The sequence below is a fragment of the Serinus canaria genome, chromosome 5, assembly GCF_022539315.1.
Source record: "Serinus canaria isolate serCan28SL12 chromosome 5, serCan2020, whole genome shotgun sequence".
In the NCBI taxonomy this organism is placed as follows: domain Eukaryota; kingdom Metazoa; phylum Chordata; class Aves; order Passeriformes; family Fringillidae; genus Serinus; species Serinus canaria.
In genome coordinates, this window is record NC_066319.1 from 9,351,095 (window position 1) to 9,872,961 (window position 521,867).

The window sequence follows — 521,867 nt, forward strand, 5'->3', positions numbered from 1 at the left end:
GGAACAAGCCAGGCTCACGGCGTCCCTCCCCACTGGCTCCGCAGGGGGATTGGGGTGGGAGCCCCCACGGGGCGGGATGAGGAGCCAGACCTCACCCCCACACCGAGCAGGAAGGGCAGCGCTTGGCCCTACACGAGGAGGGATCCGAGAGCTTCCTCGGAATCCACAGTTACTCACATCCGACCGAGGAAGTGACAGCCCTAGGGCACAGCTCCTGTCCCTCTGTGCCCCCTTCCACGGGCTGCGCTGCGGGCACAGCGCTCCTCCTCTTGGCAGCTCCCCCCGGCGGTGTCCCCCGTCCCAGGGACAGCACCCTGACCCCTCTTCCCTCTGCTCCTGAGCCCCAACCCTGCCCGTCCGCCCCCCAAAACCGCCCCGCGGCCCCCCAAGGCTGGACACGGGTGGGTGCTGCGAGCCACGGGTTTATTGGGGGGCATGGGGTGGCAAGGACAGGGAGATGCTGTTTGAGGGACACCCTGGGGGCAAGGGACAGGGCTGGGGCACTTCTTATGGACACTGGGGACACTGGGATGTACTGGGACAACCCGGGGGGGCACTGGGGACACTCAGATGCTGATGGGGCTCACAGGGGGAGCACTAGTGACTGGGTGGGCAATAGGAGCCCGATGGGGGTCCCGGCGAGCCCCTCACCAGGCCGTGGGCTGCCCCACAGCGTGGTGGACAGGCGGGACTGCCCCATGCCCCTGGGGCTAGAGGCCGAGGGAGAAGGTGCCCGAGTCGGTGGATTGCTTGTCCCGGGAGCAGGTCCCCAGTGCCCCGGGGGGACATGCTGAGGGGGTGGCGGGCACGCCGGCCTCTGACACCTGTGGGGCAGGGGGCGGGCACTGGGTGAGTCACTGCAGCCGGGGGGGGGGGCAATCGAGCCCCCCGGAGGTGTCCCCATCCCCAGGGCACCCCGGCCATGTCTGACCTCCTCGAACTTGCGGGCCTTGTAGTGCTCAGCACCCTTGAGGAAGTTGAGCAGGATGATGTCACACAGCACTGTGCCCTGGGGGCAGCAGCGTTGGGGTGGGGGGCCCCTCTCTGTGGAGCACCCCCGTACCCCCACAGAGCCAGGCTGCCGTCACCCTGCAGCTGTGCTGTGTCTCCATGCCCTGTGGCCATGGGATTTCCCCCTTGTGCCCTGGGAGGTGTCACCCCTCCGGGGCTGAGAACGTCCCCAACTCACCACACCGATGGAGGTGAAAGCAGCCACCGTGTTGATGAGGGTGGGGACGATGCCGAACTTCCCGGCCTGGGGGAGCAGAGCCCTTGTTGGCCGGAGTCCCCGACCCCCATGTGACCCCACAGTCCCTGCCCCACACGTACGCTGCCATACACCAGGACATCAAAGCGAATCCCAAAGGCCTTGACGAGGGTGCGGCGCTCGGAGCCGTCAGGCCAGCGGTAGTACCTGGCATGCCTGCAGTGACACAGGGACATGGGGACAGGAGCCATGCCAGGCAGCGCACACCCCTGTGCCGTGCGTGTCCTGGCCATACCTGAAGTTGTATCCAGGGGCAGGGGTCCGGGCCAGGCTGTCCAGGCGGGTGAAGGAGTAGCGGGGCAGGCAGCGCTCCCAGGCCCGGTCCAGGTCACACACCCACCCGATCTTGATCCCCAGCACCCCCCCCTGCCCCAGGCCTGCATCAGCACCACGGACCCTGGCCCCATGGCACCAAGTCCCCACAGTTTCATAGTCCTGCATCCCACAGCCCTATGCTCCATGTCCTATGAACCCACACCCCACATTCTCATCTCCCCAAGCTCCACATCCCTCTGCACCCCATGTCTTGAATCTCCATGTCTATACACCCCATGTCCCCATGTCACACATCCCAAACCCCATCCATGTCCCTGTGTCAAGCCCCACATCATTACTCTGTCCTGTGTTCCTGTATCCCCAACATCCCTCATCCCTGCATCCCGTGTCCCCATGTCCCACATCCCATATTTCTGTATCCCCAGGTCCCATGTCCCTATGCCCTTCCATCCCACCCACTTGTACCCCTGTCCCCACACCCACCCCATTCTCCCCCCATGTGCCTCCCATGTCCCCTGTGTCCCCGCTCACGGTGGCAGCCAGCGCAGGGAAGTCCTGCCCAGCCAGACGTGCCACGTCCCCCAGGCGCAGGATGGGGCACAGGGGCTGCAGCTGTGGGTGGAAGCGACACCGGCCCAGCTCCGCCCCACTGCCAGGGGGTGGCAGGTTGGTCCTGGGGACACAGAGGGACACGAGGGACATGGAGAGATGTGCCACAGGCAGCAGTCTGGGATTCATGGACCCCCATCCCAATATCCCCCCACTATCTTGTGCCTGTGTCCCCATGTCCCATGTCCCTGTGTTTCCCCATGCCCTGTCCTCATGTCCCCCCGTGTCCCGCCGTGGCTTGTGCCACTCACTTCTCGAAGCCAAAGAGCGGGAAGCGGATGCTGTTCTTGATGAGGAGAGTGAAGTTCTCAGCTTCCAGCATGACGGGGCTGGAGGAAGCAGGGGTGACACTGAGGACATGGCAGGGGGCATGTCCCCTGCTCCTCCTGTGTCCCCTCGGCTCCACTTACACGTCAACGGTGTCCACCTCGGGCGGGCACCAGCCCTGGATCTCGCAGGTGCGCAGGGTCGCATTGTAGGGGACGCAGCGTCCTGTCAGCAGCCCTGGGACCCCTAACCCCTGTCAGCACACCTGGGACCACGGCCCCTGAACTCTGTCAGCCCCCCTGGGACCCCCAGACCCCTGTCAGCACCCCTGGGAGCACCCCTGAGACACCAGATCTCTGTCAGCCCCCCCTGGGACCCCCGGGCCCCTGTCAGCACCCCTGGGAGCACCCCTGAGACCCCAGTTCTCTGTCAGCACCCCGGGAATCTCTGCACCCCCTTTGGCACCCCTGGGACCCTGAACTCCCGGCTCCCCCAGACGTCCGGCTCCCGCATCAGAGCCCCGGCCCCCCCCCACTCCCCTGAGCCCGTGAGGGTCCCTCACTCTCGCCCGTGGTGGCTCCCCGCCGTCCCTCGGTTCCCTGAGCCCCCGTTCCCAGCGGGGTCCCTCACCGTTGCTCGTGCTCGGGCTCAGCTCCCGGCAGTCCCGGTCCGCCGAGCAGTGGAACGCGGCTTCGCTCTGCGGGGCGGGGGTCAGCGGACGGGGGGCTCATCGAGGGGTCCCCCCGAGCGCCCCCTGCCCCCCCGCACCTCCGGGCACACGCCCTGCGCCTGGTCCTCGGTCCGGATCTGCTTAGTGACCACCACGAACACCGAGGTGCCCTGCGGGACGTCGCTGTCACCCGACCCGTCCGGGGAGGGGGGAAGTGAGGTGGGGGTGGCCCCGCGCACCTCAGCGACCCGTCCGGTCCCCCGTCCTCACCTGGGGGGGCGTGACGTAGTCTGCCGTGTCCATCACCTGCCCCGCGTAGCGCCCTACGCCCTTCACCTTGGTGACCACGGAGGACTCGATGGCGGTGTCCCGCACCTGGTACGCTTTCTCATGGAGGAACACCCAGCTGGGACAGCACCGCGGGTGACGCTGGGGACAGCCATCCCCAGACACCACCGGCACCCCCCGGGACCCCGCCTGCCGCCCCCCGGCAGCCCCCGGACCTGCCCGTGATCCCCCGGCCCCTGGAGCTGTCAGCGCCAGCGGCTGCCGGTCCCCGACTGCGGCTTGTCATCCCCCCGCCGGTGGCTGCTGTCACCCCCCAGGAGCACTCGGGGACAAGGACCCCAGCACGGGTCATCCCCTTCTGTCATCCCCTGGGGCCGAGCTGCTTCTCTGCCCCTCGGTGTCACCCACGCTGTCCCTTTCCCGTCATCCACCCGAGATGCTCTCCTGGCTGTCCCCTTTGTGTCACCCGTAACGACGCCTTGCTGTCCCCATCATGTCACCTGCGCTGTCACCATCCTGTCACCCTCACAGGCACGCTCTCTGACTGTCCCCCTTGTGTCACCCGTACCGACATCCTCTGTCCCTCCTTGTCAACCGGCACACTCTCCCGGCTGACCCCATGTGTCACCTGCTCCGGCACACCTGAATTCCCGGCACTGACACATTGGCACTCGCTCTCCCGTCCCTCCTCTGCTCCATCACTCCCGGCCTGGCCACCCCCTCACCCCGCGCCGCCGCCCGGTGTCCCCTCGCTGTGACCCCATGCCACACGCCGTCACCCTCGGGTGTCAGTTGCAGCAGCAAGTGGCAGTCACCGCGGTGCCGGGAAGGGTTCGGGGGTGTGTCCCGGGGGATGTCCCGGGGCGGGCTGTCCTAGAGGGGCCCGGGGGTTGTCCCGGCGGCTGCCAGGGGGGCTCACCCGATGAAGTAGGCGAGGATGAGGAGCTGGACGCCGCGGTTAACGACGCCCACCACCCAGCTCTTCACCACCACCGACTTGGTGGTCTCGTAGGAGAAGAAGTCGCTCACCCATCGGGTGCGGGAACGCGAGAGGGACATGGGCAGCGCGGGGGCGGCCGGAGACGGGGCTGCGGGCAGGGAAAGGCAAGGCTGTGGGAACCGAGTGGGATGTGGGAAAGGCAGGGCAGGGGTGCGGGCAGTGAGCGGGGATGCGGGCAGGGCAGGGCGGGCGCGGGTGCAGGCAGGGGTACCGGCAGGGTGCGGGTACCGGAGGGTGTGGGCAGCACCCGCAGGGGTGCGGGCAGCGAGGGCGGTGCGGGCGGGCGGGCGGAGGCGGGGGCAGGGCGGGGGCCGGGGGCGGGGGCCCACGGCCCGGGGGGACTGGAGTGATCGGCCCCCCCCATTCCTGGGGGGATGGAGGGGTGCAGGCGGGGTCCTTCCCCGGGGTCCCCCTGGGGGGGACTCCCAAACGGGGAACCCATTCGAGCACCGGGGAGCCCCACATTGGGATGCACGTGGGGAGTGCCCCCCAGACTGGGGATGCCTGGTTTGGGGGGACACCCCTGAGGGGGGAGCACGAGGGGGGAGCCCCGTGCGGGCGGTTTCGGGGGTGCCCCGCTCTGGGCCGCCCCATTTCCCGTTCCAACACTTTGGGGCGCCCTGTGTTCGGGGGGGGGGGGTTGTCCCCGCACGAGGTGACGTCACGGGGCTCGCCCCGTGCTGGCCAATGGGGTCTCTCCCCCTTTCTCTCTATGGTTCTGGGCGGGGCAGAGAGGCGGCTGGGGGGCGGAGTCTCGGCCCCTCTGGCCCCGCCCCCGCCGCGGTGGGCGGGGCCTCCGGCGCGCCGCGGAGCCGCCCCCGGTGCGGCGGAGAGCGCTGCACGGGCCCGCCCCGTCACCAGGGGGCGCCAGCGCGGACCGGCACCATGGCGGAAGTCGGGCGACTTCCGGCGGTGGCGGCTCCGCGCGGTTCGCGCTGCGCAGGCGGGAAAAGCGGCAGTGGCGGCAGCGGTGCGGGGGGGCTGGGCGGGCTTACCGGGGATGGGGGGTGTCTGGATCTCGCGTAGGGGAGCCTGGAGTCACGGCAGACCGGGCTGGGATGGAGGAACGGGCCTGAGATAGAAGTAGGCTCGGGGCGGGTGGGCAGGCCCGGGGTTGGGGGGAGGCCCGGGGGGCGCGTGGGAGCTCAGGCTCGGAAGGAATTTGGGGGTGCGGTGGGTGGTTTGGGGTGCGGAGAAGCCGCATCAGGGAGGGGAAGGGCAGGGGTGGGGGCATTCGAGAGGTGCAATGACACGGCGGTGGCCGAGGTCTGCAGGAAGGGGCGGCCCTGCGGTCACGGCACAGCTGGGGAAGGGGCGAGGTGGGTCAGGGGTCGCCCCCGTCAGTGAGTGAGGTGCCACCGCCAGAGGCAGCGTCCGGGTCTCGGGCGTGGGCAGCCTGGGGGGTGAGGTTTGGTTCTGGGGGCTTGGGAAGGCCTGGAGCCTCTTGCCAGCCCGGCTCACCCCCTGTCCTCCCACAGCTGCCGTGAGTGACTCCTGTGCCGCTGCCCCGGGCATGCCGGGCTGGGGGTGCTGCTGAACCCCCCTGAGATCGTCCCCGTCCCCTCCCACAGCCCGCAGCCGCCATGGCCGACACGCTGGAGTTCAACGAGATCTACCAGGAGGTGAAGGGGTCCATGGTAAGCGAGGGGACATGGGGCACTTCCAGCGTTGGGGTGTGGATGGGGAGAGCGAATGCTGTGCGGTGAGGAGGGTGTGGGGGATGAAGCTGTGGCTGGTTGGTGGGGGGTTGGGGGTGTGGGTGCCTGGAGCACCCAGCGGGGCCGTGGTTCCTCCATGGTTCCATGGGGCCGAGTCCCCTCATGCCCAGCTCTCCCACAGAATGATGGGCGGCTGCGGCTGAGCCGGCAGGGTGTCATCTTCAAGAACAGCAAGACGGGGAAGGTGGACAACATCCAGGCCTCAGAGCTGGCCGAGGGTGTGTGGCGGCGCGTGGCGCTGGGGCATGGCCTCAAGCTGCTCACCAAGAATGGCCACGTCTACAAGTATGATGGGTTCCGGGAGTCGGTGAGTCCCTGTTCCCTACTCCCACTGCCTTGGCCCAGTCCCAGATCCCGCTGTGCTCCCTGCCAGCCCCAGAACAGCTCTGCCCCCTGCATCTCCATGGCCAGGGGTTGTGTGTCACCCGGGGCTTTGGGCACTGCTGGTTCCTGACAGTGTTGTCTCCCTCTTGCCCAACCCAGGAGTTTGACAAGCTCTCAGATTTCTTCAAGGCTCACTATTGCCTGGAGCTCGCAGAGAAGGATCTGTGTGTGAAGGGGTGGAACTGGGGCACAGTGAGGTTTGGAGGTGAGTTCCAGTACTAGCCTGAGGCCTTGGGGTGAGATGTTCCCATCAGTGTGGCTGTTCTGCTGCCATTCCCTTAGGAGCAGCTGCTTTCTAGGGATGTCCTCAGGGACAGTGAGGACATCTGCCATCTCAGGAGAGCTGGAGGGCCCTGAATCCAAAGGGGCGATGCTTGGTGTGGAATCTGCATATGTGCCATTCATCAGGGTGCCAGGGGAGCTGGTGGATGTGCCTCCAGCTCAGGGACCAGGACGCATGGGGTCAGATAGTTCCTTTTTGTGTGTTTCTGATCAGTGTCAACTTCCAGGGATGCAGCTGGAAGGGAGAAAGCCTGGAGACTTTGGAGGGTGGCAATGCAGTGATGAGAGCAGAGGCACTGCTGGATTTTGGGGAAGGAGCGCCACTGTGGCTGCAGATGGGATTTGTGGGGTGCAGTGCTGAGCTGGCTGTGATGTCCCCACAGGGCAGCTGCTGTCCTTCGACATCGGGGAGCAGCCGGTGTTCGAGATCCCGCTCAGCAACGTGTCCCAGTGCACCACGGGCAAGAACGAGGTGACGCTGGAGTTCCACCAGAACGATGACGCCGAGGTCTCCCTCATGGAGGTCCGGTTCTACGTGCCCCCCACCCAGGAGGACGGCGTGGACCCTGTGGAGGTGCGTGGGGCCAGCAGGAGGGTGGGGGCTGGCAGCGAGGGACCCTTTGTGACCGCTCCCCTGGCAGGCCTTCGCCCAGAACGTGCTGTCCAAGGCGGACGTGATCCAGGCCACCGGAGATGCCATCTGCATCTTCCGGGAGCTGCAGTGCCTGACGCCGCGCGGGCGCTACGACATCCGCATCTACCCCACCTTCCTGCACCTGCACGGCAAGACCTTCGACTACAAGATCCCCTATACCACCGTGCTGCGCCTCTTCCTGCTCCCGCACAAGGACCAGCGCCAGATGTTCTTCGTGGTGAGTGACTCAGCCCTCCCCTGGAATGGCACTGTGGGTGGTCTGGGGAGGTTTTGTGTCTTCACCTTCTCTTCTCTTTCCAGATCAGCCTGGACCCCCCAATAAAGCAAGGCCAGACCCGCTACCACTTCCTGATCCTGCTCTTCTCCAAGGATGAGGACATCTCCCTGACCCTCAACATGAATGAGTGAGTTGTCCGATGCCACGCCACTTCCCAGACCCTTCCCTGGATTTTGAGGGAGCTACTTACACCCCGGGCCCTGTTCTCACCTCTGCCCTCCTTCCTTCCACACAGGGAGGAGGTGGAGAAGCGCTTTGAGGGGCGGCTCACCAAGAACATGTCAGGCTCCCTCTACGAGATGGTCAGCCGGGTGATGAAGGCGCTGGTGAACCGCAAGATCACCGTGCCTGGAAACTTCCAGGGGTGAGCAGCTGCAGGGCCAGTCCCTCTCTTTCCACGTCTTTCCCATGGCCAGGGGGAAGGGGCTCTCTATGTGATTCATTCTGGGGAGCAGGGCCTGTCTGCCAGGGCTGGGCACGGGGAGGGTGTTTGTCCCCACGGATAGCAGTGTTTTCCTGCAGACACTCTGGAGCCCAGTGCATCACCTGCTCCTACAAGGCCAGCTCAGGGCTGCTGTACCCCCTGGAGAGGGGCTTCATCTACGTGCACAAGCCCCCTGTGCACATCCGCTTCGACGAGATCTCCTTTGTTAATTTTGCCCGTGGCACCACCACCACCCGCTCCTTTGACTTCGAGATCGAGACCAAGCAGGGCACCCAGTACACCTTCAGCAGCATTGAGAGGTGGGTGTGGGCTGTGGGGCCTGGCTGTGCCCACCGGGACTCCCCAGCACCCCCGGCCCAACTGTGCCCTCTCCCACAGGGAGGAGTACGGGAAGCTCTTCGACTTCGTCAATGCCAAGAAGTTGAACATCAAAAACCGGGGCCTGAAGGAGGTATCAGCCATGCGGGGCTGTGCTCACGCCCACTGGTGCTGCCCTCTCCCAGAATCCATCTGCTTTTCCCTCCTTTTTTCACCTCTCTTTTCTCTCCTTGCCCTTGTAGAGGAAAAAGGTCCGTGCGATATCCCCTCCTCTTTCTCCTCCTCCTCCTCCTGGTGCAGGTTTCCTGTGCATGGCTGTGGTGGTCTCTGACTAACCCAGTAACCCCAGTGTGGTGTGCAGGGGCCACCCTAACCCCCATAACTGCTCTGTCCCTCTCTCTTCGGGGCCCTGAGGGGGGAAGGAGGGGACATGGCTGTGTCTGTGCCCTGGCTTGTGCATGCCCAGGGCTGTGCTCACCCAGGGTTGTGCTCCAGAGGAGAGCACAGGGAGCAGCTCTCATCCCACCTCTCTGCAGGGAATGAAGCAGAGCTATGATGAATATGCTGACTCTGACGAGGATCAGCACGATGCCTACTTGGAGAGGATGAAAGAGGAGGGCAAGATCCGGGAGGAGAATGCCAATGACAGCAGTGATGGCTCTGGAGAGGAGACAGGTGAGGGCTGGGGCTGTGAGGGACTGCCATGGTGCTCCAGCTCCTGCTCGTTATGATGATCTGAAGCACTGAGCCCTCTCTTTCTCCTCCAGACTCATCCTTCAACCCTGGCGAAGAGGATGATGACGTGGCTGAAGAGTGAGTAGAGGGCAGGCAGGAGTTTATCCAAAAGCCCCATAGGAAGGTGCTGTTCTAGGCTGCGTGAGCATTGAGAGATGCTCACAGCATGACTGGGATCACCTGGATTTGGAAATGTACAGCCCTGGGTTTGGGAGTGTTGGGCAGCTGGGGCAGTTCTGGGCTCGCTTCATTGTAATGGCATCAGGCAGTATGAGAAAGTTCTGGAAGGGCTGCAGGGGAGGCCTTGGCTGCACTTTTTGGGAAAGAGAACCATTGGGAGGAGGGTTAAAGCCCCGGGCTGGGGTGAGGATGGGTGAGAGTCATGGGGGGAGCTTGAAGCTGAGCCCTGGCGCCAGGAGAGCTCTGAATGTCCAGGAAGCAGAACACAATGAGCCGTGTTCGTGGAAGGCCACTCCCCTGAGGGCTGTTAATGGGAGCAGGGCAGCTCCAGCCCAGCAAGCCTCAGAGCTGCCCCCAGGCTGTGGTGTCTGGGGGCAGCTCTGAGGCTGGTGCCCCCATGCAGGTTCGACAGCAACGCCTCGGCCAGTTCCTCCAGCGGCGATGGCGACAGCGACCGGGACGACAAGAAACCAGCCAAGAAGGCCAAGATCGTCAAGGACCGCAAGCCCCGCAAGAAGCAGCCCGAGGTGAGGGGCTGCTGTGGGAGCAGGACCAGCTCCTGCAGCGGGGTCAGGTGGGTCACAGCCCCACCTGAGCTTCCTCACCTCAGCCTCTGCAGCACTCACCAGTGCCCTGGCCAGAGCTGGTGTCTTTCCTGATGTTGCTGCATCCAGATGGGTCCAGGCTGAGCCTCTCCCTAGGGCACATTGCTCCCATGCCCAGCCTATCCTGGTTCTTGTCAGGCTGTTCTCCAGAGATGGGTCCAGGCTGAGCCTCTCCCTAGGGCACATTGCTCCCATGCCCAGCCTATCCTGGTTCTTGTCAGGCTGTTCTCCAGCAGCCTGATCCCCAGCTGTGACCCTTCAGCCCCACTCCCAGGGCTACAGCTGGATTGCTGAGGGGTGCAGAGGCGAGCAGAGCCCAATCTTGAGGTGTTGGGTGAGGGGTGCGTTGGGCTTTCATGGGTGTTCTTCATCTCCCAGAGCAAGAAGGGGAAGGACCCCAACGCTCCCAAGCGCCCGATGTCGGCCTACATGCTCTGGCTGAATGCCAGCCGGGAGAAGATCAAGTCGGACCACCCTGGCATCAGCATCACCGATCTGTCCAAGAAGGCTGGGGAGCTCTGGAAGGCCATGTCCAAGGAGAAGAAGGAGGTGAGGGATGGGAGGCCCAGGATAGAGCTGGGCCTGGTACAGGAGGGGAGGCTAGCTATGGAAGGCCCTTCCTTGCTCCTGGGAGCCTAGAGTTGCACAGATGAGTTGGGAAGGGGTGGGGACATCCTCGGGCTGGTGAGCTGGGTGATCAAAAGTGGGTTCAGGGTGGGGTGCAGGCAGGTGCTGGAGGAGGAGGTGGGGCCTCGCTGACCCTGTGCTCTGGCTGCAGGAGTGGGATCGGAAGGCGGAAGATGCCAGGCGGGACTACGAGAAGGCCATGAAGGAATACAGTGTGGGCAGCAAGGCCGACAGCCACAGGGGGTGAGTGTGCTGCCAAGGGGCTGGCAGGGCTGGGCCCCCCAAAATCCGTCTGTTCCTGGGACCAGCCAGGTAATGTGGCTCCTCTCCCCTCTGCTCACCCAACCCTGCACAGGGAGAGGTCGAAGAAGAAGAAGAAGAAGCAGGAGAAGCAGGTGAAGGGGAAAGGGGACAAGAAAGGCGCCCCCTCCAAGTCCTCATCTTCCAAGTCCCCTGCTAAGGGCATGAGTGACAGCTTCAAGAGCAAGGAATTCGTATCCAGCGATGAGAGCTCTTCTGCAGAGAGCAAGAAGGAGGTGGGGTCACTGGGGGAAGTCCTGGTCCCTTTTCCCTGGGGAATAACTGTCTGGGAGGGCCCTAGCCCCTCTTCCTTGGGGAACATCCTGGTGATTTCTGCTGGAGAGGCTGGGTCCTTCTGGTACTTCGTGTCCTTGGGGACATCCCTCCGTGTGTCCCCAAGTCACCACCATGACCCTATCCCCGCTGTAGTGGGGGATACTGCCCTGCCTTCATTGTCCCCTGCTGACCTCTTTGTCCCTTGCCTGCAGGACTCAGAGGACGAGGGAGCTGCCAGCCCGCCCCCCAGCTCAGAGGACTCTGCCTCAGGCTCGGATTAGCGTCATCCCAGCTGGCTCCAGGCTGGATCCCAGAGGAGAGGACTGGGCAGGCTAGCCCCGCAGCAGAGACTACGGTCCTGGGCTCTGGATGGCTCCCACTCTGGAGCAGGGCCAGGTTCCCCTGTCCCCCCAGCACCCCGTGGAGGCAGGAGGTGCCTCCTCAGTCCCTCACCGTTGTATTCCATCAATTAATTTTTTCTAAACACTTGGGTTTCTCTCCTTTCCTTCCCTCGGTGGTTTTTTTTTTTTTGTGTTGTTTTTTTGTATTTTGGGTCTGTTCACATGGCAACTTGGGTTGAATAAAAAAAACCCCACTGATGGTGTTTGTGTGGGTGTGGGGCTGGCTCCCCCTTCCCTCCTTCCTTCCTGCAGCCATCCGGGAGCTCATTCCCCTCCTTGAACCGCTTCCAGGGCTGACTTCACTCTCTCCCCACCCTCCATTAGTGGCCCCCAGCCCCTGCTCAGCCATCAGGGCTCCTAATTACAGCCCCTCGCTCGATCCTGATGCCATTTGGGGGTTTTTCTACCTCCCTTGTGAGGGGGTTGATCCGATTAAGGCCTGTTTCCCCTCCGGTGTTGATTGCAGCCGATTCCCGGTCTGGAACCAGCCCCAGGGGGGACCCCATGGCTGCTTGTTCCCCCCTCCTTCCGCTGCCTTTACCGGCACCGCTGGGATGGGGCTACGGGGAAGCGGGAGTCCCCCGGGGCGGGAGCCGCGGGTTCCCGGTGGGCACAAGGGACCCTGGATGCCCAAATGGTGGTGGTGGGGGGGTCTATTGTCACAGCAATCTCTGCCTAAATACGCATTACCGCCCCTCCGGCAGCAGCACCGCAGCTGGAGGACCCCGGGAATGCGATAATTTGCAATCGCGAGGGGGATCCAGGGGGTCCAGCTCGGCTGTGGCGGCCCCTGAGGGTGATTCGGGGAGCGCTGGAGGTCTCCGGCGTGTCCCCTCACCCCCATTTCGGAGGACTCTCCAGCCGCCCCTCTCTATGGTCTGCCCGCCACGCGGCGCCGCTATGCCCCGCCCCCTCCGCTTTCAGAGGCGTGGCTGGGCCTCTCATGAATATGCATGAGCAGCGGCGGTGGAGGGTGAGTGGGGGTCTCTCTGCGGGCATGAGGTTACGGGTAACCAGCATTCCTCCCGGGCCCTTGGACCCCGCCGGGGAACCACACGGCTTCGGCTCCAGCGGGCAACGTGGGCCCGGACCCCCGAGTTGAGTGGGGGGCTTCGTTGTCATGGGGACGGCGCTAGGCCGCGGTCGCGGCCTACTCAGCCACTCGATCGGAGGCTTCGTTGCCGTGGCAACGAGGCTAGGCCGCGCTGGCGGAGGACCCCAGTGGGCCGGATCCGCAGCCCCCGGCCCCGCCGCCATCCCCGGTTGGGAAACGGGCCGGATGGTTGCCAGATGTGGGCTGTGGCGGCGGTTCCCCCGTGGAAGGCGAGAGGAGGGGGGTCTTGGGGAGGGTGGACCCTGGCGGGGCAGGAGGGAGCGAGGCGAGGAGAGGAGGGTGGCGGGGGGAGGGCAGGGGAGAGAGGGCAGGGCCAGGAGGAGGCACCGAGCGGGTTTTTCCTGTCCCCGCAGCCCCGGTGAGTCACGGGAGAGGCGGCGGCGGCAGCGTGAGACCCGTGGGGACAGTAACCCCTCCTCCCCGCCCGCTCTGCGCCCCCCACGTGTGTCCCCGGCCCGCCCCCGACATGAGGCTGCTGTGGGGAAGGTGAGTGGGGCACCCGCGGCCCCTGAGAGGGGCTGGCCGAGGGTCTCGGGGGACCGGGCGGTGCCTCCTTGGCTGCCGGGGGCTCGGGGGGGCCGGTAGTGACCTGGGCAGGGAGCTGAGATGGGGACTGGGGCAAACTGGGGACAGTTCGGCGCTGGGGGTTTGGCGAAGGTCGGTGAGAGTGACACGTGTGCGCTGGGACAGGTTAACGCAGGGTCAGACAGGTAAAGGAGCCTGCCCTACGGCATTAGGGGGTGTAGTATGGGGTCCCTGTGGTTACAGGGGGGTTGGGACCGTGTCTGGATCTGCTGCTGGGGCCAGGCTGGCTCAGGTGAGCCGGGGCCAATGTACTAAGGGTGGCACCACAGTGTGATCACCACTTGGCACAGCTGGACAGGGGTTGGCGCAGGGCCCCACAGGGTGGTTGGGTTCCCCCAGGCTCGGGGCGCTCCCCAAAACGATTCTCCCTCTCTCCCCAGGGGCTGACCCCGTGCTGAGCCCCCCACTTCCCTGCATCACCATGGCCTCCCAGCCGCAGCCCCTGCCCCCTGCTGTGCCCTGCACCTCCCCTGCCGGCACAGCGGGGCCTGGGCTGGCCGGCAGCCCCGATAAAGGTCAGTACCCCGGGCTGGGGGCCATCGGGGTGGGGGGGTTGCTGGGGCAGCCCCCCGAGGGCTGCTCCAGGTTTGAGGAGCCGCACCACTCCGCTGACCCCATCCCCCTCCCTTGCTCTCTGCAGGCAGCATGCGCCCCAAGCCACCAGTGCGGCCCAAGCCCCGCATGCTGCCCAAGCCGGCTGTGCCTGCCAAGCCCCCGGTGCCAGCCCCCACGCCAGGCCCGCGGCAACCCCGGCCTGAGCTGCCCTCGGCAGAGAAGATGAACCGCCTGGCCGGGCCCCAGCCCTACAGCGGGGCAGGCACTGGGGGGCCCCTCCGGCGCCCTTCCTTCACTGTCAGATCACCCGAGACCCCCAATGGGAAGGGGCCCTCGACGCCCTCAGTCACAGGCACCGAGGAGGAGGTGCCGCTGGCCCCGCCAACCCCCTCACGCAAGGGCCCGGCGCCCTTCAAGGTGACTCCGGTGCCGGTGGCCGCCAGGCCGGAGCGGTTCCCGGGCACCACCGTGGAGGAGATCCTGGCCAAGATGGACAGCAGGGAGGGCCCGGGCAGCCCAGACCGGGCCTGGCTCTCGCCCTTCTCCGACCCCTCCTCCCGCTTCGGCTCCAAGACCTTTGTTGCCTTCCGGAAGCGTCCCAGCGGGGAGGCAGACGGAGACCCTGCCGGTGAAGCCCCCCAGATGCTCCGACCTACGTCAGGCGAACTGGGAATGGGGGATGATGGACACCCTGTGGCTGAGACGAGGTGGGGGCACAGGGACCGACACCGGGAGGAGTGGCAGTGGGAACAGGGGATATCATCCCAGGCTTGGGAATATAACGGAGCTGAGGTCTGGTTGCCGGCACGGGCCCAGGTTCCTCCCGAGCCACAGTGCCTCAAGCTGCCTCCGTGGGAAGGCTGGGGTGGCTGGTGCCAACCGCAGAATGGGCTGTCCCGGGCCAGGAGCTGCCTGTGGGCGGGCTCTGAGCCAGCCCCTGGGCTGGGAATAACAGACAGGGGGTCTCTCCCCCAGGAAATGCTCCTGATTTTCCAGCCTTGCTATTTTTTCCCAGCTGGGCCATGCTAGGGCAGAGGGAGCAGTCAGATCGGCAGGATTCCCAGCTGCTGGATGTCCTGGGCTAGGGCCAGGGCTTGGCCACGATCCTGAGAGCTGGGCACCTCAGGGAGAGCTGGGTGGGGGCTGCTCTGAACCACAGTGTGAGAAACTCGCTCCCAAAGGACCAAAAACTTTCCGGAAGGGGAGCTGGGGCCACTTTGCCTCCTTCCCCTCGCAGCCCAAGCCAGAGACTGTGCAGCTGTGGCAGGGCACGAACCCTTGTACCCTGCATCTATGAAGGGTGGTTTAGGTCAGGGGCATCTCATGGGTGCTGGGAGAATAGCACTGAGGCACACAATGAGATTTGCCCCCCTTCCCCTTCTCTCTCCACAGCAGCTCCCCCCCAGTCGGGCCGAGCTGTGCCGGGGACCCCTGTGGACGCCGGAGGCCACCATCCCCTCCTGACGTGAGTGCTGGCCTCGCCCTCCGGCGCCATGGCGGCTCCGCTCCTGGGCTCTCTCCTTCGGGGCTCTCCTGTCTCCTCCGGGGCTCCCTCTCTGCGGGGTGCGTGTCTCTTCTTTCTCCTTTGGGGTGCTGGCTGTCCCTTCCTGGGGGGGATCAGGGCCTCCTGTGCCGAAAGCCCTGCGTGGAGCCCGGGGCTGTGGGGCTGGCGTGTGCCAGCACCAGTGCCAGGCGTGGGCAGGGAGCAGCCGTGAGTCACCAGCTGGGGTTCGGTGACCTGGCAGGTATGTGGCAGGGCAGGCCCCACGGGCACCCCGCCAGCCCCTTTCCCCGTGCCATGCTCACTCAGGGCGGGGACCAGGACACGGGGCCACAGTGACATTGCAGGTGGCAGCCTGGGCAGCGGGACCAGGTCACCCCAGCAAGGGGGCAAACCCCAGCAGTGCTGGGCAGGGGGATGCCAGACACAGGCAGGGCAGGGGGCTGTGCTGGGAGTTCTGACTTTTTCCTGCTTTATTTCTTGTCTCCGTCTGTCCAGGCACTCTGGGGGCTGCAGGGGGCCTGGCAGGGAGGAGGGCTGGGGCGCCGGGAGCCGCCCTGGCTGAGTCACACAGAGCAGCCTGGTTCTGGCACGCAGCATGGGCGCTTCCTGCCCTGGGTGCAGGGAGGGGAGCAGGGCTGGGGGGAGGGACCCTCCAGAGTTTGGGGGGCTGGCTTTTGGATGGATGATGTTTGGAGGTGCCTCTTGAGTGACATGACCCCCTGCTGGCTTATTCCACAGCTTTCCACTCTACAGCTGGGTGCCCTCGGACCTCCAGGCTCCCCAAGGCCTCCCACCTGCCCAGCCCCAGCCCCAGGAGCTCCTTTCCAGCCTGCTGAGCCCTCCCCCCCAGCCCCTGGCTCCCCTGATGCCCCCCCTGAGCTCCTGGCCCCTGACTCCCCCACACTGCCCCCCGGCTCCCCTGAATCCCTCACTCGGCCTCCAGTCGAAGTCCCTGTCACCTCCATCCAGGCCCCAGGCGCTCCCTCAGCCACCAAACCCCAGCTCAGCGTCTCCCATTCCCCTGGCTCCCCTCACACTCCAGGGGAGGGATCCCCTGGCACTGCCAGCCCCCCTGGCACTCCTGAACTGCCCCCACGAGTCACCTGCCCCCCCGGTTCTCCCGAGGCTGCTGCCGACTACCTGGGCCCCCCCAGCCCACCCCTTACCAAAGCCTCTCGTCCCCCAGGCTCACCAGAGGGACCTCATGACTCCGCAGTGTCCCCACAGTCCCATGAGAGTCCTGATTTCAACCCCCCTCCCCGGGATGTGGGGCTCCGGCGCTCCTCAGAGGGGGTGCTGCGGCCCCCACCCACGAGGCAGGGCCTGGGGGAGCTGGGGGGCTCACTGAGTGCCCTGCCCCAGCCTGGAGACCTCCAGTCAGAGCCCTCCCTGGGCAGCGAGTCCGGCTGGAGCCTTTCCCAGTCCTTTGAGTGGACATTCCCGTCGCGGGGGGCACGCTTGCCAGCCTTCCCTCCCCGCTCCCCCATCCGGGAGACGCCTGACTCGGGGCTCTCCGAAGAGGGGGAGTCAGATGGGGAGGCTGTGGCCCCTGACCCTCCAAAGGACAGCAGGGCTGAAGGATCTAGCAGCCAGCAGGCAGAGGGGGCTCCATGCCCAGGGGGCCCTGTGGCACAGCAAGAGGCTGAGCACTCAGCAGAGGAGGAGGAGGAGGAAAGGGAGGCAGAGCAGGATGCTCCCATGTCCCACTCCCCGCTTCGTGTGACAGAGCCTGGCCAGCACCCAGCTGAGCCTGAGTCCCCCACCCAGCCCAGCCTTACCACAACTGCCCCCCTGGATCCAGCCCCCCCAGATCCAGCTGCTCCAGCTGACTCAGCCTGGGCAGGTGATGGCCCTAAGAGTCTGCAGGGCCCTGGGGGCCCAGGCCAGGCTGAAAAGCCCTCACAGGACCCTGACCCCCATGCTGACCCGGGCTGGCTGACAGAGCTGTTGGAGTCACCTGGGGTCCACGGCTCTCCAGAGGTGAGGGGTGTGGGGGGCTCTGTGGGGTCGGTGTGGGCTGGGCTCCTCCTCCCTGCCCTCCACGGAGCAGTGGGATGGGACAGGATGGGCGGGGGGATTGGTGGAGGCTGAGCAGGACTGTGAGGTTAGGGGCCGATGGTGGGGTATACCCACTCCCTTGGATGAGCCCCGCTGTGCTGTGTGCCCAGGGTGTTTCCCTCCTCCCCAGCTCCGCTGCTGTGGGAGCCAGGGTTGCGCTCCCCTCAAACTCCTCTCTCCTTTCTAACCTCTTTTCCCCCTCTAACTCCTCTCCCCTTTATTCCACCAGAACCTGCTGGGCTGGTCACGGAAGGACCTGTGCAGTGAGTTCGGCATTGGCCGCCCTCGCCAAGACAGCACCTTTGACTGGAGCCACCCAGGTGCATCCAGGGAGAGAGACTGGCCTGTCGAGACCAAGCAGGATCAGGAATTTGGGACCAAATCCAGTTGGGACAGCAACAACAGCGACAAGGACAGCACTGCCCGGGAGAGCTGGAGCAGTGACTACAGAGCAGCGGAACTGATGGGAGACACGAAACTGGGCTGCAGCGACTGGTCCCAGTCCCTTGGCACTGGGAAGAGCTGCCCACAGGATCCAGACTTCGGTGCCAGCACAGCTGAGTGGGGCCAGGGCTATGGCAACACAGAGGAGCTTGGCTCCGGACAAGCCAACTGGGGCAGTGGCCTTGGCACAGGACACGTCCAGCCGCTGGAAAAGGAGCCGCACTCCGGGCAGCCCAGCTGGGCAGGCAGGTACAGCGACAGGGACACAGAGATGAAGGACAGGGAACTCACCCCAGACTGGGCCAGTAAATACAGCAGCCAGGATGCTGGGAGCAAGGATGAGAATTTAACGCTGGGCTGGGCTGGCAGATCCAGCACTGGGGACAGCCCAGATAAGGAGCTCAGCCCCAGCCGGCCAGCCTGGGAGAGGAGGTATAACCCCAGGGACATGGAGAACCAGGACAGGGAGTTCAGCCCCAGCCGGCCAGCCCGGACTCGGGAGTACAGGGACACAGAAAGCCAGGACAGGGAGTTCAGCCCCAGCCGGCCGGCCTGGACTGGTGAAATCAGGGACATGGAAAGCCAGGACAGGGAGTTCAGCCCCAGGAGACCAGCCTGGGATGACAGATCCAGCACCAGGGACATGGAGAGCCAGGACCAGGAGTTCAGCCCCAGCGGAGCAGCCTGGGATGACAGATCCAGCACCAGGGACATGGAGAGCCAGGACCAGGAGTTCAGCCCCAGCGGAGCAGCCTGGGATGACAGATCCAGCACCAGGGACATGGAGAGCCAGGACCAGGAGTTCAGCTCCAGCAGGCCAGCCTGGGGTGATAGATCCAGCACCAGGGACATGGAGAGCCAGGACCAGGAGTTCAGCCCCAGTGGAGCAGCCTGGGATGACAGATCCAGCACCAGGGACATGGAGAGCCAGGACCAGGAGTTCAGCTCCAGCAGGCCAGCCTGGGGTGATAGATCCAGCACCAGGGACATGGAGAGCCAGGACCAGGAGTTCAGCCCCAGCAGGAGGGCTGAAGCCAGTGAATGCAGCACCAGGGACCTGAAAACCCAGGATGAGTTCAGTCCCAGCGGGGCAGCCTGGGGTGACAGATCCAGCACCAGGAACATGGAGACCCAGGACAGTGAGTTCACATCCAGCAGAGCAGCCAGGGATGGCGGGCACAGCACTGGGGACACGGAGACCCAGAATGGGGAGTTCAGCCCCAGCAGAAGTGTCTGGGATGACAGATTGAGCACCAGGGATGTGGAGGCACAGGACAGGGAGTTTAGCCCCAGTGGAGCAGCCCGGGATGGGCAGCACAGCTCTGTGACCCCCAGGGAGGAAGAGCAGGAGTGGGTCCCAGCCCAGCTGAGCTGGCCCAGTGAAGGCAGCATTGGACAGACCAGGCTGGTCAGGGTTGGTGAGGAGGACATGCCCAGCTCCCACCACCCCGAGCCCCCAGCCCAGGAGCCCACCTGGGGCAGTGCCCACCAGCAGGAGTGTCACAGCTCTGACAGCAGGGACTGGGCTGAGGAGCTTGGAGCAGCTGAGTGCCAGAACCAGTTTGGTGTCATTGGGACAGAGCGGGTGCCAGATCCCTGCAGTGCCGGAGCCTCGGATGGCTCCATGTCTGGGGTCCTGCCACAGCCCCAGGCAGGCTTGCACAGGGATCTCTCTCTGGACATGGGCAATGCCTGCTGGAGCCAGGACCTGGACAGCTGGAGTGTGGAGCCACAGGATGCTGAGGCCAGGCGCCAGGAGTGGGCGAGTGCCTTCAGCGCCCGCTGTGCTGCCCGCAGCCGGGACCTTGGTGCGGGGGAGCAGAGCGTGGGAGGGGACACCGGCGCAGAGCACAGGTAAGGAGGGCACCACTGGTGGCAGGGAGGGAGCATCTTCCCCTGTGGCAAACAAAGGGGTTGGGGCAGGGCTTGTGTTACCTGGGGCTAGAGCAACTCTGAGATTTTGTCCCCCAAGCAGGTTGGCCCCCAGCCCTTCGATGGGTGACATTCCAGCTGATTGCCCAGCTGTGGAGCCCCCCTGGAGTGAGTCACCCAGCCATTCTGAGGAGGAGAGGCATCCCTCTGAACCAGCAGCTGCCCCACAGAGCCCCAGGGTCCCCCCTCTGCTGCCAGAGGCTGCCAGTGGGATCCCAATGGACACAGGAAGTGAGGAACAGCCCTCAGACCACCCCGATGGGGAGAGCTTCTTGAGCTGGGGGGAGCAGCGGCTCTCTCTGACTACCCCCCAGCCTGAGGGGTCCATGGAGCAGGGGCAGGAATTTCCTCTTCTGGAGGTGAGTGGGAGTGGGAAGATTCCAATCACCCTGTATGGCCTGGGACCCAGCATGTCTGTGGATGAGGCTCTCAGACCCTGCTGCCCCCAGGGACAGCCATGGATTGAGGGCCCCCAGCGCTGCAGTGGGAGCTGTGAGTGTGCTGGCTGGGGTGGGGGGTCCATGGGCTCCCTGTGCCAGCTCTGACCTGTCCCCTGGGCTCGGCAGGACACAGAGCTCCTGGACAGCAGCGTGTTCCGCTGCAAGGCCAGCCTGGGCCGCAAGCGCCAGCACCGAGCACCGTCCCTACGCCCCACCACCACCGAGGGGGAGAGCTGGATCTTCCGGGACTCCACAGGTGAGCCCAGCAGGGATAGGGATGGGAGCAGAGTGTCTGTCCTGGCACAGTGTTGTGGTGACACTGTCCCTGTGTCCCCACAGAGCCCCGGCCAGCCCCAGCAGCGTCCTCTGATGAGGAGGCAGCAGAGGAGCCCCGGAGCCGGCGGATGCGCAGCTCATCCTCGGGCAGGGGGGTTAAGGTGCCGCTCTTTCCCGGTCTCAGTGCCTCTGCCATCAAGGTGAGTCCCTTGGACTCCTGGCTGCAGGATGGGCGGAAGGGTGTAACACAGGGAGACTAAGGCAGGGTGGGGGTGGGGCCTGCCTAAAGACAGGGAGAGGGCCGTGGGGGGATTTGGGGGACAGAGCACTGTGTTTCTCCCTGACCTCTCTCTCTGCCCCCAGGCCAAGCTGAGGGGGCGCAACCGCTCGGCCGAGGAGGGGACCTCATCAGGGGACAGCAAGGGGACTCCTCCTAAAGACCCCCATGTGCAGCGCTCCAAGTCCTGCAAGATCCCTGGTGTGAGTGGGAAGCCCCCAGCCCTGCCCCCCAAGCCAGAGAAATCCTCAGGGTGAGTGTGGGGCCAGGATCCTCCTCATGGAGGCAAAAAGGGGGCTGAGGGGTCAGTCTGGGTTCCAGGACTGGTTTTGTGGGACTCATGCTGAAACTCTGCCAATACCCCAGATCCGAGGCCTCTCCCCCCCACTGGCTGCAGGCACTGAAGCTGAAAAGGAAGAAGCCTTGAGCAGGGTGAGTGTGGGGTTTCAGGCAGTGCTGGGGACACCCCCCAGCTCAGGCTTCCCCATGTCTGTACTACTGGGGGTAGCCCCCTTCTTCCTCTCTTCTCTGGCTGGGTCCCCCCAGGCTGGGTCATCCCTGGGGGGGCCCTGCAGGGTCCTCACTCCTCACTCCTTCCGCGTGTCACTTCCAGGCTCACTCCGACGCTGAAGCCGGCTGTCCATGGACCAGGGCTGTTCCCTCCCGTGGGCACACACACACACACACACACACACACACACACACACACACACACACACACACACACACACACACACACACCTATGCACTTTGTACGAGCTTGCAGGGTCCCTGTCTTCCCCACCCCTCCTCCCTAACCCCGCATTGTACCCCATCCCCTTGGTCCCCAAGGGCCTGGGGGTGGGCACAAAACCCCCCTTCCCCTCCGCCCTGCTCATGTATGGCCCCGAACACAGGGCAACAGGTCCAGCTCGTGGTGCCACTGCCACAGACAATAAAACCTCGCTGGTCAGTTCAGAGTCCTGGTTCTTCTCCTGGGCCGTGGGCAGGAATCACAGAGGTCCTTGAAGAGGGGACCCTGCGACTGCCACTGCCCACACAGGAGCTGTGCAAGAAAGAAGGGACACCTCCAAAACCCCTCTGTGCCCACCCTGGCTGCCCACAGCCTGGCCCTTCCCAAACACCAAGTGGGTGCTGACACCAAGACTTTATTGTACTCTGAGGGAGGGGGTGCAGCCCCCTGTAGGGGAACAGCAGTAGGGGAGGCCTGGAGGCACCCAGGGGGTCTGAGCCCCTCATATCTCGCAGATGAAGGGCAGCTTCCTCTTGCAGTGCACACTCCTCCAGAGCCCATCTGGGGAGAGAAGAGGAGGGATCAGCCCATGGCCCACCAGCACCCCCACCCCCAGGGGTCCCCTCCAGCCCCAGGGATAGTCCCCCAGGTACCTTATAACAGCCCCCCAGTGTCACCTCCCCATCCCGAGCCCCTCAGCACCCTCCCCCCATCATGGGCAGGGGCTAGCCCAGCGCCCCCCTGGACCCCTCCATGGAGCCCCCACTGACTGTTGGTGCAGAGGGCGGTGCAGAAGCGGTGGCTGGGCAGGGGGTGCCCGTGCGCCCACCGGCTGTAGTTCCAGGGGCTCCGGTCGGTCCAGTGGCAATTCGGGAATGGGATCTGCCAGGGGAGAAAGGCTGTGGGGACCCCCAGCACTGGGAGACAGTGGGATGGGAATGGGACATCCAGGGTGGGCATTAGGGATACTGGGACAAGGCTGGAGCACCCAGGTGGGCACTGGGTTGGAGTTGTGGCTCTCTTGGTGGGCACTGAGAGCAGTGGGAATGGGATCAAGGAACTCAGGTTGTGCACTGGGAATCGTGGGCTGGGACACCTGGGGTGGGCACTGGGGACACTGGGAGGAGACAGGGTGCCCCGAGGCCAGGGTGGGGGGCACATGGCGGGGTCCTTACTGCGGGCTGGCTGACAGCACCGATCCAGACCAGGCCGGCATTGGTTGTGCCGGCGTGCCAGGAGCAGCAGGAAAGTGTTGGTGCGGGAATTGTGGATCGAGACCAAGCGCCCATGGAAGCGCCAGGCACAGATGCGCTGCAGGAGGGACACGGCTGTCATGGGGGGCACCGGTGTGCCCACCCCGACCCCCCTCCCAACCCACCCCATCCCACCTGCGCACGGCGGAAGCTTCGGTAGCTGGTGCTGATGACGTAGTGGCGGGTGGCGGTGCCCGGCATGCTGGGGACACCGGGTGCCTGCTTGTCACTGGCCCCCCGGCACCCGCTGTACTCCTCGGGCACCTCCAGCTCTGTCACGTCCTCCGCATCCTCCACTGCAGGGCTGGCAAGAGCTGGGGATGCTGGCTGGGTCACCCTGGGATCAGGGATGTATGTCCCCAGGGTGTCCCTATGGGCAGGTGGGGGTGTGGGGGGCACTCACCAGAGCAGCTGACGGGAACTGTGCCCAGCAGGGCCAGGGCAATCAGCAGGCAGGGCCGCATGGTGCAGGGACACTGGGGACACCACTAGCACCCTTGGGAGATCCCAGAGCGCCATCACTCTTGGCCACCCTGGGGACACCCCATGGGCCCTCTGCCACCCCCAGCATCACCCTGTCCTCCCCATGTGCCCTCAAAACCCCCCCACATCCCCACTGTCCCCTCTGCCACCCCCAGTGCCACCCCCACAGACCCCAGCCCTCCCTGTGCCCACCATGTGCCCAGTTCCTCACTTCCCACCCTTGGATCCCTCCCTCCCCTGGGCATCCTGTGCCATTCTGTCCCCCACTGTGCTGCCTCCACCCCTGGCACCCAGAGCCCCCCCAGTGCCAGATTCAGGAGCCCCCAACCATGTCAGCTGAGAGCTGAGCCCATTCCCGTGTCCCTGTCTCCACTCCTCACCTGGGTCTTGGGGAGCTATGCCCACTGCTGCCCTTATACTGGTGACAAGGACACATGCCCCCAACCACAGCCTTGTGACATCCCCAACCACCAACTGTTGGGGATATGGTGGGGGACACCCCAGGAGGGCTCTGCCAGCACCCTGCCCAGCCAGTGCTATAGCCTGGGGTGTGCTTAGTCCAGGGGAGGTGCTGTGGTGTTTGGGGTGCAGGGTGGGGGGAGGGGGCTGTGGGAGTTTGGGGGGCAGGTTGACAGTGCAGGGGCTCAGGGAGGTTGGAGTATAGGGGCTGAAGGGGTTGGGGTGCAAGGGTGCACAGGGCATGGAGATAAGGATTGGGGTGCAGAGTCCTTGGAGGGGGGCTGTGAGTGCTCAGCTGTGGGCCAGAGGGCTGGTCAGGGGAATGGAAGATTTAGGGGGGGCTCAAGGGGGTCTGTGGGCAAACGGCCAGGCCGGACCCAGGGGCCCATGGCCATTGGAAAGGAAATGGCCCTTGGGCAAGCATGGCCGGCGGGAGATGGTATCAGCGCCCCAACATCCCCTCTGCACCCCCAGCACCCCCACCCCATACACCCGCCTTGCGCCCCTCAAACTGGAGAAGCCCCCACCCTCTGCCTTGGGCACCCCCCAACCTACAGCCCCCCCTCCCTGGGGACCATGTGTGTCCCACTGCGGGCAAGGACTCCCTGCCCCCCAGTGTCACCCTAATGTCCCCATGGTGTCCCCAGGGCCAGGTTAGGTGGCGCAAGGCTGTGGTGGTGACATGTGGCTTTGTCCCCCTTATAAGGGGGACAATGAGCAGAGCCCCCCAGACCCTAGGTGAGGAGCGGGGATGGGGACAGGGAGGGGGACATCAGAGTGGGCTCAGCCCCTGGCTGCTGGGGTGGGAACCAGGGGTGGGCATCCCTGAGGCTGGGACAAGAGTACTGGGGGACATGGGGGTCTCTGGGATGCCAGGAGTACATGGGAGTGGCACAGGGGATGGTGGAGGGACAGTGGGGATATGGGGCACAGAGGGGGGCAGGATGGGGTGAGGGACACAAGGTGGAACTGGGGGTGGCAGTAGGACAGTGGGGATATGGGGAACAGCAGAAGGGCCACAGAGAGAACAGATTGTTACCAAGGGTGGCAGAGGGGATCTGGACCGTGGTGGGGGGTGACAGGGTGACAGAGCTGTGGCATCTCCAGAGGGTGCTGGTGGTGTCCCCAGTGTCCCTGCGTGTCCCAGTGCCATGTGGCCATGCCTGCTGCTCGCTCTCGCCCTGCTGGGCACTGTCCCTGCCAGCCACCCTGGTGAGTGTCCCCCTGCCCCACTGAGTGCCCCCACACCCCTGCCCGCTCCCAGGGACACCCTGGGGACACCCTCAGTCCCTGCCACCCCAGTGCCATGCCCAGACCACCGATGCCACATGCCTGGGTGGTAGAGGGACCCCCGGTACCAACCCTCCCCCTGCTGTGCCCTGCAGCCCCCCGCCAGCCCCAGGGGGTCCCCGGTAGTGACACCGCCCAGCTGCACTATGCCGTGGTGAAGAAGCTGCGCACCTACTCGGGTGCCCAGGTAAGGGGACATGGGCAGAGGGGGCGTGGGGTGTACCAGGATGCCAGGCCACACCCGTGCCACGGCAGCACTCCTGGGACGTGCCCGTGAGCACAGGTGAGTGCCTGGTGCCAGCCCGTGCCCGTCCCCCAGCGCTACTGCCAGGACGTGTACCGGGGCCAGCTGGCCTCCGTGCACAGCGCTGCCCGCAACAAGGAGCTGCAGAAACTGGCACGAACCTACCACATCATCATCGCACCCTGGATTGGAGCTGTCACCAGCTTCAGGGTGAGAGGACTCCGGGGACAAGGGGCTGCCAAAGGGGTGCTGGGGGCTGCTTTGTGGGGTGAGGGGCTGGGGCTGCTTTGTGGGGGACGAGCCTGGGGCTGGAGGCTGGGTTTTGAGGCATGAGGGGCTGGCTATTGGTTGCTGGGACTGGTTTTTGGGGTCGAGGGAGTGGGTAGGGGTGGTGGGGGCTCTCCCTGGGGACTGAGGTGTTGGCACAGCAGGCAGGGCAGTGGCAGTCCTACTGGGAGGACTCCAGCCCCTGGAACTACGCGAATTGGGCGCCCACCCACCCCTTCCACATTGTCACCACCTGCACGACCCTCAGCATCCGAGGTAAGGTCACCCAGCCACCGTGTCCAAGCTTGGAGTGCTGGGGAGGGGAGGACAGGCTGCTGGGGCATTGGAGGAACATTGGGAGGGCACTGTGAGGAGGGGGCTACAGGGCACTGGGTGAGCTGAGGGGAGCACCGAGGGCACTGGGAGGGGCACCGGGAGGGCTTACAGGGCACTGGGGGAGCCAAGGGGGATATAGGGGGCACTGGAAGTGGTTGCAGGGTACTAAGGGGCCCTGGGAACCACCCATGGCCCTGACACTGTCCTTGTCCCCAGATGGGCTCTGGTGAAGCCGCTTCTGCAACCAGCTGCGCCCCTTCATCTGCCAATACTGAGCTCCTGGCACTGCCATGGCAGCCTAGTTCCTTTCCCAGTAAAGCAGAGGTGTCCTGAGCCGTGTCTGTGTGCACCAGGGGCCTGGGGACGGGGCTGGGGGCTCAAGGGGGCAGCACAGCGAGCGGAGGGGGCAGCAATGTTTATTATCCCCACCCCACTGGCACAGCACCCCTAGGCTGGTACAAAAATGGTATTCTGGGTGTGGGGCTCAGTGTGGGGTCTCAGCGTTGATCTCAGTGCTGGGGGGGGCTGCCAGGGGGGTGCCAGCCATGCCCAGCTCCTTGGCTCGCCGCTGGCACTCGCGGGCCACCACCAGGGGGCTGACAAAGGCCACCAGCACCACGGTGATGAGCCCCAAGTTCATCTGTGGAGGGGAAGAGTGTCAGGGCAGGGGTCTGGGGGGGGGCATCTACCCATCCCCAGTGTTAGGCCAGGACTCTTGGGGCAGCACCTCCATTTCCCCAGGAGCAGGACACCCATCCCTCTCTGGTGCAGGACCCCCATTTCTCATGGCATAAGATCCCACCACTCCTGGGGGAAGGACTCCATTCCTCCCGGGGCAGCACCCCCATTTTCCCATGGGGCAGGACCCCCATTTTCCCATAGGGCGGGACCCCCATTTTCCCATGGGTAGGGCCAGGATCCCCATTGTCCCAAGGGATGAGACCCCCTTTTCCCCATGTGGCAAGCTCCCTTCCCTCCCAGGGCAGGACCTCCGTTTCCCTGTGGAGCAGCCCCCCAGCCCTCACTGCAGGGGCACACTCACATAGAAGGGGTCCCCCTGGAGCGGCCCCTGCACCAGGGCAACACAGGGATACTGCAGCAGGGCCACCAGCGCTGACAGTGCCATGGCCAGCCCGTAGAGCTTCCCAAAGTGCTGCGGAGGAAACCTGCCAGGCACCCATGTCACCAACGGGCATCTCCTGGCACCCTGACAGCCCCACCCCAGTACCCTGTCCTGACACCTCCACAGTGTCACCTGCCCCCCTCCAGTGCCACTGCCATCCCCTGCCACCCCATGCTGACCATGCCACCCTGTCTGTCCCCTGCCACACCCACAACGACCGTGTCTCCATGCCCTGCCACCCCTGCGTTCCCCGTGGCCGTGGCTGTCCCCACGCACTCACGCGATGGCCAGGAAGGCGGCGTTGCCGCCGTACAGGAAGGAGCGGCTGATGACCTGCAGCACGAAGGTGCCGAACTGGGCGGGCAGGACAGGCACGGCGGCGAACACGGAGAAAAGCAGGCACAGCGCCACCGTCACCACCAGCGACAGCACCGCCGACCGCAGGTCTGCCAGCGCGGCCAGGATCCCTGTGGGCACGGGGGTCACGGCAGGGGGACACGGCCCTCCCGTGTCCCTTCTCCAGGTGCCGTGGGCTCGGGCACAGTGGTGGTGGCAGCAATGAGGACATAGGGGACAGGGAGCACAGGACGGGGAAGGGTGTTACCCCCCCATAGTGTGGGGCCAAGGAGTGCTTCCGCTTGGGGTGAAGGGCCGTGGGGGTCAATTACCCGCGGGGCATGGGCTGGGGGCTCAGTTACCCTCGGGGCGGGGGCCCTTCCCCCGCTTGTGCCGGTCGAGGATGAGGCCGTTCCAGGGGGCACAGAGCACCCCGCAGAGCTGGGTGAAGGCGAAGGCGTTGGTGTACGTGCTCACTGTGAGGAGACAGCGTCAGGCGGGCGGGGCCGGCCCCGGGGTCCCCGCTGTGTCCCCCCCGCTGCCATGCCTTACCCAGGGCGTGGTCCCCGTGTGCCAGGTGCTCGAGCTGCGGGTTGAGGGTGCCGATGAACAGGTAGTGGCGCAGCTGCATCACCGAAAGCCAGGCCACGTGCCAGGCGAAGAGCCACGAGCAGGCGCAGGTCCGGAACGGCGTCCCGGGGGTGTCCCCACCTGTGCAGGTGTCAGGGTGGGGCACATACAGACACACCCCCCCCGGCCACACCCACACCTTGTCCCTGCCACCACTGGGGCCTCACAGCCACCGGTATGACCCTGACCATTTTGTGTCTCACCGTACCCACCCTTTGACCACGCTCATACACTGCCACACCCAGCACTTTCTCATTTGCATATCCTCGCTGTCCTCCAGCCGCCACATCAACAGCCACGCCCACCCACCAAAAGGCCACACCAATCTATTTGCATATGCATGAAGCCCTCCAACCAGGCCATGCACAGCCACGCCCCCAGGTCACACCGCTTATTTACATGGCACTGCCCACAGTCAGCTGTGGTCACGCCCACCCGATCAAGCCCCTCCGCCAAATATAAGCCCCACCCCACTAACGAGATTCCCACTCCGGCACCTCGAGCTATGGGGGGTTCCAGGGGTGTCTCCTCGGGTCCGGCCTCTCCCCGTGTTTGCTTGTCCTTGTGGGCTCGGTAGGAGCGGGAACGCCGCCGGCACTGCAGCCTGCGGCAGCGCCTGTGTCACCCCGCGTCCGCCTGCCGGGGCTAGACCTGCCCAGGGGACAGGACCCTCTGCCCGCAGGGTGGGATCCAGCCCCCCCCAGGCCCCCTCTGCCCAGGGCACAGGCACCTCCCATACCCGTAGTCGTAGTCGGGGGGCAGCGGGTAGGGGATGCGGCTGCGCGGCATCAGGAAGAAGGTGCGCAGGAGGTGCCAGGCACTGCAGGCTGCCAGGAAGAGGAACATGGCCCGCAGGGACAGCCCGTGCTCGTATAGCAGCTGGGGGCAGGGACAGAGTCAGGGACAGAGACAGACTGCCAGCGGCCACCTACTCACACCATATAGGTGTGTCCCTATATGTGGCCCCAGCAGTGACCCGGCTGTGTCCCACACTGTGTCCCCAATACATCCGTAGATGTGAGCCAGCTGTTCTTAGCTCTGTCCTCCCCTGCCGCCACTGCCACGTCCCTCGCACCCACCTTGACGATGAGGAAGATGGCAGAGGAGGAGTCAAAGGCCCCGTTGTAGAGGGTGATGATGATGGAGCGGTAGTTCCCAAACAGGTTCCCCACCTGGCACCAAGAGACCCCTGTGTGCCATCAGAGCCCTGCATGCCATACAGGGTGTCCTGCCACCACGTGGGTGTCAGGGTGCAGGGGTAACCCACCTGCATGTTGGTGAGGATGAGGAGGATGCCACCCACCGACAGCATGGACATGGCCGGGAAGAGCAGCACCGCCAGCTCTGGGGACACAGGGTTCAGTGGGGACAGGGGTTACCAAAGAGGTCCCCCCAGGGCTGGGGACCCCCTGGCCACAGGGTCTCACCTGGGGTGGAGAAGGCGACGAGCAGGGTCCCACCAGTGTAGAGGGAGCTAAAGAGGACAGTGGTGACACGTGGGGACAGGAATCACAGGTGATTCCCCTCCCCCAGCCCTTTGGAAGCCAGGCCACCCCAATAACCCCCATTCTCAGCAGCCCCCCGCCGTGTCCCCCGTGTCCCCTGGCGCAGGGCTCACATGGCGATGAGGCGCGCAGCCGTGGTGCCGAAGCGGTCGAAGATGACGCCCATGGGGAAGGTCATGAAGTTGTTCATGAAGGAGCCAATGGTGAAGACCAGGGAGAACTGCTCATCCTGCCCACTGCAGTCTGGGAACGGCCATAAGTGGGGCATGGGGACACTGGGAATACCACGGGTGTGGGGACGCAGGCACCCGGGGACACAGGTCAGTGGAGATGCAGGGGACACCGGGCATGTGGGGACACCACGGACATGATGTTACTGGAGACATGGACTGGGGGACAGTAGGCACATGGGCTTGGAGACAGCAGGGACACAGAGCACTGCAGGGCATCGGGACACCGCAGACAGCAAAGACAAAGGCACAGGCAGAATGGGGACATGGGACAGCTCAGGGCAGCGGGACAGCGGGGTCACGAGGCAGGGGACCATGGGGACACAGGGGGTCCATACCAGACCCCAGGGTGAGGTTGGGGCTGGGGGTGGTGGAGGGCTGGCACAGCCCCTCAAAGTAGCCCAGGTCCTTGAGGACGAAGACGAGGGAGGCCCAGCCGAAGATGATGCCGCAGAAGGCGCCGCACTCCAGCAGCCCTGACAGGAGCGTCCCCAGGCGCTTGGCCAGCCCCGCGCCCCCCGCCATGGCCCCGGCCCAGGCGGCCACGGGCCCGGCCTGGCACCAGCCTGGGGCGTCTTCGCCAAGCCTGTGGGTGACAAGGGCCAGGCATCACACCGTGCTGGTGCCCACCGGGGGCATGGGGACACCTGGGTGCTCAGGGGCACATAGAAGCACGAGGCCAGCTGGGTAAAGGGCACCGTGGCCCCGGTTCTGCCTCTTTTCCCTGGCCACAGTGGCTGGTACCTGGCTGCCATGTGCCAGGGTGCAGGGCAGGGCCCTGCAGCAGTCGGAGCTCACACACCTGGGGACAGCTGGTGACATGTGGCACACAGCCATTGACAGACACACACACAGAGATTTACAGGGGCACACACACACATTTATAAGCACACACTCAGGTTTGCAGGTATGCACACCTGCACTGTGCCTGCTGATTCCTGTCCTGCACCCTTCACCCACCAGCAGGAGTGCCTCCTGTTGGCACTGTCACCTTCACTGCTGCCCTGCAGTCTGACCCCCAGCAGTGTGGCTGGGACACATCTCCACACCCCCAGTGACTCCCCCCTAATCTCCCGGGAGCACACTCAGGTCCCCCAGGCTGCCAGTCCCTGATAGTGCCTTGGGCCCCCTGATAGCACCTCGGGCCCCCTGATGGGGGCTCAGTCCCCTCACTGTGCCAGGACCCCCCTGTGCTGTCCCTCTTGCCCCAAGCCAGCCTGGCCCAGGACCTGGCACAACTCTGGGGACACTGGCACACTGCTAGGCACCCTGGTGCGTGCTCTGGTAACACTCCCCTGGGAACACCAACATCCTCCCAGGGACACCAGCAACCCCAGGGGACCTGGCACAAGCCTGGGGACACGGGCACACTGCTGCGCACCCCGATGTGAGCACTGGGGACATCACAACAACACACCTCACCCCAGGGACACCAGCACCCAGCTGGGGACCTGGCATGGCCCTTGGGAAACTGGCACTCTTCCTGGTGACGCTGGCACAGCCCCTGGGGAAATTGGCACCCCCTCAGGGACACCAACACACCCTCCCCCCTGGGGCCTGGCACAGTGCTTGGGAAACTGGGACAATCCCTGGAGATGCTGGCACAGGGACACAGGCACACTGCAGGGACAGTGACACACCCCCCCAGGGCCCAAGCACATGCCCTGAGGCCCTCCCTTGGGGACCCTGGCACAGCCCTCAGGGACACCGTCACATCTCTGGGACCCTGCCACCCCCTGGGGGATCCTGTCATGTCCCCAGGAATCCCCTCACACTGCTGGGGACCGTGATATGTCTCCTGAGGACACTGTTACCCCAAGCACTGCGCTGCCCTGGGGGCTGTCACCGTGCTGGGGCTGACAACAGGTCACCCCACAAAGCAGCTTGGACTCCCCCGTGACCCACAGCTGGGTGCCAAGGGCACCAAGGCCACATCACCCCCAGCTCACTGTCCTCCGTGTCCCCCCACCTCCCTCAGCCACACACAGCCTGGCCCTGCTGCCCCTGTCACCGTGTCACTGCCTAGGGCCTGTCGCTGTCCCGCTGCCCTGCCCGCTGTAATGAGGGTAATGAGCCTCATTATAGTGACCAGCAGCTACAGATTAACCTGCACAGAGCCGGGGGGGGGGCAGCCCGGGGGGACCTGTACTGTTCTTACCCACTCGGGGGGCTAAAAATAGTACAGGCAGGGGCTGTGACAGCAGCTGGGGGGCACCGGGGCTCCCTGACATGTGGGGGTCACTGCCTGGGGCACCCCAAGCTACTCATTATGGGTGCCAGCCACTGGGCCTGACTGGGGTGTCCTGGACACGCTATCCCTGCCAGCCACACGGGTGTGTCCCCTCAGCAGTGACCCCCCCATACCGGTGAGCCCCCCATGCCGGTGAGCCCTACACGAGGGAGCAGGAGGCTCCGCCTCGGGTCGGGGGTTCGCAGCATCAGTGACTCTGTCCTCTCTGTCCCTGCTGTGTCTCCCCAGCTCCCCCCGGGCCGTGAAGGGGCAGGCGGGGTCACAGGACCTCCGGGGCCTGCCCTAGGGCTGGGTGCCCCTCCCCACCCCGCTGCCCCTGCGGGACGCGGTGTCCTGGGACGGGCACTGCCCGCGGCTTCCGGAGCAGGGGCAGCCCCGGCCGCGGGGACTTGGCCCGCACACGTTTGGCGGGGGGACACACGCGTGTCCCGGGGGTGGGCAGCCGTGGGGCTCCGCCGTGCCGGCCCCCCGAGCCCCCCCCACGGCCCGGGGCAGACGCAGCTCCGCCACGCGTACCCCCGGCACCGCCCCGGCCACCCCGGCCACCCGCACCGCCACCACGCCGAGACCAGCCCCGCAGACCACGGGGCCAGGGCCCTCGGTCCCCCCTCTTCCGCAACCTCCCGTCCTGGTCACAACCCCCTCCCCCCGCCGCTCCGTGTCCATCCGGGCCCCTCCGCGCCCCGCGGCTCCTCCCGCCGCATCCCCGCTCCGCTCACCCGCCTCCCGCCCGGCCCGGCGGGGAGGGGACCGGGCTCTCCCCGCCCCGGCGCTCCCGGTGCTCTCGGTGATCTCGGTGCCCCCGGTGCCGCGGCCCCTCCCGCCCCCCCCCACCGCGGGCGGAGCAGAGCGGAGCCGCCGGGCCTGGCCGGGCCCCGCCCCCGGGCCCGGCCGTTCGGGGGGGCGCGGAAAGCGGCCTCGGTGGAGCGGCCCCGGTCACCCGTGGGTCCGCCCAGGAGGGGCCGTCCCGGCACGGAGCCCTTCCCCGCCGTTCCGCCCCCCGCGGGTGGGCCCTCGGCCTGTCCAGGTGCGACACCTCACCTGCCGCCCGCTCCCAAGGTGCGCCCACGGTGGCGCCACCCTCGGGCCACCCTTGGGTCTCCCTTCTGGTCACTCTTGGGCCAGTTCTCAGTGATGCTTGGGTCACCCCTTAGGCCATTCCTGGACACCACAGGACTACCCTTGGGCTACCCCTGGGCCACTACCGCTGTGCCATCCCAGAGCCATTCCCATGCCACCCCGCTGTGTTGTGCTGTGTCCCCTGGCTGTCCCTGGTCCCCCACCCCCTGCCTTCGCCCCGCCCCGACACTGCTGTCCCTCCTGTCACCCTCCCCTCCACATCCTCTCCTCTGTCCCTCTGTCCATCCACCAGTGCTTGCAGCCACCCGGTCTGTCCCCACCTGTCCCCACTGCTGCAGCTTCTCATCTGCTCTGCCAGCTGCCCTTCTGTCTGTTCATCAACCGTCCATCTGTCCATCACCCATCCATCTGTCTGTCACCCATCCATCTGTCCATCATCGGTCTGTCTGTCACCTGTCCATCTGTCCCCCTCCAATCACAACTCTATCCATCCTATCCATCTGTCCCACAACCATCCAGCTGCCCATTACCTGCCCTTCCCTCCACCTGTCCATCTGTCTGTCCTCCCCATCCCTCACCCATCTCTCCATTCGTCCACCCCCTCTCCAGATGTTCTCCGTGCATCTATCTGTCCATCTGTCCTTCTCTCCTTCTGTCCACTTGTCCATCAATCCATCCTCCACCTCTCAGTCCACCCATCTGTCCCCTCCTTCCTTCCATCCTCCACCGTCCATACGTCCGCCCGTCCCCTCCCTACCCACTCTGTCCCAGCTCCCCAGCGAGTGGGCACCCGCAGGCCCCCGGGTGGGCTCCCCCTCCCCGGCGCAGATCGGCGCTGTCCGGCCGGGGGCTCCGCGGCCGGGCTGGGGGCACGGGCGGGGGGAGCGGATGGCGGCCCCTGAGTCAGCCCCGCGCCGCCCACGCCCCCTCCCACGGCTGCCGCCGCACCAGCTTGTGGCATTTCGCTCGCCGGAGACGGCGCCGCAAACACGCGCCGGTGCCAGCCGGTGCCGGTGCCGCCGCAGCCCGCGCGGCCACGCGTGTCCCCCCACGCGCGGCACCGGCGCGGGGCCGGTGCATCCCGCACCGCTGCCACCCGCTCTGCCCCGGGCCGGGCGGCGCCGCGGTGGCACCACGGACAGCGCCGGTCCGGCACCGCGAACAGCGCCGCGGTCCCGCGTGGGTGCGGACCACCGCCCACCGCGCCCTCCCGGCGGCTCGCTGGGTGCGGGGCTCCCGGCCCCGCCGCACCCACGCCGGGGACAGCCCCCGCGGGGTCCCGCCGTCCATGAGGGCACCAAAGCCCGGCGCCGGGGCAGGGATCGTGGGACAGAGGGAGGGAGGGAGGGACGGACGGACGGACAGACGGACGGACGGACGGACGGAGACCACTCTCCGTGTCCCGCGCTCACAGTTCCCCACGCGAGCCCCGCGCACTTTCCCCGTGGGGGGAGCCCATCACACCCCTGTGTCCCCGTTGGGGGTCCCTCTCCTGACTCCCGCAGGGCGTGGCCCCAAGCGGGCGCCCGCAGCGCGTCCCCCGCCGTCCCCGCCGTCCCCGCCGGGAGTCCCTATGCCCACCCGTGTCCCGCCTGGGGCGTGCCAGTCCGGGAAGGGTTAAACGGCGGGACCGGCGCGGGGGGCGGAGCGGCCGCCCCGGGATAAGGCGCGGCGCGGGGAGGGCTCAGCCCCACGGAGCCGCGGGCAGCGCCGCGCCGAGCCCACCCGTGCCCGAGCCCGAGCCCACCCGTGCCATGCCCCGGGGTGGCGGCGGCTGCTGCTCCCGGCGGCGCGGCGGGGGCGAAGGGGGCGAGCAGCCCCCCCCGGCACCGGCCATGACCCCGCGGGTGGGCAGCGCCTGAGCGGCCGCTCCGCCATGCGGCCCCCCACGGCTCGGGACCTGCCCCCAGGTAGGCGCGGGGTCGGGCGGGGTCCCACGGGTGTCGGGTGGACCCTGGGGTGCCACCCGGAGACCTCGGTCCCGGCTCGGGGCGCCCCGCGGCGCTCGGGGTGCGGGCGCCCCGGGGTGAGTAGGGAGTCCCCGGTGCGCGGGGACACCGGGGCCGCCCCGGAACGCGCGGCCCGGCGCGGGGGCGCAGTCCCAGGGCACCCCACGTTGAGTTCCCCGCGACCGCCGGCTGCCCGGCGCGAGGGTGCCCCGCGACCCACGAGGTGCCTGCTGCCAGCCCAGCCCTAGGTGTGGCTTTCTCACGACCGCCGGGGTGGCCGGTGCCACCCCGGGACCCCCAGCCCGGCGTGGGAGTACCCCACGACACGTGGATACTCGCTGCTATCCCCGGCCCCCCGGGGCAGCCTGGGGGTGCCCCACGAACCCCGGCCCGCCCTGTGCAGCACCGGCGTGCGTAGCCCGGCTTCCGGGCGCTCCACGATCCACGGGGTACCCGCTGCCGCCCCAAGATCCCCAGCCCGGTGTGTGGGTACCCCACGATCCCCAGCGGGGTGTGCCCCACGACTCAGGGGGTACGCGATGCCACCCTTGGACCCCCAGCCCGGCGTGGAGACGCCCCACAGTTCCCCGTGTGGGCACCGCGGGGAGCCGGGAGCGCCCGGGTCACGCCGCGGGTGGGTGCCGCGGGTCTGTGGGGTACCCGCAACTACCGGGGTGGGGGGGTTTAGCACCCGGGGGGGGGAAGCTGAGAACCGGTGACTTCAGCTCCCAACTGAGTCAGCCCGCGGCGTGGGGGAGTGACAGATGGGACGCGGGTGGGGGGCGCACGCCGGCACGGGGCGCCGGGGGAGGGGGGCGGCGCTGAGCAGATGCGCCGGACGCCTCCGTGGGTGGGTGGGGGGTGGGTACCCCCCCAACTCGCGGAGCACCGGCAGAGGGGAAGGGAGGGAAGGGGGCGGTGGGACCCCTCGGTGCATCTCCGGTGTGACCTCCCGTGCACCGGAGGGTCCCACCGCCCCCCTCCTTCCTCTCCCCTCCCCCGGTAGCGGCGACTGGGCGCATCCACGCATCCCCGGGCGTGGATCCAGGCCGCCGGGCTGAATTATGGATGAAGCTCTCGGGTTGCAGCCTGAGGGGGGGATGGACACGGGTGGGGGGGAGGAGAAGGGGGGGATGCTGAACACCCGGAGCGGCGGCGCGTGTCGTCAGCCCGCGCCCACGCGTGCCCCGCCCCACACGTGGCCGCGGCACGCGAGCACGTGGCACCGCCCCGTTTGGGGAGGGGGCACAGACCCCCCCCCCGACTGGGTGAGGGGGGTCCCAGGGGTCTGTGACCCTGTGAGGGGTTCTGGTGCACCGTGGGGCGGGCACGGTCCCGCGGGAGTGTGGCCACGGCAGGGGGGGTCAGGGAGCTTTGGGGGTCCCTGGGGGAAGCAGCCCCGGTAGCAGGAGCAGCCCCAGAAGGTGGCAGGTGGACAGCCACTTTTTGGGGTGCCCAGCCTTGGTGCTGTGCAGCAGCACAGCCCTGGGGGGTCTCTGGGGACCACAGGCCTATGGGCTGATGTGGGTCTGGGGGCTGCAAGGGGTGCTCAGTGCTACGGGGTGTCATGACCTTGGGATTAGCCTCGCGGTCTGAGGTCCTAGGGATCTCCTGTGGGGACCATGGCCGTGTGGGTGGGCATGGCCTTGCGGGGTGCCTGGGGAGACATGGCCCTCAGGGGCCTCCTGGGGGCATTGCCCTGAGGGTGGGCACCATCCCCTCCCTCGGGGTGTCCAGCCCTACAGGACAGTGATGACCTTGGCGTTCTCCTGGGGAACCGTGGCCCTATGGAGCTGTCATGGCTTTGGATGGCTTCTAGGAGTGCCGAACCCTATGGGGTTGTCATGACCTTGGGGTTCTCCTGGGCAATCGCGGCCCTAAGGGTGGGTTCAGTCCTGGGGGCCTCTTTGGGGTGCCCAACCCTATGGAACGATCAGGACCTTGGGACTCCTAAGGAACCACGGCTTGATGGGGTGGGCACGGCCCTGGGGGGCTCCTAGAGCCGTCCATGGCCCCCAGGAAGTTCCTGGAGTGCCGCGGCCAGGCGGGTGGGCACGGCCCCGGGAGGGCACAGCTCTGTGGGCTGCGGGGGGCGGGCGGCGGCGGCGCGGGGGTCGGGGAGCGCGGTGCCCCGCGCTGACGCCCCGCTGTGCCCTCAGGCGGGCGCCCGGCGGCCCTGCTGCTGCTGGCGGCGCTGGTGTGGGTGCCCGGCGGGGCTCCCGCCTGCCCCGCGCTCTGCACCTGCTACGTCTCGCCGCCCACCGTCAGCTGCCAGGCCAACAACTTCTCCTCGGTGCCCGCGGGGCTCCCGCCCGGCGCCCGCCGCCTCTTCCTGCAGAACAACGTCATCGGGGCGCTGCGGGCGGGCACCTTCGGGCCCAGCACCGTCACCCTCTGGCTCTACTCCAACAACATCTCCTCCATCCAGCCGGGCACCTTCCGCCACCTGCCCGCCCTGGAGGAGCTCGACCTGGGTGACAACCCGCACCTCCGCGTCCTGGCCCCCGACACCTTCCACGGCCTCCACCGCCTCCAGGCCCTGCACCTGTACCGGTGCCGGCTGGCCAACCTGCCCAGCGGCATCTTCCGCGGCCTCCGCAGCCTCCAGTACCTCTACCTGCAGGAGAACGGGCTGCTCTACCTCCAGGTGGGTGAGCAGGGGGCTGGGCGATGCCTCCAGGGCACAGAGGTGGGACTGGGCAGGGTGATGGGTGACAAGCCATGGGGACAGGATGTGGGACACGGTGGTGCTGACACGGCCAGGATGTGAGGCAGGGACAGGAGATGCTGAGGGAGCGGGGTGATGGCCGTGGGGCAGGACCATGTGGTGACACCAGCATGTCAGGGACAAGGGACAAGATCTTGCACAATGCTCGTGGAACAGGGACACAGGAGAGGGTGTCGGGCGATGCTGGCAGGACCAGGCCTCATGGCAGGGTGGGCTCTGTGGGGCCCACACCAGCGGCTCTCCAGGTGATGCCCACGAGGCAGGGCCACAGAAACAGCACAGTGGCCCCCCACCCCACGCCCACCCCTCTCCCATTCCTCGCAGGACGACCTCTTTGCCGACCTGGCCAACCTGAGCCACCTCTTCCTGCACGGCAAACCGGCTGCGGGCGCTGTCGGAGGGAGTCTTCCGGGGGCTGTCGAGCCTGGACCGCCTGCTGCTGCACGCCAACCGGCTGGCAGCCATCCACCGCCGCGCCTTCGGGGGGCTGGCGCGCCTCACCATCCTCTACCCTGTTCAACAACAGCCTGGTGGCCCCTGCCCGGGACCCGCTGGCCGCGCTGCCCTCTGCTCCAGTTTCCTGCCGCCTTCAACGCCAACCCCTGGGCCTGCGACTGCCTGTGCGCGCCCGCTCTGGGCCTGGTTTCCGCCGCACCGCGCGTCTCCAGCTCCCCGGTGCCGTGCGCCAGCCCCCCCGCACCGCCGCGGCACCGACCTGCGCCCACCTCGCCGCCACCTCCGCGACTTCGACGCCTGCCCCTGAGGACGACGACGACGACGACGAGGACATGGAAGATGGCAACGGTGGCAACGGGTGTGGCGGTGATGGGCACCCCGGGGCGGGCGCTGGGTCGTCCCGGCACCCTCCCGGCCGCGCCGCCCCTCCCGCCTGTCCTACCGCCGACGGGCCTGCCCCCCACCACGACCTGCCGGGACCCCAGCCCCGGCCGCCCCCCCCGTCCCCGTGACTCCCGCGGGCCCCCCGAGGACGCCAGCTGCCCCCACGGACCCCTGCGCCCCCATGGCCGCCGCCGCGCCCCACCGGCCCCCCCCCGCCCTCCTGCCCCTCCTGGCTCTGATCCTGCCCCCTGACTCTGAGCCCCCCCTCGGCGCCCCCAGGGTGTCCCGCTTCCTCGGGGCGCCCGTGCCCCCCTTCTCCCCAGGGAGGGCCTCAAGAACTGTGGGGAACAGCCAGCGGAGGGGGGGGGCCGCAGGATGCAGAAGGGGGTCCTCTCCCATCCTGAGCGGGAAAAACCCCCAACAGGAACCAAAAGGTGGGAAATTATTTATTAAAAATGGTCTTATTTTGGGAGAGCGGGGCCTGGCTGCTGTGGGTGGGCCCACTGTCGATCCAGGTCCACCGCCTGCCGCTCCTGAAATATTGATGGAGGCGGCGGGTGGCAGGGCAGCGAGGCGTGCAGGGCGCCGCGGGGGGGACGGACGGACGGCCACCCCCCTGGCGGACACACAACCCCCACGACACAGCGCCGTATGCCCGGCGCCACCGCGGGGCCGGTGACACGCGGGCTGCCGTGACGCCGCACACCCCGCACCCCTGGCAGAGTGCTGGCGGGTGTCACGGGAGCCGCGGGCGCAGAGCCACCCCCGCGCTGTCCACCCGCGCCCTGCACAGCCTGACCCACTTCCCGCAGCCGCCGGCACACGGATAGAGCACACGGATGGAGCACACGCTGCCGGCTTGCGGGCGCAGGGACAGAGCCCGCCCCCTGCCCGCTATCCCTCTGGGTCTGTGTCAAACCACCGGGCTGCCCCTCGGCAGGTGTCCCTCACACAAGCGTGGGGCGTCCCTCAGCGGGTGTAACTCGCTGGGTGTCCGTGTCCCCCCGGGTCCCCTTGTTCCCTCCAACGGTCCCCACGGGTGTGTGGGGTGTCTGTCTGTGTGTGTTGCAGACTGGCCCCACATGGCTGTCCCCATGCCCCCTCCCCCGTGGTCCTCTGGCTGTCCCCAAGTGGTCCTTTGCCCAGGCAGAGGTGTCCCTGGGTTGTCCCACACGTGATCCCGTCTGTGTATCCTCAGAGAGGCTGGGTGTTCTGGGAGTGTCCCTGCGAGGGTGTCCCTGGGCCCTGCCCCTCGGGGGCTGTGTCCCTGTGCAGGGCCCCATGGCTGTCCCCTCTGGTGACCCCCAGCACAGACAGACAGGGAGGGGCTGAGCCCTGTCCCACCCACTGGGGATTACAAGGGGCTCAGCCCAGCTCTGCCTAATCCAGGGGATTACATGGGTTGGGCCCAGCCGGGGGGGGGCACCCGGGGTGTCCCCCACAAGGACACAGCACGTGGCAGCTGGGGACAAGGGGGGGCTCCCAGCAGCCAATCACGGGCACCACGTACCCCATCACAACGGCCACAGGGTGAGTTTGGGGGGCGAGGGGAGCACAGCAGACGCCCAGGTTTATTGGGGTGATGGGTGGGGGCTCAGGCGGTGCCGCTGCCCTGCTGCATTCGCTTTGAGCAGCTCCTCGTCCTGCAAGCGACAAGCTCCGTCAGCTTCTTGCCCATCCGCTCGTGCACTTCCAGGTACTTGGCCACGCAGCGGTCCAGGCACACACATTCCCCTTTGGACAGCTCCGACTCCTTGTAGAACGGAGGGACGCACTTGCGGTGGCACGCCTGGGTCATCCTGCAAGGACCACACCGCGCCTGAGCCCCGCGCCGGCCGGGACCGGGCCCCGCACCCCAGCACACCCCTGTACCCCCACCATCGCTACCCCCGGGACCCCGATCCCGCACCCCAACATCTCCTGAACCCCCGCCATCACCACCCCGGGACCCAGCCCCGCAGCTCCGCACCCCCCCGTTTATCGGCAACACCCCAGCCCTTGCACCCCCAACACCTCCTGCACCCGCATCATCAACCGAGCGGGACCCCGGCCTCTGCAACCCCTACAAGCCCAGTATCACCACCCGTCATCGCCACACGGGCAACCCCTAGGAACCCCCCCACCATCCCCCATTCTCGGGCATCTCCGGTTCCCCTCCCCATTTCCCGGGTGTCCTCCTAGGCTCCCCCGCAACTCCTCTACAACTCCAGGGTCCCCCCCACTGCCTCTGACACCCGCTAGTGTTCCCCAAGCCACGGACACCCCCCCCCGGTAGCCCACGCCCCCCAAGTGCTCTCTCCCGGCGGGCCTCAACCGGTTGTACATGTCGGCCATCATCTCAACCTCCAGCTCGGCCGCCAGCTGCTGAGCCCGCAGCGGATCCATGGCGGTCAGCACCGGCCCCCTCTGTCCCGGTCCCTATCACGGTCCCTCTGGGCCCGACCCCCCCGTCGGATCCGCCACGTTGGACCCCACGGTCCCGGTCGGGTGGGACCCGGCGGCGGCTACATGCAGGAACCACGTGGCGCGCGCTTCCGCCCACCGACGCAGCTAGCGCCCCGCCCCACCGCCAGAGCGACAATCGCGTGCAGATGCAGGAAAAGGCGGGGACACAGGCGTCCCCTACGGTCTCTGATGGCTTCAGGAAGGGGACGGTCAGTAGAGTGGGTGGCGGCGGACACGCGAGAGACGGGAGCTGCTGTTGCCCCGCTCTGACGCAGCCGCTGGCCCTCCTTCGGGCTCCTCAATGCGTCCCTCTTCATGCTGGCTTTCGCTGCGGTGGTTGCCCTGTTTGCTTCCCCGCCTCCCCGCGCTACTGTGCCCCTGTCTCGATCTCGACTCTTCGAGCCTTCTCGCCCGCCCCCGTCCGCTTCCAGGCCACGCAACTCCTCCATCGGTTTGCCCGCTGGTCTCCCGCACGTAGCGCCCGCCGCCCTCTTCCCTGCAGAACAACGTCATCGGGGCGCTGCGGGCGGGCACCTTCGGGCCCAGCACCGTCACCCTCTGGCTCTACTCCAACAACATCTCCTCCATCCAGCCGGGCACCTTCCGCCACCTGCCCGCCCTGGAGGAGCTCGACCTGGGTGACAACCCGCACCTCCGCGTCCTGGCCCCCGACACCTTCCACGGCCTCCACCGCCTCCAGGCCCTGCACCTGTACCGGTGCCGGCTGGCCAACCTGCCCAGCGGCATCTTCCGCGGCCTCCGCAGCCTCCAGTACCTCTACCTGCAGGAGAACGGGCTGCTCTACCTCCAGGTGGGTGAGCAGGGGGCTGGGCGATGCCTCCAGGGCACAGAGGTGGGACTGGGCAGGGTGATGGGTGACAAGCCATGGGGACAGGATGTGGGACACGGTGGTGCTGACACGGCCAGGATGTGAGGCAGGGACAGGAGATGCTGAGGGAGCGGGGTGATGGCCGTGGGGCAGGACCATGGGTGACACCAGCATGTCAGGGACAAGGGACAAGATCTTGCACAATGCTCGTGGAACAGGGACACAGGAGAGGGTGTCGGGCGATGCTGGCAGGACCAGGCCTCATGGCAGGGTGGGCTCTGTGGGGCCCACACCAGCGGCTCTCCAGGTGATGCCCACGAGGCAGGGCCACAGAACAGCACAGTGGCCCCCCACCCCACGCCCACCCCTCTCCCATTCCTCGCAGGACGACCTCTTTGCCGACCTGGCCAACCTGAGCCACCTCTTCCTGCACGGCAACCGGCTGCGGGCGCTGTCGGAGGGAGTCTTCCGGGGGCTGTCGAGCCTGGACCGCCTGCTGCTGCACGCCAACCGGCTGGCAGCCATCCACCGCCGCGCCTTCGGGGGGCTGGCGCGCCTCACCATCCTCTACCTGTTCAACAACAGCCTGGTGGCCCTGCCCGGGGACCCGCTGGCCGCGCTGCCCTCGCTCCAGTTCCTGCGCCTCAACGCCAACCCCTGGGCCTGCGACTGCCGTGCGCGCCCGCTCTGGGCCTGGTTCCGCCGCACGCGCGTCTCCAGCTCCCCGGTGCCGTGCGCCAGCCCCCCGCACCGCCGCGGCACCGACCTGCGCCACCTCCGCCCCCGCGACTTCGACGCCTGCCCTGAGGACGACGACGACGACGACGAGGACATGGAAGATGGCAACGGTGGCAACGGGGTGGCGGTGATGGGCACCCCGGGGCGGGCGCTGGGTCGTCCCGGCACCCTCCCGGCCGCGCCGCCCTCCGCCTTCTACCGCGACGGGCTGCCCCCCCACGACCTGCGGGGACCCCAGCCCCGGCCGCCCCCCCCGTCCCGTGACTCCCGCGGGCCCCCCGAGGACGCCAGCTGCCCCCACGACCCCTGCGCCCCCATGGCCGCCGCCGCGCCCCACCGGCCCCCCGCCCTCCTGCCCCTCCTGGCTCTGATCCTGCCCCGACTCTGAGCCCCCCCTCGGCGCCCCCAGGGGTCCCGGCTCCTCGGGGCGCCCGTGCCCCCCTTCTCCCCAGGGGAGGCCTCAAGAACTGTGGGGAACAGCCAGCGGAGGGGGGGGCCGCAGGATGCAGAAGGGGGTCCTCTCCCATCCTGAGCGGGAAAAACCCCCAACAGGAACCAAAAGGTGGGAAATTATTTATTAAAAATGGTCTTATTTTGGGAGAGCGGGGCCTGGCTGCTGTGGGTGGGCCACTGTCGATCCAGGTCACCGCCTGCCGCTCCTGAAATATTGATGGAGGCGGCGGGTGGCAGGGCAGCGAGGCGTGCAGGGCGCCGCGGGGGGGACGGACGGACGGCCACCCCCTGCGGGACACACACCCCCGACACACGCCGTATGCCCGGCGCCACCGCGGGGCCGGTGACACGCGGGCTGCCGTGACGCCGACACCCCGCACCCCTGGCAGAGTGCTGGCGGGTGTCACGGGAGCCGCGGGGCGCAGAGCCACCCCCGCGCTGTCACCCGCGCCCTGCACAGCCTGACCCACTTCCCGTAGCCGCCGGCACACGGATAGAGCACACGGATGGAGCACACGCTGCCGGGCTGCGGGCGCAGGGACAGAGCCCGCCCCCTGCCCGCTATCCCTCTGGGTCTGTGTCACCACCGGGCTGCCCCTCGGCAGGTGTCCCTCACACAGCGTGGGGCGTCCCTCAGCGGGTGTAACTCGCTGGGTGTCCGTGTCCCCCGGGTCCCTTGTTCCCTCCAACTGTCCCCACGGGTGTGTGGGGTGTCTGTCTGTGTGTGTGCAGACTGGCCCCACATGGCTGTCCCCATGCCCCCTCCCCCGTGGTCTCTGGCTGTCCCCAAGTGGTCTTTGCCCAGGCAGAGGTGTCCCTGGGTTGTCCCCACGTGATCCCGTCTGTGTATCCTCAGAGAGGGCTGGGTGTTCTGGGAGTGTCCCTGCGAGGGTGTCCCTGGGCCCTGCCCCTCGGGGGCTGTGTCCCTGTGCAGGGCCCCATGGCTGTCCCCTCTGGTGACCCCCAGCACAGACAGACAGGGAGGGGCTGAGCCCTGTCCCACCCCACTGGGGATTACAAGGGGCTCAGCCCAGCTCTGCCTAATCCAGGGGATTACATGGGTTGGGCCCAGCCGGGGGGGGCACCCGGGGTGTCCCCCACAAGGACACAGCACGTGGCAGCTGGGGACAAGGGGGGCTCCCAGCAGCAATCACGTTCACCACGTACCCCATCACACGGCCACAGGGTGAGTTTGGGGGGCGAGGGGAGCACAGCAGACGCCCAGGTTTATTGGGGTGATGGGTGGGGGCTCAGGCGGTGCCGCTGCCCTGCTGCATTCGCTTGAGCAGCTCCTCGTCCTGCAGCGACAGCTCCGTCAGCTTCTTGCCCATCCGCTCGTGCACTTCCAGGTACTTGGCCACGCAGCGGTCCAGGCACACACATTCCCCTTTGGACAGCTCCGACTCCTTGTAGAACGGAGGGACGCACTTGCGGTGGCACGCCTGGGTCATCCTGCAAGGACCACACCGCGCCTGAGCCCCGCGCCGGCCGGGACCGGGCCCCGCACCCCAGCACACCCTGTACCCCACCATCGCTACCCCCGGGACCCCGATCCCGCACCCCAACATCTCCTGAACCCCGCCATCACCACCCCGGGACCCAGCCCCGCAGCTCCGCACCCCCCCGTTATCGGCAACCCCAGCCCTTGCACCCCAACACCTCCTGCACCCGCATCATCACCGAGCGGGACCCCGGCCTCTGCACCCCTACAAGCCCAGTATCACCCGTCATCGCCACACGGGCACCCCTAGGACCCCCCCACCATCCCCCATTCTCGGGCATCTCCGGTTCCCCTCCCCATTTCCCGGGTGTCTCCTAGGCTCCCCCGCACTCCTCTACAACTCCAGGGTCCCCCCCACTGCCTCTGACACCCGCTAGTGTTCCCCAAGCCACGGACACCCACCCCCCGGTAGCCCAACGCCCCCAGTGCTCTCTCCCGGCGGGCCTCACCGGTTGTACATGTCGGCCATCATCTCAACCTCCAGCTCGGCCGCCAGCTGCTGAGCCCGCAGCGGATCCATGGCGGTCAGCACCGGCCCCGCTCTGTCCCGGTCCCTATCACGGTCCCTCTGGGCCCGACCCCGCTCGGATCCGCCCCGTTGGACCCCCACGGTCCCGGTCGGTTCGGGACCCGGCGGCGGCTCCCTGCAGGAACCACGTGGGCGCCGCGCTTCCGCCCACCCGCGCAGCTGCCCCGCCCCACCGCCAGAGCTGACCAATCGCGTGGCAGGAAAAGGCGGGACCAGGAGTACCCCACGGTCTCTGATTGGCTTCATGGAAGGGGCGTGGTGGCGGCGGCCGAGCGACGGGAGGGGTGCGGCAGAGCGCGCGCTCTGCCCGGCCTTTGCCCCGCAGGGGGCGGGGTCATGGGAAGGGGGCTTGACCAGGCCGGAGAGGGCGTGGCCATCGCCGGGATGTCACCCGGGCATGGCCGGGGGGCTTCGGGTCCCTCCCTGTGTGTCTCCTGTTCCTCGTCACAGGACTCCTCGGGGTCCTCCTGTGTCCCGCCGTCCTGCCCGGGCTGTCCCCGTGTGACCTGTGTCCCCAGGTGTCTGTGTCCCCCATTGCCCCCCGGGAATCTGTTCCGTCGGTGTCCCCATTGTGTCCCCCGTGTGCCCGTGTCCCCGTTGTGTCCCCCGAACACCCCCGCGTGTCTGTGTTCCCCACCTCGCCCTTGTGCCTGTGACCCCCAAGTCTCCCTTTGCCTGCCCAGGGTGTCCGTGTCCCCTGTGCCCCTCGGGTCGCACGGCACGTTTCGGTCCCCTCCCCGTGGCTGCTTTGGGGTGTCGCCGCTGTCCGGGTGGGGCTGTCGGCGCGTTCCCCCTCCCCAGCCGTGCCCGGGTGTCCGGCCCGGCCCCACGCGTGCCCCGCGGGTGGGCGGTGAGTGAAGGCGGCACCTGCCCCCGCCGGGTAAAAATAGCGCCGGGCGGGGGGGCCGGGGCGCAGCAGGGGCGGCGGAGCGGGAGCAGCCGGAGGGTACGGGCCGAGGGGTCCGGGAGGCTCCGGGATCACCGGGGCTACGCGAGGCGGGGGTGGAACGGGCGCGGCCGGGACGGTGCGGGCTGGGGGGTACCGGGGAGGAGCACCGGAGGGCAGCAAGGGAGACTGGGAAGGGGATATGGGGGGCCGGCAGTGGGAACAGAAGAGCAGGGAGAAGACATGTGGGGCCGGGAGGGGGACATGGCGGGGTCGGGATGGGATCTGGGTGCTCGGGAAGGGACATGGGGGCAGGAGGGGGCACAGGGGGGCTAACATGGGGCATGAAGGCAATGCGGGGGTTGGTTAGGGACTTGGGGGGCTGCAGGAAGACGTGAGGGAACCGGGCTGTGCTGTTGGGGTGCCGAGATGGGGCATGGGGGGGCCGGAGTGGAGCAACTGGGGTGCCCAGCGTAGGAGTGGCAGGGCTGGGGGAGGGCATGAGGACAAGGGCAGGAGGGGGGCTAGCCGGGCTGGGGGGCTATGGCGTCATCGGGAGGTACCCCAATGATAGCCCTGTACCCTTGCAGCAGTGACCGCAGCAACATGGAGGCTCTGGGAGACGCTGAAACCCCCACCTCGGAGACCCCCACTTCGACAACCCCCACCGCGAGCACCCCCGCCTCGGACCCCCCCACCGCGAGCACCCCCACCCCCGGCACCCCCACATCGGACACCCCGACCCCCGGCACCCCCACCCCCGGCACCCCCACATCGGACACCCCCACCCCCGGCACCCCCACCACCGACACCCCGAGCCCCGGCACCCCCACCCGCGGTAGCCCCACCCCGGACACCCCCTCTGATCCCCCACGGCCGGGGGAGGGAAGCGGGGAGGCGACGACTTCCCGGGGTGGGGAGGAGGCTCGGGAAGCGGGGGGCGATGGGGGTGACACGGTGGGTGAAGGGAAAAACACGGAGGGGGAAGGGGAGGGTACGGGGGGCTCAGGGGGTTGCGCGGACGGAGAGGCTGCCGGGGACGGCGGGGCAGAAGCGCCCAGGGGTCCCGGGCGCGATGCCCGTGAGGCCGGGGATGGTGCTGGCGAAGCCGAGGCAGGGACAGCCGGGGGCACCGGAGGGGGCACCGAGGAGGGTACCGAAGGAAAAGCGGCGCCGGCAGCAGCTGGCAACTCCCAGCGCCGACAGGTGAGGAGAGGTTGGAAGGGAGGTGGCGGCACAGCCAGGGCAGGACGCGGTGCGGAGGACAGCTGCGGTACGGATGGGGACAGGGTGGCTTTACTGGGCCAGGGTGAGAGTGCCAGGGCCAGGATGACAGTGCCAGGGACATTGTGTGAGTGACACTGACCGTGCTGGCAGTGCCACCCTGCCTGTTCCTTACAGGAACCCACTTGGCTTCAGGACGAGGATGACGAGCTGTGGCCTGAGTTCCCTCCCTGCTCGTCCCCAGAGGGGGCCACCAGCCCCACATCCCCCATGTCCCCTCCGTCCCCCATGTCCCCTACATCCCCCGTGTCCCCTACATCTCCCACGTCCCCTATGTCCCCTACGTCCCCTATGTCCCCAGCATCTCCAGCGTCCCCCACAGGTAAGAGCCATTTGGGCAATGGCACCCGAGTGTTCTGGGGTCACTGCTGCCCCACAGTGTCCATCCTCCCCAAGGGAAAGGACCTTGAGCCCTAGGGGTGCCCGCGGGGGTGTGGGTGCCCTCTTCCAACCCTCTGACCCCTCCTCTCTCCTTGCAGCTGGCACCGCCGAAGACACTGGGGGCAGCAAGAGGTGTGTCCCCACGGGTGGCACCCCAGTACCCCACGGCAGGGATGGCACCACACAGCCCCCTGTTCATGGCTGTCCCACCCGTGTGTGCCTGCAGGGGTGTTCCAGCGGGGGGGACACGGGACAAGGCAGCCCCCGGTGCAGCAGGACAGAGGCTGAAGCTGGAGGGGGCCGGGGGACGGCCGCGAGTGGGGACCCGGGCACAGGGGCGCAGTGCCATCCTGGAGAAGTTCGGAGGGTGAGGGGGGCCTGGCGCCGTGGGGGGGCAGGAGGGGCATTGAGGGAACGGGGGACCCGGCGTCTTGGGGGGGCTACAGGAGAGCCAGGGACAGTGGGCTCCGTGACAGTGGATGGGTCACAGAGCAGTGGGGGTGTTGGAAGGCCATGAGGGAATGGGAGGTACAGGGGAAATTGGGGGGCATGGCAGGGGCATGGGACAGTGGGGGTGTTGGGGGGACACAGGGCAATGGGGTCACTGGTGAACTGGGGCCCTGTGGGGCAATGGTGGTCCAGGGGGGACATGGGGCAATGAGGGAGGGTAGGGGATAGAGGGGGTATTGGGGGGCATGGGGCAATGAGGGGTACAGGGATGAATGGGGGGGTGGGACGAGGCTGTGTGACCATGGGGCAGTAGGCCACTGGGGGCCCAGAGCCACGGGGCAATGGGGTCACAGAGGGGCTGGGGTCCCTATCAGGGACGGGGGTGGTGAGGGATCCCACAGCCCGGGTCCCCCCAGGGCTGCCAAGGGCCCAGCCCCCCACCTGCGGCGCTCAGGGGGCGCCGCCACGGTCAAGACGATGCTGCTGGAGTGGTGCCGCGCCCGCACCCGCGGGTACCCGGTGAGTGCAGGCGGTGGCGGCGGGAGGGTCCGCTGGGGGGCCCGGGGGTGGCCTGACCCCCGTGTCTGCGCAGCACGTGGACGTTCAGAACTTCTCGGGGAGCTGGGGCAGCGGCCTGGCCTTCTGCGCCCTCCTGCACAGCTTCTTCCCCGACGCCTTCGACTTCGCCGCCCTGGAGCCCAACGCCCGCCGGGACAACTTCGCCCTGGCCTTCGCCACCGCCGAGTGCGTGAGCGCAGCGCCGGCCCCTCGGTGCCCCCGGCCACCCCCGGCCCCGGTGACCGCTGTGTCCCTTCCTGCAGGGAGCGGGCGGGCTGTGCCCCCCTGCTGGAGGTGGAGGACATGGTGCGGCTGCCGGTGCCCGACGCCAAGTGCGTGTACACGTACGTGCAGGAGCTGTACCGCTGCCTGGTGGCCAAGGGGCTCGTCAAAACCAAGAAGCGCTGAGAGGGAGGGTCCCCCACAGCTCCCCAGGTGTGCCATCCCCCTCCTCGTCCCCTGCTCTGTCCCCCAGCAGTAAAGGCCGTGGTTCCAGGCGGTGGTGGTCTCGTCTCTGGAGGGAGGAACGCTGGCACCAGGCGAGGGTCTGAGCACTGTCACCAGGTTGGGGCACAGCCCTGGCTCTGCCACTAGGAGGGTGACATCACCCAGGGAGGGCACATGGGGGGCAGCAACTCCCGGAGCCCCCCACCCTCCCAGTGAGGCACCACGGAGCCAGAGCAGGTGATGGAGAGAATTTATTGCCTTATGTGTGGGGGTCGGGGCGCGGCTCAGCGTGGAGCCGGGTGTGTTCCTCTGCCCGGCGCCGGAACTCCTCGGGGCGCTCCTGCAGCTCCCGGGCCACGTCCAGCCGCAGCAGCCGCCGGGGGTCTGGGCCGTCCAGCTGCAGCAGCAGGTCCTCGAGCACTGCAGGGGCAGGGCGGTCAGAGGGGCGCCCACCCCCTGCCCTGTGCCCCTGTCCCTGCCGTGCCCACCTTGGATGGCGCGGGTGGCGGGCTTCCACTCCGCGTGGGTGGTGAGGGGCTGGCAGACGCGGCCCTCGAGGTCCACGCTGGGGTGGTAGATGGGGGTGCGGAGGGTGGCGCAGGGCGGCTCAAACGGGTGGTTGGGGGAGAAGGTCAGCTCGAAGCGGAAGGCACCCGTGTTGTATGGGGGGTTGTTCTGCCGGCATATGGGGGCACCTCAGACCCCTCTGCCGCAGCGTCCATCGCGGGGGGGAGCCCGGTCCAGACCTGATACTCAGTGCCCCCCGTAGAGACTCCCCCCTGCCAGCCCGAGCCCCTCAGGAGGGGAACCTCCACCCAGCGTCCCCAGCCCAGGACCCGCAGCGTCTTCAGAGGGACCCTCTCCAGTTCTGTCCTGAGGGGGACCCTCACTCAGTGAGACAGCCCCGTCTCAAGGGTCACTCCCGGTCCCTCCCATGCCCTCAGGGGTACAGCCTTCCTCAAGCCCGCATGTCCCCCATGCGCAGAGGACCCCCACGGCCCCCGTTCCTCAGGACTCCCCGCAGCCCCCCGTGTCCCCCCGTGCCCTCTCCCCACGCACGGGCAGCAGGAGTCCCCCCCAGCGCCGCACGTTCCCGTCCAGCGTCCGCACGTCGCGGGCCCTCTCCCAGCGCCGCACCTCGTCCAGTTCCTGCGGGCAAGGGATGGGGCAGGTGTGGACGGAGGTGTGTCCCCAGAGACCCCTCCATAGGTTAATCCTCCTCCCAGGACATCCCCTCTCTGGGCGGGGCCACCTGCAGACCCCGCCTTAAAAGGCAGGGTTTATTTACCCGGCACACTTTTATGGATGGGGCCGGCATACTGGACACACCCCTGGGTGGGGCCGCCCCGCCGGGGAAACGAAACTGAAACGTGCCTTGCTATTTATCAACCCCGCACCGGAGACCCTCCACTCCGGTACTGCTTCCCTCTCACCCCGCCACCGGGACCCCCGCCCCGGCACTGACATCCCCAGCACTGCCTCTCCCCGGTACCGAGACCCCCTTACCGGGCACTGACACCCCTCAGCACGGCTTGTCTCGCACCCCGCCACCGGGACCCCCGCCCCGGCACTGACATCCCCAGCACTGCCTCTCCCCGGTACCGGGACTCCTTCACCGGGGGCTGACATTCCCCAGCACCGCCTCTCCCGCACCCCGGCACCGCTATCCCCGCACTGGCACTAACACTCCCCAGAACCCTCTTTCGCATCCCGGTACAGGGACCGCCGCAAGGCGAGCTCGGCTGCCCCCGGCCCCCGCTCCGGTGCGGACACCAGAACCCCCGCGCCGGTACCGCAGCGGCACCGGAGTCCTGGTCCCGTCCCGGTGCCCCCGGTGCCCACCTTGGCGATGCGCCCGGCCATGGTGATCGGTGCCCGGTGCCACGGGGATGGGTTCCTTAGGATCACGCCTCTGAGCGGGCGGGACGAGGTTCTACGGCCGCGCCCCCGGCACGGGTGGGTGGGGACAGATGGGCCGGGGGTGGCCGGCGACCCCCGTCACCGCGGGGCTCCCAGGGCCGGCGGGTGACAGAAAGCCGGAATCCCGTGCAGACGGGTGGCTGACGGGAGCAAAACGGGACGCGGGGCCGCATCCCGGCTGCCTCCGCACCCTCCTGCCCGCCCCCGCATTACCGGCCGTGTCCCAGCTGATTTACGGGAACCTCCTTAATTTTTAACCAGGCAGGGTCGAAGCCGGCCAGATCTCCCGGCGCCGCTGGACACGCAGGAACCGACCCGCCGGGCACCCAGGTGGGCCCGGGGTGCTGCCTCCTCCCACCCCCCACAGCCGGTCCCCCGGGGGGAGACAGAGCGGGGGCACCCCGGGTGGGGATGCACGGGGTGGGGGTACGGGTAGTGCAGGGAGTGAGGGTATGGGGTGCCGGGGTCGGGGATGCTGGGTGTCTGTCCTTGACCTGTGCCCTCCCACCAGCATGTCCATCAAGACATTCTGGCTGCCTCTGGCGTGGCTAGTGGCCACAGCCACGGTCACTGTCACCCCGGTAAGTGTGGCTCAGGGACACGGGCTCCCTGTGCCCAACGCGCCTCTATACGTCCTCATCTGAGTCCCCCACCCAGGTGCCCCATGCCCCCCCTCACACAAGTCCCTGTGCCCAGGTGCTCGCTCTGGAGGCCTCTCCCAGCTGGATGCCACTGCTCAGAGAGCCCCCGACACCGTCTGTGCCCCCTGTGCCCCCTGCTCGTACCCCGGCTCCCTCGCAGGACGTTGGGGCCCCCGTGCTGCCCGTGCCCACCCCCAGCGCTCACCCCGAGAGGCTGCCTGGCTGGGGTGTCACAGATGCCCCCAGCCCCAGTCCCGCATTGCCGGAGGGGGCACTGGAGGGGCTGGACACCACAGCCAGTGGCACCACGGCAGTGCCCACACCCGGCACCAGCGCCCCGCCATGCCCTGGGGACGAGGAGCCGACCGACACCTGCGGGGAGCCCACGGGGGAGCAGCGGGCTGCCGTGGCCGAGGCTCTGGTCACCTTTGCCCTCCGCTTCTACCAGCGCATGGCAGAGGAGGCCGGGCCCGACGCCAACCTGCTCTTCTCGCCCATCAACGTCGCCATGGGGCTCTCGCACCTGCTGCTGGGTGAGGGGCTGCCCGCGGGCACCGGCACCGCCGTGTCACCGCTGTCCCAGAAGGGGCACCTTGATGAGCTTCCCCTGTGCCCGCAGGCGCCCGCGGGGAAACCCAGGAGCGGCTGGCCGCCCTCCTGGCGTACCCTCAGGGGCTGCACTGCGTGCACGGCGCCCTGCAGCAGCTGGCCAGCACGCCGGGCCTCTTCTCGGCCGCCCAGATCTTCCACCACCCAGGTGAGGCGGGCACCGGGTGCCGGTGGGGCGCCGCTGCCCGCTGGGCACCCGGACGGACAGCGAGACCGTGCCGCCCCACAGAGCTGCAGCTCCGGCCCCGCTTCCTCAACGACTCCCTGCGCTTCTACGGCGCCCGCCCGTACGCCCTGAGTGGCAACGAGAGCCTGGACCTGCAGCGCGTCAACGCCTGGGTGCGGGAGGCCAGCAAGGGGCTGCTGCCCTCGCTGCTCTCCACGCTGCCCCCCGAGCCCAGCCTGCTGCTGCTCAGCGCCGTCCACTTGCGCGGTACGGCCCCGCCACCCGCCATCCCTCCGGGCATCCCCCCGGGCATCCCCCGGGCACTGAGCGCTGGGCTGAGGCTGCCCGGTGCGGCCCCCGGTGCTCTCTGCCCCCAGCCGCGGTACCGTGTCCCCACAGCCGCCTGGCGCACGCCGCTGGACCGCAAGAAGACGGTGCTGCTGCCCTTCCTGCGGCCCGGGCAGCGCCCCCGCAAGGTGCCCACCATGACCAGCGCCAAGTACCCGGTGGCCTCCTTCACCGACTCCCGCCTGCGGGTCCAGGTAGCCCCACCCGGTGCTGGGGGGATAATGGCATCATGTCACTCCAGTGGCACTAAGGAGGAGTGCCAGGCTGTGATATAACTCCGGTGGCACTCGGGGAGGATGCCAGGCTGATGTCACTCCCCTGGCACTGAAAGGGGCACAGGCTGTGACCTCACTCCCCTGGGACTTTGAGGGACGCCAGGCTGGCACCCCCCTGGTGGCACCGTGGGGGTGTCGGTCCATGGGGTCTCGCAGTGGCCCTTAGTGGGGGTCTGCCCCACAGGTGGGGCGGCTGGAGCTGAACGGGGGGCTGAGCCTCGTGGTGCTGATGCCGCGGGAGCCCCTGGAGCCTCTGGAGTCCCTGGAGCGGGCGCTGGACCCCGCCACCTTCCTGGCGCTGCTACGGCGGGCGGCCCGCACCACGCCCCGGGCCACCGCGCTGTCCCTGCCCCGCCTGCGCCTCGACCTCGCCCTGGACGTTGTGCCTCTGGTCCACGACATGGGTAAGGACATCTCTAGTGGCACCACGGGGGCTGGCTGGGCCGCGGGGTCACATCGCTCCCTGTGCGGTGACGTTACTCCCTGCGGGACGTCATGGGCCCCTCCCCTGGGGGTCACTTTCCCCAGGGTCCCCAAAGGCCACAATGTCCCCGGTATCCCCTTAGCTTTGGTTTCCCCTGAGGCCCCCCACGCTGCCGTGTCCCAGGTGTCCCCCATGTCCCCAGCGCCCCTAGTGTCCCCTTAGATCCCAGTATCTCCAAATTGTTCCCAGCGGCCCGAACATCCCCCATCTCCCGGTGTTCCCCATATCCCTGAGTGTCCCTTGGCGCCCCCCAGCGTCCCCGCTGTGTCCCCGCGTCTCCTCTGTCCCCATTGTCCCTCGTGTCCCTGCGTCTCCATGTCCCCGTCCTTCTGGTTTTCTCTGGATCCCTCGTGCCCCCGGGTTCCCTCGGTGTCCCCTCCGTCCCTGGTGTCCCCTCGGCCCCCGCTGTCCCCGTGTTCCGCGGGAGTGGCGCTGAGGCCGGCTGCCGCAGACTTCGGGCTGTTCCTGGACGCGGAGCTGTGCGGGCTGGCGCGGGGCCCGGCCGCGGTGGACACGGCGCGGCACCGGGCGGTGCTGGCGCTGGACGAGGCCGGCGTGGAGGCGGCGGCGGCCATGGCCACCTCGGTGGCACGCTCGGCCCTGGTGCTGGAGGCCCTGCGCCCCTTCCTCTTCGTCCTCTGGCACAACACCGGCGACTTCCCCGTCTTCATGGGCCGTCTCAGCGACCCCCAGCCCTGACTCTGATCCTCCTGTCCCTGTCCTCCCTTCGCCCATCCCTCTATCCTTCCCTCCAGCCTCCTCCTCTCCCTGCTTCCCTCCTTCCTTCTCTCCTTTACCCCTTTCCTCTCTCCTCTCCTCCCATCCTTCCTTCCCTTGTCCTTCCTCCCTTCCTTCATCCCTTCCTCTCCCTCTCCCCTCCCTCTCCCTCTCCCCCCCTCTCCTTCACACTCCCCAGGGCACCAGGGGTCCCTGCTCCTCCCGTGCCTCAGTTTCCCCGCCAGCTCGGGGTCCCAATAAATGCACCAAACACCTCCTGCCTCCTGCGTGTGAGGAGGGGAAGGGACAGGCTGGGGCCACCAGGGGCCCCCGCTCTGTGCCAGGGTGAGCCAGGGTGGTGGCAGGGCAGGGGGCAGGTGACAACAAGCACCTTCCTAAAAAAAAAAAAAAAAGAGCCTTTATTGTCCTAGAAAAGCCCCGCGACCCCCCGGCTGGTGCCACCCGGGGGGCACCGGGGGGCGCAGGGAAGGTGCCAAGGAGGGGGTCACCCAGTGCTGCCCCAGGTGCCCCCCAGTCCCAGCTGCGCCCCTGCCTCAGTCCCAGCCGTTCTCCTTCACCATGTGCGACATCTCGATGATGAACTTTCCCTCCTTGTACTTCTGGCTGCTCTCGAACGCCTGCTCCTGAGGGGGGACACAGTGTCACCCCCCTGTGTCCCCACGGGCACTGCCCTCCCCAGGCCTTGGGGGTGTCCCCAGCAAAGGGTTGGGGTGCCCAGGGCAGGGGCCCCCGGGCAGTGCCCGCAGCAGGTGGGGGTCCCAGCTGGGGGGCACTCACGTATTTCCAGCCCAGGGTGGTATTGCAGCTCTGGCAGAAGATGTCGGCCACCGAGTGCAGCCCCGTCAGCAGAAGGCGCTGCTCAGCCGGGCCGCAGCCCACGTTCACCCTGCACCGAGAGCGGGGCTACCACGGGCTCGGCACATTCGGCCCGGGGATCCCCGGGCTCCCCCTCCCCACTGCCAGCCCCGGTGCCCCCGGTACTCACACGGAGTTGAACAGGTAGGCACGGCCGTGGCTGCCCTGGAAGGACTGTGGGGACACGGCGAGTGTCACCGGTGGGGCCCCACGTCCCCGGCAGCCCTCCCTCCACGTCCTGCTCCCATCCCGCTGCACTGCCACCGGCCTGGGGACACCGCAGGGTGACACCTGCCAACTCGGGGACACTGAGGGGAGGACGGTCACCTCCGTGGGCGCACCATACGGGTCACCTGCCACCGCCAGGACACCGCGCCATGGCGGGTATGATGCTTCCTGCCTTGGGGCAATACTGGCCACCGTGGGAACGTCCTCTTCTCGGGACACCACAGGGGGAGCACTCACCACCCTGAGGACACCACAGGGGGACACTTGGGGCACCGTGGGGAGAAACTCAGCGCTCTGGGGACACGGCGAAGGGACACCCGCTGTCCTAGGACCCCCCCGGGGACGCGGCGAGGGGGACTCCCGCTGTCGCAGCAGACGAGGGACGGTGCCCACCCAGCCCGGGGGTGGCGGTGGCACCTTGGAGATGAGCTCCTCGTGGCGGGCCAGGTGCGCCCGGCAGTGCACGCAGCTGTAGGTGCGGTGAGAGCGCGGTAGGTAACTGCGGAAGGTGCGCGGCGGCAGGCGGGCGGCGGGCGGCAGGCGGCGGCGGCCCGGGGGCGGCATGGCCGGGGGCAGCGCCCCGGGGGGCACCCCGCAGCCCCCGCACAGCCGCTCGCAGGGGAAGCAGCGCAGCAGCGCGCCCAGAGCCGCCGTCCCGCCCGGCCGGGCTCGGGGGGCTCCGCCGGGGGCCCCCGGCAGAAGGAGGCGGAAAAGGGGGGCGGCCTGCGAAGGGGGGAGGGGGCGGTAAGGGGGGGACCCCTCCTCAGCCTCCCAGGTCTGGGCGCTCCGCCAACGGAGCCGACTGAGAGCGGGCGGCTCATTGCAGGAGTGACACCGGGACAGCGGGGACACCGGGACGGCCGGGACGGCCCGGGGGGCCCGAGGGACTGGGGAGGGGGGGCGTCCCAAACTAGTTCTGGGGTCACTTCTCGAAGCGTGGGGGAGTCCCTGGGGAGTAGGGGGATCCCCGGGGAGGTGATGGGGGTCCTGAGGGGGAAAACTGCGGGTACCGAGCGGGGGTAATGGGGAACCGGGGGAAGGATGGTGGGATTCCCGACGGGAGTTGGTGGGGGTCCTCACGGCGGTGATGAGGTTCCAAGGTGCGATGATGGGGGTCCCAAGGGGCAGGTTGGGGGTTCCGGGAGGGGTGCGGGGGTCCCCGGGAGGCGGGAGGGTGCTGGGAGGGATGTTTGCGGTGGCGGTGAAGGAGGACAGGGATGTCGCCGTGGGGGGGGGGCGGGGCAATGTCAGCAGCATTGCGGGACACGACGGGGGGCTCGATGAGGCTCGATGAGGGGTCTCGGGGGGACACGATGGGGGGGTACCGGGTTCCGTGGCTTCCCGGGGGCCGGGGCCGCTCACCGCCCGCCGCTGTCCCCGCCGCCGCCGCTGCCGCTGTCGCCGCTGTCCCCGGGGCGGGCGCGGGGGGGCCCTGCGTGCCCGGGAGCCGCATCACAGCACCGTGACTCATCCCGCGGCCGTGACGTCACCGCCCTCCACCGCCGCCGTGACGTCACCGCCCGGCCCTCCGACGTCAGCCCGGCCGCCGGGGATGCGATGCGGCCGCCGGGGCACCTCCCGCTCCCCCACGGCCCCGAGGCTACCCCGTCCCTCCGGCCCCCCTGTCCCCCGTGTCCCCCCCGCCGTGTCCCCGTGTTCTGCCTTGTCCCCAGTGTCCCTCCGTGTGTCCCCGTCCCCCTCTCCCCTCATGTCCCCCGTGTCACCCCTGTGAGATGTAAATCAGGCGGGGGGGCGGGACTGCGTGTCAATGTCGTGCGAACATCATGCAAACGATCCCGGGACTCATCCCGAGGGATCGGGGGGAGGGAGGGGAGAGGGGGAGCCCCACTGTAATGAGATGCAAACTCGAGGAGGGGCCGCGGGTGATATGCAAATGAGATGCAAACGAGCCGCGGGAACCGGTCAGGACACGCCTCCTCCCCACGTGACGCCAGAATCCCACGTGATCCAGGCCACCTGCGCTCCCGGCGCGCCGCTCTGACGTCACTTCCGTCGCGTCCGCGGCTGCCGTGGGACACCGGGCCCGGGACCCCCGCGTCGCCGTCATGGCGGACGATGGCGGTGAGGAGAAGAAGCAAGTGGCCAAGTTCGAGCTGGAGCGGGAGACGGAGCTGCGGTTCGAGGTGGAGGCGGGGCAGACGGTACAGCTGGAGCTGCTGACCGGCATGGCCGAAGTGTTCGGCACCGAGCTCACCCGCAACAAGAAGTTCACGTTCGACGCGGGCGCCAAGGTGGCCGTGTTCACGTGGCACGGCTGTACCGTGCAGCTCAGCGGCCGCACCGAGGTGGCCTACGTTTCGCGGGACACGCCGATGCTGCTGTACCTGAACACGCACACGGCTCTGGAGCAGATGCGGCGCCAGGCCGAGCGGGAGGACGAGCGCGGGCCCCGCGTCATGGTGGTGGGGCCCACCGACGTGGGCAAGACCACCGTGTGCCGCCTGCTGCTCAACTACGCCGTGCGCCTGGGCCGCCGGCCCACCTTTGTGGAGCTGGACGTGGGGCAGGGCTCGGTGTCCATCCCCGGCACCATGGGCGCGCTGTACATCGAGCGCCCGGCCGACGTAGAGGAGGGCTTCTCCCTGCAGGCCCCCCTCGTCTACCACTTCGGCTCCACCACGCCCGGCACCAACATCAAGCTCTACAACAAGGTGAGCACAGGGGGCTCGGCCCGGGTTGGGTCTGTACCCGGAGTTCCCCAGGCTTTCCCTGCGGGGTGTCTGGATCCCCGGGGTGCTGTCTGGGGACAGCAGAACGCGTTTAAAACAGCCTCGTGCACGGCCAGTCACCCCTTCCCAGCTATGGGATGAGATAGGAGGACACAGAGTTGATGTAGGGAGCTGGAGCACCTCTCCTGTGGAGGCGGGTTGGGAGAGGTGGGGCAGTTCAGCCTGGAGGAGGAAAGTTTGTGCCCTGACCTCAGAGCAGCCTTTTCCACCCTGAGAGCCTACGGGGAAGCTGGAGAGGGATTCTTGTCAGGATCTGGAGTGATAGGGTGGGGTAGAATGGGTTCACAGTGAGAGGAGAAGTTTAGGCTGGATATTGGGAAGAAATTCTTTTAGTGGAGGATGGTGAGGCCCTTCAGGGTTGCCCGGAGAGGCTGTGGCTGCCCCGTCCCTGGAAATGCCCCAGGCCAGGCTGGATGGGGTTTGGAGGAACCTGGGCTGGTGGAAGGTGTCCCTGCCATAGGGAACTGGATGGGCTTTAACATCTATTCCAAGCCAGACCGTTCTACAGTTCCACAATTTTGGGTGGCCGCCCAGAATGGAGGCCTTGAGGGTTCTGAAGGAGCTGGGGACAGCACTGGGGACGGCGTGGGGACACGGGTGCCTGGGTGTGACCCCTCCTCCCACAGATCACGTCGTGCCTGGCCGACGTCTTCAACCAGCGCTGCGAGGTGAACCGGCGGGCGTCGGTGAGCGGCTGCGTCATCAACACCTGCGGCTGGGTCAAGAGCTCGGGCTACCAGGCGCTGGTGCACGCCGCCTCCGCCTTCGAGGTGGATGTGGTGGTGGTGCTGGACCAGGAGCGCCTCTACAATGAGCTCAAGCGGGACCTGCCCCACTTTGTGCGCACCGTGCTGCTGCCCAAGTCCGGCGGCGTGGTGGAGCGCTCCAAGGACTTCCGCCGGGAATGCCGGGACGAGCGCATCCGTGAGTACTTCTACGGCTTCCGCGGCTGCTTCTACCCCCACGCCTTCGACGTCAAGTTCTCCGACGTCAAGATCTACAAGGTGGGCGCGCCCACCATCCCGGACTCGTGCCTTCCGCTGGGAATGTCGCAGGAGGACAACCAGCTGAAGCTGGTGCCGGTGACGCCGGGGCGGGACATGGTGCACCACCTGCTGAGCGTCAGCACCGCCGACAGCCCCGACGACAACATCTCCGAGACCAGCGTGGCCGGCTTCATCGTGGTCACCGGCGTGGACCTGGAGCGCCAGGTCTTCACCGTGCTGTCCCCGGCCCCACGCCCCCTTCCCAAGAACTTCCTGCTCATCATGGACATTCGCTTCATGGACCTCAAGTAGGGGAGGGGTGGGATGTGCCCCCTGTCTCCTCCTCCCTGTGCCCCCCCCTTGTCCCCACGGTGCGGTGTGACCCTGGTGCAGCTCCCGCCCTTCGGTTTTATACTTTTTGTACAATTTGCTATTAAATCTGGAAGGCTTTGCCGCTGGTGAGCGTCTGCTGAGGGTAGGGGGATCCCCGAGGGAAGCGGGGATTACCGGCTCCGGGCTCCCCCCGCGCCTGGAGTGCGCAGCGCCCGGTCCCGGCCGCCCTCCGAGTGCCCCCTCCGGCCCCCGGTGTGGTACGTCCCGCGCACGCGCCGAGGCTCCGGCTGTGGCCCTGCCCACCGCGGCGTGAGCGCGCCCGCCCGCTCCGCGGCCCTGCGCATGCGTGCCGCGGGTGCCGGGGCGGGCCCGCGGGAGGCGGCCAATGGAGGCGCGCGGGGGGGCGCGGTGCGCACGCGCGCGCGTGACGTCCCGCCCGCCGCAGCCGCCGCCGCCGTCCGTGCCCGGAGCCGCCGCCGCGCGCGGCCTCCTGCCGGTGAGTCACGTGAGCCGCGCGACCCCGCCGGGACCCCGCCGCTCCGGCACCGCCGTCGCCTCCCCGGCCCGCCGCTCCCTCGCGTCCTTCGCCGGGGCTCGGCCGCGACCGCCCCCGCCCCGCCGCTGCCCCCGCGGCTCCCCCCGCGCGCGTCTCGGGCTGTACCCCGGTGCCCCCTCACCGCGCCGTGGACCTTCCTGCCCGGCGCCCCAGCGCGCACTGACGTCTGCCCGGCCCTCCCCTCTAGCCGCGGCCCCGCTCCGCCGTTCCGCACGGCCGCCTGTCCGATGGTCGCGGTGCCTCTGCACGGGAGCGCCGCTTCCTCCTGCCCCGGCTGCCGTGCCCGCGGCCCCACCGCCACCGGGACCTTCTCCTGCGCCGTGGGGAGCCGGGCCGGGGGCTGCAGGAGCGGCTGGCGGGAAGCCGTGCCCCGCGGGCTGGGGCCGCCCCTGCGCACGGTGCGGGTTGAGCGCTCCGGAACGGGGCTCGTTCCCCCGCCTGGAAACCGCCCGGGGCCGGGGAGCGGCCGCAGGGAGCGCCCGGGGGTCTGTCCCGCACCCGGCGTGTCCCCGGTGCCCCCGGGAACGCCGCCACCGCGCTGTTGAGGGGCAGCGGAGCTCGGCCTCTGTGCCGCGGCCCAAGGGGCACCCGTGTTTACAGCACGGCTTCTCCTCACGGCACCGTCCCTACTCCCGGCTGCGGGGGCACTGGAACGGCTCCAGCCTGCCTCTCCTCAGAATTCCCGGATTCCCGAACACCTGAGCTGTGCCCGGGGTTCCACCCGCCTCACCGCGCCGACTGGGGAGGGGATCGGCTGCCCCTGTGTTCCCCGTGGCTCTGGGAAGTGGTTCCCCCGGATCTGCCAGCTCCCGCCTCGGCACAGAGCTGGATTTGGGCTTCAGGGATTCCCTGCACTAGGGGCTGCTCGGGTTTTTTGGGGCGTGTAAAGTAAAAGCAGAGCCTTGTCTCGATCAAAGCCAGAATTATCTTGGAGCCTCTTTCTGAGCTTAATCCAGTTACCACCGTCCCTCGGCCAGGCCTGGGTGCTGCCTTAGCAGGCGTTTATTCCTGCTGGTTCCCGAGGCCAGGAGCCCCATCTGGGAATGGAGAGGGTGGTGGTTGGGTGGGTCCAAGGGGAGACCTTGAACTCCCCTGTGAGGGGCCTGTCTGGGGACATTCCCACCTGTCGCTGTGCCTGGTGTCTCCTAACACAGTGACAAGAGGCTGGCGCTGTCCTTTCTCGCTGTGGGGCCCGTGGGGACGCAGCCTCAATGGATGAGGCATTGTTCCTCCTGCTTTGGCCATAAAATGGGGCTAATCCAGTGTAAACCAGCGGGATGGGCTGCAGAAGGAGGATGGGAGCGGTGTAAGCTCTGGGCAGGAGATAAGCACGGAGTGATTCCAGCCTTCTGGCTGTCTGCAGTGGAGTATTTCTCTGTGTTCTGTGTTGATCCTTCTGTACTTCCACCTGGGAGAGAGGCAGGTGTGCAGGGTGCACCTGGAGCCGAGGGGTGGCCAAACATACATTGCTGTTCATCTTCCTTTGGAATTAAGAGCAGGGAGGTGTCCCCAGACTGCCCTGTTGGGGAAGGTGCTCTGGTTTGGACACGGGGCAGTGGCCAGTGGGGATCTCATGCTGGCATTGCTCCAGCCACAGTGCCAGGCTTGGGAAAATTTGCACTTTCTCAGATGGAATTTGGAGTGTGAATTGTTAGCTGGTTGTGCAAAGACAGGGTGAGCAGAGGGAGCTGCAGAGGGAGGAGGGAGTTCCTTGTTCCATGGATGTCCCTCACTCACAGTGCCAGGCAGCGAGCTCTGGAAGCGCTCTGTGGAACTGGGCTGCAGCTGATCAAAACAAAGTGGGAACAGGTGAAGCACATCCCTCCGTAGGGCCGGGATCTGCCCTCTCTGGGAGTTGCCTCACGTGGAAGGAATTGTTTGTGTGTTTGCCTTGTGCCATGGGAACTCGGCTGGATCAGGGCAGGTCCACCGGGAGCTGCGGATCCCGGCGGGTGGCACAGGTTTGGGAGCCAGTGACCAGGAGGGAGCTCTGTCCTGCCTGTGCCATGGATCCCAGGGGTGGCAGGATCCATGTGGTTGTTGCTGAGGTGCATTTCCTCCTTCCCAGTCAGGAGCAGAGTGAGGAGCTGAAGTGAGGGAGGAGGGAATGTTGTGAGCTGAGGACATGTGTGTCCCCATCCCAGAAGAGGTGGGGAGCACCTCCTGCTCCAGAAGGGACAAGGCATGGAGCACCAACTACGTGTGGGAAGGTTGGAGAGGGGCTCGAGCAGATGAGCAGAGTGGGGGGGGGGTGGAAACAGGGAAGGAGGAGCATAGGGCTGGGAGGGGAGTAAAGGGAGGAAATCAGTGAAACTTTATAGGGCCTTGAACCAAGAAAAGAAGATGCAGGCTCAGAGAAATGGAAGGTGGCAGCAGTCATGCTTGCACATATCCCGAGGGAGGGAATTTGGAATTAAAATTCCAAAATGGAGGTGAAGGAAACAGGAGCAGCTCCCCTATATGAGTGGAGGGAAACCCTGGAGAGTGGAGATGACTGCTCCGGAGGTGGCTGAGCAGAGCAGAACTGGGAAAGTGCTCCAAAAAGGAGGTGCTGGGATGGGAAAACCAGGTGGAATTTCTGAGCGAGCAGGAAGGGGGAGTGAGCAGTGACACAGGCACTGGGGGAGGAAGGAGCAGGGCAGGTCTGGAGGAGCAGCGGGAGAGGAGGAGTTGCTGGGCTGGAATTGGCAGAGGGAAAGGAATGGGAGGCAAGAGCAGAAAGGAATGGGAGGCAAGCCCATGTAGGCCCCAGGTAAGCAAGCTGAGCTGGGAGCTCTTTGGAGTGGGAAAGTCTGTGAGTGGCCTTTGTGGATAGGGACAAAGTGGCTGGTGAGACAGAGGATTTGGGGTAAAGGTGGAAGGAAAGGTTGGTTGACCAGAGTGGGCAGGTTGTAGGGCTGAGAAAGGGGATGGCTGGGAAAGAATATGTGTGTTTGGGAGAATTGGGACCTGAATTTGTGTAATCTGTGGGAATCTGGGGTGGATTTTCCTTGTGTTTCTCCTGGACCCCTTAAGGATTGCAGAGCAGAGATCTCACATTTTGACAGCTTTTTTTCTGGGCCTCTGCATCAGGGCTGGGACTGGGGAGTCCTGTGGGGTCTCAGAATGCCGGGGGATCAGGAAGGCATTCTGGGGAGCAGTGTGGTGGCTCTGGGAGCTGGGATGGGCTCCTGTTTGATGAGTTGTGGAGTTATTCCAGGCACAGGCAGCTGGAGCAATGATGCATTTGCATCGCTTCTTGCTAGGGTGTCACTAATGACAGCACTGGGGCTCTCCCTCTGCTCATGGGCCTGTCCCGTGGGTACCTGATTCCATGGGGAGCTGGCTCTGGCACGCACAGCTCCGCAGGGATCACCCTGTGGAAGGGCTGGAGCTCCTGGATCTCTGGCTGGGAGGGCTGGGGCAGAGCAGGGCCATGAGGCGCATGCCCACGGCGCCCTGCGAGGGCAGGGTGGGGATCTCTGGAGGAGGAATTATCAGGGAACAGCTCCTTCTGCCTGGCAGCGTCTGTTTGAGCCCGAGGTGTGGCTGTGCCTCCATGGCGGAGCGTTCAAAGGGCCGGGTGCTCTGGGAGCAGATTGCTCCTGCTAAAGCAATCAGCCGTGATGTCAGGCCTGGACTTCCGATAGCCCATCCCTGGAATTGCTGTTGGGCTCAGCTCTGTGGGGTGTTGGGCTCTTCCCCGAAGAGGCAGAGCGGGGCTGGGAAACTGCTGCTCTCCAGGGGACTCTGTCCCTGCTATGGAAAACAGCTTTCCCTGGTGTTACCGTTCAATTTGCTCCGCTCAGGAGCTGCTGCCAGGTGAAACCTGCACATTCCCTGCTGGGCAGAGCCTCGGCCCCACATTTCCTCTCACTCCCAAGGGCAGGGAACTCCCTTGGGGTGGGAAGTTGAGCTTTGGTCCTGCAGAGGCTGAGTGGCAGGAGCTGTTCCTGGGTGAGTCAGGTGGAGTGGCCGTGAGCTGGGGCTGAGCCCACTTAGTGGTAATGCATCCTTGTCATTAAAGCTGCCTTTAATTGGGTGCCGCAGCTCTCCCAACCTTCACTCATGTTTAGTCAGCGCTGGAGAGTTCCCTGCCCACCCCGAAGGAGAAATTGGGGAGGCAGAGAAAGCTGGAAGGGAAGAAAGGAGTGAGCTGTAGGCTGTGCTTGGACCTGCAGTGCCACGGAGGCAGCAAGGGGCGGGTAGGTGACAGACGGTGACAAAGTGAGGAGTGTTGGCTGTAGCAGCAGGAACTGGTAGGATATGATGGATGATGGGCTTGTGGCTGCTTGGGGCGGGTCAGGTCTATGGGCAGTGACACCTTCCACTGTCCCAGGTTGCTCTAAGCCCCATCCAGCCTGGCCTTGGACACTTCCAGGAATGTGGCATCCACAGCTCCTCTGGGCAAGTTGTGCCAGGGCCTCGCCACCCTCACAGGGAAGAATTTCTTCCCAATATCCCATCCAAACCTGAGCTCTGTCATTTCAAATCCACTCTTCCTTGTCCTGGTGCTGCAGTTCTTGATGAATCCAAAGCTGTAAAGGCCACCTCTGATCATGGGATTGGTGTTTTCCATGGGTCTCTCCTGTCTCCTGCCCTCCAGGGAAGGGGGTGAGATTCCTGCATGTTTTTTCCTCCTGTGGTCTCCACCCTTATTTTAAGTCCTGGAGTCTCTGCTCAGCCCCTGCCCCTCAGGGAGCCAGCACTTGCTGGTGCTGGGATTTGAGCCGGAGCTGCAGGAAGGAATTCATGGTGTCCCTCCAGTCCTTCCAGAGCTCAGGGTGGGTTTCTCGGGGGTAGAGGGGATGGCTTGGAGTTCCTGCAGCAGCCAGTGCCCCTGGGCTGGGCTGGGAGACGCCGTGGCCAGGCTGCTGTGGCTAATGACAGCCGGCTCCATCCCTTCTCTTGCCATGCTAATTTCTGTTGCTGTTTTTTCCAGGTGAGCTGTGGCGCACCAGACCTCGAGTTTTAATGGTTTTATGTAGTTTTTTTTTAAAGACGGATGGATGGATGAATGAAGAAGGATTTTTACAAAGGAAGGGGAAGGGAAAAATGGAGCTGTTTGGAACAAACTGAGGTTTCTCCCCGCACCACCCGGGCCATGGGTGAGACAGAGCTGCTCAGCACCCCTTCCACCCTTTGGTGTCTGCTGCGGTTGTAAAGGTGCTCCCTGAATGCCCCCTTCCCGTTCACCTGCTGGGAAATGGTTGCTGCAGAGAAGATTTAATGAAATTCCTGTCGCTCCCCAGCCGCCGAGTGGATACTGAGCCCATGGAAGGGCCTGGGGGGTCAGGAGAAAGGAGCAAGTAGGAAAACCTACAATCCGCCAGACCTTCCCCTCCGCCCCCCTCGAAAAAAAGGATTTACAGCTCAACCTTGCACCAGCTGTTCCTCGGCTTTAACAGACAAGAGAGAAATAAATAAAATTAAACGGCCACCGCCAGCCAGCCCCAGACCCTGGTGAAATCAGGGAGAGTGTTTCTGTGACCCCTCCAGCGAGGGGAGGAGGAGGAGGCACGGCAGCTCCGTGAGGAAGCTGGGATTGCTTGGAGACCACCCCCTCCTCCCGTGCAGCACCGGGGGCTGAAGCACAGCAGAGGCGGATTAAAAAGGAGAAGTGGCTGCCCTGAGGCTCCCGGAGTGGCTTTTTTGCAAGCAGTTTGCTGATCCTGTGCTCTTCTCCGGGTGCTGGCTGGGTGGGAAGCACCCTGTCCAAGCCTGGGGAATTCCCTCCCTTCAGAGCCTGCCTGTGGGAGTCCTGCTCCCTGTGGGCTGCTGCCTGGACGGAAGATTGGAAGGGCTCTCAGCATTCCCACTCCAACGGTTGTCCTAAACCCAAATCCCCTTCTCTATTGTGAATTTTTAATGTTTTTAACCCTCCTTCCCTGCACCCAGGATCTCTCACGGGGCAGAGCTTAGAGTGGGCTCCTCTCCTGGGCCTCCTGCTCCAGACCCTTCTCCGCTCTGTCCGCCCTGGTCGGAGCTTGTCCCAGGAGCAGGCGTGGGGGCAGGGTAGGGGTCAGCCCCTGTCCCCCTCCCCTTCTCATCCTGCTCTGAGTCCCCTGGGGCCTGGGCTATGCTGCGGGGCGGACCCCCCACCACAGCTCCAACATGCCAGCAGCCTCTGGAAAGAGATTCAAACCCAGCAAGTACGTCCCGGTCTCCGCTGCTGCCATCTTCCTAGTGGGAGCCACCACCCTCTTCTTCGCCTTCACGTGAGTCCCAGCTGCTGGGCCAGAGCGGGGAGGGCCGGCAAGGACAGGGGACACGAGCTGGGATTTCCTCCCAGAGGGAAGGGGGATATTATGCTCTGGGTGCTGCAGCCACAGTGGGAGCCATTTCACTCCATGAGTTTTCCCAGGGGAAGCTGTGTGCTGGCAGTCCTGGTGAGGCACCACTCAGCTCCGGGTCAGCTGGGTTGGGAACTGGTTTGTGACCTGTGGGTGGAAAACGCATGGATCACTTTCTCCTTTGGAGCCAGGCGAGGTGGATTGGTGGGCTGGGGCAGGACACGTGTTAATTTTAGTTTCGTAATCGATTTGTGAGCCACAAAGGAAAGTTCAGGGAGGAGAACTCTGACCCCTGTGTGGATTGCTCGCTGTGTTCTGTCCCCTGCCCTGGGGCAATGAGGGTTCTGTGTCCCTGGAGGGGGCCCCAGAGAAATGGCCAGCAGGTCACTGGGGCCTGGGGGGGCCCACTGGGCTGGGCAATTGTGCTGGGTGCTAGAGAGGCGGGGTGACAGCCCTGGGCTGCTGCTCTTCCCTGCGCGGTGACACGTGCCTCCGTGACGTGCTCAGGGGGGTCACAGGCGGGGCAGCAGAACCTCGAGGTGCTGAGGGAGCCTGGCAGAGGGTGGCTCAGTTGGGCTGGCACCGTGGCACAGTGTGCCAGGCAGGAAAGCCAGAGCACGGCAGCTGGAAATGCTACCAGATCCTGCAGGGCATCCCCGGGATCTCAGCAGGAATGTGTTTGGGGTCCTGGCAGAGTGCGGGAAGGAGCCTCTGCTTCAGGGAGCCTCTCCTACTCCCTGGGCTTTTCCTGCTGGGGCCACAGGAATCAGCTGGAGCTGCGGGAGGCCAAAGGGACAGGTGCCATGGACATTACCACTCCCTGGGAAGGAGCCATTGGTGGCAGGAAGGTCACTGTGGCTTTGGTGACGGGGGAACTTGACAACTGGGCAGGGACAGGGAAACTTGACAACCAAAGAGGGTAGTGGGGTTGGTTCGCCCCATCCAGCGCCTGGTGCAGCTGGCTGTGTCACTCAGCAGCGTGTGGCTGTTCCCTGCTGGGACACCGAGCAGTCACCAGGCTCCCAGTCTCGGGATTTGGCTGCTCCAGGCTGCCAGATGCCTGTGGAAGTCGCTGACTCTTGCTCCTGTGCCAGGGGGATGAAGGAGAAGCAGAGGGAATGGGTGCCCTCCGAGCTGTGTGTGCCACCCCATGTGTGACCTTAGGGGACAGACTGGCTGTGTTTTGGCACAGTGGCTGCCGGACAGCTGGACCCCGAGCCCATCCCAGCCGTGGGTGCCAGCAGTGCTGGGAGCAGCCGCTTATCAGCGGGCGGTGAGAGGCAGCGCCGGCGCCGTGGAGCAGGTTTGGCCGGGGCAGGAGCACCTGGGCTGGTCGCTGTAATTGCAGGTCAGCAATGTTGTTTATCCGACTTCAGAACATCCCATTAAAGCCCGGGCACGCCATTCACACGGGCTCGGCCGTGAGGGAGCCGCGCTGCTCCCTGCCAGATGGATCCATTGGGACAGCATCTGCCTGGTGCTGGAGCAGGATGGCAGGGACGTGGGGCTCAAGGTTTGCCTTCTTCGTGGACCTGGGAGCCACTGTGCCCCTTCCCTGCCTGGTCAGCAGCAGTCTGGCTGATGACCCCCTTCCCCCTGTCAGCATCTGACCTAAGGCTGGTCCTTTGGGAAGTGCAGTGGAAGCTGTGGGGGCGGCCTCTGGGAGACCTCCCCAAAACAGGGAGCAGCCAGGGGTCAGCACAGCTCTTAAGGTTCCCGTTGTGTTGCTTCCAGCTTATCCACTGGATGCCTTTTGGTCCATCCAGGATTTGTGTCTCTGGGCCAAGAACTCTCTTTAATTGATTAATTTAATTAGGAGTTGCTGCTGAGCACGTGGCGGTGGAAATGAGGCCGGTTGCCCTGGAGGGAGGGGCAGCAGGAGAGGGGATGTTCCTGCCTCCCCCTGGGATGAGTGGGGGTCCCAGGCTTGCTGGGCTCTCAGGTGCTGATTTAGGATGGAAATTGCCCCTTGGGGTCCATTTGTCCATTCCTGCGTGTCCCCACAGCCCGGTCCCAGCTCCTGGCTCTCAGGTTCCCTGTCCCCTCCCTGGGGCTGGCAGTGCCACTGGGATACAGTGCCATGCCTGCTCCCAGTCAGATCCAAACTTGTGTGAGGGTCAGGGCGAGCAGGGATTGTGTTTGTGCCAAGACCTTTGGAGAGCTGGAGGGCCCATGGGTCAGAGCCCTGGGGAACAGGCAGGGAGGGGAGGCTGTGCCTGGGAGAGCGCAGGAGCTGGGGAAGGGGTGCCAGCAGGGAGGGACAGCTTCTCCAGGCGTGACTGGTATCAGAAAGCCCGTCTCATCCCGGTGTGACTCATGGTGCCCGAGGTTCCCCAAGTCCTCTCATGTGCTGCCAGGGACAAGTCCCAACAGCTCCTCTGGCCATGAGCGTGTTGCATCCCGATCCTGAGGGGAAGCCCGATGGGTGCTGCGGGACCTGCGTGGCTGGTGATGGTGAGGAGCCTCCCTCCTGCTCCTGCTCCTCCTGCCCTGTGTGCCCCGGGCTCGAGGCAGGGCCTGCAGCCCTGCACTCTGTTCAGGAGAGCAAAACACAGGAACACATCACTCTCCTGATAAGGAGGTTCCCTAGGGATGGGCAGCACCTTTGCTCCCTGTGGAGGATCCTGATCCCTCCAGAGGGTGGGGATGGTCCCAGGAGGTGACTGTGGCTTTGGGGTCACTAGCATGGTGTCACTGGGTGGTCTGGCTCTGTGAGGATTCCCACAGCACAGGGTCCCTGCATGTGAGGGAGCCAGGAAGGCAGCAGGTCCTGGTGTTCCCTAGGGAGGGTGTTCTGCTTGCCCTGGCCCGTGTATCCCACACAGGGGGTCTTGTCAGTGTGTGTGAGCCCAGGGACCTGCTGGCACTGTCCTGCCCTGGGAGCTGTGTGTCCCTCCAGGAAGGGCTGGCTGCTGGGACAGCACAGAGGTGTTCCCTTCCCCTGGTCCTTCCCTCTCTGTGTGCCCCAGAGTTTTCCAAGGCAGCTGGATCCTTCCGTGCCTCCCTGGGCTCTGTTTCTCAGGATCCAGGCTGTGTGCTTGGCTCAGCCTGGCTGTTGGCTGTTCCCAGTGTGGGATGACTGCCCAGGCATGGGTCTTCCTGGCTCCCCTCCACCTCTTTATAGCAAAGGTTTGGGCTGGGATTTCCCTTCCTGGAAAGAGGAGCTCCTTCCACAGGGTTTCTGGAAGGGCATTTCCTACTTTTAGGGCTCCTCTGAGCCCACTAGCCCTCTCTGTCTAACAGAGAGCAGAGCCAGGGAGGCTTCTCTCAAGTGGAGTAGGAGTTCAGCTCAGGGACATGGAATCCTTGGTTCTGGTGTGTCCTCACTCTCTACAACCCCCTGACAGGAGGGTGTGGCCAGGTGAGGTTGGGCTCTTCTCCCAAGGAACAAGTGATGGATAAGAGGAAGCGGCCTCAGGTGGTGCCAGGAGAGGTTTAGTTCGGATGTTAGGGAAAATTTCCTCATGGAAAGGGTTGTTCAGCCCAGGGCAGTGGTGGAGTCACCAAAAAACATGTGGCTGTGGCAGTTAGGGACACTCTTCAGTGGTGGCCCTGACAGTGCTGGGGAAGCAGTTGGGATTGGTGATCTTGGAGGGTTTTTCCAAACTGAACAATTCTGTGATTCCATGACTCCGTGATTTGTCCCTTGCTTGGGTTGTGGCCTGGCACTGTCACTTAGGTCCTGTGCCTCCAGCACTGATCTCTGAAGGTTTTGGGGCAGAGATTGGAGAGGACTCGTCCTCTCCAGCCTGTCCCAGCTGCGGAGAATCCGCCTGGCTGGCTTCCAGTGCAGGCGGCAGGGCCGGCATGGCCGGTACCGCTCAAGGAGCCGCTCCCCCGCCCGGGGCAGAGCTTGGGGGGCTGGGCTGGGAGATGCCAAGATGCCATCCCGGGAGATGCCAGCCTGATAAGGGGCAGGGAGGCAGCACCCAGGGTGCCCAGCAGCACGGCTCCTCAGCAACGAGGGGGGAAGAGGCTTTGGGGAAGGTCTGCAGGAATAGCTTGGTGTGGGGTGTGGGGCCCGGGGGGGCCAGAGAGGAGAAGGAGGAGAAGGAAGAAGAGGAGTGTGCTGGGTGGCTTGGCCATGCTGTCATCCTTGCCAGAGATGTCCTGCCACCAAAAGTGTGCCCTCCTGCTCTCTCATCCCTGTGCCTGGATGGGGACAGTCTCAGCCTTGGCCTGTGAGAGCAGGTCCCACTGATGATTCCCAGCCTCCCTGGGGCACAGAGCAGTGCCTGGTGCTGGGAGTGCCCTGCACGCCTCACCCTCTGTGCTGGCAGGTGTGTGCTGGAAGGGTGTGCCCACTTCTCCTGCCCTGCCCCTGGCACAGCTGCTGCTCCTCACCCGGGGGTGCCCCCCTGCCCTCCTCAGGGCCCTGAACTGGGACAGAGCCCTGCACCAGCTGGAGCCTTGGCATGGCTCTCGGAGCTGCTGTGACAAGGACGGGGCTTCCTCACCCGGTGATGGGACCTGTCTCTGTGGGTGGTGGTGGAGGAGGGGACGAGGCCAGCGCCTGCCCCTTCACCCCTGCCTGTTGGGGATTACAGGGCTGGCACCATATGTCGCCCTGCCCGCCCAGCCCCATGCTGCTCCTAAATCCATCGGCACTTAGCCCAGTGGGGGGAAGAGAGGGACAGATGCTGCCCTAGATCTGTGGGATTTAATCCCAGCAGCAAAGCAGATTAGGGAATTACGCTGGCGCCTGCAAGGGGGAAGCCCGTTGTCCTGAGCCCGCCCGCTGGGGCAGGAGGGAGCAGGGTGATTCCCTCACTGCGCTCCCACGGGCTTTTTGGAGGAGCTGGGTCCCCGTGTCCTGCTGGAGCTGTCCCTGGGATGTGAGGAGCATGAGTGGCTCTGGAGGCACCAGAGCTGGTGCTGGTTTCATGTCCCCTCACAGGGTCCCCTGTACCCCTGAGCAGCTGGTGGGACACAGAGAGGATGACATCCTGCTTTCTGTCAGGTTCCCTGGGTGCCCCCCATGCCATTGGCCTGGTTTTCCCTGTTGCCAGCACCACTGCTCTGTTGAACCCTCCAGTGGGGTCCCAAAGGGGAATTCTGCTCCCTGAAGGATGCCTGGAGCACGTCCCACTGTGATCCCCAGGTGCTCCCTGGGCTGGGGTCAGGCTGTGCTGCAGAAGTGGCTGCAGTGTGGGTGTGGGATGCACTGCTGGGAGGAGGTGAGAGCGACACAAGTGAGGGTCCAAGGGTCTCACGGCTGCTGTGCCCGCAGGTGCCCAGGGCTCAGTCTCTACGTGTCCCCCGTTATCCCTGCCTACAATGCCGTCGTCTTCCTCTTCGTGCTGGCCAACTTCAGCATGGCCACCTTCATGGACCCAGGCATATTCCCACGAGGTGAGTCTGGCTCTGGCCAGGAAGTGCTCCCTCCTTGCACCCTTCCTCTGAGGTAAAGGGGATTTCTGGGTCCCAAAAAGCTGGCGAGGAGCCTTCCTCACCGTGTCGGGTGGGATCACGCAGTGACAAGTGCTACAGGGATAGGTTCAGCATCCCATGTTTGGTCCTTGGGACTCAGGCAGTGTCAGGATTCTGGGGCAGGGCCTGGGAGAGCCCCCCCAGCCTGTGTTTGGGGGTCCCTGGCTGTCCCTGTGTCAGGTGACAGGAAGGTGATGCCGGGAGCCTTTGGCTCAGGCAGACAGGGGCTGCCTGGGCCCTGACGCCATGCCGGGTTGTTGCCATCAGCTGAGGAGGACGAGGACAAAGAGGACGATTTCCGGGCCCCTCTGTACAAGACGGTGGAGATCAAGGGCATCCAGGTGCGCATGAAGTGGTGCGCAACCTGCCGCTTCTACCGCCCGCCGCGCTGCTCCCACTGCAGCGTCTGTGACAACTGCGTGGAGGTGAGGAGCTGCCGGGGCCTCCGCCAGCCCCCCACGGGGCAGGGAGCCCCCCCAGCACCCCCTCACCGAGCCCCATCCCTGGCAGGAGTTTGACCACCACTGCCCCTGGGTCAACAACTGCATCGGGCGGCGCAACTACCGCTACTTCTTCCTCTTCCTGCTGTCGCTCACCACGCACATCATGGGCGTCTTCGGCTTCGGGCTGCTCTACGTCCTGTACCAGGTGGAGGAGCTCTCCGGTGTCCGCATGGCCGTCACGTATCCTCCTGGGCAGCGCGGGTGGGCGGGGCGTGCTGGGCTCTGGGGGCGGCGCGGTGCCGAGCGGGGCTAAGGCTGCTCCTTAGCTGGCTGTGGCAGGATGGTGGTGATGTGCGTGGCTGGGCTCTTCTTCATTCCCGTCGCTGGCCTGACAGGCTTCCACGTGGTGCTCGTGGCCAGGGGCCGCACTACCAACGAACAGGTACGTCTGAGGGACTTTAGGGGACTGCTGGCCTGGCCAGGCCACCTACGGATACATTTTGGGATTTCTCGGGAGAGGATGGATGTGGACGGGTTGGATTAAAGCTGGGGGAGGTCCCTGAGCTGGGGAGGTGGAGCACAGGGTGACTGAGAGGCAGTTGCATTCATGGGGGTGCAGTCAGAGAATGGAGCCAGGCGGGCACTTCTGAGGCCCAGGAAGTGAAATTGAGGAGACACGACCCCCTCAAGGGTATCTGAGCACTGAAACAGGCACTAGGAAAAGGAGCAGGATCTCGGAGTATCTCTGTCCTGGTCCTGAGGGGGTGTCCTGAGGGAGCTGGCATGGTTGGCTGTGACACTCCTTTGTCCCACAGGTGACGGGCAAGTTCCGCGGGGGCGTCAACCCCTTCACCAACGGTTGCTGTAAGAACGTCAGCCGGGTCCTCTGCAGCTCCCCGGCGCCCAGGTGAGCCTGGCCTCTGCATCCCTGGAAAAACTGCTCCATCCCGGGCTCCAGGCCGTGACCTTCCTCCCCCCCCTCCCCAGGTACCTCGGGCGCCCAAAGGCTGAGCAGACAGTGCTGGTGAGACCCCCGTTCCTGCGGCCCGAGGTGTCGGACGGTCAGATCACTGTCAAGATCATGGACAATGGTATCCAGACAGAGCTGAAAAGGACGAAGGTGAGGAAGGTGGGAACCAGCGCTGCCTGCGCTGGGGCCCTCCATGGATCCTAGGGGTGCAAGCCTGCATCCGTGAGTAGAGAACCGAGAGAGCCTGGTCACGTTCCCTGTCCCAATCCGTGTCGTCTTGTTCTATGTCCCCGTGGGATGGAAACTGTCCCCCTCCCATGTGGCAGTGATCACATGAGGCTTTGACCCCTCCATTGCCCTTACTGCTCCCATCCTTCCCCCCCACCCCGGAGGTTCCCCCTCCTTGGCACTTCCAGCACCCACCCAGGGCACGTTCTGCCCCCTGTTCTGTCAGATGGCCCGGGAGGCAGCAGGAGCCCCAGCGCCACTGTCTGTGCCCTGCCAGCCCGGGGGGGCTGAGGCCCTGGCCCCTCCTGACCCTGCCTGCGCTTTGTCTCTGCAGTCCAAGGGGAGCCTGGAGGTGACGGAGAGCCAGTCTGCTGACGCCGAGCCGCCACCCCCACCTAAGCCCGACCTCAGCCGCTACACGGGCCTGAGGACACACTTAACCCTGGCCACCACTGAGGGTAAGGAGGGCACCAGGGCCCTGGCAGCCACTGGGAGGGGAGCCCAGGGCTGCACCAGGCAGGCCAGGAGCCAGGGCCGTAGGGCAGACCTGGAGCACACTGGCATTCCTGGGCTGGTTTATGTGGTCCCTTGCACTTGGAGAAGCCTGCGGGGGATGCTCACAGTCAGCTCTGCTCTGCCGGAGGCCGAGCCAGCATAGCACTGTCTGGAGCCACCAGGAGCTGTGCCTTGCAGCCACCGTGCTGCCAGGATGGAGGAGAATGTGGTGGCGAAGTGGTGGCGGGTCTGGCTCAGCGGCAGAGAGCGTCTGTGGCCGGCTCCGTGTGGGCCTGGCCAGAGGTGGGATGTGATGGGCAGAGCCTGTGGCAGCTGCTTTCTGCAGCAGCTGGAGACCCCACAGCTCTCCCGGCCCTGCCTGGGTCTGCTGCCCGCTGAGGGCTGTAGTGTGTATGCTTCCCATTGAGCTCCCTGACACCCCCGTGCCGTGCACCCCCAGGGTGTCACCCAGCCGGGGCTGCCGCAGCGGCATGGAAGTGCCAGCCCCACACCACGTGGCTGTGGGGACAACCCTTCTGCTCTGTCTCTCCCACCCCAGTGCACCTCCCCTGCAGCCCGTCCCTGTCCCTGGTCTGTCCGCTCCAGGCTCGGAGTAGGTTCTGAGGCAGGGAAGGCAGCGCTCGGCGCATTCCCTGCCCGCAGCCGCCCTGAGCGTGCCCCTCTCTCCCGGTGCAGACAGCAGCTTGCTAGGCAAGGACAGCCCCCCGACTCCCACCATGTACAAGTACCGGCCCGGTTACAGCAGCAGCAGCAGCTCGGCGGCCCTGCCCCACTCCACCAGCGCCAAGGTAAGGCTGAGCCCAGCGTGGGGGACCAGCCCCACGGGGATGCCACCCCATTTGTGGTGTGGGAAGGGTTTAGGACGTGCATTGGGAGCTCCACAGGGGCCCCATGGTCATTCTGTGGGTAAGTGCTGCCCCTCTGCCCTTCAGCTGAGCCGAGTGAACAGCCTGAAGGAGCCCAACTCCATCTGTGACAGCGGCCACAAACCCAGCTACCGCTCGGAGCCGAGCCTGGAACCCGAGAGCTTCCGCTCGCCCACCTTTGGCAAGAGCTTCCACTTTGACCCTCTCTCCAGTGGCTCCCGCTCCTCCAGCCTCAAGTCGGCCCAGGGCACGGGCTTTGAGATGGGCCACCTGCAGTCCATCCGCTCGGAGGGCACCACCTCCACCTCCTACAAGAGCCTGGTGAACCAGACGCGCAACGGCAGCCTCTCGTACGACAGCCTGCTCACGCCCTCCGACAGCCCCGACTTCGAGTCGGTGCAGGCAGGCCCGGAGCCCGAGCCGCCGGTGGGCTACACCTCGCCCTTCCTGTCGGCCCGCATCGCCCAGCAGCGAGAGACCGACCTGCACGGCCGCTTCGCCAGCGCCGCCTCCCCCAAGCACGTGGTGCCGCGCGAGCCCTCGCCCGTGCGCTATGACAATCTCTCCCGCCACATCGTGGCCTCCATCCAGGAACGGGAGAAGCTGCTGCAGCAGCCGCCGGCTCCGGGCCGGGAGGAGGACGCGGGGCTGGCGGACTCGGGCATCCAGTCAACGCCGGGCTCCAGCAACGCCCCCCGCACCAGCTCCTCCTCGGACGATTCGAAGCGCTCGCCCCTGGGCAAGAACCCGCTCACCCGCCCGTCCCTGCCCCGCTTCGGCAAGCCCGAGCCCCCTCCGGCGCTGCGGGTGCGCTCGCTGGGCTCCCCCGACCAGCCCGCCGCCCCACACCTGGGCAAATCCGTGTCTTACAGCAGCCAAAAAGCAGCCTCTCAGGCCGGCGGCCCCGAGACCGAGGAGGTGGCCTTGCAGCCCTTACTGGCACCAAAGTGAGTACTGTGATGGCAGAGGGTTATCTGTGGCCTGTGGGGGCACCCTTGCCCAGTGTCCCTCCAAGCCCCTGGGACAGCAGAACACCCCTCCCTGGGGAGGGATGCTGGGAAGAGCAAGAGAAGTCTTCCTGTTCTTCGCAGAATAGAGCTGGTGCCCCCCCACATCTCCTCCGCCACCCCATGGGCCCCTCAGAATCTGGAGTGGGTGCTGGTGGTCCTTGGGGTGGGCAGGGCTGTGGCAAGGCTGGGTGCCAGCAACCTGTTTCTCTTCCTGACCCCATGTCCGTGCTTCCTTCCCGCAGGGACGAGGTGCAGATGAGAACAGCCTACAGCAAGTCCAATGGGCAGCCCAAGAGCCTGGGCTCGGCCCCACCGGGCTCGGGGCCGGTGCCCCTCAGCAGCCCCACCCGTGGAGGTGTCAAGAAGGTCTCGGGTGTGGGGGGCACCACCTATGAGATTTCGGTATGAGGGGCAGAGCCGCCGCCCCCTCCCCTCCTCCCTGGCGGCCCCCAGGGACCCGCCGTGCCAGATGCTTGTGGACTCCTGGGAGAGCCGGGCGGGTCCCCCCTGCTCCTCCCTCTGCCCCCCGGGCCACGGGGGCCAGCACACACCCGCGGGGGGCTCGGGGAGGGCTGTGGGGGGGGGGGGGGGGGCCGCAGCCCCGGCACTGCCTCGGCTGCGCCAGCCACTTGTGGGCCTTGTGCAATCACCCGCTCGCCTGGCGTGGTAGGAACGGATTGTTTTTAAACCAGAATACTTTTTTTTATTATTATTGTTACGGATTCTATTTTTTTTCTCTTTCCGAGTTACCAGGTGTGTGTATATATAAATATCTATATATATAAATATAAATATTAAAAAAAAAAAAGAAGCAGAAATTATATATCTTACCCAGAGAGAGGAAGAAACTACCCTGCTCAGGGCCTGGGCCCCCCAACCTTGTCCCTGTCCCCAAAGGAGGGACGTGGGGCTGCCTCCTGCACCCATGGAAGGAGCTGTGGTAGGTGCTGGGTGTCACTGTTCCCTCCCTGAAGGAGGCCATGGGGTACCAGGTACCCATCCTAGGACACTCCCCTCCCTGATCCGTGGTGTCTGCAGCCTCCAGCCCCCTTGGGGGCCCAGGGTGGGGGCAGCACCCCCACACCCCAAGCCCGAGCTGGCACAAAGGCCCCAGCATCCCCCACCTGCAGTTTTTGCTCTTTGTTCTGTTTCCCCAGGGGCTGTGGTCGGGGGGGGGTTGTTGGTTTCGTTGCCTTTTTTAATTTCTGTTAATGATTGCGAGGAGGTTTGTCGCTGTCGCAGGGGTGTTTTTATTTCCGCTCGCTCGGGGAAGAGGCAGGTGCATCCCCGGAAAGCAATATTTTCTCATCACATGCCAAAAAAACGCAGCCAAGGAGCCCCGTGCTCCCTGTCCCCAAAGCCCTGCCGGCACTACCGGACTCTTTCTCTACGGCAATAGCTCCCGTGGCCCCGCACAGCCACGCCAGGGTTTTTTATTATTATCAGCCATTTTAAAAACAAGGAATAAAAGGATATTTAATGAGCCACCCCGGGGCCGTGCGTGTGCTTTGTTTGGTGTCCAGGGATGGAGCAGCCCCTCCAGGGCTCGTGATCCTCGGGGTCTTGGCCTTCCCCCCCATCTCGAGGGAGAGAGAGAGAAGGGGGTCTGGTAAGAGCTGAGCCTGGCCCATTTTTGGGGAGGCTCCTACTTGAGGCAAACTCTGCTCCCAGAGAAGGTAAGGATTTTCCAAGCATGGGAAAAGAGGCTCCGGGGGAGGTGTTGTGGGTGCTGGTGAGGTTTGGGATCCAAAGGAGAGCACCCTGCACACTCCAGGGACACTTTGGTTTGGGCTCCACCGTGACAGCTGAGAGTCACAGCAGCCACAGCCACCATCCCTTCCTCAGAGCAGACTTTCAAAGGTGACTTAAAAAGAGGCTTTGATGCTCCAGGTTCTTCAGGTACAAAAGCCCAAGGTCAGCACCAACAGAGTCCATGCCCCTGGTCCTGGGGGGCTGCAGGGATGTCCTCTTAGCCAGGGGGACAGGCCAGCCCCAGTGTCCCTGGGGTCAGCTGGGGTTGTTCCCATGGGCTGGGAGATCCCCAGGGCATCACCGGCGTGGCTTCACCGTAAGCTGCTGCTGGCCTGGGAGCTGCCCACCCCCGGGTGCTCTGGGCTGTGCCGGTTCTGTGAAGGAAGGACAGACAGAGCCTGTGAGAGCTGCTGGGCAGCAGCCCCTTGGGGATGGCCACTCACAGAGCCCCTCGGAGGTCCATGGGCTGGGCACCGCACCCCAGCCTTGCCACTCACCTTCTTTTTCTTCTTCTCTTTCTTCTTCCTCTTCCGCTCTGGATCCTCCTCTTTTTTCTTCTTTTTCTTCTTGTGGTCGGAGTCCGAGGGGGTTTCTGGAGAAGCAGAAGCACCGGATGAGCCGATGCTCTGCCGGTGCTGAAAGGGAGCAGGGGGGCGGCCGTGGCACCCTTACCTGGGGGGACGGGGTCCTGCGTGCGGCTCTGTTTGTGCTTGTGCTTGTTCTTCTTCTTAGGCGGCTGGATGTGCATCAGCCGGCACTGCTCGGGTAGCTATGGAGAAAAGGAGCTGGTCAGGCCACGCCGTGTGCCTCCCAACCCCCCCGGCTCCAGGCCCCGGGGCTCACCGGGCCGGCGTGCAGGCGGAAGCCGGTCAGCATGGCACCCGTGAGCGGGGTGAAGGAGCTGCCACAGATGGGCGGCTTCTCGATGAGCGAGCGCAGGCTGCTGCTGTCGTGGGAGCCGGGCAGGTCGATCATGCCGGGCAGGTCGGGGAGGAAGTTGCTGAGCTTCTCCTTCACTTTCTTCCCGCAGAACTTGTTGTAGGCGTGCTCCAGGTTATAGTGTGTGATCAGGTTGGTGCTGCCCGTCAGCTCCGTAGTGCCTGTGCGGCCGCGGGAGGAGTTGGGGAGGGGGAAAGGCCTCGACGACACTCCAGGCCCCTCTCCCCGGCCGAGCCTAGGCTCCGGGACCCTGTGCATCCCCCGAGCACCGGGATCCCAACCCCAGGGACCCCCCCGCCGCCCACTTCCCCACCCGACCGCGCGTTCCGTGACCCCGCCCCCGCAGCCTCATTGGCTCCTGGCGCCGTCAGTTTCCTCCGCGGCCGCGATTCGCTGCGCTGATTGGCCGAGAGCGGCACCCGCCCCGCCCGGCGGCCCGCCCGCACCTGGTAGCTCTCGCAGCAGGTAGAAGGGGCCGGCGGCGGCCTTGCGGGCCGCGTCTTCGCCCGGCGGCGGCGCGGCGGCCGAGGCAGCGGGCGGCGGTGCGGCCCCGGCGCCCGGAGCCTTGGCGGGCCCAAATCCGAGCGCGGCGGCGGCGGCGGGCGGCGGCTCCGCCGCGCCGAACAGCGCCGAGAAGTTCTCCATATTCCCGGCGTGCCCCGCGCGGGGCCGCCCCGCCCCGCCATTGGCCGAGCACCGCCCCTACACCGTCCTGCCTCCCGTTGCTATGGGAGACTCGCCCCAGCCATCTGATTGGCCCCTTCTCTCTCTCCTCTCATTGGCCCGTGAGCGCATGGGAGCGCCCGCCTCGAAGCTCGCCATTGGCCGGCGCTGAGAGTCCCCCCCCCCCGGCAGTGAGCGGGGCGGAGGGAAGATGGCGGTGGTGGCGCCGCTGCTGGCGCTGCTGTGGGGGCTGCCCGGGCTCTGCCGATGGCTCGCCCAGCCCTACTACCCGCTCTCCGCGCTGCTCGCCGCCGCTTTCCTGCTCGTGCGCAAGGTCCCGCCGCTCTGCCGGGGGCTGCCCTCGCAGCGGGAGGATGGTAACCCGTGTGACTTTGACTGGGTGAGGCGGCGCGGCCTGTCCCCGGGCCTCTCCCTGCATCCCTGGGCTGTCCCCGGCCCTGTCCCCACACCCCCGGCCCTGGCTTGGCTTCCCTCCTGCTCACAGCACCCCAGTCTGTCTGAGAGAGGAGATGCCCGGTAGCCCCTGGCGTTGCTCTGCGGTGTTTCCCTACAGCCGAGAGCCCCCCAGGCACTGGTCGAGCCCATGGCCCCAGGGCAGCCCCTCTGCTCGCTGGTCTCCTCCGGAAGGGGTGGTGGCTCTGGGCTCTGGAAGGGCCTTGGGACCTTTAGGGCCTGGCATGGCCACAGGTCCCTGTGCCAGGCCAGGCCAGCATGGCTCCAAGGTGTCCTGGGCACTTCCAGCTCATGCTGTCCCTTCTCTGTGCCAGAGGGAGGTGGAGATCCTCATGTTTCTCAGCGCCATTGTCATGATGAAGAACCGGCGCTCCAGTGAGTCTGGGGGATCTGAGGGGCTGGGGCTGCTTGTGGGGTCTCCTCCAAGGAGCTCAGTGGGGTGGTGTCTGGAGCACCAGATCCAGCCCTCCCTAATGTTACCCCCAGCCTTCTGGGGGGGTATCTGGCCCCATCCCTTATTCCTGTCTCCACGTCACAGTCACCGTGGAGCAGCACATCGGGAATATCTTCATGTTCAGCAAAGTGGCCAATGCTATCCTGTTCTTCCGTCTTGACATCCGCATGGGGTTGCTCTACCTCACGCTCTGCATAGGTGAGCCTGCATGTCTTCCTGCCCTAGATCTGCCTTGTCCTGGCTCCCCCTCGCTGCTCTGGGCTGGAAGAGCTCTGTCCCAGGCCTAGCCTGGCCCTCCTGGCACTGGGGGGCTCAGGAATGACTGCTGTCATTCCAGTGTTCCTGATGACCTGCAAGCCACCCCTTTACATGGGCCCTGAGTACATCAAGTACTTCAGTGACAAGACCATCGATGTGAGTATCTCCCCAGCCCTGGGGCTTTTGGGGGGCTCTGCCAACCCCCCCCTAAGCCCATGCCTCTGTGGCAGGAGGAGCTGGAGAGGGACAAGCGGGTGACATGGATTGTTGAGTTCTTTGCCAACTGGTCCAGTGAGTGCCAGTCCTTTGCCCCCATCTTCGCCGACCTCTCTCTCAAGTGAGTGGCACCCACTGGAATCTTGGTGGGTAATGGGGCCTGTGGTCCCTCCCCTGCATCCCTCATAGCCATGTGTTCCCATCCTGCCCAGGTACAACTGCTCAGGACTCCAGTTTGGGAAGGTGGATGTTGGCCGGTACACGGACGTGAGCACCAGGTGTGGGGAGTGCAGCGTGGGCAAGCTGGGCTTGCTCTGGGGCGGTCCCTGTGTCCCTCCAGCCCCCTCAGGCTGCCCGAGGGTCACTGCTGGCTTGTCCTCACACAGGTACAAGGTCAGCACCTCGCCTCTCACCAAGCAGCTGCCCACCCTCATCCTCTTCCAGGGCGGGACAGAGATCATGCGGCGACCGCAGATTGACAAGAAGGGCCGGGCTGTCTCCTGGACCTTCTCTGAGGTGCGTGGGACCCTCCAGCCCTCTGTTCCCCTGCCCAGCCTGTGTCTGGGAAGAAGGGAGGAGGAGCACGAGGTCTCAGTGGTGCTCATGCTGCCTCTTGGCCACAGGAGAATGTGATCCGGGAGTTCAACCTCAACGAGCTCTACCAGAAGGCCAAGAAGCAGTCGAAGCCGCGGGAGGAGGGGCCTGAGGAGCCCCCAGCCGTGCCAGTGGCTGCTCCTCAGGAGACCAAGAAGGACAAGTAGAAGCTACCCTGTACTGTCGCTCATCACTATGTCACCATCAGCCTGGTGGCAGCGGCCCCGCGGGCCTGCCCAGCCCTGTCCGGAGACGCTCTCCGTGGGGACTTGTCCCGGCTGAGCCCCGGGAAAGCAGCGGTGCCCCCCGGCCCCGTGCGGGCAGGGCGGTAGGAGGGGTCCCGCCTCGGTTAACGCTCGCTCTCATCCATCGCTGACAATAAACGGTCCATGCCGTGCCTGTGTTCCGTGTCCGTGTCCGTGTCCGTGTCACCGGTCCCGGGCCGCGTACGGGGGCCGGGCCCCTGCGGAGCCCACGCGCCCTGATTGGCTGGGGCGGCGCAGGCGGAACCGGAGCCCACCGGGGCCCTTATCAGCCCCGCCTCTTCCGGCTCCGCCCCCCCGGCGGCGCGCGCTCCCGGCACGTGGCCAGCGGCAGGTAGGAGGCGGCGCGGCCGCTGCAGCCCCGCGTCTGCCCCCCCCCCCCCCCCCTTCCCCAGGGCTCCGCTTCCCTGCTCCCCCCAGCCGCACACCGCGCCGCCGTCCCTGTGGAGCCGCTTCCCGCCCTCCACAGCAGGATCCCGGCGAGTCCCTCATTTCCCCAATGGCGCATCTCTGGGGACTGGCCCTTCCTGGCCCTCTCCCACAGCAGTGTCCCCACAGGGACCCAGCTTTCACTCCCCTGACAGCGGGGTACCTGAGATCCCTTCTCACCCCAGAGCGGCATTCCTGGAGCCCCCTTCCTGCTCCGGCGTAGGCTCCACCGCCTCGGCTCTCCCAGGATGGCTCCCCGCGGGAGGAAGCGCGGAGCCCAGCAGCCGGCGGCGGCCGAGGCACCGGAGACGGCGGGAGCTCCGCAGAAGCGGGCGCGGGCCCAGGCCCAAGACGAGGGCAGCCCCGGGGAAATCGGCCCCCGTGTGGTCATCGAGCACTGGTGAGCAGCCGAGGTGCCGAGGGTGGTGCGAGGCCCTTGGGTGCCCCCCGGGTCGCTGACCGCCTCTCCCCACAGCAAGAGCTGACGCGTGTTCGGGCGCAACGCGGCGGCGGTGAGCGCGGCTCTGCGCGGGGCCATGGCCCACCTGCCCGTGGACATCAACCCCCGCCCGCCGCGGAGGAACAGCTTCGAGGTGTCCCTGGTGAAGGAGGACGGCAGCAGTAAGTGCTGGGCTGGGGGGTGGCGGGAGCTCCTCGGCACCCCTGATCCCATAATCCCCCTTATCTCTGCAGCCGTGGAGCTGTGGAGCGGTATTGGGAAGGGGCCCCCCCGCAAGCTGAAGTTTCCCCAGCCGGAGACCGTGGTGGAAGCCCTGAAGAGCAACTTTCCATAGAGGCATTGGCCAGGTGAGCAGGCATGGACTGGGATGGGATTGGGACGGGACCAACAGGGACCAACTTCCCTCTCTCCACAGCCGAGCCAGGACCGGTGCAGGCGGCATGAGCATCCATGAAGAGGCGAGACCAAGTTGGGGGCACCTGCCAGCCCCAGTCCCGTCCCTGATGCTGCAGCTCTGCCACTGCCAGACCCCTGGCTCCTTCCACACCCCGATGTCCCCCCAATCTCCAATAAAGTTCAGTACTCCACAGCACAGCTCCAGCCCTTTATTCCAACGACACACAGCCCAAGGGGTGCAGGCACTGGTGGGGGGAGAGGCAGAGCCAGCCCCACCTAGGTGAGGACATCTACCTCCTCTTCTGACTCAGATGAGGGACTGGGCCAGAGGCAGACTGTGCCAGGGAGCAGTAACAGCTCCCCTGTCCCCACATCCACCTCCTCCTCCTCCTTGCTGTCACTTCCCAGGGTCCCTGGGGGTGCTGCCTGCTGGGAGCCCTGCGGGGACACAGGGGAGTCCCCACCCTGCTGCATCCCGTTTGCACTGGGGGGCTGCTGGGGTGGGGAGCACTCGCTCACCTGCTCCTGTGCATCCTCATCCGGGGGTGGCTGTGCTTCTGTCACTCCCACATCCCCCACCAGCACTGGTGGAGGCATGGCGGGGGGCTGCACCTCCCGCACCACCTCCCAGCACCCCCAGCGCTCCACCTTCCGCAGCCTCATCCGCCCGATGGGGCTGGGGTGTGCGTGCTCCACAGAGTGTGGCTGCCTCTGGGGGGACACCCCAGAGCTGGCACTGCCAGGCTCAGCTGTGTCAGGTGCCACCACGGGGGGGACTTCCTGAGTGGAATGCAGGCAGGAGCGGTCGAGCTGCCGCTGGGGTCCCAGTCTCACCAGACGTCCTCCCCAGAGCTGCAGTGACTCGAGCTCAGTGACACGGAGGCGGCGGGCAGCTGCCAGCACCTCGTGCACCTCCTCCTGAGTGACCTCCAGCTCGGCAGTGTAGAAGAAGCGCACCAGCTTGCGCAGCACCCCAATCTTCAGCCCTGCCAGCTCCAGCACCACCCTGCAACCCTGGGGGGGCAGCTCCCGGCCCAGTTGCTCCATGAAGAAGGGGCTGCAGACGGAGAGAACACTGCAGTGGGCCACCACTGCCTCACCTGCAAAGCAACAGTGGCTGTTACTGCCCTGCAGCCCTATCTGCTCATGCCAATCTTTCCTACGGGGTTGCAGAGATCCTGCCCGCAGCACCCCAAACGCGCTGGCCCCTCCCTCGGTGATCCTGCCCGCTCACCTTCAGCCCACAGGACCACATCGCAGAAGACGTCGGCTCGCTGCTGCTGCTGGTGGAGGTGCTGAAAGGCCGTGCGCAGCAGGCGGGTGCTGCGGTACAGCAGCTGCGGGGTGGCGGTGGGAGAGCCCATGGCCGTCCTGCAGGGACACACAGCGTCGTGCTGGGGACACGGGGATCAGCGCCTGCCTGCCCTCTTAGGGTTGTCCCAACGGTTTAGGGCTGGGATGTGGAGGGGCCAATGTCTGCAGAGCCCCGTGTGCCCATGCCCGGCCCGGCAGTGCGGAGGAAGAGCCCGCACTGTCCCCGCGCTGTTTGTCCCCGCGCTGTCCCGGTGTCCGCCCCGGCCCCGCCGCCCCGGCCTCCGCGCGTCCGCCAGGGGGCGCCATAGCGGGCGCCATGAGGCCGCCGCAGCCTGAGGCGCCCCCGGCCCGGCCCCGCCGCCCGCCCCGGGCCCGTCGCGTACCTGCCGAGGGGTGCACGGGCCGCCACCGAATCGCCCCGAGGGTGAGTCCCGAGCTCGCGGCGCGAACGCGGGGGGCGGTGACCGGGATCGGGGCCCTGAGCGCCCTCGCTTCGCGCCCGCGGCCTCACGTGGCGCGGCGGCCTCGCCCCACCCATTGTCCCGCCCGCCGCCGGTCGCACCCCGGCAGCCAATGGCGGCGCGGCGGGAACGGCCCGGCCGTGTGGCGGCGGCGGCGGGGAGCGCGCTGGGCGGCACCGGAGGGCACTGGGAGCGGTGCTCGGAGCAGACCCGCCTGCTGTGACCGACCCCTTCCCGCAGCCCTCCCGCAGCCGCGCTGCCCCTGCACTGCCCAGGCGCTGGAGGTACCGCTCGGGTTTTGCCGAGTGATGGCGGCTGCGCTGGGGCAGCCTGGGTGGGGCAGCAGGGGCTGCTCCTCATCCCTCCCTCATCCTCATCGTGCCACGGACACGACAGCCAGGCCAGGGCTGCTTGTGGTCCCTGCAGTGGTGGCACCGGAGAACACGAGGTCGATAATGGGGAAGGTGCTGTGTATCACCTGCTGCGTGGAGCAGCTCTGGGCTCAAGGGCTCAGAACCCCGCCATGCACCTTGGTTTGGATTTTCAGGCTCCACTGTGCCCTCGCCTGTGAGGAGCGGTGTTTTCATGCCCCAAGCTCCTGAAGGAGAGGATTTATGGTACTTTGGAAGCCATCCTTCAAGCAAGCAATGCTGCCCACTTAGTTTGAAAGTATTTTGTCACTTTATAAAGCACCCATTGTACAAACATCTGCGTCAGTCACTCCACATACACGAACAAAGATTATAATCCATCCCCATCGCCTGGAGACAGTGGCTGTTCCTACAAACAACCCAAGTGGGTGGAAGTTTCAGGAGCTGCAGAAGGACAGGAGCCTGAATGTCGCCATGGAATTTAAATCCACAGTCTTCAAATGTGGTCTTGCAGAGGGATTTTCATCTGGTTGGACATGTGAGGGTGTTTTTTCTTCTGTGTTTTTGTAAAATGGACACAAACCAAGGAAGAAAGTGGCTGGTGCCAGGCCTGGGGCAGCGGCCTTTGAGGTCACTGGCAGTCTGTCACTGCCCCCGGGTGGCTTGGAGCCCAGCCCGGAATACCAAGGGATGCAGCAAAACAAGTAATTTCATATCAAAGTGCTATCATATGCTCATAAAAATAGAAGGAAAATAGAGATGTTTCCTCCCCCACCCTTTGCAATCCTTTGGAATTACAATGATCGGAGCTGTCGCCTGGAAAGCCTGACCTCACTGGGAGTGCATGGATCCAGATGCCATGCAGTGCCCTGTGACAGTGAGTGGGACCACAGTGGGACAGGGGGCAGCCACATTCCAGCGAGCAGGGCTGGGGTGCTGGGGTTTTAATGTTTCAGCACTGTCAGGCAAAGCCCCCACTCCACCATACCCCTACAGCTGCAGCACTGCTCCCCCCCAACCAGTGGCCTTGTCTGCCCTTAAAAATTCACTGATACTCGCACTAGCAACTGAGCAACCACTCCCATTGTAGGTACACAAAGGAGGCCTTTTATGAGTGTCATTTTTCCTAGTATCCAAAGCCAAATAATGTAGAGTGGAAAAATCACCAGCAGCCTTTTGTCCTATTGACCCCACTCTCTAAACTCCAATTCTGCTACCAGGTTTTCCTGGAAAAAAGTATGGGATTGCAGTTTTCACTGCAAAACGTGTCAGACCCTGAATCCTTCTGTCCACCTTCAGGTGCTCAGAGGCTGCAGACCTGCAGCACAGCTGGTGTCCTTGGCCCTTGGCTCGGGGCTGGGCGCAACCCTGGGTGACTCAGAGGGTTGGGAATGTCCAGCATTCACTGGGCATCTCCTGGTGGGATTCACTGCAGAGGGGAAGGCAAGGCCTAAACTGTGCTGGCTGTTCAAGCTCCCTCTGCTATTGATAGGAGGAGAGGCGTCCTCACGGTACAAATCTTGTCTTTCCAGTGTCTCCCAAGCCCTCAAATCAGCAGTTTCTGAGCCAGTTTCTGTAAAAGAAAGGAAATTCCCGTCTCAAGTCTCATAGCCAGGATCATTTTCAGCTATGTCAGCCTGTGTTGCAGGGCAGGACCTGCCTCTGAGTCCCTGCTCTGCAGAGGGACCTCGGACCCTCTGCAGCAGCAAAAAGGATGGATGAAGGCAAGATCTGAGGCTGGGAAAGGCACTTGGAAAGGAGAGAGGAAGGAGAGACTGTATTGCAAGGCTGGGAGGGAAGGAGATTTCTGTGCATTCAGTCTCGTGTATGTTTGGGTAAAAGAGGTACTAGGAATTTGACAATCTGAGGGCACAACAGGATGCAGCCAGGCTGAAAGCAGGATGGTCTGTGGGCATGGGAGAGCCCAGCCTAGTGGGAGGCTGGTGGGAAGCAGGGACAACACCAAGCACATGGAAGCTGCACCGGGAAGGTGTCAGGGTGGGCTCTGGGCTTGCTTTGTGGCCTGGCATTTCCAATTGGAGCTAGAAAGCTCCGTCAGGCCCCGCTTCCCTCCTTCTCCCCCTTCAGCCTGTGAGTCGCTTCACCCCCCCCGGTGCCGCACTTCCCCTCGTGCAGGGAGGGACAACAACCTGTCGGGATCCCCATAGGAAAGGGGCTGCGGAAGGGCCTTGTTATCCTGACCTGGAACAATGCAGGCCATCCCCCTGAGCTGCCTGCGTGGACCCGGAGACGGCAGCCTCCCCTTCCTCCTGCCCTCGGTCGCCGAGAACACGGGCCTGCCTTGTAAACAAATTGTCTTGCTCTGTTCCGGTGGCAGCTGCACTTCTGGGCGTTTCATCTGGAAAAGGCATCAGCTGTAGGATGAAAGGGGATGTGCAAGATGTTATTACAAGCAATTACTGTAAAAGAGGGGAGACTTTCCCATGCTAGGAACACATCTCTCTTCTTCCCAGAACGCAGTGGGACAGGCTCCTCTGCCCCAGGAGTTATAGTCAAACAAGAGCGTGATCTGCTGCAGAGTGAGCCGACACTGGAGGATCAGGGTCCAGCCTGCCTTCCAAAGTAAGCATGCGCTGCCGGGTGTTCCAGCTGTCAGGGCAGGGCTGGGGCAGGGCCATTACCTGGATAAACCCTGTGCAGCTCCATCCTGGGGACAGGAGGCACTACCCCAGTATCAGAGCCATGTTTGTAAGAGCACCTTTAGTCTTTGAGGAGGGCAGAGGGAGGGTGTGACTGTGCTGGGACCATGCATGAACCTCCGAGACCCCTCTGCCCCAACTGCCCAGACAGAGGCCTTGAAGGATGTGTCGTTGGTGCTGGGATGGAGGAGCAAGGTGTTTCTGATGCCTTTTCCCTGAGGGAGAGCTGTCCCTTGGGAGGTGTCAGGTGAGCGAGGACTCTTCCTCTCAGAAGGAATTTTGAGAGCACCTCTTCTCCTTCCTTGTTCCTGAGACTCAGGGGATGGACCCACCTTCCTCTTTGTGTGGGCCAAGAGGAAGAGAAGGCAGATGGGGATTATTTCTAATCTAGGAGCTGTTCTCATTCGAGACACAAGGCTGAGAGGGGACCCAGCTTGCTCATTTTGGGTGACAAGAAGGATGAAGGGATGCAGAGAGGTCTCACTCGCCTGTTGTTGAATGGAGAGACCCTCTCCTCTCTGGCAGATGTGGACCAGCTCTCCCTCTGCTGCCAGCTGGTTGGATGGTCTATTTTACAAACCAAACATCAGGGAGGGTTTGGGGGTCCCACACCCAGATCATCGCCCTAGATGTGCCCTTTGTATGCATGAAATCCCATTTCACCTCATTACACTTTTCTGCACCACCTTTGGCAATCCCCACTCAGTTCAGGATCACCTCCCTCACACCTCCATCCTCAGGCTGTTATCACATCCTCCCTGCCTCCCAGTGCATATTTACCCCAGGAATCACCTGTCCCACCCAAAACCGTACCCAGCTCTTTTCCTCTATCATTATCTCACTCAGTTTGGCATTCAGGAGCAGGCAGGGTTCTCCCCGGCGCCTGACCAGGGATGAGGCAGAAAACTTTGGGAGACCTGGACTTCTCCCAAGCGAGCAGCCCAGAACATGCGATGGGGCTGGCCCGGCGTTACTTCCTTGCCTCCCAGGGAAGGGGAACCCTTCCACCATTGAGGATGAGCTGTGGCTGGGACCCCACCAGCATCTGCTCCCTAGAGCCAGAGGGAACCAGTTAACCTCCCGGGTACGTACTGCAGCCCATCCTGCCATGGAATCTTGCTCCTGGGCAAGTTTCACCCTGGAGAGGGTAACCTGTTTTCCCGCCGCTCCAGAGGGATAGGCCGGAGGAGGTTCTACTCTGGGGGTGTCCCAGGGAGCCCGTTGCCGAGCCATGCCGGGGCAGACCCGGACCTTGAGAAGGAGCTGGTCTGCTCCTGGGCGCCACGGCCCCGAGGTAGAGCCCATCTGAGGGGAGATTCCGGTTTGGAAAACATGCACCGCTGGGGCACATTCCACCGGGATGGAGCACGCGGAGAACACACCGTCCTCAGGATAGAGCCCACCGGGACATCCGCCCCGGCCCCGCCCCGGTCCCGCCCGTCCTTGTCGCGGCTGCTGACGCCAGGGGCGGCCCCGCGCCCGCCCCGCCCCGCCCGCCGGACCAACTTCCATTTTAGGTGCGGGAGCGGCGCGGGCGCACGGCGGGACCGACCGACCCCGCGTTCCGCACACACCGCCCCGCGCCGCCCGGCGGGACCCGGCCTGACCCGCGCCGCCACCGCACCAGGCGCCCGCCTCGTCTCTCGTCTCGCCGCCGCGGCGGGACCCGCGGAGCGGAGCGGGCCGGGCGGCCGTGCCGCCGCCGCGGGGCGGGACCGCCCCCCCTCGCCCGTCCGCCGAGGAGCCTGACCACGGTGAGTCCCTATCGCGGCGTCCGTGCCGCCGCTCAGGGGGCAGAGGAGAGGGAGCAGAGCCGGTGCGGGCCGGCGCCTGCCGGGCGCCGCACGCCCCCGCGGCGGCGGCGGGGCGGGACGGGCCGGTCCTCGCCCGGCGGGGCCGGATCGGGGCTTGGCCGCTCTCTCCTGCCGGAGCCGGTCGGTACCGGGCCCCGGGAGTCCCGTCCTGCCCGGGAACCCGTGCCAGGCACGACCGCGCCCCGCGGGACCGGTGGGGCGGCGGAGCCCGGCCCTGGCGGGGGCGCTGGCGGCGCCCGGGAGCCCGCGGGGAGCGACACAAAGGCGGCTGGGCCGGGCGGCCGCCCCGCTCCCCGCCCGGGGCCGCCGCCGCTCGCCCTGCCCGGAACAAAGGCGGCCCGTGTGCCAGCTTCCCGCGGCCGGCACCGGCGGGCCCCCCCGCCCTCGGGCGGGGATCGGGGCTGGGTCCCTTCACGGGGTCTTGGCCGGGGTATGGTCCGGTTCTCCGACTCTGCGTCCGGCCGTCCGGTTCGGCTCTGCCGGTCTGCGCTGGGGCTTCTCGCCCGGTGTGTCGTTCTGCCTGCGCCTTTGTTCTGCCGGGGAAGGGGCCGGTGTGCCCGGGGGGGTCAAGTGTGCGGGTGGGGCTGCGGCTCCTCCTAATGGAATCGCTCTGAGCTTCAAAACAGCCCGACAGGCCTGTCCGCCCGAGCCTACAAGCGACACCGACACGGTTCCTGAGGAAGCAGGAGGGTGCCGGAGCCGGCCTCGGGTGTCTGCTGAGCCGCCGGTTCCTTCTGAGTCTCCCTTGGCCACACTGTCATTTAGCGGCAGCCCGGCTGCCTCCCCCTTACCCAGCGCTCGTCACGCCGTCCCCGGCATCACTTTGCCCTGCACGGTGGGCATTCCTGTGCCTCCTCGGAGCTTGCAGAGAGGAGGCTTAGCTTGGGGTGAGAAAGTTTGGGTGCCTCTCAGTCATGAGGGCTGCTGGCATCTGCGAGCCACCCGCGGGCTGGCAGCAGGGAGGTGGGGCACCTCCGTTATGGCCCTGGGCTTTGGGCGAGGGAGCCTGGACAACAAAGCTTCCTCTGATTGTTGGAGAGAGGGGTGGACCTCCTGGAGTGCCTCCCTCTCTCTCCAAGGGCTCGGTGCCCTTGCCCTTCTAGGGAGCCAGTGACAATGGGGCTTACAGGGCGTTATCTGGGGGGGTCTGGGCTGTCCTGTGACCAGCTGGAGCTGGAGACTCCTCTCCCTGGGTTTTGGCACCCCGATTTCTGCCTTGCTCCTGGTGAGCCAAAGAGAAGCATCTGGGTTCATGGAGCCTTGTGATGGTATTGAACTGCAGCTACCTGTAGTTTCACTGATGCCCTCCCTGCGCTGCACAGATGCTTTTGGACTTGACTGTCCTGGTCTTTGGTGTGGAGAATTGAGCTTGTCCTCAGCTTTGCAGGCATGCTGGGATCCTGTAAGCCATGCTTACAGCTTCTGTTTGAAGTTTCAACTTCCATGCCCTCTCTCCTGGCTGTGTGAAGGTGGGGTCAGCGGCTGGCTGATGACTCCCAGGCCCCAGCCTCTGCTGGGGCTCCTGCCCTCTCTCCTGGCTGTGTGAAGGTGGGGTCAGTGGCTGGCTGATGACTCCCAGGCCCCAGCCTCTGCTGGGGCTCCTGCCAATGGAGCGGGGCTGTGTGCACCAGGTCAGTGGCAAGAGCCTAGGCAGGAAAATTATTAGTTGTCTTCTCCAGGGTTACCTTGTCTGCTCCATCCTGCTCCCAGGGCTTTCTTGAGGCAGGTTCTTTACCCACTAGTGTTTGCTCATGCTCTGTCAACAGCATAAAGGCAGTTTTTAAGGTTCTACTCTTCCACTTGGCTGAGTTTGGCTGGACTCTTGAGTGTGCAGATGACTGTCCTTCGCCGTGTGCAGCATTGCTGGAATCTCGTGCGGAACCTTCCTGGAAGCGGTGGGAGGATGAAAGCACTCGCTCAGTGGAGCATGCTGGGCTTGCCTGGGCTGCCGCAGAGGGGTGAGCCTCCTCCCTTCCGACACAGAGGTCAGGGCCTGATCACTGTGGTTGAGGAGCCCTTGAGGCCATCCCTTCCCTAAAGATGGGCTGGGAGTCAGATGAATGGTCCAGCCCCAACCGCGTAGCCGGCGTCTCTCCCTGGATTGCCTCTCATCTTTTCTCTCCTCCAGCCTCTGGCATGGAGATAAGACCTTGGCCCATTGTATCTGCAGTGGAGGTGGCTTTAGGACACCCAGAAAATAATAGTGTGGCTTAGATCATGCCTGGAAGGCTTTTGGCTTCTCAAAATAGCTTACCAGTGTCTGTGGCCTTAGGGGGAAAGTGCTGGGTAAAGCTCTTGATTTCCTTTCCCAACAACCCCTCAAAACTGTCTCTCATTTACTGCTGGCAGGGACAGAGCCCTTTCCCAAGACTGTGGCGATGCTGTCTCCAGGGAAGTACAGAGCTCTTGTGTCTCTGCAGCACCGTGGCTCTGTCCTGTCCCTTCCTCGCTGACAGGGAGAAGCGGAACCCAGGGCTGGTTTGGGTCAATAGAAGACAGCAGGTGTTGCCTGGATGTGATGACAAAACCGAACCTGGGCAATTCAGGCACTCCTTCCTGTGTGACACAGGGCTTGGCCAGCAGAGGAGGTTGTCCTCTGGCACGGAGTTCAGGAATGTGCCTCAGTGCTAGGCTGTCAGAATGGGGTTGGATTTACGGGCTCTCGACCAAAGTCCTCGAGTTCTCCAAGGTGGCCACAACCTTCTCTTTGCTTTGTATCATCTGAGGAGGCTGTTTGGGGGAGGAAATGGTTTCTTAGAGCCAGTTCTTGTGCTGGAAACCCCCAGCAGCAGGCTGATGAGTCTGTCCAGCTCCTGCCTGTCTTGTGCTTGTTGCTAATCCCCCTTCCTTCCTTCTGGGAAGGCTGCTGATGTTGGTTTGGCACAGGAGTGCCTGTCCTTCTGCCCTGTCTGGTGACTGCTGCCAGAGGCTTGACCTCTGGATTAATGTTCTCTGTTATGTTCCCCTGTGCCTTCAGCCTGTTGGGGGGCTTTGGGGTGGCACTGGGTGCAGTGTGATCCTCTTGTTTCCCTTTGCCTGTGGAGCCAGCAACTTTTCCCTGTGAGAAATACTGCTTCCTTGTGGTGGCCTGTGCAAGGAGGGGTGAGATGAGTTGGCTCTGCTGGGTGTGGGGGCCAACCAGTGACTAAGGAGCACAAGCTGCCAGGCGTGGTGCCAGGATGGGCCAACCCTTAACAAGGATGCCAGTCACCTTTGCTTTCGTCTGTTTTTCCCAACCTGGAGCAGCTGCTGGTTGGAGGTTGGCAGTGGGACGTCTGCCATGGGTCCAAGTACGGACCTTGGACTGAAGTGGGAACAACTGGTCCCTGCTGCCCAGCCCTCCACGCTGGCTCCTGCTGCCTTGAGGGAGATGTGCTTCCCTGCCAGGGGGTGCTCATAGGAGTGATGGGTGCCCGGGAATTTGTGCCAGTGTCCCTAACCTCACACTACAGATCCGTGGTGACTTTGTACTGCAGAGCTCTTACCCACTGCAAGAATGCTTTTGCCAGTGCGGGCCTGAGGACCTGAGCCAGGCTTACCCTGGGTTTGATTTTAGCAGGTCTGTGCCCAGATATTTGTGCTGATGGGATGAGGAATTTCTGCTGTGGTACCAGTCTTGGTGGGGTGCTTGTCCAGGTGTGCCTAGCTTTCCAGCACAAACAGGGAGGGGTTCAGGCAAACTGGGGTAAGGGCCTAGCCTTGGGAAGAGCTCTCCTATAGCCTGGCCAGAGTGGTGGAGCTCTGGAAACATCTGTGGCTCCAGGGCTTGTATGAGATGCCCCTGGATGGGCTGGGGTTGGTGGCAGCAGCATGCTGTGCTCCTGTGTGTGAGGGAGGAGCTGTTCCCGTACCCTCATCCTGGCCCTGATTGCTCCTGTTCCTCTGGGCGTTGGCCCTGGTCACAGCAAATGCTGCTCAAAGTTCACTGGCCCTCCTGGGCACACCTGAGCTGTACCTGCCACTGCTGGGTCCCTGAGGGCTGGGCTGTGGGCACGAGGTGTGGGGAGAAAGCAGCTGGAGTGTGCAGGAGTGGGCAGTGGGAGGGCAGCTCTCTCTTCTCCCCTTGTCTCACACAGCTTTTGCAGCTGTGAAAGCACCTCCTGCATAGGAGAGTGGTTACCTGGGGGAGGAAGCAAGGTGGCCCCATGTGCGAGTTGGATGGCCTTGGACTGGATGAATATGGGGAACTGGTTCCCGCCCATCCAGAAGGAGGAAGGCGTCTCGCTGTCCCCAGACAATCCCTTTTCCTCTCAGCCCCATCTCGTGTGGTGCTGGGGCTGGTCCATTCCGAGAAGAGCCCCTGGCTCTCTCAGCTGCTTCCCGGTGCTCCCAGCCCTGGTCCCGGCCCGGTCAGAAAGGGGAGGCAGTGGTGCTGGGCTGCATGTGGGTATCTGCTGTGGGTGGGAGGGACTGTGTGGAACTGCAAAGACGAGTTTTTCCGACCTGGAAGGGTGGGTCACCGGGGGTGTTTGCATGCTGCTGGCAGGCCCCTTGCCCAGTGGAGTAACACATTCCTCTGAGCATGTTGCTGCATGCAGGGCTGCTGCTTGCCATGCTTGGCTTGGCTGTGGGCAGGCTGGCTTGCTCCAGGGGGAGAGATGTTGTCCCCTCCTGCTCACTGGGGTCGGAGGGGGAGGAGGTGGAGAGCCCAGGGTGTTTCTGGGAGAAATCCTCTCTGATGTGGGGGGCCTGCTTCTCCAGGTTGGCTTAGTGCCATCCTTACTCTTACTTCTCTTTTTTGCCTGCTTTTACCTCCAGGTGTGGCAGAGCCACCTGCTCTCCCCTGATCTCTGCGCAGGGTCTGTCCCCAGCAGCTGGCTGCAGTGGAAAACCATTCACTTCCCTTCTCCATTCTGCTTTTGGCAGCAAGAGGAGCCACCCTGTGAAGGGCAGGTGGATGGGCCTGCAGAGCAAAGCTCTGTCAGCAATGGAAGCTCTGAGGGGACTCATGCTTGCCTTCTTGGGGTGCCCTGTCCTGCCTTCAGGAGTCTTGGCAGCCCCACAGTGTCAGGGAGCTCTAAGGGGTTCTGCAGACAAGGAGATGAGGTGTGTGAGGGAGGCTGGAGAGCTGGCTTAGGGGGCACCCGTGGTGCTGCTGTAGCTCTGCAGGTAACCAACCCATCTCGGGGGCATGGTGGACACAGCCAGAGCCTCAAGGGGTTGGAAAACATCTTCCACCCTCTCATCATAGGATGCTCCCAGTCCTGGACAGGAATGTGATAGCACTATGGGTGAGGAACCCTCGGATGAGTTCCCTGGAGGCAGACTGCTTCCAGCAAGCTGGAAGGCCAGGCATCTGGTCTCCTGGTTGAGCCGTGCTGACTTCCTGGCTGGCACAGCTGACTGAGGCTGGGCTGGTGGTGGTGCCTATGACTTGCATTCCCAGCCTGGTTCCAGATCATCTGCATGCAGGCCAGGGGCAGTGGGGAGTGGCCCTTGGCAGGACGTCATGTTTAGAAACTTGCAGGAAAGGGAAGCCACGATGTCATCTCCCGTCTGACCAGGAAGCGCAGGTTTCCTTCCCTTTGGCTTGCACAGGAGCCTGGGAAGGTGCTTCTCAGTGAGAGAGTTGGGGGTGCAAACAGTTTGGGCAGGGGGCTGGGTAGGATGGAGTCCTGCCAGCCTGCTGTCCTGTTTGTCCCTTGCTGTTCTGTGTGAGCGCTGGCTCCTGCTAGCCTGTGTGTGCACCTTGTGGGGCCTTGGAGTGCTCTGGGGGTCTTGCTGTCACCCTTCTGCAGCACCCCCTTTCTCCACCTCCAGCCATGATTCACTCCCTGGCTCCTGCCCGATGCTTCTCCAGTGGCTTTCCTTCACCCATTCATTACTGCTCTTGGCAGGGCCCTCGGAGCCATCTCCAGCAGAAGCTGGGTACCTGATGAGGTCATGCCGAGGGAGCGGAGCCGGGGCGTTCAGCCCAACCCCGAATGGTTTGTGCTCTGACTCAGCCCGTGGCCGCCCTACCTGCTCGGGAAGTCTGGGCTGGCTGGGGCGAGGGGAGGGCAGGGGGTCCCACTCCTGGGCCGCTCCCTCAGGCCGGCTTGTCTTAATCTCGGCAATTCCCTCCTGGCCACTCCTTCACCAAATGCTACTTCACCTGTTTGCTCTGTGTAGGGAGGGGAGGGTGTCTCCTCTGGAAGAGGCAAGGGTTCCCTGTCTGTCACAGGGGTGCCTGGATACCCTCTGGGTGGGGAGACCCCAGGGGGGTTTCTGGGAAGGCTGTGGGGCCCTGTCTCCTATCCTTCTCCCCACTCCTCGTCATGGTTCTTTGGTGACTTGCTGTAAAGGGAGATAGTGCTGACTGCTCCCAGTGGTGCAGGTCCTGTGCTGATGCCAGTGAGATTCCCCCGTGCTTCCAGGCCCTGCTCCTTTGTCCACTGGTTGGAGCAGGGCCTGGAAGCCAGGACCAGTTCCTGGGGCTGCAGGTGCGCGGGACAGAAAATGATTCAAGTGACTTCCTTGGGAAGAGGGCTGTGGGAAGGGCTGTATGCCCGGTAAGGGTCCCAGATCCATGTATCTGGGTGCTGGGCTGGCACAGGTACCTGCGGGTGCTTGTGCCTGTGGCCTGATGAAGGGAGGCTGCCTCTAATCCTGCTAGGAATGCTGGCCACCAGACTGAGGCCTCTTTTGGGCACAGCCAGCAGCACTTGTGAGCTCTGGAGTAGCTCATGTGCCCCTTGGATGGGAAGCTAGAGAGAGCATTTTCCCCCATCTGCCGTGCCCTCGGCTTGGGCAGGCAGCCTCGGGTCTCACTGAGAGGACTTTGCTCCCTGGACTCTGCCAATATGGCCCTTATCTCTGGTGTGTTTGTTTTCCCTGCGGGAGAGAGGCAGCTGAATGGGAAAGTTGAGCCCAGCAGAGGGTGGGGGGACGGGTGAAGGGCAGGGACATTGGCATGGCTGGAGCCTGGGGGGCTGTGTTGACCTTCAGCTCAGCACCAGTGTCCACTGAGCCTTGTGGCCGTGGGGACAGCTCATGTCCCCTGTCGAGGTGGCCACTGTTCCCTGGGTGGAACAGGGGGCTGCCCTGCAGTCTCCCTGCTCACCTGCTCGCCTCGGGTCGCGGTGGCAGAGCCGGGGGCTGCTGCCTCCCCCTGCCCAGGAGCCGCTGGGTGAAGCAGGAGCCCACTGGCTTGCCGGAGCGTGGCCTGCCCCGGGAATGCTCTGGCCCCATTCCCAGAATCCGGCGCTGGGTGTTTGTTTGCTGCTGCGCCCCCGAGGTCTGGTGCTACTGTGACAGGAAGCGGGGACGCCGGGGGGAGGGAGGCCGGCCGCCGGCTGGGGATGTGCCTGTGAAATCCCTTTGTCCCTGCCGAGCGCTCAGCTGCGAATTCCCACAGCGAGGAGAGAGCCGCCTTTGTGCTGCTGCAGGGCTCCCGACATGTGAATCTCCTGGGCCTGGGGGTGTGAGCCGTGGGGCTGGTGCAGAGAGGTGGCAGGGACCCTGCTTGCTACTGTCCCCAGGGTGGGGACCCCCGCAGCAGTGCCCCGTGGCAGCAGGGCTGCTGAGGTGTCTGTGGGCAATCGGATGCAGCAGGATGTTGCTGGCAGGAAGGCTCTGGCCCTGTGGCCATCCCGCTTGGGAGCTGCGGATGGACAGAGTCTCTGCCTGGAGCCCAGTGGCTTGGCTGCCCTCCTGCGCCACTCTCCTCCCTGCAAATGCCAAGGTTAGCTCATCTCCCTTCCTCTTGCCATCCAGCCGGTGCAGAGGGTCGGCAGCTTCCCGGCTCTCCTGGAGGGAAGGAGCTCCTGGCATGCTGTGTCCTGGGCTGTGCTCAGAGGGGGGTGAATGGCCCCCTGCGTGCTTGGGAGGACAGCTGCCCCGCCACAGGATTGCTGGCATTCCAGCAGAACAATCCCAGCTCTCCACAGCCGACCCTGCACTGCTCCGTGCTTGGCTGCCTCACTCTGCACCCTGCTGGGGTGGCACCGGTCCGGTGACCTCAGCGCAGCCAGGGACAGATCCCTTCCCCAGCGGATTGCCTGTGTTTCACAACCATCGGCTGTGTCCAGACCCGTCCTGCAGACCCGATGGGTATCTCCGTTCTCAGTCCCCTGCCCTGGGTGAGGGAACGACCCACGCTCCTGCTTCCTCCTGCTTCTTCCCCTCCAGCCCCACCCTGTCCTTATCGCTCCCTCCTCATCCTGCTCCCTGGCTGCCGGCCCGCTCCCTTATAAGGTGCGATCTGTGCCCGGCTTGCATCTCCAGGTGACTCCCCTCTCCTAAGGGAGGCTTTCCCAACCCATCCCGGCTACGTGGCCATCATCCCTGGCACTGGGGGCGGCAGGTGAGGTAGGCCAGGTGGCGATCCTGCTGCCAGTCCAACCAGTTGGGTGTGAAGGGCGGAGGAGGAGCGGCTCCCTGCCTGTCCCTGCCCGCGGCGCCACTCCTGGGTGTTCACCCGCCGGGCTCCTGCCTTGGCCGGCACCTGGGGCACGGCTCCCCCCGGGGAAGGTGCGGCTGGGCTGGAGCAGGCAGGCACCCAAGGCGGTGTCCAACCTGCTGCCAGAGCAGCCCTTTCCTGGCCACCTGCCACCCTGCCCGAAGTCCACTGTGCTCTGTGACCTGCCAGGAGAAAGAGCCCTCCTGGGGGCCAGGAAGGCAGCTGGAGCCCAGGGGCAGGAGGTGGGGAAACCTCTCCCCTGATGTAGGCTCTAGCAGGGTCAGAGTAGCCTGGTGAGTTGGGAGCAAGGGGCCTCATTCAACCTGGCAGCAAAGACGTGTCACTCTGGGCAGGGGTCCCTCAAGGGTGGGCTGCTCTGAGGTGATGGCTGTGGGCACATTCCTGCCTCTGGGGTTGGGAGAGAAACAGCCAAAACTCCCCTTCACCTGCACAGGGATATGGGATCTACTGTCCACCATCAGCTGTCCTGCTTTCCCCAATGGCCTGAGGGCCATGGGTGTTCTGAGCTGGACATAGGAGCAGGTGAGCCTGGGTCTGTGGTCTCCCCTCCCATACTGCCTCAGCCAGGCTGAGGTCTGAGGGTTGATATGTGAGCCTGGACCCTGTGCTTGGCATGGGGAAAGATGCCAAGGATGCCGGCTCATTTATTTTTTAGGTAATTGAGACTGACCAGAAGCCTGTAGTGAATTAGCAGGGCTGTGAGCCCGTGCAGAGCAAGTGCACTGCAAGCACTCGGACAATTGCAGGCTTGAATTATTGATGGAGTTACTGTTTTTCCTAAGTGCATCATGATAGGCAGCTGGAACCAGGAGAATTTTGTTGCTTTCTCTCTCTCTCTCTCTCTCTCTCTCTCTCGGGTGGGATCTGGTGCTGAGAGCTTTCAGGGAGTGGGCAGCCAGCTGGCTCTCCTCAGGGCCCTTATGCTGAGAGAGAAAGGCCAGTTATTGGAGTGGAGTTGGAGACTGTGTTGCAAAATTCCTCAGGAAGTGCATCCCTCTTTGTCAGCCAGGCAGGTGGGTTTGGCCCAGGAGCCTCACAAGGGGCTCAGCCAGCCTGGATGAGGGGCTGTGTCCATCCTGACTCTGGAGCTGGAGAAGGGCTGTCCTCATGCTTCATGGTATGGGGGGCTGCCAAGGCTGTCTGGCCATGGTGACAAACCTTGCCATGTGCTGGACAGGTGTCTGGGGGTCACAAACAAGCAGTGAAGCTGTGTGAAGGGCTGGGACGTGGAAGACAGAGCTGATGCAGCTCTGTTCCCTCTCCCTGGTGGCAGCAGGATGATGGCAGTGAGCACCTGGTGTGTCCCTTAGCAGGGTGCTGGGGTGGGGATGATGTGGCAGAGGAGATTCTGACTTTGTAGGTGCTTGTTGGACTTTTTTGTTCTGTGCTGAGGCAGCAGCCTTAGCTCCAGGGATCCCAAGACCTTTGGGTGACAGCTCTCCAGGGACTCAGGGTATGGAGCAGGGCTGGAGCAGGTTTTTGGAAGAATCCACGTAGAGGACTGTGCCAGAGATCCCCTGTGCTCCAGTGGTGCTGCCTGTCAAGCTTCCAGTCTGAGTCTTATCTGCCAGATCTTGTCCTTTTTCCCTGGCCTGTGGGATACAATTCCCCATCTGCTGGCTTGGTCTGGGCCCTGGGGTTAATCTTTCTGTGGCAGACTCCAGAAAAACACTCCTGGTTGGGAGCCTTCAAGGCCTGGACTCCATCCCCTGATAGAGGATGGTGCAGGTGAACTCTGGATGGGTATGTCTGTGGTTTGGCCCTGGAAATTTATTTTTCTGAGCAAAGGATTTATTCTGTGGGAAGGCCCCTCTGCTGGAGAAGCTGGGGTGAGAGGTTTTGGAAGAACCTGCTGTGTCACAGCTAGCTGCAGCAGAAATGCTGTGGAGGGCTCAGGGTTTGGGGTGCCTGTCTGACTGTATCCATGCCTTTATCCAGATAGGAAAATTGGTGGGGAAGTTCCATGCACATAGGTGGGCTGCCAGCTGCTTCCTGGCCAGCAAGGAGCTCTGCTCCCCAGTCTCTGTGACATCTCTCCAGTGGACTCGCTCTGGCTTTGGGACCTGTGGGCACAGCACAGGGTGGAGTTGGTGCCAGGAAGTTTGGAGATAAGGCCAGAGGGATTTAGGTGTGAAACTTCCTGGGTCGCTGCATTGTTTCCTGGGGTCCCCTCCTACTGATTGCTGAGGGGACAGAGAGGATTCTGCTCCTGGGTGAAGCTGCTCAGGGTGTGCTTTGTCCTTAGGCTTTTTGGTTTGCCTTGAACTGAGCCAGCTGAAATATTTTTGGCTTGCTGGGGTTTTTAAGTAACGGGTGTGTCAGCAAGTGCCTCTCTCATGATGAAAAGGCTTTCATGAGCCATCCTCAGAGCTGGTCAGGGTCTGGCTCTGAAGAATGCTCTGTAGTTGGATCTTCAGAGGCTGGGGGGGGGGCGGAGGAGGAGGGGAATGGGAGCAAAGCGATCCCTGGAATTTCACCCTTGCGGGTTCCTGTGTACTTGGCTTTGCACTGTCACGAGTAGCTCACTGGCTGGAGGGAGCAGGATGCATAGCTGAGGCTCTCCCCTTCCTGCCCTCCCTGTCTCATTCCAGAGATGGCCACTGAGTGTCCCGGACAGCATTGGGTGTTATCAAGGGGCCCTATCCTTGAATGTGGGGCAGGTTCCTCACAGCTGGGGGGGTATAGGGCCAAGTTTAAGGTTTGTGTGCCAAACCCAGGGAATGGCCGTGCTCCAGCCAGGATTGTGCTGGCTGTGTCTGAGGAGACAGCTCTTCCTGACCTCTCTGGACCTGGCACTGCCTCTCTGTAATTATGTCTTTAATCCCAGATCAATGAAGACAGTGGCTGGAATGAGAGTAGAGGGAGCTGGTCTGTCCTGGTGGTGGCGGAAAACTGGGAGAGACCCCGTACTGCTGGTGCTTCTTGCCCATCATGGAGCTGTGTCCAGTGCTCAGGGCAGGAATGACAGCTGTGTAGGTAGTGCAGGCCCCCTGGCACTGAGTCTCTCTGTTTAACATGGCCTGATCCTGCTGAGAGACCCTCAGGTGGCCCCTCCTTGAGCATCCACTGGAGCCAGAGGGTGCGGGACCTGTCCTGTTCTTTCCCTTGCTGTTGTGTTTACTCCCTGTGGAAGGGACGGGAAGGAAACAGCCTCACAGCTGCTCTGGCCCCTTATCTGGGGCCTAACAGCCCTGCAACTTTCATTGTTAGTGTCCATGTTTCCCAGCCCCATTCCCAGGGAATGTGCAGAGGTGGGGATTTAGGGCTGGGGTGTTCCTGTGGGCCCTGCCTGGCAGCCATGTGGGACCAAGGGGGCTCCTGTAACTCCTGTCCATGCTTCCCACAGATCCAGACCCTGCTAGTCTACACTTGCTGCAGGCATGATCCTCTTCATGAGACCAGACCAGCCAAGTCTCTCCTTGCACTCAGGGAGCCTCTGCCCTCCTGTGCCCTAAAAATCTGCCTTTTCTTCATTGGGACGGTTGAGGGCTGGCCAAGGAGCACAGCTGCTTTGACAAGACCATGTTGTGGAGGATTGCTTCTCCACAGTTCCCCTCTTTTAAAGGGTTTGCTGAAATACCGCTCTGGAAACAAATCCCAGCAAGCCAGGGGGACTGCTACCTGGGATTTTGGATGCTGCAGTTGCATAGGGTGTCTGGGGTGGTAGAACTGCTGAACAACACTGGGATGTGGCAAGGATCCGCTCCCCTTCCATCAGGGAGTCCTGGAAAGGCTGAGGATCTGTGCCCCTGCTTAAAGTGGGTGGTAGCCCACCAGACATAGGCAGTGTTACTCATGGATGAGAGTTGGGATGTATCAGCACTGTTCTGGGGGGGCACCAACCTTTTCCTTTAGAGAATCCTGCAAATCCACAGGGCAGGGGAGCAGCAAGGAAGGGTCAGAACCATCCCTGCATTTCCATACAAGGCTCGGGGAGCTGATCTATTGGAAAAACCTCAGGGAGTACCTGTTGCAAGGTGGGAGGGGTGGAAAGCTGTGTGCATGAGCCAGGAGTCGTGTCTGGGAGCCACCAAAAGCTTGCTTGGGCTCTGGAGGGTGGTGGGCTCCCTGGGGTGGGTGTGCCGGGTGTGCCACCGCTCCTTCTCCTGCTGGGCACCACGTGGGCACAAGTAGAGCAACTGGACTTTTTTTATTGATGAAGGCAGATGACAGAGTGGCAGTGACCAGATGTTGGAACGTGCTGTGGGCGCTCTCCAAAGCACTTGGAAAACATCCACCCTGCATGGCTGGGCTCCGTTGCAGCGGTGCCACCGTGGCTGACACGCGCCTGCACCCGAAGGAGGCTTTGGGGAGCAGAGCCACAGGAGGAGTGGGGAGGGGTTTGACAGATCAGAAGACTTTACTGAGCTGCTGTGCACCAGCATGTGCTGCAGGATGGGTCTGGAGGTGGCTGCAGGAGGGGGTGGGAACAGGGATGCCGCCTGCGTGAGCTCTCAGCCCAGGTCGTCCTTATCGGCCCTCTGGGGCGGTGGCACCGGGGAGGGGAGTGGGCAGAGCCACTGTTGGGGACCGTGGGAAAGCAGCCTCTCTGCTGCCTGCCCGGCTCGAGCGAGTCCCCACATGCCTGCCATGACTGCACAGCTTTGGGAAAACCTCTTGGGCTTGCAGGGACTCGGCCGGGCTGTGCGGGAGGGGTGGAGGGCTGAGCCCTGGCCACTCCTCTCCGCCTCTGCCGTTTCTCCCGTCGGTGGGAACAGTGAGGGCTGCTGGCATCTCCATGGAGCTTGGGGGGCTGTTATGGGAGCAACGCTGCATTTGCCACCCCACCGGCCCTTCCAGACCCATCCCTCAGAGGGGAAGGGGTGGGAGAGAGGTGCCCGTTTCCCAGTTCCGTGCCCACCGTACCTTCTTGTGTGTGATTTTGACCTGCTCCCGCTGTCCCTGCAGCTCTCTTCCCTCCTGCTTCCTCACTGTGGTGGCTGGGCTGTTTCTCCCATGACTCTCTGCGTCTAGACCTGGCTGTCCCGTGCCTTTGCCAATCAAACCTGAGCTTCCTCCTCTGACAGGTCTGTATGGAAGAATATTGCTTTTCTGTACCAAAATGTTGATTATGGCTCGCTTGCTGTTCTGCTTTGGGCGGGGGTGTTGGAGGGTCCAGGCCAAAGCCCATCCCCAGGACTGTGGGCTGAGGATCCTTGGAGGGAGAGCCCTGTTGGATACGTGGAGGGTGGTGAGTTTTGGCAGCAAAGGGGCTCATGTGATCCCCCTAAAGGGTTAATTCCATCCTCTTTCCTGGCTATGAAGGAGCTGTGGAGCCAGGGCTGTCTCCCCATCTCTTACCATACTAGGAAGGAGGGAGCAGATAAGTAGCATGGCCCTCTCCCTCTGCCCTTCCCTGGAGGAAGCAGTAGGATGTGGGTCACTTCTCATTCTTCAGGAGTGTACCCTGCCCCACCCCAGGGACATGCCCTCCCCTCCTGCACTGTCTGCCCGCATCTTTTCCTTGCCCATGAAGTGTTCCCTCAGCCCACAGCAGCTCTTCTGAACCTGGCTCAGCCCAAGCTGTTTGCTGTGCTGGGGGGACCTTCCATTCCCACAGTGCCACTTTTCCAAGCTTTAGTGCTGGAGCAGTTTGCATCTGAGTCCTGCTCCAGGACCCTCTTGCCAGCTCTCTGGTGATGGGTGGGAGCGGGTGTTAATGCCATAAGATATTTTTTTTATCCTGTTCTGAAAATCTGTCTCAATGAAATCAGTCTCTTCTGACCGCTCTTCTCTCCTCCTTTCCTCCCCCAAAATCATGTGCAGTGAAGAGAGGGGCTCCTGCCCTTCTGGCTCATTTTTCCTACCCTCACCTTGACACCAAGCCGCCTCTGCTTGTGCCTCCCCGTGCCCCCCGCCCTGCCCACCCTGGGCACCCGTCACCCATGGACGACTCGGAAGTGGAGTCGACCGCCAGCATCCTTGCCTCTGTCAAGGAGCAGGAGGCACAGTTCGAGAAGCTGACCCGGGCCCTGGAGGAGGAACGGCGCCATGTCTCAGCCCAGCTGGAGCGAGTCCGGGTCTCCCCACAGGATGCTGGCCCGGGCTTGGCCAACGGCACGCTCACCCGGCGGCACCAGGTAAAACACCCCCTCGGCAGAGGGGCGTGCACAGGCTCCTGGAGCCCCCGGAGCTGCCTCCCCTCAGCCCTCCTTGGATACGGGAGGTGGAGGAGGGCCTGGCTGTCCTTGTGGCACTGGTGTGCTGGAGTCGGTCTGGGGGTGTGCAGACCTCCCTTGGCAGACAGAAGCTTCAGGAGAGGAGGTGCCAGTCTGGAGGGTCTTGCTGCCAGGTCGGCTCTGCTCTGGTTTTGGGAAGGTCAGATGTTGACTGTGCTCAGTTCCAGGGCATCTCTGCTCCCCATCCCTCTCGGCTGCTTGGAGGCAGCTGAAATGCTGAGGCTGGGGTGTGCGTCTCCCTCTGTGTGTGACAAAGGGCAAATCCCTGGACTCTCTGTCCCCACATGGCCAGGGCTGGGAGAGATCTTCTCTACAGGGCTGGAAATGTGGTTTCATCTGTCTTGGCTTGAGGCGTCTCCTCACTTTCTCAGGCTCAGTCTTGGAGAGAGGTGTTTGGAGGGCTGGTGCATGGTGGTGTGCAGGAGCCAGGTGCCTTTCTGGCTGTGGAAGGTGGTGGTGCCAGGAGGGATCTGTGGGGCAGGGCAGAGTGGACAGAGGAAGAGTTCAAGTGTCAAACAGCACCACCCTGTGATTGCCCAGTGTGTGGTTCTCTGAGGCCTGGGGGGGCCTCTGGGGTCACTGGTGACTCCTGTGTCAGGAGATGTGGAAGGTGTCCAGGGCCCTGCCAGGGAGCAGGGAAGGGTTGTGGCCATTCCATCAGGAGCGTGCGGGAGAGCTGGTTTGTCAGGCTGCCTCTTCCGACTCTTGCCCAGGCTGACCTAGAGGAGATTTGCTGCATGTGGCACAGACCCCTGAGGAGGGTGTTCCTCTGCTGGGGGCTCCCGTGGGGTGCATGGTGGGTGTCTCTGTCAGATGCATGAGATGCAGGGCTGCTTGGGGCCCTGCAGGGAAGTGAGGATGGGTGTAGGAGATCAGTGTAGTAATGGTCCTGCTGCCCTGCTGTGTTTCAGAACGGACGTTTCCTGGGCGATGCTGACCTGGAAAGGCAGAAATATTCAGATCTGAAGCTCAACGGGCCACAGGTAGGGGGAGCTCAGCCCTCTGGCTGTGGGCAGCCTGCTTGCTGTGGGAAGGTGCAGGACAATGCCCCAGTGTCCCCATTCCAACTGGGAGAGGGTGATTTGGGCTCCTCGTGTGGCCACCCTGACTTAAAGGTACCTTCTTCCAAAAGGTATCAGGGCTCCCTGTGAAGAAAGATCTCTCATCAAGCTGACACCAGGAAGGCCCAGATTGGTGACAGGGCCTGACTGCCTGTCACTTTCTCCCCTCAGGACCACAGCCACCTTTTGTACAGCACAATCCCCAGGATGCAGGACCCAGGCCAGATTGTGGAGGAGACGTACACCATGGAAGAGGACCCGGAAGGGGCCATGTCGGTTGTGTCTGTGGAGACATCAGATGATGGGACAACTCGGCGTACAGAGACCACGGTATGAGCCTGGGGATGCCATGGAGGGGCAGAGCATGGGGAGGGACCCTGCTGGCTGGGTGCTCTGCCATGAGCTGAAACAGGGTGTGAAATGTACCTGAAGTAAAATGCGGGGCTGGAAGGGGAATCCGGGAATGCAGGTACATCATGGTGGGTTCCCTGATGTGAGCATGCCCTGCACGTGTCACCCCTTGCAGGTGAAGAAAGTGGTGAAAACTGTGACCACCCGGACGGTGCAGCAGGTGCCAGTGGGGCCTGACGGGCTGCCTTTGGAAACATCCCCCGTCACCAGCAACTATGTCCAGACCATGGACAGGAACTTCCGCAAGAACGGCAACGGGGGCCCTGGCAGCTACCTGGGCCAGGCGGGCACGGCCACCCTCCCTCGCAACTACCACTACCCCGACGGCTACGGCCGCCCCTACGAGGACGGGTACCCAGGCAGCGACCACAGCTACGGCAGCCTGTCCCGCGTCACCCGCATCGACGAGCGCTACCGCCCCTCCATAGACACCTACCGGGCCCCCAGCCGCCAGGACATCTACGGTCCCCAGCCCCAGGTGCGTGTTGGGGGCAGCAACATGGACCTCAACCATTTCCACCCTGAGCCCTACGGCCTGGAGGATGACCAGCGCAGCGTGGGCTTTGAAGATGTGGACTACGGGCTCATGTCTGACTATGGCACGGCCAGGAGGGCGGGCACCCCGTCTGATGCTCGGCGGCGGCTCAGGTACGTGGCTGGAGTCCCTGGGGTGCTCTGGTAGCCCTTGAGCTTTACCATCCTGGGAGGAAGGAGGACCATGGACATAACACTGTGAGCTGAGTCACACGCGGCTCACACAGGAGAAAACTTGCATCCGCTTCTAATTGTCTGCTTAATTGGTGGTTAAACCTGGGTGGTAATTGAGCCCGTTGTCCTGCAGCCAGGAGTTCCAGTGGGCAGCTGGATGTAGCTCCAGGCCCTTCCCTCTGTGCCACCAGGGCTGTGTGTGCCCCAGTGTGGCACATTCCTCTGGGAGCGGTGCCTGTGTGGGTTGTGTGTTGGGAGCAGCTGCAGTCCCATGATTGTGCTCTCCCTGAGCCAGGAGCAGCCCCGGGAAGGGGAGCTTAGCCCATGCTGGGGTGAGCAGGGCTCAGTTCCTGCACAGCCCGACCCTGCTGCAGGGCAGGGCGGGAGAAGCTGCTCAACCTGTTTGGCAGCAGCAGCAGCTTCTCCCCCTTGTGTGTCTGTGGTGATGGCTGCTCCTCCACCTTACCTGGGCTATGCTGCCCTCAGAGGCCAGAGCAGGGTCCTAGTGGTTCTTCCTGCCTTGCCAGGCATTCAGGATGTCACCTGCCTGAGGCCATGACTCCTGCCCATTGGTCTCTCGTGCCAGCTGTCCCTGCACAAGCACTGCTTCCTGCTTTGCTTCTGGCTGGGCTGTCAGCAGGGCTTTGGGCAGGTGCTGGGGGATGGCTCTGGGGGTGGTGAGCTAGCATGGAGCAAGGGGCTGAGACAGAGTCCTGGAGATGGAGAAGGGACTTTGCCAGCACCTCCTTGAGTGCCCCAGAGTGGGCCCGGGCAGACAGGTAAGGCTTAGCACAGGTGGCTTAAGATCCTGGGACATAAAACAGAGGCAACAGGGAGAGACCTGGGGGAAAGGAGGCTCTTGACAGCCCCTGTGGCGATCTGCCTGATCCAGGTGCATACTATAAATCCATACTAGCTGCTGGAGGGACTGAAGGAGCAGCTTTGTCTGTCCTTGTGGCTGGTGCCAGCACAAGTGCTTCTGGGCTGTGGTGAACCAGTCAGGGCAGTTGCTCACCTTGGCCTCCTCACTTTGTGCAACTTGTGCCGGCTGGAGGAGGGCAGGCAGGGCTGCTCCAGGCTTCTTCCTCCTTGGGCAGCCCAGGACAAGCCAGTGTTGGCAGTTTTGAGCACATGGCCATCAGGGAGCATCTTGGGCAGAAGGGGTTACACAAGTGTGTCTAACCCCTGTCTGCTTGTCCAGACAGAGACTCTGGCTTGTGTACTTTCCCTGGGCTGTGGTCTGGGTGGCCTTTGAGACCATGAGCCCTCTCTGCTGTACAGGAAGGTGTCTATGCTCCTGTTCGTCCATGTCCTGGAGGAAGGGGATTACAGGAGTCAAGTGCAGGAACAGCAGCCAGGTGGGAGACTGGGGTATGTGGGTCACGTAGAGGGAGAAGGTCAGCTCTGTTGGAGTTGCAGGAATGGCTCAGGGTATGAAAGATGTGTTGGTGGGCCCCTGAGCTAGCTCTCCCTCTCTCCGAGCAGAGTGATAAAGATCACAGCAATCTGTGGAATCCATGCGCTGTTGAACTTGGCTTGTCCCCCACCTTCTCAGTTACTGTCCACACTGGCTGCCCAGCTCACAGAAATGGGAACAGGGAGAGCAGCGTCCCCCCGCCTCAGAGATGTTTGTCTTGAGCAGGAGCCTGGCTGTTAACGACTTCCTTCAGGGAGGCAACTTGTCAGGCATGTGGAGCCCAAGGAGCGCCTTGAGCCGCAGGATGCTGTGTGTGCTGGCTGCCACTGGCTGCAGAGAGCTCTGGCCTCTGTCTGGGGCTCTTGTCAGAGCTCCCTCTCTGCAGGGAAGGAGGGAAGGGGGTCCCTCCCCTTCCCTACCAGCCCCATCTTGCCTGGAAGGGATCCTACACTGCAGGAGCTGGGATCCTCCACAATTGCAGGGTGGGATGCAGCACCATGGTGGGCCGGGAGCTCCCTTTTGGGAAGCGCGAGTCTTGGCAGAGGAGTGGGATCAGCTGCCAGCCGTGTTGGAAAGTGTTGGTGGCTGTGTCTTGCTCCAGCCTCGTACTGCTGCTCCTCAGCACCTCTGAGCAGCCAGGCATGGGTCATGTCCCCACTGGGACCTGCTGGAAGCCAGCCTGCTGCCCCACCCTGGCTGTGCCACAGTGCCCGGGGTTGTGTGACTGTGGAAGTGACTCTAAAGCTGGTGGCTTGGGCAAGTCATGTACCAGAGGCTGTAGGAAGAAAAGTGATGGCAGCAGCAGGACCTTGCCACCATCCTTGTCAGGATACTCAGGGGCAGGAGCTGCCTGTGCCTGATCCAGGAGCTCCGGAGGTGGATGAGCAGGCCCTGGGGCAGGTGTGAGCTGGAGTGGAGGTACAAGCCTCTCCTTGGGTCTTGCTTGGATGTCTTTCATGCCCTGGCACAGCAGGGATGACTGAGCTTCCCCTCCCATCCCTTTCTGCTGGAAATCTACTGGATTCCTCTGCCTGGGTGGGGGAAGGATTATAGTGCCAGTGACTGCAAAAATGGAGAATCTGGGATTTTGAGAGGTGTATGTTCTAGGGGTGGGAAATATTACTTTGGCATGCAGGGCAGTAGTTACACTTTAAACTTCTATGTGCTTGTTTGGGCTCATTCCCAGTGCTGCCAGTCTGTGGATGAGCTGTTCCTGGCCAGGGCAGGGTCTGGGACCATGGCTTTTCCCCTGGCCTGCCCTGGGAGCCATGAGATTGATCCCTGGAGTTTGTGTGGCTCTTGGTGCCCAACTCGGCCTGTCCCCAGGTCAGCAGCACACCCTACCTGTGGGGCTGGCTCTTGCCTGTGCCCCAGTGCTTGCTCCTGCTTCTGTAGGGGTCAGAGACCAAGATCCAGCTTCATCCCTTCTGGTGGGCTGAAAGGAGCACTGCCTCCCCCAGGTCCAGGATTGTGCTCAGACACTCTCTGCCCTCTCTCCTAGGAGTTATGAAGACATGCTGGTGGATGAAGTGGCCCCCGACCGGTACTACTGGGCCCCGCTGGCCCAGCACGAGCGGGGCAGCCTGGCCAGCCTGGACAGCCTGCGGAAAGGCGGCCCGGCCCCGGGGAACTGGCGCCAGCCGGAGCTGCCGGAGGTCATAGCCATGCTGAGCTTCCGGCTGGATGCTGTCAAATCCAACGCGGCTGCCTACCTGCAGCACCTGTGCTACCGCAACGACAAGGTGAAGACGGAGGTGCGCCGGCTGAAGGGCATCCCCGTGCTCGTGGGGCTGCTGGATCACCCCAAGAAGGAGGTGCACTACGGCGCCTGTGGAGCTCTTAAGAACATCTCCTTCGGCAAGGACCAGGATAACAAGATCGCCATCAAGAATTGCGATGGGGTGCCCGCACTGGTGCGCCTGCTGCGTAAGGCCCACGACATGGACCTCACCGAGGTCATCACAGGTAGTGGCTCCAGGGAGGGCAGGACAGGCTGGCCCCTGGGGTGGGGTCTGTAGTCAGGGGCCAAGTCCTCACCTTCAACTTGTGGCCTTGCAGGGACGCTGTGGAACCTGTCCTCACACGACTCCATCAAGATGGCCATCGTGGATCATGCACTACATGCCCTGACCGATGAGGTGGTCATTCCCCGCTCCGGCTGGGAGCGGGAGCCCAATGAGGATTCCAAACCCCGCCATATAGAGTGGGAGTCGGTGCTCACCAACACCGCTGGCTGCCTTAGGTATGGATCTGGCAGAGCAGTGGCCTGGGTTTGGGCTGCCACACTCTTCTGGGCTGTTCCTGGCACTTGCAGGGGACTGTGGAGCAGCTGCTCTCATAAGACAGCTGCTGGTGGTGCAGGCCTTGAGTCTGGAGGCGTTTACCCTCAGTGAGGGGAGCTACAGGACCTGTTTTCTCTCTTGAGCTGTGTGGGGCGTGGGCTGTCCCGTGCCTGCCCTCAGCTGTCTCTCCCATGAGGGCTGTCTTCTGCCTACCAGGAATGTGAGCTCGGAGCGGAGCGAGGCCCGTCGGAAGCTGCGGGAATGTGACGGGTTGGTGGATGCCCTGATCTACATCGTGCAGTCCGAGATCGGCCAGAAGGACTCGGACAGCAAGGTACCACAGTGGGACTGGTGTTGGGAAAGGGAGAGCCTGCGTGGGGTGCACCTGGCACTCTTGGACCAGAGGTGTCTGGCACTCAGCCTGCAGTTTGGATTGGAATGTTGGCCCTCCAACAGGGGCCTGATTGTGTCACTCATCCCTGCACCACTGTCACCTGACAGTGGATTCCTGATCAGCCTGGATCAGTTGAAGGCTAGACCAGGCCCTTGCTCATAGACCTGGAGTGCTGCTGCCTATCTCTGAGTCAGACACTCTGGTTCTCTCCCCAGCTGGTGGAGAACTGTGTGTGCCTGCTGAGGAACCTGTCCTACCAAGTGCACCGTGAGATCCCCCATGCAGAGCGCTACCAGGAGACGCCCCTTGTCCCTGCCAACAACGCCGGGCCCCACAATGCCAGCTGCTTTGGGGCCAAGAAGGGCAAAGGTTCGTGTGCCAGCAGCAGGGAAGGGAGGGAGGGGAACAGAGACAGATGTTGAGGGTGGTCTGGGGTCTTTGTGCTTGTACTTGGGCATCTTGTGTGAAGCCTGAAGGGCAGCTTTCTCTGGAGGTGCAGCGATCCTTGCTTCCCTGGCTCTGGGAGCTGTTGCTTGGCTTGCCCAAAGCGTTTGACACAAGCTGTGGTGGGTGTCTCTGGTGGAGGGATGGTGATGGGTACATGTCCACTAATTCCACACCTTCCCTTTTCTCCTGTGTTGCCCCTTCCCCTTCCCTTTGCTTTCTTGCCAAATGATCTGCCCCATGACGCTGTTGGCACTTCTCTCCTCCTGCCTCCCTTCTCTCCTGTCCTTCTCTCCGCCTCACCAATAGACGAGTGGTTCTCCAGAGGTGAGTGCGCTCTTGGTTTTACTTTTTCCATGGTTTAATTGGGTGCTTTCTCCAGCTCTCTTTGCCCCCCTCCCCTGCTGGGCACATTCTGCCTGCAGTGTGGCTAAAGCCCCCAGTGTCCCCTCCTGTGACACACTGGTCGCTTGGCTTCAGCTCGCCTCTGGGCTTGTTCCTGCAAGTGCCAAAGAGCTGTTGGGCTGAGGCAGGTGGGGAGGAGTCTCACACCTCTCCACTTGCCCTTCAAAGGTAAAAAGCTCCCAGAAGACCCTGGTGCTGACACAGTGGATTTTCCCAAAAGAACAACTCCAGCCAAAGGTATGCTCCTTGAGTGATTATGCAGGACCTGGGTGTCAGGGCAGCTATTGCTACAGCAGCCTGGGAGATGAGCAAGTGAGAGGAGCTGTTTCCCATTGAAGTGAGCCTCTCCAATGGGCAGAAGATGGGTTTGGAGTAGGAATGCCCAAGGCCCTGTTAAAACATGAGCTCTGCCAGTACTTGTGAGGATCTTGTGCATGCCTGAGGTCAGCGCTGCCTCAGGACAGGCTTCAGAGGGAAATACTGCCCCGGGGGCTGAAGGACAGCACAGTAACACAGCCCTCTGTGGTGGTCTCAGACTTGCCAGCACAGTTGCCCTCTTGCCTGCTCTTCACTCCTGGGCATGAAGAACAGGCATGAGTTAAAGCTAAAATCTCTGTCCTAAATTGTTCCCCAGCCATGAAAATGAGGAAGGGTCGTTCCCAGAAGCCTCTGGGGACAAGTGTCTCACTGCATGTGAATTACAGCCCCATACCAAGCAGTGGCTGAGATTTCTGGTACCCTGGGGCAGCCTGGCCCTCTCTGTGCCAAGGATCCCACCCCCTGGGAGCCTGGGTAGAAGCTTCCAGCTTTGTCTGCCCAGAAGTGCCCCTTTGGATTGGGCAGACACTAGCAGAGCCCTTGGATAAAGCCTTCCTACCCATGTCCTCCTGGCAGGCTACGAGCTCCTCTTCCAGCCAGAAGTGGTGCGGATATACATCTCCCTCCTGAAGGAAAGCAAGACTCCAGCCATCCTGGAGGCTTCAGCAGGAGCCATCCAGAACCTGTGCGCGGGCAGCTGGACGGTGAGTGCCCACGGAGCTGGCGGTGTGACAGGGAAGGGGAGCCAGGAACACCACACGTGGGGCTGGCAGCAGTGTCCCCAGCCCCAGGTGACACAGTGGCCCTGTGCCTCCCCGCAGTATGGCCGGTACATCCGCTCAGCCCTGCGCCAGGAGAAGGGGCTCTCCGCCATCGCCGACCTCCTGACCCACGACAGCGAGCGCGTGGTGAAAGCGGCGTCCGGGGCCCTGCGCAACCTGGCTGTGGACCTGCGCAACAAGGAGCTCATCGGTGAGGATGGCACGCTCCCTGTATCCATGGGGGCTAGGCAGGAGCTTCCTCCTTCTCTTGGCTTCTGGGGCAGTGTGTGGGCACAGCATCAGCCCAGCATCTGTCTGCTGCCCTCACCCAGAGCAGAGAGTGCTGAGCTCTGCAGAGAGGGACAGCAAGATGGGTCACCTGTCAGTGGTTTTCCCTTCAGTCCTGTTCCCTGCTTGCTCACTCCCAGCTCTTTATCCTTCCCAGGCAAACATGCCATCCCCAACCTAGTGAAGAACCTGCCTGGAGGCCAGCAAACCCCTGCCAAGAACCTCTCTGAGGACACAGTGGTGTCAATCCTCAACACCATCAATGAAGTGATCGTGGACAACCTTGAGGCGGCCAAAAAACTCCGGGAAACACAGGGGATCGAGAAGCTTGTGCTGATCAACAAATCTGGGTAGGTTTTGCTCAAGGGATGATGCCGGGGTGGAGAGGAGCTTCACCTTCTCTGGGTTTCCAAACATCTCTTCCTTCACCTCTTTCTAGGAATCGCTCAGAGAGAGAAGTCCGGGCAGCCGCCCTCGTCTTGCAGACAGTCTGGGGCTATAAGGAGCTGCGGAAGCCCCTTGAGAAGGAAGGCTGGAAGAAGTCAGATTTCCAGGTGTGGGGATGCCCTGTGGTGGCCAGGGTGGTAGGGGGGATCCTGCAGTAGGGAGAAAGGTGTTCATGGAGCTCGTCAGTACTGGCCTGTGGCTCTTCACCTTGCTGGTGGTGGTGGATGCCCACAGAGGTGTCCCTGTGCTGTTTTTCAGCCACTGGCCAGCAGGAAGTCTCTGCTAGGAACACTCTGTAAGTGTCATGCCCTGTGTCCCACATGAGCATGAGACAGGAATTTTGTCACTCTAAGTGCTGCTGTGGCAGTGTTGAAGAACAGGATTCTCCCAGGCTCAGTTTCCTTCCCAGCAAAAGCAGGGATTGCCTTTGCTGTTGGAGGGCCAGGCACTGCCCCAGTCCAGGCAGGCCCCCCCACTCTGATGGGGGTGCAGTGGGGGCTTCAGCACCTTCTGCTTACTTTGGGCCCCCTACTCAAGGGCTGTTGGAGGGTTCCTGGCTTTGTGTTGGTGCTGGAGGGTGGGAATGTGCTGATGAGGAAGGAATCTCTGGGCCCAGGGATCTGAGTGGTCACTGTCTGTTGCTGTAGGTGAACCTGAGCAATGCCTCTCGGACCCAGGGAGGAAACTCCTTTGATGACAGCACCTTGCCTCTCATTGACAGGAACCAAAAAACAGGTATGTGCTTGCCTTCAGCACCTGTGCCTGCCATCATCCCTCTGCCTTGTGGGTACTCGGGGCAGCTGGCGTTTGTCCCCTCCCTTGCTCTTCAGCTTTGGCTTCCCTGGCAGCCTCAGCTGCTCACACGGCCAATAGTATGGGCTTTGGGTGGCTTTTCTGGCCATCAGTTTGGGCCTTAGATGGCTTCTTGGGGCTGGCACTGTAGGTCCTTGGGTCACAGAGCTGCAGCTGCAGCTGGGCCTGGGCTCTCCCAGCTGGGGCAGGGAGCAGTTCCTCTGCAGCTCCTGGCTGCAGGAACTGTTCCTGATGTGCTCTCCTGTGCTTGTAGACAAGAAATCCTCCCGAGAGGAGATCCAGATGAGCAACATGGGACCAGGTAGGAGAGGGACTCCCTCCGTATGTGGGGAGCAGGGGAGAATGCACATCCCTTGTGGGGATGGTGAAGCCCCCCCATGGAGGTGACATGACTCACTGACTGTCCCCTCTCCTGCTCCAGACAACTATTCCACACTCAACGAGCGGGACCACAGCAGGACGCTGGACCGATCTGGTGACCTCGGAGAGATGGATCCGGTGAAGGCAGCGCCGTTGATGGTGAGCAGCTCTCTTTAACTCGGGAACAGTGGGATGGATGGGTGTAGGAAATGCCATATCACTGTCCTGTCTGGCAGAGGAGAGGAGAGCTGGGCTCCCACAACTAACACCCCCCATGCCATGGCCCCTACTAACCGCATGTGTCTGCAGCAGGAGGGGCAGGAGTCACAGCCTGAGGTAGAGGAGGAGGAGGAGAAGGAAGATACTGCTGTGCCCTCCCCCATGTTGGTATGTCCCATGGTGTCCTGCCCAATCTGACAGTGGTGACAGATCCTGCTGTGCTCTTAGGGGTGCTTGGCCAGCCAAATCCTGCTCCAATCACTGCTACTGCAATCACTGGTGCTGTGATCCTGCCTCCACCCTCACTCCTGCTCCAGCCTTAACACCTGTCCCTCTCTCTCTCTCTCCACAGCAGAAGATCTAGCTGGCCTCCCTGCCTCTGTTCCATTTGGGTTGATAATATATTATATATATAAATATATAACTCTTCATGGTGGAATGGACCGACTTTTACCTTGTCTTATTGTTGGAATTTTGCTGGACTCTCTGTGCCAACCATCCAGCCAAACGCCTGGGCCGGGTTCCCAGGGCAGCCCGGGCCACTCGGTCTCCTCCGGGCTGCTGCACCTCCCTGTTCTGGGACACCACCACTGAGAACTCCTCCTCCCATCCTCCACCACCTCCTTCCTCCTGAGAGTACAACCTTCCTGCCTGACTCTGCCGGATCAGCCGGCGTGGATGCTGCACAAGGACTCGGATCTCTGCCTTGACCAGGAGCTGCCTTCTCTCCCACGCCTTCCCCCTGCTCCGAGGTGTCTTGCAGGGACAGGGACTGGGACCTCACTTGCCGCCGCCTTGTTTTTGGTTTGGTTTTGTTGCCTATAGGATATATTTTTTTGTGTGGGATCACTCTTCAACCAGCGCCATGGGGACAGCAGGAGCATCCCTCCTCCCTGAGGGCTGCAGGACCAGAATCCAGGGGCTGGAGGCACAGGGGCCAGGGGAAGGAAAACCAGCAATAACGTCTCTTGCTTTGCTCTAGATAAGGCTTTGGGGGCATGGGAAGGGAGATCCAGCTCTGGATCCTGCAGAGGGGTCTGGATGGGGCCCTGGCTCCCACCCAGTGCCTGTGTGAGGAGGATCCTTCTGTGAGGAAGGAGGTCAGTGCTGGGGCATGGGCCAGGGTCCCCACGGAGGGAGGAGATGCGGCAGGGTTTTGGGGAGAGCAGGCGGCTCAGGGCGCACTGTGCTGGGCACCTGGAGCCGGGATCCCGCAGCGCTGCCCCACTGACTTTATCTTGACACGTGCCTTTCTTTTGCCACTGTGAAATAGCTCTTTGAATCGTACTGTCCAGCTGCTTCCCTGGGAAAGGGGAGTTTCCTGGCCTTCCGGCAGGGCTGAGCTCTTCCCTTCCCCGCTGGGAGCCTTACCTGTCTGCAGTGGGGCTGGGAGCCTCTTTTGGGGGGAGCCCAACCCCCCTGTCCTCGCTGAGAGGGTGCGGGGTGCTCATCTGCATCCTGGCCTGGGCTGCCACGGGAGTTGGGATGTGCTCCTCCTCCTCTGGCTGTGGTGCTGGGGCACATCCATGTGCTGTGATCTTTTGGGGGGCCCTGGGGCTCCCTGTGCAACTGGAAGCCTCTGCAGGAGGCTGCAAACTGGAGCAGGAGCCCTCCTAGCCCTGGGCTCCCCCCAGGGTGGGCTCTTGGGGCACAGGGAGGTGGCAGGAGCAGAGCTGGTGCCTTGCTCTTGCCCCACTTCCCCCCCAGCTCTGGCTGGGCCTGCCCTGCTTCCAGCCCCACCTCAGCTCAGTTGGGTTTTGTTCTGGGGTCTAACTCTTCTCTTTTCCTTTAAATATGTAAAACACTAATTCCTTTTTTAATTTTTAATTCCAAATGAACCAAAAAACCAGCATCCCCCTTCTCTCCTCCTTGGCCCTGGTGGGAAGGGGGCACAAGGAGGTGGGGAGGGGGAAGCGCCAAGCCGTTCCTTGTCTGATTCCTGTGCACACTCTTGTAACGCTTTTAAAACAAAATGATTTTTTTATATAAATAAAGTTTTTAAAGTGTGATGTGTGCCTGCCCCTTTGGTGTTTATGGCTTTGCTGCTGGACCCAGCTGCTTTTTCCAGGAGTGGTGCTGGTCTCCGTGGCTCCCAGAGGTGTCACTGTGACAAACCATGTGGTATTTCCCAGCCCTCCCACCTTGCCTTGCACCCTTGTCCCCAAAGCCACCAGTAAGCAGAGAGAAGGCAGTACCAGGTATTTTACTGCTTCATGTCCAAGGAGCAATGTCAGGGATGTCTTGCAGAGAGGGGGGCAAGCAATGATGCCTGGCTTGGCAGACACAAGGCTGAGGACAGTTGGCTGAGCGGGACCAGCGCCAGGCATGTTGATGGGTGGGATGTGAGGTGTGTTTGGGTCAGCAGGGACAGTGCCAGGCACGTTGATGCTGGGGACATCCAGGCAGGGAGGCTGTGTGCTGGGCAACTGGGGCTTAGAGAAAGAGCTTGTCGTAGCAGGGCTGGCAGTACATCTTGTCGCCACGCTCATGGAAGGTGCCCTTGTGCAGCCGGCCCAGGCAGTAGGCACAGACGAAGTGCTCAGGGTGGTACCTGCGCCCCGCGGCCGTGATGCAGCGCCCGGTGACGGGGCGGCCGCAGCCCTGGCAGATGGTGCCCTGCCGCTGGTGGAAGTGCAGCTCGCAATAGGGCCTCCCCTCCAGCTCGAAGAAGGACCCGCCGGTGAAGCCAGTCAGGCACTCCTGGGGGAAGGAGAGAGGAAGGCTGGCGTGGCCCTGGGAACGCCCCCAGTCCCTGCATCCCCGCTGTCCCACTCACCGTGCACACGAAGCACTCGGTGTGCCAGACACCCTGCAGGGCTGACAGGTAGTTGTCAATGACAGGGCGCTCACAGCCCTGGCATTTGGGGGCGAACATGGCCAGGAAGTCCTGGTGGCAGTATGGCTTCCCATTGCGCTCCAGGAACCCTGTGGGGAGGGGATTGGGATGGGCACCCACCTGGGGATGGCTCACACTGGGGGTGACAGTGGGACATGGACACGGTGGTACCCAGGATAGGAGGCAAGGGAGAGACTGTGGGGAGCTGTCAGATGGGGTGATAAGTGCAAGAGCAGGGGATACCTGGGATAGGGGCAGGACCCCCGCACCTGTTCCTTGGGACATACCCTCATCTCCAAACACCTTCCCACAGTGGGCACAGAAGAAGTGCTCGGGATGCCAGGTCTGCTCCAGGGCCGTGAGGACTTTCTGCAGGAAAAGCCGAGGTGAGGGGGCTGGGGGGAAGCGGGGGAGGCCAGGGGGTGGGTGGGTCACTCTCTCACCTCGCGGATGGGGCCGGTGCAGTAGGCACAGCGAGGGGAGAAGGCCTGGTGATAATCCTCCTCACAGAACGCCCGCCCGCCCTGCTCGAAGAAGGGCCCCTTGTCCAGCTCCTGCCCGCAGCGGGCACAGGTGAAGTGCTCGGGGTGCCAGGTTTTGCCCAGGGCTGTGAGCACCTGCGAGGAGGAGGCACGGGGGCTGTGAGGGCAGCTCCGGGGGGATGCCCAGGGGTGCCAGGCTGGCAGCGGGGCTCACCTTGCCAGCGATGGGCTTGCGGCAGGCGGCGCAGACGCCGGCGGGCGCGGCCATGATGCCCAGCTCCTGCAGATCCCGCGTGAGGCTGTCCAGCATGTTGTCCAGCAAAGATCCTGTGGGCACCCCAGCTCCCTGCCCTGCAGCTGCCAGCTGCCAGGAAGGAGGATGGTGAGGTCCAGGTGAGGGCTAAATCCCTCAGTCTGGTGCCTCCAGGGCCAAGGCTCACCTTGCTCTCCGTGTGGCCCAGGTCAGCCAGGAGCTCATCCAGCTGCCGGGTGGCCTCCGTGTGTGGGGGTGAAGGGAGCAGTGGCTTTGGGACTGGCACAGGGGTGCTGGGCATGGCAGAGAGGGGAGATGCTGTGGTGTCCAACCCAAAGTCAGGACCAAGGCCCCCTCCACCCCTGCCAACACAGCCCTTTCCCACAGGCCACCACAGGGAACACTGCAGGTTTGCAGGATACAGTCTGTCCCAGGTGACTCTGGATGGCAGATCCCAGCAAGGAACAGACAGCCCCAGATGGCTTTGCACTCCCATGACCGTTTTTACCTGTACACTGAATCCAAACCTTCTCCTGGAGGCTGAGCTTGAGGTGGCAGTGGCACCTGAAAGGACAAGCCCTTGTGGCAGAGCCCTCAGGGTGCTCCCCTGGCAGCTTCCCCTGCCCAGCTCCACCACCCCATCATGAGCTGAGGGGTCTCTGTGCTCAGGTGTTACCTTCAGGGTACCATGCTGGGCATCCTGGCTGGAGCTTGGTCCCTGCAGTGCATGGTCCTTGGAGGCCAGGCAGGAGCTCTGCTCCAGTTCTTCCAGCAAAGCATCTTCACGGAGACACGCGGGTCAGGCCCCACAGCCACCAACTGCCCACCCTGCGGTCTTGTACCACTCCCAAAATCTCAGGAGCAAAAGGCGTCACAGCAGGTCCTGCTGGCCAGCTGCCAGCCCTGAGGGGCCCTGAGCACCCTCCCCAAGGCCCTCATCCCAGTGCAGGATGTGCCCACCTTCCCAAAGAGTGTGAGTGGGGCAGAGTCCTGCCCCCACACACCATCCCTGGCCAGCAAAGAAACCTCTGCCTCAAGTCCTCAGCTTGACCCAGCACAAGCCCTGGCAGGGAAAAGCTCAGCCTGGGCCCATCTGCGTGTCCAGAGCACCACTTCCCCCAAGGTGGGCCGAACACCTTCCCTTTCCTCTTTCACCCCTCTGCCTTGGCTGTCCCTCACTCTGGGAAACAGGGGATGCCCCCAGCAGTGTGGCTGCTCCCCCGACCCCAGCTCCCCAGGCCAGGGATGGCTCCCAGCTCCCGCTGGGTGCAGCCAGCGTTGCAGCGCTGCCTCAGCCCATTTCCTGCTCTCAGGCTGGCTCCATTTTTGGCCAAGGGCTCGCTCCACCACGGCCCCATTGTTCCCTTGGGATGGGGGAGGCACAGGAGGGAGCAGGGCTCCAAGGCTGCCCCTCAGCGTCATCCCCTCCCGGTCCTGAGGTACAGGAAGGAAGAGGCTCCCTGGAGGTACCAAAAATGTGACCCCAAGCCAGACCTGGCTGCAGGATCAGCTCTGGAGAGGCAAAACTTACCCAAATCCTCCATCCTGCCTTGGCGTGGGGTCGCAGGGCAGGGGCAGCGCCCCGAGGTGCTGAGATGGCAGCAGAGGCTGCGCCGGCTCTGTTCCGGTCTCGCCTCCACCCCCTGCGCCGGGGTTTGTCACCCAGGGTTTCCTTTGTGGGCTGCACACACCACGGGTGACGGGCACAGCTGGGGCACAGGGAGCCACAAACAGCCCAGGCTGGGGCTGCAGAGGGGAGAAACTGGCCAAGGGGCTGCCCAAGGAGCTCCAGAAGCCAAGACGTGGATGTCCTGCTGACCCAGGCCCTGTGCAGAAGCCACTGGCCACGAGTGACAAAGGATGGCGTCCCTGTGCTGGCTGGAAATGATTTGTGGCAGCATGATGGAGCAGTGCTGTCACATTCCAGCAGAACCTTGCCTTTGGGGAGACGCTTGTGGACCCTCATCATTGATTTCCAGGTAACAGCAAATCCCTTTTTGGCAGAGAAATCTCCTGGCACTGCTGGGAGCAGGCAGTGGATGTGGAAACAGCTCCAGGGCACTGGGGGAATGCCAGAGGTGGGTGCACATGGCTTGGTGTGTGCTTTGGGCTCTTGTTTGGTGTTTGGAGGAGGCAACACCTGGTGGGTGACCAACAACATCTCTGTCACCTTGGCCACGTGTCGCCTGGCTTGGCTCCTCTTTAGCCCAGCCACAAAAACCTCGGGAGCAAAGGTTAAGAGCCACAGACTCCATGCTCTCTGTGGGGAGGCACCAGCACCCACATGGTGGGTCAGGCTGGCCCTGCCTTGGCCCCGCTCCTGGGCACTGCTGAGCCCCCATGGGTGGGACGGGCTGGAGCTGAGCCCCTCAGCTGCCACCTCAGGGCTCACTTCATTCCTGACTCCATTTTGTCACCTGCTCACAGCAGGGACATCCAGCAGAGCCCTGCCCCAGGAACCAACCCACTGTGTCTGGGCTGTGTCCAGGCGAGGAATGCTGAGAGCCACCCACAGCCCAGGGGAGGCACCGCTGCTGTCCCTGCTGGGGCTGCCTGGCCATGGGATCCTGCTGTCAGGCACTTCCCTTTCTGCACTTCACAGAACCTTCCTGTCTGCGGAAGGTTTTGGGCTATTTTTAGCCTTCTCAGTGATTTAGTGATGTGTGAGCCCGAGTGCACAAGAGCATCTGGAGCTGGAATATCTTAAAACTTGTACGTCCAGAGCCCAGAGGCCAAAGGCTGAGCTGTGCCCTGCCCTGAGCTCTGCTCCCCTGTTCCAACAAGAATTAAGGACCCCAGCCTTGCCGGCAGAGGGGAAATCAGTCATGACAATGGCAGGGACAGGTTGGCACAGGACTGACCAAAAGCAGGGACAGGAGGAATCCCTGAGCAAGGATCCCGAGGTTTTCTTTAACCTTAATGCAAGAACATTCTCCTCCCTCCCAGTGTCTGGGTCAGGGGAATGTGGGCTCTCCGCAGTGAGGGGGTTTATTAGCACACTCTCAGGAACTGTTGGACACACTTTTGTTTTCTAGGAACATGGCAGAGCTCAGGACTTGAAATGCAGAAGCAGAAAGGATTTGAAATGCAGAAGCAGAAGGAAGCAGCAGGCGCTCAGAGCCCTCTCACTGCTGGGAACCAGTTCAGCAAACAGGATTTTCCAGCTCACCGCTGCGGGCTCTTTGAACCCCTGTGATTTTTGCTTTTTGTCTCCCGAGGGAGGATGAGGAGCACCTTGTTCTGGGCAAGTGTTACCCTTTGTTCTCTTGTCATAAAACGCTGGGTAAGATCGGCCAAACCCTCGGCTCAGGAGCCAGCACACCCCAGTCCTGCTCCCCAAGGTCCTGGCCTGGTGTCACATCCTGCTGCAGGATCAGTCCAGGTCCAAAAGCCACCGAGGCGGCTGGGACAGCAGGGAAGGGGACAGAGTGGCGACCGTGACAAAACCCGCTCCCGGGTGGCGCCTTCAGCGTCCGCGGGTGCGAAGTTTTGGCGTTTTGTGTGGGTTCAATGAGTTAGTGCAGTTCCTGGGGGACGATCAGGTGCTGATGGAGTTGTTTTGGGGAGGGACTCGGGCCTTGGAGACCACGGGGGCGGGTGTCCCCCCCGCACAGGCCCTCTCGGGGTTCCTGCCCAGGGGCCGTTCGCGGCGGGGACACGGCCGGGAACGGGGAACCGGCACTGCCTCAGCTCCGGTGGAACTACAACTCCCGGCAGTCATCGCGCATGCGCGGCCGCGGACGGAAGCGGGCGGGGCCAGGGCTGTGTGCCCCGCCCCCCTTGCGCCGGCCACCATTTTGTCACCGACTTTCACCCGCCGCCCGACGGGGCGTTTTTTTTTTTTTCTTAAAGGAGAAGCGGTAGCAAAAAGCGGCCCGGCCACCAGGCCCCGCCGGTACTACGGGCGGCGCCGCAGCCCCGCGGCACGGAGCAGCCGCGTGGGGCGGGGCGGCGAACGGCTTCCCCCGCCAGGCCTCGCCCGAGGGGCAAAGGGGCCCGGGGGCAGGCGGAGGGGCGCAGGCAGCGGCGGCGGTAGGGAGCCCTGCGGAGCCGGGGCCTGGGCGGCGGCCGCGCGGCAGACGGGCGGTCCGGGCGGAGAGGCCTGCGGGGCGGCGGCCGCGGGGGCCGCGCTCGAGTGGGCGCCGAGCGGGGCCGGCCGGGGGGGGAGCGGGAGCGCGAGCGCAGCGGCCGTGGCAGCGCCTGCGCGAGAGGCGGTGCGAGTCTGGGGCGCGCGCAGGAGCAGCGCGCTGATTGGCCGCTCGGTGGTGGGGGGCGGGCCTCGCCCCGCCCGGGCCGCCCATTGGCTAGGCGGCGCGCGAGCGGCGGGGAAAGGCGTGAGCGCGGCGGGCGGGGGCACTCGGGCCTGGGGGCCAGGGCCGTCCCCCGAGTTCCCCTCGCGGATTGGTGGTCGCGGGCAGGGGGCGGGGCGCAGGGGCCGCGCGTGAAGGCGGGCGGCGGGCGCTGATTGGCCGTGGGCGGCGGGGGCGGGCGTGCCCGGCCGAGGGTGGAGCGCGGCCGTCCCGGCCCCGCCGCCGCCGCCGCCCCGATGCCGGCGGGCACCGAGCAGCCGGGGGGCGCCGCCGCCGAGCCGCCGCCCGCTCCGGGACCGCCGCCCGCCGCAGACAGACCGCTGGCTTCGGGCCGCCGTCGTCCGCCGCCGCCGCCGCCCGCCGCCGATCAGGGGGAGGAGTCCGGCGGCAGCCGGGTGCTGAGGGGCGGCCGGGAGCGCGGCCGCGCCGCTTCGGCCGCGGGGGGAGCTGCAGCCGCTGCCGCCGCGTCCCGCCGCCGTAAGGCCGAGTATCCTCGACGCCGGCGGAGCAGCCCCGGGGCGCGGCCCGCCGCCGAGCAGTCCGCCGCCGAGACGCCGCCCGCGGCCAGGAAGGCCCCCCGGGCCGGGTGAGTCCCTGCAGCGCCGGGCTCCGCCCGCGCCTTCCGGGGGTCGCGGCCGCGGGTGGGGGGATGCGGGCGGCCTCTGTCCGACCCGCGCGAACGGGCCCAGGCCCTGGGGCCGCCTCCGGCCGCGGGGTGTCCCCCGCCGCCGCCCCTTTGTTCCGGCCGGGCTGGGCCGGCCCCGCCGGTCCCTTCCCAGGAAGGGCCGTGTCCCGGGAATCGCCGGCTGCGCAGCGCCCTCGGGCAGCCGCAGCTCTCCCGGTGCCCCGCGGCGCCCGCGCGGTCTGGCTCCGTTTGCCAGAGGTCTGGGTGAGGGAGGCGGTGGGATCTGCCTTACCGGGAGGCGATGCTGCATTCGCTGCACCTCCGGTCCTGAGCGGGACACCGGAGCTTTCGAAAGTGCAGCTGCTCTCTCCTGTCCTAAGCATAGAATCCCTCTGGATCCCTCGTAACTGTCCTGGACATGGCTGGGCCTTTGCTGCTGGGTATTCCTGTAGCTCCCCTCAGCTTCCTGCGGCTGAAACAATCCACCTTGGCATGAGGGGTTGAAAACAACGATCCGATAGAGAAGCACCGCGACTTTGAGGAATTGGGGCTTATCTCCACATCATTCAGTTCCTTGTTGCTGCCCCCATCCCATCGAGTCTGGCTCTTACACTTGCTTTTGTGTTTTTTTCAGGTCCGCAGATAAAGTCGCTGGTAAAGGTAAGAGTTTAATTATTCACTCCTGGTGTTGTGTTCCTTCTAGAAAGTCTGGGTTGTCCCATGGGTTAGCCCAATCCTCTTTTTTGGATCTTCCTTTCAAAGAATGTTTTAGTGCTGGGTGATGTGCAGTTTCTTTCTGAGTCTCTCTCAAGACTCTGGAACTGTGATAAGCTGCTGCTGCTGCTGCTGCTGTTGGCACATGCCCAACCTGCAAAATCTCACTGTCCCAAAAAGCACTTGGGCTTTCCATGGCTGTTGGAGCATGAGGCTGAGCAGCTCCATGGTTTAACACTTCTTGTTTCACAGCAGTCCCAAGTAGTCGGCAAATCCTGGCTTCACTTCTGTTCTGTGCTCAGAAATATAGGAGTAGATCCTCAAGAGACCTGGGAAAGTTGTGTGGAAATCAGAGTAGTCAGGTATTCACCCTTGTTCTTTTCTAGCTTTAGTGGATTATGGAGTTTTTACGCTGATGTCTTCAGGGGTGAAAGAGAAAATTATTTAGAACTGGGGGCAGGAGTAGGGTCTGAACACAAAAGCCCCAGCTGTGGGCATCTGCAACCTGGAGCAGAACTTTTGTTTTCCAGTGCACACTGTGAACTTTGTGCACCTATTTAACAATTCTTGTTAAGAAAAAAAAAAACAAAAAAAGGTGCTAGAGGGCTTTGCTCCTTACCTGGTGATGACTTCTGAAACAGATCCAAGTCGAGGGCTTTGTGTAGTGTTGTTTTTTGATCTGGCACCAGAGAATTGTGGCAGAATGAAGCCCTGAGGAAAGGAGGTCACACACCTGTGCCGATGAATTCCCCTTTCTGCTGGAGCTGTCCGGGTTTGTTTGCCAGCAGCTCTGTCTCGGAGGCTGCTGTTATTCTCGTGCTTTGGTAACTCTTTAGCTTTCCTCCTACAAGTCTTTATTCTGTTTGGGTGTGGAAATCCATCACAGTTCCAGCTGGCAAAGTGTGTTTTTACAGACTGAAGCAGAATTAACCACTGTGTTGAGTCTAGATCTTACTTGTGTGTATTTACCCCTCACTGTGTACAGGGTGGGCAGCATAAGGTCAGAGCTTCAGGCTTTCATGTCAAAGCACAGTTGCTGAAATGTCTAAAAATTTTGGTTTCGTATGTGTATAGAGTTAAGACTTGCTTGGGTTTTGGTTTAAGGAGAAATATTTATTTGCAGTAGTAGAAAATAGGCAGAATATTCCCATTTTTACCCCAGGAAGTAAAAGTTGTCAGACTGAAATTCCTGGGTTTGGGGTCTCTCTGCACTTGAGCCGTTTTAGCCATCACCTTGGCCTCTGAGAGTTTCAGCTGTGCTTCAAGGTGAGAGTGGAAAAAGTGTTTGTTAAACTTCTGGGGCTTATTTGTTTCCCAATTAGATTTGCAGCCAAAATGATGGTAGGAATAGTTGCGTGGAAATTGGCACCGGGAAGTGCTGACTTCTGGGCCAGAGGAAATCTGTGCCGTGGGGGATGGGGGTTGTTTGTTTCTGGTTTATATTTTAGTCTGCAGGAGCACAGAAGTGAGGAAGCTGCACTCGTGTGTCTTGGCTGCACGCTGGATGGAGCCCTTGTGCACCTTGTGCTCCTTGGAGAGGACCTGGGAACAGGCTGAGGAGTGTCTTCCTCCTTCCTTCCTTGGACAGGTTGTGCAGGAGCAGGAGGGGCTTCTCCCTCCTCCTCCTGTTGGGCTTTAGCAGCGGTTTTTGAAGGAGCCAGATCAGTGTAAGCAAGCAGCAGCTTTCCTTGCACCACAGGGTTTTTGGTAGCCAGGAGCCCCCTGTGAGCCTGGAAGGCACTGGAAGGCACAATCTCATTTGTCCTTTCACCCTGCAAGGAGCTGGGATAAGGTTCTGAGTGGTTCTGGTGAAGGTTTGGATTTTTTTTTTTTTTTTTTTTTTTTTTTTCGCATTGCAATATTAGCCTTTACTGTCAACTGCTAAATCCAGTTGGGAATATTCCCTTGGACAGCCATGGTGCAAAGCCATGGGATCAGGCTTTTCCTGCTTCCCCTTGGCAGTTCTGGCTGTGCAGGTCTGAGAGGGAGTTGAGAGGGAGATGAGAGCCGAAGGTGTGTGTTGTGTCGTGTCACGGCCCAGTGTGACTGTCACCACGGGGGCAGCTGCAGTGTCAGCCTGTGCTCTCTGGCTATTCCCTGTTGCCTGCTTAGTCATGCAGTTCCAGGATTTCCCAACGTGTGCCTGCAGAAATATTGGATGCATAAGTAGAATGTTTAATCTCAGCTTACAAATGAATTTGTGTAGCTACAGTCGCTGTGTAGCAGAATTCCTGTCTGCCTTCCCACAGCGCTCTGTAGCCTTGTGGGAATTATTTTCATTTTAGTTGGGAGAGTCACCTCCCTGGAAGCCTGTTCTCAAATCCAGGGGTTTTGCTAAGAAAACAGTTAGGTTTGGCAAATTTTAAAAAAGATGGAAAACTTTGAGACTCAGGAAGTGGCAGATGGGTTTGTACAGAGAGGACTTACATTATACCTTCTTAATGCTTCATGCTCCTTTTGGGAGCATTGCTTTCCCTTAAGGCTTTGTCAGTGTTTGGAGAAAGTAATGTCATTATTTAAAACCAAACCTTATAAAAATGCACTGAATTTAAATAGCTCAGACTGCCCAAACCCTCCAAGGATTTTCCTGTATCCCATCTGTACAGTTCCACAGTGCTCTGGTGGGGAAGAGCCCTTTGAATGGAGCTTTGCACTTCGACATTTTTCCTGAGTTTTATTTTTGTCCATGCTATTATGAAGCCAGGTGTTTGGTGCCTTACCCACTGCGTGGTTGCTTCCTTAAATCTCAGAGGTGTGCATTTGATGTGGTGCATTTATTTTTATAGCAGCTTTTTAACTTAGCAATTAATAGTTTTTCTTTTCACCTAATTGCACGTGTGTATTTTCTGAAATTGTCTGCAGGGTCAGTAAGAAGCTTCCAAATGCATTATGAATCAAAGTTCAGCTCTGTTGAAAAGCAGAGCAGTGCCCAGAATCTTGTCTTTTGGTTGTGTAAACAAAGCCACAACTTCATTATGAGTGTCCTTCCAGGTTTCCTTTTCTTGTCCTTTCTCCCAGGGACTGGCATTCACTCACGATTTTTAATCGATTTTTGATGAAGGAAAGAGAGACAAAAACTTATTCAAAATCTACGACTTCCCATATGTTGGGCAAGGGTTTTGGTGATGGCTGATTCCAGCTGTTCCTGCAGCTGAACACTTGACAGACAGAAGTTTCCTGGTGCAGCCCTGACTCTTGGATAGGGACCAGGGACCCTGTTGGGAGGGTCTAGAATTACAGGCTTTTTCAGCTCACAACTCTGTATCACTGTCATTTCTGAGGCTAGGTAAATAATTGATACATCTCCTAAGGAGGGGTTTGGGAGGTGCCTGGGTATCTCAGCATGTAAAAATGCCATGAATGTGTTAGACAGCTGAAGCAAGGGAAGTAGATGGAGAAGTCCTGGGAAAAGGCTTATCCAAGACTTTCACTTGAGAGGAGGGAAGCAGAGCTGCTGGGTGAGGGACATACTCTGTCCAGGTGTGTTCTGAGGCAGGTCTGCTTCAGCTCTGCAAGCCTGGTTTTTAAAATGATAAGTATTATCAGCTGAATGCCTGATCTTCCAAGGGCAGCAGTGTGTGCTATCCCTGGCAACACGGTAGTGGTTGAGGGGGGAATTTATAGAGGATGGTTTCAAGTGTCCTTGGGTTTGATTTAGCTTTCAAAAATGAGATATTCACCACGAGGACTTAGAACATGCAGCAGTCACCTTGAGATCCGCTAAAGAAAGCCAGGAGGGTGCAGTTTCTGCTCTGATGGTGAGGTTTATACATGCTAGACAGCAGCTTGATGGTTTACAACACAGTGTGATGTCTCACATCCGGGATTCCAGTCAGGCTTTTCCAGCCAAATGTTGCTTATTCCCACCCTGTTAATCAAGGATCAGACAGTGAGTAATGCAAAGCAAGCTACATGCTAGGAGAAAAAGGATCATTTGGTTCAGAAGACTTGATGCAAAACTATAGATTGCAGGCTGGGAGGAATCAGAGAGGTTGTGGATTGCTGGAAGTATCCAAGGTCAGGTTGGACAGGGCTTGGAGCAGCCTGAGCTAGGGGAAGTTGCTGCCCATGGCAGAGGTTGGAATGAGCTGAGATTTAAGGTCCCTTCCAACCCAAACCATTCTGTGATCAGTAACATTTCAAAGGGCATTGAGTTCATGAAGGCCCAGTGTCACAGCAAGGGCCAAAAAGTGAGATCAAATGAACTGTACTCAGGAATTTTAGTTTTTAAGGGATTAACTTGCTCACAAGACATTTCAGCCAGTTCTGTTATCTTGCCAAAGCATGTTTGGAGACCAGCCATGAGCCAAAAGGAAACCACCTGTACAAGCTGTAAATAAGTGTGGAGGCCTCAGGCTAACAGCATTTGTGATGCTCTTTGCTCTAGCACAGCACCAGAAACATCCAGCTCAGATCCCTCAGGGATATTGCCAGGTGTACAATTCAAATGAAGTATATGTTTGGGGGATTCTCTAAACATGACTTTTCACATGGCCCAACTTTGAAGCTGGCCTTTCATAAAGCACTTGCTGAACTTTATGAGTGTCTCTTATTGTGCTTATAGCCAGCAAATCATTGTCTTAGAAGCCTTCATTCAAGGGAAATACAAACTGCTTTTAAATATTAGTGTCTTTCCTTGGAGGGAATGTGAGGAGAGTTTTAAGGGAAGGTCTGCTGAGGTGAGGGCCTGGGGAGTGTCCTGGCTCAGCATAGAGGGCTGAGTAGGTTCCCACAGCAGGCAGTGACACCTTGGGTTTTAGCTTTTATATTTTTCAGATTCTTTGCTACTTGGTATGTAACTCTGAAACTTCATATTAGGTGTTAGTAAGTTCTCTTCACAGGGTAGTTTGAAAAGACAATCCCTTCCCAGCTAGAGAATCAAGGACAACCATTACCCAAAAAGCATAAACAATGGTGAAGAGAAGGGGGCAAGCCAGGGGGTTGAGACTTCATGACCTGGAGCTGTAACTGGACAATTGAACCCAATGTGTAGATGAGCTGAAACTTAAAAAAGTGTAAAAACTCATGACTAGGAACCGTCTTGGATTCATCCTGGGTGTAGCCCATGCCAGGCTCTTGTGCTGCCCAAGGTGTACCCTTTTGAGACCTTTCAATAAATACCTGTTTTATCCATTTAGCTCTGTCTAGGCTCTGTTCCAGATCAGCCTTTCTAGGCATCAGCAGGGGCTGCTGTGATTTAAGGTGTGATTTAAAGAGGGCATTTATGCATTTTGTACTCTGATGAAAGAGACTGCACTGGCTGTTTCAGCTCCCAAAGAAGAGAAGGAGGAGGAGGAGGAGGAGGAAGTGTCTGGCGCGCTCAGCCATGGCTCTCCCGTGGGCACGGCCCGGCCCAGCCGGAGCTGGCGCAGCAGCCGGACGGCGGCCGCCCGCCAGCGCGACCCCGAGAACTCCCGCGCCTCCAGATCCAAGGCTGGCTCCCTGCAGCTCATCTGCAAGTCAGAGCCCAACGCCGACCAGCTGGAGTACGGTACGTGCCACAGAAGGCCTGGGGACAGTCAGGGCTCTGGGTGTCACTCTGGGCGTGTGGCTGTGCTGGCGTGGTGCCGCTTGTCACGGGTGCCTTCTGCCACCAGCACTCCCGGCTCTGAATGTCGACGGAGGTACCGTGAGATAGATGAGCTCACTGCAGCGAACACACTTTGAAACCTAATGGTGACTTTTCCTTTCAGTGGTCACAGACGAGCATCAGTCTCCAGATGGAGTCAGGTAGGACATGTTATTTTGTGGTGTTTCTTCCTATTTGGTGTCTCAAGGTGGGCCTGAGTCGCTTGAAAATAAATGTTAGTGTGAAATGACCCATGAGGCAGACAGTAGCTCTGTCTCTCCTTTGGCCCCTCACCTTTGCAGTTCCAGTGTGCACAGATGTCAGGAGATACTGTGAAGAAATGGATAGTAAGATTTGATCTGGGCATTCCACCTGGTAGCTTTGTTGCTGTGGGTACGTGGGTGGGTTCAGGAGAGGACACAGCTCTCCCTGGCCTGTTCTGGTTGTCACTGTGCTCCTTGGTCAGTGCAAGCTGTTACCTTTCCCCAGTCATGCCTGGATGAGGAAGTGCAGTGTAATAGTGTCCTTCCCATGCTGGGGAAAGGTGCACAGATATTCTTGCAGTGGTGGCCAAGCTGTTGCTGCCAAAGTCCTCTCTTCTCCTTTTCTCCCCACAGCGATGATGATGAGGAGATGCTCATCAGTGAGGAAGAAGTTCCCTTCAAAGATGATCCCAGAGATGAGACCTACAAGCCCCACCTAGAGAAGTATATTGGATTATGTATTTACTGGGGGTTTAGACCAAAAAAATATGGGCATGTTACCTGAATTAGCTTAAATGACCCAAAGCACCTGTGCTGGTTGATCTGGTGGAATGGTTCTAAGCATTGCCTGCATTGGCCAGAACTGTTCTTCTCTCAGGGACTGAAGCTTTTAGAGCCTTGCTGGCTGCTGGATGCTTCCCTAAGCCTGGTTCTTACTTCTGCTTGAAAGTGGGACTTGAAGAATAGACCTGAACTTAGGTCCAGTTTTTGTTTAAGTCTTTGTAAAAAGCAGGCAGTGAGAAGACTATTGGAGTAATGTGTTGTATTTGTGTCTTTGTAGGGAAGCACCAAAGCAAAGGAGAAAAACTAGCAAGGGGAAGGAAGAAAAAGAAAGGCAGAAAGAGATTAAAGTGGAAGTGAAAGAAGAGAATGAGTTTCAGGAGGATGAAGAACCACCAAGGAAGTAAGTACACTCTGCAGTTATGCCAGTGTGTGCTGTGTGTTTTGCATTCTTGCTGGTGTACAACAGTGTTTAATTGTTGTTGGTTCCCCCCATCCCCCACCTCCTCCTCTGGGCCTGACAGCTGATGGGGCAGCACTGTTTATCCTGTGCCCTCACGTCTTGTGTGTCTTCAGCCACAAAAATATATCAGAGTTTATCTTAAGTGGAGGGGGTTTTCATCATCCTGTGGTTAGTCAGCCTCCCTGGGTGTGACCACACAGTGGGAAATACTTCAGGGTGTCCTTACAATGGGTTCGTTGTGATGCCTCAAGGGGATCCCGAAAGCCAGTGGGAGAGGGCAGCATTCCTGCTGTGTGCTGGGGGCAGACACTGGGATGTCTTGTCACTGGAATACCTTGTGTGTGCGGTAAGTGTCCTTTTTGTACAGTGAGGACCTCACCAGAGGTCAGGAAAATCAGCTGTTTTCCCCTTGCTTTCAAGAAGTAAAACAGTAAACTTTTGCCACCCAGTCAGTCGCCAGTGGCCCGACACCTTCTGGTGTGTGCTGTCCCTGGAACTCATGGCTGAAGCATTCCTCCTGGCAGCAGAGGGAGATGGGTTTATGTGACTGTGTGTCAAAGCCATTCTTTGGGATAATGTGAGGGGAAAAAAAGAAAAAGGAGCTGGTTTTGTACCTCAGCTTCTCTCTGAGTGGTTGGAACAGCCCGGGCTCCCTCTGCTGACCTGCTGCACACTGGTGGTGTAATTTCTCTTGCTGTTCCTGAGCTGCTGCTGATTCACAGTGGAGAGGAGTGAGGAGGCTGATATTTTGAGAATATTTTTGTCTGTCGGAGATTGCTTTCTGAGGCTTGAGGTTTTGTTGTTTGAATCAGACACTACTTTTTGTGCGTAATAAAACCTGTGAATCTTCTTGAATGCTGATTGTGTGTTCAGCATGTTCCTGGCTTGCCATCAATACAGATGTCTCAGTAGAGCCTAGAAAATACTTCCATCAATCTGCTCCAAGTGTCTCCGCAGCAATAGGATCAGGCAGGCAGAGCTGGGCAGAGCTGTGGCTTGGGAGGCTGCAGTTTACATGTGAGTACAGGTCTGCTGAGACAGAACCTAGATTTTAGTCTTGACAGGTACAGAAGCTGCTGTGGCTAATTCAGAGCCCTGCAAAATAGCTGCTGGATCATTAATCCCGTTCTTCCTGATTAGGCAGATGGATGTTTTTCTGTGGTGTGGAATGTTCCCCAGCAGAGCAGAGGAAACAGGGTGCACTGTTGGTTCTAGACCGTGTTGGCAAAATTACACGTTTATGAAAAATGCAGTAGGAAATGGGAAGTATTGAGAGAGCAAACCATGTGAAGCATTTATTTCTCTGGAATTCTCCATCTTTTGAATCTGTCTCCAACTTGCACTCAGGTTTTTTTCTAGACCATGCAGTTAATGAGGCAATACAGCATACGCTTCAAAGTCTCTGTGCACTGCTAATGTAAAGAAGCTTCTCTCAGTTCTGTTTCTGTATCCCTGTTACAGGAGGGGAAGGAGGAGAAAGGATGACAAGAGCCCAAGGCTGCCCAAGAGAAGGTAAGTGATCCTCTCAGCCCAGTTCTGTTCTGCAGACTTGCTTCCCTTGTGTCCTGCTAGCAGACAAGGATTGTCCCAAAGCCATCTCTCTGCTGTGAAGGGAATAAAAACCAAAACCAGCAGCATGCCTTGTCTTCCCTCTTCTCCTTCCCCTGTAGGTGTTGGTTTAATTTCTTCCAAGTGAACTAGCCCCCTGCCCATTTCTCAGTTGATCCCTCCTATGGCATTGCCCAGCAGTAAGAAATTGCTTTGGGATTTCTGGGTCTCCTGAGGTTTTCTCAGCTGTAGGGAGAGCCCTCAAGTAGTGGCAGGAGAAGAGGTGGCTCTTGTGCAGCAATTGTGTCACAGCCCAGGCAAGGGTTTTGGAGCAATGGTGCTTTGCTGTGCTTGCACTTGTTATTTGTGGCATGAGACGCATCAGCCCCTCACAGACACAGAGAATTGTGATTCTAAATAGAATATATATAGAATCTTTATCTATAGAATCACCTGATCATAGAAGCAGCCAAGCACTCTGCCCCTCTCCTTGCTGATTTCCCAGGAAGAAGCCTCCGATCCAGTATGTCCGCTGTGAGATGGAAGGCTGTGGCACGGTCCTGGCTCACCCGCGGTACCTGCAGGTTGGTGGGGCTGTTCCCTTCCTCTGTGGCACCTGGAAGGGCAGGGAAGGGATGCTTGGAACAGGCAGCCAAGCCTCCACTGGCACTCACATCCCTTCCTGATACTGTCATTTTGGAAGGCTTCATTGTGGCCAGTTGTAGCCATGTGTGTGAATGTCTGTCAGGTTTTATTTTCCAGTGGAGATCTAAATTTGAGTGAGCCCCAGCTGTTCACTCAGCCAGGAACATTCTCCAAACATCCACTCTTTCTTTCCAGCATCACATAAAATATCAGCACTTACTGAAGAAAAAATACGTGTGTCCTCATCCCTCCTGCGGTCGGCTCTTCCGGCTCCAGAAGCAGCTCCTGCGGCATGCCAAACATCACACAGGTACAGGGGGATGGGAAAAAGATGAAAACTCCTCTTCAGGTCAGTAAACAGATAGAGGGAAAATGGAAAAGCCTCTGGGACTTCTGCAGAGAAGCCAAGTCAGGTGGCATAGATTTGCAGCAGCAGGGTATTACTGTCTTCTGGATTACCATCTTTTAAGCAAACTAAAGAAATAGACTATAGAGATTTTAATTCTCCTTCTGGCAGGCATCACTCAGGGGCTCTGTAGAGGAATAAACCTCTACAGATAAAGTCTGATTTATCCCAATGTGCCAGTCTTTCAGTTTTGATCAGAGTGGATAATTAGCTCTTAGGAGAGTCTTAATTGTGCCTCGCCTCTCCAGATCACCGGCTGTGGTGCGTTGTGGGACACCTCCTCCTCCCAGAACTTGTAGTTCTGCTTCTTGGGCAGCTTTACCTGCACCACCTGAGAGTTGGGAAAGGGGGCAGGTCTGTGGGAGAGCAGTGCTGCAACTGGTGTTGTCTTTCAGATCAAAGGGATTACATCTGCGAGTACTGTGCCCGGGCCTTCAAGAGCTCCCACAACTTGGCAGTGCACCGGATGATCCACACGGGCGAGAAGCCCTTGCAGTGAGTACCTCTGCCTGTGCCTCGCCCTCCTGCTCTGAGGGACCCCCAAAACATCCATTTCAGAGCAGCTCTGAAGTCAGGCTGGAGCCTGTTCTTGGTGTCTCAGCTCTCTTTGAACAGACATTGTGTCACCTGCTCCTCGGGGCCATGTCTCTTGGTGTGGATCTGTGGAATGTAAGCCCTCAGTAAATAAAATTAGAGTTGGAGCTGCAGTGACATTAGCGAGCCCCCGCTGTTCTCCTGAGCTGCCACCTTGCTACTATTGTCCTTATGGGCGTGTGTGGATGTCCCTTTGTTGTGACCTCCTCGTTGTTTCCTCCCAGGTGTGAAATCTGCGGATTCACCTGCCGGCAGAAGGCTTCCCTCAACTGGCACATGAAGAAGCACGATGCAGACTCCTTCTACCAGTTCTCCTGCAATATTTGTGGCAAGAAATTTGAGAAGAAGGACAGCGTCGTGGCCCACAAAGCCAAGAGTCACCCCGAAGTGCTCATTGCTGAAGCGCTGGCTGCCAACGCGGGTGCCCTGATCACCAGCACCGATATCCTGGGCACTAATCCCGAGGCCATTGTGCCGCCCACAGATGGCCAGGGCCTCCCGCTGCTCCCCGACCCCCTGGGCAGTGCTCCCCCAGCAGATTGCCTGCTGCTGAGCCCGGAGGGGATGCCAAAGCCCTACTGTGGCGGGGCAGAGCGAGTGAGCCTGGTGGCTGACGGCAAGCTCTTCGTGGGCAGCGGCAGCAGCGCGAACCCAGAGGGGCTGGTCATGAACACAGAGATGCTGGGAGCCAGCGCGGAGGTGCTCATTGAAGATTCAGACTCTACTGGACCCTAGTGGCAGGGGAGCACCTGGGTGCTGGGACAGTTGGGACTCTGTATTTAAAAGGAAAAGGAAAAAAAAAAAAGGAGGAGGCACTTACTGAAAGAGAGGAAAGTTAAACAAAACTTACAATACTAGTAAATAACTGAAGGGTCTGCTCCCCTCCAGCGCGGATCACAGCACATCCTCTTTCTCCCAACCACTTCTCTCTCTCCCACGGCCCCTTTGTGGAAAGGGGCACGTGCTGCCATTGCCAGAGCAAGTTGGATTGAGCGACGGATTTCTCCAAGGGAGGGGGCATTGCCGAAACCCCTGGCTCTACCCCAAAGCAGTTGCCTTTCTGGCTCCTTGGCGTGGCCCCACTGGCAAACTAAAAAGCGTTGGACGTGCTCTGGAGAAGTTCCTTAGGACTCCCTCTGCCCCTGGTCCCGACTTCTATGCACCACTGCACTCTGGTCCTTGCAGTCTCCTCCTTCCTGGCCGGGGCTGGGAGTTTGGCACTTTAGCCCCTCGGCAGGGTGAGCTGTGAAGCAGCAGTGCACATCCCGCTCCCACCACGCTCCCCTGCTCCAGCCCTGGCAGGAAGTGGAGGGAGGGAACGCCCTGGCTCGTAGATCATGTTTGCTTGGAGAGGCCCGGGGGCTACAGGAGCCCTGCGTGGGAGAGGCAAGGAGGAGCATCCCAGTTTGACGACAGTAATTTGCACTTTGAACATGCTTCGTTTTTGTGTTGTGGTAACAAGATTCCTTATTTATTGTTTAAAAAAGGGTCGGTATTTTTTAGTTCTGTTCTTAGGGGCGGGGGTGGAAGGGGTTCAGGCTGTTTCCCAGTAGGCTCCAGTGCAGGGAGCTCCAGTGCCATTGTGCCAGCAGCTGGGAGAGCTGAGGTGAAGGCAGCACTCCGGAGTCAGATGTGTCTTGCAGCTTTTACAGAGTAGAGGGAGAGCCCCTGGAGAAGAGCCTGTGTGCAGTGGGAGTCTCTGCAGCAACGTGTTAGCAGGAGGATGAGGTGAGTGATGGGCTGTCTCTCCCTCCCAGCTCCGGGTGAGCTCCTTGCATTAAATGCCTGTTTTGCCTCCAGCCTTTTGGGGAAGGACATTGTTAGCCAGGAACTTGTTCTTGTGACTTGTGACTCTTGGGACAGCCATTAGCTACTTGCTGCTGGGGAATGTGGTGCTCCTCATCCAACTCTGCCTCTCCTTTCCAGGTCTAGAAAAAGACACAGCAGGGACTGAATGTGGTTTTCTCAGGCTTGTTTATCCAAGGCAATAGATTGATGTGGGACTACGGGGCTGTCAGTTTTTCTCCCTGCCCTCATTTTGAGGGGGGATTGTGTAGCTGCGTTCTGAAAGCTTCTCTTTTCTGCACAGACACCCCAGCTTTCCCTGAAACGTGGCGGGTCAGGTGTTGCCTGCTGGTGTAGTTAGGGCAGCTTTGAGCCCTTGGAAAAGTTTACATAGGATAAGATGTGTCTGCTATGGAGACTTGGATTTTTTTTGCTCTTCTCTGAAACTTTGTGTGGAGATTCAGTGGCCTTGAATTCGTAGCAGCTTTGGAAGAGGTGAAGAATAACCTGTTTTTTGTTTATTTGCTTGTTTTTTGGTTGGGTTACTGGGGTTGGGCGCAGAGCTGAAGTATCTTGTCTGAGCACAAGATCAGCTGAGTTGGTCTGTAGCACACAGCAGCTTGTTGAAATCGGGTACCTGGGGGTCTGGAAAACGGCAATAAAACGTGGAATTTAATTGGATTAACAGGAAACTGACTCTGAACACCCACTCTGTCCCCTGTGACGCCTGGAAATCCAGCTGTGGCCCAAACATGCTGGCTTTTCTCAGGCTGTTTGTCCTGGTTTGCCCCCTCCCACCCTTCCTCCTCCCCCTTACACTGATACCTTTGTCAGAGCAAGTCGAAGCACTTCCTGGTGTTGCGGATGGTGGCTGAGCAGTTGGGTGTCCTATGCCCTGGGCGTGGGTGTCCCATGGTCATGCTGTGGCAGCAGCTTGGCTCACATGAGGGCCCAGTACACCTGGTGGCAGGTCTGTGGTAGAATGGTGTTAAACTGAACCAGTTCCTTCAGTTGAGATGATCCAATGTCTTGCTTGGATTGCTTTACTGTGGTTTCCAGCAGGAAACTTTCTGGGTGGCAGCTGGTCCCCTCCCCTTGCAGGCTAGAGAGGGGCAGCACTCTGGGGACACTTGGTGGCCCTTGGGGCAGGTTGGCTTTGTCCTTCTGACATGGTGCTGCTGGAGCTGTGTCTCTGTCGGCCCCTGTGCCTGTGGGAGGTGCAGGGTGGGCAGAGCCTTGCACAGAACACTAAAGGAGAGCTCGGGGGTTTGTTGGTCGAGGAATGGCACTAAAACGCCTTTGGGCCAAGGGCTTGCTCACCTCTGGTGACCCAGCACTTGGCACCAGGCTGGGGGAGGCTGCCTCGTCCCACGTCCGCCCCAGTGGAGCAGGGTTTGCCCCTGGCTGCACTTCTGGGATGCAAAATCAAACATTTCCTTTGCTTCCCAGCCTGGACACCTCTGATCCCTGCCGCTCCCTGCCTTGTCCTTCCATGACACCTCTTGTAGCTCTCCCTTTTCTTTTTCTGGCCGTGGCCAGGTGCCTGTCTGTCCTCTAACCACAGCCTGCTCGCCCCTGATGCAGGAGAGATGTGTAGCTCCCTTCCCACGCCCCTCTGAAGCCCTAAAACTGATACAGCCCTCCTGCAGCTCCTCTTCCCCTCGATGTCTCTCCTTCACTCGCATGCAGTTTGCTTCAATAAATTATTGTAGTAGTTTGCAATAAACTTTTTTGTATTTTTTTCCCCTGTATTTATTTTTTTTTCTCCTCCCGGGGAGGGATTGGAGGGTGCACGAGGCCCTTTGACACGGGCAGCACTTGAGGGGCCCTGGGCCACTGGGCTGGGGCTGGGGGCTGCTGTGGCAGGGGTTCCCCAAGCTCAGCAGCTTCTGCAGTAGCCACAGGGTGGCAAGGAGGCTTCTGGGCATATGGGGACCCCCCAGCCCTGGGACCCCTAGCCAGGCACACTGTGGTATTTCATGGGAAGCTGCTTTTCAACTCGTGGGGTTTTTCTCACTCTTGATCTGGGTAATGCATAACCAAAATAAACATACTGAGGAAAAACCAACCCAACCCGAAGGGCTGTTTTTGTCTTGGTGTGTGCAGCTCAGCTGTGGGGTGGCTGGTGTTTTCTGGGGTGGTTGGGATACATTTCCTTATCTGCACCCCCTCTTTAGGGCAGGACCCCTCTGGGGAAGCGGGGTTAGAAGCATCTGGCACAGATCCTTCTGCCAGGGTTTGGGTTGCAGTTTGGCTTGGGGCTGCTGCGGGCTCTCCAGCCTGGGGGCTGCCCTCAAGCATTGCTTGGCCCTGCTCAGGCTCCAGCCGGCTGCCGGGCTGAGGTGTTGAGCAATGTCCGGGCTTTGCTCACCTCTTCCCGGCAGTGGATTCCCGCGCTCTGGAATGAGCCGAGGGTTTAGCGTGCTGCTAATCTCACTGTGTGGCTGGGAGGGAGGAATGGGTCAGACGGGGCTGGGAGCCTGTTGCTGCTGCGCCAGACAGTTCTGGGCAAGGCACTGAGAGTAGCGATGCGTGGGGGAATTAGGGGAATAATCTGTCGCTGTTGATCCCAGAGGCGGGAATTTGCAGCGTCGTGCCAGGCCCCAGGCACGGAAGAGGGGGAGAACCAGGCCAGCGGACGTGTGAGCGGAGCTCCCGGCTGGAATGCACCAGCTCAGCAAGGGATTGTCCTCGCCGGGCGGCTGCTGCGCCCGGAGCCTGGTGGCCGTGACAGCTGCCCGGACCATGGCGGCTGCAGGGAGCCCCTCTGCTGCCCTCCGCCGCCGCGACCTCTGCAGCCGCGGCATCCGCCTGGCCGGCAAGATGCGCGCGGATGTCGTCGACCTCCTGGACGCCTACGTGAGTTTGCCCTGCTCGTTGTGCCTGCCGCGGGGCTGGGAGCACCGCTGGGATCTGGGCAGCTGTGCTGGGGTGCGAGGACCCTGACCCGTGGCAGGGATGGGGCACGGAGTCCTGCCGGATCCAGGCCTGCTCACACCTGGGCGAGACTCGGGCAGCTTGCGCTGCCCCGACACCCGCAGGGCTCAGGGCTGGGGATCCCCCCAAGTGTGTCCTGCCTCCGCTGATCCCCGGCGGGTCTCACCCTGCAGGTGGAGCAGCAGGGCTTGGACGCCTCGGCCAGTGTGGCGGCAGTGGAGGGGGTGCCGCTGGCGGCGGTGGAGCGCTGGGACGAGCAGACGGGCACCCAGCGGCTGCTGGAGAACCTGGCGGCCTACCGGGCCTTCCGCGCCCTGCTGGCCCAGATGCTGGAGGAGCAGCGGGAGCAGCTGGGCGAGGCCGACGCGGGCCTGGGCCGGGCGCTGGCGGCTGTCCTGCTCCAGGTCTCGGCCTTTGCCTACCACCTCGAGGAGCTGCTGCGGCTGGAGAGCCGCGGGATCCCCGGCGAGGAGGGGGACGAGGAGGAGGACGGGCCGCCGCCCCCGCCGCGCCTCAGCCACTTCGAGCGGAAGCTGCGGGGCCTGGGCGTGCTGCGGGAGCTGGCCCAGTGGGCCGTGAGGTCCGTGCGGGACCTGCGGCAGCTCGCCAAGCCCAGCCCGGCCACCGGCGCAGCCCCTGGCCTGGCCGAGAGCCCCTGAAGGCAAGCACAGGGTGGGGAGTCTTGGGTGCCCCTGGGGCTCCTTGCCCACCTCTTAGAGGGCAGATGAGAGAGAAGGAGGGGACGTGGAGGGGAGGGACCGTGCCATTAATCCCCATGCTTTTAATGCTGCTCCCTTTGGGGAAACTGAGGCACAGGCTGCAGTCTACCCTGGAGGGAGCAGGGATCCTCAGGGGTCCTTGGGCTCTTCCTACTGGACCGTTGAATTATTCCCCAGGAAGCAGCTTTGCTGCTCACCCCAGGGCCTTGAGGCATTAGCAATGCAATTCTCTTTGGAATTTGGACACTGCCTATGGCAGGCAGATGCTGCCTTGGGGCTCTTGTGGATGCAGGGCAGGAGCCAAGGGACAGAAAAGCATCACCGGGTGAAAGGAGTCTTGGGACCTGCCCCCCAGCTGCAAGGCACAAGGCTTGGCCTCCTGCACATGGATGCTCCTTCTGCCCAGCTTAGTTGGCTGCTCATTGAATTTCTGCTCTAACTGCTTGGGGGCTTTTTGGGGAGGGGGGAAGCAATCAGGAGGGGGAATTCTTAATTGCTTGGACATAATGGAGAGGATCTTTTAACTGAAAGTGGATATTTTAGATATGATTCGGAAGCCCTTCTGCAAGGGGAAGGGCTTAGTGCATAGTGCCTGCAGGGCTTATTTTAGGACTGGGAATGGCTTGGGGAAATCTAACAGCCCCAACCACATCGTTCATCCTGTGGAGTGCTGAGATGTTTCACAGCTTCCTGGGTCACAGTTCTCCTGCCGACTGGATGTGATGGCTGCCGTGTGAATAAAAGGGCTGGGAGATCTACCAGGGTGATGTACTTCTTGGGGGAGGTGGGGCAGCTCACCAGGAGGCTGGGCTGCCCAGTTCCCACTCCAGGGAAGGGTCCATCCCAGAGGGCTGAGAGGTTTGGGGGGATGTGACCCACTGGGAGGTTATGGGGGAGATGAAGGAGATGGTGGGTCACTGGGGTTGTGCCCTGTCCTGGTGTGGCCCTGCCCTCTTCCCTGGCCTGTGAGAGGATGGGCAGCATGGGGGGAGACCAGGGCCACAGAGCCGGGAGGAGGCTGGGGATGTGCCTGGCCGGCTCTGCACAAAGCGGCTTTGTGGTGGCAGGTTGGGACAGCACCGGGCACAGTGCCTGCCCCAGCACCAGCAGCGTCTGCACAGGCACGGGGCCTCTGGGAGACAAAGAGCAGCCCAAGGCTGAGCCCCCAGTGCCATCCTGCTCACCCACCAACCCCACAGGGCCGCAGGGTTGGGGCAAGGGTGGTTTGGTGGGGTCTGGTTTTTTATCGGTGGGGCCTGAGAGGAAGAACCTGCACCTTCTTCATTGCCACTTACTGCCTGCCCTCAGCTGCCTGCAGCTCAGACTGGATTATTTCAATCTTTATGCTTCCCTGCACTGGGGAATAACAATTTATGGCCTTTTTTTTTTCAGGATTAGTCAAAGCAGGTCTCCTTTCTGACAAGTATTTTTCTTGCCCGCTGCTGTGTGCTTGAAGCCACCTTTCTCTTCTCCCCTTGCACCTTCCAGCTCAGCAGTGGCTGGGTGCTCACACCCTCCTCACCTTCTTGGGGGTGGGCAGGGACGTCTGGAGCAAATCCATTCTCGTCCTTGAACCTCACCACCCGACCAGGTGGGAACAGACCTCTTTTCTCCGGCAGCACAGGCCGGGTACGAGGTGACCTTCAGATCCCAGGGAGCCGGCCAAGGCTGCAACCCGATCCTCCCACATCAGCTGCTGGCAGACAGCTCAGCTCCAGGCTGCACTTGCGCTCCAGGGTGAAAGCAGCAATGGAGACCAAGGTGGACAATGGTGTTGCCCCAGGGATTTCCCTGGGCTTTTGCAACCTTCCTTACTCCTTCCCTGTTAGCTTGCCAGCTGGGTGCACCTGCATTTGTGGAGCAGCCACCACGCTCAGGAATGGCCACCCTACCCAGACACAATGGGAAAAAGCAATCCATTAATCCAAACCTCCACGCTTTGGCTGAGCAAGAGGCTCCAGCTCCCGGCCTTGCCCTGCCAGCCAGCCCCCACCATGCCGTGCAGAGGCGGTGACGTCTGAGCTGGCTGGGATTTAATGCTATTTTTTAGCTGCAGCCCTAAGGGAATCACCAGTGAAGTGATTTGGCGAGGACAAGGGCGCTGGACAGCTGAGCTCCCGTGGTGCCAGGAGGGCCTTGGATTTGCTCTGCCATGGATTGAAGTGAAGTTGATCCGAGTGGCTGAAGGCAAATGAAGCTGTTCGTTTTAGAATCAGAAATTAGGAGTTTGAGGGCAGGACAGTTGTACCTGTGTGCTTAATGCTGCTGAGGACCCCTGCAATGGCCTCCTGCAAACTGAGAACCCACCAAAACCATCCAGCTTTGTGCTTTGGGAAGAGAAAAGGGATTTGTAGTGCAGGTGGGAACAGGGAACTGGGGTGGGGGGGAGGGAGGGAGAGGTGCACTCCCAAATTGCAGCAGGGGTGGAGCCACCAAAAGCAACTCATGGACGTGTTTAATTTCAAAATAATAAATGTTTTTACGGCTTAATGTGTGGCTGGGCACGCTTTGTGGGGTTGGAAAGGTTTTGAGCTGGCAGAGGCTGCTCCCTGACCTCAGCCCTTGGTGCTGGGTGAGAATGGATTTGCTCCTTGCCCGGAGACCGGTGGGATTTCACTGGGCTGGTCCCACTGCTTCACCCATGGTCCCACACCAGTGTTGCAGTGCTGGCTTCTGACTTCTTGATCCTGAGCTGGAGCTGAGGTGGGTGGATATTCACCAACACTTTCCTTTTTTAATAGCAGGAAAGCCTTTTCCTCCTGTCTGAGTCAGTGGAAAGGATTTTCCCGGGTTTCCCCCGTCGTAGCCTTGGCTGCACTTGTCTGCCTCAAAGGAACAGGTGAAAACCCAAAGGAGTGGCTCTCTGTGGCTGCTTTCCTGGGAAGGGCCAGGAGACCTCCCTTCTTGCAGGAAAATGTGCCTCGGGCGTAGCCCCATGTGTATATCCAAGTGTGAGCTGGAAAAAGAAGAACTTTTGTGGTTCACCTCATCCTCTCTCACCACAGCGTCCGCCAGCTGGCATCACCGCAGTCAGTCCCCACCTGTTCCCCTTTTTCTTCCCTTCGTTTTTGCCTCTCTTTTGGATCTTGTCTAATGGTTTCTCACCACAAATGCCACCGGCAGACACTCAGCAGGATGGGCAGTGCCTGGAAAACAGGTTTGTCCGGAGAGGAGCTTTACCACCTGCCTGGGCATGAGTTGCCTCCAAGCTGAGGTGGACCATGGACTGGGGGATTTCCTGCACTGCCAAACCTGGGGCACAGGAGCAATTTGTACATTTCTCCCGAATCAGGAAAGTCCAGGTGTTTCATATACAAGGAAATGAGCGTTAGGTGTGTCTGAGCACAGGAACACAAAAAGAGGTGAGACCAGTCTGTCATCAATATCCTGCCATTCAGGGCTGTTCTGGGAAGCTGCTTATGGGGCTCCTTGGAAGTGCAAGCTCAGGAATGTTTTTCTGGCCTCAGGGAAGGGCCAGCACTGGCTGCTCCAGTCTGAGGGTTGCACAGGGGTGTGCATGTCACAGCAGGGGCAGCCAGGCAGCTGGGAGAGCTGGGGTGCAGGAGCTGGGATTACAGCCCACGTGCCCCTCAGACACGAGGCAGTTTTGGGCTTTGAAACAATTTTTGTGTGTCATGGGTCACTGGCAAGAGCAGCTCAGGGGGCCACTTCCTGAAGAAGCTCTTGGACCGCATTTCTATGACACAGCACATGGAGCAGTTTCTGTGACCCACCAAAACCCTGACTCTTGCTGGCAGGCAGCGACTGGGGGGTCCCCACAAGGATGGGCACCATCCTTCTGCACACCAGGTGCTCCCCGGGCTGCACACCTGGTTAGGGGTACGGGGGGACTGCAGCGTGGGGGTACGGGGACAGTGGGAGGGTTCCCAGTGGAACAGGGTGGGGGTACAGGGACAGTGGGGACCCGGGATGCAGGACAGGGATACAGGGACAGCAGGAGGTGCCGGGGTGCAGGATGGGGCTGCGGGGACAGACGCGGGATGGGTCCCTCGCCCCCAGCGGGTCCCTCGGTGCCACCGGGGCGGGGCGCGGTGACGTCGCGCGGTGCCGCCCCCGGCCCGGGGCGCTCGGTGCGGGCGGGGCCGGGCGGAGCGGGCCGGGAGCGGCGCCGCGGGTGCGCGCAGGGCGAGGGGCGGCCCGGCCGTGCGCGGCTCCGGCCCCGGGCGGGGGCGGGCAGAGCCCTGCGCCGCGCCGAGCATGCGAGAGCCGCCGGGGCGGGCGGCAGCGGCGCAGCCAGCCGGGGCCGCGGCCGGGGCGGCGGAGCCATGCTGCTGGCCTCGGCCGTGGTGGTGTGGGAATGGCTGAACGAGCACGGGCGCTGGCGGCCATACAGCCCGGCCGTCAGCCACCACATCGAGGCGGTGGCCCGCGCCGGGCCGCGGGCGGGCGGCAGCGTGGTGCTGGGCCAGGCCGACAGCCGCCTGGCGCCCTACATCATCGACCTGCAGTCCATGCACCAGTTCCGCCAGGACACCGGTGAGTCGGCCCCGCGGCCCGGCCGTGCTCGGCGCTCCCGCCCGCAGCGGTACCGCGCGGCGGCACGGCCGGCCGGGCGGGCGGGAGGGGCGTCCCGGTGTCCCCCGCTCCGGGGCTGCGGCCCCGCCGTGCCCGATCCCGCCGCGATGCCAGCTCGCCCATGTCCTCCCACCTGATCCCCAGGTCCTCGCCCTGCCCTCGCTGCCCATCCTGCCCACGCATCCCCGGTGCCCCCCGGGGTCGTGCTGCCTGCCCCCCTCGCTGCTGCAGCGCCCCGGGCCCTGTTGCACCCACCCCATCCTTCTCCTTTCAGGAGAGCTCATCTCCTGCACACCCTTCCAGGGCCGTGCCCGGCTCCCTCTGTGCTAGATCTGAGCCGCCATCGACCTAGAGCTGAATGGCACTTGGGTGACAGATCCTGCCCGGGGGATGGCAGCCCCAGGGCAGGAACACAAGCAGGTGGAGGGATGCTCAGGGAGGGCACGGGCAGGTGGGTGGGTCCCCAGCGTGATGGGGCTGTCTGTCCGCCACCTCCTGGGGTTGTCTGGGATGTGGGGCGCAAGGACCTATGGCAGGGCATTAGCATGGGGGGGTTGTGATCCCCAACACCCCCGTGATGTCCAGTGTGCTTTGTTCCGGGGTGCAGCAGAGCGCCAGACACCCTCCTTTGTCCCTCTTTCCCCAGCAGCCCTGGGGGCTGGCGGCGACCCTCCCCTGCCAGTGGGTGTGGGGACAAGGGACCTCTGCAAGCAGGGTGGCTGGGGGCCAGCTTCTGAGGGCTATTGTTGCCCAGGGTGGAGGACTGAAAGGGAGATTGTTCTGTCTCTCCCTGGGTTGCTGGGGATGTTGGTATTTTGGGTCATTAAACAGCTCTGATTTGGGGGGGTCGTGACCCTGGCAGGCCCTGAATAGCTATTGTTCCCTTTCTTCCCCTGTTGAATGGGAGGCCGGCTGGCGGCAAGGGGCTGGGGGAACACACAGCATTCCCACACTGCTGCCTGGGGACCGCCAGATGCCGCATGCCGCCGCCAGATTAGGATAAATCACTGCCCCGCTCCCCTCGGCTTTTCTGCCCCGGGTGCCCCTTGGCAGGACAGGGCGGGTGGCGTGGCTTGGCTTGGCTGGGGTGTAGCTGCACCCCGTGCCCCTTTAACAGGGTGCTGATAAACACCTTTTCCTTCTTATCCCACTCGTGTCCTTGCGGGACCTGCGGTGGCGGCTGTTCTCCGCGGAGAGGTGGGGGTGAGAAGGGACTGAAATTCTTGGAGGCTTTGCAGGACACGTGGGGAAAAGCCGAAGCAGCAGACTTGTTATTGCTTCTCTTTGAGTGCTTTCTTGTTCCTCACGCTGGGCTGAGCCATGGGGATCTGCAGAAGGACCTGGAGGCAGTGGTGCTTGTCCCACCTGTTACCAGACACTTCTGGGCATTAGTGACACATTCAGGATGGGACCCCAGCACCATGCACACCCAGCCCTGCCCTGCTGTGAGATATCCCAAAGAGGAAACCTTTCTCCTCATTGTAGGAATTCCCAAAATTTGTGTCCATGCTTCGAATGTATTCCTGTTGATTAGGAGTGGTGGGAAAGGAAACGCCTAGCCAAAATAAGGATGCAAGGCGCAAAGCCTTGGTGCTTTGTGCTCTCATCCCGCTCCTAATGTTTGCTGATGGGGCAGCGGGAGTTGGGCACAGGGCCCTGCTCAAACTCCTTAGTTTGGCCTCACAGGGATTTTCCCTGTGAGGAAAATCAGTTGCCACAGTTGGGGTTTTCATCGGGGCCGGTTTGGCAGCTGCAGATGGTGGGGCTGGCAGGAGCCCCACTCCCCTATGTGTGTGAGGACCTGTGCGCGTCGCTGCTTGGGGCTCGGAGCTGCCCTTTAAATCTTTTATTCACCTGTTCCAGCCCAGAGCTAGGAGGGAGACAGGCACTGCAGCGCTCGGGTGCCCTACTGCCTGGTTTCATCAGGTCCCGGGGAGCAGGCTGGGGCAGCCAAGCTTGTGGTTCTGTGTTTCCCCATCACGGCTTAGTGGCTCCGTACTTGGCCTGTGGGCCAGTGGGAGTGAAATCTGCCCTTCCCTTCAGCCCAGTTGCACTGGGGGTGCACCCCCAGGCTGTGACGCTCCCTGCACTCTAGGGAAACTGAGGCACAGCGGTCTCCTGGCAGGGCGGGGACAGCAGCAGAGCCGGAAAGCCGTGCTGTCCCCCGGTGGAGTGGCACCGGCCGGGCAGGTCGGGGTGGTTTCGCTGCCTGCCCACGGGTGGGTGCTGGCGCCAGGGTCTGATGGCATCTGTCGCCCTCCCTCAGGCACCATCCGGCCCGTCCGGCGCAGTTACTACGACCCGTCCTCGGCGCCGGGCAAGGGAGTCGTCTGGGAGTGGGAGAATGACAGCGGCACCTGGACGCCCTACGACATGGACGTGGGCATCACCATCCAGCGCGCCTACGAGAAGCAGCACCCCTGGGTGGACCTGAGCGCCATCGGCTTCTGCTACGTCATCGACTTCGCCACCATGGGCCAGATCAACCGGCAGACCCAGCGCAAGCGCCGCGTCCGCCGCCGCCTCGACATGGTCTACCCGCTGGTGTCGGGCACCCTGCCCAAGTCGCAGTCGTGGCCGGCCAGCCCCGGGGCGGCGGCGGCCCCGCCGGTGCCCGCCTGCACGTGTCCCCAGTGCCTCCTGGTCATGAGCGTCAAAGCCGCCGCCGCCGGCCCCGGCACCTCCACCCTGCAGCCCCGAAAAGCCGCCCCCGCGCCGCCGGCCGCCCCCAAGCCCCCGCTGCCCGCGGCGGGGCCGAAGGCGCCGGACGGCGTGGCCGCGGGGCGCGGCTCGCTGAAGCCGCTGGCGGCGCAGGGGGGCCGGCGGCAGGCGGCCAGCACGCCCGCCCTGAGCTCGGCCGGCGCCTCCGGCAGCCCTCCCGGCGTGGGCAGCGGCAAAGGCTCCCGGCCCAGCCTCGGCACCCTGAACCGCAGCCACCTGCAGCGCCTGGCCATTGCCCAGTCCCGCGTGCTCATCGCCTCCGGGTGAGTCCCGCGGGCTGTCTGGCTGGAGAAAGGGATGGCACAGACTTTTCCCTCTCCCCAGGACACTGCAGGGGCTTCAGCCCTCACTGCAGGGGTCTGTCACCCCTGAGCGTGGTGGGAGACACCTCGGTGGTGCCCAGCCTCCGGTGGAGGGTAGTGGGTTCTGCTGGGCCCCTCGCCTTCCCCGCAGGTGCCTGGGGACCGGAGCAGGGATGGGATGGCTCCTGCATCTCAATGAAGAGGCTGAGGCTGCTCTTTCTCTTGGAGTCAGGGGTTGAGTGGGGGACTGCGAAAGGCCCAAAGAAAAGCCATTCAGACCCCATGAGAAGGGGTCCCTCCAGACCCCCACCCTCCAAAGACATTTTTTTGTGATGGGGTGGACATTTAATGGGGCCCGTTTCTCCCCTTTGTCTGGCTCTGCCGTCAGCCTTCTGTCACAGCCTGGCCCCTTTCCTCTCTCTTTCCATCCTCCCCCTTCCCTCTGCTCTTGACCTGCCGGGAAACTTTCCCATGGAAGAGAGCCCCAAGGGGAGGGGGAAAGAGCTGTGGCAGTGACGTGGCTGTAGGAGAAAAGAGGAAAAGAAACAACAGACTGGCCCGGGGAGCTGTGACAAAAAGGGGCCATGAATGGAGATGCAGTCAGGGTTTCTAAAGCGCCAGAGAAAAGGCGGTGGTGGGGCAGGGAGGGGCACGTTGCCCCGTCGGGGGATTCTCTTTTTTCCAGCCAGGGCCTGTGCAGTTGCTCAGGCAACTGTTGAGTGGCCCCTGGGCCCTGTGGGGATGTGGGTGCCTCCTGCCTGTCCTGACGTGGTCTGTGCTGGCTCCCCTCAGAGTCCCCACTGTCCCTGTGAAGAACCTCACTGGCTCCAGCCCCGTCAACCCAGCACTGGCAGGTGAGGATGTGGCCCCAGTGGGTGCTGCTTCCCCCAGGGTGAGGGGACAAACAGCCCCTGTGGGGCAGGTTTTGGGGAACATCTGGGTTTCAGGCTGTTGCTGGTTTTCCTCTGTGCCATTTGTTCCCTCCTTGCTCAGGGATCACAGGGATCCTCATGAGCGCTGCCGGGCTGCCCGTGTGCCTGACCCGGCCCCCCAAGCTGGTGCTGCACCCCCCGCCCGTCAGCAAGAGCGAGATCCAGTCCATCCCTGGCATCTCCCACTCCTGCCGCAAGACCACCAAGAAACAGGCCAAGAAGGGTAAGAGAGACTGTCCCTCCTGCCCTTCCTGTTTTCCCTGTGCCCCCCATCCCTTCTGCTGCCCCTAGCAGTGGGTTTCTTCCATCCTTTGACCCTCGCTCTCCTGCAGGTAAAACCCCAGAGGAGGTGCTGAAGAAATACCTGCAGAAGGTGCGGCATCCTCCAGATGAGGTGCGAGCAGCAGGGCTGTGCCGGGTGTGCCAGGGGCTTTGCCCTGGGATGAGGGGCTGGGGACACACGCAATGTCACCCTGTATGGCTCTGCCCTGTCCCCAGAGAGGGGCTGTGTGCTGCATGCACAGTCCCTGCAGGGTGACAGCCTGGCCCAGGGCTGGGTGCTGGTCCCTGGGTGAGAGCAGAGCAGTCCATCAGTGGATCCCTCTGATCCCTGTCCTCCCCTCTGGCACAGGACTGCACCATCTGCATGGAGCGCCTCTCTGCCCCCTCTGGCTACAAGGGGCCCCAGCCGGCCGTCAAGCCTGACCTCGTGGGGAAGCTGGTCAAGTGCAGCCATGTCTTCCACCTCCACTGCCTGGTGGCCATGTACAACAACGGCAACAAGGTGAGAGCCTGCAGCCCCGGGGACCCCCAGCTCAGCCACCTCTGCAGAGCTCCATGAGCTCTCCGTGGGACAGAGCTCCAGCCTGGCTGCCCTGGAGGACTCCTGAGCTCCCACCCTGACTCAGAGTTTAATTTTTATTGGCAGCAAGCACTTGGGGACTGCGAAATCAGAATTTGGGGTTGTGTGGGTGTGTTTCCCCCCACTATGCCCAGATTTTTGTGCTTGTTTTCCTTGCCAGAGTGGACTTTGATCCCTTCATGTTTGAGCAGAGCTACCTGGAATTTGGTGCCAGGCGGTGCTTCTCCAGCCACGGGAGGGCTTTTGTAAACACCCCTCGTGCTTGACATTCCCTGGAAAATGCATTGTTTGGAGATTTTCAATATTTTTATATTTCCCTTTTTGAAAAAACAAAGCACCAATTCAGAGCTAGGGAAAGCAATGAGGACTGGAAAACTGATGGGGAAGAGAAATACAGACCTCACACACGGGCAGGGGAGGGTCGCCGCCAGCCCCCAGGGCTGCTGGGGAAAGAGGGACAAAGGAGGGTGTCTGGTTTTGGTTGAAGTTGGATAGTGTATTCTCCCAGCCCTATCCCAGGTTCCTGAGAGTTTTGAAATTACGTTTTCCCAATTAAAGCAACATTCAGTGCTGCTCAGGGACTCGGTGCCTGGCGTGGCTCAGTGCTGGAGATACTGGTTTCACCATGTCCCCCTTTTCTCGCTCTCAGGATGGGAGTCTGCAGTGTCCCACCTGCAAAACCATCTATGGGGTGAAGACGGGGACGCAGCCTCCCGGGAAGATGGAATATCACATCATCCCCCACGCGCTGCCCGGCCACGCCGACTGCAAAACCATCCGCATCATCTACAACATTCCCCCGGGGGTGCAGGTGGGTCTGGGGGGACCACCTGGGGGGGCTGGCGGCCCTTTCACAGCTGTATCACCCCCAGGCCCTGCTGCAGCTCGTGCCTTGGCTCAGGAGCTGCTTGTCCATAAGGATGTTGTGGGAAGTCTGGGGTGTATCTGCATGAAAGTGCTGTCCCTGTCTCCTTGGTGTCAGGGGTATGGTGGCCATCAGTGCCCACCAAAACTTGGGGAGTTGCCCTGTGCTTAGAGGTTGCTTTTGAGCTCCAGAGGGGTTTTCTTTTCCCCTCCACATCGCAGGGACCAGAGCATCCAAACCCTGGGAAGAGCTTCACGGCCCGTGGCTTCCCCCGGCACTGCTACCTGCCAGACAGCGAGAAGGGCAGGAAGGTGAGCTGGCCGAGGCATGCCCGGGTGGGAAAAGCAAACATGGCTTAGGCAGGGGAATGTGGGTGGAGGTTTAGCCCACAGCCCATCCAGTAGGCTCTGCAGGAGCCCTGTGACCTTCCCCTGCAGGCTTGGCAGCACGGTCCCTCTGTTCTGGCTGGGCAGGAGGCTGTGCTGGGATGCTCCAGGAGGCTTTGCCTGTGGGCTGCCCACATTGCCGTGCCTGCTTTGCTGCCTGCCCTATTCCTGGCTTCCACAGGTACTGAAGTTGCTGCTGGTGGCCTGGGACCGGCGACTGATCTTCGCCATTGGGACCTCCAGCACCACGGGAGAGTCGGACACGGTGATCTGGAACGAGATCCACCACAAGACAGAGTTCGGCTCCAACCTCACTGGCCACGGCTACCCCGACATCAACTACCTGGACAATGTCCTGGCTGAGCTGGCAGCCCAGGGCATCACCGAGGAGAGCCTGGCACAGGACAAGGACTGAGACCGTGGCGAGGAGGCAAGGAAAGGGTTGCCTGTGCCGGCACCCACCAGGATAAAGCTGCTGGAGATACCTGCCTGGGGGCTTTTCAGGGCACACCTGGAGCCCCCTGCTCCCAGTGGCAGCCACAGTGCCCCAGGCTGGCTGGGAATGTGGGAGAAGGTCCTTTTGGCCATCCCCTTCACTCCTGCAGGGCGGGAACATCCCCATACACAGCTGTGGGGCTTCAGGCCGGCTCGGCCACCCCTCTGGATGGTGTTCTGTCCTCACTGTCACTGTGCTGAGGGCTTGGGGGGTGCCAGGCTCCCCTCTGTCTCCTCATCCGTGCCAGTCCCAGCCTGACCCAACGCCCCTGCCACCCACCTGGGGCTGGGACCTGGCTTGGGGTGGGAGCTGGGGCCACAGGAGTCCCCCTTGCTCTGCCTCGTCCCTCTGACGTTTGTTTGTCCGTTCGTTCTGTCCGGTACCTCCCCGCTGGTCTCCTGTGTCTGTGGAGGTTGGGGGGCCTGGGCTGCCTCAGCTCCCCCAGCCCTGCCCCCTGCTCCTCTTGGCTGTGTCTGAGCTGTGCCCTGCAGGGTCCCTGTGTCTGGGCTGCCCCTGCCTCTGCATGCCAGGGAGGGGCTGGTGGGTGGTAGGAAGTGTGTGGGGGGGACAGTGACATCCCACCCCCCACAGTGGGTTCCTTGAACTGTTCGTATGGGGGCGTCCCCACGTTGGAATTTCTATATACCTCGTGTTTTGGGGTTTTGTCGTATATATGTACATATAGGGGGGGCATCTGGGGGGGCAGCCTGGGAGAACGTGGTGCTGCAGCCGAGCTGGAGCTGGGCACAGTGGTGCTTGGGGTTGGGACAGGGGCTGTGGGGCCCCCCACCCCGACAGGGCTCTGCCCCACGGGAGGGCTGTCACTTGTGGGTCCCCATGGGGCCAGGTGCCCGTGGGGTAAGAAGTGTCCCCCTTCCTGCCCCCGGAGAGGCCTTGGGGAGGTCTGCAGGGGAAGGTGCTTGGTGAGGGGTTGGCAGGGGCTGGGCCAGGAGGGTGGTGTGGGTAGGAGAGTGTGGGTGATGGGGGTAGGGGAAGTGTGTTCCAAGGCTCTGGGGGTCCCCAGTCCCTGGGGTGACTGGGCCTTGGAGAGCCCAGGTGGAAGGTGTCCCTGCCCAGGGCAGGGGTTAGGAATGAGAGAGTCTGTGGGGTCCCTTCCATCCCAAAACAGGGGTTCACGGGGCCTCTCAGAGCCACCTGTGCTGGGTGCTGGGGGTTCCCTGGCCCTCTGTGCTGGTGGGAGCGGGGTCCATCCTGCTGTGCATCGTTCTGTTGTCGTTGCTGTTTCTCCTCTCCATGGCCTGGAGGGTCCATCACCCCCGCGGCCACCCCGTGGAGGGGCTGGGGGTCAATAAAGCGGATGGCAGGGGACTCTGGTGGTCCCTGCACGGCCTGGCCTCTCCGTTGTCTTCTGTCAGTCATCTGTGTGGCCAGGGGCACTGTGGGCAGGGCCAGGCACCCCGAGTCCCCCTGATGTCCCTTTGCCCCGATCTGTGCCCAGCCGCCCTCAGCGCGGGTTGTTATCTTCTACCTCAAGGGAGGAACCCTCTTTCCCCAGGCACACGCCCCTGTTTGGGTGGCTCTCAGCGGTGTGATTTCTCCTCCACTGCACGCCCTGGGTTTTCCCCAGTGCAGACAAAGCCTGTCGAGCTATGCAAAACCCTCTGGGCGAGAGGGGGGAGGGTCCCCCACCTCCGCGGTGCCGGCCCGATGGCTCTTACTGTGAGTAAGTCTTTCCACAACGTGACTTTTTTTCCTTTTTTTAATGCTCTGTTGACTACACGATGAGTTGCTGGCTGAAATAAAACTGCTCCGTGCCTCTCTGCATGCGTGTGTATATCTATCCCGATAGATATACATGGAGACAGGGGTTGCAGCTTGCAGCATGCAGGATTTGGGAGACAGCCCTCCCCGGGGCCCCTCCGCTCCCTCCTTTTCCCGTGAGTTTGGGGACTTGGGCCACAAGGGGAGGGGGCATTCAGGGTACCGTCCCCTCCACCTCCTGCTGGTATCCCTCGCCCACACTCAGCACCGTGCTGTGCTCGGGGCTGGCGGGGGCCGGGCTGTCCCCTGTGCCCAGCTCGCGGTACCCCTTGGCCCTGTAGCGCCGGTGGCCGTACCAGGCTGTCCCCAGGCCGGTGGCCAGCCCGGCCAGCACGGCCACGGTGACTCCGGCCACCTCTCCCCCCGACAGCCCCCGGCCCCCGACCATTTCGGCCGCGCGCTTCGCCTCCTCCGGCCGTGCCAGCCGCCACACGTGGCTCTGGCCGTCCCTCACCCAGGTGCTGTCCCCGTCCCGCACCAGCAGCGTCTCCACGGCCGGCAGGTTGGCGGGGGGCCGGGTGAAGGGGGGCAGGCGGGCGGGCGGCAGCGAGCCCCCGGTGAGGACACCGGCCCGGATGCAGAACTGCACCTGGCAGCTGTCGCTGATGAGTGCCAGGTGCTGGCTGAAGCCCGGGGGACAGCCCTTGGCGTGGGCGTCCTCAGCCGCGCCCTGGTGCTGCCCGGCCAGGGGGTTCCCTGCCTGGCAGCTGAAGAAGCCCCCGAAGGGCACCGCGTACTCGGCCCCTGCCTCGTAATCCTGGCTCACGCACACTCTGAGCTCGCCGAAGAGCTTCAGGGGGAAGAACCCTGAGGGACAGGACGGGGCTCTGGTGATGGGGTTGGCGCCGTGGGTGCTGAACAGCCCCCCGAAGAGGTACCCCGAGTTCGGAGCCACCGGCCCGCTCGCGGCGCACCAGTAGGCGCTGAACTGCACCCGGGAGAGCCAGAAGACGTCCTGGCACTTGCGGTGGCAGAAGATGCCCAGGGTGCACTTGTTGTGGCACTCCAGGTGGCTGTGACCCTCCTCCCGCTCCTGCACGCCCAGCAGCACCGGGGTGTAGGTGGTGGGGCAGGAGAAGGCCCCGGTGAGGGGGTTCCTCTGCTCCAGCGCCCGGCACAGCGCGCTGGTGTCGGGACCGCCCAGGCCCACGCACTCCTGGAAGACTCCCCCGAAGGTGAAGTTGGCCACGGTGCCCTCGCAGGAGCCGTCGTCAGTGTTGGCGTGGAAGTTGAAGTTGGGCGAGGAGGCGTTGGTGCAGCCCGGGGCGGTGTTGAAGGTGTAGTAGCGGCGGATGGCGAGCTCCACGCGCCAGGCCACCCTCCGCACCGTGGGCACCGGCAGCTCCGGCAGCGCGCTCGGCTTGATGAAGTAGTACAGGGGCAGCCCCGAGCGGTCCAGGGCCACCAGCTGGTTTTGAATCCCCTCCTGCCATGTCTTCAGGGTGATGCCTGGGTAAAAGGGGGTCCCACCAATGCTCTCCACCCTGGAGCTGGTGCGATTGTCCAGGTACTGCTTGGTGAAGCCCGAGCTGACATCCAGGGATTCCTTGGTTCCCACATTGACGATGTTGTGGAAGGCCACGCCGGCCGAGGCGGTGACAGTGCTCCGTGTGGCCCAGCTGTCCTTCAGGAGGGTAGCCTTGATCTGGTCCTCCTGCACCAAGGTGGCTCCTGCATCCACGGAGGTGATGGTGTGGGTGCCGTAGTTGAGCACCAGCACCTCGGCCAGGAAATCGGCCATCTGGGTCTGGTTGTTCTCCAGGTGGCTGGCGATGGTCAGCAGCTGCTTCTTGAAGGCCTTGTCCAGCGCCGCCTCGGGGTCGATCTTGGCAGTGTAAACCAGGTTCCTGACTTGCACCCGGGTGGTGACAGCCTTGTCTCTCACCTGCTGGGTCTTGGTGCGGTGGAAGTCGCTGGAGAATTTGCCGTTGATGGAGGAGAAGAGGGACAGCTCCAGGTTGATGGAGGCAGAGGTGATGCTCTGGTAATCCTTCCAGGACTCGATGATCTCGGAGTTCATGTCCAGGTTGCTCTGCTTGCGGGGGATGGTGAAGATCTCATCTGGGATGAGGTAAGATCCATCTTCTGTGGTCTTGCACTGTGAGTAGCCCAGGTTGATGACTCTGCCCATATCCAAATTCCTGAGGTTATCCCAGCCCCCCCCCGGCAGAACTTCCAGACGTGAGAGCTTCAAGGTCTTGCTGCACACCCCAAACCCTGAAGAGGACGAGAGTTCCTGGGGCTGCTCAGCCCCTGTCACCCACACCAGCAGTGCCCAGGTGAGCGAGGCCCCCCTGAGCCCCCAGCCCATGGCTGAGCCGGTGTTAGGTCCTCTCCAGTCGGAGTGGAGGGACCGGAGCTGGGAAAATGAGCTGGCTGAGGGGATTGACAAAAGGGAAAGGAGAAGTGAGAACTGAGGCATGAGAGAAATGACAGAGGAGAAACCAAGAGCAGGGGGTGGGGAGCAGGAAGGTGTCTGTCCCTCCCTCTGCCCCACCAGGGACTCTGGAGCCTCCTCTGCCCCACCCCCATCCTTCCCCCAGGGTTTGCAGTGTCACCAGCTGGGGACAGCCCCTCTTGCTCGGGAATGCTGAGCCACAGGTGCTGACGGCACTGATCCACCTCCACCCAGCTGCTGCCTGGCTGGGCTTTGGATTCAGCAGCACGGGGCAGGTGGTGCAAGTTTTGGGGAATAAACAGTTAAGGAAATTTTTGCTGTGAAAATGGTTCCATATAGACAGATTCACTTCCCCTGGTTTTACTCCTGAGTTCCCCTATGCAGGACACTTCTGCCTGGGAGGAGGCTGAAGTGACAGCTGTGATGGAGGCATAGGGACCATAAGTGCCTGTGTTCTTTGGGCAGGATAATGCCAGGAGTGGGGCATTATCCTGCCCAAAGGATAATGGCAGGATATGGCATTATCCATATGTGAAGAGATAACAGGAACACCATTGGGGATGTGTTGGGGAAAATGAAACAGGAAAGCCTTATAAATATGATTGCCTGGCAAAAGATTTTGAGAATAGAAACTATAAGCGAGACTGAAATGAAAGCAAGCTCTGAGATCCCTTAGTTACTGAACAACAGGAGAACAATGGTGTGGCCGGCTGAAGGTAATCCCCTTGTGATGAAACAATACCCTCTGCTTGCAGGCAGGTCCAAGGGTCAGAGCAGACGCCACTAGCTTAGCAGAAGGGGCCCAAAGAGTAGTTTTTAGGGTTTAAAATGTTACACAGAATGGTAATGTAATGATTCTTATAGGGTCTGTGTAAATGCTATAGGATTTGTATATTGTACTATATTGGTTAGTGAGAATTAGAATATTCAACACAGAAGAAGACTTATTGTATTGTAACGGGAACCTTGCTCTCTTACCTCTTACCCTCTTACCCTCTTACCCTCTCACCCTCTCATCCTCTCTCTCTCTCTCTCTCATCCTCTTTACCCCTCTCTTCTCTCAGGCCTGATCCGAGCTGTGGCTGGCAGCTCCCAGCGGGGCCCTGCCCCAGGCCCTTTGCAATGAACCCCAAGTTCCACGCCCTGGCTGCAGAGATCTCTCGGCTCTGTCTGTCCTGATCCCCCGATGCTCCTACAGGGATGTTCTGGCTGGCTCCAGCCTCTGGAGGAGCTGGAAAACCCTTGTGCAGGGATTCTCATCTGCACCAGGATGTGCAGGCTGTGGGGTCACCTCCCCCAAAACCTGCCCCCTGTGCCATGGAGGCAGTGCAGTGTTGCAGTTTTTCCCCAACACTTTGAGGTGGTGCTCTGAATTAACAAATCCCTGCCTTGCTTCCAATGGTGAGATTCCCATCAGTCCCATGGCATCTCTCCTGGCCAGAGGTCCCTCCTAGCAGTGTGACAGCAAAAACCCCGCAGCCGAGGCTGACCAAGGGTTTTGGGGATGCAGAGTTTGATGGCATCAGCTGACAGCTGTGCCAGTTCACTTGATGCAAAAGGAAATCCAAGATTTCTCCAGAGGGACCGTTTTTCCTGGGTATGTGTTAACAGGGACAGCTTTTTATCATCAAGTGAGTGAGGTTTGGGGCTGTGTTTCCAGTCCAAATCCAGGCTTTATTTCAGCTCCCCTGGCTGGGCCAGATGTGCAGGAGCAGTGCAAGGGCCGGAGCTGCTGGGTGGCTCTGGGAGCACAGATTCCATCATGGCACAGCTGTGTCTGGGAAGGCCTAGGGAAGGGATCAGGCATCTCCTGGAATGAGGAGTCCTCTGCCTGGAGTGGAGAGGGAACGTGGTGTGGCCTGAGGGGGAAGATGAGACACCATCTCTGGGGACGCTTCCTGTGCCAGCCTGTGGGACAGGAGCTGGGGGAACTCCAACACTTGGGGCTGCCCTGCCCTCGATTTCCACCCCCCTTTTCTGGGGTATGTCCACGTGCTTCTCTGGAAGCACTGAGCTGAGCTGCTGGTGAGGGCACTTGGACTCGTTTCGTGCCTTCTCTGGGGGTGAGGAAAAAGAGAAGTGTGTGAGTCTGCGAGGTGATGGTGTCATTTGGGGCACCCCAATGTCTGTGGTGGGGGAGCTGGTGAGTAGGGAATGAGGGGGAAACAGGTGGGATCCCCTCCCAAAAAAGGAGATTATAGCCCCAAAATGCCTGAAAATTCATTTATGCGTAAAACAGTAGAAAGTATAGAGTCTCATTTTTATATATATAAAACCACCTATTTATTTCAAGATAAATCTGCTGTGTTATAGACAGGATTTCAGATTGTGAAGAATTCTGAATATGGGTCCATACGGCTTGAAAATAAAAGTACAAAGTTTTATGTATATAAATGAAACAATAAAGGGCTTGAAAAAGTTAGAGAATATTATCTGTATGAAGGACCTAGAATCAGCTCTGTGTACGCGGAGCTCTTTCTCCCTGCTCCCAATGGAACACCCGAAATCCGGGATCCGGGATTCACTGAAATTGGGATTTATTGGCACCCCTAAACCAGCTGCGCATGCGCGGTGGCCGTGAAACCCTCAGTGCTGCCGTCCTGTGGACAGACTCTTTACTGCAGCTACGAGCGCGCCGGGCGCTCCCCGCGACTCCGCCGGCCGGGACCGGGACCGGGACCGGGACCGGGACCGGGACCGGGACCGGGACCGGGACCGGGACCGGGACCGGGACCGGGACATGGGGCTGGGCCGGTACAACGATGGGCACTGGCCGTGCGAGGCCGGGGGGGCCCTCGGCCGGGTCCGCTCCGGGCAGGAGCGGCAATGGCGGAGCCCGGAGAGCGGCGGGGCCGGGCCGGGGCTCTGGGGCGGCAGCGCCGGGATCGGAGGTGACCAGGGGACGGGGACAGCTCCGAGCGGGCCGGAGCGAGCGGCAGAAATGGGGGGAATCGGTGTCCCGATGAATAGATCCGAGTTGCCGGGGAGGGCTCGGTGTGCCGGCAGAGGGAAAGCTGGTTAAAGGATAAAGATGCAGAAGAATAAGTGTTGTAAACCCCCCTCGCTCTCTGACTGAGCAAACCTTCCAGTAATCCCAGTGCATCTCTCTGAGAGACTCTGGGATCATAAGGTCTTCCAGGAAAGCAAAACAAGCACAGAGATGAGGGAATAGGCTGCCGGTTAATGATGACTTGATGGGTGTAGGAATGATCTTTGTATGTTTCACGCTCCTCTTTTAAATCCTGGTATAATTTAAAAATGATTCCTTTAACAAACGATCTAAATTTGAGAATTTAAATTTGAGAGGAAATGGTGCAAAATAAATGCATGGTGAGATCATGGAATCCCAAAATGGTTTGAGTGGGAAGGGACTTTAAGGATCACCTCATTCCATCCCCTGCCATTCCAACCACAGCCCAGGGTGCTCCAAGCCCCCTCCAGCCTGGCCTTGGACACTTCCAGGGATGGAGCAGCCACAATTTCTCTGGGTTGATGGGCACAGGAGGAAATTTCCAGCAGGAGCTGAGGCGTTTCCTTTGCTCTGCCCAGCCCCAGCAGGGCTGTGGGAGGCAGAGGATGTGGGAGCAGGAGCTTTGCCCCCGGCCTCGGGGGAGGCTCTGCTGTCCCAGCCCCAGCAGAGCAAACGTTTGTGGTTTCACATCCCGTTCAAAGGAGCTGCCAAGGCAGGAACGGGGATGGGCCAGGGAGCAGGGATGGTGCCAGGCACAGGTGACATCCAGAGGGTGCCACCAGTCCGTCCCTGCTGCCCAGGCTGGGCACCAGCAGGCTGGTGACTGTCCCTGAGTTTGCTCTGCAGGATGAGGAAGCCACCCTGGTGAGGAGGAAGAGGAGGTGTGGGAGGATGGAGACAGCGGCCACCAAAGGCTGGGGAAGGCCCAGGTCCATGTAGGAGTTGCTGCCTTCCAAGGAGAGGGACTTGTCTGTCCCATTGGAATTTGGAGTGTGAGGCCAATGGAACAAAGGATTTGATTACATTTTCCTACTCAGGTTCTCATTTGTCTTAGGAGGTATTTGTGGAAATGTAATTTTAGTGAGTTTGCACCAGGTTTGAAGGAATGTGACCCCTGGGGCAGAAATCCCTGCACAGCTTCTGTGTCCCCCCATGGCTCATCTGAACAGTCCATGGGCTGGGCCTCCTTCTTCAGGCTCTGGATGAAATCCTTCCTTTCCCAAGGGAGGGGAAAGCAAGCAGGATGGGAACCAGAGGTGGTGCTTTAGGAAAGCCCCTCCAGCCTGGGAAGGAGCTTTTGGCTCCAGACACGTTCCCAGTGCCCAGGAGCAGCAGGACCTGTGCTGTTCCCAGCAGGTGAGGCAGAGGTGCCTTTCCTTCCTTCCCTGCTGCACTTTGGCTTTTTGAGGAGTCTCTGGGGGTCTGAGGGAGAAGTTCTTTGTCACTCCAGGGCAGAATTAGCCCTGGTCCCACTAAAAGCAGGAGGAATCATTTTATCCTTGCTTTTGGATACACATTTTGTGATTTCTCTCTGTTGCTGACACCGTGTGGTGAAGCAGCACCTCCCACATTTTCAGTGCTGCTCCCAGATTTGTTCATAGCTGGTAAAAAGAAACAGTAATTTGCTTTCCTGTGGTAATTGGATTAAGGACAAGGCCTCCCTCTTTGTTTAATATTCCAGAGAAAAGCTGCCAAGTAATAAAGCAAGAGCTTCCCCTGGTGAAACCCTTCCCAGTCCCACGCTGGGTTTGCACACACACAAGGCTCCATCCCTGCTGGAATCCCAGTCACAGCCCCCAGATCAATGGGCCCTTTAAGGTCTCACAGCCTGACCAGGACAATCTCCTGCCTCTGGACATGGAAAATCAGTTTTTCATTGTTACAGCACCGGCTCCAGGTAATTATGAAGTGGTGTAGTGGTTTTTAAGTTGTGCACATGGAGGAAATTCACTGGGGCAGCCAACACTGCTCTGCCTTCATGGGCAATCCTCTGGGTTTGGAATCTCAATTTGTGGGTGTGAAATCTCCTCACAGAATCCTCTGAGGCTGAAACAAAGACATGGAACCTTCTGAGATGGAAAGAGCCAAAGTGAGTTGTTGTGGGAAAGGAAAATTAAAGATGGTAGGTGCTGAAACCTTTGTTCTTCCTGACCTCTGTACTTGACCTCTGTACCTGGGAATGGGTCTGGAAATTTCCTGGAGACGCTGGAGAATGATCCCTGGTCTGCTGAAACGTGGGAAAATCCCACTGGCAATTGCAGTCTCTGAGGGAGGGCAAAAAGAGCAGGACCTCAGTCTGTGAGTGTGTGAGAAATAAGGGAGGGACAAATGTCTGGATCATCCTGAGCCTCAGGGCACCAGGAAAAGCCCTTGACTGAAAAACTGAAGTGCTGTTCCACAGGCACCCTGGGAATTTGGCTCATCCCAGCTTCTCTTCCAGAGCTGGAGGAACGCCCCACAGTGCTGTTTGAGACCTTCCTGACTGGAATTGGGGCCAGCTGGGCACTTTCCTGTTTTCCTGTAGGATGTGGGCTGTGACATGAATTGGCTCCAACAGGGCCCTGGAGTCTGTGGACAGCTCCCAGATCTAGACAGGGAAGGGGACCTTCACCCACACTCCCAAAAGCTGAGGAGGAAAAACACCTGCCTGCAGCTGGCTGCAGCTCCTGCAGCTCTGGGCTTTCTGGCACACTCAGGGACATGGGATAATGCCAGAATAATTCAAACCTTGGGAATAATGGAATTAATACCACCCCTTGAGCCCATCAGCCACTGGCTGCAGATGGCTGTGGAAGTGATGGAGGCATTCAGGGAATGCTGATTGTTTTTCCCTCCCTTTGGCAATCTGGTCAGCAAAAATACTAATTGAGCTCTTCCAGCAGGGAAACATTTAAGCAAGAGGTGCTGAAAAGAATTGGAGTTTCTGATTTTAAGTCTCCAACTTAAAATCCTCTTTGGATTGTCACTGGTCCAATTTTCATGGACTGGTCATAGTGGCCAGGAGTGCCCAATCCTGCTGGAAATGCACTGGACCAGGATGTCATTTTCACTTTATACAGGTAAAGACCCTCTGGGTGACCCCCAGTCACTGGAAGGACCAGACTGGGCTCCCAGGGCACTAATTCCAGGGGTTCTGTTTTTGGGAACAGCACAGGAGCCGTTCCCCTGCCCAGAGGAGCAGCCAGTGCCTCCCTTAGTCCACAAATCCCCAGGACTGACCACAGAGGAAATAACAGGAATGTGGAAATCCCCCACACTGGGAGTTGGTGGTGCTCTGGATTACATTTTGGATTTATACTGTTAAAGGGGGGCTGTGGAATGGCTTCTCTCCTTTTTATTGTCACTGTTGTCACTGCTTTTGTTGCTATCACTGTTATATGCTGTCATCAATATTAAATTATTATATTTGTCTTGGTTTCCATTATTAAAGTGTTCTGAGCTGGATTTTTGTTCTGGTCTCTTCCCCATCCCACTGGGGTGAAGGAGCTGCTGCCAGGGCCCAGCTGGGTCCGCCCATGGCCCGGGGCACTTCTCGGGGCTCCGAACAGGATGGACTGGAGCAGTTTTGGGGCTCACAGAGAGACATCCAGTGCTGCGTTTTGGGGTCTCAGAACTGGGCTCATTTGGCCAAGTACAGAAAGAGACACTAAGTCTTGGTTTGGGTTTTGGGGGGCTTGAAACCAAGGTGCCTCAGACAGCATTGGGGTATCAGAGAGACCAGGTTCTGTATTTTAGAGACTTGAAGCAGACACCTGTGTTTGGGAGGTCTTGAAACTGGGGTCAGTCAGTCAGTGTTCGACCTTCACAAAGAGAGATTTAAGTGCAACGTTTTGTTGGACTTAATTGAAAGGCCAAACGCCGCGTTTTGGTGCCCCAGGCGGGTTCTTTCGGCCAGAGCGAGTCCGTTGTCTCTGGGCTCCGAGCGGTGCCTCGGGCACAGCCCAAAGCCGGGCTCCCCCGGCCGCGGCGGGAGCTCCGAAGCAGCGGCCGAGCACCGCCGGTGGGGCTGGCGGCGGAGCCCCGGGGCCGCGGTCAGGGCCGAGCGCGGTCAGCCGGGAGCGGTTCGGAGCTCAGAGCGGAGCCCGGCCCGGCGCGTCGGGCTGAGCGCAGCATCCCGGGGGCTGCCCGGAACCCCTGTGGCGGGGCCGTGCCCGGAGCCCCGGCGGGTCCCGGCAGCGCCGGGCTCGGCCCCAGCGCCCGTCCCGGAGCGGCTCTTGCCGGTCCCGGTGCCCGACCCAAGCCCGCCTCAGTGCTGCGGGGCCCGGGCCCGCAGCTCGCCCGGCGGGGGAGAGGCGGCACCGCCCGGACCCCCAGAGACACCGGCAGGACCCGGAACCGAGGCTCCGGTACCGGTGCCGCTCGCAGCCCCGGCCCGGCCCAGGGGAAAGGGGAGGGGGCGGCAGCGATGCTCCCGGCGCCATCCCGGCCCAGGCGGGGCCCCTGGGCTCAGGGAGGGTCCCTGGGCTCAGGGAGGGTCCCGGGCTCAGGGGCGGTTCCGGGCGGGGCCCGGCCTGGCTCGGCTCAGGTGCGCGGGGCCCCAGCGCGGCTGCGCGGGGCGGGGCCGAGGTTATTTAATCCCTGGGAATGGGGGCTGAGGTGGTTTGGTCATCCAGAGTTCGGGGAGGCTGGGGCCGGGCTGGGCTTTTCCGTCGGCAATTCCTCTTTCTTTCCCCTCTTTCTTCTGTCCTTATCCTCCTCCTTCTTCCCCCCCCTTATCTCCTCTTTTCAACCCCTTCAGCTTCTTTCTCCCTTCCGCCCATCCCTTCTCTCCCTCCCAGCCTCCCCTACCCTCTCTCGCTGTTCCCCTGCACATCCCCGACCCTGCTCCTTTCGCCCCTCTCCCCAGCCCGACTCCCCTCTCTTCCCCCTGTACTCCTCCTCTGTCCATCATTCCTCCCCCCACCCTGCCTTTCTCTTCCCCCCCCTGCTCCTCAACCCCTCTCTGTTCCCCACCTCATCCCTCCCTCTTCCCGTCCTCTGTCCCCGCCTCCCTCTTTCTCCGCAGCCGCGGGGCTCGGGGCGCCGGAGAATAAAGCCCAGAGGGCCGGAGCCGGCGCCCCCTCGGTGTCCCTGGAGCCCCCACACGGGGCCGAACCCGCTCGATCGGTCCCCCCATTCCGGTCCAATGCACCGCCCGACACCGCCGGGGTTCTGGCTGTCCTACATCACACTGGGGGTCCCTGGGGCGGGGGTGGGGTTAAGCAGGGCCCCCTCCTCAGGAGCTGTCCGGGGGGAGGGGTAGGGTCCCCTCGGGAGGAGAGGGTCTCTGGGAGGGGGCGGGGACTCGAGGGGGGAGTCCTCCTCTGCCCCTACCCCGGACCTCCTCCTCCCGAGGGGGCCCGCCTCTGCTCCGCCCCGCCCCCCTCCCCCCCGGGGACAGGATGGGCTGAGGATGAAGGACGAGGATGGAGCACAGGAAGAGGGGAAACAGGGGGAGGTGGAGGAAGGGTGAAGGAAGGAGGGGAAGGAGGAATTGGAGGGAAGGAAAGGAGGATGAGGGGACAGGTGGTAGCCGGGCTGAGGAGGGAAGGAAGCGTGGAGAAAGGAGGGGTAGGGTAGGTAGGGGTGTGTACGGGAATAGGAACGGTAGGGGGGACCGGCCCGGGGGGAGGGAGGGGAGGGCTAGGAGGGAGGGGTGGTGGGAGAGGGGAGGAAGGGGGGGCAAGAGGGGAGGTATAAAGATAAATAAGTAAGAAGAAGTGTAAAGGAAAAGAAATAAACAAAGAGATACGGAGCCACAGGGACCCTACTTTCCCCTCCAAGCCCCCAGACGGCAATTGGCACTGGCGGCGATTCCCGGGGTTTAAATCCTCTCGGCCCCGCCCCGCGCAGCCGCTCTGGGGCCCCGCGCACCTGAGCCGGCCCCGCCCCGCCCGCAAATCCCGGCGGATCCGCGCCCGCTCCGCTTTTTGCGGTAGATGCTCATCCCGGGATGCGGTGGGGCGGTTGCTCGGAGCCCTGTGCGGAGCCCCGGACCGGGGGCTGCTCCCGGTGCTGTGCGGAGCTTGAGGCGCGGCCGGGAACGGGACCTGAGCCCGGGGATTCGGGTCCGGGTTTTGCCCGTATCTGCTGGGGATGCCGGGCTGAGCCGCTTCTCCCTCCGTGGACCGGCTGCAGGTCGCGGGGCCGCACAGCCAAGGCGGGATTGGGGCTGGGACCGGGATCGGGATTACCCCGGGCGGGAAGAGCCGCTCCGGGACGGGCGCGGAGCGAGCCCGGCGCTGCCGCTCCTGCTCCGACTGTGCCCGGTGCGGGACGGGGCCCCACCGGGGCTCGATTCTGCTCGGGCCGCTCGTCTGACACCTGCCAGCTGAGACCTGATGCTCTCCCTCCTTCCCTCAACTTTCCCTGTGGCTCGCACTCTCCAATGCAAAAACCTCTGGGTTTAAAAAGCCAGTGAAAACTGCTCATTCTTTATTTCCAGGTCATCAGATATCCTGAGTGGGAAGGCACACACAAGGAGTACCAGGCTGAACCCTTATGTGAAGGGCTCAGCTGGGGATTGAACCCACAACTTGGGCATTTTCAGCACCCTGCTCCAACCAAGGCAATCTTAGGTCACAGCAATGTCCTGCCTGGGACAGGAATGCCAAGTGCCAGCAGGGGAATTCCTAGGCCAATGAAGCTCTTTCTTTTATGCCAATGCTGCTTTACACACCAGCCCCTGGAATGTCCATAAGGCAGAGCTCCATAGCCAGCACCTGACCATGGAACAACACAGGTGAACAGTTGTGTGACAGCACAAAATCCTTCCAACAACCCTGATTTCCTGCCTTTCCAGCATTTCCTTGATGGCTGTAAAGGTGCTGATGCCAAGTCCCTTTCCAGGGAGAAAAGAGCAAGACAACTCCTGAGGGCTCCCTTGGTCCAAGGCCAATGTTCTGGAGAGTGTCAGGGCTGGTCCCACCTGCAGAGGGGCGTTTCCTGCAGGTGAGTGCTCACAGCCCGGGGCTGCTTCTCGGGCCCGGAGCTGCACGGAGCCCTCGGGGACTCCTGCTCCCTGCCAGGAATGTTCCTGGTGCTCCCTCCGTGTGGCCCAGCTGGCCGGGAACGCGGGGCGGGAGGAGGCTGAGCCCCAGGGAGGGAACCAGCCCCTCTTGTCCTTGGTGCCTGCAGGGAGGAGCTGTGCCTCAGTGCCCTGCCTGTGGCAGGCAGCTGCCAAACACAGCCCGGGGCGGGCACTGGGATGCCCGGGCAGCGCTGGGATGGACACGGATCGAGGGCTGCCCGCGGCTCCTCGGCCAGGGGCTGCTCTGAACGGGCCCCCGGAGATGCTGCGGCCCGGGCAGAGCCCACTGCCATCCCAAAACCCCCCAAGGAACAGCTGCCACGGCCTGGGAGTGCTGGCACGCTGGGTTTGCAGAGGAGCTCGGACAGCAATTCCCGGTGCTCACCTCCTGGAGCTCCCACACACCCACCAGGTGTGTCCCAGGCACCCCAGTCCCTTCCCTTCCAGCCTGGGGACATCCTCCAGCAGCAGCCTTACAGCCAAGGGAATTCCCCTCACAGCAATTCAATCCCAAGCAATGCCCTCGGAGATGCCTTAAAACAAAAGGTTAGAGTTAGATGAATGTTTGGATGAAGTTTGGAGTTTTTCAGGGAGCCAGCTGGAGCTGCAGAACTGCTGGGAAGCTTGCACAGGTGGGTCACACTGCAGTGTCCTGAAGGCAGGGATGTGCATCCCTTTCCTCAGGGAAAAGAACTCCCAGAGGCCACTCCCGAGGCTCTGGAATGAGCTCAGCTCCTGCAGGGAGAGATGTCCTCCCCTGGGCACAGGAGCTGCCTCAGCAGGGCCCCCACCCTTTGCTGCTGTGAAACATCAGCTGGAGCCCGAGCTCAGGGGGTGGAGTCCACTGAATTCCAGGGAACTCTGTCAGGTGCCCCCAGGAACATGGGTAGAATGAACATTTTGAGGTAAAAATGAGATTATCTGTAGTAGACAGATGGAAAATTTTGTGGGGAAACATTTGGCTGGGGGATGAGGGTTATAAATAGCAAATGCTATGGAATAGCAAGCTGTCCTTATCCCATCCTGTTGAGCTTCCTTGGAACCTCTGCTGGCTCCTGGCACAGCTGGTATTAGATAGGCAGCTCTGTGTGGGAATATCCACACTGCATGAGGCACTGTGAGGTTATTCCAGTGGGAATTCAGCAGGGAATGAGGGGCTATGGGTATAATTCCTCTAAACTAACAAAGCTGATACTGAACCCCAAATCTGGGCACCACACAGGGAACAATCTTTGTGCTGCCCTGCCAGCCAAAGCCCTGGGCTGGGAAATTTCAGCAGCCAATTTTTTTTTTACACGAAAGCATTCTTTCTGTACTCTGGAGATTACCACAAGACTTACCCTAAAATTTTTCCCTACCTCTCCACTCCCTATTTCCTCATTTCCACCTTAATATTTTCATTTTTCACCCTACAGATGCTTTCAGTTTTACTCTCCAGTAATCTCCCTACCTGTCCTGTCCATAACTGATTACCTCAGTTTACCCCATCAAGTGCATCCTCTCTGCTACAGATCACCTCAGATTTTACCCCTGAAATTATCCCTACATTTCCAGCACTGAGTACCTCATTTTGACATTGAAATGTTCATTTTCTACCATGGAGATCCCCTCAGTTTTATCCCCAGATTTATCCACCTGTCCACAGCAATTCTCTCAGTTTACCTCAGGATGTTCCTGCTCTCCCCTAGAGATAATCTCACATTTTAGCCCAAATTTTCCCTACCTGCCCAGTACTGATTACCTCCTTTTCACCTCAAAATATCCATTGTTTCCTCTACAGATTAACTCAGATTTTATTACAAAATGTCCATCCCGTTTATACTAACTAGATTTTAAAACCAAAACCACACAGGTTATGTCTCTAATCCCCAAAATGTTCATTCTGTCCCCTACAAATTATGTCAGATTTTTTCCCAAAATCCCTTCTTGTTCCTACATAATTACCTCAGGGTTTGTCCCCCAAATTCTACCTAATGTTGACTACTGATCATTTCTACCTCAAGATGTTAATTCTCTGCCCTACAGATCTTCCCAAGTTCTACTCCCAAAATTTCCTTGCCTACCTGCAGTAACTGCCTCAGTTTATATCAGTGTTCACACTCTTCCTTGAGATTTACTCCAGTTTTACTTCCAAAATTTTCCTTACCTGTTCATAACTTATTACCTCATTTTTACCTGAAAATAGTAATTCTCAACTTTAAGATTATTTCAAGTTTTACCCCCTAAAATTCCCCTGTCCACTACTGATTCTCTCATTTTTCCTTCAATATATTTATTTTCTATTATGTCACTTCTCTCAAGATTTACCCCCCTCCATCTGTCTACTACTGATGACCTCATTTTTACCTCAAAATGTTCATTCTCATCCCTACAGATTATTTAATATTATTTTTGCCCCAAAAAAATTTCCCTATCTGGCCACAACTGATTCCCTCATGTTACCTCAGTATGTTCATGCTCTCCCTAGAGATTATCTCAGATTTAGCTCCCAAATTTTCCCTACATGCTCCCAAAATTTTCCTTCCAGTACAATACTGATTAGCTCTTTTCTACTCCAAAAATTTGCATTCTCTCCCCTAATCATCACCTCAGCTTTTCCCTCAAAAATGCCACCTTGCTCCCCTTGACATCCCCTCTCATTTTCCTACACAAACAGTTCTTGTGTCCCCTCTCAACTGCCCCAGGTTTTCAGCTAAAAATGTCACCTCTGTTCCCTCTGAGTTATCCCAGGTTTTCCCAGTGGAGCTGCAGGGAATTCAGGCAGGGCAAAGGACAGCAGGGAACAGCTGTAATTTCCAAGGCAGAAAGAGAAGATCTACCAGCAAAGAGGAAAGGTTTCAGAAAACATTTCTGCAATTACTAATTAATAATTATTTCCAATTCCCCAGTGAGAAGAACATGAACTCACCACCATTAAGGCCTGGCAGTTCCCTGCAGCAAGAGCTCAGTGCACATCCAGGGAGGCAATTCCAGCATCTGAAAGAAAGAAAGAAAGGAAGAGAAAGGTGATTTCTTCTCTTTCAAAGTTACTTCCAGTTCTCATACCCAAACCAACCTTTGCCCTTGATTTTGGCTGGGTGACTCCTGAGCAGTGGGCACAGGTCCTGTCATTCATGCTGAGGGAGTGATGCTTTCTGGGGAAATCAGCTGATTTCCAAAGTTCACTGCCTGCCCCGTGCCTGAGCTGCACAGGAGAAAACCTCTTGCATGAAGGGATTTTGCTCCATCTAATCCCATCTGCCCAGGCTGTTCCATGAGGATGTTGCCAGGCTGGGGCAGCACAGGCAGACGCAGCTCTCTGCTCCAAACACAGCTCTGGGCTCTTTGCAAACTCCTCTGCCATGAGGTTTTCTCCAGGAGAACTCAAGGAATGGCTCACAGCAGGGGGAGATTCAGTTATCACACAGGGAACTAAAGGATAAATATTCCTGTAAGAGCCTTTGGAATCTGCTGGGCTGAAAGGGGAAGGGGACATTCATTCCCTGCAGTGCCAAAGCACAACAACCTCCAGCACAAGGCACAGGCTGGCAGGTGGGGTCTGAAAGCACCACTTGGACAAACCTCACTGTTATTCTTCCTTCCAGGCACTTCTGGAATCCAACCCTGAAGCTGAGAAGCCCAAGAGCTCTGGAGTCTGCTCTGGAACAAAAGGATACTCCCAGGGGGGAGGCACATTCCCAGCAAACGCTCCCAACAGGCACAGAGGCACCACTGGAGCTGTGTTGGGGCTGGGAAGGGCTGCCAGGAGGACACAGCCCCCAGGTGGGGTGGCAGTGGCAGTGACAGCAGCAAATTGCCACAGTCAGATGGCACAACAGAGGGACAAAGGCCAGCAAAGCCCACGGGAGCTGCAGGTTTAATTCTGCTCCCTGTGCTGCCACATCCCAGCAGGAAATCCCCAGGGGGGACAGAAACTCTCAGGGTGCACAAAATGCAGCATCTGTGGCCCTGATCCTGCCTGAGCTCAGCCTGTGGGGCCAACCCCCCCAGGTAAGCACTGCCCTGCCCTGGGTCAGTCCCAGACACTGCCCAGCTCCCAGCTCCCACCTGCTCCCCAGGCTGCCACCAAGTTCCTGGCAAGGTGACAAAGGCCCCTTTGGACAGGGCTCTCTCTGGGTCTCAGGCATTGGGGACTGCAGGGACCAGGGCAAGGACAGCCTGAAACCAGGGCAGATCCCTCTGGGTTTGTGACACTCTGGGCACAGCTGGGGACTCACCCCACACCACGGGCAGGACCAGGGGCCCTCCAGTGCAGGCTGGAGCCCGTTGGGTTTGGCTGCACAAACACCAAAGCTTTGGGCAAAGATGGGATGAGTTAAGTGGTTTTTCCTGTCCTGAAAGAGAGGAGAAAATGGAAATTAAATCAAAGGTTGGAAGTCAAAGGCTCCTGGCTTTCCTACTTCTGTTCTGATTGCTCACTATGGGGTTCTATCCATAAAAAATGAAAGGTGACACCAAATAAAAGTGCCCCTTGTCAACATTTTATTCCCTACTATTTTAATACATAAATAAGATGCCCATTTTTTCTTATCACATTCTTTGCCTAATTTTAACAGAACCATTTTCTTTCCAGGCCCCACTTGTGAGTTATTCAAGCCTCTGCCACTGGACTTTGGGCAAAGGGAGAGAAGGATCTGTTCCACACAGGTGTCATCCAACAGGGAACAGCCCCTGTGCCAACCCCAGGCTGGGCAGAGCACGCTGCCTCACTCCCCCATTCTGTACCCTGGCTCCACTCCAGCCTGAGTTTCCCCCATTTTCCATGTCTAGAAGGAGGAAATTGTCCTGATCAGGGTGTAAGACCTTAAACTGCACATTGATCTGGGGGCTGTGACTGGATTCCAGCAGGGAATTAATGGTTCTAGAAATAAAAACTGTTCCAGAGAGCAGCACTGAAAATTTGGGAGCTGCTGCTTCACCACACGGTGTCAGCAACAGAGAGAAAACACAAAATGTGTATCCAAAAGCAAGGATAAAATGATTCCTCCTGCTTTTAGTGGGACCAGGGCTAATTCTGCCCTGGAGTGACAAAGAACTTCTCCCTCAGACCCCCAGAGACTCCTCAAAAAGCCAAAGTGCAGCAGGGAAGGAAGGAAAGGCACCTCTGCCTCACCTGCTGGGAACAGCACAGGTCCTGCTGCTCCTGGGCACTGGGAACGTGTCTGGAGCCAAAAGCTCCTTCCCAGGCTGCAGGGGCTTTCCTAAAGCACTGTCTCTGGGAAGCAGAGGGCTATGGAAGAGATGGAGTGAGAGTTTACAATAATAGTAACAATTGTACCAATGACATCAATAACAACAACAAAAAAAAATAATAACAATAAAAATAAGGAAGAGCAGCAAAGGGAGCAGCAATAATTCCAAGGGGGCAGGGAAGATGCTGAGCTTTAAATGAGGTTTGAGTGAGACAGGGTCTCCTGGGCTCTCTGAAGCACAGATCCAGGTCTGGGATTCCAGGAGCAGTGCAAGCTCCCACTGTCCAGTCCCTGGATTTGCCTCCTGCCAGCACTGGGCACCTTGGCCATGTTTGGCTCAAGTGCTCCAGGGCTGCTGCCTGGAGGGATGGGGAAAATGGGCATTAAAGCCCTTCCCAGAGGTCTGGCTCCATCATTCTGAAGATACCCTGAATAAACCCAGGGCACATAAATAAACCTTTCTCCAATAGGGACAGCCCCAGGGAACACACAATCATTCCTATGCCTGGTCAAACAAACAGCAGCCAGTTTTTGGGGAGAGACTCCAGACCCTTGTCTCCCTCCCTGGCTGTAAAACACTTGTAGAGGCTTTGGAGTTCACACAAGCTTGCCAGGATTTGGATATTTCATTTAAATTCCACTCATATACTAAGGAATTTGAAGTGTCCTAACTGCACCTCCATGCACACTTTAATTTTAAGCCCTCTACCACTGATAAATTTGTATGTTCTTTTGTTAGGAACACCCCACCTCTGCTTCTTTAGGTCTCTCCATGTGGTAGATGAAATAAATGTGGACAAAAGTTTGGAATGCAGCTTCCAAGTCAAGTTACCTTGCTAGGAAATTACTCCAGCTCTCTGCTACCTCAGGATGTTTCAAACACAGCCTGGCCTGAGCAAGAAAACAGAATTAAACCCTTTATTCCATTGGCCTCACACTCCAAATTCCAATGGGACAGACAAGTCCCTCTCCTTGGAAGGCAGCATCTCCTACATGGACCTGGCCCATCCCCGTTCCTGCCTTGGCAGCTCCTTTGAACGGGATGTGAAACCACAAACGTTTGCTCTGCTGGGGCTGGGACAGCAGAGCCTCCCCCGAGGCCGGGGGCAAAGCTCCTGCTCCCACATCCTCTGCCTCCCACAGCCCTGCTGGGGCTGGGCAGAGCAAAGGAAACGCCTCAGCTCCTGCTGGAAATTTCCTTCTGTGCCCATCAACCCAGAGAAATCGTGGCTGCTCCATCCCTGGAAGTGTCCAAGGCCAGGCTGGAGGGGGCTTGGAGCACCCTGGGCTGTGGTTGGAATGGCAGGGGATGGAATGAGGTGATCCTTAAGGTCCTTTCCCACTCAAACCATTTTGGGATTCCAGCATCTCTCCATGCATTTATTTTGCACCATTTCCTCTCAAATTTAAATTCTCAAATTTAGTTGGTAAAGGAATAACTTTAAAAATATACCAGGATTTAAAAGAGGAGCGTGAAACATACAAAGATCATTCCTACACCCATCAAGTCATCATTAACCGGCAGCCTATTCCCTCATCTCTGTGCTTGTTTTGCTTTCCTGGAAGACCTTATGATCCCAGAGTCTCTCAGAGAGATGCACTGGGATTACTGGAAGGTTTGCTCAGTCAGAGGGCAAGTGGGGGTTTACAACACTTGTTCCTCTGTATCTTTATCCTTTAACCAGCTTTCCCCCAGAATGGTGTTGTGGAGAAGTTTGGAATTACTGGAAATGGATCAGGTTCACTTTTGCCCCACTGTTTACCAACTACTTCCAAACTTTTGGAATTACCCTCAAATGACACCTAGGAAACAACTGTGGAAACATCAATCAGAGGAACATCTTGAATGGAGAAAACCACATCCAGCAGCCGCCAAAACAATCCCATTTCTGTTCTTACCTGGTCTCCAGGCACTCCTGACAGAGCTCCACACAGCCACAGGAGGCAGTTTTGGACGTGTCCTTTGCCGTGAGATGGGACAACAGAGTCAAGAGAGTTTTCGTCGTCTCTTCCAAGTCACCCCACGAGTCCATGGTATGAGCGGGCCCGGCCCCGCGCGGGGCTCAGCGGGGCCGCCGGCTCCGGCTCTCTGGGCTTTATTCTCCGGTGTCCCGAGCCCCGCGGCTGCCGGGAAGGAGGGAGAGAGACGGAGGATGGGGGGAGGAGGGGATAAGGGTGGGTGAGGGAGCGGGAAGATGGACAGAAGAGGGGTAGGGGGGAAGAGAGGGGAGTCGGTTTGGGGAGTGGGGTAGGGAGAGTCGGGGATGTGCAGAGGGCTGGCGAAGGGGGAGAGGAAGGGCGGAGTGGGAGGAAGAAAGGAACTGGAGGGGTAGGAAAGCAGAGATAAGGGGGAGGAAGAAGGAGGAGGATAAGGGCAGGAGAAAGAGGGGGGAAAAGGAGAGGGGTAGAGGACGTGGGGGTGGGGGGGCTCACCCGGGCCCAGCCGGGAGAGCCCAGCCTGGCCGCAGCCTCCCCGAGCTCTGAGGGAGCAAAAAGCGCTGGATGCGATTTCCAGGGATTAAATCACCCCGGCCCCGCCCCGGGCACCTGAGCCGGACCCGCCCGGTACCGCCCGGGACCATGGGGTTGATGGGCGGTTGTTTCTGCATCGCATGGGCAAGAAACTCACGTGGGACCTAGAAGGGATGGATACATGGCCTTGTATCTCCCTAAGAAATCTGTTACTTTTACACCTGAACAGTTAGGATACTTATAGTACTATAAAACCCATAACACCTTCATAAAGATGTATAAATCCAAGCAGACACAATATAGTGTCTTACATGTTTCAGCTATTCCATTAAGGCTTATCATACAAGTGTTTATCTCAACTTATACAAATCAAGGGGAAAACCGACATTCCCATCTCTGTCCTTCATTACAGCAACCTCTCTGTGCAAAAAGGAATACCATTTCTGTCCCAGTACTACTACTGGGTCATTTCTGCAGCCTCAGTTGTTGTTATAGCTCAAAATTTGTTCATTGGAATTTGATGGTGAACTGCTGTTATTGTTGATTGGATAAAATATGTATTTATAAAAAGGAAAGGGCATAATTTGCTTAAAACCTGTTTGATGGAGTTGATCCTGTTTCTTTAAAATTTCATTTACTGCTTATGTCAGCTTTATTTCCATGAGGACTCAGCAACCAACTTATGAAAAAATATATGGCACAAACTGGAATAAAATCTAATTTACTTTATTTTGTGAAGGAAAAGGAATCCCTTTTGGAGCTAAGGCTGCTCAATATTTAAGGGGAGTCAAGTTAAAACAGGTCTTTTATCTCTGACTGATTGTCATTTGGAAGTTTATAGATGCTAGATCATTCTGCTATCCTACATACAAAGAGAAGGGTCTCCAGTTCTCTTCCATCCCTTCAAAACTAAACCAACAAGTGTCCTCCCCACTCTGGTAAGCCATGTGCCAGAAGCATATTTCTCTCAGAAGCAAAAAAAAAAGCAAAAGGATGCATTTGCTGTCAGTTATGCCAATGACACTTGATGAAATCAATAGGGTTATACAGTTCTAAATGGAGACAGAACTTTAGCAGAAATTAATTTTCAGACACCTGGGAATTTTTCAGTCTGTTTCTGTTACTTCCTGCAGGTAAAATGTCTGTATTTACTTGATTTTTCCAATTCCCTGTATGCAGCTGCTGGTTTCAATTCAGCTTTAGAGTTTCCCCTGGCAGCTGAGAGGCTTTTTTTCCTCCTAGAGGCTAAAATGAAAGTGAAACAGGCACATGCCAGGTCTGTATTACATCAGGAGAGGGTGCTCGAAGCTGGCAAGCCGTGAGGATCCTCTCCCTTGGCATCTCTGCCACTCCCAGCTGTAAAACCTCAAATCCACACTTACCACAGCCACACTGAAATTGCTCTTTCTCCCCATGCAGATTTGCTGACCAGCTTTTTATAGCTTTGCATGACAAGTAATAAAAAAGTATCATTCTAAGCTGGTACAGAAATAAAAACAGAGCTTGACTGGGGATGGGGTGAAAGAGATTTCTTATATCTACCTGAAGAGTTAAACTTCCAAAAGCACTTGAATATCTTTGGAGTGTAAGGATGAGACCTTCAAGGTATGTAGATATTTATTTGCCATCAAAAACCACTTAAGCTGATCCAATTTTCTAAAAACATTTCTATCAGTACATTTTTCTTTCTTATGCAGATGTTTCTAAATGAACGATTGCTGTACAAGAATGCAAAAACTCTGTCACCCTTCCCAGCCTCAGCAGACAAACCAACCCATACAGATGTAGTTTAAGCTCATATGGACTTGAACTTAAAAGGTTAAATTTTCTTCTTGTTCCTTACACAGTTTTCTTAATTTCTTTCCAAAAAGACAGGAGTCAAGAACACAGGATCTGGAGGCTTTAACAGGCAACGGCTAGAAGCAGCTGAGCTCTGCCTGCTGCCAATTTTTATTATTGTGTTGTGCTTCTCCTCACAACAACCACCACTTCCACAGACACAAAATTTACCAAACATCATGTCCTTTGAAATTAAACACCCATAACCCTGAAAACCACCAAATCTGCACTGATGAGCCCTGGAGAAAACAAAGACTGTTTTGATGGGACCAGTCCCATTCCAAGAGCATGGGAAGCACACTGGTGAGGGGAAGGAAAGCACCAAGAGCTGAACACAGATTGCAGTCATAGGGAGCTCATAAATCAGTGTGCCAGCAGAAATCCAGAGTACACAGCAGCAGAGGGAATACAGACAGACAGCAGAGCACTGACAGGAATGGACCACACACAGCACAGCCACCAAGGAAACGGAGCAGGGGAGAAGCACTCCAGCCTCTCCCCACATCAGCAAGGGGGGCAGGCTCCACCCTCAGCCTTGCTGGTGGCCAGAGGTGTTGGGTTAGCAGCGAGCAGCTGCCTGAGTGTTCTCATAATCCTGTGGAAAATGCTTCCTAGAGATATCCCAAAGCTGCTGGAGGGATTCTTTATATGGCAAACACTGGCTGCACTCCCCAACCTCCATTACCACACTGTAATTCCAGGGCAAACAGCTTTGCTGCAGGAAGTAGGAAATCTTCCCAGATCCTGGACTTGATCTGCAGCACAAACACAGCTCCTGAAGTCCAGGAGGCCAGGGCAGCATTCCTCAGAGACAGGAGAGCAGGAGTGAGCCGGGGAACACTGAGACAGGGACATGTATGGCCCAAGAGGATAAAGGCCTCTCTGGGAATCACACGTGCTCTGATGTTCCTGCAGATCCCAACAGTCACTCTTTTCTTTCTCCAGGAGCAGCATAAATCTTGTTCTGATCAGAAGATGCAAATGCACACTGCCATGCTCTCAGCTGGTGGAAACCAGCCCAGCTTTTGGCTGCCAGCTGGGGAAGAGATTGTTTGATGGGAGATGCAAACCTAGATGAGAGCATCAAATATTTCCTTCCCTCTGCTAGCTGGAAACAGAGTGCTGACTTGGCACTTGAAGACAATATCTCAGGAGCTCTTTGGCTGACAGATAGCAGATAGACAGCTAAAGTACTGCATAATTAGTGGGTTTATGACATAGAAAATTTATGACAAAGTCCTTCATGTGATCAGTCCATGTTTACCAGTGACAAGGGAAACAGTGAGTCCTGAGTGTGGAACCTCCTGGCTGGCAAGACAAGGGCCTGGTGGCACATTCCAAATGTTTGTGCTGGGAGAACAGAGCAGAGACAAGCCCTGAAGTCAGCTCCTGCATAGTCACAGGAGCACCTGCAGGTTCGGAGGGACTTGCTGACACCCTGCTGTACCACCCTAAAGGGAAGAGCCAAACAACACTGGACTGTGCAACTTGACTGCTCCTGAGAGCTGGGCTCACTGTGGCCAGGCCAGGTCAGCTGCAGCTCTGCTGAACCTGCAGCAGTTTAGGAAAGGCAATGCCAAGGGACCCAAGGGGAGCAGGCAGGAAGGTGGAAAGATGAATTGCTTCACCCTGAAAATCCTAAGTGATATTCCAAGGTCTCACTAAAGGGTTAAATTAGCTGTAAGCTCTTCTGGCCTTATTTGCTACATTCAGACAAGCAGGACAGATAACCTCATCCTTCTGCATTCCAGTTTTCCCTCCCAAGCAGAAAGACGGGCTTCATGTCAGCAAAGAAGCTGAAATTGTCCCATTTTTGGGGGTATATACCCAATTTCCTTTACACCTCAGTGTCATCTGTCCCTGCACCTGTGTGAGACATGTTGACTGTCACCTCTGCTGCTGGGGGTGATGAGTTCTCTGAGGAAAAGGACACTCCCAGCCCTCGGTGGTGACCATCTGTGTCAGAACCTTCTTCCTCCTCCTCGTTCTTCTGCACATCTTGGTCACTGTCACCATCATCATTATCATCATCTGCTGCATTGTTCTCAATCACTTCAACCCTCTCTCCAGCCTCAGGGTCCACATCAGTCTTAAACCACACAGCTTTGTAGCCATCATCTGCCACGTGCCTGTCTGTTTTGAGGATTGACTTCACTTCTTTCTCCTGTCCAGACTCTTCTTCCTTTTCTTCCTCTTCCTCTTCCTGGTCAAAGATGACAGTGGAAGCTACGGAGCCCTTTGGGAGACTCTCTATTTCCTCTGCACTGGAGAAGTGTGAGGCAAGTGCTGGCTGCTCTGGCACAGGAGTCTCAGACTGGACACTGCTGGTTTCTGATGTCTCATGCTGCCTGGGGCTCACACCTGGCTGTTCATCTTCCTGGTAATATTTGTTCTGGTAACCCCCAGAGGTTTCCTTGGAAAACTACAGGAGGAGAGACACATTGTGACTGTAGTGACAGGAAAAGAAATGGGGGGCAGGAGGGAAGGGCTGACTGCAGTGACTGAGCTCCTGCTCAAGAAAGTTCCACTTGGTTTGCAGTTAGACCTGTTTGAAACCAGGGAAAGCTGCAGATCCCTGGAAGAGACATTTTTTATTGGCTCTGTTTCTGGAGTTTTCTCAGATAAAGGGGCTCGTTCTCCAGGAGGGCTGAGCACCAGCACCACACGTGTGGTGGTTTGTACACAGCCCATTCTGCAGTGGGATTTCCCTCACTCAGGGTGAAGGACTTTTGTTACCCACCTGAGCTATGTGCTCTGCACTCTGGTCTAGGCTCCTGGCAGGCCCAGACTATGGCACAGACCAACATCTGGTCAGACAAACTACACCCTAAACTTGCAGTGACCAACCTGCCAGGGACCTGAGAGGTTCAAAATTAAATAGCTCAGGGGCAGACAAGTGTCTGAGCCCAGGCTCTGGGATCAGATATGAAGGGACTCTCCTCTCCTTTGACTATGGAGGATGAACTGTGGTTTATACCTCTGACAAGGGTTTTTCAGAGACCACCCCCGATGTGTGCCACTTTTATCCTAGATTTTGTGCTCCATGGAGCTGTGGTGCTCTCTTTACTATGTCTGCTCATCATCCACCACACAGCTCCAGCCTCAGGGGCAGAAGGAACAGCAGCAAACACCACCAAAGTGGTGCTGCCTCTGCAGACTTTGTCTTGGGAGTGATTCACCACCTTCACACAAATGTGTGGTACTTGGGCAGCCCATCCATTCTTCAAAGCTTCCTCAGATCCCACTTTCTAACTCTTAAAAGTTCAGGTACAAACAAGGCACTTACGTTTTTCTTCACCAGGTATTTGAAAGGTTTTCTGTACCATCTACTTGATTTCCATACCAGTACTCCAAGGAAGACTAAGGCAATTAACAGCAGTGCTGCTAATGTGCCCCCTAGGATAGCCATGTCCTGAGCAGAGTACATCTTGTCAGAGGGGGTAACAGCTGTGAGGAAAACAAACCAGTGTTACAAAGCCTAAAACTGGCAGGCAGCATTTTCCAACAAAACCCTTCACTGTGGGAGAAGCTCCAATCAATTTTTGAAAGGCAAGGAAGCATCCTGTGTTTCAGAATATGACAGTCAAATATCTGATACCACAGAAAATATTTTTTTGCTGTCCTAAAAGCAGAGGACTTCTTTTTTAGTTACACAGAATATTGTCATTTCAAATAAATTCAATGAAGTGGAAATAGCAGCCATTTACAGGACAGTGACATTTATCCTGTGATTTAACTAAGTTAGTAAACACCTGACTGCATCAGGTAAACTGATGCTACATGGAGTAAAGTAATTTAGTTCTTTGACTTTCCCACTTCACCCTTTTACACCAGAACACAAAAATGAGGTTTGGTTGTATGTCTGTGTGTGAAAATGCAAAGCCTCCTTTCATCTGGAACATCCTCTCCAATACAGCTGAGCACATCAAAATAAGAAAAAAAAAAAACAAAACAAAAAAAAAAAAAAAAAAAAAAAAAAAAAAAACCAACCAAAAACAGAATAGGAAAGAGGAAAAGCATTAGAAAGTCCCCAGGACAAGAAAACCTTTCTTGCCCTTTTGTAGCTGTAGCAATATTGCCCAGTCTGCTCAGGAGCAGCTTCTGCTTCCAGCCACTGGTCAGTGTCAGGTGTTTGTACAGAGATTAACAGCAGAGTGGAAAGACAGTATCATTCTCAGCTTTGCTTGCTGGTGGTGGTAGTGGGATTCTTTAAATTTTCCAGTTTCATTTTGTAGTGTAAATGACTCTCATTAATGATTAATGAAACAAGGTTTTGTTCTCCTGCTGACCCACTTATTATAAGGGAATTGGAGTATTCCCTCTGCATTTGATTCCGCCCTCAGTTTATCATTAACGCCTTGGCAAGGATTTAGGACTTCAGGGAATTTTTGCTGCTTAATCCTGTCTCCTGGGGAGCTGCAGCCCACAGGGAGTCCCAGAGCTGTGTAATTCTGCATATTCAACAGCACCATTGCTTGGTGTGGCTTAAGCAGCAAGGGCAAAATTTCAAAGTTGCTCAGAAGTGTTGCTGCATGCTTGGAGCATTTGTAACTCCGTGAGCTCACACATGAGTAGTTTTATGCTGGGCTGTGCCCTTAAATGGGGATTCAGTGGTTTTTAGCTGTGAAGTGGCACTCCCTCTAGGGAATCCAAACTTACAGAAACCCACTTGTTTTTCCCACCCCACAATGGTGGTGATCAGAAGGTGAAGTGATAGAACTTCACTCGCACATCATTGTGAAGGATCCACTCCATTGTGGAGTCTGGGCATTGTCTGCCAATCCTGAGATAAAAATTCATTGCTATTGGTTCAGCTTAACTCAGAGCATTAGAAGTTTCATGAACTTCAATCCTAATTTATTTATAAGACCAGTGTAAGAGTCATTTTTCAGCAATATGGAAGTGTGAGCTGTTTTCACATTGACAAGGTTAAACAGTAGCCAGAGGGTTATGTATGAAGCCTCATGTCTCTCTTATTACTCATGGGCTGTTTCTCCTGTAAGACCATAAAATTCTGGTGTAAAAGAATGAGCCTTGGCTCATGGGCAAGCCTGGATTTGGGGTGTGCCAGCTGCCCTCTGCTCTGCCTCAGACAGGCAAGAACATTGCAGTTTTCTCTGTGTGTGGCTAAAAAGGAGCAATGATGTACCAAGGTCTCCTTTGCCATGAAAAGACATCCTGGGTTATTTCCCAGCATGAACCAATCCCAGTTTTAGCTTTGGAACAACAAGAAAAGACACTCCAATACACAGCACCACTAAAGTCTCAGGAAGCTTTTCAAGGTGACTATGCTGTGAGAATGCTGTTGGGGTGTTTTCTCTCTTAAAGCCACCACAAGACCTCCTGTAGGATTGGCCTCAGTTCTGGCCCACAGACTTCAGCAGGTGACCCATCATGGCAAATTTGCCACAGAAATAGAAAAGACTCCCCAGAGTAAAAAACAGAGACCCCCCCCCCCCAGCCTACCTGTGGCAACAATGACCTCCACCACAATTATGGTGCTTGCCTCCTGCAGGCTCAACACATCTTTTCCAACAGCCTATGGGAACATGGGAAAGAGATGGCTTAGGGACTTCCAGATCTCCAGCTCACTCTCAAGGTCTGTGGGGGGCCCTTGTACCTTGTCCCTGTTGTCACCACAGCTGTTCACTGTGGCTGGACAGCCTGGTCACAGGGGAACAAAAGCTCTGAAGATTCTCTGCCCTGGGAGTGGATCAACTGAAGCATGTCCCTGCTCTGAGGTTCTGAGGCAGTGTGGGGCAGGAGCAGCAGGTGCTGGCACCTCTCTGTGCCTGCCTGTGAAGCTCCAGCTGTGCTGTGGCCAGGCTGGTTCAGCCCCACAGGACATGGCACAGTGCCAGGCAAGCCTTAGGCAGGCATGCGGACAAGGGGATCATCCAGCTTCTTACAAGTCTAAAGTTATTGACTGCTTCTTTGACCCAAGCAAAAAGATAATTTGGATTCCTCCTTTCCACACCCCTGACCAAACACGCAAGAAAGGTGCCCTACCTGGATGGTCACAGTTCCTGGGGACTCCAGCACCTTGTTGGTCAGGATGAGCCCATCCCTGGTTGCGATGAAATCGGTGCTGTTTTTGAGATAGTACTCGATGTTGGGGTTGACTTTCTGAAAGGCCAGAGAGAGAGTGGGTGATCAAACCACACTGTGTTTCACATGCATCTTCCCAACAACCCCTTGGCACGATCTGTCCAAAACACCTGAGGTACGAGCAGGTGTAGAGAGTAACAAATAAACCTGGGCTGAGCAGGTGAGAAAGGCTGAACTCAACTGCATTCACCCTGTTGCTCAGAGGCCAAGAACATATCACAAAATCATTAAAAAAATAAAAATTCCAAGTCTTAATCCAGTTTGTGTTGGCAATTTTAGTACTTGCCCAAGCAGAAAACACCTATGCAAGTGATGTGTGTGGGACTGGCTTTGGAAGAGGGGAGTCCAGCAGCTTCTCCCCATGGCATCACACCATAAGTGGTTCTGGTATCTGAAGGGAATATAACATGGAACACTAGAGGACAACATGTGTTTGCCTCTCCACTCCTCCCCTCCCTCGTGTTTCCTGATCCTGCTTTAAGCCTGAAGCAGTGAGACAGAACACAGAGCACTTCTAGTTTCTTACATCAGGGAAATCCTGATCCATTGCTGTTATCACCAGGGGGGTGGAAGGATCTCCAGCTTGGTAGACGAAACTTCTCTGGGGCAGCCCAGCAAACACCTCCCCATTGTAGACCCCCTTCTCAAAGTAGGGTGGAAAGTTGCTTTTATTGATGACCTTGATCACTACAGTGGCTACAGAGTATTTCCTTACATTGCTGACCTGGGTGGCCTGGAGAGAAAGAGAGAGAGATGCCAGACTTCTGCCCCTGATGAGACATGAAAGGCGCCCAGGGTGAATTTCCTTTGCTGTCACCACCCACACCTGAGGGGAAACTCTCAACTGCTCCAGGAGCTTTGCTTGTGGGTTGGTGCAGGACATAGGTCAAACACTGGGCCCTTCAAAATAAAGGGAGTAACCAAGTTATTTTTGAGGTCACTGACTCCTGTCACAGCCAGGCTGCTGCTTCCTGGAAATCCAGCTGTGCTGGGTGGGTGACTGTAATGTCATCACTTACCATAACTTGCAATAGAAAGGAATCTGGGGAAGTCACTATTTTGTTCATGGTTAAATTCCCTGTGTCTGCGTCCACTGAGAACACTTCGTTTGTATTCCCTATAGAAAATGCAAAGACCATTCAACCATCAGATTCCTTCATAAAGTGACCTGGAGCTCACAGAGTCATTCTTCCACATCTTAGTGAGAATACCCTTAAGGAATTTTCCTTGGGTAAATACCATTTACCCAAGTTGAAATGCTGTTTTCCTTGCCTGCCTGCTCCATAGACTGGGAGTGATGGCCAGGCATGCAGAGGGACACATTAGATATGTGTGTACCCAATTAAACGAGGCAGTACAACAAAGCTTTGCATTTCCAGTACCTAGGCCCACAGATTGTCAGTCTAAAGTGTGATAAATGCCCAGAGCTCTGGTGCAATTTGAGGACTGAAAATCTCCATCCAGTTTCCAGTCTGCTCTGGGAATGCTTATTTCTCTCTGCTGGTTACAAAGGGAATCTAGACACAAACCTTGTATTTATGTACACGTAGAAATCAGATTCCTACATCTGTGTGGGAATCACAAAAGTACCTATGTTGGATACATGTAAGATAAGCAGAATTTTTGTTCTCTTCCTCACCCTGAGACACTGTGGGTTCTCTGTTGACAAGGATCTGAGTCACTGACTGGGGGGAGGGAAGCCACACTCCATCCAAATGTCAGTGGAATTTAATGTTCTTTAATACATTTGGTATCAGGAGGATATTCACAACTGTGTTGCCATGAGGCATAATAGGTAAGGGGAGAGGAACTGCACTTGACCAATATGACCTTTGCTTTGATTCTTTTGGAATCAAGACTAAAACAGGGCAGATGAGAAAGTGACAACATGCTGGGGAATAAAAATATAATTCTGGGCAATGAATAGAAATTAGGCTGATAATGTGGGAATTTTTGGTACAGCTCAAAGGCTGCATGAAAGTAGCATGACCAAATTGACAAAATCACAGCTAAAAGCTTAAACATAAAACATCTCATCTCACAAAAAACCAAAATCTTTTTGAAACTGATTTCATTGAGATTGGTTTGTGGGACTGAAATTCTTTTTTTTCTTACTCTCTGTACAGTCTGTTTCTTCTACTTAATCAACAGTGTTCTGTGGCTCGAGTTATATTTCTGTGGCCAAAACAGGGGCAAATCCCAGGTCCTCCCTCTTGGCAGGTACCACAGAAGACATGAGCAACGTTCCTTGTGGAAGGTGACAAGGTCTACTCACCCCCAACAATCCTGTACACGATCCTGTCACTGATGGTGTAATCAGGGTCAACAGCATAGATGGGTCCTGGCTCCAGGAGGAGCGGGTCCGTCTGCAACAGCAAGGCAAACAATCACATTCCACAAGGACCAGATCAGCACCTGGAGCTCTCCCAGCCCACAGCAGATTCCATGGCTCTGCCTGGACAGAATGGGATTTATTGCTGGGAGGTGTCTGTGACAGGGCGGAGGTGAGACAGCCTTGAGCTGTTCCAGCTCTTGCCTCTCCTGTGACATGCTGTAGGAGCAGAGACAAGCAGCACTGCTTGGGGTGGGGGATGATGAAGGCTCCCTGTTCTGCTGAATCACCTGCATTATACTGGAGACCAGCACAAGTTCATGGAAATGGTTCAGTGCTTCCCCGTGGGAAGAGCCCCAGGGGCACTGTCTGCGCCCCCCTGCTCACCGGCATCTCGGAGATGTTGACCCTGCCGGAGTAGGGGCTGCTGATGCAGACGCTGGTGTCGTTGTGGAGCTGGGTGCAGGGCAGGAACCAGGGGGCCCGGGTGTCACTCTGCTCGATGGTGATGGTTATTGTTGCAGTGGTCATGTTGGTGGTCACAGGCCTGTCCTGCCCCCAAGGCAAAGCACACTCGTGAGACACAAGTTTCACTGCCACAACAAGGGCCCATCTGCCAAAAGCAGTGGACTGGGGCCCTTCCATTGTCACTCCATTCTGTTTAATTAGAAATTTATGTGAGAGTAGCTAAACCAGTAGTTTATCTTGTTTTGCTGACAAAAGCGGGCTGACTGCAAGTCTGTCACTGGAATTATGGAGAGGGAAAGGCTGCTCTGAATGCCCCCTCCCTCCCCTCAGGCCCCACCCTCCCTGCTGTTATCCCAGAGATATCCCATCCAGACTCATCCTTCAGATAAGAGGGACCATGCAAATGAGGCATTCTGTTCTTCCCAAACCACTTACCCTTGCATACAAGAGCAACGTTGTTGAATTAAATTTGTCATAGTCCAATGCTGTTTTTAAATAAATTTCCGGGTTATTAACTCCTCTTATGGCAAAATAACCGTCTGTGTTCTGGCAAGGGAAAAAGAAAAATCCTATAGCAGACTCAATTACAGACACATTCCAAATCCTGCTCATTGCTGTCTTTGTCATCCCAACTGGACCTTTAATCCTGAGGACTTGATTGAGGGGCACTGTGGGAATGTCTGATCTACTTTATTTTTGGTACTGCACACTGGAGTTGTCTGGCTTGTCAGAAAGGTTCTTTCTTGTGAATTTCCTCTCACAGAACACCTGCTTTGACTGCCCACCTGCTCAGCAGCTTCTGGATTAAATCTATCACCTAATTTATTTCCTATATTTAGCAAGTTGCCAACAATCCTGATTTGGGTCCCTAATAGCCAACAATTTCACTTCCATGCACAAAAAAGGTCAAAGATGGCTTAGCCTTTGAGAGCTGGCAGGATCACCTGCCTTAGCCTAATACAGCTGGACTGAAAGAAACTGCAAAGCTGAGTTGAAGTATCATCTGTTGCATTTTACTATATAACCTTCTGCACTTGCTTTGGTTCTTCTTTAATCTTATGCCTCTGAATTTCTAAATCCCTCTGGATTTACACCAATATGAATAAAAAGTCCGATCCCAGAGCTGAAAAACTGGTGGTTTCTGTTCACAGAAACTTAAATTCTCTGGGGATACAGAGATAACAGAGGCACTGTCTGCTCTCTCCACAACACTTTTCAAGAATGCAAACATATATTTGGTTTTTCTCTTGAACTTCCTTTTGATTTTAGTTTACAGCCAGCCCTTGCACTCTAGGCTGGCATTGCTTTAACTGTGTGCACAATGAATTTCCTGTGCTGCTGTTAGCAGCTAGGGCAAGGACTGCTTTCCCCATCAGACTCAGTGCAATTCTGAGCTGCCTGAGGTACAAAGGTCTCCTGATATGTTTACAGATCATGCCAACAAGTCTTCCCTGAGTCATTATGAACATTCTAGATGAAAGTTTAATCTGTAGAGTACATTAAAAGTGCAAGCCATCAGAGAATTCAATACCTGCAGCACTGATGGCTCTGTTCTGCTAACCAAATCAATGTTTGGGTTTTGTAAAAGTTGAGTGAGCTAAATGCAGTGACCTTCTCCTCAAAACTGGGGTTCTTCTGAATCCAGCTTCTTCAGAGCTACTGTTTGTCCCCAGAGTTGCTCACCTGCACTGTGGTAGTGAGTTCATAGTAGATAGTGTCCAGGTCAGCATCAGTAGCAGTTACTTCTTCACGGGCTACAATGACTGTGTCCACTTCTGTATCCTGAAAAAACACAGTGTTGCAGTTATTATCTGTGTGAAATGGATTGAAGTCCTCTCCCTGCTGACCCTTCTTCAGTCCCACAGCTCTCAGTGAGCAGTGCCCTCTTCCTTTCCCAAAACCCCTTACCTCTGGGACTTGCCTGGTGATGTTTGGCTGTGGAAACACGGGGGAGTTATCGTTCTCATTCAGAACGGTGATGAGGATTTGCAAGGAATCGCTCTGCAGAATGGGCAAATCAAAGAATCAAAGACAAAAATAGACTGTTGGGGCTGATCCTGCTTTGCAGACTGACCAGAGGGGATGGTGTAAGGATGGGGGCCAAATGGGGCTGGGGTTTGCAGCCAGCTCATGTCCTGGGCAGGATTGTGAGCTTGCTGCCACCCCCTCCCCACTGGCAGAGCCTTGGCACTCTCTGTGGCTCTGAGAACAGTGTGCCTGTCCACAAAGAGAAGGACATCTGGCCATCCCAGTGTGAGGATTAGGAAGAACAGAGGGAAGCAGGTGCTTCCTGCAGTGCCTTGTCCCAGGGCTCAGCTGTGGGAGAGCACTTACCTGGCCAGCAGGGTCCTTGCAAATCAGGGACAGCAGCAGTATGGGATCTACCTGCATGAAAAACAAACCCCCTCACTGTATAGAGAGCCCAAGAGTACAACCTCAGGCTAAAGCAAATGAGTCAAATTTGTGCTTTGCTGAATCAGAAATGCTGCTGGGCTTTATCTTATTTTCAGGTTCATCTAACTTTTCCTTTCTTTCCTTAATGCTGGGATTTTGTCTACGATGATATCAAAGCAGCCCCATTTTCCAGGCACTGTCCCTTCAACTCCTGTAAGATGCTGGCAGAGCTAATCTGCCATTCTCTCTCATCTCAGGTGAATTCAAACAGATTTCTTTTAAAATTGAATAAATCAGAAACATTCTATGCAGCAAGTACAGTGGCACCTGTGGGGTGTTAACTCAGGTTGTTGCTCTTCACTCAAGTAAAAGTAGGTTTTTATATTAAAAGGAAACTTAAGGATGCCTGTGACTGTATACAGAGCACCTAAGTGAACACAATGACCTTTAATACTGCCTTTCTGCTTCACACTAGATGACAGAATTCCAGAATGATTTGGGTTGGAAAGGATCTTAAAGCTCATCTCATTCCAACCCGCTGCCATGGGCAGGGACACCTTTCCCTATGGCAGGCTGCTCCAAGCCCCATCCAGCCTGGCCTTGGACACTTCCAGGGATAGAACAGCCACAGCTTCTCTGGGAAACCTGTGCCAGGTCCTTAGCACCCTTACAGGGAAGAATTTCTTCCCAGTATTCCATCTAACCCTGCCCTTTGGCAGTTTGAAGTCAGACCCCTTTATTCTGTCATTCTAGGCCCTTTTAAATGGTCTCTCCATCTTTTTTTGTATGCTCCCAAATTCACACAACTGAAGTAACTTGTTTCCTCTAGAAACAGGTTAGGAATCCCTGGAAGCCCAAGGCTCCAGATTGGAACTCATTGCATCCCAGCATTATCCATCCCCTCCTTACAGCCTGCCAGCTAAAGGCTTACCTCATAGTCCACACACTTTGTCAGCTGCAGCTCGGAGCCCTCAATGCTGAAGAATTGGCCGTCGGGGTAATTGGGATCAATTGTTAGGGTGAAACCTGGCTGCACGTGGATGGTAGTCACCACATATGGACACTTATTTTCAGGAACGCTTGGGTTGCTGTTACTGACAGAACATCCTGGAAAAAAACAAACAAAAAAGATGCAAAACTGCCCAAGGATTCACATTGTAGAGGAGCTGGGTGAGAGCTGTGGTCACAAGCTGTGGAACAAAGGGGTCTTGGAGCGTAGCAATCTCCGACCTGTAACAGGGCCACCCCCTCCCATGGGAGACATTCCTCAAAGACATGGACCTTGTGAAAGAGCTTACCTAGTTCCTGTGATGAAATCTGTGCCAAGAGGGGCAGCAGGAAGAGTGCAGACATGAGAAGCCAGTGAGGAATAGCCATGGTGAGCTGCTAGTTGGTGCTTTTTTTCCAGCTAAGCTGATCTCCCTGTTCTGCCTTGTGCCCTTGTTTGTGTTCACCACTTTATGGCACCAAGAAACACCAGCTGGCTGTGGATTGCTGTGGTTCAACCTTTGCCTCTTTGCCCCATTGGATGACTTATTGAAGGATTTACCAGTCATGGAACACGATGACACATAAATCCTTGCTGCTTCTTTTTTCTCTGGATCTTTCCTATCCTAAACTCTCTGTGGCAACAAGGATATATTTGAAGCAGTTCAGAACTCAGAGCCAAGCCCTTGCCCAGCTGAACATGAAGGACCAGGGCTGGTACTTGGGAAACTGCCTGTTTACTCCAGTCTCTCCCACAGGAAAGAGGGGAAATTTGATTTCTGATGTGCCAGAGATGGGGTCTGTATCCCACAAGGTGAGCAAGTGGATCCCAGCAGTGACCTGGCAGTCCAGGGAATTCCCAGCAACTTTGTAGGGAAAACATATCTCCTTTTACTGGTGGCTGCTCCTTGTAGAGATGCTTCCCAGAATCTCCTTCCAGGAGATTCCATACCAGGAGATCTTCAACTATTTGAATCTCAGCAGCTTCTTGAAGTTTTCAGGGGACCTCTGCTCTCACTGATCTTTTAAAATTCATTCTGATTTCAGGAAGATCTCAGATACTGCACCTCAGCCAGGCGGTTATTAGCAGCTTACTGAAATCCAGTCAATACTCCTTCCAAAAATATTCCAAAAGGAATCTTTCTTAGCAGAGACTTCCTATGGACCAAAATGAACAACTGCCAAGGCTTGTTCAGCTCCTCAGTTAGGGAAAGGTGCTTAGGTGTGCATTTGAGTCAGAACAGCTCCTTTTGCAGGTGTCAGATCCATCACAGATGCTGAAAACTGCTGGAGCAGGATGGGCTAGGCAGGGCTGCACAGCACAGCACAGCACAGGATTGCAGCTGAAGATCCTTATTTTAGAGCTGCTCTCCACAATCCATTGGTTTTACAGGAAAGTTGGTGTGGCTGGTCCGTCAAAGGGGGGAAATCTGTCTGTGTGGCAGAGGGACAGTACATGAACCTCATTAAGTGGTGGGAACAAATTATTCCTCATGGAGCTTTATCTTTAGTGGCTGTGACAAAACTGGGCCATCAACTCCAGGGGCAGAATGGAGAGGAAATAATTTTTACAGTGAGTGTCTCTGTTGTGTAGCTCTCAGAACATTTCTTTGCCATAAAACCTAACATCTGGCTTTGTTCCTGCAACATGGAGGCCTGATTCTGACTTCTGTGCACAGCTGCACTGTAGGTGCTCCCCAGTCCCAGCCATGTGTCCCACCATGCTTCATGTAGGGGAATCCTGGCAAAATGCTCCTCCCCTGCATTCCTAATCATCCAAGACCTTGTAATGGACCGTCCTTATTCCAGTTTCCCAAAGAGCAGCCAAGGCACAGACACAGCTAACCATTTTTATTTGGGATCAGAGGCAAGCAGCCAGATGCTAACACAGAGTGGAAGGGATGTGCTTCACCCAGGCTCCATCTACTGACAGCAGTACACAGCCACATACATTTCACTTTGGATAATCTCAGAGGTTTCATTGGTTTTTGACTGCTTTACAGGATTATTTTTATTTATTTGCCTATCTCAACAGTTTTTCCTAAGCAAGAGCTTCCTTGTTTATTTTCAAGGCCATATATGTGCAAAGCTGTCTCCTTGGCTGTTTCTTTCCTTTCACCTTCATTCAGAACCATCTATATCTTCCTTCATGTCTGCAATGAGCTGCTTAGAGAAGGGGCAAATGTACTGGCTGGTAATGGCAGCAGCCTCCCTGGCATCTCTGTCCGAGTGGCTGTGGGAAGGGAAAAATCAGGGACAAAAAAGAAGAAAAAAAGAAAAAAGAAAAAAAAATAAAAATATTATTTCTGAACTGCAGGAAGTGTGACAAGGCCACCTTGTGATATTCCAGGATGACTTCAAAGAGCAGGTCATGATTCCCATAGAGGGATCATGGCTGCCTGCTGCCAGGCACTCTACAAATGCACAGTGGTATTTCTCCTCTGTTTGTGACACAAGAGGTACTAAGGGCCAGCTTATTCCTCCTCATTACAGTGATTTAAGAGTGAGATGTGTAAGGGAAAGTTGTTGGGCATTAGGAAAAGACAATGTCCAGGCGCTGGGACAACCCATCCTGAGGTGTGTGTTTCAATCAGCAGCTGAATCCAGACAGGGTAGCAAAGGCTTTCTTTCAATTTTAACCATTAGATCACATTTCCTAATGAGATGAATAATTGCTTCAATCCAGAATGACAACTCTTAGGAAATTATTAAGAAAAGATATTATTTTGCTTCCCTGGGTTTTACTATTTTAACAACTGACTTTTCTATGGCTGTTCATAACAGCCTTCTTTTGGCTTCAGTATTGTGGGGCTCAGAGTCACAGAGGTGACCAATCTCTCCCACCTACCTGGTGTTCAGAAAGCTCTGGTACAACCAGAGAAAGCAAAGTTCCTCAGGTTTGTTTACTCCCTCTCTCTCCTGCATGTCTGTGTTGACTGGGCCAGAAGAGCTGGTTTAGATAAAGAAAATTCATAATAATTAAAAACCCCAAACCACCAATTATGTAACCAAACCACCACCACTGCAGAGCAGCACTTGCAGCTTGTGTTGTATCTGCTGCTGTGCTCACAGACATGGGCCCAGCGTGGCAGTGAGAGCCCGGGTGGGGACTGGGACACCAGAGGTTCCCTCTCACCTGCGCTTGCGGCCCATGAGATTTTGGATGAATTTCTGAACCTGGGCGTTGCCTCTCATCTTGCTGTACTCGCTGGTGAACAGCCCATCCGAGTGCCTCAGGGACCTGTGCGGGGACAATGTGGGACAGCAGCTGCACCTCTCAGCCATGTGGGACTCCCTGTGATGCACAGCAATGCCTCTCCTACCACCACTACAGGGCCCTGTACCCCTCCCCTTCCCCTCCTCATCTAGGGCAGCCAGTGCTTGGGCTGGCTCTGCAGCTGGACACCTCAGCTCCATGGGCAGCCCCTCAGAGCAGGGATCCCACATCCTACTGGAGACTTCCCTGCCCCAGGAGGGTGGGTGTGGCTGGTGCTCACCTGTCCTTGAGCCCCACCAGGTGCTTGACCAACTGCTGCACGTAGGCATTGCCGTTCATCTTGCTGAGCTCGCTGTGGAAGAGCCCGTCCGCGTGGCGCTCCATCCTGCGTGTTGGAACAGGGAAAAGGGGGTCAAAAGGAATGGTTTAGAAACACACAAGAACAGGCAAGAACAGGCATTAAACACTGCTGCCACAAGGCAAGAGAGTCCCAAACACACATGGACAAGAACTGGTACCACTTTGGCAAAGTTTTACAAAAATAGGGGAAAAAAGGGAGTTTTAAAAATACCTTTGTTAAACATCACACAGGAAAATGACCTGCCCTTGCTTTTACTGATGTAATCACCTTGCCACAAGGATGTGGGAATGTTGGGTTATTGATGATTCAGCACAAAAGAGTAGAACAAGAGGCTGGAGAAGTAATAAACAAATATCCAGAGACACAAAGCTGAAGAGCACTTAGAAAAGAACAGCAAAGACCAGCCCTTGCAGGTGACTCCCTTGGTCAACTTGGTGAACTTACAGGGTTGGCTGTTTCTGATTATGTTTTCATGGGACCAGGCTGTTGGAAACAGAAACTCTCACCTTTATCAGGCTGTGTAGTGCACAGGAGAAAAACAGACTCGAAAGTGTCCTTGTAACTGTGTTTTGTTTTGGGGTCACAAATTTTCTTCTGAATTAAATAAAATTAACTTTCCCATCCTTAAGCGAGAAAACCATTTACAGTATTTGCACACATTTAACTAAAACTCTTTAAGGAAGAACAAGATCCACAAGCAAGCAGATGCAAGTTCAAGAAGGCAGCTAAAAGGCTGGGTTTTCTGCTAGCAGTCTCTTTGAGCAAAAAACATGGAGAAAAAGAAAGCAGAGTCCCAAGAAATGCTTACCTCTCCCAGGATGGCAGAGATGCTGAGAAGTGGGACAGGACAATCATGGGAATAATTACTTGCCACAGAGTTGTCATCATGGAAACCATATTCTCTCCTGAAATAAAACATGAAGTTTTGTGAGCAGCAGGACAAGTGGCCTTGGTGTGTGTCTGGTGCAGTTCACATGCCCCACAGAGACAGGGCTGTGGAAGCACCACCACTGTAACTAAATAAAGCAGGAATTCCTGCCAGCAGAGATAAACACCTGGAGACATCTGCAAGGGGCTTTCAGACAAAAAAAAATTACACATGATAAATAAAATTCATTCACATATAGAGAAAGGGCTCATGTGTGTGCCCATATCCACCTATCGTCTAACCTTTCAAGAAGGTAAAATGAAATAACACAGATTTGCAGTCACAGCAGGCCCTCCTATCTTGTTTTCTCACTGAAATAAAAAGAAAAGTGCATTTTGTTCATCACAAGCCATGGCATGTTTCCCCCCTTTATTCCCAGATTGTTTCCCCTTTTATTCCCAGGTGCTCACCCTTCCTCAAGGATCAGGCAGCAGCTCTACCTGTAATTTATAATACACACCTTTATTTTTTACCTTCTTCCTGCAAAGAAACAAACTTTCATCACTGGCCTGCAGTCTCTCAAGATGGCACTTGCTAACCCCAAATCAAATCCTCCCACTTGGTTTTTACTTGATTCTGAAGCTAAACAGTACAAAGAACATGAAAGGAGAAGGTCCGAGAATTTGGAATATTTTCTAGCCCCCCCTTCTGGGACTGTTTGCTGCTCTGGAGGTGCTGCAAGATGAGAAGAGGCACAAGGAGAAAGGAGGAGGAGTGAGGGATTTATACAGAAATTTATTCACTGTAAACCACAGGGCAAACATTTAATGGGGGCTGCAAAGCAAACATATGAGAGGATGAAGGAACCATAAGCTTAATCTCACATACAATTTGAGCTTCAGTGTTGTGTTTTCCTGCCTGATCCAACTTTGAGGGGATGGAATAGTAAAGCAAGAAGGACATTTCAAAGATCAGCATCTTACTGGAGTCCAAACAAGGCAGACTCCAAAGTCCTGGGATGCAGGAGGAGCAGAAAACAGCCATCAAAACCACAGCATTCCTGGGCAAGGGGAACCTGAATCCTGAGCCTGTCCTTCTATCTGCCCAACAGCTGTCACACAATCCCTTGACCCCAGGATCTCATCTCAGCATTTGGCCTCCCTTGGGCTGGCATTTCTCTGGCAGCACCATATTTAAGTGACCATTTAAAACCCCATCCCTGGCTCCAGAGTTTCCCCTCTCTTCATAAACCTTTCTAGCTGCTAATCTGGTGATCAACTTCTCTTTTCTCTTTCTGGATGTAATTTTGTGTCCCCTGGGTAGACCATATTTGCTTGCTGAAGTTCCCAGGAGCAGTGATGGCTGTTGGGGAACTTCTCCTTCCCATCAATAATGATTTTTAAAAATTACCCAGACCACAAGAAGCAGGTAGATCTCCAGTGTCATCACTGAAGGGCTGTTTAACCTTAGCAGGACATGTCCAAGCTTTTAATTTCCTCCCCACTGATGCTGGTTTTAAATGACTGCAAACTCTTTGGCCAGCTGGGACCTTTAGCTGAAAGAATTACACCCCGAGCTAGGCTGGGAGCCCTGAGGAGGGAAACCCCCCATATTCCAGCACTGCTGCTCAGGACATGGATGGCCCCAAAGCAATGGCTCAGTGAGGCATCACAGAGGTCTGAAATCCACTCCGCAAAGTGAGAGAGAGGAGAAGGCAGCCCGTGCAGCACACTCACCCCAGCAGAACTCACCGACCTGGGTTGCTCTGGGCTCACAGCTGATGCTCCACTGCCTGCTCCTCTTGGGGACCCCTATAAATCTGCAGCCTTATCAGAAGCAATTATTTGAGTAAAGAAATGGATATGAGCAATCATGATTAACAGCAAATAATGCAGCGGGGTTGGAATGTCCCTTTAATTACCTGATCAGGTCATTCACAGCAATTTGATGGAGTATTTCTGCTGATGGATAATAATTCCTGCTTCTGCCTATAATGACATTTGTTGGGCAAACATCCTTGTAGCAATTGATTCACTATGATTGTCATCATTATTTCCTGGCTTTAATTACCTCTTGATAGGAGCTTAATCTTCTGTTCTTGTAATTTCATCCTGGCTTGGGCTATGTTTGCAATTGCCAGGATCTGTCAGGGAGTCCCTGTGTGCACCAATGATTTGGCTGAACGATGTGTCACTTTTTTAGGGCAAGAACTGCCTGATCAGTGGGATCAGGGCTCACTTTCCATGAGGGGACAACAGCCTTTTGAACTGTGGTTTCAACTGGGAAAGGTCTGCCGAGTACACATTCTGTCACAGCATCTAAAAAGCCAGCATACTTATACATGCATGGAAAACATCCTGAATATATTCCCTGCCATTGCTGGGGTTTGGCTGGTCTCAAATACTCAATACTGCACTAAAGGTGAGCCAGAAATACAGGAAGAAAATAAGATTACCCTTTCTCTCCTTCTTTGTATGGTATAAAGTAGCTTGGAAGGAATAAGGAATAATAATAAAAAAAATTAATTTTCTAACTGGAGAAATGGGAGCAGTATTACACTTCTTATCTACTTATCTTTTTCCTTGGAAAAGCAAAGGGTGTCCTCATGATGAGAGGACTGGGAGGGACAAGATTTTCCCCATCATCTTTCCCTTGGAAGAATGTGAGTGCATGCTGCAGCCAGAGCCCTGCACCAGGGACAGGGGAAAACATCAGGGACACTCCAGGTCCCATTCCAGGCCTGGAGCATCAAGACATGCCATGGTCAGCACTAGGACAGGGGAGCCCATTTCCTGCCTCTCTGCTCTGGTCCAGCCATTTCCCAACCACTTTCCTCTCCTCTGTGTACCTGCTTTCTCCACCTGCAGCCTTCTGCCTCTGCTTCTGCCTGCAGTGGTGTTGGCAGCTTCAGGTTTATAAAAGAGGCTGAACAAGATGTAGGGAGGTAAAAATTACTAACGTGATTTTCCTTCCTTTGCAAACAACCTCAGTGGGTCTGAAATGCCCCCAAGCTCTGGGGAAACTCAGTTTGCCACGAGAGGACAGAGAAGAGGTTGGAATGACAAAGTGGCCCCACGATGGCAGCAGAGGGTGTAAAACAGGACACTAAAAGGTTCTGGGGACTGGAAGAACATGAAATAAGTAACCTGATTAACTATTTTGCAACAAAAAATGGGGTTTGCCTCCAGCAGCAGGGGCAGAGTGAAAAGGGGATGGGGTAGAAAATGGTGTGGCTATGCCCAGCAGTGCTGCAACTTAATGCAGGTGACAAATGTGGGCTTGAGCTCGAGAGCAGATCTGAAAGCCCCTGATGAGGAAATTCAGGACCATGAAGAGAACTCAAAAGCATTTTCAAGGTGAAATTTATAACTGAATAAACCAGAGCCCAAACCAATTCCTCAGTCCTGAAACAACATCTGATTCTCCTTAACCAGAATTTACATCAAACTCTCATAATGAGACATTATGGAAATAGAAGTAATAAAGAATCACGCTTAACAATATCAGTTGAAAGGAGCTTTGTGAATTTGCACCTTGCTTCTCCCATTCTCCATTTGTGTGAACACTCCAGGTCCTATCAGGGGAGTGGAGATTCCCCTTGCCTGCATCCAGCAGGCACAAAGCAGGATTAAATCACCAATTTAGATGAAATCTATGACCCATTATCTATGTGCAGCATCACTGCAGAGAAAAGCTTTCAGATATTTTCTGGCTCTAAGAATGATAGAGGAAATGAGTGGCCTCACCTGATCCCTGCTGCTGTACCACTGCCACACCTGCAGGTGCAGGAAGTCAGGGCTGGAGTGATCCCAGCCCCTGGCTGCCCCGACTGACCTGTCCATGGCACATAACCGTTTTACAGGATTTTAGCAAAGTGCCACAAACAGGTGACACTGAGCAGTGCAGTGGCTGTGCACACACACTCCTTGAATACAGCAGGGAGAAATGCCCCAGGACAAGATGGAGAAGGGATCTGTGAGCTTTGGGGCCATCGCTGAGCTGCCCTGGGGACGCTGCCAGGTATAAAGCCATCAGGATCTTTATGCAGTCACTTGTGCTTAGGCTTGACACCGACTGACATGTCCAGCGTGGAGAGACCTGTGATGGGATGCATTAAGTAAATCCAGTTGCCATGGGTGCCAGGGCTATTCCCAGTAGCCACGCTGATGCCTGGGACACCCTCGTGCCAACAGAGAGCAAAGATTATGAAACACAGGGACCACCCCCTCCAACACCCAGGCTCTGGTTACTGCTCTGTCTCAAAGGCATCAGAGCTGAGAATGGAACTGAGGAACGTCTTTTTCCTCCTCTTTACAGTGGGAGGGGTCACCAAATCTGCAGCGTGAAAGGCATCATCTTAGAGCCACGTTAAATGCTTTAGCCCCAAATTTGGCAATACTTGAGAGAACATGTGAGCCTGGCCTTTTATGATGTTGGAGGTAAATACAAGAAACTGCATTTCAGATAAGAGAGGATTTAATCAGAGAGCTACTTATCCTAGCCCACAGCACAGGGAAGATGCAGGCAGACTCTCCAAAATCAACACTCAGAGCACTGCATGGGGGTCATTCTGAGTTGTGAAGGGGAGAAATTCACACTCACCCTTCAAACTAATTGATGCAGGAGATCAGAAAATATTTTTCCCTGGTGAAGCAGTGTAGATGAATTCAGAGGCCCCCTCAGAGAGCATTAAGAACAGGCTGGAAAAATGCTGCTATTATCAGGTGGACATAGTTGCTCCTGCCTTGGACGAGGAAAGCCCATCCAGCCTTTGGGGTTGCAGGGCAGTCCTTACAAAGTTTGCCCAATCCCTGCCAGCCTGTCCAGAGCCCAGACCCCAGGATCTGCTGGAGCTTCTATTCTTCCTAGAGATGCCTTGACTGGCCAAAACACATCCCAAAATCTAACAGCCATGCTTTGCACCATGGCTTTGGGATGGTAAAATGTACAAGGGTTAAGCCAGGCCAAGAAGGCTGTGGGAGGATCATATCATGCCCCATACATGTCCAGCAATGGATATCCCAAGTCCTGATGGAGCTGTCCAGGTGCAGGTAACCTTTGGGGAGCCCAGCACACGCTGTGCCCCATGCAATGGCAGCACCAGCCGATGGCAGGGGAGTTTATTGAGGTCAAATGGTACTAGGAACTGCATGGCTAAATCCTTCCTACGTAAAATACCCTTTAATCAGCTTACAGGGTGTTCAAGAACTTCTACCTCCCCCATTCCTTTTTTCCCCTTCCTGTGTCTGTGTCAGGCCATGTGGGCAGTGGGGATTGTCTCTGTGTGTTTGCAGGTAAGCCTGGCCCACGCCACTGCGATGACGGTGATGCTGCTCCAGCTGAGAGCAGATTGGAGGCGATTCCTTGCATCACTCCCAGGTCTGTAAGAGAAAGGACCCTAATTGGAATAAGGGGATTGGAGGATTTAGCCTTCTAAATGCTCCTTTCTTGCACAGGATGCTTTCAAGAGTGGTTTTAATCTTTACCACCTGATTTCATGATTTTGGCTGTAAGAGCGAAGAGTGGGATGGAAGAAAGAGGCAAGAAGAGCAGCACAGGTGGGCTTGGAAGAAGAAGGAAAATCACAGGCCCATATGGTCATGGAAACTCAGAAAAACACATACCCCAATCTCAAAGGGGGAAATTAGGCTAAGAAGGTGGGCAGATCACGGATATGTGTGTCTCTCTTTGTACCTACTTGCTCCTGAGGTGGCTTGGATTGTCTGTGTCTCTCCCCTGCTTTGTTTGACACAAACATGTGGCACCTTTCTGGATTTGCACCAGTTTAAAACAAAAACCATATGTGAGGGACAAAAGCACAATATGTCACGTACCTGGAGTTGTGTCTGCTTGGTCTGAAGTCAGGAGGAAGGTGCTGGACATGCTGGTGACATCCATGGATGGCAGCATTATCTAGGGGCAAGGACAGCAAAACATTTGTCAGGAGCTCTGAGTTGAGCTGGAGCAGATCTCAGTCATTTTGGTCAAAGTTGTATCTGCTTCCTACCAAACTCTTCGGTGAAATCAGCAGTAAACCCCAGCTCTTTTGAAGGAAAAAAAAAAAATTAAATATTAGGTGTTTGGCTCATACTGAAAAAAAAATGAAAAAAGTCCCCAAATGCTTAAAACATTTTGCTAAGAATTGGGAAGAACAAGGGGAAAAGTATCCTGTTGGTGCAGGACTGGTACCTTGGGTGCTGGCAGGGTGCCTTGGCTCTCCTGAGTACAGGATAAGAGATAAGAGGTGCTTTGCAAGTGAGAAGATCCCTCTGAAGCAGGGATAGGTGCTAAGCCAGAGGGTCCCCTGGGATGCCTCCCTAGGGATGCTGGATGAGCCAGGCTCATCCTGCAGCAGAAAGACCTGTGACAAGCCTTGAATCTGGAAGGGTTGCCATGTGGCACTTCCCTCCTGCAAGCAAATCATAGAATCCTGCAATCATTGAGGTTGGAAAGGACCTCCAAGACCATCAAGTCCAACCTGTGCCTGACCCCCACCTTGTCACCCAGCCCACAACACTGAGTGCCACATCCACTTGTTCCTTGGGCACCTCCAGGGATGGGGACTCCACCACATCCCTGGGCAGCCCCTTCCATTGCCTGACCACCTTTTCCATGAGGAAATTCTTCCTGCCTGCTTTGGGAATGGGTACTGTAGGGGGAAAGAAGGGTTGGTTTTACTGTGGCTGGCACTGTGATCTAGAAAAGGAAAAGCCAAGCTCAGGGCACAGTCTTTTTACAGGAAGAAGGAAACTCTGTTTTCCAATCCTATGTAGTGCCTCATAGCTGTCTCCCTGTCACCAAGGAAGCCCAAAGTAGTTTTTAAAGACAACCTATAACCCCCATCAATCACCTGCTGGAATTTTACACCCTATGGAACTCCTTCCAAAGCTCCCCTGGTTTTCCCACCCATGTAGGAAAAAAAAAAAAAAGCCTGCCCCCTGGTTATGTTCCCAGGGTGGAACAACACATCCCAGTGCAGACGTCACCAAAACTGCAGGAAAACCAAAAAACTCCCCAGCAACATTTTTAGTGTTAGAGAATCAAGGCATTACTTCATTCTGACCAGGAAGTGCAGCAGAAATCAGTTCATCCACACATTGCCTGGGTTGTGCAGAGAAAGTCATGCCTTGATCCTTTAACACAGGGACACGACCACACAGGATTGGTTGGCTTCCTCCCCAGGCTCCTCTGGCCACCCTGGCCCAGCTCTGCTTCCTGCCCAGCTGGAAGCTCCCTGTACCTGCAGTACAGGAGCACTGAGCACGCTCACACTTCCCCTGTGGCTGGCCTTATCACAGCTCTAATTGGCATGAGCGCTGTAATCTCAGCCTCCAGCTGTTTGTGTGTCTGGGGAAGAGGAGAAAGCACTTCGGGGAATTAGTTTGACTTAGAAAAAACAGTGTGCACTCTGTCCTGGCTGGCAGGGCCAGCTGTCTCAGGTGTGCTGTCCCAGCACCGAGCACTGCAGCTCCTGACACAGCTGCTTGGGCTGCATTTCATCTCATCCCTCTCTGACTTGTCAGTGACCTGAAGGGACACCCCTTTCCAGTAAACAGGAACAGGCTTTGTCAAGATGAGCATGGAGGGAGGTGTACTGCCAGGTGCTTGCTGCTCCCAGTCATGCCTTTCCCTGCCCTTCCTGCTTGTGTTGTCTTCTACTTCTCCCCTGTCTAGGAGGTTTTTCCCAACAAGTGGGTCTAATAAGCTCAGTGATGTTTAAAATCCAGTAGGAGCTCATGAGTTGTATTATTTTGATCTATCCTGTGCCACAAGCCCTTGTATCTCATCGGGTCATCCTTGTGTGAGATCAATTATGTGGTTAAGCTGAAACCAGACATCCACAAAAACATCTAGTTTAGACTCCAAGTAAACAGAGATGGAAAATGCAGCCATTTTCTCTATAGTTCCACCCCCCACATATAACCACTAGCATTAGTTTTTACATTTTACATGGATTTATCATAACTTAACCAGAATAGTAAATGTCAAGAGATCCATTCAGCATGTAAATAAATCCCTGCAGCTTCCCAGGGGACTGGGAGAGCCTGGAAAGCCCAGAGAGCTGAGCCATCCTCTTCCCTCTGTTGCAAAAACTCACCTCTCAGCTCCCCCCTGAGAGGGGGGATGCTGTCTCTGCCTCTTTTTTGAGAAATGCATTACAGGAGATTGGAAAGCAGGATGGCTTTGCTGCCGATGAGTGTCTCACAGAGAATTGCCAGGCTGAATATGGCAAATAAAAGGAACACGATTGGCCTTGAAAGCTCTTTTTTTTCCTCCCTTTATCCTGAACCTGAAGGCAGCCAGGAGAGCTAATGCTATCAGGGCACTATTCATCAGCTGACTTTGGCACATCTGTGCTGAAACTTTGGCAGCCACATTGTTCCCCTTTTCTATTTAAATTTGTAGTGCCTCAGATGTGAAAAATTATGGTGATAAAAGTTCCATCTCCTTGTGGAGACTCTGACAGATGTCTCACTTCACAAACTTCCTGATCCTTTGAACTGGCTGGGAATCAAATCCTCCGTTAATTTATCCTGGGGGAGCCTCTGCAGGACTCTTCCTGGCTCCTTGGCAAGGGACCAGCTCTACCACAGCCATAAACCACACTGCTTATCTCCCAGAGTTTCTTTTCCAAACACTCCAAAACACTCCAAAAACTCAGATCTCCCACTGGTTTGTTAGTTTTGGTGTTTTTCTGGTGCTGCACTTTTCCTGACACAAGGAGCAGCTGTGGTGACTCCACAGCTACTGTCTCACCGAGATGGGGAATGAGGACATTGAAGGCTGTGCATCCAAACAAAAAAGGGTTGTTCCAAAACACCGACCACGTCAGACCTTCTCCAAAGGCGCTCTAAGCATTCCCAATCCATCACTCCAGCATAACTCCTCCTGCTTTCCATGAGGGTGACCCATTACTCTGTTCTTTGTCATCTGTTTTTTGTGCAGTGACATGACTTCTTTGGATACGCTGATGTTAAGACAGACTTTCCTTCTCCTCTGCTAGGAAAGCAGCTCCTCTTATCCAAGAAAGGAATTTTGTTTAATGTCTGTAGCCTGTGTGCCACGGAAGCATTGTCCTAATTAGTGGTTTGTATGGCTACTCAATTCTGGAAGTCAAAAGCATTATTTCACACTACTTTAATCCACTCCAGGATTAAACTAGGTTAGGATTAAGGTCCTGTTAGTCTGGAATATGAGCTTCTACACTGAGAGTTAACAGTTATTCAGCACTAACCCATGGGGAAAAATTGAGATAATGAATGTAAATTAACTGTTAAAGGGGATTAGAGGAATGGCACTAATCCCTGTGGGAAGGCAGGAGGACAGCAGTCACATTTCCATCCTGCTCTCTCAGCTGCTCAGGTGGTTTAAACATAAATAAATTAAGAGTATTCTGTCCACACAGTTTCATTAATGAACTTCAGGGCCTCCTTTTACTATTTTAAGTTGATTTCTCAGAATAAAAAGGGCTCTAGTGAAAGTGGTTCTCTGTCCCAGCCCCTCACTGAGTGAGGGCTATGTCAGGAGTCAGGCTATAGGGATCAAATCCAGATAAGAAAAGCTGTGACCAGATGATGGAAACCATCTTCCTTGTCTGAAGTTGTCAGAAGATGAGGTATCACCAAGCTTCAAACCTGGCAGATGTGCAACCATGCTTGTGTCCTCCTGAGTCCAACACAAACCATTCCCAAAAGGAATATAGAAATACAGGTATGTGAGTACCTACTCCAGTGCTGGTGACAGACAGGTCTAGATGTGGTCACACTCAGGCCAGGTGGAATTGTCTCTCCTGTCTTTGTACACTAGAAGAGGGAGATGACATGACTGGAGAAACAAATTCATAGGTATTGGGATCAACATGAGGATGGGCAGCCTTCACTAGGATAGGAGATAAGGAAGGTACAACTCTGTACATACTAAAGACATGGCATTCTTGCTGGCTTTAGAAAAGACCTGGAAGCCTCACCTCTGGAGGCAGAATTTAGCCAACCAGACTGTTGTCCAAGTGCTTAAACCAAGGGAATTTTCCCCTACTCATGTATGAAATTGCAGAGCCACAGCAGCTGGGCAAAACAGACTGTGTGGATCAGCTGCTGTTAGTCCAGTCCAAGGGAAGGACAGTGCTTGGATCCGTGTCCCAAGGCTGACACCAGGGCTGTGGCCTTTCCATGCTGCACATGCTGGGGGGTAACTGTGACCCTTTCCAAAAAGAGTAATGGAACTTGAGGCAGCAAGGGCAGGGTTTGGAGAAAATATTTCTTTCACAAGTCTCAATATTTTGGATGAAACTGATAGCTGCAGCCTAGAAACAGGTCTTAGAAGCAATTTGTCTTATAAAAATCTTCCAATAATGCATTTTTCTTCTCCATGCAGTATAAATGTCCCTTTACTGCTATGCCTTCTCTTCCCACTGCCTTCCACAATCACCAGGCTGACCTGAATGCTTACCTGGCATTAACATCTGGGCTGAGGTTTGGTGGTACAGCTGCAGAGATGCCTACAGAGTCTGTATCAGCTCCCACATCTCCCAAGTCATCTGGGCTAGAAATGGAAGGTCACACCTCCCCTAACCTCCTGATTCTGCAGGTGCATTTTTCTCAAACAGCATTTTCTCTCATTTGCTGCAGTAAGACATCCCAGCCCTCATGTTCAGCTCATGACCTGTCACCCCATCTTTGCTCCCACACTTGCTGCCCATCTGGTTTCTTCCTATATCCTACATTTCTGCAGTTGTTTATTCCTGCCCAAGCATGGCTAAGGTGCAAAATTCCTTTTGAAGTGCATCCTGCATTTGCCAACTTATCAAGAGCACTTTGAATCCCTGCTCTCTGCTCCAAGATGCCCTCAGCATCCTGTCTCAGCAGTATCCTCAAATTTCATTATGGGCTGTCTGGATCTTCGCTCAGTTTAATTACAGACTCCTAAACATTACCAGATTCTACACACACATCGGAATAAAATTTCCCAGTTATTCACCCGATCAGTAGTAATTCCAATTCTTTCCTCTAACACTGCTTAAGAGAACAGCCCCATGTGAGAACGCAGCAAGACCATGTGAGAACACAGCAAGATATCTGCAGCGCTCGGGACATCGGGACATCGGGAGCCGGGACACCGGGAGCCTGTGCCCCCCCCCACCACCACCCCCACCCCTTAAGCCGCTTGGTGACCCAGTTGTCCCCGCGGGGCCGGGACCAGGGCCGGGCGGGGCGGCGGCGGAGGCTCCTCCCGCGGCTCGGCGGGCAGCTCCCGGCGGCCGGCCCGGCTCCGTGCGCGGGGCTGCGGGGGCAGCGCCGCGGGGCCATGGGCAACGGCACCGCCGGACCCCCGCCCGCCGTACCCGGCCACAGCATCGCCGCCCTGGTGCTCGGCATCCTCCTCATCCTCCTCATCGTCGGCGGCAACGGGCTCGTCTGTCTGAGCGTCTGCACGGAGCGGGCGCTCAAGACCACGACCAACTACTTCATCGTCAGCCTCGCCGTGGCCGATCTGCTGCTCGCCCTCCTCGTCCTGCCCCTCTACGTCTATTCCGAGGTGAGACAGCCCGGAGACACCGGGGGACGGCAGGCTGGGGCTTGTGCGCCCGCCGAGCCTGCAGGGTACGAGGCAGCGGGGGGCGGGGACAAGAGACCAAGTACCGAGGGTCCAAGCAGCTCTCTGGGCTTGCTCCCCACCGTCACCCCGCCGGCCCGGGAGTGCTCCCTCCCTCGGGACAGCCCTGCCCTCCGGGTTGTGGCGGTCAGACCCCCGGCTCTAACCTGCGAGCGTCCCAGCATCGCACAGCGCTGCGGGACCGCGGGCGGCGGGGAGCGGAGCCGGCTCCGTGTGAGTTCCTGGGATCCCCGTAAGAACCGCGCCGAGTGGAGATGCCCCGAGCGGAGACCTAGCAGGGTGCTGTCCCTTGGCTTGCAGGCTGCCCAGGTTGCCGTCAGCAAATGGATAGGAAGAGACAGGTGCTGTGCTCTGTTTGGCACAAAGTGAGCCTTGGTGATAACGGGAGATCTTTAGCATCTTTGGCCAGGAAACAACTTTCTATGTTGGCTGAGAAGGAGAAGCTGTCTTTTCCGGGGGCTGGATGGGATTTGGTCACCCTGCACCAAGGTGGCTTTGGTTGGTAGGTTGTTGCTTGGCACAGGCCTGACCCAGCATGCAATGCCGGCTGTGAAGAGCCAGCTCAGGGAAATGGGGCAGAGTTGCTGTTCACTCCCAAAACCTGTTCACCCCCAAGACTGTGACAGCTGAGGGAAAGAACAGGCACTCTTGAGGCTGAGTGGTTCTCTCTATAACATTTACTGCCAGAGACAAATAAACCATTGTGCTTGCAGGGGATGTTTTAGAACCTGTTAGTACCTGCTGGTGGCTTTTCCCTATTCAAGAGGATGAAAGCATCCACTGGGCCAAATAGCAGGTTTTTCTACCCATGCTGGTGGTAGTGTGGATCTTCTTCCCAGCTGTGGAATAGCATCTCCCTCCCCCCCTGTCCTCTTTCACAAGCCATGTGGAGCACCCCATGGCTCAGCAGGCCCTGACTGTGCAGGCCTGTACTCCCCTAAGGAAGGCAGGATGCGGATTAGAGCTTAGAATGGTCTCTACCTCATCCTAGGATTTTGCAGGACACTGTGACCTCTCTGGAGACAGGTATTGTAGAGCAGCAGGTTCATCTGGGGACCCATGAGAAGAACCAAGGAAGAATTGGAGCATTAGGTCCTCTCATTTTCCACTGTGCTCTTAGTTTTGGTGGATTTGCTTTTCCCTCATTACCTCTTTTTTGCTGTGGTTAGAAAGGCACATTCTTCACCATTCTTCTCAGCTACTTTTTGCTAATTAGGATCCCATTTCTTCCTTCCTCTTTCTGTTGTCTCTTGATGCCTTCAGTCCCCAGATGTCTCTGTGGACAGTGACCAACACCAGAGTGGTTTCCTTTTGCCTGCAGGTGGGAGTTTTTCTGGCATATATAAAATACAGGTTAACGTATTCTGGAGTACCTCTGAAAATGCTTCCACTGGGGCAGCAATACCACAGACATTCCACAAGTTCTGGATTCTCAGGTAATGGGTCTTCATACCTGTATGAGCTTTAAAAACTGGTGCTGTCCAGCTTATGGTGACACTTGGCATGTTCACGTCAATGGCTGTTCATAAACATCAGTTCTGTGAGAGAATTCTTCCATGTCTCTGCTCCCAGGATATTAAACATGGGGAATGAAGGTCCTGTATGACAGAAGTCTTTCCCTCCCATCCTCTGCAGCTCCTGCAGCCAGGCAGGCATTCAGAAGCACCGAACAGCAGAGGCACCAGGACTTGCACTCCTGGCACTTGGAGGGAATGTATGGAGCAGCTGAGGGAAGTGCTGAACAGGTAGAGAGAGAGAGAGAGAGAGAGAGAGAGAGAAAGAGAGAGAGAGAGAGAGAGAGAGAGAGAGTACCATGCAGCAGTCAGAGTCTCCTTGAGCAGGCAGTTAGGCTTTGATGTGTAGAGCAACTCCAGCTCTAGTGTTGCAGCAGTTTCCATTCCATGCCTGGAAGCTTCTTTGCAGGCTCAGAGCCTGCAGGTGCTCATTTTCATTTTGTCTCCTGCACACTGGTGCAGGATTTCCAGCTCATTTTGTTCTGAAATAAGGAAAAGGGAGAGTAACCACTGAATCCATGCCTGAGGACAAAATTTTTGTTGTTTCTTTTCTTTGTTTTTTTTTTCCTTGGAGGCAAAACTCAGAATTGATGTTGGGATGTCTTTAAAATTAGTTTGGTTTCAGCTTGCACTCTGTACCAAACATGGTAAGCACTGAAAATATGGACAGTCCTGAATGTTCACCTAAATCTTCATTCTTGGTGTGGGGTTTTTGTTTTGTTGTTTTAAACTTTAGTACAACTCCTAATACAGTGAAGGTGGACTCTGAAGGCCTATTGGAAATCTCAAAAACCAGCTGAGGTGGTGGGTTTTGCTTTTTTAGCATGAAGAGAACAATAAACTGAGCATTTTTTCATTCAGCAGAAATTTGCTCACCTTGTGCTGTTTTTCTGTGAGGTGGCATCTTGTGTTCCTGTTTTGGAAACATTCCTCCAAGTCAGAGCTTTAGAAGATAGCAGGAGGGACTTAACTTTTGGGGTGACATCTGACATTCTCACAATCAACAGATCTCCTCCAAGCCCCAGTGGGGATGGGATTCCTTCCTGTGGGATGTGGGTGATCCTTTGCTGCTGTTCACTGAAGCTCAAGCACAGTGGGAGAGTCCTGGATCTTGGCTTTTATTTCTAGTTGTTAAGAAAGCTCATTTCAGACACTGGCAGCAATTATGGACACACACTCTCCTTCCACTCTCCTTTCCATCCAAATATGGAAAAAAGGCATGTTCCAATGTTTTCCTGTTGTAACTACTACCCAGCTGCCTGCCCTGGTGGGCAGAAGGCACTTACCTTCCTGCCTGCTTGGGAATCTCAGGTCTTAGCAGTATGATGAGAAGAGGTAATGATAACTTCCATGGGGAAGTTGCACTGCTCTTCTGCCAGCTTTGGCTTTCTGATGAGTGTGTCAAGTGGTTTCCAGCAATCAATCCTGTGCCAGAAAGGCAGGGGTGACAGGAAGCAAGGGGGAAGGAGATAGCCTGGAGCCCTCTTAGGCATTAACTCTTATTCCTGAGGAGCAGAGTTCTGCTTTCATGTGAAGAGAGGCCAGGAGAAGATCCCTGTAGCACTGGTAGCACCAAAACAGGGGTTACCTGAGGAAGCAGAGCTATGGTGCTGTGGAGTTACTGCAGGATATCACTTGGCTCTGTGTGGCTTTGGGAGGGAGCTGCATGGCTCCACAGGCTTGCCTTGCAAGGAAAGCTTCTTCTTCCCAAAGACTGTGAAAATGGCAGGAGTCCCAAAGACTCTGGGATACTTGCAGTTTATACAGTCCTCATCAAGTGGAGGCATCCCAGCAATTATGGCAGGCACCAGGACAAGCTTCACACATGGACTGTGCTGTGGAGCACACCTGTACCTGTGCCTGCTGCTCCTGTGATCAGCTGTCTGCTAACCCCTGCCGAGCAGCAGTGCTGTGGAACAGGCCCGAGCCAGGAAGCTGCTGGCAGGAGCTGAGGGTGTTGGTTATGTAAACATCTTTGCCACTAAGACCTGTGCAAGTGATTACGGAAAAGAGGAAACAGTTTGAGCAGATTTGCATGTTTACCTGGCTCCTTCTCCAGGTCAGGGAAGATGAGTATTCCCAGCAGGCATGATGATGGAGCAGCCAGTAAAAACCCCATCTTCTTATCTTGCTGAGGGTGATGGGTTCTGCCCAAAACTTTCAGGGTGTCACTGGCTTGGTATCAAAACATCTATTTTTTTGCAGTTTTTTCTGTGTGCCTGTGATGCAGCTCTTCTAATAAGAGGCCAGACCTCTACCTTCTCCAAATTTCCCCTGGCTCTCTGTGAATGCGTGTCAGAATGTTTGCAGCAGGATTTGGGATTAGTCTTTCCTAGAATGTTAGAGTTTTAGTGGAAATAGATGTTATTCTGGGCCTGGCTGATGTCTGAGCCACACAAAGTACCAGGGAGGTGAGACAGGCCAGCAGCTACAAACCAGGTAGGTTTTTTGGGTTTTTTTTCTCAGATAGTAGTAACTAGGGAGAGGTGTCTTGGAATTCTTGGCCCTCATAATGTCTCAGATGGATGATGAGGTTTTTTTACAGTCTCTGAAAAACCTTGATGTCAATGATTTAAGAAACAACATCAGAAAAGACACGAGGCACCTCTGTCTTATGTCCCACTCACTCTTCCTTTCCCTTTGCAGGCTGCATTGTGAACTCTGGGGACTCTGATAGTTGTCACAACTCATGACAAAAAGCCCCAGTTCAACTTCTGGTGGACATGGAGACAATTCTTTGGCTCTGATGCTGGACTTTGCCCACTGGCAAGGACTGTTCCTCCTCCAGCTCGTGTCACAGCCTTCTCACTCCATGCCATCTCTTTAAGCCATGGCTGCACTGAGGCAGATATTTGTTCAATGTCCAGATGGGCATCTCCTAATTCCCTTTCAGGCTCCTGCTGTTCCCTGCATGTGGCAGGAGTGACACAAGGGCTGGTATCAGAAGAAACAGAACTAAAACCTTTGGCTTTGTCCTGGCTCCTGCCCTCAGGAGCTCTTCTGGCATCAGGCTAGTATAGAAGGCAAGAGTTTTCCTTACAAATCAGCTGTGCTTAGGAATAAGGATACCAGAATGGGCTGACTAGGAAGGCAGCTGCAAGGGTGTTTGAGAAGCCAAGTCTATATCCTGCCATCCACCATCCTATAAAAACTTCTGCATTGTTTTCTGGAAAAGTGGAGAACCCAAAGAGCCCCTAGAGGTGCAGTTGTTCTGGAGCACTTCTTAAAGGAAGCTTGAGCTGTTTGTGATCCCTAAATCTTTACACTGTGTACCTTGATGGGCTAATCTGCTGCAGCCTCCTGGAATTAGGTGCTCCTTAATCACATGGCCCAGCAAAGCCTCTTATCCAAAGTTACTCTCCCATCAGAGGGGTCCTTGGCACGTTTTGCCAAGGTGGGCAGGTGACAAACACCACAGAATGGGAAGTTCTCTCCTAGCACCTCCTCCAAAGCCGAGTCTTGGGGGTTGGTGGGGAAAGGGAAAGGTTTATAGGATTTTCATGTGCCCAGCTTTAATCTCACATGATCCAATGGTGCTGCAGACTGAGAGCTCTTGTCCTTTTCAGAATCAATTAGTTCCCCCAGATCACAAATAGGTTTGGAAAACTGTAGCCCAAAATCAAATTTTTCTCTCTCATAAGCTGAACTGAACCTGTCAAGATCCCAGTGAGCTTGGCAGAAATTTGGCTTTTGATGATTCAGGTCCCAAATTCAGTTTGGAGTGTCTGCATTGTGCTAGAAAATAGGCTGACTGAAGCACTCAGGTCTGACTCCAGAGCTCCCCCCGAGGTATCTCAAGGAGATGCTGTATAAAAATAGCAGAACAGTTACTTCAGAGACTCCTTTGGCTTTACAGCTCCTCTAATCATAATCCTGTGCTTGACATCATTACTAGCTGATATTAATCCCTGCAGAGCTGGCTGCCCTGTGGCTGGCAGGGCCCGGGGTTTGGCACCTTCCAGACGTTCTGTGGAGTGTGTTCCCCACGTGGCTCTACTCTCTGCTGGGATGAATGAAAGCAGAACCTGTTGTTTAGCACCAGTACAGGTACAAATCCATACCTGCTTCCTGAAACCTGCAACATTAAAGGGCAGCAACATTAGACTCTATGAGCACTGGCTGGCTATTGCTATAGAGAAAAAGGTCCCTGGATTTATATATATATATATATATATATATATATATGTATAATTATATGCAGCACATTTTCTATAGATAAAATATATAATGAATTATATATATTAGATAATTCACATTATCTGTAGATAAACATACATAGAAAATCAAATATATTACTTGCAGCAATATATATGCTATAGTAATTTCTATAATAGAAAGTACAGATAGTGCTTGGTATTTTGCAATATCAAAATAAAGTGTTTGAATCAGACATGACAAGGGACCATTGCTACTGAACACTTTTTTTCAAGCTAAAATCATACTTCTTTGTACATTTTATTGGGTTTTTAACCTGTCTCTGCAGAGGGACCCAAAGGAATTTTCCTCACAGTCCCAAACTCTGAGGAAAAATTCCCTGCTGCCTTGTGGCGACAGCCTATTGAGCTTCCGTTTACCTGTGCAGGTGCAAGAAAACTGATAGGTCTCTGCCTGTGCTCAAGGAGCTCATGGGAATAATGGCACAGGAATGGGATCAAGGTGACCTATTTCTGTATCAGCTTAAAAAGTGCTTTAATGTTAAAAGAACAAGTTGGGTTTGTACCTGGTTGAGACAAGCACTCAATTGGAACAAAGTGTTGCAAGTAGTTTCTCGTTGTACAAGCATCAGCCATTGCTGTCCTCCTCTCTGTCCTGCTGCCTGTCCAGTGCAGAGCCTGTGCTGCTGACTGAGACATGACTGAGCTGAAAATCACCAAGGATGGCAGAGCCAACACTTCCAGGTGGTTCAGAGCACTGACACCAGTCCCTGCTACTCTGCCCTGGCGCCTGTGACCGTGGGGAGAGAATCAGAGGTTGTTACTGACTGCCTGGACCTGGTCTTCAGAGGCTGGACTTGTGCTTGGCCTGTCAGGATGGAACAGTTGTGTAACCCAGGGAAACCAGTCACATCATCTGCACACAGGGGCTTGGAGCGGCTGGGACACAGCAGTGGAAGAGCTTTGTGCTCTGTCTCCTGCTTGCTTGGGGACTGAGCTCAGGATGCTGTGCAGCCAATATTGCTTTGTTGGGGAGATAGTGGGGTCCTGAATTGAGGGTTTGAGGAGTTTGGGGTACGTGACCTCACCCAAGGCAGTGCAATGTCCCGTGTCCATTTCTCTGCCCAGCATGACTCACTTGGCTGTACTGATGGTCTGAGAGCTCAGTTCTCCAGACAGGCCAGAATCACAAGCCCTGAGCAGGCTGTGGGCTCTCTGTGGGGCTGACTCCCATGTGCTGCTGCTGCACTGGGAGCATTGTGCCATGGAAGGAGCCCTCTGCTTTGGGCTGCTTGTTTGGAAAAACACGAGTGGCTGAGGCACCCAGGCATGACTGTGTTCCTGTCATTTTAAAGGACACACAGCATCTGCTGACCCCAGGGATCTTTTCAGTTCCAGGGAGGAGTGTGGTCCCTCAGCACGGTGCTGTGTGATGCCCTGATGACAATGGACGTGATGCTGTGCACAGCCTCCATCTTCAACTTGTGTGCTATCAGCGTGGATCGGTGAGTTGCTTCCTACTCTGGCTGTGCCTGGGCAGCACACTGCTTCCATAGGCCCTTGTCAGTGTCTCAGGCAGGGAGGATTCTGCCCTCCCCTAAGGAGGCTGTTCTGCTTAACGTCCTCCACCAACAGGTTTGTGTCCCATTGGTGGTGGCCAAGCTGAAAGCTCATTGTGTGATGATCCAGAGCTGTCCCTTGGCTGTTCCAAGTGTAGCCCAGGCCTTGGCTGTTAGTAAAGTAAATTAATGGGGGGAAGGACAGGGGCAAGGAGCTTGGGGCCCCTTGGTTACATTACCAAGGTGCCACCACCACACCAGGACTGACTCACCCAGGGCTGTGTTGGCAGGTTCATCGCTGTTCAAATCCCACTCAACTACAACCGGCGGCAGATCGACCTGCGGCAGCTGATCCTTATATCCACCACCTGGATATTCGCCTTTGCTGTGGCATCCCCAGTCATATTTGGCCTCAACAATGTCCCAGACCGGGACCCTAGCTTGTGCCAACTGGAGGATGACAACTATATTGTGTATTCCTCCATCTGCTCCTTCTTCATCCCATGCCCTGTCATGCTGGTTCTGTACTGTGGCATGTTCCAAGGACTCAAGCGCTGGGAAGAAGCCCGGAAGGCCAAGCTGAGAGGCTGCATCCATGGAGCCAACAGGAAGCTGTACCACCCCCCAACCTTGATGGAGAGAGAGCAGACCCGTCTGGGGCTACTAGAGTGCAGCCCCTATGCCCATGCTGGCCTCCCTGGGGAGTGTGGGATGAACAGTGGGATCCAGACTGTGTCCTACCCACACCTCAGGTACCCACACCCAGGGCACGGGCGCAAGCGGGCCAAGATCAATGGCCGGGAGCGCAAGGCCATGCGGGTGCTGCCGGTCGTTGTCGGTGAGTGACTGTCAGGGATGGCTGGGGAGGCTGGGAAATGTGACACCTTGTCACACCACAGCACTCAGACTGGCAGGACCTGGGTGAATCCAGAGCAGTGCCAAAACCCAGCACCCTCAGAAAAAAACACATTCAGTGTCTATAATGCAACCTCCCTCCAAGGCAAACCTGTGACTCCAAATATCTTACATTCAAAGCCAAAGCGAGACTAACTTAAGACTTTTCATCAATGTTTAGGACAGGAATAACATCCCAGTTTTTTGTCTGGGCACAAGTCCAGCTGCACATGTCAGCACAACTGCTGCCTTTTCCCTGAGTGCCCAAGCTGTGTCTGTCTTTTTTGGCTAAGGCTTTGTTAAATTAAACCCTTTTGAACATTCACATCACCTTCTGTCTTTATTGTCCTCCTGGCAGGTGCTTTCCTCTTCTGCTGGACACCTTTTTTTGTGGTGCACATTACCAGGGCACTCTGCAAGTCCTGCTCCATCCCTCCTCAAGTCACCAGCACTGTCACTTGGCTGGGCTACGTCAACAGTGCTCTCAATCCCATCATTTACACCGTGTTCAACGCCGAGTTCAGGAACTTCTTCCGCAAAGTCTTGCACCTCTTCTGCTGAGCCCTCTGTGCAGGAGGAACCACTGGGTCATTTTTTGTATAGTTCATTAAAGATCTATTTCTGCCTCTGGTCTGCTGTCTTTGTTGGGGATGAGGGGAGGATGAGGAGAGCTGGCAGCTGAAGAAAGGGGCTGCCCAGGTCCTTATAGTAAGGTGTTACAGGTGAGGGCCAGTGGATGCAGCTTGTATCCTCTTCCCAGTGGAACTGTGAAGTGTAGTCTCTTCTTTAACAGTTGCTGCTTGATGTAAGCAGGGATAATAATAGTAATTTCTAATCTTCTGGCTTCTGGGGTGGTATTAACAGGGCTGTGAGGTGACATGGACACAAGTCTGGGGGAAAAAGGCTCATTTCCCAGATATCCACATACCAGAGAAGGGTACCAAGCTCATTTTCAGATGTCCATATGCCAGGTGAGAGTGAATCTACCTATGCAATCTCCTTTCCCCTTATCCTTGATAATTTTAAACCCAAAACCTGATTTCAGTCATGTTTAACAAGGGTCTTACAAAGGCACCATAATGTGATTGCTAGTGCTCCAGAACTTCCTGTGAAGCCACACGATTCCTGCCAGGAAGCATTTCCAGCCTCAGGAAAAAGTCCTTCATACCTTTAGGTGAACCTGCATGCAGCGCCTGCCACAGTGGCCAGTGGGACAGGTGATGCTCATCACTGAGGCTTGGAGGGGAGAAGAAGAATATTGCAGAAAATTACAGTCTTCCAAGTAATGATTTTGTACAGGATTGTTGCTTTCCAGGAGGGAATTTGCTTGGAAGCAGAATGGAAAGGGGATGTCTAGAGTGTTCCTTTGACTAAAAATAGCAAGTGCTCAATTTCTCACCAGCAAACAGGATCAATTCCCATGATTGTATTGTGCATTTCTGAGCTGTTGCATGCTGGGTTGGGGCACAGCTGCCCCTGGTACCAGGGCACCGTGGGCTTTCCAGAGGTGCTGTTTCAGAGCTGTCTTTGCTGCATCTGAATGCAGGATGCGAGAAACCCTGTAAATGAGCTGTTTTTACTGTGGGCTCAATCAAGACTGTCTTCTCAATTAACTAATTGTCTCCAAGTTCTAAATAACGGGCAATCAGCATTTAACTGTGAGCAAAAACCATTCCCAACACTCAAGTATTACTTTGGAAAGCAGGAGTGAGCATTCTGCTATGGGAAGGGAAGGAGTTGCCTGTTTTTTCTTTCCCAGGAGTATCACAGATAATTTCTGTTCCCATCCTGCCTCAGTTCCTGCTTGGATTTCTTTGTAAGCATGGTTCCTTCTCGAAGAGCTGCACGCTGTGGCCACCAGCTCCTGGCCCTCTATGGCACTGCAGTGCTGCCCCCTGGGCCTGTGTTAGGAGGAGTAACTTTCCCAGGAAACAGCCAGGAAGTAACACTCACCACCTGCCACCGACTGCGGGAGCCCTGTCACCTCCCTCCATAGGAGACTGAGGACCGATGCCCCTCAGGAGCTGGTGCTGCTGGCAAACCCACCAAGGGCACTTTAGAGAGACGCCCCTGAGAGATGGAAAACCAGCTCCTGCTGCCTTAGAACACATGGAATGCAACCTAACAGACCTTTAAGAAGCAAAGTGGAAGGAATAGATTTGTCAGAAACCTCTAGTCTTTTCCCTGGAGTTCACCTTTGAGTCTTTTCAATGGCACTTTCCTCTCTTTTTTTAAGTTTCCCGTAAGTCAGGATAGAATTTTCTATGTTTGACAGCATGTGTGATGCTGGGTTGGGTCACTCTGTGGTTCAGGTGACCCTGCCTGGAGCAGGAGCTGAACAGCCATCCTCATCAACCATCACCAGACTGGAGCAAACAAGAGCCAGAACAAGTGACCCCTCACAGGGGCTGTGACCCCTCAACCAGAGCGAACAATAGTGACTCTTCATCGGGGTTGTGACCCCTAACAGGGGCTATGCCTAGAGCTAAGAACAGACCCAACCAACCAAACAGAGGCTGGTGCACCTGTCAAGACTCCTCTAAAGTCTCCAACCACAAACAAACATTTAACTTAATTAACAAATAAAGGATCAACTTAACAATTAAAACAGTAGATTAATAATTAAAATTATTTTTTTGCAGTGAACAAAGCCAGTAACTCCCTAATGGTCAGCACATATCTAATTAGCAGCTCCTACAGGGCAGAGACAGGACAGCCCCATGTCCACCAGTGCTCACCTTGGGCTTGATCCCATCTGATTCTGGCCAGCTGGATGCTATGAGTGATATTCCAGGCATGGTGTGGAATAAAGCTGTGCTTCCCTGTGGAGAAAGCACCTCCCAGGTAGACAGGGAGTACAGACACACATGCAGCTGTTGGTGCACTCACCTGAGCAGTTACCTGTACCACAAAGTGCTGCCCGGGGAATGAAGGGGAACCACTGGGCACACTTGTGCTTTCAGCGCATTTTATTTAACAACATGTTATTTTTCAACTATATTTAAGTGGAGAAGTCCAATGTGTTTCAGATTTGTCCAGCACAGAGGGAACGCGGGAAACCCAAAAATCCTTCAAATGCCAAACTAAGAACTTGTACCGACTTTGTCAAGGCAATTAAATAAACCAACCAAAGATTTGTTTCTCTTCTCTAATGAGAGGTAGGGAGGCCCCAGTAGGAGGAAGCACAGGCAGATCTCCTTGCAGCACCTGCTTCAGATCCATCTCAAGAGAGATGAGGAGACTGCTGTAATCCACATGGTGGAGGATCTAGTCAGGCAAAGGCAAAGCCTCCCAAAGCCAGTTGGGGCTGGGACGGAAGGGAGAGGGTTCCAGATGAGGTTTTCACAGTCTCTGTATTATCCAAAGCTTTGGAAGGGGATTGGGAATAGAGAAGTGCTGTCACAGTATCAAAAGATCAATGAAAAATGAGTCTGCTAGTGAGAACAGTTGGCACAGGATAGACCGTTCCTGCCGGTCGCCGATCCAGCCGGCCCCGTGTGTCCATGAACGGCTGCGGAGGTAGCGCACTCACACGGTGACCTTCTCCATGACATTGTCTGGGACGTGCACCTCATCCCCTTGCACCGTCACCGTGGCTGACTGGCCACAGATGTGCTGATGGTCCTTCCAATCCTGCCAGGGGAGAGCAGAGGGAAAGGCTGTGAGCAGAACAGGCCCTTGGAGAAGGGCCCTCTCTGTGTGAGAAGCACTCTCCACAAACCAGACCAATGATGGAGGACAAAGGAGCCGTGCACTGGATCAATGTAAGAGGTGGAATTGGACTAAGCAGAATGCTGCCATCTCCACACAAACCACAATCCAGAATATCAGTGTCAGTCAGATGGAAAATTTACTAAAATTGAGTCAGAGCCTGGACTTAAAGCCTCTCCGGAAAGGCAGCTCTCAACACTGACTGCTCCGGAGGGACAGCGCTGTGCTGGGATATTAGCTTAGCTAGGACAGGAACAGATTCCTTCTGGAACTGACTGAATTTAGGACAGCTTGACTCAGCCTGAACCTGGCCACTCAGCAGAGCTGTAATGGCTAAACTGAACCATCCTTCTCTCCAAGCAAGGGCCAAGGATCACTGTAAGGAACTGGTGTGAAACATGACACAAAGCAGCTTCCTCCACTGTACTTCACACCTGTTCCCACCTCCCAAGTTCACAATTGTAGAGTCTGTCCCACTGTATCACCTGCAGCATCACAAATAAGGGAAAGGAGAACTAAGTCCTCAGTGCCGTGGCAGGAGCAGCAGGAAAGGAAGAAAGCAGCAGGAAGAGGCTGTAAAAGTGCTCCCAGCTCCCCACAGTTCCCAGTGAGGTGTCCATGCTTCATTTCTAGTGTTACTTGGATTTTCTGAGTCACCTTTGGGAAGGTGTGTGAAAACCTGGGGACCTTCTCTACCCTTTTAACCCTGTCCTGACTTGCAGACCTGCTCCATCACTACAGCCTTGTTGGTGATCCCATTGGCAGGGTGGGTTTGGAGTGCTTAACCCACACAAGGCTCTGCTCTGACTGCCCGGCTCAGCTGTCTGTTCCTCCCTCTGTATTGACACCCACCAGGTGACAGCCCAAGCAGCCTGGCTGTCCCCAGAGTCACACAGCCCTCTCCAGGGAACTGAATCCCAAGTCACAAGCAGGCTGATACCTTTCGCTGGCAGAACGTGGAGCAGTAGTTGACTTTGTGGCATCCTGTGCACTCGTTGGTGGCCTCCCGTCCACAGTTGACGCAGGATTGCTGTGGGAAGGGATGGAGAGGGACAAGTCACACAGAGACAAACCAGGGGCATCACCAAGGTGCAACAGCAGTGTTGTGATGGCTGGAATGCCAGAAGAGTGGAAAAGCTCCCATTTCCCAAAACAGCCTCAGCACACACCCCACAACAAACAGGCCCAGTGGCCTCTGGATATACCCTCAGAGACCCACTCTCCTTACTCTTTTAGCAGGAAATGAAATTTCATCTGGAAAACAAAATGTGCCTGTTTTTCTTTCTGTTGGGCAGGAAGCCCTCCAAGACTGTGTGTGGACACTGAATGATCATGGAAACCCATCCCCACCACCCCAGAGAAACCTCCCTCCTGATAGGTCTGGTATCCAGCAGTCGGGTAACTACAGGAGTCAGGTGTATCCCACCCAGATGTGTCAGGCTGTGCACAGGCTGTTGACACACAAGCTCTGAGGTTATCCCAAATTTAAAGGTTTAATGGCAGAATTAATTGGGGATTTTGTTGGGTTTATAATCCTGTGCAGGTCTAAGAGAAGGTCTGAGGAAGGACAACAGACTAAGAATACGGATGGGATCCTTCAGGTATTTTCCCCTAGTTTTAGAGGAAAAAGGCATCTGCTGCTATGGGATATGTTCCTTGGTCCTTTCCCAGTCATGATGACATAAGAAGTGTACAAAGAGGGAAACAGGAGTCAAATTAAGAAGGCTCTAACAGAAGCCAGGATTTAAATCCAGAAGCAAGGTGAGATAGGATACACAGGTGAAAAATCACACCTGCTTTTTAAGTGATGTTTTTGTGTCTATCGCTTTAATCTTATTTTGCTGACATCAATTAACATAACCTGTATATTTAGGTGGAAACATCATTGAACTGCCACCAAAATAGACACTTCACACAGCATTCCACTTCCAGTTCATTAAATGCCTGACAAATCATTAGCACATCAGCAGCAGAGACAAGAAGTGTTGCTGGGCTGTGAAAGTATTGTGGGCTCATCAGTTCCTCCAGGCTTCTCTCTTTGAGCAAAACCACCCCAAAAATCAGTGCTCTGATTAACACCCTCTCACACCTTTCCATGTACCTGCAGTGAACAGCTGGTGACACTGAACTGTGTTTGTGCTCCTGATGTGCAGCTGTGGATTTGGGACACCAAAAACGGCCTAAAGCTGTGATTTGGGACTTGCAAAGCCTGCCCTGAGGGGAGACTTGACTGGGGCTGTTTGTAACTGGAAAATGTTGTACGAGGCATGGTTGTACCTGCAGATATGAAAAAGAACTGAGCAACACAGCTCTAAGGGCTTCAGTGATAGGTCCAGAACTAACTCCCATTTCAAATACCAAAGGAAATTGTGGAGTTATGAAAACCAGCTCACAGGACAGAAAGGAAGTAAATTCTTTTCCTGTCACAGCTCTGTGACAGCCACCCACCAGAGCTGCAGTACCACCACACAGAGGTGAGGGAGACTGATGAACCTGGCCAGGTAAAGGAGTACAAAACACTGGAATGCTTGGGAAAGGGGAGACACTGCTTGGAGCACTGGCCAAGGGAAGGAAAGGCTCAGATCCTTTGCCAAAAGGCCAGACACAGAGCACAGGATTCCACAGCAATGACAAAACCTCTGAGTCTTTAAATGGAGTAAGACAAAGACCAAAAGGCTCTTCACAACATGAGACATCCCCAGCCTACCTTGATGATGATTTCTGTCTTCCCATCCACATCCTCTGTTTGTTGGAATAACTGGCTCTGGTATTGCTGCAAGGAGAACACACCAGACATGTCATTTCCCAGCCAGAGCACAACGTGAGGGGTTGGAAAGGGTGCTGGGATGGAGGGTCCCTATGCTGAGCTGTGTCTGCCCAGCCCCACACTGCAGGTGCAAGAGGACAGGGTGGCCCCTCACTCGTCACTTCTAGGAGAGGCACACTGTCACCTGATGTGGAGACAGAGCAAGGAGCCTGTGAGAAAAGAGCCTGAGGTGACAAACTGACACTTCAGTACAACATTTCCTCTAAGCCCGGCTCCCCACTCCATCCAGCCACATACTTGTGCTTAAACTGGGGGGTTTAACTGCAACCCCCCCACACACACATGTGAACTGGAAAATTAGCACAGGAACAATGGGGAAAACACTAAAGTAACAGGGTCAAGTGGCACATTCCAGGGATAAATTTTGGGTCAAGACCAGTGATCCTAATTCACAAAGAGGCAAAGGAGTCTGAAGGGAAGGTACAGCCCATCAAAAAGGATTAGGAGGAAAAGAAGAGCCAAACAAAATTAACACACCTTAGACTTTAGGAGCAGCACTAACCATAATCATTACTCCTCCTTGAAAGAGAAGAGTGAGAGGGCTCACTCCATCAGTTGTGACTCCATCAGTCCTCTGGAGGTGGTCAGAGCCTGCTCTGGCTGCCTGGCAGAATCACTTCACACCAACTCAAGCCCAACCAGGTGCTGCTGTACCTGTTGCAGCAGCAACATGCTCAGCAATGAGGGACAGAAGTCCCAAACCAGTGGCATCCAAACCCAATCCCAAATTAATTATGCACTAACCCTGGCTTAAATGTATTTGGAACAGTTAAAAAGTCCAAAAAAAGCTGAACCCCTTCCTCCAGGCCAAGCAGGTTCATCCAGGAGTTGACTCAACACATAAGGAGATTAAAGGCTTAATTTACAAGTGTATGACCTGAGAGCACAGTATTTATTCTCCTGTGAAACCACAACCTTCAAAACCTTGATATTAGCGTGACAGAAATTAAATTAAAAAACTCCAGGCAGATGGTGGTGGAGGCAGAGAAGCCTCTTGCTGTGGCCTGCCAGAGGTGTGATTTGGTTTTGCCCTATTTGACAAGGCAATTCCAGCCATGGACAAACCATGCAGAAGAAAAAGGTGTGATAAGAGAGAGGAACAAGCCAGACACATTCAGATCTCTCACAGAAACAGCTCCACAAAATCCAGAATCTCCAATTCCCAAGAGTATCACTGCTAGTTTGGAGTACACAAGCCACTGTTTGCTGACCAGAGACATATTTCTTAGCTGTCCAACCCTTTTTAGATTAATATCATACTCTCCAGCCCTGAATTGGTTTAATCTTTCTTAAAAAGCATTCAGATGCCCCAGCTGTTTGCTGATTTAATTTTCCACCTTGCTTTCAAACGGGCATCTCTTTAAAGCAGAGATGCTCCAGAAGCATCTCTGCTTTAAAGAGAGCTATTCCAATTGAAACATTTGTGGGATTTCAACACTCATTCTCTTCAACTTATACAGAAAATACAATTAATGCATTTCCTGAATCTCTTTGTTATTCCCCAGAAATTCTGGCACAGAATTTAGTGAGTATGTGTAATGTCCCAATCCTAAAGTTTATCTGATATAAACATTGGATTAATGCACACTCAGAAAAATTACATTGCCCAAGCACACCAACATGTCAGTCCTGACTTTAATCTCTTCATTTTGGGCCTGATCTGCAAATGTCAAATATCTATTGCAAGAGACACTGAGCCTTTGTTACTCCACTCACCCTAATTTCCCAGATGTCTTTCCCCTACCAAAAAATGCAGTAAAAACCAACATGGAGATATTAACCAGGGGATCAGATACTCAACCACAACCTAATTACTAATGATACTTGAGAACTGTTTCTTAACAGCCACATGAAATTCAACCAGAGCAATTGTATTTAACTAATCCCACACAAAATGCTGCAATTCAGAAAAACCTTCTAAATCCCTCCATATTTCCATTTTTTTGCAATATCATGATGCATTTTGGAAGTTCATATAAACATGAAGCTGGAGGACTCCTGGTTTGCTTTTCTTTTGGGATATCATTCCCCAGGACTTCCAAGTAACACAAATGTAACCTTACTCAGAGACTCCTAACACTTTGCAAACTTGCACATGAGCTCTCTGGGAAGGAAGTATTATTTTCAGCTGAGGCACAGTGAGGCCAAGGACTTACCCAGGGACATCAAAATGATTTGTGGGAAAGATGGAAACAAAATTTGAAGGAGATCCTCAGTCTTGAAATTTGCTCAACAAACCATGACCCTTGAGCAAATTTACAGAAATTAAGAAGTACAAAGAAAGCAATTGAGTGCATGTCAGAACTGCCAAAATACTAAATTATGTGCAAAAAAACTTCCCTCTGGTGAAGCCTTTATCTCCAGCACTTGGAACAGTTCCTTCAAAAGGGGTAAGGATGCTCCCAGCCCCTAACACCGGGCTGAGATGGTACAAGGAGGGAGGCAGAGTGCAAACCCCTCACATCTGACACACTTCCCACAACCACCAACACTGCCCAGCACAGAGCACAGCTCCTGCTATTTGAAGCTAAGGCAACCTAACTGCTGCTCTATGGGAGCAGGACAGCTCATTTGTGCTATTTAATTACTCCAAAACTCATTAAATAATAAATATAATACTGAAACACACTATAGTGAGTGATGTGTAACATACAACAAGGCACCTATGTTTGTGCATCCAGTTGGGAACCAGCTTGTTTCTATCAGATCTCTACAATACTGCTCTGTACTAAGTCACTCTTCCAGGAAGAGCTGAATCTGCAGCTCTGTTATCATCTTATCTGTTTGCTCACCCTTGGAAGTTCTATCAGTGGAATGAACTAAGTGGTAATTAAGCACCAATTTCCTCTGTATTAAACTGGTCCAGAAAAAATCCCCTACCTGAAGGGCACGAAGACCTCTCTGTCTGCCTCTCATATACCTTAACTGCCCAAAAGCCATGGGACCACACACATACTCAGAGTGGGAAAGAGCCTCACATTACAAACCACTAGGAAATTGGGAAAAGCCCTTTGACCAACACAAAAGCAGAGAGCAAATTCTTTGACCTCTAGTGTAATTGCTTCCCTGTATCCAGGATCACAGAGTTTTGTCCACATATGGAATTCATAAGCAGGAATGAATTCAGACATAGGTACTTGTGATACTGCCTGGATGGTTCCAGCAGCCAGCACAGCTTAGAATTGTCTGCATGATAAAAAATAGCACCATGAGTATTGTGGTTTCACCACAGTGCACAAGTGTTGAGGTCCCCATTACACACCAAGAATGGTGAGACACAAATGGTGTAACTGGGCATGCAGCAGTTCCTGGGAAAGGGGTTTTCTCTGGAAATCATATGCTCATCCTTCCCATGTAAAGTCAGCTTTAGTGCATACACAGGAGGGATTCTAACTCCCGTTTCCAGGACAAGAAGTAACTAAAAGAACATCAGATAGCTGGTTTTGGATCAGGGAGTGAGGAGAGAAACTGGTAAACCATTCCAGACACCACTGTGAGAATAAAGAGAAGGGAAATGCACATAGACTGGAAAAAAGCAGAGTGAAGCTAAACAAAAGCGGATGTTTATCACTGAACTGTGCCAAAGCTTCCAATATTTCAGTGTCCCACTCTGTGCAGCTTACCAGGAGTACCCAGCTCAAGCCTGGGGAGCAGCACCGACACCTGCTCTGCAGAAGGGACGCAAGGAAGGATTAGACTCCCAACGTATCACACACCTGCACATCAAAGATGCATCGTATGGGAGAGTTTAGCAGAGCCAACATGGCAAAGAATATCAAAGAGGCTGCAAGGACTGTCCTAGGAGTCCTCAGCTTCCAGCAGTCTTCCCACACCTCTCTTCCAGGCCTGTTGCTGCACACTCATGCCTATGGATTCAGTAGAAAGCTGATGTTAGCACAATGCTGATGGCACCAGCAGGAAAGTGGTGTTTGGGAAGGGAGTTCAGCAGCTACTGATGGTGACACCAGTTCTAACACTGCCCCCCACCTCTCTCTCCCCAGTTCACATCAGCTGTGGATGAGGGAGAGCACCTTCAAGATGAAGCTATACTTGGGTGCATGCATGAGCTGGTGGTCAGAAGAATCCAAGATCCCTACCGTGCACTAGTTACATGGAAGAACAACAATGAGAAGAGGGCAGTCCTTGTGGATAATCCCTGTCCACAAGAGAGAGAAGATGGGAACCAGTCAGGGCTCCTGGTGAGGCCAGGCAGCCTGCCAGTCCTACCACAGGACTTCTGTGAGTCAGTTTTTCTTGCACAGTTCTCAGCAAAACACCTCTAAACTTTACTGTTTATCTTCCCGAGAGGATCAATCTGATTTTTATTTATGGTTCGACGTATGTTACACATGAGGTGAAGAATTCCTGTAAGGTATACATGTCTGTACATGTACTGGTAACCCTGTTCCTGCGAGGGCTTCGCCAGGCAGCCAATCAGGGCAGAAAAAACCTCCATGATCAGGCTGTAAGCGACCCGCCCCACTTGCCGGTGGGGCAAATGCCCGGACGGCCACGAAGAATGCCCGGGAAATGGGGCTGTGGAAGGAACCTTAGCACATAAAAGTAGCTAACTGTGACAAAATGGTGAGTCGTTTTGCTTTGGGTTTCTTGGAGGCATCAGGGGCTCGCTGGGACAGTCACCTTGGTCCTTCGTCCTCCTCACCCCTCACCTTTTCCTCCCTGTGGTCCTGCTTCCCTGCCCCTACATGCTTTGCCCTGCCTCACTGCTTCCGCGAACCAGCTCACTGCCGCGACGACCTTGTGCTCCGCTGCCTCCCCGACGCAGTGAGCGCCACAGCAGCCAGCTGCCTCCACCGCGTTTCCCAGGCAGCTGCAGCCGCCTGCCCCCAGCCGCGACCGCCGCGGTGTTTCTGCGCTGCTCGCCCCACCAACCCGCCATAGCACTCAGCCTGTAGCCACCAGCCTGGCGTCACCGCCTGCACCCAGACAAGCCCGCAGCTGCCGCCTGCAACCACCACGAGCCCACAGCCGCCGCCGCCGCCAGACGCTCACAAGAGCCGCGCAGGGCGGCTGGCTACCGCCGCCGCCGCCGATTGAAGATTACGCCCAAGCTCTGACAAAAGCCGCGGGGTCTCGCAGCGCCTTGCGACACGCACGCTCCGCCTGCTGATTTGGCGCTGACAGAGCACCGGTGGTAATGCCGTGGTAACGCTGTCCCTGTCTTTTGTTTCTTTCTCCGTCTGTCTTTTCTCCTCTCTGCTCTCTTTTCTATCCCACTTCAGTAGGACGCTTACCCTTTTTTATATTCAGATATAATATTGCCGCATTTGTGCTTTATTTTCATCTGAAAAATCTTTCAAAAAGAATCCTCCCTGACTCCCTCTTTTACCTTGAGACAGAACACGTCCCCATAAATTCTGGGATAAGCTGTTCCACATATCCTATTGAAAGCCCAGCTCCCCTGACAGCAGCCACTGCACTGCTGAACACTCACCAGCTTCCTCAGATCAGGACTCAGTGCGCATAACTTTATGGACATCCCATAACTTTATGGACAGCTGATGAGAGAGGTCAGGATCATGACACCAAATCAGCCTGCTGCCCACAGCTCCTGGAATCCCAGAGAACTTTATTCCTTTCCCCAGGATACAAATAACTTGGGAAGATTTCTCTTGCTAACATTGCTTTCAAGGCTTGGAGAAACAATTTCCAGTATCACTGCTCCAGCCAGAAACTACTCTGCTCACCACTCAGCCCCAAAGGTGCCCATGGCTGAGCCGCTGTGGCATGGTTACCTCTTTCCTCTCCACATCAGCCTGGATCTTGGCCTGTGTGACAGCAGCCTCACGGAAGGAGGAGCTGGCCTGCTTGGCCTGCTCAATCAGAGTCTTCAGCTGCTGTGCTGTGCTGAGCAGGGAATTGACCATCTCCTCCAGGTAGAGCCAGCTCCGCTGCTCCGTCACCTCTAGCCCGTTCACCACCGATGGTGACATGGCTTTGGTGGGCGTCGGGGGGGGCACTGCCAGGGCAGGCAGAGACGTCAACACTGGACATAAGGAACAAAAGAGAATATACAGACAATTAGGGTGTTTCATTTCTATGAAGTGGTGGTTGTGGGGTGTTGGTTTTTGTGGATTTTCTGTGGTGTTTGGTTTCTTTTTTAAAATATGGTTTGCAGAATTTCCAGCCCAGGAAAGTGTTAAACATTAAACTTCTTAAAGTTTTAAACTTCTGTAACATCAAGTGCACATCTGTGCAGAACAAGCCCGTGGGCACTCTCAAACCCATGGGACAAGAACACCTCCTCTTGACCTGGATGACCCTGGGAAGAGTTTACCACCTCCCAGCGCTGCTATGGAGAAGCACCATGATGCAGTGAAAGCAGCATTCCCAGGAACTCCTCCACCACTGCCAACAACACTTCCCTCAGCCATGGCTACGTAAGGTCAGAATAAGTCACTCAGTGACATTCTGATGCTCCCGCCCAGATGTCAATTCTCAGGTTGCAAACCACAAAACTCAAGTACTGATCCACATAACACTATCTGTGCTTCCTGAATTCTGACCATTACCTAACCCTGGCCAGACACTGGACTTAACCCCAGACAGTCACCATTGCCTCTAAGTGAGTGTATTCCAAACATGGACTTCCCAAAACTATGGGTTGGGAAGCCCTTTAATAACCCAGCGGTTACTGTGTTACTGGACCAGCTACTTTTCACATTAGGTTTGCAAGTACACTGGGAGATCATGGTATGACAAAATTAAATCCAGACCCAGGAACTCCACCATACACAGTGTCAGCTCAGCTTAGGTAAGATTCCCAGAAGAAATGTTATCTAGCTTTACTTTTCCAAAATGTAATTCTAGCAATAACTACTCACCATCTGCCATAAAATTCAGTCCAAGACATTCACATCTACCAACACTGACCTCGACATTCCTCACTGAATTCTTTAGTGGTACAACAAAGGTACCACCAGCCTCAGGGTTGTGAATATTTCTTACCTCAAAATACCCTTAATTAAAACAGTAATTGTAATGAATTTGCACACGAGTGGAGTGGAACTATTTGCACTTAGATATGAGTACGAGATAAACCAGTCTTTTTTATCAATGTCTGTTTGCACAAGAGCCTATCCCACTCTCCATTTCCAGCACAATATTTATCCCTGCATGGCATTTGATAACGTATCAAACAGGAATTACTTCCAATTCCTCATTTTGGCACACGTACACCAGGCAAGAGAAAGTATTCACTGATGAAAAAACAAACAATGTTTAATTAGTAACATAAAGATCTAAGTCTTAAACACAAGAAGATCTGACTCTGGAGACCAGGAACATCCTGTGCCACTCCAAATAAATAAATAAGGGTCATACAGAGGGGACTGAAAACGGACACCAAACCTGATCAAAAGTACCCCCAGCATGCATCACTGGAGTAAAGCCATGTGAGGATGTCTAGAAAAGCTTCTATGGCATGATTTTAATTGGGTTTGTTCTCCTCAGATCAAACACTAAATAAATGTTCAGCCGCAGTGCCCAAAGAGGACAAAAGTCTGGAAGCAAAAACTTTAGGAACAGCAGGGAATGGAAAACAACTCATGATGCAGAATCGCAGCAGCCGCCTCTAGCAGAATCAATAAATCAAAGCTCTCAATAAAGAGTGAAAAATTTCCCACAAAGGGGAAATCTGCTTGTCCAAATCTTAGTATTGTAAAATTCACAAGCAAAATAGAGCAAAGTTTAATTTTCTGCCCAAATCTTTACCTTTGTTGAGAAAGATGGGAGGAAGTTGAAGGACAGAGAGAACAAACGTACCGATTTTGGGATGAGACGTTGGCAGTGCAGCCTCAGGGAAAGGTGAGATCTGGCAGTTGTCCTGGTAACTGGGATAGTGAGGCTCTGGATGAGACACCCGGCAAGGCTGCTGGACGTTGGTGTCCTGAACTGCAGGAGAACAAGGGCCTTGGGAATCACCAACACCCCTGGCAGGTATTTCTTACACTTCATTCACCCCTATGTTTTTATGTTTTATATAAATTCCTACACTCTGTGGTAAAAAGGGTTGAAAATGTCAAACAGCAGCAGGATCTCACACAGTCAGCGAGCAAAGAATCCTGGTCCTGGCTCCACCATGTTCTGCTTTCACCTTTAGAGCCACAGGTTCCTTGGTTCCATCCCACATATTGAAATATCCACGATCATCACAGAGCTCCAAACTCTGGTTCTTGGAGCAAGATCATTCCCCCAGGAGAGCTCACAACCCAAAGCATGACTCAAACTGAGAGAACTGCAATGTCTATCATACATTCATATTCTGTTTGGCTTATCCTGGCATTTTTCACTCCATTTCAACCCTCACCTAGTTTGGGTTTTTTTGATAGTATTTTAGGTTAAATGAGGATTAAAAAAAATAAAATTACAGAGATTAACATAAATCCTAGGAACTCAGCAGAGGTGAACATTAGCAGCTGCCACACCTGGGCAACGCTTCTCCTTCAGTGCAACTGCTAAGATTTCAAACTGCTGAAATGATTTCACAGGAAGGACAGTGCCTTATGCAGTGTCTCCCTTGAGAAATAAATCCTTTGTGTTGCATTCAAAATGTTCCTTCCTACAGCAGTGGGCATCCAGACCTCTTTTCCTCCTCCCCACAGCTGTCTAGGAGACACCTGAGCTCTTACCAGTGGCTCCAGTGAAAACATCCCCCTGTGCTGGGCTCTCTGAGATGATGGCCGTGGCCTCCACGGTGGACGCGCGGTCGAAGGTCAGTGCCCCGGAGGTTGTGATCTGTCCAGAGGGAGTCACGGTGACTGGAAACATTAAAGCACTTTCATAATTAACACTCAGCACAGAGGACATGCCTGTCCAGCTGTTTGTTGATATCCTGTACTGTACCATCCAAGCTCAGGGGACTCACAGATCACCAGCCTGGGATAACCCAGTTTGGATCACACCTGTGACCAGTGCAGCTGGAAATGGGAATAAAAGCCCCAATGGGTTTTTGAAGGCTCTGCTGTCCTTCCAAGGCTCTGGGGGCACAAGGCCAAAACGTTAATTTATAACCCAATACCTCCCAAATCACCACCTTTTCAGTTATTTTATGAACCATAACTTAACAATTCCCATAAAGATTCAGTGAGGCCACACACCCCATCAATTTCTGGCTGCTTTATGACAATTTTAGCAAGAGTGATTGTTGTTACTTATATCAGCATAAAAACTTGTGGATTTCACCTAATTCCATGACAGCTGGGCAATTTTAGCTGTTCATCTACACAAAGTGATAGAATGTGCTCAGCCAATGCAAGGAACAAGGCAAAGTTCTTTTGGATAATTATACCTGAGTGGCTTCTGAATGTTTAAAACTCATTTTAAAGAGGATTATTTAACTGGTACCATTAATTGGTGATGGTCTGATTCTGTGGCTACGAATTCCTGGCTGAAGTATTTGGCCACCAAAACAATTAGCTCTCTCTTCCAGTGCCAGCATGAGAGAATGAACAGCCTCACAGCACCTCACATAACAAACCAATACAGATTAAACCTATGTGGGGATGAAAAAAACCAAAGCCATGAAACAACTCTGCAGAATCCTTGTGTGTTTCTCCTCCTACTGATGCTGATGATCCAATCTTACTTTTTTTTTCTTTTTATAGATTTCTGTTGCTTCCTCCTCAACTCACTTTGTACTGTTTCCCGCAGATGATGCCAGCGTGCCGAGAGCAGGAGGACATATGGATGTGACTGGGGATGTGTGAGCTGGATCAGCTTGCAAATTAATTCCTGTTCTCACACAGATAATTTGCCAATCAAACCAGTAAATGACAAAGCTGAATGTTGGAGAGGCATGTGCAGATCAAAGCATCACCTTCTGCCTCCTTCATTAACAACTTTCAGGCTGGGGGTTTCATGCCGGCTGCTTCCAGGCTATTTTGCAAGGAATAGCACAAATCTTACTCCAGCTTCTAAGGGACACAAAGAAGCTCAGAGGATGGAATGAGGATTTCTGGTAGAGCAGAGAAGGGCCACCCTCTCCCAAAACCTAATTCCAACAGGAAATTTCTCAGTTGTTATTTGTGAAAAATCAACCTGAAATCCACTAAGGATCCAGGCCAAGATCCCATAATTCTCCCCCCAGTGAGAGCAGGTACAGGGGGCAATATAATCTTAAACAATAACCACAGAATCCTGAAATGCTTGGACTTGGAAGAGACCTTAAGGTCATCTCATTCCACCACCCTACCATGGGCAGGGGCACCTTCTACTAAACCAGGCTGCTCCAAGCCCCATCCAACCTGGCCTTGAACAATTCCAGGCACAGGACATAATCCAAACCTCTCTCAGCACAAAATATGAAACCTACTGTTCATGGCACAAGAAGGTCACAATACTTAAACCTTAGTCTCCTGGAGGTCTAGAGCTGCACTTTTTCCTATTCAACTTGTGTTCAGATGTGGCAACACTGCGCTACTTCCTATAAAATAGGAAGTGATACTGAGACAATAAAATCATCGAATGAAAAGAATGTGACCAAAAAAGGACACTTTTCTCAGCTGGACAGTTCCAAGGAGCCACTAACAGGCATAAAACACCTAGCAGAACAACTCTCCAAAGAAAGGAAGTAATTTTTACCAGAAGAAAAGAACCTACACGTAGTTGCAGCAGTGGCTGGAAGCAAAGTGATGTTTTTGGAACAATTCTTCTTCACTGGAGTTGCTGGTATTTCGTTTTCTTTTTTCCGCCTTTTATATGGCACAAAGAGTCGTATAGGGCCACTCTGGGTAGAAAAACACCCGAAAGAAAATGAAAAGAGAAAAGGAAAAGGCATTAGCTGAGGCACCTCTTTGGAGACTTTGGGTTTACTCTCATTTTTCCAGGAACAGCAGCACAGATCCCCATGGATGATGTGTGGTTTGCAACAACAGACCAAAGCACTTAAAAGTTTTCCAAACAAAAAGAACTTTGGAAAAAAAAAAGAAAAGTTAAACTCAGCTCTTTCCAGCTGGAGGCATCAGAGGCATCATCACAAATTCAACATCTTCCCACTATAATTTAAGGAGTAGAACTGGGCAGATAATCAGCTGCTGGCCAAGGTGGTGGAAGAGAAAAAGAGGGAGGAGAAGAGAGGAAGAAGTTCCAGGCTAGAAAAGAAGCAGTCAGTTTATAGCCGAAAAGAAAGGCAAAGCACCAGATTAAGCTAAAATCTTCTGCTTCTGAATTTGAACCTCATTTTTGAAACAAACTATCAAACACTTAATCAACAAATAAAAAACCCCAAGTAGTTTTAAAATGAAAATACCGACCTATCATAAGATTATGTTACATCTTTACAAAAATAGTTTTCCAACTCAAAACATTGTGAAATTTGAGTCAAAAATCATGAATAGCACTAACTTCCCCAAAAGACATTTTGCATAGATATATTAATTAGAAAATGAGGGAAAAATAAAAAGAAGAAATAAGCACTAAGTACAATCCACTTAATCCACTTTTACTGAGGGTCTGCAATAATGCCAGCAGTTCGTTATCTCCTTTCCCCACAGGGCAGGGACAAAGCACTCATCCCTGAACACTCATGTATCAGGGCACTCAATTCCCAGGACACCCATGACCTGCTCACCCAAAGGCTGTGGCAGCTTGACCAGTTAATTTGTCCAACAAAAATAATTAGCTCCTAAAGTAATGGATGTAAAGCCTCCCACTCACCAGTGTCATGTCGTCACAGCAAGCGGCACAAGTACACGAGGCAGCATGGGGATTTAAAATCCCATCCTGGAATCAGAAGTGACCAGTTCAGCATGAGAGTCACCAAAATCACCCAGAGCACACCTTGATCCTGCTAAAAAATGTAGGTGGCTTCTAGAGTGGTACGCATTCCCTCCTGGATGCTGTACAGTAACAGAGAAGCAAGTTCTTCACACCAGGGCAATGGGGTGAGGGGGTCAGAGGAGAAAAAAGGAAAACCAAACCTTTTCCACACCCAAAGGCCAGGATATATGAATTTGTGACTTGATTTCTGCTCAAACAGAAATCAACTGTCAACCTAGTGGCAATGCCAAGTTCTCCAGGAGAATCAAATAAAGGACCCAAATAATGAAGGGTGACAATGAAGAATGTGTGACAGGAAAAGACAATGAAGGACATCAGGTCCTTCAGTATTACAGTATCACGGGTGAGAGCTCAATTCCTGTGGCACAGCTCAAGGCTGGGTTTCACCCTGCAGAAACTCTTTCCAGTATAAACAAGAGTCCCAGTGTGCTATTTGAAACATCAAAAACAATTCCCCTACATCACTGCCCCTCAACTAAACCAAGCACTGCTCCTGGTGCCATCAGCACCTGGCTCCAGCTGCCCCTTCCTGCAGAAAGGAGGGAGCAAACTTAACCTTACGTGGATAAGGCACTGCAGGGGCCGCCCAGCATAGCGGATGCTCCTCTTCCAGTCCTTGCTGCTGGCCCGCCCCGCCATGGCTTCGAACTCCGTGGGGCTGTACCAGTTGTCCCCTTGCTTAATGCACCTGCCACGGCCTCCTGAAGTAAAGAAACAAAATACACTGTTAGTCCAGGCTAAAGGATAATTTTGCCACTTCTCTGAAGAAGAAAATATGAAAATTGCTGGACAAAACAGCAGTTAATCTGTAAGAACCACTAAAAATGCCCATTGCTCTCGGGTAACTACGCCCATTTATTATCATGGCTGTGACAATGATTGGGCATGTTCAGAGCTCCAACTCTGGGTCTCAAAAGGCTATAAAAATTACTCCTCCACAAGAAAGAAAAGTCTTTATTGGACAAACACCACAAATTTAAGTCTTTCCTTGATTTGTACTTAAATTTCTGATCCTTTCTGTGTTTGTGGTAGGTTTAGAAGAAAACTTTCTGTCCATAAATCAAACACTGCACTGGGCAGCCAGGCTGGCTGGCAATTTCTGCTGCAGTTTCCCCAGAGGGATAAAAGACAAGAGGAAGAGCTCAGCAGCCCCTGTGAAGAGAAAAAACTATTTGCATTCCAGCAGGGATTCTTCAGAGTTTTGCAAATACACAAGTCTACTCATGAGACAAAAAAAAATCATTAAAGAGGTAAGCCTATTACTGAGGAGACTCATTGCATGGCAGCCTGGATATTTGCAGTTTAAGAAAAAGTTAAAAAGCCTCTGAAGAAAAAGCAAAACAAAAGGGAACAGTAAAATCAAAAGGCACTGGGGCGGTTTTGGAAACTCTCTTGGTTTTTCTTCCTGTCACGATCAGCCCTAAAGAACAGTCTGACTAAAAGAAGAATAGAGAAGGAAGAGAAGGAGCTGCGCCACCCCTGAGCCAGGGTGGCAGTTACCTGAGCCCAGCCTGTTCTTGTACAGAATGCCACTGATATTCCGGCATCGCACTGGGAGCTCGTTCTCATACACAGACGGGTCCCAGTTGTATTTGGTTCCACTCTTCCCCTGGACAGCTGTCAAAGGGGTAGGAGGAGACTGTGGTCCTTGGAGAAAAGAGAAAAGAAAGCTGTCAAGAACCAAAAGGCAGAGTGGTGTTCCATCCCTTGCTCGGCTGGGTGATATGCCAAGGGGTTGACTGGAGCAGCTGGAATGCCCACCCCCCAATGAAGCAGCACAAAAAACTCAGCCTGAACAAACTAAAAAGGGCTGATAATTAAGCAAAGAGGACCTGAGGAAACAGGCTCTAACAGGGAATAAACACTGAAATTGTGACCTGATCCTTACAACACGTGCAAGCTATGGTGTAAAGATCTGGCTGGAGATTCCCCTTCCCAGAGCCCATCCCGTGGGAAGCTTTAGAGCACTGAAGGTTTGCTGTGCCATCTCGTGGGCAGCAAGGAAACTGTCAGGCAGCTCTGAACAAAACCTCAGCGACAGAGACACTAAAGTATCAGCCTGAATGGACACGAAAATGTGTTCCAGGAGCCTTGGAAAGAACACGTGCAGAACTGGGAGACTTGGATTTTTATTAACCAGGTTAAAATGATCTGTGTGCCCTTGGGGGTGGGATGGGTGTAGAAATCCCAGTAGCAGGGCAAGATTTTTCAAGCAGCTTCTTTCCCAGGGTTAGGGCAAATAATGAGGAAATAAAACACATTTCTGACAGGGGAAAAAAAAAAAAAAGCATTCTTTCATTCCCAAGAAATACACAAAATACTGTGTGAGGACATGTTACCTTAAAGGTCTTTCCCAATCTTAACAACTTTATAGTTTTAAGAGGAAAAACCATCCTTATAAAATTATGCACATATTTTTAGATTCCAGAAAGATGAGGGGAGTAGAAGCCATCCCTGTGGGAGAGTGACCCACCACAAGGAGACTGTCTAATACCTGGTGTGAGAGGTGCTGAAGGCCCTTTGATCCCAGTGGTTTCAACGATGCTGCCATCTGTGTGCACCACTATCAGAGTGGCTTTCTCAGGGTTCAAGCTGTCCCCAATTTGGAGGGCTGTTCTCCCAGACTGCAGAAGAAATAGAGTTTAAATTGATTTAAACACTTCAACACAAATAAACTTCAGTAATCCACAGGTATCCCAAAACTCCAACCAGTATGACAGTTCTTAGGTTAATTTTTGAGTCTCTGAAGCAAATTCAAAGATTTCATGTTCCAGGTCACCAGTTCTATTACCAGACAAATATGTGGGGGTGGAAAGGTAAAAAAGTTAGGAATTAAACCCCTGTATGTCCCCCAGCTAATGGGTTTGTAGTTTAATGCCTGGATATTACAATGAAAACAAGTCTTTGACCTTACTACAGCTCTTTACACTGAGAAACTTTGTCAAGGCCCTCAAATGAAAGGACAGACTTACCAACACATGTCCTGAAATTGAAGCTGCATTGGCCACAGATGTGGTGAAAACATTGTCTGCAGAGGCCCCCACATTGGCTACTGTCACTGTGGTGACTTCTGGAATGTAAAACAGAGATAATTAAATTTTCTGCTTCATGCAGAGAGCCTGATGAACATCTGAAAAATTCATTCTTCCTTCCTATTCTAAATTATTTTTCATGGCATCTGTAAGTTGTTATGAACACAATCATTCTGATTTCTATTAATCTTTGAGTTCAACAGGCTTTAACCTTCATGAAACCAGGGCAGTCACTATCAGCATGTGATAAACTAAGGGAAATAAATATGGCACCTGTACTAGGGATACTCCGAGCCGTGGTGCTTTTATTTAAATAGGGGTGCCCGCAGACATCAGGGTAAATTGAACAACAGACTCTGTCTCTGTCATGTATTAATTCCCATGGTGCCATGACCTGTGCACGTCGTCCAGTTAAGAGCTGACAACCGCACAGCCCAGCGTTTCTGTGTTCAGCGCTGGGCCTGGCTCAAATCTCTGGGTTTCCACGTGGGTGAGGGTGAAAGCACAACAGCCGCTAGGGCGGGCGAAGGGCTCTGGCCTCTGTGACACCGCAGCTCAGCTGCACGACGCTGCTGTGTGACTCGGGGTGCCTGGCTGCGGGAACACGGGGCCGCGGCTCAGGCGCACCGGGCGCCTCCCGCTCTTTACTGCGTGTGAAGGGGCGGAGTGTGGGATTCGGCGAGGGGGTGGGAGCGCTCCCTGAGAGAGCTCGCTGTCCCAGCCCGAGCCCCGGGGGCTGTGTGGGGGCCGGAGCCCGGGTTGGGCGAGCCCCGGGCGGGCTGAGGGAGCGCTGCCCGCCCTGACCTGCGAAGGCGGCGGCGGCGGCGGCCTCGTCGGCGCTTGGCATTGGCGGTGCTCCCATCTGGATGTGCTCGGCGTCTGCCGCCATCACCGTTACTGCCTCCTCCTGCTCCTCGGGCTCCGCCTCCCCCTCCGCTGCCTGCGGCGGCTCCTGCTGCTGCCCCGGTCCCGCGGGCAAATCGAGCTGTCCGGCGGCCGAGTCGCCGTCGCTGTGCTCCATGCGCGGAGCCGGGGATGGCCGAGCCCGCCCCGCCTCCCCCTCGGGCGCGCCTGAGGGGGGTCCTGCGGGCAGGGGGGACCGGCGAGCCGAGCGCCGCCGAGCCTGCCCGACTGCTGACGAGCGTGTTCGGGGCCTTTCGACCGAGTTCCGATGAGGCCCGAAGCGGCCCGAGCCGCTCGGGCCCCGTGCGAAGGCGGCCGGCGCGCGCGCTCCCTGCCGGCTGGCCAATGGGGCGCGGCCGAGTCCGCGCGGCGCGGCCCGAAGCGGTACCTGACGGATCGGGTGAGACCCGAGCCCGCCCGAACGCGGCCGAGTCCCCGAGCGGTGCGGCCCGGCGAGGCGAAGAGTCCCGAGCGCGCTCGAGCAGTGTCCGATCTCAGCCGAAGGCGGTAGCGAGGAACGCCGATGTGTGCCGAGTCCTCTCCGATCGCGCCCGAGCTCCGCTCGCCGGCCCGAACGGAGACGCCCGAACGGGCAGCGCCCGAATCCGCCCGAAAGCGACCGAACCGGGCCGAACGCTCCGATCGCGCCCGAAGGCGGGTGGGCGGGGCGAGGGCCCGCGCGGGGGCTGTCGGGACGGCGAAGGACCGGCGGGCGGGGCAGGGGTGTCAAGATGGCGGTGCCGAGCCGAGGTGAGCGGTGTCGCGATAGCAACACAACAGCGACACGACAGCCCTTTCCGGGGCACCGGGGGGACTGTCTCCCACCGTGCTAGAGGTGACCTCTCGTGGGGGGATACGACTAGAGCGAGGCGGGGCCGAGGTGGAGCTCAGCCCCGTTGGCATATCGCGACAATCCCGATACGCTGAGGAGATCCCGGTGGCGCCGCGATCCGGGGCTTGGCGCATGTGCGGGCTGGGGAGTACCTTGACCCCGGGAAAGACGCCTTTCCTGAGGCCGACAGACGCCTCGTGAAAATCCAGATCTTTGCTTCAGTTTAGGAACTGCTGGGATTCAGAGGAGAAAAAATTCATCCTCAAGGTGGTCAAAATCATTAATTTCCATGTCTTTCACCGAGGTCAGAGTTTGCTCCCAAAAATGTAAAATTTTTGGCTGGAGTAGATAAACGTGGCTGAGAAAATTTGTGCTGAATTCATTAAAGAAATGCTACTCCCAAGACTGTGCAATGAGGTGCTCTGGGCGATGCTAACCACATCTGCTGCCTTCTGTAAAGCTTTATGTTAAAAATTAAACCATTTTGTTAGAAAATGGGCCACGTTCCACCTCAAATCCCCATTCTCAGTGTCGCTCACTCTAAAATCAGCACCAGCCTGGATAGATAACCAAGATTTTGTTGGGTAAAGCACTGAAATTATATATTCAGGCAGTTTGACAATCCCTCTTGGCTCTGGTGTGCTCTGGGGTTATCCCTGTGAAATGTCCTGCTCGCTCTGAGGGAGGCAGCACATCCTCAGGAACCGTGGCTGCCATCCTGGCCTGGAACAGCTGCAGGAGGCTCACTGCCTTCTCCTAGGAAAGGATTAAATAAAGAAGATTTCCCATATAAAGTTGGGGAGCTGTCCTGAGGGAATTCACTTGGAGTTCCCTGTGGGAATTCCATGGCTTTGACTATCATACAATTCAGCATCAGTGGTGTAGCTGCAGTTTTGGATATTGAATGAACATAGAATCATGGAATCCTGGAATGGTTTGGGTTGGAAGAGACCTTCAAACTCATCCACCCCCTGCCATGGGCAGGGACACCTTCCACTATCCCAGGCTGCTCCAAGCCCTGTCCAACCTGGCCTTGGACACTGCCAGGGATCCAGGGGCAGCCACAGCTTCCCAGGGCACCCTGTACCAGGGCCTCAGAACCCTCACAGGGAAGAATTTCTTCCCAGTATCAAAGGAATTCCCCCATGTCCTGTCACTCCCAAGTGACAGGATGAGTGATGGGAGCCCCCCAGTCCCTGCACAGAGAGCTGAGAGGAGAGGATCAGGTCCAGGAGACATTTCAGATCATGGACACATGAATCATCTAAAATCATGTGCCTGTTCCTACTGTGTTCCCACACTGGACACCTTAATTAGCTGCCTGGAGTTAAGGGGAACATCGCTATTAATTTGGACCTAAATGCATAAAACTCTGAGGTGAAGAGGATGTTGAGCTCAGGAACCCAGGGATGAGGATGGCGGTGTGACAATGATGAGCTGTCCCTGAGGAGACAAATGAAATGGCCTTTTACAGGTTTTACTCTCCCTGGAACAGAAATCCCAACTGTGCAATTCCTCATGTGTCTGAGAGAGGCCGAGAATATTAATAAGGAACTCAAGAGGTGCTTTAGTAGGTTGGTGCCATCATGTTGCATGGAATTTTATGTGATTTTTGCAGGAAATAATAAGCCAAAAAATGAAATATGTTGGTTGGATCATTGGGAATACTTGGTTTGATTTCTGTGGGCTCTCAGAGCACAGTGAGGTTGGAATGGGATGGAATGACTGTGAAGGGAACTGGTTTGGAGGGATGACATTTGGAGGGATGGTATTTAGAGGAACCCGGGAGCCCTGTGTTCTCCACAAACTTTCTCACAATTTACAAGCAAATGGATCCCATATTCACCTCCTTCCTGCATAGTTAGAGGGGATGAAGTGTCATCTGCTAGGAAAGGACAGGATAAACAAGTTCTGGATAATGCCTGTGCACTCCTTCAGGCTTTGAAAGAGCCTAAAGTTCCTCACTGAAAGTGGCTTTTCCCAGTAGGGATTTTCCCCAAATTTTTTGAGGCTTCATCTACTTGAAAAGGTTATTTTTGGAACCTGAAGTCCATTAAATAAATGTTCCTGGGAGATGAAAAAAGAGATTCCTCCCAGAACTTAGATACCATTGTTAGAATGTTTCTGGATTTAGACATATTTTCTTCTCTTTGTTTTCTCCTTCTCCATGGAAAGGAAGAACGTCAGAGATCGTATCCTTTCTGTACCACTGCTCCCTCCATGCAAGACTCCTGGAGAAGACTGCCTCAAGTGGATTCCTATCTTTTGTCCAGTAACTCTGCACACTGCTGGGTCTGTGCTCCTGAATCTTCTGTCACTGTCATCCACAGGAAGCACAACCTGGGACCACGTTGCTTCCAGTGGAAGATGTTTGGTGCAGGTTTAGCTGGGATTTGCTCCTGATGGGCTCCTGCAGAAACCCTGCTGCCCCCCCTGTAGTCATGACTTAACCCATTTTCTTTGGAAAGGAGGTTAAAAATTGCATTTATGGACTGGTGGACACACCCCCTGCATCACAGCTCACAGACAGCTGACACAGCTGACAAGGGGTAGTAAAAGCAGCCCTTAGTAGTAACTTCCTCCTCTCTTACAGTAAGTTACCCCACCTTTACTCCTGCCAAGATCCAAGTAACCTCCAAGGAGGAGACACCCTTGGCTCTGGAGATTTCCATGCTTAGAACCTATCTAGTAATTTTTTGCTCCACCTTCCTTCAACTGGAAAAACCCCAAAACCTGGTTCTGTGTTAATAAAATGAACTGCTCTGGGAACTGGAATCCATCCATGATGCGTGGGTGGGTTTAGAAGCAGGATGGGCAGTTCCTGTAAAAGGTGCCTAGGATGAAATCCCTGCTTGGAGATATTTGTAGGATTTGAAAAAGGCTGGGGGAGAGAGGGGAGTGAATTAAGGCTGTTTCTTAGGAATTTGCATCTCAAAGCTGAGCTCAGACAGGTAGGGAGCAAAGCATTTCCATGCTGTGGGCAGGAGCAAGGCCTGGTTGCTGCACAGAGCATACCTCTTCTCCAAACACAAGTTTGATGGAGTTTGCCAACTCTCTGTCAACTTCCTTAAGGCTGACTAAGAAGTGTAGAAGTAGTCTGGGGCAATGTACACATGCATCCCCCCTGCTTCCTTGGGCTAACGGATGCCTCACTACAGTCCAAATAAAATTCCTTAAAAAGGGAACTAAAGCCAAGCCTGAAACAGCAGGCTTTTATCCCAGGCCATGGTGTTCACAGCCTCAAGTTCCTTCCTGAACCTCCCCCACAGCCAGGCATAGCTGGAGCATTCAGTATAAAGAGGGAGTGCAGTACATTTTTGGGTTACTGGGAAATGGTGTTTTTATGGAATAGATCCCACCTCATCGCTATGAGAAATCCTTAACAACAGTTCTCAGCTGTCATCGCTTCCCTTGCACATCCTGCTTCATGTAAATGGGGTTTATTACGTCTTCTACTTCTTGGCAACTCTTGCAATGATTATTTACAAAAGTAAGTTGCAGGTATTGTCCCCAGAGCAGGCTGTGCTGATGCACAGCCCGGTTTTGTCCTGCTGTGTCTTCCTGCTTTATTTACTCTGGTTTATTCTCCAGGTCAGGTTTTCAGTTATCCAGATGATTTTTTGGCTCCTGATCTTGCTGTGCTTTTCCTTATGGCCATTCTGGAAGTGCCTCGATTGTACTTGGGTAGGTCATGTTATCAGTGCAACTGGAATGTAATCTGTAAACATGAATCATTTGAAATGGGGTCTGTCAGTTGAGCAGATATTTGAAGACCCCTACACCTTTCCTTTCTCTCCTGCGGACACCTGCAAGCACCAACACCTTCCTTTCACTAAGACAGAAAGGCGGGAAGGGCCTCCTGATCTTGTCAAGAGCTTGCTAAAACTTCTTCAAGTCCAATTATTAAAAAAGCCAAATCACTATTAAAATCTGCTTAATATTCCAAAGGCATTTATGCAGGGTGGGGCCCTTGAATCAATTTGAGTGGCTTTAGGGTTGGATTTATTCTGCTGCTTTAAATCTCTCTGTGTATTTGCTTGGAGCCTGATCCATGACTAAAGAGGTGGGTTTCAACTCTAATGTAGTTAAACACCAAAATCTACTGAGCTGAGCTTGGAAATAAGCTGCAAAGAAGAGAGAAGGTACCAGCCATCTGAAACAGGAATAGATTAGAAGGGAATAAGACTTGAAAATGAGGATTGGACTCCAGGAATGCACTGAGGTCACCACGTTGAGTGCAGGGCTGGGGGGCTCGGGAAGAGTTTGATGGTTGAAGCTGAGTGCTCAGAAGGATGCAGCTTCAGAAGTGATTCTGTGTTGTAAGAAGAGGTGCCCTGGCTGTGATTATCAACTGATGAACTTACTTAGATTAATTTTGGTTAGTTTTCCTGTTTTGAAATGGATTGCCCATTGGTGTTGGGCTTGCTGTTTGACTGCTGGCAGAGCTTTGATTCAGGCTGGTATTTCAATGTATTTTGAGCTTTTTTAGGACTCAGTCAGATCCGGGGTCTTTTTTGAGCAGTAATATTCTCAAGTTACAGCTTGAGGTGTTGTCAGAACAAATTGGACTTTTGATTTCTGTTTCCTTGCAGGTTTCAAGGGCAACCTGACAGAAGCAGAGGTGCCGCTGGGGCTGAGCCTGGGGCTCACGATGGGCAGTGTGCTGCTGTGTGTCTACCTGCTGCTGTGGCAGACCTATGTGCTGTGGGCAGATGTGCTCCTAAACGCCGTGCTGCTCTCGGCCTACGGGCTCGAGTCAGGGCTCAAGGTCACGGCCATCGCTGCCTTTGTCAGCTGAGCCCAGCCCTTCCCACACATTCCTTCTCTGAAAGAGTGGGGCTTCACCTCCACTGCTGAATTCCTTTGTATATAAAAGCCCTGTAAAGCTTCTCTCTGGTTAAATGAGAAGTTTTGGGGACATGGATGTCCTGCCTAGGAGCTGTGTGATGCAGTCCACCACTGGCTTATTTATGGACAAAGGCAAGGGATGAATCACAAAGCACTTGAAACTCTGGTATTCACCAGGGGTCAGTACTAAATATCCATTCCCAACACAGGATAGGAGGCAGTGCCGCTGGCATGGTGGCAGTTTTCACGGCACGGGAGCAATATGCAGCCCAAGTGACACAGAAATGAATCAGGCCAGGGCTCACTTGTGCCTTGCCACGCACACGTCCGTGTTTGAGGGCACAGCTGCTCTGCTGCTCTCATTTGTGTTTCCAGACCTCAGTGGTAATTTCCCTGACTTTAGTAGGGCAGAACCTGATGTATCCCAGCGGGGGAGAGTGGAACTGGGTTTTGTGCATACCTGGAGAGCCAAGCCACAAGGTTTGGCAGCCAGTTCTTACTACGTGAGGGGATGTTTGGTTAGACAGGATGGCTTTAAAATGAACAAAACCATTCAACATTCATTCTCCCTTCTGTCCTTTTTAAAAGTCCAACAGAATGTTGGCAGTTTTATTTCTATTCACTGTTAAATGTGCTTATTTCTACTTTTTTGCAAAAATTACTATATTCAAATCTGTCTTAACTTCTAACTGGTGCAAGTGCAGAGTTTTTTACTGTCTCAAAAATATGTGCTAATGGAAAGCTTTGGGAGTTCCTGGGTTTTTGAAGAAGCCTATTTTCTATTCAGAATTTCCTATTTTTGTATTTATTTATTCATTCAAATAAATAATGGTTTAGATCTAAGGAGTGTTTGAAATGCAGAGCATCGTGTTCAGATCTTGGGCTCCAGCTAAGTCATCCAAAGGAAGACTTGGGCAAGCCTGGATGTGTGTGTCTTCTGATCCTGATCCTGCTGCTGTGTGTACCCCTTCTGCCCTGGGAAGGTCTGAGCTAATTTGCAATCACCAGGGGCTGAAAACTGTGGGGTGCAGGCCTGTGGCACCTCAGCCATGCTGCTCTTTGCTTTCTGGTGGGGTTAGAAAGGGATGAAAGACACAGAAGTTCTGTGGAAGGGCCTAGTTTCATCCGTCAGTAATTCAGTGCTTGGACTTGATCATCACAGAGGGCTTTTCCAACCATAAGGATTCCAGTATCTAGAGGGGGCTTACAAGAAAGAGGGACCTTTCATAAGAGCATGTAGTGACAGGACAAGGGGGAGTGGTGTCAAGCCAAAAGAGGATTGGTTTTGATGAGATACTAGCAAGAAATTTGTGACTCAGAAGGTGCTGAGGCCCTGGCACAGGTTGCCCAGAGAAGCTGTGGCTGCCCATGGATCCCTGAAAGTGTCCAAGGCCAGGCTGAATGGGACTTGCAGAAATGTGGTCTAGTGGAAGGTGTCCCTGCCCTTGGCAGGGGGATAGGAGGAGATAAGGTTTAAAGTCCCATCCAGCCCTAATCTTTCTACTCCCAGGCCAGGTAACAGCAAGTTCTGTCCACATGACACCACCTGACAGTCACAGTCAGAGTACCCACTGGCACAAATCCCCTTGGGCAGGTCCTGCTAAGCCAGGGCACAGCCAGCCCTTTGCTGCTCCCACAGAAACATCACAGCAGAACTGTGGCTAAGGAGCACCCAGGAAATGGAACAACCAAATGTTTCTGTGCTTAATCTGCCTGAATGGAGCCCCCACCTATTTGTCCTCCCAGATTTGCTTGGCATGATGGAATGTGCCATCACATGCTTGTTCCAAGGAGTGACCAACATACCGAGCTGTCCCTGCCCCATTAACGATCAAAGCACACAAGCAAAACTCTTCCTGGATATGGGCACAAAAAAAGCACAAACTTTTCCTGGTGTTTGCACCTGCCTCACACGAAGGTCTGCCCACAGAACAACTGACAGGTTCTAAAAGGGATATTGCAAAGCATAATTTTTACCTGAATGCAGGTGATACAGCAAACAGGGTCACACAGGTTAATGTTGAGTCACAGCTCCTGTGCTTCACCTTGAGTGATCACCACAAACAAAATAAACACAAAATATGAATTATAAAACATTGAGAACCCTTTGCTCCCTTCCCATCATCCAGGTGAAAAACAAGGATCAGCAGAGAGTGCCAGTACTTGGTGATAGTGAGGCATGGGGTAAAAATGCACAGAGGATAACAAACATTAATTTTTTGGCTCATTTCAGGGCAGGGCCTGATGGCTGCAACTGCTCAGAGCCCTGGCAGGCTGTAAGTGCCTGCTGGGGTCAACTGGCACCAACCTGGACTTGCACTCTCACAAGGGCAGGACAGCTCTGGTTTCAGTTTTCCAATTCCAGATAAAATTGTCCATGAACTCTTTTGTGGGGTACTGCTACTGTTGACAGCCCTGCACTCTGTGATGAAGGATGAAGCCTGGAAGCTTCAGACAATTCCTTCATCCCAAGTATTTCCAGGCTTTCAATGGGAATTGTCATTGTGTTGGTGTACCTGATTTCACGGTGGCATCTTTCCCTTCTGAGGTGGTACAAAGACCCAAAGTGAATCAGCTTCAGAGTTTCCCTAACCAGGAAACTCTCCAAACCGTTCCCACTGCTTGGAGAAGCAGGGCACACACAGTGAAGCCATTGGTGACATTTGCCAGACATACAATCGCTGGAGCTTTTAATTACGAGGCCCAGCCCTTCTGAAACAGGACAAGCAAGTTGGATGCAAACAGCATTAAAAATTTAGAGGAACACATATTTTGAGGAGCTGGGTTTGGGTGGTGTTTACTCGACAAGTCTTTGTTCTCGAGCCATCACAGGGGTGTCTGCCGCCAACCTGATTTAAAAGGCTGATCCCGAGAGGCAAGTCAGCCTCCCGGGATTTCCAAATTGGAGATACTGGGAGATAGGGTGTTATGGGCCCATGACTTTATGATGGCCCTCTGGAGTGGCCTGGTGCTCCAGTGAAGGAGGGAGGCCGAGGACATGCACTCAGTTGATTCCACACCTGGGAGCCATGCCAGAAACCACCAGCATACCACAGGGTGATTCCCTCCTGCCAAACCATTCCATGATTCTCCAGTTGCCTCTGGCCCACCCCCACCGGCACCAGCTGTCAGGTGGGACAGCTGGGAAGGTGTAATAAGCTCCACTGTGGTTTTCTTCCCTGCCCAGAGGAAAAGTTGCTGCCTCTGCAGAGCAGTTAAGAGATTTGCTGTGGGGCACAGCAGCTCACAGTAGCCCTGTCCTCACTGTGAATGTGGAGCTGGATAGGAAGCAGTGCCTTAAAACACCATCGTGTCAACTCCCTGTTTGCATCCCAGGAAAGTCAGCCTAGCCCAGCAGTCCTCCTGAAATACCCCAGTGATGCATTTCAGGGACTAGGGATCTCCTGCACAAAACCTTCTGGCTGCTGAGGCTCACAAGGCTCCAGCACAGCTGACATTCCCACTGCATTTCTGTTGTGATGGACTGATATCCCTTCTCCTGTCTGATACAGCAGGTATATTCCCTAAATCCTGCCTTTCCTAGGGCTGGCCGCGTTTTCACAATCTATCCCCGGGGATCCTGATGAGGATGACGGGGCACTGGGTGGGAGTGTCACACCGAGTATCGGTTCGTGTTCTCCCGCAGCAGGAGAGGTCGTGGTCCTGTCAAAGCCGAGCTGCCAAAATGCCGACTGTCAGCAGGGAGCTGCTCTCCCCCTGCCCGCCCGGCTCACCCGGCCGCATTCCTCCCACAGGAACTCACGGGGCGGCTCCTCCGTGCGGCACCTGGACACGGGCCAGGCCCGCGCTGGGCAGAAGCCCCTCAAAGAAACCCACAGCAGCGGGGAACTCAGCAAATGTCAAGCTAAGGAGTTTGGGCTTCTCCCAGACCGCTGTCCTGAGGGGGAAGCTTTTCCTTGTTTCTTTCCCTAGTGTCGCAGTTACAGCTGTTTCCTCCCAGGGTCAGCAACACGGGGTCTCACTTCACACGGACAGGGCAGGGGTTCAACACACAGCGTGGGCATGGTGGGGAAGCCTGCAGACACGTGAACTTCCACAAAAACACTCTCAAAAGCCTCAGTTTTGGGAGAGGAATAGCTAACCAGAATGATCCCTCCTGCCATGGATGCATCGGTATGACCCAGCTGATACCTTCCCCGCCAAGCATGTCTTCCTCTATCCCAGGTTGTTCCAAGCCCTGTCTAACCTGGCTTTGAACAATTCCAGGGATGGGGCAGCCACAGCTTCTCTGTGCCAGAGCCTCAGCATCCCCACAGGGAAGAATTTGTTCCCAATATCGCATCTAAACCTACTGCCTTCCATGGAGGAGCTGGGGTTTTATGGCCATATAACCCCAAGGAACACAGTGCCACAGAGGGAGTCCCCAAAGGGGACTCTGCTCCGCACCCCTGATTGCTTTGGGGAATGGGAGAGAAAGGACGCTTTGCCTTTTCCCTCCGTCTCCCAACACCTTTCCTTGAGGCAGACGTCGGGACAGAGAGCAGGCAGGGGCGATGCTGGAGGAAAACAAGCCGCGAGCCAGCGCTGAGGAGAGCCCTGGGTTGCACAAAAGGTGCCTTGTTCCCCCCATGAGGCGGTTGGGCAGCACGTCCCCTCCCTCACCGGCGATGGAAAACTGAGCTCCAAGCACTCCTTCACCTCCCCTCGCCACCTTCAACCTTCCCATTGGGTACAAAATGTTCTCGGGAGCAAGAAACCCGAAGTTTAACACGTCCCTCCTGAGCTCTTGGTCGCCTTGCCTGGGGAGTGGGCGAAGGCTGCAGCAGCCCCCGGCGCTCCAGGGGCCACCGGCTCCTGGTTATACAGTAACCTGTTGCTCCGGGTCCCAGCTCCACCTCTCGCTGCCTCCACATCCCTCCCCTCCTCTCTTCCTCTGCCAAGGAACCTCTGTCACCTGCTCTCAGACATCCGCGGCGAGCGGCACCGGGAGGAAAGGGCAGCGGGGAGACACGGCAAGGGGACCCCCAGGCCGGGGTGCCGGGTGGGCTCTGCCTCCCACTCTCCTTCAGCCTTCGGGGCATCGGGCTCACAGCCTGTGCAGGCAGGACACGGAGCTTGACTGCTGGAGAATGGCAGCAGGATTTAACTAGGAAGACACGGAAAACTGGGAGAGAACTCACGGGAGCTGAGCGAACTGCGGGAGACGAGAGCGGCTTCTCAGCACCGGTGAGTCTCTCTTTGCAAATCCTAAAATTTCATACCCCTCCCTAGCTTTTATCCACTTCAAAAGTCTGTCTGATTCTGCTGTGGAGGGAGAATGGCTGGAGAGAGGTTGTGGCTGGGAGAACTATCAGTGTAGTTTTCTGTTGTTTTAGTTTAAAAATATGAAAAAAAAGTACTTTTCCCAGCATTGTGTTTTCTGAGTTTTTTTCCCGTCCTGGTGATTCCCCACCGGGTGAGATCCAGTAGGTGGCACTTTCTCGGCAGCGAAAGGTCCATTTGGCACGGAACGAAGCGTTTTTTCTGTTCCTAATGAAGTCTGGAGACGTAGTTTTGAGCAGCTGTTTGTTTGCAAACCTCGGGGTTTCCTCTTTTGGGGAAGTGTGTAGAATTTCAGGCCGTTCCCCGCCGGGCCCCTCAAAGAGCTGCTGGTCTTGGTGGGCCAGCTCTCCCTACCCCTCATCCTGGCAGGATTCGCCACCCGATTTCAGCACTGAGGGAAGCTCGGAGCTGCCCTGTTCCCTCGCGTGACAGCTCTGCCTCCTGATGAGATTTCATCTACGCTAATAAGTCCATTCCCGTCCCCTTTCTCTTATTTTCCTGGAAAATGCCAGTGCAAACTCCACCGAGGACAAGGCTCAGGGACAAATGATGTGACTGACATTATTTTCAAATACTGGAAATAACTGTGACACAGCACAGTAGTAAAATCCGGGATCAGATCCATTGGTAGTTGCTTATCTAGGAGTGCCAGAATTTGGCTGGCATGTGCTCCAAAAAAGGACTTTTTCTGAGTAAAGAAGTGACAGACAGAGGTTCAGCCCCCAGCTGATACAGCAGGGACCCACACACGGTTTGCTCACAGATGCCACAGGCAACAGCGCATTCCTGGCTCTGTTTTGCTCTGTGAGTTTTCAGTCAATTAAGAAGGAAAATTAGTCCTTCACAGACAGAAAGGGCAGGCAGCAGTGCTGAACCAAGGAGCCTTTTAAAACAGGGCTGGGAAGAGGAACTTCAGATCCACTATGGGAGGGTGTCCGTGAGAGGCAAAGGTCGTTGGTTGGCCATGTTTAAAACCAAGGCTTGAGCTGGTGTTTGGGACAACACTACAGCTCAGATCCACTGTGGTCAGGCCTGCATTGTTCCTGCTGCTGGTTTTTGCAGCTGAAGCCTTGGGAAGGAGCTCGTGTCCAACAGTGTCTCAGCTCTCCAGGTGGTCTAGAGCAGGATCTACTCTGCTGTACTCAGCAGGGCAGGGTGGGTTTGTCATGTAATCATAGAGCTTAGAGGAACAGGGGATGTTTTTGGGCACCTGAGGAAAAGTTTAGTACCAGCATTGTTGAACTGGTTGTTGGTGAAGTCCCGGGAAGGGAGCAGCTGTGAGTGACGCCGGAGAACAGCTGTGACGTGCACACACTGCTCGCGATGGGCCATGGAGCAGTTTGCCAAGACAAGCTTTGAGTCCTTGGCTTTCTGCCTCTGCCATCACCCCACATGTCAGGGTGGGCACAGACACCATGAGAGAGGAGGGCAGCTGGGATCCTGCTCAGCACCAGGAGGAAATGTCTTCTGAGCCACAGGATAGGTATCGCAGGAGCAGAGAGAATGTGCCTTCAGTCGCCTTTGCTGACTGCAAACCACGCCCCATCAGTCAGAGTGACAGAGCCTAGCCTTAAGCCTGAAACAGCCCTGCAGGTCGTTGCTCCTGGGTCTCTCCATCTGCCCAACTCCCACGGATGGTATGATGGGTCAAGGGTAGGACTAGATGATCTTGAAGGTCTCTTCCAACCATGATGTTTCTGTGAAGGACACTGCAGAGCAGATGCTGTCTTTGGTGATGTCACAGCAGCCACCATTTTGTCGGGTGACAAATTATCATGGCTACCTGCCTGGATTCATCCAAGGGCATGAAGAGACAGGGAAGGGTTGCACAGGAGGAGCCCTGGCCTGCTTGCTCTGGTCACTCAACCAGGCTATGGATTCGGAGAGGAGACCCTGCTGGGGCACGGTTGCAGGGCCAAACCTGCCAGAGGTTTGTTGGCATCTGCCCCTGGATGAGATGTCTTGGAATGTGCTGGAAAACAAAATGCTTTTCATAGGGTCATGGGATCATTCTGAAAAAGAAAGATTCAGAAGAAACGCTAATGCACTGTAGGACTCAGGAGGTTTCAGTCCTTGTGGTGAAAAAGAAAGGAGTGAAACAGGGAGAACAAATGCATTGGCTTGTGTGGGCTTGAGAAACATCCATATGAAATAAGTCCTGAGTGCGTGGGGGACTCTTGGAGTATTATTCCCAGAGGGCTGGATCCAGAACTGCTGCTTTGGAGCACTTTCTGTCATACTCTTGGCTTTCTCCCTTCCATGCCATGGTCTCTCTGAAGTACTGGGCCAGGGCAGGTTTGTGGTTTTGAAAAAGACTCAGTGTTTTAGTCCTTGAATGGGGCTGATCAGGGCTTATGACTCCTTTCCACAAGTGCAGTCAGCAGAGCTGCCCTTCCCTCCAGGCTGGACAGGAATGCACGGCCTTTAGCCTGTAAGTTTGGTGTCACTGGCAATAAAACAATCACCCTTGGAAAGTTCTTGAGCCTAACCTAGTGACCCCAAGCAGAAGTGCCAAGTAAAAGTCCACTGCTACAACTTGCTGGAGAGACAGTGTTGACCTCCTGAACTCTGCTAGAGCTTTACCAGCTCTGCCTGGCATGGCAGCTCCCATGGAGTGCCAGCAGATCCAACAGCACTTGGCTCTGCCAGCATGGACTCCTGAACCACCTGTTTGGCCAAGGCACTGCAGGTGCACAGAAACATACCCATCTACCTGGCCAGGAGGTACTCATGTTTCCCACTCCAAGGGAGAGGAAGGGTGGAAAAGAAGGAAACCCTCCCTCTCATCCAACCGCATTGTAGGGCAGTCCTTGCGCACCAGAAATGGTGCCAGGCACTGTACAACACTTGAGAGATGCAGGAGATGAGATCCAAGGAGGCCCAGGAGGCATGAGAGCACAGTTTAGCAGCTCTGGGTCTCCACCTGACCACAAGACCAGAGTTAGGAATGCAGCAGAGCAGAAGGATTTTCATGGAGTGGGGAGGCTCTGAACATCATCTCTGTCTGCTTGCAGTGGCTTTGATATGTCAGGGTCAGGGAAAAATATGCTGTCACCCATCCCTAAAATATTTAGGTGTTAAGAGAGAAAGGAAGAGAATCCAGGGAGAGCTGCTCCCACATGGACATGGCCGTCGCTGCACATAGGTAGGGTTTGTCTTTTCCCAAGGCAGCGAGAGTTTTCCTTTCTCCTGGGCTGGCGACAGTACCGCCTCCAAAATTGAAATGCACGATGCCAGGGGGGTAACCAAAAAAGTCCTGGCATTTTACTTCCTGGCAATCCAGATAAATTAGGAAGAATTGCAATTAAGAAGGGAGGGAAGGGTGTGTAGCTGAGCTGGACCGGTTTGGAGATATTTCCCATTCACCTGAACTGTAATTCCCCAGGAGAGCCCAGCCCTTGTTCCCATTCCCCAAGTGCTCCCAAGGGCGTTTCTGCAACGTGCTCACTGCCACTGAGGATCTGCCGAGGAAGAGAACAAAAGCTTCCAACCCCCGGGAAGAAGTGGGGAGTCACAGGCTCTGCCTGCTCAGCTGCCCTGGGACAGGGACTGAAGTGCCCAGACAAGCAGCTGGGGCCCTGATTTGGTTGGAAGCACCAAGTGAGGTCTGGAGCTGCCTGCTCCTGCAGGCACAGTGGGATGCAGGGACCCTCACAAGGGAAGAGGCTGGTGGCAGAGGCTGGGCTGCTCCAGCCCATCTGGCACAGACCTTGACCCTTCCTGGGATGCTCTGTCCCCTTACACCCATCCCTGCCTTCAGAGGAGGGTTCAAATCAACTCCTCTCACCAGCATCTCCCACAAAGGTTCTCCTTATCCTGCTGAGATGGGCAAACACATCTCACATGTGAGAAATCCTCATCTCCAGTGCCAGGGGCACATTCCCCTATCCAGTCCACACTTGGGGTTTCACCTGTAGAGGCATTAGCCCACCTATTCGTCTCTTCTTTCCCACTCCCTGGACAGTGACACAGCTTCTAGCAGCAATTTCAGCTGTAATGGAGGAGCTGAGCACCCTCAGGGTGACAGGATGGGATTTTGCAACAGCCTTGGCTGTTGTGATGGGCAGGTGTGGCACAAATGAGCCCTCACGGCTCATGGGCCTCCAACCTAGCCTTGCCCCAGGTGAAGGCAGAACTTTCCATGGCTGGTGGAACAGGAACACTCCACATTTGTGGTCTAAGGTCTTTCAGCACTGCCTTGGAGTGGGACAGAAAGAATTTTCTAGTTATTATTTTTGGTTATTTATTTTTGGTTTCTGGTTGGGGCACTGACTCCCAAAAGCTTTCATAATTTGAATTTAAGTTTAGTCCTTCCTGCTTCCTTTTTTCTTTTTTCCCTTCCTCTGTCTTATCAGTCTCAACTTGTCCAGATCTATATCCTACAAAGGTAAAGTGCAGCCCATCCAAATGGCAATAAACCAAAGTTCAGGCACCACAGCTGATTCAGAAAGTGAAGTAGTGCTGCTGGTGGGATGGCGATTGGGATCAGGCTGAGTCAACACCACCCTCCCCCAGACTGTTTACACCTAACTTCCCTGTCACTCAGGATGGACAGAAGTGGGGATCATCTTGGAGCTGAGAATCTCTTCATGCCTTACTAATGTTGGCTGCTGGAACTATAGCTGAGTGTGGCTCCAGATTCCCTCACCAGCAAATACAAAGTGAATCCCAAACCTGACCCACCTCACTGCTGTGGACATGCCAGTGGCTTGTCCTAGTCTGTCACTCATTCCTCAATGCCACCATCAGGACTCTCTTGGGTCAATCCTTGTCCCACCACTGCTGCCAGCCATAATTGTGACTTGTGGATACAAACTCTTCCAAGTACTCCAAATTCCTCTGTGCCCTTTTCACTAGGGCATGGAGTGACAGGACAAGGTGGAATGGCCTTAAGCTGAAGGAGGGTGGCTTTACATTAAATTTTGGGAAGAATTTTTTCCCTGTGAGGGTGCTTAGGCCCTGGCACAGGTTGCCCAGAGAAGCTGTGGCTGCCCCATCCTTGGAAGTGCTCAAGGCCGGGCTGGACAGGGCTTGGAGCAACCTGGATTAGCGGAAGGGAGGGACAGGGCATAGTCCATTTCCCATAAAGGGAAATGGAACTATTTTCCAACCCAAACCATTCAATTTATGACATTATGATAAGTCAGGTTTGAGGCTTTCAGTGGCGACTCTATGGAGGCAAAGCAGTGACTTCACTGTCGGTGCTGAGATAAACACAGAGGTGTCCATTTGCCTGAGCCTGAGACAATCCTTTTATCAGCAAATTCACTTCATAAAAACACCAGGGAGAGGAGAAGAGAGAAAGGTAATTTGCACCCACGATATCCCTTAATAAATCATAGGCTGGAGCCTACTCTCATTCCTGACACTACTGCCTCTTAATTATAGCTGTGTTCAGCTGAGGAGACAGAGGAGGAGAGCTGGGCTCTTTGCAGAAGGGAGCACTAATTAAAACCTCTTTTCTCTGGGAAGATATTAATGTCTTCCTCTGGGGCAGGAGCAAATGGCCTTGTCTGTGGCCATTCCCGCAGGTTAACGTGTAACTCTGACTTTCACACAGCCAGGCAGTTTGTCCTGTTTTTGGTACCTAGTGCTCTCAGCATGGCTTCTGGGCCGAGATATGGGACTTTCAAAAGTCCTTGAAAAAGGAAGAGGAATAACATGTACCCAGACAGCCTGTGCAGGTGTGGAGGTAAGGTTAGGTAGTAGGGGTGGCTCCTCAGTCCAGGTACAGACCACCAAAAGGTTTTGCACACTATCCTGTGATATATAACACAGGCAGGATCTCTGGGATGGAGAGGGTACCCCAGACTACACCCAAACAAATCCTCTCATTGGAGTTATGTGGGCTTTAACAGGCATGATCCACTTCCCCATGAGAGGAGAGTCTACGCCCTCAGGCTGGTGGGGGACGGAGTCTTGTACCACCAGGTACCTGCACACCAGCATCTCTGCCTGATCTCCTGATGGGTTTGAGACCTGGTCATGCAAGCAGGCACATTCCTGATTCACTTCTTTTTCAGTTCAGGAGAACTGAAAGACTGCCAAACTGTGAGAGGGGAGTGGTACATCTGAGTGATGGAAATGACACTTTGACCCACTGAAGTCAAAGGGCTGATTCTATGATTCTGTCTATTTATTTTATCTTTCCATGATTCCTAAAGAGAGTAAGTTAGGAATCTCTAGCTGCCCTGCAGTTTCCATAGCAGGGAATCCAACTGGTGAAGGAAGGCTCTAGTCTAACATCCAACTACATACTTACTCCAACCTGGCATTCAAGCCAGAGTCAAAACACAAGGAAAATATTGGGTTGGATTTTTCCCCCTTGTTTGTTTTGCAACAAAAGGTGCAGGGCAGGAGTGTACAAGTAGCATGAAAGACTCTCAGGGATAACTTCAAGACTGTCAGATTTACTGTGAATTGCTACTGCTTGGAAAATAGGTTGATAAAGTTTCAGTAGCTTAAAAAAAGCCAGAAAAGCTGTGCCTCTGTCAGAAAGCTGCTGCACAGAGCGAGGCAGAAGCAGGTTCAACAGGATAAATTGAGAGCAAATGTACCAGAGCTGTGCTCATTGCTGGTCTCTGCCAGAACGAGCAGGTAACACCCAAGGTGTGGTTGGGCCATCGGCTGCCCGAGCAATCTCTTGACAAGGAAGCACCTTTTGCTGCTGCTGTGTCTGCTCTGAGCTTAAAAACAAACCAGGAGCAGCCCCTGTATCTGTGACTTCAGCCCTGAAACTTCCAGTGCTCTTCAGCTTGGGAGAGGGACACTGAGATGCTGCTTTCCTTGATATGTGTGATACAGCCCCTGGCATGGAGACAGGGAATGAGGGACCAGCTGCTTCCTGCTGACAGAGCTGGGGGGCATCCCATGAAACCAGCAGCTGGTGAGTGCAGCAGAAACAAGAGGAGGTGGCTGAGAGCACCGTGCAGAGCCAAGCACGGAGCATCCTGCCACAGGCTAGTCAGGATGTCCAAAGTTTACAGACCTTGGACAAATGCAGTTGGAGAAATTCAGGGATGGAAAAGGGTACCAGGAGCTCTTCACTCCCACTGCTGGAGGCTGGGAAATGCAGAGAGGCTTCCTGTGCTCCTGTCCTGTTCCTGGCTTCTCCTCCAGGTATCCAGGAGTGCTGCAGCCGTGTGTGCCCCCAGCCTGCCACCAAGCAGAACCGAGGGCAGGTGATGGGCGAGGTGATAGGCCACCCCACATTCAGGCAGATGTTCCTGGTTCTTCTGAGCCAAGGGGAGGATGGAAGGGAGGAGAGGAGCTCTGGCCTCAGTGACTGCTCAGTGGAAAGAAATGTTGTACAGGTTTAGTCAGAGCCCAGGAAGGGAGCCCTGAAATGAGCCAAGCAGCCAAAGCCCTGCCACAGCCACGTGCAAACTAGACCAGACAGGTCCCAGAACATCTGCTCCACACCTGGCATGAGGCTGGAGACACTTCTGCTCCCTGATCCCTTCTCCCTGCCTGGCAACAGCTGGTGAGCCAACAGTCAGAGGTGAGAAGGATGATGTGAAGTGGGAGGTGGTTATGGGGGAGATCTGGGCTGCCACCATCCTCAGAAGTCCCTGGTATTTTCCCAGAGCTCTTCCAACATGATCTGCCCTTGCCAAGTGCCTGTGGCTCCCAGGATGCTGCTCACAGAGGCTGTGCTCTGCTCCAGTGCTGTGTGGGTGATGGACACACAGGTCCTTCTCTCGGAATCCTGTCCTGACAACTCAAGCTGAAGGAGCACTTGGGTAGCTCATGACATCCATGAGCATCCATGAGCTCAGCTGTAGGCCCCCAGGGCAGGATTCAGGAGCACCTGGCTGGGGAGCACCAGGAACAGCCCTTTGTCCTTCCCAAACCACAGCTATTCCTGTGCTCTCAGGGCCACCTACCCCTCCCTTCAGAACAACCTTCCCAGAATATACCAGGTTCTCCAGTGTGCATGTTTAAGCACAACTCTGCTTCTGCCAACCTTTCTCTGCTCCAGAGGGGATGCACAAACCTATGGCTCATTTAAGGATCAGACCCCAATGACAGTCAGGCCAGCAAGGAGAGTTCAGTGGTTTTAAACCCCAGGTCATGGGAAGCACCACCTGGCTCCCCTTTGGCTGCAGGAACATCCACGTGGCCTGTGTTGGCCCCAGTGCGTACCAGCTGCCCTGATCCTTCCATACACACCTTGCCCACCTGGCATAAAAGGGATTTCTTGCTCCTTTCACCCTCTCCTCTGAGGATTACAGGGTTATCCAGGCCAGAAGGCACCTCAGGAGATCTCCAGTCCAACCTCAGCCAGGGTCAGCTCTGAAATCAGAACAGGCTGCACAGTTCACTCCTTGTGTTCTTCAAAATCTCCAAGAATGAGATGGCACAACCTCCCTGGGCAAACCTGCTCCACAGTGCTGGGGTTCCCAGAGCAGAAACCCTGTCCTTCATGTGCCTTGCACAGCTTTAGCCTTTGGAACTGGAAATGTCTGTGCCAAAGACCCTGTGGGCACACAGCAGTGGCCAGGGAGGCCTTTTCTCTCTAAGGCACTGCAGGAAACTCTTCTTTCCCCTTCCAGCCCCGGAATCAGTCTGGTTCCTCCTAGCCCAGCTCAGACTCCCATTTCAGCCTCTGCGTGGACCAATTGTGCTTTTTCCTCCTCGCCCTTGCAAGAGATTAAATTTTTTTTGTGGCAAGATTGTTAAAACAATTCTGTACCGCAAGATTAGAAACTGCCATTTGAATTATTTTGATAAACCCAGCCTCACACATCCTTCCATTCTATACAAAACAAAGGGCAAAGGGAATGGGGTTTATTTTGGTTTTGGAATGATCTCTCCTGGGACTGTTTTGGTTACTGGGTAACTGGATGTTCAGGCCGAAAAACCCTTCTGTGGTCTCATCCACAGCTTCACTGAAAGCCCAAACATTGGAAATCAACCCAGTGATTTCCGGTGACTGTACATCTTGTCTTCTGATCCCAGAAACAAAGCAGAGCATCCTTCAGCTGGGTGTGAGTATTTTGAAGCAGAACGTGTTTTGTACCATCAATGAATATAATGGCTCCTATAGGGACTCTGTGAAAATCCAAAAATCTCAGCATTTTGCACATAAAACAAATCAGTAATGGACAGCAAAAGTCCCTTTGCATGAACTCCCACTTCTGCCTTTTAGAGGTGAATGGGAAGGGATAAATCACCATTTTTCCATTTAAAATTTTATCTACCATGATAATATATATGAAAATACCAACTACAGAAGGAAAAAGCTACGTTAGAGTACTACTAAAAAAGCTAAAGTGATGTTTTCAGACCAAAAGCTGACCTGAGCCCCACCACATCTCCAGGAGCTACCACTGAGCTGGTTAAACTGGCTGTTTTCCTGCAGTGACACTCAGAGCTGATTTTCCATGTGCCAAGTTTAGCTCAAATGAATTGTTACAAATAGCCAAAAATACCCGGGCAGGATATGAGTAGGAAGCACAACATAGGATGGGAAGAGATAGCAATGAATGTTGTCATCATTAGCTTAAAAAGGCTGGAAAAGCCTTAAATATCAAATGGGATTTTAAAGAGATGAATCTCCTCCCTTAATTCTTCTGCCCCACCCTCCCAACAAAAAGCCCAGGATGAGTTTTAGAGCAGGAAATGAAAATTACTGATGCTTCCTAAGCCCCAAACCCCTATTGCTATGGACAAAGATCTGGAACAGGAGCAGAGTGGAATAGCTCCTCCCTAGTACAGGCAGAGGGAGTTGGGCTGCAGCCCTCTCCCTTTCTTTGGGGAAAGATGGGATGTTGTGACCTTTCTACATAGGCAGAAAAGGATTTTTAGTTCAGATTGACCAATTACTTCTGCAGATTTACCAATCTTCATCGAACCCCAGAGAGTTTGAGCTGACATTGCTGGAGACAAACTGAAGCTAAACGTGGCCCCAAAGTGGCTCTCAGCCTAATAACAGCTTTTCTGTAATAGAGAAAAAGCTGTTGGCATGCTAACTGCCCTGCTACATGCCTGAATTTCTGCCAGGGAAGTGAATCAGCATTTCAGGGAGTGACCAAAAATGCCCTTCCTTAGGAGGAGGTAGTAGAAAGGTCCCTTGGATCTCAGCAGCTCTGTCTTGCTCACCAACCAGTCAGCATTGGGAGTGCACTGACAAACAAGACTCCCTCTTGCCCCTCCTGAGGGGATGAGGAAACAGCCACACCCCCCAGCTTTGCTTGGTGCTTTTCAGCCCAGTTTGGGCTGGCAGTAGCTAGGCAAGGATGGTCAGGTGTATTCTGCCTGGGGGTAAAGGTTGGGAATTACTGTGGAAAATTAATCTGCCTGCCAAATGCATCTGTTAGGCTTTACAGCTGTCCTGTTAGGGGTAAGGAGGCAGGAATGCTGAGGCTGGCTCTAGGGATTACACAGGATTGATGTGAGGAGGGCACCGTGTTCTTACACATTACAGCAGTCTTCTAAAGGAAAAGTAAGACACTTGAGTGATTAGCTCAAACAGCAAGGTCAGCCTGTCCCCTACCTGTACATGCACACCTAATGAGAAATGATTGATTCCCACCAGACAAACCAGGACCACCCAAGGGATATCAGCATGGTCCCTGTTGGACCAAGCAGATTTGAAGCTTCTGGAAGCAGTCTCATTGTGGGTGCTTGGAATAAACAGAGCACCACCTTCCAGCATGGATGTCACAGTCCTGAACTTTGTTCCTGGAAATCCCACCATGACAAACACCTGTCCACTGTGCTTCTGTCCATCTGAGCTGTGACATTACTGTGGGAAGCAGTAAGGACACAACAGGAATCCTCACAACTCCATCCAAGCTTTAGCCCATCCTCACAGATTCTGGGATGGTTTGGGTTAGAAGGGACTTTAAAGCCCACCCAGCTCCACTCCCTGCCATGGGCAGGAATACCCTCCCTTAGACCAGGTTGCTCCAAGCCCCATCCAATCCAGCCTTGGACATTTCCAGGGCTGGGCAGTCTGCAACCCCCACCGGTGCCAGCCTTTCACTGAGTCTCCCAGCTGTTCTACAGATGCCTTTGAGCTTGGAAAAGCCATCAGAGAAATATTCCAGCTCTGCAGGAGGTGCACATGAGGAACAGCTCTGAGAGCTGGTGCCTGCAGCCAGGAACATAAGCATGCAGCCAGTTTCAGGATTTTGGTGTTTTGCCTGAACACAGAGGCGATTAATGCCCTCCTCCAGGCTGGGCTCAGCCGTTAGCCATCCTGCTTTGGAATATGACATGCACAGGCAGAGTCACTCCCTATTTTTACTGGCTGATCTTTTGAGTCCTGATTTTTAGACAGAGCAAAGAAAAAGCTTCCCTTTCATCAAAAGTATGAAATCCTTCCCGTTTCTAAAAATCACAGCTTTAAACCCCTTGCTGCTGGTGAACCAGTGCCCAGAGTACAGCACCAGGCTGGGAAAAGGGGATAATTCTGGGGGGTTGTGAGTTGAATAAGGATGCAGAGCAGAGAAACCTTCAGCATGACAACAACCAGTGCTTTCTTCAGCAAACTTTTTGAATACCAGGCATGCTACACCCACAGGTCCTGGCGGCTCTGGAGCCATCCAGCCTTTCCCTTGCATCCTGCCTAGACAGTCCCACGGCCAGCTCCAGCCTCCCACAGCTCCTTGGCTCCCACCTCTCAGGAGCTGGGTGGTGCTAGGGACAGGATTAGCTCACAGAAGGTGTGGGCACAAAACAAAAACAGGACAGAGGGGAAAAAGCTACAAAATTCTTCACAAAACTCCTCTCTTCCCAGGAAGCCAAGGGAACACGTCATGCTGGTTTTTCTTCCTGGGCAGTACAAGTGACTCACATGACACTTTCTCCCAGTCGGGTAGTTTTGAACTGGGGTCTTTTAATTTAAACCATTTAATGAGGTTTTATGTAAGGAATGCTCATTCATCTTCCTCCATCTTTCCAAATGCATCCATTAATATTTAATGTGCTGTTTCTGGGCCTGGCTCTCTAGCTTTCTAAACTGCAGCCCAAGCATGGATAATGCTCACCTTGGAACCCCTGGCAAGACACACAGCAAGCCCAAACCTGCTCCCTGTTTTCCTTCCACCCAGCTCCTGCAGAATTCCTCCAACAGAGAGGGAAGGTGTAAATCTAGGAGCTGTGACTCGGCACTGGTACTCTGCAAACAAGTCTTTCCGAGGGGTAGTGGAGCCAGCTTCCAGTTTTTTCCCAAGATCTTGAAAACTGTGGCCGTTTGTGGATTTTCCCTGGGTATTTATAGATCAGGGCACTGTCCAGACTTGCTTTTGGCTGTAGTTCTGGGAGGAAGGTTTTACTTTCTGGCAGGAATATTTAGTTGGTTCAGATCTTTCCTTTCCCTCTCCAGCCTGTGGGCAGCAAGGGCCTCCAGTGCCACTGGACTCTGGACTGGGACCTAAATTAAGGTCTGCTTATGTGTCCATGGATCACCATGGACACATTCTCTCTGTAGGTAGTTCACGAATCTCCCATCAGGAATATGTAAATATTGGCACTTTCGCTCTGTAGTGCCAGTTTGTGTTTCTGAACTTCCAAGGCTCTATTTCAGCCCCTTGGAGACCAACAGGAAATCCAGATGGGGTTCAAAGTGGGGTCAAGGTCCACCAAAGCTGGTACGGGGGTGGCTGTAGGTCTGAGATTCCTCAGTCCAAATGAGCAGCTGCCACTTCTGCTGTGGAGGCTGAAGAACACTTGGCTCCTCTCTGCCCAGACCTGTTGGGCTGGGTTATATTTATCCAGGTGCTTGTCTTATGGAGAATCTCCACAATGTGAACAATTTGATGTGCAGAGCAGGGAGTGTATCCTTCAGACACCTGGCAGGTTGTACCTGGGGACTGCCTCTGGTGGAATGTGGCACATGCCACACACACCCCAGAGCTCCACTCCCCTCCTTCCATAGGCCTATGTCTTTCCAGAGAGACCCATGATCCTGAGTGGCTCCATCACTGTAAAGGTAACTTGAAAGGGTAGAAGGAGGAAAAAAACAGAGGACTTGCCACTTTCCCAAACCTGGGGTGCTGTAAGATAACAACACAGATAACAGTGGGGACTCCTGCAGCCACCAGGCTCTACAAGGCAGGGTCATCTGGATGTGTTCCCCATTCCAAAGCAGGAATCACCACCGTTAAAACAGAGTAATGATGTTCTGACTTGGTCCTGCTGAACAACCAAGGCCTGATTTTGCAAAAACCGGGTTTGGGAATTTTGGATGGGACAAGATCCTGGCTTGCTTCTCCAAGGAGAAACAACAACTTGTTCCTCTGTTTGGCTGTCAGCCTCTCTGCTCTGGATTTGCATTTCCTAATGCTTTCTGACTAACCCAAAGATTATTTTTTTAAAGAGTGCGTGTTCCTGGCAGAGATCCTGAGTTTCTCCTGCTGATCCCTGAAGCCATCCTTACGGGCAGGTTCAGAAAAGCAACTAAAAGCAGGAGAAGAGTGGTTCCACAAGGCTGGACCAGCAGACCAGAGACTCATGTGAAGTTCTCAAGTCAACCATAGCTCCTGGGTTCCCTCTCACAACCACTTTGAGAGATCTAAACCAGTTTGTTTGAATTTAGGACTCCTGGTGTCTCATGAGGAGCCCTGAGCACACATATCCCAGTGCCTCACTAATGCCCAAAGCTGTTTTGTTAGATTGATGTGGGATTGTGGCCTTCCCTACCTGCCAGCTCCTTCTATACCATCAGAGAGGGTAGGATAGATTGTGGCAACTGGTGGAATACTCCCAGGGGCTGAGGGAGCTGTCTGGAGCAGGAGCAGTACAGGACACACACACACCACAGTGCCTGTGCTCCCTTTGCTCTCCTGTGAATCCAAGCAGCCCAAGCTTTACAGCACAGCCCATCAAACAGCTTTCTCCAGCGTGACATTCCTGTAGGAAAACACCCAGCAGCCCTAACAGACAGCTTCTGTGGTCTTGGGAAGTCTAAGAGATAACATCGTGTGGTGGCCAGCTCATGTTTCTTCCTGACGCTTTATGTTACTGCCAAGGCTGCTGCCAGTCCAGCATTTCTGCCTGGCCCATCCCCCTGGCATGGGATACACACACAGACAGCAGGGCTACATTGGACCTCTCACCCCAGGCAGGATCCCAGGGAGCATTTCCACCCCAGGGATCTCACCAGTGCCCAAACCCCATCACCTCTTTGTGCAGAGATTCCCTTCAGCATGGCTGATGGGGAATTCGGAAGTCCTGTTGCCCCAAGCAGCTTTCGGTAGGATGATTGATGGAAACACAGGCAAGGGTTAGAATATGCTAGGAAAAACTTGCTGTTACTCCTAGGTCACTTAGTTTAAGGTTTTGGGGGGTTTTGCCATATTTTTCTACTGTTCCAGCAAAAACTGTTCTGTTCTGACCAGCATAAATCCTTGCTGCTACAATCACATCCTTATATTCTCTGATACCAACAAACCCAGTCTCAGTCTTAAAAGTCTTAGACCCATGAAGAGAAAAATCCACAAACACCAGATGCTGCTGTTATTAACAGTGATGATAATAATAATAGCCCTAAAACTCCACTAGTATTTCATATTTGCACATTGTCCAATCTTTACCCAGAGTCCAGAATTTTTCATGCCCTTCCCATGCCCTATAAGAAGTCTGACCGCAGCAGATAAGGGAAAACTATACCTAAAAAAATAAAGTAAAACAATAGCAGAGATCAGCCCAGAGAGGAGAAAGAGGTATTACTCTTTCCCTTCACAAAGTGCTTCTCCACCCTTGGAGAAGAGGGATCAATGTCACAGCTCCCTCTTCAAAGAGACTCAGAGAAAGCCAAAACAATGCATGGCTAGCTTCCATTTGCTATAAAAGTACAGAAATGTGGCGCAGACAATGCCAGGCTCCTGTCACGGCTCCATGTGTCTTTGGGAGGATATTTGACCTCCAAGGATAAGACTGGCCGGAAAGTCAGGGAGTGGGATTTCCTGTGCTTTAAAGTACAGCATGTCTTCACCCACCTTGATGGCCTTCAGCACTGATTTGTGCTGGCCTCCCTAAGTCCTCTGGGACCTCCTGGCCTGGGCCAGATCAAGGTGCTAGACTTTAGCCATGCAGTTTAGCTTCCCTGTAGTTACTCCAGTGGCAGTGGACTGAATTTGAGCCTGGCTTAGCTCCTGGAGTCTGTATCTCATTCATACCATGATCATATGCAAGCCTCAGTTGCCTTGCTTGGTGACCCAAGCAGAGACTCTGCCCTGCTCCAGCAAAAGGGTGGGTGATGGTCTTGAAATTGGCTTTGATTAGGCTGACTCAAAGGTAATACCTGCACAGCCACACATTGCATGGTGACACTTGCGTCTCGCCTCCCTTCCTATGCTCCTCCCGCTGGGGAAGGAGGAGGCAGCAGCCACACCTGCTGGGAGATAAGGGGGTGATCAGAACCTTCTAATCAGGGCAGGGAGAAGACAACATCTGGCTGAGGCTGCAGACTGTGGAAGCCCTTAAGGATGTTCCCGGGGGAGAGAGAACCTAGGGAAGGCCAGACCACAGCTTCATCTCTCATGTCTTGGTTCTGTCCAAATTTCAGGTGAAGTGCTCTTAGCCCTCCTTCATCTTTCACAAGCCTGGCTGCCTCTTGATTTAGCAGATTCATTAGAAAGTGTCCAACCCCTTAGGAATGTGCCCTTCCCCCTTGCAGTCTTCCAGTCCAGATTCAATTAATATCCGGCAATTAACGCGGAATTAAAAGCTTTGGCATGAGGCTCCATCCTGGTTTCACTTGGCCAGCACCACACCACACCTTCACTGTGACCAACACAAGGCTGAGCATGGCCACAGCCTGAACACAGCGGGGAGAGCTGAGCAAAGGGCAAATAGGAAAATAGCAGGAATAAATAAAGAAAAGGGAGCCCAGCATGATAAGGACCTGCTGACTTGGCAGGTGTGTGCACTGCTTCCAGTTTCATGGCCTCTTTGGGACACAGGCACCCTGGAAGAGAGAACAGCCTTCCAGGCTAGCTTATCATTTAGGGACACCAGCTGATCCCATCAGGACTTTATTAACCACCATGAGATGAAGAATTCAGGGCTGGTCCTGCTTCACCCACAAAGCCAGACTCCTCTGCCACTGCCATGGAGTCTGCAGCTCCGGCAGCCACCCTGGGTTGCCCCAGATGGGCTCCTCAAAGAGGACATCCCAGAGGTTTATTTTTTGGACACAGCATAGGAAGGAGAAATAAAAACCAGGGTGACCTTAGCTGGAGCCCTGGTTCCTCCTGGTGCTTCACAGCTGGGGCTGGGACAGGTGTGAGCTCCATGGGCCAAACCTGGTGACACATTCCTGCTGGAGTAACCTGGATTTCAGTACATTAGGACATGGCCCTGGGGCAGTAAGAAAAAGGGAGCCAGAAATATGACACTAATATGCAGAAACACTCCCAGCTATCATCACATGTGGGACTCAAGTGATTGGGTGGTGCAGAGTAAACAGAACATAGCAGGGTTTTTAAGAGCCCAAGTTTTCTTTTCCAGGTATCTTATGCTAATGCACAAAGAGATCCAGGAGATAGGAACAGTTTAAGGAATGTAAAAGGAAACCAGCAGACAGCTATTAAGAGAGGAAAAATTCACAGGTATCCAAGCTTGGGCACAGGGATGGGTTTTATTACACTCAGAGGGGTTGGCAGACCACCAAGTTTCTATTCTAATGTAGTTATGAATTTATACCTCTTACAGGTGTGCATAGGGATTTCAGTAGCAACCACAAGAGAGACAAAAAAAGGGGAATCTAACATACTAGCTACTAAAATGCACTTGAGGGTCCTTTCTAGCAGTGTGTCCATGCTGAGTGTGTTACTGTGACAGAAAACAGGCTGAAAGTTCTAAGGCTGAGCCCAAAACATGCTGGGGTTCTCCATGCAGTCTGTGTACAGACAAGTACTTCACCAGCATCCTCATAAATGCATCCCTCTGACATCCCACTGACAGTTCTGATAAGATCAGTGAGAAAACTCTCTCTGCCCTCACCTCAGGGTGAAACACACAGAGCAAAATACCACAAGTGTTCCAACATGAGGAATAAATACGGATACGTAAGGAATCTAGGGCAGCTCTGCTGATGATACAACAAGCCCTGCAGCAGATAGTCAGCCTCCAGAGGGGAAATCCCAGGTGTCAGGGATGACTCCAAAGTATTCCCTGGGGATTACACACACTTTAGCCTAGATTCAGTGAAGACAAACCCTTGGAGGAAACTCCACTGCCTGCCCACGGCTGTCATGGCAGCCCTTGGCACAAGCTAAGCACACTCAGCAGTTCCCTTGCAGGAAATCCCACTGAGGACACTGAGGAATTTTTTTCCTTTAGGCCAGCAACAAGTATTTCAGAGCCGAACCTTTGAATTCTGACAACCTTATTTTGAGGTAAGCAGGGTCTGACCCAGGCAGAGAAGTGCCCCTGAACTTTCCAAAAGAGACTTAAAAAAATTTTAAGACATTGCCTTGGCTTCCCTTCAGCTCACACGTGCAGCAGAGGTGAAGAGCTTGGATACCAAAACAAATAATTCCCTGAGATCTTATTATATCTTATTTTCAGGATTTGTTTCACTTCCTTGCACTTCTGCTTTCCGAACAGTGCCTGGATCTCTCTCACATCTTCTCCCACATTCTAATTCTCACTGGAAAGAAGAGGAAAATGATCTGTGCTGATCCTGTCTGCCTTTCACTAACCACTCACTGCAGTACATTTTCCTTCATCCCTGAGCTGTCAGTGGAGCAGCATTCAGTTATCTTTTTTTTCTTTATGTGGTCAATCCCCTTGTAAAGATACTTTAAGAGCTGGTGTAGATCTTAAAATTACCACATAACAAAAGCTAATGGCACTCTAGGCATGAAAAATTACTTGGGACACACAGCCATGAGCACATGGGCACAGGCATCTGGGACAGACCATGGAGGCAAAGGCCACCTCAGTCACTTTTTAACCTTAGGCAGGACAGTGCTGCTGGAAAAAGATGTGCTGGAATGCCACAAAGTTGGGGTGTGCCTGGAATGGAAGAGCAAGAGGGAGAGGTGGAAATAGGTTTTGAAAAAACATCCTGGGATGTGTCACCTTCAGTCTAGGTTGGAGCAGTGAGAGGTGACTGAGAACAGGGAGGTAACACCCTTATACTCACCTGACTGCTTCATCTGCTTGGAGACCCCAGCTTGGAAGCAGGGAGGGCAGGATGCACACAGATAAATCACCTGAGAGCGTGTTCTATAACCACTGACCCTGTCTCTTGTGCTTCTGCTGCAGTTGCCTGGCCTGTGAAGCAACATGAGTCACAAGGGATCCCTCAACAGCAACCCCGGCTCATCAAAGTAAGGATCTCCCTGCACCACTCCTTCCTACTGTTCAGGGGATGCTCCAAGCAGTCCCACTCATCCCCAAAGTCACTGGCATTCGTTTCACCCCTCCTGGGCACCTCACAAGCTGGCACTGCCTCACACATCCCCTGCCCTGTGCACTGGGGTTTGATAATGGCACATTAGGTGGTGAGAGCAGAGGGACACCAGGAGCCTCTCCACCAGCAGCCCATGGCAATCTCCCAGTGGAGCTAGAGCCACCAGCTCTCTCCCTCCTTCCTGCACTGGGTATGAGCACCTGAACCACTGCCTGCCCTCAGGGGGACATGGTGACAGAGCAAAAAGCAGCCCCTGGGCACCCATGGGCACCCTCACTTCTCTGTGCAGTACAGCCCAACCACAGTACCTCAGATCCCACTTGGCTCGTCCTCTGCCAGAGAAAACTCTGTAATCTCCTGGGTGCTCATTCCTACCCATGACCCAGGCACGGCCAGCGGCCCTACATGTGGTGCTTAGAGACTTGATGCCCCAAAACTCAACTGTTTACACACAGTTCCACCCTCTTTTACATGGGATATGTTATGTATCTGAGCACCTGCCTTCAACGGGTACATCTCCAACATGTCCATTGAGAAGGGATCATCAACTTGGCTCCTGCACTGCCTCAGGCTCAGGTGGACTCAGGGATAACATGCAGGGGGTCTCCTTGTAACTCCCATTTATGGCACACTGGGAGCTGCTGTCCTTAACCCAGCCCCTCTGGAGTGCTGTCCTTCCAGGGGACATTGTGAAGGTAACTCTAGTGGGGACAGGCCTGGCTGGGCTGCTCCGTGTCCTGTTTCCACCGCTGGGTTCAGTGACATGTGCCTGTGGTGTGGATAAAGGGTAGGGTTGCACAGGAGCCGCCAGCACAGCCCACAAGGAAATGCTTCACAAGGAAGGGATGGGCTGGTCCCTCTGGGCAACTGCAGAGCTGCTGTGTGAAAACTGATGTTAAAAATATTTGGGATGGTTGATTTGCACCTTCTTCCTTTTTCAGTGGCAGCATGGGCAAAGCCGAGGGAGCCTCCAAGCTGAGTGCAAAGGACTTGTATGGTGAGTCATGCCTGCTAACGTATCCAAAGTTTCCCATGGCAAAGGCACCTCTGGAGAGCTGGATCTGAATGTTTGGGAGCTTTAGGCTGGAACTCAGTCAAAGCCACATGAATCCAGAGTTCCATATGTAACAGGCTGGCCTGACCTGGCAGCAAAAACACACCTCACATCTGTGCTGACACCTTCCACACTGGGGACAGTTGGGATTTTGTGGGAACAGAACATTGCTTCCCTTACCCAGATCCTCCCCAGGTCTTTTAGCAAGATCACCTGATAAAGGGCCTCACAAAAGAAAGACTGTCCTCAGCAGGTTAATGATTATCCTCTTCTAACTACTTAGTGAACCATGAAAACTCCATGCCCTTTGGCTCTTTGGAAGTGCAGGGAATGGGCAGGATGGGTGTTTGTGCGCAGTCTGAGAGGCAGCTTGTTTGGGTTCAGCACATTTAGGTATCAATAATAGTTATTCCTGATCTCAGCAGATCCAAGTACCTCAGGTGAAAATGTGGCCTCTGGGGTGGGCAGAGCAAGCATAAATCATGTGAGAAATCACCTCCCCCAGTTATTTCCTGAGTAAGAAGTTGGAGGTTGTGTGGGGTAACACAGGCAGTTTTTGGGGTGTCCGAGTCTGCCAGCTCTCCCACCTGAGAGCTGTGGATTTACCTGGCTGATGTTTAATTGGGAAGGAACAGGCCATGTGCTTTTTCTTGAAGATCTTCTATTTGATCAGAGATTGTCTTTGGTGGCTATGAACTGCCAACGTGGTTTATTTGTCCCTGGGAAGTGACTCCCTTTGCCCAAGGCTGGAGGTTGATCCATGTAGAGTGGCCTGGAGCAGTGTCCAGAGAGGCCAACCTCACCTGGGGAGAAGTAGGATGGCAGGGGCTGTATTTACTGCTAAACAAAGCCATTGTTAACATCAATTAGCTCCCAAGAAATGAAACATGAGGATAATGGCAGAGCAGAAATTTGGCTGTTTGTGGCCTGGATGCTGCAGGGTGGGTGAGTGCCACGCAGGGGTTTGAACTGTGTCAGTCACTTCTGGAGATGGAAGGACACATGATAAAGAAGCAAGAGGATGAGGTGTGGGAATTTTGGGTGCACACAGGGATGCTAGTGCAGACAAACTCCTCCTGCCTGCAAGGCAGTGCACATTCCTTTGGCTGTGCACTGACACTGTGGCACATCATGTCAGGGGCAGGAGGGCTGCAGTTTCCAGGTAAGCAGCCCTACAGAGATGTGTAAAAATGAACCTGGGAGCTCACAGTGGGATTAAAGCCAAGCAGATTTGCAGGCTGGCACCCATGGGTGCAGGAAACCCAGGGCTCCAGCCACCAGAGTTCCAGAGGGGGATCTAATGGTGCCATGGCACAGGGAGCACCCCTCAATCCTGTGCCACAAAAGCCAGTGCAGGGAAAGGCTGACAGACTGCCTTGGAAACAAACACAGCTCTCAAATAAGCACTTTTCAACACAGAATTTCATCTTCCACATTTTTTTGTATGAACACACCTCAAAAACAAATTCACCAGGGTTGGGACCTCTCTGACCAAATTCCAGCAAACCTGAAATGAGGACTGTATGTCCCTGGGCCAAATCGTCAGGAGGAGTAAAGCAGCTGCCTGCTATTTCCCTGCCACTACTGAAGTGCAGAATGAGCTCTGCAGGCATTCCCTGCACAAATCAGTGCCTCTTGGCCAGCCTAGCCCCTGGCATGAGCACATCCAGAGGGATTTTGCTTGGCAGCACTTGAAACCCACCCACTAATGCAGCAAAAGACATTCAGCACGTGTAAACCAATATTTAAATGTCTTGATCCCTTTCCCACTCGAATCCTCCCTCCCCCAGCATTAATTTCTGCTGTGAGCTGGCACATTTGGGGGTAGAGGGCAAGCAAGAACTAAAATTCCAGGGAGAATTATGTTTCCTAATGAAGCAAATCACACCAAGCCAAGCTGGCCTTGATTATGTGATTACAACACTGCTGAGGGACATTTGGAGCTGACAAGACTTTTCATATATCTATTTTCCTCCTGTGCAATCAGGCTGCACCCTCAGCCTGTGTACACTGTCAGACCTCCAAGAAGCGAGTGCAGTGACTCCCAAATTCCCAAGACACAGGCATCCACTCATTTAAAGCTCGCTGGGTTATGATGGCTCCAATGCACACAGGTGTCTAAATATTATTTCTAAGTGAACAAGGCCTTGGGTTTAACTTTCTAAAGATGCTTTTTCTACAGTAATACTGGCTCAACATGACAAGGGTGCCAACTGTGAGTACAAAAGTGCTACCTGAGTGCCAAGGTGTCCCCAGTATCAACAGGGATTTACTGGGAACATTAAACCCACCTCAGGGGAGACCCTGAATAGGGATATTTAAAATTGTTGTGGTGAGGCTGGAACACAGCAGCAGCTTCAGGCTGTGCACAGGAAAGCACCCAGATGGTGAAGGTGGAGGTTCACTCTGGAGGGGCTCCAGGAAATAGTGTGAAGGTTTTCACAGAACACAGCCTCATCACAAGGCTGTTGATGGGTGGGGAAGGCTCTGGTGTCACACCTGGCCTGCTGAAATTGCTTTGATCACCAAATATGTTGCCCACCACCGTGTATTCCTCACTATGGTGAGCACAGAGGGATGAGGAGAGATGACCAAAGGGAATTCTACAATGAAACTGACTTAAAGCCCCAAGATATCCTCCCCTGGCTCTGTTCCTAGCAGAGTTTGATATGCTTGCCAGCTGCTCTGCCATCTCAGTGGAGTTTCCTGGCTCTCGTGGAAAGAGAGCGAGGAAACTTTTCCTCCTTCCTTAGTAAAACAGCACCACATTTGTTCAGCTCCACATTCTGGAGGAGTCTGTGGCTTCAGGGAGCAGTCCCACCCCAGCTGGCAGCAGGGAATAGCTGGCCCCTCTCAGGTTGCCACCTCTCTCCCCACACAGCCACCAGCTGAATAAATGTTAATGCACACCATAAATAAATTAGGCTGCTTCTCTGCTTACGGGCATCTGTTCTGAGCCCAGATGAAAGCCTGTGGGGGGGGAAACCAGGCTCCAGCAGAACCCATGGGAAGGACTGGCAGGAAGTATTTCTTTCTGCACAGCACTTCCCACAGCAGGAAATCTGCTGCCACTGCTTTCTGAGGTAACTCCCAGTGGGCTTCTGCAGGTGTTCCCCTCAGCTGCTTCCAGAGCTGTCAAACAGCACTGGCTGGCTCTCCTGATGGATTAGGCAGCATAGCAGGAGAAGTTCAGGGCAGTTTGATGACTGTAGTGATTTCTCATAGGGCTGTGGGGAGGAGCAGCTCATTTCTGTTTGGTTGCTGTCTGTCCCTGCGGTGCTCAGCCTCCTTCCAGCACCCCACGCCAAGCCTGTGAGACCCTGCCAGCAGGTTCCAGCCTGTCAACCCATCCTCGATGCACTCATTTCTGGGGAAGAACCAGACTGGATAGGGCACAGGACTGGAAACAGGGTTTTGGAGAAATGAGTTATGTTGGAGAAGCGCAGTGCTGATGCCAATCACTTGACACTGCACACCTGTAACCCAAACCAGGCTGCGGCGCTGTAACAGGACACGAGGCACTATCACAAAGAGCAGAGCCACTTCCTGCCCAGTGTGGCCCTGCACAGGGATCATCTCCCTGGCGAGCCACAGGCAGAGAGGCTCCACTGGTGCCAGCATCACCCCTGAGCCACAGGCAACTGCTTGGCACTGGCCAGGCAGAACACACCAATGGAGAAGAAGTAACTTACCTTTAATGGTCATGAACCAACTCCTGGGGGTCTCACAGATCTCCTTGTATCCCAAAAGGGCCTCCAGCCCCAGCCACATTGAGAGATCTCTGAGATGAAACCCTCCAGCCCTGAGCACAGTGCCCAGACTGTAATTCCCTGCTGCTGGCTCTCCCACACCCTGCCCAAACCATGAGCTTGTTCACAATTCCAGCTGGAGGCCACATGGCTGTCACATCGTTATTGACAGGAGCACAGAGGGATCATTCCTTCCCCACAACCTTTAGGAGAGGATTTATGCAGGATTTAACACACACTGGTATTGTCTGCAAGAGGCAACTCTGGCAGGAGCAGTGGCCTGCCAAGCCGGCTCAGCCACACTGTGGAGTCAAGATGACCACGTCCATACCTAAATCCACAGAGATTCGGAACAGTGCCACTCACTGTCATATCTTTAAAGATTTCATCATACTGGAGAAAAAGCCTGAGTTCAGCAGAGATCCAGCCTTCTTGCCCAGGTCATTAATTCCTCCTGTCCCCTTCCTGCCAGCCCTGAATAACTCCCTTGTCCTTCTCCCTGCTCCCTCGGTGCTATTCCAGCTCCCTTCTTCCCACCCGAGATTCCAGCTTCAGATTACCCTGCTCCTCTTTGACACTGTGTGTGTGGGTGACCCTTCTATTCAATGCCTTGGACACTTAATACAATACCAACTGGAAACAGGGCTGGAGGAAAAACTGGAAGCCAACAATCCTGTTGGTTCTTGCAGATAAAGCCCCAGTGGTCGGTGAGAGAGGGAACATACAGGCTTAGTTCAGCCATGACTGGAGCTACTGAGAAGAGCAGACACTGCTCCAGGTGCTGCTGACCAGGAGTTTGGGATGGCAGTTAGTGACAGGGATGCTGTGGAGAGGGATCTCCCACCTCTGATGCTGTTCAGCATCTCCAGTGACCCTTTTTCTTTGCCACCTTGAAACTGCTAAGCACAAGTTCTTACCTTTCATGGAGTAACTGCTTAGAGCTCACACAGAGGAACTTTTTCCTAAATGGAAATGGGGTTTTGGATATGCCCAAGTAGCTGAGAACTAAAGTTGTGGTAGTTCATAAAAATAACAACCAAAAAAACAAAAGGAGGAATTTTTCATTATTATTTTTTTCAAGATTCAAAGAAAGTGAACTAATTAAATCAGGATTCCCCCAATCTTACTATGTTCTGACATTCAAAAAATGTCATTACCAGCTACAGAAAGCTGAGAAAACACCACTTTGGGCTTTTTGGTGAAAAATAATTTAGCAGGTTTCTTCCAGGTCTGGTTGTAAAGGCAAAAGGGAATATCTCTACCGGTGAACTATAGCTCTCAATGTCTTGATTATCCTGCTCCAAGCAGCCTGGTGGACACACTGAACACAAACACACACTGTTCCTCCATGTACTCAGTCCTTGCACAACCCAGGAGCTGTGCCAGGTTTTTATTTGCTTTCCTAGAGTGGGTTGTGTCTTCAGCTAATAAAGCAGGAATGTGAGCACTTGGGGCTGAGCTGTGGCAAATATGAAGCGTGCCGAGCAGGAATTCAGCCGTGTGGAACCCGGAGCCACTGCTCCCTGTTGCCACAGCCCATTCACACCTCAATGAGAGCTGTTCATTCACTCCAAGAGCTTCCACATCCATCTGCACACACCAGCCATGAGTGAGAGCTGACCAGGCAGAATTCCCAGTGCCACAGGCGCCAGTACAGACCAGCTCCAGCAGTTCAGCAAGTACCACAGATCTAACAGCAAACCCAGGGAGCTTGATGCTCCCTAGACTGCAAAGCTAACCCAAAATGGAGCTCTCTCTGTGCTGGCCATAGAGAGCAGGGAAGGAGCAAGGCAGGACCTGCAGATTCTCCCCTGTCAGGTATCTCAGGCACAGCAGGTCAGTGCAAGGCCCAAAAGCAGATCCTTGACTAACCCTGGGTAACCTGGAGCAGGAGCAGGAACCTGGCAGATGCTGTGTTCATCTGCCACATCTGGCCCCAGGCTGGGATCCTGGAATGGAGGTTATTCCCTACTGCTGCTCTGTAAGCCAGCCTGGCAGGTTTCTGTGGCTGCCATGAGCACACACACATGGGGATTGTTTGCTGCCCCATTTCTCCTCAGCAGGCTGGTCCTGACCTGCCATTTGGCACAGAGCAGCTCATGCTATGCTGGCAGGTTCCTATAAACAGTGTGTGCACTGCTAGATAATGTATAGATAACATAAAGATTATATAAGGAACTGGCAAGCTCCAGAAGTAACCACCAGGACTTCCCTTAGGCTGCTGTAATGGATGCGGAGGCTGAGGAGGTCAGCAGTGTGATTCGGGGAATGGAGGAGAGGTCCTTGGTATGGCACTGGCAAGGAAAACAAATCCAGTGCCTCTCATTCCTCAGAGACTGCTCCGTACTTGTCCATACATCCCTCTGTCTTCTGCTGTGCCTTCTGCCCAGCAACAGCTGTAAACAAATGTGGGGAGGGACAGGGAGGATCAGGTAGGATCCTGTGTAGTAAAACTAAATCAGAGAAGGATGTGCCTGGAGGGGAGGCAGAGGCCACCGGCAGGTTGTACTGGGGGTGCTGTGCCCCTCTGGCTTGACAGAGGCTGTGCATGGAGAAAGACAAGCCTGCTCCTGCCCTCCTTGGCACCTCTCAGCATTCCCAGAGACCTTAACCAATTATCCCAGCTGTAAGCTGGTCCCACAGGCAGTTTATCCTGCTAGCTGATCTCTTATGCTCACTGAGCGTTCGCAGCCACATCTCAGTTCCCTGCTAAATAAGGTTTTGCATGGAAGTGGGGAGGGAACTTGGCACTAAAGATGTGCTTTCGCTTCCTAGACCAAGCTGATAACCCCAGCCCTCCAGGGTGTGCATTGATCCTGCTTTTTTTCCTGATTCATTACTCTCTTTCATCCTTTCCACTCTTTAACATAAAGCCAAACAGGACTCTTTCCCTGCCAGACAAGATTTTAGTGTCATTACTGGGATTTCAGTCCAGCACTGTTTTAAGCCCTGAGGTATGACCTTGTACCTCTGCAGTGGTCTCAGCTCTTCCCATTTCCTCACTGGTGCCAGTGGGAACACCATTCCCACAGCACTGTTTATCTGTAAGATACCAGTGGTAGATAACATTTGACACCATTTTGCCCACTCCTCTGGGTGTGAGGCAAGATTAAAGCTACCTGGTTAGTAGAGAACTGAAGTGAATTCTGTTAAAGAACATTTATGGGTTTTTTTCCCCTCAAAGGATTGTCTTAGGGATCACTGGACCAGACGCTGAGAGGCAAGAGATGAGACAATTTACCAGAGGCTGTGTGTGTCCCACGTGTTATCCATGCTCAAGGCATTCAAAGCTTTCCATACATACAGCAAGTGTCTGGGATCAGCACAACTGCTTCTCAGGCCACAGGGGATCCCACCAGCACCTGCCAGGATACCCATGCTATGAGTTGGGTTTTTTCCTTGCTAGACACAAATAGGACAGGACAAAGCTCTGTTGTTTTCCCATATCTTTGGCTCTCTTGGCAGACACAAGGGAGAAAGGACAGTGGTCACTGCGGGTTTATGCCAGCTTTATCACCTCTGGATGTTTGCTGTACCAGTGCCACAGCCCTGGAGCTTTCCCTGCCCTTTGCCTGTGTTATATCCAGAGTCACTGCCACAGACTCTGAAGGTCATAGCAGGAGATAAACAGAGGTGCAGATGAGTGTCTGAGCTAATTTGGGGAAATCATCACTATATTTCCGCGATGTTCATCTATCACATAGGGATTATGCAAATTCTCCACATCCTGGGGCCAGGTTAGGGGTCAGATAACACCTGAAGGTGCCAAGGTCCTATTCCAGGACACTGTAGAAATGCCAAGTGTCCTGGTGTGAGGTGTCAGATGAAGAGGGAGGAAATGAGCTCCTCCTGCTGCTGCTGCTGCTAACAGGCCAGCATTCACTCATACAAAATTCAGCAGGTCAGGGACAAAGCTGTGCAGAATGGCAGGGTGGAGCCACACAGGACAGCTGACCTGCCTTCTGAGGTGTGGCTGGCAAGGGAGTTCACCTGGGCAAGGGAAAGGATCCCCCTTGATCAAGAAGTCAAAGAGCCACAGATTTTGCTATAGGCATCATTCACAGAATGCCAGAATGGTTTGGGTTGGAAGGCACCTTAAAGCTCATCTCATTCCATCCCCTGCCATGAACAGGGACACCTTCCACTGTCCCAGGTCACTCCAAGTCCGGTGTAATCTGGCCATGGACACTTCCAGAGATCAGGCAGACAGGGCTTCTCTGGGCAACTTGTACTAGGGCCTCAGCTGCCTCACAGGGAAGAACTTCTTCCTAAAAGCATTTTGGGATCAGCCCAGCCCAACCAGAGCCAAATTTAATCAAAGACAAATAATGATGCATGTTGGAAAGCCCTGCAGTGTTTCACCACATTGTTTTGAGTAAATAAACCAAAAAACACTAATTTTCTTTAAAGCACCCACGCTCCTTGGATAGATGTGGCCCAAACCTGACTCTTTCATGATTGGCAACCTGGTTCTTTAATTCTTCCTGTGTTTAAATCAAAACTAAGTGCTAGAAAAGAAGGATATTTCAGTGTTCTGGCACCCTGCTGTCCCCAGAAACTCTGTCTGTTTCCAGACCTCATGGTCTTATTTGCAGATGCCAGCAGGAAACACAAAAATAAAAGTTTACATGGGTGTGGGGGCCAGGTAGAAGCCAAGGAGACAGAAGGGATTTCAGGAGAACATGCAGAAACACCCCATTTCTTGCCCTGGGCAGCTTCTGGGACATCACTTGAATGACATCGGGAGACAAAATAGAGGCACTTTGTTCTAATTCTGTGGCTTGTGGAGGTAATGCAGAAATTCCCCCAGGGAAAAATCAACAGAGGGAGGGGAAACATCTGCATTTCTCCCTGTCCCAGGGCTTGCTGCTGTCTGAACAAGGCTGCAAAGGGCTAAAGAGGCCTTTGCTCTCTAGCACTCCCTGAGTGCAGGTGATGGGAAGTTGGGCTATGCAGAGTTCTGAGGTTTTGGCCAGCCCCCAAAACTTCCAAGGGCTTCTGTGAACATACTGAGATCTCCCCTGACTGTGACACGTGCAGCTTCTTTGAGCTTGGAAGAAGGGGAAAAGGCATTGGAAGGGATCCCAGAGAGTCTGAGGGCAACCAGCTGCTGCCCTGACCACTGCTACAACTCCAGGGCTGTTTTCCTACCAGGAACACAGACCTGTGCTAACCTCCCACTGGAAACCTCATCCCCCTGGTATTTCTTCCCTCCCTCCGGGACTACCAGTTCCCCACACAGCTCCGCACCCTTCCTCTCAGGGCTGGAGACATTTGTCTGTCCGAATGTAAACTCCCTTTGTTTCCAGACCACCCACTTCAGCCTTTTCCACTCCCTTTGGAAAAGGAGAGGATGGGATGTCTTAAAACCCAAATCTGTCTCCATCCCACATGAATGCGGTGTTCTCATTTCCATCAGTGTCATCTATTTACATGAGAAATGCTCAGGGAGGAAATTGAGGTTACTGAGAGGAAAAAAGTGCCTCACATCAGCCCCAGATCCCTGTGGGATGCACTGCCTGTGCCCTACCCCAGACCTTGCCCCACATTTCAAGTAGGACAGCCTGCAATTAAAGCCCCCAGCAACCAGAAAGTGCCACTGAGCCTTTCCAGCCAGCCTGGGGTGGGAAGGGGCTGCGCTGCAATATTAATTAATTTATTCAAGGTCACCCTGGAATGGCTGAACTGGGAGCTGGGCTGGGTGTCTGAGGTCTTTCCCCTGAACCATCCTCACTCCACCTCTGAGCTGGTGCTGGTGGTGTATGAGACACAGGCTCAGAGCCCTGCAGTCTCCATTAATACCTCTGCCAATATTCCCACTCATAAATCAATAAATCACTTCTACTGGGGAACAGCCACCACTCCAGGGCTGTCAGCAGTCAGGCACAGAGGCAAAACACTGCTGTGTTTCCAGCCACCGGCACGGAGCTACAAGTGTGAAGTACTCTTGTGATGGCACAGCCTAAAGAGGGGTAGGATAAGTGTTAAAAAGCTTTAGAAATCGGCTTGAATTAGCTTCTACCCACCACTGCCAGGCTCCAAAGAAGAACAGTGACATCTTTTCATGATCCTGATCACTGGGATATCTCCGGGTGCTCAGTACGCTCCCCAAGCCGCGGGCAGGATTGTGCTCAGCACCGTGCACCAAGAGGAGCTCGATTTAAAAGCTCTTGGCTGGCCAAAGAGAAAGGTGAAATCCCCAAGTCAAAGCTCAAGGAAAGGCAATGCTTGTTCTGGAGAGACACCTGCTGGCAGCGCCCGCGGAGCCCGAGCTGGAAGCTCGGGGACTGTGAGAAAGAGTTGTAATTCTCAGATCCGAAGAAAAACAACCAATGCTTCTTTTTTTGTTTCTTACAGAACAAAGAAAAAAATACTCCAACTCCAACATCATTATGCACGAGACTTCCCAGTACCACGTCCAGGTGAGTACACACACAGTGGAGTGCTAGGGGGCTGAGAGGCCAAGTCAGTGATAGGTGCCAGTAGTGCAGCTTGTTCCCTGTGTTCTGGACCTTTAGGAGGCCAAGGGGGAGTTGGGAACCTCCTTACCATTAAAGTCTCAAGTCACTAGTAAAGGAGAATGGGGGAAAAAAGATTTCAATAAACAAGGGGAATTCTGTACAAGGAAAGAGGAAATGGAGAAGCTGTTGTCTTCTCCCTCCTCTGTCTTTGAAGGAGAGCATGAAATGTTGTCCATCCTGTCATCCGGTGCTTTAAACCCTTCTGATCAGCACAGACAGGTTAAAAACAGAGTTCCCATGGTGGTTACTGGAACTCAGCTTTCCAAACAACAGAGACCACATAGACTATCAGCTTTCAGCTCTCCTCAGTTACTGTATTCTCTCAGGTAACACAAACCCCTTCACACAAGACAGGCAATAAGCCAAATCCATATCCCACTGCCACAGACACCCACCCCAAAACGAGAAGCCAGCCTCGCCATCCTGGGCTTCGTGATTCCTGTAACGCAATTTGGTAGTGCAGGACTCCATGGAGGAGGTGGGGCCATTCTTCACTGAAAACTGAGCAAGGCAAGACAGGAGAACACTTCCTCAGGTTCATATTTAGGAGATGGGGCCCTTTGAAAGCCTACAATTAGATTTGTAAAGTGCCTGTTTGGAAAGAGGTCCTGGTTTCCATCGGAGAAACCAACTCAGCGGCTCAGAAGTCACTCATGGATGCAGAGAATGGACTTTAAACGATGACATGTAAATTAATTCTTTATTAATTATGCCATAAGCCACCCGTTTGTGAGTCTCTCCCCTGAACTTTGACCAAGGCAAACAGGATTGCAGTGGCAGGCAGTGAGATAGAACGAGGTTTCCTCACGGGAGGCATTTTATACCCTTTGAAGTAATCAGATCAAAGTTTAATAGTGGGTGGAGTCACTGCCCATTCTAATAAGAGCTGCTGTATTTTAATGTTTATCTGGATGAAAAAGGGTTTTAAGGGATAAAACTAAGACAGCAGCAAGCTTCTCCCTCTCAGTCCACCCCTATCAACAGAAAATGGAAAGCAGAAAAATATTCTAATGATTGAGTCAGACAAGTAGCTTCCCCTCCATGAAAACTGACTGAACAGTAAACAGTAAAGGAATTTATGAAGCCTGTAAAGGTGGTGGATAAAATAATAGAAGAGATAAAAATGCTTGTCATCTTGAGTAAATCCATTTTCCTCATTGCTCTGAAAGAAAAGGGCTTGTCACCTCTGCACAGATAAAACTGACTTGGCAAATACCTTCCCATGCACTATTTTACAATTACGGTAACATACACCCAGCAAGTTTTTCATTCGTGATTGCATTGCTAATCTCAGCTTTCAGCTCACACACCTGCCAGGAGTTCTATTTAGACAGTGCCTCACCCCATACCTTTGCTTGATGAACACAGGAATGGGCCTTGCATTGTCCTCTGCTCTGCTCCCTCCTCCAGTCTTTAGGAATCGTCTAACAGCAAATGGGTCACCACAAACACTATACACCCCTAATGCCCAAGTGCATGTTTAAAGATTTTCTGCTAGGTCTACCAGTGCTTTAAATCTGAGCCTTTCCCTGCATCAACCTTGTGTGGAGCCAGCTGCAACAACAGTTCTTGCCTGTGCTTCCTCACAACTATCCAAGGCTCTGTGCTCCGAGTGCACACATCCCTATAGGGTCCATCTGGTCTGTGCCAGACCCCAACATCCACATCTTCTCCAAGCCCCACAGCAGGGTATGCTGGAGCAGCATCAACTTTTGCTGCCTCTTAATTTGCTTCCCTTTTTGCATTTACTTGGGCTTTTAAAGGAGAAAGGAATTCTTTCCCAACAACTTTGTCATCTTCCTCCATGGCCCACTGATGCACATGTCAACTGTGGACACAACCCAGTGGGTTACTGAATCAGCTCATGAGTGCATCAGCACCAGAAAGAAGCTACTTGATCCCTAGAACAGTTATTTCTGATCACTGGAAGAAAGCAGGAAGATACAGGATCAAAGGGAGAAAAGCCAAGCAAAACTCATCCTGTTACTACAAATTTCCCATCAGTTTAGGACTTTAAAACACCCCCTGTTTTTCCAGCTCTTGCTTTGAAACAAGGATGTGTGCATCAAAGAGAAGCAGGCATTTCACTGCTGCCCTCCCCACAAACTCTGGGGAGGACCATTTTGGGGGTGGCCACACTGCTGTCCCTGACCCCCCAGGCAGCTCTGCCTGTAGCACCTGGGTGATTCCCCTGCTCCTGACTCTCCAGCTTAGCCACTGCTGCTGAAGAAGTGCCTGTTCTGTACCCTACTGAGCAAGGAAACCAGGATGAGAGGGTCATGTTGGTGGATGGGCCTTCAATACTCTAGGGACAAGAGAAAAAGTTGGGATCTGGCCCAATAAGCCTTCAAGGCTTGCAGGCCCTTGGACTGCATAGATGCCTTGGTCAGGCCTGTAACTTATCCATGCAAAAACCTGCTTTTCTCTGCTGGAGAAAGTTGGTAAAGGCAGGGAAAAGGTACAGCTGCTTTTTAACAGTCAGGCACATTCCCCTTCCCTTCTTACCAAGAGCATAGCTGGCCAAGAAAAGAACAAGGTAAACAGAATCTTGATCTCTCCTGAGGTTTTTTTTCCTTCCTGAGGTTCTTTTTTTTTCCTTCCCTGATCATGTGGCCTGGCTGTGCTGTCACTGCCCCAGGGACAACAGCTGGGCAAACTGCTTGGCTGCTCTGAGTCCCAGCTTTTCCTGCCTTGCAGTCCCCTCTGCTGGCAGACGCAACCAGTTCTCCATCTTCAGGGAGCAGCACTTGCTCACGTGGACTTTTGGAGTGGCCTTCACCCACTGCTGGTGGGCACACAACATTTGGATGTGACACAGCTCTCCTTTCCACAGCTGCATCCCTGCCCACCTTTCCTTTCCCACGGAGGCCCAGGGGCCCCCCAAAGCTGCAAGTGCTGCCCCATTACACGAACTCTGCACATACTGGTGCCAAGAGCAAGGCTTGGATCACCACACACTTCAGGGTGCAGCTGGAGCAGGGATGGGAAAGCAGCTTGGATGGCCCAAGTGCTCATACAGGGCAGTGAAGGAGGGGAGGACAGCACGGAAGCCTGGCTGATGGGAGACCATGAGCTGGGTTTACAGGATAGGTGAAGGGAGGTAGGAATACCAGGATAACCAAGCAAAACCACAGGGCAGGACAGAGGCAAACAGCAAAAAATCCTTTCCTACAGTCAGCAACAGCCATTTTCACACCTATGAAGGCTGATTTGGGTATTTTTGGGGAGAAGGTAACCCCAACCCTAAGGGGGGCTTAAAGGGCTGGTGTAGAGTGACTTGTCAGGTTTGGAGCCCCTGCAGTCTTTGTAGCATAGAAGCTCTTCAGAGTAGCTGTTCCCAGAGCATGGGACCCCACATATTGCATGGATCCCACTTGGCACAGAGAACCAACACTCGCCCATGGCTTGTGTGAGCTCTTTGCCTGGCACAAATCCCACACAAGCAGGTTTCCTACACAAGACAAGCAAAGCACAAGTGCTTTTATAGCTTGGCAAGCAAAGCATTGGTTTGACTGCCACAGTTCTACTTCCAAGCCAGGTTCAGAGGGGCCAGGGGAATAACTCATGCGTATGAAGCATTTGCCCTGCTGGACAGGGATCAGAGCTGCTGGAATTGATGAGAGTAATATAAAAATGGTGAAACTGGTTATGAAAACCCATTATGAAACCCAAATCTTTCACTGCCATGACCAGGCTGGTACCAACAACCAGCTGTTTTGTGCAGCAACAACTTCATTCCTGAGCTCTGAGAAACTACAATCACTAATTGAAGCCTCTAGCAATGCTTTCATCACCAATTTACACACCCCAACAAACATTTTCCACCTGTTTTTATCTCCTTTCTCTCCCTAACTTCAGCACTTGGCCACGTTCATTATGGACAAGAGCGAGTCCATCACGACAGTAGATGATGCAATCCGGAAACTCATCCTGCTCAACTCCAAAGAGAAGATCTGGACACAGGAGATGCTGCTGCAAGTGAACGACAAGTCCATCCGGCTGCTGGACTGTGAGACACAGGTACCAGGAGCCCCGTGGGACTGACCCCAGACTGAAATGTGGGGTGCAGTGAGTGCCCTTTCCATTCTGTCTGGAAGAGGGCAAGTTCCAAGGAACACAAACAAGGGTGAATCACTACCAAAATCCTCTCCTGGATTAGAGTCAGCCCTGCAGCATGGGAACAGGATGGTTTCAGCAATGACAAATTAAGGAAGATCAGCCCAGGGATCCCAGGAGTTCCTGCACAGGACCATTCCCTCTCAGTTCAGTAGTTCCCCATTGCCTGACACCTTCCCCCTTCTCTTGCAGGAGGAGCTGGAGGACTTTCCCCTGCCAACAGTGCAGCACTGCCAGACAGTGCTCAATCAGATGCGCTATTCCTCCATCCTCCTGCTCGTGTGTCAGGATTCTGAGCAGCACAAACCTGACATCCACTTCTTCAACTGTGATGAGGTGGAGGTAAGCAGAGCCCTCCTGCTTGCTGTGAAACAGAACAAAACACACTTCTTGCTGTCTGTCCTTTTCCCCTTCCTCCAATCCTTCCTAAACTCAAGCCCTTAAAAACATCCCTGTTTTATCCTTAAGGCGGAGATGGTCCATGAGGACATAGAAAGTGCCCTGGCAGACCACAAGCACGGGAAGAAGATACGGCCACAGACACTCAAGTAAGTGCTGCAGGATACAATTCGGAACAACAATAAACCCCTGTTTCCAATGGTTTAGTCACACTCCAGTCTCTTGGAAATGGGATCTACGACCACTGAAGGTTTTGTTCCGTATTATTTTCCTTACAGGGCAAACCAGGAAAAGATCAAGCAGAGACAATCCATCCTCCCCCCACCTCAAGGACCGGCTCCCATCCCAATCCAGCATGACATGCGAGGCTCAGCGATGAACAGGAACAGGGTGGCACCTCCTTCCCAGCATGATCCAGGTACTGAGAGCACTCAGGAAGTCTGTCCTGGGGATGGGAGATTATTTAACTCAAACAGCCAAACTTCCTCAGGTGGTCTGTGGTGAAAATAAGTGTTGTACCCACTGGGCATCTTCTGCTCAACAAATAAAAGCTCCCAGAAACTCCTTGTAATAACAGCCTTCTTTGGGGGATACAGAAATGCCAAAAAAGAAAAAAGCCTCTCATAAGCCATCACATGAAATTTGAACCAGGCGTTGGTGATCTTAAAATGTACAGACAAGACATTTGGTCAGAAAGACAAATTCCTGGCTCTGCTGACTTCACAGAGGCCAAGATTTCCCCCTTGAAAGCTGGGAATTCCTCTAGGCAGGATTTCTGGCTCTGAGTGCACAGAGCCTGGCAGGACAGCAGATGACAGGAGAAAGCCTTGAGTGATGCCTGTTTGCTGAGATTCCTTCTCCAGGAAACACCTTCCTGCTTTTCCTACAAAACCTGTCCCAATGGGGCTGGACTTGTCATGGTCCTTTGCCAAAACTGCGTCCCCAGTTCTCCCACTTGGCAGATCCTACTGTGCTGGCCCTTTCCAAGCCCCTGCCCTGAGTTGACACTGTTTGCTTTGCACAAGGGGCCAACCCAGTGATGTTTCCCACTGGAATATCCCCCCACCCCACACTGGGCATGTGGCTTCTGGAAGCTGGGAGGTGCCTTGGGGTTGGGATTTTTGTAGGATGATTGGGATTTAGCACCTGTTACAAACATTATTCCTAAGGTGCCCTCACAACCCAGAACAAACACCCAAGCTCGGAGCTACCATTCCATGGATCCCTGCCTTTCATGGAGCCTATTTCCAACCTCTGATACGGAATCTGTTTTTCTCTCCCTTGTTTCCAGACTATGAACGGCGAAGCTCTGGCTCTCATGACCATGAAGAATCCCGTGCCATGTTAGCACAGAAGATTGAAAAGGAAACGGTGGGTGACATGAACACTGCACAGTCCATAGGCAGGAGCAGAGGCAGGAGTCAAGGGAAGAGAGCAGAGGCAGGGAACAGACATTTAATGCATCATCTAGGCATTTTTCCAATTGATACCTGCCGTGCATAAAGATAAGGTGGCCAAAAGCAAGTCTCCATCACTGCATCAGTGTCAATGTCCTCTGACCTGAGGCAGCTCTGCTGATTCCAGCTCTGCTCCTCCCCATCCCCCATTCCAGCTGTCCAGTAGGAGGGGTCACTTGTCCCCTTGGTAAGGACAGCACACAGCCAGGCCCAGCAGCTCTGTGTTTGCAAAGGAATGCATTGAGCTGCATTTCATGGCTGGATTGCCAACCTGTGTGCATTCCCCTGGGAAATGCACCAGGCCCTGGGATTCAGGCTCCCAGCTATGAGCAGCCCAGGCTCACTTTCATGTTGGTCCCTTGGGTTTCTGTCCTCACAGCAAATCCTGAACTGCACCCTGGATGACATTGAAGTGTTTGTTGCCCGGCTCCAGAAGGCTGCAGAGGCATTCCGACAGCTCAACCAAAGGAAGAAAGGGAAGAAGAACAAGAAGAAAGGGCCAGCAGGTGCAGTGCAGCAGCCACAATGAATGGGGAGCACAGGGGGGTCATGGATGAAGGTGGGGGGACACCTCAGCTCCTGGCCCAGCAAGGCTGGATTGACGCCATGGCACAGCCACAGATCCAGGCATACAAGTTTGGGAGGTGCCGCTCTCCATGGGCACCTCTGGCAGAGCACACAGAGCCTCCGGCACACAAAGGGGAGTTTGCCTTTCCCTGAACCCCTGATTTTCAGTAGTTCTGGTCTCAATATCCATTTCTGCTGTGCCTTCTGCATGGCAGGCAGATGGAAGCTTCCCAAAGGGGATGCTCTCACTAACATGTCCTTCTCTGCCCATTCTCCTGGCAGAGGGAATGCTGACCCTCCGAGCAAGACCCCCGAGTGAGGCTGAGTTCATCGACTGCTTCCAGAAAACCAAACTGGCTTTTAACCTCTTGGTAAGACATGGAGGAGTTTCCATCCCATGCAGGGACAGGGCTTTTCCCTGTATATCCCAGCAGTGAGTGTTTAGAGTGAAACTAGAATGGAAAACACTGACAAGGGACAACAGTGTGAATTCCAGGTTCTTCAGAACTCAGGACAAACATTGTGTCGGGCTTGTGCAGGTTTTCTGGGACAAGCTGTTACACCAAAACTAGAAGCACCAAGTCCAGGATGGGACAGAGCAGCCAGAGGGTTGCACCACCCAGATCTTTTCAGATCCAGGCCTGGGGAATCTCTGCTTGACAGTAACTGAAATCCCCCATTGCCTTGATACTCCTGACCCCTCTCTCCCCTGCCAGACCCTCTGTATTGTGGAGTGGATGAAAAGAGCGAGCATAAAGTTGTTCCCAGTGCTATCAGCTCTGCTTAGTGAAACACAAGAGACCAGGAGGCAAACAAAGCAGCAGGAATTCTGTCAGTTGTGACCAGACTTGTCCAGCAAACATATCATCCAAGCTCCTTCCTGGGCAGTCATTAGTAAGGGACCAGAGACAGGGTTTGCAGGACACCAAGCTCCAGCCTTTTCTTTGAGAAGCAAATATGGATAATTTGTGCCTGCTCAGGATCAGAAGGAGCAGCTTATCTCCTGGCAAGAGCCCAGGGTTGAGAGTGGAGCAGAGCTGGGACTCTGTGGTCGATCCGTGCCACATTCCTTGCCACATGGCTGCTAAGTCCCTGGGAAGTGCCCCTTCACTGGGTCACCCTGCTGCCAGCAGTTGTTTCTCACTTCTCACTCCACATTAATGTTTAATCTCCAGCATTTCAAATGCATTGCATTTCACTAGGAGCAGCTAGCCTGTCTCTCATGGCAGCAGTGCCAGGAGCCCAGGACAGGAGAAGGATCTTGAATGGAAGGACGAACTAGAGAGGTTTCTCACCACAGCTCCACTGATTGTTACTACCAAAACCCAATTCTTACAGTAAATTAATCCCAAGTGTTTGCTCCTCCATTCTGCCACAGTTCACCTGAAATAAAACTGGTTTTGGAGCCTTTCAGTGGCCAGGGCAGCTCCAGGTGCCACAGGCAAGACTTTGGTGGAGACTTTCCCTTGTCAGCAATTGCAAAGGGACCCTCAAAACACCTATCCTGTTGTTTTCATTCATGGAACTAGTGGGATTCTCAACCCTGCAAGAGGCAGAAGCAACCATAACCCTGGCCTTTCCTCCCTAGGACTTTCAAAATAAACCAGGGTTTTGTGTGTCTGTTCAAATTACCTTCCAAGGCACTGATTTAACAGAGAGGGTACACCACCTATCCAGAAAGTCATCAGGAATTAGAAATGGACACAAAATAAAAATGAATGATTCCTACTCCTCCATCCCTTACTCTTCTCATCAGCCAGCAACACTCCCACCATGTGACAGAGAAGAGAAGGCACACTCAAGCTAGGGTTAAACTGTGTTTCTCTTTCCAGGCCAAACTGAGGAAGCACATCCAGAACCCCAGCGCTTCGGAGCTGGTGCATTTCCTATTTGGGCCACTGGAACTGGTAAATCTTATTCCCAGGTCTCACTGGGAACTCCCTTTTTATTTCTACTTCACACTTACAAGGAGACAGATTGTGCAGAAGGGTTAGAAAACTGCTCACTCCTGGCCACAGCTTTCTCAGGAACTTCCAGAAGTGATGATGGTTGTTCCTGGCCTCTGATCCAGTTTGAAGCTTGAAGTAAATACAGGAACCCCAGCAAATATTAATCTTTCCATCCAATCAATAAAGCATTACTGTGAACAAAAGGGGCAATGAGCTGGGGTTCCCACTGGGAATCTGTCTAGTCTCACCTTCAGGCAAACACAGCTCAGTATTTGCACTGAAAATGCTTGGAAGCAGAAATCCCAACTTGGAAAAGGAGCCAGAAAGGATACAGGAATAGCAAGATACTTTCCATCTTTTGAAGCGTCAGCTTATGACACTTCACTTGTCTGTAGCAACAGCTCATTTATAGATCTTTGACTCCAGTCTAAAAAAAATTCATGTTTCCCTGAAGTATCCAGTCTCCTTCAAAGACTTAGGTTGATGTTTCTTGTGGTGACTGAGCTGATCCAAGGATCAGCTTTGTCTTTGATTCCTGCTCCTCTGTGTGTCCCTGGTGTGACATTTTGACCTTTTCAAGTTCTCTCCTCTTTGTGTGGTTTGTGTGTGACTCAGATCATCAATAGCTGTGGTGGCCCCGAGCTGGCCCGGTCTGTCCTCAGCCCACTGCTTTCTAAAGATGCCACCGATTTCCTGAGAGGACACCTGACACCCAAAGAGATAAATCTCTGGGATTCCCTGGGGGAGACATGGACCAGATCCAGGTGAGGACAGAACTGCCATCTCCCCAGGCTCCCCAGGCAGAGGGGATGCTTGGATGCACTGATGCTCCTGCTTCTCCTTTGAGGGGATGCTCTCAAAGACACATTCCTGTGAATGTCACCTCAAACTCCTACTTTGTGTCCTAGAGCTGAGTGGCCCCGAGACGCGAACATCCCCACCTACATCCCCAAATTCCGCAATGGCTGGGAACCACCCACAGAAATCTTCCGTGGAGCTCCATGGGAAATAGACATTGGGCACTTGCAAGAGGAGGTTAGTCCTGTGTCCCTGGGGATCCACTCTTCCCTCTCCCTCCCCTTTTTCCAGAGAGATGGAGCTGTGGGGGGTGTGGTGGTGTACAACAAGTAGTTGGATCAAAACTCAGTTGGATGTGGTCACTCCAACAACCAGAGTGTTAAATATGGAAAGCAAACTGTGAGGCTGAAAAAGGGCAGCAATAATCAGCCTCTTCCGACTCCAGGCAACAGGACCCTACAATGTCACTGAGCTCCAGGGACACAGGCTTCCCTGAAGAATATCTTGACCAAAAGCTGCCAGGCCATGACTCATCTCCCACTATCCCTCTCCTTTCCTCCCATCAGCTTTGCCCTTTCCTGGTAACACTGACTCCATTTCTGCCTTTTCCAGCTCTCCTCAGCCAATGGATATCCTTACCGGAACTCCTCACTCAAGCGTGGCCAGACGGCTGAGCAGACACAGCCTGGGGATGCCTTCAAACAGAATGCCACTCCACATGGAAATAGGTAATAGATCTGCACCCCCGGAGCTTCAGCTCCTACCTTGGAACCTCATGAACACACACGGACACATATGGTGACACTGGGAAGCTTGGCCATCCTGGAGACAGCTCTCTGCCACTATTAATAACCACCAAGAGAAGATAAAGATCAGCTGAGGGATTATTCCTATGAGCACTGTCTGCTGTTTAACCCCCTGCAGCTCTGCAAGGAAAGGAATCCCAGGTGTTTTCCATCACAGGAGACAAAAATATTGGCTGACTTCATTAGTCCCTCCATAGGTTTTGTTTCCCAGCATTAGCCCACCAAAGTGACCTTCAGGATCAGGTGCCAAAAATGCTGCACTGTACTTTGGCTATCCACATGTGTAGAGACGTTGGAATCATGGAATTACAGAACTGATTGGGTGGGATGAGACCTTAAAGGTTACCCAGTTCCAACCCCCTGCTAGGGCCAGGGACACCTTCCGCTATCCCAGGTTGCTCCAGGCTCTGTCCAACCTGGCCTTGAACACTTCCTAGGATGGGGCAGCGACCTTTTCTGGGCAACCTGTGCCAGGGCTTCCCCACCCTCATAGGGAAGAATTTCTTCCCAATATGCCATCTAAACCCACCCTTTGGCAGTGGGAAGCCATTCCCCCTTGTTCCGTCACTCCAGCCTCTTCCTCAAAGTCCCTCTCCAGCTCTCTTGGAGCCCCTTTGGGCACTGGAAAGGGCTCTAAGGGCTCCCTGGAACTTTGTCTTCTCCAGGTTGAACATTCCCAGCTCTCCCAGCCTGTCTGTGTAATGCTTCAGTCCTTGGAGCACTTCCTGGCCCTTCCTGGCCTCCTCTGGACACCCTTGAGGATCTCTACATTCATCCCAAAGCCACCACAGGTTGAACAGGGAAGCAGAAGCTGCCTACAGGGGGAATCTGCCCTAAGGGAAGGGCACACAAAACCTTGCCCTATTGGAAACACAGGGCCAGGGAAGAGCAGCCCGAGCTCCCAGAGCTGCTGGAAAACATTTCAGCTGAGGAAGGAGCTTTATTTCACTGGAGACAGCAGCTACCCCTTGGCTTTAGACACAACCAGAGACAACCCCACTGATTAGAGGCTGAATAAAACAATATATTCCAGTCCTGCCCCAGGGAACTGTCAGGGGGCCAGGTTCAGACAACCCTTCTTAATGAGACAGAATTCTAGAAAATGCAGAAAAGCCCCTCCCCTTTCTTCAGAAGTCTCGGAAAGTTCACTTCCAAACTCAGAACCAACCAGGCCACTCTTTTGCATCAGGCTTTTTCCCAAGGGAAAAATGGCTCTTCTACCTTTCAACAGCTTGAATGCTCATTTTCCACCACCAACTACTCCTTGGTACAAAACCTTCATCAAAGTACTTTTAGTTCAGAGTTTAGAGGCTCATCTGCTTCCTTGTTTACATGAGCTCACACCTTGAAAATTGTCATATCTCTGAGTGTCACCAAACTCTTCCAGATTTCCACATGAATCCTCTGCCATGACTTGGCACATCACTTTGCAGGGATTTGAGTCAAGGTTTCAGCTGACCATCCACTTTTCTGTCACCAGCTTTAGTCTGGGAAAAAAACTTTCAAGCCAGACTGTTTTTCCATGATTTTCTGTTCTAATATCAAAAATTTATAAGCTTTACTACAAGAATTTAAATCCACAGCAAAAGACCTTAAATCCAATTATATCAGCAAAATAATTTTTTTTTCTCATTTACCCTATCACTGGTCATGGTAGGAACATCAGGTGGTAGAGATGCAGTGTGGAATAGGGAAAGGATAATTTCTCTTCTCCAGTTTCAATTTTCTTGGCCTTGTAATTGGGTGGGCCTCCACTAAAACTCCAGGTTTTCTCTCCTGCAGGAATTTCGAGGCCCAGGGAGTGGCTGTGCCCAGGAGATTTGCCAAAATCCGCTACGATTTCACTGCACGAAACGCCAACGAGCTCTCAGTGCTGAAGGATGAAATCCTGGAGGTACGTGATCACTCCTGGGAAAAGGTGTGTCCCCTCCCCTTCCCAGGGGCATGGGAGAACTCAGGATAGCAGCCAGCACCAACTCTTTTTATCCTGGTGGTGTCTTAGCAGTGACACAGGGCTGTGCTCCAATCCAAAGCTGGAACAGGCTGTCTGTGCTGGGCTGGGTCACCTCCTCAGCTCAAACACATTGGTCCCATCTTAATCACAGTGAGGAGGGAGGACAACAATTCCCTGCTCATCCCCTGCTGGGTCTGTGCTCCTTATTACCACTTCCCCCTCCATGAGGAATTGTTTTCTCGGAATAAAACACCTTTTTCATAACCTTTCTCTTGCTGCAGCTGGAGAATTTGGGACATTACGTGGGCTAACAGTAATCTGTGACCTGGGGAAAAGGTTTTTGTGCAAAATGTAGCTTTTAAAAAATTTATTTATTTATTTAAACACAAAGAGACAACAGAAACTCAGTCATTGGGAAAAAAAGAAGAGAGAAACAGGGATATTATATAGCAACTATTATATAGCAACTATGAGTTCTTCAGTACCCAGAGGTGCTCTCCTCTTCATCCTAATGATAAATTCTGAGCCTTCCAGGAAAAGTTTCAATCCTGGATTACATAAGAGCAGCAGATCTAATCAGAACTTCTGGCCTTAGTGATATCCTTCTGGCAACTTCACTTTCTGGGTGGTCCATCCCCACTGTATCCTGGTTGTACATGCCTGAAATCCCATGTTCCCACTAGCAGATTTATTTTTGTCCCTCTCTCAGGTGTTGGAAGATAATAAGCAATGGTGGAAGTTGCTCAACCGGAGTGGGCAGGCTGGTTACGTTCCATACAATATCCTGGATGTGGTGACACTGGAAGAGCTTGAACAGGTCTGTAGTCAGGTGGTACCTGACTGGTACCAGCTGCAGGGCACAATCTGCCTCTGGGAATAATCTTGTCATTAGACCTGCCTGTATTTCTTAGGATATTATGCACAAGTCAGGATGAACCCTCAGAAGAAGACAAAGTCAAGAGATTCCTGAATCTCCTATGATAAAACTCCCATTTTGCCATGATCACCTTCTCAAATAAGGCCTATCCTTCCCATTTGTGCAGCAGCCTCCTGTCTTCCAAATTTTTGCATGTCAAGCTTTTTGCTGGGGATTAAATTAAAGATGGACACTTCCATCACCCTCACAGTTCAGCAGCAGGAACACATCACTCCAGTGGAGGCAGATGGAAATGCCATTTAAGTGAGAATTTATTGAATACTGCAACTTGCACTACAGAAATGTGGAGCTGGAGTGTTCTAAGCACCCTAGGGAAGCATGGAATTGCTTCCCTATTTTGGTATTGCAGAGTTTGGACAAAGCCAAAGGGGGCCCAGGAGGCTTCTGGATAAATCCTTGCTAGTTTAATCAAAATGTCAAAAAACTTCCAAGTCTGCTCCAGGCCCTTGGCAGTGGTCATGCTTCACATCCCAGCTATGGAGCAGCAAGGCTTTGCCTTCCAATGGGATTGTACATATTTGGCATGTCTAGGATTCCCTCATGCAAACTTCAGACTTTGCTTCGGGTTCTTCACTCCCAAAAAATTAACTTCTTCCATGAAGGTCCACCTGAGGTCTCACCAGCCCCACATCAGCACAAGGACAACATGGCAGTTTGTCTCTTAAATGAAAACGAAAAATGGCAGAAAAAAAAGTCTTACTTTTTTTTTTCTCCCCCTTTCAAAGCAGTCTAACCAGAGGTACAAAGGAGACCTGAGCCCTCGGGGCTATGGCCCATCCAGTCCAACTCACAAGCTGCCTGCCAGCTACGCTGGGGATAAGTGGGGCAGTGAGATGTTATCACGCAACTCTACACAGGACGCCAAAGAACGTACGTGTGTGTCCCACTCTGTGTCCCACGCTGGGGTCTCCTGGGTTTGGATGCTCTGGTGACCAGACCTACCCAAGGGGCTCCCCTGCACCCTTCAGTGATCAGAAATAGAACAGCACCAGGTCTGGAGGCCATTGCAGGTAGGACAAGAGCCAAGAGAGCAGCCCTGGAGCTTGTGACATCCCCCAGGCTCTCAGGCAGCCTGGGACAAGCAGGGCAATAAATGATCACCCCATTCCTCCTTCCTCCAGCTTGAACTTTCTCCTCCTTCTCCTCCCAAGGAGAGTGTTTCCTTTCTCTTCCAAAATATTTAAATGTGTCTAAGGAAGAGCTCAGGCCAATCCATTTCTCTCCTTTCCTTTTGCTTATATCCTGCCACACACACAGTGCCTGCCTGATTCCTTTATGTGGTTCCACAGAATTCCCAGCCAAACAGGAGATCCATATCCCTCCTTCATCCTGAACATGTTGTGGGGGTCACAGAGCAGGAGAGAGACCCGGGGCCCTGCTCTCCTCACCCCTTATCCCACCCTGTCCACTCCTGAAAGCAGGAGCCCTTTGGGGACGATAGAAAGGCCCTTGAGACAGGACACGAATCTGTTCATAGCACTGAGTTATTCTCCACAGTCCTCAGGAGTTTCATGGGGAAAGTGACACTGGATGAAGTGTCACTGGAGTTTTCCCAGAATCACAGGGCCCTTTAAGATCATCTCATCATGAGTGTGTTCCTCACTCCCAGTTTGTGCTTCCTGCCACTTCTGTTCTGCTGTGGAGCAAAACCTGGAGCTCTGGGATCAGCAAATCTCTGACTACAAGTAGCAGAGAGGACTGAAAAGGTCTCACTCCCAACTCTCCAATTCTAGATCCTCACAGATCTGTCCTTCCACATCAGGCAATAGCCAAGGGGTGATGGGAGAAAAATAAATGGCAACACAGGGGTACAGGAAAATGGGAACCACTTGTCTAGGCTGAATTTAAATAAAATTGCTGAGCCACAGCCCCATTTTCGTTACAAATTCCCCACAAACACATTTAATGGGATTTTTGACTGAAGATTTGATTTTATTCTCTACCTGTTTCTACAGAACTTATTCACCAAATGGATGAGCTGAACGACGAGCTGCTAAAGAAGATCACAAACAATAAAATTCAGCCTCCACACAGGAATTTCAAAGTGGAAAAGCCTCAGCAAGTTTTTGTGCCCCTCACCTTTGAATCCAGCACTGAAGAAGTCAAAGCCTGGCTGGAGGCCAAGTCATTCAGCAAAGAGTAAGTTTTGCTCTATTGCCACATGAAATGCTCATCCTTCCCTGGAAGAGCTGGGGAGGCTTCTGGCACCATCCCACCTGGGACAAGGCACTGGGATTTACTTACAGAGCCTGTGCTGTAAATTAGATTTCAACCCTATTAAATCCAGGCTCTATAACCAGGATGTTCAGAGCCCAAACTCACTCAGTTTCTTTATTATAAACATTTTATTGGAGAAAAATAATCAGCAAAATAAACCTGAAATGGCCTGAAATGCCACTGGAATCACAGCTGCCACCCTGGCACAGCCCCAGGGCCCTGTGACACGACCCCAGCGCAGCTCCCAGCCTCCCATCTCCCACTCCTCACCTCTGGCACGAGGCCATGTGCAGCAGGACCATCATCTCCCACTTTGTGTCTCCCCAGGACCGTGGAACACCTGGGCATCCTCACTGGAGCTCAGCTCTTCTCCCTCAACAGAGAGGAGCTGAAGAAGGTGTGTGGTGATGAGGGAAACAGAGTGTACAGCAAGATCACGGTGGAGAAAAACCAGCTGGAGGTAAGTGTTTTTCTGGATAATTCCTGCTGGAATGGGGGGCTGTACCAGCAGTGTCAGATAGCTCATTTAACAGGCATTTTAAGAAACACAATTGGGGGAAAAAAATTGCAACCAAACCTACACAAGCAATAAAACACATGTAAACATTCTGAAGTGTCTTTTAAGCTAAAAGGCCCAAATCCATAAGATCTCCCTGTTTCCACTAATTAATCTGCTTTTTACTGATATCACCTATCCCTTTGAAACTAGCTCTACTCCCACAGCATTCATTAAATACTGTAATGTAACTACAGCTTGAAGTTCAAATCCAAACTTCCTGTTTTGTTTCCATTCCAGAAAAGCAGAGGGGAGTCAGAGCTCCAAGAAATCATGAAGCGCCGCCAGGAAAGGATTGATTCTGCTAATTAAAGTCTCTCTGCTTTATTTCAGCTCTTAGCCCTAAGTAGTGCAGAAAAAAAGGGAATGAAAGCAATGATTCCCGGCCCAGGCCGGAGGCAGCAGAACCCCCCTTGGGGTCCAGCTGCCATCAGAGTGACAACTCCTTAAACACTGTTGGGAAGGGTTGACAATGAGACCACATCCCACTGGGAAAGGTGTTTTAATTTTGCATGAAGTATTTTTTTTATAACTATATATTTTATACTGAAATTTTCCATGCATGCGATCAGAGCAGGATTCCCACGGGGCTGGATGTACGACCAGGGCTGGATCAAACAAAGACCCCAGAGCTTTTCTCCGAGGGCTCTCCCTGCTTCCACCCCTCGCTGGCAGAGCAGGCCTGGCACACAGCTCAGGAGGGGCCAGCCTCAGGGTCTGCCCCTGCACCACGGGAACAAGGCTTTGGAACCCTGCAGTGGTTTGGGTTTAAGGAAAGGACATTAAAGCTCATCCTGTTCCACCCCCATCATGGGCAGGGACACCTTTCACAAGGCCAAGTTGTTCAAATCCTGTCCAGCCTGGCCTTGGACACTTCCAGGGATGGGAAGTAACGACCCCTCTGGGCAACCTAAGGCAGCCCCATTTCCATTTCCTCCTCAGTGCAGGTGTCCCCTGCAGCCCATGATCCCAGCCCAGTGACAGCTCCCTGTCCCCCTCCTGTCCCCCTGTGTCCCCTCACTGGACAAGGCTGGAATGGCAACACACATTCCCAAAGTCTGGCTGCCTCCTTAAATCCACAGAGCAGTTAGTGCTGTCTCTCAACAGCTGAGATGAGCTCTCAGGGCCTAGAAACGAGCAGGAGTGACAAACAAAGGGATCTGAAGGTGCACATAGGTGAGCTCCACCTGCCCACTGCTGCTGATGCACAGCCCCAGGCTCAGGGCAGCTGTGCAGCCCTTCCCTGGGCCACTGATCCTGCACTGGAATGTTGTGGGGTTGCCAAACCCGCCCTCAAACCAGGAGAAGATAAGCCCTGACCATTTGCTCCTGTCCCAGGCACAGCCACAGCCCTTCCCAGGGTGTTGGTCACTCATCCCCACCTTCACATTTTCACTGTAAAAAGCTGAAATTATTCCCAAATAGCTGAAACCCCAAAGCACACTGGGAAAGGCAGGTTTAACTCCAAATAAATGGGCACAAAGAAAAAAAAAATCTAATTTAGCACAGGGTGTTGCTCTTGACTTCCTGTTTTCCTTCATAAAGTTATATGCATTTATATATAAAAATCTGTAAATAGGGGGGTGAGGAAAATCTCTCTCCCTAGAGGCAGAATTAGTGATTATGCTTCCAAAATTTACTCACAATTTCATAACTCAAGCAAGCAGCATAGTTCCTGTCCACAGCAAGTGTGGCACATTGCATCTCTATCTCTGTTTAACTGACAGACCAACCTGATTGCAAAGCACTGAAGCAAACACAGCTCCAGAGCTGCCCACAGCCCAGGGACAGTTGGCTTTTCTCTCTCAGCATGGCTGAGTCTTTGCCCAAATTCGTGTCTGTCCTTACACATTTAATGGAAAAAGCTTTAACACAGTGTTGGGGAACTCGTGTCTCCATCTGAGAGCACCAGGGCACCTCAGTTTTGGCTTTATTCCTGACTGTCTCCAATGGATAATCTGTTTTCTTCATTTGAAAGAGGGCACTGCTGGCACCAGCAGAATTAGGGTGCAGGCAGGGGGGGATCCTGGATTTAGTCATGGCCCTGCTGGGATCTGAAAAGGGCACTCACCTTGTCAGGGAGGGATGAAGAGGACAATCCTCCTGAGAAGCCCTGGCTCTGGATTACGGCGGAGAAGGGAAGCAGGATGGCAAGCACAGGAGGTGGAAAAGTTTCTGAAATGAAAATAAAAACAAATGTTGAGCTAGGAAACACACCCCCTTCTAGTCCTGGGGTGTAGAGGAAAGCAAATCACAGGGAATTACAGTTATCTGGGATTTTAACAGAAGTGTACACGACAGCTCTGTAATGCTGGGAGCCACAGGAGCACTTCCCAAAACAAATATCTCAGCAGACCTTATTGCAGAGGTCACTTTTGCAAATTTCCATTAGACTGAGCTGTGCATCTGTTCTGTTTGTACTGCCTGAAGACACTGCTATAAAGTACTGTACATTGATGTAACTGAGCGAAGGAGACAATGATATATAACCATGCACTGTACAAGAGTTATTAAAATAGTTAAGTTATACTTCTAAACCCATCTCTGTCTCTTTCACTGGGTTCTCATAATGGTTTGTCACTGACAGTCTCAGAAACTCAGCAAAATGTCTGAAACCACACATTTCCTTTTGGGTTTGGGGACTGACATTCAACAGGAAGGGTGTTATGGCCTGGATAGCTGTTTCAAAAACAGGGACAAACCATGACAAGGCTGTACAAAAGCACATTTGTGCTTATCTGGAAGGGGAACGACTGTGGCAGCCGTCCTAAGTGGAACAATATAGAAAGAAGGGACAGCAACAACCCCTGACTGAAGGCCTCTTGCACGGATTCTCCAATTCCAGCCAAGAGCCATCCTCGGTTTCAGGAGGCAAAAGTTTGTTTTCTCTTTTCCCCAATAATTAAGTTACTCAGTTGAAATAACTGGTAATGCCTTTTGTAGATGTTTAGGGGAGTTCAATTTCCAAGTAGGACCACACTAACAAGATCACCTCCTCTACAGCCTAAAGTTTAGGCAAACAAGAGCCCAAAACACCTGCCCTGCTGGGTCGGGGGCTCTCTCAGCGGCTGGAGCTGTGTCCGATAAGCCATTTCGAAGCTTGCCACGACGGCAGGGGAGGAAGTACAGAGCGCTGAGCTCCTGCAGCGAGGCAGCACCGGCGCGGGCCCGAGCCTTCCCTCACGGCCGCCTCCCTCAGGGCCCACCCGCCGCCATCTTGCGGCACTGGCGGCGCCCGGGCCCCGCGCGGCCATGAGGGACGAGTGCGTTGGGGGCGGGGCGGGCGCCGCGCCGGCCCTGGGGAAGACCCCCGGGTGGTTCTGGGGACCGGAGATGCCGGGCCGGGAGGTCCCCCGGCCGGCAAAGCCCCGGACGCGCTCTGCTGGGGACAATGGCGGCGTCAGGGTCGCCACGGCGACCGCCCGCCCGACCCCCAGGCCCACGAACCAGCCAACCAGAATCGTTCTCCCTCCCGTTGCCCCGCCCCGACTCCTCCCGGCCGCGTCCGTCTCGTGTCCACCCTCCTGATTGGCCGCTGCGGCCCAGCCGGGCTGGGATTGGCGCGGGAGCGCGCGCTGGCCGCGCCCCTCCGGCACGCACCGTCCCTTAGAGGCACGCGAGCCGGCAGAGCCGCGGACTTGTCGGTGTCCTGCGAGGATGTTGGTCCCCTGGGGTAGCGCAGGCAGACACAGCTCTCAGCTGTCTCCTCTCTCTGCTCCAAACACGGCTCTCGGCTCTTTGCAAACTCCTCTGCCATGAGGTTTTCTCCAGGAGAACTCAAGGAATGGCTCGCAGCAGGTGGAGATTCAGTTATTACACAGAGAAGTAAAGGATAAATATTTATCTCATTTTTCCCTCAAAAGGTTCATGCTCTGCCGTACAGATTATTTCAGGATTTTCCCACAAGATTTGCCCTACCTGTCCATTACTAATTATCTGATTTTTACCTCAAAATATTAATTATCTATCCTGGAGAATATCTCAATTTCTATCCCTAAAATTTTCACTATGTGTCCACAAGTGACTCTCTCAGTTTACCTCATCATATTTGTTCTCTTCCCTGGGAATTGCTTCAAGTTTTTCCTCCAAACTGTCCCTTTCTGTCCACTTCTGATTTCCTCATTTTTTATACATATTCATTCCCTACTCTGGAGATTGTCTCCAGATTTGTCTCCCAAATTTTTTCCCCTATCTGTTCACTCCTGATTGCCTGATTTTAACCTCAAGTATGTTCCTTCTCTTCCCTAGAGATTACCTCAGATTTTACCCCCAAAACTTTCCCTACTGTGCACTACTGATTGCCACAGTTTACTTCAAAATATTCATGCTCTTCAATATAGGCCTCCTCAAGTTTACTCCTAAAGTTTTCCCTACCTATCCACTACTGATTATCTCAATTTTTACCTCAAATCAGTTATTCTCTATGTACAGATACTGGACAGTAAACCATACAAAGATTAAAAGTCTACACCAGGAATAGCAGGAAGTTTTCCACTAATAACAGCAGTTCCTTTTTCCCTCCTCAGCCTGGGACTGCAGGACTGAATTTTTGCATCCAAGAGACAAGAGGTTTTGTTAACACTTAAACCTCTCAAACACTGTCATTTCTCAGTGTTTGAGAGGTTTAAGTGTTAACAAAACCTCAGTGTGCCAGCACTGAGCTACTCCCATATATGCCTGCAGTGCTTTGGGGAGGAGCACGATGACATCCCACTTCTGTCTGAAAAAATTTCAAGATCACTAAAAGTCATTTCCCTTCTCTCCCTCTGACCCATAATCAAAGCAGCCATGTAGAACAACATGGACTCTTCATGGAGGGGATGATTCAGTTGGGGGAAAAAAACACACCATACAATGAGACACCTCCTGAAACAGAAATAAATTCCAGCTGCAGCAAATCCCACTGCTACATTTAGAAACCCTTCAGCAAAACCCTTGGAAAAATAAAAGTGATGTGTAGGGACCTGGAGCTCCAGGGGACTGAGGAGAAGGTGGGCAACAAGCAGCCAGCAAACAACTTCCACTGCTTCTCACTCCAGCCACTGCAGCAATGACAGCTTCCCTGGAATTTCACATCCCAAATGTGTCCTTCAAGCTCAACAGGTGGACACACAGGTACTCCAAGACTAATTTCCCTTGGACCTCAAGCAGCACAGACCCTCTGGGAGGAAATGGAATCCAAGGGCTGATGTCAACAACTGTCTTCCCCCTTGCACTCTTCCCATGTTTTCTCCTTCCAGGGGGATGCAGATCCCCATCCCAGAAGGCAGAACTGCCATTCAATCCAGTACAAAACCTGCCTGAAAAGACCACAACTCCAGGAGCCAGCAGACATTTCTCCTGGGTTTTCTGCTTACAGGTATTTTAATTCTCCTTTGTTTCAAGAGGTGCTTTTCAACCAAGGTAATTCCCATCTTTTTTAATCTTTAATAAAGTTTTAAAAAGCTGAGTTTAATGAGTTCATATTTTGATTACTCTTATCTTGGAGTTTTCCAGGGCAGCACTTGCCATGATCCTGCAGGCTCAATGAACTCTCTGGTCTGCCCCAAGCCTTGACATTCACTTTCCCTGGTCATGTGTTCCCATGAGCAGAACACACAACTCACCATGGACATGTTCAAAGTCCAGTTTTATGTCTGGAGGTGACAGACCACACACAGCAACACCAAAAGCCAAATTGCAGGTTGGTTTTTCTCCTTCCAACTCCTCCCATTGTTTGCCCACTGAAGTTGTTCACAGGCCCAGAGTTCCCAGTGCTGCCCTGTTCTTTTCCCACCCCTGAGTCCCTCTGGCACTGACAGCTGCTGGGAGCTGAAATTCTCCCAGTGACCTCGGTCCCTCTGCCTGGAAAACATCCCTTGCAGCTCCTGCTGCTCCCTCACCCTCTGGAAAAGAGGGGCTGCACTCTGTGGGGTGCTCCCGGCTCTGGGCAGATTCTGCCCTTCAGCAGGGAATGGCAGAGGCAGCTCCAGTGACTGTGCCAAGGGCAGGTGACAAGGACAGTGGGCCACACCAGCGCCGAGGAACCTCAGGGCCAGGTTCTGCTGTTTGCAGAGAACAACCGGCCAGGAAAGGATGCTGTTCCACTGAAAGGGAACAAACAGGAACAAGAACTAAAGAGGCTGGGACAGCACAGCCCCCAAACCTGCCCAGTCTCCAGCTGCCACATCCTTCTGTGGCCAGATGGGACCCAGATCCAGAGCCAGCACTGCCTTGGGGGAGGTCCAGCTGCTCCTTTCCAGCTATGACCAAACATCTAGTGCCAGTGTCCGTCAGCCCCTGCTCCCCTCTGCCCTGAACCACCTGCCTGAGACACGTTGGTGCCCCTGAACTGATTAAACACTCACAAACCCATATTGGCACTATCAGACTTCTCTGTCCACCTGGGACACACCAACCTAGTGTGTCCCTTCCTCCCACTCTCCCAACAGAGACCCCTTCACTCCACGTGCAGTTTGGGGAACACCAACTTAGCCCTGGGCTGAGAAGCAAAAGACCACAAATATTTAAAAAGAATCCCTGCCTTGAGTGTGTCCAGGGCTGGGAGAAAGCCTTTCCCACCGCATTCTTGGCCTTTTCCCAGTCTGAGTAACTGGAAATGCACATCCAACCCTGGAGCAGATGGGCTGGAATGCTGTCTGAGCACCAAACCCCACAGCCCCAAGCACCAGCAGCCTGGAGATGCTCTAGATTGCACTTCACAGCCTCAATCAATCCCACATGGCAAAGCCAAGTGATTTTTCATGAGAGGAGAACACACAACAGCAAGGGCTGTCCCAGCTGACCCAGCCCTTGTGGGCAGCTGCATCACTGAACAGGATTTTTCCATCGTGTTTCCCACTGCCACTGAAAAACACTGCAAGCCTGTGGGTCTGGGGTTTAAAAGCTACTTTCAGGTCAGTAAAAGGTCTCTGTCTGGGACAATTCAGTGAATTCACTGGTAGATCCTGAAATCTGTTTCCAAGTGCATAAAAACCCAGAGGAAATGGTGCTGAGCACCTTTAGGAGTTCAAAGTGCTCCTGGCACAGATTTCCTGAACTGCTGGGAAATGGTCCCAAGTCTGACTTTGGCTACTTCCCCTGCACTCTCCAAAGCAGCCATCCTACCTGGGAAGGCCAGGGAGAAGGGAAGGGGCATTGGAGCCCCTCTGGGAAGCCCCAGCCCCACTGCCAGTGAGCAGTGACCCTGTCAGTGCCTGCAGCCCTCAGCCCAATTCCTGTCACTTGGTGGGTGGCTCCTGATATGGCACTCGGGGACGTGGGATGGGGGTGGCCCTGGCAGTGTTGGGGCAGCAGCTGAACCCGATGGTCCACTGGAATGCCTGAACAGGTCCTGAAAGGGGCAGAGCATTGCCACCAGGTCCTGCAGCACAGCTGCTTGTACTTCAGGGCTTCTATCTTTTGGTACAGATCCACTGGAATTTAACCTCATAAAAATAATTTGGCAAGAATTAACATTAACCCAGGAGTTCCAGGGCATCATCTGTGTGTGATCAGTCAGTTTAACTGGGGTTTGGGGGAGAAAAACTGCTTTAAAGGTGTGATCAAACCTCTGTAGAACCCTGTCAGGATTAAGGACAACAGACCAGGTATGTTGCTAAAAATTACATAAATTATTTACTTGACTTAATAATAAGGACTAAAAGACCTTAATTAATTACTCCTGGGCATAGGAGCTGTAAGTGCTGGTGCAGGGCACCCCGTGTGAAGGAATATTTCAGCAATGACATTCAAGAACACCAGTTACCAGGACAAACTGGCACTGACCCGGAACAACAGCCAGGGGAAAATCTCCACCTCTGTCCAGAGCAGTGGCCTCCGGGCGTGTCTGCCTCAGACAGGCTCTGCAGACTTGAGGTGACACAGGGCCCTTGACCGACACCACCATGTCCAGAAGAAGTTGTTTGTGTTATTTCTCGACCGTTGTCTCTTTTCATGTCTTCCCCGAGCCGGGGCGATGAACGATCTCCCCGAGGGCCTGACGCAGCAGCCGCTCGCGCCGCTTACCGGGGCCGTGCCGAGGTTCGGTGGGAGCCCCCTGAGAGCCGAGCCCGCGCCGTGCCCGCTCAGAGGACCTCTCGCCTCAGCGACCGGCACAGAGGCTGCCCCGCCACTGCCTGCCGCCGCCTCACGCTCGCCCGCGGCGCCTCTGACCAAGGCCCCCGTCCCAGCTGGGACGTCTTTCGGGGCAGACGGTCCGTTTTTGGCGCCCTTTTCTCCCTACTCAAAACGCATGCGCGAATCGTCGCCACATTGGAAAGGGCACCATAGCCTAAACCGCTTTTTAGGTGTGGTAATGTGGGTTCCGCCCGAAGTCCGCCATCTTGTGTTCTGGCAGAAGCCACTTCCTGTGAGTGCCGCCATCTTAGATGTGGTATCACGTGAGTCCAGCCCAGACCCGCCATCTTGTGTGCTGGCAGCGGCCGGGTCCGAGCGGTTCCGCCACCTGCGGCCCGGGCCGCCCTCTTGGGCGTTGCTGACTTTGATTTGCGGCCAGTTCCGCCCTCTTGGGAGCGGTGGTTGTCGCTGGCTATCACACACACAGAGACAGAGTCCCATCACAGCCCCGCAGAGCTCGACCGAGCCCCGTCCGGCACCGCCCCGTCCCGCCCGCTGTCCCCAGTCCGAGGTCTCTCGTGAGTTTCTTGCCAGTGTAATGCAGAAACAACCTCCCATCAACACCATGGTCGTAGTTCGTCTCTTCTCTGCATACAAAAGCTTCATTAGTCCCAAGCATCACCAAGGCCTCCAGAGTCTGTGAGTCAAGGGCAGTTGTGAAAAAAAACCCTGCTCTCTGCTCATTCAGTTTTCTTTATGACAAATACCTCTTTTATTGATCACATTTCCAATAACTGCAGGCAGCTAATCTATGTTCTTGGCAGGATATTCCTGTCCAAGTCCATGACAATTTCTTTTTGCAGCTGCCTCATACGTCAGCGTTTGCAGTTCCTGAATGCAGAGGGGAACAGGACATCTGTAGCCTTGAGGCCCTGCAGATGTTGGATTTTATGAAGATCTCAACTCTCTACAGAGGCCAACACGCAAGCCCGGCTCATTGCATTCCCGGCAGGAACACGAGGGGGTGCTGCAGGACAGGCTGTCAGCGTGTGGTGCTGTTCCGGCGCTCACCCTCTGCCCCCGTTGTTTCTCCTGAGCGGTTCCCTCAGCTCTGTCAACGAGCGCAGGAACAATCAGGTCCCACTGCACGGTCGTGCTCCGGCACTGGAAGCTGTGATGACATATTCCTAAAATCCTGGAATGTTCCGGGTGGGAAGGGACCTTGAAGCCCATTCCATTCGACCCTCTGCCATGAACAGCGACACCTTCCACTATCCCAGATTGCTCCAAGCCCCGTCCAACCTGGCCTTGGACACTCACTTCCAGTCACTCCAGGCTCCTGAGTATTACTGCAGCCTGTCAGACTAATTAGTTGTCTCTTGGAATGCTGTAGGAGAGAAAGGTAATTGATAGGGCTGAGGATCACACATACACTTCTGGGAGCGACAAACTGTGTTTTTCACCCAAAAAGTGAGAGGTTTTTGTGACACCAAAGCAAAACTCATCTCCAGTTGCATGAAGTGAGCTCTTCAGGAAAAAAGACGGGATGAATTTAAGACAAAAAATAACGTGGAGAATCAGCAAGTGCCAGCGGTCAGGAGTTGAAAGGGCGAGAACTCATGCGAGCAGGACCAGGAGTATGAGACTTTCGGATGAGACTAATTGCGAGCGCATTAATTTTAAAATTACTCATTTTTCCCCGCCGGCTGGCGCTGGTGAGGCGGGAACTACACCTCCCGAGATCCTCTGGGGCGACGCAGGACGGAGCCAAACAGACAGGGCGGGGCGAGAGGCGTGGCCAATGAAGAGGCGGGAGAGGCTTGAATATTAAGGCAGGGGCAGTACTTGGACGTTTTGCTGGCGGGAGGTGCTGTGTCGGGTTGGGCGGCTCGTGCGGCCGGGAGCTGTGTGTGGTATGTCCGGCTGGGTGGGAGGTGGGTCCGGGAAGGGTTGGCGAAGCCTGCGGCGCTCTGGGCTAAGGCGGCCTGAGGAGCTGTGGGGTCCGTGAGGGGGCGAGAGCTGAGGTGCTGTATGGTTACAGGTATGTGGGGCAGAGGGCTGTGGGGTCCATGGAGGACTGAGGCGGTCCCAGGAGCTGTGAGATGCACGGGGCTGAGGTTTGTGATACCGTAAGGGTTGCGCGCCTGTGGGGTCGGGGGTGGGGCCTGAGGGGCTGTGGAGTCTGTGAGGGGTCCTCCGGTATCAGTGGAGTCTGTGGGGGGCTGTGAAGTTCGCGGAACTGATGGCTGCCATTTCCTTGAGAAGCGCTCGGGGAGCCGTGAGGTCTGTAGGGCTTGGGGGGCTGAGGCATTCCTGTGGGGCTGAGGGGCTTTTAGTACTGAGGTGCGCGGGACTGATAGCTGTGGGGTACGTGAGGGTCGCGCAGCTGAGGGCTGTGGGATGCGCGGGTCTGAGGGGCACAGAGAGATCTGTGAGCGGCTGTGGTTTGTGAGGTGTGCGGGGCGTGGGTGTGTCTGGGGGGGTCTGCGAGGGACTGTGTGGGGTCTGTGAGGGGCTGTGAGGTGTGTAGGGCGGAGGGGCTATGTCTGTGTGGGATCCCTGAGGGGCTTTAGGGTGTAAAGGACTTGCCGCTAGCGGTTGTGGCGCTCTGAGGCGTATTTTTCTGCCCGGCACGGCGCTGGGGTGCCCGGACAGCGCGGGCTGCCCGGTCCCGGCGTGGGGCGATGCGTCCCAGAGAACCAACAGCCTCGCCTTCCGTCGGTGCCAGCAGGGAGTCCCCGCCGCTCTGCCCGCCGCCCCCCGGCAGGGGTCGAGGTTCGGCTGTGCCCCCCACCTGCTGGAACCGCTGGTCGAACTGGTGAAGGACCAGAGGGTCCCGACTAAGTCTGGCTGAGGCTCCCCCTGGCCGGAGCGCAGCCGTCGGCAGCCCCTGTGAGGAGGGTGGGGTCGGTCTCGGGGGTCATAACAGTCTACAGAAAGGGGCAATCACCGGGGATGGAGATGGTTTAATCTTAGTAGCTTTTTCTGCTAATGTTGCTTGCGTGCGGTTCTTCATTGTCAAGATGGGCGCTTTTTTCATATATTTCTGGTAGGGGGGAATTAAACCCCCAAGTCCCTCTAAAAGTTGGGTATCTAAGTGGTGTGTTTTGGCTGCACAGGAATTCAGAGTGAATTGGTTTAGGAAAGCTGTCTCTGTCAGAGACAGGTCCGTACCCAGCCTTACAGGTGTCCGTTTCCTTTTAAGTGTAGGATTAAAGGAGAGGTGGTCATGCCCCAGCAGTCAGCCACTCCTGCTTGACCAGGGAGAATGTGCAGCTCCTCGGTCAGGGACAGGAGATGTCCAGCCTGAAGAAACAAATCAGTGCAGGATCTTAGAACTCTAACAGGGTAAAGGGGTTGAAAATGGATGGGGAAAAGAGAAGAAGGTGTGTGTAAGTTGATGACTTGTAAACCTTGAAGCAGAGGTTGCGCCTTTCCCCCTTGCCTGTGGTTTGTCTCTGTTGCAAATACAGATTAAATAATAAAATTGTGAAATTGTTTGGATTAGGGAGAACCTTATAGATCATCTGGTTTCACCTTCCAGTAGTCCAGATTGCTCCAAGCCCATGTAACTTTGCCTTGGGCACTCCCAAGGATGGATCAGCCACAGCTCCTGCAGACAACCTTTGCCAGGGCCTCAGCATCCTCCCAGGGAAGAATTTCTTCCCAATATCTCATCCAAAGCCACCCTCCTTTGGCTTAAGGCCATTCCCCGTTGTCCTGTCACTGCACGGCCTTGTGAATGGTTGCTCTCCTAAAGACTCCCTGGCCATGTGTACTCTGCTCAAGATAAACAGGCTGATATTGCTTGAATAAGGTTGAAAAACTCTCTGTGGAGTTCTAAAACCAAGGCCAGGCTCTGACCCTTCCTGCAGGAAATTCTTGCTAAGCAGAAGAATTGGCAGAGGTGGCTTGCTGAAATGTTTGGAGGGCAGAAAAGGAATGTAAGAGGCAGAATACGAGGGAAGGGGAGAGAAGCCAGGCATGAGTTAAACCTGTAAGACAGAAGCGTAAGAGTTGAATTATTTTGGAAACCTGAAGGAAGAACTTGTTGGCTGTCTTGTGCAGAGAAGGCCTGTGCAGCATTCTGCAAGTCTTGTTTTGAAGTGCTTGTGAGGAAAACAGAAGAGAGCAGATCAAAAGAATTCAAGTGCAGTATCAATGGAATATTTATCCTGGCAATAGGATGACAGAGAGTAGCTTCCAGTGGCTTAAACTAAACATCAAAAGGAGCAGCTGTGCTACAGGTGTTGAGGCTGTTGTAGAGAAGTGATGGAAGATCTTATGTGAAGGGAATCAATCCCGTGAGCTCAGGTTTGTTTCGTAGGTGCTCAGATAAGCCCCAGTGTTGCCATGTTCTTTGTAGCTGAGAAAAGAGGAATAGAAAGTCACGAGGCTGATGCCTGGATGTGCTAGGGTGACTTTATGATGCTTGTGTCCCCCGTGGTCTGTTCTGTTGGTCACGTGGTGTGGAACACAAACCTTTCCAGACCATGTTAGAATGATAATGTAAAAGCAAAGCTTTCCTTGAAAGCCTTCAGGTCCAGAGTATGGCAAAAAGCCATTGCTCAGAATTCGGTCCTTAGAATAGATAGAATTGGGCCATTGGAATATCTGGCCAATGTTGTCCAATGAGAGAAGCAGTTGGTTAGGTAATCTCCTCCCTGGCATCTGCCCTCCTTCCCTACTCTTATGCCAGTGATTGCAAAATAAAATGTCCTTGGAGAAGTAGCAGGCAAGAGATAAGACAATTTTAGGAATGTGTCAATAAGGGCCTGTTCGCTGTGGGAAAGAAAGGTGGGAAAGTACTGGAAGTAGCACTGAGGCATTTAACAGTCTACAGAACTCCAAATACATGAAGAATACATAAAAGCTAAAAACTTCAGGCATCGAGATAATGAAAGTATTTTCACTTTTTCATTATGGTCATTGTTATAAGTGAAGCTTGGTAAGAAAAACTCGAATGAGGGAGGGATGCAACCAGTCTGAAATTCTTGGCAACTTCAAGGACATGCTTTTCATATAGAAAGCAGTTTGGTTAAATGACTGGCAAAGTTAACTAAATCATAGATTTAATATAGCTGAGAAGAGTGAGGAAGAATTATTAATATAAAATTTATTTTGCCAATCTCTTTGTGCTTTTTAAAACATTCATTCTGGTCTCTGAGTGGTTCCATATTTATTTTAATGTCTGCCCTTAGAGTAGTCTCTGCTCCCCTCTTAATGAACTTTCTTAGAGTTAATTCAATAAAATATCCTGTTTCTGGCAGAAGAGTCAGGGATGTTTAATTCCACTCCATTGAAGGGCAGTGCAAGAATAACCTTTGATGAATTCTCTGGCATATTAAAACCTGCGCATGGAAGAAGGGGTTTCTCTTATTGCTAAAGATGCCTCAAAAGCAGTTTGGGAAATGATGGAAAAAAGGAGTGAGTATTCCCATCACATAACTTATTTTGTGCTGAAGAGTCTCAGGGAATTGAAATAGGCGGGTGACAGTAGTTTGTTGCCAGACTAAATTCTACCTCTTCTCTTTGCTAATGGACCTCTGTGGGGGGACAGCTGAGCAGTGGAATAAAAAGTACTACACAGTCGATGAATGGTGTGGACATCTTGCACCTGGTGGGCCCAAAGCCCTGGGAACAGTCAACAGAAATATAAAAGAGGAACCAGAAAGAGTGTTGTGCTTTGTCTAAAGCAAATCATGCAAGACTGTGGTTAAGTGAGTTACCAGGAAACATAAATATTGTGGTTATCGCTTTGGCAGTGGAAAATTCTACCCGAAGCTCTGAGAGTACATAAACTGATCTGTAGAAACAGTAAATTGCCTTCTTGCTTGCACCAAGCAGAGCCCCTCTCAGCCACTGTCAGACCTTGGAAACTGTTAAGGGCTTTTTGTGGTGCTGCAATGGCCTCTGATGAAAAAAATTGAGAAAAAAACAATACTTCAAGTCTGGAGGCTGTTTGTGGACAAGATGAATATTATAGAATTGGGACAATCTTGGCTGTAAAATGAGAACTGTGTGTGATAAATGGACATGATTTGTGCTAACTAAATTGTAACTATATCAATGTTTTAGAAAATAATTGTTTTAAAATAATAAAGTATGTAGGATTGAGATAAACAAACTCCCAAACAGAATCGGCCTTGGCATGAACAAAGTCCTTTGTTACATGTGAAAAACAGGATACAGGATGTAATATTGAGATAAGCAAGATCCCAAAAGAGAGACGTTGGAATGATTCCAGGTGAGGAATCCAAGTTGTGGTTTTATCTATGAAATAATAAGGCTTATTTGGACATAATACTTACTTACATAACACAACGCTTAGTAAGCTTGTGCAAACTGTAAAGGTTATTCAGAGGATAGTGAGGAAGATGGCGAGCCTTCCTCTGAAAAGACCAAAGACAAAGCCAGGAGATCCCCTAGCAACAAGTGGAGCATGTGCTATGCAGTGTAGTGACATAGATTTCAGGAATTGAAAATAGAGGATTTATAGAAAAATATTGATGAATATGTATTGGCATACAGTATGGAAGTGTAGTGTGGATTACTTTGTTTCATACGTGTGTCAGGGTGAGAAGCCTTCCCTGTACCACAGTCACTTTTGCTTATGCTTTATACAAACCTTAATCATACTTAATTAATCACAGCCAAATTTTTTGTATGCTTGATTATATTTAATATACTTGATTGTATTAATTTATATAAAATTGCAGTTCAGTTAGAATTGCTGCTAAATTAAATTTTATTGTTTATTAATTAGACCTACAGAACATCACTCATAACACTGTTAAGGGACTTTTGTGGGGCTGCAATGGCCTCTGCTGGGAAAACTGAGAAAAAAACAAACTCCAACTGTGGAGGCTGATTGTGGACAGGAGAATGAATATTATCATAGAATTGGGACAGTCTTGGCTGTAAAATGAGAACTGTGGCATCTGTGGAAAATAAGGAATACCCAGGCTGACTAGGATAATGTGTATAGATATATATTCCTCAATATGTATAGACATTCCCTCAGAATAAGAGGCACTGGGCCTGGTGAGGACATGCAGGAGGAGCCTTTTAGGTGCCAGGGTTCAGCTGGTGGGCTGTGACTGTGTCAGAAGGGAATTCATTGGAGAAGTCTCCATCAAGTTTAATCATCTATAACAGAAAACATCCAGATGAGAGAGATGAAGAAAAGGGAGATGCAGAATGTAGAGGGATGTGGAGACTGAAATGCACCCCTGTGTTGTTAATGTTGCCTTTCCTTCCCCAGCGTCGTCCTCGAAGCACTGTGAGCTCTGGCTTGGAAGTGCCCCACCCAGTGCCCAGCTTCACCCCCTATGTGGACGAGTCAGCTCAGCCACAAATGATGTGAGTCTTGAGTTTGAGGTGGGGGGGTTGCATTTGGAATTCTCAAAGCCACTTCCTAAAATTGGGACTTGTTTTGCCAAGTACTTAAGCCTCTCGAGCTGGAAGAATTTAAAAATCGGTCGGCCTGGAAGCAATTAGTGCTGCAGCTTGAAGACAGAGGCTTCAGCAGGGGTTGCATAAGGACATGGGGAGTGTTCATTGCTGCTCATGATGTGGGAGCCTATATCATATTAATATATGCTAATGAGTTTAATAGCTTAGCTCAGTGTGTTTACACAAAACCACAAGCTAACTGTCTTGGGGTGCTGTTTGCTGTGAAAGAGCCCCAAATGGAAGCAGATTTGTGGGTGATTTTTTTCCTGTCTTGGGAACTCTGTGCTCAGCATATCTGGAGTTTTATACTGAAAGGAGCTATCAGAGTTGCCATGCCAACAGTGTTGCTTAGGTCGTGGAGGAGTGAGTGTGCTGCTTGTACAGTGCTCCCTGAAATGCTGATAAATCCCAGGAGATGGGGTGGTTTAATTAGAGCAGAGGAAAACACATTCTTTTCAAGGTTGCTCTGCCTTTCTGTGGCTAATGATGGCCAGGGAATAGACAGGCTCCTTCTGAGAGAGGAGTGGAAGAGACTGTTTGGTGTTACAGACAGTTCCCAGAGGTCTGAATTGCATGGAACCCAGGAATGCTGAGAGTTGGTGAACGGCAGGGATTGCATGTGGACTGCAGAATGGCTCTGGCCGTGGCTGTGCCATGGTTCAGTTGACAAATATGTAAAATCTGCATTCCTGTTTAAACTGTAAGATTCTTTCTTTCTCCTGGAAGTTAGTGATGGCACATCAGAGGGTAAATATGTTGGCATGCCCTTTTCTCTGGGATGAAGATTTGTTACTTACCAAGGCAGTGGCTTTTCATAGCAGGGGGAGGGAAGGAGTGGTATAGAACAGAGCATGAGGCTAAGTTAGCTGTAAGGGACTTAGGCTGAGATTTGGCATGTTGGTTTAGATTATGTAGATGAAATCTCATAAGTTCATTTTGTTTTTCTGTCTTTGAATCCATTTCCTCATGTTACGATGGACACCTGCTAGAACAGTAGTTTTAAGACTGTGTATTAACTATTTTAAGTAATGTTGGATATACTGTTTTGGAAGACCTGTGGATATGATAGAGCCTCTTGTTTTTTCTTTACAGATGTAGGTCTGCTTCCCCCACTGGCTGCTGTTCTATTTTTCTCTATATTTGGTGAATCCTCTACTTTGACAAATCAGAATACAAGGTAGAATTATTCAAGACCTGGATTTCAGAGGGAAGGAAAATGGGAGCATCAAACCCTTGCTGTAGCAAACTGAAATAACTGTTTCTTGTAGGGGTGTGTGAGGGGATATGTTGTGTTCTGTTTATACTGGTACTTTTTATTTGCTTACTCAGAGTCCCTGATGAGGAAATAGTCTTCTTTTCTTCATCTTCAACCTAGAACTATTTAAGCTGCTTTATTCTGGAGAGCTGTATCTATGGCTTGCTGCTAGTTCTGTAGTAGAAACTGGTAGATTGAAATGATCAATAGACTTGACTCTTGCGAGGAATTTGTTGGAGATGGGCAGCTGCTCTAATAAATATGTGACTGACTGTAACTTCTTCTTAGTTGTTCAGCAGATCGTGCCCATCAGAAAAGTGCCCGTCAGCCTCTTGCTGTTCGTAATCCTGTGGATTGTCTGAGTGCCAAGGAAAGCGCAGCAGCAGCAGGAGCCTGTGTAAGGAAACACTTGAGCCCATGGGAGATTTCCTGCCCAGGAGGCACCAAGGCAGCCTTTGCTGCTGTCAGACTGAGTCAGCTTGGCTGGACTGGCATCACAGGTCAAGAAAGAAGGATTCTAAACTGCTGCCTGGCATGGCTGTAATTGAATGGGGTGGTGATGAGATTATCCTGGAAATATCATGTTGTGGCTGCGGCTGCCTTGTCCCAGGAAGTGTTCCAGGCCTGGTTGGATGGGGCTTGGAGCAACCTGCACTTGTGGCAGGTGTCCCTTGCCGTGGTGAGGGGGTGGAAGTGGATGGTGTTTAAGGTCCCTTCTGACCTGGAGCATTCTGGGATTCTGTGATAAGTAGAGTTCTTGGAGGCTGAATGTCCCATTCATGTTGGAAGGTGGTGGAGTGGAAGAAAGGGAAGATAAATGTTCAGCTTTTAACTAAAGAAAGATTTGTGATGAAATCTGCAGGCTTTCACTGTCTTTTCTGTTTTTTCCAGGATGAGCTGAATGGAATTGAGCGTTTGAGTGAGGATGCAATTGTGACAGGCTCCTACAAGAACAAGACCCTTTGTGCCAACCCAGAGGACACGTGTGACTTTAACAGGGCTGCCCACCTGGCCTCAACGCCCTTTCACGGTGTGGTAGCTCAGAGAGTCCCAGCTCCTGCTTTCTCTCAGAGTGAACTGAAGGAAGACAGTCCAGAATCCAAGAGTGCAGCTCTGAATCAGGAGACACCAGTGGGTGAAGAGGTATACACTGAAGCGTGGGGAGCTGCAAAGGTTGAGACTTAAAATTAAGAAAGTGAGCCACTGGAGGCGATGGGATCTCATGTGTCAACCAAAGAAAAAGCTCAAGTGTCAGCAGAAGAAAAAGCTGTAGTGAAAGCGTGGACCATTATGTTGGGCCGTCGAGGGATAAAATATGATAAGAAAGCTCTGTGTACTTTCTTGCAGTGGTGTAGGAACCATGGGGTAGATGTCACCATAGAAGCTGCATTTATTGTTAAAAACTGGGAACGGGCTGGTGAATTGATTTTAGAATCAGCCTCTGGAGGCGATGAGACTGCTAAAAATATTATGACTACCTGGAGTCTGGTGCTGGATACTTTGAAACTGCTGAAACTTGAGCAAAATGCAAAAACAGCCGCTGAGGCACGACAGGCTCCACCTGCCAAGACACCCAGTGATAGTGGAGCTCATGAGGGAGCGCCTGGGGGAGGAGGTGCCACATCGAGTTTTCGGGTGGAAAGGACGGGCAAAAAGCTAGAAGGGAAGCAGCTGTCATCTGCACCTACCATCTCTGCAACTCCGCCTGCGCCGTGTGCACCTGCACCCCAGCGTCCTGCACCCCCAGTTACCACAAAGCCATTGTCTCCTCCTCTTCCTATGGATGACCAGAGTGATGATAAACTTCTGCCCGTGGCCCCTTCAGTTCTTGATAGGCCCAGTCACAAGCTGGGCATGGAAAGAGCAGCCAGGAGCCGAGCGGCGCTTGGTGCTGAGAGTTCCAGCAGGGAGCTGCCAGCAGCTGGAGCGGCGGGACGCCGCATCCCATCGTGTCCACAGCCAAAGCCTGAGAGGCCCAAGGAACCCCCTCTATTAGTAGGTTTGTGGGATCCTAACAGGGGAGACCCAAATTGTTGCCCCACAGCTGGCCCTCAGGAGGATCTTTTCACCATGCAGCCAGTGTCAGCTACTATCTCAGGATATGACCGGGTTAGATGTCACTGTGGGAAATTAAAGGCTCTTGCTAGTGGGGATCTTGAACTTACTGAACAACTTTCTGTACCAATGCCTGGGCTGTTCTTGGGTGGCCAAGAGACTGTGAGTGGGACGACTGGGGCTACTATCGCAGCATACAATCCAGTTCGATTTTGGCAATTTATGAAATTAATGGCACTTACTAGTGGAGATTATGAAGCCGCTGAACGAATTTCTGTACCTACATTCCCTATGTCCTCGGATGACCAAGGGCTGCAAAACAATTGGACTGTGTCCTATCTACAAGTCATCTTTAATGTTCTCTCCCAGTTACGCCAGCTAGCCACCCAACATGGACTGGGGTCTCCGGTTGTAACAAGGATGTTAAGGCTTCTAGCTGAATATGAAATGACACCCTTTGATATCAAGCAAATAGCAGGGTTGCTCTGTACCCCGATGGAATACATGGTGTTTGAGTCCACCTGGCAGCGATATGTGGAAAAGCAAGGGCTGCGTAATTTAGCAGTGCTGCAGCAAGATCCATGCTTTGGGGCAGGGGTCCCTCAACTTCTGGGATTGCCTTCCATAAATAACCCACAGTTGCAAGCGCGCCTAAATCCTTTGATATTGGCACAGGCAAAAGATTTAGGAATTCAGGCCCTGATGGAAGTTGGAAAAATGGCATTGGTAACACCAACTCAGAGTTGTGCAAAAATTAAGCAGGGCCCCAAAGAGCCTTATAGGCAATTTATAGAACGATTAAAAGATGCAATGGAAAAGCAAATAGCAAATGATGAAGCAAAAAATCTGTTGATACGGGCATTGGCACGAAGCAATGCAAATGAAGACTGCAAGAAAGCTATAGACCTATTACCAAGAAGAAATCCATCCTTAGATGAGATGATTGATGCATGTGCTGAAGTTGGAACTGTATCTTATGAAATGACTTTGTTAGTTAGTTCTTTGGCAGCTGCTCTGTTACCCAAATGCTATGGATGTGGGCAGCTAGGCCACATGAAAGCAAATTGTCCCCGTAGGTACCAGTCATGGGGGACACACCAGAGACAGAGAGCTATGCCTTTAGTGGGAAGCTGTTACCGATGCGGAAAACCCGGTCATTTTGCCAAGCAATGCTGGTCTAAATTCCATGCTAACGGACAACCTCTTAGTGGGCAGGGAAACAGGAACAAGAGCGCCAAAGGGAAATGCTTTCAGACATGAGCACCTTCCCATACTCCAGTGCAGGCCTATGCGACCAGCTCACAGGGACAACAAGAGAATCAGCTGACACAGATGTTTCTGTTGCTGGCATTATAACTTACAGACTCATTGAAGGTAAATAAAATCCCCCTTGAGGCCCATGGGCCTACTGGAGAAGGATTAAGTACATTACTATTAGGATGATCAAGAGCAATGTTACACGGGTATTTTGTCCGCCCTGGAGTTATAGATACAGACTATACTGGACAAATATGTGCTATGGTATCAACACCTGCTCCTCCTGTATCCATTCCAGCTAAAAGTCGTATTGTTCAACTTGTACCTTTTAAGTCTTTTGTTCCTAAAACAGACTCAAAGCTGCAAGAAAACGGAAGCTTTGGCTTGACAGGGGAACCTGAAGTATACTGGACTCAGGTCGTATCTGATCGAAGACCAAACGTGGTTTGTACTCTTACAATGCCTCAGGCAAATCCATCCCACATCAAGGTCAGTGGGATGATAGATACTGGAGCAGATGTTATGATCATATCTGCTAACACATGGCTTCAGCCATGGCCCACCATAGCTGTAGGATCTGTTGTTGCTGACCTTGGAGGTGCCACACAAAGTTACTTGAGTAGTAAGCCTAAGTTAGTTAAAAATCTGGAAGAACAGCCAGCCATGATCCATCCCTATGTTACTGCTGTGCCACTCACCTATGGGGAAGAGATGTCTTGTCAGGATGGGGGGTTTGGCTGGGAACAGTGTTTTAACAGAGGCCACTGTGCTGAAGGGCATAAGGCATCCCACACTTGCCTTAAAATTACTCACTGGAGGACCTGTGTGTGGATTGATGGCACCTTGAAAAAGAAAAACTGCATGCTCTTTAATTGTTGGTTAAAGAGCAACTAAATCAAGTACATATTGAGCCATCAACAAGTCCATGGAACACCCCTGTGTTTGTGATTAAAAAGAAATCAGGTAAATGGAAGTTTACCTGAAGTTTATCCTGTTTGGAAGGAAGTTTATCCTGTTTAGTAATTTTTATTCCACGACTTAAGAAAAATTAATACAGTTATGGAAAGTACCGGGTCTTTACAGCCTGGAATGCCATCCCCTGCTATTATATCTGCTACTTGGGACATTTTGATTGTTGATTTAAAAGACTGTTTCTTTACCATTCCTTTACATCCTGATGATATCCTGAATTTGCATTTACAGTGCTCTCTGTTAATCATGCAGCAAAGAAGGCCTTTTACAGATTCAGCCAAAATTGATGCAAGCACTGCAAGAGTTCAGGTTGCAAATTGCACCTGAGGAGGTGCAACAACAACCCCCATGGAAATACATAGGAGTTAAAATGTTAGATCAGACAATACAGCCACAAACAATTCCATTTTCAACTAAGGTCCAAACATTAAATGATGCACAAAACCTTTTAGGTATCATCAACTGGGTATGACCCTATTTAGGGTTAACTACCCCACATTTATCACCCTTCTTTAATATTCTTAAAGGTGACCCTGAGTTAACTTCCCCAAGCGTTGTGGTTTAACATAGCTTGTTTTTTAGTTAAAATCTGTTTTGCTCCCCTCCTAATCCTTATCTTGCCACAGAAAATGAGTAAATAATTCTGGTGGGTGCACTGGCGTTTGGCCAGCGCTAGACCCACTACATTAATTGGTGTGTTGGGCAGAAAACTCAGATTGGCCAACCAAAACCATTACACTTAATAAGTGTTTTTGCCTGGTGACTGAAACCACTGCATATTTTGGTGGAGAATGCATGCAACTGGTGAAAGCTGTGAGATAATGATTAATTAGAACTATAGGGCAAATCAAGTATTAAGTCATAAGTTTAAATAAATGATAGTGGAAAATTGATATTGTAATTATAGTAAAATGTCTAGGGGTGGAGGTTAGTGTAAGAAATTTTTTCCTTCTGTTTAGTTTAGTAATTTTTATTGTTCTAAGTAGAAGTTGTAATTTTGATAATTTTTAAATGGGTATTCACAGAGACAATAGGTGGAGAATGTTGTGGTTTAACCTAGCTTGGTTTTTAGGTAAAGAGAAAATCTATCAGTTATGGAAGTGGTTCTCTGTAAGGACTGCTAACAGCTTCCTCTGGACCCAACAGAACCAATCATCTGGCTAGTTTTGAATGTTGACACCTTGTTAAACCACTTAAGGAAGCCGAACATACCCCTGTGTAATCACATTTAAAAATGAGCTAAACCCAGGAAAAGCTCTCTTGTTTCCAGCTTTTGAACAGGTAACTGGACACTGGTCAGGCCAGGCTGCACTTTACCACATGGCCTGGTAGGGTGGGGCCAGGCCCTGCTCTGCTACTGCGCTGGCCATACCATTAAAATTGATAATGGCCCTGTCTGTATCTCAGAGAAAACTCATCCATTCTTGCAGTTCTGGGATGTGTCCGCATCTCACTGGCATTCCTCATTCCCCAACAGGCCGAGCCATTGTTGAGCTTGCCCATGGCACTTTGAAGTGCATTCTTGAAAAAGGGACAATGTCTGGTGAAACCCCACAAAGTAGGGCGGCCAAAGCTCTGTATACATTGAATCTCTTTTTGATATTGCCAAACTCCCAAAACCCCCTTATTTTAATTTTTTTTTTGTCATTGCAGTCCTATAGTGATGTCCAGTTGCCCAAGTCTGAGGTATGGGTATGGGACCTCATTACCATCAAGTGGGAAGGTCCTTGGGACTTGGTCACTTGGGGGCACGGGTATGCTTGTGTTTCTACAGATGCAAGAATGCAATGGGTACCTGCCCAGTGTGTGCGCCCTGCTCTAGGCTCTGCTCTGGATCACAACCAGCAGTGCCTCCCTGAGGGCCCCTCAGGTGTTGTGCATCTATGGCACAACCATAACAACCTTTTCATACATGCTTCCTGGGGGTACCCTTGAATGGCACACAAAGTGTACAAGTAACACAAAATGTTGTCAAAATGTGATGCTCTTCCCAGAACAATTGTAATGTTTAAAACTCCTGTAGGGAACTATGGGATGTTTGGGATGACAATTTACCTGTTGCTTTACATGAACCCCAAGAGTTAGACATTTTAGGGACATTATCAGCAGAAGGATGTGTACTTTTTGATTACACATTGGAACATGATATGTGGGACAGAACTGGAGCAGAAAAGCAATAAGTTACCCCCAATAGTTTCTGGATTAAAGAGATTGGCTTGCTTTGTAGCAAAAAGAGTAAATGAAATTTGCTTAATTTTGAGTGCTTTGGCTATAGATGTAGATATCATGCAACATGCTGTTGATTTTCTTTTGTTAGCTCATGGACATAGTTGTGAAGAGTTTGATGGCATGTGATGTTTGGAGGATTTTCTGGGATGGATCACTGGCTGGAAGAGTTAGGTTTATCAGGCTGGGTGAAGAGCCTCATCTGAACTGGACTTAACATTTTTTGTATCACCATAATTATTTTGTTCATTGTGCTATGTTTGTTATCCTGTCTGCCAAGGGCTGTGAGAGGATGATAAAGACCACCTTTGTAGTTGAAATACAAAAAGGGGGAACTATGATGTCTAACAGCTCGCCTACAGGCCTCACAGACACAAGTAACCTTGACCTTGACTTGATCAGCCTGTACCTGTGAGAAAAGGAAGTCTTTAAGGAAGACTTTTTCTTCTTTAAGGAAGAAAACAATGAAAAGCTGGAGGACTTAACTGCAAGGAATGGATGCTGGCCAATCTTTGGCGAGCACTTATGGAGGCAGCTACTGGCCAGTGAGCTGGGTGGCAGCAAGTGACCAGCCAACTGGGATTGAATGTGCTGCTTTTGACAACCATATAAATATGAGCTGTGAACAATAAAGATCACTATTCCTGCTTGAACCTTGGAATGTCGTGTCTGTCTCTGCTGTGATGCAAAAGCATATGAGAAGTGTTCAGTGCTGCTCATGATGTGGGAGCCTATATCATATTTATATATGCTAATGAGTTTAATAGCTTAGCTCAGTGTGTTTACAAAAAAGCACAAGCTCTGTGTCTTAGGGTGCTGCTTGCTGTGAAGCAGCCCCAAATGGAGGCAGACTTGTGGCTGGTTTTTTTCTGTCTTTCTGGAGTTTTATTCTGAAATAAGCTATCAGAGTTACTGTGCCACTAGTGCTGCTTAGGTCGTGGAATGAGACAAAAAAAGACTCTGCACATACAATGTGAATCAAGAAAAAGGCATTTATTGTCCTTCTAAAAGTTGTTCATATTTACTTCTTATCTTAGACAACACAGTCATACATTGTTTCATTGGTAGCTCTGCCTTGTCCATGCATCTCTTGATTGGTAGCTCTACTTTGTCCACCAGGCAAGCATGCATCTTTTTCTTAATCTAATTGGTAGGTGCTGGTAAGCGTCATTTTACTCGGGTGGACACCGCTATGTTTTTCACTAGCTTTGCTGCTGCTTCTTTATTCTTGCAAATCAGCTTTTCTCTCCACAAAAATGACCTTGTTCTTTAGTTCCAGAAGGTTAGGCCGGTTCATTAAATATATGTCCATTTTACTGTAAGTATGATCCCAGAATGGAGGAGTGAGTGTCCTTCTTATACAGTGCTCCCTGAAATGCTGATAAATCCCAGGAGATGGGGTGGTTTAATTAGAGCAGAGGAAAACACATTCTTTTCAAGGTTGCTCTGCCTTTCTGTGGCTAATGATGGCCAGGGAATAGACAGGCTCCTTCTGAGAGAGGAGTGGAAGAGACTGTTTGGTGTTACAGTTCCCAGAGGTCTGAATTGCATGGAACCCAGGAATGCTGAGAGGTGGTGAGCAGCAGGGATTGCATGTGGACTGCAGAATGGCTCTGGCCGTGGCTGTGCCATGGTTCAGTTGACAAATATGTAAAATCTGCATTCCTGTTTAAACTGTAAGATTCTTTCTTTCTCCTGGAAGTCATTGATGGCACATCAGAGGGTAAATATGTTGGCATGCCCTTTTCTCTGGGATGAAGATTTGTTACTTACCAAGGCAGTGGCTTTTCATAGCAGGGGGAGGGAAGGAGTGGTATAGAACAGAGCATGAGGCTAAGTTAGCTGTAAGGGACTTGGCATTTTGGTTTAGATTATGTAGATGAAATCTCATAAGTTCATTTTGTTTTTCTGTCTTTGAATCCATTTCCTCATGTTACGATGGACACCTGCTAGAACAGTAGTTTTAAGACTGTGTATTAACTATTTTAAGTAATGTTGGATATACTGTTTTGGAAGACCTGTGGATATGATAGAGCCTCTTGTTTTTTCTTTACAGATGTAGGTCTGCTTCCCCCACTGGCTGCTGTTCTATTTTTCTCTATATTTGGTGAATCCTCTACTTTGACAAATCAGAATACAAGGTAGAATTATTCAAGACCTGGATTTCAGAGGGAAGGAAAATGGGAGCATCAAACCCTTGCTGTAGCAAACTGAAATAACTGTTAGCTGCTTGGTGTGGGAGGGGGTTGTGTTCTGTTTATACTGGTACTTTTTATTTGCTTACTCAGAGTCCCTGATGAGGAAATAGTCTTCTTTTCTTCATCTTCAACCTAGAACTATTTAAGCTGCTTTATTCTGGAGAGCTGTATCTATGGCTTGCTGCTAGTTCTGTAGTAGAAACTGGTAGATTGAAATGATCAATAGACTTGACTCTTGCGAGGAATTTGTTGGAGATGGGCAGCTGCTCTAATAAATATGTGACTGACTGTAACTTCTTCTTAGTTGTTCAGCAGATCGTGCCCATCAGAAAAGTGCCCGTCAGCCTCTTGCTGTTCGTAATCCTGTGGATTGTCTGAGTGCCAAGGAAAGCGCAGCAGCAGCAGGAGCCTGTGTAAGGAAACACTTGAGCCCATGGGAGATTTCCTGCCCAGGAGGCACCAAGGCAGCCTTTGCTGCTGTCAGACTGAGTCAGCTTGGCTGGACTGGCATCACAGGTCAAGAAAGAAGGATTCTAAACTGCTGCCTGGCATGGCTGTAATTGAATGGGGTGGTGATGAGATTATCCTGGAAATATCATGTTGTGGCTGCGGCTGCCTTGTCCCAGGAAGTGTTCCAGGCCTGGTTGGATGGGGCTTGGAGCAACCTGCACTTGTGGCAGGTGTCCCTTGCCGTGGTGAGGGGGTGGAAGTGGATGGTGTTTAAGGTCCCTTCTGACCTGGAGCATTCTGGGATTCTGTGATAAGTAGAGTTCTTGGAGGCTGAATGTCCCATTCATGTTGGAAGGTGGTGGAAGAAAGGGAAGAAAAATGTTCAGCTTTTAACTAAAGAAAGATTTGTGATGAAATCTGCAGGCTTTCACTGTCTTTTCTGTTTTTTCCAGGATGAGCTGAATGGAATTGAGCGTTTGAGTGAGGATGCAATTGTGACAGGCTCCTACAAGAACAAGACCCTTTGTGCCAACCCAGAGGACACGTGTGACTTTAACAGGGCTGCCCACCTGGCCTCAACGCCCTTTCACGGGGTGGTAGCTCAGAGAGTCCCAGCTCCTGCTTTCTCTCAGAGTGAACTGAAGGAAGACAGTCCAGAATCCAAGAGTGCAGCTCTGAATCAGGAGACACCAGTGGGTGAAGAGGCATACACTGAAGCTCTCAGTGTAAAGAAACTGAGGTAATTAACAGTAAAGGACCTACAGCCCCTTCTCCTGCTTGCCTTTCTTGTTGTGGTTTTAGTGTTGCTAAGGAAGGAGTTTTTGGAAAAGACCCGAATATCGTGGAGAGAGCCATTTCTTTAGCTCATGGTCCCCTTTGCCTTGAGCAGATTGAAGAGGTGATGGGAAACCCACTTGGCTGTTTGCATTAGTACCGTGGGACTTAAATACAAGATTTTTTAACCAAATAACTTGCAGTGAAATTAATAATTGCTTTCTATCCTCATTATCAAATATGAAAAGCAGAATCACCAATTTCTTTTATACTTGTAGAGAGAAGGTGATTAATGGAACTAAGCATCTTATTAATACAGCCTTACACTTTTGGGAGTCACTTTTGGGAGTGTCAAACCATTTATTTTTCAGAGATATCCAAAAAGTGAGGTTTTCTGTGTTTCTAAAGCGGAACACATCTCCAGTTGCATGAGGTGAGTGCCCCAGAAAAAATGACAGTATGAATTTAAGACAGAGGAATAATGTGTAGAATCAGTGAGTGCCAGCGGTTAGCAGAGGGAAAGGGCGGGAACATACGGGAGCCGGAACAGGTGTATGCCTTTCAGATTTGATCAACTGCGAGGGCCGTATTTATAAAATTTATTTCCCGCCGGCGCCGCCGATGAGGCGGGAACTTCATTTCCCGTGGTGCCCCGAGGCGACGCAGGACGGCGTCAATCACGTGAGGTGGGGCGCGACCAATGAGGAGGTGGGAGAAGTTTGAATTCTGAGGCGGCGGCGCCGCCGTTACGGCATTAGCGTTGCTGCGGTGCTGTGTCGGTCCGGACGTACCGCGGTACTGGAGAGCTGTGTGCGGTACGTCCGGCTGGGAGGGGTTTGCGGGACTAGGGCGGCCTGCGGTGCATCGGGGTCCCTGAGGGATGAGGCCGTGTGGGGTGAGACGCGCGCGGCGGTTGAGGGTTGTGGTGTCCCTGAGGGACCCAGGCGGCCTTAGAGGCTGTGAAGGGAGCGGGACTGAGGATTGTTTGGTCCGTGAGGGGGGCGCGCGCCTGTGGGGCTGCGGTGGGCTGAGGACTTGTGGAGTCTGTGAGGGGCTGTGGGCCGTGAGGGGCCCTCGAGGATCTGGGGGGATGCTGTGGAGTCCGTGAGGAGCTGCAAGGTGCTCGGGGGCTCATGGTTGTAGGGTCCATAAGGGACTGAGGCGGCCTTCGGTGTTGTGAGGTGGTTGTGGAGCTGTGGGGTCCTTGAGAGGCGCTCGGGGATCCATGAGGGGCTGAGAGGGTTTGTGGGATCCCTGTGGCGTTGAGGAGCTGTGAGGTGAGTAGGCTGTGGCATTCCTGTGGGGCTGAGGGGCTCTAAGTACTGAGTTGCACGGGACTGACGGCTCCGGGATTCGTGAGGGGCGCGCAGCTGAGGGCTGTGGGGTGCGCGGGTCTGAGGGGCACAGAGAGGCCCGTGAGGGGCTGTGGGTGTCTCTGGGGGTCTGTGAGGAGCAGTGAGGTGTGTAGGGTGGAGGGGCGATGTCTGTGTGGAATCCCTGAGGGGCTTTAGGATATAAATTACTTGGCGCTCGCGGCTGTGGCGTTCTGAGGCGTATTTTTCTGCCCGGCACGGCGCTGGGGTGCCCGGACAGCGCGGGCTGCCCGGTCCCGGCGTGGGGCGATGCGTCCCAGAGAACCAACAGCCTCGCCTTCCGTCGGTGCCAGCAGGGAGTCCCCGCCGCTCTGCCCGCCGTCCCCCGGCAGGGGTCGAGGCTCGGCTGTGCCCCCCACCTGCTGGAACCGCTGGTCGAACTGGTGAAGGACCAGAGGGTCCCGACTAAGTCTGGCTGAGGCTCCCCCTGGCCGGAGCGCAGCCGTCGGCAGCCCCTGTGAGGAGGGTGGGGTCGGTCTCGGGGGTCATAACAGTCTACAGAAAGGGGCAATCACCGGGGATGGAGATGGTTTAATCTTAGTAGCTTTTTCTGCTAATGTTGCTTGCGTGCGGTTCTTCATTGTCAAGATGGGCGCTTTTTTTTATATATTTCTGGTAGGGGAGAATTAAACCCCCAAGTCCCTCCAAAAACCCCATAAAAGTTGGGTATCCAAGCGGTGTATTCGGGCTGCACAGGAATTCAGAGTGAATTGGCTTAGGAAGGCTGTCTCTATCAGGTTTCAACTCAGTACCCAGCCGTACAGGTGTCCATTTCTTTTAAAATGCAGGATTAAAGGAGAAGCCTTCAGGATTGGAGGAGAGGTGGTCATGTCCCAGGAGGACAGCCACGAGTGGGAGCTGAGCAAGGAGAATGTGCAGCCCCTCAGGCAGGGACGGGTGATGTCCAGCTTGCATGAGGCACTGTCTCAGCAGGACTCTTCCAGCCACACTGCTGTGCAGCTTAAAAAACAGTAAGTTATGTTATAACAGCTTCTTTCCTCTTATCTTCCTCCCTCCTCATTTTCTCTATATCTTTTTTAACTGTACGAAACTCATAGGCATTAAAAAAGGCATAAAAGGTGTTTAGTAATTGATGTCAGTGCTATTACCATGCTCTTGGATTTTAGAACTACTCAGTGCAGGTGTTGTATAGTACAGACTTTAACTTTTTCATTTTTCAATGGAGCTTTTAAACAGCAAACACTAGGGAGATTTGGCTATGCTTTTAAATTAATTATTAACTCTTAATTTGTAATATACAAGATCAACTTACAGTGATACAAAGGTATTTATTGGATGAATAATGTTATGTTTTAGGGAGTTTGAAGCAGAAATACGATTTTACTCTGGAGATGATCCTCTGGATGTCTGGGAGCGGTAAGTTTTTCTTTATTTCAGAAAAAAAAAGTTAAATGGCCACATATTCTTGTAAAAGCAAGGGAAAAACATTCTAATTTAATAAGGAACTCATTGAAAGCTAAGTTTTATAATTATTTTTAATTATTATATTGTGTTTCAATGTTATGCCTGTTTTTTTCTTAATCTCTTTGTATTTTACAGACACTTATTAAGAACTGACTTGCTGTGAACACATTCTGTCTCTAGGTACATCAGGTGGACTGAGCAGGCCTTCCCTGGGGGTGGCAAGGATGGCAACCTGGCAGCAGTTCTGGAAAGGGCAGTGCAAGCCCTCCACGGGCACCAGCAATACTACAAAGATCCTCGCTATCTTAATCTCTGGCTCAAGTTTGTGAGTGTTTTGGGAACACCTCTTGGGTGCTGCTTTTCCTTGGGATCTTTTCCTGTTGTCTGCACACAGCTAAGTTGATTCTGGTGACAAGAGTCAAACAGTGTTGTACAACAAGTGCACTATTGGATGTATTTTTCTGCAAATGTTACTCTTGAATTCTGCTTTGCGTTTCCAGACTGTTTTTTAGGGTTGTTCACTTTGGACAGCTACAAACCCTAGAAGTTTTTGTTTTGAAAAAGCTGCCTTGAATAAATAGAGTTCAAATATTTATTTAAGGAGAAAGAGAAGAGATTTAAAGATACAACATCTAAAATATATCTGTCCTACCAGATATTTTAGCTTTTAGCTGTCTTCTATCCCTATCCTTTTAAACTCTAAAGCAAGCTAAGTGTGTTCTGGTCCTGTCCTGTCTCTCCATTGCTGTAATTTTTGTTAAGTTCTTTACGAAACAGCTTTTCCCCAGCTTTAGCTTGCTGAGGAAATCTACTAGTTCCAAAAGTGGCAAGGAATGTGCTTTACTTCATCTGAAGCTAAAATAACTGTTCATTCTCAGGAATACTTATATGGTGCAATTCAATAATTGAATTACCGCAGATTCAAATAAGAAATGATAAAATTCTGTGTATTGGCCTTAGAACTGTTCCTGTCAGACTTGTATTGAAATCACTGGGGTCTTGCTGGAGGCATGGAAAAGCAGATTTGACTGGGACCCCCCTGCAGTGCTGTGTGATTACAGACTTCCCTGGGTCATTTCAGGGTGATTGCTGCAACGAGCCCTTGGATCTGTACAGTTACCTGCACAGCCAGGAGATCGGCACCACGCTGGCCCTGCTCTACATCACCTGGGCGGAGGCACTCGAGGCCAGGGGCAGCTTCAGGAAAGCAGATGTGATATTCCAGGAAGGACTCCAGCGCAAGGCTGAGCCTTTGGACAAACTCCAGGCTCACCACAAGTAAGGAAAGAGCTTAGGTGCTCACCTGGGTTCTCGGGATAGGGAAGGTTATGCTGACTTCTCCAATATTTTTTTTCTAGGCAGTTTCAGGCCCGTGTTTCTCGTCAGACACTACTGGCACTTGAGGAAAGTCCTGATGGAGACAATATAGGATTGTTGGAAATTGCAGAGCCTCAGAGAAGTTCACTGGCAGATCTCAAAGGCAGAGGGAAGAAGAAAGTGAAAGCCCCCATTAGTCGTGTGGGAGATGCAGTTAAAGGTACATTAAAGAGCTAAAAACCCTGTTATTGAAGGAGTTGAATGTCTTTATAATGAGATTTGCAATTGAATGTGATGGTTGAAGGTTAATTGACATAAATCTTCTTGCATATAGTCATGAACCCGAACAGAAGCTGCCAGCCTCAAGCTTCTCTACAGCTTCCAAATGCTCCAAGTTTTGCTGTATTTGATGAAAATTCTGTGTCTGGACCTGAGATTCCCACACTTACAGCACAGTCATGGCCAGCACCTCCAGTTCCCAGGGCCAAGGAGAATGAACTCAGTGCAGGACCATGGAACTCTGGAAGGGTAAGGAGGCTCAAAATGAACGGGGAAAAGAGAAGAAGGTGTGTGTAAGCTGATGACTTCTGGTTGCTGAAACAGAGGTTGTCTCTTTCTCCCTTGCCTGTGGTTTGTGTCTATTGTAAATACAGATTAAATGATAAAATTGTGAAATTGTTTGGCTTGGGAGCATTATAGATCATCTGGTTTCACCTTCCAGTAGTCCAGATTGCTCCAAGCCCATGTAACTTTGCCTTGGGCACTCCCAAGGATGGATCAGCCACAGCTCCTGCAGACAACCTTTGCCAGGGCCTCAGCATCCTCCCAGGGAAGAATTTCTTCCCAATATCTCATCCAAAGCCACCCTCCTTTGGCTTAAGGCCATTCCCCGTTGTCCTGTCACTGCACGGCCTTGTGAATGGTTGCTCTCCTAAAGACTCCCTGGCCATGTGTACTCTGCTCAAGATAAACAGGCTGATATTGCTTGAATAAGGTTGAAAAACTCTCTGTGGAGTTCTAAAACCAAGGCCAGGCTCTGACCCTTCCTGCAGGAAATTCTTGCTAAGCAGAAGAATTGGCAGAGGTGGCTTGCTGAAATGTTTGGAGGGCAGAAAAGGAATGTAAGAGGCAGAATACGAGGGAAGGGGAGAGAAGCCAGGCATGAGTTAAACCTGTAAGACAGAAGCGTAAGAGTTGAATTATTTTGGAAACCTGAAGGAAGAACTTGTTGGCTGTCTTGTGCAGAGAAGGCCTGTGCAGCATTCTGCAAGTCTTGTTTTGAAGTGCTTGTGAGGAAAACAGAAGAGAGCAGATCAAAAGAATTCAAGTGCAGTATCAATGGAATATTTATCCTGGCAATAGGATGACAGAGAGTAGCTTCCAGTGGCTTAAACTAAACATCAAAAGGAGCAGCTGTGCTACAGGTGTTGAGGCTGTTGTAGAGAAGTGATGGAAGATCTTATGTGAAGGGAATCAATCCCGTGAGCTCAGGTTTGTTTCGTAGGTGCTCAGATAAGCCCCAGTGTTGCCATGTTCTTTGTAGCTGAGAAAAGAGGAATAGAAAGTCACGAGGCTGATGCCTGGATGTGCTAGGGTGACTTTATGATGCTTGTGTCCCCCGTGGTCTGTTCTGTTGGTCACGTGGTGTGGAACACAAACCTTTCCAGACCATGTTAGAATGATAATGTAAAAGCAAAGCTTTCCTTGAAAGCCTTCAGGTCCAGAGTATGGCAAAAAGCCATTGCTCAGAATTCGGTCCTTAGAATAGATAGAATTGGGCTATTGGAATATCTGGCCAATGTTGTCCAATGAGAGAAGCAGTTGGTTAGGTAATCTCCTCCCTGGCATCTGCCCTCCTTCCCTACTCTTATGCCAGTGATTGCAAAATAAAACGTCCTTGGAGAAGTAGCAGGCAAGAGATAACACAATTTTAGGAATGTGTCAATAAGGGCCTGTTCGCTGTGGGAAAGAAAGGTGGGAAAGTACTGGAAGTGGCACTGAGGCATTTAACAGTCTACAGAACTCCAAATACATGAAGAATACATAAAAGCTAAAAACTTCAGGCATCGAGATAATGAAAGTATTTTCACTTTTTCATTATGGTCATTGTTATAAGTGAAGCTTGGTAAGAAAAACTCGAATGAGGGAGGGATGCAACCAGTCTGAAATTCTTGGCAACTTCAAGGACATGCTTTTCAGATAGAAAGCAGTTTGGTTAAATGACTGGCAAAGTTAACTAAATCATAGATTTAATATAGCTGAGAAGAATGAGGAAGAATTATTAATATAAAATTTATTTTGCCAATCTCTTTGTGCTTTTTAAAACATTCATTCTGGTCTCTGAGTGGTTCCATATTTATTTTAATGTCTGCCCTTAGAGTAGTCTCTGCTCCCCTCTTAATGAACTTTCTTAGAGGTAATTAAATAAAATATCCTGTTTCTGGCAGAAGAGTCAGGGATGTTTAATTCCACTCCATTGAAGGGCAGTGCAAGAATAACCTTTGATGAATTCTCTGGCATATTAAAACCTGCGCATGGAAGAAGGGGTTTCTCTTATTGCTAAAGATGCCTCAAAAGTAGTTTGGGAAATGATGGAAAAAAGGAGTGAGTTTTTGAAGTATTCTCACCATGTAACTTATTTTGTGCTGAAGAGTCTCAGGGAATTGAAATAGGCAGATGAGAGTAGTGTGTTGTCAGGCCAAATTCCACCTCTTCTCTTTACTAATGGAGCTTGGAAGCTGTTAAAGGATTTTTGTGGGGCTGCAATGGCCTTTGATGGGAAAACTGAGAAAAAAACAAACTCCAACTGTGGAGGCTGATTGTGGACAGGAGAATGAATATTATCATAGAATTGGGACAGTCTTGGCTGTAAAATGAGAACTGTGGCATCTGTGGAAAATAAGGAATACCCAGGCTGACTAGGATAATGTGTATAGATATATATTCCTCAATATGTATAGACATTCCCTCAGAATAAGAGGCACTGGGCCTGGTGAGGACATGCAGGAGGAGCCTTTTAGGTGCCAGGGTTCAGCTGGTGGGCTGTGACTGTGTCAGAAGGGAATTCATTGGAGAAGTCTCCATCAAGTTTAATCATCTATAACAGAAAACATCCAGATGAGAGAGATGAAGAAAAGGGAGATGCAGAATGTAGAGGGATGTGGAGACTGAAATGCACCCCTGTGTTGTTAATGTTGCCTTTCCTTCCCCAGCGTCGTCCTCGAAGCACTGTGAGCTCTGGCTTGGAAGTGCCCCACCCAGTGCCCAGCTTCACCCCCTATGTGGACGAGTCAGCTCAGCCACAAATGATGTGAGTCTTGAGTTTGAGGTGGGGGGGTTGCATTTGGAATTCTCAAAGCCACTTCCTAAAATTGGGACTTGTTTTGCCAAGTACTTAAGCCTCTCGAGCTGGAAGAATTTAAAAATCGGTCGGCCTGGAAGCAATTAGTGCTGCAGCTTGAAGACAGAGGCTTCAGCAGGGGTTGCATAAGGACGTGGGGAGTGTTCATTGCTGCTCATGATGTGGGAGCCTATATCATATTAATATATGCTAATGAGTTTAATAGCTTAGCTCAGTGTGTTTACACAAAACCACAAGCTAACTGTCTTGGGGTGCTGTTTGCTGTGAAAGAGCCCCAAATGGAAGCAGATTTGTGGGTGATTTTTTTCCTGTCTTGGGAACTCTGTGCTCAGCATATCTGGAGTTTTATACTGAAAGGAGCTATCAGAGTTGCCATGCCAACAGTGTTGCTTAGGTCGTGGAGGAGTGAGTGTGCTGCTTGTACAGTGCTCCCTGAAATGCTGATAAATCCCAGGAGATGGGGTGGTTTAATTAGAGCAGAGGAAAACACATTCTTTTCAAGGTTGCTCTGCCTTTCTGTGGCTAATGATGGCCAGGGAATAGACAGGCTCCTTCTGAGAGAGGAGTGGAAGAGACTGTTTGGTGTTACAGACAGTTCCCAGAGGTCTGAATTGCATGGAACCCAAGAATGCTGAGAGTCGGTGAACGGCAGGGATTGCATGTGGACTGCAGAATGGCTCTGGCCGTGGCTGTGCCATGGTTCAGTTGACAAATATGTAAAATCTGCATTCCTGTTTAAACTGTAAGATTCTTTCTTTCTCCTGGAAGTTAGTGATGGCACATCAGAGGGTAAATATGTTGGCATGCCCTTTTCTCTGGGATGAAGATTTGTTACTTACCAAGGCAGTGGCTTTTCATAGCAGGGGGAGGGAAGGAGTGGTATAGAACAGAGCATGAGGCTAAGTTAGCTGTAAGGGACTTAGGCTGAGATTTGGCATGTTGGTTTAGATTATGTAGTGGAAATCTTACAAGTAGATTTTTGGGTTTTTTTTCTGTCTTTTAATCCATTTCCTTATGATACCATTGTTACCTGCCAAATGTGGAAGAGTTATGATGAAACTGTGTAAATGTTATGCAAATCATGCCATCAGCTGTCATCCAGGGTTTTTGGCAGAAGGATCCTTTTGGGATCTTGGTACTCCAAGATCCCCACAATCCTCCAATAAAGCTTTAATCTCCCAAGTATTAGGAGCATCTGTTTTCTCTATGATCACTCCCAGATTTGAGTTTATCCAGTTGAAGTCAGCTGGATTCCTGGTGTTTGTAAAGCCATACCAGCACTGCTTCTTCTCTCCTGGAATTAGAATGTGTGTTTCATCTGGCCCAAGAATGTCCGTTTTTAAGTCCCTTTTCTCCTGTGTTCCTTGTCTCCCAGATAATCATTCTGCAAACCAGAGTTTAGAGAGTTGTCATGCCTGTGGTCACACAGCTCAATGGAACTAAATTGAACAGATCCTGCTACAGGATGCAGGGCAGTTCAGACATCACAAGAATTTTATTTGTTTTTGACTGTACCTTATAAACACATTAGGTTGGATTTGTCTTGTTTTGTTTGTTGTTGTTTGTTTTGTTTTAGTTATCACACAATTCTGAGTAGTTTGGTGTTACTCATTCCAATTTTCTCATGTGTTTTTTCTAAGTACAGAAGAGAATGTCTTTACTCCAAACTAGGTTCTGAAATTAGTCCTGTTGTCTCCCATGCCTGCTTTTCTGTGCTACAGTGAAGTTCACAAAGCCAAAGTAATAAATTCCTACTTTTCAGGACTCCCTGCAAAATTGAGCCCAGCATAAACCGTGTTTTAAGTACTCGCAAACCTGAGGAGCGGGAGGACCCACTGCAGCGAGTGCAGCATCAGCAGCAGGATGCTGAGGCAAAGAAAGAGATGGTGATGTACTGCAAAGAGAAAGTTTATGCTGGAGTGGATGAATTCTCTTTTGAAGAGATCCGAGCTGAAATCTACAGGAAGAAAGCGAGAAAGAAAGATGAAGGTATGTTCCAAAGTGGGTTAGAGGAAGTAAGGCATTCCAGATGGGATCATAAAATTGTATTTGCATCTGTCTGCTATTGCAGCTGCATCTCTATTTCTACAGAACTAGTTGTTTACCTGCTGTGTGGTGCAGAGACAGTAACACATTCAACAGCTTTATGTGGAAGCTGTGGGACAGGGAAAGACCACCAGAAGTTTTGGCCCCTTGACAATTTAGGCTGCAGCCACCAATTTTATGTGAAATAGGCACTGGGCCTTAGAGGTGTTTTTTCCTCAGATGAAATACAAGCCATAGAACAAAAGAAAGAAGAAATACAAAGGAAAATTGAGGAGCTGGAAAAGAAATTAAAGAAGAAAGAAGATAACAAGCAGCAACAACCACATGAACAGGTATTGTCCTTATTTAACTGCAAATAGCTGCAATTTTAAATAAAAGTACCCAAGAAAGCCAAAAGGGACATTTTCTGATGTTATTCTAACACATTTTAAATTTCTTTTGAAAGGATTCTTCACTAGTAAAGTATATTCTCTATCTCTTCCTTCTCTGTTTCCAAACAATGTCTTCACAGTACGTTTTTTAAATAATGAAACAGAGTTGTGACTTTGTAAGCTACCTAACTGCTTACATATGTCCTGGATAGTTGCAGGGCAAATAAAATCTCCTATGAAAGTATAAATATGGTTGAAAAGAGTAAATGATGTCTTTTAACTTCACTGTGCAATAAAAGTGGACTTTACTTTCTTCATGCAGGTAAGCTAAGTACAAATAAAACTGGCTAAAGGCAACCTTTTTCTATCAGGGTTTTAATGGCTACGTAGGATTATCTTCATGATTTTGGAACCTTTTTGCCTGGCTTGCGATTCTACCACTGTAGAACCGAAATGTGGCTTTGTTTCCACAGGCAGCAGAGGTAATGGCAGCTTCCACACCTTTGGGAATGCAAGGATTTACTTTTTCCAATGCCAAAGAATATGGGGAGAAACAGCCTCAGTCACAAAGGTAATAGAGGGGTTTTTGAGCTAGCAGGGAGAACACTTGTGAGACTATGTAGGAACGATTAGTAACACGGATCACTAGCAGCCTGTTTTCTCAGGTAGAATGGAATATAGCCTTGGCATCAGCCTGTAACCAGAATCTGTGCTCTTTCTCCATCTGTTTGATTATTTGTCTGAGGGATCTTAACTTCTTGCAAGAAGCATTTGTCATCTTGGCTTGCCTTTTTTACAGAGCTTACTTAGGTTTTCTGAAGGTCTGTAGACTACAAACTTGTTTATTTTATCTTTTTCACAGTGAATTCCAGGTCTATGAAGATACTCAGCTACATAAACCGTCTTGTTCTGAGGGTAAGTAGGCAAGTTTTTTACCAATAATGAGAAGGTCTGGTTAAAGGGAAGTGTTCCATGAATACCAAGAAGGCAGCAAAGTAAAACCCAAAGCTTAGGTGGATTAGAAGAATGACAGTGTGTGTGCTAGTAGTGCCTTGTACTTTATTAAGCAAATCATGGAGCATCTGAGAACTGTCAATATTTGAAAGGACTTTCAAAAAGAGCATTTTTCTTTCAGTAGCTGGAAAGTTTTCTTCCATCTTTTATGTTTGCAGTCTTACTAACATTGCAGAAGAGTTCAATGCTATCCTGAGATTGATAACTACTTTAAGTCCTTTTTCCTCAGAGGTTTTGCTGGGGGAATACATCCCAAAATTGTATATTGTTGATTTTGGTAAGTTTTATTGAGAAGGTCAAATCCTGAAGAAGTTTACTTCTGATCGGAGTTGACTTTTGTTGTTGTTGACAGTGATTATCCAGACTCCTGATGTATCCCCAGACAGCCAGAGTGGAAATAGATTTTCAAACTCTAAGGAGAAAGAGAGAAATGAGACAGTCTTGCAGTAAAAAGTACAAATTCTGAAGCATAGTTTAAACACAGCAAGTTAGCCCACATAATATGGTGGTAAATGGGTGGTTCATTAATGTGGCAAAAGCAAACCTTTTTAAATGGGTTTCTTTATACGCCAGCTCTGTAACTTCCTGTCAGGAGCAGTACTTTTAGAACTGTGTATTAACTATTTTAAGTAATGTTGGATATGCTATTTTGGAAGACCTGTGGATATGATAGAGCTTCTTGTTTTTTCTTTACAGATGTAGGTCTGCTTCCCCCACCAGCTGCTGATCCATTTTTCTCTATATTTGATGAATCCTCTACTTTGACAAATCAGAATACAAGGTAGAATTATTCAAGACCTGGATTTCAGAGGGAAGGAAAATGGGAGCATCAAACCCTTGCTGTAGCAAACTGAAATAACTGTTTCTTGTAGGGGTGTGTGAGGGGATATGTTGTGTTCTGTTTATACTGGTACTTTTTATTTGCTTACTCAGAGTCCCTGATGAGGAAATAGTCTTCTGTTCTTCATCTTCAACCTAGAACTATTTAAGCTGCTTTATTCTGGAGAGCTGTATCTATGGCTTGCTGCTAGTTCTGTAGTAGAAACTGGTAGATTGAAATGATCAATAGACTTGACTCTTGAGAGGAATTTGTTGGAGATGAGCAGCTGCTCTAATAAATATGTAACTGACTGTAACTTCTTAGTTGTTCAGCAGATCGTGCCCATCAGAAAAGTGCCTGTCAGCCTCTTGCTGTTCGTAATCCTGTGGATTGTCTGAGTGCCAAGGAAAGCGCAGCAGCAGCAGGAGCCTGTGTAAGGAAACACTTGAGCCCATGGGAGATTTCCTGCCCAGGAGGCACCAAGGCAGCCTTTGCTGCTGTCAGACTGAGTCAGCTTGGCTGGACTGGCATCACAGGTCAAGAAAGAAGGATTCTAAACTGCTGCCTGGCATGGCTGTAATTGAATGGGGTGGTGATGAGATTATCCTGGAAATATCATGTTGTGGCTGCGGCTGCCTTGTCCCAGGAAGTGTTCCAGGCCTGGTTGGATGGGGCTTGGAGCAACCTGCACTTGTGGCAGGTGTCCCTTGCCGTGGTGAGGGGGTGGAAGTGGATGGTGTTTAAGGTCCAAGGTCCCTTCTGACCTGGAGCATTCTGGGATTCTGTGATAAGTAGAGTTCTTGGAGGCTGAATGTCCCATTCATGTTGGAAGGTGGTGGAGTGGAAGAAAGGGAAGAAAAATGTTCAGCTTTTAACTAAAGAAAGATTTGTGATGAAATCTGCAGGCTTTCACTGTCTTTTCTGTTTTTTCCAGGATGAGCTGAATGGAATTGAGCGTTTGAGTGAGGATGCAATTGTGACAGGCTCCTACAAGAACAAGACCCTTTGTGCCAACCCAGAGGACACGTGTGACTTTAACAGGGCTGCCCACCTGGCCTCAACGCCCTTTCACGGTGTGGTAGCTCAGAGAGTCCCAGCTCCTGCTTTCTCTCAGAGTGAACTGAAGGAAGACAGTCCAGAATCCAAGAGTGCAGCTCTGAATCAGGAGACACCAGTGGGTGAAGAGGCATACACTGAAGCTCTCAGTGTAAAGAAACTGAGGTAATTAACAGTAATTTAAAAGGGACCTACAGCCCCTTCTTTTAATTAACAGTAAATTAAAAAGGGACCTACAGCCCCTTCTCCTGCTTGCCTTTTTTGTTGTGGTTTTAGTGTTGCTAAGGAAGGAATTTTTGGAAAAGACCCGAATATCGTGGAGAGAGCCATTTCTTTAGCTCAGGGTCCCCTTTGCCTTGAGCAGTTTGAAGAGGTAATAGCAAACCCACTTGGCCTTTTGCATTAGTGCTGTGGGACTTAAATACAAGGTTTTTTAACCAAATTACTTGCATTGAAATTAATAAATGCTTTCTATCTTCATTATCAAGCATGAAGAGCAGAATCATCAGTTCCTTTTATACTATTGGCTCCTATACTTATTTTGACTATATAAAATGATTTTAGTGTTTGTAGTTTAGTTCTTCTACACAGTAAAAATGCTGTGGAGAAGAAAAAGCTTTTTATCATTGTGAAGAAAAGTCATCTGTTGTATGGGAGTTTCTTAATCTAGAGCTGAGTTGATTTGCTAGCTCTTAGGATGTAAACATGTATACCATGGTGAACGTGTTTTTTACTTGGGAGGTTCCTTGAAAACCTTGCTGATTATAATTAGGAAGAAATATTTCCCACCCAAACCTTCACTGCTTTGAAAGCACTGAAATTTTGTAGCAAAGGTAGTGATAAATATTCAGGATGTCTTCGGTTGTAGCAGTTAAATTTGGTGGAGGAGAAGATTAATAAAATCATCTCTAGACTAAGATTTCTGAGTATAATCAGTCATCAAAACTGAAATGAAGTTCTGACATGAATTCTGGCTTTCTGCTAGGGATGGGAAGGAATTTCTTCATGTTAATTAAATCTGGGTGTGCACAGTATCCTCTCCTAGTCCCCGGGTTGATGTTATCTACAACTCGTGTCTTTGGTTCGCCTGAGTACTTGATGGCTTTATTTACAGCCCGATCATGGAAGCAAGCCTGGAAGACACTCACTCGTCAGGTGCTTCGGTCTCAGGAGGTTCTCTGTCCTCTGTTACACAAACATCTGCTATTAAATACCTGCAGATCAGTGAGAAATTGGAGCTGGCTCAGAGCTTGCCTGCTGAAGGGGTTACTGGTTAGTACTAAACTGAATTTCACTCACAATAAATAACTTGCACTTGTCACTAAATGTGGGGATTTTTCTGTCCTTCCCACTCTGCTTTGTCTGTTTCCCATTACTATGACTGGTGACTGAACTTGTCTCCCTTGTCTAAAGCAGCAGTGATGTGCAGTACAGGATTCTTGTCAGCATCCAAAGCATGTCAGTATTAGGGTGACAGAGAAGTTACTTAAAGCAGGCAGTCTGTAGCAGTAATGAGGTCAAATTCTAAAATTAAAAATTTGGCCTGGATGGCAGTAATAACTACTAAGGTAGCTTTGTTTTGGTTTGTCTTTCTTTTTTCTCTGTCATCATATTGTGTGTCTCCTGATGTGCTGATAAGCTACTACTTTGAAATGAATGAATAGGAATTAGGAGTCTAGTGCAGGTTGCATAATTTTGGTTTAAATCTGCATTTTAACTATGCTGTAAACTGTTGTGCTGCTTCACAGTATCCTTCTTATTCCTATTGATGGAAAGCAGTACTGATACTTAAATAGTCAATTTCTTTGCTTATTTTTCTTCTAGTTGAAGGCATTGTTTCTTCTGTTCTAAATATTTAGAGTTAGAACAGAAATGGTCACAAAAAGCCTTCAAAATCTGGCCTGTGGAATTAGATTTGTGTTGGATGGTGGTGTTCAGGGTGTTTAACCTTCTTTAACTCCTTTGGTTTTGGTTTATGATGCTTTATTGTGTATTTGAAATTTCAGTGTATATGCCCTGGAGAGTTATGTTCTCATGTGCCTGCAGACTATTTTATGATGAAGCATGCTTGGGACTTGGAAGGAAAATACAATTAGAAGTCATATTACTAAAATACCTGGGATATTTTGGATGGATCTTTGTCTTGTTTTTATCATATGTACTAAACTTTAGAGCAAGATGAAAAATCTCTTCAGAAAAAAAGAAAGCATTTGTTCAGATGTTTTAATGGTCGCTTCTTAAACTTTGGATCTTTCCAGTTCCTTTGTGCCTTGATTTCTTCACATCTCCCTTGAACTGCAGCTCTCACCCTGGATATAGTAATTTTTAATACCCTGTAAAGAATAAAAGTTACTTCAGATGTCTGTCAGTTTATTCCCGCAAAATATGCCAGTAAATTTCCTAGGTTTGTGATGGCAAAGGCTTGGAAGGCATTGTAGCCTCCAGCCTACACTATTTCCTGGCTCTTTCACAGAATTGCTTCCTGAGCAGTAGTTACTGCCATGCTTTAGAAACAAGTATGGGCATAACAGTAGATAGTCTGGTTCTTACATGTATACTGTGAAAGTTTAAAATGTTCTCCCTCATTACAGCCACGGCATTTGGGAGAAGGCAGTAGAGGCTATCAAGTTCTTGTGTTTTATCTCAAATGATCAAGCAGAGTAAACATTGAGGCTATCTTGGTTTTTACAGATCAACTCATCTATTGATGACTTTATGTTCTGTTAAAAAGGAAAATAAGTCCAGTCCTACAGGTGTCTTCCAGGAGATAAAAGCCATTAAATTCTTAGCATTCCTGGGAACAGCAGAGTTGGAGTCCAATTTTGTTATCCTTTCCTTACATAAAACCTCTGCTGTAATCAAAGGACTAAATTTCCTTAAACCCCAAACTAATCACTTGCTATCGGCATAGATTTAAAAAATGAGTGGTGATTTGCAGGATGAGTTTGAATTCTGCTGTGGCTGAAATAATTCAGAGCTTTGTCTCTTTCAAAAGATATGTCTTGCATGATGCTGCAATAGAATCCTTGAGACGTCACGATAAAAGTCTGTAAGGCAGTTTTAAAGACAAGGGTCACATTGAGTTCCCAGAACTATTGAAAAGAGATGAGTTGACTTGCTAAGAGATGAATAGTAAATCAGAATGTGGATCAAAAGTTTCCAGTATCCAGCTTACTTTTACTGACAGATACAACCAAACTGCAGAGAGTTAACACAATTTCAGCTCATCTCTACATGTTGTTTGTTTTCTTAGATGATGATGTGGCTCAGTTCCTGTGGAGCCCTGAAAAGCGTAAAAAGCTTTTAGATTCTTTGATGTCATCACTGGCTGCTTCTCCAGATTTTCATTTGGAGGCTGGAGCTCTGCCTCACATGGAGGTTGAGAAAGACATTGAGCTGGGTAGGTGTGTCAGACCCTCTGCAGTGCAGAGTTTGTCTTCTAATGGGTTTGAATTATGGCTCATATCCACCCTCGTAGTTTTATGTGCCGCAGGTGGGGAATGACTTGGGAAGAGCTATTTACTGTGACAGTTTATTAATGCAAACTTTCAACACAGGAAATGAGACTTACTGCATCAAAATGGAATATTGGAACGATGAAGAATACAAGGTGTTTTTTGCCGTTCCAACTGGATGCATTTTCCAGTGGGATGCAAAGGGATTTGCAATAAAGGTAAAACACATGATGGTTATTGTACAAGAAGTGTGAACTGGTAAAATCTAATCCATTAATATAAACTCTTAATTTCTGAATTCCATGCAAGAAGTTTGCTACTTTGAGTCCTCTTCCTAATTGAAGATATAGATTAAAAGTTTCTGAGTGTGAAAAATGTCTTCCTTGATCAAGTGGGAGGGGGGAAAAAAAAGAGGATGAGAAGAATATGAAAATGAGCAATTTTCACTTTATTCCAAAAATAAATGCTCTTCTTATGTACCTTCTTGTAGGTGTATTCTCAGCCTGTGCCTTGGGATTTTTATATCACCCTTGAGTTACAGAAGCGTTTGAATTCTGACTTTGACCAGAGCTTCAGTGAGAATTGCAGCTGTTACCTGTACCAGGATGGCTGTGCCATTGTGCACAAGAATACAAATTGCTTCACACTAAGGGTCAGTACAGACAAACCAAGGACAGTTGGAAGATCCAAACTCCTGCTTGGGTGCCAGTAGTGAGTTTGGAGTGGTGTTATGCTCCTTGCTGAAGAGCTTCTCCTTTCTAATCCTGCAATACAGATGCTCTGGGCTTTATCTGTGTACAAATCAGGGCTGTCTGTTAATGCCTCAGATGGGTCTAGTTTCTCATTCATAGATCATGTGCTTCTCCGAGACAATCTTGAACTAATTTTTCACATTTTCTGTCTTTGTGACTCATAAAGGACTGGAGCCAAAACCCACATGTTATTCCACACTGAGATTTGCATCTAAAGCTGTTGTTTAATTTGACCTCTTTCAATGCATTCCAGTCAGCTACAGCAAGGTCATAGCAATTAATGTCTTGCTGAATGATTCACATTTTAAGTCTTCTAAGTGCATTTTGAATTGTTGCATACAAATAGGATGAAATTCAGTAGTGATTTCAGTCTTCAGGTCAATTTCTTCCTCCTGGTCTTTAGTCCAGTTTTGAATAATAATGTTTCCTAGTTTACAGTTCTTGTAATTCTGTCTGGGCAAAATCTGATTATACTGAATTTATGGTGGGACTGTTACCTCTGTACAAATGAATAATGGAACAAAAAGTGAGCAATAAATATTTCACCTAATCTAAGGTAGAAGGGTACAGAGACAGATATTTATTCTCTTTTCAGGATATTCTCCGTGACCGTAAGTTCATCACAAAGGAAATCATCTTCTTGGTTGTTCATGATCTTCTGCACGTGGTAGAGAAGCTGCACAAAGCTGAGATTGTCCATGGAGATCTGAGGCCAGAGGTGTTGTTTCTGGGAGACAGGTTTGTCTCTGCCTGTCAGTATGGGAGGGTACAAAACAGTCATTTCAGCTATAGCTCCCCTGCTGCTGTAACTTCTACCCTTGAGCTGGTGTACTGAAGTACTGAGGCCTGAACAGCAGTCCCTGAGCCAAAGCTGATCTCTAGATGACCTTCCAATCAAATGTTACCTTTATATCTATTCATTAACAAAGACTCATTAGCAATATGATCTGTGTATCCACTCGTTGTCAAAACATGTATTCACTTTCTTGTATTTAGAAACCAGATAAGGCCACACCTGGGTTTTCGGGGTATAGGAGAAAAGGCAACTCTCCGGGTTGCTCCTTAAGCCCTGGCCAGGGTTTGGGAGGAACACAGGAGGAGGCTGACCCCAGATGTTCCTGCAGTGGAAGTGGTGTCAGTTTGTTTATTACTCCCTGGTCAAGCTGGGCCCTGTCCCAGCATGGTTGGAAGCCTCTTTGCCTGTGGATGGACTCACCCGAAGGAATTCCCAGTTCTGGAAGCGCATCTCCAGTTCTTGGCTGTGACAGGGTCCCTCAGCTGCTGTGTGGCTCTGGAGGGTGGTAAAGTCTTAGGGTGTAACTGGTGCTGTATTTTAATTGCTGTAGGCAATCCTTGGCAGCAATGATGAGGTGCATTGCTGAATTTGTCCTTGTGTAATTCTTTATGGTCTTGCATTATAGAAAATTACACTATTCCTTAAGTTCGTTTCTGTGCCTCTTGTGCTGAACCTGCCCACTGGCAAAATGGGCCTAATTCTGCAGTCCAGGTTTTTTAGGCTTCAGTGTATTCTGATAAGAGTGAAAACACGTTATTTAGAAATAAGCCTTCCTGTAGAAATAGTATACATTGATGTTGTAAAACTTATGCTCAACAAAATGGTTTTGCTATTACCTGTGTATTTAAGTTTCTGCTTTACCAAGGTATTAGACCGCTAATGCAAGTCACAATATAGTTTGTAACTTGCACTTGCCTTTACATATTTGAAACCCCAGAGATTAGAAGACAGAAGACAGGTGGGACTGGAATATCCAGATACTCTAAAGTGTTCAGCTTCCTCTGCAGTCCAGCTTGTACCTTAATGCATAGACCTAATTTTCTTCTTTTGCTCTTTCCCATGTTATGTTAACAAAGTCACGTATCCCTTGGAATGTGATCTGTGAACTCAGTGTGGTGATGTCTGGAAATAAAGCGCAAACTTTTCCAGACCATGTTAGAATGATAATATAAAAGCAAACCTTTACTTGAAGGTTGTGTGCCTTCAGGTACATAATATGGCAAAAAGCAGTGCCCCAAATTAGATCCTTGCAATTGATAAGATCAGGCAATTAGAATATCTGGTCAGTACATAACCAACTGCTTCTCTAATTGGACAATAATCTCCTCCCTGGGTTCTGCCCTCCTCTCTTACCTTTATTATGCCAGTGATTACGTGGTACAAAATAAAAGTGTCCTTGGAGAACTTACAGGCAAGACAACAAAATTTTAGGAATGTGTCAATAAATGCTGGTTCATTGTGGGAAGGAAAGCTGGAAAAGTACTAGAAGTTACACTGAGGCATTTAACAGTCTACAGAACTACAAATACATGAAAAATACATAAAAGTTAAAAACTTCAGGCATCAGTGGGAAGCCAGTAACCAGAATGTCTAATGAATCAGATATAATTCCATTACATAAAGTCCCTGGGGCTGTTCTTAGTTATCATTGATATGTTAAAAATAGCTATTAAATTTAAATTTTCTCTGAGCCTACAGTCATCTAACATACATACTCCCAACATATTTTGCTTATAATTTATTTGTGATTATTTTATTAATAATTTATTTACATAATTATTTATAAATTACATACCTGTACTATGCAAGTTCTAATATTTTCTTCACATCCTGCAATGGGTTGTCTTGCACATCCCTTAGGGTGCTGCGTCCTGTTTTGGAAGTCACTGATCTAAGAGTGGCTTGATGGACTTGGATACCTCCTGCTATATTTCCCAAATACAAAACAACTGCCAAAAAGTTAGGATAATGGTTTGGGGGTTTTTCAGATAGCAAAAGGACAAGTGCATAGTACAACTTAGAAAATAAGCTCAGAGCACACAAGTATGTAAGAAGAGTAGTAGTGAGAGCTGTGATATGTGTATATTGTTGGCTTGGCAGTTGTCAATAGAGATACTCCTCCCTGCCCTTCTGGTTTGTCCTTCCTCACCTGTAGACTAGGAGAAGTTTGTAGAAGTATTATCAAGCTTAATTATTTTTTGTATCAAGGATTCTGAGATTTAGATGGAGAGGGAGAAATGTAAAACATTACACTGATTCCAAATTGATTCTTGCCTTTTTTCTTTTATCTATTCTCTATATTCTTTACGTATGTATATATTTGTAGCTCTGTAGCCTATTATTGCATTTATAGCTAGCATGTAACCTACTCTATTAGACAGAAAGACAAAATAAATTCCCCAGTGGTTCCAAGCCCCAGGGTCCAAGGTTAGGCTCTCTGAGAGCCAAGGCTGAAAAACAGCTCTTGAAGACACATTCATAAACGAAGTTTAGTTCCCATCTGAGGGGGGGGGGGTTGTTCAGAAATGGGTAGAACAGGGGAAATTACCTCATCACCTATGTCTCTAATTGAGGATTCTTGTCTGTTATGCTAATTTGCTAAACATATAAAAATTGTATCTGCTTTATGTGTGCATCTACAGCGCTTTTCATTTGCTGTGTTGTGCACCATAAGGATCCTTATAAAGATAACCCCTTTTTATCACCTGTGTCTGGCTCATAATTTCAGGACCAGTGAAAAGGCATCACATTGTTACCACAGTCCACAGACTTTGTTTCAGATAACTGTGACAAATACAAAAATAGCATCATCCTCAACTCTTTATTGTTTCCTGTTGCTTACTGTGGAGACAGCACTATCATCCCTAAGCTCCCTGCTGTGAGCTCTTGCCATCCAGGCCAGCCCTAGAAGCAGTAGTTCTGACAGCAGCCGTCAGAGGGGAGTATTGACATGGCTAAGACTCACCTTCACCATGCCGTTAAATTTAATTCTAAAAGAAAGGAAAAGTTTGTTGGATCGTCTTCTGCCTAATGTGCTTCTTCTGCTCAGGATCTGCGATGCGTTTTCTAATGAGGAGGTGCCAAATGCTCTGAAGGTGGTGGATTTCTCTCACAGTATGGATTTAAGGGTACTGCCTCGAGTCAGCTTGCCCTATAACTTTCCCACAGCTCAGACCCCTCATGGACAACAGCTTCTGGCAGAAAGTTCTCTTCCTTATCAGGTGAGTCTGTATTTAGTAGGACATCTTAATTTCTGTGTTTCCTTTCCAAAACCCATTTTCTTAAGTTAAAATTTACAAGTGCTGTGGAAAGCTGTGACCAATGAATACTGAATAAAGAGAATTTTGCATCTGACGGACTCTTTGGCATTAAGTGAAAGGATTAGCAGTGCTGTTCAGTGATTGTAGCTGCTGTATTTATTTAGAAACCTACACTGAAAATAGAATTTTACCTTTTGAAGTTTTCTTGCTTAACAGGTCTCTGGAAGATTTTGGTATAAAGATGCTTCCAGCTTAAATGTGTGAAAGCAGTAAGAGCAGGAACTGATAGACATTGAATTTTGTGATGTTTGTTGTGATTACAGGTAGACTTGGTTGGCATTGCAGATATAGTCCATTTGCTGTTGTTTGGGGATCATATCCAGGTCTATCAGGAGAATTCCATCTGGAAAACCAGCCAAAACTTATCAAAGTAAGTCCTTTTGCAGAGGGGGCTGCTGGTAAAGGAGAGACCTCTAACTTCATTTTCTTTATAGTGATACTATCTTCAGAGCTTGGAGTTTACAGCAACCTGGGGCTGTTTTTGCCAAAAAGTGTTATTTTTGTGGGGCCTGAAATTATGAAGTTGTTGGACTTGTTCACTGGTAGCTTCAGTGCTGTGTAGGAGACAATTTTAAGTTGAATATGAATAATCTGGTTGAGATGATTTTGCTTTTTCCATTTTTTTATCCTTTCAGATGAGACTGACTTAGTCAGCACCTTACAGATCAAGCTTGGAGAAAGTTTGTAAGTGGGTGGGTGGTGAGGGGGCAAAGATCACATGAGCATGTTGCCTCAGAAATGGATTCGTTTGGCTTTCTGCGTTTTTTTTTTTTTCATTCTAAGACACTGATGGCAGGGTGTAACAGCTGTAGAAACAGTACACTTCTGCAGCAAAGAAAATAATTTAAAACTGTCATCTAAGATGCAAGTGTGCAAACAGCTGCTTTTTGGAAGCTGCTGTTTGTCTCAGGTATTAAATTCTACTGCTCTCTTTTAGCTGCATGTTTTGACTGTAAGTCTGCTCTGCCTTCCTGTGCCCTTTGTTTGTTCTTAAACTGAACAGTTGTTTATTTTGTTAGGCACATACTGCAGATTTTCTTGCCTTGGCATTTCATAAGGATTTTCCAGAACTCTGCACTCATGACAGCAGTTGCTGGACAGGTATCTGGTTCAGGATCATGGATCACTCCTAGGACCATTGCTTTAAGGAAACCCACTACCAGCTTGGGAATTGTCCAGTTCCCTAGCAACCTGCACTGCTTACATCTCCCAGTTTGTTGTATTCAGCCTTTTTTAAAAATCCAATCTTCTTAAGCTGTGTACAGAGGAAAAAAATGCCTTTTTTTTTTTTAACTGGCTATATATCTGTTTTTCTACTATGTTATCCTTTAATTCTGCAAGAAATTAAATTGAGCTACTGCAGATGAAGCCACATAAGGCCTGAGTTGAGAAGGCTGGGACATGGTGTCAGGGACCTGATCAGGATGTGGGTATGGGAAAAGAGCAGTAACTGTCTGGGTAACTGGAGCAGGAGGAATAGTAAGTCTGAGTTGGGAAGGATAGGGCTGTCTGTCCGTCAGTGGAGTTTGGAGGGGAGGAGTTTATTGGAAAGGAGTTGTAGTCAAAGCTGGGGATGCTGGCTTGAAAAAATTAGGATTTTGGGCTGAGTTAGGAATTGGAAGGAGTCTTGAGGAGTGAGACCTGTGCAGGGCTACAGGTGACAGAGCAGGAAGAAGATAAAGTCTGGGCACAAGTTCTGTGGAGCTGGAAGCAGGCTGTAATGGCTTCTCACTCCCCTGCACACATCAGTTCATACTTTGGGAGTTCAGAGTACAAATAAGGAATTTCTTTTCCACCCTCTCTTCTGCTTTGCTTCTAAAAGTGTTATAGACTTATCATTCATTATATATACTTACATTTCAATATCAGTTATTCTAATAAATGTCTGTATAAGTGCTTTAGTTACACATTATACTGAAGTCTTGTATCCACAGTGTAAATGAGGTATTTCATTATGTGGGAACAAGGAATTTGCACTGAATCCATTTCCATTCACACAAGGATCTTTTAATCTGTCTAGTTCTTACTGATTGATGAAACTTGCTCTAGTCAGTTTGAAGCTTTCAAGTAATCTGTGACAAGCAATTTCACTGCTGAAGGGAGCCTTCATCCATCAGAAGATGCTCCAGAATTGAGTATTCCCTGGAAGAAGAGTCAGCTGATGGAGATCAATTTTGCTCTTCCTCCTGTGCATACAGCCACACCTGCTGGTGACACTGTAACACCCCTGAAGACACAGGAATTCTTCTTGTTGCTTTTAGTAATTCTGCTTTTGTAAAGATGACATTGCTTCTGTCTTTTGTGTTCAAAGTTCTCAAAGTGATTTGGAAAGTGTTTTTTTTATTTCTTTGAGGTTCATTTGAGTTTGTTTGGGGGGTTGTTTTGGTTTGTTGTTTTTTTTTTTCCCAAGGATTTTATTGAAAGAATAACTTTGCTCAAAAAAGGTTCTGAGAATTCAGGTATTGACAGCTAGAAATAAGGCTTCTTACTAGAAGGCATACTGGTATTAAATACAACAACCATGACCCTCTTATCTTATGAAAGCTTTTTTTTTTTTTTTTTTTTTTTTTAAGCAGGACTTCATTATTTTTATTAAACAAATGTAGATATAGCAGAATGGCTGCAAGAGCTACTGATTTTACTACCAGTTCAGCAAAATACCAAAGCAGTGGGGAATTGCATGATGGAACACAGCATTTTTCTTCCAAGGTCAATGGCTTTCAATAAAAGAGAACCCACTTAACAGGTGACAGAACAAATGGAAACCACTGAAACATTGTGGTAGAGATTTAGGAGAAGGTAGAATGTAAATTGTGATCAAGTTGTCTTTTTCATTTCCAAGTATAATGCTGACAGCCTGTTTTTCAGGGAAGGGTTTTTACCATTATTAAAGAATGGATATGGTGATTTTTTTCTGTTTTCACTACTATTTTAGGAAACTTCCTCTGTGCAGGTTTATGTGAGGCAGAATATAGAAGCTGCATTTGAATTTTTAGGACTATTTTTGTCACTCAGAACTCCTGACACCTCCTTAGCAACACTTTATCTCCTCTGCTACACCTCTTGCTCATCTAATCCCACTAAGAAAATGGACTCAAGTCTTGCATTTTTTTTTCTTGGTTAGGTTCTGCATTGACTTAATTATTTTAGCAAATATAAGAGTTACCAGTGAAATAGTACAAATGGTACAGACTGGATTCATTTTGAGACTGGATGCTGCTGTTTTGTGAGTCACTTAGATACAGCAGAGGCAGATAATTTGTTTCAAAGTCCCTGTAACTCCTAGCTCGAGGGAGAAAAGTGCTTCAGTAGTCAGGAGCAGTGCAAGACTGAAGAACAAAGAGTTTGCTCTAATATCGGTTTTCTGAGACTTAAATGAGTCACTTAACCTTTTTATTCGTTTTGTGTGGGTACATCTGGGAGAGAGGGGATTTATTACTATTAATTGTCTCCAAAGTATTATCTGTACAGAACTCTGGCAGATGGAAGGCAGGGTAAAAAGGAAGCAAAACTGGCTCTAAACCCCCTTTTTCTTATTTTTTTTTTCTTGCAGCTTTCCTTTAGTATTGCCCTGTTAACTTAGCTTGCGAGTGGGTAAATAAGATTTACCTCTGCCCTTTATTCATGAAAAGAGTGTTTTCCAAGTTGTTTGGTTCAAAAATGTTCTTGATAATTCCCGTAAACTAAAACTGCCTTGGCTTAGTGTGAATGATGGTAGTTGTCAGGTATGCTAGTAGAGGTGTATAAATAGTTGGTTTACACTGTGAAGTTATTATCCAGAAACCTATTGGAGAAAGAGAATGTGGTCCATACATATAAAATGAGCAACACATTCCTAGTTTTCCTTTATATTTTCTCAGGTGAGTGAAATTATTTTTTCAGGCGTGGTTCTCCCAGAATGTTTGGTGCTGAATATAAATGGAGACTTTGATAGACACACTGTATATGTGTGTGTGTGTGTATTGTTCACTGAACGCTGCTCTGTTTGTTTTAGGACCCCTGACAGTGATTTCTGGAGTAAACTTTTTGAGAGAATTCTGAATGCAGATGGTAAGTCCACAGTACCTCTGCTGAGGGAGTTGAGAGAGGAAATCAGTGAAATGTTTGACAGCTCTTTCAAAGAACGACTTTTGTTGACCTTAGCTGCTGTGGGAGAAACTTTCCTCCTGGTGAACTTCCAGTGACTTCATAGAAAACAAAACACATTTTGTATTCTAGAGAAGAATTTGTTTTTGCTTTCTTATGTTTTCAAATGTAAACATGAGAGTGATTGGAGCAATTTCTGCAATACTTCACATGGGACTTGCTCAAGAATGTTTCTATTGCATGAGTGCATGGAAAACCTTCTGAGCCTCTACCTGAACCTGTTTGTGTCGGAGCAGTTTGCGAGAGAAAATTGTTTGTCTTAACTGCCACCTCCCCTTCTTGTACAGCTCCTTAAAAATTCAACACCTAACTTGCACCACGCTCTTTGAAATGTCTTTGTCCTGCATTCAGTTGGTCTTTTAATTGGTGTTTAATCAATAAAGTTGTGTTTTGGTAGCGAGTGTCATATTTAACATTGCTATCAAATGGTTTCAAAATACTTCATTTAGAATCCATGCAGGAGTGTTGCTGCATGACTGGGAATATATTGTGGCCGCTGGATTGAAAAGCCCCTCATTTGGTGGCAGCTTTCATAACCACATGGGATTTCCTGGACACATGAATACAGCTTGAATGATTCTACTTGGAATGTCTTCTTGTAGAAAGTTGTCATAAGAAGAAGTAGATGAAGTCACAAGTGCAAAAGCTGCACACATAAACCATTTTTCTTCCTAAGGCAAGAGTTTTGTTTACTTTTGCAAGGGCTGGAGTTCCTGACTGGATTTGAGCATCTCTGAAATCTCAATTTGCCCTAAGTGATATGTTGGCAGGCTTTTGTGGGAGGTTTTGTGGATAGTTATATGTGTTAACCTTTTATGCACTGCATTACTGAAACCAGTACAAAGGCTTCATTTTATTCAAGACAACAGAATTTACCAGATGCAAACCCAGGATAGTACTTGAAGTTCAGGGAAAGTAAAGTCTTATTTCTCAGACTTGGGATTTACTTCCTTGCAGCTTTTCCCACACAGGAAAGTGAGAATAGAAAACTGCATCATTAGCAATTTCGTCTCTCTAAGAAGGCAGAGGGACTGTGTTTTTTCATTTCATTGAATTCTCTAGCCATGGTTCTATTTGGTTCTCCCCCTTAGTTTTATCTCCAAATTTTGGGGTAGAACTCAGTTTTGTCTTTTCCATATTGCTTCAAACCACATTCTTTTCTGCTTTTTTCCTGCATATTCCATCACTGTTCCTCTAACTTTGGCCTGTCTTCTTTTTGCTGTCATGGATTCCTAATGCCTTTTTTACACTTTCTCTGAGAGGGTTATATATTCTTCTAATTCAGGAATATGACCTAAATGCCCTGGTAGAACAGTTTTAATATTGAATGTAAACTGCTGCTGAAGAATTTCTTTTGGTCCATTAATGCCTTAGTTAATGCTTCTTGTAGTACACTGATTAGTCATCTGTTGAGCTAGCAGATAAACAATGCTCTGTCTCTAACCAGACTTTAGAGCCAAGATCACTGGTAGGGCACTCAGGAGTCCAATGCATAGCTAACTTTTGCTAGCTCTAAAAAGATGCCGTGTTCTTTTATTTAACTGAAATTTTATTGCTTTTGCTGATCCTTTACTTGCCTTTTAGACAAAATCTGGGGAATCTCACTTGCTCTCCTCTCACTTGCAACTTTTTCAGTTTAAATCCTGCAGCATTGAGCTGAATACCAGGTAGATTAGGAAGAAGAAGGCTCCTAACAAACTATCAGTCATCCCAAGGACTTCTCAGAAAAGGCGTGTTTGTAGCCAGTACAAAACAACTTCACTGTGTCTAATTCGCACAGAAAGCTTTTGAGAACAGGCTGAACAGAGATAAGAGCTCTCAGCAGAAGTTCAGTAGAGGAAATCTGTTCTTCAGGTCTTTAAAATATGTAAGTGAACCTATTTGTCTTTACTTCAATGAGATCTAAATCAAAGCTGCAATACTCCACTATTACTTTTTTGTTGGCATCTGTTTTCTTTCTAAACAAAAAGTGTGCTAATCCTTCTCTGTCTAATACAGCTGCCTATGATCAGTTATTCTTCATGTACATCCCAGACAACACAGAACTGCCCCCCCAGTAGTGTAGAAACAGAAACAGTAATGGCATTATAAATTTCTCCATAATAAACACACACAAATAATGAAGAGGAGCAAGCAAGAATAAGCAATCATCTCTTTTTATGTTTGTTCCCACTTCTGCTTCCATGAACTCTGCCTCTCTGCTGCACAGGTCAGTCTCTACCTCCCCTATGCCATGAGCTAATTGCACCAACATGTTACAGGAACTCAGGGACCTCTTTGCATATCCCGCTTGTCTGGTCAAGTAACTACCTCCAACCTTAAAGAAGCTTTTCCTGAGCATCACTTTTCTAACACAGCAGTGCTCTGTGACCTTGCAGGCTGGGATTGCCATAGACTTGTCATGAAGTAGGAGACACACCGGCCTTGCCCACGGGATATTTGGAGACAAAAACTGTCTTAATATTTTCTGAGGGAAAAGAGGCATTTATAAACACTAACATGACAAAATGTTCCACACCAGGTAGAGAGTAAAATTAAATTGTGTGACAGCCAGATGTAGAAGTCCTAGTGAGGTTATCATTAAAAAATAGAGTGATGGAATCTGGGCTATGGAAAATTTTAATGCCTATTATATAAATAAAAGTGCACAAAGGAAAATAGGAATGTGATGGGTCATGGTTGTACAAGGTTGCTTGAGAACAAAACTTGACCAGAGATACAAGAGGGATGTCTGGAAGATAGATATCTGCAGGCTTCAGCTGCTTTGATTCAGAAACTGAAAGAATCACATTATTAATGTCCACTCTGTTAAGTGGAAAGGGGTCTAGAAATATTTGCAGAAAATCACTGAGCAGCCAAAAATGCTGAAGGTAAAAAATGGTGGCTGATTTAATGTGCTTGAGCTGTGGATGGGACAAATCCCACAGGTGTGAGCCATTTTCTTCTCCTTAAACTGTGGAAGCTGCAGAAGCTGCAGCTGGAGTTGATTGCATTGTTTCTAAGGGCTCATAAAGATAATTGCTTACACCTGTGAAATACAGGTGGTCCAGGTTACCTCCTTAGTGGTTCTGGAGTGGAGTGACCAATGATGTTACAGAACCTAATTGCTTTTTAAGGTACACCTGCAAGCATTTACCAATCTGTTGTGATCTCTGAAACTTATTTTATTTGCTCTCTTAACATCTGAAGATATTAAGGAATCTGAGCATTTTAAGGAAGCTTGAGGAAAGGTGAGGGATACTGATCATCTGCTGGTCTTCAAAGGTATGTGATTTGTAGATTTAAAATCCTAACTCTGAGATAATTGGGAAATCTTCTAAAATTTATCACATAAGTGCACTCAGAATATATGTATCTGAGACTTTTGCAGCCTGGGGTTTGTGTTCAATAAAAAGATCAAGAAAACCTCATAATAGAAAGATGCACCTGATAACTGGTGTAACTTCTGATATCAGAAGTGTAAGCCTGAGCTTGTGCTACCAGATAAAATGATTTTACAGAATAAACTAGGATTTTTGGGTTTTCCAGAGTAAACTAGAAGGGACAGGCAACTCAGGAGAGCTATAAGGATGTTGTGAGGTTATGCAGGGACAAACTTAAAAGGGCCAAAGCCCAACTAAAGCTTAATCTGGGTGCTGCTGTGAAAGACAGAATAAAAATGCTTCTATAAATAAATGAGCAACAGAGGGCTGAGAAGAATCTCCATTCTTATGGGACTTAAAGGCACTCTTTAGTAAGAAGTGGTTGAGTCAGTGTCCCTGGCAGGATTTAAATAATATATAGAGGTGGCACTTGGGGATGACTTGGTTTAGTGGTGAACTTGGTGGTGCTGGGTGGGCTGTTAGAGATATTTTCCAACGTTAATGATTCTATTATTTAAACAAGACAAAACATCCCTACTGCATGAACACCAGCAAGTAATTCTGCATCTTTCTTCTGTTCTGCTGCTGCTTTCCCAAATAATATTCCAAAATGCATTCAGGATAAAGTGCAGCTCCTGAGGTGCAGTCCTCCCTGCTGTGCCCTGGTGATTTCCCCAAGGATGCCTCGATGTACAAAAGCTGAGTTCTTATTCCTGTGGGCTGGGGAATTGGTGGTTGGAGTCTTTCCTTTAGCCTTGGGCTATGGGCACTGCAGTCACATGGATGTGCCTGTGTTTATACAGATCACCCTTAAAGCTTGACAAGAAACACTGAACTCCTTTAACAGTTTCATTCTTTTGGTTCTTACTATTTCACACTTTTTGTCCCTCTGCCCAGTTAATCCAGCAGAAGCTAAATGCTGTTTGGAAGCTTAGAAATATGAAGGTTTCATTTCAATAATAGTTTAAATTATTAAACAACATGAATATCAAGGTCATTCAGTAAAGACTGAGGAAGGATGTTGTTCTTTTTGTTGGTTCTAGAAATGTTTGTTCCCTACTTTCCTTTTGTAATAACTATGATCCAAAGCTATTTAATTATTGACCCATAGTTCCAACTGGTATTGAAATGTGAGTTACCAAGCAGGAGCAGTAGCTGGGTGACACAATACTGACAAAAGACAAATGTTAGTGTTCAGTTTCTAGGCCTGAGCTGATGGTTTTTTCCCAAGTGCTTTGAATTCTCTTGATTTGTCAGAATCTTGGGTTGTATAGTTAGTTCCTTGAAGCTAAACTAGTAACGTACATTGTAGTGCAATACTTTATATTATCATTCACTCAGGAATCATTTTGTAGGAAAAAAAAAGTTGGAATATTGCAGAATTAAGTATTGGTATGCTTCCTTGATATGCAGTAAAGGCACTGGACTGTTCTGCCACTTTGCATCTACTCCTAAAGAACCAACCTGGATTAGTACTTTACCTGTATGTGAACTGAACTGGCTTATTCCAAGTGCATTCTAAAATTGTTATTTTTGTTCCTCTCTAAGTTCTTAGTCTTCCCTTTTCTCTCCTCTGTGTTTTGCCGTTTTTACACGCATTAAACATTCATTCTGTAAGAATTGTGTTGATGTGCAAACCCCACACAGCCAAGGCCAAACCAATAGTCACAGGATCCTGGGGTGTCTTTTCCAGCTCAGGCTGTTTTGTGATTTCATGACTTATTATGGAGTGATTATAAGCAGTATGAAGCCTTTACATAAACCAGGGTCTCTGTCCACTCTCTTTTTTGTGACATGTCTTTCCTTCCAGAAGTGCTTGTATCTCAGTAATTCTGCAGAGATTTTCAGGGTAGGAGTTACTCTACAAACATGAGTGTTATTTAACCTCAAACCCAGTGAGGAGCTGGGAAAGATAAATCTAGCTTTAATGAATGAAATCCGAAAGCTGACAGCATTCAGTAATCTCACAGGCTTGGGATACTTTCTGACAAAATTCATTTCTGAAACTTGTTGACAGAAACATCAAGAATGGAGCTGCTGTCTTTGCTTCCACCCACCCCAGCAAAGAGTGGGGGAAGAGAAGCAGCTCTTATAAATAGCTCGGTTCCTGTTGTATTTGTAAGTTCGGTGCTTTTTGTGTCAATGACATCACCCTCTTCTCCATGGCAACCCCCTACGATGTCAAAACTGCAGGGCACCATCAGAGGAACTCAGACCAGCAGATGAACAGGTAGAATCAAGATGATTTAACTGCAAAATAGTGCAGGGGCAACTGGAGGTGGGAAACAAAGAGGCTAGCAGCTGCCAGAGGCTGGCAGCTCTCTTACTGGAAAACAAGCAGCTCTAGTGTCTGATTCCCCAAACTCTGCCCTATTTCTTTTTCCAAGTCCTTGTCAGGAGGAGGTAGGTGGAAGGCAGGCAGGAATCTTATTCCCAATCTTTAGTGTGTGTCTGGAGAGCAGAACTACAGGTGACTAAGCAGGAGGGGCATGACTGACTCACTCCTGAATTATTTCTCACTCCTCTTCCCCCTCCCATCTATCCTGTTTGTTTTTTTAGCTTTCACCCAACAGCTCAGATTTTTCCCCAGGCTCTGATGAGGAAGAATTAGCAGCAGGCTTTCTTGTTACCTAATGTTCACAAAAATGTGCTTGTGGTTATCCAGGTGAGGAAATAGAAGCCAACTCCAAGAACAAGAAAAATGAATTGGCTCTTGAATACAACACCTTTATCTGGGAGGAAGAAAAAGTGCTTCTCTTTTCTGAGTGTTGTGTAGGAAATACTGAGGTAACTGACGTGCCAGGAAGCTGTAAATAACTGGCTTCTTTATCAGGATACCTATGGAAAATACCTAATTGCCTCCCTGGCAGCCCTGCTGGTGGTGATTTCTAAACTGACTGCAGTGGGGAGAAGCCATGGCACTTGCTGTTTTGATTAAAACATTGGATTCTGCTGGGTTGCATTTGGGACTCAAGGATCAGGAATATAATGGTTACAGCTGCAGAGTTTCAGCCAGAAGGAGCTGTTTCAATCAGCTTAATAAATCCTCATTTACATTCCTGTGAAATCTGAAGCCATAGAACAGTTTACCTTCCTTCTCAGGGTGCCAGGCGAACTGTTGCTGAAACCTAGCCGGCAGAAGTGTCAACTTTGTATTAGCTTTTGCAGTTTTTGAAATTGCATGACATGGGACCCAGGCAAATTATGCAAGACCAGCACAATGCCCAGAGTCCTGACATCCACAAAAGGATGTGGCAATGCTCCCCACATAGAGAAGAAAGTCTGTGATGGAATGACACTTTATTTGCCACTTGTGCCTTGCAGTTTACAGGGCATAAGAGTCTTTAATCACAGATTCTCAAAGTGTAAGGCTCTGTAGCTCTCTCCCCACCCCAGTGTGATGCTGAGCCTGTGATTTCTAGGCTTGGTTGAGGGGAAAATGCATGGAATCTCTCTACACACCAGAATCTTGATTAGTATCTTGCTTTTGCCTTTTGTGCAAAATGCCACTCACTCAAGGCACTGTGCCATCCTCTTTGCTGAGCTCACAGCATCAGCCCACGATAAAAAAAGGTCCCAGAAAACATTGACTCACTGCATCCCAGCATCCTGACAGGGCTATGTGTCTGCAATGAGATCTCAGCCGGAACTGCAAGGTTTCAATGGAATTGGTGTTTGTGAGGCAGTTTTACCTTCCCTGAGTTGTGCTACCACCTGTACTGCCTGCCGGGAACAGGGGTGGGAGCACTGGGATCACTGCCCAGCACCTGGCACTGGGCAGTGCTGCTGAGGAAGCAGCTGGAGCCGGGGGGGGGGTGGGGGGGTGGGTTTGCATGTGCATGAGGAGTTTTCTGCAGAAGCTTTAAGACTAAATTGCCGAGAATTTTTGCCTGAAGCAAGGGATGTTTCCCGTATTTAAGACAAGCAGCAACCTGCAGTCAGAAGGAAGAAGGGACTGAATTTACTCCAGAAGTATTTCTCTGGGATCTTTTTCCAAGGTAAGCCTGCTTTTGTGAGAGGTAGATAGGGCAATAGGGTTCAGCATTCTGAACACTGAAACTAAAATGACTGCTTGCATTTTTGTTACCTTCCCGGTCTGTAGAACTCAGATAAATGTATTATGTCTCTGGTACCCCCTTTTTAGGCTGAAAAATCAACCAATAACAGCTAATTTTCTGAGGTCTGAAACCATAAAAATGGGTGAGGAAGAATGTTTTTAACACTGCCTTGTGCCTGTGGTGTTTTTAACACTGCCTGTGTTCTAGTGGTGAATAAATGCTATGGACTGTGCCTCTAAAACATATTTAAGTAGCAGAATGATGGGTATTGAAAGAACAGTAGGTGAATGAAAGTAAAATTTAGTAAATAGACATCAGTTTATGGTCTATTAATTTAGTGGTTTTCAACATTGCTAGAGTATTTGTTGTTCTATAGGAGGCAAAATGAAAATGGTTTCTGCCTTGGGAATTTGGACTTAAAGGTTTTTAATTGGCATGGTTTGAAAAAATGCGGTTGAAACCTAGAGCAAGGAGATAAGATTATTTTTTTAAAATTTGTATGACACCTGAACAACCAGTTTATGGCTATTGAAAACTATTGGTTGAGATGCCAGAAAGTAGTAGAGAGCTTGTCCTAGCTGCAGGAAAAGCCTGTTAAAGTTAGGGAAAAAATACCTTGAATGTACAGAGATGGCTCTAAAAAAATCTGGTAACACCTAAAAAATGTTTGATCATCCTTATACTTTGTCCCTTCCTTATACTGAAACAATTCCTAGCTGGGAACCCTCCAGCCTGAAAAATGTGTGCTTAGGTCGTGGCTATAAATGACAGTCCTTGATGGGGGTACAGCAGAGCATGGATTTGGCAGAGCTGCTGGAGCCATGGAGGGAAGGCACTTGCTGATGCTGAGCCCAGAAGTGCAGGGCAGAGCATCACACTTTCTCTTTGCACGCTAATGGTGCTAATACATTAATGCAGTTCCATTTTGCTCTTGGAAAAGGAATAATATGTGCTCATAAAACAAAACCACCTTCTGGTTAGGGAAATAACTATAGTCAGTAAACTTTTGGAAAAAAACCTTGTCAAGTCTGTGAAGAAAGAAATCAAAATATTTTGTTGCCTCTTCTTTTTCCTAGGGAAGGTGGGAACCAAACAGTGCCTGGAGGGAAGTTGTGCCCTGGGCAGGCTGCAGAATGACTTGGTGAGGTTGCCTGGGGAAGGGCACCTGTGCCCAATGTTGAGGCAGGGGCTGGTGGCCAGGAGGGCCTTGGTGCCAGCAGTGGTTGTGTAACGTTGTGCTGTGTCCGCAGCTGTCGCTGCCAGGCACTGGATCAGCTCATGCACTTGGATGTAGTTGCTGCAGCTTGATTCCACTCCATAGAATTAGTTGAAGATATTCCTGCCAACTTCCCAGTCAGGAGTCATCAGTTCTGCCTCTGTCACTTGGGGAGCATGAATGAATAACTCTTAAATCATTAATCTAGGGCAGCTTCCAAGAATCCTGTGTACCCAAGTCTGGACTGCATTGTGATCCGATTCATTACCCAGGGACAGCAAAGACTTTGAAGAGGTGTTTACCGGGGTGCACTTCAAACTCCCAAAGAAAATCACAACATGAGAGAGTAGGGGGGAGCAAGGGAAGTGGAAGCAAGGCCCCAGAGGAGCAGGGATACTGGAAAGGGACAGTAGTAGCCACATGCTATGGACTGGTGGACAGGCCAGCACAGCAGCCTGTGACTTTGCAGGGCTATGGAAGCTGCTGCTGCTGCTTTTGGCAGTGCCACTTTGACATAATTTTAAACTGGAATTCTGCATAGCCAGTGTTAAACATCAGGTTATCTTCCATGGGATGGTTCTTTACATCTGATAAAACCTTGTGTTTTGGCTGACAACGACTTGGTGGTAGAGGGGGGCCTTTTTTGAGTTCCAGAGAACTGTGGCAGGATGGATAAATAAGAGGAAACAAGTGTTGCTGCTGGAGAATGCAAAGCACAGCAACCTAGATAAAGGTGATCCTAACTGAGGAGGAGGAGGAGCATTGGTATTTAATTAAAACTACTCTTAAAACCCATGTTCTTAGCAGTAAAATAAATAATAGCAAGACATGAGTAATTCCTCTCGGGGGGAATGTCAGAGACAAAATTAGACTAATGTAGTAATAAGAGGGGCCTGTGTGCAATTGCTCAGAGGAATAGGAACAGGGCAGAATGATTTTTCACTGCTAAGAAGTTCAAATGTGGTTCAAGTGAAAAGGGACAGATGCTGGTTATAGCACACGCTCCTCGGGCCACTTCTAAAGACAGAGCTGTCTGAGTTCCTGAGCTGGATGTTCTTGCAGGACTTGTCAATCCCAGCACAGAGACTGAGCTCCCTCTCAGCTATAAGAAATGATGGCAACTTCTGTGTGTGTGTGTCAGTTGCACTCCTGCTGCTCAGTCAGGGTGTTTTCAGTGAATTAAAAATAAATATTTCAGACCCAGACTTAGGACAACTGTGCCATGTGTCATGCATCTGAAAGCAAGAAAGAACACTAACTTTTGTTTCCTTATTTCCCTCCCACTCTTCATTTTCGACCACCTTAGAGTTCTATCTGCATTCCTCAAGCTGTGATGCCCGTTCTAGGGAAGTGGTTAAATAGTGTGAACTCATTAACCACTCTTGACTGAGTAACAGCCAGTGACATAGCATTGTTTCTTCTCCATAACTGCCTTGCATAATGCTGCATTTCAGTTTTGGTTGCTCCTTCCATTTAATGCTTTTCATTTCTGTGGCATCCATCTGTTTACCAGACAAGGTTGAGCGTGAGGGGGGTGGAAATAATACCAGAATACAAAAAGAAAAACCCATACAAGTGAGGCTGGTTAGGGCTTGGAGGAGCCTGATCTATTGGAAGGTTCCCTGCCCATGGAAGGGGGCTGGAACTAGATGATCTTTAAGGTCTCTTCCAACCCAAACTATTCTGTGATTTCTGTGATTCTATGAGTATATAAAGGGGATTTAATGAAGAACAGAGGCTTTGGGACACTGGAATGAGAACTGCTGTTGCAGTGAGAGAAGATCCTGGATACTTGGGGACCCGGAAAGCAGGTAGTAGAACCTTTTCCCTTTTGTGTTCTTCTTCCTTTCCTCCCCCTTTTACCCCACCTGTGAAAGCAACCAACCAACTACCCTCAGCTCTTTCCCCAGAACCCCTAAGTTTAGTCAAAGGACAGAGTAAGGTGATAGTGGCTTGTGGTAGATGTGGAAGGCAATTTTTAACCTGCTCTGAAGAATCAATGTAGCTAAACTGAGGCTTTTGAGCAGTGTCATTTTTGGTGTAGACCCAGCTGAGGCAATGCAGCAGCCTCCCCTGGACAGGGGCAGGTGACTGCTCATGTATAGACAAGATTGTGTAGTTGTTAAAATGAAACCTGGCATTACAAACTAGAAAGCAAGTGGTACTCAGCAACTTTAGCAGGGACAGTGACTCCATAAATTGATGATGTCAACTTGATGGCTCTGAGCTCAATTGTTTGTCCCTGAGAATTGGTTAAATAGATCTGACTGTCTGTAGGGTCAGCGTTCCCTTATTGATGGCCTTCTAGTTTTTTTACTTTCTTCCCTGCCAAGTATTGTGGGAACCTTTTTACCCCACCTGTGTCAACATTTGAGTCTTCTAAATCTATGACTTTTCAAGGCACAGAAGGAGCTGAGGTTCTTTGCAGTACAGCTGGAAAGCTGTGCTTAGAGGGGGGAGAAGAAGGGTGCAAGTCTGTACTTAATCTGGGCCAGGAACAGAGGAGTTAACATGTAGTGGCCAGAAGGCACTACACAGATCTTAAAATAACCAAGAACAGGATAATTTGGCTTAAAAAACCATCTGGGTCTTGATTCAGTGCTCATTAAAATTCATAGTAGCCTTATGATTGGCTTCTGGAAGAATTAGGCAGGGAGTTACACTTCATAATGAGTACTTTGGGCCTTGGCCAAGAAAGTACATCACTGCATACAATAATGCTAGAAATTAACTTCTTTCCTGTAACATCCAGCTTAGAATGAGGATCTTTCTAGCACTTGTGGAAGTCAGTGAAAAAGCTCTGGTTTCAAGGGATTTTGGATTGCATCCGAAGAACAGATGTTACAGCTGACTTTGGGAAGAAGTCTCTCTGGGCAAGTCATCTCTGAGCTGTCCTGCTGCAGCAAGCTGTCTGCTCTGGGGACACTCACAGTCTGCAGCCATCAGGGCTCCTGAGTGTACAGGGAAAGGAGAAAAGTCAGACTGCAAACCTAGCACTGGGATGGAGTAATTGGGGCCTAAAAGGAAAAATGCCTGCTTGTGTTCATTTCATTAGAAACCTCAATGTATTAACTAATGGCACAAATAGCTTAGAATCTTATGGCACCTCATCAACCATGAGATGGATGTCAGTAGACAAAATGCTCCTGTCTGTGACTGCTGCTGAGAAAACCTCCTGATTTCTGCCTCTTTCTTATACAATACTGTTTGGTATTAAAGGAAAGAAAATAATTCTGCTTACTCCCAAACCACAAATTTGCAAAGCTCTTTGGACTTTTGTGTTCTCTTCTAAGTTCTAAATATGTTCTCCCAAAGCATCTCAAAACAGCAGCCTGAGTCACATGAAGCTGAGCCAATACCTTTTTTTTGAATATTACCTTTTATTCATTTCAAGACGTGTTTTTAAAGAGTCTCTTAGAACTTGGGCTCACCTGAATTTTCTGCCTACTCCTAACCTGTGATCTGGGTCATCTTCATTGGTCTGTGGCTGTGCTTAGACTGGGACTGCTACTTGTGGAAAGAAGAAAATGAAGGAATTTTCTAAATAAATACTCAAGTATTTCTGTAGGACATCTTTGGGCACAACTGTTACTCAGGCTTTCAGGTTTCATTAATATTCTGAAGAACTAAATAAGAAAATGGTCATTTTAAGTGTTAAGAAGCCTTTTTTTCTCCCGAAGATCACATGTGGAATGGAGACGAGCTAGTTAATACTTTTTGTATTGGAAGGTATTTTAAAATATTAATTTATTTATAGAATTTATTTGGCACTTCAGAGAGCACGTGAACAATAAAAAGTTTTTTTGAATTAGTAGTTTGGGGAATGGTGATTAAGCAGAAGATCAGCTAAGATCAACTGAAGTTTTTCAGTTATTTTTACTAGCCTCAGAATCTCTAAATGTGCAGATTAGAAAACATTACATCTTATTTACAACTTAAATAGCTATGTCTTATGTTGCTCTTCTTTAAGGCTGATGGTGATGATGGAGATTTTCTTTAATCTTTAGATATGCATACACACATATATCAGTGGACTAGTTTTTGGTGTCATGTTGAAGAGGATTCTGGTTGAGTGGTTCCACCATGATTCCCCTCTCTCAGCAGCCAGCAGGATCTAGACTCCTTCCAAAGGACGGGCATTCACTCTGCCAAGTGCCAGCAGGTCCATGTGCTCAGGCTGTGCCTGTGCTCAGTTTGGCCTCCCTTAATTGCAGGGTAGGGCTGTGGTAGAAAAATGTTCCTACAGTACCAGAGACAGCCGGCGTGTTCCAGTCCTTTCTAACGTGCATTGCCTGACTGTGTGCATTCTTTAGTTCCTTATTGTGGAATCTGACAGCCTTAGTAGTTGCACAGATATTTTGGGTAGTTTGGAAACTTGTTTTTGATGGAGACTAGTGGTAGTTGGAACTTTGCTGTTTGCCCACTAGTCTGTGTTGTGCTGAAACTGGTACCTCAGAACAACCAGTACCTCCTTCTGGCTTGGGCAGTATTCAGGCTATTAAAAATTCCAGCCTAAATGAAGGATGGAGGAGATTGCTGAGGATAAAGAAAGTAAGACTTCTGTAACTACTATCAGGAAAGACCAAAACTCACTCTTAGAGGAGGTAGGAATTAACTTGTTCCTCTGTCGTAGCAGTTAGAATGCAAGATAAGGATGTCTCAGCTACCATTTTCCTGTGTTATATGGGTAAATCACTAAGTGGGGATTATAATAATTTCATCCTTTGCAACCCCTCCTGTGGACTCCAGAGCATTTGCTGCTTGTGGAGATAAGGGAATCTGAGGGTTCAGTATTGTGACATGCTGCTGTCAGTGGCAGAACAAGAAGGTCCAGTTCCTGCACTGCAGGTTGTGGCTGCTGTGTTGTGGCATGACTTTGTGCAGCTGAACCATAGGCCAGGATCCTGAGACAACCAGGGCTTGAAAATAAATTAAATAATAGTAAAAAAAAAAAAAAAAAAAAACCAGCAGCAACAACAATAAATAAATAAATAAAAAACAAAACCAACCCCAAAACAAACAAAAAAGAAAACACCAAAAAACCCCACCAAAAAACAAAAAAAAAACAAAACAAAAAAAAAAAAAAAAAAAAAACCACAACAACAAAAAAACAAAAAAAAAAAAAACAGGTTACCAGGTTTAACCCTTCAACTGCCTCCTACTTCTAGGGAGATGATGAAAACAAATGCTTAATCCAGCCTCAAGAGCTGGAAGGCGTTGAAATAACTTTTGGATACTTGTTCCCATTGCAGTTGTCAGCCCTTCCCATCTTTTCTTCCACAGAGAGGAATAGCTGCTCTGCCTTTATCAGCCTTCCCCCCCCTCCAAAATGTCACCCACTCACCACCATAGGTCAAAGCCCTCTCCTGTACTTGCTGTAGGGAATCTGCTGCTGGGAGGTGAAGCTTGTTCCCTGGCATGGGTTTAGCAGTGCATCTTCCTGATTTTCCTGGGCTGAATGCTTTCAGGGTAAGGCTGAGTTGGCTGCTAGGACAGTTGTTCCCTGCCTCCACACGGCTGCAAGTGGGATGGGAAACCTGTGCTGCATGGAGGCATGTGCTTGGATTTTGACAGGCATAGGCTCCAGCCCTCAAATTATTCTAAGCTCTGCAGAGTTGGGTTTGAATGTACCCAGAGGTAGAGTGACTAATGGCAGCAAATGGTGTTAGCCTTTTGCAGCCGTTATTTTAGCCACTAGGAATTCGCTGGATTCTGGCTAATACTTCAGCGATAGCTGACTGACCTAGTTATTCAGAACAGAGGCTGCGGTCGGTATTCCTCTGGTGCCAGGGAGGGATTTCAATCTGCATTTCTATAGCATCCTTAAGGATCGCAGCATGCTTGGAAAAACAACAGATTAAGCCGCCTCTGTTCTGGGGGAGTTGAGCATTGTCACAGTCATTTTAGCAGCATGCAGAATGCCTTTCCCAAGGTGACCTGGGAATCTGTAGGCAATGTTGGATTTCTGCTGTGATGTCGCCATTGCAGGACTGATCATCGTGGCTTTTGTGGGAAGCAGACGAAGCACCTTTTGTTGAGGGTGGCACAGGCTTGTGAGGTGGACCATGATGTTACTTCTGTTATAACCAAATAAGTCTGTGAATTTTTACAAGTAAAAGATCTGGAAGACGTGTGAGGTGGCTGTGTTCCAAACTGTATTGATATTATCTGCAGGAACATCTACCAAGCCACAGGAATTTAACCAGAAGCAAAACAGCATGTGCTGTGTTCAGGTGATCTTCTTAAGCTTTAACTTAATTTTGTCATCAGAATAGGAGTTTAAATTTTCAAAGAGTCTGATGTTTTCTTACCCTTTCTAAGCTTACCTGCTTTCTTCACTGAAACAGTTGGCAGGTACTGGGGCACTGCGCCAGGGCAATAGTGGAGTTATCACCCTTGAGTTGTTCAAAGGAGGACTGGATGTGGTGCTCAGTGCTCTGGTCTGGTTGACAAGGTGGTGATGTGTCAAAGGTTGCACTTGATGATCTTAGAGGTCTTTTCCAACCTTAATGATTCTGTGCTTCTTGACTCTGGCATTCTGCAAATTTGGCAGAATTTGCAGGTCCTTGTGCTGTTTCCTTGCTGGCCATGCTTTGCTCCACCACAGGTGTTGTTTGGCGCAGGAAAGCCTGGCTGTAACCCATTGTGAGCCTGAAGCAGGACAAATTCCCTTCTTCCGTGTGCCCCAATCTGCATTGTTTGGCATAGGGTAAAGAGGGACTCTGAACTCCCTACTGCCCAGCCAGATAGGAGTGTAGGGAAGTGTCCAGATCTTTGACAGCACCCAGAGCTCTGGCAGAAGCAATAGACTTGCTCGATGAACTTCCAGTTCTTCAGCTCTCATGCATTTGTGTTTTGTTTCGAATTGGAAAAAACCTCCCCTGGTTTAGATGGTAAACCTTGGATAAAAACACTGGGTGAGCTCATGCAGCTGGAGTACAAGCAGGGCTTTGTCCTGCTGGCATCTTAGGATCCTACCTGGATAATGGCAGCAATGCATAGTAAGCAGGAGGATAACCCAAACACTGGAGCCTGGCTATCCAGGTAATGCTCTCTTGGAATGCTCTGCCCACCTCTGAATGGTATACCCTTAAGGAAAGGTGGCTAAACTGTAAGCACTTATTTAAACTGAAACTGCCTCTGGATTGCTCCCTCCTTATCTGAAGTCCTGGCTTCACTGTCATGTGTTGATTATGAGAGACTCCCAAGACCTGATTCCTATCTCGTGCTTCCTCCCACCGTTGGTTCTGATGTGCGAATTTGCAATACACCCTTTCTCCTAGTGACCCCTTTGTCCCAATCCTTAAGTGTATTCTTTCACTTCCCTGGCCAGCTTCTCTAGATTTACAGAACCATGAAGGAGAAGGAAGAGATTCTGTGTGGAAAAGCATTTCTGCTTCCTATCTGATCCCTGAGCACAGGGAAGGCTTGATGGAGAGTCTGGTCCTGAGCCACAGCCTGGCTTCATAGGTCGAATTGCTATAGTTCTTACTGGGCTTTCATGAATGTATCAGATTTCCTGTGCCTTGGTGTTAGGTTTTTCCTGGAAGCTCTGTTGAATACAGATCCATTTTCCTTAGCAGTTTGCTCAGTTTCCACAAGCTTCAGACAGGTGAGCAGGTATGTTTCTCCTGGCTGAGGTAGAACACAGACATTGTATATGGTACAGTTGGCCTAGCTGTCTCGGACCTTTAATTTTTTAAGTTAAAAGTCCCCAGTGTTGCCTATTGGAATACGAAAACTTTTAATAATGGGGTTTTCATGACAAAATCTTCCTCTGGTGGGGATTAAATGGAACCTATTGCAGCAGCAGTGCAGGATGTGAGATCCTGGAGCTCTCCTAGTGCAGTGATGTGGCTGGGCAGGATGAGGAATGAGGTGAGATCAGCACTTTGGATCTGAAATTTGCTTTGCTTTGTGTCTGGGGAGGGGACGTGGAATATGGAATGGCCTTTGCTGGGAAGATAAATCAGGCAGGCTGCAATGCAGACATTTAGTCAACGTACCCTGCAGCACTTGTTGCTGCTAGGAATGGCTGTCCCAGAGACTGACGGGACCTGAGAGAGCAGCCGTAGGAGGAGTGGGGCGTGTATCGTGTGTTTATATAAATGCGCCAGTATAATTATTTATACTGTCTTGTGCAATTCTGCAGCTAAGAAGAGAGCAGTGGGCAGGCAAGGAGCAGTAAAATGTGTAATGAAGGGATAGTTGCTGAAGGGGAAAATTAGAGATGTGTCACTTTTACTGGGAAATTTTTCTTCAAAGTGTGCAAGACTGCTGGGACCAAACTTGTGAATAGAAAGACTGGAAAGTGTCCTAATTTTTCATTAAGATTGTAGGCAGTAGAGGTTCACACTGATTCAGAACTGCCTTGGTTTCATCTAAGCTTGTGCCTTGACAAGTTAAATCAGGCTCTGCCATTTATAACAAACTCAAGTCTTGTTCTAGAAGATTGTGCTAGCATGTAAGCCAGGAAATACAATACTCATGCAAATGTGGAGCCAGCTCCAAGGCTGGATGACTCCTTGTAGAGTGTAGAAGCTGTTTGTGTGTGACGCTCCCCACGCCATGGTTGTGCAGATGACTCCGCACTGCCTGGCACGGCAGCAAAGCCCAGGTGCACAGATGACAGGGATGGTTTGCCATCCACACCTACTAGGTTCACACTCTGCTTCCTCATCCCTGATCCTCCACCACACTGCTCTGCCCTGTGAGTTCCAGTGTGTTGGGAAGGAATGCTGTCCCCCTTTGTTATTTACTATGATTTTTTACTATTAAAGGGAACTTTTTTTCTTTTGATTACATCTGTGTATGGGGCCTGCCCCGTAGGAGAGAGAAGCTAATCCCCAGACAGAAGGGAACCTGGCTAGCTCTATTTCCTATAGCCTGGGGAGGGAACAGGCAGGAAACCTGGGTCACTGTGGCAGGAGGGGACATGCAGTGTAATGTAGAAGCAGTGACTGTGTGTTCAGGAACCAGCCTTCCACCACTTAGCTAGCAGGTTGGGAAATGAGGATTAGGAACCTGGGACCATCAGCTCCAAAAGGTTGTCTCTATGAACCTTGGTTCTGTTCCTTCTCCATGACAGTACTGTAGAGCTCATGAATTCCAACTACAGCTAAGACTCTGGTGGTGGTACAAAGATACTGCAGCTCTTTTAGTTGGAACGGACAGGTAGGGAGGAAAATGGGAATGGGGGTAACATGGCTAAAAGGTCACTGGGCTGCCTCATCTCTGTGAGACAAGCCACTCCTAGCTATAATAATGACTGCCTAATGATTATTTGTAGCATGTCACTAATTTATTTAAGGGTAGTTCAACAAAACAAATGTTATTAAAAAAACCCTAAAAAGTCACAGGGGTGGGTTTTTATGGTTTATATCTCTGTTCTTTGGACCTAAAAATATCTGAGGGTTAAGCCAGCATTGGTTTGGATAGGCCAGGAATCCTCCTTGATTGCAATGGAGCAAGGGCAGCTGATGGGTTTGCTGCCATGAACTCTAAACGCTCCATGCTGTAATCCCCAAAGTCTCCTCTGATGATGGCCCAGTCACCAAGCCCGGGCGGCGCTCCTGGAGCTGGTGTCCTACTGCTTGTGGAAAGTCTATTTCCAGTAGTCAGTAAACCCTGAGGCACAGGCAGCACAACTGAATTAGAGGGTGATCCCAGACTCCAGGCCTGGCAGCACTGACTCATGGCGAGGACAGGGGAAAAGTAAAAGCGCCAGGTCATGTGCTGCACATCTGCAATGCAAATAAATGGGATAAATTCTTCTACAGCGAGCCATAAAGCAAGCAATCAAAGCTTTCCTTCCTGGAATGACAAGGGATTGGTGGCAGATCCTGAAATCTGCAGCTAGGCGACACAGGCAGAGATGTCGGGTTTGTTAGAAGCTTCAGCAGCTCCCAGCCCCGAGGCTGTGGAGCTGAAAGAGAAGAGCTGACGAGTGGAGCTTTAATAAGTCACAGTGAAGTGGGGTGCGAAAAAGGGCGGAGGGGAATAGGAGATGATCTCCCCAAAGTTCTTGCCTGAGACACGGCACATCGGGGTGCCCAGGTGTGGCTCTGAGCTCTTTCTCTCTCATCCCCTCTAGGGACCAAGAGAGGAGACCGTGAGAAGGCAAGATGGTCCCAAGAGGCTCTGCTGTTGGCATCTGTTGTTTTCCATGGAACAGGACTCTGAGTCTTCTCTACACTGAGTGCTCCTGTGTCCCATCTGCTACCACACCCTGAAATCAAACTCGGCAGCTTAGGTGAATCAGGCACTGTACAAACATGTCAGACTTGCCTCCACCCCTTTTTCTTCTCCCGCTTTCTCCTGCCGTCTTTCTCTCTCAAGTTTATCGACGTGTCAGCGGATTCCAGTGGCGGAGCATTCTCACTCCATCTCTGGTCACGGAGCAATGAGGAGTCAGGGGTAAGCGCCCCCCCACAGATTTGGGGATCAACATTGATTTGCTTGCTTGCTTGCTTTAAAGCCAGAACAACCGTCCTAATCCTAATGGCCGCTGTTTCGTGGGATTTGTTCCCTGTGTTTATGGAGGACTGGGTTTGTCAGTTTAAACTAAGTCTCCGCTTCCCAGTGGCTGTGCTGCCTCAGCTTAACCCCTTCTTTTCAGAGCTGAGCCGTGCCACTGCCAAGGATTAGTGTAATGATCACACGTGTTGGCAGTGCCCGCCTGAGGTGAAGTGAAAGTGGAATAGTTCGGGGGGTCATACAATTTTTTTCTCTCAAGGGATGCTTCCGGAAGGGAAGAAAAACTGGGAGCTGTATTCCTTTGGGAAGGAGTTTGCTTCATCTTTACTCCTATAGCCCAGCAACACCGTCCTCCAATCGCCTTTGCTGCATGACAGTGGGAGAGTTTACCTCCAGACCCTTCCTTCTCCTCTCCCTTGGAACTGTCCACCATCAGCATTGTTGCAGCAGGACTGCCAGTAAGATCTTGTGGTTTTTACTTTCCAGGGTCTATGAGGTGGGACAACATGTGGGGCTAAGATCTGGTAGTTTAGCCAACTGACACTCAAGAGGATGGGGAATGTGGAGGGAAAATGCCTTGTTGAATCTTGCAGGTGATGTTTTTAAAACCTTGGGGTGAAGAAGGGGTTAAAAATTACTCAGGATGATGCTTGAGAGAATAGACAGCATGTCAGGAACATGCATACTCATCGACTTTACAGGAGACAGAGCAATATCTGTTCTTAAATATCTTCTGTCTGCAAGGACCCTCACCATATCTTACAGAGAGGTCTAGTTAAACCCTTCCTGTGTGTATTCCCAACCTTCTGGCAGCTGTGCTGGCCAGGATCCTTTCAGAACACCTCCTGAAGTTAAGCTGGAGTACTCGTGTGGGGCTGGGTGTGTGTGTTTTGGCTGGCTGAAAGCTGCCTAATCTTGTTCTATTTAAGTTACAATATACAGATTTATTGGGCATTTGTATTTAATTGTTTTTGTCAGGTAACCAATGCATACAGGCAGGTATTTGCAGTGACAGAAAACAGTCCTGTCTGTTAATATTTGCTTTCTTCTTTGCCAGGGCATTAATGCTTTAATGTATTTGGGGACAGAGCACTGAAAAAACAGAAGAGCAATTAGTGTCTGGTGAGTGTGAGCTCTCAGGTGAAGCTGGGGGATGTACAGAGAGTAAGAGACCTTTGGCCACTCTTTGTCTGCTTTTCTGAGTTCTCTGTTTGGGTGCAACCTGTTGGCCCCTAACACAGTTGTTGGGGAAGGGAAGCTGCTGCCTTGCTCTCTCTCCAGCCCCATCCCATGGAAAAATCTCATTCCTGATGATTTGATGAAGCTTTATATTTTAACATTCAGCGCTGCCTCGGTACGTACATCCTGCATGCTGTGTGAACAATGATTTATGAATCTAGAAGCAAAGCTGATCAAATAGTGAAAAGCACTATCAGCAAATAGCTTGCTGGATTAGTAACTGTGCTCCCAGGTGAAAAGCCTGCTCTGTGCACAGGGGCTGTTTCTGTCTAGCTGGATGTGAGTATGGATGTACCTGGGAAGGCCACCCTGGGTCCTGCTGCCAAGGCTTGCAAAGTGAGAAACGCTTGCTTGGTCACAAAATGGTTTTCATTCCCAAGGAGAATTCTTTAAAGTTTGGCTGTCCTGCCTCCAATACGAAAAAAAGAGCTCTTTTCAACCTACTTCTGTAATATGCTTAAGGAAATTCACAGGCAGAGAAAAGAGCTAAATATTTGTGTAAATTGCTTTAAACAAAATTGCTTAAAGCAGCTTGGACTAGCTTAGCTCAACTGCAAGTAAAAAACACATAGCCAGGCTCTGAGCACTGTATTAAACTTGAGGGTTTTTTGGGTACCCACAGGGGTACCCTGCTGAAGTTCCATCCCGTTCAGAGCAGCATGTGAGCGCTGTACCTGGACTGGACACAAGTGAGCAGGAGTAGGAGCTGTGCTGCTCAGCACTGAGGGCTGCAGAGCCCAGCAATCTCTGACACCTTGTCGGGGGGCAGTTCTGGACTGGGGAGCGGCTTCCTTGTCTGTGGCACCAACGCTGCTCCTGCACCAGTCTTGCTGACTTTGAATTATAATGCCATAGACTTAGTGCAATGAAGCACAAAATCAGCACTTGGCTGCTACAGGTCTTGTTTTTAAAGAATTCCTCATTATGGTTTCTTAAGCTGCAGGACTACCATGTGGTTCGAGGACTAATGCACTGCCATTTGGTCTTACCAATGGTACTGTTGTTCTTAGGCTGACCTTCCATTTGTCTGGCAAAAGACAACAGTGGGAATGGAGGGTGCCCAGAGACTAAAAGTTGGAATCGATTTCCCTCAAAAATGTCTCAGGAAATTACACTTTCCCTAGGGCTCAGCCATTTAACTTGTAGTGTTAGTAATTAGATTATTTTGTAATTAATTGATGAACGGAATGTAGCTGTAGCCAATAGCAGTCATTTATCTCATGTTAGGAGTGCACCTCAGGTTTTAACATACAGAGGGCTGTGTGAACACTCACAGTTGTGGCAAACAGAGCAGGATAACTGATATTCCCTGGGAGAAGACTTGTCTGTTGTAATTCAAATTTGCATCTCAGTGTTGGCAGCAGTGAGCAGGAAGGCACTGAGAGTCAGGCAGGTTGTGGGGTTAAGCAAATCTGTCCTTCCATGTTTCAGGGGGCACTGCCTGGGCTGGAGTTTTCCCATCAGTTATTCTGTGGGCATAACACAAGCAAACTGCCTTACAGGCTGCTGACAGCAATTACATATATTTGTGTCTCTCTTTGGGAGAACATGCTGAGCATAACTAGGGACTGAGATTGTTTAGTGCTGGCTGGAACAAAGTTTAACTCTTGTGTCTCTATACTTGGGTCATCTGGGGAATTGCTGGGGTGTCTCTGTCAGCCCCTTGCTGTGCTGCTGGAGTGAGTATGGTGATCCAGGACAGTGGTCACCAGTGCCTCTGCTGGGACAGGTCTGCTTGTGAGAATTCAGCCCTGCTCCCTGAGTGTGTGACTCTTCCTGCACACAGTAAAATCTGTGCTGTGCCCATTTGCACATGGAGCTGCAGCTTCCCTCTCGTAACCCCGCGTGCCAGAGGCAGCTGGATCTGTGAGCAGTGCGAGAGCGCGCTGAGGTTCCAGGGCTCACATGGAGCTGCAGGATGTAGTGCCCAGTGTTGCAGCCCAGTGCCTTGGCTCCTTCTCCTGCCATGTGACCTCACATGCCAGATGTGGCCTCTTGGCTTGTCCCAATGTAACCTCCTGTCTGATATGTAAGATGTTGCTATTCATGTGAATTTTTGGAGACAGGACCTTAAATGTTCTTATTCTAATCTCAACAGTACTTTTATGCTGGTTTTGAATGGATCTGTCACACAAGACAGTGGAGAGCGAAGCCCTGAATCCATCAAGCCCTGTCTTGAAGCTCTGCGGTGCTTTGGATTAACAGCAAAATACATCAACCTATTTTTAACCCTGATGCATCCTTCATGGCAAAATAATGTGGGGAAATCCATGTGGAACAATGCAGCTGCTCTTTGGACAGGGGTCAGGGAGGGGTGTAGGTGTGGCTGAGTGTCAGAGGTGCAGCGTGACTTGGTATAGTCAGAATAGGACACGAGCCACATGAATCACATAAAAGGTGGGGGAGAAGGGTCAGAGTTGTTGAGGCTTTGGTCTCAGCCTGGTGACCTGCAGCACACGTCCTGCTGGCTCTGCGTGCCAAGGACATGATGAGTGAGCTGCCTTCCCTGGTGCTGCAGCAGCATTTGGTGGCTGTACCCTCTCACACACTGAGCTCAAGGGGGAAAGGTTGATCTTGTAATGAAGGCACTGCAGTGATTTCTGTCTGTGCTGCTTAGTTCTGTCAAGGCTTCTGGACCCTACATGCTGGTGTCCAGATCAAACCTGTGGTCAGAGCACGTCTTGGCCTCCACTGGGGCCCTGCACCTGTGTTTTCCATCCAAGCCAGGGTGTGTTTGGCCTGGATCTGGCCTTGATATCAAGTTAAAAAGCAGACAGGAGACATACCTGGAAGATGTTGTAGATCTGCTCATCTAGACATAGGTGGGAAGAAACAGGGCTAGTAATTTTTTTTGTCTCATCTGCAAATGAGGATAATAATTCCCTTTCCTCATCTTTAGTCTGTTTAGATGAAACCTCTAGAGGGTGGGGCCTGACTTCAGAGACAGACACAATGGGATGGTGACTTCAGCTGGGATTTCTAGGGGACTATAAATAATGGAAAACTTTGTTATTTGTTAAGGGATAAAGCCCATTTGCATTTGGTACGTGCCTGTGCTGGTTTTGTAAAGTTCAAGAGGTCTTTTCTTTGCAAGTGCTTTTATATATGTCCCAGAATGAATTTGGTATGGTATAACTAAAAGACATCTAAATGTATGTAACCCAGCAGCGTCCCAAACAAGCTGAGCAAATAGACGTTCACTGGGATTTAGTCCTAATTTATGAGCAAGGAAATGGAGCAGGGGCAGCACTTCAGACCTTGCTCAGTGGAGGCACAGCCAAAAAATGTCAAGCCAGTTGTGCTGTTCTTCTCATTCCTCAGAAATAAACCCACCAATATAACAAATATGTCTCTCTCTAAGCTTATTTCTAATGTAATATTAATCTGTGCTCTCGTGTGTGTTTGGGCAGGATTTAGAGCATTACATCAGTTTGCTGTGCTGTTGCTTTGCTCCAACATGCAGCTTTGCCATGGGGGGCTGGTGAGGAAGAAAGGAATAGAAGGAAAGGACTTGCAATGAGGAAAGGGATAGCACAGCAAGGAAATACCCACTCTTCCTTTAGGAGGAAAAAAAGTACTTCAACCAGTATTTCTAAAGCTAGAATTGCAGACAAATGTAGAAGGTGTGTTAGGGCAGTGCTCTTAGATCCCATTTCAGATTTTGGACTATTTGGCTTTTCTTTTTCCCTTTCATTGACCCTTGCTGCCATTCCTTGCTGTGTGAAGTCACATTTGGGTTTGTCAGCTCTTCAGGAACCTAACCTGTCATTTCCCTTTATTTGCAAACTGCTGTTATAATTTATGGCTTGTTATAAAGACTAAGAGTGTTGGAAACCTCAGGAAGACAAACATGAGTATTTTAGAAGGTATGGGATGCAGTGAAATTCCATGTGTGCATATTCACACATACATTTGTGTGAACACATACATATGACATGCATGGATAATGGCCTAGTTAACCTGTAATCCATTTCAAATGCAGCACATGACAGTGACCTGAGTAGCAGAGTATGGAAATACATTTTTCCTTTTAATTGGTGGGATCTTCATCTTCCTACTGCAAATTCAATCTGCATATTTCAGTTCCTCAGGTCCTGTAGGAAGAGTTCTCCTCTCCCTCTCCTCTTGGAGCTGGCCAGAGCAGTTCGGCAGATCAGCTGTGGGAGGACTTGGAAATGATGGGAATGGCTTTCGTGAGCCCAGGGACCAAGCGTTATCTCTCGTGCGGGGCAGGAGGAATGTAGGGAACTGCGTCCAGATCTGCGATAGCAACGCAATGAGCTGATGAGCGAGTTCAGTGCTGCAGCAAGGAGGGGGAGGGAAAGCTTATTTTTAACTGGAAACTGCACAAGTAAGACTGAAGTAGCTCTGTGCTGCCGTGCTATCATCAAGTGCATGTGTGAGTGAGGGAGGGTATGAGCACGGGTCCATACGGCGCGGTGTCCTAGTCGAACGTGTGGCTGGACATTAGCAGGGTGGAGGCAGGTCGGGTGAAAAGGCAGTGCATGCTGCTGCCTTTGTCTGGGCGTTGGAACGAGCCACTCCTGATAACATTTCTTTTTTTTTTTTTTCCCTTCCCCTCCGGGTGATGTTGCTTCTTTTCTGTGCCCTTCTCCTCGGGTTGCCTGTCTCCCAACCATTCCTCTCTTTCTTACTAACACTCACTCCCCTTCCATCCGTAATCTTCCCACGCCTTCCTCTCATCTGAGACTGACCCCTCTCTCTTCTTGCCCCTCCTTCCCAGCTGATCCCTCCCCCTGCTCTGGATCTGCTGGCTGTGGGATTTTTTCTCGTGCTCACTGGCAGATGTGACAGCTTTTGGAACTGTATCATCTAGGAACAGCTATATCTGGAGTTGAAAAACCTAACGTGGTTTCCCAGGCAGCAGGAATGGATCGCTGAGAGAATTTCAATCTCCGACTGCTTTTGTCTTGTGGTAGTGACTTTTATTATTTATGTTTGTGACATTTCTTACAGTACAGTTGTCAGCACTGATTGAAAGACTAAAGTCTAGTAGATTATTATAAAATCAGTGTCACAGTATTTATGTTGTTATATTAAAGGGATGCTGTCTATGTTTAAATACAGGTTTGGCTTGATTTACAAAATCTTATATGCATAAAATGTTCTCATGAATTTCTCACTGACTTAGAAAAGGCCTGATTTTATGTGTTTTGTTTAACAATAAACCTTCTTTAGCTGGATATTGGAAATACAAGTAAATAGATCTTGCATGAAAACCACAAAGTGAAAGGAGACTGGTTAAATGCAGACCTCCTCAATGAGATGCAAAACCTACCAAGATTATTACGATTCATTGGATTTCAAATAACTATTTTTAGTGTATGTATTTCATTTGATCCTAATGCAGTTTACCTTTAAACCACCTGTCTGATCTCTTTATAATCAGGGATTGATGCTGACCGTGTAGAGCAAATACCATTGGATGCCCAGGGGTGTGTTGTATTTGGAGCTGATTACATTTTGTTGGTTTTAAGCTGTCTGTTTTAAGCCAATAAGGTAGATGCAGGCCATGCCAACCAGTTTAAACTGACCATGAACTCAGTAGGTGCTCCTTTCTGGGTTTTGGAAGCATGTTTTTGGCTATGGGATCCAGCTGTAGTCCACATGTTGATTGTCAGGGATAGGGATTTTATATAAATATACAAATGTAGTGTTGTGTTTATGCTTCTGCAAACTGAGATGGTGAAATAGAGCCACTGTTCTGGTTGGGGCCAAAATATCACCTGGGCTTTAAAATTTTGCATTTTGAAATACTTAAGCCAGAATCATTCTTGTTATGAGGAATTACCTGACATGTTCAGAAAACCATTGATGCTACAAGTGCTAATGATTGTGGCATTTGTAACACCCTGTTTTACAGGACCCTTTGCCACATGAAGCACTTAAAAAACAAACTTAAGACTGTCTGCTGTGCCCTGGGTATCCTCTCATAATGAAGCTTTGAGAGTAGGAGCAGAAGAGGTACTAGTTGAAATAGTAAGATCATTGGGGTTGCTGTGGCTGGGTCAAGGTGGATCAAGGACCTGTCATAACTCATATCTAGCCAAGGATTCAGAATTGAACCATTTGCTGTAATACTACAGAGATACTCCCTTCTTTCCTTGGAGGCTCTTAAGCTCCTCAGTAGCTCCAGCTGTTAGTTTGAGCACTGCTAACACCATGAGCTATTAGAGTATCTTTCCTTTCTGGGATTGTCTGCACATTTTTTTTCCTTAAAGAATTGCCCTCCGACTTTAGTCTGGATTATTAGTTAATAAGCAGCACCTAAGGGGCCTGAGAGATGAATCACTGTGTTTGAGGAGCTGCAATACAGACCTGGAGCACAGACACCCTTCCCATAAGCTCTCCATTAAGATCTATTTGGGTTTTCATTGGAGGTTGTTCTAAGCAAAGATTATTCTGGCTGAAAAATCTCTTCTAGGCAGAGCAGTTGCTTTCAGCCTCTTTTTTAAGCTTTTTGGGTTTTTTCTTTTCTTTCCTAACCTTTTGTTTTCTTTTTCACCTGTGAGGTATCTTTAGTAGGCTGTTGAAATGGACAGTGCATGTGAAGTTGGTGTTTCACTAAGGATGGATTGCATGAATGGGGGGTTAGATGGAGCAAAAGCAAAGGTCCTTCCCTGCCAAACAAACACTTCTTATCCCTGTGACTGTGGGATCATTGTAACCAAACTGGGAGCCATTGTGTATTGGGTTTTCAAGACCTCAGTCTAGCACCAGGGAGCAAAGTCATTGTTCAGGTGGTGGCTGCACTTTGCTCCCTAAACAAGTTTTGAGTGGGACAATCTGGAAAATGTTTGACATAGATTTCACTGTGATGTGCTGATTTTGGAGGCTGGTGTCCTCCAGACGTGTGTTCATATCTAAACCGCAGCAGGTTATCTCTCTATGCGGTCTGTCTCTCTGACCCTTGTAAATATTTATTCAGCACAAATAGTTGGAAGCTGAGGTCCTGTACAGGGGAAGAGTGACTGCTACAAAGTTGAAGATTAAGTGGCAAAAATCCTAAGCCTGATGTCAGGGAGGAGATGGTTTTCATGGCTGTAAGCAGTGTTAGTGGGAGGCAAATGCCAGTAGGAATGTTGTCTGTGGAAAAGGAAGAGCATATAAATATTGTTATTTTTGTTTATTGGCAGATGTTAATTGCTTTTAAAAGCTGTGCAGCTTTTTCCTAAAGCAGTGAATAGAGTCAAAGAACATTTCAGGGGAAAAGGGACCTTGAAAGGTGTAGCCCAACCCCCCTGCTCAAGGCAGGGTCAGCTTGGAGGGTCAGGCTGGATTACTCAATGCTTTGGCTTTGAGAGCAAACCCCTGAGGATGGAGCCTGCCCAGCCTGTCTGGGCAGGCTGCTCCAATGTTGGACTCTCCTGGTCACAGGAAAGCTTTTCCTTCTGTGCTGTTGGGACCACTCCTGTTTTGATTTATGCCTGTCTGTCTCTCACTCCCACCACTCCCCACTGTGAAAAACCTGGCTGTCCACAGAAAATCTCCTTATCTCACCCTATCTTCCCTATCTGGTTTTTGTGAAGAGGTTGTGTCAATCCACTGCAGTCCTCCAGCTTTCCCACCTCTTGTCTGCATCCAGAACTCTGGTTCTTCCTTTTCCTTCATATCTTCCTGATTTCAGAAAGGTCCAGTCTCTGAGCTTTCTGTCTAAGTATCTTTTTTGGTTATAAATTTGTTTATGAATTCTTAATTCAGAATTTGAAGTCTCCTGTGTTTGGGTATATTTCAGTGTTAGGTGCTTCTGGCTTGTTGCACTTGCGCTGGCTGCTCACACAAGCTGTCTCTCTCAAGCCCCCCAGGGAAAAGAATCTTAGTTTTTAATTTTAGCTGCTTCAGCTACCTGCTGACAGAGTTTGATTTCCACCTACCACCTCCTCTCTCCCTCTCGAGCCCTCTGTCTAAGCAAGAAAAACTGAGATCCAGAGTCAGTCTCTGGCAGCTCTTCCTTTGGCAACAGCTCTGCTGTCTTTAAATGGGAACCAAGTAGATATTACTTACTTGGAGTAAGCAGTGAGAAGACAACCTGAGCCCTGTTTGTTGCCGCCTTAAATTTCAGGCTTGTGGTGGAATCAATGCTGTTTAACTGGCTGGATTCCAAAGCCATTTAATGTAGGTATAAGCAGGTAAAATGTAAATATGTATCTCTTAATTACTTTTTAAATAGTTATATCAGACAATATGAATTTGTAGAAATCCCATCTGAGCCATGAAACCTGTGAGGTGGCCTTGGGCAAAATCATTGCTCTCTTGGTGCCTGTTTCCTCATCTATAAAAGCAGGTGAACAACTCCTGATATAGTGCTTTTCACTGGAAAATGTTCTCAATACAACATAATTAACTCATAAAATTGATACCTGGTTTTACTGCTTGGGCACTTCAGCCCTAGACACTCACTGACCGTGTTGCCTTCTCCCCCCCAGGCACCATGTTCCGTAAGAAGAAGAAGAAACGCCCGGAGATCTCGGCCCCGCAGAACTTTGAGCACCGTGTCCACACCTCATTTGACCCAAAGGAGGGCAAATTTGTGGGCTTGCCACCTCAATGGCAGAATATTCTGGACACACTGAGGCGCCCCAAGCCAGTGGTAGACCCTTCAAGAATCACAAGGATGCAGCTCCAGCCTATGAAGGTGAGGGGGCAGACAGTTCTTTCCTGTTCCTCAGGGTGTTGCCTCCAAGTTGAGGCACTGCTTCTGGTGCCCCAAAAATGGGACTAAAGGTGGTATCTGTATGGAATTCAGTGGATATTAGGCTTTGATAGCCCAAGGTGATAGGAACTTCATCAGGAATAAGGACAGTAGGATCCTGACCTGTTGCTGTCACTGTTGAAATAACCAGCTGGCTGCCTGTCACAGTGATGGGGACCTGTGAAAGCTCCTGTGGTAGCTGACAGGACCCAGGATGCATTCAGTTGCTGTACAGGGAAGCCAAGAGCAGAATTTGTGGAGAGACCTGTTTTAGGTTTGTCGTTCTTGTGGGTGAGCACATTTGGCTGGTAATTAAGTTGCCAGGGTAGCCTAAGTGGGAGAGAGCAATGTAGCACTGCCTTGCTGTTCATGGACAAGGGAGGAACACAAGGACTAAACTAGGGTCTGGGCTAAAATGGTTAAAAAAGCAGCATTTTAATGGAAAGTGGGACATAGTAATGGGACCATGTCCTTCAGTAAGGAAAAAGAAGTGATTCCTGTAGATGGGTGGGTTTAGATGGCTGCTGGTACTGGCATCTGGAGACTGTGTAAGTGACAGCAGGAACATGCTGTGGGAAAAGGAAGCTTCATGGTGACCTCTCAGGAAAGGAAAAGAAAGATGGTGATAGAAATATTGTGCTTAAAATCTTGCTTGCTTGGGAGAAGTTTTTGTTCCCAGTTAAAAATAACAAAACCCTGCAGGGGACTAAAAACTGAAAGGTGTGTTGTAAAACAGAGATGTTGCTACTTGGGTTTTAGGAGGGATATAAAAAAGAGTTGGCTATCTGATGAATATATTTAGCTTTTTGTGTACAGGTGCTTAAAGCATGGAGAATAAAGGGGACTATATTTGGTTTAATGTAAGCTTCAGTACATAATCAAACCTGCAAATGAAAAAAATGGCTTGTCAGGATGTTTGAGCAGAATGCTGGTTTATAAAGGAAAAACTTGCTTAGGAAGAATAGGTGGAAAAAAAAAAAGGCAGGGAGGTAATGCCTGGTGTCCTGAATGTGCTTTGAGGTTCAAAATGTTGTAGAGGATAGGAGCACAATCCAGAGGAGAGATAAAATGTGTAATAAGAGACCAACTTGGTTAGATCAGGAGCTCTGTAATGAGCTTAAACTGCAGGAGGATTGCTCAGAAGGGTGGAAACTAGGTCAAGTTATAAAGGGCAAAGAGAAAAGAAATTCATGTAGGAGCAAAACTGGAAGGGCAATGCACAAAAAGATGTTATTCTCAAAGAACATAAAAGGCACTAAGGACACATCATGAGGGCAATGAGGAAGAGAAGAAGGATGAAGGAAAGAATTTGTTCACTGCTGGTTTTGGAAGGAAGTTAACAGATGATACCGAGAATTCCTAAGTGTTTAATAATTTTTCTCTGGTCTTCATTAAGTGTGATCAGTGGGCTGACAATTAGCATGAGTATGAAGGGATGAGAATGCAGGCCAGAATAAGAAGAGGAACAGAAATGAGACTTAGCTAAGAAGTTGCATATTTTTAAGTCAGCTGGGCCTAATGAAATTCAAGGAATTGCAGATCAGTCAGAATAATTTCTATCCCCAGAAAGAGACTGGAACAAATAAGCAAGTAATCTATTTGCAGCTACTTCCAAGGAGATAGCAGGGTAATAGCTGGCAGCCAGTATGGATTTATCAAGAAAAGAATCACGTCAAGCAACTGAATTTTCATTAATCACAGGGGGGTAGTGGGGCTTTGGGTCAGGGAGAAGTGATAGCACTCCCCTGTGTCTTGACTTCAGTGAGGCTCTGGGCACTGCACCGATGGTGAGTTTCCAGAGCAAACCAAGTTTCCTCAAGTATTAGGCAATGGATGCTCAAAAAATAGTGAGGCATCACTGTTGAATCAGAAATGTGTGAAATAGAAGTGTGTGAAGAGATTTCTTGGAGTTTGCCCTGAGCCTTATGCTGGTCAGGACTTTCACATCTGACTTACTAAACCTGAGGCTGGTAAAAGCTGAAAGGAGGTGCAAATCCTTAAGAGAACAAGGATAGAATACCCAACAGGCTTAAAAAAACTGAAGAATCATCTTAAACTAACACTGTTTTTCCCAGTAATTCCAAATGCAAACACTCTCATAGACTGCATAACAAAGCTGACTGTTTCTGGTAAACTCCATTTGAATTAACTCTGATTCAATAATACCAATCTATTAGATTTTTTTTTGTTTTCAAGTGCCAGTTGGCCAAGCCCTTGTATATAGTCCTGGATTAAATTATCTGAGTAGTTCCTGGATTTGTGTGTAGCTTATAAAAAGGTGCTTTTCTTGTTATAATTTCTCAGTTTTGTTCAGTAAGGCATGAGCTGTGTAAGAGCACTCCATATACATTTGGCCCAAATTTGGATGTTTTCTCATTCATCTGATGCAATGCTTAAACAAAGCAGCAAAGCAAGATTAACTCCCATCTTCCCTGTCTGCTGGGGCTAGGTCTGATTTCATGGGAGTGACCTGAGTCTAATTCTAGGGAGTTTTAGCTAGAAGGGGAGAAGAGCACTGCAGTGGATTTTCTGGAGAGGCCATAGAATGTTGTTGGAGGCTTCTTATTTTGAGAATACCCATGTCTTTCTGGAATTACTTTTGTCCATTTTGGACAAAAAGTTCATGTCTCCAGCACATTGTTCCGTGACAGCAGCTGGGCTGTGGAGGAAGGTGCCTCTGTGTGTGTGTGTGTGTGTGGTGAGAGAGTAGGAGTGAAGACCAGAATTTCCAGCTGCAGCTGGTGTGTGTGCCATGGAGTGAGTTGAGTTGTCCTTTCTTCACCTTGTTGAACAAAAATCTGTTCTGCCTTTCATTCTCAGATGCTGAGCAAACCAGGTGCTCGTTTGTGCACTGTGGTGGTGTGCTGTTGAAATTACTGGAGCTACTGTGTTGCACCAGCTAAGTATTAGTCTCAGTGTAATTAATTCTGCATGTTTAGAAGATCCCTGGAGCTCAGTTAGCAAACAGGAGATTGCTGTCACTCCAGGGAAGGACTTTCCTCAAGCAGAGGTTCATGAAAGTGTAGGAGTGATCCTGTGCTGCAAATTTCTGTGGAGAAATGAAACATTTTGGTTCCCAGCACTAGAAAAGCTTTGGTAAGCTTTTCAGTTCCAGGAAAAAAACAAGGTAGAACACTACCTAATATACCAACAGCTTCAAGTGTCCTGCTGTACAGAGCTGGTGCCTGTTTGGATGGAAGCCTTGTTCTTCAGCGTTTGCTTACAAGGCAGTTGTGAGCTGCTGTGACCCTTTGTTCATCATTTTTAATTATAATAGCTTGGCAGAGCAGAGAGGCAGAGTTGGAACAGCATGGTCTGCACTGGTCAGGATTGGGATGTATTAGCAGAAACTGTAGAGAAGCAGACTGAGGGATGCTGATTACAATGCTATTGAGAGTGCTTCAGGGGAGAGATGAACATTGTGTTGGCACAGCAGAGGTGAGTTTTGCAAATGGAGCTTGCAGCATGCTGGAACTTCTGAGAACTAATATTTCAGGAGCTTGGTGAGTGCATTAGTGATGTATGTAGTGTCACGCAGTTTCAGCACAAGAAAGACAGGAGTGTTGAAATATCCCAGTTTTGCTCTAATATTGTCTTTTAGAATGTGAGCACAACAGTAGAATTGACTGTTCTGGCTGACAGCACTGCTGCTCTGACAGCGGGATGTAACCCAAGGACTTTTTTTTCCCCTCAGTAAAGGACAATGAAACAAAAGACAAAAATTGGTAATTTTTCCTGAATTCCTTGAGTTGTCTTTGGCTATATGTACAACATCTAATCTTTGGCAAGACAAACCTAGTCTTGATTCTTACAACTCTGACTTGTTTCTCACCTTCCCTGTGTTTCCCAGACTGTGGTGCGGGGCAGCACTGTGGAAGTGGAAGGCTACATCTCTGGGTTGCTCAATGATATCCAGAAGCTTTCTGCCATCAGCTCGAACACTCTGAGGGGCCGGAGCCCCACCAGCAGGAGGAGAGCCCAGTCCCTTGGGCTCCTGGGAGATGAGAGACCCCCCGACATGTACCTTCAGAGTCCTGAAGGAGATTGGGCAGACAAGTATGGGAACTACCTCAACTGCAATGGTGGGTCCAAGGTGGCCCGGAGGCAGACCATGTGGCCGGATTACAAATCCCGCCTGGAAGGGCAGTCTCATCCCAACGGGATGGTGACAAAAGCCCAGTCCCTGGGGCCGTCGGAGTTCCAGGGCACTGATGGCAGCTGTCTGCAGCGCACCTCTGGGCTGCAGCATGTGCCCGCTGTGCCAGGGGAGAGCGAGACGGCCATGAAGAGCCCGGAAGAGGGCTGGCTTCAGAGGCAGTCCAGCGCCAGACCCTCGGGGGAGGGCAGCCCCAACTCCAAATCACGTGAGAACAGCCTGAAGAGGAGGCTCTTGCGCAGCGTCTTCCCCTCGTCCAGCACCTCAAACAAGCCAGGCACTCCCCTGCAGATCAAGGTAAGAGTTATTCACTGGACTGCAGTGTTGACTTTACAGTTCCAGAGGTTACATATGCAGCCAATTTAATTGCAAACATCGGGCAACCATCTGTTCTTGTTATGATTAATGTTGGAATCAAAATAGTCCTGAGCAGAGGAAATGTGTGGTCCGCCTGAGCTCCACGAGATGCTGCAAGGCACAGCTCAGGATGGCAGCCAGATCTCCAGCAGAAGGTTTGGCGGAGCTGCAGGAGCGTGGGCTGGGAAGGACAAGGGGTCTTAGTCACTACCTTCTGTGAGGTAAAGGCATAACTGCGGTGCCGTTCTGCTGGCCCCAAAAAGCCTTTGCCATTTGGGAAATTGCCATGATTTGCATTAGCAGTGTATTCTTCTGCCTGTGCAAACCAGAACTAACTTGGGGGAGTGTGTTGATTATAGCTCTATCTGCCACACCACTACAGCAGCAGGGTTTGCATCAGCACCCACGGTGCTGTCACACAGGAAGTCAGACTGTTGGATTTTGTAAAGGGTGGGACAGCTCATAGCTACAGCTCCCCCAGGAAAGCTGTCCTGAATGGATGACTCATTTCTTGTTAAACTGAAAATCTCGGGTTCCTGGTACAGGATAGGAAATGCAGCCATTGCTTCTTTTCCATTCTGGGCTGACCCAGCATCCGTCTTCTGTGCTTGGCTTGTGTGGTGGCTTCAAAGCTAGTGCTGGGCCAGGTTGATTCCTAGCAGCTGTGAACTGGGAGGATGATGACAGGAACCACTGTCCAAACCAACCTGGCTTTTCTGAAGGGTGTTGCAGGGAGGAGATGTCTCCAATCCAGTTTGTTGCAGTTTGTATAAGGATCCAGGCTAAAGGCTTTGGGCACAGTGGGTTTCCTTTCCAAGGGAGAGGATTTTGAAAGAATGCAGTCCTTGTGTAACACAAACTGCACTTACTGCTGTCTCAGTGACTCTGGGCTGATCTGCACTGCTTTGAGGCCTGTCCCCTTAGTACCTAGAACTGGCCACTTCTGTCTTCCCTAGAGTCTTTGCCATGCTCAGCACTTCCAGGAGCGGGACCAGAAGTTACCAGCCAAGTGGATGTGCTTGGGAGTGTGTGAATTCCAGCTGTTTGTCAGAGGAGAGGAATAGGGAAGACCTTTAAGACTAATCTATCTCCCTACTCCAGTGATGGATCTGTGCCATCCCTGGTAGCTGTTTATCTAAGATGTTCTTACCAGCCTCTGATGATGAAAACCTGGCTCTCCTGCTCTAATGGAGCGGATGTTGTTTAAGAAATGTGTAATTGCAGATTAAAGGAACAGGGATATATCTGAATCATGGATCCCCAGACTGGTTTGGGTTGGCAGAGACCTCAATGTCCATCGAGTTCTACCTCCTGCCATGGGCAGGGACACCTTCCACTAGACCAGGCTATTCCAACCTGGTCTTGAACACTTCCACAGATGGAGCATCCACCACTTAGCTGGGTAGCTGGCTGAAATGGGAAGGTGGTGCCTTAAAAAGCACCATGGTAAGTTTGAGTGCACCTTCCTTATGAAGCGAAGGAGTGGAAGAACCAGTGACACCTCAAAATGTCCCAAGACAGAGAAACATGTACATGGGGACTGTCAGATTACAGGAGCAGGAAATAATACTTTTACGTGGTTAAGCAAACCTGTGTGAGCTTGCATGCATGTTGTGTGCCCTTCTGCATGCTTTAGGTTATGTAAAACGTGGGGTTTTTTCTCTCTCCTGAGACAAAACAAGATTTGGGAAGTAAATTCTGTGTTGCTGTGAGCATGTCAGCACAGGACTGCAGGGGTGGAGCTGGTGTAGGGGGAGGAAGGAGCTCCTGACAGGCAGTTGTGTTTGTGCTCTGCCCTGATGCTGCTAAATCGTGTTTTCCAGGGCCTCGCTGTGTGTGAGGCTTATGCAGATTCTGCTCTTGACAAAAATCCTTGATTAAAACCCAAAGTGCATAGAATTAAATCCTACACAATTATTCCCTGTCTGAGACAGGGAAAATGAGTGCTCTTGTAAAAAATTCTCGATTGGCAGTTTTCAGTTCCCATGCCCATATTATTAACTTTATTAATAATCTCTCTGAATTGTGAGAGAAAAAAAGCTTTTTGCTTTGAAGTTTCTGTTTTGCCCTATAATATAAATGATGGGTTTGCTCTTTCTGAAGTTGCTTCTTTGACAGATCTACTATTATTTTGCATATATTTATACACATATACTATGTATATTTTACATATACATATGTACGTATAAAATGTATTTTGTACCCCACCTGCTAAATGTTGTTGATTTTAATTAATCAACGTTTCCAGGGTGAGTATTAGCACGACAGTGTTTATCCTTCCTGGCATGGGAATGCATATCCTGAAGCCACATTCCCACAGGCTGTGATCTTACTACATCTCCTACCCTAAATAGGGTTGGGCCTGCTTGTTATTTGAGTGGGAGGTCTCCAAAAACCTTGAGCACTGCTAATCCAAATTCACTGCAGGTCAGTTTTAAGCCAGTGGGGTGGCAGGTGGCTCTGTGTAACTGGAGTCTCATGTTGGCTGCCTCCAGCTGTCTTGGTGCCTGGTGCTTTTCCCAAAGTGGAGAGCTAATTCCATGCCTGATCGACAGGAATGCTCTGCAGGTACCAGTGGAAAGTGCAGAGAGTGTTTTCAGTAGGCAGAGTGTAATTACCCAAAGGGAATTAGGCCAAGACTTCAAAGTGATTTACAGCCTTGGCATGAATCCCCTTTCCTTTTATACAAAGGAAGATCAGAGGCATGGAGGGATAAAGGATTTTCAAATTCTCTGCAGCACAGGTTGCCCCTGATTTTTGGTGGGAAGGTTGGAATGCTTTTTAGCAGCTGGGGTTTTTTTTCTGTGGGTCTTGTGTCTTGGTGTTTTTTTTTAAAGCATGTTCCTTTTAAACTGCCTCAATCTGGAGGCTGCTAAAGCATAGCACCCATTGCCTAAGGGATTCTTGAAGATCTGCATCTAAGGAGAGCTTCATCCAAACCATGTGTTGGGCAGACCTGGAGACAAGAACCTGCAGCTCTTGCCTCCAGTCTGCTCCAAGGTGTGCTAGGGCAGAGTGGGATGGCCCAGAACTGACTCCTCACCTCTTTGCTTGTTAATCCAATCATCTCTCTGTTTTTCTTCTCACTTTCCTTTTTGTTCTTCTTGAAGCCTAATGCTTTCTTCAAGCCCCAGCAGTGGGGTTCACCCCACAGCCCTGCAGCCAAAGCCCAGTCTCTCCCCCCAGACCAACCTGTCTCCGAGTTCCCCAGGATGATCTCCGAAGCTGTGACCCCCCAGAGGTCCCCAACAGCAGAGAAGGCTGTGGCAGTGCCACCAGGCCGGCCATCCCCAGCAGGGTCCCCCAGGAACAGGCAGACCCAGACCAGTACCAGCAACCTCCACCTGCCCCAGGACTCTGCTGGGAAGGGGCAGCCAGCCAGCGAGGACCCTGTGGTTGTGACCCACGAGCAGTTCAAAGCTGCCCTCAGGATGGTTGTGGACCAGGGAGATCCCAGGACATTGCTGGAGAATTACATTAAGATTGGGGAAGGCTCCACAGGAATCGTGTGCATCGCTCGGGAGAAGCACTCAGGGCGCCAGGTGGCCGTGAAAATGATGGATCTGAGGAAGCAGCAGCGCCGGGAGCTCCTCTTCAATGAGGTGAGAGTGCTGAAGATGGGGGGGTTCTGCTGTCTGCAGAATCTGTTGGAACAATCAGTGTGGCAAAAGGAAGGGAAGAGTGGGATCATCTTCCTTTTAGGAGTATTATGCTCATACCAAGAACAGCTGTTGCTGGGGGGATGGAGGCTCTGCGCTGGAGTTGCAGGGCTGTGTGTGCTCACTTGGTTAAGATGAAGTGTGGTGAGTGATTTTGTGGTGGTCACTTGTCCACTGTGGTTTTACAGGTGGTGATAATGAGGGACTATCAACATGTCAACGTTGTGGAGATGTACAAGAGCTACCTTGTGGGAGAGGAGCTCTGGGTGCTGATGGAGTTCCTGCAGGGAGGAGCCCTCACAGACATCGTGTCTCAGATCAGGTATACAGTAAAATCCCAGACATCAGCATGGGAGAGCAAGGACAGCAGAGTGGGGATTTCTGGGACACATTGGTTCCCTCAGAGATCTTGTGTTTGCAGTACCCTGAAACTACTACAGTTTATAACTGTTATCCATTTTGAATATATGATAATACTTCTGATGTAGAAGGGACTAATTTAAGGTACTGATCCCTTTGGATACCCACTAGTCATCTCCTTGATGACCTTCCCTGTAAAACACAGTACTTATAAAAAGCGTTTGCTATATCTGTTGAATCCTGGCCAGGAACTTCATTGAATAAGTATTAAAGAAATAGTTTTCAGTGGTGCAACCTTAGCCACAAATTCAACCTCACTAACTCCTCTGGAGAAGTGTAGCAGAGCCTTGAGATCTGGACTCCTTCCCAAATTTCATTGCCTAAAGATAGCAACTACTGGACACTCTCCTAAATTTGTTTCCTTATCTACACTGCTTCATATTCAATAGTACCCAAAGCATTTCTGTAGGGCAAATAAGTTGTTCTCAGATGGCCTCTGGTCCCTCTCAGAAGGTGTTCTGATGATGCAGTTATGGTGATTGTGTCTTACCCATGACTCTGGAGCACCCTCGTCCTGCTGCAGAGCAGTCCTGCAAGGCTGGAAACTGGGACAGGGAATGCCCGTGGAAAGACTGACCAAGAAAGTCTGTAGGGTGAGAGTTTGGAAGATTCAGGATCTTAACTGGATTACAGTTAGGCAGTATTAATAGCATTAATTGTATTCAGTTTTTAAAAAATCATAGTATACCTTTAGTTCACATACGTGCTTGGCCTAGGTCCTGTGGTGGGTTTAAGGCATGTATCTTACTCTGCTTGGTGGATTTAAGGAATGTATCTTGCTCTGTTGGGTTCTGAGTTTTGGAAGTACAAATTTGAAAGGTATCAAGAGCCGCATTGTCCTATGTAGCCTCCACAACCCCACTTGGAAGGAGTGCCCTGGAGACGCTTACCCTGGGCAGGCCCTTCCAGAATTGAGTTCAGAGGCATCTCAGGGTCTGCAAGGCAGCATTTAATTCTGAGGAGTGCTCAGTTACAGCTTACAGGGCCAATGAAACTCTTGTAGCTCTTGGCTAGTACTGAATTACAGATAAAAAGTAAAGAAGAGGTTTATGAAGGGTCTGTGTATTTATATCTACCAGTGAGTCCTCAGCCTAGATTTGTTTAAAGAAGCTTTCTTTGAATCTGTTAGCGAATGCTTTTTTTTTTTTCCCTCATGATGGAAGAAGGATCTGTTATAACCATAACATTTATCAGAGGCAAGCTGCAAACCTTTATCAGTTTTTCCCAGGAAGGAAAATGCCATCATTGCAGTCATTAAACTTTTGCTGAGGGGGATAAGTGATTTACATCTTCAGGAGTGAGGTAATCCTCCAGTAATCTGTTTTACACTAGGCAGTCACTTGACTGAAACCAAATTCCATACGTGACAGGGTGAAAGTGCACCTCTTGTGATCCTCAGGAACCCCAGGGCTTTCAGGTGGATCATCTCAGGCACTATGAAAGGAAAAGCACTGTTCCTAAAGGCATTGGGTTCTGTGCTGGGAACTTCCACAGGTAGACTTTGTCCCTCTCCCTTTTCAGATTAAATCTTAAAGGCAGAAGTAACCCCCTGACATCCCTCAGGTTTGGTTGCCATCAGTGTGGCACAGTGCAGCTACAACCTTGTAGCTGTCCTGGTTTGAATGAGTAAGGTATGGAATGCCAAACAAGCAGCACAAGTGTAGCTTTCTCAGCTGATGGTGTGGGAATTGTTATGGGTTTAGAAGGTACTGTTCACTGCACAGTTCTGCCTTCTGAGTGCTCTCTTCTCCTTAAGCTCACTTGCAGATCCAAATTTGAGGAGGCTTCATTTCTGTCCTCAACCAGAGGTTGTTCAGAACAACCGCTAGAGACAGGCTGAGAATCCACAGTACTCAAATTGGGTACTTCAGCTATTCTTTGAAATAATTTACTTCTTGCATTGCTCAGTGTAAATATGCTGAGCTGTCACTGTCCCCAGGTACAGGAGAGAATTTTTATTTCTACCATTTTCACTTGATTGTGAAGGTTTTTGTGTTGCTATTGTAAACAGCAACAGCTTCTTGGGGCTCATATTCCATGTGCTAACAGTGGTAGGAATCAGTAGCGGCTTCCCTGCTTGTAGCCTTTGCTATCTTTAGTTAGGCGTGAGTGTGCCCCAAGTGTCTGCAAACACCTAAAGGATCCTAAAGGATTCCTGTATTCGCTGTCAAATTATGCATTTGAATGTTTTGTGGATACAGTTGCACAATAAGCCTTGTGAATAATGTCTTTGTTGTGTTTGCTTAAAAAAAGCTGTCTCACCAGTTACTGCAGCACCTTGGCATCAAGCAGCACTGCTGCTTGTCAGAACTGCTTGAAACAGCATCTTGCAGAATTAACTTAGGTACAGAACTTGAAGTGCAATTTCTCGGTATTAAACCTATGAAAACTTAAAAGTTGTCAACCATCAAGTAAAAAATGTTTTCCTCGGTTACAGACATGGAAGAATGGTGAAGGTGAGATGGTGACTGTCACAGGGAACCAAAGTATCTGTGTTTAAACCCCTATGCCCCTGTGAAGGAGCACTGTGCTCTGCACACTTTAAGTCCTCTGTCTCGAATTGCAGGCTGAACGAGGAGCAGATTGCCACAGTGTGTGAGTCGGTGCTGCAGGCTCTGTCCTATCTCCACTCTCAAGGGGTCATTCACCGAGACATCAAGAGTGACTCCATTCTTCTGACGCTGGATGGCAGGGTGTGTTTCCTCAGACAAATTGTTTCCTGTCTTCTGCTGCTGCAACCTCTGTCTCTTACTTCCTTTCTGTTCCCATTCCCTTGTTTTTCCCTTGTCCTCTTACTCTCTTTGTCATCTTTGTGGCATTTCCCTCTGTGTTGTTTAAGGCTTTTTTTTTAAGGTTGGTTGCTTTTCTCTTTGTACAGGTCAAACTCTCTGATTTTGGCTTCTGTGCTCAGATCAGTAAAGATGTACCTAAAAGAAAATCCCTGGTGGGTACTCCTTATTGGATGGCTCCAGAAGTCATTGCAAGGATACCATACACCACTGAGGTAAGGGACCGCCTCCCTAATAGCAGGAGAGCAAGTAATATCCTGAAGTGTCATGGGAACATAACTATTGGCTTTTCTAGGAAGTCGCTAGATTCTATTTAGAAAATAAACCAAACTATGACTACAGCTTTGATGGTGATGACATCAATATTTCCTAAATCAGTAGAAAACCAGATTGTTCTGCTTCTAGGAGCAAGGCATCAGCGTCTTCTAATTTTGCACGTAAAGTTTGGCCTAGACTTAGATCTGCTGTGGACAGATGTGAGCAAGGAGCAGCCTGTGACATTATAGGGATCAGTAAATCTATTCCATAAAGGAAGTTTGGGGGGGGTGGGGAGGGGGGGGTGGGGTGGGGAAGATGTGAGCTCTGAGTGGCTCACCTCAGGGATAGCAGACATGGGAACTCTGGAGTTCTGGGCAGGTGGCAGCAGACTGACTAGTTCTGTTTACCAACCAGCCAGGTGCACGCAGTTACTTGCACACTTCTACATGTTGCAACACCAGCATGGCTCAGTCCTGGGTGGAAAATGGACTTTGTTAAACTCCTGTAAGGAGCCCAAAATCATTAGGGCATCAGTGTTGGACTCTCTTGGTACCATTTGTCATGGGTGGGGTGATGTGGTCTTTGTGAAAGCAACAAAATGAGGACCTGCTCCTCTGGAGTGTGTGTATTGATTGTCTCCCACAGGTGGATATCTGGTCCCTGGGGATCATGGTGATAGAGATGGTAGATGGAGAACCCCCCTACTTCAGTGATTCTCCAGTCCAGGCAATGAAGAGACTCCGTGACAGCCCTCCTCCCAAACTGAAAAACTTCCACAGGGTGAGCATGGTGCCAAACACTTTTAAGCCTGATGGTTATCATGGGCAAATATCCCTATCAGCTGTTCCCAGTACAGCTGGCTGTGGAAATGGTCTTGCTAGGACATGTTTCTTGGGGAGCAGCTTTGGCCTCGGGGTCTTAGTGGCTGCAAGCTGCTGCTGACAGCTGGTGGCTGCTTTAGGAAACAGCCCTGGCAGTGTGAGGGCACCTGGGCATAAATGGAGAGTGCAGGTCAGAGCTGCTTCAGGTGGACCCAGCAGTTCCCAGCTTACTGATGTTGATTGAGTAGCTTATCTTCCAGGGAAGGAAACAGGAGGATCCCTGCCCTTGGGAGTTTTCAGCTTCATGGTCTTCAGGACTACAAAGGATGCATTATGGTCAGAGCAGGAGAGCTCAGGACTGATGCAAACTCATGGAGACACTGCAGTAGCTCAGAAGATGAATTTGGCTCCATGGTTTCTTAGGAAAAAGTAGTGGTGACATAAGAAATAGTGATCACCTTTCAGTGCCCACTTAAAGAAGTCTTCCTTTCATTCTGTGCCCAGCCTCTGAGATCAAACAGCTTCTGCAGCATCCTGAGCTACCCAGCCTTTCCAATTAATCAAAGCATCTGCAGCTGCTAAAACTGAATTATTTAAGAGAGTAGACTGCTGAACTAACTGCACACATTCCAACATCAACAGCTGTTCTTTCCTTTTTGCCTTTGCAACACTAATTAAAATTTCACGGTCACATTCTGGACCTGGTGCTTGCCCTCCTTGGGCAGTGTTAAACCATCCTTGTCTGGGTCACGCCTTGCTCGGTGACATGGGCATGCCACAGGCTGTGGCAGCCAGAGCTGGTTATAGTCTTGCTCTACTTCCACTTGGGAAGCAGGCTGGCTTCCAGCAGACCTCCAATTTACAGGCTGGTGGGCATCTTCCCTCTTCCCCAGTGTCCTGCTGGAGTGCAGCTCTAGCTGTGGATCCAGCCCTCCATTTTGATGCCAATTCGTGGCTCACTGTGGTCAGTGACTGCAGTTCTGGGGGCAGCAGGTTAAAGGGATGCCACCTAGGATAATCCCTGCAGCATTGCTAAAGCATGGGCAGATTTAAAGACAGGGATACAGGCTGGATCCTGGCACTTGTCCTGAGCTGTGTGGTGCCTTCTGCAGCAATTCCAAGTGAAGCCACCCAAAGCGCTCCTGAGATGAGCAATATCATAGTGTGAACAGTATTTCAGGATCTACTAAGGGAACCAGAGCTGGGAAAATGCCCCCAGTCTAAACTGGGTGTAATTGTCAGCATTACAGTAAATAAATATAAGCCAAGATCATTTTGTAATTCCATTTTAATGATGCAGAGGATTAAACCAGCCAGAGATGTGCAGGGTCATGAAGTGATGCTTGGGGCTGGCTACTACCAGGCTTTTATACCTCTTCCAAAGGACAAATCTGTGAGGTCATTCAGCTTTTTGGTACTGGTGCTGCAGCTTCTTCATCTTCTCATACCATTAGCATGAGGGTTTTTCAGGCTCTCAGAACCTAGGGGAGAACTCTATTTAACTACCTTTCCATAATCTGTGACCAGTAAAAGAATGAATTGATTCCCCCTTCCCACCCAAGTGATGTGCCCATGTAGCAGGATTCCTGCAGAGTTTTTGAGCTGAAATCCAGGAAAGTTTAAGTAACAAAATGGGAAGCAGAAGTAACCCAAATGGAAGGATGTGGAAGGTAGTCTTAGCTTATCTGACTGTATCCCATCAAAAGAAAACAACCTAGGTGTTGTTGTGCCTAGCAGTGACAGAGAGTTATGTCCATAGCATAAAAAGCATGTGATCTGTGTCACATTGCTGGAAAAGCAAGGATACAGACTGGGAATGTGCCGGATCCTTTTAACCACGCCTACCTTGGCAGCCTGGTGTTGCACGAGCTGTGCCTGGTCCCTTTGCAGGGTTGACTTGGTTGCTTGCTTTTTCACAGACCTCCCCAGTTCTGAGAGACTTCTTGGAGAGGATGTTGACACGGGATCCATTGGAAAGAGCAACAGCACAAGAACTTCTGGATCACCCCTTTTTGCTCCAGACAGGACTTCCGGAGTGCTTGGTGCCCCTTATCCAACAGTACAGGAAGCGCACCTCCACCTGCTGACTTTATATGAGGGGAAACTCTAGGGAAAAGGAATGTTTATAAAAAATATATAGGAAAAAAATTAAGAGCCCAGGCAGTCTGTGAACGGTGCTTGGAACTTGCCAGTGATTGTTTTGGAGGACAAATGTGAATCCTGTCCATGCATCCTCAGCCTTCTGTGGCTTCTCCTTTGCTGAAGACAATCAATACAGACTAGATCTGAGTTGAGACCAAGTCTGTCTCAAGGATAAAGCGGGTATTCCATGGCTTGCGGATCACTGCTGCCGAAGGATGGCATTCGAAAGTGGAGTCTGAAGTTGTGTCTCTGAATATCTGTGGGTTTCTGCACACCCGGGCTGCTGACTACTGAGCTGGAACAATATTTCCCACTTAGAAATGTGATCTTTGTTTCCTTCATTGTGCACTGGAGCCATGAGCTGACTCACTTTGGGGCACAGACCCCTTGAAACTCTCAATGCACAAAGACCTTTTTTTTTTTTTTTTTTTTTTTTTTTTTCCCCTCTGAGACCTTTTCACAGATTATTTTAATTTCCCTTAGTTAAATATGGACCTAGAAACCTGCATACACTTCCTTAGGGAGCAGATGTGATATGTATATATTTGTTTCTAAGTGGCTCTCTTGCATCAACATGCTTCTCTTTTGCTGCAGAATGTGTATGGTTTAGTGGTCAATCTTGAATCCATTTCATGATTTTAAACTTTTGGAGGGGGAAACCCTTGGATGTGGTCCTCAAAGTGGACTCTATGAAGACCAGGTGCTCTTACCACCAGGATCTTACGGTGTAAAATTCACCATTTGCAACACCTTGTGTGCTGGTTGGAATGTGAACAGCATGCTCCTGTGGCTTGCTTTCCCAGTCCTTTCTCTCTAGAGAGGCTGAGAAGTGCTGCCCTAGGGCAGTTATTGGGTAGCATTTTGGGGATGCTGTAGGGGAGACCAAATGGAAATATTTGAGCTATCCTGCATATCCCAGGATTGATTTTTGTGTTTGCGTGCTGCTGTCTGGCTATTGATCTGCCCTTCCCCATCAGCCCTTTACATCTGGAAGGTTTCTGGTTGTCTAAATAGCTCTTTCAGTTATTTTGACGTAGTTTTAGGTATTTTGTATGCTGCACTCTCTGATCAGTGAGATCCTCAAGGTAATTGGACTCTAGGTCAGGATTAACATTGTACAGTGATGGTGTGTGTTGTTGTGAGGTCTCAAGAATATATTTGTAGATGTGGAGCTGGGATCTTGTTTTGAAACTCCAGATACCAAGATTTTGGACTTTTAGTTATTCTCAGGACAGTCCTGCTGTCTCAAAAACTGACCTCAGAACTGCGTTTTCTTCAGAAGATGTTCATAACCTCTGTCCTCTGCTATTTGCTCCAGCTACAGATCCTGCTTCAAAATTGAAGCCATGGTTGATTACTTGAAGTAATTTGGGATTGAATTCATCTGCACTGCTGCCAGCCATCAAAGGGTGGGCACCCAGTTTGTGGAATGTGTAGGTTGGCTCTGTAGCCCATGGGGAGAGGAACACCCCTGGGGGAAGAACTTCAGGGGTGCTTCATCCCCTTGGTTCAGACACCTGCTGAAGGACAAAATTAGTCTCTCTCTCACCCATGGGGTTTCTGTAGACTGGATGTCTAAGTTTGGGCTGATGGAGTTGGTTGAAATTAATTCATTAAGCTCCTCCTTAGCTGCACTGGAAAATTTTTGATGTAAAATGTTTCTGTATTCCAGATATATTACTTTTTTTTAATGCAAAAAAAGCAGGGCTTGGAAAAGATTTATAATTTGAAACAAACAGTCCTGCTTGTCTTTAGTTGTGAATCCTTTGCACTTGTGTTTTAAATTAAAGTAGTTCTTGATTTATTCATAAGCCTGATACAGTGTTGAGATGCTTAAAAATGTGTTTGTAGTTCAGAGATGTGAGTGTGAACCTCAGAGTCTGCTCTAACTTCCCTTTTCTGTGGCTATATGGCTTCTAAAACAAGAGGAGACTGGGGCAGGAGCCTGGATCCTAAGTCCTGAAACAAAGGTTTCTTGGAGACAGGGATGACAGGTTTAGCATTTAACACCATTTTATACTTTAGCCCAAATCTGACTAAACACAGTGAGGGAAGGTCCTGGAAAAATTGCCTTCAAGTATCCTATAAAATTTTAAAATCTCATTACCATATTTGTGAGGAATGCAGAAAGGATCCATCTTCCTGTGCAGTGTAGAATTAAATTCCTGCTTCTAATGTTTCTCTCATTGCAGTTCATGCACGGCCCAGCACCAGTTAACTGCTCCATTACTTAGACGAGTGTGGAATCAAACATAAATCCTAAAATAAATCTAGATAAGCTGAAAGGTTGAAGCTCCGTCTCCAGGGCCAACAGCTCCTTCCCCAGGAACCAGGCAGGAGAATGAGGATGCAGAGCAGGTTTGGAATTTGTATTGCAGTAGTGTTCAGGTTGGGATTTCATGTATGCTTGGTGACATCTGATTGTACAACAAGGTGTAGCCTCTGACGAGCTCAGAGCCTACTCAGTGGGTAATTATGCTCAGAGATGCTGTTTCCTCTGAGTATCTTTCCTTTTCTACAAGAGTGCACTTGTGTCTCAGGTTTTGCTGCTGTTCTATGTCATGTTTCCCCTGAATCCTTCCCTTTTATTTTCCTTCCTGTCAGCTTTGCTGGTATAGAGCCTTTTTCCTTGCTGGCATAGCTCTGGCAATCAGCATCCAGGAAGCCTTTGAAGATGGCACATGGTATTTATATGAACAATTTGCTGTATCAAACAGGGAGTCTGTCAGTGCTGTCACGTCCCAATTGCACTGGTTTATCTATAAATGGTGCCTGTCTTCCTCCAGAAGGCCTCTGATGTTGGATGCAGCAACTTATTATCCCATTTATTTTGGAACAGAACAAATCTTTGTGTAGAGGCCCCTGTTTTTTAACCAGTGGCAACAGAAGGACCCTGGTTCAAATGAGGCTCCTGAATTTGACATTGTTGAGTTTGGTTTGAGACATTGTTTGAGATGAGTGCCACCCTTCCCCTGCAGACTGGAGAGAGCTGCTGGCTGTGCCCTGACCAGGGTATAAATGGGATAACATGTAATTAATCTAGATAACCTTGGGGAATCTTGATATGTGAGATAGATGTGGGGCAGTGAGAGTACCTCTAAAATGGAATAGATACTGTGCAGCAGCTCCTTCTCTGAGTGCCTTAGGCACATCAGCAGTACCTTTGTTATGGAGGTAAAAAGGACTGGGGTCCTTTAGGTACAGTGTCTCCTGTTTGTGTCCCTTGCTGGAGTTGGAGTCCTCCCCTTCTTTAGACATCCCCATTATCTAATTTTTAATTATCTAGTACAAAGATTGGCCTCACTTAAATGTTTTGGGCCGCAGGATGAGATCTAGAATGTGCCATTTAAAAGATGAAAATTTGGAAAGGATCAGAGATTGTACCTGAATCTGCTGCTGTTCAGTGTCTGACTAGATGTTATTGTCTCAATTGCCACAATTAGAGTTCTGTGTGTAATGACAGGCTTGATGAGAGGCCTCTCTGAGCAAAATATCACCCTGTGCTTGGCAAGTAAGTGAAAACACAGGCAGGGCTGCACAGGAAGGAATCCTCAAGGATGTCTGAATCCCATGGGAAGAAATAGTGCTGGAAAATCAGATGGCCTCTCCCCTCTGGAGTCTGTGAGTAACCAAACTGTGGCATAACTGAATTGTGCTGCTGGAGGGATGGACGGGTTCAAGGTGTGCTCAGGACCCCTTGCAGTAACATTTGGTTTAGTGCCTTTATTTATTATTATTTTTAATTTATTTGTTTGTCCATTTCCCATTTTGCAGAACTTTCCCCCATTTTGTGCAGACAGGGAGGTGTTGGAGGCACTGCAGCACACGGGCTCAGAGGCACCCTGGAGAGAAAGGGGGTGATGCAGAGTGTGGTCTGTGCTTCATGGGAGCACTGGCTTTGCTTTTAGTGATGCTTCTGTATGCACTCTGAAAAACACATTTAGGAGGTGGTTTTTAGCACTGAGGTGAAATCTGTGTAAAAGATTACAGCTGTTTTTCATGAAATTTGGCATTAATCCCCTGTGCCAGTGTTGGGTTCCATAACAGAAGGGTTGCAGTGCAGAAACTGTGAGGGGGTTGTAAGTGCACAAGTTATTGTGGTGGGTTTCTTTGCTCAGGTTTCAAACATCAGTGGACATTAATGCCGGGAATTCTACGTGCTGAAGTTCCCTGTGTCATAGTCCACTGAGCTCTGGCCAGTTTTGAAATGCCCGTGCCTCAAGGAGCCCCCTGCTGAGCATTTTGCTCTGGTGCTGTGTCAGGCCTTGCTTTGGCCTCTGGGCTTGTGCTGTTCAGAGCTCTCGGGGCACTGATGCTCTGCATGGGGAAGGGACAGAGGAGCTCAGCTTGAGGGAGGGCACAGCAGTGGGTTCTGCTGGCTCTCAGAGCAGTTGAAGCAAGGCAGGAATTAGAGGTCTTAAGGTTGGAAAGTGAAGCTGTTTGGGAATTATGGTAGGATGGAGGGAAGGAGACTGTAGTGGTGCTGTCCAGTGTCACAGCTTGTGCTGGTGCTGTTGGTAGGAACAGCCTGTGAGATTGAACCTGGCCAACCTGACTTGGAGAGTTTGTCCTGTCGTGTGCTGCGTGAAGGAACAGAGCACGTCCTGCCTGTCACTGCCACTGTCCCTGTGCAACATAATATTTAGGGTGTGGCCCTGGAGGAAGGAAAACCTAAAAACCCCGGCCCTGCTGTTGTGTCCTGGCTTTCCATGTGTTTATCTCTGACTCAGGTTTATTCTGCGGGATTCATTTCCAGAGAGGCTTTGAGGGGAAAAAAACAGCTCTGGAACTTTGGCAGTTTGTGGAAAAGCGGCCATCCTGTGCCCACGTTCTGGTCTGACATTGGTGTCTGGGTTCCTTCCAGGGAGAGATGGGACAAATTTTCCTTTAAAATAACCTCTAAAAAGCCCCTCTGGAGGGGTTTGAGTGGCCAAAGCTGGTGACACACTAATGTAGGATGCAGGGCTCAGTGCCCCCGTGCTCTGGTTTGGAACTGCCACTGCTGCCTCTCTGGATTTAAGGTAAAATCTCCAACAGCTCCCTGTCTGCAGCTGGACCTTGCTGGCATGTTTGTTCTCTGATGAGGAAGGGCCTCAAACACCACAGGGACAGAGACAGGTGGACAGACAACCACACAGGGACACGGACACACAGACTCACAGACAGATACGCACACACAGGAACAGGAATGTACACAGACACATACAGGACAGAGATACACACCCACCTGGGCACACAGGGACGTACATGTGGACACAACCACACAGGCCCAGACACTGTGACGGAGACATGAACAGACAGACACACAGAGGACAGACAGAAGAATTAACACACACACTTGGCTACAGAGACGCAGACATGCAGACACACACACATGCTTACAGACATGGACAGACAGACATGGACATATAGAGATGCATGGATATGAAGACAGACACGATCACACACTCAGGCACAGAGAAATACACAGGGACACAGCTGGATGGACACAGACATGTGGACATGCAGACAGTCCCATACTGAGACATGGATGACAGACACACACATGTGGACATACAGACACAAATGGACAGACACCAGACACACAAACATGGACACATGCAGACATACGTGTACATACCGGGACATGCAGACACACACATGAACACAGAGACACTGATACAGCTACACAGCCACCTGGACACAGACATGGAGATGGACACACACACACTAACTGCAGCTAAGTAACAAGTGACCCAGTTGTTTAAGAACTGCTATGTTTTATTTTTTATTTTTAGAAAATAAATAGCTCAGAAATGTACAATCCATCATTCCAGTACTCTGGTGACACCACAGGGGAGAGGTGGACTCTTGTTGGATGTTCAGAGTAGGCTTGGAACATGCTGTCTCATACCTGCTTGACCTGGGGTTTGGTTTGTTTTATAGCAGCATTTGTAATTGTTTATTAATGCAGCTTCAGGTGTAACTGTTTTCCTGTAGGATGCACAGCGTGGTGTGGTTTGCTGTGATTTAGCCCACTTCCCACCCCTATCCCCACCTGTGGTGTCTCTTTGTATCAGTGTTTAGGTTTGTTTATTGCTGTTTTGTTGAACCGTGTGGAAGATGTTAGGAGGAGCTGGACTGATGTGAAGAGACGCATGTGAGGAATGATGAGGGAACTGACTCTAAAAACTGTTCGGAATGCAAAGTAAATATTCCTGTAGCTGCTGCTGTGATGCCAACAGGGAGTGTTGGTCAGCAGGCACAGTCCCTTTCCCACTGCTGAAATACCTCAGAGTTCAGGCTGGGGAAGACAGAAGGTGCAGTACTCTGAAGGGTAAGCTCTCCAGACTGCTTCCAGATATCTGGGATAATGTAGTACATTCCAGAAGGATTTCAGGAGCTCCCCAGAATGGAAAGGGATGGCAGTAATTTGTGAAGCTGATTGTTACTTCACCATATAACTTCTTGCAATGAACAGTAAGGAAGGGGCTCATTTCAGAATATGCTCTCTTCTATCTCCATATCCATTCCAGCTCCTGAGGGCTCAGTCATTGCCAGTGTAAGCCTGGACACTTCTGCCACTGGTATATTTGTTTCCAGTTGATCTGTAGAGCCTTGTTCTCCCTCAGGAATGCTCTGAACTGCTTCCTTCCCAGTCTGTGGCTCTCCAGGAAAGCTGGCTTTGGTGTAGTTCTTCACCATCTCCTGAACCTCCATGTTCAGAGCTCTCAACTTCTCCTCATATTCCACCCGTACCTGCTGCTGGAGCTGAAAATGGAGAATCAGGTCATTCCCACACACTGGAGTCAAGCAGAGAGACCAGGAGCTCTGGGGATGAGCTGTTGGTCCATCTGGGATCTGTGTGGGTTTTCTCACCCCCTGGGAATGGGTGGGCTGAGGGCAGCCATCAAGATTGTTTCTCTAGGGGTTTGGACTTCTTGTGCCAAGGAACAGCCCTGACCCTAAACGTTGTTCTTACCTGGCTTTCTCTCTCTTTGATGGACTGAAGATTTGCTGCCTGCTTCTCCTCCAGTTTCTGCTGGAACCTGCCAGTCTTCTCTGTCATCTTAAAAAAGAATAAATTAATCCCCCTCAGGTTCCAGTTTTATAAGCAAGGGCTTTGGACATCCCAAGCTCAGCCTAGCAGGGTGGGCCAGGAGCAGCAGCCTGGATTCAGGGACACCACAACAGCCTGGCAGGTTGAGTGCACATGGGCATGTGGGACATAGGGACATGGACACAGACATATACAGGGACACACACACAGAGATACATGGATACACAGACTTGCCTAAGGACAGACACCTGGACACACACACACACACACATTGCTGCACGTGCAGCAAAACGTGCACTTGTACACAGACAAACAGGCACAGCTACACATGGATAGACACACAGTCACAAGGCCACTGATGGAGATGGATACAGACAGCTGGACACAAACACCAATGGACACACTCACACAGGTGGACACTGACACACATATGGACACAGGCACATAGACACAGGACATGGACACAAAAATGGGGACACGGACACAGGCAGACGTGTGGATGCACACATGGACAGGGACATAGATGCACAGACAAGGACACAGACACACACCTCCACACACACCCCCCTGATGTGAACACAGACAAAGACATGGACACACAGACAAACGGACACAGAGAAACAGGGACACAGATGCACACGCATAGACACACATGAAAACAGACACAGGCAGAGAGATATGGATGCAGACACACAAGCACACATACACAGATAAATGGACATGCATATGGACACAGACACATGGACGCAGACAGACTGGCACACAGGCAGATACAGAGACCCATGGACACAGAAATGTGGACACAGATGCATGTACAGATTTAGGCAGACACGGACTGTGGGCATGGATAGCAACACATGGGGACACACACACTGACACAGGACATGGACACATACACAGACAAGGACACAGATGCACTGACACAGATACAAGTGGACACATACAAGTGGACACAGACGTGGACGCAGACACATGGACAATGACACACACACAAAGACACACAGGGACACAGACACATGGACAAGGACACACACACAAAGACACACAGGGACACAGACACACCGACACACACACAAACATCGTCACATGGACACAGGTAGACAGATAAAGGTGGATACAGGGAGATACATGGACATGCACTGACACATATGGACACAGACATACAGGCAGACACATGGACATGGACACACGTATTCCTGGGCAGAGGCACACGGACATGCAGACATACAAATACTTGGGCACAGCTACACTGACACACAGACACACACACACCTGGACATGGGGACACAGGCAAAAACACATGGTCTCAGACATGGACAGGAAAACAGACACACATGGACCACCACAAGGACACACAGACACACACTAACATGGACACAAAGACAGACATGAACATACACTCAAGTACGGGCACACAGAAATACACACGGCTGGACACAGACAGGCACCCAGACAGACACACGGACACACAGATTCCTAGCAGAACATGGACATGGACAAACACATGGACACACTCAGAGAAGGACACGGCTAGAGATGGACAAAGACACCTGGACATGGACAGACACACCTACCCATGGACAGATACAGACTCACACATGCAAACACAAATATTGACAAACTGTTGCATGGACAAACAGACACAGATGGGTGTAGAGACAGACACACAAACACAGGGACCCCCCATCCCCTCCAGCACAGCCACAGGCAACACAAAGACACTCCTGGACACAAGGACAGACAAACATGGACACAGACACAAAGGTTCACAAAGACATGGGCTCGTGGACACACAGAAACAGACACCTACATCGACATGTACATGGACATGCACACAGGAATAAAGTGACATGCAGACACACTCTCACGGACACACAGACGTGCAGGGACACAGACAGACACCCAGACATGTAGAGATGCACACAGATGCACCCACACTTGGACACATGGACAAAGATACCTGGTCAAAGGGACACAGATGGACAAACATACATGGATACACACAAGGACAGACTCCTGGATACAGAGACACATGGACACACATGAATACTGATAAACACAGAGATACATGGATACAAACACAAGCCGAGAGAGACTCACCCTAAGGCAGACACACCCATATGCACACACAGTGTGCATGGACACACGCAGACACAATGTATCTCTGACACAGGGGCATACAGAGACACACACGGACACACGTGCCCATGGACACACTGGCAGATCTACATGAACGTACACAGAGACATGGACATGCATGCATACAGGAACACAGACACACATGGACACAAGGACAAATGGATAGACACGCACAGACACAAAGACATACATGGACATAGATGGGCATGCAGACACCTGGACCTATGGACATATGCACTCAGACACCCAGACAGAGAGACACTGGGACACATACAGACACAAAAGGACACACAGACCTGGACAGAGACACTGACCCAGACACACAGATTCAACACACAGAGGTATGCACAGAGACACGCCCACACACAGAGGCACAGACACAGTTGGACACATGGCCACTCAGACACACATATGTGAACACAGATGGACAAATGGACTCAAATGCTGACACTCACTGACAGACAGACATGGACTGGCACTGGGTCTTCACAGGGCAGATCTGGGGTCCTTGAGGTGTCTTTCCTCCCGCCAGGCTTTCCCATTGCTCCCGAGTTGTGGGTTACAAATGCCCTGGACACTGACTGAGTTCCCCTGGCCACCTCCCCATGCAGAACCCAGAGCTGCTGGGGCAGCCTGACCCCCACCCCTGAACTCACCCGTTTGACTGTCTGCACCACTTCCTGAATGTGGGAATTGTTAATTTCTTTCTTCAACCTTTAAAGAAAATTATAAAACCCTGTAAAATCCAGCTCTTCTCCTTCCATAAAACCCATTTGTCAGGACTGATCCGTACTATACTGATCAACAGATGTGTTACATTCCCAGCCTGTCCTACCACAGAGAGAAGCTGCTGTACTTCTAGGAAGGACAAATAAAACACCAAAACACCACTCAGAGTTGGCTGAGCCATAAGGCATGTAACTGGATGCAAAATTCTACTTTCTCATCTTCCAAGTCAGCAGGAGATCCTGCATGAACAGAGCCCAGGAATATCCACTCCCACACCTCTCCTGAGCAGCCTTGTCACTGGTATTCCTCAGCATGGCCTGGACCCGCTCCACTCTCTTTGCCTCCATCCGCTTCTTAATGTCTTTAATGTTGCTGTGGAGAGAAGAGAGGAGATACAGCCTGGTTACCAGCCCCAGACAGCAGAGCAATCCTCCATCCACAGCTCTCTGGACTGTTCCACTGTCCAGAAACACCAAATGTGGGAGACTGTGCAGCAGGAGGTCTGGAGTCTCAAGGACATTTTATGTCCTGAGTCAGGATGTGTCTTGGCCCAACAGTGGAGGCAGCACATGCTAAAGGCAAGTCTAAGAGAGAACAAGTCTACAGGAAATTTTCCCTCCTCTACCTTCCCAGTTTCCAGTCTATCCTCCAGTATCTATGCAGGTATCATGTTCCATGATGTCACTCGTACTTTAGAGTTTACCTTCACTTTGGGATTTCCCAGCTCTTCGCTGTGAGAGGAACAGTACTTAATTTATACACAATGTGACAGACATGCTCGAGACATTCACTGGATGTCCCATCCTTCTTTCCACTGAGAAACAGTGAACAATCTCTTCCCTCTTCCAGACCATTCATGATTTACACATTCCTGTCACATTCCCTCAAACATCTGTTCTCCTAGCTGTCCCATTTAATTCCTTTTTGTGCACAAATTCCTCCCCAGTGCTGGCTGTTCTCCTTGTCCTTTCAAAGACTTTATTTGTTTGAGATGGCACACTGAGAAGGGGACAGCTCTGTGCAGATGGATCCAGTGGCACAAGGCTGACTCAATCTTTTTTTTGTTTCCCTGTACAATTCCCAAAATTCTGTTTGCCATTTTGGCCACTGCAGAGCTGGGAATGAAGAACATCCACAGCAGCTGAAGATCTCTTACCTGTGCCAAAACCAGTGCACTGATTGGCTATGGCCAGGGTTTTCCATTCACATTATTTTATATTTATTCCTGCTGAATTAAACTGCCATTTCATTGCCTGTTGCTGCAGATCTTGCAATCTTTCTGGAGCTTCTCCCAGCCAGGGAGATGTGACTGTACTAATGACATCCTACTGTCAGCAAACCATTACCTGGCTATTCACCTGTTTCCTTAGACTTGCCTGAATATGCTGAATAGCTGAGTAAACTCTGGCTTGGGACAGGACACAAAAAGAGGCAGTTTTATAGGAATTTGCAACTAAAGACTGAGACAGCATTTAATGGGAAGTAGGAATGAGTGAGGATTTCAGCTTCAGGACAAAGTTCTTGCAAGAACAAATGGATACATATCTGGCTAGAAACTGGTCAATTGATTCTGCCAGTTTGTTTAAATACTGGAGCCAAGATGCTCAATTCACTTAGAAGATAGAACCGATCAGTCCCTGGAAGGGATTAATGTGAGGTCCTGACTTTAAGAGACAGAGGTGGCAGTCAGGGACCAGCACTGTATTTCCCATCCTTCCCCATCAGCGGTTCCAGGCTGCTCACTGCAGATGGAACTCTGTATCCTGCTTGGTGCCTCGTGGCTGGAACAGAATTCTGGGGATCAAAAGAGGCATCTTCCGCCCATACCACTGTGTGAGATCCCCTGTCACATCCCCCTACCTCAATTTCTTACCAAAGGAAATCAAGACCTTCTCTTCCCCATCCTCCCTCCCTCGCTGCAGAGCAGAGCTGTGAGATCCAGCAGAAAGTGCTGCCCAGAGCAGAACGTGGCATTATTTGTGATTCCACTGCTGTATTTACCTTTCCGACGTGTCCCTCAGCACCCGCAGCTCAGCTGCCTGCTTCTCCCTGGCCAGCTCCAGGATCCTGGCAACTTGCTATTTAAGGGATGAACACAAGACCAAAAGGGAACAAACCAGGATGAGACACTGCACCCCATCTGTTTCCAGGTGCACCCAAGTCAGCTGTACACCTCCCTGCACTGAATTCGAGGAGCAACAAATTCTGCCACGCCGAGGCTCAGTGCAAACACTGGCACAGGAGTGAGCTCAGCTGTACATGCAGGCCCCACCGTGCCAGTAGACTGCACTTGTGAGACAGGAAGGTTTCATCCCTGGCTCCTCTTCCAGGTAAGAAACCTGATTCCCAGGTGAGCCAGTGCCCAAGTGTTATCTTCCCCTCTGGGTTGCACACAGCTTGCAAGAGGCCTGTCAAGCCTAAGGTGCACCAGGGAACTGAAGATTTAAGATGTATCAGTGCAAATTCCTTCAGAAAACACTAATGGGAAAAGGCCTCCCAAGCCTGGAATCACTCTCCTTTCCTTGGAACAGATAGCATATGCTGGATTTACCACCACCACCATCCCACAGCCTGCACTCTATCCCCAGCCACCACCGTGGCTCCTTCTGGCCTTGGCTGAGCTCAGCCTGCAGAACTCCCCTCACCTGGACTCTGACTTCCACCAAGTCAAATAGCAGAACAAGCTCTGATGGTGCCACTGGTGAGCCCTCAGCCCACCCCCACATCACCCCAGCTCCCAGGCTCCTGGAGAGGTGGCACCTGGCAAGATGTGAAGCCACTAAACACCACATTAACTCCATGCTAAGGCATCAGAAGAGCTGGAGCAGATGGAGCTCCAGGGCAATGCTACTCTTGTTTTTTAAAACAGCAGACATATAAAAATGTTTCTGCAGGATTTTTAGGGCTTCTAACAAATAAGCTTCATGTCTTCATTCTCAATTACCTGGCGTGTGCATGTGTCAGGTATGTTCTGGGCCCAGATTCCCAAGCTCAGTTTAGTGAATAACTTGGGACTTTTGGGGCTGTCCAAGGACACGTTTTCAGGTGACACTCGCAGCCCTCACCTCAGTAGCATGCTGCTCTTTCTTCCTTCGGATGCGATTGTGGTGCTCCTCCCCAAGGTGGATGAGGTCCATCTCCAGCCTCTCCCTCAGCTCCACAAGCCAGTGGCAATCGATGCTCTCTGCTGCTCTCACAGGATTTGCACTGGTACCAGCGTCACTTGGGGTGACGCTCCTGCAGAACAGAAACAGGGGCCATGCTGCTTCTCACCACACCAATACAATCCCAACCTTCCCACCCACCCTCAGTGAGAACAACCCAGGGACATGCACATGCCTGCACAGCCCCATCTTCCTGCAGAGAAGGGAAGGCCATGTTTCCCTGGGGATCCTTGTTTTGGTTTAGGAAGGTGACCCCAGGCTGTGGTTACCTCTTCTTCTGTGTTTTCCTTGTGCGAATTGTCCTTTTCTTGCCCACAGGGCAGGCCAGCTCCGAAAAGAGCACAGAGTATTTCTGCAGCAGCTCCTCCCTCTGTTTGCTTCCCTTCCACTCCAGCTCCCTCAGCTCCTTCTCCTGCCTCTTCAGCAGCTTCAGGAAGCGCTTCTTCTGCTGCAGCTCAGCAAGGGTGATTGTCTCAGGCTCTGAAATACAAAATAAAAAGGCTGAACAGTGCCAGCTCCTTCCCAAGGCTTGGAGTACAGAAACTGGAGCATACTGCTCCAATACATGTCCCTCGATCACCACATCCAAGCCAGAGCCCCCTCTGCTCCACACCTTGGGATGCCTCTCCCCAGGTACATATTCTATCCTGGCAAACCTTTTTTCTTTAGAAATAACTTCTAAAAAAGTGATGTACATAACAGTAATTTGCCAACATATCCTGAGTGAAACAGGTTTCCTCTTGTGCCTTCAGTTCAGTTTTGAGGCACAATTAGGCTTCGCGTTTGCAGGAATTGGCATCACACTGCATTCAGGCACCCAGAAGCAGGTGAACAACATGTTGCACAGGGAGTGCAGCTGTGCTGAAGGAAACCTGTCCTGGAGCCCTAAGATTCCTGGGATTTATCTTTAGTGCTGGCTATACCAGGCAGGGTTGGTATTTTTAATGTGGAAATATAAGAGTACAGGCAGGGCCTCAGCCCAGGTGACCAGCATAAGGAGTTACCTGCCATCTGCATTACTTCTAACACAGCTTCATCCTTGGTGAACACTGCTGCTCCTGAAATCCCAAAAGAAGTTCCTGTTAATGTCCCATCTTGGATGTCCAGGTTGGAAATGGACAGAGGAGAGCACACCAGAACACAGCCCATGTTGGTGTCAGTACAGAAGAATTAATTAAGCTGCCAAGATGCTTAAATGCTTGGAAACTCTTGGAAACTTACCTGTGGACCTGTTAGAGGGAGGAATGCTGGGTTTCCTAGTGGAGCCTGCCACCCCATTAGTCTCAGCAGTTGAGAGGTTTGTCTGTGTGCTAGGCTTCTAAAACAAAGATCAGAGGTAAATGAAAACTCCATTATTTCAAGCTGAATCCATGTAAGGTGCTCTAGAGAACCTTAGAGAATCCGGAAAAACTCACCTCCCCCGAGGTATCCTTGAGCTTCATCAAGCGCTTGTCCTGCAAGTTGAAGAACTTGATGGGGTTGGAGAGGGCAATAGTGAGATCTGGAAACAGAGAGCAGGGCTTGGATAGCAAACAACTCATGGACTCATTTCCCTGCCCAGTGCAGGACACTGTGAAGAAGGAATAGTTTGTGTTCTCTGCTTGTGACCGAAGTCTCCCTAACACAACAAGGGAGGGAGGAGGGGAACCTCCTTCACCTCAGTGCCAGCCCAAGGCCATGGCTCACAACTGATGTTCAGGGTAGCTCTATGAAGTGATTTTGGGAACTCTGCTCCCAAAAGCCAGGGCCAGGTTAAGATTTTTCCCACCTGCAGAGCTGCTTGCTCCAATTCCAGCCCAACATTGTATAAACCTCATCTCTTTAATAAAAATGTGAAAAATCAAATTTCTCAGGATTTCCCCAGTGAATAAGGTTCATTTGTATGAACACAGGGGAGGAGAAAGCAAATATGAGAAGTATTCACAAGAGCTCTTGTGGCTGATGCTGTTGCACTCTGGTTTGGTCATGACAGTTGATCCCTCTGGTGAGGCTTCTGTCACATCCAGCTCTGACCCTTCTCAAAGGAAGGTCCCCATATCTCAGTACCAGCAAGAACTTCCCTTCTCTTCCAATAGGGAAGAGCATCACTCCTAAAACCTCCCTAAAGCCCCTGTTCTCTGCAGCCCCTGAGAGATGTCACTTATTCCCTCAAGGAAACCTCTTCCTGCCTCTGAACAAGGGTAGGGCTGAGCCATTCCACACTGGAGCCTGGTACACCTGCACTGCACCTCAGGTGGGAGCCAGGCACAGCTGGGAGCCTCCACACTCTTCCCAAGGCAGTGAGGCTGTGACAGGATGCTGGTGTGCACTCAAGTCCCACCCTGACAAGGAATTGAGGGTGCAGCAGGAAAGCACTTCCCATGCTGGAAAAATACTTCTGAATCAGAGTTTGGAGGAGGCCAGAAGCACTCCCCCTCCCCTCCCCCCCTACATTCCAGCACTCCCTACCTGCCCAAGCATCTGGCACGTAGTCCTTGATCTCCAGGAACACGAAGAGGGCAGGCATGGTGAGCGGCATGTTGCTCTCGCTGCGCAGGCACACGTGGTGGTAGCCTGGGGCACAGAGGGGAGGGAGTTGAGCTGGTGGCATCCTGTCCCTCCCTGTCTGCTCCAGCAGCACAAGGCTCCTCTTTACAGGAGGAGCCTGTATATCATGGGAAAAAGCCAAGCTATAACAAGATGGATTTCAAGTTCCACTGCCTGTGGGCATGGAGATTAAGGAGCAAAGTATGCAGCTGTTTGTATGGTCTTTATGGCTTCCACTGGACAGGTCTGAAGGGCACAAAAGCTGAAGGAATTTTCACTGATTTACCTGGGTGCATTGCGATGATGGGAATGATACGCTGGCCAATGAACTTCCCTCCTTCTTCCCAAGCCACAATTTTGAGAGACGCCAACTCAGGCATCATGATCTAAGGGAAAAGCAGAGTAAGACACCAGTGTCCTCACCTCTAACTCCTGATAGCAGCATCCTCCTCCTTCCAACCAAACAATTCCATCTCTTCCAGGATGGCACTGCCATCCTGGAATTGTAATCCTTGTAATTTAAGGGCACAGTTTATCACAGACATCATAGCTGAATGCCCAGAAACTCCACCAGTCTTCTCAGCCTGCACAGGATCACGGGTTACCTAAAGACAAAAACAGGGCAGCAAACCCTCCAAACCACTGTTTCCAGGAAGAACTCATTGGAATGAACTGGGATGGATAATTTAGCAAACATGGTAACATTGCTAATAAAGGCTTTTGACTCCCTCCTTCCCTGTATTCTTGTGCCATAAAATGAACTGAAAATTATTCAGCCAGGAGTTAAGCCTCAGAGTGTTTCTGAAAGGAGAATATTTTAGCCAAGTAGGCTGAAAATATCTGTAGCTTCATACTGTGCCTGACAGATGAATTGTGTAATGTATACTTGACTTATCTTCCCTGTGCCCTGCAGCTGGACTGGTGATCACTGAATTCCTGGGGAGAGATGGGGCAGCTTTCCATGTTCTGGCACAACTGAAAACTGGTCCCATTACTGCTCCAGTTTAGCTGTTTCTCATTGACAGTTTAACCACAGAAATTCAGTTCCTGTCTGGTGCTGGAAGTTTTCCAAACTGATCAATCTGAAGAGGGCATCACAGAGGGGAGACTTTGGATGCCTGTTATCTCCAGAATCATTCCCATCTACCATTGTCTGTTCTGGGAAATATTGATGCAGAGTTGTTTTGGATATTGTTGTTTGGAAAGTGCCTGAGGTCTCTAGAGGGGAGTCCCTTCTGCTGGCACTAACCTCTGCCAAGGCAGTGCTCATGGCCATCAGGAGCTTTAAGGATTCTCTGCCTAAATTACTATCAAATGTTCTCACCTTTTCAAAAACAAAAGCCTCCTCTTTCCACACAGGGTTAATGGAGTTGGCCGTGGAGGTCAGTTTGGTTCTGTGTCTGCGTTTGGCATCCCTTGGCAGCCCAAGGAGCTCCACTTCTACGTAGGTCTTCACGCTGCGGTCTGAGAGGAACTGACCAGACAGTACCTGTGAACAACACAAACAGTTAGCAACTGCTGGGAAGAACAAAACAGGGGGACCCACCCATTCCTTCACCCTAAAGTCACTCTCCCACCCCAAAGCAGCTTTTCTGCTCCAGCTCTTCTTTTACCTTCACCTCTATTTCTTGCTTCAGCACTTCATCTCTCCCTACCAGCACAGCCTTGGCTCCCTCTGCACGGCAGATGCTCATTTTCCATTTTCATGTGATTACGATTAATTTAAAATAGCGACAAGCCTGGGAGTTGCCACAGTAACGCTTTCTCACAGGACTCCACGGGTTCGTGTGGCACTAAGAGTCCCCCTGGGTGACACAGGACAGGGCCCCCAGGCTGTACTTGCCGTGACACAGACAGTAGTGGCCACCAGCCCGTCGATGTGGTCCACGGAGAAGGGGTCAAACTGCTTGTCAGGACGACGCATGAACTCGTGCTTGAGCAGGTACCCACACTGCCCATTGAACTCAAACAGGGCCATGTTCTGCTGCATGGGGACATCTGAGAGCAGAACAACACTGTGAGACAGGGCTGGGAGGGACAGGCAGCCTGTGTGCTGTGAGGGAGCTGAAAGCTGCCGGAAGCTTCCAGCCCCTGCCAGCCCACCGCTCGCAAAGCCATCTTGAAAACTAATTAAGCCTCTCAGCACCCTACAGGGAAAAGTATTACAGCAGCTGTTGTAAGAAAGGGAAGTGGTTTGCTTGCGCTTGCACCTTAAATCATGGGCAGAACTAAATTAAAACCTACTTTAAGGAGCACCTGCTATTTTTGGGTGGGAATAAGTAACTGTCTAAGCTCCTCTGCTCCTTCCTCCTTTCATTTTGGGCCTCCTCTGAGTCCATCTTCTGTCTGACACTACTGAGGACACTGCCTGGTGGTTGCTGCATCTGCCTGCACTGTCATCCTCTTCAGAACCAAGCTTGCTCTTGCTCCCTTTTGTCTCCTATGCTCTATACATAACACAGCCCTGTGAGGAAGGAAGAGGGGTAAGGTACAGCTTTCTCTCAAGGCTTTTCTTTCCTTCTTATGCTGGTTGTGCAGCATGGAAAGGCCTTTCCTCCCTGGTCAGGTCAAAATCCTGGAAATAATGGCACAGACAGGTCAGTGCTGTGGCCAGATGGAGCTCTGCCTCTGCCTTGTAGAGGTAGCAACTTGGGGGATGGGGGAGCTGCAGGTGCCCTCACGGATATGATTCAGTGTGACATCGTGGAACAGGACAGCCAGGGACAGTGCCCAGACACAGGGTGACAGCAGTCCATATGTGTGCGTGTGTGTATGCCAGGTCTGTACTGGGCGTGGAAAAGTGCTGTCGGTCTGTGGGAGATTAAATTAGAGGAGAACAGCACTTTGGGCATGTGGAACAATCACCAGGGAAATGGCAGAAAAGGAAGAGACAGAGACCAGGAGCACCTGGGGATCAGCAGTGCCTGACCTCACCTGTTCAGAGACTGGAGCACACCCTGACACTCACCCATGGTCTGGAAGTTGAGTGCCACCATCTGACAGCCGACATTCCAGAACATCTGGGGCTGGTAATTGGAGGAGTCCATCCGGGTGCCTTTGGGGTAAATGCGGCTCATCTGCCACTTGTTGTATCTACAGGCTCTATAGGAAACACTGTTCCCGTTGCGTCCTGGGGCCAGCCCACATATTCCCATTATAAAAACTGTTGGAGCTCTGCTACCAAATGCTCAGAGCCTTCCAGACAAGACCCCAGGGAGGCTCAGGCTCCTTGTCCATACACTTCTCACTTAAGGACTAGCATCTGGCAGCCTTGATATTGGCTACAGCAGGATGCATCCTGTGAAGAATCTCCCTCACACTCCAAGCACCCAATGGCACTGGAAAAGGGCTGCCAAAAGGATACTCTACAAACTGCATGGGTAACTTGCTCACTAGATCGCAAGCCTTGGTCTCAGTGAAGGAAGAGATGACGTAACTCCGGTTCTTCTCTAGAAACAGGAGATTGCATTTAGGAGCAAGGCACGCCCAGTCCCCCTTCTGCACAGGGACTGAGGGAGGCAGGAAGCTCTTGGTCTGGATTCCAAAGGAACTGAGCCTGACTTACTGGCAGAGACCTCGAAGGAGTTGAATTTGATGGGCTGGATGTAGTTAACCAGGCTGGACATCTCCTCGTACGCTGTCACTTCCAGGCCAGCTGTGCCCTGAGCAGAAAACAATTCAAAAGGGAACAGATGAAGAGACCTTTCCTGGAGATGAAACAAACTGCACCAGGGCCTCCCAGTCAAAGAGCTCTGGTGGCTGCCCTGACCAGAGTGCTCCATTTTCTCTGGCTTCCCAGTCCTACAGCTCCATGTTGGGCAAGGGCACAGGATCTCCAGGTGGCTGGGCAAAAACAGAATCAAGGCACATGGAGAGGTTCCAGGGAGGACATACAAAGCCCAGGAATCTCTTTGACCCCTCAGAACATGGAGTCTGGGATAAACGGGGATGTTGTTTTTCCTTGTCTCCAAAGGATACCAGGGAGATGGAAATGGGAAACAGACCTTTTATTCAAGGGAATACTGATCTCCCTCCCCCTTCAGCAGCAGCACTTTCAGTAACAATTTCTCAGACCAAGGCTAAACCTCTCCAACACGCCCAAGGCAAACAGTTATCTCCAAATCATGCACAGTCAGCAGTAACTGCCGCATTCTTTGTGTTTGCAAAAAAATTTCTCTTTTTCCGTTTTTCCTGCAAGAGTCTTGTCATGTGGGGGATGGAAAGTCCCCCACAGATTCATTCCCCTTTGCACTTTGGGTTCATCTCTATTCAATAGGGTGAGGCCCCAGAGAAAAGTGGAAGCCATCAAAAATCAAAACAGAAAAGGAAAAGAGCTAACAGTGACAGTACCTCATCTGACTGCATCTTTTTAATTTCCTCTTCATCCAGATTTCTGAGCTGTTCATCCTCTTCCTCTGGCTCCTCTTCAGCCACATCACCTGCCCAGACTAAGCACACAGGCCCTCATCAGTGGTATGGATCAGGAGGACACAGACAGGACCCTGCAGGCTGCTGGCAGTGGAGGGCTCTGCCAAACCTCACCACCAAGTAATGCTGGAACACTGAGGGGAAGAATCCTACAATTTTATTGGCCAAATCCAAACATGAACTGGTACACTGAGGATGAGCACACCCAAGAGACCAAACCATTCCTGCTGCAGGCTCCCCTCACATTTAGGAGCAACAATCACTGGACTATTTCCGCTCCAAGGTCACGTATATTTTCAGGAATAAATGCCCATTTTCAAGTGTTCTGCAGTGGTGCTCACCTTGTCCTCGCATAACATCATGTGCTCTTACCATGACAGGGACTGTTCCACCACAGGGGCCCTGAGCCCAAGTGTTGACAGGAAGGGAGGAGACAGGGACTGAAGGTTTTATGAACCTCCAAGACCCTCAGGGTGAAGAATTAGGCTGTGGTGAATTTGTGGTTATCAGAGAGCTACAAGCAGTAACAAATTATTCCCCTTCCCTCAACCCAAAAGCCAGAATGTATCAGTGGATCACTAAGGGATGATGGGCAGGTAAATTATCCTCTCTTTTGGTTGGACTAAGTGTTCAAAGTATTCTGAAGATTTAATTTCTCTTCCAATTTTCTGCTGCTGCTTGGAATAACTGATTCAATGACTAGTGCTGGCTTGTCCCAAGCTCACCAAGTATTGAGTGATTTAGAAGGCTTTGCCCATCAGTTTTATTAGTCCCCCTTCGGACGTACCAGTATCTTCAGCATCCACAACGGTTGGCTGCTCAGTTGTTTCTGGTTCCATGTTCCTCCCTTTCTTCAAAGAGTTCTGCCTCTTCCCAGACATAGATTGGTTCTTTTTGTTTTTAATCAAGATTTTCCTTAAGAGATCCTTAGGACTTGGGAGAGGAACTCCTGGCTTCAGCTGTAACAGATAAATTTCATCACAGAATTCAAACGTTCACCTCCCCTGTCCCCCTGGCCAACTGTCAGCGCACAGACACATCTCTCACCCACTATACTCCTAATTTCCTCCATCTGTCAGCATATCCCACTAGATTAATGCAGATTTTTCCTAAGATTTCACCTGTGGTTTCAGGCCAGCATTTTGCACTTCTCAGGCTCTGCCATGCTGCCTAGCCACCCATCCTGCTAAAAATAACACCTAGATGGCCTGAAGGCATCCACATACCTCTGGCTTCCCATTCCACCTACTTCTCTCATTATATCCCAGATCCTCAGTCCCTCATCAGTACTCAGGCCACATTTAAACACTGCCTGCAGCAGATTTAAAAAAGATCCCAGAAGAGGTGGCTCACGACAAGAACATGTGACAGACTGCACAGACAGCAAAGGCCTGTAAATAGCATAGTTGATCTCTTGAACTGTTCCCCCCCTCATCCCTCTGTTCCTATTGCCTGGACATGGGGCTGGACAATGGGCAGCTGCTGCTGGCTCACTGCTTCTTTCCAGCTCTTCTTTGGGTTTCAGTGCTTTCAGACAGCTGCTTGGGCCAGGTGCCTCAGCTGTCCCTCCTCTGGGCACCCCAAGGATCTGCCTCGTGCCCTGCAGAACACAGATCCTGCTCAGGTGTTTAAAATCATGTCTCCTGGCAGGGCAGTTGTGTCACCAAAGGTGTCACTGGGGCCACAGAAATACCTGTTGTACAGATAAGATGAAGACTGAGGTCAAGCAGAGGGGACCTTTCCTCAGCTATTCCAAGCACATGACACTGACCTGCCCACCTATGCCTGGAAGGGAATATTCCCAGGCTAGAAGCAGGATTAGGCCTTTGCTCCTGTTTCCAAGTGCTGGCAGACAGAGCTGGACCAGTGTCATGTACAGAACACACCTGGTACCCTCGGTACATCCTTGGCCACCCAGAGCTCAGCGCCCAGAGCCCCTCAGGTGACAGAGTGCTAAACAAGAGTTTTCCACCTATCTCCATGAACCAGGATCTATGTCCATGGCATTGTATCTGTTGTTGTGGCACCTCCCAGCATCAGGAGTGACCAAGTTTTCCAGAAAGGCCTCCCCAGTGGCCTCCTGCCCCAGCTCCCTCATACCGGGTATTTCTCCAGTGGCTCTGTCAGCAGCATGTCTCCAAAAATTGTTCGGCAGTACTCGGCCATCTTTGCCTGCTGCTTGGGCCTAAGAGAGATCAGGCAGGAGTGAAGAGGAAAGCAAATGCCCAAAATCAGAGTTTGGCATGAACAAAAGATGTCCATGTCCTCTGCCCAGAAAACCATCTCAGCTATGCAGATGTGAAGGTCCCATTCCCAAGTCAACTCCTATGTTCATACTCTGCAACCCTAAGGTAAAAAGCTGCACAACTGTGTTCACCCCACTCTGCAGGTTGAGGCTCATCTTTCAGCTCTGACCCACCTTCAGTTGCTTCAGAGACCTCAAGCAATACTTCACTTCAGCTCAGCACTCACTTAAAACCCAGCAGCCCTTGCCTGTGTATTTTCTGCTCTGGACACAGCAGCCAGTTCTCCCAATCACCAAATACTCACGAGTCCACGTGGTTCTCGAAGGACAGGATCACAGGGTACGGCGATGTTTTAAACGCACTTTCTGCAATGGCCTCGATAGCATCCTGAGGGAGAGGCCATGGTCAGAGTGAAGCTCAGCAGTCATTAATAACAGACACGCAGCTGACCTCCCACTGAACAGACTCCGTAACTGTCTCTCAGGAGCTCCTTTCAAAGTCACTAAGCTTCTCCCAGTAAGAAGGTGAGAAGTGTCATCTTTTTCACACCTGCTCAGATTTCCAGCTCCAGAGGATCCACACTGAGCTAAACTCAACATCTTGCAACAAAATGAAGCTGAAGATGCAACAAGGTGATATTTTGGTTTTGCTGCACAGGTCAGTGCATCACTGCACGTGAGAATGTGTGGCCAGAGGGACAAACTCCTGCTGCAAGCACCTTGAACTGGTGCAGCACCAGATTAAACCACTGCAAACTCTATCCATACTTACCTCTGAACCTGCCCAATTTTCTGTCATTTCTGCTGCTTATAAAATCCTTTTGCCTGGCAGCAAAGAGAGCTGGAGTGTTCAGTTACCAGCTGTGCTGACATTTCAAATGCAAATACCATGGAAACCTTTTCAGCATTAATGATGTAAGAAAAAATAATATTTTCCCCAAGCCCCTGTTAAAACTGCCACAAACTTTCCACTACTTTCCTTTCTGATCCTGCTAATTGGTAAAGAAGTGCCATTTGCTCCTTTGCAATTAGAGTCCCCTGATCATCCCAAATCCTGGATCAGCCATGACCTCAGGAAGGAGGGAGGCTGCCACAGCTGCTCCTCCATGGACCACTGGGAGTCTGTCACAGAAGCCTCAAGGCTCTCAGGAGAAGCCTCAGACAATGCTACTAAAAGGCCACAGGAGTTGTAGTGGAAGGAAGGACTACGTGTTATGTAAAACCAAAACCAAGCACATGCTGTGTTAGCAGGTTATAATTTCCTTGAGGTACGGTCCCAGGCTTCAGCAGAACTCTGTAATTACAGCAGCTACAAATGCCATTATTTCTCTTCTATCTGCAATGAACTGCTGTGCAAAAAGCAGCAGTGATACCACAGGGCTTTGGAAATAACTGAGTCTGATGACAATACCTCTGACCTTAAGGACTGCTTTGGTTTGTTGTTTTTTTCCCCTTCACACATAAATATTTTAGTAATAGTGAAGTGTGGGAACTGGGGAGAAGATACAGAAGAAAAATAAAGAGCTGGAAAAAAACATCTAAAGCACCTCTACCTGTTGGCAGCAGCTGTGTAAAGGAGTGCAGAAAAAAAGTCAGTGTGATGCCTTTATTTGTAACTTGCAAGCTGTGGATAAATGCCCTGTACTGCCTGTACTGCCCTGCTGTGCTTCCAAAGGCTGGGAGCTGAATCCTCAGGGAAGACAGCTGCTCCACAAAATACATTCCAGCAGTCAGGTCGTTAGGAAAGAATTGAACCCTGTTCTTCCAAAACCCTCCACTTGAGGCAGTCAGCCACAGAAACCTGCTGCAGACCAGAAGATAAACTCATTTAACTGTGTCTTCTAAAAGCCATCCTGTTCACTTCTCTGATGTGCCTCTATCTGTAAATCCACCAGCTGCATGCCACGTTCTGTGCATCCATCCTGTGATACAGCCCTGTGTACACACACCCCTCTGCTCAGCCATCTCTCCATGGCTGCTGCCTGACTTCCCACATCTCCTTCATCCATCCATCCATCCATCCATCCATCCATCCATCCATCCATCCATCCATCCATCCATCCATCCATCCATCCATCCATCCATCCATCCATCCATCCATCCATCCATCCATCCATCCATCCATCCATCCATCCATCCATCCATCCATCCTCTTCATCCAGCTATCAACCTCTCTTCTACTCCTCCCATTCCAAAACTGTACAAACTCCAACCTAGTTCTTATCTGTTCACTTTTCCTTCTACCCACACATTCATTCACTTGTCACCTCACCATCAATCTTCTCCTCTCAAACATCCTCAGCCATCTGGCTCCCTCAGCAATCAGTCTAAAAGCAGGCAGGGGAGAGCATCCATGGAGAAAACCCTTCACTACCTTGAAGAGGATCTCAGTTGTCATGGTGAAGCCATGGGTGATGATGGGCTCCTCATCTGGGGGCCGGCCCTTCCAGCAGTCCAGCTCCACGCAGCGGCAGCCAGCCAGCAGTGTCTGGCGGTACATTTCGGGAGAGGACATCCCAGAAAACTGCCCAGCTGCAGGAGAGAGGCTCAGCGTTAGCTACTCACACAGGACAGCTCCTGCACACACAGGGCAACAGGAGTCTCTGCCAGCCTTCAGCAGGTGGATGCAGCAGACTGACAAGATGTTTTCGGTTGCAGGGCGACACTGCTTCATGTCACACAGCATTTAGAGTCAGCCCAGCCCTCAAAACTCCCAGGGCACACACATCTGCCTGGCCGACTGTGTCCCTCCCCTGTCCCTGAGTGTGCCTGCCCTGGCACAGCCCTACCTGTCAGATAGGTGTTGTGTGAGGAATTGATGTAGTAGTGCGAGAGTGGCTGGGTCATGTCCTGGTACAGCATCAGCTTGTCCAGCACTATCAGGTTGTTCTCAGGGCCACAGAGGAACCAGACCATCCCTTCTGGAGACAGCTGCCCTGCATGACAAACAGAGATGTTCATGGTCACCAAACAGAACGGTTCTGGCCCCTCTTTGGAGGTGGAAAGAGAGTTGTGGGAACAACAGGGAGTTGTGGGAACCAGGCTGACTGCTCCCCTGGGAAGCAGGATGGCAGAGGGCACAAGATCTTCTGCTCTGTCATCCAACCGGAATAGCAAGAGCTTTGGGCTGAACAAGACTCACCTCTCTGGATGTTAAACCCACTGGGCTCATACTTTTCTATCAGGCTCTGCACCTGCTCAGGTTTGGCTGGTGGGAAGAGGATGTCATTGAGGCGTGTGTCACGCTGCTTCTTGTTGATGAACTTTGCCAGGTGATCTTTGGTCATGTAGGGCTTTGCTTTTAGATGGCTGAAGTGTGAGAATCACAGAGGGGCAGAAGTAAGGCTTGGGAATTACTCCAGAAATCTTTTCACATAGGAGAGGATGATCCTTCCTCAGGTTGATCCTCCCTCTGGGCCCATATATTTTAGGGTCCTGTAGCATACTGAGGTCTCATCCTTTTTATTCAGGCCGTGAGTGACCTGGGATCCTGCCCTTCTAAGGCCTAAGGCCAGACAAACCCCAAATCCCCTCCTTCATGTCTATCTTTTGCCACAAGAGACCAAGTTCTGGGCTGTGGTCTGAGGGAAACTTACTGTGAGGTAAATATTTCATCAATCTCAGGCCGTGGACACAGATTCATGAGGAACGTCTTGTACACCGGCTCGGGGAAGTCCTCAGGGTTGATGGCATCATTCTGAGAATGCAATGAAGATGTGTCAGGACTACAAACCTGTGACAGCTCTTACCTGTCATGTGCACCCACACCTCAGCACTTGGCTGTGACAACACCAGTAATCACTGGAATATCTGGCTGCCACACAGTGCAAGTGCTGGAGTCACAAGTGTTACTGGAAGACATTAAGAGCTGATGCCAGCAGCCAGAGTTAAGGCCTGGCAGTGGGAGGGTAAGGTAAGCAACTTAGAACATCTTGGCTGGTGGTTTTTCATAGCCAAAGGCATCCCAGTCAGGGCAGGGAAAAAGATCCTTCTCAAGCTCATGAGACTTCTGGATTCCCAGAGAAATCCTTACCTTGCCATTTGGCAGATGACAAGCACTTAATGCTTCTTCCACCCTCTTCTTGTCTGCAGGGAACATCTGAAAAATACTGACCAGACAGGCAAACAAACATCACCATGGGGCAGGACAGAGGTCGGGGGGCTGGAGCTGCAGGCAGTGCAGGACACTCCAAATGCACAGCAAGGGAGACAGGCAAGACAACAGTAAGCATGAACCAGCAAAGACAGACAGTGTTTTTCCAGGGCAGTAACTGAGGGACTGAGTTTGATAAACCTACACAGCATTTTTTGACTGCCAATTTAAAGCAGAAGTTCTGTATTTCTGCTATGGACTCTGTAAGAGTCCAGTCACTCAAAATCCCTCTCCTGTCCTTTTCTGCCCCTCTTGGAGGTGCTTCCTATGGTACTGTGGAGAAGTAACAATAACTGAACTTCCCCTACTTTTAGAACATCCCTGTCAACAGCACCATGGTCTCCACCACGGATAAATCCAGCCTATGTTCTGTTAAGCTCCTGGAGTCACAGGTGCTCACAGCAAACAGGGGAACAAGGAGTGCCCGGTGCTGCCAGAAGGGAGTGCCTGGCCCGGGCTGCAGCAGCTCATGCAAACCCTGCCCTTTGCAAGGCAAAACTGCAGCAGCCTTGGTAAGACTACAGAGGGATTTACATATTTACAGGAAAGGCAAATGCTTGTGAAATTTTCAGGAGTTTTGAAAGCCTTATGTTTACCTGCACCTGGAGATACTGAGTATTTTTATAAATGTTGCTCTTAATCTGGACTATTTAATGGTCTGCATTTTTACCATTCTGCAAGAAATGGGCACTGAGGAGAGGTACATTCTATATCAGATATTTTTTTCTAGCTTGCTCCAGAGGAATAAGCTGCAGGTTTCTCCCTGCAGCAATGCTACCTTGCTTGCATTTTAAAGATTAATTCAAAGCACTCTTCCCTAGTGTGTTATTCATTACAGACCTACACATTTTTAACAGCCCTTTGATGAATATTCTGGTTTCTGACAATGAAATTCTGCTGGTTGGTGGTTTAGAAAACAAATAACAAAAAATGTTTAGTGTTGAATAAAGCTCAGCCCTGCAAGAGCCCATTTAGTCAGTACAGCCCTAATCCAGCACAGCTCTGCCTTACAACACACCCTGGAGCCTGTGTTTATTTGGGGCAATTAGTGCTCACCTCTTGTGATGCTGTAACACAGCACAGACCTAGAGCAGAGTGGCTGAAAACTTCCCAAATGCACTGTCTGTAGCTCCTTATTCTTAAAACAAAAGGTAATTTATGGACCCAAAAGGGAATTCAACATGGCAGTGCTGCCTTTTGTCATTCTACGAGCCAAATCAACACAGAGGAACCACAGGACCAGCCCTGGAGCAATTTTTCTTGGGAAGACACTGAATGGCACAAAATCAATTCCAGATTCATGTCACATAGTGCAGGGGAGAAGGGACAGGCTGGGCTTTGCTTCCCATTCTAATGGGAGCCCTACCTGATACACAAGACCAAGCTGAGGACAGGGAAGGACAAATCTCCATCTGTTCTGCTCCTAAACCAGCACTAACACTGGCCCAGAGCTGCTTCACTCTCATGCACATCCAGAGCGAAGGCTGAGGGATGGAGGAAGTGGGGAAGGACTGGGAGAAAGGAGACAAGAAAAGCAAGGGAGCCCTGCTGCAGGTGAGCTGGGCAGTCCAGCAAAGAGCTCTCCATATGGAGAACTCCTTACAGGAAAGGGAAACAATCCTACACCTCATCCACCTTTCAGCTCAGGTTTGTGAAATAATCAGTGATCAGAATTTTACCAAAGTTACTTTGTTTTGTTGGTGTTTTCTTGGCAACAAGCAGGAAATTATATCTGTGGGTATTTAAGCCATTTCTTGCTGTAGATGAAGGCCACAAAGTCTCCTATCCAGACTCAGATTATGTGTCACCTATGGCAGTGCAGCACAAGCACTTCCATGGCCTGGACACAGAGGGAAACTTCTCCTCCTCTTAGGTGCAGGAAGAGCAGGCAGCTGAAGCCACTGAGCAACCATCCTCTCACCAGTTGCTCTGCCTGTAGTCTGACTGAACACACAATGAAACAAATATCCACACTCACTTCCGGACAGGAATCTTTCCCTCTTCGTTCAGTTGCAACTTCAGCTTCACTAGACTGTGAAAAAAAACCCAAGCAAGATTACAAAAAAACATTTGTACCATCTTATGAGATCCTACTAAGTGAGGAGAAAGGAAAAACATGCAATTGGGAAAACAGTCTAACAGTGAACTGAAAATCGAGGTCCTACAGACCATCAGCTTAACCTTGGCACGACCCAGGCCTTGGTCTGGAGGCTGCCAAGGGACCTGGATGCTTTGAAGTCTTTTTGTTTTTTTTCAATTACTGTCAGAAAGAGCAGGAGATGGACGTTTCAGAGAAAAAAGTTTCTCAGAAAGGACTTACATTTTCTCTAGGAAGGTGTAGCGGGGAGCGTTGTACATGAGGGGATTCCGGGCAATGGCCATTATATCCTCAGCCCAGTCCTGGAACAAACAGGACAGAGGCAGTTGGGAACTACTGAACTGCTCCAAGAAGTACACAGCAAACATGGAAAGGGCACAGAATCCTGGAATCATTTGGGTTGGAAGGGACCTTAAAGCCCATCCAGTGCCACATCCTACATGGGCAGGGATTGCTCAAGCCTCGTCCGACCTTTAACACTTCCAGGGATGGGGCAGCCACAGCTTCTCTTGGCAACCTGTGCTAGGGCCCCCCACCCTCACAGGGAAGAAATTATTCTCACATCCAATCAAAAGCTATTATCTTCCAGTTTAAAACTGTTACCCCTTATTCTGTCTGAGACTTCTAGGCTCGACTCTATCACCTTCCTCCTGCCTATAAACACTAGGAGCTGAAACTTTTCTACTTCTCAGCTGCCTATTCATCCATACAAAACACATGAAAGACAACAATAACCGGTCTTCTACTGGTCCTTCCCTGTGCAGGGCAAAAGCTTCTAGAACTATGGAGATACCACACCAGACTGGAACATAAACCTGCTGTTTATAACCTTGTCAGTAATGCTGAAAGATCTCAGCATAATGTTTAAACTCTTATCTTACATTATCATGTCTCCTCCTTTCCTTTCCTACTCTCCACTGCATACCCCAGTCCTTAGAGGATCCCAGTACTTCCAAGACCTCAGGCCCGGATACCTTGCTAATATTCTCCTTGTAGGACACAAAGTTATGAAAAGTGAGGTCAACCATGTCAGAGCCAGATACAATTGTCAGGTTCTTCAGCAGGAAGTTGCTGTAAGGGTGATCCAAGTTAAAAACTTCTCGGAGCTTCAGGGACTGCAAAAGAAACAGAACAGATGGGAGTAACTGGAGAATGAGAGAAAACTGTACACCCCAAAAAATAGACCCCCAGTACACACACTGGTCCAGATTCACAGAAAGCATCTAAAGGGTTGCAAAATTGCTTAGCGCAATCTTCCTTTCCTTGGCTTTCTTTATTTTTTATCTTTATTCTGGAGTCTGCATTACTGGATCTTCCATGGGACAAATCACCATAACTAACAGCCTGCACAAGCCTGAAAAGGTCAATGCTGGAGACTACTCTTAAAGAAATGTCTTCTGAAACTTCAGGCTGGACTTGCAAACAAGCAGGGGAGGGTTTGGCCTGCTTGAGCCAGAGGCATGTAATCAGTTGATTTTATCAAAACACACACACTAGAAAGTGTATTAGTGTGACAGCCGGTTTTTGGGACTCCCTGTCACTTCAGAGTTGGCTTCTTCCCCTCCAAGCCCCATTTCCTGCTGCTGTCAGTTGGTAGTAGTGGTTTTTTCCACAGCAATTCCAGCACCCTACAGCAATGGCTCACCAGAGACTTGTTTTGTTAAGTGTAAGGCTCATCCGATTAGTGGTACTTGGATTGCAGCACCATATGAAAGTATTTATAGAATGCTTTAAATTATTCAGCATTTTCTGCATTCCTATGCATGGTGTCACTAAGCCAAGGTATCCAAGGTATCCTAGAGTTTTACTGATGGTGCTATTTATAATGGGAAGATAAAAATTTCCATTCCTAGAATAAAGTACAGCAATCCATTATCTGAAGTGCAGGACAAATCCGTGTCCAAGTAAACAGGGAGCTGTCAGAGCACCTGCTCTCCTTTAGAAACATGGCAAATCCACAATCTAGGATTGTTAGAGCACGTCAGACTTGGAAGTTAAACTGGAGCTGGAATCTGAGAGCACCTTCAGCTGTGTGTGTGACGTGGTTTTAGCACCACGTCACACACAGAGCTGAATACACATTTTATAAGGAACTGCAGAATATTCTTACTTCAGTGTTCCTAATTTCTGAAGCATTTGCAATTTTGTCACATCTGTGAAAAACAGGGCAGGGTGGATTGTAACTCTGGATCATCTGACTGCTGTCTCTTATTTTGGAAAAGCACCTCTCCAGGGGAGTAACTCTGAAACCTGTTTAATCCCAGAGCATTTGGAGGGAGGGAAGGGAAGGAATATGATTTGCCTATTTTCACAAGGGAATTTCTAAAATGGCTCCTTCTTGCCTTGTGAGCCATTTTCCTTCACAGAACTGAGCACCACCAAAGCCCCACATCTCCTTCCCATGCTCATGGCAACTCCTTGTTGGAGCTCAACTTTCCAGTGCCAGCGGCAAAATGTTGGGATTTTAACTTCAAACTTGACTTCATCTTGCAAACACACCAGCATTTGTTCAGCTCCGGGGCTGTACAGGAGAGGAGGCCCAAACAATAGTGAACTTGTGGTTGTGCTGAACTCATTTCCTGTATTTGTTACCCGGGGCTCCTCCCACCCCTTCCTTCTTCGCACGCTACTCTCTAGCAGACATTTGTCACCCGGCTCTCTCCAGACCTCTGTCCAGGCCATGCCCCCAGCAAGCTGAGCACTTTTGCCCTTATCCAGGCAGTGATGCACCCAACACCCAAGGAAGATGTGGAGAGAGGACCAGAGACTGTGTGCAGGAGCTCTGAACCTGATGCCACATAGTGGCTCTTTCACAACCTGCACTCCCTTAGTGCCTTGTGCCACAGCTTCACTCTGGGATTACTGTCACCTTGCAAGTAGGAAAAATGGGAGTTGCTGCACAAAAAGCAGGACACGCATATTAGCCATGCAAAACAGAAGGGAAACACTCTTAGCAAATCCCCTTAAAAAAACCTAGACAAGCAGAAAACAACCTACAAGCAGAGTGGCTGAAATATGGAGTCAGCTGGAGTTTCATGTCCCACCCTCCTGATTTCCCTAAAATCCTCAGCTGTACAGAGATCCATAGTCCAGAGAGAAGCAAATTCTCATGCAAATATAAACAAAGAGTCAGAGAGACACAGGACAGAGGGGGACAGTCCTTTCTCTGCTTGAGAAGGGGCAGAGCCGACTGACTGCAGGACCTGTTGTGTCTCTGTGTCTGGACAGAGCTGTCTCCTGTGGCACTAGGACAACAAATCTTCTCTTTTGGAGAAGAGAGCTCTTCTTCGGTTGCCAGAAGGGAAAAAGGAAGCCCCAAGATATTTGGGGAATGCCTTTGACTCTGGAGGTAACACTCCTGTCCCCATTAACCTTGCTGTTCCACGCTGGAGATATTGGCTGTGGGATGGGGAGGGCCAACCTGTCCTTGTGCCAAGCATCTCAGGGACACAGGCAGACAAAAATCCACAGTGAAGCACTCTCAGCCCTCAGTGTTTTACCTAAAGGAACTGGAAAATGCAGCAGCTCAGATTCCTAGGCACAGAATAGCCCACAGTGTTCTGCAATCCAGCAGGGACGCACTGCCAGGGACAGAGGAGAACATGTGGCCCCGGAACTCTCTGCACAACGATGGCAGAAGCAGGAGAGCCCAGCATGGCAAAGGTCATAACGCACATGTGCCCATTTCCTTGCTCAGCTCCTGCTCCACCACTTTTAATCCTTTGCCAGACACAGGCTTGTACCTGCCTCTCTCTTGCAGGCTCACAGACTGGTGCCTCCATCGGGCTCCATATGATTGCTCTCCAGTTGGAAAGCCGGAATTTAGACTTAGTTCAGCTTTATCCCAATGCCAGAGCTGGTCATCCCCTGTGCTGCAGCAGAACCACTGACCACCCACAATGTTTACAGCCTGGGGCTCACAGCCACAGCTCAGCTCCAAGGGCACTGTGATTGTTCTGCATGATTCCTGAACATTACCACTGGCTTCAAGTTTATCATCTCAAAACATGATGAGTGAAATGGTTTGGTATCCTTTTCTTCCAGTACATGTACAGTTCAGGCTGTAGCTCCAGGTTCAAGACCAACAGAATGTAGACAGAGGATGAAGCTGGTTTATAATGGTGACAATCAGAAAATACAGCTTTCGTTTTTATTAAAAGATATGCCTGTCTCAAAGCCAATGCCTCCTGAAACATCTAAACAAACCCTAAGACACAGCCAATAGCCCAGAAGTCCTAAACATCATGTATTTTGGCCTAAAACATCATGTATTTTGGCCTTTATTATTATTATTAGATTCTCTGTCAGCATGCCAGGGTGTTGGTGCCTTAAAAAAGAAACCACAAGAAGCCCCACAAATGGAAAAGCGCTTATCGTTCCTCATTACTGAAAAGAAAACACAGACCTGATTGTAAATAACAGCCTGATCTGTATCTGCACACTGCTTAACTACAGTCAATAGTTTTCTAGTTTTGTCTCCTTGCTGTTCAAAGGCACTGCTCATTCTTATCTTTATTATTCTCTAAAACACACGCCAAAGTTCGCTCTGCCCCATGTGAAAATAAAAAAAGTCCGCGAAGAAAAGTCACGGCAGAAACCCGAAGCCGCTCTCAAAGAACGTCGCAGGGGCGGGTGAGCAGGGGAGCCCTGCGTAGGAGGGGCCGGGGAAGATTCTGCTCTGTGGTGAGGCGAGGACTGGGGAAGACAGGCAAGGGCCATTTCCATTTGGAGGCTGCTCCTACGGCTGGCAGCCCTTGGTGAGTCCCTTTTCACACTGCACTGGGCACTACCTGCTCCCTAACCATGGAGGGGGTTCCAGCTGTGACCTGCGCTGGCAGGGCACAAGGCAGCAGGTCTCTTCTGTAGTGGTTTTCCACGTGGCTGCTTTGGTGTTATTATTCTTGCTGTGTGTAGAGGTTACAAAGAAAAACCCCAAACCTCCCAGCAGGTAGTAGTGGCAAAGTGCTACTGAAAGCAGGGAACTCGCAACACCCACAGTGACCCACCCCCTCCCAGGGAGACTTCTCAGTGCCATGGGACTGGAAAACTGAGAGCAGGTTACACCTTTGAGCCACAGCCCAAACCTGCCCAGCCCCTTGCTGTGGAAAGCAGTGGCACAGATGGTCTCCATACAGCACTCTCCTTCCTCTGGACTTCCTTCAATCACAATCCAGTAGGAAAACTAGGCCACAAGCTTTGCCTCAGAGCAGCTGTGGATTGACTGGGGGCATCACTTGCAGGGAAGGAGAAAGGGTGTTCCTTTTATTGTGTGCCATCCACAGTTCTTCCTACAGCTGTGATCCTGCTCTCCTTGTCCTAAATAAGGCAGATGGCTCATTTCTTCTTCACCTTCAGGCAGCGAAACAAGTTAACTCTTAGTATTAATTCCAACAGTTCTATTCTACAACCATTCCAAGCCACTATTTTGTAACAGGGCAGCACCCATGTTCATTCTTCCACCTCTAAACAGATTTTTATTTGCTTCACCACACCAGTTTTTTATATTAATGCCTTTTGTAACAACAGCCCAGACACAGCTGCCCCATGTGGAGGGTGTGGTGGTTCATGTGAAGAATTTTTCCCTGCTTTCTGCATTCCTTTGTGAACTTCTGCTCTCAGGACAGCCAAATGCACACAGCCCTGAGGGCTTTAAGCCAGGGGCATCAAGGATAGCAGAGCTTTGTGTAAGTAACAATCTTCCAGACCCAGATGGCACATCTTGGTTCAACACCCCTTCAATGCCATCGTAAGGCCTTCCAGGATCCACAAGGAAAAGATGGATAAGGAGCCAATCTAGTGCATTTTACTACATGTTATCACAAAATTCCAGAAAACTCCCTGAAATAAGGAGTTCAAATGAGTCTCTGTAAAATGCAGAATTCAAAAAGCACTTGGGATTTTCACAGCAAAGGTTGTCATCAAGTGCATCGCTTCTGCCCACTGAGAATACTTAATAAATCAGTCAGTGCTTGACCTTTGCTTCGTTGTTCTTCAAAATGAGCTGCAGCCAATTCCCGTGGCTCTAAAATCCCCTGGCCTGTTGCAACAACTAGAACAGAACAGCTCCATCCATGTGCCTAGGGAAAAGTGCTGGAACAGGGTATACACACTGGCACTTCTGTGACACATTCCTGCAGCTCCCAGCAATCTAGGATTCAGCAGCTTCCCAACCCAGAGGCATTATCTCACATTTAATAACCCCCTAAGGGCATTTCCTCCTTGTACTGACTTTTTATACTCAGATTTCCATGACTGGGCAGGAAGCATTACCAATGGCAAGGTGATCTGAGGTGGGACACCAGCAGCAGCACCTCCGGCTTTTGCCACTCCTATCTCTGGAAAATTCCACCTTAGATGGAGATCCTGCACTGGAAGAAACCCTGAGTAACTGCTTCAAACCCTGAGTAAGCACTTCCCGTTCTCCATTCAACTGCTGATATTACAGCACCCCTCATCCCATTCACCTTACTCCTTCTGCCAGAATACAGTCCCTCCTACTCAGATGCTCTGCCCCCAACAACCACTTCATTCCTTTGTTAATCTTGCTGCTCTTCCAAATCTTTTCCAGTTCTCACTACCTTTAAGAGTACACTAGAATTGCACATAAATATGGATCCATTTGGGGTGTACACAATAGCACAACTTCCTAATGATTTCCTTATAATCCCTAACATACAATTTACTTCTAGGAGGCAAATACTGCTGAACACTACATTGATATTTTACCATACACCCACGATGTTTTCTGAGTAGCAACAGTCAACTCAGGGCCTGTTATTACAGAAGGATGAGGAATTTTTTCTGTGTTCATTGCCTGATTTTATCTGTATAAAATGTATCACTCATTAGATCATGCAATCAGCAATTCAAGGTCTTCCTACAAAGCAGCCTGATTTTATTACCCTGGATAACTCTGTACCACTGGCAAACTGTCTTCTCCTGGTACTCTCCAATTAGTCTTCCTTAACTAATTCTTAAAATCTAGGACATGTTTCTCCAGCCTCCTGTTACCACCAGGACATCCAGCCATGGCCTCAGTACTTCCCCCAGCAATCTATTTTCTATATCAAAGATCAATTCATTTTGTCAGTAGGTTATTTCTCAAAGTTTAACACCCTAGAAAAGAGTATCTCATACCTCTCCTTTAAGTCAGCCTCTTAGGGTGTCCCATCGGGATTGCAGCACCAGCTCAAATAGCCCCAAATATTTCATTCTCTCAAATGAAAACCCAACTCTGACAGCATTTTTAAAGCACAATTCCCACAAGACAAGTTGCTGGCAAAGTTTTAGGCTCATTGAAAACTGAAGTATGTTCCATTCTAGTGAGCTTCTAAGGAAAAGGGCAGTTTCTCTGAAGGAAATATGATTTTTATGATGGGTGCTGTTCTTGAGCTCTGCTGTGTCTTTAGCACCCACCTTTTCATGGTATTTTGTGAAATATTAGTCTTGGGGAGCTCTGAACAGACATTTTCAGAGCAGATTGAGAAAACAGCCACACAACTTATGCAAAAGGCTGCTTGAGGCTCAGGAGATATTGCAAAACCTTTCCCTTTTGCCTTAGAGAGTCACCTATGTCATCACATGGCTCATCAGCTTTACTTCTTTGGTCCCTTTTCCACCTTTGTGCTTTACTGCAGTTTTCTGCTTGCCTTTTCCATACATGGAAAAGCTAAAAACAAACAAAGTCCCACAAACAAAGTCCTAACAAGGGCTGCAAGAAGCTTCAATTATTTGTTCGAGAAACAACAAATCGAGAACAAAGCCCTGATCACATGCAAATGTAAAAATGTATGGGGGGAAAAAATACAAACCAGTTTTTCTGAAAATGCATTTTCTTCCCTTTAAAGGGAAAAACCCAGCACACACTGTTGGAATGGCACTGTAACTCTGGGTTTGTGGTATCCTGTGTATCCTTACACAGGAGCAGCTCTAGTGTCTCAGTGCAGGAGCATCAGATCCAGCAGGACTTACCAGTGCAGCAGGGCACTTGGAAGGGGAATTGGTTTTCCTGGCTTTCTGACATATTCCTTCCAATGAGCCCATCTACCATAGTCTGGAAGAGACCCCTGGGAGGTCAGGGACAAGAGTCAAGATAGCTTTTCTGTATTTACATATTTGTGATGTAAGGAGATTAGATCCCCTCTGGCTTCTTCCTACAGAAATCCAGGACAAACTGCCTGAGCCCACCAAAACCTCAGGCAGCCCTGCCTTTCCACTGAAACACAGGACAGAAAGAAGCTGTGGCCTCACCTTGGGCATTTTGGCAAATCGCCCTGCTCGGGTGTCTCGGATGCTGGTGATATCCAGAATTTCTCTTTCCTACAAACAGGAGGACAAGGAAAATGAGGAAAGACAAAGGAGGAAGGAAAGCACTCCATGACAGAGCCCCCAGAAGCTGTAAATCAGGTTTGGCTTGGTGTCTTTCTCTGTGGAAGAGCTCTCCCAGCAGGAACAAGGCAGGGAGGGAAGCCATTCCAACAGAGGACACCGCACAGCCTTCCCCAGGCAGCCCCTCCGTGTCCTCACTACTGGCTTGCTGTCTTGTTTGTTCTTTTAATGTCCAACCTGAATTTCCTTCCTCTGTTACTAATTTTTCTTCTCACCATGGATCTGGAGAACAAATTATACTTGTTGCAGCAGATAATAGTATTTTCCAAGATCACATCACAGGACAATGGGGATGCCATATCATCTGGCTGTATCCCCATTTTATTGTTAAGAGGGAAGTAATTTTACTCCTAATCCCACTCCTTTTTGAGTCCCTAGTGCAAAAGCAGTTCAGTTTACTTTAGCTGCTAACCAACAGAATTTTTCAGGAATGTGAGACCCTTTCCAGTCTGGCTTTCCTTGTGGCAGCTATGCTTCCTTCCCCCAGCCCCTTGCCCAGGTATCCCAGTGAAGCATCTCCCTTTCCATGGTGACACCAGCTCCCCTTGCCTCACTTTGTGCTCCACTTCTTCCTGCTGGCACCCTTAGAGCAGATATTCTACTGCCCAAGTGGACCTTAAAGCAGAACAGGAGTGACAGAGACATCAAGGGGTGTGGCAGTCCCCAGCATTGTGACACTGTTCTCAGGGGATGTGGCTGTGGCAGTGCCTGGTCCCACCTAGCACTGGGCAGAATCCCTGGAAAGGCAGAGCTCACCCAAACCCACCAGGTCCCTGGCCAGGGCCTGTGCAGGACTGTCTGACTCTACCATGGCATGTAGGTCAGGCAGCGGAAGTAGAGCTGAACCACAGCCTACTCTGGAAAGCAGAAGTAAGCCCAGCCTTCCACCTCCCTCTCCATCATTTGATGTACTCATCAGTGAGGAACTGAATTCTCTTTCCTCCATGTGTTGTCCCTCCCTCTCCTCCAGCAGCTGGCATCTTGTGCTTTGCTCCAGAAGTCTGCAAACTGAGCACAGTTCTCCAGACTCCATGTAGGCCCTATGGTCACTTACTTTTTAATTAAAATGTCTAAAACCCCAATGAGTCAGTTAATGGCCCCACTGTACAGATTAGGAGAATCCTGTATCTTGCTGGGTGACAGGGATATCAGCACAACTGCTCTCCATGAAGTCCTTTGAAGGACACAATGAGCTTTGCAGGAGTCAAAAAAGGTGAAAGTGTGAAAGGCACAGAAAGGCCACACACACACCTTCAGTTCTTGCACTTTCCTGGTGCTGTGAAAACCAGCCTGCCACTGACCAGCTCTCATTCCTTGGTGGGATGTCCCTGCTAAGAGGAATGAGTGTGGCAGTTTGCTCCCAAGTGCAGGACTCAAGCACTTGCAGTGTTGTCATCTCACACAAACCTGACCTGGCTGGTTGGAGCCTGAGTTGTGCAGCCTCAGCACTTACCGTGCTCTGATAAGTCCAGTACACATAAAAGCCTTGGGGATCCACCCGGAGAATCACAGGAGAAGCACTTGATGTTTCCTGACAGAAAAACAACAAAAGAAAGAATGTTGGCACCTTGGGTGATTCAGAGAAAACATACTGGGACACGAGGTCCCCAGTTCAAATACAGACCCAGGCAGGGGAACACCCTCTGGGATTTATGAAAACAAGCCCAAGGATTTTAGGACATCTCCACAGCGACGCCTGTGAGGCTCTGGAAGCTGAATCCTGAGTCTCACCTAACCTGTGCATTTAACAAGAATAGCTCTCTTGGAGCTTTCTACACAAAGAACTGAGATAAAGTATCTGGAGATTCAATTGTTTCATTTGAAAAGTCTTCTTTGACCTGCTCCATTCTACAAGCTCAGAGAAACCATTTATCCATGGCATCTCCTATCCAGGTGTTCATGCAGATTTTCTGGGCTCCTTGTCAGGAAGGCTTCAAGGAGGGGATGCATCAATGCAGCATCATTATGCTGCTTTAGATGGGGATTCTGAAACTCCACAGACTATCTCTACACTGACCATAGAAAGAAGCAGCTATGCAGAAATGAAATCATTTGGGGTTGGTCCTGAACCCCACACAGCCATTTCTGGGAAGGCTCCAGATTCAATTCAGAAAGCTGAAACACATCATTGCTAATATGAAACCAGTAATGAAATCTGGAAGCTGTGCTTGTCTGTTGGCCTCAGATTCTTCAGTTTTTTACTCAACTCATACTTCACTCTAGAGTGTATCTATATTTGGAGGGACCTCCATTTCCATAGACAATATTTGCAGTAAAGTGCTTATTGCACAGCACATTGTATGTGGTCCTTTTACTGCCTCCTGTCTTCCTCCTGCTGTGCCAGGGCCAGCACTGGCCTGCCCAGCACCCTGTCCATGTTCCCAGAGCTCTTGGCTGCTCCCTGCACACATGGCTATGGAAAGCAGAACAGGCCCCACTGTACCACCACAGAGGATTGTGCCATGTTCTAGATTACCCTTATCTCCCACAAAGCAGCTTTCTGGAGGGCAAGCTGAGGCTGCAAGGAAGCTGCTGCAAGCCAGACTCCTAGGCAGGGCCAGGCCTGCCAGGGGGTGCAACTCCTGGCAGCAAGGGAAATGGACAATCCTACAGAAGATGGTCAGGCAGCCAACCTGGCTGCTTCTCACCATGGGGCAAAAGGCAAACACTGTCTGCTAAGATCCTGTAATCCATCATCTTTCAGAGATAGGAACAATTTTGACTCTACTATGAAGATTCAGAGGCAGCACAGAGCCAAACCCATACCCATCTGCACTACTCAAGAGGTCAGCTACTGCCTTGTGCCCTGCCTGGGGTTCTGACAGGGTTCCCAGTTGGTTCTTTAACTCAGCTGCCACCCATGTAGCAGAATTTCACCTCTTCAGTCTGCTTAGGAGCCCCAGCTTGCTGGATGCTGAACAAAGCACTGCAGCACTGCTCCTTACCCTAGGGTCCTGCAACTAACTCCATAGGACAGGTCAGAACAGTCCTGCCTGCCAGGGACCCATTGTTCTCTCCTCTAGACACTGTCTTACCAAAGCTGGACAAGGTGAGGGCTCTGTAGAAAAAGCATGGGTTTGTTTTTTTTTGCTGGAAGGCCCTAGTTCAGTCTCAAGCTGAACAGTGATGTAAGAGGCCAGTCTGATCTTCCTTAACTCCTTTGCCTCACTTATCCAGGAGGGAGTTCAAAACTGTTACCAACACTACAGTCATGTCAATTGAAAGATACAAAAAACTCAACACTCAGGAATTCTGAAGTGCAGCAGCCCTGCAATCTGGAGCTCTCACCATCATCCTCTGCAGCCTATTCTAACCATGGATTAGGAAAGCCCAATGTGATGGAGCAATGTGACCAGAACAGCCCACTCATGGAGAAGCCTTTTTTTATTGGTGGAAATCAAGCTTGTAAACTACTTAGTTGAGGCAACCACTTAGAAATATTTACAAATATATAAACCTTAAGGAAAGATCCAGATGGGAATTGAGCTCACTAATCAACAGCTACAACAGGAAATAAACACTTGGTGGGTCTTGGAAGCCCAACTGACTCACCTTTGTTTTCAGGGGAACCTAACCCAGGAATACCCAGTGAAGTACTTAACAGCTTCCAATTCTTGGGAGAATGGTCCCCAAGGACTGAACAGAAAGTCATCAGCAATTTTAGACAAATTTGGCTACTGTTATTCTGAGAAAGCAGATTTCAAATTTTAAGAAGCCCCAAGTGCACTCTGCAGGCATTAGGCCCACAGGAAAGAGGAAGGCTGTGCTTTTCACTGTACCCCAGTGTCATTCTCCTGTTTATCTACTGCTAACAGGGGAACTGGCAGCCATATTCCAGCTCCTGTTCCTCACATCCATCCTTCCTGCCAGCTGCACAGTACACTGCTCTCATTCTCAGTGCCGCTGGACCACCCCGCTGATGTTGCACACAGGTGATCCACTCCCCCACATGCACCTTTGGGACTTAACACTCTATTCCAGCTTCACACCCAGAAAAGTGCTACTCCCTCCTGCACTGCCGCTGCAGGCTCCTTCTGATCATCTCATTTGCAAAACTACATGAACCATCTCCGCAGACCCTTGTGAATAACCATAATCTGCCTTTCCCCCTTTTGTCAACATCCATGCTCAACAGCAGACAGTCCATCTCCAGACAGCACAGATGGGCAGCTGCTCTCCTCCTCCTCAGGTTTGTGGACGCTCAGGTAAGCACTCCTTTGCCTCCTTAGAAAGTGAGGAGGGGAACTCTTACATTTCAATGAACTGCTGCTGCTCTACACTTTCTTCCACTCACACAGAAAGGCAGTGACTGCAAAGCAGCTGTTTTGAAGGTATAGAGGACAATGAGCTGGAGAGAGCAGCAGATTGCTGCAGCACCCTGAGGCTTCAGCCCTGTTAAAGCACGGGCCCTTTGCTGTTCAGTCATTCCCAGACCCAGGGGCTGGGCAGGCGTGGGAGGCCATGGCTCACCCCCGATCCACTCAGGCAACAGGGCCATAAGAGGAAGCAACTTGGAGCCTGATTTCATCTCTATCTGAAAAGTGCAATGTGTGCTCTTTGCTCTGGAGTAGATCCTACCCCTCATGCTCCTCCAGAAAGTCCAAATGTGGCATTTGCATCTCACCCCACAGAGACTCCCAGTAGCGACCCCCTTCCTGAGGGCTGGACCTTGTGTCTTACATCAGGGGCTGCTCACACAGACCCAGTGCACACTCACTCCATTTGTTTCCATCCTCCACAAGATGGAAAAAAAATGTCCCCAACCCCTTACACACACACACACAACAACCCCTTAACTTCAGTCCTCAGCTTTCCATTTCTTCCCAGTTCCCTCTCCCTGTCCGGAGATCTCTGCCATCAGGTGGGATACCTCACTGAACACAGGCTCCCAGCCTCCCCACAAACTATGACCTAACCAGTGTCTCCCTGCTACCACAGGCACAGCCTAGGAGAGGAACACCCCAGTACTCACATCATCCCATCTGATGAAGCGATCGCCCTTGCACAAGTAGTTCTTCACCTCCGTGGGCTGCAGGACAGGGTTCAGCACAGACATGGTCCTGCCAATGTGCTCCTCAGCTACCAGAAGCAGGAGCAACTGCAGAGTTCACTCCTCCTTAGCCCCCTCTCCTCTATCTCTGCCTCTCACGTGGCAGGGCGTTCTGCCATGGCCACTGTTGGCATCAGAGAGCAAACAACCTCTTATATCCCAGCCCAATTTAGGAGGGGCAGGGACAGGCAGGCGAGGAGCGATGAATCTGCATTGTAAATCAACAGCTCTCCAGGCAAGCAGAGCCTCACCCAAGGTCACCCAGAGGAAGGCTGGCGATGGCCGGGGCGCTGGTGGGCACAAACACCCACCGTCCCTCCGGGAGGGATCCACTCCTTGGAGCTGTGCTGGTGAGGCACCCGGCTCGGTGAACTTCCGCAACTCAACTTCCTTAAATGCTCTCTTGACGAAGTACAGGCATTGCCAGAAATGCTCCAACTGCTTTAGCAGCTGTGGTTACGGAACAACTCAGCCCTGGCTACAAGAAGACTGCCCCCTTCATGCAAGAGGCCAGATGTCCCAGGAAACAAACTCCTTCCTTGCTCTGGACAGATGCCATTTCTGGGGCCACTCACTGCACTGTCCAGTCTTAAACAGTTTTCCTTTCTCTTATGGGCTCTTCTGAATGTCAGCCTCAAAGTGAGATAGACCAGCAGGGCAGCTGGAAATTCCCCAGATGAAATAAAACATTCCCAGAGTCCCAGGAACTGCGCTATTCCACAGACTCACTTGGCTCTGCGGCAGATACACGGGACACAGAACAGGAGAGATGGGCAAGATGGGGATTATAGTAACAAAGCAGCAGGGAAGTGACAAAAAGCAGAACAGGTTAAAAAGGCAAACAGGGCCAAAACGAGTCTCTGCTCCTGACCTTGGAACAAAGGAATTGCATGTGGGCAGCAGAGGAGGCTGATGGGCACTGGCTGATGGGCACTGGCTAACCTGAAGAGCAGCTTATGAAAAGGCGTGACATGGGCAAGATCAATTGTAGTCAGAGGCAGAGCCCCACAGCTAATTACAAGTGGAAATAACTGTGCTATGACTGCTGTGGATTCCCAGGCGCACGGTGGGATGTCATCCTCATCTCCTGTCAAAGCCAAGGTTGCCACTGCTGAAAAGGGACAAGCTGCTGGCCAAAGTAGCACAGAAAATGTGGGAACAAACCCCCCTTTCCCCCCCCACCCCACTCTGTAAGGGGAGTCAGCCGCATGTTTTGTTCCTTCCTTTCTTCCCAGCTCTGATGTGGTAAGTCTGGCACTTGGGAGCAGCCTGGACTGTTGGGGAGTGGTCACTGAAGGAATCCTAAGGGCATTCTCAGATACTAGTGGCATGAGGCAGGACAGATAAAGTGGAACTCTAGCAAGTACTCCAAGTAAAACAATATAGGCAGGAATCAGAGCTCCCTTCTGCAGGAAGAGAACCCTGAGCAAATGCAACATCCTTTGTCTTTCAAGGGGTCTGCAAAAAAAAAAATCCTGGGAATAAGAGAGCTTCCACATTTCCAGCTACCATGGCATTTTCTTCACTTATCAATCTTGCACTTACAGGAACTGGCTATCCAATAGAAGGCAGGTGGCTCTCTTTCCTTAGGTCACTGGTATATTCCAGGCCCAGCCAAGCCAGTGTCACCAGGATAGCACACTCAGGAAAAGTAGTTACTCCCAAGCAGAGAAGCAAAGATGACAAAGGGAGCAGTGAGAGTGAAAGTTCTCTACACTTACCTGATCTCTTCTGCAAGGCCAGAGCAGCTTCACATTTGCTTCCCTTTAAATAAGTGAGCAGGAATTGAGAGAATAGAGACCATCAATCTTGCTCAGGGGTGCTGCAGTCCTCCCAGCCTCTGGAACACTGACAGCACTACAGGAAGGCCCTGGAGGTCACAGCTGCAAGGTAGTGAGAGGTGGGATGAGCTTTGTCATCTGGTACTGCCAAGGGCAGGTGAAATCTCTCATAGCTACTGGATCCTGTGGCTTGACTGGTACTATCAGTTATCACAGCTTTGTGAACCAAGTGTGCTTCCTGCCAGGGCCTCACTGAGAGGCTGCTTCTGTCCTTCTCTTACACCTGGATATTCATCAGCTTTCTCTGCCTCATCAACAAGGTAAGCAAGAATCCTGCCACAGCTTAACTCACATGTTGGTCACAGTCAGCTTCCCCTAAGGAATAAAACCTTAATTCAATAAATAATGAAATCATAATTAAGGCCCAACCAAACACAAGCAGCATGAAGAGCAGTGCCCAAGCTGGTGGCTGCCCTGCAAGAGCACGTGATGCCCAACAGAAAGGGCCAAACCCCCACTTGCACAAAGGTTGTCACAAAAGCTGCAGCTCCCTTCTTCTTGCCCAACCCAGCCTCCTTATCTTCCACTTCACACTCCTTGCTCTGTAGGAGCCTCTGTCCCTTGCATGCAGAGATGGCTGATGGAGCCCTGATAGGACAGAACAGCAGTTCTGCCCTCTGCAGAGATCTCCAACATCAGAGCAGGCACAAACAGTAGCACTTGAGCAGTGTTTGTTTATTCAAAGCATCTTTTATTTTCTCTCTCCTGTAAGGCCCATCACCCAGTGCACACTTATCCCCCATCCCTCTGTCTCCTTGCTTTCCTCCCATACCTTCCCTGCCAGGCAACCCTTCACTTGCTACAACAGTTTTGATATGCAAACATTTCCCTTTTATAAATTTACTATTCTTCCTTCTCTCCCTGTGCTACCTATCAAGAAGCCTGTACAACCCCCCCCCCCCGCCCCGACCAGGGTGCATGCAGCAGCAAGGCAGGTGGTATCACCCTTCAGACAAGGTTTAGGAGACAAGGTTTCCAGACATTGATTTAAGCCACACCATTAAACCTCCCTCCTGACTTCCAGCAAATTACTGTAACCTCCACCCCAGCTTACTCTTGGCACAGAAAATCCGCAAGAAATCTCTCCCAGAATTACTTTGCCATGTGTAATGCTGTCCTCTAGTGAAGAGCTGTGACACTGCACATCAGCAATGAACTCCCAGCTCTGCAAATGCCAGCCCATCCCACTGCTCCTGAGGCTGCTCTGCCCGCAGAGCGCTGGCAATCCGGAAAGGATTAACAATACCATTAAGACCACAAAGCCAATATTTTCTTGCCACCCTGGAGAGCAGAACTGCTGAGTGTGTGTACAGGGACATATCTTGTGTCCTACTTCGAGCCAAAACCACAAGGCCAAGGACTCCTGACAGCTCTCAGCATGACAAGCTCTTCAGCTTGATCTGCAAAAGTCAGAGGGCAGTGGACTGTGGCACAGAGAAGTGGCCACAGATGCCACAAAACCATAAAAGCAGTGAGGTCTTGTGCAAAAAAACCCCAAAGCCCAAGAAACTATCTGTCCAACCACACAGACATGGTTAGGCCTATAATTAACTGCTCACTGGGCAGTGTGCTGTGCTTTCAGCACTGACAGCTTTCAGCGTGTTTCCAAGCAGCACAGTGAGTGCTGCAAACAGGATCACATTTAAACATCCCATACATTCCTGCAGTGCCCGGTCACTACTGCCCGAGGCTGGCTGAACCATGCCAATCCTGACTGCTAGGAAAAGAACAAGACTTTCCAAGATGGGTCATTAACAGGGAATGAAGAACATGAGGAGCAGCGGCACACAAACAACATGCTCTTCTCAGGGTACACTTCAGTAACAGAGTAACAAGAAGAGGAAAGCAACTTGTACCACACCTGGAGGTGAATGCAGCCTGTTCCGGCCTGTATTCACCTGCAGTACAAAACACTGCAGAGGAAATCAGCATACTGGGGAGAAAGCCCCATTCAGCTCTCAAGCTCACCAACATTTACTTCCCACTGCACCAGCCCAACTTACTCTGTTTTCTTACTCACTTCACAAAACCAAGGTGTCAGCCATGGTTTTCCCTTCACTTCTCCAGATGCTAGCCCAAAGCTCTAATTTCTGTAATATCCATCAATTTATAGCATTCTCCTCCTCCCTGCAAAGGCCTTTGCACAGCAGCTCTGAGAGATATCCCAGGCATCCCATCCAGTATTCTGCTACTCTCAGAAGCAGGGTCTGCACATAGACAAACTATCTCAGGCCAGCAATCTTCCCTTAATTAAGCCTTCCCTGTCCTGCAGCACTGGGGGGCTATTCACTGACTGACTGTGGGAAATCAACAACACAGGTTCATTTAGCTACATCCTTCAGGGGCCCTTGGAGAGCAAACAAACATCCCACTGCAAGAGGGAGCAGCACAATTCAAGCTTTCTAGTGGACCCTCAGACATGGGAAGTCAAAATTAAAGGAGCTTAAAAAGAACAGGAGTCTGCAGAGCAGTTTTTGGAGTGGTGGGAAGAAGGCTGTTTAGGGAGTCTGCAACTCTCCTTCCTTGGCAGGAGTCCCTGAGTGCATCATGTACCCCGACTCTCTCTCCAAGTGATCTCTTTAGTGCTCTTTAGAAAGAATCCTTGGGAAGGGATAATTTGCAAGCTGAGTCTAGTGTCAGACATAGTCACTGACTTTACAAGACCCCAGATCTCCAGTTTTGCACTACAGGAGTCCAGTCAAAGCACAGCTTGGTGTTCTTGCTAAAACCCCAAGGACAAAGCAAGCACCATTACTACAGCTCCTTTAGGGGTGGTTGTTAGCAAGGAGCTCTCTTTAGGAAAGAAGGCACAGACCTGCTCACAGCTGCCTGGAGAGAAGCTCACACCCAGTTATTTGTCCACAATAAAATGAAAAGCTTTTACCTGACCCAGGCAAAAGCCAAGACCTCACATTTAATGAGTACAAGCTTGGTCTTACTCAAAGCCCTGAGAGCAAACGATTGGCAGGGAGAAGAGAGCCTTAAGAACACCAAATTTCTTGAATATTACCATGGAATTGTGTGTTTTAGGAAGGGCAAGTCTCCACTGCAGCATGAGTGAGTCACAAAAAAATCCAACAGGGAGGTGAGGCTGTTGGGCTGAAGGCAGAACATAGCAAGCCCATCACACCCCGTACATCTCCTGGGAATGTTCCAACAGTTCCCCTGCACATCCAGCCTTATCCAGTTCCTAAACAGGGAAAGGTGAATACGTGTTTTGAGAATGAACAGATACATCTATCACCTTGCTGATGGTATTGATTGATATGAGTGGGTACATACAACATCTGGTTGGAAGCTTCATTGAGAGGGCAGCTTTGGCTCAGGGCCTGTTGTTCAGGCCTCAGTTCTTCAACCCAACAAGCACAAGCACCAGGCAAAAACTGTCAGACCTCACTAAGCCCCAGAGGCATTCTCAGTACACACCAACCCTCTGCCTCTTAACTGGAATTAAGCAAGAGCATAGGGAAGGGACTTGTGGGAGGTAGTAACTCATCATCATTTCACCTGCTGAACTAAAAAAGAGACAGAGCTGGAGCAAACCCATCCCTGAGGGAAAATGCATTGAAAAATTACTAGAAAGTCAATTTTGTAGGAATTGCTACAAACTCCCTTTCCAAGAATTACAATTATTTTGCAGCTACTCTATTCCATAACATGTCTTCTTGGGGAAGCCTCTGGGTAACAGGCAGTTCTCCAGCTGCTGTAGCTTCCTCCAGATCTACAAGTCCTGGTTTAAAAGAGGTTTTTGCTCCAACCATACACCTGACTGACCTCAGATTGAAGGGAGGGAGAAAATGATTGCAGAAAGAGCAACTACATCATTCCCAAGAGTAATTTTCTTGCACCGTAAAGAAAAAAAAAGCTAATTTATACCCCAAATCAGCATTTTAGCTGTCTTTTGAACAGGACAATAAAGGAATTTTGTAGGGAACCAACACCTGTGGAGTAAGGTAAAGCCATACCTTAAGAGGAGGTTTAGATTGTATCAATAACAGGCTTGGGAAGAGCCCAATTCGGACAAAACTAAGGCAGTCTTTCCCTCTAAAAAGCTGCCGCTTAGCTCGGCACCCTTGCAGCCTCACAGAGATGCAGGCAGCACATACCTGCATCAGGGAGACCGCAAAAAGTAACTCCGTCGGGAATCCAAGGCAGAGAGGAGACTCCTGACCTCCTCCAGCGCTGGGCACGTTCCAGGAGGCCGTGCCAGAAGCATTCCTGCGGCTCGGCAAGCGCTGCCCATGTCCCTGAGGCACCACTCACCGGCCCCCTCTCACACCGGGGCGGGTAAAGGGTGGGGTGACCGGGGCTCTGGGGGAGGGGGCTCATTTTAAAGGTGGTCCAGGCTCCTCCCCTGCCCTCCCCTCTCCTCTCCTCCCCGGCCCTCCCTCCCTTCCTGTCGTTCCCACCCCTCAGGGCGGGGTTGCCCCTTACGCTCCGCCCCTCGCCCCCGGCGGGGCAGCGCGGGCAGCGGCACCGGTGGCAGCACGGGCGGTACCGGCATGTCCTGAGCGGCGGCGGCGGCCGATCCGGGCCGGAGCCAGCACGGAGGGCTCGGTGGAGCAGCGGGCCAAGGGCCGGGCCCCCATGAAGGAGAAGGAGGCGGGCGCGGAGCGGGGCAAGCCCGCCACTTACACCGGGGACAAGAAGGCGCGCATGGCGGCCAAGACCAACAAGAAGTGGGTGCGCCTGGCCACCGTGCTGGCCTACGTGCTCTCCGTCTCGCTGGCCGCCATCGTGCTCGCCGTCTACTACAGCCTCATCTGGCAGCCGGTGCGCGGCAGCGGCGGCTCCTCCAGCCCCGGCCCCGGCGCCGCCGCCACCCCCGCGCAGCTCCGCGCCGCGCCCGCCGGACCCACGGCGGGGCCTCCGCCCGCGCCGCCGCGCACCGGCCCCGGCCTCGGCCCCGCCGCCACCGCCCCGCCGGCCGCGTCCCCCTCGGCCGCGGCCGGGAGCGGGCCGGGCGCCGGCAGCCCCTGAGCCGGGCGGGCCGCGGGAGGCCGCGCGCCGCCGGGGATGCGGCCGCGGGGCTCGGCCGAGGATGGAGACCGATGGCTCGCCCGTCCCTGCGGCACCGTGCAGCGCCCGTGGAGACTGACTGGAGACTGACCTGGAGACTGACTCGGCCCCGTTTGGACTCGATGGAACTGCGGTATCTTCTTTTCCCCCCGATTTTTCCTCAAAAGGGAATTTTGTGGCTTCGTTTTCTTCCTCACCAGGGCTAGCTTCTCCCTGTGAACCCGCATTAAATTCCTGCGCTGTTTATGCCAGTCTGTTACCTATACAAGGATATTGGTGTCCAAAATTCCTCGCTATTTACAGGATCAGCTGGGAACAATACGAATTTAGAGGCTGTAATCCATTGTTGAAGTAAAAACAGTTTTGTTTAACGATGAGCATAAACTTATTTAAAATATGTGGAAGGTAAATTGACTTGTTTACTATATTAAAATATTTTCCCAATATGAAAGTCTCTGTAACAAAGTATGTTCTCTTCGGTGGTGGGAGGAGGAATGCTGAACTGGAAGGGGTCTGAGAAGCAAAAATTTGGCCACTGCAATGGGCAGCTGTGGTACATTATGTTGATTCATTTGTCATTGGTCTCTGTAGGTGAGGCTGGAGAAACCTCTCTACGTGCCTAATTGTGGAAACGAAGCAGTGGTGCTGGAAGGGTTTGATCGGTGCTGGCAGAGCAGGTGGAGCTGTGGCCCTGGGTGCTGATGGGCTCTGAGCTGTGGCACGGCTGTACCCTCGTGCTGCTGCCTGCGAGGGATGGCAGCGCTTACAGATCATCCCCGCACCTCTGGGGCATGCGGAACCAGGGTAGGTCTGACTCAGGCAGCTCCTGGTGAGTCCTGGGAAGGCTGTTGTCCCAGCTCCATGGTTTCCTGTCGTGTGGTCCTCAGAAATCTTCTATCCCTTGATGAGCAGGGTGAAAAAATGGCCTTTAATGACCCTGGGATGTGGGATGTAAACTAGGAAACCATAAGAGCCATGTTGTTCCAAGCTGCTGCTTTCCAGATGGATGGATTCAGCTGAATCTGTGAGGCTGCCAGGCTGTGCTGCATCCTTATGAAAGAATCACAGCAGTTCAGATTCCTTCTGCTGAGGGATGCAAATGTGGTGTAACGTGGCCTATGTATTTCAGTTGTGCAGCTCACAAAGGTAGCATAAAATACGGTACTTGGCTGCTTGAAAGGAGCTGTTTCATATCAAAATCAGAGTTCGGGACTGTGGTGGTTTGTTAAGGCTGCATCAGCTGGGCATTGCCTTTACAGCATCTGTGAAAGGTAGAATGAGGAGTAGAGGGTTTGCAGGGAGAAATCAGGTGAAAGGAGAGTGGTTTGTGATCTTCTTTTCACCCTCCTTTCCAGTTTTCTGGGGAGCATGCAGGGAATGCTTTGTGTTGGAACAAAAAGCTGTTGGGAAGGACAAAACGATCCCACTTAGTACTTTAGCCAAAATTTAGCCAAAATCACGGGATCACTGTCACCCTCCTGCCAGGCAGGTGGAAGAGCTGGAAGCACTGTGTCACCAGACAGGTGCCCTGCAGCTGTCACCTCCTCAAGTGCTTCTCTGCTCTCCCTGTTCATCTGCAGGGGGAAGGCTGAGTGGCCCAGAGCAGCACCGGCTCCAGGCCCCGGGGTGTCTGTTCTGTGAGTGGGGGATTGTGTTCCTTTGGTGGTTCTGCCTGCAGCATCTTGATCCCTCTCTGTGGGGCTGCTCACCCCCTCAGCAGTTCTGGGTCCTGGTGACATCAATGCCTTTTGCTGGCATTGGGGTACACCTTTGATTGTGGGGGGAAGTTCTTGCAGCTTCCAGAGGGAAGAATGAATGATGGAGAAACCAGGCTCATTGTGGTGCCAATTGAGTTTAGTCTGTTTCTCAGCTTGGGTGGTAATGCAGAACCAGTTGGGAAGTATCTCTGAGAAGGAGCTTGTGTTTAACCTGTAAAACCTTGGAGATAAATAAAGCTGTGTGCAATGACATGGATGCTGGGATTTTTCTGCTGCTAGCCTGCAGCTTGGAGCTGGTGACTCTAGCGGCTCTGAACGGTGCATCCAATGTGCGCGGAGTGCCCAGGGCCTCCTGGCATCCTTCACTTTAACTACAGTTGCTCTCAGAAGACTAATAGAGCCTGGCTGCGTGGTGCAGAGGGGAGAGGAAGTGAATGGAATTAAATGGGCTGTGTGGCCCTCTTCCAACCTGTCACGTAATAGCTGAGAGATGCCTTGTACTCGGGAGCAGGAACAACCTAAAGTTCTTTACCTGGTTTGTGGTTTTGGTAGCAAAGGATCTCTGGGACAGAGACAGTGCTCAGATCCACTGGATCAAAGGGAACAGGCCCTTCACTGATGGCTGCCTCCCCTTCTGGTGCTAAAAATAGTTGATGAGCCAGTACAAGGATGGTTGTGGCTGTCTGCATTCCTGTAGGAAAGTGCAGGCTTGGTGAGTTCCCAGACTGTGTTTTTGCATCTTCTCCTCTGCTGACAAACAGATTTCAGTGAAATGCTGCTATTTCTGTACCTATTACAACTGGCTTTGGAACATCCTGGGGCTTCACTCCAGTTGTACTGAGTGTGCAAGGGAGGGGAAGCTGCCTGGGAAAGATGCAGAAGGGTTGTGTGCTGCCGGCCTAATGGCCAGGGAGCTTTGGTGGTTGCAGCAGCCTGGTGTTCCAAATCTTCTGGACCCATATTCTTCAGCTACAGTCTTTTCCCCATCCTTTTCCTAGCCAGGAGTCATAGCCCTCTGGAGGCAGATGTGTTCCCGTTGGGATGTTGTTGCCAGCCTGTGATGAGCCTGTTGCTGTGCTTCTTACTCTTGTCATGACAGACTGTCGAAGAAATCGGTGACTAAGTGTACTTTGCAAATACTCTAGTAACAAAAATGGCTCATCTGGACTGGTTGCTAGGTGTAAGCTAACTTAAAATTCAGGGCACTAGGGATTTCTTGGGAAGTAGATCAGATGCAACAGATACTTGGACTGGGAATTTTTGCATTATGTTGCTATCATTGTACTGAGACAGTCATCTGCATCTCAGCAGAATTGATTTAGTGCCCTAAAATGGTGCAGTCACCAGTCTGGGGTAAAGCTGAGGTTTAAAAGGCAGATGGTTGTGTCGTCTGTTGTGTTACTTCAGCTCCAGTTCACCCTTTCCCATGACAAGGCATGGGGTTGTGTGTTGCTTCCCAGGTAGAAATTTCTGTAACCGTGTGATTCAAGATGTTGATTTCCTTGGAATTGCTGGGGAGGTTATTCCCTTCACACAGCTGCTGTCCTACATGTCACCTACCAACAGAGCTGTGCATGTTCCCATGTGTGCACGTTGGTGAGGAAGGAAGATGTCTGGAAGTCAGCTGGATGAAGGAAATACTCAAATGTGAGTGAAATACCTTAAAGCTTTTTTGCTTTTGTGGTAGACATCTAATACCTGCCCTCTGCCTGTGCATACTGGTCTTGTCCAAATGAGCCCAGTTTGTCCAAGGACAGCATTTAGTGTAACTCACATGCAGAGGGACCAGAAGGAAGGGAAATAGCAGGAAAAAGAGTTACTGGAGCATGTAATCTGCTCCAACAGCTGGCTCACGTTTCTGTCTCTAAAAGCTCTTTTTTTTCCCCGTGCGCATTCTCTTGCGGGCTCATCTGATGCAATGCACATCATCTTAATCCCAGATTCCTGTGCAGTATTTCTGACAGGGAATCTTGCCTTAATCCCTGAGCGTAGCTGAAAAGCAGTTGTGTGGTGTAGCGATGATAAAAAAAAACAGTGGCTGCTTCTGGGCATTGGGGATTTCCCCCAGAGAAGTCAAAGCAGATCTCGGTGGGCTGCTCAGGGGGGTGTTAGCAACAGCTGGCTCTGAGTCTTGGAGCTGCTGGAGCACACAGAGAGGGGAATGGCATAAGAAACAATCATAGCCAAGCTGGAGCATGAAGCTAAGGGGATGAAGCTTGGCTTGTGGCTGTTCTACAGGTGTTCAGAGGCAGTTTTGGGAAAGCTGGCCAGGTGCTGTGTCACCGCACTGGGATGGTGTGAGCAGGAACCAGCCACGGAGTTCCCAGTGTTGCCTGCCAGTGCTGCAGAGCCTGGGAGCTGGTTGAGCTGTTACTGTACAACCTTTCCAGGGAAGGCAGCAGGCAATGTTCTGAACTTCCCAGCAGAGCTGTATCCTTCTGTTGCTCTGGGCCTCCCACTGACTTGAAAAGCACTAATTACTGTATTATGCACTTAAAATACAAAATTGATAGCTAAGTGCCAATGTCCTCTGGCACTTGCAACCAGTTTATCTGGAGGGAGATCATTGTGGAAAACCAGTGAAATTTTCTGTTATTTTTATGTCTAGAGACTCTGTACTGGGCTTTACTGGTTAGTGGTCTGTGTGTATGCTCCTGCTGCAGCTATTGGACTTGTTGAGGTAAGGAATGGAGAGCTGAACTGCTGTCAGGATTTTGTGTTATTGCCTCCTAAAGTAATTACTTTGGAAACAAGTATCTCCAACTTTATCCAAATGTATTTTTGTCCTTGGCTTGAAGTTTCTTAAATTACCTTCTTTATGCAAGAGCTGACTCACTAGTCTGGGATCAATTCTGATAGTTTTAGTTACAGAGTGGCTGTGTTGAAATTGATTCCTAAATTTTTAAGGAAAAGAACTCTGTCTAGTGGCCAGCTGATCCTTTGGTTTGAAGGAAAAAGCATTCTGCCTGGGAGTGCTGCTGCTTCCCTTGTGTCTGGAAAAGCTGGAACAACTTCCATGAAATCCCTGAGCTACCAGCCACTGCTGGGAAGGAACAGGTCCTGTGCAGGCAGGTGACTCTGAATGCCATGAGCTGTCCTTACATTTGCCTGCAGGAAAGCTGCAGTGGTGATGAGGTGGTGGCTCTGATATCTCAATGAAAAAGTGATTCTCATCTTCCTGGCATTGTTGCAGGGAGCTTTTGTGGTGAGGAAGCTGAGCTAGCCCAGGAGTTCAGTGCTTCCTAAAGGAATCAGGGCTCTGAACTGGAGCTTTGCTCTAAATAGCAGAGATTACTGATTCCATTTAGAAATCTCTACATGTGGAGCTGAGAAATAGAAAGACACAGGAGGTTTTTCCTCATTCCAACTTTTATTTCATATAAATAATCCCTCTACATCAGATTTGTCAACTTTTCGGTTTTTTCTCTCACCATAAAGAAGAAACAGCTAAGCCACAGTTGTCTGAAAAATCACAACCCAGGCACCAAACAAAGTGCATTGAGCAAAGTGTTAATGAGCAGGAAAAAATACACTTAGAACAGGCACAAGCTGTCCAGTCCCATTCCCAGAGCCTGGATCAGACTCAGTCCTTCCTGGGCATCCTTACCTGCAAAGTCACTTGGAAGAAAGGAAAGAAAGGAGGGAAAGAGGACCAGTGATGGTTTTCCTTTCAGAATGGAGTTCAGGGCAGTAAGGTTTTTTATCTCTTCAACACAATACTGGACCAGGGCAACGTAAAATTCCTGCCTGGCCATGTGTCCAACTGTTCCTAGGGCACAACAGCTCTTGAGCTGAGACTGTGTGTTCCATGGACCAGAAGGCAAGCTGGCTCCTGGGATATGCTGGTAATCACTCAGTCTGACTGGACCATGAGTCAGGTCAGAGACCTGATGTACAAAATAATAATTAATCTAAAAACTAAACAATTGCAAGCAGATTTTTGAGCCAGTCAGACAAGGCAAATCAGCCTTTAACAGTGATGGAGAAGCTCCAGGACCTGGAGCAGTTGTACAATCTTCTATTTATTTGTTCTTTTATCTGCTGGATAAGTCCAAATAAACCCAGTCTGGGCTTTGGTGGGGTAGAGATGTTTCTACTGATAAAACACAAAAGCTGCATGCTTTGTTTCTTGATAATACCTGGTGTGATGCCAGTAAAGTCTCCTGAATTTGGCACATGGATGAAATTCCCAGGCTTGTGCTTCATGATAGGTGTCACAGGTCTAAGTCATGTGGGAAAACAAATATTTGTCTGTGCAAATATTAGTTTATTAAAGCAGCATAGAGTATTTCAGTCCATACATGCCAACCTGCTCTCCAGGGCAGTCTGCCAGCCTGGTCAGCCAACATCCTGCAGGACATTCCAGGCAGTCTCCACATATACCTGTCCCAGGGACGCTTAGTCTGGCATCAGATTTTAGAGCAGCCTTGAAGTGAGGGTGATGCCCACTCTACCCTGTCATTCAGAAGTCAGAAATTATGTTGTGTTATTCCTTGTGCCTTCTCCTTAACTGGTAGCTGTATTCCAGCTGGGTCCTAGCTTGCTGTAACTGGAAAGCCAAGCAGCTGGAACTCCTGCATGTTTGTGCTTGTAAAGCTCCTCCAGATCTTCCATTTGAAAGGTATCTTTAAGGCCAGGTCAGAAGGTCTGCAGGGCAGCTTAGAGAGGATTCCTGCTCTCTTAATGAAACACAAGGCTATGGAAGGCACAACCAGGAAGGTGAAAATGTTTAATACAAAGTCTTGGACCTCCAGCTCCAGTTTGGCCTGGGTCCTGCTGCCAGCTCCTTTGGGCAGTGTGGTGGGGGAGAAAGATTATTGTGCTGTCCCCCTCCTTGCTGTGCTGCAGGGATGCCCAGTTACACTTGGGAGGGGGGCACAGAGTTTGCTGGGTTATGCACACACCTGGTCACCCAAGCAGGCATCTTCCTTGGCACAAAGCACTGTCCTGATGAGCTCCTCAGCCTCTAAAAGGGGAGGACAGCTGGAGAGTCTTCAAGGGGGAGGTGCTGGCTTGATCTGTGCTTGTCAGAAACGCTCCATCCATCCATCCATCCATCCATCCTGCTCCTGCCCTGCAGCCCCTGCCACTACCATACACCTCTGCCAACACTTCAACCACGTGCAAACTTCTAGTACCAGAGCTCTGAACACAACTTCTTCACCCACCTAGTGAACTACACCCTAACACCTCACCCCTCTGCTTTGCCAGTCACCTCTTCCTGCTGTTCCAGTTGCTGGCACAGCCCCTGGCATGTGCCTCCAGCCTTTGGGGAAAAAACTGCGTATGTGCCCAGAAACCCAAGCCATAAGTTTAAAAAGAATTAGTCATTAAATAAAATAAAGTGCATCCAGTAGACATTTCCTTGGCTTGCCACGCAGCTGCAATATATGCCAAACAAATAGGTAAGTGATGGTGTTTTCTCCGTAGGGTGGGAGTGTGTGCACCCTTCTCTGTCCTTTGACACACGGATAGGGAAGGGGGAGGCCAGAACTGTGAGTGGGTGGTGATGGGAACCCCACATTGTGAATGGTGCTGAAGGGCGCTGCAAAGGTGCTGAAAGCTGATTTCATAGAAGGTAAAAGAGTGAGGACAAGCTTGTGCTCCTCTTCTCCTCCACTGCCTCCGGCACATTATCCTGTGAAACAAGAGCAGAGACAGCCGCAGGATTATCAGTCTCCAGGGAACTGCTGAGCTGTAAATTAAAATGTCTGCTGAGTTCCACCCTGCCCTTCCTGCACGGCTGGGGCTGCTTGGGAGGCACCACTGGGGCATAACCCAGATACTTGCTGCCAAATCAGAACAGGAGCAGTAGAGGCTCTGCAGCCCAGGGGACAAGCTGACTCTACCAGTCTGGATTAAACACTCTCAGTCTTCCTCTGGGATACGTCAACTTTAGTCTTTCCTTTTATCTCAGGAACAAGAATCCTGATGTGTTCTTGTGTGTGTTGGTTCAGCACCCTGGAGCACCAAGAGAAGAGGCTGATTTCAGGTAGGGCTTTGTGATCCTTCCTGGTGAACCTGGCCTGGGTGTGCAGCACTTGTGAACCCCAAGGGCAGAGGCTGAATCAGCTTTTCCTAATGAAAAACTATCCTGTGAGTGGAGCCTGCTGTCCTAGAGCTGCTTCCAGACCCAGACATGCTGATTTTAATTGGGAAAGGAAGACTTTTTATTCTTTTCTAATTGCCAGATGCTTGGGTGCTGCTCAGAATTGCTGAGCTGGCATTTTCCTGCATCCATGTTTAAATCCGCAGACCTGCCTTTTGCTGATGCAGATTTCAGCACCCAAAGCTCTCAAGAAAGGTCAGGGAGAGGGATATAAAAAAAAAGAGATTAAATCCTCCAAAGGCAGGAGAGGCCACAGGAAGCTTGGCTTGCATTAAAAAGAAGCTTCTCAAGGAATCATCTAAAGACAAAACCACATATATTTAATAAGGAACTGCACTGAAATCAGACCTGAGGTGCTGACACAACTGATGCTGTGTACAGCTGAGATGACATTGTTGCTGGAGACTTAATTTCTTCTCCTGTCTGTGTGCAGCAGTGAGGGCTGGCTGTGTCCTGCTGCCGAGGGCTGCTCAGTGCTGTGGCAGCACACTGGGATTTAATGAGACTGGGAAGGGCCAGAAGCAGACTCTCACACTTGGTGGTCCAGATATTGTGAAGTAATGTGGTTTATGAGTCTGAGCTGACTCCAGCACGAGTTCTTCCTATTGTGGATCTATTTGATCACTGATGCTTTCAGAAGGCTCTGACTGTGTTTCAGTGCTGGGAGACAATTCCCTTTCCTGCTTTGCAGTATTATCCTTTCAATACAGACACTTTCTTCCCATGCATGAGTGAGTCTTTACAGCCAAGACACTGGTGGGCTTTAAAGTCATTACTTTTCTTGGTAATTAGCCAGAGTGATTAGCCTTTCTCACATTTCCCACTGTATCCTCTTTCCCCTACATAACTCCAGGGCCAGTGGGAGATGGAGCAGCCGTGGGTTGGCTGTGAGCTGGGGCTCAGGGCAGCAATGCCCTTGTGTGCTGCCTGGGCTCTGCCAGCAGAGAATTCTGTGGAATTCTGGGAATTCTGTGGTGGCAGAATTCCCTCTGTGTCAGTGTCACAGGAAAGGACTGTCACAGATCACTGCTGTCTCTCTCACACCTCCCAGCCTGGCTGGCTGGGGGATGTCACTGGGATGGCCTTCACAGCCAAGCCAACAGCAGGTCCTTGTGGGACCTACTGGTCAGGCCCCATGCAATGGAGGGATGTACAGAACTCCCTGGAGCTGCAGCTGAACACAGCTGATGAATGTCTGGGATGGCAGGAACAACTGTGGGATATGAGAGCAGTTCCATTCCCCATGTTTGGAATGGCAGCAGCTCGCCCATCAGAGCCCTGAGTTATGTTTAGATGTGTTAAGCTCCAGTAAGTGGCCCTCAGGATTCAGCTGTGGCAAGCTTCCAACTCTGGAAGCCACCTTTTCCTAATTTTCCCATATTTATTCCTGGGCTTCCCCAATACACTGGTCCCTGCCCCAGCATTGTGTTCTGGCTTGGATGTTTCTTCCCCTCTGCTGGTGTTCACTACCCACATATCTACAGAGGTCACAATTCCACTGCTTTCTGCCTTCATTTTCCTAGACTAAACAACACTCTCTCAAAAACCCTGGAGCCATCCCTGTGTGTCCCTAGTCTCTTGCACCATTCTCACAGAATCCCTGTGTTTTCCCATGTTAACACTGTCCTCCCATATTATGCCATCACTCCAGAGATATGGAGACAACTATGTCAACTCCCACTCCCTGACTGTGTAAAGACCAAGCTCTCCACTTGGGTGGTACTCAGAGGTGCTCTGGGAATTTAAAATGCCCATGGCATGAGGATGGGCTCCAGAGGGTGGTGTGGGCTGCAGGAAGGACGAGGGAAGCCAATGCTATTCAAGGCAAGCCCTTGACCCTGCCAATCCTAGGCCAACTCCCCAAACATACCAGCAGATGGTATCTTCCTGTCTCCTGAACCTCAAGGAAGCTGGTTGTTCTTCCGCAGCTCCGCAACTGTTTTGGGAAGTGCTGGTTTCTGCTTGTGTTGTTTCCTGCACCAACCTTGGGCGCTGGTTTGCATCAGCGCCGACCTCTACTGACCTCCTCCGTCCTGCAGCACTCAGGCCCTGCCTGCCCCACTCCTGTTTACGTCAGCCAATGCTGCAAGGTCAGATCCCTGGAGCTGCTCTGGAAATCTACCCCCAGCTGCATTTTCTCTAAAGATGTTAAGATTAATTTTCTCAAGAGAATTCAGGGAAAAGCTTCTGTGGTTTTTGTGTATCGTTTACTTCTCTGGGACTTGTTGGACGTTCTCCAGGGATTCCAGTCCTGCACTTCAAGTAAATATTTATTCCTTGTTATTTGAAGCAAAGGATGAAAGCCTCACCACACTCTCTGCACAGCATCTCCCACTGATTTGAAGGTGCTGGAGATTTTTAGTGCCATAAATAGACGTTGGGAGGGGGAGCTGTGAAACCCACGTGGTAGCTGCACAGGGCTGCAGTTGTGCAGGAAGGGATGTGAGATCTGCATTTCATGCAGGGGGCCAGCACATCGTTATCACTGAGTACAGATGTTTCCAGCTGTTACATATTCCTGCTGAGCTCTGGAGTGGACTCAGAGCCCTATTACCAAACCATAGGAATCTCCACTGCTGAGATGAAAATGGACTACTCTAATTCATTGTTTCCTCTTAGTTGGTGTCTAATTAAAGTTATCCTGAGTGAGCAAAGTAGTCATTAATTCCTCCGTCGTCTAATTTGGTGTGAATTTTGGTAGATTGGAGAGGTGTGGCTGGACAGTAATCTCCCACTATGTCCATCTAGGTGTTTCATAACATACTCTTAAATGCTGTTGGAATTAATTTCCCTCACTTGAAGGAATTTTAGTTCACACATAGAACCAGCTCTTGCTGGTTCTTGATGTTTTGTCTTTTTGAAATCACTATGACGCTTGCACTTCTCCCTGCCTTTTATATGGATTGGATTATAGGGAAAGTCTTTGTTAGCAGCTTAGCCACTTCATCCCTAAGCTCATTTGTACCTCTGGGAGGAATACTGAGCAACACCAGGGGACACATTGCTGTGTAGGGTCTGCAGAAAAGCTTCTGGAATTCAGGGAAGGCACTTTGTGGGGGGGATCTGCCTGCCTGGCTCTGAGCAGCTCACTGCCTCCAGTGCCTACTTATGGAACAGAGATGCTGCCTCTGTGAAGGAGAGAGGCAGGAGTATCCTGAGAGCCACTCCCATGTTAGGCAAGCTGGACCGTGTTCTGGAAATGTTCATCTCTGTTTAGTGTGACGTTCTGTTCTGTGGGACATTGCCTGGAAAAAACACACCTTGCAAAGAGCCACTACCCTCTCTCCTTTCCCCTTCCTCCTAATTTCTACCTTAACTTTGTGCTTGTCATCCTTTGTTCCTTCTCCTGGCTTTGCATTTGCCTTGATGGAAGAAAAATTGTTTGTTTGTGTAAAACCTGGAGCATTGCTCCATAACTGGCTCTGTTTTCCTTCCCTTCTGTTTGGTTTGTGGGCCTTTGCACCAGGGATCATCTCACCCTGTGTATTTATTTATACACTGCCCTGCACATCAGTGTTACCATGTGTAATTCAAAGTGTAGCACTCACAGACCTACTGGAAAGAGAATCCCACATACAATCAACCTTCTCCTGAGCTCTGCCCGCGAGGTGGACCCCTGTGGCTTTGCAAGTGTTTTGGGTAAGGACCACACTGACCTCGAGTTGTGATCACCCCAGAGACAGAAATAAACTCATCCCACTGAGGTTATTCCTCCCATCCTTTCTAAGGTCATAGTTTCCCAGGAATAGATCAGTATGTGGCCTAACTAATGTGTGTCATCAACTAACTTCAGCAGCCCAGTTTTCTGTATAAATTTTTCTGTCTGACTTGGCATTCCTTCCCCACCCACTGCAGGACAGGCCTTTGTGATCCACAGTTACAGATCCATAGCACTACTAATGAACATTTCTAAACAGTTATCTGGTATGATGCCATTGTACCACAGAAAATGGAGTTGTGGTCCTGTCCTATGGCTGAAAGCATTAATGAGATGACTCACCTTATGTCTCAGGCAAGCCAGGGCAATCTGCTAGTTGTGAGTGTCCCCACTGTCCTTGTCCTTGCAGTCCTCAGGCTGGTCCCCTTCCCCAGACTGGGATTTTGTCATGTCCTGCTCAGGCACAACAGCCTTGTCAGAGCTGGCTTTCCCTGGGGACAAAGGCTCGTGGTGTTCAGTGCCTTCAGCATCTTCACTTCCTTTCAGTGCAAGTGTCTGTCCCTCAAGAACAGTGGTTTGGGTCACTTCTTCCCCTCCTTTGCTCCCCAGCTGTCCTTGGTCTGCATCCAGTCTGTCTCCTGCTGCTGTGTTGAGCTTTCCTTCATGGTTATTGGAAGAGTTCTCAGAGGATTCCTGTTCTGAAGCTGGCTGCTTCTCCAACCCAGCTCCATCTACATTCACTCCCATGGGCAATGACAAGGTCTCCTCGCTGCCAGGCCTGGTGCCTTGCAGAGTGTTCTGAAGGCTGCTCTGTGAAGCAGTGCTGTCAGTGCTCTCCTTCTCCTGGGAGACATCAGCAGTGCCAGGCTTCCCACTGGCATCTTCCCCAACACTTTCCTTGCTTGGCTTGGGCCCTGGCTCTGAGTCCCCAGCACTGGCCACAGACACCTCTGTGCTGCAGCCCCTCACTCCCCTCCGCTCCTCCTTCTGGCCATTCTGGGCAAGCTGGACCTTCCCACTTCGCAGCCGCTGGGAGGAGGAGGCCCCGTGATCCTGGAGGCTTGGCTGTTTCCCCTTTTCCTCCAGCTCAGCTGTGCAGTTCTCTTCCACCCCCTCGTCACCTCTGCTCTTCTGCCTGTCCATACCAAGGCTCCTCTGAGAAACAAAGGACTTATTAAGTTCAGCTTATTAAAATACCAGGATACTGTATTTCTTGTTTGTGATGGTTCTGAAAACCTGAGGGAAAAGGATGTAGGTGGAGAAGTGTTCAGGGACCAAAATAGGTGAGGTGGTTGTGCTGACAGAGGGTCAGGGTAAGCACTGAAGCTGCTGTCACACCAGGCCACGTGAGGAGTGTTAGTGGTGAGTACAATTACCCAAAAACAGAGGTCTCCCAGCTCTGGAATACATTCGAGATTCCTTGGTCCCTTGACAACCTTTTTTACTGCTGGGATTATCCAATATTCCTGATAGTGCATGTGCTTAGAAAACTCAGCTGCCAGCCTGCAGCTCAGGAACTCACCTGGCCATCAAGGTCATCCTTCACAAGAGACATGTCCTCGCCTTCTTTTGCATCCCATCTGTCAAGAAAAAGTAATCAGAATTTAGGCCTTGAAGTTCTTACAAAGCCAGTGTCCTTTGCCTGACACCCAGACAGGGATTCCTTCCAGGGCCGTGTATTCCTTGTCTGAGCCCCTTGTACAGGCCTATCCAGAGACACTCATTTGAGACCACTAAATCTTAATGAACTGGTTGTTCTAATTCTCATTGTAACGGACACGTGAACTCCAATTACCAGAACAGACAGTTGAGTCAGACTAAGAAGATAGAGTTTGCTTGTGCTGATGCCTGCAGTCTGGTTCTGCTTCCCTGACAGTGCCCAAGTGTCCCAGGTCTCCACGAAGCAGACACAGAGGCAGATACTGAAGGCTAAAATTACTTTGAAGTAGCTTGGAAGTCAGAGAGACTATTTACAAGGGCCTGCAGTGACAGGACAAGGGCCAATGGCTTCCCACTGACAGAGGGAAGTGTTAGGTGGGATATGCTTCCATGTGAGTCTGGTGAGACCCTGGCACAGGTTGCCTCTTCATAACTAGGGAGGGAGTGAGGCAGGGACATGCACACCACAGCAGTGCTTCCAGCTCCTCACCTTCTGGCTCTGCCTGTCAGTCTGTCCTTCCCCTTGGCTCGGCTGCTCACAGCAGGCACTGCCTTTGGACCAGGGTCGCTCACATTCACTCCATGATGTCCTCCACCTAGAAAACAGGTTGGAAATGCCATGCAAAAGCAGGCAGAAGCAGCTGATGGACCAGTGAACAGGCCAACACCCTTGTAATCTTGGACAGGACCTCTGAGGTGGGAAGTCTTTGAAGCTGTGTGCATAATGCACGTTATTTTCTGAAGTAATGAAGACAAATCAACAATTTAGGGTGTTTCTTTTGTGGTTTTTTTTATTCCAAATTCCAATTCTAACTTTAAATCTTATTCCTTGGATATAGTCTTATTTGTGCTGTTCGTGGAAAACTTCTCCCCTGCACACAGCTATGAGAGCAGTCATGTGGTGTGCTCCAAAAGGCTTTCCAAATCTGCAAGTGTCTGGAGAGAACACTCTCCCTGAGGGATATCAGAGGTGCTGGCATTTAGTGGGGTGACATAACACAATCCTGTGGTTTACTCACCTCTCCCATCTGCTGGAAAGGACCTGTGCTGGAATTTCCTTGCATTCCTTCCCCCTGCAAGGACACAACAAAGGATGCACCAAAGTGAGTGAAGGTCTGTAATGGACAGGCAGAAAAAACCTGATGTTCAAATAGGGTGTCATGAGGGAAAGCTTTGTTTTGCCAGTCCATCTCCTGAGAAACAGGAGTCAGGATGGACTTATGCTTGTAAAGAAGCCAGCATGTGCCATAGGGATCAGATATGATGTGCTCTGGAATAGGACTGCCTCTTAAACGAGTGTGTGGGAAAGGAGGCAGGGCTGTGCCTCCACACTGTGTTGTACCAGCTTACAGAAGCCACTGCTCTCCCTGGGAAGGTCCAAAGCTCTAGCACCCAGCTGCTCAAATCCCATCCCCCGAGCCCTCTGCCCAGCAGGGAGGGCTGAGCCCCCAGCTCAGAGGCGTTTGCCCAGGAAAGCAGAGCTTCACAGCTGACAGCCATGACAGCTGCTGTGGCACTGGGATGCGCACGATCAGCGTTCACTAGCGTCAGGACAGAGTCTAGATGTCCCTTGCCAACCTTTCTTACTGCTGGGATTATCCAAGGCTGGCTCCCCATCCTTAACAAAGTCCTCTTCAAACCTGCAGGTTAAAAACAGGCATTGTCAGACCTGACCATCCTTCTCCAGTGTGGAAAGCGTGGGCAGGAGCCCTTGGCACGATGCAAGCTCCGGCCTTTGGCCCTTCTGCAGCTGCCCACAGGCAAACCTGTGCAGGTTTCTCAGCAGCAGCTGAAGCAGCATGTGCTAACTGAGGCTGTAAGGTAGTTCTATCCCAAAGAAGGACCTCTAAAACCTTTACATCACTACCCATACGTATATATTAAATGTTATGAACCTCCTATAGATGTAGGATGTACTATACTCTATAGATGTATAGATGTAGCTGTACTACACTCAAATTCAGCTTCCCAAGCTTCCAAATACAATCTGAAGTAGCTTCAGAATTTTTCATCAAATCAGATTTGTCTCAGACCATTCGGTTGGCTTCTAGTCCTGCTTGTTTTATATTATGGCTTTTCTCTTAAAAATGGATTTTTGGAAAAACAGTAGGGCTCAGGGCTGTCTTGACATCAACACTCAGCACCCACTTCAGTCAATTCCCCCCCTAATTATTGGGGGTCTCAGTGACTGAAAATTGATGTGTTTGGTTCCATTCCTCAGCCAAAGGATTGTTCCATGTACCTGTCCTGTGCAAACTGTTCTATCACCAAATCTTTGTTAACAGTCCCGAACTCCACACCCTACCAGAAGCTTTTCTGCTACAGGAGCCAAGTCATCCTCCAAAACTCTCTAACTAGTGTGACCCAGCTGAGCCAGCACAGTCAGAGGGACAGTGATTACGGCAGGGACATGTCCGGCCCCATTCCCAGCTGTCCCACATTGCCGTTCTCAGCATTGTCCCTGTATGACACAGGTGGCCTTTTGAAGTGACCCCCTTGCCCCGCAGTGCCCTAACAGGCTCAGTTTGTGGAGTGGGGAGGATTTACGCATGTTGGGCTCTCCTGTGCTTAAAAACGACAAAGAAGTGAGGGCAGTTAGAGAACCTGTGGACTAGCAATGCAAGTTTGTCCATCCAGGTTTCTGGAAGAACACCTGTACGCTCCTGCCTGTTTGTGTGGAAATGGAAAGCATCCTTCAGATGCAGACTGAGCCTTGGTTCATACTCCCCTCACTCCTACAGTCCATGTCCTGGTTGGACCAAAGGCAGGCAATTTTGTCAGCACATGGGATCCCCTCTCAGGAGAGCTCATATTAGGAAGAAAACATGCGAATCACTCTGATACCAGATCCCACTTATGGGCATGGTCTGGGGAGGAAGAGGCAGCAGTGTGGATTTGGTCAGGCACATGACAGCATGGGATTGATAAGTATCTGCACAAGATCCCACCACTGGCTTTAGGCCTGCTGCAGGCAAAGCACCCTGGGACAGGGAAGGACCTACATGTGCTCTGACTTCTCCACATCCCAAGCTCGTCGCCACTCTCCCTTGGCATTCTTGTGACGTGCCAGGCGCTCCAGGTCAATCTGGTCTCGCTCCCTCTTCCAGCGGATGTACTCCGAGCGCTCCCGGCCAGTCAGGGGGAAACTCGGGTCTCCAGGGCTCTTCTGGACTGGCTTCCCACCATCCTAGTGGAGGCAAAAGAGCTTCCGGTTAATAAAACTGTCTGAAACAGCTGCATTCAGGGTACTTTATACTGTCACCACCACAAATACTCAGGAATATTTGAAAACAACTTTGGACAAGGTCAGCTCCTTTCTCTGAAGTGCTGTGTGCACACCAGGACTCTGCTTTACCCAAAGCGTAAATACACTGGGGCTTTTTGGCTCTCCAGAAGGGAAAACTGAGGCAGGAACCTTTGCTAAGGTTTCCTTATGGCATAGAGTCAGTTCCTGGAGTGATTGCAACATCTCTCAACAGGGTTTGAATGATGAGTCCCCCAACCTGAAAGCTTTGGGATACATAAATTGAAGTTATGCCTGTGAAGTCCTTCACAGTGAGAAGGCAGGGAAGGAAGCCAGCCTTGTGTGACCACCAGGCATCCATGAGAGCCCACAGTCACAGAGCTGTGGCCAACACTGTGCTCAAGAGCACATTCCCAGAGCAAAGGAGCTCTTTACCTTCACTGCTGTCAGGCTCCTGGCTTATCACTCCTCATGGCAGACTGGTTAAGGGCTGACACTGCTTAAATATTTAAAGCTTAATGGAAAGACAATTCAGAGCTGATGGAGCATGTGGGGGGGAATTAGCCCAGCTGTCAGGTTAATGGATGGGGTGGAAGCAGGAGCCAACAGGCTGTGGTGTGTTGTCAAGCAACAGTGTGTAGGGAATAGCTTAGTGCAGAGCTGAGTCCTGGGGTGCTAATTACCAGCAGATAATTCATCACCTTGTACACGTGTCCTTCCATGCCAGCCACCCTCACACCTTTCCCAAAGAGGAATTAACTCCTCAGCCCTGCACTGCGGGTAAGTGAAGCAGCAGGAAGAAGGGACTGAAAGCCCTGTTACCAAGGTGACTCACCTGCGTGGGCCGGAGCTGGGGTGGCAGCAATTGCTACTCCATTCCTCAGCTGGCAGGAGCTGGGGACCTGACACCATGTCTCCAAGGAGGGAGAGATGAGGGGGTCCTGCCAGGATGGACCCTGATGCATCCATAAAGCCAAAAGCAAGGGAAGGGCTGAGGCTGATGCCTGTGCTCTCTTGTGGGGAGAGGCAGAAATGGCTGGGGCCTATGGAGCAGGAGGAGTCAGTCCCTCACCTCAATTACAGCGTAGCTGTGGTTAGCTGGACCACAGGCTATCATGCTCCCCCTTCCTGCTCTGGGGGGCTCAGCTGGAATTAGTGTCTAAGAGCCCATCTGTGTCCTCCTAATGAATCACACTGAGGTGGGGTTATTCTATTTGTGCTCCATTAATTAAAGCATCTGCAGGCTCGAGGGAGCCAGCGTGTCTCCAGGCTTTGCATTAAACAGTCAGTGGGAAGGCCTGTGCTTTAATTTACCTCCATCCCACTCAGCTCCTGCTGAAGTGAGGAGCTGTAGCTAATACAGCCTGAGCTTTTCAATCCACAAGGAAATAGTTTTGGGAGAGGAAGCAGCCAAAACTGTGCTGCCACAGAGGTGAGCATGTTACCCTTCCTAAAATCCCTGTGGCTGTGTGAAGGGCTTGAGCAGCCATGACAAGGTGTGGAGGCAGGTCCTTGCGACCTTTCCAGTGCTGCTTTCTCCAGGTGCGTCAGCTGCTCAGCAAAGCTTTGTATGACGAGAGTGATGAACAGTGAGAGCCACATCAGAGCACAAGGCTGCTTCACAGACTTACAGGATGGTTTGGGTCTTAAGAAACCTCAAAGGTCATCTTCCTTTAGGATTATGGTGGGAAGGCACATTCTACTGGTTTCTTCTTCCAAGACAAGGGTCCCCACAAAGGAACCTGGGTCCCACTCACCTTCCGGCTGTGCTCACTTTCTGGGCCTCTGTCACTGTCTGATCTCCTCTTCTCTGCTGTTCTCCGCTCTTCTCCCTGCAAGAGAACAGACACAGGAATTATTTCAGGATTAAGCAAGGATTCCTTGCAGGGGAATCAGCACCTGAACTTATGCTGACCAGAACATGTAAGAACTTCTCAGAAAAGATCAGCAAAAGAGTAAGGATTTTTTCTGGGGCCCCAAATCAAGCTGATGTAGAAAAAAAAGAAGTCAGAAAGCAAGGGGTGCATGAGAAAAGCACTCTCAGAGGTTGCTCCTTCTTCCTTCCATGCAGGACTCCACTCTACTTTCAGGCTGAAAGTAGAGTGGAGTCCTGCATGGTCCTGTTTCTTTCGAAGGCAGACCAAGTTTCAGGTACCTTTACAGATTTGGGCCATTTTAGAATTCCTTTGTACAAGATCTGGATAGCTACAAACAGCAGCTATCTGGTGCAGCTACAACCCAGCATGGTCAAACTTGGAGTGATTTCAGTCCCCAGCAAACATGGCATCCTTCTACCACAGTCCATCCCTGTTCCCACGGGGTTTACCCATGCTGCCACCAGACTGGCAAGCTCTGCTCTGGTGTTGATATTCCCCGGCCTGGCAGGAGGTGACAATCAGTCTCTGTTTCTTAGTGAGCTACAGGCACCAAAAACAGGCCAAGCCAGGGGTTCTCTGTCCCCACACACGATGAATAATTAAGAGAGCCATGTCAGAGGCCAGGGTGAGATTACAGTGGGTCTTAACAAAACAGTCTGCAGAGCATAAAGATCTTTTAGGAAAGGCTTCCTGCCTGGTTGGACAGCTAGAGGGCTGGGGCTGTGGGGGGCTGAGCTTGTCCTGCTGCCATTTTGCAGTGCCAAGCAGAACTGAAACACAAAGAGGAACGTGGCAGCACGAACTGCCAGCTCAGCCCTTCCAGAAAGCAGCAGCGTGGTGAGGTCCAGCCCAGGCTGGAAACAGGACTTCTATTCCGTGCATTCACCAGACACAGCTTTAGTTTTACAGGGAAACTTGGGATATCAGTCTTGATACCTGCAGCTCTGCCCAATCTCCTAAGGCAACTCATGCTGCTGCAGCTTGTTCTCATGTACCCCCATGGAATCATGCAGGGAATGAGCCGGGGACACATTTTTGGGGGATTGCCCACACATGCTAAGTCTGAGGCAGGTGGGAAGTGTGGCCATACAGTTCCTGGACTGTCATTGCACTTGGTGCATGACAACTTCAGTGGTCTGACTCATAGCTCCAGTACAGATGGAGGCTTGTTCAAACAGATACTTGAAAATAACAAGGAAAATTTTAGCTATATTGTCCTGGGATTTCTGTGCAAAGATCTGGGGAAAATGCAGAGGGGTCTGTGCTCAGAGAAGCTGCCCCTCACCACATCCTGCCTATTGCAAAAGGGGACATGGTGAAAGATGACACTGGGGATTTATTTCAAAATGTTACTGTGAAAACTTATATAACCAAAAAAATGCTCCCTCTGGACTCAAAATCACCTGCTCTGGCAGCCCTGTTTGAAGAGCCCTGTAGTGAGAGATTGAATGACTCTGCAGTCCCAAACTGAGCATTTACTGAGAGATTAAACAGCAGAAATCTAGAAACTTTGCTCTCCTGGAGCCCTGCATCCCAGTGGCTGTTCCATTTGGAATGCTCGCTCATCAGTGCCCACCACAAACCTGGGTCACAGAGACACTCCACAACCCTTCATCCTTTTACACCCTCACTGCAAGCCAGATGCCTTTTGCCTTAGTCTGCTTCTATTTTTGCTTCTCAGAGGGCACTGTGGAAAATGGAGAAGACCACAAAAATGTAGTTCTTTTGTACCAGGACAGCAGGTCTGAGCTGTGCAGAGAACAGTCAGCTTGGGTCTTGCACTGGTTCAGGAGCAGAATTCCTGTTGTCCTGCTGTCCCAGAACTGCTCCTCCTGTTACCACACACCCAGACCAAGAGGGAGAAAAACATGTTTTTCTTTTCCTTCTTCCTCTTTGCCCCCAGAATTAAGAAAAATGACATGGACATTATCATTCCTAGTGTAACTGTTCCTGCAGAGCAGGAGGAGGACACAAAAGCCTGAAGCAGTCAAAGAAGACTATGATTGTTTATCCTGAGGCTCCTGCCAAAATTTCTCAGTTTCTTGGTCCAGAATGGCCCAGGGTGGGGCCCAAGGTGGGGCAGAGCCTGCTCCAAACCAGCCCAGGGATCCCAAATGTCTTCTGACACTGGGTCTTTCTGACTCCCTGGCACACATATTCCCAGCTAATGTCACTGTGCAGTGGTGACAGTACTGATGCCATTATCCAGCCAAGCACTGGTTTGTACTAACAGCTGGGAAGAAGCTTTGACACGTTTCCACATCTCTGGGCTAGTTCAACGCCTTATTTTTTAAAAATAAGGACTATCAGATGAGTTAAACAAACCTTTTGGTACCCATTTCTCCAGGCACGTGTCAGCACCACAACTGGCATTTCTTCTTGAAGAAATGAGGAGATTTTTGCAGGAGCTTTAAGCCGTTTTTCTAGTGCTCATATTCCCCACTGGGCAGGATTTTTGAAAGTAGTACACAAGAGGATTTTTTTATAACTCTTTTGAAAAATCTGCCTCCTTAATTGTGCTGCCTGAAGGGAGCTAAAGACTTTTCAGCCACCCTCTCTGCCTATTTTCCCCTCCCATCTGCAATGTAAAAGCAAGTGTTTCTCCAGCCACAGGTTTGGTTCCTCTCCTCTGCAAGCACCAAATCCACCTCCTCTGTGTTAGTCCCTGAAAGCAGCTTTTGTGTCTCTTGATTACAGTCATTTCTGATACACCATCCTGGGAAACTCTGTTAATAAAAGGACAATTTAAAAGCCCTGAAGCTCTATCAACTGCCCATTTAAAAGATGATTTGTAACCTGTTAATTAACCATTGTGCTCCACTGGTCCTGGGCTGCTGGCTCCCAGCTCTAATGTACTAATGAGACTGAAACACTGGCAAAGCATGGAGTGCCTTTTAGGGCTAAAATTGAAGGATTGTCTCCAGCCCTACATGCAGAGAGCCTTGAGGTAGGTTTAGGGGCAGCCAGGCAGAGATGGGTCCCAGATGTGGCACTTCCAAGACAGCAGCAGCACTGGAGGTCATGAAGCTGCAGAGGTAGAGCAATGGACTCTGCAAGGAGACAGAATAATTTGGTCCCTTCAGCCCTGTGGCCTAACAGAGAGTGAAAGAGTCTTTCTGCTTATGGCACTGGAGCTGTCTCTGAAAAGGAGATCACGAAAGCATCTTTTTTCCCTTGCATTTCCTTTTTGGCAGCTCCTGTCTCAGCTCTGCTGCAGACTGCAACTGACAGCGTGGGGTTAGCCAGAAGCACCACAGGCAGCAAGAACGGGAGCAGTTTTCCTCTTTGAGTATTTTTTTTGTTGTTTTATTTTCTTAGTTTGGGCTTTTTTTCTTTACTGAATTTCATCAAGAATAAAAATAGAGAAAATGTGTGGTAACAAGGACACCCATCAAATACTTTAATTGGATAAATTTGACACTGCAGAGAGGAGGAAGTAAATTTGACAGTGGCCAGGATACTGGAGGGGGAGTGATGGATGTGACTCTTTCTCCTAGGCCTTTGTGGGAACCCCAAAAGAGCAGGGAACCAGCTGGGGCCCAAAGTAAAAAGGCCCAAAGGATGACCATGCTGGGGTTAATGAGAGACTGAAAGTTAATCTTTGAATCAGGGGTCCCAGCTCAGGTCCCAACACACAGCTACCCAGCCAACGCCACTGACACCCCACCAGGCTCTCCAGCAGCTGATCAATTTGGGGATGAAAATGAAGTTTCTCTTTTAACAACTGGTTAAAGGACAGAAAAGAAAAAGTGGCAAGAAAATGGTGGTTTCCATGGCAGAAGATTAGCAGGAGTGTGCCACTGGAGCATGTGCTGCTCAACATGCTCATAAATGGTCTGGAAAAGGAGCTGAAGAGAGGGATGACAGTTTGCTGATGATACTAAATCATCCAGGGCAAAGAATGTAATTTGCCTGGAAAGAGCTGTGAAAGATCTCTTGACATTGAATGCCTGCATCATAAAATTACAGCTGAAATTCAATACCAGTAATACAAAATAACTCACACAGAGAAAAATGTCCCTTCTTGTATACACACACAGTAATGAGTCCTGAGCTATGATTAACAGTCAGGAATGAAATTTTGGTGTTACTGTGACTAATTCTCTGAAAATGTTAGCTCAATTATTTAGGGAAAAAAAAAAAAAAAGAAGCAAAGAAAATGCAAACTTGTTGGGAGAAGAATAGAGAACAAACCAGAACATTGTTATGTCACTGAGTACATCCTGGAGAGCCCGCAGCTGGAATACCATGTGCAGTTCTGGTCTGCTTGTACTGAAAGAATATGGTAAAAATAACAAAAGTGGGGACAATGAGAATGATCAGAAATAAACAACAGTCCTCAGCAGACAAGTCTAAATAGGGGCAATCTCTTAAGTTACGTGAGATAGCTGAAGGAAGACATGAAACAGGTCGATAAAATCATTTGTTCTTTAGGAAGTGACCTGGGAATGATCTATTCACTACTTCCCCTGATGCAGGAACAGCAAATGGAGCTGTCAGGGAACAAGGCTGAGCAAGCCTGGAATTCTAAGTTTCCATGACTCTGTGGCTTTAGCCAGTGCAGCCTTAGGCCTGCCCTCATATGCTCTGAATCCAGATGCTTTGAGGCCAGTATGAGCGAGGCATTGCCAAAACTACATACATGGATGCTCAGCCTCAAATTTCATATTCCATAATAAAACCAGATAAGAGATGACCTTCCAGGGCAGTCCATACACTTAGAGAGCACAGGATCTAAAGCCAACATCCAGGCACTCCTCCTGCTGCTCTCTCCTACAACAGCCCCAACCTTGATGACCTCAGAGACAAGTGTTTAAACAGGCCCAGCAGAGAGCAGAAGACACTTGCCTGGCACATTACAGAAGTACATTTGACAAGCTGTCGTGGTTTAAGAGGAAATGAAGTTTTTTGTGATGGTGTGGGCAAGCCAATCGATGTTCAGATTTAATATTGGCACCTGGTTTGTCCACTGAGGGCATGGATACGCCTCTGAGAACACAGGGGGTTAAAAGCTGTGATCTCCCAGGGGAACTTCCTCTTTGAGTTCTGCTTGAGACTGAGCAGACCCCCCTGCCAGCCAGAGCTGGGCAGGGGGGGAGGGGAGCCATGTGGCCGGAGAGAGAGGTAGGCCAGGCCTGGGCCCAAGGATGGAGGAGAACATTGCAAGGGCTTCAGGCAGCCATCCTCCATTCCCCCCCCCCGGAGAGAGGGAGAGAGAGACAGAGCCAGCACCTGTGATAGTGGGCCGGCGTGAAGGAGAAGGGGGGGTGCCCAGCAGGGCAGCCAGGTGTGGGAGTTCATGAAGCAAACCGGCAGAGCCTGGAACTTTTAACCCTTCTGGGGAGGATGGAAACCTTGCAAATGCTGATTCCTCCTGAAGTTGATGAGATTGAGAGGATGTTGAGAAGAATCCTAGGTGGGAGGAGATGATGGAGTGGCCTTTGGCTGGACTTTGCTTGTATAGCCACAGCAGAACCCCTTTAGTTCCTGTGACACAGAGACTGCATTCTAGGGGGAGGCGATGGCTCAGAGCCAGGAGAGTGCAGTGATGTGGAGGTGTGTGAACAGAGACGATGGGTGAGGAGGGTGGTGGTGGTGCCCTCCGTCTTCGAAAAAGAGGAAGATGATCTCTGTTCAAGAGACCCCTCGGCCCCAGGGGGTGAAATTTGGGGGGGGGACATGTGTCCCAAAAGGAGAGGGACTGTGCTCTTTTTGGAACTGGACAAAGTATCCTTAAAGGGAAAAACCCTAGAAGCAGCTCTGATCCATGTGCAGTGGTGAGAGCACTGGACATGGAAGGAAGAAGTCACCATGGCAAAATGTTCTCCGGGCGGTGCCACATGTGACATGGAAACACGAGAAGTTTCGACTGTTTCCTGGGGAAGTCTGTGGTGCAAGAGGGACTTCTCTCTTCTCGAGGAATTGAGAACTGATTATCTAAAGGGTGGATTTGGTGGTAATGGAATTGGAAATCTAGGTGGGGAGAGGAGGAAGAAATTTGGAAGGTTTTCATCTTGGGTTCTATGTGTTTTGTGTGTTTTCCTTAGTGTTTTCCTTAGTAGTTTTAGGTTAATAAAGTTTTTTTTCCTTTCAACCTCAAGTTGGAGCCTGCTCTGCTCTGTCTCTGATCACATCTCACAGTGGGTGCCAGGGAAGGAGGTGGTCTCGTGGGGGCACTGGCATTGCGCCAGGCTCAAACGATGACACAAGCTTAAGGGCAGAAACACACAGTCAGGTCAATCCCATTACATCCAGGAATGCTGGTGATGTCTGTCATGGGGACTTCTGGGGTTACCAGTGGCTCAATCAGGCACCTCATTTGAGGTTTATGGCATTCAAACCACTGTTTGGCAGCCACAAGAAAGGAGCACCTGAACTCCTGGAGCATAGGTAAGCCCTGGGGAGGAGAAGCTCAAGATGAGCGTGGGTAGTAGCAGCAAATGGTTGGCACTATTCCAGAGAGGGGCTGCAGATGTCTCCCAGCATTCCTGGGTGATTGGTAGCTACACCAAGTGTTGTTTTCCTACACACTCTTTGCTGACCCTGTTTGCTGCAGGCATTTTCTTATCTGTGAAAGCTTCTAAAGAGGAAAATAGCACATGCCTCTGTGTGTGTAAAGGGAAAGGTATTTGTAAAGAAGTATTTGAAATATGTTTCAAAGATTAACAAAGTTCAGCCAGCTCACTCAGCAGGTGATGGCCAGGCACACCAGGATGTGGTTCAGAGGCAGATATAGCCCAGCTCTATTAACACTTAAGTTGTGCAATGAGTCAGGAGGACACTGCCCCTGTCCCAGTCTGCTCTGTGGCTTCAAAGAACACCTGGTAAGAGACAAGGTGAGATTCATGCCCCATATCTGGCAGTGCTTTCATCAATCCTTCCAAAGCAGCATCTGTTTATGAAGTCAGTGTGTTTAAGAAGCTTCTAGTTTTAGCTAGGATCACAGGGGACGGAAAAGATCGTAGCTTTATTCTTTCACAGGGATGGAAGGCAGAGATATAGAGATAAGCTGCACCATAAACATAGCGTCTCCCAGCATCCTGTGGCTAGGTTCTCCTCATGCCAGCAGAAGTGGATGTCATGGATAGGTTACAGGCCAGTCATTAGCACTGTACTTACCTTTTCCTTGTTGTCCATGGTGATGGCAATCTGCATCCTCCTTCCCCGTCGGAATGCCACCAAATGGTCCATCTCCTCCTCACTCAGGTCTGACACTCGGCCCGGGCCAGGGAAGCTCTCGGTGCGTTTCTCGCTGACGATCCTCTTGCCCTGGAAGGCACAGGCTGAGTTAAGGACACCTCCGTTAGCCCTCCTAGGAGAGTGGCCATCCCACAGTGCAAAGGATTTTGGGCTGGCAGAATGGAAAATGAGCCGAACAGTCAGTCCCTTTGGCTCATAAAGCTGCCACCCCACTCTCAGGGATCTGTGATATTACAGAGGTGTGTTTAGCTGAGCACAACATCAGCATGGTGGGATTTACCCTGCTTGGACAATCTGCAGCATGAACACTGAAGGATGGTTTTATTTTAAGCTTGCGTCTGTGTCTTAGAAACAAATGTGATGTTGTCCCCTCCCCATACAACATGACCCAATAAAATGGGAGGCTACCTTAGAGCATAAGCCTAGAACGTGGAGGAGAAGGGGAACAGTGGGGTTCCTTCTCTTCAACCTTGTCCAGGTAGCAGTTACTCTACTGAAGTGTATTAGCACTTGATAATTCCTCGTTTCATAGTCATTGTGTGTTTGTGTTTCTGGAATTATTTATTCAGCACTGGAATACTTAAGAAACCTGATATATAAGCTCCTTGAGCAAGGACAGTTTACCCCTCGCAGATATTATTTACAGCTGTCTGTCCATGACTTCACTACATGTATTTACATCTGTTTCTTATTTTGTTAATGATCTTTGTTGTTGGCTGATGTCCTGCCAGTGCCCTCAGCCATCAATTGCACAAAATGAGCAGATCTTTTGTACAAAAAAGATACTCATACTTTTTCTCATTTAAAAGTATAATCTTTCAGGCCAGTCATGTGCCTTTTTATTTTTGCCTTACAAGGAAATGAGAGACTTAATAAGTCATATCCATTGTTATCTCTGATCTTTTTCTTTTCATCCATATGAAGTCTGCTCAACTTCACCAGGGATGAAGGAACCTCAGCAGCTTCCGTCTCTAAAGGATGGTGCATTTTACTCTGTTTTCCACCCTGGGCTTTCACATTTACTGAGTCTTGATTTAAAAGGTACTCAAAATCTCCAAGGAAACTTTAGTGAAACTTGGGAACTCTTTGTTGCTACGAAATTGTTTTTAAAAACAAAAAGCACACCCAGATCTCTGATTTGTAGGGAAGACATGCAATCAGGGCCTTTGCCATGACACGTGATACCAAGAAGCCTCACATTAACCTCATTTTCCCTCGGCTCTGCCAGGAGTGCAGATGTTAGCGAGGAGAGAGCCTTCCTGTTCACACCCTCCATCAGCATGACCTTTTTTATGGCTTCTCAGTCATCGGGCTTCCTAGCACATGATAAATGTTTGAGGAGACACTGGAGTATTTCCAGCAGCAAAACCTCAGTCTCTTGTTTATTCATCTTTTACATTTGTGTGATTTTGCTGTTTCAGCAGAGATAGTTCTTGAGTCAGCCTGATGCAGGGGAGAGGAGTGGTCTGGCTCTCCCTGTCCTGTCAGCCTCAGATGAACAGACATGGTGGGAACCTTGTTACATATTCCCTTGAGGACTTCTAGCTCTGCTTTTGGGTTCAGTAATTCTAGGCTGTACTGCTAAGGTTAGAGCCTGAACTGGAGACTGGCCTGGCTTTGCCCTACCCAGAGCACTTGTACGAGGTGTTTGGAATTCTACTTAACATAATTTTTTTATTAAGAAAGTAAGCCCAGAGATGGTTTAGAAGGCAACAGCAAGCTATTAATCCACAAGTTCTACATCAAGCATTTATTCATCCTAAGTCTGTTCCCTAGAGCTCCTCAGTGTTTAGGTGTTGATGGCTCATCCTTTAGACATGTAACAGGGTTACAGATACCTCTTGCCAGGAAGGTCTGGCACTGGGAGGATATTTGAAGGTGACTTCATCACTTGCTGTCTGAGACCCAACACCAAGAACCTTGTGCCCAAACACCTCAAGCACAACAGAAGCCTCAAAGAACATCACTGGATTACAGGGAGGTGACACCATCCCTGGGCTACTGGATGTTAAAAGGCATGGTGTGAAGGCTGGTGTGTTGGCAAATCCTTTAAACATTGCATTTATTGAGCAGATGGCAAACTCAGAGGAAATACAGGAAAAAACTATTTAACACAGATGTAGCTAGACACATCCAGACCAGAAGACCACCAGATTTTCTGTGTTTTACCCTTTGCCCTCCCTCCCTTTACCACCCCTTCCCTCCTTTCTTCCCTCGCTCCCTCCCCATTTTGCTTCTGGCTAAGCTGCCTCGCCTGAAGGCACATTCTGCTCAATGTGTCTGCTGACATGTCTCTTCTTTCCTTGTTTCCTATTTTAACAGTCTGGGTGATCTCCCAGCCTGCTTGTCCCACATTGGGAAATCCTGGTCCTTGGTGCCCCAGCTCCCTGAGTGAGAGATGTCATATGAGGAGAGCACCCATGCAGAGCCAACAGGGACAGAGAGCAGGTCTACAGCCACAGCGCCTGGCAGAGCCAACCCCTCCCCTCCACGGGGCTTGTCTTGGGTCATTCCCTGCCTGACAGAAATCTGGGGCCCTGGCACCAGCTCTTTAGCTTAGTCAGAACTACACCCTCCCCATACAGAGTCACTGTAAGGTGAGATCTGCCCATCTCATGCCTGAGGCATGCCCCAGATTGCAGAGGCAGTGTTAAAAATACTCATCTGAGGTGTGCCAGGAAAAAGAACAGGGGAACAAAGGAAACCCCTGGACTTATGTCCATTTTATGAAACTTTCCAGCTGGTTTTCCTTTGGGGCATCTTGCTTGACTATGATTTAGGTTACTGATGATTGGATGTGAGTGGATTTCTGCACAGCCAAAGATCTCTGGTGCTGGGACCTTGCAGTGGCCACAGGAAGGATGGCGGTGCCTCATTCAGTCACACCAGTGTCACCAAGCAAGCCCCTCTTTCCAGGCACAGCAATACAGTTTAACACCAAAGTGGCCCAGGAGGGCAATAAGGTGACTGATCCCTTAGAAAGGGAACTGGTTCCACCTGGCTGTGTGGAGGGTGTTGCTGAGGGGGTTAGCAAGGCCTGAGGGCTGATTCCTGGGAATCAGATACAGAGAGGGAAGCATGTGGTAGCTCTGAGGTCGTGCTGAAGAACTGCAAAATGAGAGGAAACAAGCAGTAAGGGAACTACTCCCTTTGGATGTGACACGCTGGACAGAAAGCTCAAGTGAGAGTCAAAACAGAAGCCTCTTTGTAAGTCAAGAGGCTGCAATGTAAGAGCAATCCTCTTCCCTACTCACCTTTGCTTTGTTATCCATAGTAACAGCCAGCTGCATCCTCTTCCCCATCCTGAATGTAAACATATGATCTGCTTCCTCCTCCTCCTCCTCTTCCTCACTGGCAACGCCAAACCCAGGGCTTGTAGGACAGAGGCTTCCCCTTTTCTCACTCACCACCCTTTTGTCCTGGAAAATGAACCACTTCCATTAGCAAATCCAGACCCTTGACTCAGGGATGTGATTCCCTTCCCCAAACACACCTGCACACAAGCGGGAAGGCAGCTACAAAACAGCCCTTGCCCCCCAGGAAGTTCTCTGTGCCCGGCACACTGCTGTGACATTCCTGGGGAACAAGGGGCTTGTTGTCTGCTCAGCAGCAAAACCCACAAAGACAGCAGGGCTGAAAAGTCCTTTGCACTTACAAATCTGACATTTCAGACTAAAATGCCAGAGTTATGGGAAAGAAATGCCATCCTCATCTCTTTCTGCAGCACATTGAGTTAGCTTGGGAAAGCCTAAGTCCTGCTGAATGTGGCCTTGGAAGCCAAGTGGATGGCTGAGGGTGGTGCTCACCATCGAGAGGGCTGGGCTATCTTGTCCATAGTGTTCAGTCTGGGTAATTGCATCTTTCAGGTCCTGTATGAGAGAAAAATGTGTGCAGCAGCGCACCCCGAGAGAGGCGAGGGCTGTGGCCAGGGTGGGAGGGGAGCAATGCACTGGCCTGGATCCAACAACCCGGAGTGCTGAAAGCAGGGTGGGCTGGCTCAGCAGGCTCTGCATGAGCTCTGGCAGAGGAGTTCACCAAGGGGTTAAGGCAGGACTGGCTTCCCAAGCCCCATGCTGCCAGGATGGGTGGACAGAGCTTATCAGATTTGGTCCAATTAGGAAGGAAACCTGGGACTCAGCCTCTGGCCCAGGGCCACTTGCTTTGCTCACTCCCAAAGCCTAAGGAGACCATAAGTTTTCCCAGCCTGTGGCATTCTCAGAGCACTCCTGATGCCTCCAGTGACACACACACATGCACCTGATATACTCTGCCTACATATTTGCAGTGATGCTGACACCTGGGACATGTCGAGGGCCAAGTGTGCCTGTTCACACACCCAGTCATCTGCCAGTTATCTCTTTGTGCATGGGTAGAGGTGCCTGGGCATGGCTGGAAACTATGTGTAGCACCTAAAATCACTCCAATCACACATCTCTGCAGAATTTACCCATGCTTTTCAGGGCTTTAAGATGTATTTCCTGTGCCTCAAAGAACTTTGTTGTGGATGGTCTCTCTCAGAAACGCCACTTTGCAGCAGCAGGACTGGAGTGAGAGCCGGCCTGTGGTGAAGGAGAGGTACCACTTACGTTGTGAGCTTTGGTGATGGTAATAGTGAGTCCATCCTGCTTGGGCCTCCTGGAGGTAACAGCCATTCCCTCCTGTTCTGCTCGCTTTTTGTCCTCTTCTATTTCCTGAAACACAGATACCCCTTGTCACAAGGCTGTACTGGATGCTGTTCATTTTCCTGTTTAATTCTGCTAAATGGACCCACATCCACCTCTAAGAGGGAGTGGACCAACTTGTGTCCCAGTTATGGGATGCAGACAGAGGAAGATGGCAGTGAGCAAGGAGATGCTGCAGTAGTGAGGTAAGTGTCACTGTCGTTCTCTGAAGCAACTCAAGAATTGCAGTTAAAGGGTAAGGTAAAGCCTAAGCTAAAAGCAGAGCTCTGCCCACCTGCTCTGAGTGTTTCCAATATAAACATGGTATCTATGTAACATAGTTCTTCTGACTGTGCTGACAATCTTCTTCACACCGGACCCCAAATCAGAGCTGGGGGAGGTAAGGACCTGCAGACTCACCTGGTACCTACGTATCAGCGCTTCGTTTTTTTTCCGCAAAGCCAAGATTTTCTTATCAAGTTCAACATCTTTCTGCTCTTTCTTCCTTAACACAGCATCATCCACAGCAGCATCCTGGAAACACATGGAGCAAAGCTCTTCTCAGTATTCTTACCAACAGAATGAAACCTGCTCCTTCTGTCTGGACAGAATGGGAAGTGAAAGAGTCTTTCCCATCACTTCTCTCTGACTTTTTTCTGACAGAATTCACATTTCCTTTTCTTATAATTTTTGTTCAGCAATGAGATAGTTTGAGCAAAGCACTGCTGCCCCACTTTGATGGCTGTCAGCGGGCTTCAGAGTTAACATCCTGCTTATCTGCATGCAGTATATGACCCTCACCTTCATATGTTCTGGGCACGGAGGAGGTGTGCAGGGTGTCAGACATCAGTGAAGGAAAGGCAGCAGAACCTGCTCATGACACACACCGCAGCTCCTGCACCAGCCCATCTCAACTGGCATCCCCCGTGAGTGGTATCTGATCTAACAGCCCCTGTCAAGGGCTGCTTCGCCAGGACACAGGCACACACTGTGTCCAGGTGGGACAACAAGAACATTTAATCCACCTCCACACACTCCTCTGTTGGACAACGGGATTTTGTCAAGATCTGTGGGAAACAAATGGCTTTTCCATTGCCATTCATCATCGGGTATGTGACAGGTGAGCAGATTGCCTTTGTGGGTGGATACAGTTCCATGGGCATTTTGCAAGGCTGATTAAAGCCAAAATCGGTGTTTACCTCAATAGAAGCTGTTCTGGGAGCACTAAATTGGCAGGTTCGCTGTTTACGGAGCTCTGGGGTGTTGGCTGCTGAGGGTGGGATCAAAGTGGTGCATGCCCTCAAACACACCCCTTTCATCTTCAGATTCTTTTGAAGGAGAACTGGCAGAGCTGCTGGCTTGAGAAAAATTTTTAAATTCCTGCAGAGGTTGTATTTGTACTGTTCTCTTTTCAAATCAAAAAATAGAAAAGGCCTGTCAGGCTGTTCTCCCTCTGCCCATTTGTCAGCATTTTGTCTACACTGCAAGACGGCTGGTACTGAGGGGAGGGGGTCCTCCATTTCCAGCTGGAAACAAGTCACTGGAAGGAAAAGTTTGCTGGTGTTCAGCACTTCTTCTCCCTTTTATTTACGAAGCCATTATAGTGTTTTTCTCTGTACAACCTGTTTCAGCAAATGCTGGGAAGCTGTGGGCGGGAGGGGTCGCTCACTCACACACCCGGGCCCCGCGGCCGAAGCGCTGGGCAGCGTGCGGAGCCCACGCTCAGCTCCCAGGGGCTCACCCATTGTACACTTCAGCCCAGTCAGCGTTTGCTCGTCAGCTGCCGCCCTGAGCCAGCCGATAACAGGGGGCCGGGCCCTGTCCTCCGTTTCTGGAACGAGCCCGCTGCCCCAGCCCGTGCTAGGGCTGATGCTCAGGATGGAGAGTGGCTCCACCGTGCCCTCCCCAGAGTAAAGCTCTTCCGGGGAGCCAAGGTGCCCGTATGTCACCGCGACTGAGAGTTATAAATGGCTTTGGCAGAACAAACGTGCGATGGCTTTGAATCAGCAATCAGCTGAACCCAAAGACTCCCCAAGAGCAGGGCATAGCCACGGAAGGAGAGGCCCCATTCTATTGCAAATTAAAATGTCACAAAAGGAGAAAATTGAAAGCTATCGGCTGCAGGCTTCAGTTAAATGACGACATCCCGTTGTGTCACAGCCCCTCTCCTAAGTGGCACACACACTGGCTACGCAGCTCCTTGGGGGCTGGAGGGACACCTCGCTCCAGACTGTCTCTGCGTGCAGTGTTTTCCCACACACTTCTACGATCGCTTGCTTCTACAGCGAGACCTCGGAGACAGCAGGGTTGGGAAAGTGTGAATGGCAGGAGGTGGGGGGAGGGAAAGGGGACAGGAGCGGCCCGTACTAACGTTCTTCTGCGTAAGCAAATGTATTCGCTCTTTTCAAGAAATATCCTCTTCCTTGACAAATGCAGCTGAAGCCCTCACCAGCACAGGCACCATCCAGCACTGCCTGCGTTTCTGTTTGTTATCTGCCTCCCGGGAGACACCTTGTTCTGAGCCAGACACCACAACCTGCCCCGGCCAGGGATGTAAACCCCGGCACCCAAAATGCGCTCCCCCCAGCAACCCTCCCGCGATGCGGTACGGCTTGTTTGCTCCCCGTGCCTGCTGACAGCCCGGCGAGAAAGAAAACAAAGCGACAGCCGCCGAAAGGCCACCCTGAAGGAAGCGAGTGCAAGTCCTTGCGTGGCCTTTTGGGGTGAGGGACCCCAGCGCCCCCGCCCCTCCCAGGCCCCGCGCAGGCGGCACTCACAGCTCGGTGCATGTTGGACATCGGCGGCGGAGCCCGGCGGATTCCAGAGCAGAGCTAAAAGAGGAGAGCCATCAGACGGCCTTTCTCAGCACTGGTTGCACAGCATACAAGATCATGTTTTGATTACAAAAGCCTCGTCTGGGCTCGCAGCCAAGAGCACTGGCTGCCTAATATACCAAGCACAGACAGGGTTTGGAGTGCCTGTGTCCTCCTCTCCAATCTCACTCTCTTTTTAAAAGAAACACTCCCCCTTTCCCCCCCCCTCCTGACTCCTTTTAACTTCCTGATGCCACAAACCCTTTTTCAAAGTGGGAAAAGCCGGGTGAACAATGACGGATGGATCAGGCAAACAGCTTGTCTTCACTGCATGGCCATTCACGGGGTCGTGTTGTTTGTTATGCATGGCTGGCTCCACGCCTGGCGGGGCCGGGAAATATCTGGGGTTCTGGATATCTTGTGAGTGTGAGTGTGTACACGAGTCTGCATGGGAAAACATGGGTCAGATTTGCCTTTTTCTGTTTCATTTCAGTATTCTTTGGGAATTATTTCCCCACTGTTAAAGTGGGCTTTTCTTTCAGGAAGGAACAGAAGAGTGCTGTGGGGTGGGCATCACCAGCTGGCAGCAGGACTAGCAGGAAGCACACAGCCAAAGCAGAGGGACTCTTGTAAGTCCCTGTCTGGAAGCTGCCAAAACAACCCTCAGGAGAGTCACAAGTAGCAACGGGGCTTTGAGGGAACAGCATTCAACCGCTGCATCTCGAGTCACCACATGAACCCTTACCTCACTATAGGATATCCTGAGTTGGAAGGAACCCACAGGATCATCCAGTCCAACTCCTGGCTCTGCCCAGACACCACAACAATCCCACCCTGTATTTAAGAGCACTGTTCAAACCCTCCTTGAGCTCTGGCAGCTTTGGGGCTGTGCCCACTCCCTGGGGAGCTTGCTCAGTGCCTGACCACCCTCTGGGGGAAAGAACCTTTTCCTGGTATCCAGCCTAACCCTCCCATGACACAGCTCCAGCTGTTCCCTCAGCTCCTGCTCCTGGTCACAGATATCAGAGATCAGAGCTGCCCCTCCACTGCTCCTTGTGAGGAAGCTGCAGACCCTGATGAGTCTCCTCAAGGCTGAACAAACCTCAGCCATGTGTCCTGGCCATGTGCTACATTCTCCCTTGGCACAGACTGGCTGCCCTCTCCTTCCATCCCGAGGGACACAGATCAAGTGTGAGGCAAACAGGAGATGGAAACACACCACGGAATGTTTTGTTGCTCAAGGATTGATGCACAGCCCTTAATGTGGGCCCTGTTATGTTCATATGTTAAAAACACCAAGCTGGTCCAGTGCTGCCCACTGTCCACTCTAAGACCTTTAAGCAGGTCAACTCCTCACAAAATCCAAGAAGACTGACCTGAAACCCAGAGAAGTTTAAGGGAAATCTGCCAAAGACTTTGCAGAACTCAGAATCTGGTCCCTTCTTTGCACATGACTTGGACATCACAGCTAAGGCACTAAGGAGCTGGAAGCACAGCTTAGTAAAAGCTCTTGGAGTGACCTATATTAATTAGTAGCTACTCAATGATGAAAGGAAATTGAAACCATTTCCAAGGCAGTGCTTCTGGATTCAGGCTTGATGAAGGAAATGAAGACTCATCTGTGGGCAGCTGAGTCTTGGGACTCAGCTTGGGAAAAAGAGCTTTGTTAGAGCCCAAGCACTTGTCAAGAGGTTTGTAGTGGACACAGCTGGTACAGGAGATGCAGAGTCATGTGGAGCTTTACCTTGGCCTGAGAACGCAGTGGAACTGTGGTATCGCACTGCCTTGGTTTTCCAAGCTGGCACACTCTCTTTTGAGGGCAGAGTGATATCCCATTTTTAGCTGGGCTGGAGGCCACAGGGACAAGGTCACCCAGAGACTGGTTGAGTCAGGGAGTCAGTGCTCATGGAAACACTGAAGCCCTCACCAGTATAGGCACCATCCAGCATTGCCTGCATTTCTGTTTTGTTATCTGCCTCCTGGGAGGCACCTTGTCCTGACCAGCCACCACAACCTGCCCCAGCAAGGGATTTAAACCCCAGCACCCCTCCCACAGTGCAGTATGGCTTGTTTGCTCCCTGTGCCTGCTGGCAGCCAGGCGAGGCAAGAAAACAAAGCATCAGCCACCGAAAGGCCACCCTGAAGGAAGAAAGTCCAAGTCCTTGCGTGGCCTTTTTGGGGTGAGGGACCCCAGAGCATTATCCTGTGCATTATCCTTTTTATGTGGTGGTCATGTCTCTTGCCTCAAGGACACTGCAGACTATGTTGATGCTGAGGTTCAGGTTAAAACAGAAACCATTACCCCAAACTCCAAGGCCAGGTTCTGTGTGCAGTGCAGGGTGAACACCACGTGCAGCTGGGTCCATTGTGCTGCCCATGTCATGCTCAAATTATCAAGGCTTAAGACAATTGCTTACAAGGAGTTTTTCCAGACTTCTCCAGACCTCACAGCCATGGCATCCTATGTCCCTGCCATTCCTAGCAGTGTGACCAAGCTCTTCCAGCAATGAGCAGTGCCATGAACAGGGGTGAAGATCCCTAAAATACCTTTGCCTTTGCTGATGTCGCTGGAGAACTGAATTTCCCTCCAGGGCAGTCTCAGCTGCTCCTGACCTCAATACAAAGAGCTGACATGTCTCAGCTGTCCTTTACCATGTCTGAGTGGCATAAATGACAAGCACCTACTTCTGCATTTGAGATCAATGGGAACCCTCAGTGAACATTGCAGACACAGAAACCCACGGGCAAAAGGGCCCAGTCAAGGAAGCAGCTTCTGCAGCTGCAGCAGTGGGGCAAAACAGGCTGGTTTGGGGACCTGCCTGTGCCCTTGGGACAGTCAGAGGAGAAAACAGAACCTTACGAATGTGCTAAGATTTATGAGATTATGATTATGCATGTACAGTTAATTATTCCCAGCACTGTGGCCAGGGAGGGCTGCAGTAACACCACAGGTGTCCCCAGTAAATATCTGTCAAAACCCCTGATTTTCTCTAAAGTGCAGTGTCAATCCCAAAACTGGCACTGGCTTCCGATGAGGTCTGTGCCTACATCAAGCTATGGACAATCCTTCTGGACCATCACCCCGGCACCAGAGATTCCAGTACCCAGAGGTTTGCTTTTGGGAAGGAGAGGAGCCAGAGAAGGTTCCTAATCTCCTGCTCTAGTGAGCGGGGTGTGCTGGATGCATGACATTTTGGGAGTCCTGCAGGACTTCAGGACACACTGAATCCTGTTCACACTGACATTTCCACCTGGGTGGCTGCAGGACACCAACCCTGCTCTCTCCAGCCATTGGTGGCAGCGCTTCCCACACGCAGCAGCTTGACAGAGTACTTCAGACAGCAAGTGTATCCTGCATCCATGTACAACAGGAAGGACATCTGGAGAAACCAGCCTTATTACTTACTCAGCAATTTGTACACCACACCTAGAGTTAATCTCTTTATTCTTTAAAATCCAAGAAGATCTGGTGGGATGGTCTAATTCTGGGTTCTCCTGTGCTCTGGCTGGTGCCATCTCTGAAACTGCTCAGCACAGAGGGCACATGAAGTGTACCCAGGTTGGCTCTGTGGTTTCTGCCTCATGGATCTGTCAGCTCTTGCTAACCTGGGGCTGCCCCTGAAGGAGCAGTCACTGGAGTGAAGAGCAGCTTCCTTCAGGAAAGCCTGGAAGCTGGAGGAATCAAGAGGATATAAAGGGGTCTTTTCTGCATTGCCCTGCTGTGGCTGCATTGCACAGGGGCTCAGCTGATTGTCCTTAAGTACAGCCTTCAGCTGCCTACTTGGAGCCCTAGCTCTCCACTCAGGCCAAAGTTTGCTGGATATTTTTCTGCGGCCAAGGAAGGAAAGCAGGGCAATGACCTCTCCATTTTGTGCTTGTGACAGTGAAATAGTCCCTTTCTCTAATGGTGTGCTGCAAGGCCTTTCAGTTTTGGCACAAAGACCCATCCCTGACAGGAGTCTGCCATTTCTCTGCTCCAGGACAGCACTCAACAGCTGGCACAAAGTTTTGCTCCATATTTTATCAGTAAGACTCTCTCTGCCTTACACAAAGACTGAAGGAAAGAATCTGATTCTTCAAAAAATGCAAACTTGCCTGTCCCAAGAAGCATTCCTGGCATCCCTTCATCAGCTCTTCCACCAGCAGGAACTGCTTTGGCTTGAAATCCTCTCTCCTTTTCCTTTTGCACTCTGTGAGACTCCTCCAGAGCCACTCAGTCCCATGCTGCCACTTTTCACAAGTGCACTTCACCCAGCCTTATCCTGGCTCCTCTCCATTTTTTGCATGACCACTATTGAGTCAACAGATGGCACTCGGGAACTGCTGGGAGGATCTGGGAGGCAGCTGCCAAAAGCCCACTGATGGAGCTGAAGTTTGGATGCTGTGGGAGGCTGTTTCTATATTATGTGTCAGGACTGCAGATAAAGCACAGGGCTGAGTCTCAGGGTACGGCTGTGTGCAGCAATGTGCTGCCCAAGGCTCCCGAGCTGAACTAGCAATCCTTCTCCAGGCCTTGCATAGAGGGAGGGATGGGAACACAGTGTATCAAAGAAGAGTTCCGGGAGGCCTGGAGGCATACTTCCTACCAAACACACAATAAGGCAATTCCTCGTCTCCCTTGCCTCCCCCAGCTCTGGTCCTTCAAGCAGCTGCACTGCAGGATTAAAAAGGGGTTGAGGTGTTTCCTCCAGCCAGGAGAAAGGTCAGCATATTCCCTAGACTGGGAAGAAGGACCAGGCAGGAACATTAAATGGGCTTTAGCTGGAGAGACTTATGGGGATCAAAGGGCTGCTGAGACATTTGTTTTGAAATGGATCAAAATTAAAACTACCAAAGACAGTTAAAGGATGTAGTGGCAGCTTGGTCCTGCTTAAAAGCAATAAGGATCATAGCTGCCTGTTGGTAATTCCACAGGGATACCAATCATGGCACAGCACAGAAACATCTCAGAATGGGCAGAGCAGCCCTCTTCCCATTTGGAACAAGACATCCCCTCCTTTCCCCTTCCCTGTGCATCATTGCAGCCTGCAGGGTCCGGCCTCAAGTCCTGTGGGTGAGTTGTGTGCATACCTGTGTTTAATGCCTTGAAAAACCCATGATCTTGTCAGCTCTCCCAATATTTTCTGCTCCTGAAAACTTGTCATTCCAGTGTAAGACCTCTGAAGTGCTCATAGGCTGAGCAAATGAAAAATTAATCTGTCCACTTAGTTTTTCTCACTTACAGACACACTTAGCAGGGACAAATACAGGTTTGCTGACCTTGTTCACTACCCAGCCTTCAGATGTAGGACACAGGACCCAGCCTTGGAAGGGTGTGAGGATGTGGAAAGTGGCCGGGACAGCAAGTCAGGCAGGTTTCTTCATCTTTTATGGAAATGTAGTCCTTGGGGAAAGCATGGAATGTTGCAGACAGCAACTTGTTTGCCCTGTCATCATCAGGAGCCCAGGGAGGTTCCCCATTCCAGCCCATGGCCTTAGCCCAGATCTAAGAGGACATGGACTGCCCAGTGGCCCAAGCTCACAAGCTGCAAATGAGCAGGCAGGAGCCAGCTTGCTCTTGACGCGGTCACATGCCCTTTATGAATTCCAAAAAGTTACAATTATTCCATATTATGGCTGCTTTGGGGCTACACAAATGGTAGTGACCCACTTTGAGTCTGATGCAAGAAAAAAGTGACAAATTCGGTGCCTCTCATCCCAGCCAAACTCCATTAAAGCCTAACAAACCATCTCATTTCCCTTTGCCAGCAGAACTCAAAAATAAGCTCCAGAGACCAACCTTGGCTCCAGGGTTTGATCTGGACTGAAGAATCTCCGTGGGCTCCAGCGGCGCCACTTCACACGGATGCTGCATGGATTCTGACTGGGCTCAGCAGGAAGACTGGCTCTGCTTGTGCAGAGGGTCAAGGTGTGGAGCTGATCGGGAGCACAAACACAGGAAGGACCAGCCTGTACAAGGCTCAGAGCTGCCTGGGAAGGGAGGGGATGAAAAGAGGAGTCAAGGTGGCAATTAAATATTAAAGGACTAGTTCAACAATAATTAGTACTTGAGTGAAGGGAAGGGGTGGAGGTGCATATGGTGCCTAGAATATAGATCTTTCCAACAATTTTAGAGTGAATATAAAAGCAAACCTTGACTTGAAACCTTGCAAGTACACTATGTGGCAAAAAATCACACGTGGTATAGTAATTCTACAATTTTTATAAGGTTAGTCAATTAGTATACTTATCATATACTATCCACTTAAAAAGTTAGTTGGTTGGGTAATAATTCCTGGGGTGTCCACTGGAAGCAGTCCAGAGCTTTCTTTTGCCCCACTTTTATTATATCTGGTCCAGATTCTGGTTGAAAAACAGAACATCCTTGTAGCTGGTTCTCTTCTTGAAATAAGAAGAGTACACAATACACAATATTTAGGTTTATAAAGTTATCCTATTGTTCCTAAATGTAGGGAATAAAGGAAAACTATTAGAAGCTACAGCCATGCTTTATCAATCTACAAAGCTACAAATATATTAAAAATATAAAAAGCTGAAAATCTTAGGCATCACATGAAGCACTTGCAGGCTTGCTGGGCTGTGCCTGACTGCTGAGCACTTCACTCAAGTGGCAGAAAACTTCTGAAAGTACAAATAATCCCTGCTCCAAGAGGATGGAAATCACAATTCAACAGGGTGATACCTTTCTCTGGGCAACCATTTTGGATCCTTGAGTGAGATCCTGAGGCAGGTGATTCTCCTTTGGGAATGTGGATATTTTGTTGGCCCTTCTGACTTGATCTCTGCAGAAAGTCTGAGGGGTTGCCCAGGTTTAGGGACACTGTGCAGTCCAGACACGTGGGATTAGGGTGGGGTACAATACAGGGTTCAGAATTGGGTTTGTAAAAAAGAAAAGTTCAATTTCCTTTCTCCCTGGAATATTTTGTTCCCTTCAGTACCTTCAGAAGGAATTGATTAAAAACACTCTTCCTTTGCCCTGTTGTTATTGAAACCTTTTGATGAGAAAGGTTTGGAACAAACATTTAAAGATGCCTTCTTCTGGAAGCACCAGATGAAATACTTGGAGTGTTTCTGAAGCTCAGTTACTAACCAAAAAAAAAAAAAAAAAGCAGACACATTTCAACAAATATAAGAAGTGTAAGCTTTCCGCTCCACTCATATATCTGCTCTTGAGCCAAAATAACTGTTTTTCATTCCCCCAAGGCTCTGATCCTCCTGAAATGAGCCGTTTTGGCCAATTTCCTCGGCAAAATGTAAACTGGGCCATCTCTGGATGACACTGACATGCTGGTACTGGTGCCATTGGGTCCTTGTTTAGGCTGTGAAGGTATTGTAACAGGCACAGTTAGTCAAGGTGTGTCACATATCCCAGTGCCTTCTCTGGCCTTCCCCAGACTGAGAATTTATGTCCCAAATGTCACAGAAAGAATATTTATGTACAAAGGATTAATTAGTCTGGGATATCTCAGGATGCTTGGAGGGAACTGGCTCACTGTCAGTCACGCTTGGAAATGGTGTGAACATATGGGCGGCTTTAGAGCGAATGTGGCTGCACTCCCAGCACATAGCACCGGGAAAAATGGGACAATATTGCCACAGTGAGACTTCCCCTGCCAAGACAAAGTGGAATTTGGTCTCCATGGGCCTCCTGCCCCTTCAAACACTGCAAATTCAGCACATCTCTTATTTGCTTCAGTTTGCAATGTACCAGTGCCCAGAAACATAACTGCCATATGCCTGCAACCTTTTCAGCCCTGGTATTGGGTCAACAACTATTCAGAGGTTTCCAGCACCACAGGAGCCTCACAGAAGCCTGAGAAAGAGAGAAGGGCCCTGCACGGATCTCTCCTTTCTGTGCAGTGTGTGGACCATGCTCCAGCACACACCCTGGGCAGAAATGATGACTGACAATCAAAAACTACCTGTGGGCCGGATTCCTGAGCCCCTTTCAACCTCATGCCTTAAAATTATGTATAATGGGGAAGATGCTTTGTATCAACAACACAAACAACTGCACAAATTTTGGAAGGTGATGGCTCCTCCAAGCCCATCCCAGTACAGAGTGGTCACAAACAGCACTGAACAAATAGGCACTGAATCTTATTATTTTAGGTAGTGATACTCCTAAGAACTTCAAATTTTGTTGCACCTACGAACAAGGAAAAGGCCCTAATGGAGCAGTAGCAAGGGGGGGAAAAGATGGGCTCTGTGGAGTGCAAACACCTGCAGACACACATGTCCTGTGCACAATGCACATTGCTTGTGCTGTGCTGCTGGGACAGCAGCAAATCGAATTGGCTGTGTAGAGGAGACCCAGCATCCGTCTGGGCCTTTCTCTTTAGGCACCCAGCACCAATGGCTTTGGTGTAAAATGTAAACGTTTAGACAAACAGCTCTGTCTCAGGTCCTGGCACTTAAACCATGACTAAAGCACTTTATATCTCTAAATTAACCCCTCCTGAAGTTTCAGGGGGCGGGCAGCTACATTAACCTGTAAAATAAGCTCTGCACAGTGAAGTGACTGGAGCTCAGTTGGCTAATGCAGTGCTGCCCCTGCCAGAGAGCTGTTCTCTGGCTAAGGAAGCAATTTCAGTGGCTGAGACAATGGGAGGTTTATGCAGCAGGAGCAGTCAGGACTGCTGCTGTACCCATGGAAATCTTCCAGCACAGGAGGTGTCTGGCACGCTGTCACTGGCTTCGAGCAGCAGAAATACCCTGGCTATTTCATTGCTCTAGTGAACTGTGACAAACCAGGGTTCATAAGCTGGCTGCAAGTCCCTGAGCCATTGCACATTGCCTGGAAACCAGCAGTCTGCTGCAATCTGAGGCAGCTGCGCAATGATCCCCAGCCTTGCTTTGGCCATGATGACTTCATGGGCTTGGGTATGAATGAAATTCATGACAGGAGTGGTTTTGCACTGTGCAAAACGTCATGGTGGTGTCACCACTTCAAGCTGTCAGCTTTGAATATGGTTTTCCTGAGATTCAGGGTAGCATTGCCTGCAGAGAGGCAGGGATGCATCCCAATCCAAAGAGACTGCTCCGGACCACTTGGCCTCCATCCTGTTGACTTATCCATTGTGGTTTGCCAGGCACTGTGAAAGAAAATAGTTCCTCTGGATGAAGGATGTTCACATCTTGATGAAATTGTCTTGTGGGACACGTTTATGTTCCTAGTTCATAAAATAGTTTGGAAACCCCATTTACGTGTCCTTTCTCCTCACCCTTAGGTTGTTCCTGTAAGGAAAGGAAATCTTGGGATAAGCATATGCCTCCTCTAGAATGACACTGAGATCTGCCCCACCAGTCTCAAGCTGGCCAAGCACAGGGAGGTCACAGGGTGGCAATATTCTAAACGACACAACACATTAAGGAGAGCATCAGCTTCTGGCTGATGGGAGAGGCAGCTCTCCTCTGCTGCACTGCAGGGGCAAAAGCTAAGCAGGTTTAAAGTAAGGGACTCCCAGATTCCTGGATTTGGCCACCACAGCCAGTCCCCCCCAGCCCTGCCCATAGAGCAGCAGCCCCAGAAGGGACATGGGCAATGCTGTTGCCTGCCTTGGGCAGTGCTTGGCAATCAGCTGGGAGCACAAGCCCTGCTGTAGCCCCTGGCTAAGCGCAGTGAAAAATAATTAATCCATGTGTTGAATACCTTGCAGCAGTACAGAGGAAACCTGCCAAGCTGTGGGAGTGAGGAAGCGTGATCACCCCCTCTTACTAGACAAGGAGTTCGCACCTCGGCTGAGCCAAACTAAAGCTGTAAGATTTGCCTGTCTGTCAGAAGCAGTGGGATGTTAGGAATCCAGCTGATTCCCACCATCCTTGCAGCTCCCATGGCTCTATTAATACCATTACTGTTGCAAGAATTTTTATTTAGCATCAGGAAGAATGAAAAGGAAATATCACCTATGTCTTTGCCACCACATTAATGCTAGCTAATCTTTTCAGCAGATACCAGGTTTTAGTCTTTCCTGCAGGACCACACCAATACAAGCTGCTCTGGAGTTGCTCCTTGCAGTGGATCTGATCCTACCAGCCAAGTGACATTTCTGTGGCTAAGGCTCAGAACAGCAGGCTTTTCCCCTGCAGCCCTGCCCAGAAGAAAGCACCATGCTGGGCCAGCGGCGCTGCCCCAGAGCCTGTCCTCAAAACTCCCTCCTGCTGGGTTCAGAGAGGTGTCACCCACCCTGGCATCAGGAAAAGCTTTTTGTTCTTTTAAACTGCCTCGGGCATTTAAATCATTAAGGCAGGAAGGGCTTACTCTAAGCAGCTAGAGGATTAGTGGAAGTTATAGGATACTCTCCACTCTAATACTTTCCCTTTTTGCTTCAGCTGTTCTGTATGTGTGAAGCAAAAAGGATTGCCACCCTCATGAGAAAGAAGGTCACTGCCGCTGTGAGGTCCACAGACATGGCTACGAGGAAGGAGAAGGTCACAGCCATTCCCACAGCCACACAAAGGATGATGACAAGGCAGAGAAGGTCGCTGTCACTCCCGTGGCCATACACACAGCCACGAGAAAGCCCCAAGCCCTTCCTACACGAGTCATTGGCATAGGTATTGGCATGAGAGCAGCTACAGAAGGAGCAGCCACCTTCTACCAGCTCTGTGGGAAGCTATCCCCATGCACAAGAAGATGCGTGTGGCTGCCACCTAGCTCAGAGTAATGTCATGGTATGGATAGAAAAGGACTGAAGGATCCTGCAAGGAGGTGGACATGCCTGACCTCCTTGTGTTTTCCATGCTTTCAACTCAGTTGTTTCAAACCTACCATCTATTTCAAAAGATCATTTACGTATTTAATGCTTCTAAAAACCAACAATTTAAAACGCTGCCCTGCACCTGCCACACAGGGCCAGGAGCACTTCTGGGAGCATTCCCAGCCCGGGCCAAGCAGGAGAACAATTGCAGGGATGAAGGAATTTTCGCCCAAAGGATGCCCGGTGCCTCGAGCTGCTGTTTCACACCCTTGAGCTCAGCCCCATCCCCGACAGCCAGGCTGACCCGGGGCTTACAGTTCTTCCCGCAGCTCTGCTGGTGCCGGCGGCTGCGCCCCCGTGCCCCCCCGCCGCACCGGGCCCGCCTCCGCTTCCGCGGCCGCGCAAGCGCTGCGCCGAGCCGGGCAGAGCCCAGCCGGGCAAAGCCGAGCCGCGCCGCGCCGAGCCAGGTATAGCGGCTCCGAATCGGGCAGAGCCGCGCCGCACCGAGTAGAGCCGAGCCGGGACACGCCGGGGCGCTACCGCCACCACCGCTCCTGAGTGTTCAGCACCGCGGGCACGGACAGCGCCCGCCGGCACCGGCCATGGAGGCCGCGCCCGCCCCGCCGCCCCGGGAGCCGCGGCCCGAGGGGACGCGCCGCGGTCGCGACCCCGCCTCGCCCAGGTAGGAAGGAACTGCGGGATCGGGACCGGGGCGCGGAGCCGGTGCCCCGGCGGGTGGGAACTGCCGCCCTAACGCCATCCCTGGTACTGTGTGGAAATGGTCGGTGCCACCGGGTTTTCCTGGAATCAGTCCTGCCGAGGTGTGTCTCATCCTCCCACCGGGGGTGCAGACAGAGTCTCTCGCAGCCTGCCCAGCTGCCCGCCCGCAATTCGGGCTCTGGCGATGTGTGCTGCCCAGCCGGGCTCCTGGTTGCTCCTGCCCTGGGGCCAGGAACACCATGCATAGCTAGTCGTGCCAGGGGGGCTTCCTGGTTTGGCTTCCTGGGCAGGTTTCGATCCTGCAACGTGGTGTGCTCTCCCTTCTGCTGCAACGGGAGAGCTATTGTTGGAAGCTCAGCGTGTTTCAGACAGAGCCTTACTGCACTCAGCGGTGGGAAAACATGGGTTTCAGTCCAAAGATCTCCTCCATAAACCCTCACATTCCTCATCCCCCTGTGCCATGTGCTCCCTTACCTGATGTTGTAAGCCAGGTTAGCAGCCACAATCATCAACATTTTCTGGAAACATCAATAAGCCCATAATAATGGGCAAGGAGCCATTCCATATTCACAAGTACATTGGCATTTGTTAGACCAGACCTAAGCTCTTCAGATTCTGCTTGACAGAGCACACCCTGAGGTCAGCAGCACACAAATCCTTTCTGAAACCCCAAGGGTTCCATTTCTGTCTGGTACAGGATATTCACGCTGAGGGAGCCCCACCCACCTGGGAGCACTGACAGGGCACTCACCGCTCATCAGACAGCTCTGATGTCCCTGGCCAGAGGCTGCTGTGCCTGGGGGTCTCAGTCTTCTGTGAGACTCACACAGTCCAGCACTGGTTTAGACCTCGCGCATTCAGTGGGGGCAAAGCTGTCACTGGAGCCATTTTCTTTGCTTGTCTGAGTACTCCTTGGCCATTCAGAGAGGTCTTGAAATGAACACTGCAGCCTGCAAGAGGTAAGTTACAGAGAGTTAAGCCACCTGACACAGATGCATTTCAAATTCACCCATGCTGCTCACTCAGTCTTAGCTCTGTGGTCTCCACCTTCTGCCCATGCCAAGGATCTTCATCATCAATGCTCCCCGCCCCACATCAGCAAAAAAACGCAGATGTCAGAAAACACCACTTTCCTCCTGGCCTCTTTCAGCCTGGGACATCAAGGTGGGGATTTTCTTTTCCTTTCCCTTTCCATTACACTCCTTTTTTTTTCATTCAAAACAAGGCTTAGCAAATATGATTTTCCCAGTGCAGACAGAGCTGTTCTGGCACTGAAGGGTGGGGTGGGAACCTTGAGCCCTCTGTCTCTGGCTCTATCCCAGCACAAACACCTGTACCCACAGCAGCAGCAGCAGCTGTCTGGCATAAAGGTAAGGCTGTTTGCACGAGTCAATGGAAAGGTTTATAAAACTAAACTTTTCCTGGCAGACTACGTGGGAAGCAGAGTTTTGCAGTCTCATTAATTTTTCATGATGATTTAACATACTCAGGAGTCTCACTAACAAAAAAACTGTAGGTCTTCTCAAGGGTATGCACGATCCTGCTGCTAGACTGAAAAAGCAAAACAAAAGAACTCCGCAGGAATTGTTCAGTGCACAAGGATTTGCCGCAGCCAGAGGAGGAGATGGATTTCTCAGGAGTGCCTGTCTCTCCCTGTCAGGGAGACAGGGAGCTAGATAACGGGGTGACAGTGAAATGCAATGAACCCTTCCCTAATCTCAGGGAAAGGGCATTCTTATCTCCTTAGAAAATACAGGGAAAAAAAGCTCTTTTTCTCAAGAGCTCCACTGCAGTTTTGCTGGTGGTATGTTCAAAGAGAAATTTAAATTCCATTATAAAAGCACATTCTTAAAAAGTCATTTACAGCTCTCCAGGAAAAAGCTATTAGTCTAGATGGAAGCTGACCTATAGCACATGGATTTAATCCAGAAAGAATTCATATTTCTTTTTCTTTGGGGAACACTTGTACAGCTGATTTGCAAACAAAACTCTGCTAGAGGAAGGAAAAAAAGGGGAAAGAGAAACAAACTAGCTTTTTTTTTTTTTCTGAATGAAATTTTATGGCACTTAATGTCTAATTGAGCAAAGGTTCTTGATGAAAAGGGGTTCTGGTTGTAGGCAAGGTACAGACATCTGCCATTTTTCTCCTTGTTTTTATTCCCCCTTGAGATTCCTTTGGCAACAGAAGTTGTAGTTTGAGTCAGGCATCAGACAGCTCCATTCACTGGGTAGGTGTTTCCCATCTTTCATATGCAAAGTGCTTCTTTCTTGATCCTCTCTTTAGTATGCAAAGGGGGAAATGATCTATTAAAAAAAAAAAAAAAAACAGTGCTTATAGAAATGGGTTTGGTGACAGAGGGTGGAATTAGGCAAGCAGAGAAAGGAGCCATTCCTCCAAAAGGCTGAATATTTTTGGCCCATTACCCTCTCAGAACCTCATGTGCTCTCCTGCTGCTGTGGCTTGGGGGGGACAGCAAGACCAGGGAGAGCCAAAAACTGGAGTCGCTTAGGAAAAGGAAGGTGACCGTATGCTACTATTTCCCTGCCTGCAAAGCTTCTTCCACCCCATTTGGGCTCTGTGTGCGGCAGAACGAAACCATCCTGAGGGGAATGTGCTGGGAGCAAGAAGCCAACGTGGCATGTTTCCAGTAAACCACCCTGCTAGGGCCAAGTGAGCAGCTAAAGCCTAAAGCCAGGTCCTGTAGCCATTCTCTGTGGGGCAGAAGGATGCTGGTCTTTGGAAGAGAGATAATCCCTGCCAGGGGGGTGGACTGACAGCATAGAGCCCTTGGCTCCTGCTACAAGCCCTGTATCCCACCACTGCTCCACATCCCTGCAGATCTGGAATAGCAGAAAACTGTCTCCTTAGAAATCCTAACCTTCTCTTTCTGTTTCCCTGTGGGAAGACGCTCCAGTCCTTTTGCTGGGTCCCCCACATAATGTGAGGTGTTCATGCCCTGGTACTCATCTCAGAGAAGCATTGCTGGCTTGGGCAGGTCCACAAATTGGATTATTATTCTGTCTAGACATCTCAGGGCAAAAGACAGGGAAGCAAACAGTGAGAGCAACACAGCTCACTGGTGTGGGTAACAGGAGCAGTTAACCCTAGTCCATACCTTCCCTTACACCCCTTCTTTTTTCCTTTCCCAGCATCTCTCTGGTTGCATCCAGATGAGCCTGGAAAAGAAAATGGAGGCTGTCAGCTGCCTCTGTAGGCTCTTCTGCAGCCAAGATACCATTTCTGCCAATTTAGTGCCAAAGAAATCAAATATCTGACACAGCCCAGTGTGGGAATGAATCTTAAAAATAGCAGTCTTTGTCAGTGTCAGCATGGCAAGCAGAGTCCAGTGTGGTGCTCTGCCCTCTTCTCCTCATGCCTGACAGCAAACAGACATCAAAAATCCCCAGAAACATTTTTCTAGCATAGTTCAGGGTCCTGAGGGCTCAGAAAAGTAATGGTGACATGGTTTCAGGTGAAGAAGGAGCAGCCTATGTGTCTGGGGCAGACCTCAGCAGACCAAAGGTTAAGCTCACCAGCACTACAGCTAATTGGGAGAGCAGCAAGTGGAGACTCGAACTCTGCTGAGCTGCCAGCAGTGATTATCCAAACCAATCATTATTTGCAAGCTCCAGGTTTCCCTGGAGATTGCGGACAGCCAAGGTCACATGTCATGGAGTTGGAGAGGAATGAGTATAAGGGACCTCATATCCAGAGGGTGATTGACAGAGCTGTAATTGTTTAGTCTGAGAAAGAAATAATGGAGAGAAGTCACGAGTGAATGATCCAAACTTGCTAAAGTTATTCCAGACTCTGAAGTCACAGAGCAGGTCACGGATTGAGTTAGGAAATGACATGCGGGGGAAGAGCAGAACTTGACAGTATTTCACAGCAAAGATGGTAAACAAGGAGAGTGTGATTTTGTGTGAAATATTAGACTCAACGATACCGACGTATGTGCAGAAAACCCAGAGGCAATCTGTGATATCCAAGAGTTTGGCATCTGCTTTCCCCACCAGGAGGTTTTGTAGCCAAGGGGTTTGTGGAGGAAGAATTTGTCATTGCATGGTCTCCTGCCTCTCCCTGACCACACTCAAAGTGTATTTTGTAAAAGCCCTTTTGTTCTGTCCAGTGTCACATACTCACCCTCAGATGAGGCAGACTGGGTAATTAAGTAATGAAAAGCCTCTGGTCCAGATTACTGTGCAGATACAGCAGTTTAAAGGGATAAGAATTTTGCTTTTCCTTTGGAAAAAAAAAAAATCTAAAATATAGTACAAGTGTAGGAACACCAAAACACAAAATGTCAGTGCAGCAGTGTCTTTATAATTATTATGCACTGTAGGAGAATATCAGCTATTTAAAGCGTGCAGCTAGGGAAAACAACGGAATCAAGGTCGATGAAAAAGAGTAACTTAGAAGCAACAAAAAGGGAGTCAGAAAATGTTTAGACCTTGTCAAAGCATAACACTACCATCACCTCAGCTCTCTGGTGAAAATTCCCTGCAATACAAAACTACAAACCACAAAAAAGTCACTGGACACATGGGAAGAGCAGGATGATTTACACTTAAAGCTTGAGAGAGTGGCTTGAGGGACCCTCCAGGTCAGCTGTCCCAAACAACCTCTGCCCCTGCAGCTCACCAGCACTATAGGGGACATGGTGGTTTAGCATCCTCTCATCAGGTTGCCGCTATAATTAGCAGACAAGTGCAATGACTAATTGAAAGTATAATTTTATGTGTTGACTGCCCTGATCTTTCCCTGGTCTGTCTGCGGCGCTCCTGCCCTGTGCTGCACCTGAATCCCTCCCTGTGCAGGGACGGCTCTGATGGGGCTGTAAGACCCCCAAACAAGATTTCAGACTGCATCTGCTGAGCAGCTTTGCTGGCTCTGCATTTGTAATCTCATATATGACAAGTGTGGAATCTCCTGTTGTGAACTACTTTTACACAGAGCTCTAACACAAATCACACACTTGAAAGGCCAGGTAATCCTGTCACTAATCCACCTGGGACAGGACAGCAAGGACTTCAAGCCTCTTGTTGACGTTATTTGACAAGTCCTGTGGGTGACTGGGATATCATTGTCACAGTTCAGGAGCTTCTGCTTTGCCAGCTGCTCTCCCTCTTGCTGCATTGAACCAGCTCAAGTCTTACCAGTATCTTGATTGCAGCTTAGAGGCAAATGAGCACTGGAACTACTGGGGACAACTTTATCTCAACCTTATCTCACTGAGGTGAGATAAGGCGTGTGCACACACCTGTCTGCTTGTTTTCTGGCACCTGTTTCAGCACAGACATCGACTTCTTTCCAGCTACTTTGCATTTGCACATCAATTATGGCTTCTGAAGTCAGGACCCAGGAATGTGCTATCTGTGTCTGTAACTGCTGCAGCTTTCTTTAGGCTTAGAAACAAAATGTAGCATTGGATAGTGGTTAATCAGGCAAGATTTCTGCATTACTGGTCCCTGGACTGGTTCAGGGTGCAAGTGAAGCTACGTGTGATGCCCGTGCCATGAGTGTTCACATCAGCAGTGCTGTAACTGCTACCACAAACATGACTCTGCTGTAATGATTTTAATGAAATAAGCCCATTTTGTACAATCATGAAATATAGTTTATCAGTGTTGATAAACTCAGCTGATGTTGGAACAGACGGCCAAGGCCAATATGTCCTACTTTCTGGAAAAAATAGCAATTTTCAAGCAATACTGAGCTAATAGTATTCTCCAGATTCTTTTGTCTTTAATAATCTCATGCCAGTTAACTTCGGGTGCAATTCCAGAGACATGTAATCACTAAAATTCTGCCCTTTTCCAAGGCTGAGAGAAAAATAAATTAGAAGGACTCTACAAAATATATAAAACATCCTTTCCCCAACTTTTTATCTTCATTTTTTTCCCACATTACACCAGGTGCCTCAGGCTAAAGTTCATCTTACTGCTGTCTTGCTCCAACACTCATAATTCTTTGATGACTTGAGACACTTTGTGATTCTGGCCGGCCTGAACTGTTTGTCCTTTTTAATCCTGGATGCCAGGCACTGCAGCAAGACACATAATTCAGCTCTAAGAGACCATGGCACGTGCTCTGAACAAGGACCAGAAACTGCTGGTGTTTGCATCTCTTGGGACAGTAATTCCTAAAACATTTTTGGTGTCAGAAGGACCTCAGTCTATTGTGTGTGAAGGGGCTTTTGGTGTCACACATACTAAGGAATCCCTCAAAGTATTATTAAAACTTTCTCTACGCTAGCAAAACCTCTCAGGCTCCATAAATCATGACCTATAGGAATGAAATAATGTTTTACATTCCTTGGAGAGAAGGAAGTGTATCCTGCAGACACTTCATTACTTGAGAACTGGAGTCTGTAAATGTTTTGCCTAAGTAAATTCAGCAGCCAGAGGACAGTCAAGTTTCAAAGGATCTAGAGAAATCCTAGTCCATCCCCTTCCTACAAGGTAAGACCAATAAAATTTGTTGCTGTCATCTTGGGAGATGTGTGTCTAAAAAGTTCCTGAAGAGCCCAGTGGAGCATGCAGGACATGGGAGCCATTAAGGAATGTGCCAGGCTGGAGGCTGAAGGCCCTGTGAGATGTCACAGCCCTCAGGTTCCCTGCTCAGCTATGTCAGTGCCAGGGATGACTCATTCTCCTGCTGACCCAACATGGAGCAGTGCCAGTCCTCCTGCAGAGCAATCACACTAATTAATCCTCCCAAGGAGTGCAGATAATTGAGTGGCTTCTTCATATGCAGAATCCTTTGGTTTCTGTTTGTCCAGATCTCTGTAATTTCTCTGGGTCCTGAGTTAGGACCCCCCGGCACAGTGAAATATCCTGGAGAATTTTTGGATGGTATATTATCCAAATGTTTCAAGTTTCTGGAGCAACACACACAAAGGATGGATTACAGGATTCTCCATCACTTGGGATCCCTGAATGAGTCATGGATGTCTTTATAAAAAGCATAATCCAGTTCAGCCCTTAGGCAGACTCCTGGTACAAGCTACAGTGGGTGAGGTTTGACATTTGTGTTATGTGGGAGGTCTGTGAGCATCTCCAGTTCTTGGGATGCAACTCCCCAAGGCAGCCTTTCAACCTCTCCCATTTTACCTTTCCCTTCATTTCTCTCATAGGGAAAAACAAAATGCAGGACCTTGCCAGACCTGCCTTGCCATGCCAGAGATTGGGAATGCTGAGCTCAGCTACAGTGGCACTTCCTGGGAAAAAATCTGCCCAGTCCATCACTGCCCCATTCCTGCATCCCATGGGCTGGGAGAAGACAACCTGCCCTCCTCCAGCCACACGCTTGGGCCAGTCTCCACCCAGTCCAATGGCCAGGTGCCATCAAGCTCACAGGACTCACAGCAGCACCACCTGTATTACCCCTGCAACCAGAAGGAGTCCCGAGGCAGCTACGGCCTGCCCTCGCTCCCTGGGCATGGTGAGAGGCCTGTGCTGTGTTCCCACCTTTCCAGTGGTGATCTTGTGCCAGCCTCCCACCACGAGGCTTCGGAAACGCCCTGGAAGCAGTGGTCCCCCGGGCAGCGGCGGCCAGTGCAACATCATGTGGTCACAGTCAGGTAAGAGGCGCAGGGAGAGCAGCTCAAAAGAGCATCTTGCAGACTCGGTGGGGGGAAGTGGGAGGGATGAGCAGGGTCTGAGCTGCGATGGATGAAACATGGGTTTGCTCTTCAGCTCGGGGCAGCAGCTGCTCCAAAATACACAGAAGGATCCAGTTAGCTCTCTACCTCTGTGTGGGCCTATAGAGGGCTGCCATTCCCACGCCAGGGAGAGGTGGGATTTCCTTCTCAAGGGAGTGGCTGGCTAAAGCCAAAGTAATTTAGTCACTCCTAGGTCGTGCAGCTGTGAATAGGCCCATCTTCCTTTACCTCTGTATCTTCTCCCTTTGCACTGCAAGCCACCCAGCTGCCAGTCCTTTATCTTGGCAGAGTTCTCAGTGGTGGGAATAGAGTTCCTTCCTTTCCTGCCCCCACAGAAGCTGCTGCCAGTGCCGGAAGGGAGTGGCAGCAGAGGGTAATAAGCACTGGCTACAGCTGAGCAGTGAGATACAAAAGGGGGGAACATTACTCCGCTTTCCAGTTTGGGCAGCAACCAGAGCATGAATTCTTTGTTGTCCATGGCAGAACCCATTTGGGTGCAGTGCCTGTGTAACAAGAGCTTGAGCTACAACCTCTGCTCTTTCCAGCCAGCACCATCCTTCCTCCTGAGCGTGCCTTTTAGGGTCCACTCTTGGCACAAGAGATCATGATCCCTTCACTGCTGCAGCCGTAGCCACTGAATCCCGATAAAAGATGGCACAGGATTCCTTTCTTGCTTGTGTACAGCATTGCAGTGTTAGGCACAAAGGCCCTTTAGAGTCTCATTTTCCAGCCATTTACACAGGATTTAATTTGCTTGTGTTTGTGTAGAGGAACTGCAGTCAAAGGAGCTTGGGTCCTTTTTCTGAATCATTTTCCTGGATCCTTTTTCTGGATCCTTTTTGACTCATATGCTATCAACAAAATTGCCAACCATGTCCTCTGTAACAGGTTATTTAAGTAGGAAGCACAACTGGATTGTAAATCCCTGGCAGAGTGCGCAGCACCAGCAGTCAGAAAAGTGATAACATAATAATGCCAGAATGAGGTTTTTAATCCAAGCAAATCTGCTTGAAGAGCTATTGTGAGGGAATTAGCACAGGATGGGCAGTGTACTGCTGGAGAGAGACCTCGCTTTGATAATCTGGAGAGGCTTTTGCTCTGCTCCTCTCTGTCCCGAATCTACAGAGCATTAGCGTGACGAGCAAAACACAGAATCATTTATTTCATGAGCCACCCGGAGTGACTCTGCCATGGGGAGCTCTCCTCCACTGCTTTTCCATTTCTCCCACTCATAACAAGGCTAGGAAGGATGAGCTGCCTCAAGGTCCCCAGTTGGCTGCTGCAAGGAGGGGGGACCATCTGCCCAACACAGATATTGGAGTGCAGCAGGACTTTCTCCCAGTCAAAGCAGGAGCGTAGGTGGGTGAGAGGAGGAGGGAGCCCTGGCTGAGCAGAGCTTGGCACAGCTGTGGAAGGAGGTGGGAGCTGTTCTCTGGAAGCTGTGACCAAGCCAAGGCTGTGCCAGACTGGGGCATGTTTCAAGGGGATGTTTCAGTGCAGAAAGAGAGAGCAGAACAAAAGGTCCTGGAGATATCTGACCCAGCAAGATGCACCTTTTCTGACAGGATGCTGGTGGAAGGCTTGTCCTCAGGGATTCGTTAACAAACTTTGGATCCCCTGGGGAAGGCTTCTTTATTTCCCCTCTTAGAGCCCTTCAAGTAAGAGTGACAAATGGTCCTCTGTGAAGAAAATCCAAATAAAATATTTTTAGCAGCTCCACTGGCTTTCTGCTCTTATAGTCTAAAAAGACAGTCTTTGGAGAGACCCAGGAAACAAATGAGAGTCACCTTTTTGGTGAGCTGAGCTAAACAGAAAATAAAAACTATCTATAGTTGTTGCTAGCCCAGCTCATGAGATTTGAAAATGAGGTTTGCTTTTGTCAAGAAACACTTTAGAAAGTGCAGGAAAAGCACTTAAACCAGATAGATTTTAATGGATGAGATCTGCAATGGGATTTCTATAGGACTGCATTGCTAATGTCCAGTACTCTCTGGAGGGTTTTCTGAGAGGGACAAAGTGAGGAGTGACTATGTGGCTTCCCATGCTGTTTGGTTAAAATGAGAGAAGAAAAGGCTCCATTTTTCATTAAACTAATTCACACAGTGACAGAACTGTGTCAGCACTGCCTCACTTTGGTGCTTTCAGTGTTGCAAGGGTTAACCTGCTCAGGGATCAGCCCAGCACTGGGCTTCCCAGGAAAATAATAAATGAACACATCTCTTTTCCTTTCTGTCTGCAGACATGACAAAGCTTTCAGGATGCCAAAAAGGTATGTTTAACAGCAAAAGCTTCCTGTCCTTGTACCCTGTGATCAGTGCTCTCCTGTTCTGCTATTAGGAGAAGCAGAGTGCTACTGCTGGTGACATCCCAGCAGGCCCGGCTCCAGAGGCGAGGTCAGCGCTCCTGGGGCTTTCCACTCCTTGGAAAAATCTCCATTTGCTTGTGAGATCAATTTAACCTGCATTAATGAATAGTAACACGGTCTCAGTAGCTGTTCTTGGGCAGGTGCCTGGCTCTAACCCATACAGTAGCTTTTTATACACATGTGTATATATATATATGTGTGTGTGTGTGTGTAGATAATGTATGTGTGTGTGTGTTAGATTAATCCAGCTTGTCCTATCAAAGGAGCAATAAGGAAAAGTGCCCATCCATGATATAAACTCACCTTTTCAAAAGACAGAAAATTTTAAATACATTTATCAAAATTAAAATAATTTTATTGACTTCTAATTCTGTTTAAAATCTGACTTTTCTAAACTATTGCTTCTGGCTGGTTTGGATAAGCACCTTCTGTCACCAGCGACTGCAGCTGGTTTTTTTTTTTTTTTTTTTTTTTTTTTTTTTTTTTTTTTTTTTTCTTTTTTTTCTGGTAATTGGACATGGAAATATCCAAAACAGCCTCCAGAAATTAGGTACTCTAATGAGTAAAGAACAGTTTTGTTCATTTTCATAGTAAACATTTCGTCTATGAAAACAAACTTGATAAGGTAATTGTAAATTGAAAAAAGAAAAGGCAAAATAAAAAAAAATTAAAAGTCATGTGAAAAGCTGCTTGAAGTGCTTGTGATGACTTCTAATTATGAAATAGCTGTGGTGGAGTCCCAGGTAAAAGGGGCAAAAGAGCAGGCAAGGAGAAACATTCTATCTCAAATAAAGTTCATAACTATTTCACTTGCCTAAACAAATATTTGTCAGCAATTTTTGAACAAAGAATTTCTTACATTTCAGATATACATCAGAACACAAAAGAACTAGCCTGCCAAACCAGAGCAGGAACCCATTCTGCTATCTTACATCTCAACTGATATTTCCAAGGAAGACAAAAATATTGACACAGTAAAACCTGCACTGGTAAAAAATGTGGGAGAGTAGCTTTCATAGATCATCCTCTAAGTGAGACAGTTTGTCCCAAAGGAAAAACAGAACTGGGATAGGAAATTTTACACAAGCTCCTTAAGAACAAAAGTAACTGGCAAATAATACTCAGGCCAGAGTAAGCTGCTTCCCTGGAAGGGTTTTGATGTCCTCATATCAAAATGTTGTGATACATCATTAAAATTGAATGTATTCTAGTGAATATGTATGAATTCAGAGCAGTGTCTAAATACACTAATTTAGACAAGTGACAGTGAGCTTGCTTAGGTCAGTTACCTTCAAGGACTCTTCATAATTATCCAAAGATTTCTCAGGGTCCAGTTTGGAAATCTGTAGCCTAAACTGTTGCAGCCACCAGCTGATATTGCACAATGCGGGGGAAATTAAGAGGCTCTTTCTAAATGCAATCTTTGAAGTTAAATGTTTAAAGCTTCATTTTGCTTGAGGACATAAGAGTCTGGTTTTTTATTATTTCTGATTGAAAAAGCTGGAAAATGCAGAGAGGCAAAATGTAATTACCCGAGTTAATTATATCTGCCTGCAAATATCCAGTTAGAGGTGTAATATGTTCATTAATAGCTGCACTAGAGCCTCCAAGCTTCACAGTAAATAACTGTGCAAACCAGAGACCCTGATTTTTTCCTTCCTGTTACTCACAGCTCATTGGCTCAACAGCAGGTTTTGTGCTCAGAGCAGAAGCATCTTACCAGCTGCATTTTTTCTCCTCCTGTTGACTGCAGTTACTCACAGCTGATTGCGGAGTGGCCGCTGGCTGTGCTGGTGCTGTGCTCCGTGGCGGCAGCGATCTGCACCGTGGCTGGGCTGCTGGTTGGGAATCTGCCTGACTTTTCACAACCCCTAATGGTAAGTCCCTACAGCTGAGGGATCAATAGGAACATAAGGAAAATCCACGCCCAACCAGTGATATCAATCATCGCTGCAAGATGAGCAGAATGTGCCAGTCCTGCACAGCTGCCCCTGACACAGAGGGAGAACACAGCCCGTGCTCATCCCTCAGCCATGCTGTGCACTCCCACCAGTGCCCTCTCTCCAGTGTGGAGACACTGCCAACACAAACTGGGATTGCTCCCTTTGCTCCCTTTCCAAGGACAGAAGGCTGTGATTGCTCACAGTGCATAGCTAGGCTTGGCAGAGACTGGATAGAGGATCTGGCTTTGGCTCCTACAGTCTGTACATGAGGCTTTTGGAGAGCATGCCCTGTTCTGAGCACTATGCATATGGAATGTTTTCCATGAGGAATGCCACATTCCCTAAAATCATTCCTGCCTCCAGTTCATGGAGGAATCTTGAGAAAATAAGAATACAGTAGAGTTTGTCCACAAAAAGGAGAATTGGTGCCACTTCTGTAAGGAACTACTACACTTAAAAAGGAGGGTAAATTCGTAGGAGATCAGGGAGAGATAATGGTCACCGTTGTTGATGGAAAGGGAAAGGGAAAGGGTTCATTTTTTTTTTTCTCTTATCTCTGGGATGCAGTATTTCCAGGGAGAGTTCAATTCGTGTATCTCTCCATGATGCAGTAATAGTCTCATACAGTTTCCATGTGTTGGAAGAGGCGTAAGGACAGCTGAGCTGAAGTGGAGCTGTAACAAAGCCCTTTTCCTTGGTGCAGGGTTTCGAGCCACGGGACACTGACATTGGCAGGAAGCTCATTGTGTGGAGGAATATCGAGAGCCATACAGGCTACAAGAAGACCCTTTCCCTTTCTCCCTATGCCAAGAAGAAAAGGTATTTGAGCTTGGCTTGGGGGATTTGAGGAAGATGTTGGTTGTAAAGTCACATATTCAATATTCCAGAGTATCTATGTGAATTCCATACATCCTATGCTTAAAAGCAACCAAGGCATTGGAGGGTTTGAATTCCGTGCTCCTGCAATGGATTTAGGCTCCCTATTGCTGTGTCTGGCACCAGAGCCTTGTCAGTGAATGTAACTCCCAGCCAGACACTCTCTTGTTAATAATCACAGTTAATAACAATAATCTGCCCTCTTGCTAGCTATGATGACCTTGGCATCGGCAGAGGACAGAAGGCTGCTCAGGGAGAACAAGCAGCGAGGACACGGAGAATGGTGGAAACCATCTATGGAGCAGATGGATTCTTCTGTGGTCCCCCAGGTGACTGAAATCTTGATGAGGCAGTAAATACTGTGCTACCAGAACTCAACTGACAGAACTGTCAGAGTTCAGGACACAGGGAGTACTCTGAATCTGCTCTAAGCAAGCAGTGTGTGCAAGTCTACTTGTGAAAGCTCTGACAGCACCCTCCCAGCACTTCATACCTCAGTGGTCAGAAAAGGCTGGTTCAGAAATTCTGAAGAATTGTTTGTCCTTCTTAACTCTTTGACATATTTCTTGTCTTCCCTTTAGAAATATACCTTGCAAGCACACATTAAAGGACCAATGTTTTCACTATTTACCCATATCAAATGTGAATACTCTGACAAAACAGTGTATGCCTCGATTGCTGTCTGCTCCCTCTCCCTCTCTGTTCCTTCCTTCCTTTTTTCTTGAAAACTGTAGATGGCAGTAAAATCTGGAGAGAAAAACAGAAAACTCCAACACCCCCCAAATTTGTCCCAAAATGAGCACTAGTAAGTAGAAAGGAGAGGAACAGCATTAAGATATTTTTGTTCTCTTCCCTGCCTTCTATCTACCTCTGAAACAAGTCACACATCAAACCCACAGGTCCATGGGGGTTTTTGGCTGAGCTCAAGCTCCTCCCTTGTTCCAGGGATGCAGAACCAGATGCCAGCAGTCACTAAAGGCAAGCTGACATTTGATTTTGAAAATGCCCTAATGCTGCTGACCAATTTCAAGGGGCAGGGGTGAGGTCACACAAGGCACATGCTCTTGTGACCTGCTTCCCTCCAGGGAGCCCTCCAGAGCAGTCTTATGGACAGAAATATATATTTCTTTTTTTTTTTTTTGTGAAGAGAGTCTAGTCCAAACAGCCTGTCTGATTCATCTTCATTACCTAATCCTTTTATGATTTTTTTCTTCTTCTTTATTTCAGAAAAGAGCTATTCCCAGCTGGTATTTATGTCCACAACTGCTGGGAGCTTATGGAACTTGCAAGCAATTCAGTCTATGTGTCAAATGGAACAAGACAAGGTCAGTGATGGCAGGAAGAACACATGTACAGGCTGTCTCTTTTCTGTCTGCTGCAATCTTTGATGTCTTGCTGAGAGGATGCCAGACAAGAAACAATGTCAGTTATGCAACAGGTTTCACCTGGAGGATTCCAAAACATTTCACCTACTTGGCAATATAGGGATGATCCCACCTGCCAGTTGCAAATTAAACAAGAATAAATGGAGACTGAACAGGAGCTGATCCAGAAGCCAAAGGTGTCCATCAGAAGCTGCTGAGGATTTTGGGCAGCAGAACGTAATTACAGAAATTGAGCTACCAGCTTGGAGACTGGTGGCAAGTTTTACAAGTGGGAAGTTAAATTGGATGAGCTGTATTCGCTGTAGGAGCCAAAATTTCAAATCTGCAGTTATAAAATATAAAAACCCTGCAGTTAGGGTTTAATTTTTGCAAAAGGCTACCAACTTTGCAAAATTTTGGTGTTTGGGATTTGTCCCTGGGAGGATGGCCAGGGATGGGTGGTACACCTTTGATAAAGGGGAAAGAGGAGAGGGAGAGGGAGAGGAAGAGGATTACTGCAGTGAGTAAGGAACACTGAGGCTGCAAGAAAGGGTCTGACCTGATGCCCCCTCATGTTTTCCAGATACGCTCCCACGTGCATTTTAGAGACCTCTGCCAGCGCACTGAAGCCAACGAATGCTGCCCGAGCTGGTCCCTGGGGAACTACATTGCTGTCCTGTACAACAGGTCTTCATGTCTGGAGATAACCCAAGGAGACATCTCCCACACCCTGGCCCTGCTCCGTGCCTGTGCACCAGACTATCACCGAGGTGTCCTCACTCCATCCTGCATAGGCCCCGAAGCTGCCAGACAGAAACACTCTCAGTGTGCCCAAGTCCCAGAAAAATGTACCCGCTTCAATGCCATCTACCAGCTGCTTCACTTCCTGGTTGACAGGGACTTTCTCAGTCCCCAGACAATGGAGTACCAAGTGCCCTCTCTCAAATACAGCCTGCTTTTCCTGCCTACAAGAAAAGGTGCATCTATGATGGGGATCTACTTAGACAACCTTGAAACCTGGGATCTGTTTGATAACTACACATCTATCACTGGAATGGACCTGGGCCTTAAACAGAAACTATTCCAGCACTACCTTTTACTCGATACTAAGTATCCAGTCCTGGCAATATTAGCTATTTTTCTAAGTATTTCTTTTTATTTACGCTCGGTATTTATTACTTTGATGGTCCTGCTCGCTGTTGCCAGTTCTTTGACGATCTCCTACTTCTTGTACAAGGTGGCCTTCAGATTCACCTATTTCCCCTTTGTAAACCTGACAGCAGTCATCATTCTCAGCAGCATTTGTGCCAACCACACTTTTGTCTTCTTTGACCTGTGGAACCTCAGCAAGAGCCAGAACCCTTCTGCTGGGCTTGCTCAGTGGGTCAGTCAAACCATGCACCATTTTGCCTATCTCATGCTGGCCTCGTGCTTCACAACTGGTGCTGCCTTCTACGCCAGCTACATCAGCAACATCACAGCCATCCGCTGCTTTGCCGTCTACATGGGCACCTCGGTGCTGGTGAACCTGGTTTTCATGATGACCTGGCTGCCCTCTTCGGCCGTGCTCTACGAGCGCTACATCGCAACAGCGTGCGTTTACAAGCCAGAAGCCTACTGGAACAACAGCAGCCATAAGAGAGTTGCTCTCTCCATCCATTACATCCTCCGGGCTCTCCAGAACACACTGTCTGAAACCTCCAAGCTGCTCTTTGAAAAGCTTCTGCCTTGTGGGGTCATAAAATTTCGGTACATCTGGATCTGCTGGTTTGCTGCCTTAGCCATAGGAGGTGCCTACATTTCCTGTTCTAACCCCAAACTCAAACTCCCGACTCTGGAGACATCGTCCGTCCAAGTGTTCAGGCTGAGCCATCCCTTTGAGAGGTACGATTCCGAGTACTGCCACCAGTTCATGTTTGAGAGGCTGGAGCATGGAGAAGGGCAGCGTATGCCTGTCACCATAGTCTGGGGCATTCTGCCTGTGGATAATGGGGACCATTTCAATCCAAAAAGCAATGGCACCCTAGTGACAGACAGCACCTTCACCATCCAGAACCCTGATACCCAGAAGTGGCTCCTCGAATTCTGCCAAAAAGTGAAGAACAAAACTTTCTATTTCCCTGATGCAGAACAGAAACCTACTGTGTGCTTCATGGAGGAGTTTCTCAGGTGGATGAACAGCCGCCAGTGCTCCCAGCGAGACCACAGCTTCAACCTTTGCTGTAACCAGTTCTCCTTCCCTTACAGAAGCGAAGTCTTCCTGCACTGCATCAAAATGATGCTCCTGGAAGAGGGCAAGGAAGGGAGAGAAACGTATGATATGGGCCTCAGGTTTGATGGGGAAGGAAATGTCGCTGCCTTAGTGCTGCAGTTTCAAACTATCTATCACTATACCTTCAACTACAGCAGAGCCAAACAATTCTATGAGGAAATCAGCCTCTGGATAACAGAGGAAATGAAAACTGCCCCTGTGGGGCTTCAGAACGGGTGGTTTACCAGTAAACTAGAGCTGTACAACCTCCAGCACAGTCTCAGCACAGAAACCATGGTGGTCATGGGGCTCTCCATAGCCATTTCCTTCGTGGTGCTTCTGCTCACGACCTGGAATGTTCTCCTTAGCATTTTCTCTGTTACTGCCATTGCAGGCACTGTCCTGGTAACCACTGGCCTCTTGGTCCTCTTGGAATGGCAGCTCAACGCAGTGGAGTCTCTCTTCATTTCAGCTGCAGTAGGTCTCTCTGTTGACTTCACTGTCAACTACTGCATCTCCTATCACCTGTGCCCCCATTCCGACCGCCTGAGCCGAGTGGCCTTTTCCCTGAAGCAGATGAGCTGTGCCACAGCCATGGCGGCTTCTGCTCTCTTCTCTGCAGGGGTCATTATGTTGCCTGCCACGGTCCTGGCATATAGGAAGCTGGGGATATTCATCATGATGATCAATTGTATCAGCTGTGGGTTTGCCAGTCTCTTCTTCCAGTCGCTCTGCTGCTTTTTCGGCCCGGAGAAGAACTGTGGGCAGATCCTTTGGCCTTGTGCCCACACCATGAAAGATTATTCTGATGACTCCGGGCCGAACGGAAACTTTGCCTGTGGGGGCAGCGAGAAGCAAAACCGGTTGCGGAAGGTCCAGGAGTCCAACACTGCAAACGAGCAATACGAGCTCCAACCCTTATCCAGGAAACTCAGTGACAGTTTTGACAACAGCACTTCCACAAGCAAGCTGTCCAACCGACCCTCTGTGCTCTCTGAAGACATACAAGTTGAAGACAACAGATGCCCTCGAGTGGGAACGCACCCCTCCCTGGAAAGAGAGAGACAGAATCTGCAGGACACCCTCGGAGACCAGCCAGTCAGCCTGTGCCAGTGTCCTGCCTTGCAAACTTCCTCTCCTTACAAGCACAGCACCTCAGAAACAGAAATTCACAGGGAGAGACTCTGCCGAGATTGTCGCTGTCGAAAGTATGGTCTGAAAGCATGGGAGGGGTGTGGGCTGGACCACATCCAGCCAGCTGGCATGAAAGAAGAAGGGCAGCTCAATAAATCCCAGTGCTCCAGTGACACTGCCCAGCAGCAGTCAGATTATACCTCAGACCACAGCCCTCTCCCTGCTGCTGACATCTACAAAATTCACAGATGCCTTTGTTCTCTTGGCAGCTCATTTGATATGCTCAACATCTCTAGCGAGACATCAATCAGCGATTTCGAGCAAGGCCTGAAGCTCGCTGAATCAGCCAGTTCCTGTCCCGATGCCTTAGAGCTGTCTGACTCCTACGGTAACGCAGAGCGAGGTTACCTGAACGGGAAGAGAGATACCCTGCGGCTGGACCTGAGGGAGACTGTCTTTGATGTCTCTCCAGCTGCATCACAGCAGAACAGCTCTTCGTGGAAAAATCGGTTTGGATTGGGGAACGAAGGGCCAGTCGTGCTGCCCAACAGTCAGCCAGACATGCCTGATGTTTGGATCAAACGATCCAGTGCACAAAGTTCTGGTTACAACAGCTGAGACCTCACAGAAAGCAAAGCTGCTGCCAGGGAAAGGGGAAGCCTGAATGTCCTTAGAGCTGTAAATATCAATTTTTTCCTCCCACCTCTCCTAGAGCTGAGACTGAGACTGTTTCTTAGTATTTCAGCTGTGCAAAACGTGTGTTTTCACAGGAATCAGCAGATCTGACGCCAGTGAGGATATGAGAGCCATTGTGATGGACTACAAGCCCTTTGACTTCCAGCATGTGGTGCCATGCTCACAGCTGTTCACAGGACTTACCGAGTACACCTGGTTTGTCATTTCCTACAAGGTGATTATGTCTTGTTTGCTTGAGATAAATAATGAGGTGAAGCTCCCCAGGTATTTAACGACAGAGCAAGAGAGCTCATGTTAAAAAAAAAAAAAAATTCCCAAAACTGAACTACTGAAAATCTAGGTATCAAGTGAAGTGTATTGTGAATAATAAAAAATAAAGTATTTAATTTTCTATTTTATGCAAAGTCCAGATCTACAGACCCCAGCAAAATAGCTCAGACATTATAAAAAGTCCTGTCAAGGCTTCTGAGTGGACACAGCCTCTTCCTGACCATGGAAGAGGCTGCAGAATCCAGCCCAAATATATTTCCACTAACAACTTCTGTTTGTTTTATCTAAAGGAATTCTAATACTGCCAAAGATTTTCAGTGTGAATTCCCCCTTGAGGGATTAAGTCCTTGTCCCCACCAGACTCCGGTGCCTTGTTGTGTCCTCTTTACAGAGTGTTTCCACTAAAGGCATTTCCCTCAAACATGTAACTTTTTAAAATTCACATATCTGGTGAATCTTGAATTTTAGGGTTTTCCCCCCTCTACCAGAAACAAACAGGAAAACAAACATTTATTTGCCCTTATTTGTTGAAAAATAAAACATTCTCTCTACAAGTTGACATACAATAAATGCTTATAACAACCTTTCCTAAAATCTGTGTGATGCTTCATTGTCACCGAGAGCACTGTGCTTATTCATCTTTTAAATGCCCACTATATTTTCCAAAGGAAAGTACAAATCTTTAATATACTTATTCTTCTGACATCCACGAGTTGTTCCTGCACTGTGGGAGACAGGCAGCAAATCCCGAATATCCATAAGGGACATGGACTTTTGAAGCTAATACCAGAGTTTGAACCACGTCAAACATGTCAGCTGCGTCGTTCTGTATTTTTCATGTTTCAGTTTTAGGGTTTTATCCTGAAATTGTCATAGTGAATGTTCAGGTGGGTATTTAGGCAGCCAAAGCCACCCTCAGGCTGGAACTGCAGCATCCTCCTCAAGGAGCTGCTCCCCTTTGCTATCGGGAGAGACTGCCCACCCTTTAAGAAAACCATGTTAGCAAATACCGCAAAAATGTCTTTAAGTCGGGAAACATTTTATACAGATGCCCATTTCACACTGCGGCATTAGAAGACAATTTTAGTACCTCACACACCAGCAGCACCGGCACCCTCACAGCTTTTGACTCCTACACGTCCGCACAGACGGCCACAAACTCCTCGATCTTCGGGCTGCGAGTGCCCAAACCACAGGGTGAGGCAGTGAGAGGCAGTGAGAGGCAGTGGGAAGCAGTGAAGGAAGGAAAGGAGAGAAGGAAGGAAGGAAGGAACTGCGCTCCGCCTTTCCTTGAGGGTAGGAGCCTCGCGCGCGACTGTTGCCCCCGTAATGGCCGCCAACGCCTCCCCTGAGGGAGGGGGCACGAGGCAGAAACGGCGCGAGGCAGAAACGGCGCGAGGCAGACGGGGCGCGAGCGGGAAGCGGCACCAGCATCCACGCCCTCAATCCCCGCCCGCGCACGCCGCCCTGCCCCGCCCCCTCTCCGCCTGCCCCGCGCCCTCGCGCATGCGCGGGCCCGCCCAACCGTCCCGGCGCGCTCCAGTTTGAACTCCTGAGGGGAGCGCGGCCGCCATGGACGGGCGGCTCTCCCGCATCCCCGTGCACTCCCGGCTCCACCGCCCCGAGCCGTCCGCAGGTGAGTGCGGGGCACGGACGGGCAGGGGGGCACGGCTGGCGGGGTTCGGCCGAGGGGTGCAGCGGAGCGCCGGCGTTAGGGAGCTCCATCGCTGCCTGACTACGTGGTGGCTGTTCCAAAATCTAATTATAAGGTTTATTCCACTGTTAGGTCCCTGTTTAGGACTTAGGTTAATGCTCATCCTGCTATGTGTACCCTCCACCGGCTGAAGATAGCGGCCCATTGGTGCGAAAGATGCTTCATTCACAGTCTCTTACTTTTCTAAATCTTTTAATGCTGCTTACAGGACTTTATAGCATTGTATAAGCGGGACGCACCCTGGATTAGCGTTAAAAACAGGGGAGCTGGGTTGTATCGGTGGAAACTCCGCGTTGCTCTAATGTAAATGGCTGTGTCGTTTGAAAAATACTTAACTTGAGGGAGAAAGAGCAACTTCCTAAAGCCACTGAGTGAACAAAGCTTTATATACTCAAACAGTTGTGATTTAGGATAAATTAACTCTACATAAAAAGCTAGTTTTCTATGTTATTTTAGTAGCTATTCACTCGTAGCAAAATATAGAGGTCTCTTAATAGAATTTCATGTGGGCTGTGTTTGTTTTTCTTCCAGTATTGAACAACAACCTTGTGGCATGATGTCTGCTTGTTGTTGAGACCTTCTTTATTGTGTATTATCACTTCAAACTCATTAGTGCTAGCCTGGTAATTGTATTTTAACACTGCCTACATCTGACCTGTTTGTGGCTTATTCTGGACCCTTGGTCCTGGATAAAACTTGAGGTCTACTCTTAGTTACTTCTACCTCTACTTCTACCTAAAAGTCTCCATTCTAGCCAGATATAACTGCTTTACCTCAAAGGCTTAAGAGACCTTAATGGAGGTTACTTCTAGTCAGTGGTGTTTTCACAGCTGTCTTTTTCTCACAGAATTGCAAATGAATTTTCCTTCAAAGAGAAAATGTGTCAGCAAAACATCAGAGCCAGAGCTCAGCGTGGTTCCCAGTCTTCACTTTGCCTCAAACGTTCCAGCAGACAGTGTCTTCAAGCCTGCAAACCAAGGGTAAATCAAAGCAAAATATTGATGGATTTATTTGGCAGATGTCCTAAAGATGGCTCATTTTGGACATTTTGTTAAACTAACAGGCTTGGTGATCTGCAAGAACATTGTAGTCTTCTGGTAATTGTATTTTATCTCTCTTTTAAGATTGCCTAAATCTGAGAAGAAAGTGGAACCAGTTTCAAAGAAGACAGTGGCAAGACGGTATGTGCCTCCCATCTCTGTTAGTTGTCCTTGTGCTGTGGTGTTCTCCTGTGAAGGCTGGTGATGAGCTCTCACCCATGTGCAGCTTTCCTGCAAAGTTTGCAAATTAAATCTGTTGGTCGGAACAAATGCTTAAAAAAGGGCAAAGGGAAATTAGGAGGTGAGCAACACTGGTATTTTTGCCCCTGAGTCTTTGCTCTTTAACTCCACAGCCCTCTTAGCAGACACCAACTAGAAGCAGAGCTGAAAAACAGGAATCAGTTGGTGGAAACACTCAAACAACAATTAGCAAGAGCAGAGGTAAGGATAGGAGAGAAAAATAAATAAATCGTTGAGTAATTTCTGTATTCTGATCCATACAGGGTCATGTTAAGGATTATCTCGCTTGTTTTCTTGCCTTCATCAGAATGTCTTTCTATTCTTCTGCAAGTTGTTTTCCCATCTGTTCAGCTTTGGGGAGGCCAAACTGGGAATATTTTGTCTGGTTCTGAGCTCCTGGTACAAAAGAGATATGGATGTACTGGACAGAGTCCAAGAAAGGGCCACAGAGATAGCTAAGGGACTGGAAGAAAGGCTGAGAGAGCTGGGACTGTTCAGGGACTTCTGTTTCAAACAGACCTGATTTTGTGGAATCAGGTTTAGTGTCAGAATTGGCATTTCATTATTCCCATTATTCCCTGGCTCTCAGAGATATCTCTAGGACATGCTTAGTACCACTTCTGTCATGTACAGGAGGCCCACCTGGTAACGTACAGCTGTAAAATCTCACTTTATTTTCCAGTTTTCCATCTGTGGGATGATCATTCCTCTTATCTCACAGCTTGATTTTCTTAAGAGCCTTTGAGACTTCCTATGAAATGTTCCCAAAGCTTCTGACACTATATGCTTATTGATCTTGGAGAATTGCATTCAACCTGGGAGGTTGATCAGCTTAGCCAATTGCCTGGTAATATCTGGATTGTGTAGGGAATAATGCTGTGGCTTAAAGACCTAAGACACCCTTTTCTTCACAATGTTTAAATGCTCCTCAATGCATGCATTGTTTATGTAAATGAGAGGGAGCACAAGAAAAGATAGAGTTGCCTAAAAGGAATTAGTCCCTGATCAGATTTTTCTAGTAATTGCTCTGGTTGATGTAATAAATGTATTAATCCTGTCAAGAAGCAGGGGCAAGGACCTGCAACAGCCTAATTTACTGTGGTGGTAGAGACAGAAGGCAATGTCTGATTCTTGGTGCCAAGTGCAGTATTGTGAAGTTGTTAGTATCAGTATTACTAAGGAGAAGAAAATCTCCTTGGGAACTTGCCTCACTTACAACCTGTGTTAACCAGGGCACTCTCAAGTTAAGGGAGTTAAAGAAGGAGAATGAGAGGCTGGTCCATGAAGTTGAGAAGCTCAAGAAAATTCAGGAGACTTGCATGACGATTTTAGAAAACAGAAACATCAGTCCTGGTAAGGAGTTTGCACTTTGCTTACATCCTGGTACTCCTTCTCCAGAATGTTTCTTTTTCTTCTGTTGTGACTATTCACAAGAAATTTGGACTGTGCTTCCTTTTTTAGGGAATACTGCTGGAATTCCAGGGTTTGGGGGAGTTTTTTGTGGCTTAAGAGTAAGAACTGCTTTCTGTAGCATGCCCAGGCCTGGATAAACTAACTTAGTATTTCCTGCTGTAGAAAGTCACTATGAAAAGCTGTTTGTTCTCAGAGTTATGTGTCTATTAGAGGTTCATTAATGCACCTCCCGAAATCCTTACAGGTAGCAACATAGAGGAGGAGAAAGAGACGCGTGCTTGCCGGGAAAAGACAACAGTAAGCAAAGCTTGAAATGGGCTTTGAGGGGTCTGTGTGCCCCTACCCTTCTCTCCTGATGCTGAAACAACTGAGACTCACATTTATTTGCATCATATTAAAAGTCATTTTTTTGACTCTTTAGATGCTAACTAACAAGGTCACAGAAGAATTGATGCTATTTTGTCACAGAGTTGCAAAAGAGAAGGAGATGCTTGAGGTAAGACTGACTCAACCAGGCAGTGAGCACCAGGCCCTCATATTTTGCTCCTCCCAATTCTCCTTTCTTCCACATGAGCCAGATGAAAACCTGCAGTATTCCTCTTTTAATATAAACATACTTGTTAAGGAAACCGTTACTCCCTTTTAAATAAAGGGATCCACCAGCCTGGTAGTTATTCTGGAAGTCAGAGCATTTGAACTAAACTGTTGCAGAGCAGTGACCCTGGCTAATCTCTGGGGAAACTGAGAAGTGTGCAAGCATAAGTGGCTTCAGTAATTACCAATATAAGACCAAAATAGTTGTCATTCAGTTCTACAATTTTTGATAAGAAGCTCAGGAGCTAAAATATAATTGTTATAGGAGACTTCCTAAATTTTTGGCCATAGATAAATTTACATTTTCCACAAGCAATCAAGGTAAATGAAATCCCAGACTTGGTTTGGGAGGAACAGCTCAGATGCTTTAGGACTTGGCTTTTCTGTTCCTTACTCTGTTGTTAGTAAAATGTGGTGTGCACTGACTTCTCCACAGACAGCCATGGCCAAGTGGAAATCAGCACAAGAAGAGAACCAGCATGCCCTGGAGAAGCACTCCTACTTCCAAGCTCAAATTAAGGAATGGAAAGCCATACTTGAAGCGCTGGGGAAGCTCCTGGCAATGTGAGGCAGGAGGATGGACTGGGATTTTTGCTGTTTCACCCCTAGTTCAGTGGTCCCTGTTTGTCAAGCCTTGTTCCTGCGTTTGGTGATCCAAACGCCGAGCTGGTGGCTGCTCCCCGGCGGGGTAGGGACGGACGGCGGGCTGAGGCAGCAGCGATGGCCGCTCAGCCTTGTGTCAGGCGTTCGCCGCTCTGCTCCCGTGTTCGTGGGTTTAGTTCATTAAAGGTGGTCCAAGAACGTGGGCTCAGCCGCGGCCGCGCCGGGAGGCGGGCGCCGGGAGGGGAGGGGGACGGGGCGGGGCGCTCCGGGGCCGGGCCGCGCCTGCGCGCGGGGCTGCGGCGCGGAGCGGTCATGGCGGCGGCGGTGCTGGGGCGAGCGGCGGGCGGGGCGCGGCGGTGGCGGGCACTGGCGGTGCCGCGGCGCGGCGGCGCGGGGCTGGCGGTGGACGACACGGTGAACGGGCTGAGCGCCGAGCAGCGCCAGGTACGGGCGGGCCGCGCCGCCACGCGCGGGGGTGTGGCGGGGCGGGCGGGCGCCGATTGGCCGCGGCCGGGGCGGGCCGCCCAATCCCCGCGCGCGCGGCGGGGGCGCGGCGCCCTCGGACACGCGGCCCGCGGGAGTGACCGGCCCGGCCCGGCCCGCGGCCTCGCCACAGAACGCAGCACTGCGTAAGGGAGCGGCCCGGCCTTCGCCTGGGGCCTTTTGGATAGGCGATAATCGTCAGAAGTGCGATCGTCAAAGGAACGCTTCGGCGGGGTCGCGGCACATCCTCCCTAAAGAAGTGTTGCAGCTCTCCCAGCTTGTTCTCCTGCCCAATGGGGCGCTTAAAGATTTAGGATAATTCTTGGAACTCATTGCAGGTTACGGCTTTCCTGCAAAGGGACAGGCAGGGGCAGCACATCTCTATTCTGGTGACTAGTGACAGGAGCCCAGGGAAGGGCAAGAGCTGGGTCAGGGGAGCTTTAGCCTGGGTATTGGGAAAAGGCTCTTCCTCCAGAGAGTGGTCAGGCACTGAAACAGCTCCCCAGGGAATCATCACAGCCCTAAAGCTACCAGAGCTCAAGGAGCATTTGGACAACGCTCTCAGGCACAGGGTGAGACCGTTAGGGTTTCCTGTGCAGGGCTGGGAGTTGGACTTTTTACCAAAAAGCTCTGAAAACACTGGGAAAAATAAGACTCTTACACTGTCTTTAGTTAGTGTGTAAGGCATTACTTTATTCTTGACCAAGAGCTGTTTGTGTGGCTGACAAAATTCTGACCTCCATACCAACCCAAGACACAAAACTTTTTCACTTACACATATTTAGCAAACAATCAACTTAAAGTTTATTGGTTCTAAGTTGCATCATTCTCTTTATTAATTACTGTTCTGTCCTCTATTGGTTGTTGATTTCTCACTCTTCATGATAATCTGGCATACTTTCTTTAGTCCTTTTATCATTTTTTCTCAAATTGGGAGTTTACAGCTTTCTAGGCTTCAGTCTCATCTGTTTCTTCTGGTTACTCCAACACATCTTTGAAAGGCCATAAACTTAAGATCCCAGGTGTCCAATCTTCAACTTCCTCAGGCTTTGTTTATTGGAGCTTCTCAGGATTAGTTTTAGCAAACTTAAGGTTTCAGTGATTTAATGATCAAAGTATCAAGTAAGTGTCTGTGAAAAAGAAACTTAACTAATGCTGACCACAAGTGGGCATGCTTACAATTAATTAAAACAGCTAATGAGACATTAGTTAGGAAGGTTACATCATTTCCAACAGACTGGTGATCCTTGTGGGTCCTTTCAAGCTTAGAAAGTTCTGATTCTATGATCCTTAGCTTTGCTGTGTTCTTCTGTGTGCAACAGCAGCCAAGTGCTGACCGTTCCTGATGTATTCCCTTCTGCCCCAGGGCTTGGAGTGAAGGGCAGTGTCTTCCCAGGACTGTTCCACACAGGCTCCTGCCATTGAAACACTGGAGCTACAGCCTCACTTTCCAGATAATTCTGATGGTGCAAGCATATGATGTGCAAAATAAACTTAGTTTTTTTTTGTTTGTTGCTGCAGAATTATTCCTTGCCATGGTTGTGTTCATGTTTATGGCCTTATCAGCTCAAACTGCCATTTCTTTGTACTGTTATATTCAGCAGATGTAAAAGAAGGTGTGAAGTATTCCTCTTGTTCCTATCTGTCTGATGGAAAAGCTAAAAAGAAAAAAAAACCAGAAATATTTTTCAGTAATATTAGTGAAATTGTGAACTAAAGCAATATAACTGTTATAAACTGGCTTAGAGTGTCAGGGCTGCCTGTCTGACTTCATCCTCAGTCTCTAAGTGATTAAGACTTTTTCTATTATGGTTTTAAGCTTGTCTTAATTTATTTTAAGCTGTTTGCTCAAGTGTAATGCAGTCAGCTTTGTCACAGCAGAAAGGTATCTAATGTCTTTTGGGGTTCTTTTTAGGTCTCTGAATCTAGCAATGGGAAGAAAGCTTGTTTGTTAGTGGAATCCAGGGTCTGTGTGACTGTGGAAATTTAACATATCAGTTGTAAAAAAAAGGATGCTTAGGTTTTTTTTTTTGAGAGAAAGATAGAGGAGTGTGGGCATATTCTGGTTTGTTGTTCCTGCTCCTTATACAGATTCTGGTTTAACAGCTCAGGGCTTCAGTCTCTAAAAATGTTGCTTCATCAGAATTAATGTGTGGGAATAAAGAACCAAAAAAAAAAAAAAAATTGTTCAATTCTACCATAAAATCAAGACCAAGTTTTTAAATCTTCCTATAAAAAACATGTAAGATACTGTATACATTTTATTAGCATGCTTATAGACTTCTGTAGCATACATGTAGGTGTTCAGAGTATAAAATTTAGGAAAATATCTTGAGTTTTTAACTTGGATCAATGAACATTCCTGGCTCTATCAAGTTTCCCCACTGTAGAAGGTAATAAGGTAGATAATGTAGTTCTAATTTGACACACAAACACGTTTTAATTAGTATCCCTGCTTATTGCAGGCCTCTGCACACCATTAAACGATGCTGTAAGCAGCTATGGGATGGGGTTAGCACATTATAAACTCAGTTCATCAGCTTCCAAAGTTCCCTGCCCAAAAATATGCCTGAAACTCCAGTGCAGGCAAGAGTTCAGGAACATTCTCTCCTGTCAGGGTACAATTAAGGTTAAATGCTGAAAGGGACTAAAGTACATGAGGTCCTTTCTAAAGGACTAAAGAAATGACCCTCTGCTGTGGTATTTCAGCCAGTAACCTGAACCATGGTCAGGTTACTGGCTGGTCTTGTGCTTCTGGGCTTGGGATGCTGGAGTGGCCTGGTGAGGGAATGTTGGCAGGACCAGGGGAAGATGATGACAATATATTGCTGAGATGTAATGGATGTGTTTTTCCTCCCCTCTTTTCCCAGCTTAGACAGACCATGACAAAGTTCTGCCAAGAGCATTTGGCTCCAAAGGCCCAACAGATTGACCAGGAAAATGAATTCAAAGGCATGCGGGCAAGTATTACATGTGTGGTTCTGAAAGCCTCTCTGGGCTTTGATCTCTGCATTAGTCCAGACAATCCCAAGCCACACCACAGGAACATGTGCATTAACTTTTCAAACTTAAAAGCCACAGAGAAAACCTTTTTTTGATTTCCTGTTTTAGCATTTGTTACCAACTTTCAGCAACCTGGGGCAGAACCCAGCAATAATATTCATAATAAAGATTGATAAGGGTCTCATTTGGATTTTTATCATGGAATTCCTGCCTGTCTGTTTTGGCTCCTTCCCCAAGTGTGCTTTGTATACTCCTGGCTCAGTCCCTTTCTTGGACGTGAATTTCCTCTTCAGATTTGCTGTGAAAATATTGTGTAAAAATGCTGAAACTTGTCTTTCTAATAAACCAAACAAATCCTGTGCCACAGGGTACTTTGATTGATGGAAATTAGAGATCTGACTATTGGTTTTTATAAGCTCCACAAGACTCAAAAAGCTCTAAACATCTGCCAGCATTTCCTAGAGCTCTGATGTTGACATTTCCAGGGATGAATGTGCAGCTTTGAAGTGAAGTGTATAAATTTAGCCTGGCATTCCAGATGTCATCCAGAGCTATTGTATGATACTTTTTGAAGTCTCTGATAATTATTGCCGGACACCAAGGCCACGTGAGTAGCACTCACCTGTGTGTCACCACATAGCAGAGGAAAGGAGCAGCAGGGAGATGACCCCACCATGACACATGTGGGCCTCCCTGGTGACAACATCCTTTGCTACTGCATTTTGTCATGGATGTAGCATTCCCATTTTTTAATCTCCCCCAAGGATGCTTACTTGGCTTTAGTTGCCAGCTCCTGTTTTACCAGAAGAGTTTTAAAGTTTCATCCCATAGCTTCCTATTTCCAGGCTTTTGGTAACGGATAGTTTATATTGTTACACAAAAATTTTCATTGGAGTGTGCAAAGGGTTAAATCTTAGGCGGTGTCCTTCCAGAATTAAATTTAGGCATTTGAATTTTCACTGAATTCCACAAGCTTCTCCCATGTGTAGCATAACTAGTGTCCTTAAATCTGTGTGGTTTCTCAGTTCCAAGGATGGAGCTGCACTGGGGGAGAAACAGGAATTAGGGTTGTATTTGCCTCATTTTCATGATATCTTGCAGATTAATGGATGTGTCCAGTGAACTACCTGGGGAAACTTGTTATGCTGATGCCCAGACTGCCAGTTTGGGCTGATTGCTTGTTCTGTATTAATAGGATTTTTGGAAGAAACTTGGAGAACTGGGAGTTCTAGGAATCACAGCCCCTGGTAAGTTTCTTTCGATCTTTTCCCTTCTGATGGGTGATACTTCAAACAAATGAGAGACCACTTAAACTCTCACTTTCCAGTTCACAACAGCCTTCCTTGTCTGTGATGTAGCATCCATTTTGTCCTATCTTTGTGTTTAAAAAAACTCTTTCTCAACAGTTTTTCTTCTTCTCTGACTTTGGATCCTTTTTCATTGCCTTTCACAATTTAAAAGCAATGCTCAGAAATTGTTTCTCCAGATGGTAACATATGTAGCTCAAACGTATTTGTGCCTTTCTAATATGAAGCAAGTTTTGAAGAATGAGAGCTAGAGATAAAAGTATCCTAGAACAAATATTCATCTGTAATGGGAGAAGTTAAAGGGTTTAAAATAATGCCCTGATAAGCTGTGATAACTAATGGGGAGTGACCACAGCCAACCAGTCGGAAAAAAATCAGGGGAAATCTTATTCAGCCTTGTGCAGGTTAGTGAAAATGTTGTGATGAGTGTTACAGATGAGTGTGATTGTGCTGAATGCACCAAGGCAATGTAATGAGGAGAAGCCCTTAATGGAGAAAAGTGGCTGATGGGGCCTTTCTTTCCCCATGGAAAAGTCTGTTTTCTGGATGTGGCTGTGCAAAGGCTCTGCAGAATCCAGCTGAATAGCAATGCGTCGGAATAATGCCTCTGCCTCGCTTTCAATGCTGAAAGACTCTGCATTTCTGCTTCCTCTCTCTCCTCTTCCCCATTTACTGCTGCTCCTGTTTTTCCTCACTCTTACCTTCTTTCTTCTTTGATCTTGTGCCTGAGGCTTACAGCAGTTTCCCACACTGTAAATAAGCCATCCCTTCACGAGTCCTGTCCTTCTTGATTTCCTCAAAGGTTTACCTCTCAAACCCTCCTATGCCCAGGATTTTTCACTTTATTTTGGATTGTGGAGTTGCGTGTTTCTTTATTAATGTTGGTTTTGTTGGAGGAGAGTGGGATTTAGCATGTAAAGATTGTGTGGGATCTTAGGAAGGTGTACCCAATTAAATGGCATGTTTGGGTGCCAGTGCATCCAGTCTATTAAGGGAACATTTTAAATAACAGTGCTGTTTGTTTTCTTCCTAAAACTAAGATATCTGTGGTGTTTGTAACTTTCCATTTGTTTTATAAAGTGCATGATGAAGAAATGTAAATATGTCGTTTCCATTGAATGATAGTACAGGCATATCATATACAAAGAGCAGTTTTGAAAGCACAGCATCATTTGAATTCACACCATGGTTGGTGTTATAAGAGGAGATGTCTGGCAGGATCATTTTCCTGTTCCTCTTGCAGTGCAAAGCAATCCTGGATTTGTGCTGCTTACAGTTACCTCACCTTTCTTGAGGTAAGCACCAATCCCAACCATTATATAGGAATTCGTAAAAAACTCCCTTGTTTTGGCATACATGAGAAATTGTTAAGCCCATTTTTTATGATACTGATAGCAAACTTAGGTTTGTGGTAGGGAGAGATTTTAGAGGATAAAGGCCCCTGCAGATAAAAGCAGGAGTCAAAATGAGGGACATGGGAGGAAAGGCTGTGTGTGATGCTAGTGGCTGTGGTGTTAATTTGAGGAATTTGGGACAGCAACCCCTTGGAGCTGTGCCGTTTGGTCACTCTGAACACAGACAGAGATTTGCTCTTACCTTGTTGCTCTTGCTTGCAGCCTCCACATTGATGACAAGTAAGTGCTCCCAGCTTATCTCCCCAGCTGCTTCTTGGCATTCATGTCCTGTTGTAGTTCTTTTCTTAGCAGTACAACCACTTGCTTCCTACCTGGAGAACAAAGCTTTTAGGTTGGGAGGTGACTGTATTTGTGTGTATAGAAATGTGTTTAGAGGTACATGTGTATATATTGATGTAGCCTGTTGCTTCCTTAAGGCCTTCTCTTTTTACCTGCCATCTCTCTCCCTGTTCTCCTGTGTGATTTTAATCTTTACTATTAGTTTTAGGCTCAACTCCATGTGCCTAGCTGGGGTCTCAGTGCTGCTCTGTTGCGTTTCATCCTCTCTTGGAACCAACGTGCTTGTCACTGATGAATTACATTTATGGATCGTTCTCGTTCTCAGTTGGCCACTCATCAAAATTCTGGAGTCCTGTGCATTTGTTGGCTTAGAAAAGTCCTTAGTGTCACGCTTTTAAGCAGATTGAGAATTCCTCACTTGTTTAAGGGCAAACATACATGGATTTTACAAACCTTGCCTGTGTTCCTTTGTTCTCACCTTAAGGAGGTTGCAACTTGGTGATTTAATCTTTGTGATAATACTAAGGTTGATATGAAGGACTCATTATTACTCAGTGTCAGTAGCATGTTCAAGATGTGTCTTTGTGCACATTCTACATATAATCTATGTTACACAGTCAATTATGGATTATGCTGAAGACAAAATATCCCTGTGACTTTAGGATGAGAAAAATGAAATTCAAAAAGGATGGGGAAAGCCAGAAGTGCCTAGCTCAGGGATGGCAACAGTCAAACCCAGAAGCATTTTCAGTGCCTTGGATTTTATTGGAGACTGAACCCAGCCCTGGGATCTTGTGCTCGTGGTGGGTAGCATGAGCTTTTCCCTCTCTTCCCAGCGGAATATGGTGGATCTGCCCTGGGATACCTGGACCACGTGCTGGTGATGGAGGAGATCTCCCGAGCGTCAGCGTCCGTGGGGCTCAGTTACGGGGCCCATTCCAACCTGTGCATCAACCAGCTCGTGCGCAACGGCAACGAGGCCCAGAAGCACAAATACCTGCCCAAGGTATGTGGCTGGATGAGGGGCAACACTGGAAAGCATCCTGACTGCAAGGATGACATCTTAAGCACAAGCAGATTTCAGTGACCAAAACTTAGGAAATGCTGAACATGCCAAACTTGCCCTTCTCTGGCTTGTCAGTTTTTATCCTATTAATCCATATTGACCTCATCCCATGCCTGTGTCCTTGTCTGCTGGCAGCACAGCCCAGCTCTCTGGAGCTGTGTTACTAAGGGAGCCTTTGAGGTGACACTGGAGAATATTCTTTCAAATTCCCAAATCACTTTGAGATCTCTGAATGAAAGTCACTGCTTTTCTCTGTTATATTCTCCATTTCTCACTGCTCAAGTGCTTGTTTTGGCTGTTAATTAACTACATGTGAAACTTCATCATCACTTGGGGCATTGATGTTGCAACTCAGAAGTGCATTAATTAGATTTCCGTTTTTAAATGCATTTAAAAACAATGAGCACATTGAATCCCAGCCACTGAGATTATCGGTGAAATTATCAGCACAAGAAACTTGATTTAAACAACGTGCAAAGTACAGGGTCACTTCCTCACAGCACTGTGCAGCCTGCAAATGTGTAACCCCAAATTGTCCTCCTTCCTCAGGTGTATTTTCATGCTTCATTCTCTGCCTTTCAATGAGATGTGAAGTCACTTCATCTCTGACTTGTTTTGGCTCCTGACAGAGCACTTTAAATGTGCTTAACTAGATTTGAGCACTTCATGGAGACTTCTGTAGCAATGCACTGATGGATTGAATTGGTTGAACATATCTTAAACATCGAGTCATTTTTTTAGAAAAAAATAGAGATCAAAAGGAGGAGAAGATGGATAAAAGAACACAGGGAGTGGAAAAAAGGCAAGGAGAAAAGGGCAAGATGAAATAACAGTGAAGCAGAAGCAACAGCTCTGCTAGAGCCTGGTGTGAGGAGGCTCAGGAGGAGGGTCCATCTGCTGTTGTGGGGTGAGGGTGGGGGGACTGGGCCATGAGACCATGCAGAGAACTTTCCCATCCCTTTTCACCTCCTCACTGGCCTTTTGTGTTCACCAGCTCCTGTTTGTGTAAAAGGGCAGGAGAAAGCCCAGGCAGGAGCTGGGGACAGGCATATGGCTGCTTGCATGGTTCCTTGGCACCTTCCTCATGTGTTGTGCAAGCAGGGCTGTGTTTGTATAGCTGAGACAGAGCTGAGTCACCCTTCTCATCCTTCTGGGATTTGGTTCTGTTCCTTTGCGCAGGAGCAAGGGAGCTCCTTGCTCAGGCTGTGCCGGGAACAGCAACTCTTGTTTGAGTTCCTGCAGAGAACAGTGACTCTGGAGGCTCAGTGCAGGAAAACTGGCCAGGGGGCTAAAGAGGGAACACAAACCATGCTCCTGGTCTTCATCTTTTGCTAATATTTATCCTTTCTTCCAGCTAATCAGTGGGGAGCACATTGGAGCCTTAGCCATGAGCGAGCCAAATGCTGGCTCTGATGTTGTGTCCATGAAGCTGAAAGCAGACAAGAAAGGTAAAGCCTGTCCTGTGCTGTTCAGGGAGTTGCTGGAGGCCACATCCATGGAGGTATTCAAAGAACATTTGGCCATGGCACTCAGTGCTCTGGTCTAGTTCACAAGGTGGTGATGGGCCAAAGGTTGGACTCAATCTTGAAGGTCTTTTCCAACCTAAGTGATTCTGGGAAGCCTGTTAGTGAATAAATGGAGTGGGAAATACCGGTGTTGCTGTCATGAGCTAACAGATTTAATCTCTTGGCTTCCAGGAGACTTCTTTGTTTTGAATGGGAACAAATTCTGGATCACCAATGGGCCAGATGCAGATGTTCTTATCGTATATGCTAAAACTGACATGAACGCTGTCCCAGCCTCCCAAGGCATAACCGCCTTCATCGTGGAGAGGGTAGGTTTGGTCATTCCCACAGGGTTTTAAAGCAGAATCCTTCATCTTAACTGCCTCATTTGGATGTCAGCTGGTTTTCCTTCCATAGCTGCCACCCTCTTCCTCAAAAACAAACTACTTTCTACCTTTCAGGCAGGAAAGGAACCTTTAATAAAACAATATCTGAGATCAGTACACCTTCTGATGGATGTAACTTCATTATTAAAACAGTTCAGTTACTGGTAGAGCTTCCAACCCTGCTGTAGGAGAGTCTGTGTTGGCAGCTGTCTAAATAACTTACTTGTTTGCTGTTTATGTGCATTAGAAAATGGGTGCACAGGGTTCATATGTGTGTCTTTCTCTGTCCATTTGCTTTCTCCGCACTTCCACTTAGATCTGGTCTTGTTCTTAGGTCACTTAATCTCCCTTCTAGCACCCTACACATGTTCCTGTGGTCAGGGGAATTTCACAGATCTCTCATTATATCTTTTTTAGTCTGTTGGAACTGAGATGTGAAATGTATTTTTACTGCCTTGACTTTGCAGGGAATGCCAGGTTTCAGGACAGCCCAGAAGCTGGATAAGCTGGGAATGAGGGGGTCTAATACCTGTGAATTGATCTTTGAAGACTGCAAGGTCCCTGGTGAGTTGGGTTCAAATCGTGGTGGTTTCCTGTGTTCTTGATCAGATAAATTGGATCATTAATTACATGCATGTTCAGCCTGTGACCTGGAGGGCTTTGCAGATGCTTATCTCCTCTCTGGCAGCCTCTGAGGGAGCTGATGGAACTGGAAAAGTGCAATCTGCTGGATTGCAGGGAGGGAGCACATAATTTGTCAGGTCACTGCTCTTTCACCCTCGTGGACCTAGTTCTTAACCACAGTTTCTCCAAAGCCTCGCTGAAGCTTCCCAAGAAACTTGTTTCCATAGAGCTCTTGTCTTGTATGGAAGTGAGCTACTTTGCCCTAGAGGTTTTTCCACTTAAGACTTTCCAACAGGCTTTTGTAACTCTTCTGAGTTCTTTTGGGGCCAGGGCCTGAAAAGAGACACCCTTTCCCTTCTTAGTTAGCACAGCAAAGGTCTCTGTAATAGCCACTGGAATAACAAGTATTTGTTATTCCAGTGGCAATTTTTGTTGATAGAAAAATTCCAGCCTTTCTAGAGCAAATGGAGAAGATGTCTTATCATAAAAATCCTGATTGCACATTTGCAGAGCAAGGAGCTCTCCTGCTCCCCATATACACTTTCAAAAGCTAAAGTGGAAGAGTTTCAGCTGAAACCTAACATTTATAACTGTGTTGGATCCCTCCACTCTGAAATCATAAAGGCCAGTGCCCCGGTGCTCTGATCATGTCCCAGGAGTCATCCACAGGGAACAGCATGTTCTCGAGGAAAGAGGATGATGACATGGAGAAGCACATCACTGCAGTGTTAGAAGTTAATGCACTTGGCACTCTGGCCATTAATGCTCCTTCTGATCTTTGGCTTTGGAAGTTGAAACAGTTTTTTCCAGGAAATTTTTCAGGCTATTCAGTCTTTTTTCATAGAATCCCAGGATGGTTTGGGCTGGAAGAAACCTTAAGCTCATCCAGTCCCACCCCCTGCCGTGGGCAGGGACACCTGCCACTGGCCCAGGTTGCTCCTCTCCCCAGTGAATACAGACCCTCAGTGAGCAGCTTGTCTAAGTTTTACACATAAATAAATCACTTTTCCATTGCTCTTTGCAGCTGAAAATGTCTTGGGGACACTGAGCAAAGGAGTCTATGTTCTGATGAGTGGATTGGACCTGGAGAGGCTCGTGCTGTCTGGGGGCCCCCTGGGGTAAGGGATTGTCATCTTTTGTAGGCTGTAAGGCCAGAAAGGTCCTTGGTGATTGCCGAGCCTGGTGGGGATCCCTTGGGGCCTGCAGCTCTTGATAGGATGGATCCTGGATGGAGAACTGGGTTACTGGGGCAGCAGAAGAGAAGAGGCTGGGTCAGATGCGGGAAGGAAGCAAGGTGCGAGGAGATCCCATGGCTGCTGGGTGTCCCAGTCAAAACCAGCACAGAACTCCAGCACCAGCACAGCTGCTCAACTGGACTCTCCTGAAGGTGCTCAGGGCCCTCCCAGCAGCCACTGCTCACTCAAATGTGCTCTGATCTCTCATCATTGAGCTCTCAGTTCCTCATGCAGTGGTTTTCCAATTTGAAAGCATCTCTGTGGAGCTCCATGTGAGGGGCAAGGGATGAGAGAAGCAATGCCAGAAAGAATGTTTGCAAGTCTGCCTGCCAGTGTCCGCTGACTCTCCAGAGCAGCCTTTGGAAATTATCAGTCTTGATAAAAAAATTTCCAGAGGTATAAATCTGCTTCAGTCCCCAGTTGCTGGCTTGTGTATTCCTGCGTTATTACTCAGGGAATAACCAGCACGTTTGTATTATCAATTCCTTAGAATCTAACACACTATCCAGAGACTCAAAAACTGGTTTGTTCTTCATTTATTCAATCCTTAAGCTCCTCAGTAATTATTGGCACCCCACAGTCCTTTTGTCCTCTAAGTGGTCTCTCTGGGCTAATCCTTTTGTGGAAAGATCAACTTCCACAAAGCATGAGGAGGATTTTTTCTCCTCCTTGTTCTTACCTGTGTTTTTTTTTTTTTTATGGTATTGGCTGGTATTCCTTGAGTTAAGGGCTTCTGGAGGTTAGAGGAGCACAAACTGTCCTGTCCTGGCTTTGGTTATGAGAAAGCTCTTCAGATCTCAGTCTCCTGAATTAAAAGGTCAGACCTTCCCACAGGATGTCTCAAATGAACACTGGGGAAAAATATGGAACCTTTGGATTTTATTCTTGGCCTTGTTTGAGTGGAGCTATCAGAAGACAGCAGGATATCACTTCAGCTATGGAGAACCTTTTTACCTTGGGTTACATTTCCAAAGTTAAATAATTGTTAATTAATAGTTCCACTGTTTCCCTTTTCCCTCTTCTCTTCTTAGGCTCATGCAAGCTGTTCTTGACCATGCAATTCCATACCTGCATGTCAGAGAAGCATTTGGACAGAAAATTGGCCACTTCCAGGTGAGGCAGAAAAGGAATTGGGACTTTTTGTCTTCTTTTCTCTTTAAAACTGAGAAGACTGAGAGAGCTTTGTTGTGGTGAGGTCTTTGCATGGAGGAGGTGACCTGCTGTTTATGCTGGGGCTGCATAATGTGGTAATGAGCAGCCTGGGCTAGTGGAAGGTTCCTGCTCATGGCAAGGAGATGAAATTCGATGAACTTTAAGGTCCCTTCCAACTCAAGTAATCCTGGGATTCTATGATGTGGTGAGAAGGTGGAAAGACCTCTGAGCCTGCTCCTCTGAGATCGCTGTTGGTGGGTGAGGGACTGTAGCTGATATCTAGGGGTCTGTGGCTTAACAGAACCTTCAGCTCCCTCATGTCTGCCGGGTCCATGTCTCCTCCCACGTCCAGTTCCTCTGAGATATTTTGGAGAATGGGTGATTCCCCTAACTCATGTTAATTAAAGTCCCTTGTCTTTGGGCTGTGCAGCTCATGCAGGGCAAGATGGCAGATATGTACACACGGCTCATGGCCTGCCGGCAGTACGTCTACAATGTGGCCAAAGCCTGTGACCAGGGCCACTTCAACGCCAAGGTGAGCTCAACTCCTCCCTGGGCTGTGTGTCCTGGGGCAATTCATCCAGCCCCAGAGCCTCAGCTGGGGGGAGCCTCTGTACAAGTCCCCACAGCCCGAAGGGTGTTTTTTTCACACCCAAAGTACCTTTTTTCACTCACAAAATAAAAGCAAACCTCCTTTTACAAGTCAAGAGATTTAGCAGCATCAGTAGGTGTCTATTGGAAGCCCAGACAGATGTCCTGGTTGTTGTAAGGGCTGTAGCCGTTGTTAGAGGTGTTGTCACCTCCACCTGTCACCATGCCTCTGTTGGAGGAGGATGTTGAGTGTTTAACAGAGGGAGCACAGTCTCTGCATCCCAAAGCAAATCATGTTGGCCTCCTGGGGGATTGATGGGCCTTTGTGAGACAGCCATCTTCTCTGGTGCACTTTTTATTTTTTTCCTTCTTCTGTCTTCATGTGGCATTTACAGACCTGCCGTGATTGTTCTGTAGTAACAGGGACACTGCTGGAGCTCCCTGTCCCCGTGCTTTGTGATCAAGTAGTTCAGGGTGTCTGTAGAGTGATGGCAGCATGAGGGCAGCACTGGGACTGGAGATGGGCAGGTGACAGCTTTCCTGACTGTCCCTTTGTGACTGTTCCATAGGACTGCGCCGGAGTGATCCTGTACTCAGCGGAGTGTGCGACGCAGGTGGCCCTGGATGGGATCCAGTGCCTGGGTGAGTCACTAATGGCTGGACAGAGCCAAGCACAGTTCAAGAGTGTTTCCCTCTGATGTCCCACCCTCAACCCTGAAATCAGGGACAAGGAGTGACTTAGGGCTTTTTTTGTGTGGCAGGTGGGAACGGTTACATCAATGACTACCCCATGGGGCGCTTCCTGCGCGACGCCAAGCTCTACGAGATTGGGGCGGGCACCAGCGAGGTGCGCAGGCTCGTCATCGGCAGGGCCTTCAACGCCACCTTCAAGTAACACTGCCACTGCAGAGGCAGCTCCACGACCACCATGAGGCCTTGACCGTGAGGCTGGAGCGCACAACTCGGCTTCTTCCTGCCTGCCATTCCAGCTTTGTCACTTGTGGAGTCCCTTCTGCCTGCTCTGGGAACAGATGCTGCTGGACTAGGCTTGGATGAAATGAATCAGAGAGGGTACATGGAAGAAGTGTTGTTTTTCCTCTTTTGTGATCATCCTGATTCGTGGTTTTCATGAGCTGTTGATTCTCAGTTTTGCAAGGCAGATGTTCATCCCCCCCACCAGGCAGGCTGGCAAGGGGTGTGCAGCCACTGCACACAGAAAGTCAACCCAAACCCACCAAAATGGACAATGAGGGAACAACTTTGTTCTTACCAAAAAGCCCTGAGTGCCATTAAACAGTTAGAATTTAGCATATTGCCATTGGAAGGTGAAACTTCCTGATGTGACCTTCCAATGGGATTACTACCTTCCATTTTGGGAACTTGACACCAACCACATTGTGGGGTTGCTGTCATGAACGCTTAAAGTCATCTGTGCACAAGCAGCGTTTTAGGTGCTGATTCCTAAAACCTCCTTAAATCCCATGTGTGTTGCTTTGCAGAATTCCTTTCCTATTTGCAGCTTTCCTAGTCTGGCTGCTTCTGGAGTTATTTGGGTGCAGGCCCAAGCCCTTGCTGTGCTGACTGACTGCTCCCACCAGGTCATTCTCTCAGAGTCGTCACCATCCATCACTCTGGGGACAAGTTAACACCTCAGAGCTGTGTTGTGACATCTGTGAATGAAGCAGGCAGAAAGAGCTGATTTCTTTGGAGTTTGGTTCTCTCTGAAGATTGTTGTTTTGACCAAGCCCTCCTCACACTCCAACTCTGGGCAGCTGAGCAATGTGTTTGTGAGTGATCTCAGTGCATCTTGTATCCACCAAATTGGGGCTTATCCAACTTTTTAAAGGAAATTGCCCAGCATCCTGCCAGCCTTTAAGTGTGAATCACAAATGGAAATGGGGTGCTGGAAATGTGATTGAACAGTTAATTAAACCATTGCCATGTAGGCAGTTCCCAACAGTTTTAACAAAACTCACCTTCAACTGTGTGTATTTTTTTGGTTATAGTTGACTCCTGTCTATACCAGGTGACAGTAGACTAGAATTTTAAAATGCCACAGATTGAAGACAGTTCACTTTTCTGGATTGCCAGGTAGGTCACCAAGAGTTTATAAAAGTCACTAAGAGTCAGAAAGCTTTTGAAGTCCTGGTGGTAGCACATTCCCCCAAAGCTTCATACTTATTCAGCCTCAGTGGGTGACTGTCACTCAGGAAGTGTCCCAGGGTTTAATTTTCAGCCTAAATCTCTGGATAGAGGGTGGACAGAGGTGCTTTGTCAGGAATATTTTGTTGAGCTGCATCTGAAAATGCTGTGGAAGTGAATTTTGAAGTGCACTTCATACAGGAAATACTCAGTGCATTGCTGTCCACGGATGTAAGAATTTAGTTAAGTGACCAGACATTTATGTTTTGTCACAAAATTATTCCTGGATCACTGGATCATTCCTGCCAGAGGAACTTCTCTAGGGAGTGTCAGAGCCTTGACAGGATGGTGTGAGATTCGGATTGTTAAAATTATGTTTTCTAAGGTGGAAAGAACCCAGAGATTTTTAAACCTGTTCTTCAGCATTGGAGAGGTCTGGTTTTAATACACATAATAAATAATGCCTTCACTTTCTAGGCTGATCAGCACCTTGGAGTTGAAGGTAAAATGAATCAATATCTAACAGATCTTGGGACAGGGGCAGGGATGGATTTATAAATCCTCATCAGGGTTGTGTTATTCAAATCTCACTCCCTTCCACAGCAGCTGCCTCGAGAAAGGGATGGGAGAGCTTTTATGGGAAAAAGAGGGTTAATCTTTATATTATACTAATAAAATAAGCTTTTGCTGTGGCCTGTGCTGTTGGGGGGGCCCAGCAGAGGGGAAGTGAAGGCTCTGCTACCCACCAAAGCACATCCAGGCTGGCAGCAGCAACAGCTACAGTGTTGCTTTCCCTGCCTATCCTTCTGTCTTCCCAACCACAGCTTTTCCCCATAATTCTCATTTAAAAGAAATATATTTACAGAGATCATGCAGGCTGTGCTTTAACCCCTCTGGAGAGTAACAGAGCTAACAGGGAAAACACAGGGGGCTGTGCTGCTGGATATCATCCGAATGGTTTCTGCTGTGGATATGTGATGGAAATTGTCCTGGCCTGACAGCCTTTGGCTGGTGGCAGGGCTGGATGTGCTGCATCTTCCCTGTTTTTCAAGATCCTTGCCCTGTTTGCAGCTGGCTGACTGCTGAGCAGAGAAGGCATGGAGAGCAGTGGGGGGAATTATTCATGAAGATATGCAGTGGGTTGACCCTGGCTGGGTGCCAGGCACCCACCAAAGCTTATCACTGCTCTCCACAGCTGGACAGGGAGAGAAAATATAACAAAGGTTCATGGGTTGAGATAAGGATTGGGAGAGATCCCTCACCCAAAACTGTCAGGCAAAACTGACTCGAATTAGAGATGTTAATTGAATTTATTACTAACAAAATCAGAGCATGATAATGAGAGGTAAAAAAAACCCTCAGAAACATCTTCCTTCCTTCCCTTCTCTAACTCCTCCCCCCACAGCAGCCCAGAGAGACGGAAATGGTGGTTACAGTCAGTTCATCACAAGTTGTATCTGCTACCGCTGAGGGAGAGGAGTCCTTCCGATGCTCCAGCACGGGGTACCTCCCACGGGAGACAGCTCTCCATGAACTTCTCCAATGTGAGTCCAGCCCATGGGCAGCAGCTCTCCATGTACTGCTGCATTGGGGGTCATTCTTCCACAGAAGAATGGGGTCAGTCCTTCAGACTCAGCCTGCTCCAAGGTGGATCCCCCACAGCTTCACAAGTCCTACCAGGAAACCTGCTCCAGCGTGGGCTCCTCTCTCCATGGGTCTGCAGGTCCCTGGACAGGCATGGCTTTCCTACAGATTCACAGCCTCCTCTCAGGCATCCCCCTGCTCCAGTGTGGGGTCCTCCACAGGCTGCAGGTGGATCTCTACACACCCATGGCCCTCCATGGGCTGCAGAGAGACAACCTGCTGCACCATGCTCTGTACCACAGGCTGTAGGGGAATCTCAGCTCGCACCTGGAGCAGCTCCTGCCCCTACTTCTGCACCACACCTTGCTGTCTGCAGGGCAGTTCCTCTCACATATTCTCACCCTACTCCTCTCTAAACCCAGTTATATCTGCCTATTAAGTTTCTTTTTCTTCTTCTTAAATATGTCATCCCAGAGGTGTCACCATTCCAGATTGGCTCAGCCTTGGCCAGCAGCATGTCCATCTTGGAGCTGCCTGAAATGGGCTCTGCTGGATGCGGGGAAACCTCCTGACAGCTTCTCACAGAAGCCACCCCTGTAGCCCTCTGGCTACCAAAACCTGGCCATGCAAACCCAGTACAAGGTAACAGAGAGTTTATTTCAGCAGTGTGGGATTTGGAATGAGGTTCAGTTGGTGACAGGAAGAGAGGGCATAGGCTCAAGCTGCACTGGGAAAGTTCAGGTGGAATATAAAGAAGAATTTTTTTACAGAGAAAGTGGTCAGGCAGTGAAAGGGGCTATCCAGGTAGGTGGTGGAGTCCCCATCCCTGGAGGTGTCCAAGGAGTGACTGGATGTGGTACTCAGTGCTCTGGGCTGGGTGACAAGGTGAGGATTGGGTACAGGTTGGACTCGGTGATCAGCTTGTGGTAGAAAACCTGGACTCACACTGAGCTGGAGCACTGCTAGTGTCTGATCCAGAAACTCAAGGGAAAGTGGAACATACCATTGGGAAGATGGGCTTGGGCATCTCCAGTGTTCTGCCCCATGCTTCTCAGGGCAGAAGGGACCACATGTCCTTCCAGTTTTGGACAGAGCTTGAGTTTTAAACAGAGACTGTGTTTGGGGGGCTGCCCACAGTGTGAGGGACCTGTTTATTTTATGCACACACAAGGGACATGGTGTTAAAATCTGTTTGTGAGGTAAAAACTGCTGCAGAAGGTCTGTGGGGCCATCTGGGCTTATGGCCCCTTTGCCCTGGGAGCTATGGCCCCGTCATGGGGCTGGGCTGTGGTTAAAGCAAATCTTGCCTTGTCAAGCGAGGTCAAACCACACCAAGAGGTACAGGATGTGGGAGAGGAACTCGTGTTTGCACAGCACCTCAGGCAAGGCAGTGGCTCTCCCCAATCCTCCGCAGGGACCTGGCTGCAGTGGTTTACCTCCCAAAAAAGATGTCCTGAGTCCCGCTGGGGCTACCAGATGGGACTCCCAGCCTACTGCGTTTCTGTAGAACCACTGTCTCCCTCTCAGCAACTCCCTGGAGAGCTCCTCTGTCCCCTGCTCTGTCCCACTGCCTCTCCCTCCTGCTTTCAGGGCAGTGGGGAGTGTGTGTGTTTGTGCATATGTGTGACAGAGGATGTGGTTTCTTGCCTGTGGAGCTGGTCCATGAGCAGAAGGGAGGCTTTGGTAACCTGTGTGAAGGATGATGTTTCCCTCCCGTTCTGGGCTTTGAGCAATTTCAGTACAGGGTGACGCATAACAAAAGTGTCACCGCGTCCTGATTTCACTGTACAGAGATGTGCTGAAGCCAAGCCCTACGGTGATGCTCCATCCCTGTTCACGAGCCTCCCTCCTGCTCCTGCCTCCCTCCTGCAGCCCAGCACGATGTGTTATTCAAAATCCCTGTGTGTTTAGATTCCGGCTCGCCTCAGCCTCCCCGGGGCTCCGGGCAGCCCTCGCTGCGGTTCAACGCCGCTGCCGGAGCAGGGACCTGCTGCTGTGTCACCTCCGTGCTGCTCATGTGGGTGATGAGTCGATTTCTTTCCCAGGCTGGAGTAAAGAGAGCCCACGGAGCCACATGTATCCGCTGTCACGGATGCAGGCAGAGAGGACGCGATCCCTGCGTCCTGGCCGCTCTGTCCCTGCGTCCTGCCCAGCAGCTGCCCGCTCCTCCCGCACAGCTGTGCCGGCCACGCTCCCTTCGCAGCGAGGCACCCGCTCCTCCCAGCCACGGCACCGCAGGAAGATTAGAAAGAGATTTCTTTTCAATCTATACAAGAATTCACAACTGTGAAGGGGAGACAAAAACATTCTTGAGCCGAGGGCACAATATTGTGCGAGGGAGGCCCGGGGGGGCTGCGGGATTACTGTAGCGCAGCCCAGGGTCGCCCCGCTTGCACCTGCTGTTTGCTGAAAGGCTGATGCTGAGCAACAAGCAGCTGATGCTGAGGCCCAGTTGTCAGCCTGAATGGGGGAAAAAAGGCTGGAGCAGCGTGCTCGCCAAAGGGAAATGGCAGGCGGCCCAGTGCCAGCGGGAGGAGGGAGCCGCCAGTGGGGGGACGGCAGCCGGCTCCCCCTTGGCACGTGGAGCTCCGGGCAGACCAGGAGGTGTGGGTCTGCCTGAGGATCTGTCATTCCAAAGGAATCCAGGAGAAAGGGGATGATCGTGAAGAAGCTGAGGAGGTCGGGAACATGAGCTCTCCCCAAACCACCCTGCTGGCTGCAGCGTTACTCTGCCACAATGGGCAGGAGGAGACAGATGCCCCTACCAAACCCGAAACTGAAATAGCGCTGCTGCAGAGAACCCTGCCCTTGGCCACTGCTGTTCCCCAGGAAGGAGGAAAGGTACTTTTCAGGAAGAATTTCTTCATGGAAAGGGTGGAGTCACCATCCCTGTAGGTGTTCAAGGAACAATTGGACCTGGTACTCAAAGCTCTGGTTTGGTTGACAAGGGGGGGATTGGTCACTGGTTGAACTGGATGATCTTTGACATCTTAACCAATCTAAATAATTCTGGGATTCTCTGATCCTGCTGTTTCTGCTCACAGCCCCTGGTCTGGTAGGGACAATGACAGTCAGATAGATGTGCCCTGCAGCATGAGGGTCAGAGTGGCACCTGGATTACTCAGCATTGTCATCCAGAGGTGCTGAGGTACCTTGATTTCTCTGGGCTCTACAATGAACACTGAACCACGCTGCTCAGCTCATGCGTAGAATATCACTTCTGTCCCCAGCACTGTCCACATGGGGCAGGGCAGAGAGAACAGGGAGTTTCTGGAGGGTGTCTCAGTGGTCTGAGGGGCTCAGCACAAGCACAGCCCCCTCCTGTGTGCGGCTCTCTGTTGGCAGAGCTAGGACTGACCAGAGGAGGATTTTCCAGCCCTCTGCTGCAGCTGCCTCCCAGAAGAGAGGGCAGGAGCGAGCGTATTTTCCTGCAGCTGTTGGCAAGATGAAAATAATCCACGTGCCCTGGGTGTCTGCAGGATGGAGGGGGCTGTATTGGATCAATGTTC

General features: G+C 52.1%; 40 protein-coding genes, 2 long non-coding RNA genes and 1 pseudogene across 84 annotated transcripts; 27 read left to right on the forward strand and 16 right to left on the reverse strand.

The window, feature by feature from the left end:
- Positions 1 to 433: 433 nt before the first annotated feature.
- Positions 434 to 4,627, reverse strand: P2RX3 (purinergic receptor P2X 3). Its single transcript, XM_050975178.1, has 12 exons — positions 4,297 to 4,627; positions 3,360 to 3,495; positions 3,188 to 3,259; positions 3,050 to 3,116; positions 2,563 to 2,656; positions 2,404 to 2,481; positions 2,075 to 2,216; positions 1,503 to 1,633; positions 1,330 to 1,423; positions 1,190 to 1,255; positions 932 to 1,009; positions 434 to 824 (listed from the first exon to the last, which is right to left on the reverse strand). Exons 1-12 carry the CDS (start codon positions 4,434 to 4,436, stop codon positions 711 to 713), a joined length of 1,212 nt encoding a protein of 403 aa, XP_050831135.1. The 5' UTR covers positions 4,437 to 4,627; the 3' UTR covers positions 434 to 710.
- A 614-nt stretch (positions 4,628 to 5,241) lies between these two features.
- On the forward strand, positions 5,242 to 11,688 carry SSRP1 (structure specific recognition protein 1). Of its 3 annotated transcripts, none has more exons than XM_030240670.2 (17): positions 5,242 to 5,347; positions 5,856 to 6,014; positions 6,217 to 6,402; positions 6,579 to 6,684; positions 7,145 to 7,335; positions 7,403 to 7,633; positions 7,717 to 7,820; positions 7,929 to 8,057; positions 8,216 to 8,437; positions 8,517 to 8,589; positions 8,993 to 9,131; positions 9,224 to 9,269; positions 9,775 to 9,898; positions 10,355 to 10,525; positions 10,755 to 10,846; positions 10,959 to 11,139; positions 11,392 to 11,688. In XM_030240670.2, exons 2-17 carry the CDS (start codon positions 5,961 to 5,963, stop codon positions 11,458 to 11,460), a joined length of 2,118 nt encoding a protein of 705 aa, XP_030096530.2. In that variant the 5' UTR covers positions 5,242 to 5,347; positions 5,856 to 5,960; the 3' UTR covers positions 11,461 to 11,688. The 3 variants fall into 3 exon arrangements, with proteins under 3 accessions (XP_030096530.2, XP_030096532.2, XP_030096531.2); XM_030240672.2 differs by having other exon boundaries at positions 5,275 to 5,347; positions 5,949 to 6,014; XM_030240671.2 differs by having other exon boundaries at positions 5,318 to 5,460.
- Positions 11,689 to 12,516: 828 nt separating this feature from the next.
- TNKS1BP1 (tankyrase 1 binding protein 1) lies at positions 12,517 to 21,717 on the forward strand. 3 transcript variants are annotated; one of them, XM_050974979.1, is made up of 13 exons: positions 12,517 to 12,553; positions 13,048 to 13,180; positions 13,660 to 13,794; positions 13,920 to 14,541; positions 15,227 to 15,299; positions 16,077 to 17,318; positions 17,626 to 19,694; positions 19,813 to 20,131; positions 20,339 to 20,468; positions 20,552 to 20,688; positions 20,852 to 21,018; positions 21,132 to 21,197; positions 21,379 to 21,717. In XM_050974979.1, the coding sequence occupies exons 3-12, from the start codon at positions 13,701 to 13,703 to the stop codon at positions 21,190 to 21,192; spliced, it is 4,914 nt and encodes a 1,637-aa protein (XP_050830936.1). In that variant the 5' UTR covers positions 12,517 to 12,553; positions 13,048 to 13,180; positions 13,660 to 13,700; the 3' UTR covers positions 21,193 to 21,197; positions 21,379 to 21,717. The 3 variants fall into 3 exon arrangements, with proteins under 3 accessions (XP_050830936.1, XP_050830938.1, XP_050830937.1); XM_050974981.1 differs by having other exon boundaries at positions 15,230 to 15,299; XM_050974980.1 differs by having other exon boundaries at positions 12,518 to 12,553; positions 19,816 to 20,131.
- Positions 21,718 to 22,000: 283 nt separating this feature from the next.
- Positions 22,001 to 23,323, reverse strand: PRG2 (proteoglycan 2, pro eosinophil major basic protein). The gene is given in 6 exon segments (XM_050974692.1): positions 22,001 to 22,059; positions 22,269 to 22,380; positions 22,674 to 22,718; positions 22,720 to 22,809; positions 22,887 to 23,065; positions 23,155 to 23,323. Coding segments are annotated over 6 exon segments (546 nt in total). The 5' UTR covers positions 23,216 to 23,323.
- A 1,691-nt stretch (positions 23,324 to 25,014) lies between these two features.
- LOC115485458 (C-type lectin lectoxin-Lio2-like) lies at positions 25,015 to 26,169 on the forward strand. Its single transcript, XM_050974694.1, has 3 exons — positions 25,015 to 25,170; positions 25,267 to 25,437; positions 25,659 to 26,169. Exons 1-3 carry the CDS (start codon positions 25,015 to 25,017, stop codon positions 25,863 to 25,865), a joined length of 534 nt encoding a protein of 177 aa, XP_050830651.1. The 3' UTR covers positions 25,866 to 26,169.
- Positions 26,170 to 26,229: 60 nt separating this feature from the next.
- On the reverse strand, positions 26,230 to 30,199 carry SLC43A3 (solute carrier family 43 member 3). Of its 2 annotated transcripts, none has more exons than XM_050975746.1 (12): positions 29,993 to 30,199; positions 29,538 to 29,667; positions 29,347 to 29,393; positions 29,223 to 29,263; positions 28,999 to 29,091; positions 28,659 to 28,798; positions 28,417 to 28,523; positions 27,842 to 28,000; positions 27,652 to 27,765; positions 27,234 to 27,420; positions 26,873 to 26,996; positions 26,230 to 26,470 (listed from the first exon to the last, which is right to left on the reverse strand). In XM_050975746.1, the coding sequence occupies exons 1-12, from the start codon at positions 30,177 to 30,179 to the stop codon at positions 26,315 to 26,317; spliced, it is 1,485 nt and encodes a 494-aa protein (XP_050831703.1). In that variant the 5' UTR covers positions 30,180 to 30,199; the 3' UTR covers positions 26,230 to 26,314. The 2 variants fall into 2 exon arrangements, with proteins under 2 accessions (XP_050831703.1, XP_050831702.1); XM_050975745.1 differs by having other exon boundaries at positions 29,187 to 29,263; positions 29,993 to 30,198.
- Positions 30,200 to 32,031: 1,832 nt separating this feature from the next.
- LOC127059635 (basic proline-rich protein-like) lies at positions 32,032 to 34,847 on the forward strand. Its single transcript, XM_050974695.1, has 4 exons — positions 32,032 to 32,037; positions 32,192 to 32,964; positions 33,814 to 34,309; positions 34,491 to 34,847. The coding sequence occupies exons 1-4, from the start codon at positions 32,032 to 32,034 to the stop codon at positions 34,845 to 34,847; spliced, it is 1,632 nt and encodes a 543-aa protein (XP_050830652.1).
- Positions 34,848 to 34,861: 14 nt separating this feature from the next.
- Positions 34,862 to 39,332, forward strand: LOC115485445 (reticulon-4 receptor-like 2; annotated as a pseudogene).
- A 701-nt stretch (positions 39,333 to 40,033) lies between these two features.
- LOC115485446 (mitochondrial import inner membrane translocase subunit Tim10-like) lies at positions 40,034 to 40,904 on the reverse strand. The gene is made up of 2 exons (XM_030240172.2): positions 40,817 to 40,904; positions 40,034 to 40,301 (listed from the first exon to the last, which is right to left on the reverse strand). Exons 1-2 carry the CDS (start codon positions 40,885 to 40,887, stop codon positions 40,097 to 40,099), a joined length of 276 nt encoding a protein of 91 aa, XP_030096032.2. The 5' UTR covers positions 40,888 to 40,904; the 3' UTR covers positions 40,034 to 40,096.
- LOC127059636 (reticulon-4 receptor-like 2) lies at positions 40,886 to 42,902 on the forward strand. Its single transcript, XM_050974696.1, has 4 exons — positions 40,886 to 40,984; positions 41,076 to 41,156; positions 41,426 to 41,758; positions 42,162 to 42,902. The coding sequence occupies exons 1-4, from the start codon at positions 40,886 to 40,888 to the stop codon at positions 42,900 to 42,902; spliced, it is 1,254 nt and encodes a 417-aa protein (XP_050830653.1).
- Positions 42,903 to 44,154: 1,252 nt separating this feature from the next.
- Positions 44,155 to 45,168, reverse strand: TIMM10 (translocase of inner mitochondrial membrane 10). Its single transcript, XM_009097119.4, has 2 exons — positions 44,918 to 45,168; positions 44,155 to 44,419 (listed from the first exon to the last, which is right to left on the reverse strand). The coding sequence occupies exons 1-2, from the start codon at positions 44,986 to 44,988 to the stop codon at positions 44,218 to 44,220; spliced, it is 273 nt and encodes a 90-aa protein (XP_009095367.1). The 5' UTR covers positions 44,989 to 45,168; the 3' UTR covers positions 44,155 to 44,217.
- Positions 45,169 to 46,426: 1,258 nt separating this feature from the next.
- On the forward strand, positions 46,427 to 49,035 carry SMTNL1 (smoothelin like 1). The gene is made up of 7 exons (XM_050974697.1): positions 46,427 to 47,089; positions 47,285 to 47,489; positions 47,647 to 47,680; positions 47,775 to 47,915; positions 48,415 to 48,517; positions 48,591 to 48,742; positions 48,820 to 49,035. Exons 1-7 carry the CDS (start codon positions 46,427 to 46,429, stop codon positions 48,962 to 48,964), a joined length of 1,443 nt encoding a protein of 480 aa, XP_050830654.1. The 3' UTR covers positions 48,965 to 49,035.
- Positions 49,036 to 49,237: 202 nt separating this feature from the next.
- UBE2L6 (ubiquitin conjugating enzyme E2 L6) lies at positions 49,238 to 50,975 on the reverse strand. Of its 2 annotated transcripts, none has more exons than XM_030227813.2 (4): positions 50,846 to 50,975; positions 50,063 to 50,152; positions 49,492 to 49,678; positions 49,238 to 49,423 (listed from the first exon to the last, which is right to left on the reverse strand). In XM_030227813.2, exons 1-4 carry the CDS (start codon positions 50,864 to 50,866, stop codon positions 49,263 to 49,265), a joined length of 459 nt encoding a protein of 152 aa, XP_030083673.1. In that variant the 5' UTR covers positions 50,867 to 50,975; the 3' UTR covers positions 49,238 to 49,262. The 2 variants fall into 2 exon arrangements, with proteins under 2 accessions (XP_030083673.1, XP_030083674.1); XM_030227814.2 differs by having other exon boundaries at positions 49,488 to 49,678.
- SERPING1 (serpin family G member 1) lies at positions 50,161 to 54,438 on the forward strand. Of its 2 annotated transcripts, XM_050975250.1 has the most exons (10): positions 50,161 to 50,418; positions 50,723 to 50,959; positions 51,185 to 51,253; positions 51,435 to 51,504; positions 51,620 to 52,097; positions 52,184 to 52,321; positions 52,403 to 52,606; positions 52,739 to 52,881; positions 53,147 to 53,366; positions 53,898 to 54,438. In XM_050975250.1, exons 1-10 carry the CDS (start codon positions 50,309 to 50,311, stop codon positions 54,143 to 54,145), a joined length of 1,917 nt encoding a protein of 638 aa, XP_050831207.1. In that variant the 5' UTR covers positions 50,161 to 50,308; the 3' UTR covers positions 54,146 to 54,438. The 2 variants fall into 2 exon arrangements, with proteins under 2 accessions (XP_050831207.1, XP_050831208.1); XM_050975251.1 differs by lacking the exon at positions 50,723 to 50,959 and having other exon boundaries at positions 50,164 to 50,418.
- On the reverse strand, positions 54,202 to 56,651 carry YPEL4 (yippee like 4). 2 transcript variants are annotated; one of them, XM_050975253.1, is made up of 4 exons: positions 55,685 to 56,651; positions 55,170 to 55,213; positions 54,962 to 55,070; positions 54,202 to 54,807 (listed from the first exon to the last, which is right to left on the reverse strand). In XM_050975253.1, the coding sequence occupies exons 1-4, from the start codon at positions 56,522 to 56,524 to the stop codon at positions 54,718 to 54,720; spliced, it is 1,083 nt and encodes a 360-aa protein (XP_050831210.1). In that variant the 5' UTR covers positions 56,525 to 56,651; the 3' UTR covers positions 54,202 to 54,717. The 2 variants fall into 2 exon arrangements, with proteins under 2 accessions (XP_050831210.1, XP_050831209.1); XM_050975252.1 differs by having other exon boundaries at positions 55,170 to 56,650.
- A 264-nt stretch (positions 56,652 to 56,915) lies between these two features.
- On the forward strand, positions 56,916 to 59,454 carry CLP1 (cleavage factor polyribonucleotide kinase subunit 1). Its single transcript, XM_009097120.4, has 2 exons — positions 56,916 to 57,939; positions 58,644 to 59,454. The coding sequence occupies exons 1-2, from the start codon at positions 57,334 to 57,336 to the stop codon at positions 59,313 to 59,315; spliced, it is 1,278 nt and encodes a 425-aa protein (XP_009095368.1). The 5' UTR covers positions 56,916 to 57,333; the 3' UTR covers positions 59,316 to 59,454.
- A 2,764-nt stretch (positions 59,455 to 62,218) lies between these two features.
- ZDHHC5 (zinc finger DHHC-type palmitoyltransferase 5) lies at positions 62,219 to 77,114 on the forward strand. Its single transcript, XM_050974817.1, has 12 exons — positions 62,219 to 62,644; positions 64,814 to 66,089; positions 71,395 to 71,516; positions 71,862 to 72,019; positions 72,105 to 72,277; positions 72,377 to 72,479; positions 72,853 to 72,944; positions 73,025 to 73,157; positions 73,570 to 73,693; positions 74,427 to 74,539; positions 74,684 to 75,564; positions 75,870 to 77,114. Exons 2-12 carry the CDS (start codon positions 65,986 to 65,988, stop codon positions 76,033 to 76,035), a joined length of 2,169 nt encoding a protein of 722 aa, XP_050830774.1. The 5' UTR covers positions 62,219 to 62,644; positions 64,814 to 65,985; the 3' UTR covers positions 76,036 to 77,114.
- MED19 (mediator complex subunit 19) lies at positions 77,016 to 79,017 on the reverse strand. The gene is made up of 5 exons (XM_030239834.2): positions 78,765 to 79,017; positions 78,223 to 78,479; positions 78,052 to 78,148; positions 77,877 to 77,971; positions 77,016 to 77,753 (listed from the first exon to the last, which is right to left on the reverse strand). Exons 1-5 carry the CDS (start codon positions 78,961 to 78,963, stop codon positions 77,691 to 77,693), a joined length of 711 nt encoding a protein of 236 aa, XP_030095694.2. The 5' UTR covers positions 78,964 to 79,017; the 3' UTR covers positions 77,016 to 77,690.
- Positions 79,018 to 79,152: 135 nt separating this feature from the next.
- Positions 79,153 to 81,380, forward strand: TMX2 (thioredoxin related transmembrane protein 2). Of its 3 annotated transcripts, XM_030239693.2 has the most exons (8): positions 79,155 to 79,381; positions 79,770 to 79,830; positions 79,994 to 80,107; positions 80,247 to 80,323; positions 80,398 to 80,504; positions 80,596 to 80,661; positions 80,770 to 80,899; positions 81,007 to 81,380. In XM_030239693.2, the coding sequence occupies exons 1-8, from the start codon at positions 79,193 to 79,195 to the stop codon at positions 81,142 to 81,144; spliced, it is 882 nt and encodes a 293-aa protein (XP_030095553.2). In that variant the 5' UTR covers positions 79,155 to 79,192; the 3' UTR covers positions 81,145 to 81,380. The 3 variants fall into 3 exon arrangements, with proteins under 3 accessions (XP_050830775.1, XP_030095554.2, XP_030095553.2); XM_050974818.1 differs by lacking the exon at positions 81,007 to 81,380 and having other exon boundaries at positions 79,153 to 79,381; positions 80,596 to 80,650; positions 80,770 to 80,898; XM_030239694.2 differs by having other exon boundaries at positions 79,154 to 79,381; positions 80,596 to 80,899.
- A 130-nt stretch (positions 81,381 to 81,510) lies between these two features.
- Positions 81,511 to 82,718, forward strand: SELENOH (selenoprotein H). Its single transcript, XM_050974819.1, has 5 exons — positions 81,511 to 81,574; positions 81,855 to 82,069; positions 82,145 to 82,290; positions 82,363 to 82,476; positions 82,545 to 82,718. Exons 2-4 carry the CDS (start codon positions 81,918 to 81,920, stop codon positions 82,461 to 82,463), a joined length of 399 nt encoding a protein of 132 aa, XP_050830776.1. The 5' UTR covers positions 81,511 to 81,574; positions 81,855 to 81,917; the 3' UTR covers positions 82,464 to 82,476; positions 82,545 to 82,718.
- BTBD18 (BTB domain containing 18) lies at positions 82,713 to 84,316 on the reverse strand. The gene is made up of 3 exons (XM_030240374.2): positions 84,223 to 84,316; positions 83,760 to 83,896; positions 82,713 to 83,625 (listed from the first exon to the last, which is right to left on the reverse strand). Exons 2-3 carry the CDS (start codon positions 83,887 to 83,889, stop codon positions 82,802 to 82,804), a joined length of 954 nt encoding a protein of 317 aa, XP_030096234.1. The 5' UTR covers positions 83,890 to 83,896; positions 84,223 to 84,316; the 3' UTR covers positions 82,713 to 82,801.
- Positions 84,317 to 84,553: 237 nt separating this feature from the next.
- LOC108963104 (uncharacterized) lies at positions 84,554 to 88,748 on the reverse strand. 2 transcript variants are annotated; one of them, XR_007777678.1, is made up of 3 exons: positions 88,583 to 88,748; positions 86,874 to 87,046; positions 84,554 to 86,244 (listed from the first exon to the last, which is right to left on the reverse strand). It is a non-coding gene; the product is annotated as an uncharacterized LOC108963104 (long non-coding RNA). The 2 variants fall into 2 exon arrangements; XR_003946160.2 differs by having other exon boundaries at positions 88,424 to 88,748.
- A 188-nt stretch (positions 88,749 to 88,936) lies between these two features.
- Positions 88,937 to 116,062, forward strand: CTNND1 (catenin delta 1). 5 transcript variants are annotated; one of them, XM_030239712.2, is made up of 20 exons: positions 88,964 to 89,085; positions 102,455 to 102,573; positions 103,313 to 103,626; positions 104,637 to 104,708; positions 104,958 to 105,116; positions 105,313 to 105,845; positions 108,824 to 109,287; positions 109,381 to 109,564; positions 109,821 to 109,938; positions 110,214 to 110,367; positions 110,752 to 110,769; positions 111,016 to 111,084; positions 111,742 to 111,869; positions 111,987 to 112,137; positions 112,372 to 112,564; positions 112,654 to 112,768; positions 113,309 to 113,396; positions 113,728 to 113,775; positions 113,896 to 113,993; positions 114,406 to 116,062. In XM_030239712.2, exons 3-20 carry the CDS (start codon positions 103,432 to 103,434, stop codon positions 114,415 to 114,417), a joined length of 2,799 nt encoding a protein of 932 aa, XP_030095572.1. In that variant the 5' UTR covers positions 88,964 to 89,085; positions 102,455 to 102,573; positions 103,313 to 103,431; the 3' UTR covers positions 114,418 to 116,062. The 5 variants fall into 5 exon arrangements, with proteins under 5 accessions (XP_050831340.1, XP_030095572.1, XP_030095574.2 ...); XM_050975383.1 differs by lacking the exons at positions 102,455 to 102,573; positions 103,313 to 103,626 and having other exon boundaries at positions 88,937 to 89,085; XM_030239714.2 differs by lacking the exons at positions 88,964 to 89,085; positions 102,455 to 102,573; positions 114,406 to 116,062 and adding an exon at positions 114,144 to 114,328.
- A 175-nt stretch (positions 116,063 to 116,237) lies between these two features.
- LPXN (leupaxin) lies at positions 116,238 to 119,598 on the reverse strand. Of its 2 annotated transcripts, XM_030240239.2 has the most exons (9): positions 119,156 to 119,598; positions 118,301 to 118,404; positions 118,133 to 118,188; positions 117,812 to 117,917; positions 117,586 to 117,735; positions 117,333 to 117,506; positions 117,177 to 117,258; positions 116,830 to 116,978; positions 116,238 to 116,753 (listed from the first exon to the last, which is right to left on the reverse strand). In XM_030240239.2, exons 1-9 carry the CDS (start codon positions 119,166 to 119,168, stop codon positions 116,487 to 116,489), a joined length of 1,101 nt encoding a protein of 366 aa, XP_030096099.2. In that variant the 5' UTR covers positions 119,169 to 119,598; the 3' UTR covers positions 116,238 to 116,486. The 2 variants fall into 2 exon arrangements, with proteins under 2 accessions (XP_030096099.2, XP_050831343.1); XM_050975386.1 differs by lacking the exon at positions 119,156 to 119,598 and having other exon boundaries at positions 117,812 to 118,188; positions 118,301 to 118,381.
- Positions 119,599 to 122,155: 2,557 nt separating this feature from the next.
- Positions 122,156 to 136,789, forward strand: ZFP91 (ZFP91 zinc finger protein, atypical E3 ubiquitin ligase). Of its 2 annotated transcripts, XR_007777703.1 has the most exons (12): positions 122,156 to 122,520; positions 123,194 to 123,219; positions 128,543 to 128,764; positions 128,967 to 129,003; positions 129,460 to 129,549; positions 129,887 to 130,009; positions 131,531 to 131,581; positions 132,123 to 132,201; positions 132,458 to 132,572; positions 133,064 to 133,163; positions 133,487 to 134,716; positions 134,906 to 136,789. XR_007777703.1 is itself a non-coding variant. In XM_050975385.1 (11 exons), the coding sequence occupies exons 1-11, from the start codon at positions 122,171 to 122,173 to the stop codon at positions 133,995 to 133,997; spliced, it is 1,704 nt and encodes a 567-aa protein (XP_050831342.1). In that variant the 5' UTR covers positions 122,156 to 122,170; the 3' UTR covers positions 133,998 to 136,789. The 2 variants fall into 2 exon arrangements, 1 of the variants encoding a protein (XP_050831342.1); XM_050975385.1 differs by having other exon boundaries at positions 133,487 to 136,789.
- On the forward strand, positions 134,842 to 139,461 carry CNTF (ciliary neurotrophic factor). The gene is made up of 3 exons (XM_030239898.2): positions 134,842 to 134,990; positions 137,621 to 137,906; positions 138,158 to 139,461. The coding sequence occupies exons 2-3, from the start codon at positions 137,712 to 137,714 to the stop codon at positions 138,641 to 138,643; spliced, it is 681 nt and encodes a 226-aa protein (XP_030095758.1). The 5' UTR covers positions 134,842 to 134,990; positions 137,621 to 137,711; the 3' UTR covers positions 138,644 to 139,461.
- Positions 139,462 to 142,974: 3,513 nt separating this feature from the next.
- DTX4 (deltex E3 ubiquitin ligase 4) lies at positions 142,975 to 151,163 on the forward strand. Its single transcript, XM_030240543.2, has 9 exons — positions 142,975 to 143,200; positions 145,506 to 146,223; positions 147,055 to 147,116; positions 147,256 to 147,417; positions 147,527 to 147,588; positions 147,826 to 147,978; positions 148,706 to 148,867; positions 149,143 to 149,232; positions 149,489 to 151,163. The coding sequence occupies exons 1-9, from the start codon at positions 142,990 to 142,992 to the stop codon at positions 149,720 to 149,722; spliced, it is 1,854 nt and encodes a 617-aa protein (XP_030096403.2). The 5' UTR covers positions 142,975 to 142,989; the 3' UTR covers positions 149,723 to 151,163.
- Positions 151,164 to 151,505: 342 nt separating this feature from the next.
- MPEG1 (macrophage expressed 1) lies at positions 151,506 to 156,401 on the reverse strand. Its single transcript, XM_050975384.1, has one exon. The coding sequence runs from the start codon at positions 154,005 to 154,007 to the stop codon at positions 151,740 to 151,742; it is 2,268 nt and encodes a 755-aa protein (XP_050831341.1). The 5' UTR covers positions 154,008 to 156,401; the 3' UTR covers positions 151,506 to 151,739.
- Positions 156,402 to 156,880: 479 nt separating this feature from the next.
- LOC108961288 (uncharacterized) lies at positions 156,881 to 160,398 on the forward strand. Its single transcript, XR_003946261.2, has 2 exons — positions 156,881 to 160,013; positions 160,104 to 160,398. It is a non-coding gene; the product is annotated as an uncharacterized LOC108961288 (long non-coding RNA).
- Positions 160,399 to 175,303: 14,905 nt separating this feature from the next.
- CDHR5 (cadherin related family member 5) lies at positions 175,304 to 186,145 on the reverse strand. The gene is made up of 14 exons (XM_009097157.4): positions 186,067 to 186,145; positions 185,700 to 185,875; positions 184,709 to 184,759; positions 184,283 to 184,375; positions 184,058 to 184,156; positions 182,810 to 182,920; positions 182,294 to 182,458; positions 181,850 to 181,940; positions 180,594 to 180,691; positions 180,101 to 180,307; positions 179,476 to 179,592; positions 178,933 to 179,005; positions 176,753 to 176,913; positions 175,304 to 175,888 (listed from the first exon to the last, which is right to left on the reverse strand). Exons 1-14 carry the CDS (start codon positions 186,143 to 186,145, stop codon positions 175,304 to 175,306), a joined length of 2,106 nt encoding a protein of 701 aa, XP_009095405.2.
- A 15,360-nt stretch (positions 186,146 to 201,505) lies between these two features.
- On the forward strand, positions 201,506 to 210,496 carry DRD4 (dopamine receptor D4). Its single transcript, XM_009097277.4, has 4 exons — positions 201,506 to 201,736; positions 208,875 to 208,987; positions 209,332 to 209,879; positions 210,294 to 210,496. The coding sequence occupies exons 1-4, from the start codon at positions 201,506 to 201,508 to the stop codon at positions 210,494 to 210,496; spliced, it is 1,095 nt and encodes a 364-aa protein (XP_009095525.3).
- A 2,394-nt stretch (positions 210,497 to 212,890) lies between these two features.
- On the reverse strand, positions 212,891 to 232,325 carry DEAF1 (DEAF1 transcription factor). The gene is made up of 13 exons (XM_018922156.3): positions 232,109 to 232,325; positions 231,245 to 231,342; positions 230,767 to 230,896; positions 229,773 to 229,919; positions 228,834 to 228,973; positions 228,150 to 228,215; positions 227,094 to 227,220; positions 225,125 to 225,253; positions 224,259 to 224,387; positions 222,230 to 222,480; positions 216,354 to 216,419; positions 214,587 to 214,676; positions 212,891 to 213,568 (listed from the first exon to the last, which is right to left on the reverse strand). The coding sequence occupies exons 1-13, from the start codon at positions 232,323 to 232,325 to the stop codon at positions 213,464 to 213,466; spliced, it is 1,695 nt and encodes a 564-aa protein (XP_018777701.1). The 3' UTR covers positions 212,891 to 213,463.
- On the forward strand, positions 232,320 to 238,727 carry TMEM80 (transmembrane protein 80). 3 transcript variants are annotated; one of them, XM_050975198.1, is made up of 5 exons: positions 232,320 to 233,042; positions 235,215 to 235,231; positions 236,436 to 236,529; positions 236,631 to 236,723; positions 237,632 to 238,727. In XM_050975198.1, exons 1-5 carry the CDS (start codon positions 232,340 to 232,342, stop codon positions 237,835 to 237,837), a joined length of 1,113 nt encoding a protein of 370 aa, XP_050831155.1. In that variant the 5' UTR covers positions 232,320 to 232,339; the 3' UTR covers positions 237,838 to 238,727. The 3 variants fall into 3 exon arrangements, with proteins under 3 accessions (XP_050831155.1, XP_050831156.1, XP_009095402.1); XM_050975199.1 differs by having other exon boundaries at positions 232,583 to 232,957; positions 235,219 to 235,231; XM_009097154.4 differs by having other exon boundaries at positions 232,880 to 232,957; positions 237,632 to 238,726.
- Positions 238,728 to 242,755: 4,028 nt separating this feature from the next.
- Positions 242,756 to 291,164, forward strand: EPS8L2 (EPS8 like 2). Of its 3 annotated transcripts, none has more exons than XM_009097276.4 (21): positions 242,756 to 243,074; positions 261,396 to 261,460; positions 262,485 to 262,540; positions 272,704 to 272,768; positions 276,726 to 276,887; positions 277,176 to 277,325; positions 277,452 to 277,531; positions 277,661 to 277,800; positions 278,674 to 278,753; positions 279,219 to 279,345; positions 279,689 to 279,777; positions 281,239 to 281,313; positions 281,971 to 282,119; positions 282,264 to 282,390; positions 282,766 to 282,881; positions 284,742 to 284,853; positions 285,623 to 285,730; positions 286,579 to 286,720; positions 287,806 to 287,989; positions 288,395 to 288,527; positions 288,864 to 291,164. In XM_009097276.4, exons 2-21 carry the CDS (start codon positions 261,417 to 261,419, stop codon positions 288,933 to 288,935), a joined length of 2,211 nt encoding a protein of 736 aa, XP_009095524.3. In that variant the 5' UTR covers positions 242,756 to 243,074; positions 261,396 to 261,416; the 3' UTR covers positions 288,936 to 291,164. The 3 variants fall into 3 exon arrangements, with proteins under 3 accessions (XP_009095524.3, XP_050831075.1, XP_018777698.3); XM_018922153.3 differs by having other exon boundaries at positions 242,757 to 243,074; positions 286,576 to 286,720; XM_050975118.1 differs by lacking the exon at positions 261,396 to 261,460 and having other exon boundaries at positions 286,576 to 286,720.
- A 5,875-nt stretch (positions 291,165 to 297,039) lies between these two features.
- LOC108964007 (uncharacterized) lies at positions 297,040 to 312,554 on the forward strand. 8 transcript variants are annotated; one of them, XM_050974730.1, is made up of 6 exons: positions 297,040 to 298,594; positions 302,867 to 302,928; positions 303,946 to 304,043; positions 305,229 to 305,313; positions 305,680 to 305,788; positions 306,283 to 312,554. In XM_050974730.1, exon 6 carries the CDS (start codon positions 306,604 to 306,606, stop codon positions 308,704 to 308,706), a length of 2,103 nt encoding a protein of 700 aa, XP_050830687.1. In that variant the 5' UTR covers positions 297,040 to 298,594; positions 302,867 to 302,928; positions 303,946 to 304,043; positions 305,229 to 305,313; positions 305,680 to 305,788; positions 306,283 to 306,603; the 3' UTR covers positions 308,707 to 312,554. The 8 variants fall into 8 exon arrangements, with proteins under 8 accessions (XP_050830687.1, XP_050830686.1, XP_050830690.1 ...); XM_050974729.1 differs by lacking the exon at positions 302,867 to 302,928; XM_050974733.1 differs by lacking the exon at positions 302,867 to 302,928 and having other exon boundaries at positions 305,691 to 305,891.
- Positions 312,555 to 315,985: 3,431 nt separating this feature from the next.
- On the forward strand, positions 315,986 to 340,988 carry BUB1B (BUB1 mitotic checkpoint serine/threonine kinase B). 3 transcript variants are annotated; one of them, XM_050974728.1, is made up of 24 exons: positions 315,986 to 316,138; positions 317,485 to 317,667; positions 318,014 to 318,073; positions 318,302 to 318,446; positions 319,203 to 319,399; positions 319,480 to 319,658; positions 319,773 to 319,966; positions 322,651 to 322,748; positions 324,562 to 324,788; positions 325,065 to 325,177; positions 325,690 to 325,787; positions 326,079 to 326,131; positions 326,927 to 327,011; positions 327,375 to 327,483; positions 327,985 to 328,271; positions 329,221 to 329,378; positions 331,360 to 331,506; positions 331,664 to 331,779; positions 332,052 to 332,213; positions 332,909 to 333,051; positions 336,159 to 336,330; positions 336,693 to 336,799; positions 339,006 to 339,138; positions 340,424 to 340,505. In XM_050974728.1, exons 2-24 carry the CDS (start codon positions 317,525 to 317,527, stop codon positions 340,430 to 340,432), a joined length of 3,135 nt encoding a protein of 1,044 aa, XP_050830685.1. In that variant the 5' UTR covers positions 315,986 to 316,138; positions 317,485 to 317,524; the 3' UTR covers positions 340,433 to 340,505. The 3 variants fall into 3 exon arrangements, with proteins under 3 accessions (XP_050830685.1, XP_009095523.3, XP_050830684.1); XM_009097275.4 differs by lacking the exon at positions 339,006 to 339,138 and having other exon boundaries at positions 340,424 to 340,988; XM_050974727.1 differs by having other exon boundaries at positions 339,006 to 340,557.
- A 6,803-nt stretch (positions 340,989 to 347,791) lies between these two features.
- Positions 347,792 to 386,045, forward strand: PAK6 (p21 (RAC1) activated kinase 6). Of its 8 annotated transcripts, XM_050974712.1 has the most exons (12): positions 359,951 to 360,145; positions 360,745 to 360,809; positions 363,025 to 365,277; positions 365,764 to 365,862; positions 369,374 to 369,582; positions 373,490 to 374,092; positions 377,263 to 377,754; positions 378,000 to 378,133; positions 380,798 to 380,924; positions 381,110 to 381,235; positions 381,924 to 382,058; positions 384,019 to 386,045. In XM_050974712.1, exons 5-12 carry the CDS (start codon positions 369,379 to 369,381, stop codon positions 384,184 to 384,186), a joined length of 1,989 nt encoding a protein of 662 aa, XP_050830669.1. In that variant the 5' UTR covers positions 359,951 to 360,145; positions 360,745 to 360,809; positions 363,025 to 365,277; positions 365,764 to 365,862; positions 369,374 to 369,378; the 3' UTR covers positions 384,187 to 386,045. The 8 variants fall into 8 exon arrangements, with proteins under 8 accessions (XP_018777689.1, XP_018777692.1, XP_050830666.1 ...); XM_018922144.3 differs by lacking the exons at positions 360,745 to 360,809; positions 363,025 to 365,277; positions 365,764 to 365,862 and adding exons at positions 347,792 to 347,935; positions 359,305 to 359,627 and having other exon boundaries at positions 359,947 to 360,145; XM_050974709.1 differs by lacking the exons at positions 360,745 to 360,809; positions 363,025 to 365,277; positions 365,764 to 365,862 and adding exons at positions 349,072 to 349,136; positions 359,305 to 359,627 and having other exon boundaries at positions 359,947 to 360,145.
- Positions 386,046 to 390,357: 4,312 nt separating this feature from the next.
- Positions 390,358 to 432,379, reverse strand: PLCB2 (phospholipase C beta 2). 3 transcript variants are annotated; one of them, XM_050974708.1, is made up of 33 exons: positions 432,148 to 432,378; positions 427,922 to 428,083; positions 422,604 to 422,681; positions 421,013 to 421,081; positions 413,737 to 413,877; positions 412,985 to 413,064; positions 412,643 to 412,696; positions 410,545 to 410,620; positions 410,108 to 410,208; positions 409,654 to 409,820; positions 409,301 to 409,447; positions 408,886 to 409,043; positions 406,817 to 406,899; positions 406,367 to 406,451; positions 405,054 to 405,225; positions 404,189 to 404,286; positions 403,404 to 403,500; positions 403,203 to 403,287; positions 402,807 to 402,931; positions 401,682 to 401,836; positions 401,163 to 401,327; positions 400,125 to 400,224; positions 399,761 to 399,865; positions 398,728 to 398,813; positions 398,534 to 398,630; positions 398,317 to 398,370; positions 397,582 to 397,792; positions 397,214 to 397,385; positions 396,150 to 396,226; positions 394,425 to 394,520; positions 394,076 to 394,133; positions 391,203 to 391,289; positions 390,358 to 390,991 (listed from the first exon to the last, which is right to left on the reverse strand). In XM_050974708.1, exons 4-33 carry the CDS (start codon positions 421,019 to 421,021, stop codon positions 390,719 to 390,721), a joined length of 3,414 nt encoding a protein of 1,137 aa, XP_050830665.1. In that variant the 5' UTR covers positions 421,022 to 421,081; positions 422,604 to 422,681; positions 427,922 to 428,083; positions 432,148 to 432,378; the 3' UTR covers positions 390,358 to 390,718. The 3 variants fall into 3 exon arrangements, with proteins under 3 accessions (XP_050830665.1, XP_050830664.1, XP_018777684.1); XM_050974707.1 differs by lacking the exon at positions 427,922 to 428,083 and having other exon boundaries at positions 432,148 to 432,379; XM_018922139.3 differs by lacking the exons at positions 427,922 to 428,083; positions 432,148 to 432,378 and adding an exon at positions 426,123 to 426,789.
- A 111-nt stretch (positions 432,380 to 432,490) lies between these two features.
- On the forward strand, positions 432,491 to 433,365 carry INAFM2 (InaF motif containing 2). Its single transcript, XM_030239711.2, has one exon. It carries the CDS (start codon positions 432,629 to 432,631, stop codon positions 433,019 to 433,021), a length of 393 nt encoding a protein of 130 aa, XP_030095571.1. The 5' UTR covers positions 432,491 to 432,628; the 3' UTR covers positions 433,022 to 433,365.
- A 4,763-nt stretch (positions 433,366 to 438,128) lies between these two features.
- CCDC9B (coiled-coil domain containing 9B) lies at positions 438,129 to 497,370 on the reverse strand. 3 transcript variants are annotated; one of them, XM_050975212.1, is made up of 17 exons: positions 497,073 to 497,370; positions 478,171 to 478,369; positions 471,779 to 471,969; positions 465,964 to 466,017; positions 463,607 to 463,720; positions 463,112 to 463,216; positions 462,332 to 462,394; positions 461,780 to 461,944; positions 458,445 to 458,594; positions 451,206 to 451,280; positions 449,207 to 449,391; positions 447,783 to 447,844; positions 447,224 to 447,277; positions 446,695 to 446,800; positions 446,068 to 446,125; positions 444,888 to 445,700; positions 438,129 to 440,416 (listed from the first exon to the last, which is right to left on the reverse strand). In XM_050975212.1, exons 3-16 carry the CDS (start codon positions 471,851 to 471,853, stop codon positions 444,918 to 444,920), a joined length of 2,049 nt encoding a protein of 682 aa, XP_050831169.1. In that variant the 5' UTR covers positions 471,854 to 471,969; positions 478,171 to 478,369; positions 497,073 to 497,370; the 3' UTR covers positions 438,129 to 440,416; positions 444,888 to 444,917. The 3 variants fall into 3 exon arrangements, with proteins under 3 accessions (XP_050831169.1, XP_018777680.3, XP_050831170.1); XM_018922135.3 differs by lacking the exon at positions 465,964 to 466,017 and having other exon boundaries at positions 497,073 to 497,368; XM_050975213.1 differs by lacking the exon at positions 462,332 to 462,394 and having other exon boundaries at positions 497,073 to 497,230.
- On the forward strand, positions 477,302 to 496,541 carry DISP2 (dispatched RND transporter family member 2). The gene is given in 9 exon segments (XM_050974713.1): positions 477,302 to 477,381; positions 484,506 to 484,546; positions 484,549 to 485,002; positions 487,323 to 487,352; positions 489,202 to 489,325; positions 490,095 to 490,210; positions 490,478 to 490,596; positions 491,495 to 491,592; positions 492,215 to 496,541. Coding segments are annotated over 9 exon segments (4,482 nt in total). The 3' UTR covers positions 495,635 to 496,541.
- Positions 497,371 to 497,509: 139 nt separating the features above from the next.
- KNSTRN (kinetochore localized astrin (SPAG5) binding protein) lies at positions 497,510 to 501,784 on the forward strand. Its single transcript, XM_050975390.1, has 8 exons — positions 497,510 to 497,618; positions 498,544 to 498,676; positions 498,821 to 498,877; positions 499,090 to 499,177; positions 500,209 to 500,329; positions 500,634 to 500,686; positions 500,811 to 500,885; positions 501,420 to 501,784. The coding sequence occupies exons 1-8, from the start codon at positions 497,555 to 497,557 to the stop codon at positions 501,549 to 501,551; spliced, it is 723 nt and encodes a 240-aa protein (XP_050831347.1). The 5' UTR covers positions 497,510 to 497,554; the 3' UTR covers positions 501,552 to 501,784.
- Positions 501,420 to 517,262, forward strand: IVD (isovaleryl-CoA dehydrogenase). Of its 2 annotated transcripts, none has more exons than XM_050975389.1 (12): positions 501,420 to 501,547; positions 504,940 to 505,029; positions 506,268 to 506,319; positions 508,910 to 509,079; positions 510,494 to 510,587; positions 510,837 to 510,973; positions 511,498 to 511,594; positions 512,679 to 512,772; positions 513,921 to 514,002; positions 514,472 to 514,576; positions 515,202 to 515,274; positions 515,394 to 517,262. In XM_050975389.1, exons 2-12 carry the CDS (start codon positions 504,952 to 504,954, stop codon positions 515,525 to 515,527), a joined length of 1,116 nt encoding a protein of 371 aa, XP_050831346.1. In that variant the 5' UTR covers positions 501,420 to 501,547; positions 504,940 to 504,951; the 3' UTR covers positions 515,528 to 517,262. The 2 variants fall into 2 exon arrangements, with proteins under 2 accessions (XP_050831346.1, XP_030096319.1); XM_030240459.2 differs by lacking the exon at positions 501,420 to 501,547 and adding an exon at positions 501,893 to 502,030.
- Positions 517,263 to 521,867: the final 4,605 nt, after the last annotated feature.

Coding starts and splice junctions, on each gene's coding strand:
- LOC127059635 (XM_050974695.1), top strand. Junction 32,965..33,813: donor ACCTGCCGCCCGCTCCCAAG/GTGCGCCCACGG, acceptor TCCCCGGCGCAG/ATCGGCGCTGTCCGGCCGGG. Junction 34,310..34,490: donor CCGGCGCCGGGGCAGGGATC/GTGGGACAGAGG, acceptor TGACTCCCGCAG/GGCGTGGCCCCAAGCGGGCG.
- LOC108964007 (XM_050974730.1), top strand. CDS start 306,604: ATGGGATCTCATGTGTCAACCAAAGAAAAAGCTCAAGTGTCAGCAGAA.
- CCDC9B (XM_050975212.1), bottom strand. CDS start 471,853: ATGCAGCATCCGTGTGAAGTGGCGCCGCTGGAGCCCACGGAGATTCTT. Junction 463,721..465,963: donor TGTCCAACATGCACCGAGCT/GTGAGTGCCGCC, acceptor ATGTGTTTCCAG/GATGCTGCTGTGGATGATGC. Junction 463,217..463,606: donor CGCTGATACGTAGGTACCAG/GTGAGTCTGCAG, acceptor TCTGTGTTTCAG/GAAATAGAAGAGGACAAAAA.
- BUB1B (XM_009097275.4), top strand. CDS start 317,525: ATGTCCCAGGAGGACAGCCACGAGTGGGAGCTGAGCAAGGAGAATGTG. Junction 317,668..318,013: donor GCTGTGCAGCTTAAAAAACA/GTAAGTTATGTT, acceptor GTTATGTTTTAG/GGAGTTTGAAGCAGAAATAC. Junction 329,379..331,359: donor GCCTGCTGAAGGGGTTACTG/GTTAGTACTAAA, acceptor TTGTTTTCTTAG/ATGATGATGTGGCTCAGTTC.
- LOC127059636 (XM_050974696.1), top strand. CDS start 40,886: ATGGCGGTCAGCACCGGCCCCCTCTGTCCCGGTCCCTATCACGGTCCC. Junction 40,985..41,075: donor CGTTGGACCCCACGGTCCCG/GTCGGGTGGGAC, acceptor CCCCACCGCCAG/AGCGACAATCGCGTGCAGAT. Junction 41,157..41,425: donor ATGGCTTCAGGAAGGGGACG/GTCAGTAGAGTG, acceptor TCCCGCACGTAG/CGCCCGCCGCCCTCTTCCCT.
- MPEG1 (XM_050975384.1), bottom strand. CDS start 154,007: ATGCCTCAGTTCTCACTTCTCCTTTCCCTTTTGTCAATCCCCTCAGCC.
- ZFP91 (XM_050975385.1), top strand. CDS start 122,171: ATGCCGGCGGGCACCGAGCAGCCGGGGGGCGCCGCCGCCGAGCCGCCG. Junction 129,550..129,886: donor TACAAGCCCCACCTAGAGAA/GTATATTGGATT, acceptor GTGTCTTTGTAG/GGAAGCACCAAAGCAAAGGA. Junction 132,573..133,063: donor GCATGCCAAACATCACACAG/GTACAGGGGGAT, acceptor GTTGTCTTTCAG/ATCAAAGGGATTACATCTGC.
- EPS8L2 (XM_018922153.3), top strand. CDS start 261,417: ATGAGTCACAAGGGATCCCTCAACAGCAACCCCGGCTCATCAAA. Junction 279,778..281,238: donor AACTGGCTTTTAACCTCTTG/GTAAGACATGGA, acceptor TTCTCTTTCCAG/GCCAAACTGAGGAAGCACAT. Junction 282,391..282,765: donor TTGGGCACTTGCAAGAGGAG/GTTAGTCCTGTG, acceptor TGCCTTTTCCAG/CTCTCCTCAGCCAATGGATA.
- SERPING1 (XM_050975250.1), top strand. CDS start 50,309: ATGGGGCCGGCATACTGGACACACCCCTGGGTGGGGCCGCCCCGCCGG. Junction 50,960..51,184: donor CGGCCGCGCCCCCGGCACGG/GTGGGTGGGGAC, acceptor ATTTTTAACCAG/GCAGGGTCGAAGCCGGCCAG. Junction 52,882..53,146: donor ACTCCCGCCTGCGGGTCCAG/GTAGCCCCACCC, acceptor TCTGCCCCACAG/GTGGGGCGGCTGGAGCTGAA.
- DRD4 (XM_009097277.4), top strand. CDS start 201,506: ATGGGCAACGGCACCGCCGGACCCCCGCCCGCCGTACCCGGCCACAGC. Junction 208,988..209,331: donor TGTGCTATCAGCGTGGATCG/GTGAGTTGCTTC, acceptor CTGTGTTGGCAG/GTTCATCGCTGTTCAAATCC. Junction 209,880..210,293: donor GGTGCTGCCGGTCGTTGTCG/GTGAGTGACTGT, acceptor TCCTCCTGGCAG/GTGCTTTCCTCTTCTGCTGG.
- SSRP1 (XM_030240670.2), top strand. CDS start 5,961: ATGGCCGACACGCTGGAGTTCAACGAGATCTACCAGGAGGTGAAGGGG. Junction 9,270..9,774: donor GATGATGACGTGGCTGAAGA/GTGAGTAGAGGG, acceptor GCCCCCATGCAG/GTTCGACAGCAACGCCTCGG. Junction 9,899..10,354: donor CCCGCAAGAAGCAGCCCGAG/GTGAGGGGCTGC, acceptor TTCATCTCCCAG/AGCAAGAAGGGGAAGGACCC.
- LOC115485458 (XM_050974694.1), top strand. CDS start 25,015: ATGCCACATGCCTGGGTGGTAGAGGGACCCCCGGTACCAACCCTCCCC. Junction 25,171..25,266: donor GCACCTACTCGGGTGCCCAG/GTAAGGGGACAT, acceptor CCGTGAGCACAG/GTGAGTGCCTGGTGCCAGCC. Junction 25,438..25,658: donor GAGCTGTCACCAGCTTCAGG/GTGAGAGGACTC, acceptor TTGGCACAGCAG/GCAGGGCAGTGGCAGTCCTA.
- CTNND1 (XM_030239714.2), top strand. CDS start 103,432: ATGGACGACTCGGAAGTGGAGTCGACCGCCAGCATCCTTGCCTCTGTC. Junction 111,085..111,741: donor AAGAACAACTCCAGCCAAAG/GTATGCTCCTTG, acceptor TCCTCCTGGCAG/GCTACGAGCTCCTCTTCCAG. Junction 113,397..113,727: donor TGACAGGAACCAAAAAACAG/GTATGTGCTTGC, acceptor CTGTGCTTGTAG/ACAAGAAATCCTCCCGAGAG.
- PAK6 (XM_018922144.3), top strand. CDS start 360,058: ATGACAGTGGGAGAGTTTACCTCCAGACCCTTCCTTCTCCTCTCCCTT. Junction 374,093..377,262: donor GCACTCCCCTGCAGATCAAG/GTAAGAGTTATT, acceptor TTCTTCTTGAAG/CCTAATGCTTTCTTCAAGCC. Junction 380,925..381,109: donor TTCTGACGCTGGATGGCAGG/GTGTGTTTCCTC, acceptor CTCTTTGTACAG/GTCAAACTCTCTGATTTTGG.
- CNTF (XM_030239898.2), top strand. CDS start 137,712: ATGCACCAGCTCAGCAAGGGATTGTCCTCGCCGGGCGGCTGCTGCGCC. Junction 137,907..138,157: donor TCGACCTCCTGGACGCCTAC/GTGAGTTTGCCC, acceptor CTCACCCTGCAG/GTGGAGCAGCAGGGCTTGGA.
- MED19 (XM_030239834.2), bottom strand. CDS start 78,963: ATGGAGAACTTCTCGGCGCTGTTCGGCGCGGCGGAGCCGCCGCCCGCC. Junction 77,972..78,051: donor GCAGGACCCCGTCCCCCCAG/GTAAGGGTGCCA, acceptor CTGCTTCTCCAG/AAACCCCCTCGGACTCCGAC. Junction 77,754..77,876: donor AAGAGAAGAAGAAAAAGAAG/GTGAGTGGCAAG, acceptor CTTCCTTCACAG/AACCGGCACAGCCCAGAGCA.
- SMTNL1 (XM_050974697.1), top strand. CDS start 46,427: ATGGCGTCATCGGGAGGTACCCCAATGATAGCCCTGTACCCTTGCAGC. Junction 48,518..48,590: donor CCCGCACCCGCGGGTACCCG/GTGAGTGCAGGC, acceptor GTGTCTGCGCAG/CACGTGGACGTTCAGAACTT. Junction 48,743..48,819: donor CTGGCCTTCGCCACCGCCGA/GTGCGTGAGCGC, acceptor CCCTTCCTGCAG/GGAGCGGGCGGGCTGTGCCC.
- TIMM10 (XM_009097119.4), bottom strand. CDS start 44,988: ATGGATCCGCTGCGGGCTCAGCAGCTGGCGGCCGAGCTGGAGGTTGAG. Junction 44,420..44,917: donor ATGGCCGACATGTACAACCG/GTGAGGCCCGCC, acceptor TGGTCCTTGCAG/GATGACCCAGGCGTGCCACC.
- YPEL4 (XM_050975252.1), bottom strand. CDS start 56,524: ATGCTGCTGACATTGCCCCGCCCCCCCCCCACGGCGACATCCCTGTCC. Junction 55,071..55,169: donor GCCTACCTGTTCAACTCCGT/GTGAGTACCGGG, acceptor CTCTCGGTGCAG/GGTGAACGTGGGCTGCGGCC. Junction 54,808..54,961: donor CCACCCTGGGCTGGAAATAC/GTGAGTGCCCCC, acceptor GTCCCCCCTCAG/GAGCAGGCGTTCGAGAGCAG.
- BTBD18 (XM_030240374.2), bottom strand. CDS start 83,889: ATGGGCTCTCCCACCGCCACCCCGCAGCTGCTGTACCGCAGCACCCGC. Junction 83,626..83,759: donor TGTGGTCCTGTGGGCTGAAG/GTGAGCGGGCAG, acceptor GTTGCTTTGCAG/GTGAGGCAGTGGTGGCCCAC.
- TMEM80 (XM_050975198.1), top strand. CDS start 232,340: ATGGCCGAGCCCGCCCCGCCTCCCCCTCGGGCGCGCCTGAGGGGGGTC. Junction 236,530..236,630: donor TGCAATGATTATTTACAAAA/GTAAGTTGCAGG, acceptor TTTATTCTCCAG/GTCAGGTTTTCAGTTATCCA. Junction 236,724..237,631: donor AGTGCCTCGATTGTACTTGG/GTAGGTCATGTT, acceptor GTTTCCTTGCAG/GTTTCAAGGGCAACCTGACA.
- CLP1 (XM_009097120.4), top strand. CDS start 57,334: ATGGCGGACGATGGCGGTGAGGAGAAGAAGCAAGTGGCCAAGTTCGAG. Junction 57,940..58,643: donor ACATCAAGCTCTACAACAAG/GTGAGCACAGGG, acceptor CTCCTCCCACAG/ATCACGTCGTGCCTGGCCGA.
- SLC43A3 (XM_050975745.1), bottom strand. CDS start 30,179: ATGGCGGGGGGCGCGGGGCTGGCCAAGCGCCTGGGGACGCTCCTGTCA. Junction 28,799..28,998: donor CCATCTTCCTCATCGTCAAG/GTGGGTGCGAGG, acceptor CCCTGCCCCCAG/CTGCTATACGAGCACGGGCT. Junction 27,421..27,651: donor GAAGGGCCCCCGCCCCGAGG/GTAACTGAGCCC, acceptor CCGTGCCCACAG/GGATCCTGGCCGCGCTGGCA.
- INAFM2 (XM_030239711.2), top strand. CDS start 432,629: ATGAAGGAGAAGGAGGCGGGCGCGGAGCGGGGCAAGCCCGCCACTTAC.
- KNSTRN (XM_050975390.1), top strand. CDS start 497,555: ATGGACGGGCGGCTCTCCCGCATCCCCGTGCACTCCCGGCTCCACCGC. Junction 499,178..500,208: donor AACAATTAGCAAGAGCAGAG/GTAAGGATAGGA, acceptor TGTGTTAACCAG/GGCACTCTCAAGTTAAGGGA. Junction 500,330..500,633: donor AAACAGAAACATCAGTCCTG/GTAAGGAGTTTG, acceptor AAATCCTTACAG/GTAGCAACATAGAGGAGGAG.
- ZDHHC5 (XM_050974817.1), top strand. CDS start 65,986: ATGCCAGCAGCCTCTGGAAAGAGATTCAAACCCAGCAAGTACGTCCCG. Junction 66,090..71,394: donor ACCCTCTTCTTCGCCTTCAC/GTGAGTCCCAGC, acceptor CTGTGCCCGCAG/GTGCCCAGGGCTCAGTCTCT. Junction 72,945..73,024: donor TGCAGCTCCCCGGCGCCCAG/GTGAGCCTGGCC, acceptor CCCCCTCCCCAG/GTACCTCGGGCGCCCAAAGG.
- TMX2 (XM_030239694.2), top strand. CDS start 79,193: ATGGCGGTGGTGGCGCCGCTGCTGGCGCTGCTGTGGGGGCTGCCCGGG. Junction 79,382..79,769: donor ACCCGTGTGACTTTGACTGG/GTGAGGCGGCGC, acceptor TCTCTGTGCCAG/AGGGAGGTGGAGATCCTCAT. Junction 80,108..80,246: donor CTACCTCACGCTCTGCATAG/GTGAGCCTGCAT, acceptor CTGTCATTCCAG/TGTTCCTGATGACCTGCAAG.
- LOC115485446 (XM_030240172.2), bottom strand. CDS start 40,887: ATGGATCCGCTGCGGGCTCAGCAGCTGGCGGCCGAGCTGGAGGTTGAG. Junction 40,302..40,816: donor ATGGCCGACATGTACAACCG/GTTGAGGCCCGC, acceptor TGGTCCTTGCAG/GATGACCCAGGCGTGCCACC.
- TNKS1BP1 (XM_050974979.1), top strand. CDS start 13,701: ATGGCCTCCCAGCCGCAGCCCCTGCCCCCTGCTGTGCCCTGCACCTCC. Junction 14,542..15,226: donor CACCCTGTGGCTGAGACGAG/GTGGGGGCACAG, acceptor CTCTCTCCACAG/CAGCTCCCCCCCAGTCGGGC. Junction 20,469..20,551: donor GATCTTCCGGGACTCCACAG/GTGAGCCCAGCA, acceptor GTGTCCCCACAG/AGCCCCGGCCAGCCCCAGCA.
- LPXN (XM_050975386.1), bottom strand. CDS start 118,120: ATGGGAGTGCAAAGCCATCTGGGGCTGTCTGTTCCTTGCTGGGATCTG. Junction 117,736..117,811: donor TGGGCCACACGGAGAGCAAG/GTGAGCCTTGGC, acceptor CCTTCCTGGCAG/CTGGCAGCTGCAGGGCAGGG. Junction 117,259..117,332: donor GCACCGGCCCCATCCGCGAG/GTGAGAGAGTGA, acceptor CTTTTCCTGCAG/AAAGTCCTCACGGCCCTGGA.
- IVD (XM_030240459.2), top strand. CDS start 501,899: ATGGCGGCGGCGGTGCTGGGGCGAGCGGCGGGCGGGGCGCGGCGGTGG. Junction 506,320..508,909: donor TCTAGGAATCACAGCCCCTG/GTAAGTTTCTTT, acceptor CTCTCTTCCCAG/CGGAATATGGTGGATCTGCC. Junction 511,595..512,678: donor TGAAGACTGCAAGGTCCCTG/GTGAGTTGGGTT, acceptor TGCTCTTTGCAG/CTGAAAATGTCTTGGGGACA.
- DEAF1 (XM_018922156.3), bottom strand. CDS start 232,325: ATGGAGCACAGCGACGGCGACTCGGCCGCCGGACAGCTCGATTTGCCC. Junction 229,920..230,766: donor TTCAGCACCTCTCACACCAG/GTATTAGACAGT, acceptor CTTTTCTCCAAG/GACCACAGTCTCCTCCTACC. Junction 225,254..227,093: donor AGCCACTGCTGCAACTACGT/GTAGGTTCTTTT, acceptor TAATGTTTCCAG/TCACCGTGACTCCCTCTGGA.
- CDHR5 (XM_009097157.4), bottom strand. CDS start 186,145: ATGGCTATTCCTCACTGGCTTCTCATGTCTGCACTCTTCCTGCTGCCC. Junction 181,941..182,293: donor TCAACATCTCCGAGATGCCG/GTGAGCAGGGGG, acceptor TTGCTGTTGCAG/ACGGACCCGCTCCTCCTGGA. Junction 179,593..180,100: donor TGGATCAGGATTTCCCTGAT/GTAAGAAACTAG, acceptor CTGGCCTTTCAG/AAAGTCAACCCCAACATCGA.
- P2RX3 (XM_050975178.1), bottom strand. CDS start 4,436: ATGTCCCTCTCGCGTTCCCGCACCCGATGGGTGAGCGACTTCTTCTCC. Junction 3,117..3,187: donor CGCAGGGCGTGTGCCCGGAG/GTGCGGGGGGGC, acceptor CCCGCCCCGCAG/AGCGAAGCCGCGTTCCACTG. Junction 2,657..3,049: donor GAGCCCGAGCACGAGCAACG/GTGAGGGACCCC, acceptor TAGGGGTCCCAG/GGCTGCTGACAGGACGCTGC.
- UBE2L6 (XM_030227813.2), bottom strand. CDS start 50,866: ATGGCCGGGCGCATCGCCAAG. Junction 50,153..50,845: donor TGGCCGGGCGCATCGCCAAG/GTGGGCACCGGG, acceptor CCTTGCCCGCAG/GAACTGGACGAGGTGCGGCG. Junction 49,424..49,491: donor CGCCACCCGCGCCATCCAAG/GTGGGCACGGCA, acceptor CTGCCCCTGCAG/TGCTCGAGGACCTGCTGCTG.
- DTX4 (XM_030240543.2), top strand. CDS start 142,990: ATGCTGCTGGCCTCGGCCGTGGTGGTGTGGGAATGGCTGAACGAGCAC. Junction 147,117..147,255: donor CGTCAACCCAGCACTGGCAG/GTGAGGATGTGG, acceptor CTCCTTGCTCAG/GGATCACAGGGATCCTCATG. Junction 147,589..147,825: donor TGCGGCATCCTCCAGATGAG/GTGCGAGCAGCA, acceptor CCTCTGGCACAG/GACTGCACCATCTGCATGGA.
- PLCB2 (XM_018922139.3), bottom strand. CDS start 426,206: ATGTCTGTGCTGAACCCTGTCCTGCAGCCCACGGAGGTGAAGAACTAC. Junction 401,837..402,806: donor ACTCAACTTCCAGACCATGG/GTGAGTGTCAGG, acceptor TTCTGCTCTCAG/ATGTCCCCATGCAGCAGAAC. Junction 398,371..398,533: donor TCCCTCTAACAGGTCCACAG/GTAAGTTTCCAA, acceptor TTGGGATTTCAG/GAGCAGCAGTGTTCACCAAG.